We start from the raw sequence: 481040 nt of genomic DNA, 5'->3' as shown, positions 1-481040 counted from the left end.
TCTCGTGTTCTCGTGATGTCAAAGTTTCAGATAATGAAGTTTGCACATTTGGAAGTGAGCCCTGAAAGATGGTTGGAATGGCTCAAAATGTTCGGTTTCAGAAGGTGTGGTAAGATTGCCCCTTTGTGATGTCACAGAGGAACAGACTTCCTAATATGGGTGTGGCTGTAAGCTCTAAGCTCTCTGCTCTCCCCTTAGCTTTGCTCCTCTGTTTACGTTGCTAGCAATGGCTCGTATGGGAAAGCCACATGTGTTTACAATTCCTAAAGACGGAACCATCACAATCTGTCAACGGCATTTCACACTGGACTGTTTTGTGAACATGGGCCACTATGCAGCTGGACTAGCTGACAAACTTGCTGAAGCCTGATGCTTTTCCAACGTTACTTGGTTGTGTGGAAGAGAGCAAGCAGTAAGTACCAATTTATCTGTGTCCTAATGTGTTTCTTTTATGTAAATCATGGCGCAAAAGCACTTGTCTGCGTAGCATTATAGAGTGTGCATACAGGGAGTGGGGTTTCTAATAGCCGCTTCCCACCAAGATTAGTGGGTCTACCTGAGTTTTTTTAAAGACTGGTACTACTATAAAACACATTACACGTTACCGCTGTAGAAAACCGCTAAAAACGCTAAAATGCTAAAGTCTCTACTTCTCTACTTCACGATCCAACACATATGACTGTACGTTAAAAGCGGACATTTTTGAAAAAGATAAATCTCCTTTATTATCAACTCCTTTGCCATTTATTAACTCAAATAAAGTTGCGTTTGCAGCTAGCAGCACAAACTGGAAGTCCTAAGCACTCGAGAGTGTGACCAACCACAGTGGAGTGGGCGTGACTGGAGGCAGGCCGTGGGTGGAATACATTAAAACAGACCGTTTTTGCAGGAAACACGAAATCCAAAGAAATACAACTGAATAGGTGCAGATTCTGGAAGACCTTGAAAGCTTTATGTGCTGGTTATTGTGTGTAGCTACTCTATAGGAGTCCACAACTCAATTGAAAGGGCCAAAAAATGAGCATAAGCACGTCAATCCTAAAGAGTTAAGAAGTGACACACATATTATTAAGCCATTTTTGTGACGTTCAGGGTGTCGCCAAACACATCTTGCGTTCTTATAATGAGAAGGACAGGATGAAGGAACTAGAGACGTGGGTTGGAGACACATACAGTACAGTATACTGTGTAGGAATTATACTGTTGTGTGTGTTCAGGTCAGAATGAAGTTATAAAACAGTGTCAGGCTCTGTGTGACGGTGAGAACGCTCAACTGTGTGTATGACGTCTGAGCCGAGGCGTGCTTGCTCTAGTGCACATGCTTTAATTACAAGGAAATTAAGGAATGAAAATTAATTTGTTGACAGCCCTAATAATTATACAGTGGTATCAAAAAGTTTGGCCACCCATGATAATTTTCAAGATTTTCCTTTATAAATCACTGGTTGTTGGGATCAGCAATTTAAAGTTAAATATATCATATAGCAGGCGGCACGGCGGTCTAGTGGTTAGCGCGCAGACCTCACAGCCAGGAGACCAGGGTTCAATTCCACCCTCGGCCATCTCTGTGTGGAGTTTGCATGTTCATGCGTGGGTTTTCTCCGGGTACTCTGGTTTCCTCCCACATTCCAAAAACATGCTAGGTTAATTGGTGACTCCAAATTGTCCATAGGTATGAATGTGAGTGTGAATGGTTGTTTGTCTATATGTGCCCTGTGATTGGCTGGCCACCAGTCCAGGGTGTACCCCGCCTCTCGACAGCTCCAGCACCACCCACGACCCTTGTGAGGAAAAAGCGGTAGAAAATGAATGAATGAATATCATATAGCATACGAACACAGTAATGGATAGGAAGTGAAATGAAGTTTATAGGGGATAAGTGTGCAATAATTACTTAAACAAAAGTAGGCAGGTGCATCAATTCAGTGTTGAATATATGTTTAGTTATGTTTTTTTTTTAGTGTTCTACCTTGACACGTTTTGACTGTGACCTGCCATCCGGGTGGTTGTGTCAGGTCCATCAGGTTGGCCACACAGCTTGATGAGCAACACACATTGGTCTGGTGACACATCCTAGTGGTCAGTTGACACTTCTGAGGTAGACTGTACACTATACCTAAAAAAAAACACCTGGAAATAAGCAGTTGGAACACAGATGAGTGCTGACGTGCACAAACCAAAGAACTGATATAAAGCTCCAGTGTGTGTCAGCCACTCATGTGACCGCATCTCCTTAATGCGTGTCACCACAGACATTTGGTGCTTTGCAGATATTATGTTCATCCCTTTGACCACACACTGTACAACAGGCTTCCTGTGTGAAATGACTCAGCTCTTTGCACCCAAACAGCGATCCCAGCTGGTCGCTATTTGATACTGTAAGGATCTGTTACACAAGAAGTAAAAATATGTACTTAAGATCATGCCAGAGGCGGAAATAATGAAAGGATAAGATGAGAGGAGGCATCAGGCTAACTTGTTTTATTTGCACGTCAATGGGAGGTTAGCATCATTCAGGTGTACAGCAGGGAAGCTTTCAGGACATCACACGGAAAGTACATCTATACAAAATCTACAGTCTCCATGACCCTCGTTCACACCACAGGTTGTTGGGAGGAACTTTAAAAGAGTTTTATTGGGTGCACTAATGAACACTGGGATGTGTTGTAATCTAATTCCTGTTTGCTACGAGTGATGCAACGTTAGTTTGGCGACAGCTTACATGACTCACTGTGCGTCTTTTGAAATCATTTTCTTATGACAAGGGTGTCCAAACTGCAGCTGGGGGAGCCATTTGCATCCCACAAAATTTGTATTAGTCCTTGGGATATTGTAAAAATAGAATTACAAAAATAAATTGTTAAAAAAAAGAGCACAATATAAGCAGAGAAAGTTGAAATGTTGATGCTAATAACACAAAGCTCATATGCAGGTTGTTTTTTCTTGAGATATGATATGTAACTTTTAAACATATTTCATTCCTTTTTCTTTTTACCAAATAGCCTCCCAAGTTTGGACACGCCTGCATTGTGGGATGTTTATTTGAGAGCACCAGACAGACACCGTCATGTGGATTCTCATGTGCTTTTTTTTCCGACAACAGCGCCGCTCACTGGCAGAATATTACAGTGGAGTTTGACTGAAGGATGATGACAAAAGTTGTAACTTAATAAACAATGACATCACAAATCATCATCATCAAAATATGTAATACAGATCTTTGGAGTAAGGTACCTGCTAGGTGGGTCGCTCATACCGACTTGAGATGGTGTGATTAGCTTAGCATTCTTACTAGCATTGTTGCTTGGATGGGTTTTTGGGCCGGACGGGTGGGTGGGGTGTCAAGAGTGTTCCAGAAGATCTTTGTAGCAAAACAAAGCAACAAAAGACAAATTGAACATTCATGCTGCAATCACGCACACGGTATTTTACAAATGTTACCTGCACGCTAACTCCCCTCTGAGACCACCACAGCATGAGGGGAAGCTTTTTAGTTCTTCTCTTCACAAACACATGCAACAAACTGCATGACAACCACAGCGGGGGCGAGTAGGGTAGGATTTTTTTTCTTCATAGCTTTACACACACGAGAGGCGAGACGTCACAAACGTCGGTTTTCTTTTTCAAAAGCTCAGCATTTTCTTAGCAGATGCACATGTGGTGTTGACAGATAATAGAGAGTGTTTAATAACTAGCATTACATTGTGTGTGTGTGTATGTGTGTTTGTGTGTGTGTATATGTGTGTGTATGCTGTACACTGTATTAGTCTGTATTTCCAGGAGTCTTCACTGGTCCAGTCCCAGCATGTTCCTCAGTACTCGCTCAGGGTATGCCATTTGGAGATCTGCCGACGGGGGTTCTCGCAGACTTCCCGCCAGTGGGAGGCGCCGGTGAGGGTGGGGCTTTGGAGGCCAAGCACCAGGTGGCCAAGGACTTCATTCTTGGTGGTACGGTCAAAGTCGACCACCAGGAACTCCACTGAGATCTCAGGCAACAGCTCGGGTGGGATATCGTAAATGAAGGACTCGTTGAAGACTGGGTTTAGCGTGCACTTCTTCACACGGGTTTTCTTCTTAGCGATACGCTTGCGACCGTAAAAGACGTTGACTTTCACGTAGGGGTCTGTGGACACCAAGACCAGATTCAATACTCTGATGCTAACTAGTGGCTTGGATTGTAACCACCTCAACATGCTTTGCCTGTATCTACTCACTTGCAGACAGGCCGGCTATGTCCATCTTCGGGAGGTGTTGAGCTTTCAGGACCACCACGCTGAGACGATGAGACACCGGCTGGTAGGACAACGACGCCAGCAGCTCACCACGACTCTCACACTGATAACAAAAGACATGACATCTATAACTTCTTGTCTCAATGATCAAACACATGTCACTAAAATAATAATATTATACACAACACATTAAATATGATGTAAATATGGAACAATAAAAGGACATGACAATTATAGAATGTATGCAATGCTGCACAGTAAAGATACATGGAGCATTAAAAACTAGGGATGTCCCAATTCAATATTGTTATCAGATATCATGCTGATATCAGCAAAAAATATATCGGATTATAACACCCTGCATCTCATATCCCCAATACTGGCACTCAAATATAAAAAGTCGATTCCAGATTCTGACCCACTGTGTCTACCCAGCCACGACCAAATAGTCTGTGTGATCACAACAACAAGTGTGTCAGCCATGTGGCTGTCAGCCAGAACTGGAGTCAGGAAACTCCTACGGGATGGCAAAAAGTCAGTGTTGAGTAAAGTCAATTTAACGCTTAAATGAGCAGCTCAAACCTTACTATATTATGCCAAGCTGCCACTACGTTGTGGATGAAACTATACCTCACATGGGTACATAAGTAAAAGGGTGAGTTCTCTCATACCCAGTGTTGCTGCCATTGTTCTGTGAGTGGTATCACTTCATCAAGTATGTGTGATTCGTGCTTTTCTGATATTCCGCAGGACATAATAGCTCCAGTTACCAAGGCTGTACAGCACAACGGAAAGAATCCGTTTGGGTAATGCTGAGTCATAAAGTGTGTGGCAGGCCGTCATATCACATATTAAATAATGGGTGACAAGAGGCTCCTCTTTGAAGTGGAAAACCACAGACATCCACGACACCACGGCTGTGCAGGCAAATGCGGCTATTGTTTACAAGAACTTCATATAAACAGGGCTAGTTATCATATGAATTCAAGAGCAGGAACATCTGCTTTTGCGAGTGCGGTTTCCTTAGCTGGAGCAGAGCTCTCCTCAGTGTCTAAGGCTGCAATATCGGTAATGGATGGGAATTGAAAGAGTTGTATCAAGACACCCCTATTAAAAAGACAGTATAGTAATGTGGAGGTTAGCTGCCTTGTGAAACTAAAGAGAAAAGAGTCCATCCAGACATCGGCAGTGAATGCAGTTGCCTGTCAACGACATTATCTGCTGACACGAGAACACCTCGTCAGCAGACACATTGTCACTGTCATAGGAATTCTGTTAACAATGCTGAACTGGGATGCTCTGTCCCACTGAGCAAACCTTAAAGATGAACGTCCATTTCTGCATGAGTGGAATTTTGCATAAAGTGGTAGGAATAAACCCACCCCACCTCACCTGCATGTTCCTCTTGGAAATTTGCTGGCTCAGGTGGACTCGGCCTGTGCTCGGGTCCACACCCTTCAGTGGCACTACTGCTTCCCCAATGACATCATCACGAGCAAAGCGGTCGAAGCTGAGGACCAGGAAGTGCAGTGTGAGATCTGGTAGCGAGCTGTAGGCCACGCCGTAGAAAGTGAAGGTCTCGTCAAAGAGCGGATCCAGTGTCTTCCTCAGCACCCGGGTCTTCACGCGATGCTTTTTCTCGGGCAGGATGGTCATCTTCACATAGGGGTCAGAGCTGCCGGCTTGCTCATCCATGGCGGGAAGACCTCGGGCCCCGACGATGGTCACCACCAAGGCCTTCTTGGGGAAGTTGTAGTCCACAGTGAGGCTGATAGCACCTAGGCTGGCTTCTGGTTCGGGCTCAGAGGAGGCGGGGGTGAAGGGCGACCCGGTCTTGCTGCTGGTCTGACTGCTGCTGGCCGAGCTGCTGTCCAAGCAGCAGTAGTCGGCGCGGACGGGTAATGCCCGCTCCATACGGCCTGGTCCGGCAGGGGCCACCAGGTGACTCATTTGCAATTGACCCGGGACATCAAGGATGTTGTTCTCCGCGTCCACCAACACCAGGCCTCTCCCCCCCGCCTGTGCGCAGCCACGTTCTCCATCACGCTCGGCTCGCCTGGCGCTGCGTACAATCCTCTTGCTGCTGCTGAGGGACTCTGGGTAAATGCTGATGCCTTTCAGCATGTGGATAAACTTGTAGGGCGGGTCCTCAGCGTCGCAGTAACGGTCCTCGTGCAGCTTGTAGTGTCCCGATATGCGCAGGTAACGTCGCTGACAGAAGGACCACAGCAGAACCAGGACGATCACCACGAGAACCAGGACACCCGCACCCAGGAAGCCCGCCAGAATGGGAGACATGGCTGCAGGAAAAACAGGAAGTGAGAAAACCCTCCATGACAAAGCCTTTACCCCTCCATGGATGGGGGGTGAGGGTTGGGGGGACGGTTTGTGAAGCTCTTTGTCTGTAGTCCACACAGGCAGAGGCACACACACGCACACACAACTGAGTTTGTCTGCAACCAATCAGAATGAAGTACTTTCTTCATTCAAAGTCACATGATGTCATGTTTTGCAAAGTGTTTCAGAGTGGAGCTGGCTGCCTGGCAACACACACTCACACACACACATTGTTTAGTAGATAATGTTGCATAGTTGCACTGCAATGTAGTATTTTAACAACATCTGGTGAAGTCATCAGATAAGAGCGAGCGTGCAGTAAGCAGTACTATGATGACGTAATGTACGGGTGCACTGGGACTGCCGGGTACAGACATGACGTCACCACTAGGCCCACGAAAGGATGCGCGTGAACGCCCATAAAAATGATTTCTTTTAGTTGACATTAAGTCCGCCTGATGCTGCTAAAATGAAGCTAATCCTAGTTGCTGTTTCGTCTCATCGCGACAAATTGGTCAAGCTTTTAAAACATGTTATTACAAAGCAACCCCATCAACTGGGTGACGCCCATGTCGGCTGTGTTGTGGCCACCAAATCTTCTGTCAATAAACACAACTAACAAATAAACAATATGCCCACTCAAAACCATCGGGCCTCTCACCGTAAGAGGGTCGCAGCTCTGTCATGTCCGCCATTTTGTGACTGGGCGGATAGCGTCCAGACGACAAAAGCAAAGAGTGGAAAGGTTAACGAGCAGCCACTGTTTTTTTACTTGACGTCCATAGACGACAAGAGTCAGCAAGAAGCACACGAAGCCCGCATCGATCCGGTCCGGATCAGTCCAGTCGGATCCAGGCGTCGTCCAGGCGGTGGCTGGCTGACTGATGCTCTCGCGCTGAGATGCAGGGAGTCTGCGCCGTGAGGCCGGAGGAAGCTGGTTTATTAAAACGAGGGCTTCATTCTGCAGAGAGAAACGATTTTACACACTTTGACGGGATTAACACACTAAAAACCACGAAACGTAATTTAGAATAACGACCACACCAATATGTTTTCAATAAAGTGATTATGTAGAGAAACTTCAGTTGTTACGTCAAAACATTTAAAAATCAATTCGGTTCCTGAGTGCGGAAATGTAATCAGAGTGAGACATCCTTGCAACATCCTCCTGCATGAGCTGGTACTCTTAAAAAGCCCCGCCCCTACACTGTTATGTCACATGAGCATCAATATGATCAAATCAAACGAAATCCAAACATTTGACTTTGTTTGAAAATAAAAGTTATAAGTTATGCATGAGCTGCCCTAATTTTCTTACTTCACAACAGAACAATCTTTTTCTTTCACAACAGTGTGAAAGAAAAGAGTTAAATAGGGGGAAGTGAGCTGTGCTTTCACAATACACTCACTACTTCTTCTTCTCATTGCCAGCCAGGATGCCATTTTGGCGTCAAAACGTGTTCGTCGTGTTGCTTCTGACAGGTGAGTGGCTGACATCTCTAACATTGATTTGTGATTTGTGCTGAGGTGACATCACCAGGTGGTTTTTGAGCAGGTTCGGTGGGCGTAGCTGCACGGGTACGTTACCACCCTTCAGCAGTGTGCGCGGTGAAAGGCTCTACAGTCACAATCGGCTGCACGTTCACACCCATCATGGAGGTCATCAGGGTGGTGTGGTGCATCAATCACCTCATTTGTCATGGCAGCACACCGTCCGTGTACGACAGCGCCAAGCCCCCCTATGACTCACGGTACCAGTACCTGGGAGACTTGGAAGGAAACTGCACACTTCGGATCCACGATGTCCGGGAGGCAGACAGCAGAACATTCCGCTTCCGGATGGAAGCTGCTAACCCTTTGGGACATTTCACCGGCACCACAGGGGCAAAGTTCAATGTCATCGGTACAGTTGGAATTTAGCATATTTAGCACCACTACAGTTAGCACAGGCATGCTTTAAAAAAAAGTAAAAATTATAAGATTATCAGGTACCTTTGCATGAACTTAAAGTATCATTTGGGTATCTCATTTCCAGGTTCAAGTTAGTGTAAGTATAAGCCCATTTAGCATTGGCACACTTAGCATCAGTATGGGTAGCATAAGCATACTTAGCATTACTACAATTAGCATAGCGTCCAAGTCTTTAATGCCATGTTGCCTACCCTCCACTAGATAACCCTCAGATGTTGGTGTTAAGCTCCACCCCTGCCAAGGTGAGCGAGGGCGACAGAGTGACTCTGAGCTGCACTTCCCGTTGCTCCTTCCAGCAACTGGAGGTGCGCTGGTTCCAAGATGGCAACCACGTCCTCTCAGAATCCGGCCCTGCCTTGCAGCTGGGCTCCGTGACCAAGAGCAAGTCTGGCAACTACACCTGTGCGCTGGCAAAGGACACGAGGACCACGTCGCTGCCCTTCAGCCTGAAAGTGGAAGCACGTCAATCCAGTTAATTATTCCCTGTTTTTGCTCCTCAGTCCTTTATGCTCTTTGTCTTACTTTGGAACACCGCCATCAAGTTAATCAATCAAATCTGATCTATGTTTCATAGACTTACGTGATGGGCAGTTTGCGCTGACTCTTGGCTTGGCCTTTGGCCTTATGGTGGTGTTGCTGTTTTTCATTCTGCTGATCTTCATCGTTAAAAGGTGCCAAAGTTATGCCACTGGCCTTCCGGTCACCCGGATACACATAGCATCAGTACAGCTAGCATGTGTCTGACATGAATGGGTGTTTCAGGAAGTGTCGGGTGGCATCATGTGAGAACGTCAAAGGTCTGGAAGGTGAGACGGAGCAGAAGGTGAGTGAGCGAATCACTGAGATCCCATCATGCAGCTGGGAGTTAAGTATACACCAGTAATGCGTATGTGTATGTGTGTGTGTATGTGTGTGTGTATGTGAAGCAGCACAGTGAACATGTGTACTGTAACTTCCCATCATCTGCTGAACCAGCCGGACAGGAAATGAGCCACAGTGCATTGGAAATCAACTATGCCTCAATCCGGTTTAAACAAACGGCTGTGAGCAGGTACGACACAAACACACACACACACACACACAGTTGTGCTCATATTCAAAATTAAATGTCAAATGTTGTGTCCACAGACCAGTGAAGGACAGCAAAGAATTTGTTGTCTACTCAGCAGTAGCGAGCACATTGCGATGACTCAGCAGATGTTGACAATTCAGAATTCTCTACAAGGATTTAGGAAAGTCAATGTTTTGCAAGTCTTTCATTGCAATTGAAGACATGCTGATCAAGGCAAGACAGATTGAATCAAGTTTGAAATGATAGACTTGAAATTTTCGATTCTTTACAAGTCATAAGCAATGTTTATTGTTTACCAAATAAAATGCCATTTTAACAATGTGACACATTTGACAAATACAATGGGTGCATTTTTATTTTTTTTGTGCGTAAATAAGACCAGTGTGACAAGACTTTGTAATGTTAAAAGAGTGCTGACATAGCATTCAGGATTTAGTCAGTGCAAAGTACGGTAATGCAAGTGGACTTTAATAGATGCATTCAGTGAGGCAGATTATGTGGAAAATGCGTTGGCCTGCTGAAAATGACAGTTGAATACTTTAAAAGAGGACACATTTTGCTCAACTCATTCACTGAAACCTCTAGTATTTTCAAGTCTGAGTCAGGTCCTGAGTTGCTGATCAAAGTCCAAAGTCAAAGTCTAAGTAGACTAGTTGCAATGTTACAATTTTTTTGAATTTGTAAAATCAAGTCTTTGATTAATTAATGTGATTGATTTGATACAGTCACTTCTTCTCATATATCAACAAAAGTTAGAGCAGATTTCATACCGGAAAATAGTGCCTTGGGTCCCCATTGCTTTAGCACTAAGTCAAGACACAAACTGTGATCAACCCCCTGACAACCGTTAAAAAAATATATATATCATAACTTAGGCTGTGAAAATCAGTTTTAAAAGTCAAGAGTAGAGTAGACATTTACAAGATTTGGCTAATCAAAAAATCCAGTGAAGAAATGTAATATGAAAAAAAATCAGACCACGCAAATGTCTCTGTGAATCACTTTGCGCTCCAGTCTTGTGTTTGTGTGTGTTTCACATTGGTTAGATGCACGGATCATGATCACTGCAACGCGAGATTTATAGTGGTTTAAAAAAATGTTACGTACCTATAATTATCCGGGCTAAGTGTCGCTCATCAGTGACATAAATTTCCATCATTTTCCTGCCACGGACATTACTATTAAACAACTTTGGCTGCTTGCCATTGGCTATAATGTGGGAACCAGAGTGGCGAGGGTCAAACAGCTTTGTGTGTCCAGTGCACACTTTTACGAGGAGGATTACGTTCATACATGCCCATGACAGAGGATGAGACGTGTTTGGAAGAGTTCTGCAATTACAGTACCGCAGGTAAGAACTAGCTAATTTGTGCCGCTCATTAGCACCTTGTTTATGGCACCAAACTCTATGAAACTAATACCGAACTCCCTGATGAAGTTCGGCATCCATGTATTCCGGTTCATAAAGATATCCCTTTGGCTTTGTGCTTAAGGGAATGTCGTCATCGCTTGTTTCGTAGTCAGAAATGTTTACTTTTAGTATCCCAGCAGTAAACACTGTGAAACCGGCAACTAGCTGGAACTACTTTTCTCAGCACCGAAATCGGACCAGAACTCAGCTCAGGACACCAAGCCAAAAAATCGGAACTATCCCTTTCAGGACATCCGCACAGATTTTCCTGCAGAGCACCCATGTTCACTGTCAAGATTTGGCTAAATATGGGTTTTGTAAGTTGGCCACTGAGATTGCATTCTGATTCAAGTCCCAGTTGCGTGACTCGAGTCCACATCTTTTGGATTTAGACATCATTCAGACAATGAAACCTTTTCAATGATTAAGTATTCAGTAATGTGTGCAAAATATGACTTCAGCTTGGATGCTGATGTGAAGGCGTGTATATTTATTTTGCTACTACTGTGTCACAACAATGCTAGCTAACGACCCTCCAGTATGAAGAACACACCTGAGACTAAAACAAACACGTTTCAGGAGGCTGCTTCTCCAAGCTCTCATCGACGTCTTAATGTGCGTCTAACAAATGCTCTCAGCCAATCTGAAGGCGTCACGCTGACTGGCGGCTGCTGAGTTGTTGTAGAGGACACTTGGGTGTGCAGAGATGTACACGAGGAGGGAGAGGATGAGTGATGACTCAGCAGCTCTGAAGCTTTATAAAAAGACCACCCGTTCGGGTCCGTCACAGCAGAGACCACCATGGCCCGACTGCTGAGTGTCTTCTTCATCCTGGTCTTCTTCTTCTCCGAGACTCTCCTGGCCAAGCCTTCAGGTGAAGAGTCATGTGATCTCTGACAAGGTTAGTGTAGTGATAAAATACAGATGCTTCTATTTGCTGTGTAGGGTACCAGCTGGACTCACACGCTCCGACGCCATGCCAGGCACTGAGAGGAGGGGGCAATGTCCCGCAATGTACACAAGATGGACGGTTCAGGTGTGTTAAAGGATGTTGCATCAAGTTTAAACATGTCAGTCACACATGTGTGTGTGTGTGCACAGGCCTGTGCAATGCAATGGGCAAGACCAGACATGCTGGTGCGTGGACACTGATGGACTGGAGGTGCCTGGGACTCGAACCAACAGCTCTATTCCTCAGTGTAAGTCTTGTGATCATATGACTTGTTGGTCAGCAACTCACTGATATTCTCACATGCACTTCAGGTGCAACGGCATGCCAGCTGCAATCCAGCCTGCGGTGCTCGCCGTCGGGCCACTTCCTGCCAGTTCAATGTGACTCCAACAGGGGGCAGTGTTGGTGTGTGGACCATGACGGAATGGAGCTGTACGGGACGCGGCAGAGAGGGACACCTCACCATTGTATGTACATGTACAGAGGCTGTGTCTCACTTGGAATACTTCAACTAATTTACGTTTACTTATGCAAGTAGACCATTTGAGACATAGCATTAGTTGGAAGTATGTATTTATACACAAATTGAGACAGCCACAATGTTGTTGTTCATGAAGTTGAACTTTGTCCTACAGGCCCTGGCAGCTGCGAAGTGAGAGCAAGGCAACTCCTTCACGCTGCCACATCGCCTTCACCACCTTCACCGCCTTCACCGCTTTCACCGCCTTCACCGCCTTCACCGCCTTCACCGCCTTCACCGCCTTCACCGCCTTCACCGCCTTCACCGCCTCAGTGCTCGGAGGACGGCAGCTTTCTTCCTGTTCAGTGTAAACTGATTAACATGACAGACAGGCAGGAGTTGGACCTGCTGCACGCCTTCAACACGTAACGCCTGCACACGTTCACTCACATGCACGTAACACCTATTGACCGCCACATTTTGTGTTGCAGCTTCCCACAAGCCTTTGCGACATTCACCGCTTTCAGGAAGTTCTTCCCGCTGGTCTCCTCTTACTGTTTCTGCTCGGACAGCAGGGGTCATGAGATGGCCAACACAGGTGACTCCGTCCAACGCACCCAACTCCCAAGTAACTCCTCAGAAGGCGAGAACGATGATTTGTGGTTTGCATCCAGGTGTGGAGCTCCTCCTCTCTGACGTGTATGACTCTGCTTTCTCCGAAACCAACTCGACTCGCTCCTTCTCCGAGTCCAATGTGTACAAGGTGCTGCACAGGAGGACGCTGGGGGTTCTCCTGGCTGTCAATGGACGCTTTAGATGTAAGGATACTTGGGACTGAACTTGGTCCAGAAGGCAGAACCTACTGCAAACCATAACTTAACCTCTGCAGGTCCCTCACCCTGTGAGGAGGAGCGGCGGGAGGCGACAGAGGGTTCCAATGTTTTGGTTCCATCCTGCGAGGAAGGCGGGGCCTTCACCTCAAAGCAGTGCCAGCAGGGGCAGTGTTGGTGTGTCGACCCCACAGGGGCAGAGATTCCTGGGACGCGGCAACATGGAGATATCCTGTTTTGTGGTAAGTACGAGTACGGTGGCAACGTGTCCTCGACATGTGGTCTTCTCTTTTCTCACTCTTTTCTTTATCATCATCATCATAAAGGTTTGAGTGTGGCTAACGACTGTCACTCTCAGCGGCGTGCTGCGCTAGCCCGCTTGTTCGCCGGCCCACTGGAACCTCGTCTTCCATCCTCCTCGGGGGGACAAGATGTTTCTTGTCGTACCCTCCTTCAGCCAATCAGGGATCTGTTGCCTGAGGAGGCGGAACCTACTTCCTTTTTGTCAGTCATGGTAGATGTCCTCCACGGGCTCCTCTCCTCAGTAGGCGGGGCCTTGGAGGCCCTAGCTCACTCCTCCCCTCGACGCTTCCAGGAGAATCTGTTTGGAGGAAAGTTCCTCAAGAATGCCGCCAACTTCAACTTGAGTGGTGCTGTGGGAACCCAAGGAGTCGTCCGTTTAGACTCGCCCTCCTCTCTGCTCAAACATCAGAACCTGGTTCGTTCTGTCAGCAAAGCCCTTGAGGACCCTGCCTTCCTGTCTGGACTCCACCACACACTGAAGGCAGTGAGCAGCTCAGGCTCTGCTTCACTGCGTCAGGTATGCGCCTGCAAGTATTGAACACCACCTTTGCAGATCTAAATGTCTTCTCATTGTCCAGGTTCTGACGCTTATGATGGCTTCCTGCTCGGCTGACAACATGGCATCCATCTTTCTTCCCAGCTGCACACCCAAAGGCACTTTCCAGGAAGTTCAGTGTCGAGGCAGCGAGTGTTGGTGCGTCACACCACACGGTCAAGAGATCCCAGGCTCGCGGGTTGCCAACGCCAGGCCTCGATGTCCGTTACACTGTGAAAGAGCACGAACGAAGGCACTGATGCTAAAAGACAGCATGGCAGCAGGGGCTGTCGTCCACATCCCTGAGTGCTCTGAGGACGGAGACTTTCTGCCGCTGCAGTGTGTGAGCTCACGTTGCTTTTGCGTGGACCGCCAAGGGGCGCCAGCGAGTGCGGTCTCAGCGGGGGGTGTCATCACCTGTAGGACACCTTAGCTGCAACTTTTCGTTTTTTGAAATCTTGCTAGCTTGCCTGTTGATTCTTTTTGTTGCTGTGTTTCAGGTCCTGACCCAAGACCTCAAAAGCCTCCATCCTCCACAGGTCAGAAGAAACTATTATTTTGAAAATGGACTTCCTGTTTATTTTGTCAAACATGTTTGTATACATATTCATGGATCATGCTAGTAAGTATCCATGATCATTCACAGGTCAGTGCTCGCGGGCATTAGAGGCAGTGTCAGCATTTAGACAGGAAGTGAGCAACATCATTGCTGTCTCCAACTCCTCTCACCTCCCTGCGGGATATGGCTTCCTATTGGCTGAGGGTCTGCGTCTGACCGCCAAAGAGCTGCAGGTTGGCCCATCAGAGGAGGTGCTGCGTGTAGCCGATTGGCTGATAAGCAACTCCAAAGCTGCTCTACAATTGGCTGCCTATTCCAGTGAGTCCCGCCCTTCATCACTTAACTTGATTAGCTCCTTCTTTATTTCCTGTTTGTTGGTGTTCAGCCATCCAGATGTTGCTGCCTTCAGGACGTCAAACCTATCAGATGTTCAGTCCTCAGTGTGACGCTGATGGAGGCTGGCTCCCCACACAGTGTTACTCCAGCACAGGTCTCACACACTACAATAAAAACATGAATGCACACACAACTCATGCTCATCAGTGTGTGTGTTCAGGTCAGTGTTGGTGTGTTGATGAAGATGGCGAGTATGTTCCTGATTCGCTGAGCAACCGTTCGCGTCCTCTGGTCAAATGTAATATATGACACATAAAAGACAACATGGACGTGCAAACAAAGTTTAAACGTGTGTGTTTGGTGCAGGTCTCACACGCTGTCAGAGAGCTCAGAGTCATTCGCTCCTCTCTGGTTGGATGAAAGGCTCTGACGTCAGCGCCTCCATGTCAGGGTACCGCCCACATTGTGACAAGGTAAAAACACTAGTATTAGCTGAAAATTGTGCCTGGGCCCGAACAATAATTTGAATTTTTGAAAAAAAAGATGAAAATGAAGCCCTACTGGCCACAGTTGAACATGAAGGTCTCGGACCATAAATTTATGACCAAAATGTTGTTTTTGTGTTTGAGGATGGTCGCTTCTCAGTGCTGCAGACAGAGGGTACTACAGGCTGGTGTGTGAATCCTCAGAGTGGAGAGATGATACAGACTGCCACGCTGAGCCCTGATGGACAGCTCACTTGTACATACTTACTCACACAAACCCACGTACACTACAGTACATGCAATATAAGTGTTGTTTGTGTTACCAACACGTTCAGGTCCCAGTTGGTGTGAGCTTCAGGGTCGCCAGTGTCGCCCAGATGGTACCTTTGTCCCGCTCCAGTGTGATGTGACATCCTGCTGGTGTGTGTCTGAAGACGGACAGGAAGTGGAGGGGACCCGAAAACTTCAACGGACAGGACGCACTCCTTCATGTGACCGTAGGTTTTTCTTGTCTGCTGGCCCTAATTGACCTCAGGTCGGGTGTTTGATGACATCAGCAAAGTGTGTGGAGTGTGCCACCCTAGGCCATAGGTCTATAATCGACTTTGTAGTCGTATCATCAGACCTGTGTCTGCATGCTCTAGAGACGCGGGCAAAGAGAGGGGCTGACCTGTCAAGTGATCACCACCTGGTGATGAGTTGGATTAAGTGGCGGGGGAGGATGATGGACAGACCTGGGAGACCCAAACGTGTAGTGAGTGTGTGCTGGGAACATCTGGCAGAGTCTCCTGTTGGTCCAGTCTTCCGTCAAAGCTTCGTCTGCATTCCCAAGGAAGACAAAGATATCACGTCTGAACGGGCCATGTTCTGTGACTCCATTGCTGAGGAAGCCGATTGGAGCTGCAGCCGCAAGATGGTCTGTGCCAGTCGAGGCGGCAAGCCCCGAACCCGATGGTGGACACCAGAGGTCAGGGCTTCCGTCTCGCTGAAGAAGGAGTCCTATCGATCATGGATAGCTTGTGGGTCTAGTGAAGCAGCTGACAGCAGGTAGTCGAGGCAAAACCTCAACGATTCCTTTTTATAATTTTCACGGACATGATTTTGAGGCGCAGCCAAACCGTCGAGGGAGTCCAGTTCTGAAGTCTTAGCATCTCATCACTGCTATTTGCAGACGAGTTAGTCATGATAGCCTCATCGGGCTGTATCCAAGGCCATAGTGCTCAGTCAGAAAAGGGTGGATTGCACCCTCTGGGTTGCCCTGGGTGGAGGAGTTCAAGTATCTCTGGGTCTTGTTCATGAGACTACTGAGACTGCCGCCTCCGTGACCAGGCTAAACGTAGGAAAATGGATGGATGCACGGACATTAGTAAAAATTTCCTCAATGGGTAGAGGTTTGGAAGTTGGGACAGCTTTGAGTCAATTGAAAAATGTGGAAAGCGTTTAATTGGTCATTCTTTTTCAATGGGAATGGTGCGGAAAATGAAAATATACAATTTTGGGGTAATGTGCGAATAAACTGCAATATCCCAAATGAGCTGATGTTGGACTGTTTTGAATAATTTGAGAGATGTGCTGTGATGCCAAGTTGTAGCAATAAGCAGGATCCAGTGAGCTTAACTTGTCGGTGACCTCTGCTGGTGTCCAGGTCCCGCCTGTGCCAACTCCCCCATCACGCATGGCACCCTAGTGTGCGACCCTGCACAAGATGGCCGACAGAGCTGCAACCTCATCTGTCACCGTGGTTACCACAATTCACTTCCTGTCCAAAGTTTCACATGCGAGATGGATGGCCGCCAGTGGGAAGGAGACAACAAACCTCTGCCTGGAGCCTGCCAGAGTACAACCTCTAGACCCTGCACCATGTTCAATATTTCCAGTCATTACGCAGATGTGTAGTCCTCAGTGTGTGTGTGTGTATGTGTTCAGTCAGCCAGCCTCCCCAGAGGTTGTCCATGTCACAGCAGTGGACGATGAGAGGATCCTGCTTGGAGACGCAGACACTGCGCTCTCTGCTCTTCAACAACATGACCAGCAGAGGGCTCTGCTCTGCTCTGGTGATACACACATATGCACACACGGAAACGCTTGCTCGCTCGCTCAACTGTCTGTTTGTGTGTAGCTGCCAGCTTCGGGACAGCAAGTGTCGCTATGTGACGAGTCGTCAGTTCGTGTGCATTGTGATGGTAAAGATGCATTGATGGTGACCATTACCTGGACTGCCGTCCTGTCTGATCTCCCGGCCTTGGAACTCCCTGAGCTCCACAACATGGGTGAGCACATGTCCAAAGCGTGGCCCTGTGGAACAAATTGGACCGTTGACCATTGGACTGTTGTTCTCAGCAAATCGTCTCCTGGAGGACTTTAAGGGAATGGTGGCACATGTTGGCTTCACGACACAGCCTAGACAACTTTCTGTGATCATGCCCACCTTGGGATGTTCCCGTGGTTACAGCCTGAGCGACAGTGGCGATGGCTGCGGTGAGTCTGGTTCGCTATCATCCATACCAACGACTGTGATCTTTGACGCTGATGTGATGTGTGTCTCTGCAGTTGTTTGTCCTGCCGGGAGTTACTCCACAGAGGGTGCATGTCTTCTGTGTCCTGAAGGAACCTATCAGGACAAAGAGGGACAGGACTTCTGCAACAAGTGTCCCAAAGGCTCTTCGGCTGCTGGGTCATTATCTGTCAATCAATGTGAGTTCTTCGCATTAGTACACCACCTGCTGGACAAACATCACCACCACATGCTTGTTCACCTCTTTGTGGTGGGCGACCGCGCACAGGTGCGACAGACTGTGAGAGGTGGGGCCTTCGCTGCTCTGACCGAGGCAACTTCCTGCCAGCGCAGTCTGACCTCCAGTCTGGCAGGTGGACCTGCTTTAACAGTGAGGGGGTCGAGCTTGACTGGACAAAGAGTGACAAGCCATTCACGGATGAGGACTGCTCAGGTGAACTTGAACAGCCAAAAAGAACGAAGAAGCCTTTGAAAGACACAGTGTAATGTGTGTGTGTGTATACAGTGCTCAGGGGGTTCCAGGTCGTTCCCAAATCAGAAGTGGTCTTTGGAGCAGAAGATGCTGAAATCCTGCAAAGAGTGACCGCTGACCTTAGAACATGTGCTCAAGGTGAGACACACACACGCATGCACACTGCATTAACACTGCGTCAATGTCAATGTATGTTGGTATGTTTGTTCCCTCAGCGTGTGCAGTGGACAAATCCTGCCATCATGTGGTGTTGTCCAGCAGCCAGTGTCAACTATACAGTACACACCTCCTGAACACACACTGCAACACCTCCACCAAGGTACACACAAACACATAGCTGTCTGTGGTGTGGTTACTTAGGAGACCCTTGTTTGGGTGTGTGTGATTCCAGGTCAGTGGATTTCTGGGTAATCCTCAGGCCGAGCTCTTTGATTGGGTGAGGTGCTACCCAAGGGTGAGGGGTGTGGCCTCCAATGTGCTCGTCATCAGGAAGAATGGTACTGTTGCGACAGCAACCAGCAGGTGGCTTGTGAGGTTGTTGTAACAGTCAGGTGTTTTCCAGGTGTGGAGTCTACTACAAGCTTCACCAGGATAGCAATGGCCAAGGTGGTCTCGGGTGTGTTCAGGACTCAGGTGTTCATGAATGCATCGCTCGAAGAGGCACGTCGCTTTTGTGAGGTTGGCTGCCGCAATGAGGCTTGCTGCAGCGGCTTTATCCTCAACCAAAACAGCTTGAGTGGTGGTACGTTGAGACGTGAATGGAGAAACCTCAGGGGATGCAATCCTGTAGCTCGGCTCTTCAGCGCCACCCTCTCTCTCAGGTTCTATGCTTTGCGGTTGGCTGAGATCTCCCTCCGTCATGATGTGTGGACGGCGTGACTGGGATGTGACCGGGCAAGGAGCTGCCAATCGCATTTGTGGGGCGGGACTTGTTTACAACGAGCAGCAGCGGAGCTTCCTGTTTGACTTTGGGGGACAAAACTTAACCATAAGTGAGATGAGAGAGTGACTCAGTATTCAATCATAATAAGTACAATGATTCCATAGGTCCAATGAACCAAAAGGATTAATAATCAGTACAATAATGAGTACAATTAATAAGGAATAACAATCAACATTAAGTACAATGAATAATACGTACAATTAATTAACAAGTAAAATTGATCAATAATAAGTACAATTGATTACCATTGAATATAACTGATTAACATTTGTAACAGCTGAGTCTGCTCTGCCGGAGGACAGTAAGGACAAGAAGGACTACCAAGCGTCCATTGTCATCTTCCAGGCCGTCTACATGAAGTCAGGTACTGTTTTTATCTTTGATCCAACATCTCTGCCATGGAGGCTGACAAGGTCACAACATTTGTTTCCTCAAGGAGACGAGTCGTCCGACGCTTCCTGTGGTCCTGCTGCAGACTTGATTCCACTTCTGGATGGTTGGTACCTTTACTGTCCACGCCACCTACAGTCCACATTGCCAAGTGGTGATAAGCATGTGTGTGTGTGTTTGTGTAAAGGTTCAGTCCAAGGGAAGTTTGTGTCTCTGTCGGAAGATGACATCCTGGTAGATCCTCTGACGAAACCTCCTGCTCTATCCTTTTGGATCAACAAAAAACAATACACTTCCCAGCAGGCTTTGCTTTGGTGCCTCACACGTGCGTCCTCACACTTGTGGACCCCTGGCAAGCGGTGGTCTCATGCAAGTGCTCACACAGTGTGTATGTGTGCGTACATGTGTTGCAGGCTGCAATGGAGAGCCTCGGTGCTCTGCGGCTGATCTGCGAGACGCAGAATTGGCAGGTTTCTTCAGCTGTGTCCTGTTTGCCGACACCCGGGTGTGCGGCGCTTACGACACACCGCTTAGACGCCCCTGCCGCCCCCTGCTGGACAGGAAACCCAACAACACCTACAGCAAGATGGGTACAGTCGCATGACCGTGATCTTCTCTGAATGTTTACAGATCAAGCAACAAAGAGTGTGTGTGTGTGTGTGTAGTTGATCTTTCAGGACCAGTGAAGAGTTTCTATCAGAGAATTTCCTTCCAGAAGATGGTCTCTTACTCAGTTCGCAGTCGAGTTACGATGAAGGACAACATGCCGCTGACTGAAGGGTAACGTGTGTACTCGCATACATGCACACACACACATGACACGTAGTGTGTTTGCAGGTTTAAGGCTTGTGAGCGCCGTTGTGATGAGGACACTTGTTGCCGTGGTTTTGGCTTCATCAAAGATGGTATACATACAAAATCTGCTGTCATGTGACTCATACACACACACACATATTAAGAGGCCCTTATATGTGTATGTATGCAGGGGGCACAGGCGTGGTGTGTGTCTCTCTGGTTAGCCTCGGAATTCAAACATGCGGCGAAGACCATAAGACCAACTGGAGGACACAAGACTGTAGACCATCTGCAGTCCAGACCACACCGGACCCATTTGGCTGGTACCAGAAACCTGGTAACATGCACACGCGCACACACACATGCACGCCCACAATATGTGTAAACTGTTGTGTGTGTGTGTGTTTTCAGTGAATCAATGGACTTCGTCTCCAGCCTTGTGCCCTGCTTTCAGCCTGCCAACCTTCCCAAACAACAGTAAGTAGCATCCTAGCTATCATTCATTCATCATAGTCAAAATGTGTCTTAGCATCTGGACTGTAAAGTCAGCTTTAAAAATTAAAGACAGCTTAAATAAGCCAACATAACAAGAACGTTGGGGCTGCACGGCGGTCGAGTGGTTAGCGCGCAGACCTCACAGCTAGGAGACCCGAGCTCAATCCCACCCTCGGCCATCTCTGTTTGCATGTTCTCCCCGTGCATGCGTGGGTTTTCTCCGGGTACTCCGGTTTCCTCCCACATACCAAAAACATGCTCGGTTAATTGGTGACTCCAAATTGTCCATAGGTATGAATGTGAGTGTGAATGGTTGTTTGTCTATATGTGCCCTGTGATTGGCTGGCGACCAGTCCAGGGTGTACTCCGCCTCTCACCCGAAGACAGCTGGGATCGACTCCAGCAGCCCCCGCGACCCTCGTGAGGTAGAAAATGAATGAATGAATGAATGAATGAATAAAAAATGCAACTAGATTATTTTGAAAGCCGTAAATATGTACCTTACAATTTTCTACGATATAAACGATTTCTGATTGCAAATGAGCACCCAAAAGGGAAGTTATTATTTACAGGTCCTACAGCTTGGATAAATGGCAAGACCTATGTCTACAATTGTAAACACAAAGCAAACTAAAACAAAAAACTGTTTATTTCCACTGATAAAACCAAAATGCCACACAAACTGGAACTGCTCTTTGCTAAATGTAACTAAATGTAACTGTTTCAAAATGGTCCCAGAAAAGTATGAAAAATTATGTTTGACAGTTAAAAACAAAAAATAAAAAAGGTACTTACCTAAACGGATACCTGTTGTACACGGCAAGCTAGATGCTACTAGCGTTAGCATGAACTACAAAAAAAACTTTGTTACGCCATCTGTGACCTGTACGAAAACAGAGGTAAGGATAAGATTAAATTATCACCGAGTTATGATGCAGCTTTACAATATTTGTGGAATTCAATATCATGAAACTTGAACTTACAAGCCATCCTCAATTACGTCGCCAGACTGCTCTTCTTCCCTGTTTTTCGCGTCACACCGTATGCTGCAAGGCTCATTACTGCCCTCATAGACCGAGGCTGGAATTGCAGGCATCAGGTTTCACACTTGAAATTAGACAGAATGTTTTTGTTTGGTTATCTTATAAACATGAAGGACTTACACAATACACACAAACTGACAAAGAGCATAAATACAGACAAGATAAATAATTGTTGAAAATATTTAATCACATTTGTAGTATTCTGGTGTTCTAAGCTTTAATGAAGTCTTGTTGATGTGTGTCAGTTTCCATGGACAAGTGGAGACTCCTCGATGACTCAGCAGTTTTGCTGGACCCGTCATTTCCTTCCTTTGACATCATACACATCAGCCGTGACATTGCCGTCAACCCAGTCCAGACAAGAGATTGGTGTCTTCGTGGTAACGCGTGCCATCAAGTGTCTTTCACATGACAGCAGTGTTGAAAAATGTCATGTGATCCTCTTAACGAGCTTCCTGTTTCAGCCTGTCAGGAGGCGGAGTCCTGCGCTGCGGTCACTGTTGGCAGTACAGAATCTGCCACTCGCTGCCACCTCTATCCCGATACAACAGTGTGTGGGTTAAGCTCCACCCCCGACTCAGCAAGCACCGCCTACTCCTGCCGTGTGATCATCAGAGAGGCCGCCCCCGAGGTGTACCTGAGGAGAGGTGAGCCAATCCAAAATCTGAGCATCACAGCCGACCGTGCTCACCTTGTTGACTCCTCCACAGCATTGTCGTCCCCGGTTACTACCCTGGCCATCCCGGGTCATGGCACCCTGCAGGGTGTCGCTGTGGAAACGGCGCTTGGGTCACATCGTAAGACGGTGGTTCAGTTCCTGGGAGTTCCATACGCTCGTCCGCCAATAGGAGCACTTCGCTTTGAAGATGCACAGCCATCTGATTGGACTGGAGCCTGGGATGCAACTAAATTTCGGTAAGTGGGCAGGCAGGAAGCCAGGTGGGTGAGCTTCCTATTGACATTGAACATGTCCTGCAGGCCCATGTGTGTCCAACCAGGTGACCTGGACACCAGTGAAGACTGTCTCTACCTCAACATCTTCCGTCCAGTTGTCATGGTAATGTCAACATATACATTGCGTTTAGAGAAATTACATAATTATAGTGTGTGTGTGTGTGTGTTTGTGTGCGCCAGAGGGGGCGTGTCCCAGTGCTGGTGTTCCTCTTCAACCCCTCAGCCAATCAGAGCCAAGGAATCTTGGACGGCTCCACTTTGGCCGCCATAGGGAACTTTGTCGTGGTAACGGCCAGCTATAGAACAGCAGCACTTGGATTCCTAAGCACAGGTCGACACGCAAAACACACACACCGACGCACACACACACACACACACATACAAGTCAGTGACAAACATGTGTCTTCAGGTTCATCCGGTCTTCGTGGCAACTATGGTCTGTCTGACCAAGAGGCGGTGCTTCAATGGGTTAACGCCCACATTCATCTGGTGGGCGGAGACAAGAGCAGAGTGACTGTGGGGGCGGAGCGTGGCGGTGCTGACATCATCAGCCTTCACCTGCTGTCATCCATGCCTCTCTTCCAGCGGATGCTGCTCATGGTAGGTTGGGTTTTGGGTTAGGTTAATGGTCAAGACATTTCTGCTCTATATGTGTCACATGACTATGACATCTTTGTGCAGGGCGGTTCGATCTTTTCTCCATCATCTGTCCAAACGCCGTCCGCCGCCAGAGGGCTAGCGCTCCGTCTGGCCAAAGAGGTGAACTGTGTGACCTCTGAACCCATTACTGATGATGATGAAATGGTGGCGTGCCTCAAGGCGACCCCTGTGCAAGTGCTCAACGCTGCTCAAACAAAGGTAGTCACATGACGCACTTTGACTGATCAACCACGTTGGCATTCCTCACGTGGCATCTTGTGTTGCAGCTACTGGCCACCAGCGGCCCCTTCCGGTCCTGGTCGCCGATCCGCCACACTGCCTCCCCAACATCTCTCCACAGAGTGGACCTGCTGCTGGGGACATCGGAACATGACGGCCTGATCAGCCGAGCGCAAAAGATAAAGGTTAGAGGTCGGCGGCATGAGAGCATTCAAATATGCTGGGAACACACGTGTTGTTTTTGTCATGTGTGCGCAGGACTTTGAGGCGTTGCAGGGTCGTGGTGACGGGAAAACAGCATTCTACGAAGCTCTGAGCCGCTCGCTGGGCGGAGCCAAAGACAGTGAGGTGCTGAAGGAGGCGGCGGTCTGGTTCTATTCGCTGGACCACAGCCCCAATCCCGCCGGGTACAACCTGTTTTCCCGAGCGCTGAACAACGCCACCAGGTCCGAGGTTAAATGCTGATGTTGTGTTTGGACACGCCTCCTTCAAAGTGCTGTGTATGTGTGCTGCAGAGACCTGTTCATCATCTGCCCCACATTGCACATGGCGAGACACTTCGCCAACAGCAATGCTAACGTCTTCCTGTATCATCAGCCCGCCGCCAGCACGCATAGCAGGTGGTCACCGCTTGCTGTCCTGAGCTGGGTCGCTTCCTGGCCTGATGGTTGAATTTCTACTTGCAGGGCTGATGTTCGCGTCCCATTGGATGTCCAATTGGTGTTTGGTGCACCTCACCAGCCAATCACTCGGCAGCGATTCACCCTGGCTGAGCGCCGCCTCTCGCTGGCCGCCATGAGCTACGTGTCCAGCTTTGTGAAGACTGGGTGAGGCCACACAAAGATGGAGGTGCCGGTATCCATGTGACCAAAATCTGATGATGTTTTCACTCATAGGAACCCAAACCCATCACAGTTTTGGTCGGCATCAGCTCTGCCCCGCTGGGATCCGGTCCTGTCCTCTGCGGCTTCGGCCACATTCTTGGAGCTAAGCCCTGCCCTGAGTCAGCAGCGAGGCCTGCGTGAGAAAAGCTGTTCTTTCTGGAACAATCTGGCTGGGCGACTGGCGTCAGGGGTGGAGTCTACATTGATGCCTGCGCTTCCATTGGCTGCACCACCCGGTCAATCGCAAACCAAGAAAGACGCCTACAGCTGAAGCCAGGTTCTTTCACAGTCTGTGATGTCATTGCACTTAAAAGCACATGACCAATTTGTCTTCAATCAGTCATCAATAAAGTAATCAAACTGCTGTCGTTGTCACTATTTACTTTCACGTGCACGTGATGAAGTGTGTGTGTGTGTGTGTGTGTGTGAGCAATCACCTGCACAACACTCCCTCCACTATATCCCCTGTGGCGTTCTGTTACTGGTGGCAGGATGTGGGAGTGGCCCCGCCCTCTGAGGCTCCACCTGTGTGGAGGTGACCAAAAGAGTCTCACGCACAGACACACACATACACACACACTCTCTCTCTCTGCAGAAGCATGTGGTCTGCGCTCACACTATGGATTGCAGGTGAGACTTTTGTGTCATGTGACTCATTTATGCATTTACTGGACTTTTCCCAGTGTGTTGCTGCTTTTCCTCAGTGTCGTCCATTGCAGTCGTTTCAACGACAATCTTCAGCGTGGAGACAAAAACGGCAGTTGCCATGGCAACCTCCCAGGACCCCAACATCACTCAACAGTCCACGGTACTTCCTATAACCACGACAACCAACAGCACCCCCACCAACTTCACATCTTCCATGAGTTTGACTACGACAGGTGGCACTGCCCAGACCCCGCTCCAGGCTGGTGGCGTTCCCGCTTGGGGAATTGCTCTGCTGGTTCTGGCTGCTCTGGCTGTGCTGCTTCTGCTCCTGCTGCTCATTGGACTGGTCACTACTTCTACTATTATTAAGTTATATTAATGGTTATTATTGATTATTATTGATTACCGTTGTTCCTACCACCAGCTGGTGTGGTGCTGCTGCACAAAGGGTCGCTACAAGCACCCAGATGATGTCCCCCTTTACACCACACACTCTCGATTCTGGCACTCCAGCATAGGCACTTATGTGAGTCCCACGCTGAGACACGTGCGTCAAGAGGACATGTTGGTCAGACTGTTTGCTTTTTTTTCAGGAGGATGTGGACAAGCCTGCCAAGATAGCGGCCAAGTGAGCTTCGGCAAAGCCGTGGGGAAAAACTTTTTTTTATTGTTCCTGATCTGGACTGATTGCTAATCACTCATGAAGATCAATACACCAAAGGAGAAGGTGGAGCAGGAATGTTGGAGGTCCAAGTCCAAGTAGTCCCAGTGGGCTCGGCGAAGTGAGTCAGACCATCTGACGTCTTTGGTCTTTGTCTCCATGACAATCTGCTTGTCAATCATCCAAAGAACAAAATAAATGTGTTAGTGGAGGGTTAGGGCACTGCTGGTTTTCTCTCCAAACAGTTTCTCCAGCAGGTGATTAAATTGACAAGCGCCTGCCTTCAAATTAAAAGAGGGGTTGATGATTAAAATCACCTGCTTTAGTGACCGGCTGGCAAGAAAACCTGCAGTGTCTCGGCCCTCCATGGCAGGAGTTTGGCACCCCTGAAATAAAGCTCTAATATGATCAATAAAAGCAACCATCTAGTTCTGTGACATTTGTAATCAGATTACATTACACACACAGACACTGACTGGAAGCAACACAGTTCCGATCCAGGAGCAGTGTGACCAATTTTTGTGCCTCGGGATACGGCTGGACGAGCTAGACAAAGTAGCCAAGGTGAGGGAAATTTTGGGCTTCCCTAGTTAGGCTGCTTCCTCCGTGACCCGAACTCGGATAAGAGGAAAAAGATGGATTAACATGCAAACACTAAGCTTGATGGCTAGCGCTCTCGACTCTCATTCTGTGGAACTTAGTTAGAGCCAGGGCTGCCTGGACCAGGTGGGTTACACACACACACACACGTACCCACACGCCAAATGTGCACACATACAAGCCCAAGTGAGCATGCATGTACCAAACAGGTCAAAGGTGAAGCGAGGGTGAAGGCATCCTCCCTTCCAGCCAGTCACAAGGAAATCAGTAATGTTGGCCTCTTGGACATCAGTAACATCATCAGTGAGCATGAGCTGAGGACTCTAACAAGAGTTTAAAGTCCAAAACAGAAAATTAAAAAATCATTGATAATTTCCTCTATTGTATGGCAAATTCACCTTATTTTGAAATGCAAATAATGGTATTTCATTAACCTTAAGCTCACACTAACTTGTGTAAATGTGCAACCTGAAGACCAGACTAGTAGTGTAAATGTTTATTTGTTCGTTTTACAGACTGGTCAAACAGGTTGACTTGTACACACACTTAAGAGTGTGGCATTTGTCTCAAGGACAAATATTGGCTGGAAAAGATTAAAATATGTACAGTACTGAGTTTCTGGGCGAGGCGCCAAGGCAGCTATCTACTTACGTGCTACAGCATGTGACCGCTAGATGACAACTGCGAGTTTTGCATACCACACTATCATCAGACGAAGAAGATCAACCAAACGTCACCATGCCACTGTCGAATCAGTGACGAGGACGGGGTTTTAGCCCCGCCCATACAGAAACCGCCATCAGGAATCAAATAGAAGGTTTCTTCTTCGCTTGACAACACGGTAACAACTTTGATCAGCTTATTCTATAACAACGTCCGTTAGTGTTTTTGTGTGCGTCACGGCGGCATTGTGTCTCTCTTTTGGACATTTACTACTTGTCGTTATGAGCCAATAACATGTCAACGTGTTACATTAGTGGAGATGAGGCTAACGTGCTAACTTACTAGCAACCCTGTCGAAAGTCAACATTTAATTGGGCTTGTCATTTGAATGAATATAAAGCATTTTTGTTATCCGTTGCGTGGATGCTCATCGGCGTTGTATACGAATTTTTCTATAAGATGGCAAAGACAAACGTTACATTCGTACTGTTTGTTTTGGCGCCATCTACATGTTGTATGGGAGTTGATCACCACGGCAACCTTTTCCAATAAATGCGTTCATGTGAGTTCGCAATGTTTTCATGGGAACTTAAGTCACCTGATCATGTTATGATCACGTGACTCATCGCGCCCTCCTGTGTTTGTTAATGACGTAAAGAGGAGGAGTCACATTAAACGTGTGTGTTTATTAGGGGGCGGTGGTGTAAACAACATGGCGGAGGAAGTCCAGGAGGAGCAGCTTGAGACATTGCAGGAAGATGAGAAGTCGAGTACAAAGAAAACCCCCTTGAAATCAGCAGGTAGTGCCGATCCACTTTCTGTTTGTAGGTCAGCGGTGTGGGTGGGGCTTGCTATTTTGTGTTGTGACTGTGCAGGTGAAGTGATCGTGGAGGGAAAGCGTACCAAGAAGAGTGTGGAACGACTTGACTTCCAGGTGCCTAAGCACAAAGAAAAGCTGAGGATTGCAGAAGGTACGTTGACTTTTTTTCCCTCCTCTGACACCATCTCACCTGAGCTGCGACGGCCTACGTCTGTCTGTGCAGGAAGTGGTGACAAGTTGGGAGACATTCCACGCACTAACTTCCAGATCAGCAAACTGAAGCCGGCCGACCTGAAGCCTCTCCACGCCATCTTGTTTGAGCGGCCAGGGAAGGTAGAAACATGGCCTCTGGCCCATCTGCTGACCAAGTTGACCATTCTGTTGTTTGTCAGATGGCCACCATGAAGAAAAACCTGCGTCTCTTCAATGGCTTTCCTTTCAACGCTGGCAGCGAGCAGTACCTCAAAAAGCGGGAAAAACTTCTCAGGTGTGTCATAGTGATTAGTCAGCATCCTTGTGAATTGCTAACCTTGTGCCGTCATCTTATTGGATGCAGGAACTCTCACTTGACCAATGCTAAGCTGAAGGTGGTTTGTGGTGTCTTGGATCTGGAGAAGAAAGGGACACACTCGGATCTGGTGGACAGGATCCTGATGTTTCTGCTTGCTCCGAAAAATAGTGGGAAGGTGAGCGACAGCCTGACCCCTAGCAGGTTCTGCTTAAGGTCCTTGTCTGACTATCACCCCTCAGCGTCTTCCCGTCAAGAAGAAGAAGAGGTCCAAGAAGAAAGTGACAGCTGACCAGTCGACTGCCAAGAGCAAAAAGAAGAGCAATGCCAAGACTGGACGTTCCTCGTCCTCCTCGTCCAGCCCCAAGAAGTCCAAAGCTGGAAGTAAGTCCAACGCCATTGTCATGGACTCCAGCAGCGATGACGAGGAGGACGAAGACGAGGAAGAGAAGGCAGCAGAGGAAGATAGGTCATCCAAGAAAGACGAGGACTCGTCGGAACGGTCCGCAGATGAAGAGGTGAGTGAAGGTGGTGACCAGCCCCCTCTGGTATATCCGGGCCTTTTAAGTCCACCAAGTCTTGTGTTAGGTCACCAAGTCCAAGAAGCGTTCCCGGACACCAACCAAGAAGACACCTCATCCCAAGAAGCGACTCAAAACAGACCTCTCTGATGACGACTTGGACAGCGACAGCGCTGAGAAGGTAAGCGTCAATGCGCTGGTTGGCCTTTCTTCATGTTGAGCATCTTCTTGTTTGTCAAGAAGAAGACGACTACGAAGAAACCTGCCGCCAGGACGAAGAAGGCGGACAGCAGCAGCAGAAATACCAACACAGGTGAGACCGCCGTGCCGCTCAGGCATATCCTCACCCTGTCTTACTGCCACTCATTACTGCCAACAGACACGTCAGACGAGGACGAGCCACTCAGCAGGATGATCAAACGAGCACCGAGTGATGAGCAGCTGAAGGAGACAGTGCGTGCTCTGCTGAAGGACGCCGACCTGGAGGAGATGACAATGAAGCAGATCTGCCAAAAGGTGATGGAGCTTAGCTCTTCCTTGTACACTATCTGTGATTGACGGGTTGAAACCTTGCAGGTGTTTGACACATATCCTGATCACGACCTGACCGGTAGGAAGGACTTCATCAAACAGTCGGTCAAATCTGTGAGTCTCACTCAAAACACACGCATTGAGCGAAGAATGTGTCTAACGTGTGTTTGTGTCCCACAGATCATCAAATGAAGAGTGGAAGTGATGACAGTTAACTTTTTATGTCTGGAGGGAACATTTGTACATTTCTTTGTCTTGTATCAATAAAAACCTTTTCAACTAAAAGTCCTTTTTTTGTCAGTGACAATGAAATACTTCCACTTGAATAAGTGTACTGTGTACACTTTAACTGTTTTATTTGGTGCACTTGCATACTTATACTAAGTCTTTTGAGTGCATAAGTGCCTTTCACAATGAGTACGATAAAAGTAGTAGTGCACTGTCGATGGACACTTACCACCTTCAATAGTTGCCATCTTGGTGGAAGGTAGTGGAAGGCGACGGACTGAATTGCAATCCATAGTGAACGGAATAAGGTAAATATAGTTATTTTTGGTAAATGTAAAACAACAGCAATGGATTTGGAGCAGCACTACACTGTGAAGTACACAATGTACACAGAAGTATAATGCCGTGTCTCAAATGGAATACTTCATTCCTTTTTAATGGTGACAATGGCAAACACTTGAGCTAGTCCCTCCCTGTTCAATATGGAGCCACTTATGCACTCAAAGTTCTAAGGCTATGTACCAACACGCGCACTACCACACCTACACTACAAAAAGTATGTGGCATTAGTTCCAGATTGTGTGAATTTGAGAGTGTAGTTCTGTTCCAAATCCATTACTGTTGTACACTCACTAGAAATGACGATCACAGTATTTAGACTCCTCTCTCCTATTTATTGATGAATTGCAACTACTCAAGTTAGTTCCTCCCCTTCCGCTAACTACCTGAGATGGCGACAATTGAGGGTGGTAAGTGTCCATCACTGTGTACTCACCATTTTGAGTTTTTTTATGTACAACATGTAGGTACTGACAGTACACGGCATTGCATTTAGGCACTGAAAAGATTGTGTAAGTATGTAAACTGTGCAATTAGGAATACAATCTAAAAGTGCACCAATGGAGACCAGTGCATTGGTCTGTCATCAGCTGCTTCACTTCCTGTCACACAGACAGGTGGGACTTGTTTGACCTTTAAACCTAGAAGGTTTTTTTTTGCTGAAAAACGTGACATCACCACCATCTCGTGGATAGACCTGCTCAATAGTCTCAAAGTGAGGACTGAAGTGATTGTGAGCTGAGTGGGTGGGGCATTGAGTCAGTCATGTGACCATATCATGTGTCCGCTCGTTTGATTGGATGAAAAAAAACAACGCTCAGCGTTGGTATTTGTTGATCTAGTCACATGTTGACGACTTGACGGCGGCACTGATGGTGGTGCAAAACACCTTCCCTCTTCCTGCGTAGCCGATGCACTCATTGGGTGCTGCTCTCGCCCAACAGCCAATAGGTGGTCATCTTCCCTTTGCCTTTCACATCAACGTCACCTCTCAGCTCCAACTGGAAGCAACCAAACTCTTGCAGGATGTCACAGGTGGCTGCCGACACGTGGATCTTCAAAGCTGTGATTGCACACACACGGACACACACACATGGGGGGGGTGTCTATCATCACAATATAGACATCATGGGCTCTAATTTCATAGACCGGGCACAGGCAGGGCAAGCGTGGTGGAGGGCAACGGTGTGTAGCCAGCGCACTTTGCAAATTTCATGAGCAGATGAGCGATGAGTGGAGCTGTCTTGTGCTTTTTTTCTGGCGGAGCTTTCACCCCGCCAATCCCCCCGGGTTGGCATCATACTATCAGGTTGAATTCCCATTATGGGTGACATGCTGGTTCAAATGCTTACATTAAATAGTGGTTGCTGTCATTGTTTTTTGAGCGAGACACTGTATATGTGTATGCACTGTGTGCCCGTCAGCCAATTTACCACTTCACAGGCTGCGCTTCGACTGTGGTCAGAATAGACCAGGGCTGAGCTGGTGAGTTTTCAGTGCACCTTTGCCGTGCTGTTTTGTCACAAAATTTTCACTGCACCAAGTTGAAAATGTGGACACGTCCTGCCATGGCCACCATGGTCATCTTGGCTGCGTACTGTGGTGCGCTGGACCAAATTACCACTGCATGGGCTCCGCCACCCTCTCCACTTGCGCCATGCAACAAAATTACACCCCCATGTGTTCACCTTCTCCGCTCGACTCCATCCTGGACGACGTATTGACTGTGTCCCCAAACAGACAGTAACGAGGCATCTTCAGACCCACCACTCCTGCACAAACTGGACCTGAACACACACATGCACAAACACACACAAGCAGGACTCTGATGTAATCTATGAGAATCAAAAATGGTCAAACGTTATTGTGCGTGTGTTGTGCGTCTCACCACTGTGGACGCCGATCCTCAATTTGAGCTGCTCGTCAGGTCGATGACGAATTCTAAAGCTGGTGACGGCATCCAGCAGGGCAAGGGCCATACGTGCTACCTCTCGGCCATGCAGCTTCCCGTTCCTCACCGGCAGCCCCGAGACCACCATATACGCATCGCCGATGGTCTCCACCTGATGGTGTCACTTGTCTTAAACACTCATGCTGTGTATACTGTGTACAGTGTGTACCGAGTCTGTGAATGGTGACATTGTAGTATTGTCCCAAATATATTGCAGTACTGTCATTGTACACGTACCGGAAATAATTTGAGCACAACATCCGGGTACTGACAGTGTACTGCATTTTGCCGTACTTCTCAGTGTGAAGGCACTTATGCACGTGCATTAATTGAGACACAGCAGTGGTCTCCAATGTGTTTTTGTTTGTGTGCTGCATTACCTTGTAAACATCAAAGTTGTCTATGATGGCGTCAAAGCACGTGTACAGGTCGTTGAGTAGCGTCACCACCTGTAGAGCCGCAAGATCTTTTGTTAGCATGTTAGTGTTCATACCAGCTAGCATATTAACACATCACCTCCATGGGCGTGCTCTCTGCAGATATGCTCGTAAAGCCCACTATGTCGCTGAAGTAGATGGTGACAGAGTCAAAGGCTTCGGCTTGAACCGTCTCGCCACGTTTTAACTGCTCCGCCACTGAGCTGAATGCAACACACACATCTTATGGAGGCGATGTGACTGTGCCACTGTGTAGTATGTAACATGGCACGCAGTGTAATACTGACTGTGGTAGAATCTGGTAGAGGAGAGCTTCGGCTTTGCGTTTCTCTTCATGATAAGCTTGTGTTCGTTCCTCCACTAGCTCCTCCAAGTTGTTGGCATATTGTTCCATCCTTGACAACAGGTTGTCCAAGATGTTGGTCCTGGACTCCCTGAACACACACACACATTGACATACTGTTGGAGTCTGCGTTGTGAGGGGGTGTCTTTCTGAGGTTGTTTACTTGTTGTGTTTGCGTAGCATCATTCTGATGTGGTTGAATTCGGGCCTCTCAGTGGGCTCCTCGGCCCAGCAGCGCTGCATCAGTTGGCCCAGTTCTGGGCTGTGACTGTGAGGGTCGACAGTGGGTCTCAGACATGGCCATTCACCCAGAACCACCCGGTCCACGATCTCTGCACAGGAAGTTAACATGTTACAATAAAAGTCTTCATGCTGGGACTCAGTGGAGCTTTAGGACCAAGAGAACCAGACGTAACAAAATAATTTGGTTCTGACCTTTCGGACTGAGTGGGTTGCACTCCAAGTAGAAGACTCCTCTACGTAGTGCCACCTCCTGGAGGATTATTCCAAAGCTGTAGACGTCTCCCTTTTGAGTCCCCTGAGGAGGTGGAGCTTCCATCTGGAGAAGTTCAGGTGCCGTCCACAGTCTCTCTGAAGGGTCCAAAACACATTGTGATACATCTGTCCTGCACTGCTTGTTCATGGGTGTCATCAACTCACGAGCGTAGTAAGAATGAGAGTCTTTTCCTGATTGGCTCTCTGCCTGAAGACTGCACAGACCATAGTCTGTGATCTTCAGCACAAAGCGGTTGTCCACAACACAGTTGGACGACTTGAGTTTCCCATGAGAGAGAATGACACTGTTGTGGAGGAACACCATGCCCTGCAAACAAACACACAAACTCTTATTTCTACTGGAATAACAACCAGCATGATGTCATTCATCGAGAACAACAACACTTTCACCTTAACTATATCGTTGATGAGAGAATATTTGAACATCCAGTCTAGCGTGATGCTGTCATTTTCCAATATGTCCTGAAAACACACACACACACACACACTAAGAGACAGCCAGGGACAGATACATTCAGAGACAAGCAATATATGTAAGGAGACAGAAATAAGTAAGAAGAGAGTCAGCTAGGGACAGAGAAAAGTGAGGAGAGGGACAGGTAAGGAACGAGAAAGACAGGTGAGGAGAACAAGAGACGCAAGGAGAGTGCACAACAGGTAAGGAGGAACAGCGGCAAGGAGAGAGAGAGCGAGATAGGTAAAGGAGAGGGATGCAGATGGGGAGAAAGAGAGAGGTACCTGTAGACTGCCTCTGGGACAGTATTCAGTGATGATGCAGATGTTTGGAGTGTCGATGCAAGCACCAATGAATCTTGTCAGATGTTCATTCTGAACATCTCTCATCTGCATCAGAGCACATCATCACTTCATATATGCATCTTGGACTACATGTTACACTACTACATTCTTAACTACAACCACTACATCTTATGCTACTGCAACTACATATTTTATTAGGGCATCATCATTTACAGTGGGATAATGAACTCCACTACTTTATTTCTACACTATTAGAAGTCTATTTCCTGCAGGGCATTCTCCTGAGGCTTTGGTGACTTATTTTTTTTTAAATTGAATTGATATCAGCTATTGGTTGCATATCAGCAAAAAGCAAATATAGAATTATTACGGCCCGCATCTAAAATCTCAGATCTTTGTCATTTTGATACAAGCAGTCTATTCCAGACTTCACTCTGGAAAGTCTATTCAGTAGTGCCTGGATCCAGCCCATGTGATCACAACAATAGCATGCATTAACATGTTTACAACAACAAGGACTAGGAGTGATGTTGGCTGTTTGGCAGGACTTTTCATTAGTCATTAGAGTTTTCATGAAGTCCAAAAAAAACATGCAATATATATTGCTAATACAGTTTGGTGGATGTTTCACGTTCATGTTCACAAAAACAGTCCTGTGTGAAATGCCATTGACATATGAAAAGAGCTCACATGAGGTTAAGTAACTAATATTGCCACAAAGCTTCTGAGTCCCAGACTGTTCTTGTTGGCTGGTAGGGCCCTGTGCTCTACCGCAGACTGAATAATAGCTGGGTCATGTGTTCAGAGCCCAAGATTGTTCTCATCTAACTGGTTCTGTCATTTGAATGTTTACTGCCCTTCTATTTTAGCAACCAGAACTGCTGTAATGACAATTTTCCATCATTATGCATTCATTTTCTACCGCTTATCCTCATGGTATGTGGGGTGCTGGAGCCTATCCCAGCTGTCTTCGGGCGAGACGCGGGGTACACCCTGGACTGGTCGCCAGCCAATCACAGGGCATATGTCGACAAACAACCATTCACACTCACATTCATACCTATGGACAATTAACGCCAATTAACCTAGATGTTTTTGGAATGTGGGAGGAAACCGGAGTACCCAGAGAAAACCCACGCATGCACGAGGAGAACATGCAAACTCCACACAGAGATGACCAAGGTTGGGATTGAACCCTGGTCCTCCTAGCTGTGAGGTCTGCGCTAACCACTCGAGCACCGTGCAGCCCTATTTTCCAGCATTAGTATAATGATCAAATATGAAAGTTCATTTTGTTTCGAGTGATTTTAAGTTCAGAAAAATGTGCTTATTGACCAATCCCTGTGATTCTGTTACTAGTCTGACATAAGCTTTTTAATGTATAGCTGTAAGGAGTCTTCTTACTACTACAACATGTTTGGTTATGGTAGATTTTAAGGGGGCAAATAAGTGTATCAGATTGTTTCACTTTAAATCCTTGATTTTTCTAGTCCGTCTCACTTTATACCAGGTTTGGGGCAAAGTGAGACCACTTTTCTACTCCTCTTTGTCCTGAACCCAGTCTGATGATTTGTGTTGCTTGACAACACCCTGAACTAACAATAAATGTGCAGATTGTATTTATATGTCACTTTAGCTTGCCTGGAAGGGTGGAAATAAAAAGTGTCTTACATTACCACACCTTACCCTACCGACTTATTTTATCATCACTCACATGTTTGAGCTCAAAAAGGACCTCTCTGTTCAACTCGATGCGCTTCCTGTTGGTGTACTTGATGGCTACGATGTTCCCCTGTAACAACAACAACAACATATGTAAATGTGAAATATTGAAATAGTAATAGTAGAGACAGGTAGCAATGCTGTTAAGAGTCCATCAAATTTTGCATCTGCTTTAAGTACACCTCCTGGTGGCAGATTAGTGTAAAACACACATTTACTTTCAGCTGCACTAAAATGCCCCCTGCTGGCAGAACTTGGGCGCAATTGTGGTGTGTTTCGTCACATAGATGGAGAGGAGGGATGCAGAAGTTGTGTCTCGGACTTTTTTACTGACCTTATAGTAACCTGTCTTTGCAAACACCTGCAGGTGTCCATCAGTCGTCATCAGGGAGCCGTAGTTAGAGCCCCTCTGTGGACAAACACAATGTGGTCACGTGACGTAGTCATTTAACATGTTCACAGCAACAATGTGTACAAACCAGAGACAATGTGATCCTGCTGCCACTGCGAAGCACTTTGTCCAGATTGCTCATATGGATGTCATCCCAAGAAATCCTCCAAAGCTGAGCCACCAACTCCTTCTCCAGCTTCATCCTCCTGCACAACACAACAATGTTTTATACACTTCCGCCGCTAGGGGGCGACACGACCCCTTTAGTGAAAGCTCAGGCAAAATACAGCGAGAGGACCAGCTGAGGTCTCACCTGTAGATGAAGATGGCGACAGTGAGGCTCATAGTGAGGATGAAGAAGACCACAATGGAGACCATCTGGTGGATGGTGATTGTTTCTGTCAAATCACATGCCACGTCAGAGATGCATTAACATGTCAAGCGTCTGGCATTAATGATTACTTACTGGTCAGGCAAACCGGGTTATCATTCTTGAAACCGCACACCGGAACATCACGAGGGCAAGCTCCTCCCAGCCAGTGTAGCGATGTCCCAGGAATGGCTGTCAGATGCTCCTCCAGAGTGTTGTACACCAAAACCATCTGGAAAGAACCACAATTGGACACTCACATGGATCACTTAGTCTCCACTCTAAGTGTGTGTTTGTCTGTTTGTACCTGGAAAGCACTGTTGTTAGTATCTATCATGTCCCACAAAGCAAAGTCGGTCTCTCTGTCTCCATTCTCATCCAGCTGCAACATCCCAGTCACACCTGAGGACACAAATTTCATGTGTGTTCATCTTTTCATTGACCATCTTGATGTTGATGACAACAACTGCTATCAAGACAAAAAGGACATGAGGAGAGGAGACAGGCCAAAAAAGACCCAGAATGGATGGTGAAGCTGAGGTCTGTTGCCTAGCAACCAGCAGCTTGTAAATCAAAGATTAGGAACATTACATCCGTTGTCTCTGTGGGAAGCTGAACAGGAAGTGAACACATCACACACCAAAACAACACAATGAGATTTGGCCAGGGAGGCGGGGCCACTGCAGAGGTGGAGTGATGGATGTCCCCCGAGAGGACAAAGAGACAGCTATGAGACATGAGGGTCTGCTTTCACATGATTAGATTGCCTCTTCTTGGTGGGGTTTCATACGGCACCCAGCAGGGGCTTGACAATTGCCGAAGAGTCCACGTGAAGTCACCGTTAGCAGCACTGTGACTGACAGGGTGGCCCAGGCCCTCATACAGCTATAGGACCCACCTCTTTGTGAATTTGATCAGAGAGTGGTGTTGTGTGTGTTATAACATGCTATTGTGTGTTATTGCACGCTGAGTGGGATGTAAAGATAAATAAAGTCAAACACCTCAAGGTCACCCTGACGGTTGACAGATGCTAATGGAGGACACATAAGACAACAAAGACATGTCAGTTTGAGGACGAATGAAGAGCAGAACAAATAAAGCCTAGCCATCACGTGACCCATAAAACAATAAACACACACACACACACACTCAAGCGAGTGTAACAAGTTGGACTTGGTGGTGATGGTGTGTGTGTGCACGTGTTTGTGCTCCACAGCGCCATGCAGTTATGGAACTACATTTTTATAGTCATCCCTCGCTACATCGCAGTTCAAGCATCGCTCTTTGACTCTCTGGATTTTTCAAAAATTAATTCATTAATAGATGATGGCTCAAATTAAACATTTTCAAGCATAAAACCTCAACTCTGAACCCCCAACGTCACTTCCTGTCCACCACCAATACTGCTCCCCAACAAGGTAAACGAGGGGATACTGTACATTTCTATTTGTGCATACTTTACAACTATGTGACACTGCTAAACATTTTACTACTACATGCTTTATGACTAGCTGTTTTACTGTTACAGCTAGGGATGTCCAACAATTATCGGTACCGATAAATATCAGCATAAAAATGCAATATAGATTCTGTATCTGATTTTTTTTCCTGAAAACCGATATTTAAAAAATGCTGTATACAACACGTGTTCATTCCACCACAGAAGATATGTGATGTTACACATATCAGTATCGGTATAGGCTGATATCAGTATCCGAAATCGAAGGTTGGACAATTTTGGCATATCGGTTTTCAGCAAAAAAGCCAATATCGGACATTCCTAGTTACAGCTATTAATTGGTACACTAATACAAGCTTTACTACTACATGTTACAATGTATCTAACACTACTACAAGTGAGAGTTAACATTGCTAATGCTACGTGTTGACGACAAACACAAAGAAACCTTGAAATGTTCTGTTCCACATCCTCCTGGTGACGACTCTTCCTGGAGGCCGCATGGTGGGCGGAGTCATGGTCTCGTTGAGCGCGTGTGCGTAGAGCATCAGACCGTCATAGAAGCCTCCAGCGATGATGTTCATCTTTCAGCCATAAACACAATCATCACTTTTTAGTTAGCTGTGTTTGTTGACTGAGCTGAGCTTGTTTGTTGGTGTGCATTTTGTTTGTGTTTGATGGTGTGGGAGCACACAATATAGTGGAAGACGTGTTTGCTCACATTTATGGCCGTACTGTGTGTTTTTGTGTGAGCGCTGTTCAGCACATTAGTGTCTCTCAGCTGGCTGCTACTGATTAACTGGCTTTACAAGCTGCCCTCCCTACCTCGCCCGACACACACACACGCACACAGAGAGAGAGGCTGTGATAAGTGACACGGTGTAGTGCAGTAATGTGATTACATGTATTGCAGCACGGAGGAAAGTGGCTGATAGCAGACTGTTGTAAAGATGGACATTAACTCATGTTAGCTTAGCTCTCAGCACAAAGTGCAGCATTTGTGTGTGATGATATGAGACAAAACACAAGAACTGACCAACGAGTCCTCAATGGTGTAGTTGAACATGGTCTTGGCGTCCACCTTCAGGTTGTGGACAAAGTCTTTATACTCAGAGTTCTGAGGCTCTCGATACGTCAGGATCTTAACACTCTGAAAACACACGTCGGACAACATCATCATATCAACAAGCCGCATGTGTGGAGGGTCTGGTCAGGCGTACCTGGAAGGCTTCCTTCGCAATGGCGTCGTCCTCGTCCCCTCGCGCCCAGGGCTGTCTGTGGTCTGACTTGAGGCTCTCACCAAACACATCGATGAAGAAGAAGACGTACTGCTCGTGAGGAAGGTCCGCGCGGCGAAATTGAACCATCAACTTCCTGAAGACGTCAGGCGAGCAACAGACGAACATGACTGGACAGGAGACGCAGGAAATGACAATGAACATTGTGACTGCTGTTGAGGATTTCATTACCGAGTACACAGTGATGAGTATTTCATCATTATTGAGTACTATGATGTGTAAAGGATGAATGCTATTATTGACAACAACACCGCTCTGGCTCATAAAATAGATAAAAGTTAGCAGATAGCATGCTAACAGCTAGCACGTACCTAAAAATTAGCATGTGTAACTGAATTTAATTTATCTACTATGGGCCAAAGGGGAGGGGCTGTCATGTGACTTCAAAGAGGATGAATATAATTAGCTGCACCTGTTGGTGTCCGCCATCTTGACAATGACCAAACAGATTCACTATAATTAAGGGCAAAATTTCATCCAGTGGTTGACGAGGACAACTTTAACATTGCTGTCAATCGATTTGGCAACAGAAGCAGAATATTGCACCTTTGTGACATAAATGTGGCACTGAAAGAGCAAAGGTATGTCCATATTTTCACCTTTTGACATGAAGCTGGGGTGAAAGATATACTGTAGAAGAGTGTCCCACTCTATAGTCATGAGCTCCACTCAAGCTGATGTCATACACACTAATGGGATCTCATGAGATTTCTCTCATTGCTTCTGATTGTGACAGAGTGAAAACAATATATTTGACTTTTTAGCCAGAGAGATAGAACAAAATGAGGATCCTCACTAGGATCGCGGGTATGCTGGAGCCTATCCCAGCTGATTACAGGCAAGAGGTGGGGTACACCCTGGACTGGTTGCCAGACAATCGCAGGGCATATATAGACAATGATTCACACTCACATTCATCCCTATGGAATGCATGCACGCACAGGGGGAACATGCAAATTCCACACAGAGATTCAAACCTAGGTCTTCCCGAGCTCCTGACTGTGTGGACTACATGCTAACCACTCGTACACCGTACTGTATTTAGTAGAATTATTTGAGGGGTAATTAATTGAGAATTTTGCGAGTGTTGACTGATGTATTGTTACTATTTAGAGTATTTAATGAGTAGTTCTAGCAGCAGCAGCAGTAGTGTTCTCTTGGCTTTCGTCCAAGTTAAGAGTGCGATCATCTGAGCGCCAGGAAGTCTCCTGAGCCGTGATGCTTGATGTTCCTGTCCTACCACTTCTATTGTTCCAGCATTGGAAAAGAGCAGGAAAAGCACACGCGCGCGTATGCACACACATAAACGAACACACACTCTTCAAGCGACTAAAAATAGTGTTTTACAACTCATTTATTCATGCTCGGAAGCTCCTCCCACTTTAAGGATCAGATAAGTCCCATCTAGCAAAGACATCCACAGTGTACATTGACAGTCGGACACAACTGGTATCTTTATGGATGTCTGCTGAGTCAGATTTTTTTAAATTTAAAGGTCAAAGGGTACACACCACCATTTTGAAAGCAGGAAGAGCTCAGCAGATGACTTCTGACCTCACAGAGCGCTTCCTGACTAAGGTCTACACTTTAGAGCCTGACACTACTGTCACGCGACATCATTATTTATGACATAGACCGACTAGTTTTTTTTGTCTTCTTTTTACATTTGAGTAACGGATGCTCATTCTTGTTCTTCATTTTTGAGAACCGCAGGTTGACCTAGGAACAGATGATTTCTATTTCTATTTTCCCAATGGGAAGAATGGTTTCGAAAGCAGCACAGAGCAGAAAACATTTCCTAAAAAAATACCTAAAAAAAACAAAACAAAAACCCAACAAGCCAAGAAGCCGTCCAGTTTTCCTTAAAAGGAACAAACTTTCATTTATGTAAATGAAGTGTGGGAACATCCAACAGCAGCTGCAGTGATGTCATATTTTCACATATTCTCATCATTTCAGTGTGATATGATGTTTGCTCACAGCTCAGCTTCACACCATAAAGGAAACGTGTGTGTGAGGTACAACCCCCCCAATCACTTGTCACACACTAACATCTGGCTGTGCAACAATGACGGACACAGACAATGTCTACTTTTACATCTGATTATCATTTATTCAACAAAAAAAATTAAATGTTCAACAAATAGTGTAGAAACGTTAAAGGTGATGCTACAATAACATTTATAAAGTGGACGTTATAATAACTTTAAATGTACATGTTGTTAAGTTACACGTTGCAACAAAGTGTGGAGTTACGAGAGTTAAATAGCGTGTTTTTCAGGAAATAGCTCTACATCTGATAGGCGTACTGCAGCTTCCTTATAAGGCGTCAGGTTGCTGACCTCTGTTAATGAATGTCCTGTTGGGAGGCGTCAGGCCTCTGTGGGAAACACACACACACAAACATGCTCGCGCACGCACACCCACATACATGCACAGTGTGTGCCAGGTCCAGCTTGGTTTATGGCATGCGTGTTACTTAAGTGGAAACCCACGTTAGCCTCACAGCTAGCGTAACATACGTCCCAGAGTGCCTCAAGGCAGACAAAGTACATCAAGCTGCTGCGCGTCTGGCGGATGCATCGATCGGGCTCACGTTTCTGCTGCAACAATGGTGCCCTGCGGCAAACATCCCTCTCCTGACCACGAGTCATCACGCTTATCAGTCAATAGGTCACAATAACGTCTACGCATGTGTGCTGACAGTGTCTTTCACAACAATATTATTTCTAATAATCATCATTTCTGCTCTTTTGTCACAATACACACCTTGTTATTTGTGTGGAGGAAGTGTGTGTGCCTTTACAAGGCAACATTTAGGAGCGTGCGTGTGTGTGTGTGTGTGTGTGTGTGTGTGTGTGTATGTGACTGGGCTCAGGTCAGCAGATGAGCAAGATGGCAGCCCCTTTCACACTATGTTCTCAATTGGAATACTTGCATCCATCAGTACACTCCAATAAGTACACTGTGTATACTGTGTACTTAGGTCCTGAGTGTGTAAAAGTGTAGCGCTGTCCTAAATCTATAATGAACGTTGTACACTTACCAGAAATGACGGAATATTTACCCTCTTCTTCTTCTCTCCTTTTTAATGGTGAATTGCAACCACTCAGTAGAGCATTATCACCAACATTTGGATCCCCCCTAAATGACTTTTTGTTTGCTCATCCCACATAGCCAAGAAACTGGCTATTGAGGGTGGTGAGTGCCCATCACTGCACACTCACCAAACTGATTGAGTGCAACATCTGGGTAGTGACACTGCAATGCATTTTATTGATGCACTCAAAAGACAAAGTGTAAGTACACAAGTGCACCAACTGACGCACAGCCTTCTCAGATGTGTGTGGAAAGAGTGTGAGAGTGTGACGAGGGTACGACGAGTGACTGACCTCTGCTTTCATTCTGGATTTCGGTGAGGATCTGAGTGTAGTTGATGGGTGGCTTGTTCTCCTCGAAGACGCTGTCAACCAGCGTGATGTTGATGCTCTTCAGCTCGGTGTAGAGGCCCTCCACTGCAAAGTAGCATGGTCTATCATCCACCTTGTTGTCGTTGAACATGAGCATGACGTGCTCCCGCCAGCCAAAGTGCTCGCAGATGCGCAGGGCAAACCTGCCCAGCTTCTTATGGGTGGGGCCCGTGTTTGTGATAGATGGGTACACACCGCCGTAGAAGGCTACGGCCGGGGCCCCTGCCGTCACCATGGGGACATCCCAGTGAGCAGTGAAGAGGCCCACAGGGGAGGAGGTGTAGGAGCAGCCCGGTCCGATAAAGGCCCACGGGTCATAGGCCAGCTTGAGGTCCACAGCCATGAGCGGTGCAATGGACTCCGAGCAGAAGCCGTCTTTGTCCTCGCTGTTCTTGAAGACGTATTCGAGGCGGAGGCTGGGGAGCAGGGTGGAGTTGGCGTTGACAGTCCGAATGGCCTGCTCCAGGGCAGGCCCTACACGCTGCCAGGCCCACGGGTAGTCCGTGTTGCTCTCCGGCAAGATGACGGCCAAAGTGACATTACGTCGGTAGCCCCCCACAGCGGCACGCACCACCACAAGCGCCAGAAGCAGTAGTGGCAGAGCAGCCTCACCACGGGACGCCATCCTCGGCCCGCAAGCGGCTCCAAACATGTCTGCTCTGAGTGAGGACACAAGGTCTCCTATGAATTTTTGTTATTATTATAATTGTCTCAACACATTCCTATTTATTTAGTAACCTATGACACCGTGACGGATGGCTGGGCTCACTAATGATGCAACAAAATGTTAATTGGCCTGCCTTCATTAGCAAAACCATTTAGCTGTTCTGAGGTCAAGCCATTAACACAATGTGAAAGTCATTCATATGGTCAGCACACACACACACACACAAACACACAAAAAACCTAAATCAGAAATACTAGTCAAAGATCTTCAATATTTCAATATTTTCTGCTCTTTACAAATCTACTGCAAAAACACTAGTCAAAATCTTCCGTATCCCGTTTTTAAGGACATACATTAAATAAACTGGTCAAAGATCTTCCACATGACAGGAGCAACCTGTTATTTTTAAGGACCTACATCAAAAACACAAGTAAAAGATTTTCTAAATAACAGGAATTTCAACTTTTGGGAATCTGCCGCAAAACCAGTTTTATGCCATTTTTAGGAATATGCTCAAAACCACTAGTTAAAGATCCTTGTTATGACAGGAGCATCTGATTGTTTTAAAGGACCTACATCAACAACATTAGTCAAAGCTCTTCTATAGGACAGAGTGCTCTGCTGTTGTTTTTCCCTCCTGCATAATGCTAGTCAATGATTTGGGCTTGGGATATTTGTCACTGTCATGTTGATAATGAGTGAAGTTCACATGCTAATATTGTCAATATGTCACATTAAACGTTAAACGAAAAATAAAATGAAATTGTTCTCACCTTAGTGGTTCTTCATTTAGTCACTTTTTTCATTGACGTTAGCTCGCGAGCTGACAGCCAAGCACGCCAAAGCCTGACAAGTGGACCAAAGAATTGTTTCAAATGAAAAATTGTCCCTCACTTTCGTACAAAAAGAAAGAAAAAGAGGTGAAAAAAGACATTTTTTTCTCTCCTCACACAAACTTCCAATGTTTGTTGTTGTTGTTGTAGTAGAGACAAATTAATCCCATATGTATCCAACTTTGACATCAGTCACTTGTTAAAAAGCCTCCAAAAAATGTCCAAGCTCTTCCACAATGAACCTCGTCTAATGGTCGGTCCTCGCAAATGAATGAATGAATACATGAATGAATGAACGCATGAACACTTGAATGAAATACGGCTACTCACCTCAAACACTCTTCACTGTGTCCTGTCTGTCCTGTCTGTGTTGACTGGCTGTGTGCTGCTGGGCGGCACTATGGGGGAGGAAATGAGTGTGAGGCTGAAGGAGGAGAGAAAAGACATATTAGAAATGACAGGAAATTAGCTTCTTTTCACTCCCATACATGATGCTTATTATTTATTGGACAGCTTCGTCTTCATACCCTACCATTAATTACACACATTTAATATGCCAAGAATTACAAATTAATCATTTCAATTAGTCTTGCATCATAACGAAGTATGAATACATCATTAGCTTACTGAAGTGTTTTTTTTACGTGACCATATTTTCTAAAGAAAATGGATACTTTTACTCCCATACATTTCCAATGAGCATCGTGGCCACTCGTTACTTTCCGTGTTTCTTCGGCAGCCAATGGCTGCAAGCGGTATTACGATGCGGCGCGCCAATAAACGCAAACATGGTGCCGATGAAGGGAGCGTATGATTGGCTTCATTTGTGAGTCGCCAACATAACCAGGAAGTTGCTGTCTGACTCGCACCACAGACATTATTGCAGTTATTTTGTTCACTGAGCATCATTCAACTAGTTACATTCAACTTTTTTCTGTTGTGTTTTAAACAGGCTGGTAGGAGTTAAGGTGAGGTGTATACATACTGTGTCATATATGCCAGCTGTAGTGTTGATTATTGTATTACCATAATCAAAGCTTCAGAACAAATTGCATTCAGGAACAGAAAGCGACGTTAAATAATAGATGAGGCACTTTGACTGGTGCTCGTATTTCCGGCCCCATTGAGACATCTCGTCCAAAGCAGCAGCTTTGTCACGCACGCAAAGTCCTGTTGTACCACACGTGTTGCTTTGACACTGTCTTTAAGCCAGCCTTAAACCTAACTTGGAATAATGTATGGCTAGCCGAGCATGCAAAGGTCACACAAAGGTGTCAAGTGATGTATCTGGTCTGCCTCACTGCGTGTTTCCGTACCCCTGCTGTCTCACTGGTCAATTATTCAACAACATAGCTTGGCACATAAATAATTACATCATCACGGAGGAATCTGGAAGACGTAAAGTCCCTTTTGCTTTTTTTCTTGTCATTTAAATTAGAAATGAAGTTGTTTGTTTTTACAAGGAGCCAGCGCTTGATGAAAAAAAGGATGTGGCGAGTACAAATAGGTGTGGCCTAAGACACTTGAGGAAAGGGGTGCAATCTGGTGGTTCCAGAATAGCCATCACCAAATGTCAGGACACAGTGATGGCCCTTTATGGTCCTGTGACAGAAAAAACGTAAATGGGAAATATAACATATAATTATGTTCGTGGACCAATCGCAGTGGCAGTTTGCTGGCATAATTATTTCAGTTGTTACGTGACAGCACGTGGTGACGTCACTAAAACGAGCCGGCTAAATAGTTTGTTGGTTTGCTGAGCAAATGATAACTATGACTTGTGAAGCGACATTACCTGATTAAAGTATCCACCAAAATCAGATGTGAGCGCGCGTTAGAGGTCAGTGTCCGTAAGAGTCATAGCACATTCTTTTACAGCACAGCATAGTCGATTTCAGAGCATAAAGTTATTGTATCAAAAGTTCAGTATTGATCTGCACATCACTAACCCAATAACATACAACTTTTTTTTTTTAAAGAATAGAGAACAACGATCTATGGGGAAAATGCACAACACAAAACACATTTATCTATGAGATGAAATTACGGAACAGATTGTTTTGACTTCTTTACTCAATCTGCTAATATGAGCAATTTCAATAAATAGAAGCAAATAAAGTTTACAAGGTATGGAAGACTAAAAACACTTCACATGTCATTATTCCTTATGTTAGTTATTAAAAAGATACAAACTATTCTTCTGAATTTTTGTTTTGCTTATTTTCATATTTTTAACCACTATCACCTGTTATACATAACTGGTGATACATTGTTATGCCAGTTTGACCAGGAACATGTTTATCCATTTATTATACAATGTCTCATTTATTATTGTTTATTATTATTGTGAGCTTTATCTGGACTGTACAAAATATACCCAGATAATAAAAAAAAGATAAATTATGTCTTAAAAATGTATTTTGGGCACTAGACCTGGGAATGAACAAATTAATCAAACAATAAATGAAAAAAATAAACTTGATAATGCATGTAGGTCTTTTTTCCCCACCCTCTATGCATTGGTTTCAGCACCTTGTCCAGTTTGTCCCATAGAACAGTGGCATGAACGGAGTGAGCCCTTTTGTCAGTCTTTGTGTCAGTGGGTGGGAGTAGGGCCGCACACCCACCTGTGCCGTGTGTCTCCCACACCCCTAATAACTAGTCATTCACTACACAGTATTATGCCAGTTGTCAGTACTTCAGTATTAGCATTTATTTTCATGTTCTCACTATGTACTTATAATACTACATGTACTATTTATTCATGCACAAAGTCCTGTCCCTAATTTTAGTCATTCTATTTTTTTGTGTTATTTATTGACACCTCAGGGTGTATGGGGTGTCTCGTGTAATGGTACCCCTGCAAGTGTACTACACAGTACTTTTAGTGAGGCAGTCAAACCACACCTCGCTTGGGTTGCTCAGTTACTCTGGTGCACAGTGCTTAGCTTTCACATTCTTTGTGTAAGCATAGGGTACAATACTGGCAACCCACCGGCCAAACTATATGCGGGTAGTCCATCCAGGGTACCTGTGCTGGTAACAAAGATGTTTCCTCAACTCCATTGTGCTCAGCGGCAAATGATCGATCTCCGACGGGCCGGAGTAGCTGCGACTCTTGATGGCAATGACTTTGGGCAGGGGAGCGTCAAGAATATCCTCATTACGGAGCTTCCACCATCCTCTCGTAGGAGCTCTCCTACCACAGGAGACTTCTCTGGTCTCTCTGAGGTTTGTTGTTCTGCAGTGGTAAGTGCACTCCTGGTGACGAGGTCTTTCTCTGGAGGCCATGGTGGGATCATTGTGGCCCTCCCTCATTCAGTCCGACGTTCCCTGATCAACTAGGAGCCTTTCAACTACTGCCAGCGCACCATCATTTACACCATATTCAACACTGCAGAGGATCTGTCACCTATGATCAGTGCCAGTCCCTCCTTGAATGCACACTCCCTTCAGTACCACCATCGGTCTCAACTCATGCAACATCTCCACTTTCTCTGACCTCTCGCTTTGCACTTCTACCAACTTGTCGCCGACTTGTGCCCACCTGAGACTGTGTCTGAACACTGACCCACCCTATCAGTCTTGCAATCAGGTCATTTCCCCCAGCAGGCAGGATTTATGCGCATCAGCCAGCAACCACATCTCAGCTCTCAGGTTCCTTACCGATAAGTTCAGGGAGACCCGCAGCATCCGCCACCTGTTCATTGCCTTCATCAACCTCAAGGTCACGTTGTCAAAGCTAAATCCTCTGAGCCCTCGTTCTCGTTGCAGCTTGATGCTGCAAGCTGTGCCCGTGTCAACAACAGCAAGACTGGTTCCCATCATGGCCAGCATCCGGCGGGGTTGCGTGGCTGCACCAGACTTTTAGAACTGCATCATTGACCATCTGACAGCAGCTTGCACCCACTTCCGTCTGTAAAGGCTACAAGCTCAAACAACTGTACCAACATATTAATCCTTTTCATTCACTATTTAAAAATTGGTAAACTGGCACATGTTAAAACACAAACTGTCAGTAATTGCTGAGAGAGAAATGGTAGGATTAAATATGTTCCGCCTCTTCCTACCCCTTTAAGAAATGTTGAATTGTGTAAGTGTACATGTGATGTTCTTGTCATCTGTTAAGATGTTATGTTGTCATACTGTCTGACTGTGTCAAGCGTCAAGCTTCATGTAGTGTTGTAAACTTGTAAATAAACGTTTGCATTTGGGCAGGGTCTGTGGGAGGGTCTAACACTTTGAAGGATCACAAAGTTAGAGAAACTGCAAAAGACAAGGCTCACTGCCATCTTGTAGGTGGACTCTTGGTCAGTTCATTGATGGAGGAGCCCCATGTTCCATCAGTAACTCGGTTGGCATGGGCCAAGTCACTACATCTCATCCGTGTGCGGCAACTTGGCATTATGCTGACTTGGAGTCTCGACGGAACCGTTTCCAGATTGGACATGCTGCAAGCCCAAATCTTCAAGATTCTGTTCAGGTTCTTTGACCTCCGCTTCTGGGTTAAACAGAGCCGATGAATCTGAATGGACCGACTCGCTGGGCTTGCGCGGCGAGGAGGCAAAGTCCGTCAGGATGTTTCTTGAAAGGACTGTAAGGATCAAACAAGTCCAATTAGAAACAGTTGAGGTCCAGTGTACTGAGACAGGAAGTGATGTCACCTCCAGAGGGCCGGTAGTCATCATCTAAAGACGAGCGGCGACTGATTGGACTCAAACTTGGCAGGAGTATCAAACTTAGCGACACAAAGATTATCTGAACACACAAACACACTGCAGGTCATACACATAAACAAAGTCAAGCGCACATAGGTTCATGTGCACACGCACCAGTAGGCAGGTGCTGGTCTGCGCTGCCTTGCTAGCTGTTTGTTTAATCAGAGACTGAAGATGGCGCAGCTGACTCAGCAGAGATCTGAACACAAGCGCTTAATTACATGACATTACCATACATCTGTGTGCATGTGTGGTAGTGGTGTGTGCCTGCTTACATGTTGTGTTTCTCCAACTGTTCCGCCTTCTTCTGAAGTTCCTTGTTCTGAGCTGTGCACACTGCTGCTCTGTGCACACACACACACACACACACACACACACACACACACACACACACAGAGTGTAACACAATGTACACTGTAAATTCTACAGTGATTCCAACTGGACTGATCTACAGTGGTATTTGCACCCATCCTAATTGCTTTTTTTTTTGCATGTTTGTCGGCTGCACGGCGGACGGGTGGTTAGTGCGCAGACCTCACAGCTTGGAGACCAGGGTTCAATTCCACCCTCGGCCATCTCTGTGTGGAGTTCGCATGTTATCCCCGTGCATGCGTGGGTTTTCTCCGGTTACCTCCCACATTCTGAAAACATGCTAGGTTAATTGGCGACACCAATTTGTCCATAGGTATGAATGTGAGTGTGAATGGTTGTTTGTCTATATGTGCCCTGTGATTGGCTGGCGACCAGTCCAGGGTGTACCCCACCTCTCGCCCAGCTGGGATAGGCTCCAGCACCCCAGCGACCCTCGTGAGGATAAGCACTAGAAAATGAATGAATGAATGCATGTTTGTCACACTTTCAGATCAACATTTATTCGTTTTATTTTTCTTCCAGGCGTATGCTGGAGCCTATCCCAGCTGACTTCGGCAAGAGGCGGGGTACACCCTGGACTGGTCGCCAGCCAATCACAGGGCACATTCACCCTCACATTCATACCTATGGACAATTTAGAGTGGCCAATTAACTTAACATGTTTTTGGAATGTGGGAGGAAACCAGAGTACTTGGAGAAAACCCACGCACACGGGAAGAACATGGAAACTCCACACAGAGATGCCTAACAGAGATTCAAAACCAGATCTCCTGACTGTGTGGCCAACATACTAATCACTTGGCCACCATGAGGTGGTTCAGACAAACCACAAACAAATTTAAATATTAGCCAATGACAACACAACTGAACACAAAATGCAGTTTTTAAATGAAACTTTTACTATTAAGGTTAAAAAAAATCCAAACTTACATGGCCCTGTGTGAAAAAGTGATTGCCCGTTCCCCCTACCGTTAAAACATAACTGAGATTAATTGAGATCTGAGATCTGTCTGGAAAAGATTATAAAGCTATTTATAAAGCTTTGGGACTCCAGCAAACCCCAATGAGAGCCACTTTCCACAAATGGCCAAAAGTATGGAACAGTGGTGAAACTTCCCATGAGTGGTCAGCCAACCACAATTATCCCCAGAGCGCAGCATCCAAAGAACCGCAGGCCTCACTTGCCTCACTTGTTCATGAATCCACCATAAGAAAGAAAACTGCCTGCATGGCAGAGTTCCAAGAGGAAAACCACTGCTTAACAAAAAGAATATTAAGGCTTGTCTCAATTTTGACAGAAAAACATTTTGATAATCCCCAAGACGTTTGAGAAAAGTAATGCCACATTTGAGAAAAAGAACATCATACCAACAGTAAAATATAGTGGTGGTGATGATCTGGAACCGTTATGCTGTTTTATCCTCATTAGAGTCGTGGGTATGCTGGAGCCTATCCCAGCTGAATTTGGGCCAGAGGCGGGGTACAACCTGGACTGGTCACCAACCAATCGCAGGGCACATATAGACAACCATTCACACTCACAGCTATGGACAGTTTAGAATCACAAATTAAGTAGAGAAGTAGAGAAGTGGAGAATCGAACCTGGGTCTTCTGACTGTGTGGCCTACATGCTAACCACTCGGTCATCGTGCTGCCCCATGACAAACATGCAACAACAAAAAAGTTATATTTAAAAACTGCATTTTGTTTTCAGTGGTGCTGTCATTGACTAGCTGCTGATCTGAAACAGTGTGACGAAAAAAAGAAATCAGGAAGTGGGCAAACACTTTTCACACCACTATATTTGTGGTGGTGGGTTCTAGCTGTGGTAAGAAGAGTTACACTACATACCACCACAGTCCCATTGTAATATAGGTTTGAGTTAGAGTGAGCAAACAGATCGCATCAAGTGGCAGACCAAATTTATTTGTGGTAGGCCGCCACAAAACAACACATGGGAAACGCTGATGTTTTAAACAAAGGCTGTGATTAGTTGACAGAGAGAAGAGGCACACCTGTTCTCCAGGCCATCGATGTACTCCTTCCTGCGGCGGCGGCTGTCCTGCGCTGACTGCTTATTGCGAATTTTCCTGCGAACTTTTTTCAGGATTCTCTCCTCAGCCTGTCAGCAGATTGAGGAAAAAGGTCACTAAATGAAGCAGGCAACATGACGAAATGTCAGCCAAGTGTTTGACCTTAGTGAGCGGAAGCTGATTGGGAAGGGATACGCCCTCCTCGCTCAGCAACTTTTGCTCCTCTTCGGTCAGCTGCAGCTCCCAACTTGACTGAGGGAACAGGCATGCACACACGAGTCAGACACATCGTATCGTATCAAGTATTTCCACGCACGTTCAGCCTTACCAAGTCCACAGGGGGTGGAGCATTGTCGCCAGAGACCGGCGGCATCTCACCAATGACGCATGCGTCAGACAGGAGGGCCTGAGAGCTCCACTGGTCTGCACAGGAACAACAATCAGGGTTTTCCAGCATAGAGAACTGCAAAAATACCTCGACATGTCAACGTGCTCACCCAGCTCTATGGAGATGATGTCTGCGCTCGCTTGTCCTGGCTTCATGCTTCCCGGTCCGTTCAGGTCGTACACCACCTGGTAGACGGAGGGCGGGTTCAGCATCACCATGGTAATGGGACTCTGGACCACAGGATCCTCACAAATGCCGCTGTCGCTCTCTGAGGGCGAGCCGTCACCAAACACGTGGTTTGGGTTGACAGGCTGGAGGACATCTTCTGTTTCACTGTCGTCCAGGGCCTGTGTCAGAGGGGGCGGAGGCTAAATGCATGGCTCGCAGCTCGCCATGTGTGTGGTGTTGTGTCTCAATTGGTGCACTTACACTTAAGTCTTTTGAGAAGTATAGTCTATTCCGGTGTATAAGACTCTACTGTTTTCTAAAAACTTTGAACCCTGCGGTTTATACACCAATGAGACAAATTTATGGCTAAAAACTACATTTCCCATGATGCTTGGTGTGGTCATGGTCTAATCTCATGACATATCCTATACATCTGAACGACTACTAATCGTAGCTGTATTTGGTAAAACGTTATTATTAAGATAGTCCATCATAATAGCAAAACAATTCAGGAAACAAACGCAGAAAAGCCACCTTCCCGATTTCTAGCGTACTACCAACTACTGCACCGCTATGAAGACATGTTGTAACTTTTGTACAAGTCTTTACAGCAGAAAAACACTATTTTCATCTGGGTTCAAAAGGCTGAGACGACAGCAGGAGGAGAGACCAAAAGACAGTGAGTGACAGACTATATGTGTGATGAAGGAATTATGATGCTGTTCAATTTTGACACGGAAGAGAAAGACTTTCATGTTTTTAGTTCCCAAGGGGACGGTGATGAGTGTGGAGTTTGCTTTCTGGTAGGCTACTGTTATCTGAATTTCTCTTGGATAAAGTAGGCATCTATCTATCTTACACATTACATTTCATTTGCCACACAGCACTAGAGTTTTATTCAAATTTATGAAATATTACAATCAAAATACATTGTACAATGAGACCTGATAGGGGAGACACTCACAGAGCAGGCCAGCGGTACATCCCGCTGCCAGGTATGTGCTGTTGTATCGCCATAGTTACACGCCAACAATTGTCTGCTTTCTGAATCCATGACCTGCAGAAGGGTGTCAAAGGTCCAAAGCACAAATACAATACAATCTCTGGTAAAAACACACATACCTTGTTAACTTTCTAATCTACTTCTGCACTTGCAGTGTAACATGGCCGCCACACAAAACAAACAAGAGGAGGAGGACATCCTGCTCCACGCCAAAATAAACACTATTCTTTTACATTTTTACAATTCTCATTTCACATCAGTAACACAAACATATTACAAATTACAAAAAAATTACATAATCCAAAAAACATACGTTGGGGAGTGAAAAGGTCAAAATTGACATAATGATAGCACATGTAAATCACCTCACGTCAACATGTCAGTTGCTCAAGACGGATCCTGAATCAGCTTAAAGAAGAAACGTTTAAAGATAAAATAAACCGTTAAATACAAAGAGACACAGCGAACAAAAGTCACTCACTGTTCTAAGTTTCACACTTCACCGGTCTGACTTCGTCATCACAAAGTGCCCCAGTCCTAAGAACTCTTGAGAGTACAACAAAAGTTTTGACTTCCGGTTCGAGATAAATATACCTGACTACCCCTCGTCTTCTTCGTATTTTTTCTGTTGCTGCGCATCGGCAGCAAACGCTTCTGCTGCCCATGTGCGGTCTTTTAAAGAACTTCAACTAAACGAACAGACAAGAGCCCACCAGATTGTTGGTAACGCCTCTTCCTTCCAAGTTGTCGAAATTCAAGTTTCATCTGATTGCTTATTCCGATCGAGTAGCATTGTTTCTCGCGTTTCGGACCCGAGATGCTCGCGGTACTTTCAGTCAATCTTCTATAACCAACCTAATGATAGAAACCACATTTGAAGCTAATGACAAGCTGTCATTAGCTCATAGCGCAACGCGTCGGCTGCTTTTATTTTGAAAAGCGGAAGCACTGTGTTTACGACAAGGAAGGTGATGGCTCAGAGATAAAAATGAGATCAGCTGATGAGAATTGAGTCAGAAGTGAGAGAAGCGAACTTCTTTTGACTTATTTTTAGTTTCTCGTCGTGTGGTAGCAGGACGTTTGGAAAAAACGTGGTAGTGGATTTGGTGACTTTATCGCGTAAGTCCTGTCGTCCTCCCCCCCTCTAAACTTTACCTTTTCGTTGTCATTTTCCGGGGTCGTAACAGGTCAACGTGACGGGACACCGTCACGTAAACGTCAAATGGGCAGTGTTGCAACGCTGTAACGCAACTCAAAATGTACAAAAAACTTATTTTAAAAACGTTTAGTGCACCTGTGTCACGTGTTTTCCACTGGGTTTGGCCACTTGGTGGTACCAGTTAGCTATAGCTCTCAATGGATTACAGTAATCTCTCTTTTATCGCCGTTAACTGGCTGCAGACCGACCGTGATGAGTTAATTTCCAAGAAATATTATTCATTTTTTTATAATTAGATAAAATTAGAGCATGGAAAACCTGTCTTCTAAATACATTTTAACATTAAAGCTCTCTGGACATGAAATAACACCCCTACAGTCACATTTATACTCGTATTAGAAATAGAAATAAATAAAAACAAAAAATAAGCTATTTAAACAAATAAGTCTTACCCCGCTGTGGTGTAGTTGTTAGCATTCTGGACTTCGCGGACGCCTCAGGTTCGAATCTCTTTGGTATCCGTCAGTATAAAGGGCTCAAGCCAAAAATCAGTGTGTGGATCAAAGAGAACCGCTGTGGCAACTCTGTAATCAGGAAAAAGCAGAAAGAAACAAATAAGTCTCACACTGGTGTGTTGCTGTAAATCTGTTCCTCTCCTGGGGGACAGGAAGTGACAGTTGTGTTTTAGCTTAGCATGGGTTAGGAATTATCAGGCCTGTTGTGAGATCATACAATAAAAGCCTGTTGTTCTGGCAATCAAGTGTCTAATCAAACATTATTAACATTACTGACACCTTGTGACCAATGTAGAATACAACAGCCCATTACATCTTTAACTGCGTCTTCTGAATGCCTTATATGCGTATTTAATTTTACTTAAATTCTACAAAATTAAATTAAATTCTATACTTAAATGCCACATTCTGTGCAGCTACTCAGTATTCTATATAAAGCCAACTAATAAATCATGGCATTGCCTTCAGTCACAGTTTGATGGCGTCCTCTGGGCCTGAGGTCCACAAGGAAGACTGACATCAAAGATGTCCTTGTCCGTCCATGGTGCCATGGTGCCGCTCCAGACCGATGCGGCTCAAATCCCCGCCCTGGAGTCCAAAGTGGCAGCGCTGGTGGTCCTGCTGTCGGTCACACTGCTCTTTGGCCTTGCCCCCCTTTTCCTCGTGCATGGGGCGGGGCCCTGCAGCATCAGCCCAGGTGATGGAGTGGGTGGGTTGGTATGTGAGTGACGGCGTATTGACGGCACCGGTATTATTGCAGAGTCTCGCCGGCGCCTGCTGACCTTGATCAACTGTTTTGCGGGCGGAGTCTTCCTGGCCACGTGCCTGCTGGACCTCCTGCCAGACTATCTTCAGGGGATTTCTGCTGCATTCTCCAATGCAGGAATTACGGTAAAGCCTATTCTGCCAGGATGGGTGGCACCACCACAGTTAGCTAATGGTGTGTGATATTAGTGTGTGTTGTTGGCATTTGATAACGTTTTCACTGCATTCTGTGGTGCAGCTGCAGTTTCCTCTTCCTGAGTTCATCGTGGCCATGGGCTTCTTTCTGGTTCTGGTTCTGGAGCAGGTGATTCTGGCCTTCAGGGATCAATCATGGGCCCTCACTGAGGAGAGGCAGGGTCTGCTGGAGAACTCCAGCGTGCAAGCAGTTGACGGCGGGGAGGGGCTACCCCACCAGCGGTGCCACGCGAAAGAGGAGTCCAAATCCGCATCGTCGGCCTTACGCGCCTTCGTGCTGGTCTTCTCCCTGTCGCTGCACTCGCTCTTTGAGGGTCTTGCGGTGGGCCTTCTTGGGCGGAGCCAGGAGGTTCTGGAGGTGTGTCTAGCTCTGACCATCCACAAGAGCGTCATCTCGCTCAGCCTCGCCTTCACCCTGGCTCACGGCCGCCTGCGCCGCCCACTGGTCATCGCCTGCCTGCTGCTCTTCGCAGCAATGGCACCGCTGGGCGTTGGTATAGGCGTTGGCCTTTCGGAGAGCGAAACATCGACACAGGGGAAGCTGGCTTGCTATACGCTGGAGGGTGTGGCGACGGGTACCTTCTTCTACATCACTTTCATGGAGATCCTGCCGCACGAGCTTGGCCATGGCCGTGGCCGCGTGGCCAAGGTGGCCGTAACGTTGCTGGGCTTCGCTGCAGTCACCGCTGTGCTCTTCATAAAGATGTAACCATTGGGATGTGGACTGGAACGTCACTGCAAAAGATGGTTGCAGTGGAAACCTGCCACAGCCATGATATCGTGTGTCAGTGTGTGATAGTCAGTTTTGTCATGTGACAACACCAAAAACAACATCCAAATTAAAAAAAAATAACTTTAATCTGAAGAGAAATGCAACTACAACATAACCTGAAACCTAATTTGTCTTGTAATTAAAAATATTTCATTCTTTATTTTCTTTCAAGGAAGCGCAGTAACGCAGTCTTCTCGATAGATGGCGCACTGCCACTTTCTCCTACCAAATAGTTTGTCAAGACAGATGACTCACGTCGACGGAAAAATGTCACTCGCTTTATCTCTGCATGTTTTTGTCGTAGAAAGCAAACATGACAATAAAATGATTTGAAAAAGAATGTCTCAATGTGACAAATGCTCTCTCGTGGTTGAAACGTTTTTAAAGTCAAAACTATTTTAGGCGATGCGGTGAACTAAGACCTCGTGTTTGCCAACACGCATGACCATATTTGGAGAGAAGGCGGGGCTGGCTCACTCGATAGCCCCGCCTTCTAGTGTCACTGGATTTGCCAGCAGGATTTCTTTATTTATCTGTTACTGCTAAACAATTTTGTCATACTGAAAACTTATCACAAAAATCCCATATGTAATAATTGGATATATATTATATATATATCATCATTAGCTAGATGTTAGATTTTGTAAACATTACAAATGTAGACATATTTGTTTATGGCCGATATGTCTCATTGATCTGAAATTTGAGTTCTAAAGAACCTAATTTTTATGACAAATAATCAGATGAAACATACTAGGTTTATCACAGACTAGTTTACTAGTTTGCACAATGTTCAAGTGATTACCATGTTGGCCACAAGGTCAGGAGTTTGGGAACATCTGTGTTCAAATCTTCATTGGGCATCTCTGTGTGGAGTTTGCATGTTCTCCCCGTGCATGAGTGGGTTTTCTTCGGGTACTCCGGTTTCCTCCCACATTCCAAAAACATGCTAGGTTAATTGGTGACTCCAAATTGTCCGTAGGTATGAATGTGAGTGTGAATGGTTGTTTGTCTATATGTGCCCTGTGATTGGCTGGCGACCAGTCCGGGCTGTACCCCGCCTCTCACCCAAAGACAGCTGGGATAGGCTCCAGCACACCAGGTTGGTCATGTGTGCCAGGATAGTTTCAAAGGAGGCAATCAGAAAGAGTTCAAAGCAGGATTTTGTAGGTTCTGAGGTCAATGTGGTGATCAACTACATAATCAGGAGCCTGACTTACTTACAGACTCACAGAAGTGGAAGAAATTGATGAATGGATTCTGACTTACGATATATGGACCTGTAAGCTATGCAATGAACTATAGGAAAGGCCTTAAAAAGCATTATATACAACAGGTCGTTCTCGTGGGAGAGAGACTCTTCTGTGGCCTCTACTGCAAAAGTGGCTCAACATACTCTTGACGCATCTCAACAAAACCTACATTTCCTCAAATAGTTAAAACATTACTCCAATGGTGGTCAGGTTTTTTATTTTGACAACATATTACTTTCATACGACTAATAGAGACATACTACCACATTACTTGGGGCGATCCTGAATGTAGTTTCACAGAAGAGCAATTATGATGGACCATTATGAAAAAAGATCACAATGTTGCCACCAGTAGAGCGAGGAGAGACTCCTGGCAGAAAATTGCTGACTGTGTAAATGAGCATCATCCACAACAGGACCCACTTATTCTGCCTATTAACTCATTCGCTACCAAACATGTTTTATATTTTTTTTGCTTGAGAGCCACAAAGAGGTTTGATGCATCTCCACATTTGGTACAGTTTTAAGATGGCCACAAGGTGGGACAATGTAGCACCTAGGAAGTGAAAAGGCTTGAAGCAGTGTTAGAGGTTAGCATTTGCACACACGTGCACACACAATTCAGTTGCAAATATGAAAATTGTAAATAGTTCATGATGTTATATTTGTAAAACAAAATGTCATTTTCATAATAATTGGCTTCTTTACTGATAAATATACAGTATATGGCAAAACCTCAGACCATTAATACTGGAGCTGGATTAACACTGGAGCAATAACTGTCTTTTTTCATCGACAGTTTTCACATTTTACTGGTCTCAAATGTGTGTGTCATATCCTCTACCTCATAGTGACCACTAGATGACAGTGTTGGGTTGTTTTGTGGATTTCATCAATGAACGCTAGTGAATCAGTCGCTCCCGTTGTAGTTCGTCCTTCGTTTATGTATTAGTTCCAAACCCGACCGCGATAAATGAATTTCCGTTATATACGATCAAATTTTAATATGGAATATTGTAATTAGAGCACATAAAACCTATTAAAACAACATTCTTAAGGCCAATAAATATTGGAGAGAGTGATTTGTGCAAGGGGAGAGAGAGAGAGAGAGTCAACTGTTTATGCAATTATTGTAGTTTACATACGATGAATAAAAACATACAAAATTGTTAATGCAGTTTATTTTGTGTTGAAATCGTATTGGTGGACAGAGTCGCGAAATCCTAGATTTTAATTTTCAGAAGTAAAACATTAGTCAGATTTGACCGGAATATCAGATTTAACACGTGAAAGTCTGCCCCTTTAAAGCACATACATTGTTTTTGACTTCCACCCCCAGACACAAATTATAACCAAAAGCAGCTTTATCGTCATGACTCACTACTTGGTGGTTATTATATTTGTGTGTCAAAAGTGTGTGTGACCTACCTCTGGTCTCCGAATGTAGCTGCAGAGTGAGAGACCTTCGCGCCCGAGCGGCAGTCTTTGACGATCTTCGGTGCACGTCAAACTGGTCCCGTCGCTGGCGAACATGTCTGCGGGCTCAGGTGGCTGTGGACCCGGCCCCGGCCCTGGCCCCGGAGTCGGGTCGGGGACCTCCAATCCCCGAAAGTTCAGCGAAAAGATCGCCCTGCACACGCAGCGCCAGGCCGAGGAGACGGCCGCCTTCCAGGAGGTCATGATGGACATCACCTCGACGCGGGTGAGTGAGACCCGAGAGGCGGAGGCTCACGGAGAGATGGCCGCAGCACCGCAGGCCTCAGCCGGGCTCGTCATCCTCGGAGACACGGTCCTCCTCTCCGTTCACAGCGACACTTGAGAGCGACGAGTCGAGTTGCCTTTATTCTCCACCTGAGTGTAAAAAAGACGACGAGTCTAGTCCATTTCCGATTGTTGTTAGCTTACTTAGCATGTTAGCTTCTGCGGCTAGTTGGCTTGTTTACTATCTGTCATCCCGCTCACTGAAGGCAGCGGAACTCCCTTCACACTCTCAACCATTCTCAACACTTCTCAATTTAACACACACAACGGTCTCAAAGACTGCAGCACAGCGACTTTATTATTCCAAACACTCTCCATTTATATTCGGCGGTCATGGAAATCACGTATATAAATTGAAATTGGAAAAACAAGTTATATCTGTTGTCTGCCAAGGCAAATGAAAGCGTGAATTGAAAGTACGATTAAAATGTCAAGATTCATTGTCAGTTCAGCATGGGTCCAAGACACACAAAGCATTGAAGGTACCTTTCCCTCTAGCTGCGTTGCAATTTCAGTCAAACAGTATAAAATATATTTTTAATGTAAAAAAAGTAAGCGTCAGTATTTACAGTATGTGCAATGTATGTAACTGTGTGTAAGCACTGCAGAATGTGCAAAATGCATTTATGCGTAATTATTGCATAGCGTATTATTAGTGTATTATCAACCATACCCTGTTCTGCATGTGAATTGATTGTGGTTGTTGATGTTGTTTAAATGCAACTCTGTTTACTTTTTTTATTATTAGCGCTGTCAAATGATTACACATTTTAATCAGAGTTTCTTAATTAATCATGATTAATCACTATCATTCATTCATTCATTCATTTTCTACCGCTTTTTCCTCACGAGGGGTGCTGGAGCCTATCCCTGCTGTCTTTGGGCGAGAGGCGGGGTACACCCTGGGCTGGTCGCCAGCCAATCACAGGGCACATATAGACAAACAACCATTCACACTCACATTCATAATCACTATCATATCCCATCTATATCTCAATTATGCAAATTTTTACTATATGCAATGCGTTCAAAAGCCATCACGCAATTTAAGGTAAATTTACTTGTTTTAATCAGTATGCAGATCAAAAAAAGATTAGCTGTGGCGACTCTTTAATCAGGAAAAAAGCAGAAAGAAACAAACAAAAAAAGTGTATTTTCCAATATACTTATTTTTAGAGAATCAACCTGTCGTGTTCGTTTGAACAGCTCCAGGCCCAGAAGCTCCGCCTGGCCCGGAGTCAAGGTCCGTACTACGGAGGCTCTCTTCCCAACGTCAACCAGATCGGCCGGAGCCCACAGGACCTGCAGGTGAGTGCAGACCTCCCCTGCTAGCAATTGATTATGCTGTGTGTCGTGTTCAGGAGGTCTCACTCTGTCTCGGGTTTATGTGCAGGCCTCCTTCCCTTCAACTCTGGAGTCCAGTCGCACCACGCGGCATCACGGCCTGGTGGAGAGAGTCCAGCGAGACCGCCGTTTCATTTCGCCAGTCCGGCCGTACCGCAACCGTCAAGTATCCTTTAGCTAAACTTCTTCTTAACTTTTATTTTGAAAGTCTGCTGGTTGTTTGCTTAACCGACGACCTCAGGTGGACAGTGCTTCATCTAATTCTGCCTACTTGTCCCCGCCCCCTGATCCCAGCTGGAGAAGGTAGAGTCCGCTAGCTCACGTCTTTACGGAGACATACTTTTCCGTTTCCGTCTTGCTGCTTTGCTGCTTCGGACTGCTAACATGCTAGCTTGGAAGACAGGAAGCTGCACGACTTTGGAAGAGCTCTCACTACCTCTTTTCCATCCTTTCCTTCCACCCAACTCCTTGTGGGAATCTGCTTGCAATCTTTCCAGCGCTTTCTAATCAGAGGTACATCTAAAGCACATGGCTACTCGGGCACACGCCTCCATGGCATCCAGTCGCTTCCTTCTGGGAGTTTTACTTGGACTTTTTCTTCCTGCCTTCATCTCATGCTTCCTGAGGCTGCCTCTTCTTCCTCTCTTTTTGAATGTTCTCTTTTCCGTGCTCTTGCCGGGCAGAGGAAAATAACGATTTCTTCTTGTCGATCATGAAAAGGAATTGGTCCGGAATCTTCCCGGGGGATAAAAGCCAGTTGTTCCGTCTCCCAACCACTGCACTCAACAGGTGAATCTTCCTATTCCTCCTCCTTCGTCTTCCTCCCTCCGTCTGCGTCAATAAATCTTTTTCCTTTCTTCCACTTTTCCTTCCGTCTGCCACACGGCGGTAAGTTTTGTGAACCGATCACAGCGCACGGCCTGGTGATGGCATCAACGATGGAGGCCTGTGATTGGTTGAATGTGTTGATTGGCTGACTAACAGCCAATGTGTGTGTCGTCCCACAGGACCAACTCTGACTCCGCCCTCCACACCAGCGTCATGAATCCACCCTCAGGCGACCCCTTCACCACGGGAGGCTCTGCCCTCACGTCCCACGGAGGCAGGCGCAACGGTGAGACATTAAATATTAGAGCCCGCCCACTGCAACCCTAAACCAAGCGTCAACTTGTTGACACCACACTAACACGTTCACGTACTTGTCGTCCAGTCTTTCCCTATCCCGTCCCTCCTATTGAAGAGAACGTCCTTGATGATGGCAAGCTCCTCAAAGCCTGGGACTCCAAGAAGGTGATGCCTCCTCATGCTTATGCTCACATGCACCAGCCATCAACAAGTAGATTGACATACGTTTCCCCTGCCTTCAGTTTCCTCAGCTGAGCTCCAGACCAAAGTCATGTGAGGTTCCTAACATCAAGTAAGTCCTCCAAGTATATTACTTATTTAACTACTTTGGGGTGTAATGGTACGCCATTGACACAGTTTGGCGCATACTTTGGTTTTAAACGGGAACTGCTTTTTTATATTTATTTTGCCCTTCATTAACAATCCCTATGTGAAACGTGAACACATATTAAATTCCCTTTTCTATGCATTATAACATGAGAAAATTAGTTAATATCAGCTAGCTAACATGTATGTCATTGGCATACACCTATTTCGACTATGAAGCCCTAACTATGAACCTCTAACAAAGTTTCATGGTTTGATATACATGCTGTGATCATGCATTAACACGTACACTGATGATAGCATGTAATAGTTGCAGTATCTTGCCGTATTTTGATGATTTAAAAAACGTATTTCCTCGGCGCATTGATACACATACTTATGCTAGTTCTGTCAACAACAGCACCATATATACAGCGTCAACACTAACGATGTTCATTCTCCTTGGGATGGCTGTGTCTTCCAGCGCAAGACGTGTTCTCTTGTACTCAGGCAAAAAATGCAGACGGCATACAAGCATCTTAGCTAGGTATCCACTCTTCCATCTGTGAATGATGCTGAGATTAGAGGTTAGCGATGCGTCGTGTTAGTCCGCCAGATGAAAATAGCTGTTACAATAATAATATCGTTGTTGCTTGGTTAATATACAAATCACACTGTTGGTGTTTTTTTTTTAGGGCTTTATCGTCAAAATAGGTACTGTATTCTCATGATGTCTGTTGTTAGCTAGCTCATATTAACTTGTTTTCTCACGCTATAATGCACAGAAAAGGAAAGAAATATGCGTTCATGTTTCACGTAAGGATTGTTAATGATGGGCAAAATTCCCCCAAAAAGTGCAGTTCCCCTTAAATGTCATGGCTTGGTGCATTTTTTTTTTGAGGAAACAAAACGCAAAACCTAATGGTGTAAACTTCTTTAATGAAGCATAAAAACAGGTAATTCTCTAAGGAAAAATTCAAATAAAAATATAGCTACAGCATCCAGAAAAATTTGCGGACAAGTGCAACAGTAAGAGTTTGAAGAGTGTGAATGATTATTTTGTTATTAATGAATTTTTAAGTTTCTTCTTGGTTGAAGTGCAGCATTAATTGTTCTAGATTGTCACCCTGTTCCTCATCTCTACTGTCGGCGGATTATGAATACATGTATCGTTAAAAGTGTATCAATTATTATTATATTTCTAAATAAGTACTTGAAACAACATTGTTGTGTTCAGTGTCTTCATGTCGCCAGAGCAACAGTCCACCCCCACCCACAGCATCCCCTCTGTGCTCAACACGGGTGGCTCGCTGCCCGACCTGTCCAGCCTGCACTTTCCCTCGCCGCTGCCCACGCCGCTTGACCAGGACGAGCCCGGCTACCAAGGCTCCCTGAGCGGGTGCAGCAGCACGGGCAACCTGGCGTCCACGCTCACACAGCTGGGCATTAATGCCGCCAACAACGCAGCGGGAGGCAACGGCGCCTTCCACCATCACACGCCTGGTAAGAACATTGATGTCATCATCACACCATCCACTACTAAAACCAATCTTTGTTTCCTCCTTCAGGTTTGCTGGCGTCGCTACAGAGCACGCTCAGTAACCCCTCCCTGCAGTCATCGCTAAGCAACCCAAACATTCAGTCGTCATTCAGCAGCCAGTCTTTCACCAACTCCCTAAGCTCCGCCTCCTTGCACTCATCGCTCAGCAACCCTTCGCTGCAGTCCTCCCTCGGCTCCTCCCCATCCCTGCCCTCCTCTCTCAGCAGCCAATCACTGCACTCGTCCCACAGTAGCTCTTCTCTCCAGTCGGCCTCCAGCGGTAACCCAGGCTATAGTGGCTCCGCCTCTTACGCGCCGTCTCTCAGCACATCGCCGAGGAGACGGGCCCATCTCTCGCCACTTATCCTGCCCATGGGAGGGGATACACGTCGACATCTCTCCAAGCAGTTCTCCCCCACTATCTCCCCCACGCTATCCTCCATCACGCAGGTAATACACACATAAACACACATACACTCCTTCTGTCTGGAACTGGCACCTGACATCTGACGCCGCCCACGCAGGGCGTTCCTCTGGACACCAGCAGGCTGCCTCTGGACCAGCGCTTACCTCCATACCCGCTCAGTCAGCACCAGACCGCCTCCCAAACCCCCCAGCAGTCCCCTCTGCTGACTCAGCATCAACCTCAACAGCAGATGCTCCGTCTCCAGCAGCCGCGGTCCAACGCGCAGCTGTCGCAGAACCTTCTCAACGCTCAGCACTTTGCAGCAGGGGTACGTGGGTCCGAACCGTGGGGTGTGGTCAGATTCACCTGTCTGCTTCTGACAACTGTTTGTGTGTGTGTGTGTGTAGCAACGTCCAGGCAGCTCGCAAGCCAACACGCCGCTCACAAAGAATAAAAGTGCCTTGGACCAGTACCTCCATGGCTCATTGACCTCCCATTGTCAGGTCAAACAGGAAGCCGAACTACACAGGAGCGGGAACCTACCACAGCTGCAACAAATTAGTCACAACTTGTCCTCAGACCTGTACAACGTGAGTGTCAGCTTTGTCACCCCCTGCTGGACGTGTCGTGCACTAATCAGGACTTGATGTACAGTATGTTGTCATGGTGATGTGATGACTGGGACGTATTTTCCAGGACGCCTTGCTCAACTCGCTGCTGGATGACTCGTACCTGAGCATGCAGCTCGGCTCCAAGTCCAACCAGCAGGTAACACGCGTCACATGATTACAAGCGTGGGAACCAGTAGAGCAGGGGTCTCAAACACGCGGCCCGCGGGCCAAATGTGGCCCGCAGGACACACGTTTGAGGCCCCCGCCTTGATATGAAAGTTTAATGTTAGTGTGGCCCGCGCAAGTTTGATATGGATGCTGTATGGTATCATGTACCCAGAAAAAATTATTACGTTTGATTAATGTTCATGTTAAAGGTTAAATAACTGTTAATAGTTATCCTCCCTATCAGTGTGGAAGTGGTAAGTTTTTGGCTATTTAAGTTTAAAGGAAATAACTTGAAGGCTACCGTTTAGGTCGCTAGCTCTCTAGTTTGCGAGTTAGCATGTGTCTCAAGACCCTGCAGTTGCGCAATATGTTGTAAATAAAAAGAGTATAAATGTGACTATAGTCGTGTTTTGTCATGTCTACAGGGCTCTAATAATGCTTTGTTCATTTTAATCTGAAAAAAAATAATTTGTCTACCCACCAACTAGTATATGTGGTTTCTTAAGTTTTTATTATTTGCCGTTTTATTATTCTTATTATATTTATTTATTATTATTATTTATTTTTCATCTTATTTTGTGTAGAAAAATAAAAAGTAAGATATTTGAGAACAGTGCAGTGTTTTATCAGAGCTTTTCTTGTAGAAAATTGGAACCAAAGCGAAGTTTTTTTTAATTTTTTGTTTTTAATAAATGCGTTTTTTTTTTTTTTTGAAAACCTGATGCGGCTCAGTCTCACCCAGACCCGAGCTCCAGTGGCCCCCAAGTAAATTGAGTTTGAGACCCCTGCAGTAGAGGTTCTGGACATCTGGGAGCCCAAAGCTAGATGCTAGTTTAACGACTGATCATGTTAGTGTTTGGGGCCCCCTAACGTCTTCAGAGCAGCCCCCAATGTCATGTACAGGGAAAGTCGGGTACAGGTTTACATCAGGTGCATTCTAATCTTCTGTTATAGTTCACGGCTGAGATGCAGGGCGACGTCCTGTCACTGAACCATGGTGGGCTGGGCAGCGGTCGCACTGACATGCAGGCGACCCCGGAGTTGGTGGAGCAAACGCTCCTCAACAACCAGAACTACGGTTGCGGCAGCGATGTTCGGCAAAACGTGCCCAACATCATCCTCACCGGTGAGTGAACGAGCGCAAGTGTAAACAAGACGTTTCTTTGTCCGACCGACGTCTCCATGTGTCTACAGGCGACTCGCCGCCGGGTTTGTCCAAAGAGATTGCCAGCGCTTTGTCGCACGTTCCCGGCTTTGAAATGGACCCCTTCTCCCTAGACGACCCGCTCAGGATTGACCCATTAGCTCTGGACATGCTGGAGGGTGACCTGATGCTGGCTGACCCTGCTGTGGAGGATTCGTTCCGCTCCGACAGGCTCAAGTGAGGCGCCCCATACAGGACCTCAGCGGGATAGGCGAGTGGGCCCCAGCTGAGGGCGGAGGAGATGCAATGTTGGTCACAAGCGGATGGACCGCAGAGTGACAAGCAGCAGGGGGCAGCTTCTGTTTTCAGGCATTAGCTTGTACGAATGTCCAAGATGCAACTGTGCAGGGAACAAGCAACGCCGCCTTTCTGTCAAAAGCTGCAACGCCTTCTGCAGAAGCATCGTGCAATCAGCCAAGCCGCCGCTATGTTTACCTTCAGATCAGAACTGCTTCATTTGGAAGTCAGCCATCATTGACAGGAAGTAGCTTACCCCTCACCAGGCCAAAACGCTTTCATGCCTCCTCTCGCTATGCAACCCCCCCAGAGGGCCTTCGGCCTTTGTTGTGCCACCTGAGGGCACTGTTAGCATTGTTATGACTGCATGGATCACATGACCCGCTGGCTTAAACTTGCAAAGCTTTTAGTAGGAAGAATTTGATTTTTTTTTAATACAAACGTCAACTAAAACTGAAGGAACAAACTAACCCAGATTTAACCTTGGCACTTTGATCGACCAATAACAAGAATGTACGAGAATGCACTCACTGTGATTGACAGCATGTAGCCCCGCCCCCGGCATGCCTCAGCAAAACTCATTGAGATGCGACGCACGCTGGCGTGCGCGTGCACAGGAAGCTTTTTTTTTCAATTGTTGTTCTCTCCCATTTTCTGTAAACAATAACACACACATTAGCGCCGAGCATTCAGCTGACACAAATTTGTCATTTGGAAAGAACAAATCACAGGCTGTGTCTCAACTGGAACACTTGCATCAGTACACTTAAATAAGTACACTGAGTACACAGTGTACTTAGTTCCTGAGTATGTGAATATTGAGAGATTAGTGCTGTCCAAATCCATAACTGTTGTCGTATAGTTACCATCATCTTCATTTTCTGTTTTTTTTTTTTGTATTATTGTCTTCCTGTTCTTGGTCTTCTTCTCTCCTTTTCAATGGTTAATTGCAACCACTCGACAGAGCATCATCACAAACATTTGCATCAGCCCATCTGCCAGCTTGTTTTCCATTTGAACACAATGAACTCATTTCCAGCATGATTTCAAGTTTGGGAAGTTTTGGTGGTCCCTCACTGCAACATCCAGGTAGCGACTGTGTACTGCTTTTTGCCAAACTTGTGAAGACACTTATTGCACTCACAAGACAGACGAAGTCTAAATAAGTATGCAAGTTCACCAATTGACACACAGCTTGAGTCAACATTTAAATGTTGCGCAAAAGGCCTAATGTTTAGCACGACTCAGCAGTAAGTCAGCTTGTGCTCAGGCCTCATTGGTGGAGGAGAGGATGCTGTGAATGTTTGAAAGTTTGCGAAGGGGCGGCCAGGCGTGTTACAGCGTGTCCTATAATGTCTCTTTGGATGTTTTACCGACACAAATCTGTCAAGTTATCCAGTGAAAAGGCCTTAACAGTGACTTCCTTTTTAAACAGGAAGAAGAAACACGATCATTGACATTGCTGGTTTTAAAAAGGTGAAAAACATGTCAAAGGACTTTTAAAAAGCTGTTAACAAAAACAAACGTTTTTTTTAGATGGTTTTATGCAATAAAGAGTCACAATGCAGTTCTAGACTCTGCCAGTTGGGGGAGCTTTTGGTATTAGGGATGAGCTAAAGGCCATATTTCCTATTGTCGATATTTTTACAGACGTTTGCTTTTAATTGTCAATGTTTCCTGTTGCTTTTAGGCTGAAGTGCGTGTTCATGTTGAAGTCTTTGTCATAATTGTAATAAGCAGGGAATGTCACGTATCTTGTAAATACGTTTGCAAAAGCAGCTACCAGAGATTTATAAAGAAGCTGTAACTTGACATTATTTTGCAGAAAATAAACCCAAGTGTTTATATGAACTATTCTAACCAAGTTTTAACATTCAGGGTGAAGCTCGTCGGTTTGCTGCTGCGTCAGGCACACGCAACAGTACCGCTCCTTCAAAATAAAGGTATAATAAAAACAAAGCGTTGTGGTTGAACTGTAAAAAGAGTAAATCATGCCCATTCATCATTCAGCTCATCTCACAAACATTAAATGTTAGTTTTCCATGGGTTTCAACATTCGTTACCGGACACACCTTTTATTTTGTTAAAAAGCGTGGGCGGAAGCGAGAGCGACACTGCTGCTGTCTTGACCTCTTGCAGCGATTCACAGATCAAACATGGACGTCACATGTGAGCCAATGACCTAAACATGATCGTCGCTGTCTTCTGTGGGACGAACCAGCAAATAAGAGCAGGTAGCGCACCCTCACACACCCACACTGGAGAGGCCACGGTCATCCGATACACCGACATGATATCATTGTAAAGCCGCGGGCCGCTTCGGTAACACTAACAGCACGTCGTCTAACGGCCACGACTGAGAGCCTTTTATCGTCCGCGTTCTTCGAAGCGGGAAATGTACAGCCGCACCGAAATGTCCCCCTTCAGGAAACCAATACGGTATCTACACCAGTGGAGTCAACATGGCTGAATGGGACTGATGGTCCCCGATGTCAGCTGCTGTCCGCTAAAGGAACGAGCCGTCTTGCTTTGTGACGTCATGCGTTTATTTCCGGACCACAGGTTGGGATGCTCGATGTCCTCGGCCTCCTCCCGCTCTTCATCATCAATTTACATTTCCGGGTTGTGAGGCTGCTCTGGGTTGTCCGATAATGGAACTCGGGGCCTTCTCCTCCCTCATCCGCATCATTTCACATTTCCGGGTGGTGACGACTTAATGTGGTCTCGTGAAGGATGAGATGACACAAGAACATGTTTGGAGAACATGTCATGTACACGTGCACGTTATAGCGTGTGTGTATTCGAGTTCTCTTGAAGCAGGCACTCTAAAAATAGTAGCACGTGTTTAAACCTTAGCTACCCCCTTTCAGCTGTCCTTTTGCTGGTGATGACAACCAAATGTTCGCAACTCTGGTGATCATGTGACCCCGTAGCAGGTGATGTCATCACTGACACCATTGTTCACTGGTTCACACAGGGGCATGTGTGCTAATAACAAAGGAAGCGTTGTGTTTGAACTGCGAGTTGGGAGGTCAAAAAAATCAACTTAATGTCACTGGCCACAGCAGACGGCATTAGGCAGGTTCAAACGCCATTAGATACCATCAGACATCAAAGAGGATTACACGTCATCAAACCACAGCAAGGAGAGCAGCAGAAGATGCCGCAGAATGGGTCACATGATCAAGTTGTGCTTGCATCACACAGGAAGATGAACAGGAAACAGCCAGATTGTGTCCTTCCTGTTTGCCCACAGACCTTTGACCCTTCTGGATCGTTCAGTTCCTCCTCCCGCGTTGCTGTGGTGACAGGCCACACCCTCACAGAAAATAAATACAAAACATGATTGCATTCTTGTTAATTGACTAAGATAATGTTACTTAAAACGACGTCTAGTCCAATGGAAGTACAAGCTATGACTTTCTGTTCCGCCTTGCCATCAGAGACGGGACGATCAGCGGCATGACAGAGGAGAAATGTCCCCAGCTGGTGGACTACTTTGTGGTGGCGGGACTCGACCCCGCAGGGCCCTGGAGACCCCTAGACGACGACGCCAAGACAGTCTCCTCACTACCGTCACCAGGCCGGGCGGTAGAACCTGTGACTGACCTGGCGGTGATCGCTCGAGGGCTGGGGGAGGAAGTACCTGAGGGCTTCACATGCATCGACAAGTCGCTGGGTGGACACTCGGCCGAGCTGACCGCCGGCCTCATCAACAACCCCCACCTGTACCTGTGCTACAGAAGAGGGCGGGACAAACCCCCCATCCTGGACCTAGGGTGAGTCCGCTAGTAAGTGTCTCACTAACAAGGGAGCTGCTAACAGCGTTAGATGATGTTCCACCGCAGGGTGCTGTACGAGGGCAAGGAGCAGCTGAAGTCGGGCTGGTACGTCATCGACACCACGCCCTACAGTCGTTCAGCCAATCTGAGCTCCGGCGCTGGACCGGCGGCGCACCGTGTCTTCCTGACATACCGGCGCGCTTTGGACTCGCAAGGCCTGCACTCGCTGGGCGTGACGGACATTGGCGTGATGCTGCCCAGCAAGGGTGAGGTGGCGCCACACACTTTCTGTCGTGTGGACAAGAACCTCAACATAGGCATGGTGAGTGCCACCAGGAACACAGTCATCAATCATGGCAGACTGTGACACACATGTGTGTGTGTGTGTGCAGTGGGGGGCCGCTGTGTTTGTGTGCTACAAGCGAGCCGTCGCAAAAGCCAACGCTTTGGTTTATGAGGCTGGTGAGTCACGGCATACAATCAACATGGCGGTCATATGTATGTGAGTTGTGTCACATGACTACCACACTTCAGGTCTGCTTAGCCGCTACCCTGAAGACGACCAGGAAGCCTTCCCCTTGCCAGAGTCAGTGCCCGTCTTCTGTCTCCCCATGGGCGTGGCTGTAGAGAGCTGGCCTCTGAACGCCAAGTACCAGCTGCCAGTCTTTTCCACCTTTGTGCTCACCTCTGCCTCCGGAGACAAAGTGGGTTATGCTTTTTTTTTTTCTTCAGCACCATGAGATTACTTGTGAACCTTTTCCTGTCTACCCCGCCCTTGCAGGTGTACGGCGCTGCCATTCAGTTCTACGAGACGTTTCCAAGGGAGGTTCTGTCAGAGCGACAAAGCGTGCGACTCGGCCTGCTCAGTGTATTGGACCGCCGACCGATTGCAGAGCGCACCCTGCAGGTGAAGAAGAGCATCTGTGTGCTGTCCCACTGGCCCTTCTTCACCGTCTTCCAGAAGTTTCTCACCTTTGTCTACAGATACTCCATCTCTGGTCCACATGTCCTACCTTTGGAGAAGTAAGTGCCACTTCCTTCACCGCAATCCTGTTAGAACTTTGTGATGATAAGTCATTGGTTCATCCTGCAGACACATCTCCAGCTTCATGCACAACGTTCCCTTTCCATCCCCCCAGCGGCCTCGCATCCTTGTTCAGGTACAGTTTGGGTCTTCAGCCTGTAGCATGTCCACATCATCAACATGTCATGAGAAGGTCAAATCACATGACCAAACACAAATGTGTGTTTTGCAGTTGTCCCCATATGACAACCTTCTTCTGTGCCAGCCCGTCTCCTCACCGCTACCCCTCAGGTCACTTCTCACACGCACACACATACTACTATTATTGCTATAGATATTAGTTTTTTTAATTATTAAATCATAGTAGTACTACCAATTTTATTATTACTATTTGCTAATAGTAAAGTTTTTCTGTTGTCAGTTAGCATTACCAAAATTATTCTTATTTGCGAAATGCGAAATAATATTTACAAAGTTATGACTTTTGCAAAGTAAAACATTTACGTATGTATAGTATTTCAGTATTTGATAGCCTTGAATCAGGTTGGTCGGCCGCCTTGCTGGCATACACCATGTCACATCTGCCCACTCATTTTCTATGAGATTGTCTTTGTGATGACCGCTCCAAAACATTGACATTGTTGTCCTTCAGCGACTTTGTGACTGACTATTATGGTGATAGTTTTAGGATCGTTGTCCATTTGGAAGACTCAGGCTTCAACTTCCTGTCTGATTGCTTGGGATATTGCTTCAGTATTTCCACATAATGTTCTTGCTTTGTGATATTAAGTGCAGCAGTTACACAACATGATGATGCTTCTTTTTGCTCCATGGTCCTTGTGGCCGACCACTACGTCTCAAAGAATTAGGGTCTTTGTCCCGTTTGCAAACTATAATCTGGCTTTTTTATGTTGCTTTGGGAGAAATGGTTTCTTCTTGGAAGAGTGGTCTTTTAGCCCTTGTCTGACTGTGGATAACAACACACTCTTACCAGCGTCAGGCATCATCTTCACAAGCTCTTTAGCTTTGGTTCTGGGGTTGAGTAGCCCATCCTCTTCCTGAACATACGTACGATGGCTGGACATTCCCATGGTTGTGCTCGCGGAATGAATGAATCAGTGCAGGGGCGACACGGTGATCTAATGGTTAGCGCGCAGACCTCACAGCTAGGAGACCAGGGTTCAATTCCACCCTCTGCCATCTCTGTGTGGAGTTTGCATGTTCTCCCCGTGCATGCGTGGGTTTTCTCCGGGTACTCCGGTTTCCTCCCACATTCCAAAAACATGCTAGGTTAATTGGTGACTACATATTGTCCATAGGTATGAATGTGAGTGTGAATGGTTGTTTGTCTATATGTGCCTTGTGATTGTATGTATGTACCCCACCTCTCGCCCGAAGACAGCTGGGATAGGCTCCAGCACCCCCGCGACCCTCCTGAGCAAAAAGCAGTGAATGAATGAATTCAGTGCAGAAAAGGGTGTGCATTCCTATGCATTCCCAAACACGGGAAACAGCGACACCTGATGATGGTGATGCCAATTTACGGACAGTTTCATTTTCACGATAAGGTGGATACAAGACAGTCACATTAGTTTATCTGATCACATATGCGCCAACATGAGGCAGTAAACAGGCAATTCAATTTCCTGTTCATAAAAAAAAAAAGACTATGAGAGTATGTACCAGTACCTTGGCGTATGTGTTTGGCAGTGGGGCGAGCTTCCTGAAGCTGCTGCAGAATCTGGGTGCAGGGAATACATGCACGCTCCTGCTGGCTGTGCTGACAGAACACAAAGTTCTACTGCACTCACTGCGTCCTGACGTGTTGACGGCGGTCAGCGAGGCACTGGTGTCCGTAAGAGAGCAATGTCCTTTTTTGTGAGCTCGGGGGTGGCAGGTATGCCTGAATGACGTGTCGTCATTCCTGCTTCCAGATGACGTTTCCACTGCGCTGGCTGTGTCCGTACATCCCGCTGTGTCCTCTCCAGATGGCAGAAGTGCTGCTGGCGCCGGTGCCCTTCATCGTCGGCGTACACTCCAGCTATTTCGACTTCTACGACCCCCCTGCTGACGTGGTGTGTGTTGACCTGGACACCAACACTGTGTTCCAGTGAGTGCCGCCACACGCAAGTTGGTTTCCTGTAGCAAACGTTCCATGCACCTTCCTTGTGGTGTCTCAGATCTGACGACAAGAAGCCATTGTCATGGCGATCGTTACCAAGGAAACACAGCAAGACTCTTTTCAACACCCTCACCAACCTTCACAAGACGCTGGAGAAGAGTAAGTACCGAAATGGCTGCCCTGTAGCACCTTGTCGTCGTCACATGACCTTCATTGTGCCACAGTTTGCTACCCCAGCCAGGAGGAAGCAACGCTGGAGTTCCTCTTGACAGATTTTGACCAGATCTACCGGCGCCAGAAGCAGCTGGAGTTGGAGATCCAGGAGGCCTTTCTGCGCTTCATGAGCTGCTTGCTACGAGGTTACCGCTCCTTCCTGTTGCCAATCACACAGGCCCCCTCTGACACTGCCACCGACTGCAGCTCCCTCTTCAACCTCCAGGGTGCGCTCACTCTCACATTGGAAGCATCTGCACGTGTAGTGCTTGTCTGACTAATCTGTCATTTTCCATTAGGCTTCCTGAAGTCTCGCGAGCGCACCCAGCAAAAGTTCTTCTCACAGCTGACGCGGACGCAAATGTTCACGCAGTTCATCGAGGAATGCTCCTTTGTCAGCGAACGCCACGTCTGCCTTGAGTTCTTTGATGAGTGCGTCCAAAAGGTCAGCTCTCTCGCTGCCGTCTAAGCTAACATGCTAAGCGGTTAACGAGGAGGCTTGTTGACAGGTGGACGTGGAAAAACCGGAGGATGTGCGGCTTATCGACCTGGACGAGACTCCCTGTGGAGAACACACGGTCTTCATCATGCCGCCAGAGGAACCACAGGAAGCTGATGGGTCAGAGTGCCCCGCCCTCTACAGGTGTGGCGAAAATGATCTCAGCTCGTCTCACGGTCACAAGCATTCTGTGACACTTTGCTCTCATGTCCAGTTATGAGACCTTCCCCACCTTGAGGGCGGAGCTCTTAGATCGTCCGCAGGACCAGCTCCGTGTGCCTGCCAAGGGCAGTGCTCCCAGCAGCCCCGCCCCTCGACGCACGAAACAGGTATGTCAGTCGAGCGGCTGCCGAAAGTGATGAGTGATGTCACTATAATGTGCTCCTTGGTTGCGTCCTGCAGGAGATCAAGTTGGCACAGAAGCGCGCTCAAAAGTACTCAGCAGTCGCGGACATGTGGTCCAAATGTCTTCTGGGTCATATGTATGGCCTGTGGTTCATCTACCTGCCCACTTACGTGCGGGCGCAGAGCGGCAAAGTGCGCGCGCTGCATGCTGCCTACGACGTGCTCAAACACATGGAGAACCGCAAAGTGGTCCTGCCAGACGAGGTGTGTTACAGGATCTTGATGCAGCTGTGCGGTCAGTACGGGCAGCCCGTCCTCGCCGTGCGAGTCCTTTTGGAGATGAAGAAGGCAGGAATCATACCCAACACCATCACCTACGCATACTACAACAAGGTAGCACATAAACACATACATGCTAGCGTGGCAACAGTGATGAAAGATCATTCCTCACGCACGCCTCAGGCCGTCCTGGAGAGCAAATGGCCATCAACCAATCAGGGTGGACGTTTGCGTTGGGCCAAGCTGAGGAATGTCCTACTGGCAGTCGCCCTCTTCAGGCAGCCCATCAAACGACGCCACAATGGCGGCTTGCTGGGGCCAAATCCAGGTCAGAACACGCCCATACTCAAATGTCAAAAGTTCTGTCATCAAGGTGACCGCTTATGATCGACTTCATCGTAGGACAAGCAGTGACGGATGAGCCCAGCAGGTCCCGCCCCTGCTCTTCTTTAATTCGTCAGGCCAGTTGGAGCGGCTTGAGCGAAAGCTCCAGTCACGAATCTCTGACAGGCTTCTTAGCGAAGAGCAACAGCCTGAGCAGTGTCAAGACACCGGCCGAGCGTAAGACACGAGGGGGGGCCAATTCGTTTTCAACAGAGATCAAAGCAAGCAATAAGACGGTAGCAGCAGGTGCTGCTAAACCCCCTCTGGCGTGCAGAGACTCCACGTTAGCCACATCGCCCCCTGTTGGAACTCTGGTGCGCCGCAGTCAAATCTGCCTGTCGTCCTTCTATGCTGAGTCGGCAGAGTTGGACTGCGGTTATCATCCGAGGTAGCAAAGTCACCAAGGATGGACGATAAAATGTCAGCATGCTCTAAGCTCTGACCTCACACCCACAGGGCGACCGTCACAAATGCGGCGGTGGATGAGAATGACAACAACGTGTCCTCACCCAGCAGAGGCCTGGCAGGAAAGCTCCAGCAGCTCCTCACGCCGACACGCCACAGATCAGCGGTACGACGGGCTGCCAGTGTGGATGAGAGACGAGGAGGAGGAGGAGGGGCGTCGGGACGAAGGGTGTCGGAGCAGCGTCAGTCCAAGAAGTCACAAGTTGCTGAAACACTGCTGAAAGCCAAGGAGCGTCTGGCCAACGCCACCTCAGAGGTTTGACTCCACCCACAATTCGACATGTTCTTATTTGATGGTGGCACGCTTCTCCCCGCCAGAGTTCACTCTCGGTCGGAAGTGACCTGGACTTGGCGGAGACGGCCAACGCAGCGTACCCGCTACGCAATTCTTGGGATGCCAATCAAGAGGGGGCGGGGCTTGAGGTAAGCTACAATTGGGTGCCCTCTCACTAATCACCTGTCTCTAAGACCCACCCTTCTCCATGGGCAGGTGTTGATGTCCAGCTGCTCGCGGTGTCGCTCATGCAACTCGCTGGTGTATGACGAGGAGATCATGGCAGGATGGACTTCGGACGACTCCAACCTCAACTCTTCCTGCCCGTTTTGCACTGCGTCCTTTGTGCCCTTCCTCAACGCCGAGATCAGTGACCTTGGACCCGTCAGTAGGTATGTGGCGCCACCATGCGTCTTTCCTCTGTCTGTGTCAAACTTCACTTCCGTCTTTGTTTGCAGTGGCGAACGCAGCAAGTGGAATGCCGAGGATGAGGTGGAGAGTGCTGGCGGATCCCCCAGTGGCAATGGGACATCACCGCCGTTTCAGTGTAACGGCGCGGGGGAAGACGTCCCCTCCGAAGCCAGCATGAAAACCACGGTAACCGCAGTAACGCTCAACCGAACCTCCTTTTTGCTGATGTTCTGCCTCCCCTTGTAGTCCTCGACTGGGGGCGTGGCCCCACAGGTGACCGTGGCCTACGTGAGCCCACTGGTGCTGCGGAAGGAGCTAGAAAGCCTCCTGGAGAATGAGGGCGAGGCGGTGCTGGCACAGCCTCAATTCCTGGAAAGCCACTGCATCATCTTCTGGAACCTTCTGTGGTTCTTCCAGCGCCTCGGCCTGCCCAGTCACTTGGTGCAGCTCATACGGGGCTCACCTCTGCTCAGCCCATCCCTGCAGGTAGCACACCTCCTACTGGCTGTGAGTGCTATTAGATGGGGGGAGGGGGTCACAGCAGCACTCGCTGTTTTCATGTCAGTCTAGATTTGGCGCTAGTTGTTTTGGACTGAAAACTCTAACGTGCCCCTCCGTTGTCACATCTCCTCGCCACAACTCACTGCTCCTCACCTTACCCTCCCGACAACAATGGGAGTTGTAGCTTACCCCCAAATAGCCCAAACAATGACAGCTAGTCAATGTCCATTTGATGGTGTGATTGACAGTTGTTTTCTACCTCCCACAACTCAATCACAAGAAGACCCACGCAATAAAACTGATTTTACAGAAACTGTAAAGTTACAGATTAAAAAATGTGATTAACACGATGAAAAAAAACACACTAAATGACAAATTAATCACAATTAATGTTATATTTTAACATCCCCGTCCTAGTAAGTGTGTGTCTCTCATCAGTCAGAGGGCGTGGCGCTGAGGGTGAGGCTCCTCTGGGACACGTTGACCCCGGACCCAGACACCTGGCCCCCCCTATACGTGCTCTGGAGGCTCCACAGTAAACTCACACTGCACATACTGCATGGCCCGCCGCTGCTGATCCATAACCCCGCCAATTCTACTTCCCCCTCCCTCCAACAGGTGGCATTCCAATGCGAAGCTTCCGATGGCGCCGCCACAATCACCCATTTACACTGTCCTTCCTGGAGGAGGTCCTACGCTGGGTGGGCATGAACGAGGTCCACAAGGCCATAACCCTTTTCCTCGACACGCTGGCCAAACAGCCAGTGCCGCCACGCCTACAGAGGTGAGATGAGGCTCCGCCAACTTACGCTCCACTGTGTCATCTTGCGTTTGTGTTGTAGGAGCGTATACCGCGAGTTCCTCTTCCTCACACTGGCCGCCATGGGCAAAGACCACGCCGGTAAGACCTGTGGTCCAAAGGATGTCGTTGCGCTGCTAACGCCGTCTCTCTCGCTCTCATCCGCAGCCGCCTTCGATAAGAAGTACAAGGCGGCGTACTCGCGCTTGGGCAGCGTTCTAGGAAAAGACGAGCTTCGCAGGAAACGAGCTCAGCCTCCCAGCGCCAAGGCAGTCGACTGCAGACGCAGCTTCCACCCACCGCTGGAGTGCTGACTACCCAGCATGCTCTGCTGCCACCCTCTGCTGGACTACGACGCCACTATCTTTTGATGTCCAGAAGACGTCATAATAGGAGAACGAGCTGTGACCTCCTGCCGAGCATGGGTGGAGAAAATGGAGAACATTTCGGACAGTGTCAGCCATGTTGGTTGGGGTCCAGAGTGATAAAGATGGCCGACGTCAGTGGGCCGCAAGCTGAAAGGATGGAAAAGTGTGACTGACTTCCTCCTCGTTTCGTTTTGCTTGGATACACTCAGTGCTGCCTCCTTAGTCCTCAATGATCCTTCTCTCATCAGGAAGTTCTGACGTTGTCACGTCACCCTCAAAGTTTACATTGTTGGGAGGAGACACGGTTGGGTCTGAGCGTGCTCGCTTCATCACGTGACACTGTTCAGTTCCTGTCATTTTAAGTTTACGCAATTATGCAGTATTTCACTCCCACAAAAAATGTGTTTTGCTTCCATGATGTTTGCTTTGCCTCGATGTTTGCGTATTTAAATAAACTCACTGTCGTCTTCTCACTAATTTATTCATGGAAATGTTTTTTTTTTTTTACAAAAGAAAATAAATGTCAACAAATCAACATTTTTTTTAGACTCTGCTTACCACTGTGCTTTTAGATATGAAGTTAAATAATGACATGAATATAAAAATATTATTGTACAAAGATCACAATAACTACAATTTTCATATGGAATTACATGCTTTTTCTTGAGACAGCGACATTAAAACAAAGCGGGGGCCAAGGCTTGAAAGCGTACCAAGGCGATTAAATTAAAAGGACATTTTTCCATGCTTAATAAACTCTACTTGACGGCCATCCAAAGTTAAATCTGTAAACGTTGTCCTCTGATTGGCTGTTGGCACCGCTACATTTGTCACCAAACAGATGCTAAGTTAACTAGCCCGCTACAGGGCTAACTTATAGCAACAAAACAATAAGAGACAATGCTATTCTGAAAGCTAACGCTAATTAGAACATGGCACTAGACTTTAAGGCCCCCCATGCACACGTACTTGACCTCCAGGTACTCGTCCACGCCATACTTTGATCCCTCGCGGCCCATCCCTGATTCTTTGACGCCCCCAAAGGTGGCTTCTGCCGTGGAGATGAGGCCCTCGTTGACGCCCACCAAGCCCACTTCCAACGCCTCGGACACACGCCAAATCTGACTGATGTCCTGTGAGTAGAAGTAACCTGAAAGCAGAGGAGCCAATCAGGACCGATTGGAGATCCAACCCGAATCTTTGCTTCTCACCTGCCAAACCGACGTTGGACGCATTGGCGAGGGCCAGCGCTTCCTCCTCCGTGTCAAACCTGCGCAGGGAAACAGCAGTGCATGCGTCATGGCCGTCACGTAACAAGGCAGTGGCGCTCACCTGATGACGGGCACCAGCGGCCCAAATGTTTCCTCCCGTACACACAACATGTCGGCAGTGACATCCACCAGTAGGGTGGGCTCCATGAAGGAGCCGTGCAGGCGTCGGCCGCCCCTCAGCACCTTGGCCCCCTGCGACACGGCATCATCTATCTGCTGGCCCACCTGGGAAGAAGGGGTACAGAGGTCATGTGGCGTGAAGATGGCTCCGCCCGATCAGTCAATAACCTGATTGGACCTTTTCAGCCGCTCTGGCGTTGATGAGCGGCCCCTGCGTAGTGTCAGCCTCGCTGCCATGGCCCACGCGCAACTGGGCGTCCATGGCTGTGCCCAGCTTGGCCACAAAACGCTCGTAGACGCCGTTCTGTACCAGGAAGCGGTTGGAGCACACGCACGTCTGCAAGACGAGAAGATGACAGTCAACAGTGTGACGCCGCGTTACTACACCATCCCTCACCTGTCCAGAGTTCCTGAATTTGGACCCCATGGCTCCATTCACCGCCTGGTCCACATCCGCGCTGTCAAACACAATGAAGGGCGCATGGCCTCCTAACTCCATGGAAACCCTCTTGACAGTGTCGGCGGCCATTTTCAGCAACATCTGACAGCAACACGAATGAGTGTCCAATACTGTTAGCATTAGCATATTAGCATGACGGCCCCATCTTACTTTGCCAGTGGCAGTAGAGCCCGTGAAGGAGATCTTGGCCACAAGAGGGTCCGTGCACAGAACCCGACCCACCGATGCCGCCATCTCTCTGGAGCACGGAACCACGTTGAAGACACCCGCTGGAATCCCCGCCTGCTCTGCTAGCTGCAACCGCCATAGCACCACACAACAAGTTAGCCATCTTACGTCTCAAAAGTGTCACAGGCACTTGGTCCCCTTTGTCCCCTCAAGTGCAGATAGCCTCTGGAAAAGTTTTTTTTTTGTCCAACATTTATACAAGAAGCTCCACCCACCACACAGGTATTTACATGCAGAATTACTATTGCAAAATCATCATTTGGGTAAAACTAACGCTTGGTGAATTCTAACACTACATTAAGCTAACACAGACAAGAACTAGGCTACAACTGGACTAAAGCTACCACAACTTAAAGGGGACATGCTGTATTATGTTCATTTTCAGCCCTAGAAATACTTCATGTAGACTAGAACTGGACCACTTAAGCGCTGCTGTAAAGTGCAGAAGCTAGCAGCCTACGCTTATCAGATGAGCCACACTGCTGTCCATGCTTAGAGGTTGAGTTGTGGCTGTCAAGTTAAGAGGAAGTAGTTCAGTGATAGATGACCTCAGCCAGAGCCAGCGCTGAAAGGGGCGTGTCCTCTGCAGGTTTGAGCACAGCAGTGCATCCAGCCGCCAGCGCCGCACCGACCTTCCTGGTGATCATGGCGCTGGGGAAATTCCACTGTTGCCAACACAAAAGCAAACTTTAGTTAGCATAGCCTAGCAGTGGCATTGGCATTTTGTGTTGTTTTTGGCCCAGCAACATGCTAACGTGCTAGCACCCGGCCTGAAAGAGCGATCCACGCAATGACAGCTTACCGGTGTGATGACCGAGGTCACGCCAACTGGTTGCTTGAGGAGGAGGATCCTTCGGTCCTTGATGGGCGGGGGCACCACATCGCCGTACACACGCCGAGCCTCCTCCGAAAACCACTCCAAGAAGGAGGCGGCATAAGCGATCTCACCAAGAGATTCTTTGAGGGGTTTGCCCTGAACAACACCGTACGTCAAGCTAACACGAGTAAACTAGAACTGGAGTCCGTTGCACAAAACTAGGATAAGGGATGGAGCCGGGATATTGTGTAATCCTATTTTAACATATCCGTGATCCAATTAAACAAGTTGTTACATAATTTAATTTGTGTGTCCATGATAGTTACCATGGAGATTTATTCTGTGGAGCTCAGGTCCATGATCTATTTAATCTCATCCATGATCAGCAACCACCATTGATGGAAACCAATAGTTAATCCACTTTGGATAGTAATTGTGATCATTTCAGCAGCAGTAGTTGATACATTTCATTTCATTAATTAATCCATGTATGGGGCGGCACGGCGGACGAGTGGTTAGCGCGCAGACCTCACAGCTAGGAGGACCAGGGTTCGATTCCACGCTTGGCCATCTTCTGTGTGGAGTTTGCATGTTCTCCCCGTGCATGTGTGGGTTTTCTCCGGGTACTCCGGTTTCCTCCCACATTCCAAAAACATGCTAGGTTAATTGGCGACTCCAAATTGTCCATAGGTATGAATGTGAGTGTGAATGGTTATTTATCTATATGTGCCCTGTGATTGACCCTGCCTCTCGCCCAAAGACAGCTGGGATAGGCTCCAGCACCCCCGCGACCCTCATGAGGAAAAAGCGGTAGAAAATCAATGAATGAATCCATGTATGCTCATCCTGGTGCTAGGATCTTTGTGCAACCAATTAGCAAAGATGCTATTTTTTGGATTGGCTAAATTCAGCTCATTAATTTATCCAGAATGTCTGAATCCTACTTTGGTGCAACGGGCCCCTGGACTAGAACTAGACTTGCGGTACACTCGGAGCACACTCACACACTCAAAGGTGATGAGCCTAGCCAGGTGATCTTTGTGCTGAGTCATCAGATTGAACCACTTCCTCAGCAGCAGGCTCCTCTCCTGCAACAACCAATCACACGTTATGTTTTACACACATGACTAGACGCCGCCGATTGAATGCTGGCTCCTTGTTGTGTTGTGCAGTTTTCGTGACGTCACAAACGGCGTGTGACCCACCTTGGCAGTGTACTGCTTCCACTCATAGAAAGCAGTGTACGCAGAGTCCACGGCTCGCTTGGCGACTTCCGGCCCGCAGTCAGACACCCTGGCTATCTCCACTCCGGTGGCCGGGTCCAGGACCGGGAAGTCAGAAGGCGCCGAGACCCAGTGGCCGTGCACGTAGCCGCTTGTACGTAGCAGTTGAGCGCTCACGTCCAGGCTGAAGCGGCGGCGAGGGGTAGCGGTAGCGGTAGCGGCCCTCAGCCGCTGAATTAGGGTGGCAGTCCTGGCAGACGTCATAGCGGTCGGCACGCTCTGTCTGTGCTCGCAGCTTCCGGTCGGTTTGAACCAGTTCTCCGGCACGTCGATCACGTGACAAGGCACGCACACAATTGACTCCCGCATGCGCAGAATACACATTGGGGCCTTGTAAAGATCCTTTTATTTAACATGTGACACCCAAAATAAATAAAACAGCCGGTGAGCACACGTCCAAAATGAAATAAAATGTTTGTTCTTAGCAATGCACCACAGTCTCACTACAACTTTGAATGTCTACTTATTAAAAATATATATTCATACTATTCAAGCTTCTTTTGGGTAAACGGTTGGACGAGTGACCGTATACAGAACTATAAAAGTAGTCATGTTTTACTAGAATATTCTAGAACGTATTAGTTGAATGGCGACTGATGTGCTTTGTGAGGACCTGCAGCAGACACAAAGCTGATGGAATGATCAGGAAGTAGAGTCTCAGGAGCAAAGAAGAAAACACCTGGAGAGACAGGTCCCATGATGAAAGGAAGAGAGACCTGTCAGGTCACATGATCACAAGAAAAGACACCTGGCAAGACAGGTCATGAGACCTTCAACACAAACTCTTCAATATGGATTGTGTTTGGCCGTCAGACGGTCGCTATGGGAGTCTTAAAGGTCAAGATTTGACAAAAACTGGTTTAGATTTCTTTCGTAATAAAGAAATGATTTAATAGTGATTCATTTGGCTTATTCTATTGTTAGAAATGAAATTCAAACCTAAAAAAACAACATGTACAGTATCTAAAAACCTTTGGAAAAGAGCGAGGCGATGATGATGACGACTCCGTTAAGGCACAGGAGGACTACAGCAGGCGGGCGTTTGGACCCTGAACACACCTGCTTTGCGCCGCTGGGCTGACCTCGCTAGCTTGTGTGTGACCGCAAGCTTGCTAGCCTGCTGTGCCTTTTGTAGATGTCGTACTTGAAAGCACGTCATCAGAGTCAACCAAAGCAGGGGTGTGTGTGTGTGTTATAAGGAGCTTTCCATGTTTGTTCCCTTCTAGTGCATCACAACCTTTGACCTCCTGGAAGCAGGCTCAGTAGTTGTCAGTGGAATCCTCAAGGGGACGGGAAAGACCAGGAATGTGGGTGATGGTGTGATGGGTGAGAGCAGCCAAATTGTCTTTTCTCCTGACTAACGCGGGAGGTCCTGCAAGCCCTCAGACTCCGTCACCTTCATCCTGGTCTTGTTCCTCCGAACAGGAGGAGCCAGAACGTCATACTTCGTGGAAGTAGTCAGTGGGTAGGTTTTTCTCTCCTCTTCGCCATCTCTCCATCTTCTTAATGGCCTCCGATACCACACACACTGACGATGTGAGTGCCACCAGGAAGAGAAGATCTGCACCACCAAGACAGAGCATAACGCACATGTTAGCACATGTTAGAAAATTCACTAAGGAGCGCCCCCTTTAAAAAAAAAAAAATCCCTTCCAACAGTTGCACAGACAGTAACATAATTTGTTGAACAGGGGTCTACCTTGAGAGGACATATTCAATAAAATGTGAAATAAAATAAAAGGTCTTCCATTTTGGTTTAGACCGGCAATTTTTGTGTGAAACACTCCTCCTAAGGAATTTGAGTCCAAATCAAAATGAAAGTTACAGACTTGGGCAATGATATAGTATTTAAAGAGGACCTATTGTGCTCATTTTCAGCCCTTTGTATTGAGTTATGGACTCCTATAGAGCAGTTACATACAATAACCAGCACAGAAAGCTTTCCAGTTCTTCCAGAATTAACATATTCAGTTGTATTTCATTGACTAGACTGTTGCTTAAAATGCCTTTCTTTAGCTGGTAGGGAATCAATCATTCCCTTTTGAGGCATTGCGGAGGCATTGAGGAGGGCAGAGAGTTTATATATAAGGAAGTCCAGGCCTCTGTGACATCACAAGAGGCAGTTTTACAACAAAAACAACGAAACAAGTGTTTGAGCCATCCCAAACTTCTTTCAGGGCTCACTTCCAAATGCGTAAACCTCATTATCTGACACTTTAACACAAGAGTACAACATTGTAACTATATTTATAGGTCAGAAAAGTAGAAAAAGCATAATAGCTCCCCTTTAAGCTTATGCCATAGGATGTGGGCGGTGCATGGCAACAAACTTTGATCGTCAAAAACAGCGGTTCATCACAAAATGTTAACGTTAATTAGGTCAGATCTTCATCATAATTGCTATGTGTAAAAAAATGAAACCACATTTTCAATACACACTTTTCCCCCTATGTCTGCGTCAACAAAACAAAGTGCCATAAAAAATATCTTCCATATGCAGTTGGAATTGCATGGGTGACTACATCTTCCTTAATCACAAACAGGCATTGGAGTTTGTTGAACATTTAGAAGCAATGCGTTCAGAGGCTGACATCCCATTAGCAAAGTTAGCCACTTTGTTTCCAATATTAAATGTGCTTTACAATTTGAGCTTGTATTTAAGCATATAGCTTGTAGCATTGTATACCAGACTCCACTGAATTAAAATTTCATATTGTTTTATATCCTATTATTAGGAATTGGACATCCTAGACAGATGATAAATTCCAAATGATTTTAGGTTGTGCCATCAAATACGGGAGGACCCTTTGATGACTCGCTAATTTTTAGTAATGGAGGACACCCACCAAAGAAGCTGAGGCTCTCTGTCTGAAAGATGCTCTGCAGAGGCGGGAAGTAGATGACGAGCAGCTGACCCATGATGGATGCCAGCACGGCAAAGCAAAAGGTTCTGTTGCTGCACAGACCCATCTCGTGGACCATACGTGTCTGAGGATGGTACGCCAACATGTTACTTAATGCACAGTAACCATGGCGACATGCGGTTAACATGGCCACAGTAGATTTGTCAACACAAAGCATCACCTGTGAGCGAGAGCTGAGTGCGTTGAACATGTCAAAGAAGACGAAGCAGGTGAAGGTCATTGTGGTGTCTCGAGGAGTGATCACGTTGTCCTGCAACTGTACGCAAACACAAACGTCTAGGCGCCGTCTGCATTATCACCATCATCATCAACACTACCTCTCTCCAGAAGACAAAGAGTGTCCCGCAGACGATGATGAAGGCCGACACCAGAACTTTGACAATGAGACTGCGCGTGATGATGCTATCTTTTACATTCCGAGGAGGCTTGCGGATGACATCACGGTCCACCGGTTCTACGCCCAAACTGACAACGAATGAAATGTTACAATTACTTTCACCCTGACGCCAGCGGACACAACCTGCTTCACCGCTCTGGTACCTCTGAGCGGGCGGTCCGTCCATGATGATGTTGATCCACAGGATCTGCATAGCATTCAGGGGGTTGGGAAAGTTCATCAGTGTCGCCAAGGAGATGAGCGTCAGTGCAGCGATGCTCCTGGAGGTCAGTGGGGGGGGGTGAGGATCATGGTTATTGACATTTCTGCGGGACTGTAAAAATGAAGTATTCCCACACTCACGTGCTCAGCTGGAATCGCACAAAGTTCTTGATGTTGTTGTAAATACCTTTCCCCTCCTCGATGGCCGACCTGCCAGCACAAGTCATCAGTGCACAAAAGTAAGAACGAAGGAAGTCGGAAGGACAAAAACAAAAGGAAGAAAGACACATGGTAAGAAGAAAGAAGAGTGGAGAAACAAAGGAAGAACAAGAGAATTAATGGGACTTACATGATGGTCTGGAAGTCGTCATCCACTAGGATCATGTCAGCCGCCTCTTTGCAGACATCTGTGCCCGTCCTGCCCATGGCCACACCGATGTCGGCCGCTTTCAGAGCCACAGCGTCATTGACTCCATCGCCCGTCATGGCCACCACAGCGCCAATGTTCTGGAGAGACTGCAGACGAGAAGATAGAGAGAGGGAAGGGTGTCTCAGGTTGTACTTCCTGTCATGTCCTGACATGACGTGTGTGTATTTGGTCACCTTGACGATCTTCAACTTATGCCTGGGACTGGCTCTGTAAAACACAGAGATCTGCAGAGACAAAACATAGACACATGCTCAGGAGCACCTCCTTCAGACTTCAGGTGTTGTGTGTGCATTCTTACTCGAGGAACAACTTGCGAGAGTTGCTGCAGGTCTAGGCGGTCCACTTCATCTCCCGACAGGCACTGACATCCTTTGAAGGAGAGGCCCAGTCGACTGGCTGCACACATTGAGCTACCATCATCATCATCATCTGACAACCACTTGATGGATGCAAACATGGCGACCTTATCAGCAAGTCTCCCGCCGTCCCTCACACTCACCAATGGACATGGCAGTCTCCTGGGAGTCACCAGTGATCATCTTGATGGCAACGCCAGAGCTGATAAGCGTGGCCACAGCCTCTTTGACCCCTGACCTGGGAGGGTCGATGATGCCAACCAGCCCCAAAAAGGTCAAACTCCCCATCTCATGACCGGAAGCAAAGGCCAAAACTAAGAAAAGAGGGACAGAGTGTTCGACTGGACAGAGTGATGGGAGGCAAACGTGGCAGCTTCCTCTGTGACATCAAGTTGGTATCTTTACCTCGGAGGCCAGCAGTGCCCATATAACTGATCTGCTGCTGGTAGAGCTCCATCTGTTGTTGGTTAAGGGGAAGTGCGGTTCCTCTGCTGTTGTAGGATCTGCAGAATTGGATCACCTGCTCATAGGCTCCCTTCATGAAGAAGACCCCCACCTCGTCCTGAAGCAGCACAGTGTCAACACCATGGTGACATGTTAAATGAGACTGCCATACCATACAAATATTCCACACTGTAAAGAGGCAATGAAGGAGTGACCGCCTCTCACCCTATGGGTGTGGTGAACACAGCGCACTGCCATCCACTTCTTCTCTGAGGTGAAGGGATGCTCCTCTTGGCGGACGTACTCCTGTTGCAGGCTCTCCAGCCCCATCTTGACAGCACAAATGCGGTAGTTACAAGTACACACTGAGTGACATGGACACAGTCTTACTACCTTCATGGCGAGGGCGATGAGCGCTCCTTCTGTGGGCCGTCCCAGCAGAGTCCCGTTTCTGATGACAGAGTCGTTACACACGCAGCCGACCTGTGTCGGCCACACACGCACACACTAGTTAGCACTCTATTTACTGTGTCAGTGATGGTGTGAAAATCTCCACAGTGTGCAAACATTCAGCCAGGGACTGACCTCCACGATCTTGCTGAGCGACGGGCGGGAAAGGCCGTGGATGACCTCTCCGTCCACTAGAATTTCTCCGTCCCCGTTGTAGCCCACACCTGTCACCTGGGATCCAGAGCAAAAACAATGAAAGCAAGGAACATTGATTTAACAACTAGACAAAAGAGTCATGTCGTGAAGCGAATGGAATGTGGTGTTCTCACCTCAGCATGGAGCCCATCAGATGTGAACATCTGCGTGACAGTCATCTCATTCTTGGTCAGTGTTCCGGTTTTGTCCGAGCAGATGACGTTACAGCATCCTGTTGGGAAGAATAGAAGGTCACGCGACTCCCGTGGCTATCCCGATTTTTGTGTCGTACCCAGCGTCTCCACAATGGGGAGCTTCTTGACGATGGCCCTTTTCTTCACCATGCGCATCACGCCAAGCGCCAGTGTCACTGTCACCACGATGGGTAAACCCTCGGGAATGGCTGCCACTGCCAGACTGAACATGTTCAAAGGATTAAATGCAATTTTCATGTACATGTATACCTCAGCCATGTCATGGATTGTGAAAGGAAAGTACCTGACACCTATGGTGAACATGTCCATGATCCTCTTTCCTTGCAGCCAGCCCACCAGCATGATGACCCCTGAAAAAAGTAGACGCATCGTGTTCAGCAGCACACAATGACACGTGACGACGCGTGTCATACCAACTGACCAATGATGCCAAAGGAATAAAGAGACAGCTGCTTCCCTAGCAGGTCCATGCTCTTCTGCAGAGGTGTCTTCGGGGCCTGAAAAACGCAAACAGTAAGTAGGTTGAATATGTGCGCATGTGAGACAATAAGAGGAGACGTACTTCTTCTGCTTGCATCATCTTGAACACCTCCCCGAACTCAGAGTTCTCTCCTGTTCCTATGACGATTCCCTAACAGACAGGAAGGAGAAGAAATGTGAGTGTGTTTCTGTAGAAGCTTCCAGAGTGGTACATTCACCATCGCTTGGCTACCTTGGCTCTTCCACATCGCACCAGCGTGCCCATGAAGGCGATGTTGCTGCGGGAAGCAATGTCGCCGTCAGTCGCGGACGGCTGGTGGGAGATGGACTTGGAGCAGGGCGCCGTCTCCCCCGTCAGACTGGACTCATCCACAGACAGGTCGGTGGCCTGTTGGATCAGGTGGCTCAATCAAAGCAGCAGTGCAGATTGAGCACCGCATGCATGCTAGCGGGTGCTCACCTCAAAGAGGCGGAGGTCTGCCGGGACTCTCTCTCCCACCGACAGACAGACGGTGTCTCCAGGAACCAGTTCTCTGGCCAACATGTGCTGCAGCTGACCTTCCCTGACACTGAAATATCACCCCAGTTTTCACAACATGCATCTACATATTCCCGATTACTCCATCAGGGTTATACTTCATACCAGTGACATTCTGGGGGCACTAGCTTTCCAAGCTCTTCTAGAGACTTCTCAGAGCGATACTCCTGTAGAATAAACAAAGGCAGTGTTTAGGAGGACTTATTTTCCCATTATGCACCTTGTCTTCCAGTCAGACTCACCTGGACAAAGGCGACGGTCACGACAATGATGATTGCCTGTCAGGAAACCAAACACATTAGTCTGTCTTTTGGTGGGGACACCACACGATGCTAATGATGCGAATGCTAACACATTAGCATCATGTGGTGCTAACGGTCATGACAATGAGGATTGCCTGTCAGGAAACCAAACACATTAGTCTGTCTTTTGGTGGGGACACCACACAATGCTAATGATGCTAATGCTAAGCATTAGCATCGTCTGGTGCCAACGGTCACGACAATGATAATTGCCTGTCAGGAATCCAAACACAGTCTATCTTTTGGTGGGGACACCACACGGTGCTAATGATGCTAATGCTAACGCCATCCAAGTTGATCAGATTTTCTCTGACGTCGCTCAAGTGAATCTTCTAGAAAGAACAGATCTTAACGCACCACAGTGATGCTAATAGCGTCATCCAGCTGGCGCATGAGAACGCTAATGACAGCCGACGCCAGCAGCAGCAGGATGAGCGGATCCTTAAACTGCAGGAACAGAAACACAAGTCCATTACTACAACAACAACAGTAAACTTTCAGATTAGGAATAAAGTCAAAATGCCAGATGAAAACAGGCTTCTGTTGTAAGCGCTGCCCTCAGGTTATGGGTGTGGTTTGTTGGAAAGGGGTCTTGCACTCTATTCTATTTTCAGGTCCAACATCCCAGTGACCTGGTTTCAAGCGGGACAGAACTGGTCTGTATGCATGCTCGCTAATGTGCACACTGTATCAGTAGTGGTGGTTGTGTGATGAGTGACACAGGACCGTTCCTCCTTTCCTGAGTTGATCAGAAGGAGATGATGTAACAAAATGGAGGTGGGCAGAGCCTCAGAGAGACCAGCAAGTTCATATAAGCATCCAAACAACACAACCAACAGTACTTCCAAGGAGCAGCTATTATCTTGTTGACTTTAGATTCGCTGGCGGCCATGTCATCTTACCTGGGAGATGTACTTTCTCCACAGCGGTTCCTCTTCGCTGATGTCAAACTCGTTCCAGCCGTGGTAGATCCTGCGACGAGCCACCTCCTCCTCACTCAGCCCATACTGAAGGTTGGCCTGCAGTGCAGACATAACAAGATAAACGCTCAGCCTCATTCTTGGTGTCTGGATCAAAATAGTCTTAAACAGAGTAGAATGCTGAATGATGAACGGACTGATGACATGGTCATACCTGAAGGGCACAAGCCACTTCATTGACGGCCAGTTCGCTTGCTTTTTTGGAGCTTAGCACAGGCACCATGTTGTCATCTTCACTGCACTCTTGTGTGTGGGAAAGCTGCAACATACACACACACAAATAAAGACACATGCATTGAGGTAACTTGGGTCAACATGGATCACAAACATCAAATAGTCCAACAGCCAACTATTCGGTATGATATTGCTAACCAGAGGCTGACTGATATATCGGGGCTGATTATCACATTCATTCGTTCATTCATTTTCTACCGCTTTTCCTCACGAGGGTCGTGGGGGTGCTGGAGCCTATCCCAGCTGTCTTTGGGCAAGAGGCGGGGTACACCCTGGACTGGTCGCCAGCCAATCACAGGGCACATATAGACACACACAAATAAAGACACATGCATTGAGGTAACTTGGGTCAACATGGATCACAAACATCAAATAGTCCAACAGCCAACTATTCGGTATGATATTGCTAACCAGAGGCTGACTGATATATCGGGGTCGATTATCACATATCACAGATTAATCAATATCGTTGAAAATGGAGCTGATATATTAACTTTTTTAGCTGCATGGAGAGTCTGTTGCTCCCTTTCTGTCTCTCTGAGCTGCTCCTGTGGACCATCCCCCTCACAGACACAAGCATATCTCACTTTCTCCACAGCATTTTAATGTTGCACAAGTTGCATCTATTTGAAGTAAACAGATAAATGCAACTTGTTACTGTGTTTTAACGTCGTGTAAGTTGCATCTCTGTAAAAAAAAAAAAGATCGATGCAGCTGTTAATTCACACGTCCATCATTAGCTAAGACTATTGCAACGTTATAACTGGAGCATGCAAGTGTTAACTCCCGTGTCGACTTCACTTCCATGCAGGATTTACAGGGGACTCATACATTAACACTAAAGTTAATGTCTTCATTGAAATCATTTTTAAAATGATCCGAGTGTATTTAGTTGTCATATGATATATTGCATGTTTTGAAATTGTAACATAAAATGTATTGTATTGTAGCGTCGTCCCCAACGCTACTGAAGTCACACGACTGTGGTCACTAATGAGCAGGTCTTTTTGCACACAATAATGGCTACTGTTGGCCGTAACCACGCCACCAAAACAAGTGCAACTGACCACCCCAGTGCTTCTTCCCTGGCTCCCCGAATAACACGCCTCCTCCACCCCTGGTGCATTCAAAGTCACCCAAAACGGTCATTCTAAACACTGAACGATCCCCTCCCGATCGAAACATGTTGAAATGGTGATAAACAGCGTTGAAAGTTGGCAGAATCTCCTCTTCCTGAGGGTGACTTGAAGGTAGCAGGAGTTAGCTTGTCAGGCTCGATGAGTATATTTTCACCAGGTTGTGTTTTACGGCTTTAATTTAAGGAAGGTGCAGAAAAAATAAGAGAAGCACGTTTATTTTTGAACGTTACTTGTCTTAGCTGTAAGTACACGTTCCCCACACATGGAACATACTTCAGTGACAGTCCTTCAAAGTAAGAGTGCCTTTTGCCCCATATCTGCATAAACAAAAGAGTGTCATAAAAAATATATTTCATATACAGTTGGAATTGCATAGGTGACGACATCTTCTTTCATTACAAGCGTAGTCATTACAGTTTGTTGAAGACTTAGTAGCAATGTGTGCAGAGGCTGTCATCCCATTAGAAAAATGTGTTACCAATAAATAAATGAGCTTTACAATATGAGAAGTGTATTTCATTATATGCTTAAGGTTTGTAGCTTTTTAAACAAGACTCCGCTGAATTTAAATTTGATATCGTTTTGTGTCATCTTATCATGATACATCCCCCCAAAAAATTGTGATATATGCTAAGGTCCGCATTTCAGAACATAACTTAACCGGTCTGTTTGTATTCCACATTTGCTTATGCCAACACTAACAACCAATTCTGCTATTTCCCGTCTACCTTCAATGTTTTCTTAAGCAGATGCTCCACCCTCCCACAGCACACACATCCACTTTTCTCGTACCTCTCTCATATCACTGTCCTTGTTATCTGTAAATCTCATTCGTTTCTTTCTTCTTTCTGTCACTTGCTTTGCTTCTCTCTGTCGTCTGTCTCTGTATTTAGGGATGAGTGAGTACACCACTATCTGTATCTGTTACTGTTGACACATTGAAATGATATCCGTATCTGTACTCGGAGTGGGCGAGGCATAAACATATGCCCGGCCATAATGCATAATCCGTAATAGATACTCATCTCTATTGAGTATCCAGCTCATCTCTAGTGTCAATGTTTAATACCTGGAATACACAGATTTGACTGAAACAATCAATGATTAATCGATTAGCCAATTAAACAACATGAATAATTATTAGTTGCAGCCCTGCTTAGTAGAATCATGTAGGGCTGGAAACCTAAGGGTATCTCACAATACCACACGATTTGCATGGCTCATGATAACAACATTGTGATACGTCAATAGAATGAAACAAAAACTGTCACAAGCACAGAGAGTGCATCCTGGATGACATGAAAAATGGCGACAAGACCCACTGAGGAGAAATCGTGAAAGACATTTAGATTAGCTATATTTTCATAACAACATGATACACAGCGAGAGTGCATCGATAATCCATCGTAAGGTTAAATACTGTGATAGTTTCCAACTAGTTGCGTAACGCCTGCAATCAAGATGAAAGCACCCCGCCAAAACATAGAAAAATAATTTCTTTACTATACACTTCTTGACTCTAAGTCCGTACAGGATGGCTTGTGGGTCTGATCTTGGACCGCCAGTTAGTCATCCTTGCCTTAAAAGTGTCAAAAATCGTCATTGTTATTAGAGTTAGTCTTGCTTGCTCCCAAAGATGTATTTTCCGTTTATTTACACGAGAAGCACAAAGAGGTGTTGATGTAACACCACAATAAAAGAGAGCATGTTTGGTGCCGAAAAAACGGCCACAAGATAGCAGAAGTGCATTTTATAAGAGCCCATTTATAAGGCCTGCATCTCTCCCATTGATATACATGCTCCGCAGCAACCAGGAAGCGAAAAGGCTAAAGGTAGAAACACACTTTTTTTCCTGATAAAAGACAAGAGTTTAATATTTGCATATACCATGTCTATAGAGCTCAATAACACAATATTCTATGTGCCTTGAAAAATGAGTAAAAATCAGAAAAATGGCTGGTCCGAAGAGGAACGGCTTTTAAAAGTGGCCACAAGAATAGCATTACCAGTTACAATATACACACACATAAAAGCTGTAAACCTACGCCAAACGCTGTACAGAAGGGATTTTATTGTATCATCTTATCACCTGTAAGGCATGGATAAGTGAATCATTCATGCATTGACAGCATGTTGGGGAATTAGAACAATCCTGCACCTCACCAAACCAGTTGAGGCTGGACCTGCATAAAGTAACTGATGACAACGTCATACTGAGGAGGACAAAGGAAACTTGAGGCCATCAAAAAACAGAAGTCAGGAGCATAAATACGGCAGGAGTGGCAGGTGAGGTTTGTGAAAGAAACCAGCAGCACATCTTTAACATTAGGTGTGTCACAAAATACACTCTTGATCCAAATGTTAAGACCAGGTGAAAAATAAGAATTTACATTTTACACTGTTGGATCTTAAGAGTTAGGGCTTCAAAAGAATAAATTGGAGTGAGAAAAATGTTTTTGAATAAGAGATTTGTTGCAAACAACCATTAAAATTAAAAAGGATGTCAGTTGATCAAAAAAAATGGTTTGGGCATGTTTGATTCCTGTGCAGGGGTGTCATAAATGGGGGAAAGTTAGAACAATTCCAAGTGCTCTACGTTGGTTTACTGGTTGTGATATTTTTTCTAAATATTGATTAAAACAATGTATTGTATTTGGTAGCAACAGTTCAATGTCCACATTCACCAAAAGTAAACTTCCATATTGACTGACTGATTCCATGACATGGTTCGGTCCACTACTACGACGTTTTTTTCATCTTCAAACCCTTCTCTTGCTGATGCCATGTTTGCTGGACTGCACTCAACACCAGTAACAACCTTCATTTGGGCAAAGGATCATCCAGAGTCTTGTCGGAGGGCCAATCGGATCCTCCACCTCAGGCCCAGCCAGGGACATATGTTTGGGTCTGTTTTAATTGCCCACTCCACTGTGATTGGTCACACGCCCAAAGTGCTTCCTAACTATGAACCATATAAGAAAGTCTGCCCCTCTGTGACATCACAAAGGAACAGTTTTACCACGCCTTTTCCAACCGAGCGTTTTGAGCCATCATAAACTTCTTTACGGGCTCACTTCCAGATGAGCACACCTCCTTATCTGAAACTTTGGCATTGTTTAACATGAGAATACAACATTCTAACTACATTTATAGGTCAGAAAAGTTGAAAAAGCATAATAGGTCCCCTTTAATGCTTGTTTGCAATAAATAACTTACTCATTTTTTTTAGTCTCACTCCCATTTCTTCGTTTTGCAGTTTGAAGGTCTACTTAGAACCTCTTTAAGATCTAACACTGCAAAATATTAATTATTTTAATTTTCTAGGTTGCCTTAACATTTTGATCAGGAGTGTATTTACCCCTTCTTCATTTTTTTTGCCATAAAAAAAGCAAACCAGTCAGAGACAGGAGACAAATTAGTAAGGCTGAATCCCAATTCCACCCCTGCATTCAGGTTTTGGTGTCCCAATTCTCCTTAAATCAAGGGGTAAGGGGTAAGTGCTAAAGGGTGTATAGCCCTACAAACCAAGTGTAGTTGGGCACCAGTTTCCAGAGTTTCCTCTGATATAACACTCCCGCTGACAAGACGGCAAATCGAAGGCCGACAGAAGCATATCAAATTAAGTAATTCAGCATAATTGTTGAGTTTCACAATAATGTCACTCATGTTTTATTAGATATTCAGTACTTTGCTACTCCAATATTGGTCATGTTTTGAATTGTTAGTTGTTGCTAGTTATTCCTGTTTCCTGGTTGCTGGTGATGCTACGGCATCATTAAGGAATACTGGAAACAAATCCTCAGTACGTGGAGGACTATGAGGAGGGGTAAAATACAACAGGAGCAATATTGTTTTAACAAAGATACAAAAACGCTACAGCAGAACAGTGCCAGGACAAGACAAGGTCAGGAGTGGCATACACCTCGTGTCCAAACATGCAGATTGATCATCAAAATCAAAATGAAATTTGAACTTTGAGGGTGTTTAAATGAGAGCGCAATGTGACAAAATGTTAATACCTGTCAGAGAAAAGTGTGTTAAGTGTATGCTGAGAGGTTTGACAGCCTTAAAACCTCTGTAATAATTGTAAAATAAAATAGGCCGCTACTTCCCGGATTTCACATAAGACGGGCTATTTTAGGAACTTATACCCGGCAATAAAAGAGGGAACACTGTATTTTAGCCATGTCACCAGAGGTGCCAAGGCTTCAAAGTGTGTGTCGAGTAATCGAGTGGGCGCTTCCACAAAGCGTGTACCGAGGCTTGATTAATTGGGGTAAGGGTCCGGAATTGATGACGTCCAAAGCCTCGCTGCCCGGCTGTACCACATGACGGATTCGGGAAGTGGTTCAGAATTTGGCGCGGTGTTTGCCTGTCACTCACTGACATAAACCCCTCAGGTTATACATTTAAATTTGGGGTTTTGTGGAGAGAATCAATCAGTGTGGATAGTGTTTGCCGACAGTTTGGAGGGTTTGGTTAGTACAGAGTTAGTTTGGAGTTCAGAGAGAGAAGATAGGGAGCCAGCTAGAAAAATTTCTCGTGTGTGGGAACATTTTGACTTGATCAGTCCAAATAAGTAGGCCAAATCCAACATTATTAAGAGATGGGGTATGTTTGCATTTCAAGACCTGTATTTTCACTCATTGTTATTCAAAGGTGAAGTGCTTATTGTGTTTCAAGGAGTTGGGGTACAATAATAACACCTCATCCATGTTAAGGCATTAGCGTGCCTTTCATGAACATAAAGCTGAAACTGGACCTTCACACAACCATGGTAAGGCTAATATCATTACATTATAATAATGTATTACAGTATTACTAAGAAATTTTCAATTTTCCATGACTTATGTTCATTGTGCCAATGAAAAATCATACGTTTTTATCAGCCACAAGAAAACAAGAGTTGGATGAGGCCTTGTTGACATGGTTGTCAAAGATACACAACCTTTCAGCATAGTGGAGAAGTTGTATTAAAAAAAGAAGAATCGCCGCAAACCAAAAGTTGTTGAGAAACTAGTATTTTTGAATAAAAAAATCAATAAAAACTCCCAGGTTCTGTCCAAGTTACACAAGCATACATCTTCATACATCTTCCTAGTTACACAAGCACTTTCACTGTCCTCTGCCTGCAAGGGCCCATGCCAGGTGACATAAAACCCTGATGAAACTAGCCATATCACATGATACCAGAAGCACTTATGGACAAGAAAACATTCTGCATTTTATATATATATAGTGTACATGTTATCTCACAATTTGTAGATGAAGCATTTGGTTATACAATGTTTTGTAGTACATAATTTACACAAGCCAAAACTGATCATAATGCAATGCATCACACATGAAGATACAGCCACATGTAATTGTATCCAAGGCCAGCAGGTGATTTTGTGTGCATGAAGCTTCAAAAAATTAATCCCTTCTCAAACCAGTTGACTGAAATGGTTCAAAGCCTTGTGAGGCTTCATCTCACCAAAGGTGTGGTGGCTTCTATTTTGTCAGGGTGGTGCACCACCATTAATTACATGTCGAGGAAACCCTAGGGTAAGACGAAGGGGAAGGGATAAGTGGTGGAATTGGGATTCAACCAAGTGACGTCATTGGTTTCCAACAATGATACAGAATCAGCAAACAGTGTTTATTCTGTAAATGTTGAAAAACGAATATACCTGTATGTACATGTACTGTACATATGTAGAAAAATGGCGGTTCAGAAAACTTTATTTCACTCTTACTTTCTATGTCGGGCAACAACAAATGTTTTATTATGTGAATACTTTAATTTTTTAAATAATTTTTTGGGTGTCATAAGCAATTGAAGTTGTAAATGTAGGTCAGTGCTTCTGATAATGCATAGCTGAGAAGGCTATGCTGGTCATTATTGAGAGCTATGGATCACAGATTCCCAGGAAGTTTAATATGGTAACAGGAAACAGGCTCATTGAACGGTGACCTGTGTCGTGTTTCCAGTCAGCTGTTTAGCAAACGCAAATAAACAATTAACAATACAGTTTGTCTTCGTGGAGGTATGATAATAGTCGTTACGGACTATTAGGACGTTACGGATAAAGTTAACAAAAAGAAGAACATTCGACAAAAACACAGAAAATAATTGATAAAATAACAAGAGCTCCAAACTCATCACGATGCGGACTTCGACCGGCGAGCTAGTAAGCGGCACCTGCCGGCTGACATCGCTGCTTATTCCAACAAAAGTTGGACCATGGTACAACTAAACACGTCCACGCGCACATATCGAACCATATCTATAAATCACCGTCAACAGGCTGCCAGGCTCATGGTGTGCTACCCAGGGGCATTAGCAGCAAGCTAACAGCGAAAGGCGAACAAGCAGAGCCGCCGCCTTCCTCGCATTGCGGCCGGATGTGAGCCTCCGGAGGGCCGTGGGTGTTTTTCAACGGAAAGAGTGAAGTCAAGAGCCCCGAACAGAGTCTGACTAAAGCGTCAGCAGATGTTTGACTTACCAGCCACTCCCGTTTCTTCAGCATCTTCCATACAACCACAGCGTAGCTCGATTATCTCTGACAGAAGTGAAATCACCATCTCAGATGCACGAATGCCTCACCGCTACATGATACTTCCGGATGTACTTTCAAAACAACAGCATGACTTCCGCACACAAACAATATGATGTACTTATCACATATATCCATTCATTTTCTATGCCGCTTATCCTCATTGCTGGAGTCTATGTACTTATTACATTATATTCATATTACATTCATACCAGTGACATGCGGCGATGGCTGTCGAGACGCTGAATAATTTGGAGTTTTTATGTTAATACATTGCTCATTAAGAGGATCACAAGAAAAGGAAGATGATTCACTTTGGCGACAAAAAGGTTTTCAAACTGTCACATTTGTTGACTTTTTTTTACTCACTAAAACCGTTTGTGTTCTTACCTTTTAACTTTGTTTATCTGGTTAAATAAGAATTTCACCTTTGATTTTTTTTCCCTCATAAGAGCATTAACACTTGCATTTGATTTTCTGCTCTGTCAAAAAAAACGTTGTCTTCTCTCTGTAAGCACGGTAGTGACAAGCACCCTCAGTTCACACACGCTGATAAGATCAAACACGATGACTTTTATTTTGAGTGCCACACCAGTTCATTTCCTGATTCCTGTCTATCATCAGTGGTCGTTGCCAGAAAGTTCCTCCTCGTTGTAACAAAGATCGTGTTTATTTATAGAGCACCATTCGTACACAAGGCAATTCATAGTGCTTTACAGACAAGAAGGGTAAAGTCCCTTCATAAAATCATTCCATAAAAACATAGAATCCTTCTAAAATCATTAAACAAAATTCCATAAATCATTCCATAAAACAAAGCAAAACCAAAAAATAAAAAATGAGGAGTGCTGATGAAATGCTTTCATTTCCCACATGCACGGTTGAATATAAATCTTAGATTTGAACATTGCCAAGGTGGAGGATTGTCGCACATCTTCTGATAGATCGTTTTCAGATTTTGGCAGCCTCACCCAGTTTAGTCCTGACTCTGGGTGCCCACAGGAGACCACTACCTGAACTTCTCAGAGGCCGAGATGGTTTACGTGGCTCTAACATGTCAGAGGTGTACTTCGGAGCAAGACCATGAAAAGTTTTGGACTCAAGCAGAGCTGTTTTTAAGTCTATTCTCTGAGCAACCGGAAGCCAGTGCAGAGACCTTAGTACTGGATTAATATACTCATATTTTCTGGTTCTAGTCAGGAGTTGAGCAGTAGCATTCCAGAGGCACTGCATTAGTGAACTCAGTGGAAGGCTGTTAAGAGTAGTAACCTGCTGGAGACGAAGGTGTGGATTAGTCTCTCTCTGGCAATTTCTTTTGTGGTAAAAAGCTATATTTTATTTTGTTATTTTTTATTGTCTGGGATGGTTAGAAAAACTATCAATGGGTGGAAAATTGTTGTAAAAATCTTTAATATTTGATATCCAAAGACACAGTATTACAAGAAGGCTCCAAAAGTCTATCAAGCTTGATGATGTTGACTACATCTGTTGATGACTGACTATATGGACTTGTTATCCGAACAGAAAAGTGCAATGTAATCTCTAATCCACTCACTGCGGCCACTATATTAGGTACACAGTGCAATCTGTTTATTATCTGCAGTTACATGTTTTGCATTAGAGTTCTTTAGATTGTAAAGGCAGTCACTATGTAATTGTCAGTCAATGTACATTTTCTATACAAATGAATGTGTTTGTTTTTGTATGATAGTGTTTTGATCAGTTTTATTGTTTGGCGGTCGAACGGTAAAGGTAACTGTGTATATGTGGTTTACTTACCTAAATAGACGAGCTTTACTTAAGCAGACTGGGCGGTTATCGAATGACGTCACGATTTGAACCGGAAACACAACAACAGCTGCTGACAGGTCACAAGTCTAGCTTGATCTTGGTCGGATTGCATCTATCGATAAAGCGTTTATTGATATAGATATATTCCGATCGTGAATCGTAAACGCTCAGTAGCAACTACAGCCGGGCCAGCAGCAGGTAACGTATTTTTGTTTACAACGACTTAATAAGTTAATGTGAACGTAATCGGAGAGCTAATTACTGTTAGCTAGCATACTAAACTAGCGCTGTCATGTTTGAAGTCATGTGACGCGCCTTATAGCACGTAAATAGGTCCGGATGTTTTAGCCTCCCGACACCTTATCTTCATTTAGACGCCAAAATGATCCAAAATAACATTCTACTGACCCCGGTAACAAACCACATATTGGCATGTCATGAAAACATCGATGGTTAGCATTCAGCCCTCTAAGTGTATCAACGATCAAATTCATGTGTGTCATTAAAAAAAGGGTAGTGCAATAAAATTCTAAAATGCATGTGGGCCAACAACATGGATTTAAACGTTCTCACGGAAGGCTAAACGGCAGTGATGTGACCTTTCATTCTGATGTTTGCAGGGGTGCAATGGGGAACCAGCTGGCAGGCATCGCCCCATCTCAGATCTTGTCCGTGGACAGCTACTTCTCGGACATCCATGACCATGAGTATGACAAGAGTCTGGGCAGCACACGCTTCTTCAAGGTGGCTCGAGCCAAACACCGCGAGGGCCTGGTGGTTGTCAAGGTTTTTGCCATCCAGGACCCCTCTCTACCGCTAACCAGCTACAAGCAGGAGCTGGAGGAGCTGAAGATCTACCTGCACTCCTGCCAGAACTGCCTGCCCTTTCAGAAGACCTCCCTGACGGAGAAGGCCGCCATTTTGTTTCGCCAGTATGTCCGGGATAACCTTTATGACCGCATCAGCACCCGGCCTTTCCTCAACAACGTGGAGAAGCGCTGGCTGGCCTTCCAGATTCTTAATGCCGTGGACCAGGCGCACAAGGTCGGCGTGCGCCACGGTGACATAAAGACTGAGAATATCATGGTGACCAGCTGGAACTGGGTGTTGCTCACCGACTTTGCCAGCTTCAAGCCCACCTACTTGCCAGAGGACAACCCTGCCGACTTCAACTACTTCTTTGATACATCCAGGCGCAGGACGTGCTACATTGCTCCTGAGCGCTTTGTGGATGGTAGCATGTTTGCCACAGAGAGCGACCAGAACACGCCTCTGGTGGACCTCACAAACAACAACCAGAGGAGCAGAGGAGAGCTCAAGCAGGCCATGGACATCTTCTCTGCAGGTAGGCACCTATAGGTCATGGAAAATATGTTTTTGTTTTTTTTTTTAGTAAGAGTCTTCAGTAACCATAATCTGGCTAGCAGCTGACATTCCCTCGCTGTCTTTGCCTTCAGGCTGTGTGATCGCCGAGCTCTTCACAGAGGGCGTCCCGCTCTTCGACCTGTCCCAGCTCCTGGCTTACCGTAAAGGTCATTTCCAGACAGAGCAGGTCCTGGAGAAGATCGAGGATCACAGCATCCGACAGCTGGTGAGGCGTGTGTTAACACGTTTTCCATAGAAACCACAATGGAGCATCACTGGAATGACTTTGCCCTCTCTCAGGTGGCTCAGATGGTTCAGAGGGAACCGGAGCGACGCCTGGCGGCGGAGGACTACCTGAAACAGCAGAGAGGCAAAGCATTCCCCGACATCTTCTACACCTTCCTGCAGCCTTACATGGCGCAGTTTGCCAAGGAGACCTTCCAGTCGGCTGATGAGCGGGTGCTCATTATTCGCAAGGACCTGGACAACATCCTTCACAACCTGCGAGGTGCACATGCATGTTTTATTATGAGTGTTTTCAATATTTGATGTCCTATACCTTCACCAGTTAATGTTAATAATGAGTGTGGGCGTGTTCATGCAGGCACATCATGTCCCCCTCAGGAGGTTGACGAGGGTGTTGCGAGCACGAAGGAGCAGCAGGGCCTCATCGTGCTGACATCCGTCATCACTTCCTGCCTGCAGACGCTTCGCTCCTGCGACTCCAAGCTGGCCGCACTCGAGCTCATCCTCCACCTGGCGCCGCGGTTGGGTGTCGATATCCTACTGGACCGCGTTGTGCCGTACCTGCTGCACTTCTGCAATGACCATGTACCGCGTGTGCGTGCACAGGCCGTGCGCACGCTCACAAAAGTGTTGGCGCTGGTCAAGGAGGTGCCACGCAACGACGTTAACATCTACCCAGAGTACATCCTGCCTGGCATCGCCCACCTCGCTCAGGACGACGCCACCATCGTCCGTCTGGCCTACGCAGGTCAGTGGCTGCTGTTTTCATGTGAATGTGAGGCACACGTGTTTTGAATATTCTTTTCCATCATATCAGAGAATGTGGCACACCTGGCAGAGAGCGCACTCCGCTTCTTAGAGTTGGTGCAGGAAAACAACGTGAACACAGAGCATGATGCCTGCGGCGAGGATGTCGAGGAAACGCTGCACCCTAATGAGAACTACGACTCAGGTGCGTGCGCGTTGAATTGTTGTCTGAACACGTGCACGAGGTCGTGAGTGTGACGGCGTTTGCATGTGCAGAGCTGCAGGCGCTTCATGAGATGGTGCAGCAGAAGGTGGTGACGCTGCTGAGCGACTCTGAGAATGTGGTTAAGCAGTCCCTGATGGAGAACGGCATCACGCGGCTCTGTGTCTTCTTTGGCCGCCAGAAGGCCAATGATGTGCTGCTGTCGCACATGATCACCTTTCTCAATGACAAGAACGACTGGCATCTGCGGGGGGCCTTCTTTGATAGCATTGTTGGTGAGAACCATCTCTCCCTGTCATGCATCACACTGGTGTTAGCCTCTCATATTCCGTGCAATCGCAAGTGACCTGTTTTCCATTGTCTAACCGTGTGGAGGCGTGGCGGCGTACGTGGGCTGGCAGAGCTCCTCCATCTTGAAGCCACTCCTCCAACAGGGTCTGAGCGACACAGAGGAGTTTGTCATCTACAAAGCTCTAAACGCGCTCATGTGCATGTGCCAGCTTGGTCTGCTGCAGAAACCTCACATCTACGAGTTTGTCGCTGACATCGGTAAGCTTGTGCATCGCATCACACCGACCCTGCACCACGTTGTCTTTCTGACCTGTGACCCCGCCGCCTCGCATGCTTGCTGCAGCTCCTTTTCTGTGTCACCCCAACCTGTGGATCCGTTATGGTGCGGTGGGCTTCGTCACGGTGGTTGCTCAGCACCTCAACGTGGCCGATGTCTACTGCAAGCTGATGCCGCACCTCAACCCGTTCATCACGCAGCCCATCATCCAGGTGAGTGCTGACAGCGTGCTGACATCGTGATGACAGCGGCTGTCAGTTGCGTGCCTTTGCATCCTCAGATCGATAAAGAACTGGTCCTGCTGAGCGTCCTGAAGGAGCCGCTGAGCCGCTCCATCTTTGACTATGCACTGCGATCCAAAGACATCTCCAGCCTCTTTCGCCACCTGCTGCTGCGGCAGAAGAAGCGTGCAGGATCCATCCCAGAATGTCCGCCTCCTGAAGACCCGGCTATTGCTCAGCTCCTCAAAAAGCTACTCTCACAGGTGATAGTGTGCTAGCAGGGGGTGACGCCACCCGACACTAGCGCTAGGTTAGATAACAAAGACGTCACTGTGATGTCCTGGTTTTGGTCTATGCAGGGGATGACAGAGGCGGAGGAGGACAAGCTACTGGCGCTGCGAGACTTCATGCTCAAGTCCAACAAGGCCAAAGCCAACATGGGTGAGCAGACTCACCTGGGGGATGCCGCCCAGACAGGAGTTATTGACCTGGCCATGCTCGGCATCACCGGGCGTCAAGTAGACCTGGCTAAGCCCAAAGGCGAGGTCGACGACAAGCGAGGTGACATTTGCACACTTGTTTTTTCTTCTTGAGGCTAATAAAAGTGGTGATGTTAAAGAAGGTTAATTGTTGTCATTTCCCACAGTGAGGAAGCACACCAAGCAGGACTCCATTATGAATGAGGAGTGGAAGAGTATGTTTGGATCTCAGGAGGCCGCCACTGCTACGCCAACGCCCACGGTCCAAGTTTCCTCTGTACTACTAACATCCTGGCCAGACAATCACTGATGATGTTTAGTAATCAAAGCATGCATGCTCCTGCAGGTGACTGACGGGCCAGCGAGTCAGACCCGAAGGAGTACTGCGTCCCCGGCGGTCCACGTGCTCCAGTCGGTGACGAGTGGCCCCTCTTACCAGCGCCGCATGAACACATGCAAGACAGAGCTTCAGCAGCTGGTGCAGCAAAAGCGGGACCAGTGCAGCGCAGAGCGCATGGCGAAAGAAATCATGGAGAGCGCCGAGTGGGAGAGTCGACCTCCGCCACCCGGTAACTAGCGCAATCATATCAGGGGAGGGCACCATCCAGCTGTGGTGACACCACATGTATGTGTTTTAGGGTGGCACCCTAAGGGGCTGCTGGTCGCCCATCTTCACGAACACAAAGCTGCTGTCAACCGCATCCGAGTCTCAGACGAACACGCCATCTTCGCCACGGCGTCCAATGACGGCACGGTCAAAGTGTGGGATAGTCAAAAGATGGAGGGAAAGACCACCACGACAAGGTCGGTGTTCACCTACTCGCGTATTGGCGGTCACGTCAAGACGTTGGCCTTCTGTCAGGGGTCGCATTACTTGGCTGTGGCGTCGGACAACGGATCCATCCAGCTGCTAGCGGTGGAAGCCAACAAGCCACCAAAATCCCCCAAAGTTCAACCCTTTCAGACTAGGTAACCAAAACAGCAGGGGGGGGGGCAATTCTTATTAGTTATCAATGGTATTCTTCATATTTTGGCTGTGCCCAGGTCTCTGGATCTCCAGGAGGACGGCTGTGCGGTGGACATCCACCATTTCAACTCCGGCGCTCAGACCGTGCTGGCGTACGCCACTGTCAACGGCTCGCTGGTTGGCTGGGACCTTCGCTCCAATTCCAACGCCTGGACGCTTCGCCATGATCTCCGTCTGGGACTCATCACCTCCTTCAGCGTGGACATGCACCAGTGCTGGCTTTGTCTCGGTGCGCACGCCGCCCCCCCCCTTTTGGATGCCGTACTTAAGTTGCACGTAAATTACTCTCACATGTTTCCTCATCAGGGACAAGCAGCGGCACCATGGCATGCTGGGACATGCGTTTCCAGCTCCCCATCTCTAACCACACCCACCCCGCACGTGCACGAATCAGACGGCTACTTATGCACCCGCTGTACCAGTCGTCTGTCATCGCAGGTGAGACCGCCATCATTACCATGCTTGACCCACTTCCTGTTCACCCGATGTGCGCTCTTGTATCGCCATGCAGCCGTCCAGGGCAACAATGAAGTGTCTATGTGGGACATGGAGACAGGAGACCGCAAATTCACACTGTGGGCCAGTTCAGCACCTCCACTGTCTGAGCTGCAGGTGAGTTAGCATTGTTTGTTAGCATCAAGCCGTGCATTCATTGGCGTGTCCTGCAGCCTTCTCCTCACAGCGTGCACGGCATCTACTGCAGTCCGGCTGACGGGAACCCGCTCCTATTGACGGCCGGCTCCGACATGCGGATCAGGTCTGACAAGCTCTTGCGTTAATGTCAAGTTCGCTTCAGGGGGCTCATCACTGTCCGACTTGTGCTCATCAGGTTCTGGGATTTGGTATACCCGGAGAGGTCCTACATCGTGGCGGGCGGAGCCAACGATTCCCTGCACTGCCCGTCCGTCCTTTACAGCAGGAAGATCATAGAAGGAACCGAAGTGGTGCAGGTAAACACACGCTCCCCAGTTTGGCAACGCCTTCTTATGGGAGCAAATGTCTTACCTCACTGTTTGCTTCCACCGCAGGAGATCCACAGCAAACAGAAGAGCGGCGCCACGGAGGACTCACCACGTCGCGGCCCTGAGTCGCTGCCCGTGGGACATCATGACATCATCACTGACATCGCCACTTTCCAGACCACACAAGGCTTCATTGTCACATCATCACGAGATGGCATCATCAAAGTGTGGAAGTGACACACACACACACACACACACACACCTTGTACATAGTCCTTGTATGAAGTAGGAGTCATGTGACCTGCACACCTCAATAAAGGTAATCAGCCACTAAAACATGTTCATCTTCACTTCCTGTAATTGCCACAAGGGGGACACTTAACATATTGGCTCGATCCGAGCCCCCCGGGGCCACTGACCTGGGACACACAAGCTAGGAAGACACAGAATTATTTTATTTTATTTTTTTTCACGTACAATTGGACTGTTTTTTTGGCAAATTTATCCTAAAATATTTCTAGTGACCTGCAGACGTTAAGCGGTATAGAAAATGGATGGTTGTCTAAAAGTGAGTGTGGGATTAAGGAAGTATAATACTAATATTAAAGACGTGTCATGTGTGTCCTTATGTTGAAGGAAAATGTCGTAACGCTCCTCCGTGTACGTGAATGTATGGAAATGAGAAGTCCATGACATTTGAGGTTAAATGTCCACGTGGAGCGGCACAAATGATTGGAAGTTTTTACGACGACAACAAAGAAAACGTTTTCAAGTTCAAACAAAAGTTCACACGCTCTGCATTCAGGATGTCTCGCTCATGCACAGGTCTTCGCACTCGTCCTGCGTGTTGAAGCGGTTTTCGTTGCCGCCACAGCCGCCGTACCAAAAGCGCTGGCACTGGTTCTGTTGGTCGTTGTAGAACCACATCATGGTGTAGTTCTGACAGCCGCCGACATCCTGGCCCAGGAAACAGGCGTCTGCATGGGAGTGCGGGACAGACAGGATGTAAGATTTTATCGCTTGTCGTGTTGTCCTTTTTAACGTTTCTTACCTTTGAAGATGGTCGACTGAGTCCCGGCTGGAACGTTTCCATCTGACACAAACAAAGGATCAAATGGGTCTGTTGGAGACACTTTCCAGTTCGATTGACGGTGGAAGGAACTTACCGAACGCTCCGGCGGTTGGCATGTGGACGGCGTCCAGATGTCCTGTCTGCTCCTCGAACTGTTCCCGCTCTTCTGGCTGGTCGGCAAACTCCTCTACAAACTCCTGCCTGGACACAAAGTCACATGATCATCATGTTCACCTGGCTTGCGGCTCACATGATGTCAGCGTCTTACCCGCTGATCAAGATCTGCCCTCCATCTTTACAGGTTTGTTTGACAGACGGGGGCGGGTATGTGTTCACACCCTCTGCAACAGACACATGCTTATGTAGGTCGTTTAGGGAAATGGAGGTACTAAAAGCAAGATAAATGACTTACTGTCGAGTGCGGACATGAAGACCCGGAAGAAGCGGCGTGCATAGTCCTGCTCATGGGCTTTGAGGCGGTGCAAGTGAAGCAGGTGCTGCTGTGTAGGGGTGCTGGCCAGCTCCTCCACCTGCGTGCGGTTGTAGCGTTCACCAACCGTGACAACAAACAGCGCCACACCCTCACACTTGGCCTTGTGGGTGACGAAGCGCAGAGTTTCACGGTCCTCCAACGCCGTCTGGGTGCCGACCACCGCCAGCAAAACTTTCCTCCTGCGGGCGGGTCCGGCCTTCAGCAACACCTCCCTGAGACTTAGGTCTAGAGCATGCCCGAGCGCCGAAGCGCCGCCCTGCTGATGCATGTTGCTCAGCAGGTGCGTCTTCATCAGCTGCTGGTTCTGGTAGGCCTGGAGTCCAAATTCCACCTTGGTGTTCCGGGTGCCGCTCTGTTGAACCACAGCCACACGGGCGCGGTTCCCGGCCTGGCGGGGTTGAGGGCTCACAGCCAGTTGTTCCACCACGGAACCCAACAACTGCTGGGCGCCGGCGTACTCGTCGGCCTGCATCTCACGGGAACTGTCAACGACCACGACCACGTCGGCGTTCACTTCCTGTGGCTGAGACGTCTCCTGAATGAAGGCACACTCCTGGGCCCGCCTGCAAGGGTCTGACCAAACAAACAGCGCCATTTCCTGTATTGTCGTCGAGGAGCTCGCTGATGTGCCAACTGTGCATCTTACCGTAACAAATGGCGCAGTTCTTCACCTTCTTGAGGTCAGCGGCCGTGTCCCTGCCCAGCACGGAGAAAATGGATTTCCCCGTGTCGTCCAGCTGACAGGAAATACTCATTAAAACATACACTAACGGCTTGCTGAGAGTCACCTTTGACCTCCACACTTACCTCCATGGCACGACTGATGGCGGGAGCGTTCCTCAGAGCGATGACGGCGGGCACGATGTTGAGTGCATGGTACTCCATCACGGCCGTCACGATGTTGCTGTCATCCTGCGACGGCCCATTGGAGAAGAAGACTGCCACCTTCCTCATCATCGCCCCCGAGCGCACGCGTTTCAGGACGTTGTGAGCTACAAAGCGCATGGCGCCACCCAGCTGGCGCCGGTTGGACGTGCGCTCCAGGGCGATGTTCCTCACGGCGTCGAGTAGCTGCGTCTTGCGCCGGTAGTCGTGGAAACGGATCAGGTACTTGGTGTAGCTGTTGTAAGCCACCACAGCCACACGGGCACCTTTTGGACAGTTGCTCTCGGCGATGGCGATATCCTCCAGCAATGAGAGCAGCGCCATACGCTGCCTCTCAAAGGCCGCTGGGGTCACGTCCTCGGACATGTCAAGTCCAAAGACCAGCTCGGTGGGGAAGGCTGGGCAAGTGCTGTGGTCTGCAGAATTGTATAGAAGAATGTTTGATGTTCCTCCAATGGACATGTCTCAAGATTCATGGCCATAATGGGCATGCACATAGAAGATACACACAATATACTGTATGTATGTACATATATGTATATAAACTGTATTATATATACACAGTATACTGTATGTATGTACAGTGGTGTGAAAAAGTGTTTTCCCCCTTCCTGATTTCTCTTTTTTAGGCATGTTTGTCAACTTTTTAAATGAGTTTTTTATGAGTTGATGAACACAAAATGCAGTTTTTAAATGAAATATTTATTTTATTACCTCTTGGGTGAGCTGTTGCTGTGCTCTTTAGTTAATTTTGGTTGGCGGGCCACTCCTGGGATGGTTCACCACTGTTCCATGTTTTGGCCATTTGTGGATAATGGCTCTCATGGTCCCAAAGCTTTGGAAATGGCTTTGTAACCTTTTTTTCCACACCGATAGATCTGAATTACTCTCCTTCTCATTTGTTCTTGAATTTCTTTAGGTCTCAACATGACGTCTAGCTTTTGAGGATCTTTTGGTCAACTTCACTTTGTCGGGCAGGTCTTATTTAAGTGATTTCTTGATTGAGAACAGGTGTGATCGTAATCAGGCCTGGGTGTGCCTGCAGAAATTGAACGCTATCATTCTCTAACACTATGCTTGAATGAGTGGGGGGAGGCTTTTTCACACAGGGCCATGTGTGTTTGGATTGGTTTTTCTCCCTTAATAATAAAACGTTTCATTTAAAAATTGCATTTTGTGTTAAATGTTTTGTGAAACATTTAAGTTGACAAACAGGCAAAAAAAAATCAGGAAGTATGAATTTATGTATATTAGGGCTGTGAAATGATTTCATGAAATTTATTTTCAAATTAATTCATCATGATTGAGCATCATTCAGGGCTGCACGGTGGTTAGCGCGCAGGCCACACAACTAGGAGATCCGAGTTCGGCATTCCTGTGTGGAGTTTGCATGTTCTCCCCGTGCATGCGTGGGTTTTCTCCGGGTACTCCGGTTTCCTCCCACATTCCAAAAACATGCTAGGTTAATTGGCGACTCCAAATTGTCCATAGGTTTGAATGTGAGTGTGAATGGTTGTTTGTCTATATGTGCCCTGTGATTGGCTGGCCACCAGTCCAGCGTCTGACGTCAGCTGGGATAGGCTCCAGCATGCCCACGACCCTCGTGAGGATAAACAGTAGAAAATTAATGATTGAATTAATATATATATACACACAAATACACACACACGTTATATACACACACACACAGAAACATTCATTTAGGTGGCCTAAAAATGAGGATCCTGTTAGTCTTGACTCGAGTTCCTCCAAAAACACAAAAAGAACGTTCCACGAAGGAATTGATCCAAAGTCAACACGCCAGCGGCTCGTCTACTCACCTCGTGTACACACACACACACGCACACACAGGATGTGACCTACGTACCCATGGAGCATGCTGAAAAAGAGAAAAACAACTTAGAGCTGATTGGCTGACAAGCGGACAGAGTGGGCGTGTCCTCAGGTACTCACCACAGTTGTTTCGGATGAAGGTGATCAACTGACACTCCTACCACAAAACAACAACAACATACTTATCATACACAACCACCACAACACACTGCTGTCATGTTACACAAGCTGACACACACTCACCGTCATGCCTTTACCTCCGGGTGGACCTCGCAGGCCCTGTGTGGAACACAGAAGACGTCGTATAGAGAAGCAAAACGCAAAAACAGGAAGTCATGTTGTGGCATGACGACTCAACCGAAGGTCACTCACCCGGTGCCCCGCATAGCCTGGCTCTCCAGGCACGCCTGCGTCTCCAGTACGGCCCGAGTTGCCCTGCAGGGGTTGCGTAACATAACACATCAACAATTTGACATTTGACAAAACAAAATGTCTGTTTGCACTCACCCCTCGACCTCGATTGCCTTTATTGCCCGGGTAGCCTTTGGTTCCCTGGAGGCCGCTCTCGCCCTGATGAGGACAAGACGAGAGTTGCTAACGAGTACGAGATGAGTCGGTAACGAGCATAAGGCCGTGTCTAAACACCACGAAATACCATGTCAGACATGATAGGAGCCCCCTGAGGAGAGAAGGAAGACTCACCGCTAAACCAGGATAACCTGGGAATCCTGGATCTCCCTGGACATGGACACACACAAACAAATAATCAGAGTCCACTCGCAGTCAAAGTTTTGGACTCTTGTGGTCTTCACCTTGATCCCTTTGGGTCCTGCGGGTCCAAATCCGTCCCTTCCGTCTTGACCCTGAAGGATTCATCATAAACAATTTAGATCACATGACTGACATTCCAGTCACTGACTAACCTTAGTTATCTGTTTTACGTCAAACATCAAATTAGAAGCTAAGATGCTGAAGCTAAGCTATGCTACCCCCTGGTGGTTTGGAGGTTCCACACACTCACCGGCATCCCTCGCATTCCCAGCGTTCCTGGTACACCCTGCGGTCCCGGATCTCCCGGTTGGCCCTTGAAAGACAAAACACCATGATTGTGCTGATAACTGTCCCTACGTCTCATTGGACGTTGGCCTTGATTGAACGTAAGTGACCTCTCACCTTCTGACCGAGTGCACCGCGCCGTCCAGTGGAGCCCGCTGCTCCAGGTGAGCCCGCTGCTCCCTGCAGGGGACCACAAGAAACCTTTGTTAGATCAACGCTGTTCTATGTCTACATATCAGACAACGTGCTGACCTGTGGTCCAGGAAGTCCAGGGATCCCTCTTGGTCCAGGCTGACCTCTCACCCCTCTGGGACCCTGCAACCACATCAAGGAAGCATCAAGTTAACATGTTAGGAAGCCCTAGCTGACTTCTGTTCTTGTCACCCACCTGTGGACCTGAGGCACCAGGACTTCCTGTGACTCCTAGAACTCCAGGAGCCCCTGCACCACCCTATTAGGGAACACAGACTTGTCAATCAAAGGCGACACAAAGCAGAGTGTGCTGTGCTTCATCTGTGTACCTTGTTCCCGATGGCCCCTCGTCTGCCGTCCGGACCCTGCCAGTACAAAAATACTCAAAGTGAGGTGATGCTGGCATGTTCCAAACCAAAACAGTATTCAGAAACGATCAATGGTCTCACCGGGTTCCCGATGATGCCAACCTCACCGGGACGTCCATCCTGTCCCGGTTGTCCCTGTAGATGTAGAAAGTCACATGTCAAGGTGTGTCAATGTGATAATGTCATCTCAGCGCGGTGGGGCCTGTTCTCACCGGCAAACCAGGATTGCCGACTTCGCCTTTAGATCCCGGCACAGTGTTGTCCCTGCCTGGTTCTCCCTGTCGGACACAAAAACAAGTCATGTCACGCCCGGGTCGGTCATGTGAGCGTGTGGAAACTAGAAAATGGAACAGTCAAACTCACCGGATCTCCTCTGAGCCCTCGCTGTCCTTTCTGTCCCGCCGCCCCTCGGATACCTGGAATGCCCTGAGGACCCAAAGTGAAGAGGTCAACCAAGTAGCGGGAATTCAACAGCCAACATGCCACAGGGGAATTCCAGGGAACATGCTAACCATTCATTCATTCATTTTCTACCGCTTTTTCCCTACGAGGGTCGCGGGGGTGCTGGAGCCTATCCCAGCTGGTCGCCAGCGAATCACAGAGCACATATAGACAAACAACCATTCACACTAACATTCATACCAAGTCGCCAATTAACCTCGCATGTTTTTGGAATGTGGGAGGAAACCGGAGTACCCGGAGAAAACCCATGCACCCCATGCAAAATCCCCACTGCACGGGGAGAACATGCAAACTCCACACAGAGATGGCCGAGGGTGGAATTGAACCCTGGTCTCCTAGCTGTGAGGTCTGCGCGCTAACCACTAGACCGCCGTGCCGCCCACATGCTAACCAATAAAACTAATTTAACAAAGTAAGTCCCTGTTCATCAAGTCAGTTCAGTCTGTCCTGTCTTTTCATTTGTTTACCGAATTTCCTGGATGTCCTCGCTCTCCTCGACCGCCATCTTGTCCCATCACACCCTGCACACACAAACAACACCTTTAAAGTCATCTAAACCCAGACATTGCCTTATTGAGGCGCTACCTGCTCTCCGTTGACGCCGTTCAGTCCATCTTCTCCGTTGTCGCCCTGCACCAGTGGACAGGCACAGCTGAGTCTTCTCAACGGTCATGAGCTCAACTTTATCTTAAAGGACGCCATCTTTACTCACCCGGTTTCCTCGCAGGCCACGGTAGCCCTGAGGACGCAAAGGAGAACACGTTCAATGACACCGTCCATATGTCATTGTGCAATGCGACACAGAATAGTACCTTTGGGCCTCTGAGTCCAGAACAGCCCTGAACGCCCTGAGGTCCGCTGGGTCCAGGACGTCCTCGATCGCCCTGCAACACACCAACACGCAGGTAAGCCTCAGGTGTTGCACATTTGGAACAGATGCTTTCATGCAGGAAGATGAGAGAACTTACAGGGACACCCTCCTCTCCTGGGAAGCCAGGGTAACCTTTGTGTCCCGACGGTCCCTAGAAGACAATAAACACCTCGTCATTCTCCACTTGGTCTCATGTTCAATATATCGCATTCACCTTTGACCCCGGCGAACCCCGAGAGCCGCGAATGCCTTCGTGTCCTGAACACTTGCACATGACGTTGCAGCACTCTCGATTTGAGACCGTGTCCTGTGGGGAACAAGAGAAGTTCTTCCTGGTCAGGCTAACTAACCAACTTGCTAATAAGTTGCTAGCTAGTCATAGCATTTAGCGAACAAGAAAAAACGTACAATCTGTTTGAGGATCGTGCTGCCAACACTCGGCATTGCGATGCTGAGAGGAAGCTTGTAGCCAAACCCTCGGCCGAATTCCAACATCTGCAGCTCGGCGACGTCCCGTGCTCCCTCCAGGGCCACCATCAGCAGTGCGTTGATGCCTGCAGGAAGGAAGTCGTTCATTCTGAGCTGAGACTCAAACCCAGAACCTCCTGGTCGTGAGGCAGACATTGCTAACCACACAACCATACTTTTACTACAAATTTTTACCAGACTGTCGCAGCTGCTCTGCCTCGTCCTCCAGTTTCAACACGTCTTCATCGAGTCCGTCTGAGAAGATCACCAGAACCTGAAGGATCCCCATGGTAAGGACAACATCAGGCGATGAGACTATGAAGCTTAACTAACATTCACGTGACTCACCTTCACGCCACCTCTGGAATCGGCCTTAAATTTCTCCTGGAAGGATTTTAGCATGGCAGTGTTGAGCCGTGTGGGAACGTTCAAATTTAAGTTCATGACTTTTGTCACAACATCATCGCTTGAGTCATACGGCTTGAATTTGAAGTCGTGCAGGAGACTTCCGTCTTGTCCCACCACTCTGAAAGCGATCTTGGTGTTGATGGGGGCGGTGCCGGTGCAGCACAGACCGGGGACGGTGGAAATGTAATGCACAATCTCTGGCAGGAAGGTCCGAAGCTTGGCATGGCCGCTGACCAACATCTCACCCGGAAGGCCGCTTCTTTGCGAGATGTCAAAGCCAATAGCGATATCAATACTGCAGCCTAAAGCGGAGGAGACACAACTTAACTTCAGAGGTCGAAAAGAACAAAGAAGACGTCTCAACGTACCTGTAAGATCTTTGGGTGGTTTGGATTTACAGATTGTGCTGACCACTTTTTGTTTAATGTTCTCCAAACTGTTGAAGTTCTCCACTGTGAAGAGCTTGTCGGCGCTGCTGGTGATCTGCAAGAGCTCCAGATCGTGGACGTTTCCGATGCCAATGGCGAACACCTCAACACCTAGAGCCCTAAGACGATCCGCGGCCTCCTGCACGTCATCCTGGGATTCGCCATCAGTGATTAACACCAAATTTTGGGAGACGCCAGTCGATCTTCGGCAGCCCTGAGAGGCCTCAAAGTGACCCCTGATGGCATCCAGTGCCCGTCCGATCAAGGTGCCCCCACCACGTTGGGTCATAGCCATGATGCGCTTGGTGATTGACTCGTAGGTGTAGTACTGGTTCAGGTAGAACTCGTGCTGGAAAATGTCACTAAACTGGGCGAGACCAACGCGCACCAAATCCTCACTGATGCTGAAGCTGGATACGAGTTCTGTCGTGAACTTCTTCATGGTGTCGTAATCCTGGGACCCGATGCTGCCAGACTGATCGACCAGGAAGATGAGATCGGCTTTTTGTTTCTCGCAGGCTGCAGAAGCAAAGAGCAGAGTCAAAAACGTCAAAACTCTCAATACTAGCTAGCTTTCTCCAGTTTTTGCATCTCCTACCTGGTTTTGTGGAGTTACAGAGAACTTCCGTGATGTTCTTGTACAAAGTTTCAAGTGCAGCGAAATTATCCACATAAAAAACTCGGTTTAAGTCGTGACCAGCCATGATCTCCAGCTGGTTCCTGATGGCGCCTTCCACTCCGATACTGAAGACGCTTACTCCTTTTTCTCGCAGTGCCGTGGACGGTCCGACCAGATTGTTACTATCTGTGGCATCGCCGTCTGTGATCACCATGAGAATCTGTGGAATACCGAGTACTGCCCGACCGCCGTGCTCGTCGTTAAAGAATGCCAAGGCATAGTCCAATGCCTTGCCTGTGTAGGTGTCTCCATATGGAGACTTCAGAGCTGAAATTGCTTGAAGAACATCTCGTTTGGATTCATACTGGTTGAGAGTAAAAATGGACTTGGGGTCTGAGGAGTAGAGAATGACTCCAAAGCGAGTTAGCTCTTTGCCAACCGTGGTTTGGTTCACCATTGACGACATGAACTTCTGCATGCTTCTGAACTTGTCCAACGTGATGCTCGTTGAGCCATCCACCAAGAAGATAATGTCAGCCTTCTCTGTCTTCTTACAATCTGGTGGAAGAGACAAGAATAATAAATAAAGACAACAGAGGATTAATTCAATAATTTTCAGTCTGCTAACAAAGGAAAAGGACCTCTCTCTGGATCGCAGATCTCCAAAGCCACCTGGCTCTCCAAGTCCTTCAGAGCATCAAAGTCCCTCTCGGCATAGACCCGTTCTGGTGATCCACAGATCTCCAGCAGCTGTGTAGTGTTGGCGTCCACTACCCCAATGGCGTAGACCACCACATCTTTACTCCTCAAGGCTATGGCAGGGATTTTGACATCATCTTGGGCCTCGCCATCTGTCACCACCACCATCCTCTGCCTCACGCCAGGACGCCCTCCTCTGGGAGCATCAAAGTACTGCGATAACGCCGCGATAGCCGCACCCGTATGCGTGCCTCCTCCGATCTGCTGCATGCCATCGATGGCTTTCAGCATTTCATCCTTGGTGTAGTGGCGGTTGAGGGGGAACTCCAGCTGCTGGACGGTGCTGAACTGCATGACACCGACGTGAACCTCATCTTGTCCGATGTTAGACTTGCCAATAACAGATTTCATGAAGTCTTTCATTTTTTCGTAGTCTTGCGGATAGATGCTCCCAGAACTGTCAATCAAGAACAGGAGGTCTCCAGGTATGTCTTTACAAACTGTAGACACGCAACATGTTAGTTATTACATTCCTGTGGACTTCAGTCAGCCAAAAAGCTACTAGAGCAGCACACAAAGGTCAAGGCTCCGAATTTGGAGCTAAACACATTCCAGTCATGGACTCAGATGAAATGTGTTTGTACTTGACATTGAATATTCCTGACCTAAAGTGTGAAGAAACACCTAAACACTGTGTTTAATGCTCCACTGCAGGGGTCTCAAACACGCGGCCCAAATGTGGCACGCAGGACACTAGTTTGAAGCCCCCGCCTTGATATGAAAGTTTAATGTTAGTGCGGCCCGCTCAAGTTTGATATGGATGCTGTATGGTATCATGTACCCAGAAAAAAATATTACGTTTGATTAATGTTCATGTTAAAGGTTAAATAACTGTTAATAGCTATCCTCCCTATCCGTGTGGAAGTGGTAAGTTTTTGGCTATTTAAGTTCAAAGGAAATAACTTGAAGGCTACCGTTTAGGTCGCTAGCTCTCTAGTTTGTGAGTTAGCATGTGTCTCAAGACCCTGCAGTTGCGCAATATGTTGTAAATAAAAAAAGTATAAATGTGACTATAGTCGTGTTTTGTCATGTCTACAGGGCTCTAATGCTTTGTTCGTTTTAATCTGAAAAAAAATAATTTGTCTACCCACCAACTATATGTGGTTTCTTAAGTTTTTATTATTTGCCGTTTTATTATTATTATATTTATTTATTACTGATTGATTGATTTTCTTTATTTTTGATTTGTTTATTTATTTTTCATCTTATTTTGTGCAGAAAAATAAAAATTAAGATATTTGAGAACAGTGGAATATTTTATCAGAGCTTTTATTGTAGAAAATCGGAACCAAAGCACTGAAAAAGTTTGTATATTTTTCTGTTTTTAATAAATGCGGTTTTGGGGGTTTTTTTTGGAAAACCTGATGCGGCCCAGACCCTAGCTCCAGTGGCCCCCAGGTAAAATTGAGTTTTAGACCCCTGCTCTACTGGAAGAGAACCTTTTCTATGATGTTGGGAGAAATTAAAGCAGTTTCTTTCTTTCTTTAGGACTATTCCAGCATAATATTCCAACTTATTCCAGTCATTCAAGTCACAGAACGTCCTATAAGAACATTTGGACTTTTTCAGGTCTTACCATCTGTGGAGCAGATGTCAGTGATGATATCGTCTTTGATGGGATTCAGAGCATCGAAATTGTTGACGAAGAATGTCCTCTTTGGGTTGCCGGAAATCTCATGAAGCTCATCCATCACGGCGTTTTTCACTCCAATGGCGTACACAGTGATGCCCTGCGCACGTAGCTTCTCCGCAGGCACCTTGACGTCATCCGAGGACTTCCCATCAGTGATGACCACCAGGTATTCCGGCACTTTCTGGCCACGTGTGATCATCGCCCGATCAAACTGCGGGACCATGAATTCTAGCGCCCTTCCTGTTTCAGTCCCGCCTCCGACCTGCACGATGGCCTCCACAGCCTTCTCCAGGCTTTTGATGTCTGTGTAGGCCGTCAGATCAAATTCCAGGTTTGGTGCATCGGCATACTTAGCGACCCCCAGGCGGACATGCTGTGGCCCGATACGGAAAGTACTGAGGAACTCAATGATGAACTTCTTCATGTCATAAAAGTCTGTGGGTTGAATGCTTCCAGAGTGGTCGATCAAGAAGAAGATATCCGCTTCGTCTGTTTGCAAGCATCCTAGGAAAAAAAAGAAAATATAAATAAAAATATGTTGTAATCATCCAAAGAATCCAGGAGCAGAGTTGCTAACCTTCTTTAATGCTACTTCTTCTCATATTGACGCTGACGGCTTGGCGGATGATGTTGTGGCAAACAATTTTCTGCAGCTTCTGCTCCAGCGACTTGAGTTTGGCAAAGCTGTCCACAGTGAACATGTGCTTCTTGGGAGGATGCGACGCCATCTTCACCAGCTGGGCATGGTTGGCGTTTTTGACTCCAACTGTGTAGATGGTGACACCAGCCCGCCGCAGGTCAGCAGCAGCGGTGCTCACATCATCTTGAGATTTACCGTCAGTGATGACCACTGCCACCTGCTGGACGCCCTTGTTTTTCCTGCTTCCTTTTTCTTTGATGAACACGTGCTCCCGCGTGAAATTGAGCGCGGCACCGGTGTTTGTGCCGCCGCCTTGGTAGGGCAGGATTTTGATGAAACTAAGCGTCTCATTCTTGTCCCTGAAGGTGTCGAGGTAGACCGGTGCAAATGCTTTATCGCTGTACATCACGATGCCCACTCGCACTTTAGATGGACCCACATCCAGGCCGCTTACAATCGAGTGCAGGAAGGTGCGCACCAGCTGGAAGTTTGGGGTTCCGATGCTCCCTGATTCATCGATGATAAACACAATGTCTGCCAGTTTGGCTCCTTTGCATTCTGTGGAAAAAGAGGATGTTCAGATTTCTTGACAGGATGGAAGCTACACCAGCTATTTGTGATCTTCTCTGTCTGCCTGATGACAAATCACACCATTTTCAATCATTGCAAAGTCTCAGTCTCCCTGCATTGTGACCCGTAACTGACTAGAAGTCAACTGGATATTATATACTATTCAATTTGGGGATGGAGACTAGGGTTCAATTCCACCCTCGGCCATCTCTGTGTGGAGTTTGCATGTTCTCCCCGTGCATGCGTGGGTTTTCTCCGGGTACTCCGGTTTCCTCCCACATTCCAAAAACATGCTAGGACATTTTCCTGGCAAATACACCACATGGTGGCGCTTGAATTTGGAGGAGAAATTGGATATTTTTATACAAATTCAACCTCACTGGAGTAGATCCAGCATTATAAATGATGAATGAATGACTGATGATTTCTGTATTGTATCCTCTCTATGGTAGCATGGCTTCCAAAACATTTGGAGCACATTCCATTCGGAACATTCGGAACTGTCTTGGGATAGGCTCCAGCACCCCCTGCGACCCTTGTGAGGATAAGCGGTAGAAAATGAATGGATGAATGAATTTGGGGATGGAATTATTTTGAGGGTATTATGGAAGGTGATCATCAGGTCACCATGAGATGATCTACACATAAGATATCAGCAGCAAAACAACAATAATAAGCTTCCTTTTACCTCCAGTAGGAGTGATCTGCTGGTCCTCGCTTTCAAAAATCGTCTTCAGAGCCGGAACGGCGTTCGAGATGGACTGGTATGCGTAAGGACTCGTGGCCACAACGCGCATTTGCTGCATGGACGCTCCAAGACTCATCCCCACAACGGTCACGCCCTCTGACTTGATCAATCGAGACTGCTTATAAATGGAGTCGTCCGAGTCTTTCCCGCTCAAAACAACCAAAAATTGACGAAAGCCTTGGTCGGCCCGGCTTCCCGCCTCGCTGGTGAAGAAGTGCGAGCTGGCATACTCCAAGGCGCTACCCAGGTTGCGTGGCTCGTTGGGTTGTAATCTGCGTTGGCGGAAACGCCTGACGCCGCCGCTGGTTTCGTCTTTTGTTTGGTGAGCATTGAGGAGAAATTCCACTTTGGTATCTTGACCATACTGAGCCAAGCCGAGGCGATGCGTTGAGGTTCCGAAGCTAAGTTGGTTGGTCAGTCGCACCAGGACGCTTCTGGCCTGCTGGAATTCAGCTTGACTCAAGCCGCTGTCCACGAGGAAGAAGATGTCAGCAAACTTTTCTGACAAGGCTGAAAGGCAACAAAACAACTGTGGTGATTATCTTTGGCACTCATCTCAAAACTGAATTAAGTCGATCAATTTGCAACAACAAGAACCTGCCCTGAAGGCCTGAGTATTGCTAACCCATGCTAGCTAAGCTAAAATGCAACCTTGTCCAGGCTACATTTTCTTTTTTTTTTTTTTATTCACATGATTTTAATGAATGAAAAGAAAATGTTTAAATGATAAAAACAATTGTCATCTCTTCGCAAATTGAAGAAGTAATTTGCTGTGCTATGAATAGCATAACTGCTGAGAGAAATTATTGCATGCTTATTAATGCACACAAGTACAAAAAAAAGATGTTTCTTCATATACATGATTAACAACAGCTCTATTGAAGCACTGAAATACTTAAACTTCCATTCCCCCTCACTCTTTACGTGATAAGAAAGAACGTTGAAGTCGGCGTGGTCAAAGAGGAGCAGCCTTTTCGGTGGGCACAGATCCCTGTCGGCCTTATGGAGGGCTTTAAAGAGCCCTGTGCCGATGTTCATCGGGATGCCCATGATGATGCACTCTGATACGCCGCAGACTGAGTCCTTCTGCCCAAAGTAGGCGGCGTCAAAGAGGTGGTCGGCCGTTTTCTCAAAGGACGCCAGCATGAGGACGCTCTCCTTCATTTTGGCCAAGCCAAATCTAGTAATTCCGAGTATCTCGCCCTTGTATGACATGAGGTCGGCTAGAAGCATGACGTGGCGGCGTGGATGCTCATGCCGTGATTGATCATGGTGTATTGGACCTCGTTGATGATGGTGGACCCGGCAGCTTCGATGCCGAGAGTCTTCTCCACCTCGTATGTGTTGTTGGACAAGGTACATTTTTTATTTCTAACAGCTAAACGTGGCAACATTCCAACCTGCCCTCCCATCCTGAATTTACTGCTGTTATGAAGTTCCCAGAAGCTGAAAGCAAGCATTCCCCTTTGACAAAAAAGGGGCCTTAAATCTGACATCTTATTGCTGCCTAAAACAGGCATCATATCTTCCCATAATAAACATGAAGAAACAGAAAGATCAACCCTCCCACAGAATTCCATCTGTAAATGTTGTGTGTTTTGGCTCGCCGCACACATCCCTGCAAGCTTGTTTCTCATCTGCGTTATTGCGGTGTGTTGTGTAAGCATTGCAGACAAAGAATTGTTGATTTGAGCTCATCACGAATTAAAAAAAAACAAAATGTCACCTTAAAATTCATAACCAAAGTCATGTCGAGATTTAGTCGTACTAAAATTCCTTCTCTTACAGTAGGAAGTTATTGCTGTAATAGAGGAAGGAGGACAGTTAGAGGTCTAAACGGCTGTGCTTTTCCTTGGCCGCCCCTCCACAGCCGTGGTGAGATTTGAGCGGCCAGCCGTCAGCCGGCCGAACAAGCGCAAAAATTAAATTACCTCTTTTCAGCTCAAGATAGTATAAATTGTGTGAAAAAGATGATATAAGGACAATATAGGTGACCTTTCAAGAAACAAATGGGGCTATCAATATTTTTTTATATTAGTTTTCCATAGCCGTGGCGGCACGGCACCTCACAGCTAGGAGACCAGGGTTCAATTCCACCCTCGGCCATCTCTGTGTGGAGTTTGCATGTTCTCCCCGTGCATGCGTGGGTTTTCTCCGGGTACTCCGGTTTCCTCCCACATTCCAAAAACATGCTAGGTTAATTGGCGACGCCAAATTGTCCATAGGTATGAATGTGAGTGTGAATGGTTGTTTGTCTATATGTGCCCTGTGATTGGCTGGCGACCAGTCTAGGGTCTACCCCGCCTCTCGCCCCAATACAGCTGGGATAGGCTCCAGCACCCCCGCGACCCTTGTGAGGAAAAAGCGGTAGAAAATGAATGAATGAATGAATGAGTTTTCCATAGCCGTGACCATGTTCTTGAGATTTCTTCAACCTGCCCCGTTAGCCGAGGAGTCCGGCCAGCCGTGGGGCCAGCCGCTCCATGTACTAGACCTCTAGAGTACAGAAAGTCTGAGCAGTTCCTTACCTTGCCTCTGATTATCCATGGAGATGCACATGGTTTGCAGCAGACCGTCGGTGAGCCTCTGAAGGGCCTGGAAGCTATCAATGAAAAAGCGGAAGTTGTCAGAAGGTCGGTTGGCAATGGACTCCAGCTCTACACGGTTGGCTTGTCCCACTCCGATACCAAAGACAATGACTCCATGTTGTCTCAGTTGCTGAGCGGGCAAAACCACGTCATCGGTGGAGTCTCCATCTGTGATCACAACAGCGATCTGAGGAACTCGCAGGCTGGCACGGCTCCCAGAGCTTTCTGTGAAGTACTGCGTCCGCAGGAAGTCGATGGCCTTTCCGGTCTCAGTGCCTCCCATCCGATAGGGGAACTTGTCCAATTCGGCCAGCAGGGATTTCTTGTCCATGTGATCTTTCAACAAGAACTCCTGAAAGGTTTCATCGCTGTATTGCGCCAATCCCACCCGGACTTTGTCTGGACCAATGTCAAGACCAGAGACCACGCTTCGGAGAAAACCTCGAACCTCCTGGAAGTTATCAGGTCCGATGCTTGATGAACCGTCCACCAGGAAGACGATATCGGCCACAGTGGCTTGGGCACATTCTGGAGAGGATAGAGAAGAAAGTCAGTGTCAGGTTGAAGAAAATGCCAATCAGACCGGCTAAATCGTACAACGTCGACTTTACGACATCCAGGTCAACGATTCTGTCACTGTGACTCGCTGCTGCTGTTTGCCCGACAAAACACGAAGTCACTGTCAGCGTTACCTTGCGACAACTGCAGAAGTTGTCGTTTGGCCTCCTCCACGGTTGTGCAAAGCGTCTGGACGATACTCTGAGAAATTCCCTGAAGTGCTGCAAAATCGGACACGCTGTAGACATGCTGACTGTGCGGCTCATTGGCGATCTCCCTCAGCTGGTCTTCATCGGCGTCTTTAATACCGATGGCGTACAAGATTATGCCTTTCTTCTTCAGTTCAACGGCGTGAGACTCCACATCATCTTGTGACTTCCCGTCGGTGATGACCACAGCGATCTGTGGCACATTCTGTGCCGCCCTGCTCCCGGCCTCTTCCACAAAATGCTGACTCAGCATGAAGTCCAAGCCTTGACCCGTGTGCGTGCCGCCCCCCATGTAAGGCAGCGTACTGATGTACTGCAGGATGTCGGCCTTGTTCTGGTAGGTGTTGAGCAGGAACTCGCTTCGTGGTGTGGTGCTGTACTGGACCAGAGCCATACGGACACGGTCCGGGCCCACGTCGAAACCGTTGACCAGCGTGGACAAAAAACGGCGTATCTGCTCGAAGTTCTCGGCTCCGATGCTCCACGATCCATCCACCATGAAGACAAGGTCAGCCACGGCCTCTTGAGTGCACACTGACAGCAGAGGTCGGGACACTGAGTCATTCTCGGACGACGTGCCGGTACTTTGCTAGAGGAAGAGCGTGACCGCCCGGCACAAAGCGTGATGAAGGCAGAAGCTGCGTGGCCTTTGGCTAGCGATTTGCACTTTACACGCCTCTGCTTAAAGCATTTCATCCTGGAAACGTGCATAAGAACGCCGAATTCAAACGCACGGACCGAAGGAAATAGTCTCATGTGTCCCCTTGGGGCAGTAGAAGCAGCGAGCATACACTTAAAAAAACAAAGAAAATGGACGGGGTTTTTTTCAGCATGATAACCTTGTCTACTTCTGGACATCACTATGGGATGTCGGGAATGACACTTTGGTGCATGTTGCCTTTGAACGTGAAGCATTAGTGCGTGAACGTGCACAGCTCACACACACACACACACACGGTGTTGTTAGTAAAGGTGTGAACATGAGCCAGCTGTGTCATATTTGGTACATCCTGGAATGCAGGAAGTGAGGTCATCGCTGATTTATGTCACCCACCTGTCCTCTGTGCCGTGTTGCCATGGAAATAGAGCGCAACCATGAGGCCCAGAAGAAGACTCCGCACCACCTCCATGTTACCGGTGTTTCTCCTGCTGTGATAAAGATGAGTGTCAGTCAATAACGTCAGGCCACGGCCACGGCCAGATGCCAACATCTGGAGTGGCGCAAAAGACAAAAAAAAACACCAGACATTTAATCACAGTTTCCTCTTTCTCTCTTTGTTTTTGTAAAAAAGTCATTATCTGCAGATGTTTGGCTCCATTCCATGATGTTACTTTGCAGACACTTAGATGAGTAGATAGTTTGTCTTAGCACATTCAAAGCTTGAGGACTCTCAGAACCGAGCCAGCGCTGTACGTGAGATGCTGCCATATGTGTTCCATGCAGAGCAAATAAGGATGCAGATGCTGGAATTCCAAAGAATGAAAAGGTCTTCACTGTGTTGCTGGGAGGCCTCATGAAACAGACCATGTGGTTGTGTTTACCGCCAGCACTGGCGGCTCTGGTTCCTGCAGACGTCCACCACATCAAGCTACATTCACTGACAGACCATTTGGAATGTGAAGCAGACGGAAGAACAAAGGAACTTGTTGACTTTCTTCATCCATTTTCTAACACAGTTCAGTTTTAGTATCATTAGTAATAATAGTATTATTATCATCATTGTTCTCTTGACAATAATGTCATCAATATTATAATTATATTGCTATTATTAGATCACTGTGGTTATATGTTTTATTCCAATTAATATTACCATTAGGTGGCACGGTGGTCTAGTGGTTAGCGCGCAGACCTCACAGCTAGGAGATCAGGGTTCAATTCCACCCTGGACCATCTCTGTGTGGAGTTTGCATGTTCTCCCCGTGCATGCGTGGGTTTTCTCCAGGTACTCCGGTTTCCTCCCACATTCCAAAAACATGCTAGGTTAATTGGTGACTCCAAATTGTCCATAGGTATGAATGTGAGTGTGAATGGTTGTTTGTCTATATGTGCCCTCTCGCCCAAAGACAGCTGGTATAGGCTCCAGCATCCCCCGCGACCCTCGTGAGGAAAAAACGGTAGAAAATGAATGAATGAATATTACCATTATTATTGTTGTTCTATATTTCTTCTATATCTATGTTGTTCTATATTTTCACATGGTTGTTTTTGATGAAGAGAATGTTGAGTTGTTAAACTAATTCCCAATCAGCGTGCTGGAATGTTCCGTTTATGAAAAGCTAGACTAGAGGCTATAGTACGTGTGTGTGCATGTGTGTGTGTGTGTGTGTGTATGTTGGCAGCAGGTCTGACAGGATTTACAGGACTGTGAGGTGAAGATGAAGAAGACAATGATGAAGAGTAATAGTGACATAAACAACTGTGTGTGTGTGTGTTAACATGTTGGAGGCCTGTGTCTAATCACCTGCCAAGCGATACCCCCACCTCCACCCCCACCCCAAGAGTGAATGGGGCCCCACTAATGAGCAGCATGTGAATGTAATCAGGGTCCAATGACAGGCTGATTGACGTTGTTTGCTTCTCATTTCATTCCATGCATATGGGGGTCGTGGGGTGTCTCCATGACATCATGTGATGAGCAAAAGGCAGCCAAGGGTCAAAGGTGACGACTGGGGTGCGAATTGAAAGATGTGGTTCTGGAGTGAAAGTGTTAAAAGTTCTTGAAAAGTTATTGGAAGACGGTAATCCATTTGGAGGACAACCAACGGCAGAACCGGGCCAGCTGGACTTTAAACATGCGACAGGGATAACAGCAACCCACCTCGAGGCAGCAGAGCCAGAAGCGTACACCGGCGTCACATCTGGACAACAGATGTTAGCTCTCACATCTCTCGGCCACTTCCCATGCTGGCCGACCCGGCGGGCCGCCACTTTTCCCCTCATTAATGTACTACTGATTTACTAACCCAGCCAAAGGACAACTGGGTCTTGGGTTGCGGTTCTGACAATGGACCGACACTCAAGACAATAGCGGCCCAGTGAGTCGGAAGGAGAACACGTGTCAATCTGTGAATTCCTCATCAAGTTAGGATCAGTCAAAACGGGTCGGGCCCTGGAAGTGGCCCCCAGTGTTTGACATAATCCCCCCACCACCCATATGATGAATGCAGCCGGCTGCAGATTGTTTGAAAGTTCTACACTGCTTATTGGGTCTGTCCATGTACGAATTCTTCCTTGATAGGAACCAAATGGACCGGCACCTCACAAAGACGCTCTGGCATGAACCCTCACAGCTCGGCTACACTTCCTGCTAGCAGCTAGCCTTGACATCAAAACTACTCCAGCTTGAAAAAGATGACTTTTTCTTGACTTTTTACCAATAAACATCTACTTTTTTGTTGTTTATCGTATTGCTCTGTTGAAGACAAGAACAAATGACTGTTAGCTCGCAGCTCCGTGCTGTGGAGGCGGATCTGTTTATTTCCTGATTGCAATCACTTTGGACCTGACGAATGACTGCTGGCAGAAATGTGGACGGGGGACATGCCCATACAGGTTTCTAACTGCTTTGCCTTTTTTGGTCACCATGAAGAATGTCCTGCGGACAATACTTCTAGAACTTCACCGAGAAATTCCACACAGAGAACTTTGTGAAGCAAATCAAGCAAGACAGAATGTTGGCGTCCTCGGTGATCTGACGAATACTCAGTGGTTTATTTCATTAACTTAACTTCATCATTTATTCTTGGTTTTGTGGGCCCAACGCTGCAGGAGAGCCCAGAGACTCAACTGCTCCATTACGGTGCCTTCCAGGCAGCTGCAAACGATAGGGTTAGAGAAAGACGCAATGTTGCTATTATTACGAGTCACAAGAGTTATGATTTATGAGTCCAAATCTGCATGAGACTCAACTCCTACATTACAGTTTATGGTGCATTCAAGATGGCTGAGGCAATGGGGAATGTTGGACTTCCAACAAGCAATGCATGAAGGCATGTGATGCCGCTATAATAAATTAGAAGATGATATTTAGTACGTTTACGCCACGTGAATTTATTGGTTACCTCTTAACATTAAACACACAATGTAGGATACACAGGAAAAAGTCCAAATCAAATATTATATTGTATTGTCTTTTTTGTGTGTTTCTGAATGTATTCCACATGAAAATCATTGATGATTGAAAACGATTAAAAAATGATTAAATGTGTCTTGATTGAGTTTACACTGAAATAAACAGGAAGCGGTCAATCATGTGTGCTGCTCCACTGTTTACATGACGTGCATGAGAGTGCACGTGGTGTATTTAAAAAGGTGAGATATTGAGATATCTGAGAGCAACATTCCGATATGGGCCAGCAGAGGGCAGAAGAGCTAACATTCACCGCCAAGAAAAAAAAAGGCTTCAGGTTTCATCAAGTGCACTTGCATCTAGTGCCCTTTTGTAGGCCCATGTACCTGTGTGCTCACTCTGAGAAGTATGATGTTGCAATCAAAACGGTGAGTGTGCAGTGACTGCACCACCGCAACCACCCTCAATAGCGGGAGAGGAGGGACTAACTCAAGTGGTTGCAAATCACCGTTGAAAAGGAGAGAAGAATAGGGTAAATATTGTGATTGCCATATCCGGTGAGTGTACAACGACAGGAAATGGATCTGGAACAGCGCTACACTGTCAAAACTCACTCAAGAACTAAGTGTGCGATGCACGCAGTATACTTATTGAAGTATATTGATGAAAGTACATTTTTAGCAGAAAACACACTCAGCCTAAGTTGGCAATACGTGATGATTATTCATTCATTCATTCATTTTTTACCGCTTTTCCTCACGAGGGTCGCGGGCCGTGCTGGAGCCTATCCCAGCTGTCTTCGGGTGAGAGGCGGGGTACACCCTGGACTGGTCGCCAGCCAATCACAGGACTACGCGATAATTAATTCATTCATTTTTTACCGCTTATCCTCACGAGGCTCGCGGGGGGTGCTGGAGCCTATCCCAGCTGTCTTCAGGCAAGAGGCGGGGACAATATAGCAATAAAGCATAAAATGTACACATACTGTATATTATATACATGTAATGATGTGACATCAGTGCAAGATGGTGGCGCTCTCTTTGTGTGGCTACAGCAAGCTTCTACAACTTACAATTTAATATTTCTAATAATCTAATGATTCCAACAGTCTTTTTTTATTGCAAATCCCAGGAGGCTGGGAGTGTGTCAAAAAATGTAATGGCCGTATCAATGAGTTTCAGATTTTCGCCATTTTGGGACAATCAGTGGTGTCACGCTGGCCTACGTCCTTTCTCATCACATGACCTCTAACCTCTGTTTAACCAAGACGACAACTCCCTTGCCTACACACATACATACGTCGTCCTCGTTAGTGATTATCTTGTATACCTTTAAGCATGATGTCATGTCCTTTAAGACGCACAGTGGAGCTCTCGCTCACGCACACACACGATTTAAAAAGTCATTCATGGTCAAAGTTGTACAATATGATTGACTTAGAGTTCTTCGACATACAAAGCAAGGATTCATCATTACTTTGTTAAATGCAAACAAACATACTCAAAATTTTTTAAAGTACAAACATATGTGGGCGGGGAATTCTGCCAAAATCCCCCAAACCTTCTGGTACCACTTACATTGTTGGACTTTCACATGCCTGCCCCCCCCCACACACATCTATAGGGGGTCAAACTAATGTTTTAAATGACACATTTAACTGACCGACATTCTTTAATTAATACTTCATTAACGTGTTAATATTTAAGTTTAAACACCATTGATTGACCTTCACGTGACCCTCATCATCACCATCACCATCCTCTCATCATCATTATCATTATCATCATCATCATCATTAAAAGACAGAACTTACAAGTTGCTGCTCCGCCGTCCACAGTACAGCCGCGTCCTCCACACGCCAATGGCTCCAATCCCACGGCCTTGTAGGGAGGTGCAGCCTGCCTCCTCCTGGAGACGCCCCCCAAGACCACCACCCTCCTCTCTCCCTCAAACACACGCACACACACACACACACACACACACACACAGAAGTGTTCATATACACTAACATGTCAGCTTGTAAGAAAGTGAAAGTGTCAAAGAAACTTCATCACTACAGAACAATATGGTACCAGTCACTAATTGGACCTGATTATCTCCATTATTATCATCACGCACGCGCGCGCACAAACACACACACTACACGCCCCCTCCAGGCAGGGCAGTGGGCTGTTTGCGACACTTGTATTCACTTTCCGGCAGCGTTAAACATGTGAGACAGATCGATGCAACAGTAAGAGTTTAACAATTCTTTTTCAGGACCTAGATAACACGTTTAGGAAAGTGTGTGTGTGTGTGTGTGTATATGTGTTTGCTCTCACGACAGTTGAATGAAAAGGTTCGCCGTTTGTAATCTCGCATAGCTGCTGCTAGCATTAGCCTAGCATGTTTTAAACCTTAGTTGTGCGTACGTTAGCAACATGTTTAGTGGCTGCACGTGAGTCTGCTTTGTTTTTTGTTGTTGTCTTAAATGTGGAGTAGGCCTACATTCAGGTGTAGCGTGTTTAATAATCGGAAGCACAAGACTATGACAAGGAAATGACGACCTTATAATTTGCCAATGTAACAGTAAAAGCAATGTCCTGTCACCCTGTACCGTAAAGTTGATTTAATTACAACAAAAGTATACAATCCTACCACGTATGGTCGCCATTTATTTGCGGGGTGACGCATTAGTGGCCGGACGTTTGACTTCCTACATTTTTTCCTCAACGGTATGATACTGTCTATGGACGCTAAGGGGCGCTAAAGTAACAAGCCTCATTGTCTCGTGACTTTGTGTGTGTGTGTGTGTCTTCATAGATGGAGAACTACAGTAAAACTCGCAGTGTGGACCAGCCATGTGTTTGTCCGTTTAGCCTCACACCCAACACACCGGAGGTCCGTGTCAAAGACGGCAGCAAGATCCGCAACCTGCTGCGCTATGCTCTCGACCGCATGGAGGTCAAGCCCAGGGCTGCGGCCCATGAAGAAGGTGGAGACCAGATCCACAAAGGCTCACCCATTTGCCGCCAGCTAGTGTTTACAGCGAGCGGAAAGGGCGTGTCCAAAGCGATCACGTGCGCCGAGCTGCTGAAGCGGCGTGTGAGGGGCCTGCACCAGCTGACCAAGCTCGCCAACAATACCGTGATGGATGTGTGGGAGCCGCTGGAGCCTGCCGCCGGTCTGGACAGCCTCACGGTCAGCAGGAAGCTGCCTGCTATCTGGATCCTTCTCTCCAGGGACCCTCTGGACCACCAGCAGCCTGGGTACCAGGCACCGGGCCGCTTTGATGGCCTGTGGGCCCACGCCTCCGCCAGGGAGGAGGGTGGAGGACGGGGTGGTCACAAGAGGAAGAGGGGAGGTGGAGGAGGTGCCAGGGGCAGGGGACGTTCTAGAGACTCCAAAGCCGACAGCTGATCTCAAAACCTGATTAGACATAATGCCACTTCCTGTTTCCTGTGACCTTCCTATGACTCACTTTGATTTGTTGGTATTATTTAATTCTTTTTGGATGTAATTAAACAACACACCAAATGTCCACATGTATTTTGTGTCATTAAATGAAAATATAAAAATAGCAATAATTTTTACTAAATTGCCACCAAAAATGGACTGATCAATACCAGTAATAATAGGTAATTAACAATGGCTTCAGTCGTGTTGCCATGGCGACTGAGCCTTTGATCCTCTGAGTTCAGATTAGTGTTGCCGTCCTACAGGAAAAGACTTGGACTTGCTCGCCATGCTGGGCCTGCTCTGCTGTTTGCTGTTCTGCTGCCCACTGCTCGACTCGATACCGACCCGAGTCCGTCACCCACTTCCTGTCCTGTGGCTGAGGCCTGCAGGTCATGGAGGCGGGGATAATGTGACGGTGCAACTGGCCTTGCAGGACCTGAGGAAGCAAGCTCCACCTCTGGGTGACTATGAGGTCCAACTTGACGTGGTGAACTTGCAGGTTGGTGCCGATGATGTCAAGTTGGAGGAGCCCAAATGCATGAAGGGAGATGTTTGCAACAGGCTCCACCCACTGATGGCATTTGATGTTTCTTGTATAGTGTGATGTGTCAGCCGCTCTCAAAGTTTTGTTTGATGCCATGTGGACCGGGCCAAAGTATCTCCTGCTCTTTGGCGGGGCGTGTCCTTCCGTGACGCCGCTGGTGGATCGTGCGCTGCCGGCGTTCAGGATGGTTCAGGTACTGACATGGAGCGGATTCATCTGTGACATCATCACGTCTCATTTCCTGCCCTCCCCACCACACACACAGGTGTCTTTTTCAGCACCCGGTTTGTCCAACAGGAAGTGGTATGGGAACACCTTCAGCACGGCGCCATCAGTTCGGGCTGTCAATCAGGCTGCTGTCAAACTCCTGCAGCGCTACAGGTGGACATGTGTTGGCGTTATTGCGCAGGAGGGGTCCGAAGAGGTGACTGACCCTTTGGTGCTCTTGTTTAATGACGCTGTGATCTTTGACCTGTGATTTTGTCATTCAGATGGCGGAAGATCTGAGCAGACAGCTCATGAAGGCCGGTCTTGAGCTCGTTTCCATGGCGACACTCCATCATGATACCTGCAGCGATTTGACAGACATGAAGGTACGCCTTTGACATCCTTATCTGATGATATTGCACATGACACATCAGGTGACGTCATGTGACATCATCGCATTACAACAGGAACGTGACGTCCGTACTTTCATCATCCTCACACATTCTGAAGATTCTGTCGCTCAGGTTTTCTGCTGCGTAAGTTGACCGTTTTTAAAGCATCACATGTTAAGTGTGTTCATAGTATGTTCATCTCGTGTTCATGTGTTCCATCACATGTTCATAGTGTGATCATCATGTGTTCATTTTGTGTTTATAGTATGTTCATAGTGTGTTCATCACATTTTCAGGCCTCCAGATTGAAGCTGTTTTCTTCAGGATATCAATGGATCGTTGCAGGAGGAGAAGAGCCGGGATGGAGGTCCTGGTCGCAGGTTTCTGGCTGCACAGCTGATGACCTTCTGACGGCGGCAGACGGCGCCATCTGGCTGAAGGTCAGGCGTGTTGGCAACTTCGACACACTAGGAGTTTCTAGAAGGGTGGACTTCCTGTACACTGACTCGACACGGACGTGTCCACAGATGCACCAGGATGTTTACAAGCAGCAGGTTCTTCAGCAGAGGGCAAAGTTCAGCCCTCTCCAGGCCTTCGCCTATGATGCCGTGTGGGTGGCAGCCATCGCTCTGAGCGAGGTGATGGAGGCGGTGAAGCGGAGAGAGAAACACAACCAAAATGTCAGCGTCACAGAGGAGGAAGTGACGAGGGCGCTCTTGAACGCCTTGAAGCGGATGCACTTTGACGGCATGACGGTCAGTGGACTGCTCACTTCCTGTTTGTCTGTGGGGGGGCGGAGTCACTAAGATGACATCATGTTGCGTTTCTCAGGGTCCTGTTTCTTTCCAAGATGGCGAACGAATTACATCTATTCAGCTCATCCAGTCTCAAGGTGTGTGCACGTGCGCGTGTGATGACGTGACCACTGATGTGATGACCTGCTCACAGGTGATGATGTCGTGATGGTGGGAGAGTTCCTCAGCGACACACAACAACTCAGACTGGATAAGCATCTGATCAAGTTCAAAGGTCACCTGTTGTTTCACGTTCATGTTCACGTTCATCTGAGCAAAGGTGGCCACCGTAACGCCAAGTGTTCACTGGTGCAGGTTCTGCTCCACCCACAGACCGGACTCAGGTGCATGTGGAGCAAAGTCACGTCAGCGTTCTTGCCTTCAGGATAGTGTCAGCGCTCGCCGCTGTAACTGCCGTCATTTCTCTGATCGTCCTCTGCATCATCGTCATCAAGCGCTGCACGTGGTATGACCTTGACAACACGGCCGCTTCCCAGGATGCAATGCTTCTGCTAGCTGTCCTTTTCTCCACCACATCCATCATGGCCGCCGGCCCCGATGACGGCTCACTCCCCCGACCGACGCGGGACCTTGTCTGTTCGGTCAGCTCGGCCATATTTGTTTGTACATGTTATACACCTTATACACTACATTATACAGCATACAGGCTGCATGTTACATTACACACTATATACTTTGTTAGATGCTATACAGTCCAGTATATGACCAGTGCTTTTTGGAGACCATTTGTCATTTAGTGTCTTTGCAGTGTCTTCCAAATATGAAATTTCTTCCAGTATTTCCATTATCATTCTGTAAAAGCTTCTTCATCCTCGCCATCTTCCCACCATCCTTAACTCCAATTTTAAATCTGAACATCACAGCCATGAGTTCTTTCTCATTGCACGTCTATGGTGAAGTGGAGGTTTGGAAAGGCCGTAACTTGAGGCGGAGTTGCATACACACACACTTCTCAAAGTGTAATCCATAAACCACAATTTGCGTGAATGTGTGTGTACACCCCCATTTTTATAGGTCTGAATATTTTTGTCTGTACGCACATTTTGGGTTTCTGGTGCACAAAGACTTTCAGTCGGATTTCCAAGCAAATTTTCATAGCCGAGTCCCCTGTTTTGCTTACTTCAGCATCAGACATTGCAGAAAGTGTTTCCACGATGACGCCAATATGTCACATGTCACAGGTTCGTTTGGGGGTTCTCTTGTTGGGTCAAACTCTGGGCTACTCTGCAGTCTTCACTCAAACATGGCGATGTTTCTCGCGGCGAGCTCGTGTGCCGCATCCATGCTACGTGGCGTTGGTCTTAGCCCTGCCGGACGTGTTTGTTTTGACCACCTGGCAAATGGGGGACCCTCTCAGGCGGGGAGTGCACAGGTCTGAGGTGAGACAAGAACGTTTATTGCCAAGGTGCCAACATGTACGACTTTTCTGTTGTATGAATGGCAACAGGTAGTGACGCATATTAGTTGTGGATCTTCTGCCATCTTGTTCTACATGGATGAACATTAATTCATTTTATATACTGCAGCGTCTCATTTGGGCCAGAGTGATGGAGTCTGTCCCATTTACTTTTCAGAGTGATTCCGCCCACTCGGATGTTATGTTGACTCACACAGACAGCTGCAGCAGCATCAACACGGAGGTGTGGACCACCATTCTTTACACTTACAAAGCACCTCTACTGGTAATCACACACGTTGGGGCGGCCCGTGGACTACGTGACAATGTACTGAAGCTAACTTCAGTGCTTTTATTTTGAAATGGGTCACTTCCAGGGTTTGGGCTGTTTCGTGGCGTGGAACATCAGAAGGCAAAGCACGAGCCTGGCGCTCAGTATGTTGGTGGCGGTGGCGTTCAGTGTGGCGGTAGCTTGCGCTTGGCTGCTCTTGTCCCACAAACCTTCACTTCAGTTCTGCGTGACCAGCAGTCTCATCCTTGCCTGTGACCTTCTCATCCTCACTGCCTTGTTGGGAGTCAAGGTCAGCAAGGCGCTCTCTAACTCCGCCTTCTTTCAGAAGAGCAAGCATCTGTGATGCTTTGTGTTTAGTTCATCAACTCGACGTCTAACATCAGTCAGCTGCAGAGCAGAGGGGGCGGGGCTACAGAGGGCAGGGATGAAGAGAAGCTGAACAGACAGCTGAAACACGAAAAAGCCGAGGTGAGGAAAAATGAGGACAAACAAAGTGCAACCAGTCACATGCAAATGTCCTCCCTCACAGCTGGACGCTCAAATTGACACGCTTTGTGAGGCTTTGGAGGTGCAGCTTCCTCAGAGCGCCACAGGAAGTGCCAGCGGTTTGCCGTTTGAATATTGTATGGACAACCTGTCGTCACACTCTGGTGGTCCAGCAGCGGAAGCTAAGGAGAATCCAACTGATGTCAACGCTCCTGACCTGTAAGTCCATTTCCTGTCACATGTCAATCAATCTGCAGCCCTGAAACTTCTTTCATGATTCTTGCATGTCAGCGTGCGGCGGCGATTGTCTGTCCAGCTGCCCATCCTCCATCACTCCTACCTGCCCGTCATTGGTGGGGTCAGTGCCAGTAGCTCTGCCCACTTTGGCAGGTGTGAGGCCTTCCTGTGCCCGGACGCATTCAGCGCCACTTCCAGCACTCACAACGCCGCGCCACAGCTCTGAACAACATCTTTGTCTTTGAGAATCAAAAAACGTTATTAAGTCATAAAAAAAATAAAATCTTCCACTGGAGGGCGTGCTGATGCCACTGATTGTTTGCTATGTAACAGTTACCATGGAGACATACTGGCTGCTTGGTAGACATGAAAAGTTATTATGGGATAGAGGCAGGGGTGCGTGAGATTATGTCACTGCACGCTGGTCATAAACATTATGTAATAGACCCCGACCATGCACATCAGCGTTGAGGTGGGTGGCCATGTTTGTACGACAGCTTGCCTATGCTCTGATGGATGATGTGGTGGCCATGACAGTGATGAGACGCTGTGCCAAGAATGAGTTGTCCTAATTAACAGAAAGTTCTTTGTGATGCTGCCACAGTGCGTGTGGGGGGGGGGGGGGGGTGCACTGGGGGCTGAGCGTACATACTAGTTCTGTCCAGGAACCACATGTCAGTACCGGTGACCCGTAAAGACTGAAATGACACCAGAACCAAAGAATGATTTACCTTTATTACTCTGATGTCATCATTGATCTTGCTCTCGTAGACTCTTGGCGGCATATGTGACGTTTGATCACTTCCTCTTCCAGAGTGCTTCTTCCTCTTGTCGGGAATCTCCCTGGACTCTTAGGGACTTTTCCCACCAGTCAAAGTGAAAGTAATGACATCACAATCAGGTGTGATAGCTTCTCTTCTTCTGCCGTCGCAGAAGCGGCGTCTGAGTGTTGGCATGTCGCCAAGCGAGCGGCCGGCCCGTGTGCCACACACGTGTGCACGCCAGCAGCATGCAATGGAGGACGCCTTGAGACGGTGATGTGAAGGCCTACCGCACAAATAAATGTAACCTTTGACACAACCCGTCAGTGACGGCCCCTTGACAGTAAAGGTCACCCACCTGAGTGATGTGAAGTATCACCACCGCCATGTCCATGTCGCCCGATGACACCAACAAACGCATGAGCACAAAACATGCCACTGGTGGAACAAGGCCACATGACCTTTTTTTATTTTGATAAACGACAAACAATACAAAAAAAAAAAGGCATAAACTTACCGGGTCCCCAGCAGAGGGCAAACACAAACGAGTATGCAAGTATCCGGAAGTCCAGCGAACGGAAGGAGGCCCGCTGCTGGTTGCCAAGGTAACCATGTGACATCACTACTCGCCGGTACACACGACGAGCCTTTCCCATAAGCAACTGGTGCAGCACGAGAGTTACACCGTCTTGTTACCGAGGCACGTGGCGGGTGAGTGTGACATGTTGGAGTGCACGACTCACCAACATGGTGACCAGCGTAAGGAAGAAGGTAGCGAGGAAGATGGCGCCGCAGTAGCCACGCAGCACCAGACAGGCTCTGATTGGCTGCCAAGCAGGAATGGGAAGCATCAGCGGACATCTGTGCGTGTGAGAGAACATCCTGTCAGCAAACACACCGCCGCTGCAGGTTGACGGCAGACACCCCCCCTCACCTGTATGAATTGCTACAGTTGGCGCCGCACTGATTGACACTTCCTTGGATGAACACAGGCGCCATCAAGAGGACCGGAACCACGCTGGCAACACGAGCATATTGTTCCCCTTCAGCACACTTTCTGTGGCATGCTAAAGTGATAACCAGAGCACACTCACCCGCAAAGCAAAGCCGTCAAGTTGGCAGCCCGGATCACTTGCTTGGAAAACTGGGAAAATATCACAATGATGCAGACCTCTATAGATACAAAGCATCTAGATGCATTTATTGTACCTGTCCAGGGTGGTGCTGTGGGCCACAGGAGAACCTGAGACGTAGGCCATCATAAACACTCCACACATAGTTGAGTGTGTAGAAGAAGGATGCCATGCATACAGCCTGACACACACACACACACACACACACACAAATGTCACGTGCACAACAATGGAAGCGCAACAAAACATTTGGGTCAACAGACTGTGGGAACATTCCGCGTTCTGACCTGCTGGGCTGTGTGCAGGTGGTACCAACTGAGGCAGCGCAAAGATGCAAGTGTGCCCTCCAGCAGCAAGCAGAGGGCAAGCAGCAGGTCCGAAACACTCAACAAAACCAGGGGCCGGAGCTGAAGGTCGCATCACAGTCGCTCATCAGGTTCTGGACACGGTCATGTGGTTTTGACGGGGCCAGGCACTCACCTCTGAGGTTCTGCTTCGTTGTTGTGACATCATGCAGGCAATGATGGAAGCCGAACCTAGTGCACTGTAATGACCGCGTTAGAAGCAAACAATCACCAGAACCAATCAGAAGTGCTAACCTGAGCAGAGCCATGAGTATCTTGACCCATTGGACCACTTCAAGGGGCTGCACAGACCACACAGGAATCAGAACTATGTGCGAATCTCATCTTGACAAAACACTAAATACTGACCCGGGTCCAGTCATGTGGTTCAGTGAAGTTCTTGTATGGCAGCATGCCGTCTGTGTAGTGGTCCATGTCTGGTTTTGTTCATTTGGCTCAGAGTGTGTGCTGCATAGCACATTTATACACACAAGCCCCGCCCACCAGAGGAGGAAGCCCTGCAGCACCCTCCAGAGGACAAAGTTGTACACACAAGCGGAATGAAGAACCATGTTAACAAAAGTTGTTCATCAAGTACTGAATTTCTTCTTTATTTATATAGTGTTGCTGTTTCTTTGCCATCATCATTCGGTTCCGTCAATACTGGACCCCAACACTGGGTCCATTAGCTTAGCACTGTCCAAACCAGATTGGCTCATCTGGGTGGCGTCCGGCTTAGGAGGCAAGCTTGCCGCCTCGTGGTGCTTCATGTGCTTACGGAAGGCACGGGCACTGCTAAGATTCTTCATGCAGGTGTGGCAGAAAAATGGGCGGTTGGAGGCATGCATTTCCATGTGACAGCGGAGTTCCCGCGGGTGGCAGAAGCTCTTCTTGCACACGGGGCACGGGTAGCGAATTCCCGAGTGGGTCAGTTGATGGCTCTTGAGCGTGCCTGGCTGCCTGAAGGTCTTGCCGCACACATTGCATGTGTATGGGCGTGTGTCGGTGTGCAGGCGCTGGTGGCGGCGTAGGGCGCTGGAGAAGGTGAAGCGCTTGTCGCACTCAGAACACGCGAATGGCTTCTCGCCAGTGTGGATCCGCTGGTGCTCCCTCAGGTGAACATGCTGTACGAAGCTCTTGCCGCAGGTGGTACACTGGAAGGGACGCTCTCCCGAGTGGATACGAAGGTGCTTCTGCAGCGCCGACGGCTTGAAGCAGTCGCGACCGCAGACGGGACAGCGATGCTTGCCCTTGTCCTCGTCCGACTGGACCTCCTTGCTGCCATCTGCGAGAAGCACACGGACAAGGAGACCAGAAGATGAAAGACATGAAGTCATGAGGGACATGTGGTCAACATACCGGTGACGGCGGGGCCCCAGTTTTCTTCTTCACCATCCGAGTTAATCAGACCACTGACACCATCTTCCTCGCTCGGCGCCCTGACATCATCGTCCTCCACTGAAACATCCTTGTTGCTGTGGTTACCATAGAGCTGCTGAATGACGACAACATCACTTGACCGGTCAGTGGTCATGGTAACATTTAGATATCAAAGCTACCTGATGCTGCATGTCTTCCTCCTTCACTTTAATGGTGTTATCAGGAAGTAGTGTTGGCGCTGCCGCTGCCACCTCCACCACCATATTCTCTGGTTGTTCCAGGGTGGAGCTGGCAGGGTCATCCACCAGGCCATCGCGGATGTGGATCCTCATGTGTTTGCGCAGCTCATAAGGCCGCAGGAAGCGCTTGGAGCAGACACTACAGGGGTGCGGCCTATCTGCTACATGGATCTTCTCATGAGCTTTCAGGTTGGTGGAGTTGGCGAAGAATTTCCCACACAGCGAGCAGCCATGCAGCTTCTGGGGGCCATGTACCTGCAGGTGCTCCTTCAGCTTGTAGGGTCTGGCGTACCTCCGCCCACAGATGTCACACACATGGTTCTTCTTCCTTTTCTTCTTTTTCGTCCCGCTTCCCCCTGCGAACAGGACAGACAGTGACATCCAGCCAGAAAAACAAGGAAGTGGACTCAATGTGCTGCATGCAGTTCTCTCACCTGGCGATAAAGGCTGCTCTTGAGAACCCTCCTCTTCCTCACCATTCGAGGCTGCGCCCACACCACCATCGGCCGGCTGTCATGTGACATGATGTGTTTAGGTGAGAACGGCAGAGACAGGAGTGATGGCTGACATGATAAGCGTGACACACCGTGTCTTGCTCTGCGTGTTTGAGCAGGTGTTTCTTGAGCAGACCGGGTCTGTTGAAGCTCTTGCTGCACAGGGAGCAGGGGTGTGGCTTGCGGCCCGTGTGCAACGTTGCATGGTCACGAAAGGCTGATGGCGTAGAGAAGACCTTGTGGCACACCGAACATGAGTAGACATTCTCCCCCGTGTGCGAGCGGTGGTGCTCCGTCAGGCCGGCGGTGGAGGCAAAACGCTTGGGGCAAAACAGGCAGGCGTAGGGCCGCTCACCCATGTGCGTACGCTGGTGCTGTAGCAGGTAACGACGCTGTAGGAAGCCACGCCCACACACAGTGCACATGTGCTGCTGCTGAGGGGCGTGGCGCAGGCGGTGGCGCCGGAGGCAGCCCAACTGTGCGTAGCTGACACCACAGTCAGGGCATGAGTACGGCTTCTCACCCGTGTGCACTCTCTGGTGGATCTTCACGTTGATCTTCTTGCTGAAGCGCTTGCCGCAAATGTCACACACGTGTGGCTTCTCGCCCAAGTGCGCTGCCATGTGGTCGGAGAGGCGGGCCGGACCTGCAAAGTCTCGGTTGCATAGCGAGCAGTGGTGGCGCCGCTTGGACGAGCCCACGTTCACTTTGGACTGCGGCGGCTCGGCTCCTGCAGAGGGTGATGACAAAGACACCATGATGACCTAACTGATGACGTCATTGACAGCAACAGTATCAGGTATGATAAAAACCAACCTCCACCAGCAAGGTTTTGTTCTTCTAGCTTTACTTCATTCATCTCCTTTGTGCTCTAAAAAAGTAAGTTCAGAGGTCACCATAAAAACTTAATAAACATGTCCTACAGCAGCAAAAAGGCCCGGAAGCGTTTCTTTCTTTCTTTCTGAGTTTAGAGTTCACTTGTGCTGCCCGCAAGTCATCAATGGTTTCGTGGAATAAACCAACAAGTTACCTACATTAGCCAGCAAGCTAACGTACCTTCAATCCGAGCCAAAGGCTGCAACAAGACATTGTTTATACAAAGCGAAACTTGACAGAGGCTCATTTAGACTCTTAAGTTAGGTAGCACTCACTAAAAGGCAGCCGAGACAAACTAAACGCGACGAAGACAAGCTAAAAGGTGGTGAGCATTAGCTCAATACACAGTAAAAAAAACAAAACATGTTAACACGTTTACGGTAGCAAGCACGATGTAAAAACGAAAACGCAAAGTAAATAAGCAAGCAGTGGATAAAGAAAGACAAAGCACTGACCAGTGATAGCGAACATGAACTAACAGCAGCTAGCTCACCGGCTAAACACAGCGAACACAAGCTAACTACCAGGTTAGCCAGGCTAACTACGTCATGACGCCTTCACGTCCAGTCGGGGGTCCAATTTCAAAACCGTAGGACGCACACCTGCACGCAATTTTACCTCTTTAAATTACGCCTACAAGTTTGCGCAGCTAGATTCACCTCTCATCTCACATATGCAACTTTTTTTAACTGTCCAAAGAAAAGTGAGAAACTGAGCACTGAGGATATTAGCTTTGTGCCTTGTCAATTTAATCCACGTAATGATTTAATTGCTAACCTGGTGTTTGTTATATGGTATATGCTTGTGGTTGTCACCCAACACATGATATTATCATGACTATAAAGTCAAATTATGAAGTATTGAAGCGCTGATTTGTGTTTTTCTATGTATCATTTTAGTCCGGATATGTGCAGTATCAAATAAATAACACTTTCCACACATTTTGGTAGTCAATAATGGCGTGTTTTCATGCAATGATGGATAAATCTTTACTGGGTTCTATTGCGTGTTTATTTCTACCTTATGATTTCGAGTCACCACTTCAAATGTGTGTTGCCTTTTTGTCAAGTCTCCTAATGTCACGCAAAGTTTATTTTTATAAATCACAACCTTTGCGTAAACAAGTTCTATGAATGATGGCCCAGAAGACTTAAACGCAAACATTACCTCCACCAGGAAACAGGACTTTGAAGGTGAAAGCTGGCCTATTGTCTGCTGGCATGTCATCACACACACTTTCCAGCACCCATCCTAGCTCTTGAATGAATATTTACATTGTTATTCATATTTAATTCGTCATCGTTCATTTTAAAACATTAAGCACCAAACTCAAGTCTTTAAAGTTTTTATTACAATGAAACACAAAAGAAATTGCATCTTCCATCCCATTCTGTGTGTGTGTGTGTTGAGGTCAACAGAGCTCAGGTTTGTCAATGACAGCAGACCAAATATAGACAAAAGGCTAGAAACAATTTGACTGACGCACTGTGTCGGTAGACAGTCCACCAGGCTAGTCGGTTGTGCCGCCAAGTGCGTCTATTGTTTCTTCTTGACCACATGGGCACAGTCATACTTGCCCCTGACCACTGTCAGCTTGACGCCAGGAAGATCTTGCGTGCGACCCCCCTCCACCAGGACTACGTTGTGCTCCTGCAGGTTGTGCCCCTCGCCTGGGATGAACACCACTGCCTCCTTGCCGTTAGACAGGCGCACACGGGCACACTTCCTGTTTGCAGAGTTGGGCTTCTTGGGTTTCCTGATCATGGTCTTCAGTATGACTGCCTTTAACTGGGGCCGCCCAAAGGTGGCCCCCATTGGCTTGGGAGGAGCTTTGAGTTTGCCTTTACGGTGCATCTGGTTGAGGGTTGCCATGGTGCTTGATAGCAGGGGGCGTGTCCATGCACAGGTCTGCTGGGATGCTGCAAGCACATGCACACACACAGAAACCGTATTATGAAATGTGTTGAGTGTGTTGAGAATGGCATTTGAAATCGATACAAGCTTTATGCCTCTCGTCTTTTTTCACTCAACCTGCACTTGGTCAGCGGGCTTTGTAAAATGGTCCTTATATGAAAATGATAAAACACAACATGGTGAAAATATACTCCTCCAACCTGAGTCACGCACACTGGAAAAGACGCCCCATACCAGCTGGACCACACTAACAACTGTCCATCGAGTACGTCACCATGATATTGATTCTGATACATCAGGTATGAAACATATGATATCACAACACAGTCCATGTAGTAGCTGTGTATAAACAAAACATGGTTTGTGCGCCAATACTCGATGGATAATGTTGTCTGTTATGCCTGTGCCTGATTGGTGTCCTATCACATTGTTTTTGAGTGGTTGTTTTCGAGTTTAGGGGTTCCACTGTACTGTACTGTACTGCAGCTTTACAGATGCCAACTTGCCTTGAAGGAGCGACGTGAGCGCAGGTCTTAAACTTTGTAACAGCGACATCACTGGAACACACAAGTGACACAAAATGACACAAGATCAAGTAATGAATGAATTACCTACAAACGTTGCTCATTTCAGATATGCCAGTGTCTACAAGACAAACACAATGCAATGTGCATGCAGCAGGACGAATGCTTTAAATCGGTATATTGTGGACATTAAATGTGGAACTAAAGAACCGTATTGTTAACTGTCAAATTTGTCCTTTAACTCGCCCTACATGTCATAGCTTGTCCTCGTGCTAACATGCTAATAGCCAACTCACAGCAAACAAGTTTATCGTACCTGATGACGGGACTCAAACAACGATCCCAGTGTCACACTTATTCGCAGTGAAAACAGGCTCATATCCCGTAGTCAAACGGAATTTAATGATATTTTGTGAACACACACACACACACACACAGTAGTCTTTTAGCCGAGGAGCAAGCGACAAATACACCGGAAATTATCCCTTCAAATCAAAGTACTTCCGGGCCAACGTAAGAGATGCTGTATGCTATATGTACATTGCTAAAATACTAAAAGTCTTTTAGTCGTTGTTAACATTTCTGCTCATAAAACGGAACCATTTAATAGCGTTTTGTGAGCAGAACATCCACAGTAGACTTCTAGCTAAAAGACGAATACTTAAGTAGCAAGTGACCAAGGCACCGGAAATGAGTCCTCCAAAACAAAAGTACTCAGACTCAAAGTAAAAGGCGCACTCTTCATGTCAATAATTGAAATATTTGATGTATTGTTAACGTTTCTGGTGACCAAAAGGGTAAAGAGAAAACTATGTACACTATAGATGTATATGTTGCAGGAAACTCTGGCAACGTGGAGTCATAGTCACAGTTGGTTTTGACTTGCCTAGAGTTTGACCTTTGACCTTGACCACTTCAAGGCGAAAGAGTAATTACAGTACATCCTATCACACAGATGGATCATTAATATGTGTCATCCCCTTCATTTATTCATATCAGCTCACCAGATAAGAGCAGAAAACGTGTGCGGGTGGAGCCTGGAAGTTGATCATCATCTTTTAGTGACATGTGACATACAACGCTCAGCTACAAATGGTTGTCAGTGAGGGAATCAAACCTGCAACCCTTCAGCGCCAGACCGTCAGTGACGGCTTGTGCCTGCTGTTGGAGGTGTGGTCAAAGATGGTGCAAGGTCTGCTCCTTCCAGGTGAACATCAGCAGATCTCTATCAAAGCAGCGTCAGTCATTAACGTGCTGCTCAGCCAACAGATACTCAGTCGCCACGCTCGCTCTCGGAGGATAATGAAGCTCCAAGTGGGCCTGCTCATTACTGCTGTGACCTGGGCTGCTGCTAGCCCCTTCAGGGAGACGAGGAACAAGCTACTGCTGATCTCCTTTGATGGCTTCAGGTGGGACTACGACCAAGATGTGGACACTCCAAATATGGACCGACTGGTGAAGGAGGGCGTGAAGGCCAAATACATCACGCCGCCCATGCTGACCATGACCTCGCCGTCCCACTTTACCACCATCACAGGTGACTCGTATCCCCCCAGATTAATTATTTTGGGTCTTCATGTTTGACTGTGTCATGCTGGACGACAGGCAGGTGGGTGGAGGACCATGAAGTCGTCCACAACATGATGTTCAACACGCAAACCAACCAGAAGGTTCCTCACAAAAAGACACTGACCCGATCTGAGTGGTGGGACAACGGACCTCTGCCATTGTGGATCACAGCTCAGAACCAGGTCAGTTCTGAAAAAGGTTAATCGCTGACGTCAACAATTAGTGCTATGTGGAGGCGTTGAGGCATGATCATCACTTGTAATCTTCTTTGGCTAAAGGGCTTGAAAACCGCCTCTTTTTTCTATCCGGGGGGCGGGGCCAACTACAGCGGACAGGCCGTCAACCGAGCTTTGGTGGAGGAGGCAGGACATATTGACGACAACGAGACAGAGTGGCGGCAAAACATCGACACAGTGATGAGCTGGTTCTCACAAGAGGACTTTGACCTTGTGACCTTATACTATGGTGAGCCTGACAATGTGGGCCACGTCAGGGGGCCAGACCACCTCGACAGAAAGAAGATCATCCGCCAGATTGACCGCACCATCGGCTACATGAGCGAGGCCATCGGTCGCCACCACCTGAGTGACAGCCTGAACGTCATCATCACTTCTGACCACGGCATGACCACGGTCAAAAAGCGCCCCTTGGTGGATGAGATTGTCCTCAACAAGTATGTGAATTTGTTGAAATTGGCCAGCTTCGAGATCCTGGACTATGGTGGATTTGGCATCCTGACACCGAGGCCGGGGAAAGAGCAGGAAGTATTTGACGCATTGTCCAAGGCGCCCAACTTGACGGTGTACAGGAAAGACGACATGCCAAAAAGCTTCCATCTAGCCAGGAGCCGCCGACTTCCTCCCATCATCGTTGTGGCCGATCTGGGATTCAACCTGAATTCTGTGAGTCTTCTCTGAAATACATCTGCTTGCTTCTTCCTATACTACATGTCTCATTTCCCCGCCAGAGATTCATCGTCTACGTCAACAAAGGCGACCATGGATATCATAATGGCGAGATGGACATGAAGATGATCTTCAGGGCCTTTGGACCGGACTTCAAGAAGAACTTCCTGTCTGAGCCCTTTGACAGCATCCACATCTACCCGCTCATGTGCCGGCTGCTCAACATCCAACCAGCTCCACACAACGGATCACTGCAGGCCACCCAGGATATGTTGCTGCACAGCGGTGAGGCCCACCTTGGTGTCATCAAGTTTTGATATCACAGCCTTCAAAGAGTCCAAATGTTTTTCTTTCTTACATTTTGGCAGGAGGACCTCAAAGTGTGACGGTGTCACTGCTGATGGTCATCTTCATCTTCACACTCCTTTAAACACCTTGATCCAAAATCACACCTGCAGGGGTCAAGATCACACCTTGCACCTTCACACCAAGATGACACCTTCATCCATGTTCAACCTCCAGATCTCTGCTCACACCTGCTCCAAGTCCAGGTTACCTAAGAAAGATTTGTACTGAAAGATTATACTTATTTGTACTGCGAATGAAAAAGTTTTTATTCTTTGATATTGAAATCTGATTGGATGCTGATTATTTATGTTTGACACCCTTATACGAAATAAAAGAGAGCAGCTATCCATCAGATCAAGCAACTGATTTTTATTAAATTTACAAATAAAACAGCAACACGTATGCACATTAACATTGTGATGGAAGAATTGGCTTTGTGAAAATAAAACTTGTGTATTTTCACCATAAAACGGTGAAGGGAAAAAAAACCAACACATCCGTCCTTGAGTCAAGGAGGAACCCAACTGGTTCTCTTGAAGTTTGACCTCCTGCGCGGCTCATAGCGATGTCTCAGCATCAACGGAACTTGCATCTTCTCCACCAAAAACAGCAACGCTGGTGAGATTCTCTTGGCTGGAAGATGCCATGACATCATCAGATCAGTGACATCATCAGTAGACACGTGGTGAACGCAGGGTCACCTTTTGCTTTGTTTCAGAGCTTTGCTGCTGTCAGACTTCACAGAGAGAGACTTCCACACGCCACTTTTGTCCATTTCGTATGAGATGTTCACCTCTGATGGGTCCGTCCTACACACACACATACACACGTTAGACATTTAAAAGGGTGTGTGCGAACAAGTGTGCGTGGTGACTCACCGTCCTTTCAAACTTTTCACCGGCACCTCAACGACCTTGGCCGGCTCAAAAGCAAAGTCTTCTTCAACCTTCTCAGACATTCGCTGAGCATCCTGGGAAGCGGGTGGTGAGTCAGCGAAGAGTCATGTGGTCACTTGGTGGAACAACGGCGCTCACCTCCTTCTCCCGCTTCTTCTTCTTGTCATCGTCCTTCTTCTTCTTGCTCTCGGGTATAAGGTCATCCAGCCAGCTCAGCTCTCGCTTGCTGAAGCAAAAGTCCAGAAGCTTCCGGATGAACACCAGCGCCAGAACCTGCGGAGCACAGCGAAGAAGGTGGTTAGGCGGGGCCACGGTGACCTCACCATTACGTCTCACCATCATGGGGAAGATGAAGGCGGCAGAGGACGCTTTGACAAGCCACAGGACAACAAGGCAGGACAGCTGCACGGCCGTGAAGGCATGGACCTTCCAGAGAGGCACGTAGCGAAGGTAGATAAGGTCGGGCTGGTGCTTGGCTGCCATGGCGAATAGTTTGATGCGGTCGAAGAGCTGCACACATGAAAGACAAACACATGAAAATACACACAATGGGAGAGAAGGCCGCACAGACACACACCTGAATTCCTTTTAGCGAGGACACGCCCATGTAGAGGAAGACACCATAGAGGACGGGCATGGGGATGAACTGAGGACGAAGGAAAGCGTGACAATGGCGAAAGGTCAGGTGAGCACAATGGCGTGGCGCTCACCTTGAGGGCAGAGGTCATGAAGACGGAGCAGCCCATAAGGGCAAAGATCACAAACCCCGTCACACGCTGCTCCCTGATACCCAGGAATTTGGGTTGCTCGCCTGGGGCCGCGCACGCCGACTCCAGTTTGAGGCTGTTGACATGCGAGATGGAGAGCACGGTCGCCGCCACAAACCACGGGAGTCCCATGATGGAGCACACGCCCAGCATCAGCGCCACCACCAGCAGGTCCAGATGGTAGCCGCAGCCTTTCTGGAAGCACACGGACAGAAAGGTTTAAGCCTCACAGGCGACGCATAGGCAAGATGGGTCGGGCCCACCTTCAGCTTGTTCTCCTTCCTGTTGACGATGACAGCCGTGATCTGCTGGTCCATGAAGATGAGGATGGTACAGAGCAGAGCGGGGATCGCTGCGGCGAGCAGTGTCCACCAGGGATTTGTACCCAGTGGTGAAATGAGCCACCCGCGGGTGTTGGAGGTGGGCTGAGAGACACAATATCACAAAGCTGATGTGACCAGTTTTTGACCGCCATGTAAATCCTATCAATGTTCGCCTCTTATCAGCGTCCCTGCTGGGACCTCAGCTTTACCTCAAAGCGGTCTGGGACGCTGAGTTTGGGAGAAGGAATTCCCATCAGATAATCCAGCAGCACCATGACCATGATGGTGAGGAATACGGCAAAGTCGCTAATGGTGGACCGTACCTGTCGGCATAAACACCAAAACAGCGTTAGTTTTCTCCTTTGTTTTGGTTGTCCCGTGTGTACAAAGACGTGAACGCAACCTTGGTGGGGAAGTATCTCCTGGTCTTGAAGTGTTTGAGGAAGGAGCAGAGGAGGAAGGTGGTGAAGAAAAGGATGACAGACCAGAAGAGGACGTCAGGGATGAAGGGACCGTCATGGTTGCAAGCTATGCCCACAAACCTGCCGTGTAAAGTCTGACAGTCCTGCAAAAAGACAACGCTCAGCTGTACATGTCCTGGTGTCCACTAGTGGCTGACTGTTGGACATACAAGATTTCACCTTCACACTCAGCTGCCCCCATGGGACGCTCTCAGATGAGTTGTAGCCGAAGTTGCTCCAAATCTCATGCATCTCAGCTGATGTATTGGCAGGTGGGGAACATCCACACCTGCAGAACCAGCAAACCATCACAGAGGGGAGTTTAAGTGTAAGCGATAAGAGTAGGACAGCAGAGCACATAAGGTGGACAAAAAAATTACACTGCGTCTTACGTGTAGAAGGTCAAGTTGTCCAGGTGGTTACCCATGTTAACTGGGTAGAGCTCCCCCAAATGGACCAGCTTCTCTAGTGCCTCATAGATGAAAATGATGCAAATGAGGGCGGCGAAGGCCTCCTCTGTGAAGCGTGTGATGTAGCACACAAGCGAGCTTGCATCTGTGGCGACCAGCAGGAAGCAGAGGAAGGCGGTCCACAGGCCAATGCTGGTCCGCAGAGACAGGTAGGACAGGCCATAGTCACTGAGGACAGCGAAAAACACATTTGTTCAACCAGTCCAGGGGGTACCCCACTCCTCGCCCGAAGTTAGCTGGGATAGGCCCCAGCATACCCCCATGACCCTTGTGAGGATAAGCGGCATAGAAAATGGATGGATGGATGATTAAGAATTCATATTTAGAGATGCTCAATACAATACAATCAGTGAAATTATAAACTGGGCCCATTCAGCATGTCTCCCATCGCTTATTGTTTTGCTGTCGTGTACTACCACAGGGCGGCACGGCGGTCGAGTGGTTAGTGCGCACAGCTAGGAGACCAGGGTTCAATTCCACCCTCGGCCATCTCTGTGTGGAGTTTGCATGCGTGGGTTTTCTCCGGGTACTCCGGTTTCCTCCCACATTCCAAAAACATGCTAGGTTAATTGGCGACTCCAAATTGTCCATAGGTATGAATGTGAGTGTGAATGGTTGTTTGTCTATATGTGCCCTGTGATTGGCTGACCACCAGTCCAGGGTGTACCCCGCCTCTTGGCCAAAGACAGCTGGGATAGGCTCCAGCACCCCCGCGACCCTTGTGAGGAATGAATGAATGAATACTACCACGGTATACTCTTTACTTAACTGTCTCCAGCAACTAGCTGGAACTACTTTCCTCAGCACCGAAATCAAACCAGAACTCGGCTCTGGACGCAAAGTGAGGAGTGTGTTGCTGTTGATGGACTTCACTGATGGAGTGTCATACAACTTTATGACAAAAAAATCTCAACTATCCCTTTAAGAAGGCTCATCTGCAAAGTTTGTTTTCTGACATCAGAACTTTTACAGTTTGTTCTTAAAACAGTCCAACGCCAGCTGGACCTCAACCCCATCAATACTGCACCATCACTAACCAAAGTCCTGCAAGCTGCATGAACTGTCTGATGTTGACCTCATGCTGTTACATAAGCTGTTAAAGGGAGTGTTAAAGTGTTGTCTTTTCAGTTGAACAGTTGAACATCCAACCATTGTCAGGCAGGTGAGGTCAGCTGTACTTGGAAGCCACAATTCAGGGACGGAAGGTTTTTAACTAAAGATGGAGTACAGATGAGGTTCTTTTCTCTTATCATAGTCAATATTGATCCGGGACAAATGTTTCAAGTCCAAGGGCCGCAGCCTGCCTGGCTATAAGAGACAGCAGAAACAGAGTCCTCTTTGCCATCTTGTCTTCGACTTGCCGCCATGTCTCTACGTCTTGTGGTCCTGCTGCTGGTTCTGGCCCGGTGTGGATGGGCTCAGCCCGTGGACAGCCGGGCCGAGCTGAATATTGTTCAGGAGGCTCTGGAGAGTCTTCAAGCTGAAAGGCGAGGTGATGCTGCTCTAGAGTGTGGCCAACAGTACCTCTCTCCATGTGATTAACATGTTTCCATGTTAACAGTCATGCTGCGGCGTCTGGACGCGGCCGAGAGGGAGCTCAAGACGGTCCAAGGTGAGTGAGTCGGCGGGTTCTTCACTTGAAAAAAAAAGATGTCAAAAAGGATGACATGATGTGTTTTGTTGGCACAGAAACTCCAAAGGTGGCCTTTGCGGCCTCATTGGGAGGAAACGGAGCCCAGAAGACGATGTCTGGAAACAAAGATCTGATCTACAGGGACGTCCTGACTAATGTGGGCGGAGCTTATAATGCCGCTACAGGTAAGTGTAGACAGAGTGAGACATTGTGCGACAGCAGCAGTGATTGAGAAGAATGTTGTCTGTGTCATTCATCCAGGCGAGTTCACAGCACCCATTCGGGGCGTCTACTACATCCGCTTCACCGCCAACTCCCCCACCGACTTCACCATGAGCGCTGTGCTCTACAAGAACAACAATCAGATTCAACTCATTGCCCACGAGCAGCCGTCTGGAGAAGGCAGCGACACGGCATCCAACGGCGCCGCTCTGCTGCTGGAAAAGGGTGACAAGCTGAAGATGGTGCTGTGGCACAACACTCAAATTTGGGACAACAGCAATCACCACAGCACCTTCAGTGGCTTCCTGCTCTTCCCCTTGTAAGAACCAGACTGTAACCCAAACTTCATTCACAGCCTTCCAAACTAACAGTCAGACACAATGAGAATTGAAAGAGAATGGGGCAGGGCTTTGAGCGTTTAGGCGCTCCACAATCATTGTCTCCATAAGTACAAACTTGTACAAAGTTACATGTCCATTTCTGGCCCAGTGAAGAGTTACTGTAGTTCCGCTACTGTAGCACAGCAATCATTGGCCGTTTGTATGTGTTGGCCTTGAAGGGTGGACGAGCCTCCGATGGAGTTTGATGCTCAATTGGAGATGAGAACTCTTAAAGCTTCAATGACACAGGCTCAGGCTGAAAATGCAGGTATTTTCTTTGTTTCTTCACATCATTGTAAGAATGGGTGTACGGGTGTAAGAATGGAATCAAATAATGATTGTGTGTTTGTAGAACTCAAAGACAGACTGGAGACTGCAGAGAAGGAGCTGAAGGCCATAAGAAGTCAGTAGTTTCACAATTGTCAGCATCCTGGCAGAAAAAAAAGAGCACACGCCCAGAGCTAGTAAGAAAAAAAAGTCTTTATCGGGTGTTATTTGCCGTCTTGTGCAGATGTGCCAAAGGTAGCGTTTGCGGCATCACTTGGTGGCAATGGCCTTCAGAAGACAACAACAGGAAGGAGGAAGCTCCTGTACAAAGAGGTGCTGACCAACATCGGCGAGGCGTACAACCGTGAAACAGGTGAATGGCGACATTGTACTACACCTCCGACAACATGACAACACGTTTGTTTGGTAGAAATTAGAATTAATATTGTACTTTGGGTGGATATGATCCTCTACTTCATCTTGCAGGAGAGTTCACAGCACCTGTTCGTGGCGTCTACTACATCCGCTTCACCACCAACGCCCCCACCGACTTCACCATGAGCGCTGTGCTCTACAAGAACAACAATGAGATCCAGCTCATCACCCACGAGCAGCCGTCAGGCGAGGGCAGCGACACGGCATCCAATGGAGCCGCCCTGCTGCTGGAACAGGGCGACAAGCTCTCTCTGTATTTGTGGCAAAACACTCAGATTTGGGACAACAGCAACCATCACAGCACCTTTAGCGGCTTCTTGCTCTTTCCTATGTGAGCATGGCAGCCATCTTTACACATTCGGGGTAAAGGGACACAGGACCTGGCTTTTTCACAAAATAAAAGTTGATCATTAGCGTTTTGTCTTTAGCTTCATGTTGAATCACTCACACCAACTACCCTCATGTCCTCCTTCACTTCATCCATAAACCTCCTCTTTGGTCTTCCTCTATGCCTCCTATCTGGCAGCATCTTTACACCAATATATTCACTATCTCTTCTCTGGACATGTCCCAACCATCTCAGTCTGGTCTCTCTGACTTTATCTCCAAGGCCTCTCACATCTAATCTGATCTAATCCTGATCCTATCCATCCTGGTCACTCCCAATGAGAACCTCAGCATCCTCATCTCTGCTACCTTAGCATGTATTCCAATATATTCGGGATGTATCACAATATGAAGATATAATTAAATTCATCTGAGTTTTGTATAAAAAGCTACAAACCTTAACCCATATTATTATATATAAAATAATTACTGTACACCAGGGGTCTCAAACATGCGGGCCGCGGGCCAAATGTGGCCCACAGGACACTAGTTTGAGGCCCCCGCCTTGATATAAAAGTTTAATGTTAGTGCGGAACACGCAAGTTTGATATGGATGCTGTATGGTATCATGTACCCAGAAAAAATTATTACGTTTGATTAATGTTCATGTTAAAGGTTAAATAACTGTTAATTGTTAACCTCCCTATCTGTGTGGAAGTGGTAAGTTTTTGGCTATTTAAGTTTAAAGGAAATAACTTGAAGGCTACCGTTTAGGTCGCTAGCTCTCTAGTTTGCGAGTTAGCATGTGTCTCAAGACCCTGCAGTTGCGCAATATGTTGTAAATAAAAAGAGTATAAATGTGACTATAGTCGTGTTTTGTCATGTCTACAGGGCTCTAATAATGCTTTGTTCATTTTAATCTGAAAAAAATTATTTGTCTACCCACCAACTATATGTGGTTTCTTAAGTTCTTATTATTTGCCGTTTTATTATTATTATTATATTTATTATTACTGATTGATTGATTTTCTTTATTCTTCATTTGTTTATTTTTCATCTTATTTTGTGCAGAAAAATAAAAATTAAGATATTTGAGAACCGTATGGTTCCAATTGTGTTTACTATCACGGTTCATGTCTTCATTGTTACTATTGCTACTGGTAAGTTGGACTGTTTCATTTCACTGATATCATCTCCAGTGTGACCCTTAGCCATCATTGACATTTAACTGTTCTGTTTGTCACTGTTGTTGTTTTGGGAATTCTTGTTGCTGCTGTTTTTGTCTCTCACTCTACTGCCCCCCCCCCCCCCCCCCGACCCCACCTTTCTCTTCTCTCCTCTTCTTTTCTGTTCTTCTTCTTGCTCCGGTCCAGTCGCTCCAAATGGCATAACAAAAACATCAAATAACGGCAAATAAAATTTCATGGTACAGGGAAGTTGTAGCCAACACCTTTCCTGACACAGAGCAAATCTGTCTAGCATGTAAGGGCATTTAGATCAACAATACTATCTGCCCCAATGGCTGGACGGGACAAAAAAAAAAAAAAAAAGATATTTGAGAACAGTGGAATGTTTTATCAGAGCTTTTCTTGTAGAAAATCGAAACCAAAGCAAAGTTTATTCATTTTCCTGTTTTTAATAAATGCGTTTTTTTTGTTTTTTTTTGGAAAACCTGATGCGGCCCAGTCTTGAAAAACAAGTCTGTATGTGAATTTATTTATCCATCAATTTTCTATGCCACTTATCCTCACTAGGGCCGCGGGGGTATGTTGGAGCCTATCCCAGCAACTCAACCTCACACAATCGTTTAGAATCATGACTAACCTGCAGAACTTGAAGAGGATCTTCTCAAAGACCAGAACGGGACCGGTGCTGCCCAGGATGGTGAGTGGCTGACCCGCAAAGACAGAGTAGGCCACACCCGTAAGGGAAGCCCCAAACAGAGACTCAATGGCGCTCTAAAAAGGACAGGGAGCATCAGATCTGAGAACCTGAGAAGGCACAGCGTCTAGCAGCGGCACACGGCTTCTTACAATATTTCCTTTTGTGGCTTCTCCCAGCAGGCCTCCAAAAGTGATGACGGGCGACATGCAGGCACAGTACAGGAAGAGGATGGACGCCAAACACTGGAGGCTGACGGCGTCTGTAATGTCACTTAGCAGGAAAGGCGCTTTTCTCTGGATGTCCTTCACCAAACCACCAAACAGCCTGGCCATGCCACAGAACGTTGGCAGTCTCATCGCTAAAATTGATCATGTTCAGTATCTTCTGACCTTCCTGTTCTCTGCAGCTCTGGTCCAGTCTGATGTTCTGCCTCTTTGATGATCTCAGAACTGTGGGCGGAGCCATTGGGGACAGATGGAATCTTTCTTTTCTCCTGTAAAGACAAATGAATTTGTGAAAGGTTAACATTCGAGGTAGCACGTCTACAGGCCTGTGCAGCCCACCTGAGAGGGGACGCTCTTTGGTGGTTCGATGCGGATGCTGGGGTCCCATTCACCTGGTGGGAGCACAGTCACTTGATCCAGGAACTCGTCAATCCCTGACAGCAGGTCATTTCGGTCCTTCGCCTTGTACGCAACATCATGGAAAATCTACAAGTGCCAGAGACCGATGAATAGAAGTCTTAAAGCCACAGTATCCGGTCATATAACTGGCAACGCTCAAAGGTGGCACCTCATCTGTCATAAGAGTGGCCATGGAGCGTCCGATCTCATGGTACTGTGGACCTTTCCCAAACGGACCCAACAAAAGGAAGAGGAACCTAATTGAGAAAGGAATCAGGACTTGGGCTCCAGAAATGGTGGTGTTGATCTCACCTTGTGGGCACTGGGACCTCGGTGAGCCCGGTGAGGAGCACGGCAGGGGCAAGGCGCACAAAGGCAATGATGGGGCGCTCCAGAAAGTCCACTTCCCCCACCAGCACATTGGAGGCTTCTGCACCGGGAGGAATCTTCTTCATGAAGTTCATGTCCACCTGAAATACACATAATGACATGCATGACCTGCAGGGGACAGTACAAGCTGGTCATGTCCACCATTTCTCACTTTGCTGAAGTCTACTGTGCTGTTTTCACCACTGCCTCCCCCTGCACGAGTTTCATTCCCTTTGCTGCCGTCCAGGTTCCCGGGAGCCGACTGAGGAGACGCCAGGATACCTGTTAGCACAGGAAGAAGTCTCACATCACGTCTGGCAGTTATCCTGCTTTTTTTGGTGGTTCATACATTGATGAGAAATCAAACAAATGGCGGAGGATCCCAGAGGGATACGCTGCATCCTCACCATTGCGTTCTAGTAGATGGGGATCAGAATGTTTCTTGCCGATGTCGGCGAAGGATCGAACAAGCGGGATGCGGTTACTCAGCCTCTTCTCGTTCTGATGGTGATGACGTCTCAAAACAGCCTCCCTCACCTTGTCCTGAACATCCTCGTCCATCTGACCGGATGCCAGCAGACTGTCAATCACCATGTCTACAAGGAGGGGGAAAGTAGAATCTCACTTTAACAACAGTCAAACAAGAGCAAGCTACACATCCTGACAGTGGTGGCGCCAGCCTGCTGACCTGCGATCTCCTCGATGGTGTTGGCGCGCATATCGAGCAGCACGGTGCCGTTCGTGATGCAGGAGCGCAGCTCAAACAGGCTATGCAGTGACAACGTGGCCACATAAGGTTTACTCCAACGCTCACCGCCATCCTCTACGTCTTCCTCAAACTTCAACCACCTGCACACACACACACACACACGCAGTGATAGCAAATGGGCATGTGTGATGACGTGCACAAACAAAGGAATGGCGTCCTTGCCTGGCAGTCTCCTTCCACTCCAGGATGTCTCCGTCCCTGAAGGCGAGCTCGTCCAGTTCGGTAAAGAGGTCATGGGGAACGTGCTCCTCGTCATCATCCTCCGTGCCGAGGATGAACTGTACCCTTTGGGAGGGCGTGTCTAAAGAAACATGGCATCAATCGGCCCGTAGTCAGAGGGACGGTGGTTGCGAGTGTCCACAGTGGAGGACGAACCATATGATGGATACTCTTGGTCGTCTTCCCGCTCCAAACGATCCCGCCTTCTGCGGTGATGCCTGTGGCCTCTGTGACGGTGCCGGCGGCGGCTCTGTCGACCCAGTGGGACATGGACGCCAACATAGAGTGCCCTGTGACCTGATTGCATATGGCAGCAGGTTAATGGTAACAAATATGAAATTCTTGAAGTATCCTTTAAAAAAAAAACACTCACTCTCCAGGTCCTCCTTCTCAAAGTTAGTGGAGAGCGTGGCGCTGGTCTTCCCTCTATCCAAGACCGCTTCATCATCATTACCCTACAACTCACGCACACAAACATGTATGTGTAAATTCATTCCTCACTCATCAGACAGGGCTTCACAGATCAATCACATGTCTGACACACACACACACACACACAGGCACGCACATACACAGCATTCTATTTCATGTCTTACACAAGAAGACCATAGGAACAATCTGTCACATCATCACCATTTAAGAACAGTTGGTAACAAAAATGTTGCTCAGTTAGGGAGGGGGGTGCACTGCCCTGTCCCACGCTACACTGCAACCAGAGACCACCTTGCATCTGCACCAGCCAGCAGTGATATCGCAACAGCGGCAACTTACACAGACACGTGACAAAATGATGGAGGATGGCAATGCTGGTAGAGAGTACAAGAGCTGACCTGGTCAAGCGTGCAGCATCAGTCCACACCACCGGACTCCGTTCAAAATAGTGATGTGTTTCAGACGCATACGCGCAAGAGTTAAGAACATGGTGAAAAAGATTTCTTTACTGAATAACGCCTCGATCTGAATAAGATGCGAGCTGAATGTAAGGTCAGATAGTGGACATCTCGTTTATGTCCTTGAAAAATACATCAATATGGAGTGGAGACCACTTTGTAGAGGTTTTACAAGTTGGACTTCTCTTGTCGGAGTTTGGAACGAAAGTGATGAGCGCGAGCTGACTTCCGTGCTTCATTGACAACAAACGTCTGACTTACAGCCTAACTTGGAAAGCAAACTGTCTTGTTTAAGACACTCTACAAGTTGCTTCGAGGTGAAGTTTGAGTGCAGGCGCCTTTAGTGGACCGTTGACGAGATGATGGGAGCAACTAGCTGCCACCCGGCTAGCTTCTCTCACAAGGAAGTCACAACTTACGGATGTGAGTAGCGGTCTCATCTGATCGCTGATGTCTTCCGCCATTTTCACACCACCGGGAAAACTCATCTTCCTCCTGGGAAGTTTTAGGCTCATCAAGGCTGAAAAATGGTAACACAACACACTAACTGATCGTCAACAATGCCCTCTGCCGCCGCGTCTAAACAGTGAGGACTATATAGCGACTCCAGTTTGAAGACCCACCTTTTTCTGACTGACATGTCTCTCCACCAGTCACAGTGCAGGGTTAGCTTTGTTCCACCAATCATTGTAACTTGTTGTCTCCTAAGGCAAACGTGTCTTGTAAAGAATCCATTTAATAATTTAGGTATTATTTTATTGTTAGCCCAACCATGAACATTATGTTTGTTATTGAGTATGTTTGATGGCTTGTGAGTTACTTCTTCATAATATTGACGTCTGAGGCGGGTTATTTATCAATATTCAGATACTGCTGGGATCCATAAGTTGAATGAACATATACATGACTTATTACAAGTTGTATAAAGCAGCACAGGCCGTAAATAATAATGGTTTCATGAAGTGAATAATAATGTTGGCTGTTTGAACAGCTTATCTGTGATTAGCACCTTCATGGTTGTGTTTCCCTCCTGCTGACTGATTATTGCACCACAATCAGGTCATTGTTGTGTGCACAAAGCTCACATCACGTCATTAATGTTCATTAATAAGAGCTCAGACACACAGAGACCTTCAATGATGCACCTCACGGTGCCGAGATGTGACCTTTTGTCCTCTGGTTGGATCTGTGTGTGTGTGTATGTGTGCTTGTGTGTGTGCGTGTGCATTATTAACTATAGACTACAATGGACTAAACATGCATCAATCCAAGCATCTGCTTTGAAGCAACTACAAACTCAATACAGAAACTGAAGTGAAAGTTGATAACCAACTTGTTGAGATTGTTTTCCTTAATAGCAGTCTTAAAACTGTTATGGCACAAAGTATGTCAGAATTTTTCACGTGTCAAAATATAATTTATTTCTCATATAAATAGCCAATACTTAAAAATTACAAGATCCTTTTCGATTGTTTTGGCTCATTTCTTGAAACAGACAGTACATTCTCAACACACTTGGTGCTTTTGCCAAAATAACGTGGATGGTCCAGCACAACACCACAGTTCACCTGCAAAAACTTAAATCTTTCCCAAAACAATTCACTTGTGTCAAAATGAAATTCCTTTCTCAATAATATAGTCAGTGCCCCCAAAATGGATCATCCCTTTGGCATTGTGTAAGCACTACAAGTCAAAATCAGAGGACCACTGAAATATATATATATCCCTCATGTCCACCTCTCAGTCTTAGCCCAGTCCTTAACTGTTTTTTTTGTCTTGCTAAGACAATACCACTGTGTATAAAACTGAGAAAAAAGTAGGATTTTACAGTAAGTGAGGAAATGGAAAGCCAAAGGCATACTTCTAGTTAAGGCCCAGAGTGGAAGGCCAAGAAAAATCTCAGATAAGCAGAGGTGAAGGACGGTGAGAACAGTCAAACTCAACCCACATACCAGCTACAAAGACCTACAACATGATCTGGGTTGTAGATGGTGTCACTGCATCGTTCCACTATTCAGTGCACTTTGCACAAGGGGATGCTGTATGGGAGGGTAATGCAGCAGAAGCCTTTTCTGCCCACATGCCACAAACCGAGTAACTTGAGGTTTGCTAAAAAAACATTTGGACAAGCCAGCTTCATTTTGGAGGTGCGGTGGACTGGTAAAACTAAAATTGAGTTATTTGGACATAACAAGGGGGGGTATGCACGGCGGATGAAGAACACAACATTCAAAGACAAACACTTGCTACCCACAGTAACATTTGGTGGTGGTTCCATCATGCTGTGGGGCTGTGTTACCAGTGCAGGTACTGGAAATCTTGTTAAAGTTGAAGGTGGCATAGATTCCAGTCAGTATCAGCAGATTCTTGGCAACAGTGTTCAAGAATCAGTGACGAAGTTGAAGTTGCGCCGGGGCTGGATACTTCCAACAAGACAATGACCCTAAACATTTCTCAAATTCTACTAAGGCATTCATGCACAGGAACAAGCACAACGTCCTGGAATGGCCATCTCAATCCAGAGACCTGAATTTTATTGAAAAGCTGTGGTGCTGTCCATGCTTGGAAACCACCAAACCTGACTCAACTGGAGATGTTTTGGTAAAAATAATGGTCAAAAATACCTTCAACCAGAATCTAGACCCTCAATGGAATCTATAGGATGTGTTTATTTCTGCAAAAGGAGGATCTACTAAATGTTGATACTATTTTTTTGTTGGGGTGCCCAAATTTATGCACCAGCCTACTTCTATTATTGCACACGCAAATCCTATAAACTTAATTTCACTTCTCATCTATCACTGTGTTCGTCTGATATGGTATATATAACTGAAATGGTTGATCCTAACAACCAGTGATTTATAAAGGAACATCTTGAAAATTATCAGGGGTGCCCAAACTTTTTCATACCACTGTAGATAGACAGGTAGACATATAGATAGACAAGTAGATAGATGGATAGATATAGGTGATGCATATAGACAGATGATTTGACAGTCAAAGTGAAGTCTTCACTTTTGATATACACTCCTCAGTGTCACGCTGATGCGATGCAAACGTCCTGTTTGACTGACAAATGCTTGCCTCCGTGTTTGCAGCTCAAATCAGACGCTGTAGGCGAAGACAAGAGAAGGTAAGATGTCATTTCAAAACGAGAAAATGTCTCTTTTAGGACAGAACAGGAAGTTTGACAAGAAATAAGATGATTTAAAAATGATAACTTTGTTATTCTCCTGTGAAAAGAGAACAAGGCCGACTGAATGGAGTAAAGTTAACAGCTTCTTCTGTTTTTATAAGATGTTGTAGTGTGTCAGTGGGAATTTTCTTCCCATCTGTTTTAGTTTTTCCATAGCAAACTTGTCCACATAGGAACAGAAATAGGGTCTTCCCCAGAGTCTTCCCACTAAGTTGGAACATAAAAGTGTCCGAAATATCTTATTAAGATGAAGAATTGAGAGTCAGGGACAAGTAAGGACTGCAGCAGTCCAATGCCGAAGTATGTAGTCATTTATTCATTTGTGGATTCAGAGCTGTCCATAAGGTGTACTTTACTTACTTTTAATATTCCAAATCAATATGTATCTCTTTATCCATGTGGCCTTGGCATACTGTGCTATAAACTGTGGCAAACTGGAGTTAATGAGAACTGGAACATGAAAGTAAAAGTTTTTTGCCTCCACAGGATGTTCGATCCTGCAGTACTGCTGCTTCTGCTGCTGGGGGCGATAGAGCTACGTGAGTCTTGCGTGACTGTGACGTCATTGCGAAACTTTACTTATTTGAAGATCTTGTAGCTCCATTATGCTTTGCTATGACAGCCAATCACAACAAGTGTGTGTGTGTTCTTGCTTTACAGGATCATCTGAGGCAGAAATCAGCAGCGGTTTGAATTTCCTGGTGGTTTTTCCAGAGAATGTGGCCTACTTTTACCCCGAAGGCCCTCAGAACCAGGTACAAGTGACTGCTCTGTACCACGACACCCACGTCACTGTGAGGACACCCACCCAAGTTCAGTTTCGGACTATGAGCGCCGCTGAGACTCAGCACTTCTTCTTCTACCGTGAAGATGAGCTGGATAAAAAGGAAGTGTCTCACAGATTGGTCCAGGTGAGCAGCAGCAGGGAGATCACGGTGCACGCCCTGAGCGCCAAAGCTGACAGCATCCAGAGTACTCTGGTTCTGCCCACAGACCGACTGGGCACAGAGTACCTCATCCCGCCCATACCCAAAATCCAAGGCACCACTGATCCAGCCGCCATGGTCAGCCCCATTGTGACCGAGCGAGGCCCCTTCAGGCTTATTGTTGTCAACGCAGACAAACAAAACAAGGTCATACTTGAAGGTGACGTCAGCAGAGAGACAGAGCTGGAGCCGTTTTATGTCACCTGGTTTTGGCTGATAGCCGACGACGCCTGGAGGGTCCTGAGGGCTCACCATCCAGCGGTTGTGCTGTTTGGTCACACCTGCGCCATGATGAACAATTGTAGCTGCTCCATGCTGTTCGCCACCCTCCCGCCGGCAGCACAGCACAAGATGACCTTCCTCATCCCAACGGCGTTCTCCCAGAATCAAACCTCCCTGCTTCTGTCCCAGGAAGAAATGTCCACAGTGGAGGACTTGGTTCCGGATGCCCCTCTGGTGGAGATCAATGGGAGCGTCATCCTCTACCTGCCTGGCATGCTCCTCCCAATCATCCCGGAGGCTGACTTCGCTTCCTGCTATGTCGTCAACACCATTCCTGGCCTGCAGGATTCTGCAGTAATCGTGGTCCAAAAGGACTTTACTGATGGGGTCCACGTTGGCGGATCGACCCCAGAGAATCCCTCATGGGAGCAACTGAAAGGGACGGATCACGTCTCTACGGTTGTGAAGCTGACGTCAGACACCGCTATTTGGCACAGTTCGCACAAAATGGCCGTCTACTACTTGGGAGAGAAGGGTGATGCTCTGTTTGGGAACCCGGCACCTGCCATCAGCCAGACCTCAGGTGAGTCCAAAAGTCAGAATTGTACCATGTCTTTATTCAGACGTTTTGTGTCCTCAACAGATCACAGAGGCTGCGTCCTGTCACCTGACATTCTGGAAGTTGGCCAAGAAGCGGTCGGCTGGCAGGAGTCGGTTAAGTACTGCCGAGACAAGAACCTGCAACTAGTCAGCTTGTCCACGCTGTCACTGCAGAACTACATCTACCCTAAAGTCCAGCAGGTACAGGATGGCAGCCTGACGCGGGCGTGGATTGGTTTGCGACGCAGCTCGCTGACTGGACAGTGGTACTGGCTCAACAAGGCACCAGTCACCGCCACCAATTGGAAGGGGGCAGAGCCCAACAACGCACAGGGTGGCCAGTGTGGGACCGTGAGCCTAGAACCGGGTCAGGACTTTAGCTGGATTGAGGAAGACTGTTGTAAACCAATCCGTCCCATCTGCTACCGCGGTCCGGTTCTCTTCCCTGTGCAGTAGCTCTCATGCTAACTTATGCTGTTATGCTCACATTAATATCAATGCGATATGGTAGTGATAGGAGTGTGTGTATGTGTGTATACAAAAACAAAAAATGAAATTAGGATTTAAAGTCAAGTCAAATCTTTATTGGACTTTGTCAAAGCGTGCGAGGATTGGGGTTTCCACGTTTTACTTCCACCAGAACACTCTGGTCCGCATTAACCACATCCCAATCCCCATCAGCAAGATGGCCTTTGACCCCAGAGACAGAAACAGCAGCAGTAGGAGAGGGGATGGTACCCCAGCCTCAGATGGGAGGATCTGGGGGGGCAGCACATAGAGTGTAGCCTTGTCTTTTCCCAGCGGGTTGGAGGCGCTGCAGGTGATCTGCTGTCCGGGTTCTATGCCTGGCAGCTGGCTGATGGTGAGGTAGCTGGTGGTGTCGCCCTGATTCATGGCTGTAGACCCTTCCAGAAGGCGGTCCAGGCTGAGCCACTGGACATCAGGCAGCGGTGAGCCCTGGACGGAGCACAAAGCTGTGTACCCAAGATGCTCGCTGCCCTCCACTCTCATAGATGTGATGCTTGGAGCAGCTGTAGCAAACACGGAAACACTGAGGGACGGCGCCATCATCAAGTGGACGTTGGGTCTTCAGGACTCACCCTCCACTCTCAGCAGGGTGCCCATCTTGTCCTCAATGCTCACGTCTTCCCGTCCCTCGACATCAACATCGCAGTAGTAACGGCCACTGTCCTGCAGGGTGGCGCCATTGATGCGTAGCGACAGATCGTGCTCGTGTGGGTCCCCCTCCAGCCGGTACCGTTGGTCTTGCTGTGGCCTGGGCTCGCAGGCGGGGGCCCCCACTTGACTGGTGCAGCCGTAGACGACCTCGCTATGTCCTTGGCGCCACAGCACCCGGACAGAGGAATGCTGTGAATGCGGTGGGTGGCTGAAGGTGCAGGGCAGTACCACAGGGTAGCCCTCCATAGCACGCACCTCCGGCTGCACACGCACGAACCAACCGCCATCTTTGGAGCCTGTTTTCATATATAAATCAATCACAGTATCTTTTATCAATGTCATTCCCTTAACAAAGTCATTAGACGTTTCATTCATTCATTCATTTTCTACCACTTTTCCTCACAAGGGTCGCGGGGGTGCTGGAGCCTATCCCAGCTGTCTTCGGGCGAGAGGCGGGGTACACCCTGGACTGGTCGCCAGCCAATCACAGGGCACATATAGACAAACAACCATTCACACTCACATTCATACCTATGGACAATTTGGAGTCGCCAATTAACCTAGCATGTTTTTGGAATGTGGGAGGAAACCGGAGTACCCGGAGAAAACCCACGCATGCACAGGGAGAACATGCAAACTCCACACAGAGATGGCCGAGGGTGGGAACTGAACCCTGGTCTCCTCGCTGTGAATACTTATTTAGCTCTGGTCAAAATGTTGGAAGCACACATTATTAATCTCACTAGTACTTTTAAGTGTCAACAACAAAGTGTGTTTAGTTCAGCTCACCCCTGCTAGCAGCAAATAACAACAGAACGCACAAGACGACCTCCATGATGGACCAGTGTGTGTTTAGTGTGTGTGTGTCTTTCCATTGTTACTTTTGTTTTGAGGAAGCTTTGTCTGCATGAAACATCGCCACAAGACAAATAAAGGTCAAAGATAAGAGGAAGTTGTGTTGACTAACTGCATGATTCTGGAGGTCTGTTCAACAGTTAGCTTGACACTTTATAGAGCATTTTCATAGGCTCCAGTGTGTGTGTGTGTGTGTGTGTGTACTTGCAAAAAAATATGCAGTGCCATGTGACCAGTTTCCTTCCTTGTTTGCTTTTTGCATTGGACTTGGCTCAACATGACAGTTTGTGTCCTTGTAATTCTAAGTTCTGTCATCGCAGGTGAGTTTTGCTTCTGGTTCTGGACCCCTATTGGCCCTGTTGGTGGTCTTCTTTAAAGGGTCCATGTCCTACATTTACAACTTTTTGTATGTGTTGTACTCATGTTTTACATGAGGTAGAAGTGCCTTATCACGAGAGTGGTGTTTTAAACTAATCCTTAGTTTGATTTTTATTGCACTCCCACACTTAGTGAATGGAAACTTCACAAGATTTCTACAATATCTTGTGAATTAAACATGTAGGAAGTCCATATACTGTATGACAACTTGTCGGTTGGACTGTGGCAAAAAGTTGATTCAGACTGTCCCCACTGCCATTAAGAGCCTCTTCTTGTTTAGATTTAAAAAGCTACCCAAGATTGGAATCAAACACAAATCCTTTGCCTTGAAATGGAACAGCATGTCCAATTACACCAGTGGTTCTCAATGGTTTTCTGCCATGCCCCCCCCCGCCCCCCCGATTTGAAATACTGCTGCCAAACAGATAATGATGATTTATTTATCTGTACTGTACAGACTGAACTCGAAACTGAAAACAGGGAAATGTTACAAAATGGAGGGCAGTGGCATACAAGGGTAAATAATATATTAATAATAATAATAAATAATAAATATTAATGTTATTATTAATCTCCAATATTTATCCAATGATATCCAATATCCAATTCAATCATGCAGTAGAGTATTGATCATGTAGAAAACATGGCCGCCCTGTTGGATTGTACAGGAGTTCTCTCAGCCAACGAGTTGAGCATGAACGTCTCCAAGGAGGTAGTGGCGTGGCGAGGACAAGACGCAATCCTTGGATGCTCCTTCACTCATCGTGATCAGGAGCACTACGGCGGCACCATCGATGTCCAGTGGCGGGCCAGGCAATCCAGTGTGAAGCCGTTCTTCGAATGTTCCTTCAAAAACATCTCCTCAGTGTCGCCTGGGGATTGCTCTGCAGCATGGTTCTCACTGCATGGTGACCCGCGACAGGGGGTGCTGTCGCTCCTCATCCGTGGGGTCAAGCTGATGGATGAGGGCATGTACTTCTGCTGCGTAAAGCTGGACGGGCAGCTGACCCAGATGAAGGAGCTGAAGTTAAAAGTCTTAGGTGAAAACTGAAATAAACATGAAGAAGTCGTTTAAACTAGCCATTGGCTTATGTTCATTGTTTTCTTGGTTGTCCCCAGCGAAGCCGGAAATCCTGAGCTTGTCATTCGTCAACAACAGCGCCCCTCAGAGGCTGCAGTGTACCATAGAGGGCAACCCTCTGCCCAACATCACCTGGCTGTCCGCCTCCAGAGGTCTCCTAGTGCAGCAAGTGCATACCTCTAAAATAGGTTTGTACCAGCTGACCAGCTGGGTACCCTATGATGGGGAGGACCGGGTCACATGCAAGGCGGAGAGTCAAGTAGGTTGGGCCGAGCAGGCCCACCCCCCATCAAACTCTCTGACCATTGCTCTGATAGCTGGAAGTGTTGCTGTTTTTCTGCTGCTGGCCATTGGGGGCGTCGTCCTCCTGCTGAGATTCAGAGGTGAGCGATTAAAGGGTGTGGCCATGTGACTTGGCCACTCAACTTCATGTTTTCATTTCTCCTCAGCTTCCGAACAACAATCTACGATTCATGAAAATACTCCAGCTGGTGAGTAGTTATCACTTTTGTACACCTTCATGAATAAAAGCAAGGAGAGGCCCGGACGTGGGAAACCGAGTTCCCACCCTGGAGCCAAGACCTGACGGACCTGACTTGCACGCAAGAGCCTGATGGTTGTGAGTGTGAGGTCGATAGGGTTTGCATCTGCAGTAATGGGGTTGCTGTATCGGACAGTCACGGTGAAAAGAAAGCTGATCTGGAAGGCAAAGCTCTCAATTAACTGGCCGATCAATGTTCCCACCCTCACTTAGGGTCATGAGCTTTGGGTCGTCACCGAAAGAACAAGATTGCGGATACAAAATGAGTTTCCTCTGTGGGGTAGCTGGACTCACCCTAAGAGGTAGCTTCGGCATATAGTCCGGATGCCTCCCGGACACCTTCCTGGTGAGGTGTTCCTGGTGAGCGGCCTCGGGGCAGACCTAGGACACGCTGGAGTAATTATCTCTCACAGCTGACCTGCGAATGCCTTGGTGTCCAACCGGTGGAGCTGGAGGTGGTGGCCGGGGACGGGATAGTCTGAGCTTCCCTACGTGAGACTGCTGCCCCCACAGCCCAGACCCGGATAAGCGGATATTCCTGTGTTAAATGATGCCAAAGTTTCAGATAATGAGGTTTGCGCATGTCGAAGTGAGCCCTGAAAGAGGTTTGGGATGGCTCAAAATGGTTGATTTCAAAGGGCGTTGCAATGCTGTTCCTTTGTGATGTCACAGAGGGGCGGGATACCTAATTGGCATGGCTGTAGGCGCTATACGCTCTCGCTCTTCTATTGCTACTTAAAAGAACATGCACATCTTGTAGACTCAATGCGTGTGTATGTGTAGAAGAGGACCGTCCACTGCACTCCTCACATCGTCCAGCTGAGGATACTGTTGAGCTTCAGCCAGTTTACGCCACTGTTGTACTTCCTGCTTCAAGTGAGTGCCTTCTCTACAGGAAGATATAACAAAGTAATTATGTAATAATATAGTGACTGTGTTCTTGCAGGTGAAGTGGTCACATGCACACCAGGTGAACCATCCTTGGCGTCGTCCATGTCGTCATGGTCTTTCCATCATTTTGTTGTATTGTTCCAGGTTTAAAACAAAAGTGTAAATTTGTCCTTTCAGACATTTTGTATTCAACTGTGAGCCTGCATTAGTCTTCATCCTGCCATGACAGCAATGACAACACCACAAAGTGAGGTCCTTCGAGAACCCAGTGTGTAAAATAAAAAGGTTGCTAATGGAGTTGGCGTTCTAACATGGTGACAGCACACACACATGCTTTCAAACCAGGCAAATCTGCATCATATTTGTATCAAAGATTTGAAATACATGCATTTCATCATAAGAATTGACATACTCTGTTGAATACAAATACAGTCATGTGATGTTTATTTTTAACAATATATTCTCAAATAAGATACATTTGAGCAAACAATAAGTGATGTTTTATGTATTTATGTTCTTCAGCTTTGTTGGAGCCTCCGCCTGCTGACTGGAGGCAAAGGTCATTGTGATTACACACACACACCAAATATCTTTACAAATACTTCCTTCCTTGTTAGCATCCTACTAGCTAACAAATAAAATGGCAAACTGAATGAAGTTGACCCACCACCTCTCTCAAAACTGTGGTCAAATAGTCATTTTTAGTGCTTAAAAGTGAACGACCATTTACCAAGCTCACTGGGCTGCCCTTTTGCAGCATCAAGTGTGCCTAATGTTGTGGCCAATCAATGCAGGTCTGTGCAACTTTAGATACAAACCAAAATAGAGGCAAGCTGAAGAAAACCTAATAAAGAGGATGCATTGTGACAAACGTCATGCAGTTTTAAACTTACCAATTGCACGTTGTGAAGCACTTCTGTGGCTGCAGCGCGTCGCTGTGAGCGACTGGCCAATCACAGAGCGTGAAGAGTGAATACATAATGACCATTTTCTTTAAACACGAATTCACAAATACGGATAATGACGAAATGACGAAATGTACTCGTTTCAAAAATGCATAATCCGAGCCGAACACTAGCTCATCCCTAATATTGTCACGTTTCCTTTTTACATGGCTTTTGTTGTGAAAGACATTACCGGAAGTGTTCGCGTCATTTGTGATTGGGGTGTGAAATGCGTCCACAGAAGTGGACTGGGCGTACATTTAGGCGCGTACACTCGATCTTGTCCAATCGGCAAGTCTTTTTCCTGAGCTTTTTCTTCATATCAACTTTATTCTAGTCCAAAGTTGAGAGTCGTCTTGTCCGAAGCCGCCATGTCTCACACTGTTATCACCGCCAGCTCCACCACGACTTCCGCCTCTGACGGCGTCGTCAACCTGGGCTACAGCAGGACCATCCCGGGTCTGCTCAAACTGGCCCAGATGGTGAGACACTGCAGTCATGTGTTTGGTAATGAAGACGATAACTATGATTATGATGGCTCTAGCTAGCATTAGCATTAATATCACCCTCACAACAACAAGAGGTAGCATCCTGTGGGTGTGGTTCTGTCTGTCCCTCACTCTCTCACACACATACACTGTAGCTATGGGTAACATTAGCGGTTTTGAATGTATCAACTACCAACAGTGTATGCATTTCTACACAACTTGACTGCCAGTGCAGTGTGATAAAGTACGAGGCTTTGTATCAATAAGTTACGACGGAGTATTAGGGCCATATTGAGGAAAAAACATTTTGAGATTTTGATATGAATAAAGTCGTACATTTACAAGAAAATTTCGTAGAATAAAGTCGCAAATTTAGAATTTGAGACCGCGTTTTTGCGGTGTAGTCATCAGTCATGTGACTTAAATACAAGTTCACGTGCTAGCTAGCTAGAGATATCACATAGTGCAGGAGTGGCCAAAGAGTCAGAGATCAAGAACCACATTTTTTCCTGTTACTGCAAAGAGCCACATCATACATATGAAACATCATTCCTCCCTCACACACATACCTTTACTCTTTACCTTTACTTGTTACTTAGCCAGATGCATTGGTCGATGTGAGGTGAAGTGTCACTGAAGATTAGAAGCTTAAAAATGTGTTAAAGACAGCTGACACAACTCTGGTTTTCATTTAACTGTGCATTTTTTCCCTGCCATTTTGAGATCGAATTTGAAGATATTTTCTCAAAACACCGCAATTCGACTGGGAAACTTTGAGCTATGTTCATCCAAGGCGTATGTTAGCAAAAATACCATAATAAACTCCAGCAAAGTGCACACTACCATAATGAACTCAAATACTGTAATGAACTCAACGTCAACATGTTTCATGCCTTCATAAAAGCCGCACGAAAACTGTCAGAGAGCTACGACTTTGCCAACTTTTATGTAGAGCAGGGGTCTCAAACTCAATTTGCTTGGGGGCCACTGGAGCTCGGGTCTGGGTGAGACTGGGCCGCATCAGGTTTTCCAAAAAAAAACAAGCAAAAAACGCATTTATTAAAAACAGAAAAATGAATAAACTTTGCTTTGGTTCCGACTTTCTACAAGAAAAGCTCTGATAAAACATTGCACTGTTCTCAAATATCTTTTTATTTTTCTACACAAAATAAGATGAAAAATAAATAAACAAATCAAGAATAAAGAAAATCAATCAATCAGTAATAAATAAATATAATAATAATAATAAAACATCAAATAATAAAAACTTAAGAAACCACATATAGTTGGTGGTTAGACAAATTATTTTTTTCAGATTAAAATGAACAAAGCATTATTAGAGCCCTGTAGACATGACAAAACACGACTATAGTCACATTTATACTCTTTTTATTTACAACATATTGCGCAATTGCAGGGTCTTGAGACACATGCTAACCCGCAAACTAGTGAGCTTGCGACCTAAACGGTAAGTTATTTCCTTTAATCTTAAAAAGCCAAAAACTTACCACTTCCACACGGATAGGGAGGATAACTAGTAACAGTTATTTAACCTTTAACATGAACATTAATCAAACGTAATAATTTTTTCTGGGTACATGATACCATACAGCATCCATATCAAACTTGCGCGGGCCGCACTAACATTAAACTTTCATATCAAGGCGGCCTAAACTAGCGTCCTGCGGGCCACATTCGGCCCGCGGGCCACGTGTTTGAGACCTCTGATGTAGAGTAACTGCTGTGGTCCCTAGGTGGCGCTGCTCATCACCTTCCTGTGCGTCCACTGTGTGCGAGGGTGGCCCAACTGGGCGGCCTTCCAATTCCTTCATGTGGTCTCTGCGTGGTTCCTGGTGGTCCTGCTGGTCTTCTTCCTCATGCACCTTTTCCGACTGCAGGCCAAGATGCCGTGCATCAACTGGCCTCTCACAGTAAGTGACGCTCCTCTGTTACTTCCTGGTCATACGACCCCGACGCCTCATGTTGTCTTTCCTGCAGGAGTTCTTCCACTACGCCATAGGGACTGTCCTCATCTTCATTGCCTCCATCGTGGCCGCAGTGCTGGCCGGAGGAGTATCAGCTCTGGTGGTGGCATCGGTATGCTAGCTCTTCTTTGTTTTGTTGCCTTCCACACACTTGTGGAAAAACTGGCAGAGTGAGACCTCTGCCTCAGCTCACACATGGAGTATGTAGTGCCACTGTTGTTAATGAGTTATCATGCGAAGCCCTGACTTATTGTCGGGGCGATGCACCTGATAACTGAAGTATGTTTTTGTGTTTTGTCAGGTGTTTGGCTTCATCACAACCTTCCTGATGGTCGTCAGCTTGTTGACATCTTACAGCGTGTCCTGTGGCCCCCAGCAGACTGGTATGTTCATTGGGACATAGGCAAACTATCTGAGACTATGTTAGTAAGAATCCTGCAGCTAACATGCTAAGTGTGCTTTACTGAACCATGCAGTAGAAGTCACATGACCATGATTGTCACATGTTTTTCTGCACGCAGGTGCGGCTATGTAATGGCTAATGGTCATTTGGGAAGAGGATGGCTTCATCTGCCCCTGGCTCACTTTTCTGCCTCGCAACACGCTGACAGCTGAATACAATTGGGGTTGCAGGTATGAGGAGGTGATCCAGGAGCAGCGTCGTTTAAGAAAAAAAAGATTGCGAAATGTTGGCGTTGCGTCACAGAGTCACGTTCACGTCTTTGCTAAGAACAATGCCTACTTCCATCTTTGCCTTTGCTTACAAGCCTTCTACTTGACTTGATGTTGACAGAAGAGCTCCCCGCCCTGTTTGTGCCATTATAACGTCGCCAATATTGCTAACTTGCTAACTTTCACTTCTACCTGCTGGTGCTCACTTCTTGCTGCAGATTCTCTTCCTGCTTGCACACACTTTAGACTATTTCAGTGTAGGACAAAGTCATGCACCACACACATGCATGTCTCTAGCATGCTGCTATGTTGGAGGAAGTGTTAGCGTGCTAACATAGCAAACAGATGCACTTAGAAACATCCAGTCTTTTTCTTTAAGTTATATTTTGTGTCATATTTTATATTGTATTTATAATTAAGATTGTAAATGCCTGGTCAGAAAATGAACAACTGTTGACTCTCGAGTGAGCAACATCTGTAATCTGTGCCAATCATCTGTCCCCGACGGGTCACATGCACACGCAGCCTGTTGTCATGGCAACACACGGGCCGGCGTGCACGGTGCTAGTTCTACCACCATTTCAACTTTACCACCGAGATGTTTACACAAGAGCACATTTATGCTCATTCAGCAACAACTCCATTCAACATCCGAGCATGAAAGCACACAATCAAGCAGACTGTTAGCAAATTGTTAGAATTCACAACTTCTACATTATTATGTATAATTTCTATTTCTACACAACATGCTAATGCTAACCTGCTGCTGTTGTGTCTCACTTGGTGTACTCGTGTATTTAAACCAGTCTTTTGGGTGCATAAGAGCTTTTAAACTGAGAAGTACGGCAAAATACAGTGCACTGTCTGTGCCTGGATGTCACTCTCAAAATGGTGAGTGTGCACTGATGGACCCCTCAGGTACAAAGGACTGGGCCAGCTCTCTGTATTTCGGGTATTGGAGCCTTCAGGCTGGTCCCTGTAGGCCACTCAAAGCAGGTGGTGAGATCGGCCTCCTCTGGATTTCAGCAGGGTGTCAAACGCCTCCCACGCCTGTTAATGGCAGCTTTCCTCTAAGCGATCTGGGTACTTGGTAGTCACCAAGGGTGTAGGGTAATGACTTGGAACACATGTAGGAACCATTGAGAGTGTCCAAGGGTCTGAAGAACCATTAAAAGTCTCTTAAGTTATTGTTGCGCACAGGAAAGACTTCACTTTTTATAATCATCAAGAACTTACCAACATTTTTGATTGTCAACTACTGTGCTTTAGAATTGCTAAGTTTTATTTCGGGCTATCGGAAAGGGTAGTGTAAAAATACGACACCACACTCAGCAAATAGAGATCATTTTATGTGGGTAAATGTTAAAAAGCACAAACATTTTGACTAAAACAAAGGTGCTTATGGTGACTAGAGGGAAGAAATAGTCCACCAAGAGTTTGAATATTGTCGGAAAAGGTGGCGATGTTGATGTTGGGGATGATTCTGGGAGGTGGAAGCCGGGATGTTTCTGGATCCCGAGGTTGAGCGGTTGGAGTGAGGAGGCAGCTTCATCCGATGCGATTGAGCAACAGCACTTGGTAGCACAAAGCGTTGTTGTTTTTGCCGTTCCTTGACCTCAAAACCCGATGCAGTCATTTCCTGTAAGTGTACAATGACGGTAATGGATAAGTATACTGTCCTGCCTACACTGTGTACTTGAATCACACTCATCATTTTGAGTGCAACAGCCGAGTACTGACAGTGTGCTGGATTTTGGTCTGCTTCTCAGTTTGCGTCTACTTTGCGTCTACTAAGGCTAAGTGTGCTTCTCAGTGTCATTGTACTTAATCACTCAAAATGCTGAGTGTGCTTCTCAGTGTCAATGTACTTAAGCACTCAAAACACTGAGTGTGCCTCTCAGTGTCAATGTACTTAAGCACTGAAAAGACTAAGTGTGCTTCTAAGTGTGTAGGTACTTACACACTCAAAAGGCTAAGTGTGTTTCTCGGTGTGAATGTACTTAAACCTTAGATGCATAAGTGGGTCAAAAATGACCCGGTCAGGTTGTTTTCTTGAAATATCTTCGTAATGAAAATTTATCATTTCATATTCCAGGTATTCCTCAACAAAACATGTTTTTGATATCATGCCATTCACATTTTTAATAATAATAATAATACATTTTATTTCAAAGCGCCTTTCAGGACACCCAAGGTCGCTGTACTGAAGATATAAAAACACAAATATAAAATATAAGATAAAAGAGAACAAACAATGACTAAGAACATACAATAAATAAGTGGGGGGGGGGGCATGTGATGCAGTTAGAGGGAGTAAGCTAAATTGAACAGATGAGTTTTGAGTTTGGATTTGAAGATGGGAAGGGCGGCAGAGTTACGGAGGTCAGGTGGCAATGAGTTCTAGAGTTTGGGAGCAGAGTGGCTGAAAGCTCTGCTCCCCATAGTGCTAAGGCGTGCAGAGGGTACAGTGAGACTAACTACCTTTTATACATTTTAAGAAATTTTTGTTTTTGTGTTACTACCCCAACCTTCCAGAAGTGGGTAAAAAATGACCTGCATGCATTTTCTATGGAATCCAATAGGAACCTTTTATTGTGAACTTTGGCTGTCAGGAATAAATTAACTGTAAACCACACAGACTATATCAGAAGTGTCACCCGCCAGGAATATTATTTTACACATAAAGTGCTAATACAAGTATTATCTTCATATAATATTGTGTATGTGTCTTTCATGACTGTTAGTATTATCAACAAATTGGCCTACTTTATAACTAGCTGATACTAGCTGGCTAACATTACTATATGTATTGTGGAGCAATACTCTTTTGTTTCCTCATCCATGCCTTGGCTGCTAGATACACAGCTGAAATGGTCCTACAGATGCTGGATGATGGAGAGGCAGTAACGGGGTTGGACTCTGAGTCAGAAATGTCTGATGACCCAGACTTTTGTCCAGGCCGCAAGCCAAGTATGGCCTAAAGATATTCTGGGTGTGTGATGCACGCATCCCCTATGCCTATGCAATAGATGGTATAGTTTACACTGGGAGACAACCATGGGGAGCAGTTCAGAAGAATTTGGGGAAAACATTGTCCAGCAGTTGTGTAGTAAAGAGAAACAGCTGTCAGATCTGGCCAAATAACAAAGATCACAAAGTCAGCCATATGTGTGGGAAATGCAATATACCTGTGTGGAATGATCACAGCCAGAAACAGGTAGTTTGTCTGAACTGCATGCAGTGATGAGACAAGTGGAAACACACAATGGATTCTCACATTTTTTATTGTTGTACGGGGTCATTTTCTTTTTCAAAGATGTAAAAAAGTGAAAAATTAAGATGTTTCTAACATGAAATCATTCTTGTGTGGTCCTAAATATAATACTAAATATCATACAAGTGGTTATTCCTAACCAAAATGGCAAAATTGGCATAAAAAATGCATTGATTTTAGTATGGGTCATTTTTGACCCACTTATGGAAGAGTGTAAGGTCCAGTCACTCGTGCATCTAAGGGTTAAAGAAAGACTTAAGTGTAAGCACGCAAGTGCACCAATTGAGACACAGTAGGTCAACTGGTTTGACCGGTGCATGCTAAAGGCAAACATGAGCAATATGTTGAGGTAATTAGACATGCAAAAGATGCCTCTACTGGTTTTTGTTGTAAAATGTGCTGTTGATTGTATCATGATGACAATTGTAAGATGAAGATGAATAAGAACACATCTTCATCGTTACCTGTAAGAAAGATCAAACATTGCCTCTGTGTGAATTATGTTTATCACATTAATTGTTTTATATTAGGGCTGCGCGGTGAACTAGTGGTTAGCGTGCAGACCTCACAGCAAGGAGACCCGAGTTCAATCTCACCCTTGGCGTTTGCATGTTCTCCCCGTGCATGCGTGGGTTTTCTCCTGGGACTCTCATATTCCAAAAACATGCTAGGTTAATTGGTGACTCCAAATTGTCCATAGGTATGAATGTGAGTGTGAATGGTTGTTTGTCTATATGTGCCCTGTGATTGGCTGGCGACCAGTCCAGGGTGTACCCTGCCTCTCGCCTGAAGACAGCTGGGATAGGCTCCAGCACCCCTCGTGAGGATAGGTGGTAGTGAATGAATGAATGTTTTGTACTACAAGAGGTCATTTGACAGACTTGTCTTAGTCCTTCCCCCACATTTAAGTGCCTTATGCGCCACTTGTTTGATCCAGCTATCACGTAGCTACATGCTAACATGCTGTCTTGTATTGTTTTATATTTTACATTGGAACCGTGTTATGTGTTGTCCATTCAAGCAGCCTAGCACCAAAGTCAACACTCAAAAATGTCAAAAATAAAAATCCCAATCACGTGACAAGACATCCGCATTAGATGACGTCACGAGGCAGACTCTGAGCTTCGCTGCGAGACAGTTCAACAGCTCCGACCAGCTTCGGTGGATAAAGACTTGAGAGCTTTTTGTGTATGTGTGTGTGCGCATGTGCGTGCGTGCGTTTTTATGTGTCTATTAACCGTGCACTGAAGTCTTAATTTCGTCCAAAAAGACAAAAGCAGTGCTTATGACAGTATATGAGTGGTCCTTGTCCACCACTAGATGGCAGTGTTGCTCTCTAAGAACATCCTGTCTTGAAAGTAACACCGATAGCACACACAGTAGCCATGTAATGTAATGTAATGCTAGTATTGATCGCTTGACCTTTGCAGATTTATGGCACTATGAAGGGAGTCGGATCTTAAGGAGTCATTTTTAAACTCATTTTAGAGTTTTTAATCAAGGAACCAATCAGTTGTAGTTGTAATAAGATACGACAGGTATCAGAATAATTCAAACTTACATCCCACCAATATTCAAAATAGTGAATTACTGTATTCTGAAATATTGATTCTAATTTCAATTTGGCCTGTATTTTCACGACAAACATTCCATACGGTGGTGCTATAACACCATGCTTTGACAGATTACTATTTTGATTTTTTTCCTTCTGAAAAAACTTTTGTGCCAAAATAAAATCTACACAGGCTACCAATAACATCCGTGCATTCCACTTCTGTGGAAAAGCATGTGATTGCCATTTTATGATAAATGCTTTTCAAAGCCGATCACAAAACTAATCACCTGTGCTTGTATGATTGCAGCCTGCAAAGAACACTGTGAGACATTAGTGCCCTGCCCTAATGTCTTGGTTAGTGCCCCCCTTCCTCTTTCCTTAACACAGCGCAGGCGTGGGGCAGCAAACCCAACATGTCTGCTTTGTGGAACTTATATGCCATCTGTGAGAATAACGTAAAGTCACGGGGATTGTAGCATGTTAAAAACTTTAATACAAAATTTGAGGAACTAACACTTGACAAAGTATTGTTGAGTTTTTGAGGCTCATGGTGTATCACAATCAGTCTAGCTTTTCTCTGTAGTAGATACCCATTAGACATATATTGTCTAATGGGCCAGATGGCTCTGGGTGCAGCGGCAAAAGTGTTCAGTCGGGATGAACTCACTCATGTCAATGAAGCATGCTGTGGACTTAAACACTTAAACACTCAGATGTCATTTGTCGTTCACCTAAAGGCGGCATGGCATGGATGACTCAAGACCCATGGGACTCACACATATATGATGGGTGATACAATTTGCACTGAAGAACGTTAAACCATTCCTTTATGTAACTGGGATTCGGTTCTCATTTATTCGAGTTGTTCAAAAGACTAACATGTGTGAATACCAATGCAAGAATGTTGCACAGGAGAGAAGCTTGACCCATTTAAGGAGGCAGGAGACATTAAACAAGCATTAAAGTAGCATTAAAGCAGACTTTTGTCATGGCATTACCCACACACACATACATTTACATGTATGTATGTGTATATATATGTATATACTTTTAATGGTAGATGTATTCTAACATGGAGAGATAAAATATCAAAAATAAAATCCAGAAATAAAAGAGAAATAAGTATTTGATCCGGGGCGGCACGGCGGTCGAGTGGTTAGCGCGCAGACCTCACAGCTAGGAGACCAGGGTTCAATTCCACCCTCGGTGTGGAGTTTGCATGTTCTCCCCGTGCATGCGTGAGTTTTCTCCGGGTATTCCGGTTTCCTCCCACATTCCAAAAACATGATAGGTCAATTGGTGACTCCAAATTGTCCATAGGTATGAATGTGAGTGTGAATGGTTGTTTGTCTATATGTGCCCTGTGATTGGCTGGCGACCAGTCTAGGGTGTACCCCGCCTTTCGCCCGAAGACAGCTGGGATAGGCTCCAGCACCCACGCGACCCTCGTGAGGAAAAAGCGGTAGAAAATGAATGAATGAATGAAGTATTTGATCCTTTAGTATGCATTAGGAATTCTGGCTTTGACCAGTTAGACACGCCCAATCAACTTGTTAACTGAATTGACACCTGTCCAAAGAGTTCCCTCAGGACCTCAGAGACAGGATTGTTGGTCTGCACAAATCTGGAATTGCCTACAAAAACATTAGCAAGATGCTGGGTTTTAAAATCACAACCATTAGTGCAATTGTGAGAAAATATATAGTATATATATATAAAAGTTATATAAAAGTATAACATGACCATCAATAGACCTCGGTCTGGTGCTCCACAGACGATTTCACCTTGTGGGGTGGAAACGATCATGAGAACTGTGTGAAATCGTCCTGCAACCACTGAGAGTTTGTCTATATGTGCCCTGCGCTTGGCTGACGACCAGTCCAGGGGGTACCCTGCCTCTCGCCCAATGACAGCTGGGATAGGCTCCAGCATGTGTGTGAACAATGTCTTATACCTGTATGCCAATTTGTATGCCAAGGTTTTTTTAACAGTCCCACACTGTACTCCTTCATCTAAGAGTCTAGTTTGGAGTTGTTGTTTTTTCCCCTCCCCTCTCCTTCTGCCCCCCCCACCCCCCCCTTCATGCAAATTTCCCCACTGAGGGACGAATAAAGGCATATCATTCATTCATTCATACCCGCAACCCTAGTGCCGATAAGTGGCATAGAAAATGAATGGATGGATATTCTCTAAAGTTATTTTCTGGATTTTCTTATTTATATTTTGTCTCTGTATGTTAGAATACATCTCCCATTAATGATAATATCTTTATTAGTGGACAAACCAACAACACCAGCAAGGGACCAAGTACTTTTTCCTCTCACTATGTATATTTATATGTGTGTGTGTGTGTGTGTATACAGTATATGTGTATGTATGTATGATAAATGACTGCTGGATCCCCCTGCGCCAAGTGGGAGAAACAGCCAAGTTTTCATTGAGTCGGTTGCCATGGTTACCGTTGAAATATCATTATGCTGATGGAACTTGAATGACATCCCTGCGGGGCGGAGCTACAGTCCCATTGTGTGTCTCTGCATGTGCAGGCATGTGTTTATCATAAACGACAACACTGTCCACCATGATGACATTGAAGTCGTTATGTATATTTATTCCTCACTAGCAGTTTTTATTGCAATATTTATTTATTTCACTGTGTACAAACGCACTTTTGATGAAAACGTGTGTACTTCAACCTACAGGTCATAAGTCATTGTATCACAAAACAAGTGTGTGTGTTCGAGATTGAGGGTGTCAGTTATCCAGATTCTTCGGGGTGGTACTGTAGTTTTAAATGACTATTGATTAGCTTGCAGGGAAGCAGATCAATAGTTTATTTTGAACGTGTGTGTTAGCATGGGCAGGTATTAGCATGAAGCAGGTATAACTGTCAGGATGTGTGTTTTTTTTTAACCAGCTCACTTTGTGCTAATGATGAGCTTGTGCTAATTAGCACACACACACACAGGATGCTTTCTTGTATGCTAATTAGCAGTGAGCATAATTCAGCTTTGTTTTTGAAATATTTTAATAAGCAGTCATCATCATCTGTCCAGTTGGATAGTCACATGATGACATGATGACCAATGAGCACCAAGAAAAGAATAAATAGGACAACATGGAAATGTATGCTAATCAGCCTCTTTTGTATTTATGTATTTTTTAGTGAACACTTCACTCTCTTAGTTTTTACATTACTTTTGGTTGATTGGTTGGTTAGTTATCAGCGTTACCGAAAGCATATTCCTTTTTAAAGGGATGAAACACGGACAGTGAAGCAGACATTCGGTGCAGATCCAGGTAAAGGTGCAGATGGAGTAATAAGTAGTCGTCCAACATGTGTAGTTGATGTCATGGAGGGTAAGAAAAGAGCAAGAGGTGTGAGCTTGTTCAGGTTGATCACACTGCAAATACAGTAGAGAAGGCTCGTTGTCATGGCAACAGCATCACACACACACACACACACACTCATACTCAAAGAGGGGTGGTGTGTGCAGTAATTAAAGTGTGTGTGAGCAGCAGATATTAAAGAGCTGCTGAGTCTTCTTGGAGCAATAATAAGGTTTCTTCTCCATCTTGAACAATGCAACAACTCCTCCTCATGCTCCTTATAGCTCATCCTCATAGATTGTCCTCATGATCTTCCTCGATGGTGTTCACAGATGGTCCTTACAGACTATTCTCATTGATGATCATCATAAATGGTCTCATGCAAGTTTGTCATAGATGATGGGTAGGCATACTAGTACTATTTTTATGTCCTTACAGATTGTCCTCATAGATGATCATCATAGATGGTCTCATACAAGGTTGTCATAGATCATGGGTAGGCAAAATAGTACTATTTTTTTATGTTCTTGCAGATTGTCCTCATAGACGGTCATCATAGATGGTCTCATACAAGGTTGTCATAGATCTTTTGGAGAGGCAAACTGGTACTATTTTATTTATAACCGTATCTTTTTTAAAACCTTTACACAAAAACTGCACTGGAAGTCCTTTTGTGAAACATGATCTTTCTGTCACTTTCCGTCTTGAGAGCTTTACAGTTCGACCCCAGTATGCACAGATGAAGACCCAATTGCAGGTAAAAATATATTTATTGGAGATTATGCTATGCAGCAGACCAACACACTAGCATGTCCAACAGAAAAAACAACAATGACCGTGCACCTGAACTAAACAGACATCACAGAAAATGTGAAACAGATGAGGGAGATAATTGAAAGCAACGGAAAACAGAACAAAGCAACAGAGGAAGTGAATACAAAATAAGGGCATGAACCAGGAACAGAAGAAAAGAGGAAAACTAAGAGCTGTCACAAGGGGGTAAAGCCCAATCGTGACACTTTCCCTTTTCTGTGCACACACAAAAACAGTTGGCATGAAACAACAATGCACCCAATGGGACCCATCTATTTCAACTATAATTCACCCAAAAAAAAACCTCCCAACATTACACATTTGCATTACATTTACATAACGTGACCTCCATAATAACCAAGCTAACACCAAAGAACTACTTTTCTGGTGTTGTGGCGGCGCTTCACTCAGGCCATTCACAATGTCTCAGGCAAGAGAGATAACGTTACCTACTGCATCTGCTGCATTGCCTGTTGTGGATTTGGAAAAGTCACTCTTCGGTTCTAAATCATGCTCTCGCACGTGTATTGTAGCAGGTTGGGGTGATGAGCTGAACAACTGGTCAGATGCACTGGTCAGTTTGCGTTCAGCATTTTCTACATTTTATGCAGAATTCACCAGCTCAACAGTGGAGTCTCGTGCTGAAAGATACAGCCATCCCATCAGTCAGCATCCCAGTAAAAGCAGACATGGTAAGCGACTGTGCTCTTATTTTGTCCATGAAACATTAGTGCTACATGAGTGCTACATGATAACGCTACAAGAATGGCTTAGTGCTTCATGATAGCTGGATCTGCCTAGCACTGAGCAACGTTACTCTCTGCCTGGGGGCAGTAAAAGTAAAAAGTAGTAGTCTCCACCTCTCACTAAATCTTATATGATTAGTAATAACAAAAACTCTCTAATTTCTCTAATTTCGTAGACCAGGCCTGGTGCAGGGGTGTGGCGAGCGCACTTTGCAAATTTTGTGAGCAGGGCAGTCTGGCGCAGCGCCGCACACCCACGCCTCCATCCCTCTCACTGCCGCAAGTGGCAAAGAGGTGGAGAGAAGGCGTGAGAGGGTTTAACACAGCCGAGTGTAATCTTAACCGTGTTGGCTCATTTGTGATTGGATGGTTACTGAGGGGAGGGGAGGGGACAGAGGGGCAATCTGGTGTGTAAAGAAGCAGAACCACTGAGATGAGCGATGACTGGAGCTGTTTCTTCCACTGAAACGGGCGTGACACTCTGAAAAACCTGCCTGTGAGGTTTTTGGTGACTTATCTATGCTGTGTGCCGGTCAGCCAATTTAACACTGTGCAGGCTGCACAATAATAGACCAGGTCGGAGCTGGCGAGCTTGCAGCCCACCTTCTGTTTTGGACACCTCCCTTGGTGCGCCGCCACGCCCATCTCGGCGCAGTCCAGTCTACCAACTTACCAAATAACCTACGCACTGGACTGAATTACCGCTGCGCCATGCTCCACCACTCTGCACCACCTTAAAGGGGACCTACTATGCTACATTTTTGGCCCTTTGTTTTGAGTTGTGGACTCCTACAGCTACATATGATAACCAGCACAGAAAGCTTTTCCAGATCTTCCAGAATCTGCACCGATTCCAGCTGTATTTCTTTTGATTTCCAGCAAAAACAGTTTTAATTTATTCTACCTATTTATTCTTCTATTCTAAAACTCTGGTAGAGCCTTTGATTGTGGTGCGAAATGGCTAAGAGCCCTGCTTCATGTATGCACAGTCTATAATGCTACACAGACAACTGTTTTTGCTCCATGATTTGCACAAAATAAACAGTTAGGACACTGATAAACTGTTACTTACTGCTTGCTATTCTGACTCTTCGACATGACCATGTAACGTTGGAAAGGCTTCAGGCTTCAGCAACAGTTGGTTGGCTACCTTATTATGTTAATTAACTTGAAATATCGAAGATAATAAACAAAATTTATATTATAGTAATTCCAGGTGAAAAATTTGTATTTTGCATGGTGACATTAGGATAAAGTTTGACATGAGCACTGATGAATAGCATACGCTAGCTGAGGTTCCATGATAACAAAATGTTTTAGCCAAATAGCTCAAAACAATTGCCCACCCATGTCATAAGTGGGCCTCATAGAAGACCATTAGTGGTTATATTGATGTGTTTTGAAATGCAACCACACACACACACACACACACACACACACATTCCTGTACTGGTGGTGCTATAAGACCTCAGTAACAGGACATTTTCACTTCATATATGTTGGGTCTTTCAAAATAAAAGTATGTAATAAGTGAGACATAATTGTCTATAACGTTTCCTGTCTGATGGATGACGGGACCTGGTTGCCATGGTTACCAAAGTCGGCAAGCACAATCCTGGGAAGGACATTGCTACAGTGACAGGACGCGTGCGAGAGGATGTCCCAGTCATGTGACTGGTGGAAAAGAGAAGATACCGTGTCAAAGTCTTGAGTGGTCATTTATTTGTTCCCTCGTTTCTTCTCAGCTTGCCGCCGCTTGCGTCAGCGTGGTGGTCGAGTCAGACAGAAGTAATCAGCCAGAAGAGATAGGACATTCATTGCAGAACATTCTTCAAAGCTTCCCTTCTTAGCTGTGACGAGACACGGCTCTGAACCCCGAGGCCGCTGTACCTCCATCACATGATGCAGGTTTCCTGACACCAGGGGGTGCCGTCGTCCCCACTTCCTCTTCTGATTGAAGGCCAGATATTCAGATTATCTAGCTTCCTGAGTGTACCTAATCAAATGTCCTGTGGCACGACCCACATTATGATGCCATCTTCATCAGGAAAATGCCCGGCGGCCATGTTGGATTATTTCTAATGGATCAACAGGAATAACAGCTCTCATTAAGACGACCCACTTTACTTTGTAACTTCTGACGGGCGTCCTCCAAACAGGACTTTTTATGGATGCAGTTTTGAGTTCATAAAACTTTTATTGTCATACATCAGCAGGCCATGTGACCCAAGACCCGTCCTTTATATTGCATCAGACAGTCACAACCAGGAAGTATGAGGATTCAAAAAGGCTGTGTCAGGGCTGTGTCTCAATTGGTGCACGAGCATACTTATGCTTCCTTTTTCTGAGTGCATATGATGTGTTCACGGCAAAATGTAGTACACTGTCAGCAGCCAGATGTTCAATGTGGATTGAGGGACAATTGCTGCCCTCAATGGTTGCCATTTGGCTATGTAGCGGAAGGGGCGGTACTAACTTGAGTGGTTGCAATACATCATTACAATGGAGAGATTAAGAAGGCAAATATTGCAACCGTCACGTCTAGTAAGTGTACAGTACTGTAATGGATTTGGGACAGCACTATACTGTCAAAATTCATACACTGAAGAACTATCAATCCATCCATTTTCTATACTGCTTATCCTCACTACGGTCGCGGGTATGCTGGAGTCTACCCCAGCTGTATTCAGAACAAAGTACAGAGTACACCTACTGAAGTTATGGAAGTGCACAAATTGAAACACAGACCAGGAAGCTCCGCATGAGATCCATACTAACGGGAAGGTGGGGGCTCTTGCCTTCACGCGCTTGTGAGCATGCTAGTAGAGCCACATGTAAACATCATGACAGCGAGTGTGCACGTTTGCATGCAAAACAACACGCAAGCATGCACGAGCCTGACAGCACGTGCACTTGTGCTGGCTCCACTACGCTTCAACTTAGCAAAGTTAGCAAAACAATCTAGAGGTAGGGGGGGTACGTGCACTAGAAACACTCCCCGGACACGTCGACGTGCACACTCACTGTGCACACTTTCCTCTGCCTTGCATGCACGACAGATGCTAAAGATGCTACAACTAGCTAGAGGGGACTAAAGTCTGCTAGTCGCTAACACACTAGCCAACAGTTTGACCACATGCTCCCAAAGTGGACGCTACGTTAACAGGATGTCCTGCCCTCAACACAAACGTGACAAAAGGTTCCAACAAGTGTCAATGTGGTGAAAATGTACAAAAAACAAAAAAAAGTTGTGCTTTTCAGGAGAGTGACGGCCATGATGGCGAAGGCAGATGCTCATGGTCCAAAGGGTCTGGAAGACTGGTAGTGGCTCGGCACTTTGGGCTTGATGCCCTTACTGTTGTAGTAGTCCACCACCTGGTTGGGCACCTCTGCGAGCACGCTCTTAGCTAGCGCCGCCGGGGACGCCTAACAACGGGAAGACAGAAAACAGTCAAACATCTGAAACATTTTCCTCCTTCATCCATCCTTCCTAACCCGTCACACACCAGCTGGGATGCATTGTTAGATGCACAGATAACAGCAAAATGTTCATTAAAGTGTGATACTGGAAGATAAGTGGGCTGAGAACCACGCCTTGTGGAGCACCACTAACAAACTTTAGTCTCATCTAGGCCTGTCACGATAACACATTTTACTGGTCGACAATTGTGCTAGTCATTATCAACCAATATTACCTTTTTTTTACTTAAAAAATATATCATTCAAAGATCATAGTGTCATGTCATAATTGTCATGTCACATTTGAGCCGCTAATGGTACTTATCTAATGTATGTATCTAATGTATGTGTCTAATGTAACACAGTGTACAGTATGAGCTATAAATAGCATCACCAGCTCACACACCATTCCAAGTCGTGGTGTCAAAACAACTACATACAGCGACGTAATAGATAGGTAGCTAAAACGAAACACTATCAACATATAATGTAGAATATTAACCAACTACTATTTGTACACGAGCGCTAACTATGTGCTTTCCAACCATTTAAACACAAAACACAAAAACCAGCAAAGCACGCTGGGAAACGGAATGTACTAACAGCGATAGTACACTTTACGGAAAGAAAACACTTAAAACCTACACACACACAGTTATGTAAACTAGTGTAGGGGGTCATATTTGAGCTGTATAGCCACAGAAAGATGGAACAGAGGTGCATACACTGTCAATTTATCAAGGGATCATAATTACCGACCATTAAAAAAAAAATTGTTCGATAAATCGATATATCGGGCAGCACGGCGGTCGAGTGGTTAGAGTGCAGACCTCACAGCTAGGACACCAGGGTTCAATTCCACCCTCGGCCATCTCTGTGTGGAGTTTGCATGTTCTCCCCGTGCATGCGTGGGTTTTCTCCGGGTACTCCAGTTTCCTCCCACATTCCAAAAACATGCTAGGTTAATTGGCAACTCCAAATTGTCCATAGGTATGAATGTGAGTGTGAATGGTTGTTTGTCTATATGTGCCCTGTGATTGGCTGGCGACCAGTCTAGGGTGTACCCCCGCCTCTCAGACAGCTGGGATAGACTCCAGCACCCCCCGCGACCCTCGTGAGGAACAGCGGTAGAAAATGAATGAATGAATGAATGAAATGGATATATCCATGATCATGACAGGCCTAGTCTTGTCACTCACATGCTTGAAGTTGCGGAAAGGAACAAACTGGACAATGTCCCGTAGGACGGGCTCTCCTTTGGGCGAGCGCAGGATCCCATCGTCGCCGTCCAACATCTGCATGTCACTGAAGTCTGCATTGCCCACACCCACGATGATGACGGACATGGGGAGGTGAGATGCCTGCACGATGGCCTCCCTGGTGTCCGCCATATCTGTGATGACGCCGTCCGTCAGGATGAGTAGGATGAAGTATTGCTGGAACAACAATTACATTTCCAGAGACAATAACTTTGCTTTCACTTTCCCTTTTACAAACTTAGAGGAGACGTGCTTGCTTAAAGGTTAGTATGCTACTGGCTCCTACCATGGCCTCTTTGGTGTGGACTTCCTGCGAGGCGGAGTTGGCGATCTTGTTGATGATGGGGGCGATGTTGGTGGGTCCATAGAGTTGCAGCTTGGGGAGGCAGGCTTGATAGGCCTCCACCACCCCCTGAATGCCTGAGGACAACAGGACACATTCTAACTTCTCCGAACTTTTAGTGGAGGTCAGCTCAAGGGCAGTCAAATTGGCATCGTTGGAGTTCCAGCATGCCGCAGGGCAACGCTGATGTGGACCTTGTGGTGTGGAGGATGTTGTGTTAATTGGCAGTCTCGGCCTGATCACATGACCTTTAGCTGCAAGCTTAACTCCTACTCAGACCATTTTTACACATAGCCTTATTGTTATTATCATCAGAATTTTCACCCTTGCCATCATTTTCAGCGTCATCAACCTCTGCCACCATTGTCACCATCACTTGCATCCACTTCCTCATCATTCTAATCATTCTCATCCTCAGCACCACTCTCATCATCATTATTCAATCACCGCTGTCATCATTCTCATCGTCATAATTATTGTCATCATTTTTCCCATCACCATTCTCATCCTCATCCTCACCATTAGGCTCACGATCATTATCATCCTCCCCATCATTCTCAGCATTATTCCATAATTCACATCCTCAGAATCATTCTCATCCTCGTCATTATTGCCGCCATCATTCGCATCCTCACCATCATTCTCATCCTCTCCATCATTGTCATACTCATTATTGTCATGGTGATGAGAGTTTTCCCAGTGAAGCTCCTACCTGCACACTCAGGGTTGTCCTCGTTAAAATTCACTGCAAAGTCGTGTGAGACCTGAAGGCAGGGGGGTTGGGGGAGGGGGGGGGTGACAGGAAGCATATTTGATGTTAAAGCTTGAATGTAAGCTTAGCGTTCCGTCAATCGGCTGCCCCCGACAGGTCAAGCCATTCATTGTTGTCATGTCACGCTTGGCCAGCAGGGCAGTTGAGCAGCATTGCACGATGAGAAGGTGGGGGCCACAGTGAGTTACCTGGTAGTCGGGTGGGATGCGAGCGCCAAAGCCAAACGCCGGAAACATTTTGTCACTGAAAGGAGGAGAAAGACATGTGTTAACCCACTCACTCATGTGACCACGTGAAGGTATGCTAGTTATCTCAGCATGACCCACCTGTCATAGTCCTGGCAGATCTCGCCCACCGCCACCAGTGCCTTCAAGTACTCGTTGGGTCGGTACGGGTGTATGTAGTGCAGCGAGCAGCTGTTGCGAGGGTCACCGTTGGATGCCGTGAAGTCAATGGCGACCTGAAGGAAAGAATCAATTTGAAAGAGCTTCCTCCAAAACCAAAGGTCAAAGGCAGTGACCTCATTCACCCCCTAGCCCACTGACTGGTGGGACCAGTCCGACCACAGAAAAGGCCCATGGAGCTAACTGGGCCACTCGGCCAGGCGGGTGGCGGATGGTGTTGCCAGGGTTACCATCTCCATGGCAACACCATCGGCACTGGAAGAGGCTAGGCGGCGGAATAAGAAGCAGGACGTTGACCTGGATGCAATGTTTGTGTATATGTGTGTGTGTGTGCTCACGGTGAACTGGATCTGACAGCCCCCCATGATGTAATCCAGGAAGGAGTGCATCTTGATGATCTGTGCACACAACACAGACAGAACTCATTCGCATGATTCATTCAAGTTATTGACCACTCAAGTCACTGACCAGTCAAGTCATTGATCAGTCAACTCACTGATCAGTCAAATCATTGACCGGTCAGGTCAATGATCAGTCAATTCATTGATCAGTCAGGTCAATGATCAGTCAGTATTGACCAGGACGCTTTCACATTTGTCTGTGTCCGACAACTGTGTCAGACTGGAAGTCATTCCATAACTCAAAATGACCTTACTTCCTGTGTACGCCACCCAACCCTACGCTTTGACATGCTGACATGGAGGGAAGTCGGGAATGAGGAAGTAGGGAATAAGGAAAGGAGGCCAGTAATGCTACGAGGATGGAGGCAGGGAGTCATTCTCACCTGTATGTCATTAAAGATCTAAGCTGCTCTCATTCTGTCTCCTGACTCCGCCCACTCTGCGCTCTCTCATCCATCACGCTGTCCTAACCTGGCGTCCCTGTGAGGCGCCCATTAGTGGGCCATCTCATCCGGCCTGCATGACATTTACAGACTTTGACTCCACCTGTCGCATAACATCACACTCAAACGCTGTCTGACCGCCATCAGCCTGTTGCGCTAACGATCCACTTCCTGTCTTCCTGGCCATACGCTTCCTGCACCATTTTAACAATAAGGGGAAAAAAACACCTTGCACTGATTGAGGATGACGATGCCAGAGTTCTTGTAGGTCTTCTTCTTCACTTTGTATTTGGAGTTGATGCACGGCCACTGCACCTGCACACACACAAATTAGCACGTTAGCACACCCTTGTCAGCTCAGGTGATGATGACAATGATGAAAACTGAGTGTGTGTTAGTTGTGGTGCACACTAACACGTCCGTCACAGGAGGAGCAGGAAGCAGCCAGAACCATAGAAGAAGAAGAGGTGGAGGGGTAGGAGGAGGAAAGTTTGGCAAACAAACTCTTCATTTTCTCACTGGTGTTGTTAGATGAGGGTGGGCGTGGCCATTGTTCCTTGAAAATGCGCACACGCCATATACTCATCACGGACGCCACCTCTTGAATGCTCCTTTCCTTCATTGTCTTTGATGGCTATTTGTTAGCGTGCTAGTAGCATCGAGCCTCATGACAAGAGACTAAAAATAATGAGCTAGAAGTAGCTGCTGAGAGTTTTTTTTTTCTTTGTATATTGTCATCTTGTGGTTATATCTGTAAAGGGAACGTTAGCTCTTTAATTGGCGGACGCCTCCTTCCTGTCTCATCGCTCATCTCGTGGACAGCTGCGTCTCGGCTAGCTCGGCCTTGCTGTTAGTGTGCGCTAATTGCATCACGCCGCCCGCCAAGGTGCGTCTTTAAAGGCATCACGTTACTAATTGGTGCTTCTTGACGCTGCCGTCGGCTTACAAGTGGTGAAAGCTGCCTGCAGGGTCACGGTGGAAGCATCCTTGGGTGCACGAACGTGCTGCAACGGCCATGTTACCGACATGCACCCTATCCAGCATTATGGATCAGCTTATAGGAGCACATTCAAGCATCAGAATCGCCGCTAACAACTAAACATGTCGCCATGGAGACAGAGAAGACGTGGTCTAGTGGACACCATTAACGAGTCCTGTGTGAATTCCTGCTACTCAACCGATAACGATGTCTTTTATATCCTGTCTTCAGAATAAAACCGTAAAAAGCTTTTGTTCTGCTAGCATTCGAGTAGACGCCAGTAGAAGGAGGACAGAGAGTGGAGCGATCTCATGGTCTCATCACAGTCTCATTACAGTCTCATAGCTTCATGAGGTCAAAGTGGTCTCAGCGCTGGTGTCGAGCAGTCAGCCGTTAAATTACTTCTGCTGCTGAAGGAGAATCACTAGTCTGCTGCCATGCAGCGCTAACATGAATCACATTTCTCCTCCAGGAGCATTTTTACTCAATGAGTAGCAGAAGATTTTGCCGCCACTCGAAGGAATCCCTCTGCCAACTTCAACAAGAGAATGTCGTTCAGTCTTGCCTTTCTCTGTTCTAACGTCTGCTTGTTAAGTAATTGCACGCTCTCTGTATTAAACTAACTTAAACTAACCTAAATTTACGCCAACTGAAGCTGTCTTGAACAAATTTAAACCAACACTGTCTTAAACTAACCATCCATTTTCTATACCGCTTATCCTCACGAGGCGAAGTCTCGCCCTGGACTAGTGGCCAGCCAATCACAGGGCACATATAGACAAACAACCATTCACACTCACATTCATACCTATGGACAATTTGGAGTCACCAATTAACCTGGCATGTTTTTGGAATGTGAGAGGAAATAGGAGTACCCGGAGAAAACCCACGCATGCGTGGGGAGAACATGCAAAGAGATGCCTGAGCGGGGAATCGAACCCGAGTCTCCTAACCTGTCTTAAACTAACACTGCCTTAAATTGACTTCAACTTAAACAAGGACTTTTTAACTACCGTGATCTTAAACTAACTTAAACTAGCTTAAACTGCGTTAATTATTTTAATTATTTGTACAAATTACTGTTTACGCTGTACATTGTTGTTCATATTTGATGCAATCTATTTATTCTCCACATTATTATTTATTATTTATTATTACACAGGAGCCAGACAACGACATTTCGTTGGCAATTTCACTGCTGTGTTATTGTGCAATGACAATAAAGAAAGTCTATGTCTACAGTGCATCCGGAAAGTATTCACAGCGCTTCACTTTTTCTACATTTTGTCATGTTACAGCCTCATTCCAAACTGTATTAAATTAATCTCTTACCTCAAAATTCTACACAAAATACTCCATTATGACAATGTGAAAAAAGGTTTTTTTGACATGTTTTGAATGTCTATGTCTATGTCTATGTCTATGTCTATGTCTATGTCTATGTCTATGTCTATGTCTATGTCTATGTCTATGTCTATGTCTATGTCTATGTCTATGTCTATGTCTATGTCTATGTCTATGTCTATGTCTATGTCTATGTCTATGTCTATGTCAATCTAAAACTAAGGCTGTGCTAAACTAGTTTAAACTAACAGAGTGTAAAACTAACTAAAACTAACACTGTCTTAACCTAACATAAACCAACACTGTTGCAAACTAACTTATACGAACGCTGTCTTAAACTAATGTCAACTAAAGCTGTCTTAAACTAACTTAAACTAAAACAGTGCTGATGTAGATTAAACTAACGCCATTTGAAATGAATTTAAACTAACACTGTCTTAAACTAACATGATCTAATCTAATCATGGATCAAGAAAAAGGTTGCGGCTTATACACTGCAAATTTTGGTAAAAGTGTGTATCGAACATGCTACCTGTCGTCCATCGATGGCGCCCCTCATTTCCTTGAAGGTGGCCTCAAATTCTCCGATGTAGTCGTGTTTCCCGTTAGAGTCCCAGTCCCACACAGTGCACTGATGGTGACACACACACACACACTTAGTACGGTACCCAGAGCTTCATTAGCATGTTATTAGCATATATATGTTTCATGTTTAATCATCATGAAGTCCTTGAACAGATGAGGTTAAATAAAAAATGAAGATGTGAGAGAATAAATTATTGTGGAAGATGACAATTTCCTTTATTTTCCCTCATTTTTCCCCTTATTTGTCTTGAAAACTTCCCTTATTTTACAATGTCATTGTTGACAGATATGATTCGAATGTCTGTCGGAGCTGATAACGGGATAACGAGGACCTTGTGGAGGACAATGGTAGTGTTTTGTGCTGGCTGTAGGTCAACGAGAGTCAAGTGGGCGAGCGAACCAATTAGATGATGAGTGTGTGTGTGTGTGCGCGCGTATGCCTCATTAAAGTGAACATCCATCCTTCTGGTTTTCTGGCAGGTTGAAAGAGGAAGAGGAGCTTTAGCTACCTGAGAGATAATACCCGACTTAACAAGCTGTCACGCTCAGGAGGACATTAAGTCTTTAAGTCTGTCAACTTTCAACACTTTCATTATTGGCAGCAGTACAAGGGCTGAAAATAACTGGCTCTGTCTCCTTGGCAACCATTGACAACCAAACATCATCAGGGAAACGCTTAAAAACACACACATACACAATGAAATATATTCATTCATTCATCCTGTTCCAGCATCATTGATGCCACCTCAGCATCCACTGTGTGTGTTTGTGTGTGTGTGTGTGTGTGTATACCTGCAGCTTGCGCTCATGGTCTCCATTGCAGAGCGAGTTGAGGGAAACTTTGAAGGTTTTCCAAACGGGATTCAAGTTGTTCATCACCGTCTGACACAGCAAACGCACAACAACAACAAAGCACTTTACACAATGTGTGCAAGTATGTGTATGTGTGTGTGTGTGTGTGTGTGTATGTGCTGGACTTCCTGCCTCTGTTCTGTAGACCAGCTGCAGTGTGGCATCCTCGTTGAGGCGATAGATCTCCAGGAATGGATCTGACTTAGTGAAGAAGTCCTGAACAATAACAACACAATGACTGCATGACCAACCTACACACAAAAGTACACTTAAATTTTATGAATTTTCCTTAAAATCTGCAGGTTTCCTCCCGGATACACATTTTGTTCACCAAAAGTTGGTGATCATTTCTAGATATGTGATAATACAGGTAACACATAAAGCATACCACTGTTTCAACAAGCCTGCAGTTTTGTACCCACATTTATGTCTTTATGTCTTTTTTTTCGTAAAGTCTTCGCATTTATTTTGATGGTCCCTGAACGTACCATTTTAATATACTTTAATATGGAAGCACTAGCTTCAACAGTCAATCATTCATTCATTCATTTTCACACTCACATTCATACCTATGGACAATTTGGAGTCAACAATTAACCTAGCATGTTTTTGGAATGTGGGAGGAAACCGGAGTACCCGGAGAAAACCCATGCATGCATGGGGAGAACTTGCAAACTCCACACAGAGATGACCGAGGGAGAATTGAACTTGGGTCTCCTAACTGTGAGGCCTGCACACTAACCACTCCATCAATGTGCAGCCCCGCTTCAACAGTCAATCTGGTCTCAAAACTTGCAGGAAGGTGAACATTTGGAAAAATGCCTTCTCTGTAGCCTGCTAGCTTCGAATGCTAGCCTAACCCAACCAGGCAAAGGAATAGCCTGTGACCCAGATCCCATCCTTTTATCCATCATGTTACACTATCGTTCATTAGTGGTGGGTACTATATATTTTATACTTTAAATGTGTTTAACAAGTGAATATAATCTAATAATCATAACAGTCACTTTTAATGCAAAAGTAGAACTGGGAGAGGGTGGGGGGTGGGGGGGTATCAATTCCTCTAGTTGTCTGCCATTTGCTGGTGGAGATGTACTGTGTGTGTGTCTGTGTGTGTGTACCTTGTCATCCAGCTTCCTGGCACTGAAGGAAAGCTCAATGTAATCGTCATTCCCAGTCAGCTCCTCTGCTGTGATCTGAACACACACACACACACAGTTACTTCATGTACATATTCTCAAAGGGAAAAATGCAGTGGTGTTGCTGAGCCACTAGCAGGTACGTTTAGCTTCAAAACTCTGGCAGATGGCTCTCTCAACAAGACCAAATTCATGTGTATCTACTGTGGCTGAGTCTCAAATGCCACTTGCTGGAAGCTCTGGGAGAAGGTGCTGGACCACTGTAGATATTTTTTACCTGGCATATTAGGAATGTTTTTGTTGTTTTTTTGGATACGAGGCGTCTCTCGGCTGATTTTTTGCTTTCATTTATCTATGACCGCAGTATGACAAAACATTTCTATTAAGTGAGTTATTGTTTTTTTTTGGTGTCATGAGCACTTTAAATGTTCATTTATCCATTTCATTCATCATTTCCTCATATTTATATGCATTTAGAATTGTTTTATGCATGCAAAACGTGATTTTTGGGTGTCAACCTCTGACGGGTGACATACAGATTTTTTTTGTTAGCAAGCTAACAATGCTAACAGGACATTTTGTGCTAAAAATACATTACGAATGCAGTTGGACTTACACAATGTATTAATAACACAACAAGCCACATGCCATATTGTATGCTAACCGGAATATATACGCAAACCGTGGCAAACTTTTGCCGTAAATTTTTTACGTTTTGACGCATGTTCTTATACAGTATAGTTATAATTGTATGACAAGAAGAAGCTTAATAGTGTAAAAAAGTTGAAGTCAGGGGTGTCCAAACTTTTTCCAGTGAGTGTTGCATAAAGGATGATACGTTTGTACATTACATAAAAAGTAAAGGACAGGGGCCACTTTGATGCTTTGATCCATTTTCTACATTGCTACAACCATTCATTCATTCATTCATTTTCTACCGCTTTATCCTCACGAGGGTCGCGGGAGTGCTGGAGCCTATCCCAGCTGTCTTTGGACGAGAGGCGGGGTACACCCTGGACTGGTCGCCAGCCAATCACAGGGCACATATAGACAAACAACCATTCACACTCACATTCATACCTATGGACAATTAACCTAGCATGTTTTTGGAATGTGGGAGGAAACTGGAGTACCCGGAGAAAACCCACGCATGCACGGGGAGAACATGCAAACTCCACACAGAGATGGCCGAGGGTGGAATTGAACGCTGGTCTACTAGCTTTGGCTGGCGGGAGATGAAAAGGGCATCGTAGTAACCGGATTATCATAATAACCGGGTATCGTACTAACGGAACTAATTATATCATAAAAGACTAGAAATTTGCCGGGAAATGAAAATAGTATCGTAATAAGCAGTAATTCGTTATAACCGATATCGATATAACGAGACTTTACTGTACATATAATATATAATAATATATGTTATGCTATATATGTTAAGCTATTTGAACAGCTTAGCTGTGTGTTATAGATGACAAAGCAAAACTTTGTGTAATGGCTAATAATATATATTTTCACAATAGGCTGAAAACACTCTGGACACCCTCTCTTGAAAAGATCACCGTGATAATGGTCTTTCCCACGATGCCCCCTGGCCTCAGCAGCGCTTTGGACAACTTCCTTTGGGAGATGATCTACACGCACACACACACACACACAACAAAGAACACTCTTTGCTGTTAGCATTTGCATTAGCATTGATGGCGGATTGGCACACAAACATAGCAAAAGAAAAGTCTCACCTGTCCCAGTGTGCACTCCACCGCCCCCAGAAAGTCGGCATCCTTAACGCCGTTGTAGTTGCTGTAGATGTCGTACAGCTCAAAGCGCAGACGCTGCACCTCTTCAAAGTAAAAGTCCAAGGTGAAGACCTTTGAATAGGAGGGGTTTACACAGCTACGCATCACCTCCGTGCGGTCCACCTGTGGACATCAAACCCCTTGAGTGTGGTGTAAAGAGCGCCCCCTACAGGGAAAAATGCTTTCAAAGCACAAAGAGAGTGAGACCTCCATCCACTGGCCGTGCGACTGCATCTTGAGGACGATGCAGGGGTCTGGTTTGGACAGAGCGTCCCGGTCGGAGATGGCCTTGCACGTGAGCCGGAGTTCCACTTTGGTGAGACATGGACTGCTGAACAGACCCAGCGAGTGGGCTGCTGACTCATAGATGTCACTCATGGCAGAGTCGGGACAGGAAGTCTGTATAGCAAGCACAAGCAAATGAACTTTGTGATGACTTTGCGTGTGTTTGTGTGTGATATGAACCTACACAGGAAGTCATCATATACATGCATTCATGCATCAGCTTCATTGCAACATCCGCCTGCAGCTCAGGTTACAACGTGAGACTTCACTGCAGAGATGTTTGACATGAAACTCTTTGAGCATCCATGTGTGGATGAGCTGTCTCACAGGAAGTACTCATAAAAGCAAACTTCCTGTCCCTCAAGGCAAGCCTGGAGGACATCCACCAAACGTCATGTGTGTGTTTGAGGCAAGCAGGTGCAAGCAGGGCGCTTTAATGGCAGCCCACTGAGGCTGTGGGGCGACTGAGCAGTCATGCGGGCGGATGAACGCTCCCAATGGCGGATTAAAACTGTGCTTGTGACATCACACACATGCTGCACGACAACAGCGGTAATAATTGATGTCGTTCAAGGCACTCCCGGAGGATTGTGGGTAAATGTTTGGAGAAACTCTGTGTATGAGCCAGTCAATTGTAGAGTTTATTTATGCTATGATGCACACCTTAAATATTGTTTGAAATATGAAAGGGGAATATTTCTTTTCATCAATTGTTGTTGCTGTTTTTGTTTCAAATAATGGTGCTGCTTATTATAAAAACTCCATTCAGGTGTGCGGCCAGACACATGTTGGGGGAGGTGCTGTGTCACACGGTGAGGTGGAAGCTTTGGACGGCTGTGGAGGCACACGGTTTTCTTTTACCGTGTCTGATTTGAGTTATCTTTTTTGAACAATAGAACCTTTTTGTCATAGCATTCTATAAAATAAAACATTTCATTTTTTGCAACTATATGGACTTTGTGTGGATCTCATCGATTGGACACGAGTAAACCAGGGCCTCACACAGAGGTGTCAATCTGCACCTACAATAGTAAAAGAAAACCCTCTCCTCACGGCCTTTACATGTGGAACAAACTTTTGGAACACCAGGACTTTGGAAGAGGACTTCGCTAAGGAAAGGTGGGAGCTCCTCAACGCAACCTATTGAAACACCTTGCTGTGTCAAGCTAACTGCAGCTAGCAAGTGGAAAAGGCTTCTAAATCATGGAGGATGATAAAGATTCAGCCACAGTGGAAAAGCGGCAGGTGAAACCAACAGTCAAAGCGATGGAGGATGCATTGCAAAGAAAAATAGGTGCAAGGACGTCCATGTTGGCTCAACTGACAAGAAAAAAGAATGAGTTGCTTCATTTAATGGATCATGATGGAAATTTGGAGTTGATAAAGACTGAACTGAGTGTCAATTTTAACAAGCTTTTTGAAGAGTTTTGTAAACTCAACATTTCTGTGAAGGAAATATTTCAGCGACTTTCATCTGAAGATGCTATGAACAGTGATCAACAGAACTGGTTTAAACCAAAGGCAGATTCATTTAAGGACTTTATTAAGCAGGTTACTGGTTGGATGGAAGATGTTCATAAACGTATGGAGGAAGCAAGGAAAGTCAATGAAAATGTCCACCCTTCAGATAGCATATCAGAAGCAGCGTCGACAAGGTCAAAAAGGTCAAAGGGCACTGCTGGTGGCTCTTCATGTTCTGCAACTTCAATACGTCTGACTGCAGAGCTGGAAAGGGCTGCACTTCTGGCAAAGGCAGCAGCTCTGAAGAAAAGGCAAGCTTTGGAGGAGCAACAGAATAAGCTCAAGGCTGAGAGGGAGGAGCTTGAGATTCAAATTGCTCTGGCTGCTGCAGATGCTAAACTTAAGGTCTTACAGATGTTTGAGGACACAAAGACACCCCAAAAGGATGACATCCTCTTAGATTCACAAGAAAATCAGCAAAATGTGAAAGATGAAAATGATGAAGCAAGCCAACAAGCAACCACTAAGCATCAACAAAATAAAAGCAATAAAACGCCATGCCCTGGTACTGCTGCACAGCCACATTTAGCTTCACGTGGCAGCAGTATCCATGGTTCCTCTTCAGGCAGCAGTAGTGGTGGAAGCTCAGCAAGCTCTGAAGCCTTGCTCAATATAATGCAGCGCCAAAATGATATTACAGAATTCCTGGTAAAGCAACAGAGACTTTTTACCTTACCCCCACAACACATTCCTATCTTCAAAGGAGATCCGTTGGACTACAGACTTTTTATAAGTGCATTTGAACATGGTGTGGAGAGCAAAACGGAGAGCAGCAAGGATCGATTGTATTTCATGGAACAATACACCAGTGGACAGCCTCGGGAGTTAATCCGAAGTTGCCTTCACAAGGATCCAGACAAGGGCTACAGTGAAGCAAAAAGACTTTTAAAAGAACATTTTGGAAATGAATATAGGATCTCTGTAGCATACATAAACAAAGCTTTGAACTGGTCAACAATCAAGGCAGATGATGGTGAGGCTCTCAATGCACTTGCTCTCTTCCTCACCAGCTGCAGCAATGCCATGACCGACATGGAGTATATGGAGGAGCTGGATCACGTTTCTAACATGCGTGCCATTATTAATAAGCTTCCATATAAGCTGAGGGAGAGGTGGAGGAGTGTTGCTTATGAAATCCAACAGAAGCAAACTAAAAGACCCAAGTTCAAGGACCTCGTCAAGTTTGTCAACACACAAGCTAAAATTGCGCTACATCCGTTGTTTGGAGACATAAAGGACAACAGCAAAGCTCAAGAGAAGACTCCAATAAACCTCACAACACAAAGAAAGAGTGCTAAAACAATTTTCACCACAACAGTGACACCAGTGCGCAACCCATCAAGTGCCAGTACAGATTTAAAGTCAAGTCAAAGGAATTCTCATGGTCCTGCCCATGCTTACACCCAGCCATGTCTCTTTTGTCAAGGTCAACACAGCATGGTGGAATGTAAAAAAATGAGAAAGGCTTTGCACAAAGAGAAGATAGACTTCCTTCGTGGAAAGGGGCTGTGCTTCAGCTGCTTAAAACAAGGACACATGAGCAAGTTGTGTGAAGACAAATTAAATTGTGAAGTCTGTTCAATGACTCATCCCACTTTGTTGCACATTAAAAGCAAAGACAAAATTTCACCGAAGGAAGGATCATCCGACGATGGAGAGAAACAATCTGTGATCAGTGGATTTGTCAACAGTACAAACAAAATATGTTCCGGCACTGGGGCCGGGGAAATGGACAGTATTCTTGCCATCGTACCAGTCCAAGTAAAGGCGAAGAACGGTACCAAAGTTGTAAATTCGTATGCCTTCCTGGATCCGGGCAGCACTGCAACCTTTTGCACTGAAAGGCTGATGAATGACCTCAACCTGAATGGGAAAAGGATCAACATTTTATTAACAACTATGGGAGAGCAAAAGACTGTTCCCAGTCATGTTGTCACGGACTTAGAAGTGAGCGATGTTGAAGGCCGCAGCTTCATTGAACTAAAGGAAGTATTCTCTCAAAGGATCATCCCAGCAAACAAAAGGAACATCCCACGACAAGAGGACGTAAACAGGTGGCCTCATCTGGAGCAAGTGCGGATTCCCCACATTGATGCAGAAATAGGTCTGCTGATTGGGACCAATGTGCCAAAGGCTATGGAACCAGAAGAGGTGATCAGGAGTGTGGATGATGGACCTTATGCAGTCAAAACTGCACTTGGGTGGACAGTTAATGGCCCATTGAGAGAAGGCAACTGTGAAGCAATTGGTGATGTAACATGTGTTACATCAAACAGAATAACTGTGGCCAAACTGGATGAGCTATGGAACCAACAGTTCAAATATGACTTCCCTGAAGGTAGCCAAGAGGAACAGATGGAAATGTCCCAAGAAGACCTCCAATTCATGGAAAGTGTGTCACAGTCTACCAGATTGAAACAGGGGCATTATTGCATTGGTTTGCCACTAAAAAATATAAAGCTTAAAATGCCTAACAACCGTGCTATTGCAGAACAGCGAGCATTGAACTTGAAAAAAAGATTCCTTAAGAATCCCATCTTTCAAGAGGAGTACATCACCTTCATGAGTGATATGATCTCCAAAGGCTATGCAACAAAGGTTGCTGAAGAGGACTTAAGTCGTAACGATGGAAGAGTTTGGTACATTCCGCACCATGGTGTGTATCACCCCAAAAAACACAAGCTTCGTGTTGTATTTGACTGTGGTGCCTCTTATCAAGGAACGTCTTTAAATGCACAGCTTCTCCAGGGGCCAGACCTCACAAGCACCTTGATTGGAGTCCTCACAAGATTTCGCCAAGAACCAGTGGCTATAATGGCTGACGTAGAAGCCATGTTCCACCAAGTTAGAGTGCCACCTGAAGATGCTGACCTACTTAGGTTTCTATGGTGGCTTGACGGAGACATCAGCCAAACACTGGTGGACTACAAGATGGTTGTCCACCTGTTCGGTGCTACTTCATCACCAAGTTGTGCCAGCTATGCTCTCAGGAAATGTGCTGAAGACAACAGGAACCTGTTTGATGCTTCAGTAGTTAGCACAATACTGCATAATTTTTATGTAGATGACTGCCTCAAGTCAGTCAGCTCTGAAGACAAAGCAATGTTGCTATGCCACAATCTGAAAACCATCTGTCAGAAAGGAGGCTTCCATTTAACTAAATGGATTAGCAACAGTAGAGTGGTGCTCGCAGCCATACCTGATAAGGAAAGGGCAGGTGAGGTGAAAGACCTTGACCTGGACAAAGACTTACTTCCTATGGACAGAGCCTTGGGAGTACAATGGTGTGTTGAGTCTGATCAGTTCAGATTCCGAATAGTCATCCCACACAGACCACCCACCAGAAGAAACATTCTCTCCGTGGTGAGCTCCATCTACGATCCGTTAGGGATCTTGGCTCCGGTGGTGCTCTCAGCAAAGAAGATCTTGCAAGAACTATGTAGGATGAAACTCGGATGGGATGACACAATTCCAAATCATCTCACACAGCAGTGGCTAGACTGGATTAAGGAACTGCAGCTACTCACCGACTTTGCAGTTGACCGATGTTACAAGCCAGCAGACTTTGGAAGGTCTACATTCGCTCAGCTGCATCATTTTTGTGATGCTAGCGAAGACGGCTATGGCACAGTCACCTACTTAGTCCAACATAACAATCAAAATCAAGTCCACTGCAGCTTTGTCATGGGAAAGGCAAGAGTTACACCGCTTAAGCCAACCACCATCCCACGGCTGGAATTGACAGCAGCAACTATGGCAGGGCGCATGGACAGGATGTTGAAGAAGGAACTGGAGCTGCAGGCTGTGGATTCAATGTTTTGGACAGACAGCACAGCAGTGCTTAAGTACATTAATAACGAGACAACAAGATTTCGCACATTCGTGGCAAATAGAATAACAGAAATACGCAAAGCGTCTACAGTAAGTCAGTGGAGGCATGTCAGCTCACACTTGAACCCAGCTGATCATGCATCAAGGGGACAGAAGGTGGAGTCCTTTCTACAAAACAAGGTCTGGATCTCTGGACCCACCTTTCTCACCCAGTCAACGGACAACTGGCCAGAGAACCCTGATCATTTAAAATACCTCACTTCAGGAGATCCCGAGATGAAGAAAACTGCCATCATTAATGTTCTCACATTGAAGGAAATAGATGCAATGCAGCAACTAATCAACCACTACTCCTCATGGATGCACCTTAAAAAGGCAGTGGCATGGATTCTAAAGGTTCGGAACACATTGCTAAGTCTGGTTCAAAAGAGAAAGGAGCATAGTCCAAGGTCTAGCTCTGATGAGAATCAACAGAAAAGACTGCAACATAAACCCAAATTAACAGAAAAAACAATCATAACCAAAGGAACCCTCACAGTAGATGAGCTGACGGAGGCTGAGATGGAAATCATACGCCACTGCCAGCGCAAGAAATTCCAAAATGAGATTAGCGCTCTACAGAAGGGTGAGGCTGTTAAAAGAAGCAGCCACATATACAAACTCAACCCAGTCCTTCAAGATGGAATCCTGAGGGTTGGAGGACGGCTCAATCGCGCAGCCATGCCAGAGGAAACCAAACATCCTGTCATCCTGGCCAAGGACCTAAGGGTGTCAGACCTCATTCTACAGAAAATCCATCAAGACACTGGTCACAGCGGCCGCAATCATATTTTATCGAAACTGCGTCTGAAATACTGGATCCCCAATGCCAGTGCAACAATTAGGAGAATCCTGTCCAAATGCATAGTTTGTCGACGACTACATGGCGTTACTGGACAGCAACAGATGGCAGAATTGCCGCGGAGCAGAGTCATACCTGATGAACCGCCCTTCACCAGAACTGGTGTGGACTATTTTGGTCCCTTTGATGTTAAACGTGGAAGATCCACTATAAAGAGGTATGGTGTTATCTTCACCTGTCTAGCAATCCGAGCTGTGCACTTAGAAGTGGCAGCATCCCTGGATACAGACTCCTTCATCAATGCTCTGCGACGGTTTGTTGCAAGAAGAGGTCAAGTGATGGAATTACGATCTGACAATGGTACCAATTTCATTGGAGCAGAGCGGGAGCTCAAAAGGGCCATGCAAGAGTGGAACGTCTTCAAAATTGAGGACACTATGCTACAACGAGGCATTAAGTGGATGTTTAACCCCCCAGCCGCTCCTCACCATGGAGGAGTTTGGGAACGCTTAATCAGACTCATCAAACAAATTCTCAATGCCACCTTAAAGACACAGAATCTGGATGAGGAGAATCTGCAAACATTTTTGTGTGAAGCTGAGGCTATCATCAATGGACGACCCATTACGACACCTACTAGTGACCCCAACGACCTGGAGGCGCTTAGCCCAAATCATCTTCTGCTACTGAAGACCAAGCCCTCTCTGCCTCCAGGAGTCTTCCAAAAGGAGGACCTCTACGCACGCAGAAGGTGGAGGCAGGTCCAGTATATGGCAGACCTTTTTTGGAAACGATGGATGAGGGAATACTTGCCTGAGTTGCAAGTACGTCAGAAGTGGACAGAGAAGAAGCGAAACTTTGTGTCAGGAGACATCGTTTTGCTGGTGGATGAGACTGCGCCAAGAAACTCATGGGTCATTGGTAAGATCATTGAGGCCGTGCCAGATGAACATGGACTTGTTCGGCGTGTTCGTGTAAAGACAAAGAGCAGCGAACTAGATAGACCCATCACCAAGGTCAGTCTCCTCCTTGAAGCAGTATGAGACAGATGTTGAGAACACTGCGTGCAGGTATGAGACGCTTCAAAGTGAACAAAAGGTGAAGGATAGGATTTAAGTTTAACAACAATATATGTACCTTTGTATATTGTTATATTGTATATGTTTGGTAATTGTTTCTAAGTTTAGAAAACAATTAGGGGCCGGTGTGTATGAGCCAGTCAATTGTAGAGTTTATTTATGCTATGATGCACACCTTAAATATTGTTTGAAATATGAAAGGGGAATATTTCTTTTCATCAATTGTTGTTGCTGTTTTTGTTTCAAATAATGGTGCTGCTTATTATAAAAACTCCATTCAGGTGTGCGGCCAGACACATGTTGGGGGAGGTGCTGTGTCACACGGTGAGGTGGAAGCTTTGGACGGCTGTGGAGGCACACGGTTTTCTTTTACCGTGTCTGATTTGAGTTATCTTTTTTGAACAATAGAACCTTTTTGTCATAGCATTCTATAAAATAAAACATTTCATTTTTTGCAACTATATGGACTTTGTGTGGATCTCATCGATTGGACACGAGTAAACCAGGGCCTCACACAGAGGTGTCAATCTGCACCTACACTCTGAAAGGCAGACACTTTCTTACCTACTGGCCAAACCGTGGAACTGCAACTAGGGACCATAAAGCGTGAATGAAGGGAATGAATGAATGAAAACTGAAATACAAAATAAGCCTTCAATGAATTAATTATTAATCATTCATGTTATCAATATGTACGAAATTAATCAGACAAGGATCAGAATAATAACAATAAAAAAGACATGTTTGTTCATCATCAGAACGTCCATTAATACAGATAACATTGTCATGTGAAGAAGAAACTTGAAACTAGAAAACAATATGATGATGGTGGTGGTGGTGGTGGTGCTGAATCAATAAAGCAGCAGAATGAGCTACTTCCTCAACACTACAGGTCACATGATTATCATCAAGGTGTGCTGCATGTTTTAAAAATGCTTTTTGAGTGAATTCGACTCATCCCATTATACACTATATCAGCTCCTAGACTGTCAATCCAAGTCTAAGCAAAGATGCACAAATGACAACAATTATCTTTCAATGAAGAACATCACTTCAATCCCCTGGAAGAAGAGGATGCACCAGATGATGAATATGATGAATGATGTGAGAAATGTGGAGTTCTTACCTGGTGCCAGGTACGAGAAGAGGAAGACGTCACAAAGTTTCCACTTTCAGTTCACTACTGACATCAGTTGGCTTCATCCTCCTCCTCCTCCGGCAGCTGGAGAATCTCTCAGCCTCACGCCGCCTCTAACGCCTTAAAAAGCGGGAAAACCCGTACACCCATATGCGCCCCCCCCCTCCTCGCACCCCGAGAAAACTCAAAGAAATGTGCTGGGGCGCCGCCTGCAGGACGACATTGGCGCTGCAAGCCCTGCAGACCTCGAGCTGTGCACGAGTTCACTGCTAATTCTAATTCACTGTTAATTTAATCTGTTTGATATGTCAATCTCTGCTAATTCACTGATAATTATCTGATATTCACTACTTGTTTTAAATAAATGTCACAGAAGCGAACAATGACCGTCTGTGTCTGTTTTTCTTTCTATACAATTATTGGACCTCATGTGGTGTAGATTCGTCGTAATGCTACTTTTTCGTGCAATTAGTTTCCTTCTCAAAAATAAAATGTTTTGAAAAAGAAACAGGGTTTAGAAATCAGCCAACCATACGATGAAAGCGCTTATAGTTTGAAAGGCGTGGCCGGAAGTCCTACTCGGGATTCCGGTTAACGTTCCCAGACTATAAAGTAAAAAGTCAACGCGGAAGTTGATTTTTTGTCACTTTGGAGTGACATAAACATCTACAAACTTGTTGTTCGATACGAACAAACCTGAGCGGTGAGTCTCGTCTTTGTTAATGCTAATTTACTGTTGTTTAGCAGCTTTTAACAACAGTAAAGCTCCGCCGAAGGATTTATGCTATGTGATTTTTAGTTATATTGTACACTTGTCGGTTTGTTTTTGCCTTATTAGCCAACACATCAGGAAAATGTTTTAGTCGCTACGCCACTTTGGCCTCAATCGGTTATGGTTTGTTTGACAGAAGCTCGTCCAGGTTAAATGACGAATGACGCTATTAATGAAACTTTTACGTTGTATTTTAAGGAATTCGTTGAAGTCTGTCCAGTATAGTCACTATTTTAATTTATTTTCAAAGCGTGCGTATAAAAGATGAAGGCAACTGTCAAATTATCACTAATGTGGCTTTAGAAGTAGAAACACCTGCTTTACTCACTAACATTTCCTACTTTCACTTTGAATTAACTGAGCGGTCTTCATGACTCAGGAGAAGAATGCATATTCAAATAGCTGAGTCTATTCGAATATGATCACGTGATCACTATGAGGAAATAAAAATAAAATTAGTTTACAGGTTATCCTAAATTACCAGAGTTGGAACACAAGCCTTCTTGTAACTTCTTTGCTGCTCGCTGACCTGAGCTCTGGTGAGGAACACTGACAACATGAAAGGCATTTCACTATTATGTACAGGTTATGAAACAGGTTATGTCAAACAAGGTGACTGGAGCTTCATTGTGTTTCTCAGCTCCATCATGGCCACCCATGAAGTTTACTCCTCCACGACAGCACCCAACCCAAACTCATCATGTTTCCTGGTCCCGTCACCTCATCTGGACAAAAAACGCTTCATCGTCAAAATCATGGAAGTGGTGAGTGGCCGCCCTGTGTACATTATTGCATATAGTGCTGCTAGTAATAGAACTACTTGTAGACACATACTTTACTAGTAATATTACTAGTAATCACACCCTCCAGGATTTTGTGATACAATTGCGCCAATTCATGCAAATCCAACCACTCGCATGGCCTCTCAACGTTGTCCAATCGAAGCAACTTCCCACACATTTTAACCAATTTTCGAATTTGTCCCCGAGCAGCACTCAAACATGCACCCACGTTGACACTTCCTAGTTTACATTGACGGGAACATGGATGTGTGATGACAGTCTCTCATCATCTCTCACTTTCCCACAAAAGTTAGATAGATCACTCAAACACCTCAAACATTTTTAGGACAGTACATCATTCAAGGGAGAATAATTTTTTAAATATAGATTTAACTTTAGTTTGTGCACACTTGGAGGTAGAGGGAATTAAGCAAAGTTGACAAACTGTACAACTGTACAAAGTATGATGATATTGCTTCCATGAACAAAACATTAAAAAAAAATAGTGACTGCTCAGAACTACAGACAGTGACTCCGAGTTATTAGTCAACAAAAGCCGGTATCTTCAACGATGGTAAAAAGCACAGATTGCTTTAGCTTTCAGCATTTTTCAAATGCAGCGCCGATAGGAACAAGCTCTGGGACTCGGGCATCATAGCAACGCTGGCATTTCAGGTGGCTGATAAGGTTTGATGTGCTGAAGCTCCATGTTTTTTTTCCCCCTTCATCGCGAAATGTTTGCAGGCATTTTGCAAAATGTCAAACAATCATGTTTGTGAGCTCTGATGAAGCTACAACAGGACGTTTACACGTCACAGGAAAGGAGGTCTTGATTTGCTCATGCTAACCCAGCTTCAGCGCAGTACAAGTAATCTCACACCATTTGAGTAATGTTTCTTTCAAATTATTGGTTATCGGAGGTATTTATCGGAGGTTACCGGTATGATGTCATAATTCCTCATGTCGGCCCAGGACTGGTAAATTATTGTAAATGTTCAAGAATATGTTCTGTACTCTTACTCTTTAATTTAATTAATTTCATTCATTCATTCATTCATTTTGTACCGCTTATCTTTACAAGAGTCACGGGGGTGCTGGAGCCTATCCCAGCTGTCTTCGGGCGAGAGGCGGGGTACAACCTGGACTGGTCGCCAGCCAATCACAGGGCACATATCGACAAACAACCATTCACACTCACATTCATACCTATGGACAATTTGGAGTCGCCAATTAACCTAGCATGTTTTTGGAATGTGGTAGGAAGCCGGAGCCGAGGGTGGAATTGAACTCGGGTTTCCTAGCTGTGAGGCCTGCGTGCTAACCACTTGCAGCCGTGCAGCCCTTTAATTAATTTATTAAATGTATTTATTTAATTCATTTATTAAGTCTAACCTGTCGTACTTGTCTTACCAGGACGTCTTATTTTCGTTTTGTTAGTCATGATTTTTGTTATGATCCATATGTGCCTTGTGATTGGCTGGCAACCAGTCCAGGGTGTACTCTGCCTCTCGCCCGAAGACAGCTGGGATAGGCTCCAGCACGCCCATGACCCTTGTGAGGATAAGCGGTAGAAAATGAATGAAATGAATGCCACTTTTTCTATATGCCACCTCTAGTTGCCTCTAACCCTAACCCACCTCTGTTGCCATATTTGTCTTATTTTGCACAAACAATGTTAAATGCATCCAGTGGCATCACAGTCAAATAAGCATCATGTGTTCGTTCATCATACGAAATGTGACCTGGCATTATTTTGATGAACTAAAGGCAGTGTTTCTCTGTCATTGTAAGTTGTAAACAGTATTTATCTGTGCAAACTACTGTACGAGTTGTTGCCAGCAGCATTGTAATTCTAAAAAAAATACAATAGCAGATCTGCAAACCTTCCCCGCTGCCTCTCACGCCCGCTTTTACCCGTCCCCACCCCCCACTATTTGAGAACCTCTGACCTAAGGAGTGATGTTGTAATATAATAAGGAAGCTTTTTTGTGAGGACTTCTAGAAGGTTCTGTGTATGAATGACCACCGCAGATGTTTAGGAAGGAACTCACGTGCAATGATTTTAAACAGAGAAGTTGTTTGGATTTCAACACTTCAAGTGTCAAATGTTGGTGTATGTTTTCATTTTGACACAACTCACCCCCCCCCCCTATTAATTGTACACGCTGTCAATGTTTTTTTGGCAATGTAAGTTGGTCATCTGTCTGCTGGAAGTAACATTATATTATCAGTGTCAATCAAACATGAACTCTTTGTTTACAGCACAAATAAAACTATACTTGACCTAATCGTCCTTCATCTAGATACCTGGGCTGATTAAAAATTTTAATCATATTAATAACAGTAATTTTTACTGTATTTAATTAACAGAAATATATTGTAAATGACAGGATGATAAATATTTGTATGTACTAAGAACTCCAAATGAACTGAATATGTCATTCAAGCTAAAAGATGCCACACAAGTCTTAAAATCTATTTAACGCACACTCGTCTCTCTAATAGCAGAACATTTGAATCACGCTGTGAACCATGTTATTATGAGTTGGTCTTCCTGTTTATTTATACACACACACACACACACAGATTATAAAGCTGTTTTTTGTGATGTTCGCAGTGTCCCTGAATGCATCTCACGTTCTTGTAATGAGAGTGAGTCGTTCTCAGGATGAATGGACGAGATATGTGTTGAGAGCATCAGATGCTGTGTGACTGTGTGGGGATGTTCCAAAAGTGTGCATGCTAATTACAGAAAAAAATTAACATAATTAATTAAATAAACACATGTGAGTGTGAATGGTCGTTTGTCTATTTGTGCCCTGTGATTGGCTGGCGACCAGTCCAGGGTGTACCCTGCCTCTCGCCTGAAGACAGCTGGGATAGGCTCCAGCACCCCCGCGACCCTTGTGAGGATAAGCGGTAAAAAATGAATGAATGAAATAAACATGTTATTTTTGACAGCCCAACTTGAAACAACTAAAAAACAATAAACACAATTATTTATTCATCCATGCACGCTGAGTGACATCATCATTATGATTGACATTCGGTTTTCTGAAATAACAGACGTCACTGATGTAACGCCAGCAATCACATTAACAACACTTGGTTAGTACTGCCTTTTGTGAGGCCCTTCTTTATTAGGAACACCTGATAGAAGAAAGCAGCCTCTTCGGTGCGGTTTCAGTCGGCCTCGCCGTGACTCGCCCTTCCTTCTCCTGCCACTCCACAGGAAGTGGCCAGCGGGAAGTGAAAGTGCTGCGGGAGCAGAGCGCTGTTGTTAGCACATCTCCGAGCGGCTGACCTGCGCTGTCGCAACATTTAGCCAGGATGGCGGGAATCTACTTCCTGTAGCGCTCACAGTAGATCATCAAGATGATTGGTGGTGTTGTGGTTTTTTTATGTTGCAGCAAGATATTGAGCTAGGGTGATTTCTATTTTAAATTTGCCGTTTTGTGGTTTCAGCTGCTGTCCTTGGTGGCTTTCATCCTGGAGGAGGTGGTCTACAGTTGCATCGACTGCATGGCATTGGAGTTTTTTGAGTTTGTCAGCTGCATGGCCTTCCTCTTCACCTTGCTGCTCCTCATCCTCCTTTCCACAACCCTGAAGCTGAGGCTCGGAATCTCCTGGTGGCCCCGCCTGGTAATGTTTATGTCACATGGCCTTCACGCCGTCACATGTCACCTGTGTTGTGTGTGGCCGCGTTCCGGAATGTTCTTCCTAAGTTCAGTACATAAATAAAGAAATGTCAATATATTTTAGGAATGGCACAAATGTGACAGCAACAACTTGTTGTGCTCACCGGCCAAAACGTGGCCATGGCCCCATACCTGTGCAGTTACATCTGATTTCTGACCTATACGTGTAGTTAGTATGTTGTATTTTTGTGTTAAACGATGACAAAGTTTCAGATAATGAGGTTTGCACATTTGGAAGTGAGTTCTGAAAGTAATTTGGGATGGCTCAAAACGCTCGGTTTCAAAAGGCATGGTAAAACGGTGCTTTGTGATGTCACAGAGGGGTGGACTTCCTCATAAGGTTCATAGTTACGAAGCACTTTGGAGTTGTGGCCAATCACAGCGGAGTGGGCATGCCCAGAGGCGGGCATGAAGCGGGTGGAGTAAATTAAAACAGATCGTTTTGGAATGAAATACAAATCAAAGGAAATACAACTGGAATAGATGCAGATTCCCCAGATTCCCCTTTAAAAGCGGTCATTATATAAAGATAAATTGCCGTTTATCACCTCCCGTAAAGTTAGCAGACAGGTAGTTTTCACAGGAACCATGAAATCCAAAGAAATACAGCTGAATAGGTGCAGATTCTAGAAGAACGAGAATGCTTTCTGTGCTGGTTATTGTGTGTAGCTGGTCTATAGGAGCGTAGCATGTCGTATGTAACTTAACTAACACTGCAACAAGAGAAAACAATTAAATTTTGCTATGATGGCATAAATGATGTTCATTCTGGTTGTGTGTTAAGGACTTTTTGTACACGGGTGCCATGGCATTCTTTTTCTTCCTGGCCTCCATCGTGTTTGCCGCCATCAACAGTGCCACGCCCCTGGAGAAGAGCGCTGTGGTAAGACCATATTTTCCGTCTTCATTCTCAACCTTGTTGGTGTTTCCCACAATCTATTTGTGGCAGTGAAGTGCGGGCTGTAACTGTGTGAGACAAAATGATGCCATTGCCAAATGGGCATGATGTATTTGGATGCAATTGGAATTTTTACAGATTTTTTGCACACATAAGTGATACCGGATTATAAGGTGTCTGGTCGATTTTTGAAAAAATTAAAGGCTTTTAAGTGTGCCTTATAATGCGGAAAATACGGTAATTATGAGTGTTAGGTGCTAATTGTTTTTCAGTTTTATTCACACACCAACTATTAGAATTGGCGTACCTTACATTGGGGAGACTAGGTTTTGCAGACCCGGGATGTATGAATGTTGTTAACAATTATTGCAAAAAATACAAGATTAAAAAAGGCTTCTTCTGTTTTAGTGCGCATACAATATAAATGCTAATAAAAACAAACACAAAACACACTAAAAACAATGTATTGCACAAAAATATTTCACAGAAGTAGCGTTTTCCTGCAATTCCTGCATGTCGTGGCAAGTTTATGGCAGGCGACCACAAATAAATGAATGTATGGGAAACACCGCTCCTTGTTTTCCTGCCTACATTCTTCTGTCCTCACCTACCTTCTTGTGATGATACTTTGTGGTTATTTCCTCCAGGTGTTTGGCTTCCTAGCAACGGCAGCATTTGTGTGTGACTTGGTCTTATTTTGGAAGACTTATGGGCTTCCCTTCGCCAAAGGTGAGAAGGCAGAGCCCAGTGAAAGTAACGTGTCAGCGGTGGAGGCTCCTGTGGAGACGGAGAAGCTGAACACAGACGCCAAAGCAACAGAATAACGCTTTGTGTGTGATGTGTGCGTTTGTGGGTCAGACATGTTGCACGATAATCCACAAGGCGGCGCTGTATCGCCCTCAACTTTTTCAATTTCTTGTACTACTGAGGTCTTCTAGCCAGCTGTGGGCGCCACTCAGGAAACCAACGATTGTAATCTGATAGATGAGCAGATATCCACTCAATATTCAGCTTTCAAGTTTATTGTTGGAAGAGTTTCAACTGTCAACTTTTGTCTTTTCATGCTTTCTGTCACTGTTGTGTAAGCAAACAATCACAGATAGAATGTCCTTGCTGACTACAAATTAAAGCAAAACAAATGTAGACGAGTAGTACAGTAGCAGCAATAAAGTTTGTACATACGTAATAGACCTACACAAATTGGAAATTGGCAATATTTAAGACGGAGCTTCTTCAAATGTTTTTGTTCATGGACAATTCCACATTGGTTTAAAAAAAAAAACCTTAGTATTTGTTTCAGATACTTAAACTTTCTTCAAAGCCTAACAACTTGAAGCTGTGTGTCTTATGTCAGTTTTTGTGTCAAAATGCTGAGATTTGTTTGTTTTCTTACTATTTAGTTAGTTTTGTGGTACAAAGTTAGAATACAAATGTAGAGGTTTTGTGCAAAATAAGAATATTGTGTCCTGTGATTTTAAAGCGTGGCACTATTGAAAAGTTACATGAATATTTTTCCAATGGATGTGGCTGTTTTTTTTGTTATCATTCAAAATGTTCAATTTGGGGGGTAAATTTTTTTCTGAATGTTCGACATAAAATACTAAATACATTTTTCATTAACTGTAATTAATGTCATTAAATTCAGAAATGAAACAAATTTCATATTTCAGATGTTAACCTCTCATTAAAGACAAATATGTTTTTGTTTTCAATTAAAATATATGCCTAGAAGTTAGATGGACTGCAAGTAAGAAACAATGTAGTAATGCATCGTTTTAGTGGGTCACGTTTTAATGTAATATAATGGACATATTGTGTCTGCATATGTATATTCATATGTCTACTGTCATATTAAAATGTCTTTAATATCCTATATTTGATCGTCTTTCTTTAATATTTAGAGTCTGCTTTGACTGAAGTCAATTCTGCGGTAATGTTATACATGTAGTCATTAATTATATGATGTTGTAAGTGTTGAACCACATTTCCCACTGGACAGCAAATCGCGTGTCTCGCGAGACTTGAAATGTAAGGCAGTGTGCGCTTGCGCAGTAGCGGTCTAGCGGCGGAGGAGAACGACAACGCAGCGAACAAAAACACACAATGTCGACGGCGGCGACCACGGCGAGCGGGCCGAATACTGGCCCCGTCGGCGGCGGGACCTCAGTGGGACGGAAAAAGGATGGCGGGCCCTCTGCAAAATTCTGGGAGAGTTCTGAGACGATATCTCAACTGGAAACGGTTCGTCTATGGATCGGGAAGCACTACAAGAAGGTGAGCTAGCTTAGCTTGTTGCTCCATTGATTCCTATGAAGGCCCACGGCGCGCTGACAATGGACAGCCTCAGTTTAGTCGCACGTATTTCTTAAAGTCAGAGTTCTCATCCAACCTTTTATTTCTTGTTTAAGAGTGGCATCTAATCGCAGCTTTCTGTTTATCCCTGCTTAGTATGGCTCACTATAGAGTGACTTGTCTTATGCATTAGTGGGGTTTCTGGCTGGCGACCAACCCACTCGACAAGCTAACCTGCTAGCACACACTGGTTATTATTTATACCAGAGTATTTACACAATACACCATGGTGGCCGTCTTACCAGAGTGGATGCTCCTAGTGCCAATACATTCTTTTCAGATACGATTTCCTATTTGATTGAAAGTCTATTTTGGCTGGAAAGTTACGTCGCCTGTTGTCAGGGCAGCTTCATGCACGTCGTTCCATTAAAATGGTTAATCTATTAACATCTCACATGAAATTTGACTGTTTAACATTTGCATTGAGAAGGCTCACTCGAACTTGTCTTAAAATGAACTCTAAATCAGTATACTGAAATGATGCACCGGTGTATTGGATGAATATGAACAAACATAGCTGTCTGTGTGTCTTCTGGCAGTATGTGCAGAACGACTCCCCCTCCAGTAAATCTCTGGCGGGTTTGGTGGTCCAGTTGCTTCAGTTCCAGGAGGATGCTTTCGGACGCAGAGTCAACAACCCTGCTCTCACCAAGCTGCCGGTAGAAAGTCCTAGAAAGCTTTGCTCTTGTTTTTCCAGCGAAAGATGTCTTGTAGTCTTCTCACTGCTTGTCTTTTTCCCCAAGGCCAAGTGTTTCCTGGACATGAAGGCCGGCGGCTCTCTCTGTCACATTCTGGGCTCCGTCTACAAATTCAAGAGTGAGCAGGGATGGTGAGTTCACTTTAACTTTGTACACGCTCTGCTACCAACATAGTTCATCCAACTGTGCACATTCAAGCACATCCCCTCTCAATGTCCCCATCCACAGGCGGCGCTTTGACCTGCAGAACCCCTCCCGCATGGACAGGAATGTTGAAATGTTTTTAAATGTGGAGAAGAACCTGGTGCAGGTATAAACATGCCCTCACTTGTCATTCTTGTTTTTGTAGCAGAAACATTGTGATTGAAATGAGTTGTGCTTCCAGAACAACTGTCTCACCCGACCCACTGTCTTCTTGTACACGGACATTGAGGCCAAACAAGCCAGTAAGCTCAAAGATGCCATCAAGAGACACCAGGTGAGTGTCAGCTGACCACCTCAACAATTACATAATTATAGCTCCTTATGCAACTGTTCTTTTTTTTTTTAGGGCTCCATCACTGAGGACAAGTCAAAGGCCACCCACATCATCTTTCCATCTCCACTGCAGCAGGAAGAAGGTCAGATTTTTTCATCGCGTCTGTCATTGCTATGTCTGTCAGTCTTTGTTTAATTCTTCTGTTTGAAACCGTCTTGCAGAGGAGTGGGTGCGCCCCGTCATGAGGAAAGACAAGCAGGTTCTGGTCCACTGGGGGCTCTATCCAGACAGGTGACAGAGAAAGCTTACAAGTATAGCTAACAAACATAGTCTCATGTGCTCTGCTGCCTCTTGTCCTTAGCTATGACACCTGGGTGTCAGCCAGCGAGGTGGATGGGGATGTTGAGGAGCCCCCCAGCGCTGACCGACCCTGGAAGGTGCGCATGAGGCCACAATGCAGAAAATAATCTTCTGCTGGTGATGTTTCTTGACATTGATCATCATACTGTGCACGCAGGTTCATGCTAAATGGGTTCTGGACACAGACGCCTTCAATGAATGGATGAATGAGGAAGACTATGAGGTGGACGACAACAAGAAACCGATCAGCTTCCGCCAAAAGATCTTCCCGAAAGAGGAAGAGGTAAAACCTGAGGACTAAATTGTTGCATGAAACTGCCATTTGGCTTGTCTGTCTACTTTCAGTCTGTCTTCTGTCTGTCTTGCCATCCTTCCTCATAGCTTTTCTCTTCTTCTGAAGCATCTCGGGGTTTCTGCTGTTTGACTAAAAAGTTTTAACAATTTAACAGCTGTTAACCAGCTGCAATTAAGATGGGGAAAAAAATAATGGAGGCTAATGTTTGGACTAAGGATGTCCCGATCCGATATTCAGGATTGGGATAGGCGGCCAATTCACTGTATTTTGGAAGATCTGATAATATTGGCTTCCGCCACGAGATCGGGCCGATCCGGTTGCCATATCATGTTCATAAATAAAGGCTACACACCACCTTGCTAGGTGCAGTAACCTCAAAGCTGATTGCCACTCGACTCCCGCCACCCACATGAAGAACACAACACCACCATGCAGACATGTTCGCAGTGTACTGCGGTGAAGTTAGTTTCACCTTGGATAGTAGTATCCATGGGTACAGTGGTACTTCCCCCTTACTGTGCCTGGACCGTTGCGTCATGTTGCAGGGAGCTCACATGGTGCAGCTCTAACCACTGGTTAATACTACGGAATACTATTTTGAAGGCCAGTAGTATATCATCTGTGTGTTGAATGACTGGAAATAAACTTTATATATATCGTCTTCAGTCAGGACCCAAATGTCGTCTCACAAGACTAAAATGTGACATTACTTAATTGGAGAAAAGCTGTCTCCCGACCACATGGCCAGAAGCCAATCAGATTGTGGACTATGGCATCACTGCAATGAATAATACGGTCATATGGAAGCAGCAGTGCACGAGGCATTACTGGAAATGCACATTAAGTGCTTTATGTACACTATAAACCTCTATAATCCAACCTCCCTTGGTGTTCCCAACATCCGCGTCAACAAGTGACATGTGTTTTTTTTCCCATCGGAGTTGAACAGCTGCTGCCATGTTAGCGCTCCAAGATACCAGCAGAAATGAAAGTCAGGCGACTCGGTGATGATGTATTGGAAGATAAAGGATTAAGTAAGTGTCTTGCTTCAATAATGGCACTGCGGTGCCCAGCTCGTTCATAACACGCCTCCATGTAGAACGGGTCCATGTTGAATCTTAAATGTAATATAATTCGGTTCTTCTAATAAAGTGATTTCACATCACTAGCCATTAGTCTGTGTAGTGTATTCTGTGGAAATCACTCTCCATACCAGCGAGCGGTGCTAATTTACATTTAACGTGTAAAAGAAAAAGAGGAAAATGGAAGTACTTTTGCGTCCTTGTTTTGTTATGTTGGCCATGCCACACCTCCAGGTTTTTGGAGCGTATAACTAGCTGATGATCTGCGAGATGTTTAAGTACATGGCAGCACACAGGAAGTACATAGGAACCCTGGTCGTTTGTCCACGCCACTGCATTCCCTCCCCCACCTGGTATCGTGCTCCCTCCGCTTCCCTTCCTTGTGTGTGCAAGCGTTCCATCCTCTCATTCTGCCGCTCTTTCTCTCATCTTCCATCCCTCGCTCCCTGTGCGGCACGCCGTTTATCTGATCAGTCTTCCCGTACACCTGATCGCAAGGAGCGCAAGGCCAACTCTGCCGGCAAGAAGAGGAGGCGCTCTCCCTCGCCGCCCAGCACACCCGCCGAGTCCCGAAAGAAGGGTGGAAAGAAAGGGTAAGAAATGTTCTTTTGCCTGCGCCGTGTTCAGACTCTCTGCAGACAGCTTGTCATCTATGAAGCGTAGATGTCATGACTGACAACCTCTTCTTGTGTCAGGAACCCAGGACATTACTGGAAGCGACGGGGTCACCGAGGCGATGAAGAGGACACTGAGGAAGATGTCACCAAGGACTTGGACGACTCTTCAGCTGGTGCCAGCATGGAAGAGGGAAGTGTTTCTAAGAATGGTAGGTTCCAACATACAGGAGGAAGTGTTTGGAAAAATGATAGGTTCCGACAAAGAGACCAATTGTTCGTAAGAATTGTTATGGTGGGTTCCAACTAGGGGCGTCCTGATCCAGTAATGATATTGGTGTCTATCAGCAAAAAACAACAACAAAACAGTATCAGATTATATCAGCCTAATATTGGCACCCCAATGTAAGCAGTCGATTCCAGACTCAGAATGTCTACACAGCAGTGGCCAGATGGAGCCCATTTGGTCACAACAGCAGCGTGTGCTAATGTGTTAAACATGAAGTAGGAGTGCTGTTGGCCATGTGTATTTTTTGTTGAAATCCGAAAGAGGCGTTGCAGCTGAGTGCAACACTTGTCATGCCCAAGTTTCCCGTGGTGGCACAGAACCAGGGATCTTGAATATGGGCATAATATCACGCATTTGAAGTAGTATCACACAGCAAAGTCCCCTGGGATGACAAAGTCAATAGCTATAACAAGAAAGAGCCACCCCTTATAAGTGTAGAGTAATGTCAGGTTTAAACACAGAATTGAGCATCTCAAACCTTGTTAGATTATGCCCAGCTGTCACTATATTGTCGATAAAACTGCCTGGTGATGCACAAAGGAGGAAGTGGTCAATTTTTTCCACATAGCTAATGTTGATGACTTGTGTAACTTTCCACACTACAAAATAAATATGCGTATGATTCCTGCTGATTTTAGATCAATATCATTATTGGCCGATATTGATCGCCACAATGTCTGTATCGCAGAGGAGGAAGTGTTTGTAGGAATTGGAAAAATGGTAATGGTGGGTTCCAACATTGTTTTGTGTAATTAAAGCTTTTGTGTAAATAAAGTTTCACTGCATGTCTGTCCAGCACATAACACATTGCTTTCATATCTCCACCAAGCTCATTCAAAGAAGGATGCTGAGAGCACTCCTCTAAAGGGTGACAACGGGCAAGACGTGGGTATGTATGTGCCCCAACCCATCATTTGTGGATGACTGCATCATCATAATGTCTTCTTAAATGTATGCTGCTTTTTTTCTGCAGATGACATGGAGGACGACTCTGTGCTGTCTGGTGGCAAGGTAGATGACTTGAATTAAAAAAACAACAACAACCCTGGCACTCTGCATCTGTCATCGTGAGCTGACTGACTATGTGTTTAGGAGGATGAGGATCAGAGCAAAGCAGAGATCAACCGCCTGATGGACGCCAGCGAGGACAATGTGACAGAGCAGACGCACCACATCATCATTCCCAGCTACAGTGCGTGGTTTGACTATAACTGGTAAGCAGCATGCCATCACACAGCATGACAGTTTCATGATGTTTCAAACCTAAGAGGAAAACGGTACTTTTGAAAAATAAAAACAATTGCCAATTATCCACCATCCTTATGAGACTTGAACACACATATCTTAATCTCTTTTGTGTGTTTTATAATGCCTTCTGAAAAACCTCCAGAAACCATCAACAATGCTGCATCTACATAATGTAATGCTCGGTGTCGCATTCGTTTCTATGTTATGTGAAATCAGTGCATCTGGGAAAGAAGTTCTAAGCAAAATACTGTAGTATGGCTGGGATGTCTGTATATTAAAAATATAGTTACATCAAAATATCTCGTCTTGAATGGAAACTTGGCTGGACACAGGTCGATGAATTGTGTTCCGAACATGAAATGATAAAACAGTTTTGGAGGTGTTTTAATAGCAGGCTTCCTAGGTGGAATAGGTGTGTCCCATTACATGCATTGTAAGCTGAGCTGCCTCTTTTTATCTGTTTTTGTATCCTCAGAAGGCACAGAAAGGAGAAAAGTGCGTTCATATCTTGCCTTGTCTTGCCTGATGGGCAAAATTCCAAAAAGAAATACAGTTTTCCTTTTAAACCTTGCTGTCCTTTTAGCATCCATGAAATTGAGCGGAGAGCCCTGCCTGAGTTCTTTAATGGAAAGAACAAGTCCAAAACTCCTGAGATGTGAGTGCACATCCCCTTCAAAAATGACTGCATGGAATGACAGTTATATGCTAATGTAATTGTTCCCGCCCTCCAACAGATACCTAGCCTACCGTAACTTTATGATTGACACATACCGGCTCAACCCTCAGGAGTACCTCACCTCCACCTCCTGCCGTAGGAACTTGACGGGTGACGTGTGCGCCATCATGAGGTGACTTGATGCATGATGACATTCTAACACAGTTTTGTTTTTGTTTTTTGTTTTTTTTACGAATTATACTCAATGCGAGTCCATTTGGTCTAGGGTCCACGCCTTCCTGGAGCAGTGGGGGCTGGTGAACTACCAAGTGGACGCAGAAAGCCGACCTTTGCCGATGGGGCCTCCACCAACACCCCACTTCACAGTGCTGGCTGACACCCCCTCTGGCCTCATGCCTCTCAACCACAGACCTCCACCGGTAAGCCTGTTGACCAGGAGCAGCTGGAGGTGGCGAGGAGCAACAAATGTGACATTCTGTGCTTCCTGCCTTCAGATTCCGCCTCCACAGCAGATGGCCAACTTCCCTGACAAGAGCAAAGAAAAAATCGACCTCCAAAACTTTGGCCTCCGCACTGACCAGTACAAAAAGAACTCAAAGGTCAGCACCATGCTGAAACACTCATTTACATGCTCAGGTGACCTCCAGCAAGGATGCAAGAAAGATTGACCCAAATAACCTTACAACCTAATCTCAACACCTTTTAATGAGTTTCATCATCTTACAGTCTCAAGTTCGATGAAACAGCTTCAACGTCTGCATGCACATGGCAAATTCACAAGATTGTGACACCCATATTATAAGCTGATGATGTTCTGTTTTTAGGGCAAATCGGTGTCATCCTCTCGAGAATGGACTGAGCAGGAGACCCTGCTACTGCTGGAGGTGAGTCCCATATGACCCGACCTGTGCAGGACTCAAACTAGTTTAGTGCTAATGTGTATGATTCAGGGTGAACCTTTTTATGTTTCTCCGTGTGTGTGTGTGTGCGCGCCTCATCCAAAGAGTCTATTTTGTCCTCCCAGGCTCTTGAGATGTACAAAGATGACTGGAACAAAGTGTCAGAGCATGTTGGCTCTCGCACACAAGACGAGTGCATCTTACACTTCCTGCGCCTCCCCATTGAGGACCCATACTTGGAGAGCTCAGAAGCGTCGCTTGGTCCTCTGGCTTATCAGCCCATCCCCTTCAGCCAGTCTGGAAACCCCGTTATGAGCACCGTGGCCTTCCTGGCCTCTGTGGTTGACCCCAGAGTGGCGTCTGCTGCCGCCAAGGCTGCACTTGGTAATGTACCGTACACCGTATTGCCAACTATATGCATTGGCATTCTTGCAGGAAGGTGTGTTAAAATGTCTTTCTGCAGAGGAGTTCTCCCGCGTGCGAGAGGAGGTGCCCGCTGAACTGGTTGAGGCTCACGTAAAGAAGGTCCAGGAGGCGGCGAGGAGCACAGGCAAGGTGGACCCTGCCTTCGGTCTGGAGAGCAGTGGTATCGCCGGTACCTCTCCTGAAGAGCCAGAGAAGACAGGTGGGTCATTCCTGCTGAGCCTGAATCTGTTGTGTGACCGCTAGAGGGCAGCAGATTGTAGCTGTGCTGCTGTTGGTCAGAGGTGTGTGTGCACATTTCGCCACGTTAGCCAGATTAAAACTGCAGAGCAGATGGGCTAAGAGAGGACGAGGGGGAGGGGTGGCTGAAAACTGGGTCAGTGCACATCATGTTTTTTTTCTTGCTGTCTTCAAACATCCCCCCACCATCATGTTGTTTCCGCATAAACCTCAGATGCAACCCGGCTGTTAAATTGTAGTGAGATGAAGTGCACATTTATATTTATAAGGTCTTTACATCTTCACACGCATCTGTGACATGTTTTAACACTCATCCAGCTTTCACTTTCACTCTTGACGTCTGCCTGTCAAACTATCTGTGGCACAGCCACAAGCTCACTCGGTCTTTTAGAACTTTATTTTCATACCGTTCATTTATTCATTTTCAAATGAACTGGATTCTCTGTTCCTTGCAGAGGTTCCTGAACCTGACAAAATGGAAACGGACACAGACTCCCAGCAGGGGGACAAGGTGAGGACATTACAGGTCTGACAAAGCTAGTCTTCATTTTTTCCTGCTTCCTGGTTTGGAAAAAGCCCAGACAAATTGAGCATGTTATTCCAACAGCATCCGTTAACCACGATCAGACTCTGGAGTGATTCTTCCTAAAAAGTCAAATTAGTCGCAATGCATCATCAGCGTGTTTACCTGCTTTTGTTGGTCGCAGATTGAGACCTCCCTCTGAAAGAGGACATTGGGGTGTTTGTATTGTGCCATCATAAGGTGGTCGTCTTACTTCCCGCTCAGGCCGAGTCCAAGGATGAGGCAGAGAAGCCCAATGAGTCAGCGGAGAAGAGCGACAAGGCAGAGACTCCAGACAAGGTGAAGAAGGAGGCGGGGGAGGTGTCGGAGCGTGAGGATGAGAGTGAAGAGGGAGATGAGACAAAGGCAACTGCTGCAGGTTGGTTGTTTATTTTTATTTATTAACCGCACTAAGACTGCAGTTAGTGACTTAGTCAAAGCTGCTTTTGGCAAATTGCTGATAACTGATTTCCGGTCTTTGCTCCTCCCAGACAAGGATGATGAAGAATCCATGGAGACGTCCTCTTCGGAGCAGGAGAAGGAAAAAGATGACAAAACCACTACAGAGGAGGGAGAGGAAAAGAGGAAAAAGCTGGAGCATGACATCGGTGAAGGAAACATTGCCACCGCGGCCGCCGCCGCTCTGGCATCTGCTGCCACCAAAGCCAAGGTGAGACTCTGTCTTCTGCTAGCACACGTCAACAAGCTGCAATGGTCTTCATGTTAACTGTTGCTTCTCAGCACTTGGCAGCAGTGGAGGAGAGGAAGATTAAGTCACTGGTGGCTCTGTTAGTGGAGACTCAGATGAAGAAGCTGGAGATCAAGCTGAGGCACTTTGAGGAGCTTGAGACCATCATGGACCGCGAGAAGGAGGCCGTAAGTTTCAGTCATCACCCAATTATAATCACCACTGCTGCCTGAACTGCTATTTTTACTGCTATTATTACATAGATGTAAACTATCTAGCTATGCATAGATTATATCTGTGAATATTCCCAATGCATTGTATTCTTGGGTCATATCTCAGGGGAGTCCTCCGTGGAAGGTACAGTGTATGGCGCTCTTTCTGCATTTGTTTGGTTTTTTACACTCCTGCACAACACCCCCCCCCCCCCACACCATTTGCGGTGTTGACAACCCTCTATGCCCCCCCCCCTACTGCCCCGAAACGGTTTAACAAAGCATTGGCTCAAGTATGTTTTATTTGGACTGTGATGGTGAGTGAATACGCTGCCGCACGTACACGAGTCTATAAACGCTGCATTGAAACCCCCATAAATGTTTCTCAGATTGAAGTTACAAATATCCGCATTTTCTTAGTATTAACTACACGATGGACCATATTTGCACAAATGGCTTGTTAAATTCAGCAATGTTGTCACAATTTTGCGACTTTGGCACTTGACACAATGTACACAATGCACACAATGCCAAGTGTACAGATGGACTTGGAAACAGGTGAAATACCTTAGATTGTTAATTATGCATTAATATAAGCTCATCTATTGGAGATGTGTTGATTTAGTCCTCTAGTTTGTGATGGTGGGTGGGGCCTATGATCACATGATTGTTGTTGCTGCAGTTGGAGCTTCAGAGGCAGCAGCTGTTGACAGAGCGTCAGACGTTCCACATGGAGCAGCTGAAGTACGCTGAGATGAAGGCCCGCCAGCAGATGGAGCAGCAGGCTGCTGCTGCTGCTGCCGCTCAGGGCCAGGGCCACGCCCCAGGACCCCACCCGGGGCCTCCGGGTATGCATCCTGGCGGCCACGGAGCCCTTCCTCCCCACCACGGCGCCCCCCCTCCTCATCACGGAGGGCCCCCGCCCGGTGCCGCAATGCACCCCGGCTACCCTCCCATGGGTCATCACCCTATGGCCCCCCATCATGCGGGCCAGCCAGGTATGGTGGAGCTTTGTGATGGCATCAGGGACAATCAAGGTTGATGTTCTGACAGGTTCTCTTGGTGTTCTTCACAGCACCACTAGGACCAGGACAGCCCATGCCTGGACGCATGATGGCAGGCCCTCCCACCGCCGCTCCTCCGCCTGGAGGGATGCCGCCCATGATGCCGCCACGCCACCCAGGAGCTCCCAACGGCATGTGTGAGTAAAAAAACTGAGACACACACACACACACACTCACCAGTCTTGTTGACACTATTCCAACTGAACTTCGATGTTTTCAGACCCGGGACCACCACCTGCACAGCCTGAAGCTGTGCCCCCTGTTCCTGTGGGTGCTCCAGTGCCCCCCAGTGGACGTGTGGCAGACAACTGAGACCCCCGCACCCACACACAGGCTCTTTGCATCACCACCTAAACAAATGTTATCATAGACACACACGCACACACTCAGGGTGGCATAGACACACAAACATTGTTCCTGCTGAGTCGGGCCTGATGGAGGCTGCAGACACAAACACTGTACAAAATCAGAAGCTTGGTCCGGACGAGTCTGCCTTGCCTCAAACTTTTACACTGAAGTTTGTGCGTGTGTGCGTGTGTAAGTGCGCATGACAGCTCGCCTACGCTGCCTCCTCCCGAGCAGTTTGTGCCTCCACTTGTCCACTTCCTGTTTGACCCAAACAAAGATGGCAGCTGGTCACCTGCAGGAACATTTGAAACATCTGCCCCCACCTGCAACACGTAAACTAAGCTGAGGTTCACACTGGAGCTGCCATGCACTGACACGCACACACACACACACAAACGGACATTAATTGCAGCCTTTGTTGGTGCGACTGGGACGTCTTGGCTCTGCCTCTACATAAATGCTATAGTGACTTAAGCCCCGCTCCTCTTCTGCTTCCTAACGCTGCCTACCTCGCCAGCCCCTTCCCCATCTGCGCAGTGCATTTAGAGTGCAAAGGTCATAGGTTACCATGTTGAAACAGCACCTGTGGCCTTGTACAAAATGAAACATTGTCACCCGTGTGTCCGTGCTGGTGTCATGTGACAGTGGTTTGTGCTACAGTTAAAGTTGAATAAATTAAATAACTGCGACGTGACAGCTAGCTAGCACTGTTAGCACCTCTGCTACCTCTTCCTTGCTCGCCCGCTAGCTACCTCTTCTAGAACCCTTTCCCCCCTCTTTCTCTGCCCTCCTCTTCTAGAACCCTCTGCCTCCTGCTACCTCTGCTGCCACTTACTGTCTCGTCTTTTTAAGGGGTCCTCATGTCGGTGGATGGCCCTTCACTGGCCATGACCCCGTCACCAGGCAGGTCATGTGATGTGACTGACCACTCCCACATAGCATCTTTAATGGCTACTTGTATTTTTAAGAGTTTTGTGTAGAGCAGGTTTTTGTGTAGCATTTAGTTTGATTTTGTACGGTCTGTTGCTACTTGGACCTTCACGCTGGCCAATAAAATGTTTTTCTACAAACTGCTGTCCTCTGCGTTGATGGCTGCTTACTGTTGCTGACGTATGAATGCCACTGTATGGATGCTTTGTACACAGTACAATATTTAATCACAATATTCAATCTCACTTCAGCTTCAAATATTTGTTGTTTTTCTAGTGACTACAGTTAAAGTCACATTTCATTGTAAAGATTTAGTGGACACAACATGATTCACTTGGCACTTTCAAAGATAATCCCAGCCATCCGGCGGCTAATCCGTCCATCAGATTTCTCCTGAGCGGCAGATTGACCATGAGGACGTTATGGAGATGGGATTTACTGAACATTTTCACCACTGTCATAATAACCAAGTGCTAACACCTAGCCTAATTGACTCAATTTGCTCAACATGTGACCGTGTCACGTGACAATCTCATGTCTCAAATCAAGCAAACATGGCCGCCGGTGTGTCATCTTCAACTTGATTTAAAAAAAACAACTTATTTTACTCAGCGTATGAATCTGGTGTGTGCGACTTTTCCTTCCTTGGACAACATTCAGATAAAAGTGATGAAGATGTTGCAAAGTATGTGAGGTAGGTTTTATTTGAGTTGAATGTTGTGTTTAAATCTTACTTTGTTTTTGTTTTTAGCAGGCGGAGGGAAGGGGCGGGCCCAACCTAAAATTACTTTCGCTCTGTTTAGCAAGCACAACAACAAACGTTTGTTGTGTCACTGACACAAGAACACATTGTTGTGCAGGCCTTTAATGTGTTTTAGTGGTTAGTGTGCAACACACTTGAACGCTGTCAATCATCTCACCTCAAATGCAATTTTGGGGTCTAATTCTGTGACTCTTTATTGTTCAGTGTGACCGCGCCCCCTTTTGACTGGTGACGTCACGTGTTGTTGATGATGATGACAAGTTGGTGAAAGTCTAGATGCTGAGACTGAGGAGGATGAAGGTTTATATGTGTTACAGGAACAAATGTTCACTAGGTTTTGTGAGGTGGGAGGAGGGATGATGATGAAAGGAGGGGGAGGAGGAAGAGGGGACAGGACCCCCCCCCTCGCTCCTCCCCCTCCCTCCCAGAAGAGGAGCATCCAGGTTTTTTTCTCTTTCAGTCTTTCTGTCTCTTTGATTCCAGTCTGAGCCGAGCCAAGCCGGACCGAGCCTAGCTCTGAAAGGTCCTGAACGCATCAGCGCGCGCATTGAGGCGATGGGGCCGTGAGCTGAGCCGAATCGAGACGAAGTGAGCCGAGCAGCCGAGTAAGGCGATGCTGCAGAGTGGACCCGGTGAAGAAGACTCCTATCGTGCACACGCCTCACACGCACTTTTCTCTGCTTTGGACCGCGCGTGCACGCCCAGCATGGAGCCCAACTCGTGCGCGGGAGGCTGCCGACGCACGCGTGACGCGTGCGTTCCTGTGCTGCTGCTGCTGCTGCACCTGATCTCCGTGCACGGTAAGAGACGCACATGCATGCACGCTGCAGGCTCTTGGCTGCCTCTGTTGGCGCGTGCGCGCGACTTGTCACATAAATTGTTATAAAAATCCTATGACAGAAACATGAATATTAATGAGACGTCTTGAAATGAGGTCACGTGACGAGGACCCCCAGCGACAGCACCCGCGTGCACTTCGCGCGCTGCAGATGCTCACTTATTAGTGTACTTGAAATCAGGTCACCACATGGGCGTCGTCGTGCACGCGGGCCAGCAGGCGCAGATTAGCGTGCACGTGAATAATGCACGAGGGGCCGTGCACGGACATTGTGATACACTCACCGCTGGCTCTTTGTCTGATGAGGCGCGTGCATTTTGGCACGTAAGATAAATGCATGCGCGTGCACAAGACAGTGACTTCTTTAGCTTTTTTATTTGAATGAAAATGTCACTATACCTTCATTCATTTACATCATCGTGCAACCAATCAAAGAGGACTAGTGCTTCATTGTTCCCTAATCTTAATTCTTCATCTTGACAAGACATTTTGAACAATTTTGGTTCTAACTTTGTGGGAATGCTTTGGGGAAGACCTTTTTCTGTTCTTAGCACACAAAGCAAACTCCATCCAACTTGGTGTGGAAGAAATGGGCCAGATGGACAAAAATTTCCACAGACACACTCCAACATCTTGACTTTTAACTTCATGGAGGTGTCCCAATACATTTGTCCAGGTACTGTCCATGGCTAGGGGAGTTACACGAAAGTACCTCTAAGCGAGATACTCAGTACGAGCAGTAGCCTCAAGTTAATGGTACTATTTAAAAACTAAAGTGTGTGTGTGTGTGTTAAAGATGGCTGACTACATGTTAGGCATTGGTAAAACCCTCGTCTTTATCTTCTTCATCCTCACCGTCTGGTCTCTGCGGTCGCCTGTCAGTCATCTTTGCTGCCTGTTAGCGGTTACTATTGCCTCCCCTCCCCCCGTGTGTTAAATACAGATGACATGGACCCCCCAACACACACACACCGTGCGTGTACGTGTGATTGGCGGCGTATCTTGCATGCCTCTGGATGACTCCGCCCCATCTGGCCTGCTGGCACATGTATGCTGTCATGTGATTCGCCAACACACAAAAACATAGTGTCGTCTTCTTCGCCTCCCACTCACATCACAACATATCCTTCTGATGTGATTGTACGTTGTTCTCACCTTCACCGTGCACACCAGTGTGTGCGCGTGCACTCCATCTTCACTGTCGAAACGAACTCAGTGAACTCAGACGACGCGTACCTGCATCCAGCTCAGGAAGTGGGCCGTTGCCGTGGAAACTGCATCTCTCTTTGTGTGTGTGTGGATGCTAGTGAGGCAGAGGATGTTTCCATGGCAACACATCCTCCCTCCTCTCAACGACCACCTGTTGAGTCAAAGATGAGACGACCAGGATGGTGAAGATGAGAATGTTGTGTATTGGTCCATCAGAGGGCGCCACACAGTTTGCAGGATTAAACCAAAAGTACAGCATTGAGGACAAACAGGTTGTTCACATCCTGTCAGTGTGTGTGTGTGTGTGGGGGGCGAGGGGATTTAGGATTAACCCTTGAACGACCTCACCCTGAAAGAAGAAAAACAAACCACCAATGAACCCAAGGGCGCCAAAGCGCTGCGATGATACTAGGAAGCCACAGCATGCGTTGTCATGGTAACAGATGCTGCTGTTCCAACTTCAATCGAGGATAGCTCCATCATCATTTCTGTCCTTTTGTCACTTCAGTTTTGGTTCTGTTAAGGACGTTCTTGTTTCTAGAACATCTAAGACATGTTTGGACCGTCAGATCCCAGCCAGGGAAAGATGTCGCCCCTCATGTCCAAGCAGCTGGCAATGGACCTGACAGGACTGTAGGATCGTTTTCCTACGTAGCCAAGAACGTGACTATGGAGGGTACATATCATAAATCAGTCACCAATTGAAAAGTCAGGATTCTTTTATTTAGTGTCCATCATTGCTCCACTTTGTAGTGCCTGCTACCTACAGGCCTGGAGTGGAACATTATTGTTGTTGTTCCACTCCAAAAATGACCCCGTACTCTTACTCTGTTTCATTTTGGGCATATTGACAAACAACAATTTACATCTATGGGCAATTTAGAGTGTCCTTTTATTCTATCATGCATATTCTTGGGATGTGGGAAGAAGCTGAAGTACCCGGAGAGAACCCATGCCCCCTGTTACCCATGTTTGGTGACGCACCAGCAAATACAAATAGACGGTGTGGACATTGAAAGGTTGAACAAAAATAAATTTCTGGGGATCCCAATAGATGAAAATATGAGCTGGAAACCTCATATTACAAATATACAACATAAGGTGGCCAGAAATATTTCAGTAATGAATTTTTTCTCAATCAGAAATCACTCCACACTCTTTATTGCTCTCTGGTTCTACCATATCTTACTTATTGTGTGGAAATATGGGGTAATAACTATAAAAGCAATCTTCACTCGCTAAATGTACTGCAAAAAAGGTCAGTAAGAATAATTCATAATGCCGCCTACAGAGAACATACTAACTCCTTATTTCTAAAATCACAAATACTTAAACTTGCTGATATAGTTCATCTTCAAACTGCTAAAATAATGCATAAGGCTAAAAATAACCAATTAGCTAAAAATGTCATCCAATACTTCTCTACAAGAGAGGAGAAATATGATCTCAGGGAAGAACTACATTTGAAACACTTCTATGCTAGGACTACGTTAAAAAGCCATAGCATTTCAGTATGTGGAATCAAACTATGGAATGGATTGAGTAAGACCCTCAAACAATGCACAACGATGAGCCAATTCAAGAAACAATACAAGCAGTTGATGTTTGCTAAATACAAGGATGAAGAGTCTTGAACCAGTCATGATGTGCTATACATATCACTATATTGACACTTACTATGGTACCCATTATGTCATTGGATGCTCATATCACCTTGTACTTCGGTACGGGACAAAAAATTACAAAATTAAAAAAATTCAAAAACAAAACAAAACCTTAAACTGTATTACGGAAAGCAGGAAGTGAACAAATGTAACGGTTACTGATTGTAAAAGTACCAGATGGAGGGGTAGGATTTAATAAGATTTGCTTCTTCCTACTCCTTTTGGACATGTGGAACTGTGAACTGATTATGTGATGCATTCAATTGTAATCTAATGCATGTTCAAATGAAATAAAACCATTACCATTACTATTACCATTACCATGCACGTGGAGAACAGAGAAACAAAACTCACAATCGACTTTCTGTGGTCCAACATGCTAACCAGTAAACCACCGTCCAGCCCAGAATATTGGTGTGCAGTCACGGACACGGAAGGGGAAGGACTAGCAAAGAAAAAGTGATGTAATTTCTGCCTAATTTGAAACAAGGTGTACATGCAAGTTAAAAAAGGTTACAAATCAATTTTTAATGACAGTACAATGGAGAAGTGGAGGGGGTAAAGATAGCAGATATTTCATGGTGGGATCCAAATGATAAAGCTCTGTCGAGTGATTTCAAGTATTAAAAAGTAGAGAATATGAGAATGAATTCTATTTCCATTAAATATACAAAGGCGGTAACTACACTCAGGAACTAAGTACACAATGTACACAGTATACTTATGGAAGTGTTCTGATGCAAGTATTCTATTTGACACACAGCATGACTGGAGGGGTGTGGTATGAACCAAGGGCTTTTACATTTTGGTGCAGGTCCAGATAAAGGTGTGGATGAGGAATCATAATGTGACATACACCCTCTAAATAGTAACGGTTTTACTTCTTTTTAGTTTCTACAACTATCACTATTGTTTGGCCTTGGGGGAGGTCTGCACTGTGGTTTGTGAATGTGAGCATCTGAGAGCATCTTTGGCTGTGCCTCTGCTGGTTCTTCTGCTGGTATTTGTGAAAGTCAACAAAGTGCTTGTGTCTAAATGCATCATGGGAAAATAGGAAATGTATTTTGTGCACTTAATGACCTGATACTTTGAGACAGCGTTGTAGGCGGGGCTTTGAGAGACTACGCACACGTGTGGTGTCCTTGCTAATCTTTAATCTAAGCTGTTGATCATTGAAGAGCATCAGTCAACGATGTTTTAATCCTTTAAAGCAGTTGTGCATCCCATAATACCACAGCATGTCACACCGCAGTTATCTATCAGCGGAGGAAGGAATCAAACATGTGATCTTAGATGACGCGTATGCGAGCTCACTTCCTGTTTGTACATGTTTGCAGGAGGTGTCATGGCGACCAACTCCACCCAGCTAGACGCCACCGCCAACGGGACCGCCCCACTTAGCGAGCAGGAGGGGCTCGCTGATGTGGTCACTGTGGCAACCGGACCAAGTGGCTCAGTCAGGCCTGACGTCATCAACACTGTGACCCCAAGGGCGGGCCGTGTGCCCCGTGCTGGAAGGGAGGAGGAGGTGGGCAGCGGCTTGTTTGGTGAACCTGTAGTTCCGGGCGTGGAGGAAGTGGGTGTGGCCTCCCCATCTCAAATCAGCCCGGATTCAGCCGAGACGGAGCTACTGTTGCCTAGCAATCCTGGCAAACATGACGTGAGAGAAGAAGAGGGGCTTGTGGTGCACAACGACCCACCATGGATTCACGACAAGGACATTGCTGTATTTGACCTTGACCCATCCTTCACCAGCACCCACGCCGCCCTGCCCCCACCCGTCACCCACCCTGCCAACCCCGACGTTCTCCATGTGGACTTCTTTGACCCGTCCTCCCGTGGGCGTAACCTGGATTTGGCTCGGCCTTCCACCTCATCCCCGGCACATGAGCTTCAGGGCGGTGACCCAACTTCCTGGGCCATGCCTGACAACTACGACTACCTCACGCCGTACGAGGATGGCGTGTCGCCCACAGCTGACGAGTACGCCGACACCACCACCGACGCCTATGAGAGCGACGGGTCTCCAGCTCGTTCCAGGCCGCGGGGTCCTGGCGTCCTTGTGCCAAACTTCCCCGCCGGGGTGCCTCCAGCCGCTGCCCCGGTGGACGGCTCTGATGGGATGGGCGGGTGTCGCGTGGGCTACCAGATGGTCAACGCCTCCTGCCGCTCGCCCTGTGAATTTGTGCCCAACTACTGCTACAATGGAGGACAGTGTTACCTGCTGGAGGGCGCTGGAACCTTCTGCAGGTAATGTGTGACCTTGGTCTAAAGTGTGTGTGTGTGTGTGTGATGGACATTAAGAGATGAGACATCCGGAGTGAAAGACACTTTAGAAAGAGAAAGCGTCAACAGATGAGAAATACTGAGAGGTGGAGTACAAAATCAGTGAGTCATAACCTTATAACGTTGCCAGTGTGTGTGTGTGTGTGTGTGTGTGTGTGTGCTGCAGCTTGATATAATTACGTTTGCATGCAGTGTGTTAAATTTCATGGAATCACACTCACAATAATAAAACCATCTGTGCACACACACGCACACACACACACACATAGTATGAGAAGAGATGGCGTGTTAGGGTTCATTTCCAGTCAATGAGGTCATGAGGTCAAACACACACACAAACACATGAGAGTTACGGCTGCCAGCAAGTTTGGGACAAAAGACTCACACACTTTGTTTTTGCCAAACTTTTTTGACATTCAAGTGATCTCACATGCACGCTCCCACACAATGTGCACAAGGTTGTATTGAAGTTGAATGTGTTATTTTGTGTTTTGCACACATGAAGTCAGGTGGTGAGTTCAATTTAAAGTTGATGATGATGATGATGATGAGATGATGAGACAGCGCCAAGGGTTGGCTCATGTAGACGTCGTCACTAGGTGGGGTACACAACGAAGGGGTCACTTGAGGACAGACTGCGGGGGCAGCAAAGAGCAAACCAACGCTAGTTTTTCTGCATGTGATGGAATGAGAGTCAGACGGAGTTGCCATGACGACCAGCACACCCCCCCCCTCCTTCTCTCCTGAGTCTCTTATTTGCATCCCCTCCCCCCATCTGTCTTACATAAACCTCTTCTTTGTGTGCCTTCAAGTCCACTCCAGCATGTCACACAAATCACCACATGCGGCATCATGTCATGGCAACACACATCACTTGTCATCATGGCAACGTCTTCTGACCAATACATTAAAGAAACTAAACTGTACACACTTATGCACTAACACTTAGTATTTGGAGTGCATAAGTGTCTTCACAGGGAGAAGGATGGCAAAATGCTGTGCACTAAAAACGCTCAAAATGGTGATTTTACAGCGATGGACACTTACAACCAATGGTTGCCATCCTGATGGTGTTGCGGAAAGGGGGGGGCTAACTGTAGTGGTTGCATTTCACCATTAAAAGACAGAAGAAGTATTGTAATCGTCACCTCTGGTAATTGTACAACAAAAGTAGTGGATTTGGGACACTGTTAAATTCACACTCAGGAGCCAAGCACACAGTGTACAAAGTACTTTTTGATACTTTTTGAAGTGTACTGACCGAAGTATTCACAGCCACTGGCTTCTTCTGTTCAGTACTTTGCACTGCAAGTTGCTCCTCAGCCGCCATTATTTTGGACGATAGCTACATCCTGAACTGGCAGTGCACTGCATTTTGTGACATTTGTCAGTGTGAACACACTTATGCACTCAAAAGACTGAGTGTAAGTACGCAAGTGCACCAATTGAGACACATGATGTGCGTCAATGGGAATTTTGTACATTCTGGTGACTGATGTCTGGCCCCGCCCACTCAGGTGTAACGTGCAAGACTACATTTGGCACAAGGGTGCTCGCTGCGAGGCGGTGGTGACGGAGTTCCAGGTGATGTGCTTGGCGGTGGGTGCGTCGGCCGTGGTGGTGTTGCTGCTCTTCATGATGGTGGTCTGCTTCGCCAAGAAGCTGCATGTGCTCAAGACAGAGAACAAGAAGCTGCGCAGACGCAGGTGAGACATCAAGAATATGTCCAACAGTCATTTAAAAAGTCATGAAAGCAAGCTGATATGGTGGCCATTTTTACCCACACCTGGAACATCCCGCCTGGTAAAATGGCGTCAAGAGGAAGAGGGGGTTGGGGAGCGCTGCCAACATGGATGGAGGTGGACTGAATGTAAAGTGTTGCAGGCTGACAGTGAGACTGTGTGTGGGAGTGTGTGTGGTGTGGGGGGGGGGGGGGTGAGGTGCTTGGCCACTGCCTCCTCAGTGTTTTAGCAGCCATCTCCATGGTAACCGAAGAGCAGCAGCTCACTGGAATCGAACATGCAAATGTGAAGCGGAGCGTTTGACTCGTCAATGCAAGCTCCCATGCTATGGGCCTATTTTTAGCTGGGGGGGGAGTTGGCATGATGATGAAAACCAAGATGGCGACAAGACGCTGGCGAGAAGGCATTTTGACAAAGAGAAAAGGATGATGTCATTGCTTCTCTGCATCCAGCTGAAAGTAGGCCAGTCTGAGTGGGGGGGCGTGTGGATGAGGGGGAGGTGGGGCTGACCTACATGCAGCTGTGAAACTTGAGGGTGGGAGTAGGGGAGGCAGAGGGGGGCAGAATGAAGAGAAAGAGGAACAACCTCATGAAGTACAAAAAGATGAGGAGGAAAGATGCGGGGAGAGGGGGGGGCAGGCAATGCTCATGAATACATGAGCGACCCCCCCCCCCAAACTGGTAGCGTCGTCATGCTAATGCAGGAGCAGACGTCGCTGATGGACCCCACATTACAAGACCACCGTCACATGACCTCTTCTCTTCTTTTGCAAGACCACTAAGTGACTGGACACAAGGAAGTAAACAGAAAGTGACAAGGAAGTAAACAGGAAGTAAGCAGTAAGTAAACAGGAAGTAGGCAGCAAGTAATCAGGAAGCAGTGTAAATATGTTTGCATCACAGATTAAATGTTTTGCTTCTTCTGTCAATCTAAAGCTGCTTTCTTGCTTTTTTTTGCCCCGCCCCCTTTGACTTCCTTCTCTTCATCCTTTCCCTCTCTGCCCCCCCACCCTTCATGCCCAGCAGTAAGTACCGGCCCACGTCGGAGCAGCACAATGATAATTTCTCGCTGTCCACCATCGCTGAGGGCTCCCACCCAAATGTAAGGAAACTGTGCGACACCCCTCCTAACGCCCCCCATGCCCGTGCATTGGCTTACTATGATAACATTATCTGTCAGGTAACGTCTTCTCGCCTCTCTCTCACCCTTTTTCTGCATCTGTACCCCCCCGACCTAAAGTAACTCCCCCTTACTTCCCCCTAATGCATGGGCATGAGTATCTGAGTATCGATACTCTGAGGCGAGCGTGAGAGGGGGGAGGAGGTGAGGGGGGTGTTTGAAGAGCGATGGAGGATGGTGGTCGTATCAGACAGAAAGTCTTCTATGTAGATATAGATCTATGCAAAAGACTTTCATGTCTCTTGTGGACTAAATCATCCTATCACAGTGAGGCTTTTGCAGCCTGTTGCCATGACGATCCCCTCTCCCCCGCGTGGCTTTAACTGCCACCATCCTTCACTCCTTGCCGCCGCCATCTTTCTCTGACCTCGCCTCTTGCATCGGTAAGTCCTGGCATGACGCGCGCCCCCCCCCCCCCAACCCGGTGGCCATGCCAGTCGCTGCAGCTCTGCTTTGCTGTCTTCTAACAAACTGTCTTGTTTATCCTGAAAGTGGGCGGGACAGGGGGTGGGGTCATACACTCTGGGTGGGAGGTCACACTGAAGGTTATATGGGGGATATCAGGATAAACATCTGAGATGCAAGACCTGGACTAACTGTAGCATGGATAGTTTGTAGCCTAGCTAGTTAGCCTAGCATGGCGGGATGGTGTAGAAATAACATGCCATGCTGACGTGTTCTACATGAGCGTGTTATTTTTTTTACGCCATTCAGCAGCATGGTTGCACTTTGCGCTACAGCCGAGGTTGAATGTGTTTTGTTTCTGCATTCTGGTAGGAGTGGTACCTCCCTCTAACTGAAGAAAGAACATTTTCACAACTATCTCACACAAAAAGACCAAAAAGAAACATCTTCATCACGTCTCCCCCAAAACATCTCAACAAGGTCACAGCCAACAGTCCCTAACAAAGAAACGTCCTACTGCACACTACAACACTAAAAAGACAATTTATTGTATTTTATTTCTAACCTTTTGTTGGCTTCTCGGTACTACTCAATAGGAGAATAGGAGGCGTGCTGTGAGAAAGAAGCTAACAACGCTAACTACCCTAGCAATTAATTCTAATTAACTAACTAATTCTGTTATAATTATTATAATGTGATTATTTTAGCCATGGCTGAACACATCAGTCAATTTAAAAAAATGTAAAACCCAATGAGAAGAAGTGTAGCGTTCTCGTTACTTCCTGTCTGCCTCGTCTTTCTCGCTGTAAGCTCCGCCTCTCTGTCTCTCTCCGCCCTCCCTCTGTCGCTATGACGATGCTTGTCTGCTTTGAGGAGTATAACCTTTGACCACCCCCTCCCCTCAGAAAACCATGAGCAGATACACGTGGGAGTGTAAGACCAAAGAGGAGTCCGACTGTGAGGTAAGACCAGACCCCCCTGCCCCCCCTCGTCAGATAGCCCCGCCCCTTCACCTTCCCAAACAGCTGTGTCATTGTTAGTGTGGCGCTGTCAATCAATCATCCGCTGCCTCAGCTGTCAGTTAAACCAAAACAACAACAACACAATAAAGACCCCGCCCACAAAAAGCTCATCACAACCAAACATGGCCGCTCCCTGTCACTCACAATGTGGCTGCGCCCCCTGGGGCAGCATGACAACACGGTTTAGATGTTCTGGCCAATTAAATAACTAAATGACATTCATGCCCCGCCCACTCCTCCAATATTATCAATATAAAATTAATCCACTCTGCTTCCTGTGTGTCAGTGGGATTGAGAGAGGCCTCCTTCCACTGCATGATTATATGCTCTGCTGGGGTCAGCAGGACTCTGTTCCCACTGGAAAAAGTGTGGACACGGCAATGCTTTCCCACTCTTTGTTCTCCATGGCCTCACTGAACTCCTCCCATACCTGAGTTTTTGCTGTGACAAGAACCAAATACGTACGCCACACACTACGTGCCACTTGGTCTGTTGGTACCTGTCAGCTCTTCGAGGAGCCTCACATCCATGCTTAGTAAGACACCTTTTACAGCTGGTTGGCCCCCCTAACCTCTGGTGTCTACCACCGAGTTTGAGGGTAGCCGCCACGACTGGTACGGACCTCCTCGCAACCACAGCTCTGATTAGCTGCCTAAGCAATGAAGGCATGGAATGCAGAAGCAGGTGAAGGTTTGTTGGAGGTGAACACGAGACTCATCTTCACTATGCGTTCCATATGCAGGAGAGAAGGGTATGACCTGGTGTGGGTATGACTTGGTCAAGAACACAGGACCAACTCTACACCCTTGCAAGGGTACAGAATCATACATGGGAGTTGTTCCGCATTGCTTTGGTCCACAATTTGGTCCACATTTATTTTGTGGCCATGGAAAAGTTTGAAAATTGAAGCTACATAAGCAGCCAAAAAGAGTTTCTTCCACAGGGTGGCTGATCTCACCCTAAGAGGGTGTGGAGCTCGGTCATCCAAGAAGAGCTAAGAGGAGAGCTGCTGCTCCTTCACCTGGAGAGGAGCCAGTTGGGATGGCTGGGGCGTCTAGCTCTGATGCCTCCATGGTGAGGTGTTCCAGGCGTGCCCAGCTGGAAGGAGGTCCCGAGGTAGACCTAGGATACGCTGGAGGGATTATGTCTTGGAGCTGGTCTGGGAACATCTCTGTTCCCCCAGTGGAATTGGAAGATGTGGCCGAAGACCGGGAAGTTTGGGTTTCTTTACTCACTTCCCTACTCCTGTGACCCAGACCCGGATAAGCGGGTGAATAAAATAAAATAAAATAAAATAAAATAAAATAAAATAAAATAAAATAAAATAAAATAAAATAAAATAAAATAAAATAAAATAAAATAAAATAAAATAAAATGAAAAAATAAAATATGGAATGGTGGTGGGAGGAGGGAATCTTTGAATTAGTTTGCAAATACACTTTCATCAAAGAGCTAGCATAGTCTGAACGATCACGGTACAGTATTTAGTAACTGTACAATAATAGTAGCATCAGCATTAGCATTAGCCGGTTGAGCTGGGGGGGAGGAGTCAGGTCTTCATCATCATCACCATCAGAACTTTGTTTTTATCTCTGTTCCCAAAACGCTGAAAACTCCTCGTGACTGTGCCTCCTTACCCCTCGCCCCCCACCACCACCTCCACCCATGCACCACAAGCAAAAGCCAACAAAACAAAAACGTTTTCCAGTTTCACGCTGACGGGAGGACAGAGGGCCCATACCCCGTAACCATGGAAGTCACGTACCCGCACGTCCTGCCGGAAGTTACTATCTAGCTGGTAAATAACCTTCTTTGACCTTCAACATTTAACACTGGATGAGGGGGTGCTGTGTGTGTGTGTGTGTGTGTGTGTGTGTGTGTGAGCGAGAGAGCGAGAAGGCTGCAGGACCTTAAAGTGCAAAGAGGATGTCCTCGTGTGGACATGGTACCCACTGACCACCTACCAGCAATATCAGTGGTCAAATAGGTGTTTATGTCTGCATGAGTCACTATTATGAAATGAAGTTGGGGGGGGTGCTTTAATGTGGGGTGCTTGCATGTGGATGTGCATGTTCCTCCTGGTTTGTCTGGGGGTGAATGGGGGGGGGGGGGCGGGGGCTGGTGCTATTCATGCAGTTCACCTCTTCCACCAGCAGGAGGACAGCAGATGGAAGACACTGTACACCGACACCCAACCCGACCCCCCCCCCGCCCCTGACTATCAAGCATGACAAAATGGAAGTTTAGCAACAGAGACTTGACTTGGACTTGAGAAGTGACTTGGATGCTGTGATGAGCTTTGCGTGCTGCATTCATGACTTCTGGGAAAAAATATTTGTGGACATGACTGAACGGAGATGTTTGACTTCCCAGTTTTCTGATGTGTTTGTTAGCAGCTGTGTGAGTTTCATCCTGCAGCAAGAGGTGAACGGCCTGGCGTAGCATACTGTACACGCTGCACTTTCTTTGTTTGTTTGTTTCTTTTGGCTTTTTGCACACTGAAGATGTGAAATATGGCAAACAATCAGTAAATGAGAGGAAACAGCAGCAGCTCTTAAGAAGATGCAAGACTTGATTAAAGACATTACATCACTCAGCAGACATACAAGACAACATTGGTTGAGTGCCCAAACCTTAGATTTTTCCATCACATACATCAAAATTAATGGAGGGGGGGGGGGGGCGCTTTGGTACATTTTGTATATTAAAGATGCTGATCCATGCTAAGCTATCCAAACAAAACATCCACAGCTTAGCTTTGGGTTACTAGTGACAAAGTGAATTAGTGTAATACTATGTAATAATCCATCCATTTTCTATGCCACGTATGCTGGAGTCTATCCCAGCTGACTGTGGGCGAGAGGTGGGGTACACCCTGGACTGGTCGCCAGCCAATCACAGGGCACATATAGACAAACAACCATTCACACTCACATTCATACCTATGGACAATTTGGAGTCACCAATTAACCTAGCATTGATGTTTTGGGAATGTGGGGAAAACGGAGTACCTGGAGAAAACCTACGCATGCATGGGGACATGTGTAATAATATAGCTCATTTATAATCTATTATTTTTATTTTTACAATATGCTGATGGATAATACAGAAATAAACAGCTATATGGCCAAAATGGCCCTTGGACTGCACTTTGGACACCAATGGGTTCAAAAGTCAATAAAACATGGCCTTTGTTTTTATTTTTTTAGATTTTTCTGCACAGTATCTTCACCGGTGGTCTTTGCTGTTTATAGTACTGTAGAATGACTGAACATAATTAATTGGTTAATTAATTTTATAGTAAGCGAGTAATGCTCGTTCTAACCTTTGATTCAACTTGATTCAACTTTTTCATGTGCACTGATAAATACTGTAAATAAGTATTCGTACTACTCTTCGTACTATCTTTTATTAAAGCCATGTTGGGATCCTTCCGTTTGAATGGCTTGAACTTGAGCTTCACTTTTGTCCACTTGCACTCCCTATGATTTAAGGTGGTGAGGTGCATTCATAATTGGGAGTGTTAGGCGCTATGTTTTTCATTTTTATTCAAGTACTTCCTATGAGAATAGGTGTACTCTTCGGGGTCAGTAGTCAGTAGTTTGCAGCAGCACAATGCTACACAATTTACTTTTTATAATGTGTACAACTACTACATCATATTTATTATTTATTAGCATGTGTACAACTACTATACCAAATATTTATTCTTTAGTATTTATTGAAAGGTATACCACAACTACACCCAGTATTTATTCTGTAGCATTTATTAGCATACTACTCAAAGTATTTATTATGTATTTAGTAGCATGTATACAACTATGACACACAGTATTTCATATTTATAAGCATACACTACTACACCAAGTATTTATGATATTACTACTTAATGTGTGCAGTTGGGAACATCTAAGAACATTACGTTGTAGTTAGTGTCCCCAGATAAAAGTCAACATTGGCTGATACTTGTATATGTACAGTACATACAGTACATCTATACTGTCTATGTACTTGTACATATGTGTATACATGTTGTCTGCATGCTAACTCCTTCTACTTCCTCCTCCCGGCTCTAGGATGATCCCACTTCCCAGAACAAGCTGGAGGATGCGGTGAAGGCCCCGCCCCAGGAGGACGAGTCCCTGAACATCCACAACGCTCTGACCCCCAAACACGACAACCACAAGCTGCTGGGGGAGGACAACTCGTCAGAGGTAAACTCTCTGCAGAACAACATGATGTGAAACATTTTCACCACTCCTACGCCACACGGGTCCACCTTGCGGCCCATCCTGGGGCCCGCCCGCCAACACTGCCATCCGGCCACGGCTGCCCATATCCCTTAAACATCGCCCCCCTCTTCATCCCTTCAGCACCCTGTTTCGCAGCCCCGCCCCTTGTTGCTGTCACATGACTGCCCTATCTCTCTCTCTCACCACACATACGTACACACACAAACACACACACACACACTCCCTGCCTGCATTGTTGTATTTTGTAAAAAGATGAAAGAATTTCAAGGTGTAAAGAAAAAGCTAGTGAGAGCTTTGATGTTTGTTATTAATCCAGTGATGTTTTAAATATTGCAAACAAACACGATGTGTCTTTTTTTCATTTCTAATCCTTTCATGTACTTCTTTTTATTTTATACTCTTTCAACCAACAACAAACCACACTTGTTGAAATAAACCTTTTTAACATCACCTCTCTATGACCTCTCTATGACCTTCTCCTCCATGCCACACACACACACACACACTAATGCTGTGTCTCAAATGGAATACTATTGTCAGTATAGTAAGTATACTGTGTACACAGTACACTTAGTTTATGAGTGTGTGAATTGACAGTGTCATTCTGTCCCACAACCATTCCGGTCGTTGTACACCGGAAATAGCAATCGCTACATTTACTTACTTCTCTCCTTTTTAATGGTGAATTGCAACGACTTGATGGAGCATTATCACCAATATTTGAGCCTTTTCAGAACAAAATCCGGGTATACTGATCGTACACTCTATTTCTGCTGTACTTCTAAGTGTAAACACTCAAAAGACAAAGTACACCAACTGAGACACAGGCATGAGAGTAGCTGGCATTCAAAGGAGGTGACAGGGCTCAGTAGAGCCCTCTAGTGCCCAAGAGCACAAATGCACTCAGCTCGTTTATTTATTGGTGGCGTCTATGAAATGTGATGATGGTCTGTCATGGTGGATTTCACTACAACTGAAATGTTAAAAATGTCTGATTGATTGCATAATTAAATGATTGATTACAAACTCTTCACCTGTCTCAGGATGTTTACATGACCATCGCTGCTGAAGTAAAATAGTTTCCATTTTGTGTTGTATCCCAATTGGTACTCTTGCGTACTTAGTCTGTTTAGCGGAAGTGTATTCACACTGAGAAGTACAGCAAAATGCAGTGTACTGTCAGTGACGCCCCGAATTCACACGTCGCGTCCGTGTAGCGTTTCATGTGTAGATTTAAAAAGCTCATTTCACAATAGAGGCGTTAGGGCAGCGTCTTGTATCCACGGTTAGCAAAACAAAATGACACGTGATTTTAACTTACTTATGTTGTTTTTGTGGGCCACATTCCAAAAACATGCTAGGTTAATTGGTGACTCCAAATTGTCCATAGGTATGAATGTGAGTGTGAATGGTTGTTTGTCTATATGTGCCCTGTGATTGGCTGGCGACCAGTCCAGGGTGTACCCCGCCTCTCGCCCAAAGACAGCTGGGATAGGCTCTAGCACCCCCCGCGACCCTCGTGAGGAAAAAGCGGTAGAAAAATAAATGAATGAATGTTGTTCTTGTAAAACTGGTGTTTTGAGTCTTAAAAAAGGTTCAATTTCTCCACTTCAAAGATTAATTGTTCATCATCCATTGTATTCATTGCAATGAGCGCTGGTTACATAAGTCGGGGGTCTTTCAAGCGTTGTTTTGTTTATGTTTATTTTGACACCGGAAACTGTTTTCCGGTGTTTCTTCTACTAATATATTGCTGACTTTACTGCGTAAACGCATCAAAAATAGAATTGAAGCCTATGCTTTGCGTCCAGTCAAAACACGACGCGGGTCAGACGCACGTGAGACGCACGTGTGTTCGGCTGGTGTAAATTGCCAGACTGACTAAAATAGATGCAATTTGAAAGCGCTGCTACTGATAGACAAGTGCTGTACTAACCCAAACATGAGAACCATCGCCATCGAGTACTTTCAGCAGCATTTTGTAGTACATTCAGCACTTCTCACGTTGTCATGGAAACAAGAAGTAAAGCTAGTTTTTTTTCTTTTTATTCATTTCAGCGGCAAGAAGAATTAGTCAACACGTCCATCGTGAGACACTAAATTGGGCGGAGTTTAGAGACACTGTTCTTTCATAAAGTCCCCATGTGAAAAGTGCTTTCTTTTCCCTAAACATATTTGCATATGAACACACACACACACATAGTATAGCAGTGCTCACGTGCAGACGTACATTCATACGTGCACAAAGCATCTGGCAGCTTCACACGCTCTTTTCAAAATATCACAATGACACACACACACTAACTACACATTCACACTGACACACAAGTAGTGTACAGAAATGATACACAGCAGGAGCATACGCACACACAGTCTTTGTCCATGTTGTGTTTAGGAATGTTGAGACATGAATGGATTAAAGAGCTTATTGTGGTCAATGCTTCCCATGGGGGAGGGGCTCCTGGGTGTCGTTGTGTCTCCTCAAATAAATTAAGGATGGAGGGGGGTGGGGTAGAGAAACATTTTATCCTGAAGAAGAAAAGAAGGAAACAAACACACACAATGAAGCCAAGTACGAGTAGCGGCTGCCATGGCAACAAGTGGGCATCACATGACCAACTCTGCAAGGGTGGAGGAGGGGTGCGCTTATTTGTACACCTTAAATAGACGCGTACGTCCACTAATGTTAGAATGTTCTTCAGGGTTGATGCAGTAAATAGCAAACTAACCAGTGATGATCTTAGCAGGATCACTACTTCGCCTTCACCTGTTGATGATATCTCAAGACAGAGGGGGCGCTGTTTCATTTCGATTCAAGAAGACGCACAATGTTTTATTGTTTGTTTTTATTGTTAAATTAAAAAAACATCCTGGTGTACAACCATAGAATATGGCTCAGCACTTTACAGCATTACATTCAAGGTCGTGTGACTCAAGCAGACGTCTGAGGGCGTGGCCATGTTGCTTGTCAATTACGACCCATTGTTTGAGCACACTCATGTAGGTATGATGTGCACCTATGAACTACATTACTCAGTGCGTGTTCATTGCTGTGTGCGTGTGTCATGCAAATTTGCATGCATGCATGATTTGTGCATTCATGCGTGTGCGCGCGCGCAAGTGTGGTCGTCAGCCAATCACAAAGGCTTCTGCTGGATGCTAACAGCATCATTCCACCACCTCTTCAGCCAATCAGCAGCTGCCATGAGGAAACGCGTCCTAACATAGCACCGTGCTCGTTGTCTGCAATGCACACGCACATAAAACTCACCGAGTGCACGTGTGGCTTCTACAAGCAGCTCTGCTGAAATGAATGCACTAATTTCACGCACGTGTGTTGGTGTCCATTGTGGGGGGTGGGGGGCAGCATGGGCATGATCAACTGGTGCTCGTCTTCACACTGGCTTTGGGTCAGTGCAAATAGGAAGTGACACGCCATCTTTACCTTGTTGCTTTAGACTACAGGTGCCGATAACAAATCGCAGCTAGCAACTAATGCCTGGTGTAAGATGGCAGCACACAAGTGACAGCTACAAGAATCAACCTTCAGTTAATTTAAACTGCTTATTTAGTTACTATATTAGAGAACGAAACTATGGATAGACATCCAGAATGTATTTCCAACAAATATATATTATTTGATTAAATAACATTCCTAGTACTACATTAAATGCAGATTGATAACTTTCTAATCGTAGTCTTTAGAAAAGAGCTTCACACCGCCATCTGCTGACCAAACAGCAGACTACGTGCTGACCTGCTGGTTCATCTTTATTATTTTCAAATATTTAATATCTGTCCAATATCTGTTGGTATATTTACCAAAGGAAAATCCAAAGAAAGTGGAACAATGTTTTATCCTGACTGTCAATGTTTCTACAGAGCGCCACCATCAGTGGTCTATTAAAACGCAAACACTCTACAAAGATGTTTCATAATAAGAAGATGCTGTTGCCTTCAAGCTCATTAAATTTCCCATAATGGCCTGTGGGTGTTTCGTTGGTATGTGTCTCTGCATCCTGGTGGTAAAGTACCACGAATGATGCAGGCCTAAAAATACAATAAAACAGCGAAGAGATCATTTTTAATCAAGAGTGAGCCGTCACTGTTGTTTGAACCTATCTTTGGTAATACGCCACTTCCTCACATTTGCTCAACAGTTAGCATGGACTGGCACTTCCAAGCTTGTCTTCTTCTTATTGTTAACATATACTACTTGTAAAGGACATGTGGATTATTGGCTTGTATATTTATTGAAGACTGCGTTGCTGTATGACGACGGTTAGCTAGTTTGATGTTAGCTAGTCGTATCGCTAGTTAGGCTAACAATGTTTACAGAGTTGAACAGCATCCTGAACATCAGCCCGGAAGACTTCCCGACGGTGAGGACATGACATTTGTACCCATCTAAATCTTCACTTTGAGATATGTCTACAGAGACTAAACACAGATGCTAACATGCTAACACACTTGCTGTCAGGAAGAGTTTGTGCTGCTGTCTGACAGGCAGAGTGATGCCTCCTTCCTCGTCCATCACTTCCTAGGCTTCTACCTCAGAGGTGATCATGTGACATGATATTAAAACTCATATCAGCATGAATATTGCTCAAACAAATGTTACAGTACTAATAGTATTGTTTGTGTGAACCATTGTGTTAACTGTTTAGTAATTAGTGTTGTCTTATGTTTTAGCTGGTTGTAAAGTGTGTTTTTTGGGCCTGGCTCAGTCTTTCAGTCACTACAGTGCTGTCAGCCAGAGACTGGTAAGTCCTACAAGAACATACTGAAGTTTCGCTCTATTTGTGGCAATGATTTGGCTAATCGTAAAATAATATTATGTGTATTAATTTGAGAGCTGTTTCTAATGTTCTGCTAAATAATATTGTCTTTAGGGTGTCAGTCTGTCTCAGGCAAAGGACAAAGGTCAGCTGGTATTCCTGGAGGGACTCAATGAATCCTTGTCCATCCTGAGTCCACAAGATGCCCAAACAGGAAGTGAAGCCATGGACTTCCTTAGGTGAAACCTCTTTTTGTTTGTTTGGTGGGTGATTTTTTTTTAACCTCTTCTTCCGTCTTCAGGAATCCTGCTGCCGGTCTTCGTAGCCTCTTTCAGTTTGTGAACTCTAGCGTCAGTCAGGGGTGCGCAGAGATGTTGTGGGGTCCCCCTGTGCTGCTGGTGGATGACCTCAGCGTGCTGCTGAGTCTTGGTGTGGGCGTGAGCGCCGTGCTGGACTTCAGCCATTACTGCAGAGCTGCCGTGTGCTCCCGACTAAAGGTCTGTTGCATCTGAGAAGAACTTTCCTCACCCCATAGACCACCTGCGACCTGTGACCACCTTGACCTGACTTTGCAGGGCAATGTGGTGATGCTGATGCGTTGCGACAGTGAAGACGATGACGACAATGGAGGCTCAGAGAGACTGCTGAAGGGGTTGACTCATCAGTGTAGCCTGGCTCTTTACGTACAGGGTCTACCCACTGGCTACTGCAGGGACATCCATGGTCAGGTGATTGTCTGTTACAGGACCATGCATGGAATGCTCCAGTGCTGTCTCAAATGCAATGCTTGCGTCAGTGCACAGCAATAAGTATACTACGTGTCTGCTCAGGTGGAGGTGTGTGACAGGCGGAAAGGCAACAAGAAGACATTTCAGTACAAAGTCCAGGACAAAGCAGCCTCCTTCTTTCCTCCAGGGACGTCAAGCGCTGTCCTCTAGTCTCCAAACATTCTTGATAGCAGCAGGAGGACAAATGAGATGCCTGATCAGGAGGATGCCGGTCTTCTCCTGAGAACTGTTGGACTTTGCGTCCAGCATGATATTAAATGACATACAGAAGCTCAAAAATTATCATGTAATAATTGTCACAAGTGATAACAGTACATCTTCATAAATACATGCTTGTATACCTTCAAGTGTTGCTGGGTAATTCACTGAGAAACAAGGAATCCATTGTTGAAAATGCTCTCACAGGTGTGAAAAGAATGATTGAGGGCTTGCTTCCAAATGTGTCCGTTGGAAAGCAACCAGTCCTGCTTTTAAACAATTAACAAAATAGAAACGTTAATTGGCGACTCCAAATTGTTCATAGGTATGAATGTGAGTGTGAATGGTTGTTTGTCTATATGTGCCCTGTGATTGGCTGGCGACCAGTCCAGGGTGTACCCCGCCTCTCGCCCGTAGACAGCTGGGATAGGCTTCAGCACCCCCGCGACCCTCGTGAGGATAAGCGGTAGAAAATTAATGAATGAAACGAAAGCATAAATTATGTACTTCAAATCCGCTGTAAAAATTGTAGTGACAGCAGCGTCCACACTGGAGGTCGCTGTGTTGCCACAGGCCGCAGAAGACGACAAAGAAGAAGACCTTTGACAAGCAGCTTTTGTGGACTTGCAGGTTCTGCAGGTCAGCCTGAGTGGAAGCATGCCAACAAACAATTAAACACTTTTTGGCTCTTTCGCCATTAACTCGCATACCAGTGTTCCAGAAGAGCACACATCCCTCTGCTTAGACTTGGTGACATTTGTCCAGGTAAGTCTGACGCTTCCATTCGCTAGCATTAGCTTAGCTGTGTTGTGCAAGTGGTAAGTGGCTCATCGGACGAATTTGTTCTTTTCTAATGTTACCTGAAAAAAGCCTTTTACGCCTCGAGCATCAATTTACCTCTTAAGAAACAGTCACCGGATATAATTAAACTTTAGCATTGTCTTATTTCTTGATGAGCTCATTATATCCACTGTGTGTAGTAACGGTGCGGAGTGCAGCTCGTGTTTTTGTACTTGAGGTGCTTTTACTATTTCTGTACTTTTAAATACTTAAGGTCCATGTGATGAGTTTACGGTCAAGATGCGGCTAAGCTAACAGTTAATGCTAGGCCATGTTAGTAACTTCATTTATGTTTCTCGCGTTGGTTTCCTCATAAACTTGTATTAAAGTTTATGCACGTTGACGTGCAATTAATAACCGCTTAGAAATCAACCGATGTGCAGTATTAAAAAGGGTTACACAGAGTAAGACGCTGTTGTTAGCCTTAGCATTAGCAGCACCGTGACACTGACAGCTCACGTCGTCTTTCTATAACATATTATATTCTGATTCTATGTAAATGCTGTATTTACGACCCTGTCATTGTAATCTAACGATACGAGTACGCCTACTTGTTGGTTAACATGTAGACTTTAATCCCGTTAACCAGCTATGTTTGCTTGGAGCTTGGCTACCTAGCTAGCAGAAGACCTGTGTCATGTTAAAGGGTTAACAAGTCGTCTTTTCATTAAAGGTGTACTGCAGGCATGTGTGCTTGAAGGGACTGATAAATTATGTTAGATTGATAGTATTTACTCATAAAACAATCTCACTTTGTGTAAAGGGTAAATATGCATTTTTATCCACTTAACCTAAACTCTCGATTTATGCAGCCTCCCCCCCCCCCCCCCCCCCCGATCATGGCTACTATGTGGTGGTTGATCAGTGGTCACAGTCTACCGCTGGACACAGGTTGTCATACTTGGACTTTCTAAATTTGTGAAGTGAGAAATTCAAGAGTGACATAAAAACAAAACCAGGGATAAGTGAAAAACACATCATGATATGGCACGTCCACTTCTGTGGAACTCGTGTAGAAGTCTGACAAGTTGCAAATGGAGCCTAGGGCCCCTTTAAACATTGACAGGATGCGTTGCATCATTGGCAGCAGCACAGAGGATGGGAGAATACCTCTACTGATGTTAACATTAAGTTTTTCAGTTCCCATAATGTTTACATAAATGATTATGCAGATGAAAAGTGACAGAAGATAGGATGATGTTTTGTTCATCTTGTGTAACACTGACACAAGACTTATGTATTTTTACTAGCTTGGTTGTGTTGTCATAGCTTCATGTTGTAACTGTCCAGACACACAAATATTTTCTAACAATGGCTCAACCTCCATGAGTGGGGGTGGAGGGATGTAGTCTCTTTTGTTCCTTTCGAAACCTCTGAGGAGACATGGAGAGCCTTGGCGGTGTCCCAGAGGCGGTTACCTCTGACAAGGCGTGGCCTAAGTGTCGCTACTAGTTGCAGACGCCTCCTTTTTGGCCTCCCCATTGTGTTTACTGTGTCATCTATTAATAGCAACACACCTAAATGCTCGAGAGAATTAGCAGGGTATGTTTCCCAGAGGGATTATACAACCTTGAACATGCTAAACAAGCCAAACTTTATCAGCCAAAACAGCAAACAAGTGTTTAGTGCAGAGGGCACGCGTGCCGCACCGAACCTCAGAGGCAAGCTGGTTAACCTTTGCAGGTCTGTTAACATTTATTTTGTCTAATGGCTGTGTGTATTGGCACATTTGTTGAAGAAAATACTGTTAGGTAGTAGAAGTGTTAGCAAGTGTTTGAGACATGTTTTGATAGTGGACATATTAGCGCTGTGTTGTTGACATATGACGCATGTTACTCTTCGGTCATGATTCAGCGCTTATTTCTGTCACATGATGCATTCGTACCTGTGATGAAATTTTCCTGCGTGTTATTGTCAGAACATTGACTTCCTGTTGTTGTCACACCTTCAAATGAGTTCAATTAGTTTATCATTTGTTACTTTTATAAAAGTAGTAAAGAGTATTCTCAAGTATTGAATTGATAGAAGAACTTTCGCCTGTCATCCAAGCAGAGAACAAAACGTCTTCTAAGACAAACTGACCAGTCGACTCGCGATCGATTCAATGTTCTTAGAATACAATTACGATATTCACAAACACGATTTGAGCTTGTTTACGCCACCACATGATACTCAGGCAGCTGGGATGATCTGTGGTGTGATGACTTGGTCACACCTCGCATTGTTTCATTAGGAATCATCCTTCACACACACACACACACACACACACACATTGTTAAGTGTGTGGAAGAGATTTGTATTAAGCTGTTGTTGAACAGGAAAATGCAGTAAATTGTGACGGAGTGAATATAAAGACTTGCGTGCCTATTATGAGCCATCACAGGAAGTGCCACCATGTCTTTCAGCTCCCTGAATGGCTTGCAAGGTCCACTCCACGGCCACCACGTGCGCCCCCATGGCAGGGAGTTGACCCCTCCCACCAGGATGACGCTGCACGAGCAGCTGAGGGAGAAGATCTCAGCGGCCTTCTACCGCCATGGACTGCTGTGTGCCACTTACCCAGTGCCCATCATCCTCTTCACCTCGGCCAGCATCCTCACCTGTTGGTGTGTACCCGGCTGGTCACATGACTCACAGCACATTCCCATTTGGTTGCATTCTCAAACCCTTGAAAATACTTAATTAATGTACAGAAAATGTTTTAAAGTCATATTGTAACATTCCTAACTATATATGGGCATAAGTTACACAGTATATTATGTGAAATAAACCTATAGGTTATATGTAATAAGGATGTAGGTTATACACTACACTCCAAATCATGCACAAGTGTTCATCTTATTCCAGACATGCAAGTTAAGTATCGACACATTCCAAAATAATTCGCGTAATTTCTGTAATTCCACATTTTCCAAAATTACTGTCACATTTCCTGTATAGTGTGTATATAGTATATACTGTCATTTGTCCACATCAACCGAATTTCCACAAAGCTACCCTTTTAAGTCCCACAAGTGGAAGTTCTCTCCACTCTGCCACTATTGTGTTGGCGGTGTTTTCAGAGTGATGCCCCACCCATGTTCTGGGGTAGCAGGTCCTTCCTAGGAACATTATACCAGTCAAAGTTGTGACCACCTTCTTGTTCATGTTAAGGTGCTACTGTGCACACATTGATGAAGCTTATGGTCCGAGATGAAGATGTTGTAATAATACATATGACCTCTCCTCTCACAGCTATCCTCTATTGAGGCTCCCCCTGCCCGGGACGGGTCCTGTGGAGTTCACCACCGGGGTGCGAGACTACAGCGTCCCTTCCCATGACCCCGTGGGAGACCTGGCAGAGTGGCCTGACTGGGTAGGGAATCAACACGAAAACACCTTTCCCTCCTCCTTCAGCAGTCCAGTGTGAAGAATCACTTTAGTGACTGTGGTTTGGTTGTAAATGTCACACCTGTTGGCGAATACAGTCAACATCTCAGCCTTGGAAAATCTTGTGGAACCTTTAAGGTTGAACAGTTTGGGGCTCCACATTTTTGGGTACATCTCATTAGTTACACAAAATAGTTTGACGTAATTGTACCTCGAGACAGCTCAGCTCGGCAAAGTGAAGCATCACCTGGTGACAAGGTTTCATGGGACTGCAGTCTACCTGTGGTGTTCTGGGAGTGGGGTAGTGGGTAGTGGTCCATATTCGTAGCAGTCCAAATGTATTAGGTGACAGCCCAAACACTGAATTGATTATTATTGAAATATGAGATGAAGATATGTTATTGTAATTACATTAATGTTTATTATTGACAGTATGAAGGACCTCCAGTGGCCTACATCCAGCAAGTGTTGGTCAAGGCAGCCGTGTCTCCGTGGGACAACAGCTTGGTGCCAGTGGACGTCTTTCGCTCACCGCTGGGCAGAGTCTTCAGCCTGCTGGATGAGATCCGCAACCACGTGCACACTGACGGGTTAGTGACCAACCTCATGCACGTATGCCAATCCTTTAGTTGTTTCCACTTTAGCACAGTAGACATCTTTGAACTGTCTCCACTGGTTCTCAACTGGTGGGTCGGGGTCAAAAAGTGGGTCTCCAGTCTTTGGGTAGGATTTTTTATTTTATTTTTTTAAAGTAATGTAGCGACCCAATGTTTGTGAACCTCCCGCTTTTGCTTTGAGATGCAAACCACGTTTCTGGGAGACTTTGTCAAACTTGAGTGGAAAAGGAGCACATAACTGCAGATATCTGATGGAGAAAAAAGCACGCCATAAAGAGGCAGCGTCTCAGCGCTGCATCTCATTTTGTGTTGAAAACAGTCTCTTAAAATATAAGATATCTGAAAATATTTGCAATTAGGTTTGTCTTTGAGCCTTTGAGCCCACAGCCACACCGGTTGAGAACCACTGTATTAGAATACTTTAATGTGATGCTTAACAGGAAGAAAAATACAGTTGTTGACTTGTGGTTGGTGTTCTTCTCCGTTCAGCTCCGGTCTTCGCAGTCTGGAGTCCCTGTGCCTCCAGGTAACAGACCTGTTGCCCGGGTTACGGCGGATGCGGTCAGTCCTGCCGGAGCACGGCTGCCTTCTCATCTCTCCTGCCAACTACTGGCAGAACCAACGGGAGATCTTCGACTCGGACCCCAATCCCCTCAAGACCATCCAGATGCATGAACCCAAAGGGCTTCACACGTCTGCCACGCTGAGAGGTGAAGTTTCTAAATGATTTGTGACACAGTGAAGGTTAGGTTAGGCTAGGCTAGTATGTTGCTAACACCTCACAGTGTTTGCTGCTCCATCACGCCTCAGCTTTTATTTTGACTGCCAATGTTATTGCTGAAGGGTCTTGTGGGGGTTTGATTATTATTGACACACACATGCACATAGTTATGTAGTGCGATAGTTCTTGTACAACAAAATTGGGGTGCATGCATGCAGGGGGGATTAGGATAACGGACATTGAGAGAAATACACGCACACATGCATGATTGTGGTTAAAATGATGAATTTGTACATTTTCATACATGCATTATGATTTATGTATGTAAAGTTTGTATTAAGTATGTTGTGGTCAATGTTGACTTGGAATATGATTGTATGTATACCACCGCTTGAGTTGTTCTTATTGTGATGTTGATGCGTTCCAGATCTGCTGTTTGGCGTTCCGGGGAAGCACACAGGTGTGAGTCACTACAACAGGAAGAGGGTGGTGACATATACAATCACAATGGTGCTGTCCAGCTACCACGCAAGGTATGACACCGCTCCAGGCTCCTCCTCATGTTTTGCGTCTCAAAATTGTTACACATGGTCATGATGGTACGGCGGAGCGTGTACCATAGTCATGTATTGTAGCTGGTGAGTGTTGCCGTGTGACTGCTTGCTCTCAGATCAGTCCAAAAAGGCTGACGTTGACTTGTAAATCTGTGTTGTGAAGGTTCCTCAGCAGCCTTCGGTCTCGTCTGAAGCATCTCCACCCGTCCAACTGCAGCCTGAAAGAAGAGCGCATGGTCCATGTACACTTCAAGGAGGAGATCGGTGTGGCAGAGCTCATCCCCCTGGTGTCCACATACATCATCCTGTTCGCCTACATCTACTTCTCCACACGTCAGTACCACTTCCTGTCTCTTCCTCTCGGAGTCTGACTTTCTGAGCCGCGCTTGAAGGCTTTGTTTATTCGGGTGTGAGGATAATCCTCCCTCCCATCTCTCCTCGCGGGAATGTTGTACACTCACAGCTGACCTCTGGACAGCTGCCATGACAAACATTAGCTCAGTGGACAAAGTGCACCGCATGAAGGTTTAACTTTCACCTTGTTTGAATAGGAAGCTGGAGTACACTTCCTTGTATTGAACATAGCACACATGCACGGTCACGTTCCTTTGTTCTTGCGGTAAACATGTGCCATTAGTGTTGCAAATGCTACCATGCACCTCGCTAATGGAGCGCTGGTTTTTAATGCCTTTTAGCGCGAATGATTACAAATAATTGCGTTCAGCTATGAGGATGCGTGAGCAGCTATACTGACAAAACTGGCATGGATTTAGTTCCTGGAAAGATCAAAGTAAAAATAAAAAAGGGGGTGTTGTAATGTACAGTACAAAGTATGAATAATAATTAAATATGGCAACCACTGTTGTGTGATGTTACTTTTCTGCTGCATCTCAGTCAAAGTGGTGTGTGTTCATTCCCTTGTGCTCTTCCTGGTGTGTGTCTGTACTTTGAGAACGAATCAAGCTTTATGCATCTTTCTTGTTGCCCCCTCCTTGCAGGAAAGATCGACCTGGTGAAGTCCAAGTGGGGTCTGGCCCTGGCTGCTGTGGTCACGGTGCTCAGTTCCCTGCTCATGTCTGTGGGGCTGTGCACGCTCTTCGGCCTGACGCCCACGCTCAATGGAGGGTAGGCTGCACACCATGTTGAATTCTTACCCCTTATATCTTGTCAGCACACACACATAGACATCATCATGGGTGCTAACCTTGCACATTAGATGGAACGGTGCTTTTACATGTCCTCACCACATTTCTCGGCACACACACACACACACACACACACACACAGACGCTTATCACTGGCCTATTTCCTCTGTGTTGACCTTGCAGTGATTTGTGTTAATGTTTACTTGCTCACATGGAGGACAAATAATGTGGGCGGGACTTGGTGAGGGGCCCGGTGGTATCATGATAGTGACACAAGTGTACATCCAATCACTTGACCGTTATTAGAAAGCAGCCATGATGGTGTGACAACACCACCGTTGGTGCACATCCATGCTCACCCTCCATTGGCTGAACTGCTCCGTGTCACAACCAGTCATCCGTGTTGTCTGATGTAACATCCTAAATGGCACACATCTTATCTTAGATCTGCATCAGGAAATGATTACTATAGAAATTGGCATATAATAGCTGAACCTGTGCTTTAGGTTCATTAGGATAATCATTTTCAGTATATGATTATGACTTGGGTTTCATCTTCATTGTTTGTTTCCTCTCTGCAAGGGAGATCTTCCCGTACCTGGTAGTGGTGATTGGCCTGGAGAATGTCTTGGTCCTCACCAAGTCCGTGGTGTCCACGCCCGTTGACCTGGAGGTCAAGCTACGCATCGCTCAGGGTGAGACGTCATAACGACGGAGGTGTTGTGGAAAGAACATGTTTTGACTTTGAGCTTCTGTCTACAGGCCTGAGTAACGAGAGCTGGTCCATCATGAAGAACATGGCCACTGAGCTGGGCATCATCCTCATCGGATACTTCACATTCGTGCCAGCAATCCAGGTGTGGACCTTGTGTGCTTGTACTAGCCTCACCCGGACCTGAAAGTTCTTGACTGACTAACAGTTATCCTTGCAGGAGTTCTGTTTGTTCGCTGTTGTGGGTCTGGTGTCGGACTTCTTCCTGCAGATGTTCTTCTTCACCACCGTGTTGTCCATTGACATCCGTCGCATGGAGGTATACACACACACACACACACACACACACACACACGTCTTAGTGGTCACAAAGAACTCTATGACGAAATCAACCAACTTTCATTAGCATGGAAGCGATTAAAGTAGCTGCTGCTATCGTTTTAAAAGTAATGTTTTTTTTCAGCACCTAATGTTGACCCTAATTACCCTACCTTACCTTTAATGGCAGAGTAAAATAAACATTTTTGTGTATAATTTTTCAAATCAAATAATCACCCTTATTTCTAATATTTTTTGCATTCAAATTTAGTTGGATGCAATTAAATAGTGTTATTTTATTTACAAGACTTAATTGTAATAATAGAGAAGATGAATGAGTTGTATTTCAATACAGTTCTAAGCAACTAAAATGGCCTTCCTCTTTCCAGCTGGTTGACCTGCACAGGCACATGCCTCCACCCAAGCCCGGCCCACAGCGAGTGCGCCCTCCCCCACGGCCCTCCCCTCACACCATCAACCTGCACACCCATAGGCCCCTGCGCCCCCCCAAGAGGCTTCGACTGGCCTACTTCCTGGCTCGCACGCGCCTGGCTCAACGCATCATCATGGTGGGAATAATACTCTGCTTTGCACATGGAGCAGATCCAGTGAGATTCATCCAAGGAACGTAGGTCTAAGTATCCTTCATTATCTGTGCTTGTTTTCCAGGTCAGCACTGTGATCTGGATCGGTATTCTTGTCTATACCGACCCGGCTGGACTTCGCACCTACCTGGCCGCACAGGTATCAGAGCAAAGCACTCTGGGAGATCCCGGAGGCGGAGGCCTGAACCCCCACCTGGACGTGGCCCCCGTCTTTCGTGGAGGAGATCCCACCAGCACCCTCACTGAGCGTTGGGTGCCAGACCCGACGCCGTTACCCGAGAACCAACCACAGGGACACCCTGGCTCCGAGGCGGAGCCCTTCCTGCAGCCTCCACCTGCTGTACCCCAGATCACGTGGGGGTCTGGAGATGAAGAAGTATGGAGGAAGTTGTCTTTCAGACACTGGCCTTCACTCTTCAGCTACTACAACATCACGTTAGCCAAGAGGTGAACCCACATTAGATTAGACCTGCTTTTAGTGTCGCTTTATTGTCACACTCAGCATGGTGACATGTTGGTGTGTTAGCTTCCATAATGCCTTAGAGACCTATAAATACTTTGAGCAGTTGGAAATATGCTATATAATTTGACCTTGACCTGTCACTGAGTTCTGACTTGGTTTCTATAGACGCCATCTTGCTAACAAACCTCTGGTCTGGTCTTTCAGGTACATCAGCATCCTGCCCGTCATCCCGGTCACCCTTCACCTGAACCCCCAGGAAGCCATCGATGCGCGGCACCCCCAGGACACCCAGCGCCCTCTGCCGCCCATTCCCAAGGTCACAGATCTTCAGACGGACCTGACGCTCTACAAGTGAGTAGTGGCATGCTTACACAAGCACAGATGTGACGTTGCTAAGCTGAGTCAGCATCTTTATGTACATAGCATGAGAACCTTGACCCAACTTTGGCCTTAACCCAATTCTACGTTTATGGGTATGTGATTGATAGCTGGCTGTGCTGTCTTGGTGGGGGCGGGACATTCAGGTCAAGTTGTATAATGTAATGAAGGTCAACCTTTGGCCTTGTGTAAGACATATCAGGACGCTGTCTGAGTGTGTGTGGTGGGGGGGCAGGATGTCGTGTTTGCTGGTGTCAAACCTTCCTGTGTTGTCATCCAGGGTGGCAGCTCTGGGTCTGGCGGCCGGCGTCCTGCTGGTCTTGCTGCTCTTCTGTCTCTACCGGGTTCTTTGCCCACGCAACTACGGTCAGAGGGACCGGCGGCGGCGTCGCCGAGGGGAACTACCCTGCGACGGCTATGGTTACGGGCCGCCTGTCAGCGAGATCTCGCCGCTCCTACTGAGCGGTCACATGATGGTGGGGAAGCAGCCGACTTCTATGTGTGACCAACTTGATTTCATCTTCAACTTTGACCTCTTCCTGCAGGACATCGAGTGTCTGGCCAGTGATGGGATGCTGCTGGCGAGCTGCTGCCTGGCGGGACAGATTCGGGTGTGGGACGCTTTGACGGGGGACTGCCTGACTGTCATCCCCAAGCTCGGGTAAGACGGACCTCCTGCGAGACGCCACCTTTGACCCCAGCTTATTTGGGCTGTTTTACTGTGTCCAACTCAGAAGCGTTTCCTGGGACGCTTCCACTGCAGCGCCCAACTTGGACGATTCAAGCGCCGGAGGTTGCGATGCCTCAGAGGAGGAGGGCCACCTGTTAAGGCACCGCTCATCTCGCTTCGAAGGCCATCTTGATATGACGCCGCTCATCGACATCAACTTCTCCCCGCCACCCTGCCCTCGCACCTCGCTGCCCAACAGGGGGGGCTTTGACTTCGGCAGCCTGGTGGCGACGGTCTACAGGGAGAACAAGTCGCCATCGCCATCTGCGTATTTCTGTCCCTCCTCGCCGCCCTCAACCAAGACGGTCCACAGCCGACCTTCCCTGGGGGAGGCTGCTGCTCCGCCCCCCGTCCATGACATGAGTGTCGTGGAAGGATCAGTGTGGGCCATGGAGTTTAGTGGGACTCTAATTGCTGTGGGGCGGAGCAATGGTGTTTTAGAGGTGTGTCCACATTTTTGAGTCCTGATCTTTGACCTGCGTCCTCACCTTTGCCCCATCCTGTACTTCCAGCTGTGGGACGGTGTGGAGGGATGTCTATGCTGCAGCAACGACGGCGGCGCCTCTGGAATCACAGCTCTCGTCTTCCTGGACAACAGGTGGCCGAGTCGCTTTTAAATCAGGCTCACCCGATGCAAAGGTCAACTGACATGTGCGGTCGTTTTTGTTGCTCAGAATTGTGGCGGCGCGTCTCAACGGCTCGTTGGATTTCTTCAGCGTCGACGTCAACAAACCTCTACTTCATCTCCGAGGTGAGCTGCCATCCGCACACCGCCCAAGCGCCGTCGTCACCTTGTTTATCTTGTATTCAGGCGCAGCGGGTCGAGGGTCCGAGGACACCATCAGTTGCACGCTGACACGCTCGGTGCAGTGTGCACACCAGAAGCCCATCACGGTGTTGCGGGCCGCCGCCGGCAGGGTGGTCACCGGCAGCCATGATCACACTGTTAGGGTAAGAGCGGCGCTTGGTGGGATACCTGGCTGGTAAAGATGGTTGACAATACGACTAATGTCTTTTTTGTCAGGTTTACCGTCTGGAGGACTCGTGCTGCCTCTTCACCCTGCAAGGTCATTCAGGGGGGATCACCGCCATTTACATCGACCAGGTCATTTCCGGTTTTATGACCAATGAAACGCTGTCAATGTGCTGGACATAAAATAACCAATCATGTTTTCATCCTTTCTTCAGACCATGGCTCTGGCGAGCGGCGGCCAGGACGGCGCCATCTGCCTGTGGGACGTCCTGAGTGGCATCCGCGTCCACCATGTTTATGGGCACCGTGGCGACGTCACCTCACTGGTGTGCACCACGTCATGTGTCATCAGCTCGGGACTGGAGGACCTCATCTGTGTTTGGGATCGCAACACGGCAATCAAGCTCTACTCCATCCAGCAGGTTGGTTCCGACGTCATGTTCCTCTTTAGAAGTGTTGGACATATTCCTCAGTGTGTGTGTGTGTGTGTGTGTGTGTGTGGAACAGGAAGCGGGCTGCGGCGCCAGTCTGGGTCTCATCTCAGAGTCTCTCCTGGTGACAGGTGGCTTGGGCTGCGTCTCCTTCTGGGACCTCAACTACGGTGACCTCATCCAGACGGTCTACTTGGGTCCGAGCAGCGACGGGCAAGGCGTGCGCCAGCTGCTGGTGCTGGACAATGCCGCCATTGTGTGCGACTTTGGCAGCGAGCTGAGTCTGGTCTATGTGCCCTCAGTACTAGAGAAACTGGATTGAGGAGGCGGAGCTTCTCTGTCATGGACCAGGTTTGGCGTGTGTTTGATTTAGTGCCCTGTATGCTGCTGACCCGGGTGGGGCTTCACTCAAGGCTCAGCCCTCCTGTCCTTATTTTTTATTTCCTGCTGCTCCTCTGCTGCACATGCCAACATGTGGCCTGCTGCCATCTGTGACACTTGATGCGCGTGCACGTGACAGTTTGATATGTATAGATGGATTATTTATTAGGTACTTTAGCTCTGAACAATTATTTTGGTGGGGGTAGGAAGACACCTTTTAAGCTCTGCCTCCATGCAAGGTTACTGATGCTGCTGGCGGGACCCACGTGCATAACCTCCATGTTCCTGTCATGTTTACAAAGGCTGTTGCGGTCACATGACACATGTTGTGCTTTGTTGCAGCTCTGTTAAACAATGTTTTGGACCAAACAAGTGAAAATGTGCTTTGTAAATGACTCATTTAGGCACTTTTAGAAACAAGCAAGGTCAGTGACCTCTGGAGGGGAAGGGGCTGCTAGGAAAAACGGCTATTTTGAATTTTGACCGGAAACGCACCCCTACTCCTTCATTTGCTGGCTGTGTAGATTTAACTTATTGACTTTTGTAACAAACAAAACTTTGTACTGTACTAATTTTCAATAAAGAGTCTTTGATACGACATTGTGTAGACTAATTTTATTTACTTTTGAACATCTTTTAACAATTAGTGAGGCTTCTAAAATACAAACTCATTGCTGATTGGTCATCTTACAACAAGCTCCGCTCAGCTGCGCATTGTTAAAGCATCACTTGGCTGTGCAGTACATGCTGGGATTGTTCTGGATGTCAAATATTTACTTACTGAGGCTCCACAGGGGATCCAGGCCACTGAGGGGGTCCGTGCTTTCGCCCCCCCGAGTCCCGTGGAGACCCTCACCCTCCACTGGCTGCAGGAAGCTCTGCTTCGTGACACGCTGCTTGCCCCGCCGCCCGCCCTCCATGGAGAAGGCTTCAGGCGACAGCGAGGCCAGCAGCTCCAAAGACGAAGGTGCAGGAGCAGAGGACACAGATGGCAGAGTGGGCGGAGTCTCTGGGAGCATCAACGGTGAGGACGCAACATCCAGGCCATTGGGTGGTGGCGGGGATTCAGCAGTGGGGGACAGAGGGGGGCCAAATGAGGTGACCGGATCTGGAACGTCCTGGGGGCCGTCGTCCAGCAAGTCGAGGGGAGGTGAAAAGCAGACGGGCTGCTCCTCTAGGCCAAAACAGACCTCGCCTTCCGTTGGCTGGGTGCTGGGTGGGCGGACGCTGAGCTTGGCAATGGTGGCCTGTATGGAGCTGATGGGCATGTCGCCCCCAAGGACCAGATCCTGCTGGGACCCCTGGCGAGAGTATGACTGCAAAGCCAAGAAGACAAGACGTCAATATCGGACAGTCATGCGGGATACTGGCCAACGTGGGCACATCACCTTTGAGGTGGCCGAGCTGGTGGTCTTGCTGCAGGTTGCCATGGAGATACCATGTCTCTGCAGGACCTGCTCAGCATGTTTCAACACGGCCTCGTAGCAGAACTTGAGGTGCAGCTGGAGACGACACGCTTTGCTATTCAGCTCTTGCAAAGGCCAAGAGACTTTTTACCTCTTACCTTCTCCTGCAGCATGTTCTTCCTCTGCTGCCTCATTTTCTTCACCAGCACACGAAGGTCTGCGATCCCGTTTCCGGCCTCCAGCTCCTGAAGCGCCGCGTACAGCAGACAGAAGGCACCCGTGCGCCCGACACCAGAGCTTAAGAGAGAAAGTAGGCATGGCCTGCTGAATGACTTCTGCCAAGTTTGTAAATTCCTGACTACATCTCGTACCTTAACATGGATTTTTTTTTTAGCACACTAAAACATGCTGATGAAGACGAGGCGTGCTGGGACAGTGTCTCACCTGCAGTGGACTACCACAGGGGTGTGTAAGGGTCTCTGGTGCAGGTAGTGGCCATGGACCTCCTGGATGAAGTTCAGCAGGTTGTTCTTGCTGTCAGGGAGCCCCCTGGTGGTGAGGAGAGGACACGTCACAGGTTGAAAGAATACAGGAGAAGTGGACTAGGAGGAAGTGAGCATTCTTACAGCTCTGGCCAGGAAGTGAACTGCAGGTGAACAACTGTGCGCTTCAGGCTCTGGTCACGGTACTGCAGGTTGATCATGCGCTCCACATGCGTGGGCATGACCTTCTGCGTGGTCAAGGTGAGTACGATGGGACCCTGAAATAGCTGCTGGCCACGCTCCGTCGGGAAGTAGCGAATAACTTTCCCCTGAGATGTGGAGAAAGTGTTCAGACTTGGATAAAAAAAAACCAAAACAAGCGTACTCGCCGAGTAATACCTTCTCCACTTCCTGCTCTGAGACCAGCATGGCCACCAGGGATACTTTCTGCTCATACACCATCAACCAGAAGTCAGCTGCGGTGCCAGTGAGCGGCGCCTGAGTGGCGATGAGTTCAGGGCAATAGGGTGACAAGTCTTTGATGTAACTGGCGTTGATGTAGTCGTCTTTGCCCGACTGCAGGACCACCCTGTTGAGGTCGTAGGGCATGATGTCCTGGTGGCGGTTCTTCATGGTGTAGCAGCGGGCGATAGCAATGGACAACTGCCGGACGTTTTTCTCCTGCTGCTCCTGGAGCTCCTTCCAATAGGCATCGAGCACCGACAGCTCCCCGTCTGTCCCTGAAGGGTCGTCCAGGGACTCGACTCGGGTTCTGAAACGTTCAACTTCACTGTGAAGATGGGCAACGACCTCTGGAGCTTGGTAAGGGTCACTTTCGATCAAGAGAACTCCCTGGGAGTCCTTCTTCCGCCGCTCCCCCTCTGGGGGATCTGCTTTGGTGGGCTGGAGGACATTGGTGGGGGCCTTGGTGCCCCCGGGTTGACTCTCTGGACTGGAGGAGAGGAGGTCGTGGTTGCTAGAGTTCTGGCGCTGGAACAGGGATGTGGAGGGAGACGCTGCTGAGGGCGAGGGAAGAGTGGGTGGAACGACGCCCCCCATGTTGGGAGTAGGAGTGGGTCTTGGCTGGGGGGTCAAACCCAGAGATGCGGGACCTGGTGAGGGGGCGGTAGAGGGAACAGGTGAAGGGGAAGGGGGGATGGTTGTCTGTCCTGCTGAAGGTTGGACCATGTGCTGGGGCAGGGTGTGAGGATGTAGACTATGTGGGCCTATAGCAGGGGGGCACTGTGGACCACTTAGGGGCACATTAGCGCCTGGCACTGATGGGTACATAGAAGACTGTTGGGGGGCCACGGGCTGGGGTGCCAGGGGCTGCTGAGGCAACATGGCGGGCCCTCCGGGGTAGCAAACACCCACAGCGTGGTGGGCTTGGACCTGGCTTTGACTGGGCATTGACATGGGAGGCTGGGAAATGTTTGGAATGGAATGTTGTCCTGGATGGGGATGATGCTGTGGTGCAAGGCCCCGGGGGGGCATTGGTGCCATGGGACCTCTTGGAAGGTGGATGTGAGGAGCAGGTGGCATCTGTGCAGGAAGGGGGGGCTGGATAGTCTGTGGATGGGATGCTAGTTGCTGTGCACCAGGCGACATGGGGGTGTGGTGGTGAGAGATTGCCCCCGCGCTAATTTGCTGCTTTGGATGGGACAGGTAAGGCTGAGAAACAGGCGGTGTTGTCTGAGACGTTGGAGGGAGTTGAAGAGGAGCACTTTGTGGGGGCACTAGGCCTTGGGGTGGGCATGGCATGGAGCCTGGCATTGCTTGAGAGTGCTGATGGGGGGCATACGTCTGAGGGGTCTGGTAGCCTTGGGGTATTGGAGGCAGAGCCTGGTAGCCATTTGGTTGTGGCTGCATGTGACCTGGGAATGTTTGTGGGTACTGTGGAGGGGCACCAGACTGGTGGGGCAAGTAACCATGTGGGTAAGGCTGCAGAGGAGGGTGGTGGCCAGAAAGGGGTCTGGGTCCCACCTGGAAGCTTGGGGGGATTGGCTGCCCCACTGGTAGAGGGTACTGTTGCTGAACTGGTTTCTGCTGCTGGTGTGTCATAGTCTGAGCCCCCGTTTGGGGAACAAACTGGGGGTATGCCCCGATCTGAGGGGGTACAGTATAAGCAGTAGAAACTGCAGGTGGGAGGGGGTGGTGAGGTGTTGGAGTGTAGCTGGGGATGGGGGCCTGAATGCTGTCCACTGTGGTGGTTGAGGGCCGAACTGGAGCTGGACAAACTGGGCCAACTTGAGGGACTTGAGGAGCAGGTGGCCTATAATGTGCCTGCGTTGGTAGTTGTGAAGGCATCTGAGGAACGGGTGCGCATGCCAAAGGTCCTGGTGTCGCCACGGCGCCAGAAGTTGGAAACTGAGCAATCCGAGCCAGAAGCTCTGGAGGAGGAAGATTGGCTGGGAATCGAGGAAGACCCGGAGCTGAAGAACCGGACCAAGGTAAAGAACCGCTGCCACCTGGGTTAGCGCCTGGGGGAAGAAAAGCTTCTGGACCTGTCAGGCGAGCCACAGAGGTGGGAAGACGAGGAATGACAGGTGGGAGGCTGTGTAGCTCCTCTGGTTGCTCTCCTAAAGCCAAGATTGCTGCGTTGAGCTGGACCAACTCTGGATCGTCCAGACTGGAGCAGGCTGAGTCCTCCTCCCGAGACTTTGGCTTCAAGGAGGGCTTCGCTGCTGTGGGCCTTGCTGGAGGCTTTTTCAGGCGTTCTCTAACAGGCGAGCAGATAAGAAGATAGGAACCACATTGACTGAGATACAAGTTTTAGCATTTGGTCCACATGTACATATGTAGCATATATATGTAGCATATATTTCCTACTTGTCAAGAAAAGGCTTCCGCTCATCGGCTCTGGTCTGACACACAGTCTTTGCTCTCTCCAGCAGACGTGAAGCTTTGGCCTCCAGGTCATCATAGAAGTCCTTGCCCTCCTGAGACTTTTTCATCAGGTCCTCGTAGGCTTCATAGGAGCCCACCAGACCTTGGACCATGCTGTTCCACTGCTGCTCTGTTTGACTGAGACCCTTGCGGATGGATGCGTACTGAACATTGGCCTCGGTCAGAGCCTTCAGGATGGTCTCCTGGGCTGTCAGGTTCTGGTCGATGTAGACTTTCACCTGCTCGTACTTCTTCAGCTGCTCCTCAAACACACGCTGGAAGGTCAAAGGCAGGTTTAAGTGTCACATGTTGACTTTATGAATGATAAAAAAAATGACTACACTTTCTAGTGTGTACAAATGTGAATGTCCAGAATGTTGAGCTACCTTCATGTCAGCTCTCTCAATGGTGACCAGAGTGGATGTGATGTCATCTTGTTGAATGAGCTCACGAAGTTGTTTCTCCAAACTGCTTCTCTGATCCCTCATTTCCTGAACCTTAGACAGGAGCCGCTTCATGCACTGAAGCCCTGCCACTTCCTCTGCAGGCACAAAGTGATCCCACAATGTAGCGCTTCTCTTGCTGGTATAAAACATTGTCTGTCCATACTGACCTTCACTGAGTTGTGGCTGGGGCAAAGCCTCCTTAAGGTTTTCCAGAGGTCCCCCCAGCAGGCGCAGGTTGCTGATATGCAGGTTCATGGCCCGGTGAAGCTCCGTGTTGGTGAAACTGGCCTTCTCGTGGGCTTCCATGTATTTCTCTAGATCCCTGCGGATCTCAGCCAGAATTTGGGCCTGTGACACTGGGTGCGGCTCCACATTGGGGACAACTTCCTGGAGTGCTCGCTCGCCAGCCTCGTCTGCCTCCAGAACATCTCGGATCTCTCTTAGGGACGATTCCACATCAGTGAAGACACCTGAGAGGACTGTAGTGGCAAAGAAAGTAAGACGAAGACAATATTTTACAGTATTTTGGTGTGTTATCTTTGGGTCTAGTTCTTGCCACTCGCCCTGCATGGCCTGGATAAGGCTCTTGACGGTGTCAGGTCGGACACTGAGAGCGGCACACTTCTCCATTAGGACAGGAGGGATGTGGCTGTACATGTCCAGGGTGTCTACAGACTCAGGCTCCAAACCCAGAGAGTCCATGAACTGCCTGGGGCCACGGTACATATTAGATTAGCATTTAGCAACCTGAAATGTAGTTTCTGCATGTGCACAGGCTCTACTCACTCCAGCGTCTCGTTCTTACTGTCAATCTTTGCCATAACATCTCTCAGCAGCTTGGCTTTCTCCTCACTGTTGGCACAAAAAAAGACATTGTACATGTGTGGACACATGCTGCTTGCATGCTGACATGCTAACCACACAGGTGTGTACCTGTAGAGGGAGGAGGCCTCATGGACCGCCATGGGAACCAGCTTGGTAAAGAGGTCTGGTCCAGTCACACTGGGGTCTGTGGGGTTTACTGGGAGCGCTTTGACAAGTGGGGCACCTGGTGAGGCACACACAATGGATCTGGGATATTAGCGGTCTTTGCAGACAGACTGAAGCCGTCTCAAATGAAACAAACTTCCTGCAACCTTTGACAGATGTCAGTTTTTCCAGAGAAGGAACAGTCTCGTGATAGATGAAGTCGTTGTCCTTCTTGGCAGAGTTAAACCTGCAGGACGGACAGTCAAAGCCAATTAAACGTGTGCAAGCTTGGATGCCCACAAGACATTCTGCATGGTAAAATGGCATTCCTACTTTCCACCGATGATGTCCATGGTGAAACTTAGGGCTTCCTGCACGCTCTCCGGCTGACCCTGTTTGCACAAACACCACAAGTTGGTGACTTAGGACACCGGTGACAAATAATGATGACCCTGTGAAGAGGTTTGTACCTTAGCGAGCTTGATTGCCTCAGACAGTTTTTCCAAGGAGCTCTGAAGGTACGCCAGCTAAAGACAAATGACATCCAATCACACTCAGTCTTCACTCGCTTTGCACATCATGGGGATCCAAATTCCAATAATGGCACATAGCTAATTTTTTTGCCTTTGGTATATTGTGAAAAATTTACTATTAATGAGATTTATGGTTACACATTACACTAATTTGTGAGCTATAAGACAAAGCTTTTTTCCAGATAGCTTAGCTTAATATACATGTACGTGTACATTTGGATTGGTTTTTAGCATCGTTCAATGTTCAATATATATCAAAGTGGTGGTCTCACCTTACAATAAGGTACACAAATATACAGTAAAGAACTGAGGAACTAATGAATAGGGTAGTTACTGATTAACTAAAGCCCGTAAATTTAGAGTAGTTGCTGAGTAACTAATGAAGAACTAATGAGTGGAGTAGTTACTGAAGAACTAAAGCAGATACATTTTGATTATTTATTGAAGAACTAATGAGTAGTGTTTAGGGTTAGGTAATTTTGTGTACCTTATTGTAAAGTACGTAAGCAGCCCTTGCTAGACAAACTTTGGACAACCTAGTGCACACTATTGGCTGCAAACATGTGCATGCATGAATATGTGCATGTACCCGTTCGCCGTACTTCTGCTGCTCCTCAGCTTGTTTACCCATGTGGAGCTATGGAGACAAGATGTGTTCATTTGGTGGGTTAACTCGCACACACACATAACATCCACTGGTATTGGGCTAAAAGAAAAGATGCAGGAAGTAGGACGTGCATGTCACACATGCTGCACTCACGTGAGCAATGGCAGCAAAATAGTAAATCTTCATCTGGACCAGCTTCTTCCAGTCCTTCTGGATCTTTCCCAGCAAGGAGGCAGTCTCTGAGTTCTCCAGAGCCCTGCAGGCCTCCTTGTAGTAATCCACCACCTGTACCGTCACATTGCACACACTTAATCACCCAACAACAAAGTCATAACATTGCCATCCTGGTTTATTGTTTGAAAACCTGAGCACTGATGCGAGCCACCAGGAAGCTCTTCCTGTTGTCCAGCATGGATTTCTCCAAAAGACACTCCTGAGCCTGACCCTGTGAAACACACACACACAGTGCATGAGACGATGTATGTCCATGTTTGTTTTTAGTACACACCTACCAGTGTGAGGTTGATGTTGAGGTTGAGGATCTGATGACTCATGTCCACACTGAAGCTGTGACTGAAATGATCCCTCAGGTAGGAGAATGCTCCTGCTGAACACTGGAAGTGTGTGCATGATACTTTCATGCCCTGAGCAGACAACACAGAAAGTGGTGTTTCCCACAGGACAGCAATCTATATGTGGCATCAATTTCTAATACGCATAGATGGCCATGACGCTTGTGTAAGTGAGCAAAAAAAAACATAAAAAGCAAAATAAATTTTGTGATTTCTTCTTTTACAAGAACAGCAGGACCTACTGCTTGTTGAGAAGAGCTTTACCTGCTTTCATGTCTAAGTCTCCAAAAGTGTCCAATAAGTGCCATTTTAATGGCTTTATGAGTGATGGCGAACAGGTAGTGCCATATCTACAGTGTTTGTGGAGGTCCGGCTGCCACAAATGGATGAATGTATCGAAGACACTGGAGTGAGTGTGATTCAGTATGCGTGCGTTTGTGTGCATTGTACCTCCTCTGACACGCGGTTATCCATGGCTCCCAACATGGAGTGCAGCGCTCCTGCACATCAATATAGGCGAGTTTCATTAAATTGTTTTGTAATTAATGTATTTATTGGTTCTTATCTCTTATTTGTTAAAGGTGCCTATAATTGAAATAAATTGCTATTACTAAATACATTTCAATGAATGACATTTAGTCAGGTGACACTGTTGTTGTTCCTAATGAAAAAATGTTCTATAAAGGCGGTGATGCTACTTGTAACCAAACATAATTGAGTAGAGCAGCTTTGTCAACAAACAACAAACGTAACAGGTCAAACTGTACTCACCAAGATTGTAGAGGATACACGCCTGCTCATAGCTGATGTCATCGTGGGTGACTGTCTTACCAGAGAAGATCTCTGTCCTACACAAGCACACAATGATTATGGAGGACCACCGTGATTCAGTCAAATGTCTAACTTCCTTATTGATACAACCTCATGCTAGAATTCAACATTACTAGAAAACAAGTTACAGACTTATGGGGTTATGGTTACCATGAGATAGGTACAGCGGCCTCCTGGCCTGTTGCCATGGGAACACGGCTCTGGAGGTAATGGAGCTGACCAAAGTACTTCCTCAACGTGCTGCATCCTTCAAAGTCTCTGGTGACGTTCACGGCATTCTGAGGAAAATGCATGTACACACACACACTTCAGCCACTTGTTCAAACCATGGTGACTTGGTCACATGACTTTCACATATACCTGCCGCAGCGTCTCCAGTTTCTTCAGCTGCTCGTTGTAGTTGTCGGGATTCTCGCCGTAGTTCTTCAAGATGAACTTGTCGAGAGACAACAAACGGGTTTCCTTTGAGATCATGCCAACACGTTTTTTTTTAAACTTAATAGATCATTGTACTTTGGACACAAAGAACCATCATTTTCTGAAGGATGTCAACTGTAGACAACTTATTTAATCTGTGAGATCTGGAGATACATACAATGATATGTCTATCTGCCAAACAATAGTAAATATTTATTGCTGTGATGTGTGGCCGCATGGTGACCAAGTGGTTAGCATATTGGCCACAAAGTCAGAAGATGAGGAAGATCTGTGTTTGATTCACTGCTTGGAGTTTGCATGTTCTCCCCCGTGTGTGGGTTTTCGCCCATTTCCTCCCACATTTCAAAGGTTGATTGGTGACTCTAAATTGTCCATAGGTATGAATATGAGTGTGAATGGTTGTTTGTCTATATGTGCCCTGTGATTGGCTGGCGACCAGTCCAGGGTGTACCCTCGCCCGAGCTGGGATAGGCTCCAGCACACATCCGCTTTATAGAAAATGGATGGATGCTGTGACGTTTGCTATTTACACAAAGTTATGATTATAGTTATAGTTGGCATGTCTTTGACGAGCACTCACGTACCGTGATAGTGATGTCATAGTGCCCTGGTCATACCCGACCGTACGGAGCCTAGCTGATCCATTTTAGCCTGCTCCGGAACTGAGCTGTTTAATGAGATGTTTAATTAGCTGCTTGCCATAACGCTGGACTTTAGTCCGATGTGGCGACAGCTAGCAAGAAGCTAACGTTAGCAAGCAAACGGCAGGCTGTAGCTAGCAAGTAATTAGCTGTTCTGGAAAGTTCTCTCGATTATGTTTTCCTCGAAAAGATTCGATAGTCCCTGGCTTGGTTCGGTTCTGGTTATCGTTCGTTGTCCCAACAAGGTGGAAACGCGACCGGACATTCCTTGTTTGTGCGACTTTGAGGCCACTTGCTGGCGTCACCGCCCAGCTCACCTGCCTGACTGACGGGCTGAAGTGGAAGTCTCCAGCCTCCTTGAGGTCGAGCCAGATCATCGGCATGCGGGGTACCGCCTCCATCACGGCCGGCTGCTCGCGGTTCCCTCCGCCGCTAAGAAGCCACACAAGGTTGGATTAGATGTCTGACGAAGACACACACAATCCTTTTCCCAAACAACTGTGTCATGGAGACGTCGACACTTAAACCGGAAATGCGCATACGTCACGTACACTCCCAAAGACAGCAAGACGTGATGCATTGTGGGAAATGTAGTCAACATATCCTCATTTTAGCTTATCTTTGATTTGTAACTGATTAAACACATTGTCTTGCACAGTCGGATGAAGTTATTTACGCCGAGGAAAACAAACTACCCCTGAGTCCCTCCTAACTAAATTGTAATTTAGAATTCATATTTTTTGTGTTAATTGTAACAGACAAACAATGCTGAAAAAAATATAGATTAATTTGTATTTCCATTTAAGAACACGTCTATATTATAATCCCTAAAGAGTAGGGATGAGCGAGTACCCCACTATCTGTTGTATGTATCCGTTCACCCATTTTATCTGTATCCATAGCCGTACTCGGAGTGGGCGGGGCATAAACCAGAAGTGGGTGTGGTGGTTTAGATGTGGGCTTGAAGCGGACCTATTATGCTTTTTTCCACTTTTCTGGCCTATAAATGTAGTTAGAATGTTGCATTCCCGTGTGAAACGAGGCCAGAATTTCAGATAATGAGGTTTACGTATGTGTGCAAGTGTTCCTTGAGACTTTATTCTTGAATTATTGATATATATTCTAATTATTTCATATATATGAGCTGTGTGAAGTTGATGATTCATGCAAACATGGCAATAAACAACAATAATGTGTTCAGTATTACAATTTTCCAACTGACTTTATATGACCAGCCAAACCACCCGAAACGAGCAGACTTATGGATTCATAATAAAACCTAATCACTCCCCAACTTGTCTGCATCGCTTTGAGTGTGTTTTTTTTCTCACCAGTGGAGGGAGCTATGCTCTGTGTAGCTGAAAGGCCTGCCAGACGTCTCCAGACATCACCATGGCAACCTGAGCTGATGATGCTGCTACAGGTGGACGCACACACACACACACACACGCATACACACACATGCACAGACACAGCATGACGATTCAAGCGACAGACAAACATGAAGATGAGAGGAAAGAGACATACTTATCAGTGTCATGTGTGAGAAACACTAAAAGACCACCATGGCAGACTTTTCAGTCTGAGCAGACAGACGGGAGGTGCGGGGGGTGCGTCGGGGGCTGAGGAAGAAGAGCAGGGAGCAAGAAAATGAGAGACATTGCAGAGATCTTTCTGACTGCTGTTGCCATGGTTACATGTCTGCGTGCCACTCAGCCAAAGGAGCATGACGAGCATATTCGACAACACAAACTAACATGTTAGTATAAAAACAAGCCACCACTTAAATATGTCTTTTTTTTATGTTTTACTGAGATCATTTCCCATAAGGAGCACAAGGATGATGGAACACTTCATGAATATTTTCCTTGTATGTTCGCAAAATGAATAAGTAATAACGATTTATTGTCTTTGCTTAAAAGGGACCTATTGTGTTCATTTTTCAGCCCTTTGTATTGACCTGTGGACTCCTATAGAGCATCAACACACAATAACCAGCACAGAAAGCATTCTTCCAGAATCTGCACTGTATTCAGCTGTACTTCTTTGTATTTTTCGTGTTTCCCGCGAAAACGGTCTGTTTTAATGTATTCCACCCAGACTTGATAATAAACGGTGATTTTGCCCAATGCCAAGTGCATATAAAGACTTCCGGATTGTGCCTCCAACTTTATAGGAGTTGATAAATGGCAATTTATCGTTTTTAAATGTCCGCTTTTAACATACAGCCATATGTGTTGGATTCTGAATCCAATCCGCAAGTGGAGACTGGACAGTCCGAAGTTTCTCAAGAAAAGAGGTTACTTCAAGACGTTTCTATATGGTAAGTCGCTATAGCATTTTAGCGTTTTCTATGGCATCGGTAACATGTGATGTCTTTTGAGGGACTACCAGTGTGTAAAAACTCGGGTTGAGCCACTAATTGTGATGGGAAAAGGCTATTTGTAACTGTGCTTCCTCTATGCTATAATGCTACACAGACAACTGCTTTTGCTCAATGACTTAGACAAAATAAACACAGATAGGACACTGATAAACTGTTACTTACTGAATCACAACAGGGAGAACATCTTGGAGAAGCTTTTGGCTTTGCAAACGCAGATGGCTCGATTGAGAGACCAGAATGGCCAAAAAGAGTAGCTGGGTATATTGGAATGTTGCACTAACCCAAACTAACTACTTAATCTGTATCTGTAACACTCATATTTTGAGGTAATTCCAAATACATTATATTATATTATGCATAGTCTAAATAATATTGTATTATACACATAAATAAACAAAAACAAATCATTCTCATTCATTTTCTACCGCTTATCCTCACAAGGGTTGCGGGGGGTGCTGGAGCCTATCCCAGCTGTCTTCGGGCGAGAGGCAGGGTACACTCTGGACTGGTGGCCAGCCAATCACAGGGCACATATAGACAAACAACCATTCACACGCACATTCATCATGCAAACTCCACACAGAGATGGCCGAGGGTGGAATTGAACCCTAGTCTCCTAGCTGTGAGGTCTGCGCGCTAACCACCCGAACGCCGTACAGCCCCAAAAACAAATCAAATACAATAAAAAACTTCATAAATAATATTACATTATATCATTGGAAGTGTATATCACTGGAAGTGTTGAAATAGATGATGCTAGTGAGCGTAAATGAAATGGAAGCAGTCCAGGCCAGCAGTTGTGTGGTTACCGTGGATACAGAAAAAAAATGTGGGAGTTGTTGTTATATCATCTTTGAGGTGCTGCTCCACCCCACTCATCATTGTGTTGTTATTGTGTTAGTGTGAGTGTGCATGTTCTTCAGTGCCATGCTGGAGCATTAAAGGAAGTTCTCAGCATGCGCTCTCGTCCAAGGTGACCCCTCAAGAAGATGTGTCGTGCACGGCGGTTGATCGATGCTTGTTTTTTTTTCTTCCTGGTAATTGCAGCAGTGATCTTCCTCTTTGCCTCATCTTCCTCACCTGCACAGACTCGGTGTGGCGTTGTTGGATGTGCTGGATCACAGTCTGAACACATAGTTAGCGTGTAGTAACAGTGATGATTGACTGGTGATGGCAGACTAGAAACAGGAAGTATAGATGTCAGCGTGCTACGTCACTTGTTCGAGTTAATGATCAACTTTTTGCATGAATGCTCGCCATGTTGCAAACATCCATCAGGGTGACTCAGCACCACATATTGGGTTAATGATTCACACTGGTTAGCACCGAATACACCTGACACCTTATTAGTGCACACAATTAACACCTGACTTCTTATCATGCCTTTTCTGGAACCTTCCACCTTGAGGTGAAATGAGATACATCCTTATCTCACATTTATTCTTCATTCATTTTTTTTTTTAGCTCATTGCTTAAATTGTCTTCACAAGATGTTTGATGCAACCTTAAATGCTTGAGAGATGCTCCATATTGGTTTTCCTATTGATATCTCATATCTGATATCGATATAGACAGGAGCTCTTCCCTCAAACTAATGTCATTATGCTTCCTTTACCGTGATGCCACTTGATGTCTTTCACATATAAACAATGTTTGTATGAGCAAAATAACACAAATAATACAATATGTTATAGAAAGAGTGGCAAAAAGCTGTGATTCATGGTTCTCATTAGTAGTCAGTGCTACTATTTAGTTGGAGCCGCATTCAATCGCAAAACGTAACACTTCACAGCAGTGGTTCTCAATTACTTTCTGTCATGATCCCCCCCCCTTCTCTCCACACCGCTGTGAATTTATAGCGTCAGTATTGTTTAAGCATGGTAAAATAAAGATGCTGTGTTGCCTAATTGGGGCTGCACGGCGGTCGTGTGGTTGGTGCGCAGACCTCACAGCTAGGAGACCAGGGTTCAATTCCACCCTCGGCCATCTCTGTGTGGAGTTTGCATGTTCTCCCCGTGCAATGCGTGGGTTTTGTCTGGGTACCCACATTCCAAAAACATGCTAGGTTAATTGGTGACTCCAAATTGTCCATAGGTATGAATGTGAGTGTGAATGGTTGTTTGTCTATATGTGCCCTGTGATTGGCTGGCCACCAGTCCAGGGTGTACCCCGCTTATCGCCCACAGACAGCTGGGATAGGCTCCAGCACTCCCTGCGACTTTCGTGAGGAAAAGCGGTAGAAAATGAATGAATGAATGAATGTTGCCTAATTGCATTACAGTCGTCCTTCGCTACATTTTGGTTTGAATATCGCTACCTCCTAGGTTGTATTTTTCAAAAGTGGATTAATCACCACTGGCACTGTCACTATCTGGAAGATGTTGCGCCTACTGACAAACAGGCACATGGTTTCTTTGATCGTGACGTTTGTGCGAAACCGCAGTTTTACCCTCTCCACTTATGGTCCAAAGATTGCTGCACCTCAGAAATGGCATCCCACAGAGATCAGTCCTGGCTCCCCTCTTATTCAACATTTATATTGTACATGCCAGCAACATTGGTCCAAAAAAATTGCCCATGTTGATGACTTGGTGGTCATAAATTCAGCGAGAAACTGGCAGGCATTAGAGGGCTCTCTTATCCACTTATCTCCAAAAATGGAAGCTGAAGCTCAGTGTAACCAAAAAACGGTGACAGCAACCTTCCACCTCTTTACGACAAGGAGGCACAATGTGAGCTTAATGTCATCGTTGACGGATGTTCTTTGCCCTTCTCTGCTGCAACAAGATACCTTGGCATTAAGTTGAATAGGGCTCTCACAAGGCTAACAACACGCATTGGGCTTTTGAGAAGGGCTGAGGTGCTGGCGGCATGACCTTCTGCACAGCTACCCTTGTGTTGGTCTGCTACGCTGCTGAGTCCTGCTCATCAGCTTGGTGTTGTAGTGCTCACACTAATCAAATAGACAAGCTAATTATCAATGCTTTGTTAATTGTGTCCCACAATTTGTATGTATTAGCAGGTATCTGAGCTTTGACGCAGGATAGCCATACTGCCACTAGCATGCCGAGCACTAGCGTCTCCTGCACGACCGCCTTCTGTCTGCTCCTTTCGGAGGACGCCGGCAGGTTAAATCGACACACCCATTTGTTCATGCTGCACTGGAATTGCTCAATGAGCTCAGTCAGTCAAGTGGCATAGAAAATGGATGGATGGATGGATGGATGGATATCCTGTGTACATCATACTTTGACATGTTTCTGTATGTTTTAATTTCACACTTTAATTTCACACTGCGCTGAGCTAGCATTGTTAGCAGGAGCAGAACTCTAACATATGACAACTTAATTTGAAATTGCTTTGAACCAACCAACAATATTGCATTGCACGAATTAGCGTTTCCTCTTCACTCAAAGCTCATTTTAAGTAATGCTTACTGAATAATTGTTGTCATAAGGACAAGTTTTTAAGTTTGTAACTTAAAGAAATATGTTAAGTCAACTGACTTAATCATTTTATTCAAAGTAGTTTAATTTGTTGTCTACTTAATTATAAAAACAATGCACACAACTTTTTAAGTAGCAGTAACTTAATATATATATACTATATATATGTGTGTGTGTGTGTGTGTATATATTATGTTACCAAGCTAATTTTATTAAGTCATGGCATCCTGAATTTTGTTTTAAGCTTACCAACAATAAAATTTGAGTGTATATGACAATATAAATTAAGTTCATGTAATAGCCATCATTATTATTTGAACATAACTCAAAAAATAAAGTTAGCAACTTAGAAAGTTTATCTAAATCAATTAATTACATTTTTTACATTGCATGCATGTATAAAATCAAGTGGTGTCAACAGATACTCTGAATTACTTTTTAGAGTGTACTTACCAACCTTGAAACCTTCATTTCACACCGCGAACATACTGAGCTAGCTAGCTTGTTGCTCTGTGGTGGATGCTTCAATTTGATGAGGTCTCACTCGCATGCTAATATCAGTAACGGCAAAAAAATATGACAACATGAGCCGACATCTAATTTTTATGTCAATATCAGCTGAGAAAATCGGTATTATTAATCCGTACATGCAACACTAAAACGACACGGCGTAACCATGGTTTCACCGCAGACGAGAACCAACACCGTTCGAAAAGGAAAGACTCCGGTTGCCTTGGTAACAGGAAATATAATATCATCTGTGTCAGTCAGCCCAGACAGCCAATCAGAATGCTCTCCCTGCCCGCTCAACTTATTCGTCAACATATTGCAATGGTGGCCATGACACTTTCTAATAGCGCTAAGCAGCTTATTTCTTCTTTATTTTGAAAAGTAACAAGCACGTTACGTAACAAGAACATGTCCCATTTCAAATTCTGATCCCCGGGCTGGATGCAAAATTTAGCAACACATTGTTGTTGTTGTTCCGTGTAATGCTGGGTCTCGACTCAGAGGACAACCTGGAGCCTTGTGTGTGTGTGTGTGTGTGTGTGTGTAGTTGTGTGTACATGCTCCCTGTCTGCCTCACGAGAACCAATCGAGAGCCCGGCGGGCTCCTGCTGCCGGCCGCTGATAAAATGTGAAATTGAAATGTTTTCCAGCACCCGAGCGGCATTGCTTTGAGGAATCCATCTTTTATTTGTCTCTGAACACCTGCTGCCTCCTGGCACGCCATGACGGAAGAGACACCGAGATGGAGGCTGTGCAATGTTTTATTCCAAAAACAAGGAAGGAAAGCGAAGCCTCCGGCACAGACAGGACACATCAGGAAGCGCGCATGTCACGTCTACCATGCACGTCTGCCAGCTACATGCACACCACAAAGCCAGAGAGAAACTTGTGCGACTGGTTTTTTTTTGGGGGGGGGAAAGGCCACAGCATCACGAGAACATGTCACATGTCGCCAAAAAGATTCCCAGAAGGAGGAGGAAGAGGAGGAGGAGGCAGGGAATGTCTCTCTTTGAATGACATCACCAGGAAGGCCAAGAAGACTGTAAACAATCTACACTATAAGGCTGACAAGAGTCACGGCGTCAGTTGCTAAAGGGTCGGATGAGAGGAGACTGCGGGCAGTGACGCTGTAAGAAGAACATCTATGAGGCACACGGTACAGCACAGGAAACTCAAGGCTGGAAGGTCACGTGACACCGCCACCATTCGTCTGTCCTAACTTCACGTTAAAGGGAGGTCTTGTAACGGTGTCAAGAAGACGAAGAAGAAGGCGTGAGAGGCCTTGGAGGAGGTCGACTATGCGGGACAACACTGATTGTCTAACTCTAATAAAGACGCTCGCTTGTAAACTCGGTTTGCAAAGTCAAGAAAAAACATTTGGACCCTGTTGAGACGTTCCACACACAACACGGAGGAACGAGGTAGTCCACTAGTGGCGGGGGGAGGGGCGGAGGAGGTTTGGCAGCCATTCTCCCGGTGACTGAGCAGCCATTGTGATCTGAGGAGGCGGGGCCAAAGCTCAGACGATGCGGTAGTCGAAGGTGTCCTTCTCGGTGTGGTCGGTCCAATTAGACGAGGGCATGCTGCGGTACGGGTCCAGCAGGATGCGGAAGCAGCGCACGATGAGGAGGGCCAAGAAGATGAAGAGCAGCAGCACGAAGACGAATGCCGCCTTCTGCTCCAGCGTCAGGTAGGATGCCGCGTGATGGCCGCCGCCCGACGTCGACAGCGTGCTGCTGAAGAGGCCCTCGGCCATCCTGGGCACATCCATGCTTGAGCGTCGCGGCTCCAGCTCTTTGGTGGGCGCTCTCAAACCTCACAGGGAAGACGGGCTCGGAAGAAACAACCTGGTGGACAAAAAAAACACAAATGTTACATTTGATAGACTGGTCCTGACTGGTCACATGGGCTGAGCAGGGTTAGCTACGTAAACAATGACATCATTACGGGGAGACACGCTGTAGGGCACCCATGCACCACTGCTTGGTACCCCAACATCCATCCATTTTATATGCCGCTTTTTATGCTGGAGCCTATCCCGAGAGGCAGGGTACACCCTGGACTGGTCGCCAGCCAATCACAGGGCACATATAGACAAACAACCATTTACACTCACATTCATACCTATGGACAATTTGGAGTCACCAATTAACCTAGCATGTTTTTGGAATGTGGGAGGAAACCGGAGTACCCGGAGAAAACCCACGCATGCACGGGGAGAACATGCAAACTCCACACAGAGATGGCCGAGGGTGGAATTGAACCCTGGTCTCCTAGTTGTGAGGTCTGTGCGCTAACCACTCGACCGCCGTGAACATACAATGTAAATGATGGGCTTTCTAACACAGGCCTTTTCTTCTGCAGTTTTGAGGCTGTGGAGCACCCTCCCTGACCACCTAAACGCCCCACAAACTGCAGAGGCCTTTAAACGAGACCTTAAGATTAGACAGCAAGATTATTGCACAGTTATGCCTTAGAATGGCCACAACACAAGCTGCAACATGACGTGATGTCGTGGATGAATGATGAATGATGAATGATGCACTACCACGGGCCTCGGGATCTCATCACAGTATCTGTGTGCATTCAAAATGCCATCAATCAATGCAGCTTTGGTGGTGCGGTGATGGTGCGTTCGGGTGTATGTTATAGACAACAAAGTCATAGTATTATGTGTCATGTGTGTCAGGCAAGCTTTTATTTATAACGTGGCAGCAGAACAGAGAAGTCGAGCACAAACGGATTAGCATGTCTAGCCTTCACTTCCGCTTGCCTTACCCCGCTCCCTCCACATGCCCAAGGTCAAAGGTCACATAAGGTCTCTCTTTTCATAGCTGCCTCAGGCAATGAATGTAGCATAAAGTTATGAGTTTTTTTCCTCCTAAATTTACGACTTTAGTCTCGTATTCATCCATCCGTGCATTTTCTATGTTGCTGGGGTATGCTGGAGCCTATCCCAGCTGTCTTCGAGCGAGAGGCGGGGTACACCCTGGACTGGTGCCCAGCCAATCACAGGCCACATATAGACAAACAACCATTCACACTCACATTCATACCTATGGACAATTTGGACATGCATGTTATGAAAACTCCACACAGAGATGCACAAGCAGAGAATCGAACCCAGGTCTCCTGACTTTGTGGCTAACTTGATAACCACTTTACCACCGTATAACAAAAATGTATGACTTTTTGTTTGTTTGTTTCTCCTTTTTCCTGATTTCGGAGTTGCCACAGGAGATCTTTTTGATCCGCATACTGATTTAGGCTTGAGCACTTTATATTCCGGATGCCCTTCCTGATGAATACCAATGATGCTTCCTTGTGGAGATTCGAACCCAGGGCGTTTGCTCCGAAGTCCTGAACGCTAACCACTACACTGGTTATTTGAATACTATTACTGTTGCTTGTTACTGTTATAACAAGCATTGCCCTAGACAGCTGTCTATGCACAGGGGGGACTTATGTGACCTCTTTCTAATAAATTTGCGACCTTTGTCTTGTAAATGTCAACTTTTGTAAACTTTTTTCTCATAAATGTATGACTTTATTCTCATACATTATTTTATTGTCAATGTGGCCTATAGAAGTGTGTTACTGGCCTGGGTAAGAAGCGCACATGAGGAGGTAAGGTGCATTTTGGGTGTACCAAATAATTACAATTCTTGGTCAGTTTTGTAGGAACTATGTTGCCATGGTTATTCAATATGATACAAAAGAAATGCACCATGTAGACTTATGCGGCGATATAACATATTTGGGGGTGCTGTGGGCGTGGGTGTACTTAATCAATTGGTTCAGTTTTCACTTTGTTGGCTAATTAGAGATGTGGGAGTTCCTTGCTTGGTGTGGCCTGAATTAATTGCGGCAGAATATGATCTAATAATCATCCAAATAATATAGTCCAAAGGCAGCGATTGCACAGCAGGCAGGCCCATAATAATCTAGTGTAGAATAATCAAATAGAATAATTCAAGTCATTGCTTAACTTTTATTTGTTATTGCTGTTATCACAATAAGGCATATAGAAAAGAATGAAGTGTGCTGATGTCAATCATGTACTTATAAGCAAAGATACTCTTCATGCAGCTAACAGGTGTACCTAATGAAATGGCCACTTCATGGTCGTGCTCGTGCAGGAATGTTGCTCATGAATGCAAATGAAAAAAAAACATCTCTTGCCACCAAAAGTGCCACTGCGCGTGTCACTGACCTGGTCCTCTCCTTCCTCTTCTTCTTCTTCTTCTCGTCGTCAAGAAGTCACATTCCGCAGGTTCGATTCCCGCGTCCAAACGAGCCGCCTCTCTGTCTCGGCTCACGGACCTCACCCTGGCGCGCGCCTGTGTGTTTGTGCTCGTTCTCGGGCACTCCGGCTGGCGGGAACGGAGCGGTACCTCGTCGCTATGAGCAACCTGTTGCCATGGCAATCCTCCAGCGAGGTGATGTGTTGCAAGCGAATGAGTGAACCCCCCCACGCACGCACGCACACGCTGTAAATATGAGCCAAATAAGGGCATTAAGGAATGTGGGAGTGTCCCCTGGGGGGTTAAAGGTTACAACGTGGATGATGTTGAAGGTTATATCATCATCTGTACAGTATATACTCTATACCGAAGCTTCCGCTCTGTCAACATGTTGTTCAGCGTCTCCCTCTAGCGGTGAGCATTGAGCACTGCACCGTATTTTCATCCTGTGACTGACAGCTGATAAGCCCACAATGACCACCCCCCCTCCACCCCCACCTAAGTAATCGAAGATAAGTGGAAGAAGCAATGATGCTGTAAGTGGAAGATAAGACATCCACAAATAAAATTCAATTCCACAATCAATGACACTAACTGAAATAAGCGAAGTAATAGCCCGTCATATAGATTACAGATATCAACAGAACAAAAGCCTTCCAAGCCTTTACAAGTCTCATATGAAATACAATAAGTTCAATTAAAATATTGCACAACGAAATAAACCAAATAACATAAGTCATGTAACTTGTGAGCCTATACCAAAAAAGCTTTGATAGGCTCCAGCCCCTCCGTGACCCTAATGAGGACAAGAAATACAAGAACATGAAGTAATGATTTTTTAACGCTCTCGATAAACAAAGCAAACACATACGTACGTACAGTATGTGGACCTTTTCATGTACTACACATTAATGACCACAGGGGGACAGTATGGCACCACTAATGACTTCATTCCATTGAAATGCATTGACAACATTATTCCCCACCTAGTAATAATACTAACAATGACAATAAGAAATAATGAAAAGAGAGAAATCTGCTCCATAATCAAACTGCTAGGAGACCAGGGTTCAATTCCACCCTCGGCCATCTCTGTGTGGAGTTTGCATGTTCTCCCCGTGCATGCGTTTTTCCGGGTACTCCGGTTTCCTCCCACATTCCAAAAACATGCTAGGTTAATTGGCGACTCCAACTTGTCCATAGGTATGAATGTGAGTGTGAATGGTTGTTTGTCTATATGTGCCCTGTGATTGGCTGGCGACCAGTCCAGGGTGTACCCCGCCTCTCGCCCAAAGACAGCTGGGATAGGCTCCAGCACCCCCCGCGACCCTCGTGAGGAAAAAGCGGTAGAAAATGAATGAATGAATAGTTGTCTGGAGTGAGTGAGGTGGAGGAGTTCAAGTATCTCAAGAGTGAGGGAAGGTTGAAGAGGATTGACAGGAGGATGGGTGCAGCATCTGGAATAATGAGGTCTGTCATGGTGAAGAGAGAACTGAGCCAGAAGGCAAAGCTGTCAGTTTCAAGGTTCGTCTATGTTCCCTCCCCTCACCTGTGGTCACCAGCTTTGGATAGTGACTGAAATAGTAGGTGGTATCAACACAGCCTCAGAGCCGCTGCTCCTTCACTCGGAGAGGAACCAGTTGAGCTACTTGGGGCGTGTTGTTCAGTCAGATACCTCCTGGACCCCTCCTTGGAGAGGGGTTCTGGGCATGCTCAGCTGGAAGGAGGCCCCAGGTTAGAAGTAGGACATGGTGAAGGTATTATGTCTCACAGTTGGAAGGGATGGCTGGAGACCGGGACGTTTGGGCTTCCATGCTGAGACTACTGCCTCTAGAAGAAAATAGATGGATGGAACACCGCCAACCACACTGCATTATCCTTTGCAGAGCTGCCACTGGTTTTACAGATCACAAAGTGCCACAAATTAGACAACAATCTGATTCCCTTCATTAAGAAAGCCTTGAGGACTCATTTGTACAAACATTGTCAACCTGACAATGTCATTTACTCCAATAGTGGGATACAAGGACCTGTCAGGAGGAGGACTTTCAATATTAGTTCTACTCAGTATACAATTTGACTCAAGTCAAACTTAAATCAATAGTTATTAGTTTCTCAATAGTGTTTGAAATCGGGGGCAAAAACATTCATTCATTCATTTTCTACCGCTTTTTCCTCACGAGGGTCGCGGGGGTGCTGGAGCCTATCCCAGCTGTCTTTGGGCAAGAGGCGGGGTACACCCTGGACTGGTGGCCAGCCAATCACAGGGCACATATAGACAAACAACCATTCACACTCACATTCATACCTATGGACAATTTGGAGTCACCAATTAACCTAGCATGTTTTTGGAATGTGGGAGGAAACCGGAGTACCCGGAGAAAACCCACGCATGCACGGTGAGAACATGCAAACTCCACTCCCGAGGGTGGAATTGAATCCTGGTCTCCTTGCTGTGAGCCACTGCCCTAGCTGTATCACAAACTCGACCTCTAGCATTTATTGTAGATCTAAGTCCATCATAACATGATCTGACTTTAGCCATAAAGCCTCCCTTTAAGCCATAAACCCTTCCATTAACTCTAATGATGGTGATCCCATGTCCTTGCATTTTAACTGAATTATCAGGCACACAAGGCTAAATTATTCACGACACCCAGAGCCAAAATAATAGGTACCACCCAAAATATTAGGTACATTATTATTATGGAATAAGACACACATGTAGACACAGAGTGGACATTTGGCTAGTCAGGAATATTTCTTTATTTACAACCATTAGCCACAAATATTATAATATGTACGGGACTGTTGGCCTCTCAGGGTCCAAAATGTTCCCGCTGAAAAAGATGTTGAAGTTTCACTCGTCTGTCAAGCACCAGTCTGACTGAAACATTGGCAAAATAAAAAACAAAACCCCGTCAAACTTCCTCAGCGAGTCGTCAGCTCACCGAGACGTGAAAAAAAAAGAGAAAAGACGAACTTGTTGTTTATGGCGGAAAGAAAGACAAGTCAAGAAGACATCTTCCCACCAACGAGTCCACTGTCAGAAGGCTACCAAAAAAAAAACCTTGTCTGTAACTTATCTTCAGGCTGCACGGTGGCAGGGTACCGAAAGAGGCGGGGTTAGACAATGCAGCGTGTTGATTGGTGGACAGAGAACGGGAACTTCCAAACTGGAACGGCTGGTGGAAAAATGTCTTGAGTCTGGTGGAGTGTAATAAGGCAAATACAAAAGTGACTTTCTTGCTAACTTCACCACAGCTTACATACACACATACATATATATATGTTCATATATATGCACAGCCACACGCACATACAGTCTATATGTACACGTACATGCATAATAGAAAGACATTCTGGTTAGCAACATGACGACATCGCTAAGGTTTATACGCAAAAACAAGAACCAAGCATCGCAGGCTCCTCCCACTTTCTCCCAGTCTGTTGTGCAACGTTAGCATCGCTGTTAGCATCGCTGTTAGCATCGCTGTAGTTGTTGCATGTGCACCGGCACACTGCTTCCAGCGTCTATGTAGTGAGTCACGTAGAGAACAATACCAATATGGTACAAAGCTAATCTTTAAGTCGGCTGTCCTCCATTTTTAACACTGCGAGCTAGTAGTTGAACTTGGCCGGCTGGCTGAGGGGCGACGAGGCCGGGATAAAGAGCGGTTTGGGGGGGGCGTCGGGTTTTAGGGAGGAGCCTCGTCGAACGACAGCCCCCCTTTGTGGGCCGTCGTGCTGCTCGATGTTGTAGCTGTGCTGACGGGCTAAGTAGCCGTGTGGAAGGAGGGGGTAGTGGACCTCACCGGCGCTGCCTGTGGAGTTCATGCGAGTGAGGAGCGGGGGAGGATGGTGGGGGCCGCCATTGCGTTGGCTAAAACTGTGGTGGCGAGGAATCCCGGACCCCCCTCCGCCCCCGCTGGGCATCTTAGCGGCGGCGGCGATGAGCGAGTGCCTCTGGGAGGAGTGTCTCCTCTCCAGCGTGGACTGGTGTTGAGGGGGCATGTCGGGGGGGACGTCCATGCGCCGCGTCAGGCTATCTCGAGGCAAAGTGGACGAGCTGTAGTACGGCGCCGATTCTGTTTCCGGAATCTGTGGTTGGATGCGATTAGTGAAGGCGAGCTGCCCCCCCACCCCGCTGGCTGCCAGACTCGACGGGCTGATCAGCTGAGGGGTCTTGGCTCCGCCTCCTTCGTGAATGTGCTTGAGGAGCTCGTCTAAAGAGGTGACCTCCATGACCTTGTGGGCGTACGCGGGATAGGGCTGCTGAGATGTGTTGTGGACTTTGCGGTCATCATAATGGGGGTGTCCCGCCCCCTGAAGCGGACCCCCGTAAGGAAAGACCTGCTGGGGGAGCACAGCTGAGGAGGGTCTGCAAGCATTGTTGCAGTTGTGGTTCTTCTCCCAGTGGTTCTTGAAGGCTTTCATGCTCTTAATGGGAAGCTCTGGGGTGGAGTCAGGAGTGGGAAGACCAGACAGCTCTGAGGGGGGGCGCAGAGGGTGCACAGAGTCTCCCATACTCATTCCGTGAGGAGCACTCCTCCTGGGCGGGAGCAGCTCCTTGCTGCTGGTAAACAAGGAACTGTAGATCTTTGGGGACGACACCTCCAGCTTGTCCTCCTTGCTCTCCAGGAGACCATTGAGCTTGGCCAGACTGCGGAGGGACAGGGCATGCGGGATCTGCACCTCGGGGTCTTTGGGAAGCTTCCGGGTCTTGTGTGCCGCGCGGTTACAGTAGCAGGACACCAGGAATCCCGACAGGAAGGCCCCTAGGACGAAGGCCACCAGGACGCATGCAATGAGGAGCGTGTAGTGGACGCTGTGATTGGACTTGTCCGCCTCGGGGGGACGCCTCACGCCTGAAAACACACAACACAACACAACGTTGAACTTTGGACAACTACACCAATCATGTCTAGCAGTGGGGCACACAAAGACGCTCTGTGGACAAGGCTGGACCACAGCAGCACTTAAAGTCACTTGGAAATATTGATGGAGGACAGCAGTGTGTGTGTGTGTGTGTGTGTGTGTGTGTGTGATGTCCCTGGCAAATAAGAAGCACATGTCCTGTTTCCACCATTTCTCATATTAACACTTTTAAAAAAACATGTTTTTCTATTTTCTCCTATTGTGACTCTGGTTTCTCCTTGGCCGTATCGCTAGCCAGGACTAGCGTCAAAGTCTAGACCAGGGGTCTCAAACTCAATTTACCTGGGGGCCACTGGAGCTAGGGTCTGGGCAAGGCTGGGCCGCATCAGGTTTTCCAAAAAAAAAAAACGCATTAAAAACGGAAAAATATACAAACTTTTTCAGTGCTTTGGTTCCGATTTTCTACAATAAAAGCTCTGATAAAACATTCCACTGTTCTCAAATATCTTAATTTTTATTTTTCTGCACAAAATAAGATGAAAAATAAATAATCAAATCGAGAATAAAAAAAAATCAATCAATCAGTAATAAATATAAATATAATAATAATAAAACGGCAAATTATAAAAACTTAAGAAACCACATATAGTTGGTGGGTAGACAAATTATTTTTTTCAGATTAAAATGAACAAAGCATTATTAGAGCCCTGTAGACATGACAAAACACGACTATAGTCACATTTATACTCTTTTTATTTACAACATATTGCGCAACTGCAGGGTCTTGAGACACATGCTAACTCGCAAACTAGGGAGCTAGCGACCTAAACAGTAGCCTTCAAGTTATTTCCTTTAAACTTAAATAGCCAAAAACTTACCACTTCCACATGGATAGGGAGGATAACTATTAACAGTTATTTAACCTTTAACATGAACATTAATCAAACGTAATAATTTTTTCTGGGTACATGATACCATACAGCATCCATATCAAACTTGCATGTCCTGCGGGCCACATTTGGCCGCGTGTTTGAGACCACTGGTCTAGACTGTATCTGGTTTTTACGGAGGAGACACCTGACACCCTAAATATAATACTTTGGTCCATCAAGGGAGTGTTTAATGTTCCTGTTAAAGATATGAGGAGCGGAATGGAGCTGATCAAAGATTGTCTATTTGCCAGAGCCGCACAGACAAAAGTGTGAAATGTAAAGCATGTGAGGAGGCAGCGGGCGCCATGGCAACGTGGCAGACAACTAAACTCCCGGGAGTCTTTGCAGGCTTTATTGTGTGGCATGTCTGATGACAAAGGAGGACGTATGGTAAAATTAGCATTTGAAGACTTTGACTTTCTTGTCGAGCTGGTTTTGATGAGCTGAGCCGATCTGAGATTCTTCTTTCTCGTCTCGTCTTCCCGTCTCATTGACATGCAATCATTCAATCCACGCAACTTTGAACAGAACTTCAGTCATGTGACTGCACTTGCTAATGAGCACATTAAAAAGTCAGAAATCATCTTCTTCTTCACCATGTTTGGATTTCATTAGCGAAGATGTCAGTCACTGTCATTGAGCTCCTCATCTCAGAGACAGACGAGGACCACACACACAAACACGTCCATAGAAGGACAGGGTGGTCCACATCAGCACATCCCGTGGGGAAAATAAGTATTTGAAATCGGTACTATGATTAGTACATCATTTTTACTGAATGTAACAAAAAACAATTCATAAGGTTTGAAATGAAATGTTTGTCTTCCAGTCATGTCCCTTTAAGAAAGTACTCAAAACCTTAACCTCAACATTCAGGCCTTTCCATCCTCATGGCAAGACCCAAGAGGTGTCAAAGGACCAAAGGGACAAGACTGCAGACCTTTATAAGACCGGAATGGACTCAAAAGAACAGTCTCTTCCATTTGAAACTCTCCACCACCAAGGGCAAGATCAAAAAAAGCTGCCAATGGATCTGAGGGGGTGTCAAGGATATAGATCTGCATCAGGGCAAGACCAAAGAGTTGTCCAAGGACCTCAGGGACAAGATTGGAGACCTGCATAAGACCGGAATAGACTCAAAAGAACAGTCTCTTCCATTTAAAACTCTCCACCACCGTAGGCAAGACCAAAGAAAGGACCTCAAGGAGGTCAAGAGGTTAGACCTGCACAAGAATACAATGGACTCAAAAGGTCTCTTCAATTCAAACCTCTCCACCACCAATAGCAAGACCAAAAAAAGCTGCCAATGGACCTGAGGGGGTGTCAAGGATATAGATCCGCATAAGAGCAAGACGAAAGAGTTGTCAAAGGACCTCAAGGACAAGATTGTAGACCAGTATAAGACCGGAATGGACTCAAAAGAACAGTGTCTTCCATTTAAAACTCTCCACCACCGTAGGCAAGACCAAAGAAAGGACCTCAAGGAGGTCAGGAGTTTAGACCTGCACAAGAATACCACGATGGGCAAGACCAAAAAAAGCTGCCAATGGACCTGAGGGGGTGTCAAGGATATAAATCCGCATAAGAGCAAGACCAAAGAGTTGTCAAAGGACCTCAAGGACAAGATTGTAGACTTGCATTGGACTGGAATGGACTTAAAAGAATAGTCTCTTCCATTCAAACCTCTCCACCACCATGGGCAAGACAAAAAAAAGCTGCCAATGGATCTGAGGGGGTGTCAAGGATATAGATCTGCAACAGGGCAAGACCAAAGAGTTGTCAAAGGACCTCAGGGACAAGATTGGAGACGTGTATAAGACCGGAATGGACTCAAAAGAACAGTCTCTTCACCGTAGGCAAGGCCAAAGAAAGGACCTCAAGGAGGTCAAGAGTTTAGACCTGCACAAGAATACCACCATGGGCAAGACCAAAAAAAAGCTGCCAATGGACTTGAGGGGGTGTCAAGGATATAAATCCGCATAAGAGCAAGACCAAAGAGTTGTCAAAGGACCCCAGAGACAGGACTGCAGACCTGCATTGGACTGGAATGGACTCAAAAGAACAGTCTCTTCCATTCAAACCTCTCCACCACCATCGGCAAGACCAAAAAAAGCTACCAATGGACCTGAGGGGGTGTCGGGAATATAAATCCACATAAGAGCAAGACCAAAGAGTTGTCAAAGGACCCCGGGGACAAGATTGTAGACTTCCACAAGACTAGAATGGACTTTAAAGAACACGGTGTCTTCCATTCAAACTTCTGCACCACTATGGGCAAGACCAAAAAGTGGTCAAAGGACCTCAGAGAGGTCAAGATTGTAGACCTGCATAAGACTTGAAGGGACTCAATAGGCCACTATTGGTGCAATAATTGATGAATGGGAGATGATTGGGATGATTGTGAGAAAGGGGAGGGAGCAACCCAGACTGAGGTGCTGGTTAATGATGCCAATGATGTCAAGGGAGTTAATGATGTCAAGAGATCCAGATGTGCCCCCCAAACCCCCCTGCTGTAAAAAATACATGTACAGGCCCGTTTGAAGAAATGAAAGTGAATGTTTTGATTTTCTCTCTTATGATACGTCCAGCGAGTCAAGAGTTAAACAAGTTTTTGTTGAAGTGTTTCATTTAATGAGGAAGCTTACCATGCCGTGTAATTGTTCTTTCACCAACACATGACTGCCATGCCTCAGGCTTCACGCAATCAGCGAGCGAGTGAGACCACCACGCTACACTAACACAACCTTCACAAAATCAGCACATCTGCCGGCTGATACACACATGAACAATATTCCACGTCAGAGACAACGTTCCCTGGCAGGTTGGTTGACGGCTCCATCAATATTTCCAAGTGACGATCGGTCACACTCTCCCCTGATTAGCTGCAGCTGACCGCCAATCAGGAGGATCTTTCCTCCGCTTCCGCTGCTGCTGAGTCAGCGTCGTCAAACATGACAAAGCGCTTGGGTGGTCCGGTCCGTTAAAGGGACGACAGAAGCGATCCGACCAGGAAGAGCACATGCAAGCTCTTCACGATGCTAGTCTTAAAGTGACAGTCCACGCCGACCTTTTCCTTTCACAATGTGGACTGTAGCTTTAAGGGGAAGGGGTCAGGTGTTAGTCTATCAGGCAGGGGGGGTCAACTGTATGGGGGAGGGGGTAGGGGGGTGTCTCCTAACACCGTGGGCCCTGTCAGTCGCTGTCATGAACTATGAAATATTTGTACGAGTGCTTTGATGTATTTCACCACTTCTTTGTCAGCCTCAATGAAGAAATAAATGAATATTTGAACAATGAGTCATGTTCACAGCTTGTTGTCGCCCAACAAGGCAGCAGACGTTTGCATATGGAATTAGTCGTGTCTATGAGGAAAAAGGGAGGTACTAATCTATGACAGGGCGGCACGGCGGTCGAGTGGTTAGCGCGCAAACCTCACAGCTAGGAGACCAGGGTTCAATTCCACCCTCGGCCATCTCTGTGTGGAGTTTGCATGTTCTCCCCATGCATGTGTGGGTTTTCTCTGGGTACTCCGGTTTCCTCCCACATTCCAAAAACATGCTAGGTTAATTGGCGACTCCAAATTGTCCATAGGTATGAATGTGAGTGTGAATGGTTGTTTGTCTATATGTGTCTTGTGACTGGCTGGCGACCAGTCCAGGGTGTACCCCGCCTCTCGCCCGAAGACAGCTGGGATAGGCTCCAGCACCCCCCGCGACCCTCGTGAGGAAAAAGCGGTAGAAAATGAATGAATGAATAATCTATGACGGTGTGCTGACCTTAAATGATGACTTTTGATAATAATTTCCAATTAAAGACGTACTCACAGTAAGCCATGGCTGTGATGGCACCAGTAAACGGATCAGTGTTGATGCAGGCCATTGAAGTCAGGAGAGGGAATCGAACGTTCATCACGGTGCGAAACGGCTAGCTTGAGTACGCCCTGTATGTTTAAATAGCGCCCTCTACTGGAGGTTTACTGAACTGTACACCATCGACGATGACAAACGAGATGAGAAGTTAAAGCTGATTGTTAGCGTGGTTAGCCACGTTTCACCCTCGACGACCAATCTCATCCTGCTTCTGTGAGAAGATCAATGACACAGCAGCAGTCAGGAGCTAATTGGATGCTTGCGGGTCACATGACCAAAACGAGCTCTGAACAGGTCGTCTAGAGTGAGACGGCGTCTGTTAGTTGGTTAGAGTATGACAGCGAGGCGTTCAGGGCCCAGCAGTGCTAACCCCTAAGAGGTCCAAGGTCACGGAGGACACAAATCCCTCCCCCTTACCCTCCATCTCCACACCGATTGGCTCCGAGTCAGGTGACCCTTGCTCCCCCATGAAGGGAGGGGCATCTGGACCTGTCCCTCTTTCAGGGTCACCTGCCTCCTTTGGGAATGTGGCGGCGCTTGGGGGTGCGGGCTTCCCTGTGGTTGCAGCGGAGGAAAAAGAGGAGGAGGAAGAGGGGGAGGCAACAGAGTGAGTGATTAGTGAAACGTCAATCAACTTTCTGATTGGAGAGGAAACCATGGCTAAGGATGCTAGTTACTTAACGACATTGAACGTCTCTGGTTTGATTAGGTTAGCATCTGATGATAGCATCATTAGCGCCCTCCTGTTGGCAACGTGCTAACTGCCTCGCAGAGGTAAAGCGGCGCTCATTTGTCGTCTCTCTGGCAAAGAGCCAGATGACGGTGTTCGCTCCGAGCGAAGCATCCCGTCATGTCACCATCTGTGCTCGCCAAACTAAAACTTCACGCCAGCTTTTTGGCCGAAGCTTCCTCCTTTCATCTCACTTTGATTCACTGGCACTGTTTCTACGGCGACAACAAAGTGGGGATTATCCGATTCGAACGAACGAACGTTTGTATGCTGCCCTTTGCTCTGCGGGCTGGGCATTGTTGGGGTGACAGGAAGTGGGAAGATGGCGCCCATAAGATGCTGGTGTACTACCAACACAAGTGAGCATCTGAACAGCTGAGCGAAGACGTCACGCAGTGGGGGTCCAGCACAAAACGTCAAGTTAACAATTTGACCTTCAATGCCTCCTTAAGGGGACTATGGAATAATACGCTCTATCCGTAAACACCATTTAGCGGGCACATCAGTTGATGACGGCCATGTTTTAACCATGCAAGATTCTGCAAGCTTTTGGTTGAGTGTTGACCATGTGACCTGTCAGCATGGGGGGGGGGGTCAACTGACCATAGGCAGAGTCTAAAGGCGTGTTCTGCTTGCGTGTGGTCGCCAGGATGTCTGAAAAAGAAGAAGAGAAAACACTTTGAATTATTACGTACTGATAATTGATTAGGGCGGCCCGGCAGTCGAGTGGTTAGCGCGCAGACCTCACAGCTAGTTGCTCACAGCAGTTCAATCCCACCCTCGGCCATCTCTGTGTGGAGTTTGCATGTTTGCATGTGTGGGTTTTCTCCGGGTACTCCGGTTTCCTCCCACATTCCAAAAACATGCTAGGTTAATTGGTGACTCCAAATTGTCCATAGGTATGAATGTGAGTGTGAATGGTTGTTTGTCTGTATGTGCCTTGTAATTGGCTGGCGACCAGTCCAGGGTGTACCCCGCCTCTCGCCCAAAGACAGCTGGGATAGGCTCCAGCACCCCCCGCGACCCTTGTGAGGAAAAGCGGTAGAAAATGAATGAATGAATGATAATTGATTATTTGCGTCTTGTTGTTGTTGTCATTTTGGACTATTGTATGCAGTGAAAGCATTGCCACCTGCTGGTAGTGACAGGTATTGCAGTGCATGCTACCTAAATGAGCAAAACAAAGAAAAGACACTGTAGTATTTTGTATTGTCTTTAGAAGGCAAAGACATGGTCTCACCATGACAGGAGTCCGCGTCAAGACCACCGCCGTCCTCCACGTCTTGCTCGAAGGCGCCCCTGAGGACACACAAAGACAACAAGCAATCACCATCACCATCATCTTTGCCTTCCATCCTTTAGCTGCTGAAATGTTCTTCCTCCTCCAAAACTACAACAGTGATGATGTTAGACTGCTGAGAGACGACAAAGATGACGGTGTGACACCAGAATATTTTATTCTCTTCCTGCTGAGTCTTCCTGCTCTTGCTTCCCTTGCCGCTGGAAGCTAAAACTTTGTGGAGAAAACTTTTTTTCTTTGTTTGTTGTCAGCAGCAGGAATAAGACATACACACTGACATTTGGGAAAGTCACCTAAGAAGAAGATGACAAAGAAGTAGAATAAGAAAGAGGTAGAAGAAGAGAAAGGCAAGGCAGAGGAAGAAGTAGAATAAGAATAAGAAAAGGAAGCGCGTGTGCAGAACATGTCCAAGAGGAGAAGAGTGACTTCATCTCAATTATTAAACAAGAGTGGTCGGTGTGACATGTTTGTCTCCATGTGGTCCAATAAGAACTAGAAGAAGATCGTCAAAGGGCGTGGCAATGTCTGTGTCTTCTTTAGGACAGAATACTTTTAGACGTAAAACAAGAAAAAGCTCATTAATGCAGTTTTGGATGTTAAGAAGCACAGAGAAGGAGGAGAAGAAGGTTCAAAATGAAAAGCAGATGTTCTTTTCCTTGCTTTCCATCTTTTCAGCTCCTCTCTTTTCATTCTCGGTCTTCATTTGTCCCGTTGTGTCGTCCTCCTCCGACTCTCTGGATCCTGGAATATTATTCTGGCTCAGTTCTGTAGCTTTCCATAGTACACGTCGGCTCGTAAATCGAAACAAGACGGCCTTGCAGGGAATCAAAAAGGCGTCTGTCACGTTTTCATCATCTTCAAGTCTCTTGAAGAAAAAGAACATTTCTACAGAACTTCACTCTGAGGAGGAAAAAGTCCGCTGGTTGATGTAGGAGCAAAAAAAACCCCACACAGCCAGGCCTCCGCTGCCAATCAACAGTCCTTAGTCCCGCCTCCATAAGTTGTCTTTATCAGATGAACACCCCTTTACCAGTGTATAATGGTTACAAATGAAATAGAATATGAAATGTCTGCTCCTTAAGTTGTCATATTATAAGCATATTCACATGTATTTATGATGTCTGTGTCACACGACAGTGTTTCCCATACATTCATCCACCACAAATAAATATGGCACTGTTTGCCCTTATTCATAAACACATTATAATGGGACTGTCTTTGAACGTAGCTTGTCATTCCAACAGCTTCCAGTAGATGGCAGCGTAACTCTGCTTCTTAACTCACCTCATACACACCTGAGGAACCAATGTTGCCCACTTGGGAAGCTTGTTGCCACATATAGCAAGTATTCATACCCTTCCAAATTGTGTTCATTTGGAGTTACAACTTATTTGTTTTGCACATGCAAATTACACAAACATCTTTGAGCAACTTCTCATGGTTTGTAGGAGAGCTTCTAGTTCCCCAAACCACAAATAGATTGCGGTTCAATGAGAAACGCAGCATGACGTCTCAGGAAGTAGATGTTGGATATGCTAAAGAGGAGACCATGTGTGACTTACTTGAAGCCTGGTATCATGGCGACGCAGCTTCCTGTCTTCAGCCATACGCAGTATGGATCCCGAGAGGACAAGCAGCGTCTGCACGACAAACATCAACATGTTTGGAAGATCATTCTCATCATGAGAGCAAACCACATGATTTTTTAATGGCCAATTGTCAAACTCATACACACCCACATGTGTGTGTTTAGTGAAAAGATGATGCAATGCAGGAAGAGGAAATGTCACTTTGTGGGTGGGGTCAGACTTGTGGGCGTGTCCAAGCATTGGGCAGCTGAGAGGTGACCTCACAGCCTCCACGGACTCTTAATCCTTAAATGAGGTACAGTACGTTGCGGCACTCAGACCTTCATGGGATCTTAAGTACGACTAGACGCTACCCCCCATTTCTCTCCCCTATCCAGCCCCCGCTCCAACACTGGCTGTTGGTCAGTCAGCTGGATCCAATTTTGGAGTGAAAGTGTGAGCGATGCTGAGAGCATCTGCAGCCAGACGTTAGCATGCTATGGGACTTCATCAAGTCCCTGCTGGAGGACAAATCCTTCCTCTCACTTTACACGGCGGTGGGGAGTCGGGTGGGGGGGTTGTGTGCTGAGGGTATACAGGGGCTGGGAGGGGGTGAGTGAGTTTAACATTCCGCCCTAAAAATAGAATAATGGTGCAGACAAAAAGAAAAGCTCTGACTGAGAGCAGTTTGACATCGTCAGACAATAAATGCGTCCTTGAGGACTAAACCGTTGTCTCAGCGGCGTCCACACTCACGTCTTGCAGGCGTTGTAGTTGGAGCAGCGGCTGAGCGGAACACGGATCACGCAGCCCGTGAAGGCCACAAAGAGGGCGTGATGATCTCGGTCCAGCTCCAGCCCCAGCACACGCCGGTCCTCCCCCCTCACATTGCATCTGGAAGACACCATCCCAAGTAAATCACACGCACAGCACGCGTGAGCACAAACTTTCAAGCGCCGCCGTCAGAAAACAAACGGCCTCCAGTGGCGACGCTCTGATGCAAACTACAGAATTACATCACTTGGAAGATGGAGGGGCGGGGAGAGGGGGATCATGCGCCACACACACGCACACCGATGACGGAAAAGTAAATGATGATGAAAAAGGGGTAAACAAGGAGCAACATATTCTTGGTTGATGTCAGGAAATTGACCATATATGACTGAAACAAGTTGAAGCATGAAGACAACATCATATTTATGCTAGGATATACATATTTCATACTTTTTCATCTAAAAAAATATCAGCATTCTATGTTGTACTGCAATGATGTCAGTGCTTGCACTAAGAGATTATTTAAATATGAAACTAGGTAAAAACTGTTTATACTGTAAGTATGGCAGGATACATTATATAAAGATATAGACCAGGGGTCTCAAACACGCGGCCCGCGGGCCAAATGTGGTCCGCAGGACACTAGTTTGAGGCCCCCGCCTTGATATGAAAGCTTAATGTTAGTGCGGCCCGCGCAAGTTTGATATGGATGCTGTATGGTATCATGTACCCAGAAAAAAATATTACCTTTGATTAATGTTCATGTTAAAGGTTAAATAACTGTTAATAGTTATCCTCCCTATCCGTGTGGAAGTGGTAAATTTTTGGCTATTTAAGTTTAAAGGAAATAACTTGAAGGCTACCGTTTAGGTCGCTAGCTCTCTAGTTTGCGAGTTAGCATGTGTCTCAAGACCCTGCAGTTGTGCAATATGTTGTAAATAAAAAGAGTATAAATGTGACTATAGTCGTGTTTTGTCATGTCTACAGGGCTCTAATAATGCTTTGTTCATTTTAATCTGAAAAAAATAATTTGTCTACCCACCAACTATATGTGGTTTCTTAAGTTTTTATTATTTGCCGTTTTGTTATTATTATTATTATTATTATATTTATTTATTTATTACTGATTGATTGATTTTCTTTATTCTTGATTTGTTTATTTATTTTTCATCTTATTTTGTGTAGAAAAATAAAAATTAAGATATTTAAGATATAATATTTGAGAACAGTGGAATGTTTTATCAGTGCTTTTATTGTAGAAAATTGGAACCAAAGCGAAGTTTTTTTAATTTTTTTGTTTTTAATAAATGCGTTTTTTTTTTTTTTTTGGTAAACCTGATGCGGCCCAGTCTCACCCAGACCCAGCTCCAGTGGCCCCCAGGTTAATTGAGTTTGAGACCCCTGATATAGACTTACTATCACTATACTATAGAGGACTATGCTGCTGCATCAAATCACCACCATACTCCAAATGGATGGCTGGGAAATGCCAAGGGTCCATAAAAAATAAATGCGATGTCCCCACACTAAGGGTTCGCTTTAAAGTAACAGTAAAGTTAAAACAAACAAAGAAAAAAAGATGCATGGTAAGGTTAGTACTTGTCAGGGTTGTAGACGTCAATGTCCTCCAGGAGTCGAGTGGCGAAGGACTGGTTGCTTCCCGCTGTCCCAGTGAGGACCTTCAACACGTGGCCGTTGTCTGAGCCCAGGAAGAGCACCGTGTAGTTCTTGTTGGGCCCAGCTGATGTGTCCACGGTGATCCGTGTCAGCTTAAACCTGCACAAGAAACAGCACATCAAACACAGATGACATTTAAGCGTAGCTAGCAGCAGTGCGATGGTTGTCGTTGTTATCAAGATCGTTCCCATACTAGCAAACAGAGGGAGCGAGCGGGCGGATAGATCGTCGTTTAAATGAGTGAGAAAATCAATCACTTCATCTTCCCGCTTACCATCGCTCCCTCATTCACCTTTTAATCCAATCTCACATCAGCGCCTCCCCTCACTGATCAATCCCGCCTCCACCGATTCTTGGAATAAAAAAAGAAACGGCAGAACTTTCCTACACTGGCGAGTCACGCTGCAGGTTCCCACGGAGTGGATGGAGATCAGACTGAAAGGCACCTTGGCTTCCACGCCGGATGACAGCAAGTGAGTGATTACCCATAATGCACTAGAAGCTTCCTACTAGTCAGGCTGTGATAATGCTGAGCTCATGAAATAGACAGAATCTGAGAGGTTCTGTACCTGCTGGTGGTCCGAGTAAAGAGCGGCCTGTTATTAGCCGATGGCACCGACTCGTCCATGAGAGGATACGACTTGATGAAGGTCAACGTGTCGTCAGGGAAGGCGGTGGATGACTTGTAGTTGGAGGCTGAGCCCTCGCCGGCGCAACAACCGGGCCTGCAGAACCGGAGCGCATATTGTCAGCAAACTGAGAGGAAGTCACAGGTTGCTTTGGTTTGATCTAGAGATGCTTGATACTGGCTTTCTTATTGTCCAGCACTGATACCATTGATACAATATGACACCGATACCGATACACAACCGATACTAATGTAAGTAGCTGCTCTTCCCTCAAACTAATGTCACGTCACACTTTTACCACATTATGCTTCTTTTACTGTGATGTCACTTGATGCATTTCACAAATAAACACTTATGCCCACTTATGACCTTCGGTCTTGGGCTGATACTGACACTTGGGGGCATGATACTGGGCCTGATACCAGACAAACCATGTGATGATCTTATTATCACATACTATTTAATCATGAGCTTATTATCACGTACTATTTAATCAAAAGACCATTTTGTTTTGAAAATATTCAGTTTATTACATGTATTATATCTAAACAGTGTAAACACAACAATTGCATAAATATTTCAACAATAATATTTTATCAACAGTCTTATCTTATCAATGTCTGACAATTAAAGTTCCATTAATCAAGTTTGGGTTTTTTGGTGACTGGAGAAGCACTAGGCACTAAGCACTCGTGTGCTGTTCTCTGATTGGTTGTTTCATGGGCACGATACCAGAGCAGCGCACTCTGAGTGGACAGCTACGGGGGCTGATATTGGACATGGTTAAACTCTATATTTTATCAGTATCACTGCCCTGGGCTTTGACACAGTATCATTTCGGCCTTTTCCCGTATCATTCATGGGCGGTTTCTACGGTACAGGGCCAATTAATACTGTAGTATGTGATAAGATCCAATATCTAATTTTATGCTAATATCATACATTAAAATTGGTGGGACATCCCTAGTTTTACTTTGAATCCTTCTGAGGCTTACCTTGGCTTTGGGACCTGCTCATCTGGGACGGGTGTCCACGCCGCCTCGCTGTTCTTCTGCTCTTTGAACTTTCCGCTGAAGGCCTTCTCGATGTCGTCCATGTAGAAGGCGCAAACGGCGGAACCGGTGATGCTGGAGAAAGACGATCAAGACAAAGGCGTGAGGTAGAGCACGGCTCTTCATGGCAACGGAGACGACCTGTTATATAACCAGAACCGACCTGTTGGCTTGCGTGGTGAAGACGCCGAGCACGGCCGGCCTGCGATTGATCTGCAGCACATTGGTGAGCGACTGCAGAACGTCGAAGTAGAAGAAGGAGTCGCCGGGCACGGAGCAGTTGAGTCTGGCTTTGAGAAAGGACGTCCAGTAACGCTCCAGCACTCTTGGCGAGCCGCCATTGTCGTTCTTACACACACGAGCCACTCTGGAGAAAACCACCTAGGGGCGCCAAAGAGCGACGATTAAAATGTGGCGAGCATGCGAGTGCTACGTTGTGTTTGGCGAATGTCTCACCTTGCCAAGGGAGGTGTACTCCACAGCGATCTCGCTGAAGAAGAAGTAGACAAAGTTTCCGTACTCGATGGCGTGCAGGAAGTGAGGCTCTGAGAGCGGTCAGAAGTCATAAGTCACACAACGTGCAGCTTCAGTTACCACGGCAACGACAACAGGGCGTGCGCTCACCTCGTAACCATTTTGAATCGTACTTGACCGTACGCAGCACGGGGCGACTCTCGCCCAGGCTGCGGTAAATCACCGCATCGCTTGCCAGGAAGTCTGTCATAGTAGCCGAGTAGAAGTCGCCCCCTGCAGGAAGGACCGGGCATTACACACAAAGTACACTTGTGGAAACATCATTACACTCAAGTCTCACCTGCAAAAAGTCCAACGTTGGACTGATGGGACTCGAACGGACACCGAGCTTGACCCAACAGCTCCTCGCCATCCTGCTCCAGCGTGGACATCTGATGGGACAACATACAACATAACATCATGCGCCATCTGCTGGTGATCCCAAGAACATAGCAGGCTGGGGGCGTGGCCAGGAGGATATCTTACCTTGTAGTTGCGACAGGCGGGGTTGAAGGCGTTGGTGCCACACGCAAACAGCGTCTCGTCATTGCGGGGCACCAACACTTTGATGTAGTTGTAACATTCGTCCTGTCAAGAGAAAAAGATGTCACGCACGAGGCGATACTGTGAGAACGCATACGTGACACTCACGCTGTTCTTCCCCCTCACGGTACACTTTTCCACATCCTTCGTCTTCCACGTCAGTTTCTGAAACAAGAAGACAAATGTCAGCTGTTTGCAGGAGCGCAAAGCATGAGGATGCTTGATGGTGGAAACACGTGAAGACGACAACGTGCTCATAATAAGCGTAGGGGAGGGCAGAAAGTGAAAAATGGCGAATACGTGGCGGCGACACAAGTCAGTCACACGCGGGCAGCGAGAAAAGAGAACAGCGATTTTTCACTCTGCTGTCAGGCTGCAAAGAGCACAACGCTAACATTTCATCCGAGCAGAAAGAGACGGATTAACAGAGCAAAATCGTCAGCCAGGCCGACTTATCACCACCAGCATCCATCTTTGACGCTCATCTCAACACAAAGAGGAGCAGGCGGCCCACTCGCCACTTTTATTTAAGTCCAATCATGTTTGACAAATGAGGCTTGGATCGGAGGCAGCGGTGCTGCACTCGCTGTGCGGATTGGATCTGGGATTGGAAAACACTTGAAAGCAGCCGCGAGAGAATAATGAGACGCAAACATTCCAGCCTGAAGGTCCATCAGAACCGCAGATCAATAGCACCGCAGTCACAAACATTAGCATCTTTAAGCCACTGGCATCACCAAGAAGACAAGCTAAATGTTGTTGTTACCCTGCAACAATCCTACATTGACCCCAGTGTGACCTTACTTGTGGTGGTGACCCGCGGCCCCTACCTGCTGTGGGATGATACGCTCCGAACAAGAGGCGAGATTGATGGCAAACACGTGATCCCTGGAAGAGAAGATTTAATGATTTGAGACCTAAACATGTGACGACTAGCAAATAAAAGAGTTTTATTTGTTCTGGTGCTGCATGCTGGCGGACAGCGGACTGACCGAGCAGCGACGTAGAGCATGTGGTTGATCCTCAGCATCCTCTGGAAGTCCAGACCCAGACGCTCTGTGTCGTTGTCTGCCGTCAGACCTTGGAAGCTGGGATACAAGTAGGAGGCTGCATGGAAACAAACATCATTTTCTAAGCAGGAAGAACTTTCAGACGTCTTGCTTCAAGACACAGAACACATCCCCAAGACAATTATGTATGTGCTCCTCCTGTTTGTCTTTTAGAGCAGGAAGAGGAAGTGATGATTCATGTGTTATGATGCATCCAGCAGCAACACCACCACCCCCCCCTAATTTCAAAGCATTGAATTTTAAGTATGTGAATAGCCTACAACAGGACAACGTGTAGGGAAAATGTGGCCTGGAAGCTACCCAGCATGCTTTGCAGCACATGTGTTGTTTTTCTTTGCAGCATAGGTGAGGGGGTTGTTGCCATTTAAAGTTCTACTCAGTGTAGATCTATTGTCAGCTACACAGTTTTCCCACCATGGTTCTGGAAACTTCCATCAGACCTGAGCTGCATTAAAAAGCCAAATGAGGTCCTTGATCTGATTAAGATGCTGATCTGGAACTGACTGAAGTCAGTCAGGGGCGTGACCCTCAGAGACACATAGAACTTCTCTTCCTCCCTTTTGAATGCCTGCTCTTTCTGACCTGCTCTGGGGGATCGGGAGGATGGGATCAAACCACTCTCAGACTTCAGACTTCAGAACCAGAACCTCTGCTAGCACACAGGAAGTCATCAACCTGTTGCAACCATTGTGTCCATGCAAGGACGTCTGAGGATGTCCTCATACTATGTCTATGATTGTTGATCTTCAACCATTCGTGTTGCTGGCGTTCCTGTTCCAGACTCGACAAATTTTGTGTTTTCCCGCTATGGAGTCAAAGATGAGAACATTCCCACTCCAAAGTGACTCCTGGAAGATTTTATGGACTCCATATTGGGGGACATCGTGTTACGGCGTCACCTGTTAGACCCTCAGCTGACAAATAGCTCTCATTACATCGTGTGCCGCTATTAGCGCTGATAGTTCTGCTAATGGACACTCTTCGCCTCCACGTTGACCCATTACAGTCAGCGGCCGCCGTCTCACATCCGTCAATCATAGACCATCACATCCTCACGCTAGGGCCGAGGAGATGTTCTGATTGTCTCCTTCAACAATCCCAGCTGCCATATATCTGCCTTCCAGAGCCCAGAGAAGTGGGATAGTGCAGTAACTGTGTTTCTTTCACTTTCTTTCCCTTGTGTGTTTACTTTTATCAGTGTGTGTGTGTCAACGTTTATTGCCGACTTCAATTATTTATTTCTATTCTTTTATTAACTACACTGATGAAAATGTCATGCTCTGTGTGCGTTACAAAGTCAAGCAGTTCTATAAGAACAAGCATGAGCACTCTCGATGGTTATGATTCGTGATAATGTGAGTACATTGCAAAGCAAACAGACGCATGCTGACTAAGGTCTGAAAGCCAACGCCTCCTGAGATCACACTAGTGACCTTAGCAGTGGGTGTCACCACGGCAACACTGAACTCACATTCTCGGCCCACCACGCTGAGGGGCTCCAGGTCTTGAGGGAAGGAGGGGGCGCCGTGGGACGGCCGTGGTAAGGAGGCCGCGACGGCCAGCAGCAGGGACGGCAGGAAGGTGAGGGGCGAGCGCGGCGTCCGCCTCATTGTGGCCCAAAAGTGTCGACTCAGCAGGAACACATGACCCCCTCCCACCTGACAGGAAAAAAAAGGTGTCACAGTTATTATTTGTACTTCTGTACAGTAAAGACATTACCAACAGGCTAATATCATGCTATGTTTGTTAAAAATGACACAATGATAAACAGGAAGTGCTCCCCTGACCCTTCCTCCTCGCACATCAATGCAGGACTCACATTGCCAAGTAGAAAATTGTTCATTGGGAATTCTGGCCAGAAGATTCCAGATTGAGGTTAGCTGGTGTAAACAACACAAACCAGACAACTACATAACACGAGATGTCGCAAGCTCCTCATGGCTTTTTAATTAAAAAGTGACAAGGACGTGCTGGGAATAACGTGTTCCCACCAGAATAAAATGCACTAGCGGGATTCAAAAAGGAAACATTGGTTCAAAGTTCAGTCCAGAATATTCTTTTAGCATTTATGGGTCCTGTTAGAACCAGCTAAACGTTATGACAGATGGGCTGTGACTCAAATGGAATACTTCCATCAGTAAATATACTGTGTACACTGTGTATTTAGTTCCCAAGTGTGTGTGTGTGTGCATTTTGACAGTGTAGTGCGGCCCCAATATTTTGGTCAGATTAAATTTTCCACTCCTGAGCCACTGTAAAATTAAAATTATTTTTTTAATGACTTCTTTTATTTGTATCTGGGTATTATGGTATTGCTATTTTTTCCGTACTTCTCGGTGTGAATGCAGTGATGCAAATAAAAGACTAAGGCTGAAACCCAATTCTACCCCTTTCACGAGAGTCAAGGTGTTCCCAATTCTCCTTAAATCAAGGGGTCAGGGATTAGTGCTAAGGGGGTACACAACCCGAGAGACTGAAAATGTGTTCTGTGGTGGGCTATATTGATATAATGCAGAAATTATTATTATTTATTCTAAATTATTTCAATTATTTGTACAAATTACTGTTTACGCCAGGGGTCTCAAACTCAATTTACATGGAGGCCACTGGAGCTAAGGTCTGGGTGAGGCTGGGCCGCATCAGGTTAAAAATAAATAAATAAATTATAAAAAAAATAAATAAATAAATATATATATATATATACAGAAAAATATAATAACAATATTAAGAAATATTAATTATATTAAATATTAATAAATATATGTATATATATATATAATATAATAGTCTTCAATGCTTCTGCTATGCCCTCCACTTTTTCAGTGCTTTGGTTCTTTGGAAAAGCTCTGATAAAACATTAAATTATTATAAATTCATTTTTATTTATTATTAAATTATTAAATAAATCTATCTATCTATCTATCTATCTACGTATCTATCTATCTGTGTGCACTTTATGAATCATTTATTATGACCAATTTCATTGACTCATATGCGTATGTTATAGCGAGCAAACGGTGAAGGGTTATGATGTAATGAGAATGAATGTCCCATTTCTTATGGCTTCTTCCCCTTGGCCCTAAATTTTAAGGGGTAAGACGAGGGGGAGGGGCTCAGGAGTAGAATTGAGATTCAGCCTATATGTAAGTACACAATTGAGACACAGCAAACAGACGAGTTAGTATGCTAGTAAAAGACAAGTGATAAGAGTATGAGGTCACAGTGAGGACACTTGGCCAGCAGCTCCCAGACAACATCATAGTTGTGTGGTACTGCTGCAGCCATTGTGCATAACTGCTTCTTCTGGAACGTTCTGAAGCTGAGAGGACACAGAGGCTGCAGGCCAGAGGACATTGCATCTCTCAAAGTGAGGATTAAAGTCTTAAAGAATGTCTTCGTGTTACAACTCTTAAAGCCTCTTTGGTCTGCTGCGGACATGAACTTGTCATTGTCTCCATCATGTTCCTCAGCAACGCGACGTTGTTCGATCCCCAGATGAGAAATGTTACATCAGCTTGAAAAGAAGTGCAGCCTCCAGGAAGGGAGATTATACATGAAACATTAAAGTACCACACTACATGACATACTACATTCAATAATACATTATAACACTGAAACATTTGACATACTACATGAAAATACAACATAAATACAATATTAAAATACTACAGAACATTGCATATGACATATGTACTATACTTACATACGACATTTAAAAAACTATACTAAAACACTACACTAATGAGATACTACATGAAAATACCATATTAAATACTACATTATAATACTAGACTGCATTACATGTTACATTAAAAAACTTCAGAAATACTACATTAAGACACTACACTATATTCCATACCACAGAAATACTACATTACATACAATGTTAAAAACCTGCATTAAAATACTGCATTACATTACATACTACATGAATAAATATTACATTAAAATACCACTGCATCATACTACACTACACAGTACATTAAAACACCAAATTACATAAATACTACATTACAACACTACACTACATTACATACTACATAAGAAAACTACATAAATACTACATGAAAACACCACACTGCATTACATACTACATGAAAACACCACTACATTATACTACACCCCACACAACATTAAAATACTACAAAACATACTATATTAAAACACCACATTACATACATACTACATTAAAACACTACGCTGTATTACATACTACATTAGAATACCACATAAATATTACATAAATACTACATTGAAACATTACACTACATTACATACTACATTGCATACTTCATTAAAACACTACACTATATGGTATACAACATGAAAACACATTAAATATTACATTAAAATAGCACTACACACTACAGTAAAACACTGCACTGCATTAGATACTACATACGACATTAAAATATTATATGACACACTACATTACATCATACCACATGAAAACATATTCAATATTACACTTAAATACCACTTTATCACATTGTATATTACTTACTACATCAAAATACTACAAAGATGAGAGTCTTATCTTTCTTTTGGTGTGTACCATGTTTATATAACCCCAGAACACAATATTTAGTGTGTCTTGAAAAATCAGTCAAAATGGCTGTCACTGAGGGGTATGTCTTGAAAAATGGCTGAGAAAAGTTTCATCAGGAGGGGGCAAACAATTTTTCACACCACTCACACACCATTACGTACCACATTACATACTACATGGCAGTAAATATTTAAGTATGACATGTAAACGTGCTATGTTGTATTATGTAAGGGACTGAGAATGTTTGTTTTGATTCTTAATGAGCGGCATCTGACCTATGACCTTTCCCATGCTTGTGTGTAGTACTGCAGAGGTGACCGTTGTGAATGACTACATTCTGCGTAAGAGGCAGTACTTTGCAATAAAATATGTCCAGTAGATTTTATGGGCTTGGCCCGGGACTGATGTAGTCATTAAGGTCCAATCAAAAGGACGTTAGATCTATAGGCGGGGGTGCGGGTCTACTCGTTGCACCACCTTAAAAGGATGTTGGCAAAGCTCCAATCAGTCCTTCCTTGTACGGCCAAGCTAATGCTAAAGGGCAGTGACACAGCAGAATGTAAAGTTATGTGAAAACAAGCTCATGTGGACGCTAACGCATCAGCAACAAAACAACACATGATGTCAACGTGGACGGCGGGACAGACGCCTCATTGTGAGCTTGCAGCCACAAAGATGCCCCCCCCCGCGCTCATTGCGGTCTCATGACGGCCATCATGGTTTCTCGCTGAGCTACTGGGCCTGTGCTAGTGTCGCACGTGCCACAGGAGAAACTTTGCTAATTAGATTTCCAGAGGCTGACCACACCGACGCCCTGGCAGCAAATTGGAAGTGGGATCAAGGAGCGCCGGGCAATAATTGGGAGCACAAATCCCTGCGGGACACGGCGGCGGGACTGAGGGGTGTCGCGCGGGTGTCACGCGTCCCGCTGAGCTTCAATTACCAAGCCTTTCAAGGCGGCAGCGCATATCGACACCTGCACACTTCCCATAACTTTTCACATCTCCCAAATGGGAAAACATTCAGCATTCAGCTCACCTGGCTGAGCCGCCATGTTGGCTGAGTCCCAAAGAAGAAGACATTTCAAGCAGGATTGCTGAATACAAACATGTCAGCTGGGACGCCACTCCACTTTAGAAGGCTGAAGTGGGAAAAACAAAAACACTCGAGGGGATTTCCACGCCAACATTCTAAAAGGTCCATTAGCATTCCGACTTAAAGAGGAGTGACGGCGGGATTCTTTGCTATTTCCATGAAAAAGAAATCAATCGTCTTCCCTCTCTCGCTTATTTCATCACCCGTCTCCCCCTCATGAATCTGCATGGCACCATAATGGGTGGCTGAAGGGCTGACAAGTGTCCATCGGTGGGTGGGGAGGCGCGGTGCCACTCAGGCGGCTCTCTTGGGAATGCTGCTTTAACCTCGGCGGTCATCCAGCTCAGGCCGGTGTCTGTCTCGTCACCGAGTTCATTGAGTTCATCGATCTTCTGCTCGAGTCAGACTCGTCCCTGAAGCTTTGAGTCCGCCTTTGACTTCTGTGAGGGATCTTCAGAGGATTGACGTCCGAGGAGAAGAGACAGAAGATGATGATGCTACACTCCAACAAGAGGACGGAGGATTTCCAGTATCAAGCTAACGTAGCCTTCATGGTAACCGGCAACGACCAGCTCTTTAAACTCACTAATTACCTTGATGTATTTTGGATTTAAACTATCTGATAGCTAACTGTAGACGATAACGTTACATGTTGGCAGGACCTCTTTTGAGGCCTGGGAAAAAGTCATCCATCATTTGTCTTCTTGTCAGGGGAAAAAAAACTCCTAAAAGGTTGTGATGGAGGACGGATGAGTGTCTTCTCCATCCGACTGCTTCTGGTTAATTATTCACGTTGGCCCTGGGAGAGGCTAACCATTCCCGACCCTTGGAGCTCGCCGTCACTCACAATCCGCCAGGGTGCATTTGTAATGTTCCCATCTAAGCAGGCGGTCTAAAATATACTAACGCCCCCCTCAATCAATAATTCAGCATTCCAGTGAGGAACACCTGATACTTCAAGCCCACATGAAAACTCCCACCAGCGTAATTCCTTTATTCTGGAATCAATTCTGAATGCTTCCCTTGTCCTCCTTTCTATATGTGTCAAGTGGAGTTTTGGACGGTTTCTATGATGTGTTTCTGATTGTGCTCGAACTCCAAAGAAAATTAGATAGCAAAGCATGCGAGCTACTACATCCGTCATTTTACAGACTGAAAAAGACAGCTTGTCGGTAAAACTTCTGACCTGGCTAAAATATTCAATCCTGACCTTTTCTATGCCGCTAATCCTCATTAGGGTCGCGGGGTATGCTGGGTAAACTGGGGCCAATCGCAGGGCAAGTACAGAAAAACCACGAATCGACAATAACAATGTACCGATGGCCCGGGGAAAGTTAAAACAAAATTCGGGCAAGTAAATCCAATCAGTCATATTCCTGTCGGGCAAGTGCACTTCGGCATGCCATACTGTAAAGAGTTTTTTTTAAAAGCGGTTCTTATTGGTGTTGGTAAAACACGGACTGCGTAATTCCGGTGGTAATTTGCAAACCAATCCTTGCAAATCTTGAAATGGACCAATCAGAATTGTTTAGTTAGACCGCGGTCCGTAATCCACAGTCCGTGTTTTAACCACACCCGTTCTTGTTCGCGATCAACCAATCAGCGATCGTTTGACTAGGAAAACATCTATCATGGCGTCCCTGCCAACAACTTGTGAAAGAAAACAGCAAAAAGTGATGAAACAGTGCCTCCTCAACAAGTATTTTATTAGCGGCAGCAAATCAAACGATGGCACAGGTGAGTGAATCACACTGCTGTGACAATTTGAAGTGGTCACAATGAAACACCACCGATTAGATCCAATACCAAGTGCTGATTTTGCACAGGCTACAAAATCTAGCGCTTCCATTTCTCTGTGTATTTTTCTCACCTTTGCTTCACAAATTATTGTTTGACCATTGAGCATTTTTTTCTGGATTAAAAACACTTTACTAGTACACAAATGTGTCTATTCAATATTGTTTCATTGTGGTGCACAACTTATAAATATCACTGCTTACTACGACTACGATGTGCAAGGTAGTATGTAGTAAATTAGATGATATCATTATGGCAGTCGGGCGGCACGGCGGTCTAGTGGTTAGCGCGCAGACCTCACAGCTAGGAGACCAGGGTTCAATTCCCACCCTCGGCCATCTCTGTGTGGAGTTTGCATGTTCTCCCCGTGCATAGGTATGAATGTGAGTGTGAATGGTTGTTTGTCTATATGTGCCCTGTGATTGGCTGGCGACCAGTCCAGGGTGTACCCCGCCTCTCGCCCGAAGACAGCTGGGATAGGCTCCACCACCCCCGCGACCCTCGTGAGGAAAATGAATGAATTATGGCAGTCTTTTCATTTTACATGGGGCAAGTTCGGGCTAGTAGTTCTCACCTTAAGGATTCCCTATGGGCAAGTAATTTTTGTTTATTGAAAACAATCATTAACGCTCACAATTTTGAATCGCCAATTAACCTAACGTGCATCTTTTTTTGGAATGTGGGAGTTCCCCGAGAAAACCAACGCAAGCACGGGGAGAACATGCAAAGTACACACAGAGATGCCCAAGCGGAGATTCAAACCCACATCTCCTTACTGTGTGGCCAACATGCTAACCACTCTCCACCGTGCGGCCGACTTTGACAGCAGCACCACCAAAAGAGACGAGCTAACCTGTTTGGACCGCTTTGAAAGCATGGAAAACCACATGAAGACCATCCATCTATTGGATGTGGACGTTGGTTGCAGCAACCATTCTGTAGCGGTTCCCAATAATACAGTGCTAACGCTAAATAAAGACATATACGTTTGCAGCAGGATGGGCTGTGGTGCAAGCAGGGTGTGAAAGTGTCTGCTAAAGAAATGTTGCGTTGGACAAGAGATAAAAACGAAACATCTGTGAGTTTTTTAGGAGATGCGATCAGTTAGCAGTGACATCATGGACCTACCCCCAGTAAATGCTTTGTTTCCAGAAGACAAGTGGACGTTAAGAGCTGGATATGGCGGCAAAGAGGCTCCTCGTTAAGATAACACCATCACCATGACCGTGTGCTCCCTGCTCAGATTAAACACTTTGTCACTGTCTGAAGGCCAATGCACCGCGCATCCTTCCAATTACGCTTCGACCCGACAATCGCTCTCAGAATGAAGGCGTCTAACGGGGACAGATCTTCCTCATGGGATGATGACATCACCAAACTGCGGAGCGGTGCAATGACGACTTGGAGTAGGGGTAGGAGGCCATCATCACATGTGTGTGGTCAATCACTTTTATTATCAATAATAACACACAACATGCACGCCCGAGTGGCTAGCACCCAGGCCTCACAGATAGGAGACCCGAGTTCAATTCCACCCTCGGCCATCTCTGTGTGGAGTTTGCATGTTTTCCCCGTGCATGCGTTGGTTTTCTCCGGGTACTCCGGTTTCCTCCCACATTCCAAAAACATGCTAGGTTAATTGGTGACTCCAAATTGTCCATAGGTATGAATGTGAGTGTGAATGGTTGTTTGTCTTTATGTGCCCTGTGATTGGCTGGCGACCAGTCCAAGGTGTACCCCGCCTCTTGCCCCAAGACAGCTGAGATAGGCTCCAGCACCCCCCGCAACCCTCGTGAGTATAAGCGGTAGAAAATGAATGAATGAATGAATGAATGAAGATGCACGCCTTTCCATGCGAAACTAATGAACTAACTCCTTTACATGCCACTGACAATTCACTTTTAATGCAACACTAGGAGAAGGTACAAACATAAAAAAAATGTCGTACAAAAAAAGCTCCTCTCAACCCGACTGCGATGACGTCAGTCCAGTTCTGACCCAGCAGCCGAACCAATTAGTACCGGGCCATCTGGACCAGACCGAGCCATCAAACTGAGCCAGCTGTTGCGTTCAAGCAGATCACGAGAGAGAGAGAGATGAGGTTCTGATTTTTTGAGGAAGAATGAGGAGGAAGATGAGGGAGTCGGCTCGCCTGGTTTGTTGTCTGGACCTTGGACCGATCAATACTGTGTTGCAAGCTGCTGGTGTCTCCTGTTACAGCTTCCCCCTCAAGCCTGCTGGTCCACATGCCAGTTTGGACTTATCATGATGTCACACGGCCGAGACACTTCCATCTGTCAAACTGGACTTCCAATTTGGACCCATTTGGACTCGGGTGTCCTCCTTCACAATGACCTTGAGTATGAGACACTGAAGACATCATTCAGTAGAACCCTCAGGTGGGCTCTGTCTGGGAGGAGCTTGATTGACAGCTGAGGTAATGAGGGTCTCTCAATCCCTGGCCATGTCTCACATAAATGTCCCACAGTGTGAAGTGATTCTGAGGAAAAGACACCAAAAGACGGAGATAAAAGCTCACCATCCGATAGAACTCAAGTATTCTTTTGATGTGATCCACCGGGAACCACTCCTCTCACGAAAGTTCATCCACGGCTATGAAGCCTGGTTCACCACGTCAAAACTGAACGGACCTGTTTCTGTTAAATGAAACAGCATTGATCCCGTTTGGTGTTCTGTCCATAAACAGCATTTTAATGAAGTCAATGCTGCAGCGTGACATCAAAGAACCTGAATGGACCTCCAAGAATTTCCACTGTAGTGAGGCTGCAGATTTGTTCTATCCAGCAGACACTTATTTGGACCAATCAATGGCGTGTTGCACTTGATAATCAAAGAATATTCTTATAGATATTCTTATATCTATGATTTACTACCATACAACTGTTTATTACTTCATACACAGTCGGGGTTGTTTTCTTAGTCGATTAATAAGTGAACAGTTAATGAGTAAACAGTTAGGCCTTACAGCAGGGGTTGGCAGTCTCAGCCTCCTTGTTGTGGCTACTTTCATGGAGTGCGGTGAAGTAGGGGAAAAAAGCATTTTCTAAATTAATGCAAAATATCCGACTAACCGCAAAGTCCATGAATGCATCTAGACCAGGGGTCTCAAACATGCGGCCCCTAAATTGAGGCCCCCGCCTTGATATGAAAGTTTAATGTTAGTGCGGCCCGCGCACGTTTGATATGGATGCTGTATGGTATCATGTACCCAGAAAAAATTATTACGTTTGATTAATGTTCATGTTAAAGGTTAAATAACTGTTAATAGTTATCCTCCCTATCCGTGTGGAAGGGGTAAGTTTTTGGCTATTTAAGTTTAAACAAAATAACTTGAAGGCTACCGTTTAGGTCGCTAGCTCTCTAGTTTGATTTTCTTTATTCTTGATTTGTAAGATATTTGAGAACAGTGGAATGTTTTATCAGAGCTTTTCTTGTAGAAAATTGGAACCAAAGCGAAGGTTTTTAATTTTTTTTGTTTTTAATAAATGCATTGTTTTTTGGTTTTTTTGGAAAACCTGATGCGGCCCAGTCTCACCCAGACCCGAGCTCCAGTGGCCCTCAAGTAAATTGAGTTTGAGACCCCTGCTCTAGACTGAGGTGAGGGACTTTTGTGCAGTAAAATAAAACAATTTACAGTAATTAATGGGAGCATAAGTCTTTAAATTTGTCGCTAGTCACTTTTGAGAATATAGGTCACCAAGAGGGTTTGGAAAGTCACCAGATTTAGTGAGAAAATGGCCACACCAGTTGGCAGCACAGTGCTGCACATGAGATGGGAAGCCATTCACAGATGGAGAAAGAAGATGATGATGAAAGAATCATTCATAAAAATGGCAGCGCATCTATTCTCCAAATAAAAAAAAATAAACTGGAAATTATTCAGAAAATGAAAGAATGCCTCTCTTTGGAGGACAGGACCGATGACAATTCAGCGCAGGCATAAACGAGCAAAAAAACACGATGTTCAGCTCTGTGAACTCTGATAGACACGTTTGTTGAATTTTGTGGTTTTAACAATTTTTTTAAAGAATTGCAATTTTTAGAAATGTATAAGCTATGTAATGTTTTGCAGCTCCTGACTTTTTTTTTTACTAGAAGAGGAGGCGAAATGGCTCTTTTGATGTTAAAGGTTGCAGACCCTTGCCCTAGAGCCGTGGGTTGCAGAGACGCATTTGGCTGTTCAGCCTCTTTCTTGTGGCTCCCTTTGGAATACTCAAATATTTTTTTAACACCAGAGTAGGGAAAATGCACGTCGAGTTAAATACTAGCAAGTACTGAACTACTTTGATACCCCAACATTCCCTGCAAATTTGACGGCCAAAACCATGGGAGACGTCGGGACGTTCAGGCGTCAGGTAGGTAGGTTTAACCAAGATGATACCATGATAACCCTACTAGTTGGCATCCCTTGTATGTACAGTGCATCCGGAAAGTATTCACAGCGCTTCACTTTTTCTACATTTTGTCATGTTACAGCCTCATTCCAAACTGTATTAAATTAATCTCTTACCTCAAAATTCTACACAAAATACTCCATAATGACAATGTGAAAAAAGATTTTTTTTGACATGTTTTGAATTTATTAAAAATAGAAAACAAAAAAATCACATTTACATAAGTATTCACAGCCTTTGCCATGAAGCTCAAAATTGAGCTCAGGTGCATCTTTTTTCCACTGATCATCCTTGAGATCTTTCTACAGCTTAATTGGAGTCCACCTGCAGTAAATTCAGTTGATTGGACATGATTTGGAAATATAATAACTGTCTATATAAGGTCCCACAGTTGACTGTGCATGTCAGAGCACAAACACCAAGCATGAAGTCAAAAGAACTGTCTGTAGACCTGCGAGACAGGATTGTCTTGAGGCACAAATCTGGGGAAGGATACAGAAACATTTCTGCTGCTTTGAAGGTCCCAATGAGCACAGTGGCCTCCATTATTCGTAAATGGAAGACGTTTGGAACCACCAGGACTCTTCCTAGAGCTGGCCGGCCTTCTAAACTGAGCGATCGGGGAAGAAGGGCCTTAGTCAGGGAGGTGACCAAGGCCCCGATGGTCACTCTGTCAGAGCTCCAGCGTTCCTCTGTGGAGAGAGGAGAGCCTTCCAGAAGGACAACCATCTCTGCAGCAATCCACCAATCAGGCCTGTATGGTAGAGTGGCCAGACGAAAGCCACTCCTTAGTAAAAGGAACATGGCAGCCGGTCTGGAATTTGCCAAAAAGCACCTGAATGACTCTCAGACCATGAAAAACAAAATTCTCTGGTCTGATGGCTTTCGTGTCAAAACATGTCAAAAAAAAACTTTTTTCACATTGTCATAATGGAGTATTTTGTGTAGAATTTTGAGGTAAGAGATTCATTTGATACAGTTTGGAATGAGGCTGTAACATGACAAAATGTAGAAAAAGTGAAGCGCTGTGAATACTTTCCGGATGCACTGTACATGCACACTCACTGCACTTCTATTTCTTCTATTCTCTTGTTAGAGTTTATAAGACCTTGTTTTAAACGTATGTTTTGCAGCTCCAGGCTATTCTTCTTTTGTGGTCATGGGATAAAATGGCTCTTTTCATAGTAAACCCGGACCATGAGGAACCAGCTGATCTTGCTTTGCCTAAAACACAGACAATACCTCTCTTGGATGACGAAGGAAATAAAAGAAATAGTCACATCTGAGAGGCTGAAAACAGATTGTATACCATAACAGTTGTTGATTAATTGGATTAATCATTGCAGCCCTTCTCCTAGTGATGGACAAATAAAAATGGACCAAAGAACATTCATTCATTCATTCATTTTCTACCGCTTTTTCCTCACAAGGGTCGAGGGGGGTGCTGGAGCCTATCCCAGCTGTCTTTGGGCGAGAGGCGGGGTACACCCTGGACTGGTCGCCAGCCAATCACAGGGCGGACCAAAGAACAATTTTCTTTATTTACCTCAAATTAGAAACATAATCCAGGTGTCAAGAACCCGAACTCAACCAAATGTTAACATGGGTGGCAGAAAGTGGTGAGTTTATGACACATAACGACTGCGAGTAAAATGATGAGTCATTCAACCAAAGAATAAGCTGTACTTTTTAACAACGTGCAGTGAGACAAATCAGCAGCGTGACAAGCTCAAAGGCAAAGTTCTGGTCTCGTTTGGATTAAATCCAAACAGTGAGTTGATTAACACATCCTCATTAACACATGCTCGTTAAGTCATTATGAATGCAGACCATGTTGGTATGACACACCTGTGGACAAACGGCAGCCATGTTTGTTGACATTGTAGACGCCTGATGATTTATTCATGATCCACTGTTGGGTGCTGCATGTAAACGTGCACGCTGGAAACGTGCACTGCCCCAAAGGTTGATGAGCAGATGTTGTGTGTTTTTGCTTGTAATGTTCATGTGTATGTGTGCGTGTGTGAAGCAGAAAAGTTGGATGAGCAAAACAAAGAATTTCTTCTTTGGAATTCTTTGCTTCCGGCATTGAGAGGAAATCTGAAGTAGTTGATTTTTTTTGGTGATGTTTACAGAAGAAGGAGAAGGAGCCGAGGGAGCTCCATGACATTCACACACTGTGGGGATGTTATTTCTTGTCCAGACTCACAGGCTATATTGCAGTAATGTTGTGCTGTTTTTGGTAAGATGTTGTCCTTCACCCCAACAAGCTAGATTCAAAGCCTCTGCAGTACTGCTAATTTCCTCAGGAGGCACCAGTGAGAAATACAACAAAAAAGACGTTAGAGCAGTGATTCTCAAACCTTTAGGGACTATGGACCTCCTAGGACACCCCCCTTATAAGAAATGATTTATATTTTCAACATTTCAAGATAAATGATTTGAAAGAAATTAACTTAATTTCCCCACAAAATCGCAAAGCTGAGAGAAAATGAGACGAGAACCGTCCAAAAATGAGGCCACTTTGTTTTCAAAGCAGTTTGAAGCGTGCTTAATTGGTTCAACTTTAACATAATGATAAGAATATAATTATTACTTACTGCCTCTTATTAAAATGAGTGTCAAAAGAGTGCACATTATAACAGTGTTAATGAAGCCTTGGCAAGCACTTGAAGCCACGTGACACATTTTGGCCTTCCGTCATTGTTCTCAATAAAAGCCAAGTGCATATAATTGTCTGCATATTTTATAAGCTTAGTGGCTTTGACCTTTGCATCCCTTGACGAAGTGGATGGACTTGCGCCATAACTTCATTCATTTATTGCAAAAAATATTCCATACCCCAAACCTATGCCTTGCAAGCCCCTATGGGTGCCCAGACCCTGCAATGTGGGACATGTGTCTGTCTGTCTTTCCCTGTGAAGCTCTTCATAAATTCAAAGTGGAATATTTAGGAGGCAGGATGTTTATATTCGGAGTACACGTCCTAACGAGCAAAGCTGTCAAACATTTGAGCTAGGGTCGTTGGTGCGTGGATACCGGGAGTGATGGCGGCGTGAGCCTCATGTCAATGTCAACATCTCTCAGCTTCGCCAGCACCGCTGCCGCACACGCATGGACGGTCTGGCGGTTGGCGCAAGGTGGCGTCTCCGGTGCACGTTGAAGTGTTTGTGCACGTGTGGCGATTACACGTCAACACGCGTTCTCAACGCCGCGAAAACAGGCTTGACAGGCACATCACCTCGCCAGCGCCATCTGCCTCCTCACTGCCAATTTGTCAGAACAGACGTGCACGTGGCCGTGCCCTCGCTTAGCTTCCAGCCAGGGCGCGGGGGGGTGTTGGCTTGGCAGGAAGCAGGAAACCAGGGCACGCAAAGACAGCGACTCTGACGGCCAGTGAGGTCAACTCAAGTTTAGCAGCAAGCAAAGACACGCAAGGACTACCTTAGGTGCATCAACACCCTCAGTATCATCTACTGTGTCTTGTTTAGCTCTAAAGCCTGAAAACACACAAACAAATAAAATATTCTAAGATATATATTTGAAAACTCCACCCTCCGCCATCTCTGTGTGGAGTTTGCATATTCTCCCAGTGCATGCGTGTGTTTTCTCCGAGGACTCCGGTTTCCTCCCACATTCCAAAAACATGCTAGGTTAATTGTCCAAATTGTCCATAGGTATGAATGTGAGTGTGAATGGTTGTTTGTCTATATGTGCCCTGTGATTGGCTGGCCACCAGTCCAGGGTGTATACCACCTCTCGCCCGAAGACAGCTGGGATAGGCCTTTTTAGGCTTAGTTTTTAGTTAGTTTGGCCTTTGTGTCACATGTGAGGTCCAATCAGCACACACGCACGTGGACACACACACACACACACACAGGTTACTCGAACAACACCACTTTGGCCCAGAATGTAATAGCTGAACATAAATCACATGAAGAACCAACAGCGCCAACCTGTCTTTATTAAAACTGTACTTTGTGTGTGCGAGACAAATATACTCTCACTGGCTACTTTAATAGGTACAGTACATTTGGAGGGTGGAAGCGCACATGATGCTGCTTTATAGGCTCAGAACAGGTCTCCAACTTTGGCTTTAAAATATCGACAAACACTTGCAGTGTATAAATAATGTACAGCTATTTGTATTGCGCCACGGTTATCGTGGTTTTTGGTTAATGTCGAAAATATACACCCACATTTTGCCTTGGTGTGTGTACACTTTTCCAGTTAGCATACAATATGGCACGCGTCTTGCCCCGGTGTTAATATACTTTGTGAGTCCAACTGTATTTTTATAACATAACGTCCTTGTTAGCATCCCATTAGCTTACAAATACATGGAAACAGTCGCCCACAGTCACGTCTCTATGTCATCTGCAGCTGAGTCTGTAGTTCTATCTACAATTATAATTTGACATGAGTACAAATTCTAAAAGCATGTAAACATGTGGGCTGCACGGTGGTCGAGTGGTTAGCACGCAGACCTCACAGCGAGGAGACCTGAGTTTGCATGTTCTCCCTGTGCATGCATGGGTTTTCTCCGGGTACTCCGGTTTCCTCCCACATTCCAAAAACATGCTAGGTTATTTGGCGACTCCAAATTGTCCATAGGTATGAATGTGAGTGTGAATGGTTGTTTGTCTATACGCATGTGCCCTGTGATTGGCTGGCCACCAGTCCAGGGTGTACACCACCTCTCGCCCGTAGACAGCTGGGACACGAAAGAGTGAAAAAAGTTCTCATCCCATTGTGTGTGGAAGTTTTTGGCTACTTTCATTCATTCATTCATTTTCTACCGCTTTTTCCTCACAAGGGTCGCGGGGGTGCTGGAGGTTGTTGGCTACTTGAGTTTAAAAAAAAAAAAATAAAAATTCAAGGCTAACTGGTTAGCTCATAGCCCCTGCAGTATAAGAATTGGGCAATGTGACGTAAACAATGAAAGAAAGATGACTGAAGGGGTGTTACTTCCTGTCTACAGCGCCCTAATAATGTCAAAAGCCTGATTTAAAAAGTCATAAACAGATATTCTATGTTCTAATGATTTAATATTTTATTTATTAACACTGATTCCTATATTGTGGAAAGTTTTTACTGCGCCTTTACTAGTCAGGAATCAATTAACCGCAGTAAACAAGGAATGACTGTATGATTATTATGATAGATTATATCGGTTCTCATCGTTCACATAAAAGAGTCATTCAGAAAACTTGACTTGTTTGTGAAAATCACATCTCTATGGGTGAGCAGGCGGGCGGAAAGCAGCTGTTTAATATCAGTGTACAATAACGCACCACATTTCACGCTGCAACAGCATTGTAATGTTTGACATGGTAATTAATTACATTGCCCATTACTGGAAAACAATAACACTGTGACTCCCAATACTGATGTCTGATGTTTATATCACAGTATGTATAAAAATATAGAATAAACACTATGAGGCAGGGTAAAACCATAAAAACATTATTGCACAGTCCATCACTGCCCTCCATCTAACGTGTGTGTTAACCAACAAAGAACATTAAGATGTTCTTAAAGATGTGAAATGCGTGCTGAGCATCTCCTATGGTGTTGTTATTTATGAACTATGCAACATAGCGAGCCTCCTACAGTTCTGACAGTCACAACTTGTATTCTGGTGCACGTAGGCCGAGCGTGCATGTAGTAGAGGCGCCATAGTCGTTACTGTTGCTGCTGCTCTGCCATCGCTGGCTCTTGTGCACGTTTGGCTCAGCAAACTCTTCTGTTCATGCTCTTTCCGGGTGGGCAGTTGTGACCATTTCACTGTGTGACGACCCTTTGTGTCAAACGGCCTTGACTGGCAGAACGCATACCAAGCCTCCTCTGTACATTCCAACAAATGCCAAGCTAGCTAAAATGTTGGGCCTCTGTTCATTTGAGTGACACGTGGGGTGGCAACAGGGAGAGGAGAGTGTGTGAATAGAGCGCCAGTGTGAAGGCTACAAGCGTTAGCGTGACATGGAAGTGACATTTCTTGACTGCTTTCTGACATATGGATGAATGCTTTTGGACCAAACCATTCTAACAACAAGGATGTGAAAGCAGGCGGTGGTTAGCACTTAACGAGGCTGCCGCACACTTCATACACCCTCAATCCTAGAGTGGACACTTTTAGAGCACAGCTCTGACATGATTTACCAACTTTGCTAGTATATTATATTCATTCTTTCATTTTCTATTGCTTATCCGCTTACACCCTGGACTGGTCACCAGCCAATCACAGGGCACATATAAACAAACAACCATTCACACTCACATTCATACCTATGGACAATTTGGAGTGGCCAATTAACCTGGCATGTTTTTGGAATGTGGGAGGAAACCGGAGTACCCGGAGAAAACCCACGCATGCACGGGGAGAACATGCAAACTCCACACAGAGATGGCCAAGGATGGAATTGAACCCTGGTCTCCTAACTGTGAGGTCTGCGCGCCAACCACTCGTGCCGCCCTATAGATAAACAACCACACGCTAACATTCATACCTATGGACAATTTGGAGTCGCCAATTAACCTAGCATGTTTTTGGAATGTGGGAGGAAATCGGAGTACCCGGAGAACATGTAAACTCCACACAAAGGGTGGAATTGAACGAGGGTCTCCTAGTTTGTCAACTTGGTTCAGTATATTTTTTTATCAAAATGTGAGTCATTCCAAAATGTTGAGTTGCTGCTGGATGTTCACAGTATTGGAGCGATACTGTAAGCTGTCCGCTTACAACAATGCACTTTCCTCGATGGCCACAGCGGGCGGCTATTGTACTTGCTTCGTTCATTGTAGTCTAATCCTTCGTCTTTTGAAAAAAAAAAAAAAAAAATACAGTATCACTTTGACACTGTGATACTTGGCAACACCAAGTTTTAGCATAACTACTATTTCGATGAAAAACAATCAAAAACTATGGACTGGTCACCAGCCAATTACAAGGCACATATATACAAACAATCATCATTCTAGATTTTCCAAACAGTCATGCAGACCGACTGAATTTGACACGTATGCCATAGAGCTCTATTTTGGTCACATTCTCCCAAGCCTTGTCTGAGTCATTCAGGTGTTGATTGTCAAACTTCAGACTAGCCTGTACATGTGTCTTCTTGAGCAAGGAGGTCTTGACAGCACGGCAGGATCTCAATCTATTAAGGGAAAGTGTGTTACTAATGATTTTCTTGTTGACTGTGGTTCCAACTCCCTTGACATCAAGGAACAGCTACTCCCTTGTTATTCCAGGCTGATCCCTCACCTTTCTCACAATCATTCATTTGATTATATACCATTTATGAATTATTGTGCAAATTGTGTTCCAGTCTTCTGCAGGTCTAAATCTTGTCCCTGAGGCGCTATGACAACTCTTTGGTCTTGACCATAGTGGTGGGGAAGTGTGAGTGGAGGACATTGGGTGACAGATGTCTTTTGTCCACATAATGAGTTGTGATTAGGAGTACTTTTTAAAGAGTTTCACTGGTTAGTGTCAGAATGCTTGCAGGTTGGTAGGGGATTGAATATACATTTTTATGTTATTTTGTACATTCTGTCTCTCTCTAGTGTGGGGAACTTTAAAATTAAAACTTGTCTTCTTGTCTTCCACTTGACTGAATGTAAAAAAGTTACCTCTGGGCCTCAGACAAAGGCAGTAGATCTTGTTAAAGAGGAATAAAATTGTTCTTTATGTGCATGGACTCTACCGCCAAGTCTAAATATGGAACTCGGATTGTATGGATTCGTAACGTTTCTTGAAATGCTTGTTTTGACTCTCCATCAAATGTAAAAAAAGTGAGGATTTGTTTTACTTGTTGATGAGCTGCCAGCTCGCAAATTGATTATCGATCTGTGTCGAGCAGCCAGCATCACTGCAGGCTGAGCTCATTGATCCATTGATTGATGTTCAATACAGCCCAAACACTGCTGGCTCAAGAAGATGAAAGTTAACTCACTCTGTCGGGTCCAAACAGATCTCCCAAAAAGACCTCAGCTGGCGATCACTGGTGAGGGTGGAGCTTTGATGAAGGGGCAGAGCAATGTGTTCCCTCTTCAAACTTTCTGTGAAAGAAACAACAAAGACATTAGGACACATGACGCAGGAAGTGACATGTCCTCAGGGGCTTGTGGCATTGGGGGCCTCTTTCTGTCCCCCATGGAGACATTGTGGGGTGGGGGTCACTCAGCTGTCACAACACCAAACCAGTGAGATGAGATTTGGCCCTTGTCCACACGGGAATACTATTTTTTCTTTTTTTGTGGGATGAAAAGAAATGGTGTCCATACAGTGCTGGATCAGTAAATAGTCACATCCACACGGGAAAGGATTCCATACAAACTGCTTGTACGGCTTGTCTAAATTTATGATGAAGTGGAATTATTCTGCAAGTCATTTTGGCATTTCAGACTGCTTTTCGGCAGCAGTACACAACTGTTCACGTGCAGTGATGTCATCATTTTCAGAAAGTAGCAGTTTGCTTATCCAGACGGCAACTACAAGTCAGCGTTATGAGATTTTCCCACTCTGGAAGCTATTAAAAAAAAAGTGTCAGGGCACCTACAATACTGCTGCCGTGTGGATGAAAAAACTTCACCTTTCAACCTTAAAACCTCCCGTCTGAACAGGCCCTTAAAATAAACATGACCAAAGTGTGTACTTTAAAAAAAAAAGGCTTCTTGGTTATTTGTCAGGTCTGAACCGGCGTCTCCACGCTTTGTGTTCACACTGCACACACACCAGATGTCCGCCATCTTTTTGGCTACAGTACGCGCCATGTCACACGCCCACGCTCGCGATGACGAGTGGGCACTTCTTCCCTAACTTGTTTTTACCAGCAACAGAAGGCGGCAGAGAAGGCCGAGTACAGCATCGTCGTCAAAGGTTGAGAAACGATTTTTCATTACGTGTCTTACTTATTAACCTTGGATTCCATTATTAATTAGCACAAAAACAAATTTTCCGATAAGAAATCACCTGAATCCAATTAATCTATTCCCAAAACCTACACAGACAGTATGAACAACAAATACATTTTATAAAGAATAATTATAGTTTTAGAATACAAAATAATTATAAAATGACAAAGTAAATGGCAAAATGACTAGTTTTTTGTGTGTTACTGTCACAAAAAAGCCAGACAGTGTACAAAACCAGAGGAATAAACAAATCATACAAAAACCAAGGTTTGATTGTTTCTGATTATGTGATGCATGCAATTGGAATCTGATGCATGTTCCATTACCATTACCATAATGTACATTTTTTTTCAATTTAGGGTATGCTCACACCACTTAATACCAAAAGCATGGCTTATGTATATACTGTAGCAAATGTGAGCGCACCAATCCGTGTCAAGCACATCACAACAACAGAATGACTGTAATGCAATTGCTCCTCCCGATGTTTAATGATAACGGACATAATTTATAGGTGAAATGAAATACAGGAACACAAAATACTTCAAAAGTCAACCCCTTAGCATGCTCTCGGAACTGAGACACATTGGTGTACCTCGTAAATGTGTCACTTGATTCATGCAATCGCTCCTCTTGCAAGTAATTAATGATGGCCACCTTGTACAAAACTGTAATACAGCAGAATAAGAGTGGTAATGGGGCAAGGAAAGTGTCGTAACGTGAATGATCAGTGTTTCTGCAGGCCAGAGGGGGCCGGGGGATGGGGGGATGGAGCCCTAGTACGTCATGGTACGAGTGGTCTCATGTCAGGATGCCCTGTCAGCATCAGCTGAGAAGCTTCCAGCACTACCTCTTGGAGGTCTGAATGGATAGTATGAGTAAGTATGTGCATGTCCAACATTGGAGGTGTTAACCCCCGCCCCCTTACCTCAACACCCCCCAACCCTCCCCCACACACGTTAATAAGTCTTCTTTCATTCTAGCTACAACACCCACAATACTTTCCCATCCACAGTCCCACTGGTGGATATTTCCCATGAGGCCTTGCAGTGCTCAATGATGGATGGACCCTGACCGCCTGCTTTGTGGGGGGTGTGGTGGGGGCGGCTGGCTCCAGGAATTGAGGTATTAATAATGCAGGGTCCGAGCCTGTCATAGGCTCTATTAGTACGGAGGAGGCAGGAGGTCCATGGCTGATTGATTACTAATTAGATTAATTAGGAGTTGTTAGACGAGGGAGGACACCGAGTCTGAAGGGGCAGTGTGGTGGTGGTGGTGGTGGGGGGGTGGGGGGGTGGAGTGGAGGAGTCCACACAGGTTGTTTAAAGACACATTTTCCATCTAAAATGATTCATAATTTCATCTGACTATTTTTTGGTTGATTTGCTAAATTTGAGGACTTCAACACACTTCTATTTAATGATTGAATCTTTCATGGGCAACAGGAACTCTAGTGGGATCTTTTTTTGCATTCAAAGGAGAATAGTGCTGTGCTTCAATTGTTGCACTTGCGTACTTGCACTTACTGTAAGTACATTCACACTAAGAATAGCCATCTTGGCTCCATAGCAGGAAGTAACTGAAGTGGTTACAATTCACCATGTGAATATTGTCGGTAATAGGTGTCTACAGGTAATAGACACTGTAAATATGTACACGCTTAAGAAATAAGTACACAGTATACACAGTTTACTTCTTGTAGTGTACTGATGGAAGTATTCCCGTTCAGACACAGCCTGCTTTGAAATTATTCCTCTCAGTGTTAATTTTGACAGGATGTGGTCAATGAGATACTTTTCAACTTGGAAACTTTATTACTCTGTCATAAAAATAATTCTATGTAGCAGACATGACTCAGTTTGGCCTTCTGCTCCTTTTGGGACAATTTTTCATAAGAATGAGAATCAATTAGAGGCCATTAGTGTTGCGCACAGTGATGAATGTGATGCATTTGTGTTGGAGGACGGAATAAATGAAAAATCTATGAAGAACAAAGTGGACCTCTATTGCAAATGACAAATCACATGTGCAACATTTATTCCCGCACAGTCCCAAAAACATTCCTGCTTGCTCGCTGCTCCGCTCATTAGGTCCAAATTGACAACAAGTGGCGAGGCGGGCGTGCATGTAAGCTCGCTCGGCGCTTCCAAACGCCCACACTCAACATAAATAGACTCGCACTCGGAACAGGAAGCTGCACTCTTTGTTTGTGATCCTGAAAGCGCACCAGAACGTTCTCTACGTGCAAACTGGGTCAGACCACACGGATGATGATGATGATGATGATGATGGTGATGATAAAAAAACACCTCAGATATGAATATTTCATCACACACATGACTACACCCAGCAGGACTCTTCATAAGAAACACAACACAGCATTCACATTGATGATGGCATTTAACAATATATTTATTGTCTATCATACTCAGTGGCTATGTGGCTATATGTGGCGCCACGCTAAATGGGGCACTTTTGAGTTGGCATTATCTGTATTTAAACACTGTTTGTGCATGTTTAAATGATGTAATAGACAACAGAGGCCAGGCACTGCTTTGGCGCACCTGCACTCCTTCACCTTCACTATAGGCGCCCCTTCAGTCAAGCACTTTGAGCACAAGGTTTTTCATTTGAATTGTGTTATATCATGATTATATTATTAATTATGTTATTAATGTATGTAAAATAATGAAGGTGATGTGCCGGTTGGGGCACCTCTGCATACCCCTCAGTAGTAGTAGTAGTTCATGTCATTGGTATGTTCGGCACAGTTCAAGTTGTTGAGTACTGTGAGGAAGAGGAGGCAGGATGAAGACAAGTCACCTTTGACCTTCACATTCACAAACTTTCATCTTTACCTCTTTGACTCTCAGTGCTCTGCAGTGACCTTGAATCGTCCTTCTCCCAGATACACAGCCCCCCCCTCCCCACATCTGCCAGCCGTCGACAGCTGGACCACTGGCTGCGTCATGACCTCTGACCTCTGTGCAAACATCCCAAGCAAGTACACGCTTGCAATTTTCCTCCCTGCAGCCCGCAGAACGTTCCAGCATGGCAGCTTCCAAAATAAATACAATTAGTTTGGCCTTTGTGTCACACGTGAGGTCCAATCAGCACACGCACGTGGACACACACACACACACACACACAGGTTACTCGAACAACACCACTTTGGCCCAGAATGTAATAGCTGAACATAAATCACATGAAGAACCAACAGCGCCAACCTGTCTTTATTAAAACTGTATTTTGTGTGTGTGAGACAAATATACTCTCACTGGCTACTTTAATAGGTACAGTACATTTGGAGGGTGGAAGCGCACATGATGCTGCTTTATAGGCTCAGAACAGGTCTCCAACTTTGGCTTTGCAGTGTCTAAATCATGTACAGCTATTTGTATTGCGCCACGGTTATCGTGGTTTTTGGTTAATGTCAAAAATATACACCCACATTTTGCCGTGGTTTGTGTATACTTTTCCAGTTAGCATACAATATGGCACGCGTCTTGCCCTGGTGTTAATATACTTTGTGAGACCAACTGTGTTCCTAAAGTATTTTTGTAACATAACGTCCTTGTTAGCATTCTATTAGCTTACAAATACACAGTCATGTCTCTATGTCATCTGCAGCTGAGTCTGTAGTTCTATCTACAATTATAATTTGACATGAGTACAAATTCTAAAAGCATGTAAACATGTGGGCTGCACGGTGGTCGAGTGGTTAGCGCACAGACCTCACAGTGAGGAGACCTGGGTTTGCATGTTCTCCCCGTGCATGCGTGGGTTTTCTCCGGGTACACCGGTTTCCTCCCACATTCCAAAAACATGCTAGGTTAATTGGTGACTCCAAATTGTCCATAGGTATGAATGTGAGTGTGAATGATTGTTTGTCTATATGTGTCCTGTGATTGGATGGGGACCAGTCCAGGGTGTACTCCGCCTCTCGCCTGAAGACAGCTGGGATAGGCCCCAGCATGCCCACGACCCTCGTGAGGATAAGCGGTAGAAAATGAATGAATGAATGAATGTAAACATGTTTACAGTTTTATATGCATAAAACAATTTAAATCTACATAAATTTAATGATGAATGAAAAGGATAAATAAGCATTCAAGGTTACTTGATGACACTGATACTACCTTCGTGTTTTGCTATGAGTTATTTCTTGAATTCAATAGTGTTTCTCACCTTTTTTTTTTTTAAATCAAAATGCTGGCACTTGCAACTTGCTATGGCTCCATTCTGGACAATTTAGCAGCAGAAAAATCAAAGACTTGTGTGAGAAACACTACTTAAATGTTTATTTATCCTTGTCATTCATCATGTATTTACATGCATTTTACATTATTTTATGCAAGTAAAACTGTAACATTTTTGGCATTCTGAAACACATCAGTTGGATTTACATTATTTCTTATGGGAAAAATTGATTCAGTTAGTATTCATTTTGGTTCTGGAACGAATGAATGATGCTAACCAAGGTTCCACTGTATCTTGTTTGTTGAATAAAATAATGCATACCTTTTCTATTCCAAAGTATCATTAAATGACTTCTGCTCTAATCTACTAATAAAATAAAATAAAATAAACTTGAGCTTCTCTGCGGGAAAGAAGGATGCGTTGAGGGGGGTGCCGCCTCCTCCATATAATGTTCGGGGAAGCATTGCAGATAACATGCCTCAATAAGGTTACCCAATATACGTTAATATACAATATACAGGCGCACATGGCAAGCCGTCCTTACGTCACCATTGTGATTTTTACAGTCAAGCCTGACATGATGTCTGGCCTCATGTTTCATTTCCTTTTGCATCCTGACAAATCAAAGCCAGTAAGTGAAGGTGTGCCACCGCTGGCTTTCGCACACCCCGCCAGGCGTGTGACATGCACACGGTGGGCGCTGGAGAGCGAGGACACGCAGGTAATCCTGGATTACAGCATCAACGTGTCATTTCCTGTTCAACCTAGCCCCACCAGCAACCCGCCATGGCGCCGTGCATCAGCATAGACCGCCAGATAATGAGCTCCTGTTGCCGTGTCAACACCAGCCCCGCCCCCCCACCATGGTTTCTGACAGCTACATGCATAAGACGCCGTATGTAAGGTTCCCGCAGCGCTCATTGGGAAGACATGTTGTCTTTCCATGAAGAAAAGGAGACAAGTTGATGCACAACAACGTCACACTGAAGTTCTGTGCCAGAACATTTGAGTGCAGGGGTGTCAAACTCAATTGCACAGGGGGCCAAAACTCAAAGCCAACTTTTTTTTTTTTTACATTGGAGTGTGTGTCCATTCAAATGTGTGCCTTCATGCCTGCTTGAAATTTGTACTTTCTGATAGTCGGCGGATATACGACTATGGTTGTTTTGCCGTCGTTGTTCGTTTCAATAAAGTGATTGTCAATCAACCACCACTTTGTCATTCTCTCTACAGTTACACTATTTTATTCATTCATTCATTCTACCGCTTTTTCCTCACAAGGATCGCAGGGGTGCTGGAGCCTATCCCAGCTGTCTTGGGGCGAGAGGCGGGGTACACCCTGGACTGGTCGCCAGCCAATCACAGGGCACATATAGACAAACAACCATTCACACTCACATTCATACCTATGCACAATTTGGAGTCACCAATTAACCTAGCATGTTTTTGGAATGTGGGAGGAAACCGGAGTACCCGGAGAAAACCCACACATGCACGGGGAGAACATGCAAACTCCACACAGAGATGGCCGAGGGTGGAATTGAACCCTGGTCTCCTAGCTGTGAGGTCTGCGCGCTAACCACTCGACCGCTGTGCCGCCCACAGTATTTTATATCAACGCAAAAACATCACAATCTATGAGATGTGTAACCCGAAAGAGTTTACAACTATGGAATGGGCAGATTAAGCATTTCCCAGCATGCTTTGCTGTAGTTAAACTTATCACTTTTGACTGTCTTATGCCTTTTAAGGTGTTATTTTGTACAAACTGTGTGTAGTAGATAAAGTGCTGCTGGCTTTAGTCATACACAGTTACATTATTTTGACTTTTGGTCTGAATCTGGCAACCTTTTTCAGAATGGTTGTGAATTTGTTGCTATACACAATATTTATTTCAAATCAAAATGCCAGAGTAGTTTATACTGGACAAATCGCTTACTTACTCAGATCGCTCTAAGCACTTTGATTGATAAGGTCGGTGAGGCGGGCCAACTCAATGCTATTTTCCAAATAGTTCAGCAGAAATTACAGCGTGGGCCGGATTTATCCCTGGGGCTTGAGTTTGACACATTTCACCTCCTCAACCTGGACAACACCTGAAAACAACACCAACCAAGCTTGTAAAGAGTAATCAAATCAAATAAATGAACAATAATAGTCAAAGTTAAGTAGCAATAAACCTCGAGCAAGAGAAATTCCTACTCCATCATGTGATACCAACAGCTGACCACCAACCAACCCGACTTGATGTCAACACACCATCTCACCATTTGACGCTCAACATACGCAGGTCCACACACACACACACACACAACCTTTTAATTAAGATCCTTCCCCTTTCCTAAAAGATCCCAAGGTATGGTTGCCATGGTGATGTGCTAAACTAAGAAAAAGATAAATAACTTACTTATATCTTCTCCTCTTTCACCTTCACACCAACGTTTAAAATGACAGTCAGGCTACATTCCTGACGTCCAAACGTCTCTGTGTTGTCGCACTTCCTGTACTGCTGCATTCTCTTCTACACACAAACACACAAACACACACACACACACACATACAGCCTTGTGATGTTTGTCTCGTCACAGTTTTAGTTGAGTGTCAGTTTTCCTATAAGAAGGTCAGGATGTGTCATTGATGCTGTAAACACAAACACACAGGTGAATAAAAGTCAATGACATGATGAATGGTCATGGCGATGGTGATATATGCTAGCTAGGTTAACAGCCCATTAGCCCACGCATGTATAGACTGTATGCAGGTCACATACTGTAACCTGCTGTTAGGCACACAAACGCACACACTGACACACGCTGACTGTGAAATAATGCCGGGAGAGATGTAATAAAACATGAATGTGTGGCCCAGTTGTTGTTTACTGTCCTCATCAGTGAAGAGAAAAGACAACATAATAAAAAGAAAAAAAAAATGTGCATGTTTTTATTTCAACTACTTTATGAATACAAAGACAACAACACAGAAGAGAGGCTCAGACATGACTCTTTCATTATGAATTCAATCTTTTGGTAATAGCAGCATGAAAACAATAATTCAAAATTGAAATTCAACATAGTTTTTTTTGTAGTTTTGTATAATTAAGCTGCCAATCCCCCATGATGCTTCAGGGCTGCTGTACATCCATTAAAACGCCAACTAAATTACTGGAGTTACCTCGTTGAATTTCTTTTTATTTCTACCATTTGAAATGCAAACAGCTGACCTTGACGGCTACTAGAGCACTTCTTCCTGCTCAGAGGTGAAGGTAGAAAATGAAAAAAGGTTAAGTTTGAAACTGAGCCAATTGAGACACAGCTTGCTTGCTTATGGGGACATCATAAAAATCGGACAAACTTTCCTGATGCTCAATGAATAAAATGTGTTTGAGGAGCTGAGATAAAGACTGAGAGCATCATTGCACCATAAACACATATGCCCTCTGCCTGCAGGATTGGAAAGTTGACCGACATTGGAGTAAAGCAGTGAGGGTCAGGCACGACGATGAGCAGTGCTTGACCCCCTTTAGTCCCGCCTTCGGTCCTGCCTCAGCCCGCTAATGACTTTCCAAGTTTGGGAGCGCCATTTGTCAGCTTGACCGATGTGTGCGGCATTAGCTTCAAACTGTTTCTGTCATCCATCTCAACGGCGACGCCGGCCCGATATCAATGGAACTAAATGAAAAAGCACTCGCAGGTCCATTCCTTTTCATTTGCCGCTTAATGTCATGACATGGTCCAATTCCTGGAACAGCTAACACACACACAATGCTTGCGGCTAATCAACACAACTCAGCTCCTTCGGTTTTGTGGAAAAAAGACAATGTTGCAATGAGAGCAGGTCAGAATGTTGGCTAACTCCTGGAGGGGGAGATGGAGGCGTGAGGAGCATGCAGGGAGGTTGGTGGTGGGAAGGTCCAAAGCCCCGCAGGCTGAGGATCAGCATCGGGCCAGCAGAGGACAACCCAGCCCTCTCCACCTTTCACCGTCTTTTTGTTTGTTAACCTCGAACATGTTTTTTACTGGAAGGCTAGCGGCGCTGAAATATATTGCGGCTGTAAACACAACACGAACGCTTCCTTGAGGAGAAAGAGTTGCAAGATGCGAGGAGTGGGGGTGTCAACATCCATAACCAGCTCAGTGTTATGTACAACCAAGCATAATTTATGAAATAAATGAAGAATAAAATAGCCAATGCTCACATTATGACATCTGACAATAGTTAAAGGTTTTAAGATGCCCCTTCCATTACAGAAAACAATAAGGACCACTGAATTGCAGTAACATATTACCTGACAAAGCTGGTGAACACAACTATGGTGTGTTCAAGGACAGCTGAACACAGTGCAAAGTTGCTACAAAAACGCATTCAAACAGTGGTACATGTATGCTGAATATTTTACCTGAATCATCGCTAGGGGTGCTCCGATCAATCGGCCACCAATCAGTATCAGCTCCGCCCCCACTGCAGCATCCACACCAATCATGTCTGCCATGTGTGGGACTTCCTGTGTTTTTGAGAGTGATACAAGTTTTGCACCCGACAAAACATACCGCAAATATGTGTCACTGCGGTGGCGCTTTAAAAAGCTTTAGATTGGTGAGGCATTTGGGGGCAAGCACGTGGCAGGGTGCAGTGAGTTTGAGGCTCGCTATGTGATCATCCGTCGGGCAGCGGCTAAAGCCCCCATCCCAACCCACTGTACGTTCCAGTGTGGCCAAAGTACTTCCTTAGTACGGGGTTGGGACCATGCAGACACTTTTAGTGCAGGGGGAACTTTTGTTGTGTGCGGGCTGCGTCGGGCTACGGATGAGATGTGACGCACGTGTCCTCTAAAACCACTTCTGACTCCGTGAGCACGGCCTTGGTGGTAGGTGGCATGTCAGTCTCGGCAGTTCCCCAGTTCAGCTGTCCACCGCTCGCATGGACTGTGACGAGTTGAGCGTGCCGTGCTTGAAAGGCACAGCGTACACACTGATTTCAGCAGTGTTTCCAAATTGACGGATGGCTGGCGGCATTTTGTCTCCTCTCCGGGATGCCGAGGGCCCAGCAGAGGCTGGCAAACCTGCTTTTCACTCAGGTTTTCAGTTAATAATGCGAGAAGACTAGAAATAAATGCATTGTGAAATACAAAAGGTGAGTTGTGGATACCAGCATTTTGTTCATGATATGGTAAAACAAGCATATTGGCTATGTTTGGCTTGAAATAAGCTATGAAAATAAAATGAGTAGCTCTTGGCCATTTTCATTTTGTAGCTCTCACACAAACAAAACCTTGATGACCCCCAACATATACAGTAGCTAGTAGTACATTTAAACATTTACACTTCACCTATGTGAAGGCTAATTGTATCGGCCAATTTCACTCATGGGTGATGGCAATCGATATTGGCAGCATGAAACCCTGAACGGAACATCCCCAACTATCACATATGTGTTTTCTGTGGAAAAACAACTTACTTTTGGAGAAATAAATAAATATCAAAACAAAATTTTAGCTGAATGTGTGGGGATTTACTCTCTACCTATCCACTATTGCCTGGCATAAAACATTTACTCCCTTCGACAGGAAGCATGTGTGCATTTGTGTGCATTTGTGTGGCTCATGGATTGTTAAACCAATGGACTGTTGTGTTTATTGAGGATTGCATTGTGTTTCGGAAACACAAACAGTAGATCTTTATCAGCACCCGTACGAGAGTAAGAGAGTAAGACTTCGACATAAAAAAGTGTGGAAGTCAAACGTCTGCTGCTCCAGATGTCTTATTCTCTTCTCTCGCGCAACATGAAAGTTGTGATGGATTAAAGTGTCTTCAGGAGGATCCCCTGACGCTAACAATTCATCATCTCACTGCATTCATCTTCATCTCGTGCAGGTCAAAGTTCAAACCATGTACTTGCCTCCACAAAAGGAATGTCCCAGGGCTACTAGTCCATACCGCTATGTTTCCATCTCTTTGTGTTTCTCCAAACTTCTGTTAGTCATGTTCAATGCAACAAGAAAAAGGCCCAAATCTTGTTTGTCACACAACACTAACGCTATTTTATCGTTTTACATAAATGCTGTGATCATGCAAGAACAAGTACATTGTTGAATACATCTTGCCGTATTTTGTTTATTTCCTGGGTGCATTGATTTCATTGTGTGTGACCCATTTTGTGTCTTCATGCTGCACCTTTTGTGAGTACCTGGCCCCTCCCCCTCGCATGTGTGCACCCATAGTTTACTTCCAAATGTGAAAATTTTAAATAGTTCATGCTGTTATATTCATTCATTCATTTTCTACCGCTTCTCCTCACTTGGGTCGCGGGGGTGCTGGAGCCTATCCCAGCTGTCTTCAGGCAAGAGGCGGGGTACACCCTGGACTGGTTGGCAGCCAATCAGAGTTGGCTATATATATATGGCTAAAATTGTTAGTTATTCTTGAAATGTATCTTTTAACAAAAAGCTTTTTTTTCTCACTTTTTTTTTGTTGAGAACTGATATTCTGATGAAACTTGCTGATTACTAAAGAATGGAAAAAGGAATAAAACATTTTTTCTGATGAAAGACGAGAGTCTAACCCTTCTTTTGGTGTATACCATGTCTATTGTCATTTATATTTCTTTCAATAAAATACAGTAAAAAATGATATATTTCATATATAATTGCAAATGATAATTAATCATGATTAATTAATTTTAAAACCATGATTAATCTGCTTAAAAATTTTGTGATTCACACTGACTCCAAAAATTTCATATCAGTCGATACAACAATATTCCAGTTATTAATATTGAAACCGACAGTACTTCTTGGAATTGAATTTATCGCAGCTGAGTTTGGAACCAATTAACTGAACAGAGACTCTGCTCAAGTCTTCCATGAGCGGAATCCTTCCAGTGAAAAACCACATAACAGACCCCGGTCCAGTTGGACACAAGCATTAGCACTAAGTGGACTCAATTTGTTGTTAATTAGATAATGAGCATCTTTGTCTTAATGACTGAACTTTATTGTTTATCTCTCACATTAAAACATACACACACACAAACACACACACACACACACACACACAGAGCTAATAGGTAGAAATAAAGAGCGCGTGCAGGTCATCTCCTGAATAACAAACACGTTGAGCAAACACATGTTTATTTATCTGCTAGCTCTCTTGGCACAGCATCGTCGCTTTCCTCATCATTGACATGCACCGCTCTGACCAGTCGGGTCTCGAGCTCGCGCACAAAGCACAACGGCCCCCCTGTGTCTGCTAAAACACTTTAAAGCTAACATTTAGCATCCGGTCATGACCTGAGCTAGGTCGCCATTAACTATGATGCCATTCGTGTAGAGGAGTCACATCTACCTCACCTTCAGCAGCTGACAGAATGTCAATGAACAAAAAAAAAAACATGACTCAGCGTTCTTGCTTGTTTGAAGAGATGGACAAGATTATTACTACTTCCATGTTGGAAGTTGGACTTTCTGGAGAAACCTTAAACAAGACATTTGTAAACACCAAGTGTGGCCAAATATTTGTTTTGACTTTACCTTTCGAATATGAAGATATTTTTGCAGTACTCCTGCCATTGCCAGTATTGTTCTGTGTTCTTTTTATGTATTACTTGCAGTCTTTTTCAGCACGGTGCAGTACGCAGCGTGAGGTAAAAGAAGAGCAAAGGGATGATGAAGGTGAACGCTTGTTGGCGTGGGTGTGGAGGTGAGCACGGACGTGACATCGTCCGCCTCAAAGACCACGTGGGAGGACGGGGAAGGTCGGCATGAGATGGTGAGCTGAGGGGGGAGGAGGCAGGAGGAGAACCTGGCAGCAGAAGATGTAAGGAGCTTATCAGAGGGGTCCGCAGAGAGCAGCGCAAGCTCAGCGAGGATTTTCAGCTGAGGCGGGAACATCATCAGGACTATCAAAGAGCGCCAAATGTCACAGGAATTTAGCGCCAGCGGGGAGGAAGGCTCATCCTGACCTGACTTCACACGCTTCTTCATCTGCTTCTTTAACAACATACTGCTGAGTCAGCGTTTCACGCCATGAGACAAAGCAACAAGTCAGGGAAGAAGACATCCTTATAAGGGCGCAGGTGGGCGTGTCCAACCGTAGTGACGTGACACCGTTGCCATGGTAACCGCTGCCTGAGGCTGTCAGATGTCATTCAAAAACAACAGAGTTCTTGCAAAGACGTGTGAAAACAGTAAAGGACAAGCTGACTGACTGGGGCCTGCAGAGAAAAACAAGCGCCCCCTACAAAGCCCCGCCTCCCCTGTTCGATTGGTGGTGCACCAGTCAGCTCCTGGCGGCGTGCTGGCTGTGATGAATGACTCCATTTGGTGCTTTATTCCTCTCAGCTGGAATAGATTAGAATCTGCACGACGAGATTGTTCAGCAAAAGGAAGAAAAGGACCCGCTCAGAAGACACGCCCCCAGACTTCTCTTTCACCCAGTTGTTGCTTTGTGACGACGTGACAAAGTGAAAGCGGTGTGACCTTTTAAATTGCTGCCTCATTAGTAACCTGACTTAATGACACGAGAAAGACGGAGGCTCGTATAATGGCTCGTCATGAGGGGAAGCAGAATGAGAGACCTGCCGGAGCGATGCTGCATGCAGGACATTTATCACTTGTTCTTCTTCTCGCCCGTGCTTGACGTCGCTAACTGAACACCAACAGCTAAAAAATGATCACTCAAACAGAAAACAATCACGCTGAGCCAAAGTGAGGCTTTTTGTTGTGACACTTCCTAAGAAATGATGGATGAGCAGCCACGGGTGAAAATGAAAAGATGGATGATTCAGAGATTTTAAGTACGCTAAGAAGGAAGTGTATAGATGGCGTGGGGGCGTGGTCAGTAATCAGATGGCGTGTGAGCAGAGAGGGGAAAGACTTTATATGCTGACGTAATTTCTTTTTTGCGTTGGCTTGGAGAGTGTGGCGGTTAAAAAAGAAGCGAGGCTGCTTGTAAAAGCTCCTCATGGTCGCGCTCCATCATTCAAGCACCAGCGAGTCAACAAGGAGGTAGCGCAGGAACGCGTCCAAACAAAGGAAAGGAGGCAGAAAGTGACAGAGCGAGTCGATGGTGGATTAAAAAACATAGATAAGCAAGTCAAAGGAGCGACAGGAAGTGAATACTAATCCTGCTCTCATGCAGCTTCTCCCTCCAAAAGGGAGAAAAGCAGCTCGGGGCTGGAAGTGTCAGGGGATTGGACATGTTAGCAAAGAGCAGCCTTGGTCCAGGATGCCTGCAGGAACAAAGCGAGGAAAATATTAGGAGGCGGCCATCTTGCCGCTAAGAGCAGTCAAGAGCGTGGGAACCACCAGGAGAGCAACATAAAACATCGCCAACTTATTGAACAAATATCTACATTCTTTGATTGTACACCAGTAAATAATACATAGCCAAATTACCAGGATAGAAAATCATAAAACACAGGGAACAATAGCTTTGTTTACCAGGAAACAGCATCATCCAACACATGGAACATGGAGTTATTTTAATAATTGGTTGGTAATTTTTTTAGATTAATTGATTAATTAAAAAAAAACACATTTTTAATTTCAGCCTCTTAGCAGCAATGCCTTAAATCAGGGGTCTCAAACACACGGCCCACGGGCCAAATATGGCCCGCAGGACACTAGTTTGAGGCCCCCGCCTTGATATGAAAGTTTAATGTTAGTGCGGCCCGCGCAAGTTTGATATGGATGCTGTATGGTATCATGTACCCAGAAAAAATTATTACGTTTGATTAATGTGCATGTTAAAGGTTAAATAACTGTTAATAGTTATCCTCCCTATCCGTGTGGAAGTGGTCAGTTTTTGGCTATTTAAGTTTAAAGGAAATAACTTGAAGGCTACCGTTTAGGTCGCTAGCTCTCTAGTTTGCGAGTTAGCATGTGTCTCAAGACCCTGTCGTTGCGCAATATGTTGTAAATAAAAAGAGTATAAAAACACAACAGACACAAACGCACTACTGCAAATCAATGAGTCACAGGTTGCTACATGTCACTAGTAAATAAAGAAGAAATAACTAATAATAAAGTTGAGGGGCTTGCTTTGCATTTGGCATTGGCTTGTCTGCTCTGGGGGGGGGAGTGCCTTGTTTGATGGTCAAGTTGTGAAGCATGTAGCAAAATGATATGGACTGTGCTGGACAGACACAGCTATAGCTATTTGTAGTTTCACTGTTCTACAAGTATGTTTTGCGTGTATGCACAGGAAGAGTACACGCACAAGTACAAGTGGATATATCTCACACTTTGCGTGAGAATGTTCTTATACACGCTTTATGCACACATCTCCTGCAAGATCCCCCGCCTCTGGCTCACACTGACTCTGTTGCAGCTCCGGTTCTGATCCAGTCCGGCTTGCCGCAAAGTGCCACTCACACTGACTCCAGTAGGCACTGCGATGAGCGTCCGCTCCAGCTGCGGAACCTGCGCTAGCAAGAGCAGATGTCCACGCAATAATTAGCCTTGTATACAAGAAGTTCTTATATTCTTACAATAGCCGTATTTGCTAATTTGGGGTTTTTGGTGCCTTTTGACTTCATACAATGAGTAAGTATCATACGCAACATATCTTTTTTCATGTTTATTATTATTAAATAGTGTTAAATTACTTCATATTGTTGTTTGTTCCTGGACGATGGATTCAGTGTGAGCTCAGAAAAAGGCAAAAATTTCGATTGCTCTTTCCAAAAGTCAAATCTGATGTGAGTGACTACCTTGTTTTGCCTCAAACCCAGAGATAATAGGTCTGCTTTCATGGATGACTAAGGAAATTAATAAATAAGTCACATTTGAGAGGCTGAAATCCTGGTTTACCAGGAAACAACATCATACAACACATGGAGGGTTTGCTTTGTTTACCAGGAAAAATGATTATACAAAACATTGAAGATAAGATTTCTTTACCAGGAAACATCAACATGAAGACGACCCAACTTTTTATACAGTTGTCCAAGCACAATAATAAAGTCATGATTGCAACATAATGAATATGATTATCAATAGTTCATACAGCTCATTAGATGGTGTACCGAATGAAGTGGTCGATGAGTGTAGATTGTAACCGTGTGACCTCGGTGACCTTGTGGGCTGTCAGTCAGGCTGACTGACAGCGCGGCGCACAGAGGCCGGGTCCTCAGAGCTCACACCGCTTATTTGCATATGAAAACAAGCAAGTAAACGGTGATTAAGAGCCAATTAGAGCGGGCGAGGAAGAGGAGTCAATTAAAAGCTGCAGAGGCTGAAGCCGCCATCGAAGGAAGAGGGAAAAGATGAAAGATGTCAACACGACAATGTATTCAACATTTCCATGGATAGGAACGCCGTCTTCCTCTCCCCATTACGTGCTCATGTACTTTTCATGAGCTCCACGGCCGCTTTGAGTGAAGGGTCACACCCACTGGGAACGTGTTTCCTCACACAACCTCAATGCAATCCTCCAACAGCCGCCTGAAGGCTGCAGGATCAGGAACAGTTTGAGATGGTCCAGAGATGTCCAAATGACCTTCACATCTTCACAAGGACGTGAAGAAAGCTCCAGGAAGTAGGACACTCCCTCTCGAACGAGCACCAACAATCAACACGCTCGTTCAAGTGTGCAGCTACAATCATACAGTAATGTCCAAACAAGTCATCAGTGGACACTTCACACACCTCATCACTGACATACTCCTTTCATACAGTCGCTACATGTTTCATTCATTCATTCATTTTCTACTGCTTTTTTCTCACGAGGGTCGCGGGGGGTGCTGGAGCCTATCCCAGCTGTCTTTGGGCGAGAGGCGGGGTACACCCTGGACTGGTTGCCAGCCAATCACAGGGCACATATAGACAAACAACCATTCACACTCACATTCATACCTATGGACAATTTGGAGTCACCAATTAACCTAGCATGTTTTTGGAATGTGGGAGGAAACCGGAGTACCCGGAGAAAACCCACGCATGCACGGGGAGAACATGCAAACTCCACACAGAGATGGCCAAGGGTGGAATCGAACCCTGGTCTCCTTGCTGTGAGGTCTGCGCGCTAACCACTCAACCGCCGTGCCGCCCGCTATATGTTTCATCCTTAGGAAATGAGGCAAATAGAAAGTTCTCAAGTCAGACTGTGGCCATCAACTAGGACTTTTAGATGTTGCATATTGTTGTCAGGGCACTCTTATGTATAATGTTGGAAGTAGGAATGAGTATTTCCTGGTCTAATAAAGGTTCAGTAACAACATCATTCCTGTGTTAAACGTGTTCGGGCAGGTGAACACGCAGCAACCTGCACACGCATGTCACTCTTTCACAGGCCTGGATTGGCAATGTAGAAGAGTAAAAAGTGGAAAAGTAAAAAAAAAAAAAAGTGTAGTAGCCAAATGGAAGTGCTTGCTATGCTGTGTTTTACTAACAGGGTTCGTGCTATCAGATAAAAACATGGATTTAAACACATGACCGTGATGAATGTTTTCCTTTATGTGATCCAAGTTCAAGTCCAGAGGAACATACACACACACGCACACACACGCCTAACCAAAATGGAATATTTGTGGTACACAGACATAAATGTGCACGTAATGTGCGGGTGTGCATTGTTATTAAGAAGAGGTTTTGGATGGGGGCTGGGGGGGGAACAGAAACAGAAATTGGATTTTGTTCCAGTGTGCTTTCCAGAAATGGACCACAAGGACGAGCTTTGGCTTCCTGCTGTGCCAAAGCCTCGGACTCTGCGTGAGCTTCCATAAATTGTCCTTCTCAAGACGAGAGTTCACCTCTGGATCAGGAGCTCCAGCAGACATGTTCACAACTATTAGCATTTGAAAAGGCATGTGTGTGTGCATGTGTTTGTCAATTTGTCAACAAGGCTGCTACTTTTAGTTTTAACCTTGAAAGGTTGGAGCACATCCACACTCGTGTACAAACTAAGGATCGGCAGATGATCCGCTGTATTTTTGAAGATTGGAGGATAATTTCGGCTTCCGCCACGAGTTTGGGCCGATCCGGGCTACACACCAACTTGTTAGGTGCGGTAATGCACCTCAAAGCTGGTTGCCACTCGACTCCCGCCACCCACATGAGGAAGAACACACAACATTATCCTTTGAAGTGAAGTTCGTTTTACTTTAGGCTCCATTATTAGGCTCCATTAGGCTCCGACCGCTGTATTTCCCCCTCGACTGCTGTGTCATGTTGCGGAGAACTTGCATGGGACATGCCGCTCTAACAACTGGTTAATACTGTGGATCGTCTATAAATTAATATCGTGTTGAAGTTTAGATAAAGTTTTGATAAATCATTCATTCATTCATTCATTTTCTACCGCTTTTTCCTCATGAAGGCCGCGGGGGTGCTGGAGCCAATCCCAGCTGTCTTCGGGCGAGAGGCGGGGTACACCCTAGACTGGTTGCCAGCCAATCACAGGACACATAGACAACATAGACAACAACCATTCACACTCACATTCATACCTATGGACAATTTGGAGTCGCCAATTAACCTAGCATGTTTTTGGAATGTGGGAGGAAACCGGAGTACCCGGAGAAAACCCACGCATGCACGGGGAGAACATGCAAACTCCACACACAGATGGCCGAGGGTGGAATTGAACCCTGGTCTCGTAGCTGTGAGGTCTGCGCGCTAACCACTCGACCGCCGTGCCGCCAGTTTTGATAAATCACACCACAAATTTATATCTATAACCATGTTAAATGGTTAGTCCCAAGCTAAAAAAAATACATGGGGCAGGAAGTGGTAGGATTGAATATGCTTTGCTTCTTCCTACTCCTTTTGGACATGTGCAACTGTGAATTGAATTATGTGATGCCATTGTAACCTGATGCATGTTCAAATAATATTAAACCATTACCATAACTAAAAAGGATTTTGCAAAGCTATTTTTCCAATTTGATCTTTTATTGGATGAGAGACCTGACTCACAGAGGTTTCTTACAAAAGCCAAACAATACTGTTGGTCATAATGTGTAATAAGAATGTAAATTCAAAATACTTTGGTTGCATTATTTTTAATGCTTTGAAAGGCTATTTTCATAACCATATTCAATTCCACAAATCCATGTTTAGAACAAAAGATTATCGTTGAAAAAAAGGCTTGGTACTGGAATGGATCACCAAGACTACAACAAAAAAAATCAGTTTGGATCAGAAGCCAAAAAATGTAGATGGGGACATCTGTAGTACTAACATCTAAAATGTAGTTGTACATGTTACATGTACTCCAAAGTCTGCGTTTCAGCAAAAATCTTGACAAACATATTTTATTATGTTATTCCTTTCATATCAAGGAGCTTTTTCTGGACAACAACGTTGTCATAAGATGTCTGACAAGGTTGCCACTTAGGCGGGAAACGATTTGATGACTTTGACGTGAAGGACCGGAGCCTAGCGTCATCCACTCCTCCGGTCCCGAGCATTGACAGGAAGCTGGCGAACATCAGCACGACGCTTAAATTTCACGCAGCGTCACGTCACATGTCAAGATGACCGCCTGGTGAAAAAGCTCCAATTTGCACGCAGCATCTTTCCTCCATCATCTTGTCCTCCTCGCCCTCCCCCGCCAATCACCGCCGTACCGTGGTGCCACAATGACTTAGCTACGGCGGATGAAAGCCGGGAAGATTGTCAGTAATGACGTTCCAGCGGTGCTGAAACTTCCCTGAGCTGCTTGTTTTAGCTATAATTACGATGGAGCACGCCTTGATCGCTTCTGAGGAGCTTAACGGGCCTCTTTCTCATGATGCCATGGCCACCTTTTTACAGACACAATTTGAAAACCATGAATGGGAGAGGATTGTTGGGTTGCAAGGAAGGTGAAAGAGACAAGCGGAGAAGGAAGGAAAAGACGTGCAATAATTTGGTTAAGCGGTACCCTAGCATGATGGCAGGGCTCATTAATAAAAGTCCTTAACTCATTGACTGCCAAAGACGACTACAGAAATCTTTTCAAAAAGTAACGTTGATTGCCAAAGACATCGATAGGGGTGACATCGGTGATGAGAATATTATGTTATATGTTATATATAACGTGTTATGTTCTAAATCGGTGGATAAATGCAGTTATTTTGCCATCAAAATCTTGTTTTCCTGTGTTGTTTTTATTGTTTCATAGAAGTAAACAACTGTTGAGATGTTTGAGGTGTCACTAAAACAAAAAATATGGTGTCAGTCACTGGTCTTGCTTCTCTGCAAATTTTCTCTGGTTTTTGGTCAAAATCTGGTGGTTTTGCTGAAACCACCCTATGTCCTACTGCCCCAAAAGGCTACAAACTGATGAAAAAACACACAGTCTAAAGTTTCATTACATAGTTTCAATGTTTATGTAGTCCTAAAGCTCAATGTTCTGTAGCAAAAATGCCCCAAAACTCTGGCAATATGGAGCTCTCTTCGCTGAACATGGCTGGCAGTCAATGACTAAATAACTACACTAAGTGGTAAAAAAATAAGGGCTGGAGTTGTAGAAGCTTAGTCACAGGAAAATAGCTCAGGAATCCTCACGACACAGGCGAGTCACAGGTACGGAAAGGAACAACAATGCCAACCAGCAACCAGCTATAGGCCCAGATGATCTAAATAGAACTAAAAAATCCAACCAAAATAACTCATCATTAACTAGTGCGCCCTGCAGCTCTCTCTAATGCATTCATGTGCATTCAACAGGAAACAGATCTAACGAAAAAAAATCTGACATAAGTGTGACAATTTCCACCACCGATAGCTGCCATCTTGGCTACGTAGCAGAAGGGGAGGGACTAATTTGAGTGGTTTCAACTCACCATGAAACAGGAGAAAAGAAGGTAAATATTGCGATAGTCCATTTTAGACACTGCCATCTCGTTACACAAATGTCCAAGAAAAGCCCTGTCTCAAATCAAATACTTGCATCAGTACACTTGTTACAGTATACTGTTTAGACCAGGGGTCTCAAACATGCGGCCCGCGGGCCAAATGTGGCCTGCAGGACACTAGTTTGAGGCCCCCGCCTTGATATGAAAGTTTAATGTTAGTGCGGCCCGCGCAAGTTTGATATGGATGCTGTATGGTATCATGTACCCAGAAAAAATTATTACGTTTGATTAATGTTCATGTTAAAGGTTAAATAACTGTTAATAGTTATCCTCCCTATCCGTGTGGAAAAGGTACGTTTTTGGCTTTTTTAAGTTTAAAGGAAATAACTTAAAGGCTACCGTTTAGGTCGCTAGCTCTCTAGTTTGTGAGTTAGCATGTGTCTCAAGACCCTGCAGTTGCGCAATATGTTGTAAATAAAAAGAGTATAAATGTGACTATAGTCATGTTTTGTCATGTCTACAGGGCTCTAATAATGCTTTGTTCATTTTAATCTGAAAAAAATAATTTGTCTACCCACCAACTATATGTGGTTTCTTAAGTTTTTATTATTTGCTGTTTTATTATTATTACTATTATATTTATTTATTACTGATTGATTGATTTTCTTTATTCTTGATTTGTTTATTTTTCATCTTATTTTGTGCAGAAAAATAAAAATTAAGCTATTTGAGAACAGTGGAATGTTTTATCAGAACCAAAGCACTGAAAAAGTTTGTATATTTTTCTGTTTTTAAAAAAAATGCATTTTTTTTTGTTTTTTTGGGGGGGAAAACCTGATGTGGCCCAGTCTCACCCAGACCGTAGCTCCAGTGGCCCGCAAGTAAATTGAGTTTGAGACCCCTGGTTTAGACTGTCAGCTTAGTTCCTCAGTGTGTGAATTTTGACAGTGGAGTGCTGCCCCACATCTATTACTGCCTATTACCAATTAAATGACTGTAATGTGTGATGTACTCAGGGGTAACTTATATGCATGTTCAAAACTAATTCAACCATAACAGTTCATAAACACATGCAGTTTAGCTGTTAAACATTACAATTTAAAATAAACAAAACAATAAAAACAGCGTATCAAGAGGGGACTTTGACAGTTCAATACAGATCTATATAAATTGTTGCACCAGGAGTGAACCAATGTGCTACCAATTGAGACACATCTGAGGCTCCTTCCAGAGTGGAGCAGACGCAGGCTGAGGATGCAGACTGCTGACGATGCAGGATGAAGTCAGTCATCGTGTGAGACTCTCGGTGTAATTATGTTGACATTCGTGTTTGCGGCATAAAACAAAATGAACAGATGTCACCTTGTGCTGTTTGTTTGTTTTAACCGTGAAGATGGCGAGTGGAATGGCGCCCTCAAACAAAGTCAGGCAATATGAAGTTCAGCACCTTCTCATTGCGGCGCGCCGAAATTGCCAATTAATCCAGCAATCTTCTTTAATGCCTCGCCCGGGGAACGTGTAAACATCACTTACGAGCAGCAGAGCGATGTACGTGTGCACTCGGCGTCACGGGGTGGTGTGGTGGTGGGCGACGTCACCGGGGCAACCACAGCTGCCCAATCAAGGCGGTTTAAACCAAGCGACGCTAACAATCAACAACGCCATGACAACAATGTTGTTACATTCACGAAAATGTCACCACTCAACACCTTTGACACTTCAATATAAATGTTTAGCCAGAACGAAACGTTTGAAAGAACAAACCTTTAACAGCAATTCACGATTTCACATTTCCAACATTTACTGGAAGATTTTCAGTGAGTGACTAAAATAAGGAAGCAGCGACATTTCCACAACAGCTCACGTGAAAAGTAAGCGTTTGTGATAGAAGCATCTTAAATTCCTGTTAAGTAAGCGCTACTGACGAGCCCAGCTGAAAGGAATGAATCACAGCTGCTAGGAGGGAAGCAGCACTTAATGACATAATCCTCCTTTACGAGAGGTTATCCACACGGCCCAGCAGCTTAGCCGCATCTGCTGCACGTCAATTAACCATTCAGCCACTCGATCACTCTCTCAAAGTTATATAGGAGTCATGTGCAAGTAAAGTCATCCTCTCATATTAGTGACGATGAGCTACTGTAGGTAAACTGTCTAAGATGACTATATGTCTACTAGCATACGTTAAAGGGATAGTTCGAGTTTTGTGACATGAAGTTGTATGACATCACGATCGGCAATGTAGTGCATCAATGTTGATTTCCCCGCCCTCACATAGCATAGCATAGCATAGCAGAGCATGGCATGATGGCTGCCATTATTATTATAGTCAGCTATGGTAAGCTGGTTCTGTGAGTATGCTTCCAGTCACAATATTATTATAAAGCAATAATAAGATGGAAAAAAGTGAATATATACATATAGTCTACTCACAGCTACAGCTGTGGGTCCATCTGTCCCTCCTCTCTTTCTTGCTCTGCCCGTTCTAACTCCATCTGACAAAGTTCGGCATCAGTGCATTCCTGTTCACATAGGTATCCCTTCGGCTTTGTGCTAAAAGGAACGTCACCATCACTTGTTCTGTAGTCAGACATGTTTACTTTCACTATCCCAGCAGTAAACACTGTGAAGCAGGTGATGGAAATGTGCGCAACAGTTGACCGAATGAGAGAAAATAACGGCTACCTTAACATCAGCACCTACATAAGCCTCAGGCCACTACCAAAAGATCACACTACATATTGGAGCTGCCGCTACTGCTGCTGTGTTTTAGAGTTTGCAGACGTTAACGCTAAGTCTTCATTTCTATGTTGGATGTGAAATCAATGCACCCAAAAAGGAAGTTCCGATAATGCTTAAAAGGACCAGAATACGGCAAAATACTGTAAGTATTACATGTTATCATGAATGTACCTGTTACTAGATGGTCACAGCTCGTATATAAAAACATAAAACCTTGTAGGAGGTTTTTAGAGGTGTTTTAATAGCTTTGTAGGCGGCATACAGTGCATCCGGAAAGTATTCACAGCGCTTCACTTTTTCTACATTTTGTCATGTTACAGCCTCATTCCAAACTGAATTCAATTAATCTCTTACCTCAAAATTCTACACAAAATACTCCATTATGACAATGTGAAAAAGGTTTTTTTTTTTTACATGTTTTGAATTTATTAAAAATAGACAACAAACAAATCACATTTACATAAGTATTCACAGCCTTTGCCATGAAGCTCAAAATTGAGCTCAGGTGCATCTTTTTTCCACTGATCATCCTTGAGATCTTTCTACAGCTTAATTGGAGTCCACCTGCAGTAAATTCAGTTGATTGGACATGATTTGGAAATATAATAACTGTCTATATAAGGTCCCACAGTTGACTGTGCATGTCAGAGCACAAACACACAAATCTGGGGAAGGATACAGAAACATTTCTGCTGCTTTGAAGGTCCCAATGAGCACAGTGGCCTCCATTATTCGTAAATGGAAGACGTTTGGAACCACCAGGACTCTTCCTAGAGCTGGCCGGCCTTCTAAACTGAGAGATCGGGGAAGAAGGGCCTTAGTCAGGGAGGTGACCAAGGCCCCGATGGTCACTCTGTCAGAGCTCCAGCGTTCCTCTGTGGAGAGAGGAGAGCCTTCCAGAAGGACAACCATCTCTGCAGCAATCCACCAATCAGGCCTGTATGGTAGAGTGGCCAGACGAAAGCCACTCCTTAGTAAAAGGAACATGGCAGCCCATGGCAGCCCGTCTGGAATTTGCCAAAAAGCACCTGAATGACTCTCAGACCATGAGAAACAAAATTCTCTGGTCTGATGGCTTTCGTCTGGCCACTCTACCATACAGGCCTGATTGGTGAATTGCTGCAGAGATGGTTGTCCTTCTGGAAGGCTCTCCTCTCTCCACAGAGGAACGCTGGAGCTCTGACAGAGTGACCATCGGGGCCTTGGTCACCTCCCTGACTAAGGCCCTTCTTCCCCGATCGCTCAGTTTAGAAGGCCGGCCAGCTCTGGGAAGAGTCCTGGTGGTTCCAAACGTCTTCCATTTACGAATAATGGAGGCCACTGTGCTCATTGGGACCTTCAAAGCAGCAGAAATGTTTCTGTATCCTTCCCCAGATTTGTGCCTCAAGACAATCCTGTCTCGCAGGTCTACAGACAGTTCTTTTGACTTCATGCTTGGTGTTTGTGCTCTGACATGCACAGTCAACTGTGGGACCTTATATAGACAGTTATTATATTTCCAAATCATGTCCAATCAACTGAATTTACTGCAGGTGGACTCCAATTAAGCTGTAGAAAGATCTCAAGGATGATCAGTGGAAAAAAGATGCACCTGAGCTCAATTTTGAGCTTCATGGCAAAGGCTGTGAATACTTATGTAAATGTGATTTTTTTGTTTTCTATTTTTAATAAATTCAAAACATGTCAAAAAAACCTTTATTCACATTGTCATAATGGAGGATTTTGTGTAGAATTTTGAGGTAAGAGATTAATTTAATTCAGTTTGGAATGAGGCTGTAACATGACAAAATGTAGAAAAAGTGAAGCGCTGTGAATACTTTCCGGATGCACTGTAGGTGTGTCCCATTACGTGCAGTAATGACTCTTTTAGAACTCACAGAAAAGAGAAAGATGTGCATTCATTATGGGTGCAATGATACATAATTCACAGTTCGATACCTATGTGTTACGGTTTGATACTTTTTCCATACAAAAAAATTGACCTTACCTTTTTTAATTAGAATTTTATTGAAATTACCAACATTTTTCTCACCTTAAAAGTACAGTTCTGCGGAACACACTTAGCACCATAGAAGACCAAAAAGGCACCATGTAATAAGAATATAAAAATAAATGTATCTATGTGGTACATTCTTCGCAGCAGAGTAAATATTACAAAGATGTTAGTGATATCAAGTCACTTAATTAAATAATTAATGCTACATACAGCATTATCGATATGAATGTATGTATGTTGTATGTATGAATGTATGTTACAAAGAGCATGAATTCATGTTTTAGTTTGTAAGTACATTTGCGGCTGTTCCTATCACTGTGAATCGGAATTCACTAATTGTTGTATTGATCACCAACTAATGGGAACCTGAGGTGGGTTTAGACCGACATGAGACAGGTTAGTCTTACCCTACTGATGATGCGTATCAATAAAATTCAATAAACACTGAGTCATAATTAACAATTCAATTCAATCTTGTTATGCAACAATTGAATTCAACTCAATGGGGTCACAAACCCAATTCAAAACGACATAGTCACTTGGGCAGATATCTAAGTGTACCACAAAAGCACCATAATACAGGAAGAACTAGCAAACAAAATGTTATCTTAACTCTATGAGCTCTAATTTTGTGGTGCACCGCAAGGTGGTGCAGGGTGGCGAGATGGGCATGGTGGCGCACCAGGGGAGGTGTCCACATTTTCAGCTTGCCGCAGTGACAATTCCATGAGAAAATGCTGCGCCAAAGGTGCGCTGAAAGCTCGCCAGCTCCGACCTGGTCTATTCTTGGCACAGGCAAAGCGTAGCCTGCGCCCTCTCACGCCTTCTCTCCTCCCTCTTTGCCACTTGCGCTGGTGGGAGGTATGGAGGCGTGGGTACGCGGCGCACCACCGGACTGCGCTGCTCACAAAATTTGCAAAGTGCGCTGGCCACAACCGTTGGAACCCGCAGGTGCGCCAATGCTGCGCCTGGTCTACAAAATTAGAGCCATATGTATGTCTTTTAGCAGTATATTCGAATGTAAGACTGTATTTGTAGCTTTGCTAAACTACCGGTTTGCTAGCTTCTTGGTGGTCACTTTAGGTTAGCGTTTTGCAGTTATGTACGCACTAATTAATTATTCATTAATTATTAACACAGTACAAAAGATGATGACTGCATTAGCGGACGGGCTGAGTAACACATAGTTGCGTTGCCGAACTGACGTCACTTTTGTTGTATTTACCGTTATGACTCCCAAGGCAGCGTCATCAGGTGGCACCACGTAAAAGTGAAAGTCAAATCAGACATCATAAAGAGTCAGTAAATTAAAATTAGCTGTATGCCCGGTCTAACCTGCTGAAATGTGGCGACCATCATGAAGAATAAAGACCGTATTCTTGAACATGTGAAACAAACTTCTCATATGAAATGGACAGTAGAACAAACAATACAACACAAAATAACATAAGCTGTGAAGTGCTCTCATTGCTGAGACTTGAATGTTGACTTGAGGCCCCCCGGTGTGAAACAAAACCACAGGGAATTGTTCTTTGTATTACCGTTTCATTTAATCATTGTATTTTGTGTCTTACAAGTGTTCTGTGAAGTCAAAGTCATGTCTCGTCCTTCCACTTCCATTCCATTGTTAGACAAGCGCTGAGTGCACCAGGGTGGGCGTGCAATGATATTCTAGATTGTGTGATAATTAAAAGAAAGCCAAAACACCAACTACTTTTCATGCTTCTTTGAGGCAATGTCCACCAGTCAAAAGTGCTTAAACACAAAAGCTCTCAAGAAGCCACCTCAGAAGAGGAAGTGGCTGAGGTGAACGGCGGGCTGCTTTTCCCGGCTGTGAACTTCATTAGTATCCACCTCACAAAGAGGCGTCATTGCCGACACTTTGAAGTTGGCCCAGCGAGGAGCTGTGAGCGAGCTGCAATCTCGCCGCCGTGACCAGAGCGGGATTAGCCGAGCCTGCGGGGGCCGGCCCAGAGAGAAGGCGGCGCCATTTCCGCGACGTTTGTGTGTGTGTCAGCAGTTGTGGTGTGGTCACGACCGCGGGGGGGATTAACAAGAACACAACGGACCTGCAGTCTCTTTTCATCAGTCCACCGCAGAAAAATATGTTACAGTTTGACAGGATGGCTCCGTCCTCCTTTTTAATCCATCATCTAACTTTATTTTACAAAGCAAAAATGAGTTCTTTGACGTCTACTGCAGAGCAAAGCCAGCACAACCACCTGCTGACAAACAGGTGGAGCTTTTTCCTCCGCTAAGAATTCAGAGTGTTCAAAAGCAACATGTTTTCAATGACGTTTAGTCGTCCATGGCTTCTCCAAACTCGTCCAATGTCCGAGTTTTTGCCTCAGCAACTGCCAGAACCACAGACTTCCAGAGTCCCATGGCCTCCTTCTTGAGCTTGACAGCATCCCTCACCACTAGTGCTCACCAAAGGGTTCTGGAATTACATGTGGCTGCAAGTCCGACGACACGACCACAAAGTCAATCATCAAGCTGCGGTTCAGGGTGTCCCAATTCCATGTGCACATGTGGACACTCGTATGATTCAGCATGGTGTTTGTTATGGACAACGTGTGATGCGCACAGAAGCCCGATAACAAAACACTGCTCTGGTTCAGATCGGGGGCGGGGGGGGGGGGGCGTTCCTCCTGATCACTCTTTTCCAGGTTTCCCTGTTGCTGCCAACATGCCCCAGCAGAACAAGGAATCCCCTAAGGGAGCACACTCCAGTACTTCCTCACCAAGGCGGTGACCCCCCATGACCACATGAGGTCTAAAGTAAAGGCCCTGAGCCGTGCAGGTTCCTCGTTCCTGAGCCCTTGCTCTACTATCCGTGACTATCCGTGTGTCAAGAGCTACCTTCTGTAGCCGAAGATTGGACTGCCAAGGTTTCTGCCTTCGGTTGCTACCCAGCTCACTCTGCAAATGATTCCATTGGCCCCTCCCATGAGCTCACCACCCATGTTACCTCTTTGGGCTGTGCCCGGCTGGGCCCCATGGATGCAGGCCCAGTCAACATGATGCTTCCCATCGTGCCTCACCTCCAGGCTGGGCTCCTGAGAGAGGTTCCGGTGACCCCCGCCCGGGCGAGGGAAAATTAGGTCCATTAGTTTTACTCTTCATATACTCCTCACCTAGGACCCTACCAGGGACATGAAAGCCGCAGACAACTTAGCTCCTAGGATCTCTGGGAGACGCAAACTCCACCACCATGATGAGGTGGTGGCTCAGGAAGCAGTATGAACGTAACCTTAGGGACTTCATTAGTTTATGTCAAGTAAAAGCCATATGAACACATTTAAAGTCTTATGGCTTCTTAAAGGCTAAGACACTAAGTGCTTCTAAACAGCTTTTAAGTTAACACACCTCAGCTTGATTCAAGACTAACTGAACTTTTTATGCTGCTTGAACTTCAGAGCAGACAAAAAAAATTGAGCTGTTAATCTGGCCAACATGTGATCAGTCACGATGGAAGTCAGCCTTTATTCCTTTTACATCATTGTACTCAAAGCTTCTGTTTGACCAAAAGGAGCAACACACCTCAGGGTCGTACTATGGCAAACAACGTCACGCTGGAGTTCAGCGCAGTGAGGAAAGGCTTAACGCTACTGTTTTTTTTCCTTCTACACAAGGAGGATCTGCAGAGGGCGTTTAGAGAACAATAGCGACAAAGTTACACAATGGAACAGCGGTCTCTTTACACTTGACAATTAAAGGAAAGCTGCACTTAGTCATGAATAAATATGTCTCTCTTTTCTGTGCGTTCGAAAGATATAAAAGAATCAGGAGGCTGTCTCAGCCTCATGTGGACACCCATGCAAAAGTCCTCTCCACCTCACCCCAATTACATGCCTGACACCCTCTGCACCTCCTCTCCTGTCATGACATCTCCTCCTCCTGCTGCTGACAATCCCTGAGGAGCTGAACATCTCACCGTGTGATGGTCGCCACACCAAACAATACATAAGAGAAGCCTTTAGTCAAGCTAAAAATACATTTCATACATAATTCATGTATGAAAAGTATCTTTAAAGTGAATTCATTAGAGAAGAATTCCATTCTCACGGTCATGACTTTTATACAAGCTCATTCTTTTTTCAAACATATTGAGTTGTAAATACACATCATTACATGTGCAAAGGGCATTTCATAATAAATGAGAAATCTGCATTCAGAGCCGAGACTACGGAGAAATGTGACAACCACATGTATAGAAGAGCATAAAGAAATACGTATCTATAAACACTGCACGAATAAGACACAGCTGTCTCGCTTGAAGCAATTCTGCAGCGCCTGCCCGGCATATGCTTTTCAAAGTAAATATTTCTATAGTGTTAGTGTGTGTACCTAATGACAATATGTTTCATTTATTTTATTTGTCTGGTGTATTTGTTGTGAATTTGAAAAGCCTCATCAAGGACAGGGATTGTAAATTAGCCTTGGCTTGAAATCCTACGTGCAATGCATGTGTGATGTTATTCTAATGGGGGCCGGTTCTGCTCATTTCAAGGGCTTTTAAAATTATACTATGATGCCACACTGGGATGCAGTAAGTTTCTTTTTAGAAAATACTCCATAAATAAAATCTTGAGTATCTGCATTCTTCTCCTCTTGACCAAAACATTCGGATTCCACAGCTCCCACTTCCGACCACAACTACTGTGTTGCAATTAGTCAGGTGTCGAGGGTCAGGTCCACCTCCTGTAGTGCCCTAGAATTTTGGCCATAATGTAATCACGGACGGATTGACCAATAAAAATGGAATCTGCTAATAAACATGGCTGTGTGTGTGCAACTCAGGCTGCATTTGTTGTGTTTTATGGCTCGTTAATGTAACAAAGCGTTTTAGAATGCCCACTGACTGTGTGTGTGAAATGCAGGACGCACGGAGCTACTCTCGCTTAGCAACAGTCAAAAGTCATTCTCAACACACACACACACACACAAAATAAGAGTGCTTTATCCACATCATGTCTAATTGTGCTCACAAAATAAGTGTCATAAAAATAAGTGTCATAAAAGATAGCTGACATTATTAAAGCAATTGCAACTGCATGGACGACTTTGTCTTGGATTTTGTAGCAATAGCATATCGATTATACGTCCATTTCTGAAATACTGTATAAAATTATAACATAAATACATAAAATTAATGAAACTCATAAATAAATGTATGGACACTGACACAAAAAGCACACACTATGTGGTGGTAAAATAAGCGTAAAAGGTAAAAAAACACAAATCGAAAAAATTACAATGGAAATTTTTTTTTTGTAAAAAATAAAAAGAAATTCGGGAAAAAATAAAACAGATTTCATAGCACCCTACTAATGGTAGAATTGCTGCTGTGTCGTGCCACTATTGTGTCTGCATTTTTTTTTATTGACCAATTATTTTTAGGACTTACTTATTACTGAATTTATTTACTTTACCTTTTTAAACAACCAGCACAACATGAACATTTTGGAACAGTCCAAAAATTTGATGGCAATGTTGCACAGAGTACTTAAAGAGAAAAATATGGAGCCTCCTTTTGTTAGCTGTTACCTATTTAATCAAATAGTACTATTTGACAAGTACAAAAGTACAAAATGTTGTACTATTTGACACAAACCTAAATTTAATTTGATGCCTGTTTTTTGTGTAATATGAATACATGGTAAATGAATTGTTCAAGCTAAGAAAGGAGAGGTGAGTTATTTGTGTTTGCCAACATTTACTTGAATTGCACTTTACTGACTGCACTTTATTATCAATCTATTTAGTACTTGTGACTTACTGCTAGCATACGAGCTACCTGTTGGAGTAGACATTCTCGTGATATTTTGTTGTTTTATATTCCACAATGACTCGCAGAAGTAATTCCACCTATCGTAAGTCTAGATAGGTTTTGGAAAGTGTAACGTAATGACGGATGTAAGCTCATACATTCTGTCTTCGAAGGTTTGGAGTGTCACATGATTACATCTGCACGTCAGTTCACAGCGCCACACGCAGGCGCGCCATGAGTATTACATCGTTTTCACTCAGTTATCTGTTACTGTCTGGATGCATGTATACATTAATCCCACATAGACGTAACATTTTTTCCAAAAATCTCAAGAACATTCCCGTATGGACAGGGCCTCAGTCTCTATAAAAATGCATAGTGGTTGGGACACTATTGACAGATTCCGGCCAGGGAACTGGGAACTGCTTATGTTATGAAAACTGTGATGTAGGTCTTTAGCTCCCCCGAAAACTAAAACTAAAATAAAATCTTAACTTTACTGCCTTACTGCGGTTTATATACAAAATTCTTACATCTGAAAAAGCACTTTCTGGCTGCCATTTTCAAGAAGAAACTACCAACCAGTACTGAGTGGTGGTCATATGGCTGTGACATGAGAAATGCACAATCTCTCATGAAAATCTCAAAGTTCTAAAAATAAAAATGAAAGTGATACGTGAAAACACAAAACCTTCATGATATGGCACGTCCACATCATGTAGAAAAAGACTACAACAGTTTATATACATAAGATGTAAGTAATGTAGGATAGGGACCCTTCATGTGTATTTTTTGCATTATCCCTGCCAAATAAATAAATAAATACAATGTCATGGTGTCCGGTCAGAGCATTGTTGCTGTATTGATGTCTTCATATTGAGATGACAACATGTGCATCAAGAACGTCAGAATCACAAAAGAGAAGCAAAGCTGTCGTCACTTTGAGGCAGCGTTGAAGGTCACAGCAGGCGGCATCCAGCCCACCATCTGTTTCCCATCATCCCGCGGGGCGACCTGTCATCAGCGCTCACTGACCCGCTCCGCTAGCGTTCCACAAGCACACACGAGCTATCCACCGGTCCATCTACAGGTTTACGACACGTGTGCTTCACTCGTGTGCACTGTGCACATTGGTCAGTGTCACAGCGACACCTCCGTCGTCATGCCAATGTGACCTTTAACCTCAGCACTCTTGTGACAAAAAAAAGGAAACGCTTCCAAACACATCCACAAGCAAAAACAATGGACACGTGCACCAGCACACGTGCACAGAGCGTAGCTTGATGAACAAAGAACACAAACTCAGCATGGATGAGCAGTTCTGTTGAACCTGCAAACATGAAAGCCCCCACAAAGCTCCCATAATCACAATCCATTCATTGGTCCATGAAGGTGTTTTATATTTCTATACATGGTTGCAGGCTGTATAATATAGTAGTAACCATGCAGCCTAAAAAATGTCTACAAATATGGCTGAGTTTGTTTGTTTGTTTGTCCAGTGGAACCCCCGCACATTTGTGTATTGTGATGCATTTGCGTTTGCTCAAATTCTCACATTTTTGGTGAAAACTAGGAATGTCCCAATCCATTCCATTCTATTCCTATTCAGCATACAGAACCCATGTGAGCACAACAGCATGTTAAACAGAAGTGATGTCATTTGTATAGCTATGTCTTTTGTTAAAGTCTGAAAAAGTCGTTACAGTTCAGTGTAAAACATATCATGCACAAGTTTCCCGTGGTGCCACAGAAGCAGAGAACTTTAATACGAGCAACCTCACTGCGCATTTCAAGAAGGATTTTTGCAACACCACGGCTTACCGAAACATCCATTGCTGTTTAGATACTGTTTATTAGGGCTGTCAAATTATTACTAATTTTAATCAGATTAATCGCAATACTCACACTAATTAATCATGATTAATCACCATCATCTTTTTTTTAATACTGTGTTTATTGTTTTATTGTATCGCCACAGAACATTTGAATCACACTCTGTGTTACTATGAACAATGAGGGTTGCGTTCAAAGACATTCCATCATTTAAGTTTAAGTCAGATGTTTTGAGGTTATTTTCTGGGATTTCTGAGCAGACTTAAACGCACCAAATAGTACTTCCACAGTAAGATTTACAAATTGACTGATAAGAATATCCACTTATTGTTTTTGTTCGTCTTTCTGTTTATTTAGTTGAAGATGGTGTTCAAATTGCACCACTGTTCAGGTCAGACTTATACTTAAGAATAAATTATCAATGAATACAAAAAATGGGTTAAAAATGGAATACAAAATCAGGATGAACGGAGAATGCTTGCCATGATGAATTATTTACTTTAAATACCGCAATCTAAACACTGCACTTTGCACCCAAAGGTGAGGGACATGATGCAAATTCCTCAGCAAATGAATGTGGTATGGTATCTAAAAACTTTCTCACCAGTAAGGGCCGACGGAAGCAAAGGCGTTTTCATTTGTGCTAATAATCCTCCTGATCAGAGCAGCTATTTGAAAGAACAGTAGAACAACTAGCAAGAGTACACAAATGTACACATACTGTATGTGTTTTGACTTGGACATGCCGTGCTGGATGATGATGTCACCAAGCGTCACTGCTACTGGACTGGACCTTCAAGAGGCATACAAAACTTGCATGTTGCCCCCATAAAAAGGAGTTTCAAAGAAAGGCGGATGAGTTAGATATAAATCAACTGTATTTCACAGGTCCACTACAACTCCCATGACCACCACATACAGGCTTTATATGGATGTGTGTTTTTAGCACTTTTAATCATTGAATGACTTGATAAAGACATTCAGTTTGTGTCTGATGTCATCGTGCTCCATGTACAGTGCATCCGGAAAGTATTCACAGCGCTTCACTTTTTCTACATTTTGTCATGTTACAGCCTCATTCCAAACTGAATTAAATTAATCTCTTACCTCAAAATTCTACACAAAATCCTCCATTATGACAATGTGAATAAAGGTTTTTTTGACATGTTTTGAATTTATTAAAAATAGAAAACAAAAAAATCACATTTACATAAGTATTCACAGCCTTTGCCATGAAGCTCAAAATTGAGCTCAGGTGCATCTTTTTTCCACTGATCATCCTTGAGATCTTTCTACAGCTTAATTGGAGTCCACCTGCAGTAAATTCAGTTGATTGGACATGATTTGGAAATATAATAACTGTCTATATAAGGTCCCACAGTTGACTGTGCATGTCAGAGCACAAACACCAAGCATGAAGTCAAAAGAACTGTCTGTAGACCTGCGAGACAGGATTGTCTTGAGGCACAAATCTGGGGAAGGATACAGAAACATTTCTGCTGCTTTGAAGGTCCCAATGAGCACAGTGGCCTCCATTATTCGTAAATGGAAGACGTTTGGAACCACCAGGACTCTTCCCAGAGCTGGCCGGCCTTCTAAACTGAGCGATCGGGGAAGAAGGGCCTTAGTCAGGGAGGTGACCAAGGCCCCGATGGTCACTCTGTCAGAGCTCCAGCGTTCCTCTGTGGAGAGAGGAGAGCCTTCCAGAAGGACAACCATCTCTGCAGCAATCCACCAATCAGGCCTGTATGATAGAGTGGCCAGACAAAAGCCATCAGACCAGAGAATTTTGTTTCTCATGGTCTGAGAGTCATTCAGGTGCTTTTTGGCAAATTCCAGACGGGCTGCCATGTTCCTTTTACTAAGGAGTGGCTTTCGTCTGGCCACTCTACCATACAGGCCTGATTGGTGGATTGCTGCAGAGATGGTTGTCCTTCTGGAAGGCTCTCCTCTCTCCACAGAGGAACGCTGGAGCTCTGACAGAGTGACCATCGGGGCCTTGGTCACCTCCCTGACTAAGGCCCTTCTTCCCCGATCTCTCAGTTTAGAAGGCCGGCTAGCTCTAGGAAGAGTCCTGGTGGTTCCAAACGTCTTCCATTTATGAATAATGGAGGCCACTGTGCTCATTGGGACCTTCAAAGCAGCAGAAATGTTTCTGTATCCTTCCCCAGATTTGTGTGTTTGTGCTCTGACATGCACAGTCAACTGTGGGACCTTATATAGACAGTTATTATATTTCCAAATCATGTCCAATCAACTGAATTTACTGCAGGTGGACTCCAATTAAGCTGTAGAAAGATCTCAAGGATGATCAGTGGAAAAAAGATGCACCTGAGCTCAATTTTGAGCTTCATGGCAAAGGCTGTGAATACTTATGTAAATGTGATTTTTTTGTTTTCTATTTTTAATAAATTCAAAACATGTAAAAAAAAAACCTTTTTCACATTGTCATAATGGAGTATTTTGTGTAGAATTTTGAGGTAAGAGATTAATTTAATTCAGTTTGGAATGAGGCTGTAACATGACAAAATGTAGAAAAAGTGAAGCGCTGTGAATACTTTCCGGATGCACTGTACATGGAGCACGATGACATCAGACACAAACTGAATGTCTTTATCAAGTCATTCAATGATTAAAAGTGCTAAAAACACACATCCATATAAAGCCTGCTGGGCTAAAACCCAATGCTTTATTTCCTAGTATCAATTCAATCGATTCATTATCTCTTTAAACAATGTTAGATCGAAATGTGCCATTGACTAGCCGTCATCTCAAGCACACTTTTCAAATGCCGCGGTGATAGGAACAAGCCCTAGCCACCATTGCGATTCTGGTGTTTCAGGTGGCTGATGTGTTGATTATGATTAGCGGATAATTATTACACCCCAATGTATTTGTGTATATTAAAATGGAAAAGTAACCCCAAACTTGCCTGAAAACACTAAATAACATTTAACTTTAAGCTTTTGTGGCTCACACGTAACAAAAACTTAACAAAAATCGAAACCTTTGATCCAAAATGTAGAAGTGTTTTTTTTTAATCGTTAAAAAGCACACAAAACCCCAAAGTACGATTGGACTGGTCTGATATCTTTGTGCCTTTTATCAGATTGCAACAACGTAATCAAGAAAATGGCGTCTCCCAAGCAACCAGAGCATTTGTGATGCAGAAAGCAACTTTGCAAGAAGGAACAATTAGTGAACACAAAGAGAATCAGTGTACTGTACCGAGCTTAGATTCAGCTTAGCAATTAAAAACTTCCACTAATTAAACACAATCCTCTTTTACAATGCACTGTATACCTTAGCTTAGAATCTACCCTGTGTGCAGGTAACATGGGGTAGCAGTCTCCCATAAATGCTGGCACGGTCCAAAGTGAGAGGAACGAGAAACGGCAGACGGGCACATGACCACATGTGCACGCGACAGCGTGGTTGTTTTCATAAAATGCGTAAAAAGCAAAACGCGTCTTCGCAGACAAGCCGGGAAATTAGAATGCACAAGACCAGAGTGACATGCACGGCATCTGCATGCTGACATGAGCAGTTTTACTTTGGTTTATACGTTCTCATACTGTCCGTCCCTCTGTGACTTCACAAAGGGGCAGTTTTACCACGCCTTTGGAAACTGAGCGTTTTGAGCCATCTCAAACTTCTTTCAGGGATCATTTCCAAATGTAAAAACCTCATTATTTGAAACTTTGGCATTGTTTAAAATTAGAATCCAAAATTCTAACTTCATTTATAGGTCAGAAAAGTGGAAAAAGCATAATAGGTCCAATTTCTTACATCCACACTACAAAATAAGTATTAAAACTTTGTATGATTTCTGCTGATCAGATTAATATTGGCTGATAATATCGGCATTGAATTGAAAAATCGGGACAGTAACCACTGGATGTTTTTTTTTTTTAAGTGAACAAGAGGAGAAACTAGTGTGTAATTTTTTTTTTATGTAAGCATTTGACCCTGAACATGGTATGTGGTTGTGTGTGTATGCAAAGAAAAACGCCCCTATAGAACGGCACTCAATTTTTAGCAAGAAAATGTCCACTGATATTTTTTCCATAAATTGTGCAACCCTAGTTTCCAACATTCCCAGAAAGGAATCATCAACTTGCACCTTTAACGTCCAACACTACGATGCAGCAGTTGTCTTCTACGTATAAAATTCAAATTGTGATAGTTATTGCTAAATGTGACAAATTGATGGAGCTCGTCTGTAGCCAGCATAACGATGGGTCACAATCTTCCATTAACCTTTTTGGAAGACGCAGTCAGAAGCAGTGAGATGCTTGGATCACCACCAGAACACACCGCCACTCGCACAAATGCGAATGATGGAGGTTCTGACCTCAAGAGCAGCTAATTCCAAGTAGCAAGACCTGGACGACCGGTGAGAGAAGTCATGGTTCGAATTAGCTGGCTGCTTGCCGCATGCCGACGGCGGCCCACTTCAGGTTGAAGCAAAACCCGCCTGCTGGGATGCTTGGACGGGCTTCCTCCGTGGAGAGAGGAACACGGCTGGACGGATCCAAACATGAAACCTCAAAAAGGAAGATGAAGCCTGGTGTGCACAACAAGAAGCTTCTAGGAGGTTCCAGTCCCCAATCTGCCTTGGAGCTGTGTGTTTGCTTTGTAGCAAAACCAAAAAGTGGTTCACTAAGTTGGACCCACAAGGATTCAGTCCTGGTCGTCCAACGTGTCATCCATCATTGCTGCTCCCGTCATCCAGCGACTGCTCTCTTTAAAGAGGCCAACTTCCAAACCACAACTTGGCACGGCGGCAAAGAGAAGAATTGGCGCAGAGATTGGTGATTGGATCAGGATGTTTTACTTCTGGCTGGGTCATGTGACCTGACAATGTCAGCTGACTAGCTATTGAAGCAAGGAGTCTGTGCGGATTCTGGTTGGAAAAACAGCTCAAGCATTAGTCTAAGCTGCACGTTGACAGTATTTTTTCTAGGTTTACAACACACACACACACAGGGGTGGGGTGGGGGTGTTTGTGGCTACAATAAATAATATGGACAACACTGATTATGGAAGATTTAATGGCTGATCTTGTGAGATCAACCCTGCAGGAAGTCTGGTGGTGGATCACAGTCAGATAAAAATGACTTTATTGAGAATGAGTTAATCAAATTACTATCTAGAACACTGTTTATCTCCAGTGAGCAGAATATTAAAAAAAGACTTAAAACGAACAGCTGAAGACAACCACAATGTACCCCACCTGGCAAAAGCCAATTATTGAAACATTACATACATATGTATCCTTGCACAAGATGCACTAACTCCATCTACAGCTCATCAGTCTCCTACACACTCTGTAGTGTACATGAATGTATGAAAAAAAACTTGACACCCTGAAACAACATGTCAATTTGTATATCTGAGTCTTCTTGTGACCTTTTCTTGTTTCACACGTGGAGATGACAGACATTTAGAAAGGTGATGAAGATAGCGACTAACACTGACATTTGTACAATTACAGCCACAAATGCATCACATTAGCTAAACAAAGACAGGAAGAGGCAAACACATACTTCACATGTTCACATACTTCAACAATTCAAATTACCTCTCTAACCTGATCAATGTAGAAAAATACATTTAAAGTGATATTAAATGTATGTATATATTTAGTCTTTAAAATGTTTTGTCTTAAAATTTTTGGGAGCGGATTAATTGCATTATCACAATTTTCTATGGGAAAAACTGCCTTGGTTAGACTTCATTATATTTTCATAGTTAGAAAATAGAAAACCTGTTAAGGACCTTCAAAATATTGTTGTAACATTATTAGAGCCCTCTAGAAATAGCACCCCTATAGTCCCCTTTACATTCATAAACATGTAAAACCCATGTGACCACAACAACAGCATGTACTAACAAGTTAAGTATTAAGTAGGAGTGATGTCGATAATGTGTATTTTTTGTTAAAGTCTGAAAAATAGGTTGCAGCTGAACCTGCATGGATGTTCACTTGTCATGCACATGTTTCCCGCGGTGGCACTGAACTGGGGAAGTTTGATCATCATCATTCACTGAGCATTTGAAGCAGCATTACACAGAAAACTCACGGGACGACAAGAAGTCATTAGTTACAACAGAAAAGATGACTAGCCCCTGTCGGTTGGGTATAAACGCTTAATTGCATACCTTTAGCCTTGCTATAAAACTATACCCCAGACGCATAAAGAAATAAGTGGGTCTGTTTTTCTCATACCTACAGTTGTTGATTATTGTTCTTATATCACTTGTTTAAGCCTTTTTTAATATTCCACACTACAAAAAATGTAAAACAAATGTGCTGATACTGGCATGCTATTGGTATCTGACAATTTTCCTGGCTGCAAGATTGGTATCGGATCAGACACCACTAGCGATTAGCATGAGGCATTTTTTTCCTGAACCAGCTAAAATGGCCAAAATTGCCCTGTTGCGTTTAGGAGGCAACAATGCCATTAGAGAAGTTATTGTCTGTCATGCCCCCATTTGGGGAAAATGTGTTTTCGCATCCCCCTGATTTGAAATACCATTGAGAAACTGATAATATCCATTTATTTATCTGTACTATACAGACTGAAACCAGTGAAATGCAACAAAATGGACAGCAATGAAGCAAACTGCATGCTCAGTACAACAAAATGATACACGTTGGCAGGTCTGCACTAATAAAGTCTTTCCTGCCTCTCACAGCCCACTATTTGAGAACTACCACATATAGTGCATGTCAACTGGGACTTTACATAGAAGTGTGAAAAACAGAGACACAACTAATTTTATGCCTGCTTAAGCGCATATAAAAATGTTGTATTGGACCTTTAAAAATAACTTTCTCATTGATGAGGAGTCCCTTGGCCAACATGAGCAGAAAGTATTCACCATCGGTGAGCCTGTTTATTGCCTTCATGCTCCTGACATCCCAGGAATGTGAAAAATCTGGCCAACGTGATGCTGACTAATAAAATGGCTGACAATGACCACTATCCTTCCAGGAAAAGGGGGTGTGGCCACACATCAACTAATTGTGTGATCATTTGGAATGTGTAATTTCAATAAAACCCAACAAAGATCCTTTCCTGCTCCATTCCTCACCAGGAGCATTATGACCTCTGACTCTCCAGATGAGCCTCCCCCTCTCAGACCCCCACCCACCCTAACTCCCCTCCAGCGGTGGCGGCAGTGCTATGCTAACACATTTATTCATTTCCGTCAGTCGACGCTGACATGAGAGGCGTCGGGAAGCCTTGTTCCTGCCATGGAAAGTGCATGGGGGGGCAGAATTAGCATAGTGTAATTACACCGAGGGAGGGATGCGGACTCGGAAGAGCTCGACGTGGCTCATAATTTGGCCTTGAGCTCCCTGTGCAAGTGACAGGCGGTCCATGATAGTGGAGATGAATGTCGGAATTCAGGCTGTTAGTTTAACTGATGGTGCATTCAGCGCTGTAATAAGTGCATTCGGCTCTTCACCACTTTGCCCCGCCTCCTCCAAAGACCATTATCATGCTAATGTAAGAGAGGAGGAAATACAGTGGCGAGGAAAAAACATCATGGAGGACGGCCCTCTATAAGCCAGCGGAGACAAAGAGGCGTCGCTGGCCACAAATGGACTCAGTCATTCAGCCGGCTGCTTCATTAAGAGAACATTGTCTAATTAAAAAGACCTCAGTCCTAAAGGAGTGACCTATGTCTTTTGCACATGTCCTCTCATTTGCTTGACAGAGGAAGTGGATTGCATTGAGGGGTAAAATGAGAGTTGGTTGGGGAGGTGGGGGGGTGCTTGACTGATTTCCACGAGACGACCAATTACAACATTAAACGCAAGCAGCAAGTCTTCATTCAAGACAGAAAGGATCCATCGTGACGTCAAACCTTCTATTGAGGCCACTGATGGAACATCTGGATACATATTTGAAAGAAATATCCTACCAGAGGGATGCAATCGATGCAATCGATGCAATCGGACACTCCCTTCGGTGTCCAAGTGAAGAGACCAAAGCCAATGATACGCTATCGTCACATACTGATTAAATGTTGGATGAAGACAGACGATGTTATCTCAATCATATCAACCACAGTCTTCATTGGCTTCAATGACACCCATCCAAATTCTAAATGATAACATCAATAACTATAGATAACTAAAGTCATTCTCTGAGCTACAGTCCAAATAAATCACAATGCTTAGCCTACGACAACAAAGTCATTGACCACTGGTCCCACAAACATACAGGGACCAGCACCCTGCGAAGACTAATGTGGGTCACCATGATTGTTTTGGGACCATTTACAAAGAAACATAATAAAACTTGTAGTGCTGCAATAAACAATTATCGATGAATCTGAAGGTTGTTTAATTCGTCCCAGACCCAACCATGACAAGTGAATTTCCGCAGAGTAGGTTTGTAAGCAAAGAAAACCTTTTTACGACCTTCTAAATCCATTTTAACATTATTATAGCCCTCTAGACATGAATTAACACCCCATAGTCACCTTTACACTTGTATTACCCAATATCGTAGACATAATAACAGAAAATAAGACATTTAAGGCATAAATCATACTCATGCTCGTGTGTTACTATAAATGTGTTCTCGAGGGAGAAGAGTGATTGGCAAATAGGAAGTGACATTGGGGGTTCAGAGTTGAGTTTCAGATGGCTGTGGATTATGGATGTTATTTTTAGGCATTTTTATTAGGGATTAGTCTGGTGCGTGTGTGGCACAACCAATATTACACTAACATGACTGACACCTAGTGTAGAATACTAAGTCAACGTCTTTGAATGCGTCTTTTGAATTCCTTATATTTGTTGTCATTTAGACATTTTTATGCTTGAAAATGCCCAAATTAAGGCATAAAATAAATAACATTTACTTAACTATTCGTATGTTTTACTAATAATAGGCCATATTCAACCACTAAGACAGCATGATTTAATCATATATTTTGGACAAACCATGATAAAGTAAAGCCAAGGAATTCAAACCACAAAGTGGCGAAGGACTGTAATCAATCAGGCCCACAGATGGGTTTAATCTGGTCCGACGATTTTATCTAATGTCTAAAAATAAGATGCATTTTTCAATAAATGAACTGCTGTTATAATTACGACAACTGGATGGCGCAATAGTAATAGCAAGTAAAGTGCAGCCAGCCACCTTCTTTTTACCCACGTCATCGTACCATACAGCTCCCACATTTAACATGTGCTTTGGCACCCTCATTACCCCAATATGTCTCTGTCAAAAAAGAGAAAAATGGACGCAGAGGGCCGAGTGTTCCAAGAAAAATGGTCATCCTCCTATTTATTCACAGAAGTGAATGGGAACGCTGTATGTTTGGTATGTTCACAGCATGTTGCTGTGCTGAAAGAATATAACCTTTGTAGCCACTATGTGAGTCAAATATGCCAACTTTCAGTGACAGAAGGGAAAAGGTGAATGGTGTCACGTGTGTGTAAACAAACTAAGATTGTCATAAATATCTTCCATATGCAGAATTGCATGGGTGACTACATCTTCCTTAATCACAAGCACAGGCATTTCTGTTTGTTGAAGTATTAGTAGCAATGTAGCTGAAGCAGAGGATACTTTCATTTTTAAGTAAAGTACCAAAACAGATGTTGATTAATTGGATAAATGAGAAAATTAATGAATGAATGATTAATCGTGACCGAAAGAACGAGGTTGCGTATACAAGCTGCTGAAATTAGTTTCATTTGTATGGTAGCTGGACTCACCCGAAAAGATAGGGCTCAATCATCAAGGAGGGGCTCGGAGTAGAGCCGCTTCTCCTTCACAATAGGAGCCAGTTGAGGTGGCTCGGGCATCTAGTCTGGATGCCTCCCAGACGCCTCCCTGGTGAGGTGTTCCGGGCATGCCCAGCCTGGGGAAGGACCCGGGGGCAGACCTAGGACACGCTGGAGGGGTTATGTCTCACAGCTGGCCTGGGAACGCCTTGGCGTCCTCCCGGTTGAGCTGGAGGAGGTGGCCGGGGACTGGGAAGTCTGGACTTCCTGGACTACTGAGACAGCTGCCCCTGCCACCCAGACCCGGATAAGCTGAGGAGAATGGAATGGATGAATTATCATTGAATCGCGACTGTAGAAATTTGTACTTTATCTACGTATATCTATATCATATGTGCATATCTAGAAGTTAGATATGGTAGAACCAGAGAACAAGAGTGTGGAGTGATTTTTGATTGAGAATTTTTTTTGCTTTCTTCAATATTGAAGTGTTTCTCACCACCTTATGTTGTACATTTGTAATATGAGGTTTCCAGCTCATATTTTCATCTATTATGATCCCCAGAAATGTATTTTCCTTCACCCTTTCAATGTCTACACCGTCTATTTGTATTTGCTGGTATGTGTCCTTTCAGCTGCTACTAAAACAGCATGATTTTAGTTTTACTTAGGTTCAAGGACAATCTATTATTATCAAACCATCTTTTTAATGTGACCATTTCTTCTGACATTTCTCATGATTTCTTCTGTCCTCCCTCCGGAACAAAGAGCAGTGGTATCATCCGCAAATAAAACCCCAAGTCTTTTGTGACTTGGGAGATATCATTGATGTACAAGTTGAACAGTTTTGGCCCCAGTATTGACCCCTGCGGTACTCGACACATAATATATAAACTTGCAGATGTGTGTCTCCTAGCTTTACGTATTGCTTCTTGTCAGCCAAGTAGCTTTTAACCCAGTTCAGAACTAATCCTCTTTTTCCGTACCTTTCTAATAGAAGAGCCTCCCTCTCCCCTCCTATCCTTACCACCTTCTACAGAGGGACCATCGAGAGCCTGCTGACCAACTGCATCTCCGTCTGGTCTGGGAGCTGCAAGGCCTCGGACTGGACGTTACTGCAGAGAGTGGTGAGGACAGCGGAGAAGATCATCGGGACCCAGCTCCCCCCCATTAAGGACATAGCAAACAGCCGGTGTGTATCTAGAGCCCATCGGATCTGCTCTGACCCCACACACCCCCAGCATGGACTGTTCTCTCGCCTGGCATCGGGGAGAAGGCTCTGCAGCATCCGCTGTAGGACGACCAGGTTCAGAGACAGCTACTTCCCCCTGGCCATCAGACTGCTCAATGCCAAGCCCCTCTACCTTTACTTACATTATTATTATTTATTTAAATTATTTAAATTATTTGGGCAATTTACTGTTCACGCTGCACTTTACATTATGTTGTTCATATTCTATCTATTTATTCTCCACATTATTATTATTATTATTATTTATTATTACTTATCTTCTTTTGTGTCTGTTATTATATGGGAGCCAGGCAACGACATTTCGTTGGCAATTTCACTACTGTGTTTTTGTGCAATGACAATAAAGGGAGTCTATCTATCTATCTATCTAGCACAGGGGTGGGCAAACTTTTTGACTGGCGGGCCGCATTGATTTAACAAAATTGACGGGGGGGCCACACTCGATATTTTACACGAAACAGTCCACCTGGAATTATTGTATCTGTAAAAGTGTCATGCAATCTGCTATATGGGCACTTTGAGATCATTTATTTCATGTAAAGTAAGTTATAAATGTATTATAATAAATTGATTATTATTTGTTATTATTATTATTATTTGTTATTATTATTATTTGTATTATTATTATATGCTTGTGTCTCTTTTTTCAGGAGCACTTTGTAAACAACAGACCACATCAAATAACAAAATTATTAAATCTGTACAAGTGTCATGCAATCTTCTATATGTGCACTTTGAGATCATTTATTTGATGTAGTGTGTTATAAATTTATAATAAGAATATTTTTTATTATGTTATATTATTATTGTTTGTTATTGTTATTATTATTATTATTATTATTATTATTATTATTATTATTATTATTATTATTATTATTATCATTATTATTATTATTATTATTATTATTATTATTATTATTATTATTATTATGTGCCTGTGTCCCTTTTTTCAGGAGCACTTTGTAAACAACAGACCGCATCAAATAACGAAATTATTGTATCTGTAAAAGTGTTATGCAATCTGCTATGTGTGCACTTTGAGATCATTTATTTGATGTAAAGTACGTTATAAATTTATAATAGAAGAAGAATACATTTATTATTTATTATTATTATTATTATTATTAATATTATTATTATGTGCTTGTGTCCCTTTTTTCACTTTGTAAACAACAGACCGCATGAAATAACAAAATTGATAAAACCGCCAAACCATGAAAGTGTCGGCTCAAGCCATGATGCCAGGTTGTATGTTGACCTTAAATGAAATACTTTGGAAAGAACGGGCGGGCCGTATTCAAACACTTGGCGGGCCGGATGTGGCCCCCGGGCCGTAGTTTGCCCACCCCTGATCTAGCATATATAGCATAGTGGTTGAAAGTGGTCAATAGAAGAAAAAGTGGGTAAATGTCGTCCTAAGTACTTTGTCACTTCTTTTCTCCTTTTTAATGCTAAATTGCAACCGCGTCAAGGAGCATTATTGCCAACATTTGGATCGCCCCATCCCATTTGTGCCAATTCCGCCCTCCCGCTTCTCCATCATACAACTTTTTTTTATTAAAAGTTTTCAAATAACTTACATTGTACTTACCACAATTGAGACAGCCTATGTGTTATGAATGTTGTTTTCTTTTCCCTGTGTGTCTTCTTTAAAAGACAACTTAACATCTCACACTTCTTCTTGAAGAGGAGGGCTGGACAGATGCCTGGTCGGAATTCATGTGACACCAACTGAACCCCCTCCTCCTCCAGATAACACCCCCTCTCCCAAATATGTGTTTAAAAATAGCCTGAGAGTGATGGCGAGCAGCCAGGAGGAGGAGGAGGAGGAGGAGGAGGAGGAGGAGACTTCCAAGGCAAATATTGTGCACATATGGTGGAGCAATAAAATATGAAGTATGGATGCAGCACTAATAAAACATACACGCTTCAAAGATGCTCATTTAACACCTTCCTCTATGCTGCTATACGTTACAGAGGAAACGTGTGGCGGTCATCTTGACTCCTTCCAAGTCACACTGAAACTATTATTAAGGTCAAAGGTCAGCATGGCCTACATCTCAGGCCCTCTTCACATGAAGAAGAAATGATTCAAGCGCCACAGAAGACACACAGCATGTGTGCAAACTCCAACCAGACGAGACACCAGAGCAGAATCAACAGTAATACACATATCAAAAACAACCTTATGGTTCCTACTCACAGAGACTGGATTGGTGGAGCAGAATCCCGGCAGCTTAGTTGAAGCAACAGCATTTGTGGTGGAAGAATTAATCAGCAAAGAAAAGGCAGCAGCTCAGTAATGTGGAGGTACTTCTAATTCAAAGCACAAACAAATATATTTTTCACCACCTTAAAAGTTGGCACAAACTCCAATACGAGGAATGTGTGAAGCTGTGCGCTGGCTGCACAACTCCTGCCACAACGCAAAGGTCACGTGCTTGCTTCTTTTTCCTGTTGCGTTCCTCCATGAAAGGAAAATCAAAGTGTTGTGCTATTATAAAGAGGTGTTCTTTCACATTGCTAAAAGATATGGTCCCCGTTGCAGCAGTGGAAATAATGGATTTAAAAACCTGCTGAAAACAGTGGAGTCACGATGTCCGGCAAGCTGTGATAGCATCGCTATCTTAAAGCTGGACACACTACGTGTTTATGTCGAACAACAAGAAACACATGTAGTGTTTTGAAGACAAGCCATAAGTATTATAATGATAACAAGCGAGCAAAATTGTTAAGTGATGCTTTAAAAGAGTAAGTTACCATGTAGTATACCTCATGCATGTGATAGCCACTTATAGCTCATGTGGGACAAAAGAGAGCTAGTCAGCTGCCGCAAGGGAGGCAGTGAGAGCCAGGTACAATATCTTAACAAAGATGCCAGAAAGTCAAATGATATTTCATACAATTTGCAGGTGTCAGGTTAGTGTAAAATTATTCATCACTTATACTCATCAGTGCCAAGCATCTCCCATGCATCGGTACGTATGACATTTCAATATATTTTATTGTCCGATTAGCAAGGATAATGATGTCACACTTACATTCGTGACATTGCACGGGCTGTAGAAATTAATGGTGTATAATAAATGTTTCTACACCATTATATTACGGGCGACACGATGATAAACACACACCTGCTCCAACTCAGTGTGCACTCAGTCGGCAGGCATGCACACTGCAGCCTCTCTGCTGTAGTACTCTGTATTCTCCCCTGTATTTGATCAGGAAATGTGCAAATTCAGCGATTTTTTTAAACAATTGGAATCGTAAAAAAAATACATTTATAATAAAGTTCAATTGACAATTACTCACTTCACCTGCCTCCCCTGACCGCACGTTACTGCAAGGAATTAAGAAGATGTTTCAAATTGTGAATTACCAGGTGTCAGGAATTGTTCTTTGACTTTATTATTCACTCATTCATTTTCTACCGCTTATCCTCATGGTATTTGGGGTGCTGGAGCCTATCCCAGCTGTCTTCGGGCGAGAGGCGGAGTACACCCTGGACTGGTCGCCAGCCAGTCACAGGGCACATATAGACAAACAACCATTCACACTCACATTCATACCTATGGACAATTTGGAGTCGCCAATTAACCTAGCATGTTTTTGGAATGTGGGAAGAAACCGGAGTCCCTGGAGAAAACCCAGAGGTTTTTCCACCGAGGGTAGAATTGAATTTGGGTCTCCTAGCTGTGAGGCCTGCCCGCCATGTAGCCCAAAAAATAGTGTTAAAAATGTTTAAAAATCTAGGAAACAATGAAAGTCAGACATTGCTATTCCGCCATGCTTCAACAATTTGGAGTCGCCAATTAGTCGAGCATGTTTTTGGAATGTGGGAGCAAAAAAAACAGAAGAGAAGAGAACGGGGAGAACATGCAAACTCCACACAGAGATGCCCAAGCGGGGCAAGCATGTGCTAACCACTCGTCCATCATGGAGTCCCCCCCCCCAAGGAATCCTTTGCGGAAATTCACTTATCACGGTCAGGTCTGGGACCAATTAACTGCGAACTGTGAATGAAGCATTACTGTATATGTATTTTTGCTTATGTGTCCACACTTTAGGGCCACTGTGTGTTTAGTGTATTGCTGTGTATCGCATTGGATTTGTGTCCTAACTATGGAGGACTGACTGACAGTGATAGCATCTCAGAAGATTGCAGTGCCAAGAAATTCATGAATTTACGTAACATGAACACAAGCCTGTAGTGTGACTGCAGCAGAGTAGACAGAGACGGACATTGTGGCATCTAAACGACTGTGCTGCAGGCACGCAAAAGAAAACATTTGCGTATTGAGTGAAAATGTTATCAGTGTGGACATGGGCTTATTTAAGAAGATCTGCAAACAAGATATAGGTTTGTGCCTCATTAAAAGAGCACTTAAATGTAGTATGTGACGGGGAAGGAGGCACACATTGAGGTTGGGGGGGAGGAGGAGTTAATTTCTTGCTTGGTTTCACATCTCAGGAGCATAAAAAGCTTCATTTTGGGGAAGAGCAATGAGCAACAATGAAAGGATCATAAAGGATCATGACTCACAAGGACTTCTGCACTACAAGCACCCCTCCCCTCCAGCAACACCCTCCCACCCCCGCTCTCCCCCTTCACGCTGTGATGCTAATTGCTTTAGCAGAGATGTGACGAGCCAGACAATTGCAGCCAGACACTGTCAAAGGCAAAACTTTACAAATGTCTTCTTCAACTCCTCAAACTTTTGGACCTGAAGCAGCCTGACTTTGGATAAATCCCGCTGACTCACCACATGACAACTGTCAATCACAACACAATCCTCATCCTCAACTCAACCTCTAGCTCCTCAAAAGTGAGGAGTGAGAAGAATAAGCATGAATGTGATTATATGGAACATTCGAAGCGTACCTAATGAAGTGCCCACTGAGAAAATACTGCATTAGTTTATTTTCAATCCCGCTGACTCACCACATGACAACTGTCAATCACAACACAATCCTCATCCTCAACTCAACCTCTAACACCTCAAAAGTGAGGAGTGAGAAGAATAAGCATGAATGTGATGATATAGAACATTCAAAGCGTACCTAATGAAGTGCCCACTGAGAAAATACTGAGAAAATACTGCATTAGTTTGTTTTAGCGATAATTCCACCCATCATCGCTGCGTCAGCTTTGCCTTCATCGTGGTGTGATGAAGGCTTCATTTGGAGCAACAAACCAATCAATAAGCAGAATGTATGCCTGAGGCCATTTCCTTTTTTCCAGACCTTTCCTCCATTAGAGCGAGCGAGCGAGCAAGAGAGCGTGCGGTGATGTCTTCATCTTATGAGGTTTTAAATAAACGACATGGAGGTGGCTAGTGGGTAGAGCACTTAGTCATCAGGTAAGAATGCAGACAAGGTCCAATCACACTCCTCAGTGTGTGAAAACTGACTCGGGTTCAGTTTGTGACCGCTGCCGCCATTGAACAACAAGCTGAGGCCAAGAGGAGGTCCTTGTGGCCGCCGAAGCCCCTCCATGCATTCACATCACCTGGGGTGTCCTCCCCACGACAAAGACATCACATGATAGGCTGGCGAGCCCAGCAGAGCTTCATGTTTCTGCAGGACGTCAGCCAGTCTGAGCGGACCCTTTGCCAGCTCTGTGGTCCGCAGCCTCGCACCATCTCTTCCTCCTCCTCCTGCGGCCTCGCTATGAACTCAGAGCGGGTGCTATATGACGAATGCCAAAACACTCACATACAATGGTAAGTGCACAAAGACGGAAGTTGCAGTTCACCAATAAAAAGGAGAGAAGAAGAAGGTAACCTGAATAGTCCAGTTGTGATATATTGTGATCATATTTCCAAATTTCCAATCAATGAAATTGATTTGGGACATCACTACGCTGTCAAAGTCACAAATCTACTCTGTCAAACTATACTCACCGAGCACGAGTTCACACACACACAACCAAACACTTAGCTAACCCCTGCTAGCTTCCATTCACGCTCTGTAAGAGGAGATTCGGACAACTTTTGTCGCCGTTTATCACCATTTCCACCTGTTTAGGTCGAGAGGTCCGCCGGGTAAATACTTCCCCACACGAATGTTCCTTCTCCTCTCAATGACAGCATTTGACTCATCTTATGTTTCTGCTTGTTTTCGTTTATCCCGGTATAAGTCATTTTCATCATTGGAAGAATCTAAACCGGTATATAAAAAATATCAACCAACGCAGTACAAAGTATACTTCTTGAAATGTACTTTCAAGGAATTCCACGTGAGACACAGCACGGGACTTTCTTTTCCCGCGAGTATAAAAGCACTTCAGTAACTTCCTGTTTTACAGAGCTTGAAATGCTTCCGTGTTTCCTGCCACTGCTCCAAACTACCACGCACGCCCATGTCGTGCACATTGGCACATTATCTGACTGAGGACCGCTCAATGTCCCCCCAGGGCCCGCCCCCATCCCGAGTCCTCAGCCCGCTTCGAGCCCATTTCAACCACCATTACCCTGAGGGTCGTTAAGGAGATGCCATCTGCACACACGGGAGCCCCGCAGACGACGACCTCGCTATTGCAAACGGAAAGCAAATGGCAGAATGGAAATGGGAAATAAAATTATACACGGGATGAAACGCTTCGTTGGCTACGCTTGCCGGGGAAGCAACCAATCAGAGCACAGAGAACAGCGGGTGCAAAAGGAGCCGGAACATCATGTGATGTCAATGTGTATGTCACATGCTAACACAAGCTGAGTAATAATACGACATGCAAGCATGATGGATGAATGAGTGAATGAATAAATTCATCACAGTGGGGGTGCCCAAACTTTTTTTCTGAGGACTGCCTACTGAAAAATTAAAGGATGCTGGGTGATTTTGATGTTTCAATTTAGCAGAAAAGGCTAAAAACAGTTCAACAAGCTGAGACGTTACAGATAAAAACAGTCTACAATACAGATTTGTGTTATTAGCGTCAACATTTCAACTTTTTTTTTCTTCCTGAACATGCTTCAGGCTGCAAACGGCCCCTGCCCCGCACCTTGGATATCCCTGCACCTAACATTATGTGCCTTAAACACAGAACCCAGCAAAGCGGAATACTGCCACACATACATGACAACATCTGTCGTGTAAAATACTTGACAGACTGTGTTGATTGCTTGAGTCTTAAACACACTCTCCAGTCGTGACATTGCAGGGAACACATCTCCGCCTTGTCCCGCCTCTGTTACGGCTCTGATACTACATGAAATGTGGAACATTCCCAGCTTGACAAAGAAGGGCCACAAAAACAACACAAACATAAAGTGGACCCTCAGAGGAGAGCATCCTGTTGTGATGGGACTGCAGCAGCTGCGATCCAGCAAGACCAGGTCCAAACACAGTCTGGCCCCGACCCGCCAAGAATGACAACTTGTGCAGCAGCAATGACTTTATTGCAAAAAAAACCCAAAAAAAACAGGCGCGTTCATTGTCGACAAGCGAAGTCTGGCGCGCGCGCACGACAGCTCCGACCTGTTCTCAGCACCATTAAGATGTTTGTGCACCTTTTTGTGCAGCACACAGCAGCAACAGCACAAAGAACAATGAGATCATCGCCTGGACCTGCCAGGTCCACACACAAACATCATCTAAACACACGAGATAAGGAGTGTATCACAGGAAAACAACACAATCACCACGAAGCGTGCACAGTGGACACATCATCATCATTTTCATCACCATCGTCACACTGTGCGCAAAGTTGCAGAGCTCGCGGGCACGACTGCGCGTGTCAGCAAGGGAGAGCACGCGCACGCCAATATATACTATACACAGCTTCTCGCGCCAGCATGTGCACGCGCGCAGGAGAAAAAGAAGGAAAAAGCAGCGAACAGCAAAGACGAAGCTGAACATGAAGTGTCAAAGTGTTGTTCTTACCTTGGTGGAGCCGCGCGAGCAGAAGGTCCGAGTGTTCGATTACAAAGCGTAGATTTGCAAGTCGCTAGATGCTTCCTAAAGTGTCCTCTCTGAGGAGACTGAAGACAACTGACAAGAACACAGCAGGGCAGCGCCTCAGGCCACGCCCCCTTGCTCAAGCTTGACAGCAGCTTCGGCCAAACACATGCGAGTAAACGTTTAAATCTCCTTTCTGATTGGGCCGCACAACTTTTTTTCCACCTGGCTCGCGCGGCTCGCTTCTCGTCCAGATGTTAAATGTCTGGATGAGACCGCCCCTTTTTAACTGCAGCCAGCCACTCAGGGAGCAGATCGCAAGTTTTAAATATACACGTAACACCTGAACTACCCTGAAAATCACGTGATTTGTTGTTTGCTACATGACCTTAAACTTAAACATGATTAAGTAATAATAATTAAAATAACATAAATACTGTATATAATAATATATTATAATAATGATATGTCTCAAATAAAGAAAAGTGAGTTGACACTGAATACACAAAAAAAAAAATTCTGAAGTATGGAATGCAATATTAACAAAAGTTAAACTAATATCACGGCATTGACATGTTCAAAGTTAAGTAAATGTTATCCTGCAAACTTCTTTGACTCATTAATGGCTCTTGCTTGCAGTGTCTTTGTCAGTCATTTTAAATTGTAATGTTCCTTTTCTTACATTTATAACAAGTTTACTGTTGATGACGAACTCACGAATGAATACAATGAAGCTCCTCCCCCTTCCCATCTGGGCATATGCCTGGAAACAACCAGAACATTTCCATAATCCATCTATGGAAAAGCACATTTCACACTTTTGTGCTGATTCGCTACCGTTTCGCTGCTTCACGCTGTTGGTCTCATTACTGATAAACGGATGTCAGCGTGCACATTGCCATGCACGTCTCCGTGCACATGAAGCAAACATACAGCATTACGTAATCATGTCATGAAGCTGCAGAAAGGCCACGGGCAGCACTTGAAGCTACAATCATGTGAAAGAGCATGAGGGGAGACCACAGTGAAGAGCAATAGGGATGTTGTTATGAGATGTACATGTACATGTGGTCCCTTCTGGACCGCATGACAAACAACACATAAAAGGTAAAACTGAAGTTCAAGCTGTCAAGTTGTAAAGGTCAAATGTCAAGGCTGCAAAAGCAGAACCTTCGAGGACAGCGCCACAATGATAAGATGAAAACTACTTTTTTTTAATTCACAGTTGTGATCAGTTTTCAGCAGAAAAGTCTGGTACCCATACAAATGGATGAAGATGTCTCTCAGTCACCATCTCAGGGTGGGGCTGCGTCTTAGTCTTGAGTACTTACACTTGGTCTTTTGAGTGCATAAGTGCGTTCACACTGACAAGTACAGCAAAATGCTGTAGCTGGATGCTGTACTCAAAACACACCAATGACCCTCAATAGTCGCCATTTGGCTACATAGCAGGAGAAGGACTATGTCGAGTGGTTCCAAATCACCATTAAAAAGGAGACAAGAAGGAAAAGAAGGTAAATATTGCATCATCGTCATTTCCAATACATTGCACAACAACTACAATATTCAATTTGAGATAGGGTACATAACACTTTTGGCAGTACACTTCAATAAGTATGCTGTGAACTGGGAACTTTTTCTGGCTGTGTGAAATATATATAAAAAAAAATCCATCCATCCATTTTTATACCACTTATCCTCACTACAGTTACAGGGGTATGCTGGAGCCCATCCCAGCTGACGTCGAGCGAGACGCGGGGTTGCCAGCCAATCACAGGGCACATATAGACAAACAACCATTCACACTCACATTCATACCTATGGACAATTTGGAGTCACCGATTAACCTAGCATGTTTTTGGAATGTGGGAGGAAACCGGAGTACCCGGAGAAAACCCACGCATGCACGGGGAGAACATGCAAACTCCACATAGAGATGGCCGAGGGTGGAATTGAACCCTGGTCTCCTAGCTGTGAGGTCTGCACTAGACCCCGTGCATGCATGGGTTTTCTCCGGGTTCTCCGGGTTTTAAAGTCCTTCGGTATATTTTATGCATTTTGAACTGAAGTATTTTGGAAATTTGTACTTTCAATTTTTTTTTGCTTCTTAAAAATGCTTTTATATTTGTTTAATTCATCTTTAATTCATTCTTTTAATTAAGTGTTTGAATTTTGAGTGAAGTGCTATCCCAAATCCATTACTAAAATGACAATCACAAAATTGACCTTTTCCTTTTTCTCCTCTCCTTTTTCACCTTTTCACTACTTGATGTAGCATTATTGCCAACATTTGTATCGTCGCATAAAACATATACCATTTTTCCTCACTTCTCCATTGTACAATAGTCATTAAAATTAATGTCACCATTATTTAAGTTAGTCCCGCCGCTTCCACTGCTAGCCAAAAATGGTGACTTTTGAGCTATTTTGAGCGTTTCAGTACATCCGGGTACTGACATTACACTGCTTTTGCACCGTAATTGTCAGTGTGCATGCACTCAAAAGACTAAGTGTAAGTACACAAGTGCACCAATTGAGATACAGCAATATGTTAGACCGAGGATGAAGACGATGCTTGTGATGATGGATGTTGTGGCTGCATTCTTTCTTGTCGGGAACGCAGGCTGTTTAGGAGTCTGGATAAATTGTCAGCATTGCCTCATTTGGACACTGACTAATAACTGGAGGCAAAGGCAGGAGTCCATTAGAATGACAAACATTCCATTAGTTTAATTTCTTAGCTCCATTAGAGAGCAGACACACATTAAGAGCTTCAGCTTTTTAGCATCTGTCACACTGTCGCACCTGCCCCCCCACCGCCAGCCCTCGTGAGTAATGGTCGTTTACTGATGTCACATTTTACAGGGCGTCGCTTCTCAACATCGTTATGCACGCACCTGAGCTGATGGAATGGAGGTAATGGTGATGAGAAGTTAATGGAGAGAGAAGCTGATTCAGGGTTTGCAGGGTCATTCCGTCATCGTGGAATCTACGTAGGTTTCGATCGATGTCAGAGGACGCATGCTTTGGACCACAAAGTGAAAGGTCAGACTTGACTCGGGAAGGACGTGTTATAAATTTAAGAACCATGAAGACTATCGTCTACTCCAAAACTGACAGCAACCTCTATCACAGACAAGACAGATGAGGTTTGTACTGATGTAAATAGAACCATGGGGGGGCAGAACTGGACTGGACTGGTCAAGAACATCATGTCCTTATATAGGTAACAGGTTTCCTATGCTAATTAGGAGCAGCTGGTCCATTTACAGTTTTTCTCGATTGTTTACACACAATTTGTGATGCCTGAGACCCAATGACCACAACATATAACCAAGGCACCAACTCCATGAACCAAGTCTGCTAAACTATAAGCACAATTCCTGCTTTACACTCAGACTGCAGATCTACAACACACTTTTTTCAAAACACTACACACAATTCTCTGAGTTTTGGCACAATTTTCATGAAGTAAACTTCTTGTTTTCACAAAAAACACAATGCCACTCAAAACAGTCAAATTAATATTCCTATTATTCACACTGACTCATCACATGGGTAAACACCTGTCACACATTTTTACAATTAGCGGTCTAACAATGAGGGAGGCTGGGCAAAGGGTCAGAAATCCACAAACACACAAATCCCCTTCTCCAAGCTATGGAAAATGCATGTGGAGAGATTCCAGTGATGCTTTGCATGGCTGGATTCACCACGCTAAGCAATATTTTCCCGCTGCTTGGCCAGAGAAAACCTTGCATGTGATGTAGATGAGGTGCTGTGGCCTGACCCAAACAGAAGACGTGATGCAGCATAGTCTTTTGCTTTGTTATTGATTTTTTGTTTATGATTATTATCATTTCTTTAACTGAAGCTGTATACATTTAGCTGCAGACCACTGTATGTGGAATTTTGTGTTGGCTGTGATGAACACTTTGTAGATTGTTTTTCTGTGAAAAATAAAAATATATATTTCTGTGTAATTTTGTGTTCTGAGTAAAAAAAATACCAAAAAAAAAAAAAACAATTCTAAAATATTTTGCAAGAAGTGTCACACTGAACACAAAAAGGCCCAAGTCATGATGAATTTTATGTAATCACAGTGTTTTACACTGAGCACATCAGTGTTCAACTGATTCATATAAATGTTTGTTCATATAGTGGCTTGTGTGCGTCATTTGGAGACAAAACACCATTTTGAGAAGAATGAAGACTGTTTTGGATGTAAAGTTTCATTTTGCAGGAGAATTGAGGAGTTTTCAGAAATGTGTGAGTGATTTTTGGATTTGTGTGTAGAGTTCTGAGAATATGAGGCATCCTTTCAGAAAATGTGTTTAAACAATGGAGAAAAACTGTAAGTAGCAGGCATGTGTTAAGAGTGAGACCCAATGACCAGTGATTAGTCACAAGGTGGCGCTGTGGTCTCCAAGCCATCTACAGTCTTCATTGAATGCCTCATTAATGACCTCTACAATGATGATGCTAATGTTACACACAATCAATCCTTAACGACAGCAGACGTTTACCTGCGAGCTTCCTCACCTTTTGCTGGTTAGCACCATCGTTAGCCAGCCTGGCCCTCCTGAGCCACGCAGACATCCACACTAGAAGAGCAAAATGAAAGTGAAAGCGGGTGAGATGGTGGGCTGATGATGGCGTGTAAAGTGTGCTAATGTGTGGCCGAGTGCTCTCCAAAAGCCCTTCAGGATGAAGACGAGTGGGACAAATTACAAGAGAGACGATTACAACAGCAAATTATTGCAGCTGCTGGCTCTTATTGTGCCCTGTAGAACAGAACCACAGCTTGTTTGGACAGGAACAAGCAGGAGAAGAGCAGCTATCAGCACATTACACACACACACATGCACACACACACACACACACAATAATAAGGCAGTGGAGTGCTCAGCTGGGACCAGAAGCTCCAGCGAGTCGCAGTTTGACCCAAGTGTCTGTGCTCAGTAAACCAAGCAAGAAGAATTTTAAGTTCTGCTGAACAAACCGTGCATGAAGGGATGAAAAGTCAAGCTTGTGACATTCACCCTCATCCCTTCTCGACTGTCAAACACATTTACATGCGTGTCCTCACTCAACAGAACCAGAGCAACCACCATGAAGACAAATACACTTTTATTTCTTTCAGTGATAGAAATCTTGCAGTTGAGGGCCCATTAGTGCCCCCAGTGGAAGCAGGCAGTACTGACAAACACATGCACGCTAGCGTGAGGCCACAGTGACTGGGAAAGTCCAATCCATCATCATCATCATGTGCATGTCAATTTCCTTTTTCATCTTAATGAACTGTTTTTGTTTGGAGGTCACATGATGATGTTGATGAAACAAAGATGTCGGTTCATGAGATAAAGACCAGCCAGTCATGTGCTTACATCACATGGTGGTGACGCAGCCTTCCAGGAGTAATGTCATCATCACGTTGAAAAGCCTTGTGAAGGTCGCAGGCCAACAAGTCCATTTGATTCTGGAGGCTCTTTAGTTGTTTGTGTAAAAAGTTGAAGCGAGCACCGCCGCCATGGCCCACCCACGCCGTCCCGAGGCGGCGGCAGACGCTGTTGAGGTGGCGGCCGGTGCTCCGGGCTGCGTGACCAACAAACCTGCAGTGGGAGATTTGGCTGGTAAGAGTGCCAAACTGGGCCCGGCGGGCTGCAGGTCCAACCTGAGTAAACGGCCTTTTAGCTCCTCCCCCTCGGGATGCGTTTCGAAGCCAGGCACTGAGATGACCTTCAATAGCAGCTGACAGAACCTCAAACACCATGCTGGAGGACAGCAACCAATCTGTTTTCACTTCTTCTTTCTTGTGGATGCTTCTGGAGCGTGGTTGAACGTTTAGCGTGTCTGCCTCAGGAGAGGTCAGCCATCCAGAAGCATCCATTGACTGAACAACCATGTTATGAAGTCATAAAGTCCATAAAGATCACTGCTAAACTAACAGAAGATTAAAGTGCTGGTGACACCAAAACAGTTTAAAAAAACAACAATAAAAAAGCACTCATTTAATAAAACATTTGTGTAATACTGCTGGCGAGTTTCCTGAATTGCCACCATCTTGGCTGTGATGTCACAACCAGAACTCGTTGAACTTGACAACTTGACAAAATTCCCATAAACATCCGCAATCAGACTTAATTGGTCCTGCAACGGCGATTATCAACTTACTTGTTAAATCCGGTTTTTCGCTTTGTGCTAATTGTGTGTTCGCATGAAAATTATTCTACTTCCGCTCAAAATGTATCCATCCAAGGTGGAGTACAATATATATATATATATATATATTTAAGTTAACACTGATTTATTATACTTACTATACCCTACTAGTCATTTCAGTTATTAACACTCAACATTGCACAAGGGCTGCATGGCGACCGAGTGGTTAGTGTGCAGGCCTCACAGCTAGGAAACCCAAGTTCAATTCAGTTCAACTCGGCCATGTTTGTGGAGAATTTGCATGTTCTCCCCGTGCATGCGTGGGTTTTCTCCGGGTACTCCGGTTTCCTACCATATTCCAAAAACATGCTAGGTTAATTGACGACTCCAAATTGTCCATAGGTATGAATGTGAGTGTGAATGGTTGTTTGTCTATATGTGCCCTGTGATTGGCTGGCGACCAGTCCAGGGTGTACCCCGCCTCTCGCCCGAGGACAGCTGGGATAGGCTCCAGCACCCTTATGAGGATAAGGGGTAGAAAATGAATGAATGAATGAACATTATAAGAAGTGACTTCTTAGCATTAACTACATGTGTTGCTTTAGTAAACATCAGTCTTAAGTCTTAACCATTCCAGAAAGATAAACAGTTGCCACGGAGACCATCACTGACTAAATCAATGAATGCCGACGATCGGATAATCGATAAAGTTGATGTCGACTTCAAGTTGCCATGACAGCAATGAGGCAGAAAGGGTGACAAAGGTACAGACCCTTACAAAAACAATAATAATAGTACATAACATCCTCTAAATATTATTAATGGTTTTAATTTAGTCCCAACTCCCAAGTCCCAAGCCTTGTGATTGGCTGGCGACCAGTCCAGGGTGTACCCCGCCTCTCGCCCGAAGACAGCTGGGATAGGCTCCAGCACCCCCACGACCCTTGTGAGGATAAGTGGTAGAAAATGAATGAATGAAAGAATGAACATTGCACAACTTTGACATTTTAACACCTAAATCTTAACCCCATACTATTATTCCAAGATTTGCACACTAGATAAATACACATACTTACTGAAACTGACAGATCGACTGCAGGATATAGGCCAGAAAGATGAGTGACAGCGAGCCATGTTGCGCTAGTAATTCACGTTGTGAACACTTTCAACTAGGCTCAAACAAACACAGCCATGAACGCATGCGAATGAAGTGACATATTCCCAACAGCAGCACAATAACATTGACTGATATTGTGCTGTGATGAGTATATGTTTTACTGTCAGAGATAGCCACTGACGGCTCTATGTACACGGCACAGAGCTGAAGAGGAGTGACAGCATTGTTTTTTTAGGTAGCAATTTGGCAGGAAAACCCATATTATTATTCAAAAATTCTTAGTGACACTGTAATGAAAGATGAGCCTTTGGATTTATTGATGCATGCTACAACAGACACCACACTTACCATCTAGCGTGTCATAGCCAAGGCAGTTATGAATTAAGACTTTGATAATATCATATTCCTTCCTCCTTTCCTTCTCTACCGCTTTTCCTCACGAGGGTCACGGGGGGTGCTGGAGCCTATCCCAGCTGTCTTTGGCCGAGAGGCGGGGTACACCCTGGACTGGTGGCCAGCCAATCACAGGCCACATATAGACAAACAACCATTCACACTCACATTGATAATTATGGACAATTTGGAGTCGCCAATTAACCTAGCATGTTTTTGGAATGTGGGAGGAAACCGGAGTACCCGGAGAAAACCCACGCATGCACGGGGAGAACATGCAAACTCCACACAGAGATGGCCGAGGGTGGAATTGAATCCTGGTCTCCTAGCTGTGAGGTCTGCGCGCTGACCACTCGACCGCTGTGCCGCCCATATATCATATCATAATATCATCTTGGCATACGCCAACATTTTGTGGGTTTTTGACTTTCTGTGGGCAGTTGAACCCCCCCAAAGTATCATTATACATTCATTACATTATACATACATTATATAATGGTATGACAAGGTCTGGGCACCACTGATAATTGTCAAGATTTTCCTTTATAAATCACTGGTTGTTGGGATCAGCAATTTCAGTTAAATATATCATATAGCAGACAAACACAGTGAGAAATGACAAGTGAAATAAAAAAAAATAATTAAAGTGCAATAATTATTTAAACAAAAGTAGGCAGGTGCCTGTTGTTTTATTGATTTGAATACCTTTAACACTAATTATTGGAATACAAAATTTGTTTGGTAAGCTTGCTGACCCTTGACCTGCGTACACAGTTGACGCCAATCACGAGAAAGGGTATTTAAGGTATCCAATTGCAAGTTGTTCTCCTCTTTGCATCTTTTCTGAAGATTAGCACCATGGTAGCCTCAACAACTGTCAAATGACCTGAAAGGTTGTTCAACATCATGGTTTAGGGGAAGGATACAAAAGCTAGGTCAGAGATTTCATCTGTCAGGTTCCACTCTGAGGAACATAGTGAGGAAATGGAAGACCGCAGGCAAAGTTCTAGTTAGGACTATTGATGTCATTTTTTTGTTGGGGTGCCCAAATTTAGGCACCTGCCTACTTTTGTTTAAATAATTATTGCACACTTTCTGTAAATCCTATACACTTCATTTCCCTTCTCATCTATCACTGTAATTGTCTGCTATATGATATATTTAACTGAAATTTACGATCCTAACAACCAGTGATTTATAAAGGAAAATCTTGAAAATTATCAGGGGTGCCCAAACTTTTTCATACCACTGTAAGTATATGTTTCAACACAGGAAATATGCCTTTCAATCCTTTTTTCCAAAGCTAAAATAACAAAATGAACATGTGTTTTGGTGTCAAGAGCTCCTTAAATTTGACATCTTACCGATCAGTGAGGTGACCTTGGCGGCACAGCTGGCTGTCATGGCGATGTTTAGGTGTCTGATGCTTATGAGCAACTGAGAAATCTTTAATAACCCAAAAGTCATCAGACCATTTTAATCTGGCTCGTTTGTGGCCCAATGTAACAGTGCACCCTTCATGCTACGCGCACTTTTATGACACTCCCCCCCACAACTCACACACACACACACACTCAGAAAGACTAATGAGGCTGATCAGTGTCAAACTCTTCAAGGAGGTGATATCACTGTATGCACTCCTCCATTTGACACCACCCCCCAGCCCCCTTTCCCCCCTTTCCTCCATCTGTGTGCAGCACAACAAACAAACATGTGACCTTTAAGAGGCTGCTGATGTTTTCTCACGTGTGGATGTCCTTCAAGCGACCTTGTCCAAATCATTAGCAGTCTTTGATGTTGACCTTGTCATCACGGCAGACTAGGAAACAAAAGTTAACAGTATGCAGGAAGATGAGAAATATAAATATAATATGACCTCATTTACATTTTTTAAAAGTCACTGTTGATCAATGCAACTCCAAGCTAGCATTCAGGCAGGAAGTGACACCACGCTACTGTCTAGAGACTAAATAGTGTCGAGGTAAGCTACAAAGAGATACACTCAGCTCAGCCTTCACCGCAAACATAAACATCTGATGAGGATGTCTGACTGTTGAATAAATGAATGTTACTATTATTTGCATCCATTAGCGGGCGACTTCAATAAAGGGGAAGCATGTCTGATGATGTCATCAGATGTGATCATTTTTTGGAGCAGTGGTTCTCAACGAGTGGGTCAGGACCCAAAAAGTGGGTTACAAAAAAATATTGTAATGACCTCCAATGTCTCTGAATGCACCCAACGTTCTTGTCTGAGCTATTTGCCTTCTTTGCCAATGTGAGGTTCATGCCATTTTTCTTTGAGTGGGAGAGGAAACTCATTTATTGCAGTTAATTGGTTCCCCACCCGACCGTGATAAGTGAATTTGCGTGAAACAGGATTCAATATTAATAAATTTTCATAGTTGTGTCTGTTTACAGCGCCACATGGAGGTATGTTTGTGGATTAGATCATTTCCACCCAGTGATCCATTCCCGTCTGGATGCAACTATTTAGTAATGTGGCACAGTGTGGTTGTGACAGGACCTTATTTGTTGTTTGGAATCCTCGTAAGCCTCCATGAGGACTTCCACTTCCGTACAAATGAGAAAAACAATAATTAAGGAAAAGTAATTTCTAGAGCTTTGGGACTCAATCTAACCACAATGTGATGGTGAAAATGGAGAAATAGTGGTGAACCTTCCCAGGTGTGGCCAACCAACCGAAATTACTCCAGGAGCGCAGCAACAACTCATTTAAAAGGTCACAAAAGACCCCACAATAACATCTAAAGGCCTGCACGCCTCACTTGCCTCAGTTAATGTCAGTGTTCATGACTCCATCGTAAGAAAGACACCGGGCAAAATGGCAGCCATCCAAGACAAAAACCACTGCTGAACTAAAATAATATTTGGACTTTTCTCAATTTTGCCAGAAAACATCTTGCTGATCCCCCAAAGAGCTTTGGGAAAATATTCTGACGAGACAAAAGTTGACCTTTTTGGAAGATGTGTGTCCCATTACATCTGGCGTATAAGTAATGCCACATTTCAGGAAAAGAACATCATAAAATATGGTGGTAGTAAAACATGGTGGTGAGTGATCGTCTGGGGCCACTTCAGGATGTGAAAGACTTGCAGTGATAAATGGAACCATGAATTAACCAGTAGAAATTGAACCATGTGTCCTCGGTTCAGTATCTTGCCCAAGGATACTTTGACATGATCACAGAAGGACAGAGGATCGAACCCGCAACCTTCAAGTTAGGAGACGACCGCTTTACCACCTGAGCCTACCACCTGTGCCATGCCACCTATAATTTCCTCCTCAAACGCCTCCACTTGCGAGTTTGATTCCATCCCGACTCACTTGTTCAAAGATACTACTCCACTAGTCAACACAGCTGTTCTTAAAATAACCAATATGTCACTATAGTGGCAGGCTACGTATCACAATCATTCAATCCCCTTCTAAAAAACCTAGCCTTGATCCACATGTCTTAGCTAATGACAATATCTAACCCTCCATTTTCTCCAAGGTCCTAGAAAAAGTAACCGCCAATCAGTTCCACCGTTTCCTTCAAAAATGTTTCAAAACTGAAACAATGTCTAAATATAAAACTATTTAAATGTAAGTATAATTTAAAAATATTTGGAAAGTATACTGAAGGGTAATAATAATGTTTTATATAATAAAATGATGTAAATATATAAAACATAGTCTGGTTATGTGTTGGAATCAAGAAAAATGGACTGAAAAAGATGCATTGGTGGAGTTGTGGCAGTGAGACTTTTACTAGTCAAACATCGACTCCCCATGGGAGTGTTTGGTAGGCTTGGTTTGTGATTTGATTTTTGTTGACAAGTTAATTACTGCTTGTAACCATTGTCATTCCTATGGCCACTTACACTAAATAAGAGAATTAGGGTAGGCGAGACATGGGACTGGGAGGGTGGGGTCTCTCCATCCCAACAGACTCAGTCTCGGACAGCACACAACACAAGGTAAGTCGAGGGTGGGTGACGGTTTGGGAGAGAGGGGAAAGAGGAAGGGGGAAAAAAAGAGAAAATAGGAAAAGGAAGGGGAGAGGAAGAGGGAAAAAAATCACTGTAGTTGGGATAGCAATGACAATTGGGAAGTAGTAAGATCCAAGTTTGACTATTAAATGTATTTATAAGAACAATTTTTTCTCTCACACCTTTATTTGTCATATCTCACTGGAACAATACCATTACGTTGATGTTTTTCTCTCCATGTTAGTTTATGATGGCTTATAAAATGATTGTTTTTTTACTATATGCTATGTATTGTAGGTTGACTAATAACGAACTGGTTGCTCTTGGCACGTGGTTGGGTGCCTTTGGTTGGGTGAGGTTGGTTGGCTGTGGGGGTTGGTGTGTTTTTTCTGCGTCGATAAAGATTAATGAATGTTTTTGTTGGGATGAGGTTGGAATTTGGGAGGTTAGGGGGTGGGACTAGATACATTTTGACTTCTTCCCACTCCCTTTCGAACATGTGTACATATATACATATGTATTTTATTTTATTTTGTATTGGATTTGGTTGGTGTGTTGTACTTTGAATGTTTTTTTTTATATTTGAAATAAACTATTAAACAAAACTAAAAAAACAACAACCCTAAAACTAAACTTAAAAACAACTTCCTACTTGAGGTCTTGAGGATTTAGGAAGCACTCATGAAAATTACAAACAACCTTCTCACCATCTTAGACTAAAGCCTCATTTCGATATTAGTTTTATTAGAACATTTGACACAACTAATCACCAAATTCTAATATGGAGATTACAACATGTCCTTGGCATTAAAATGGTTCCAGACCTATTTGTCAGATCTCCTGCAATTTGTAGACACCCCAAGTTCAGTCATGGCATACCACAGGGTTCTGTGCTAGGTCCAGTTCAGCCTTTATACATTTTGCCCCCCTTAGGTAATATCATTGGGCTACACTCCATAATAACTCCACATAACTTCTACTGCTATGCGGATGACACGCAACTGCCCTTATGAATGAATCCTAACCAAAGTAGCCAGCTGTCCAAACTCCAGGTGTGTCTTAATGACATAAGGAACCAGATGACCTCAAAGTTTTTACTATTAAACTCAGGTAAGACTGAAATCCCAGTCCACAGTCCTCAACAGGCCAAACCAGTTAAGAGCCATCATTGTAGTAGAATATTTTATTTATATTTTTCTAGTGATTATGATACAGGGGTGCAAGTGATGGGACGCTTCATACAGCAACAAGCTTGCTAGCTCAGTATGTCCATGGTCAGGAATGAATATGACTATTAAGTACTATGAGTTTTTTTTTAATTACTTCTGTTGAGACAAAATATTTAAAATAAATATGGTACCTTTTAGGGCTGCACGGTGTGTGAGTGGTTAGTGCACAGGTCTCACAGCTAGGAGACCTGAGTTCAATTCCGACCTCGGCCATCTCTGTGTGGAGTTTGCATGTTCTCCCTGTCCATGCGTGGGTTTTCTCTGCATGCGATTTACTCCGGTTTCCCCCCACATTCCAAAAACATGCTAGGTTAATTGGTGACTCCAAATTGTCCATAGGTATGAATGTGAGTGTGAATGGTTGTTTGTCTATATGTGCCCTGTGATTGGCTGGTGACCAGTCCAGTGTGTACCCTGCCTCTCGCCCAAAGACAGTTGGGATAGGCTCCAGCACCTGAGAATAAGCGGTAGAAAATGATTGACTGAATGGAACCCTATATATAACTTGCATTGCAGTTTTGGTCTTATTTTGTACAAGCAGCATTTGTGAAATGCATGCAGTGGCATCACAGTAAAAAGAATCCTAATGTGTTTATTACATGACATTTAATCTGTGAGAAGAGCTGCTGCCCGTATATGTGTCAGCTGATATCTGTATTGGTAATGAAGTGCTGGACGATATCAGTATATTGGATATTGTACCAGCAAGGTAATACCTTAAATCTGTTTTTCTGTATTATCTCTGTTTCAATAAAGCTATCATAAAAATGATGGACTGTTCATATCTTTAGAAGGGATACACTTACAAAATACTTTTCACTACTGTATATGCCTTAGATAGATAGATATAGATACTGTAGAAACATTTTGTTGCTCGGGGCCTGTTTTTTTGAAAACATGTTCAATTTGTAGGTTAGAATGATTTTTCCAGCACATCCTCCATCACCTTCACCCCCCCCCCTTCCACCCTCACCCCCCCCCCCCCACAAACACTCTCAGCACCCTATTAGTGAGGAGGGGGGAGGAGGAAGCAAAGAAGAGAGATCTGCCTGGAGCTCACCAGCTACTGGCTCAATGTAATGAACAACATGTGTGTGTGTGTGTGTGTGTGTGTGTGTGTGTCTGCCCGGGGGCGGCGCTTGCTCAGAAGTTGCACTGAACGGTAGTTTTGTGGGGTGGGGGGCAGACGATCCGGGGGGGGGAAGGCTGAATGTTTAAGTGGGAGTGAAAGTGGAGAGAAGTTCTTCTCATCAGTAAACGTAAACGAGCCCCCCGCTAGAACCACTGACTTCATACTTTTAATTGAACGAGGGAAGCGAGAGACCTCACGGGTGCCATCATGACATCTCTACATGTTCTTCTCCTTCCTCCTTCTTCTGCTAAAAGTGCTGCTGCACTAATGAGGTCAAACACCTGCAGCCTTCATTCTTCAGAGCTCAGTGTGCCTCACCACAGCTCGGTACAGCAAGCATCGATAGGTCCAATATTTTTCTTTTTCTTTGCCTTTAGTGCCACTTCTCCCAAAAGAAGAACGAGCAAGAAGAGTAGCAGAATACAGACAGGAAGTAAGTGAACTCACATTCAAAGTGTGACCATTCGCTAACTCACTTGACATTTTAATACTATTAATACTGCTTCATTTCTTTTTATGCTTTGAAGCTCCACCAGCATCCTGGGAAGATATGAAAGTGATGCAAGAACGTTATTTATTGTTACCTCTGCCAAGCGCAGCACCGAGGTTATGTTTTTGCCAGTGTTTATCCATTTGTTTGTGTTCAAAATAACTTGAAAAGTTCAACACATGGACAAAATGGTTGGTACCCTTCGGTTAATGAGAGAAAAGTTCACAATGGTCATAGAAATACCTTGAATATGACAAAAAGTAGTGTTCATTCATTCATTTTCTGCCGCTTATCCTCACGAGGATTGCAGGGGTGCTGGAGCCTATCCCAGCTGTCTTTGGGCGAGAGGTGGGATACACCCTGGACTGGTTTTGGGGGGAAATACAGTGAACAAGGCTGACAGATTATTTCCGTATTCATTCCAGAAGGTTCTATTCTGACAGAAAAAATATTTTATTGTAAATCCAATAAATGCATTCCGGAAAGCCAAAAATGTTAACATAAAACATGTTTTGATAGTTTTACAATTACAGTTATAGAAATGCATAAAAAAATATTCATTCACTCATTTATTTTCGAGGGTCGCGGGGGTGCTGGAGCCTATCCCAGCTGTCCTCGGGCAAGAGGCAGGGTACATACACCCTGTACTGGTCGCCAACCAATCACAGGGCACATATAGACAAACAACCATTCACACTCGCATTCATACCTATGGACAATTTGGAGTCGCCAATTAACCTAGCATGTTTTTGGAATGTGGGAAGAAACCGGAGTCCCTGGAGAAAACCCAGAGGTTTTTCTACCGAGTGTGAGGCCTGTCCGCCATGTACCCAAAAAATAGTGTTAAAAATGTTTAAAAATCTAGGAAATTTAAACAATGAAAGTCAGACATTGCTATTCCGCCATGCTTCAACAGAATTATTACGAAAATAAACTCGTGAATTAGGTCTGGGCAAAAATGATGGTACCCCTAGAAAAGACTTTAAATAATATGACCAAAGGGACATGTTCATCCAAGGTTATCCAAGGTTACTACTTATTAGCATCCCAGGGGTCTACAATCTTGTAATCAGTCAGTGGGCCTATATATATATATTTATAGGGCTACAGGTAGGCACTGTGCTGTTTGGTGACCGGAGGAAGCAAAGAAAAGGAGATTAGAAAGAAAATTCTAGACAAGCATGTTAAAGGTAAAAGCTATAAGACCATCTCTAAGCAGCTTGATGTTCCGGTGACTACATTTAATCAGAAATTTAACCTCCATGGAGGTGGCTGCAGGAGGAAAATTGATGACAAATCAAAGAGACGGATAATACAGATGGTAACAAAAGAGCCCACGAAAACTTCTAAAGAGATTAAAGGGGAACTTCAAGTTCAAGGAACATCAGTTTAGCTAAAGTGGCCTTAATGGGAGACGACCAAGTGGGACACCATTGTTGAAAACATATCATCAAAACGCCAGACTGGAATTTGCCAACTACTACATGTTGACAAGCCACAAAGCTTCTGGGAGAATGTCCTGTGGACGGATCACATCAGCACATCAGCTCTATGTTCACGTATGGAAAATGAAGCATATCAAGAAAAGAACATTGTCCCTACTGTGAAACATGGAGGAGGTTCTGTTATGTTCTAGGGCTACCTTGCTGCATCTGCCATTGAATCTGTGCAGGGTTCAACAAAATCTCAAGACTATCAAGGGATTCTAGAGAGAAACAAAGCTTGGTCTCCGAAAACAGCCAAAATAGCTAAGACGAAAACAATGGACTATTCTAAAGTGGCCTTCTAGGAGCCCTGACCTAAATGCTATTGAGCATCTTTGGTTGGACATGCCGTCTGGAAAAGGCACCCTTCAAACATGAAACAACTGGAGCAGTTTGCTCATGAGGAGTTTCATTGACAGTGACAGGAATCTTTTGATTACAGTGATTGCCTGACCAGGTTGTTTAACATAATATTAAATTAAGTTAAGTACCATCATTTTTGCCCAGGCCTGTTTCATGAGTTTATTATTTTTTTTTAATTGAATAGCAATCAACTTTTCATTTTTTTCATTCCTTACATTTGATATAGTTTGTATTTATGGTTACTTTGCCAGATTCAAGTGTTTCTCTGACCATTGTGAGTTTTTCCTTCATTTTCTTTCTCGCTAAACGTACTGCAAAAAAGGTCAGTAAGGATAATTCATAATGCCGCCTACAGAGAACATACTAACTCCTTATTTCTAAAATCACAAATACTTAACTCGCTGATATAGTTCATCTTCAAACAGCTAAAATAATTCATAAGGCTAAAAACAACCAATTACCTAAAAATGTCATCCAATACGTCTCTACAAGAAAGGAATCATATCACCTTGTACTTCGATACAAGGTGCATTATTTAAAAAAAAAAACAACCCAAAAACCTTAAACGGTATTATGGAAAGCAGGAAGTGAACAAATGTAACAGTTACTGATTGTAAAAGTGCCAGATGGAGGGGTAGTTAAATAAGCTTTGCTTCTTCCTACTCCTTTTGGACATGTGGAACTGTGAACTGATTATGTGATGCATTCAATTGTAATCTGATGCATGTTCAAATGAAATAAAACCATTACCATTACTATTACCATTACCATTACCATTCATTAATAGAAGGGTATCAATGATTTTGTCCATGTCTTTAAATGAATGTGGATGACATTTTTAGGAGTTGTTGGAAATGGGATATGGAAGAACTGATAAAATTTTGGAGGGGATCTGGATCACCATCTGGGTCCAGGAAGTCTTTAAAGGATTCTTTAACATTGCGAGACAGGACCATTTTCTCGATTTGTGCATAAAAACTCCACAAAAAACTATAAAATTATCAGAGCACAGGACAAGTTTCCCACAATTACAGATACTATAATCCAGAATATTAAAAAAATATAGGGGACCTTTGGAATTTTCATCATAGGAAGACAACACATGCATCTATAATCATGCAACAAACACCATTATATATGGTCAAGATACTGTGGAATGTGCCAAAGCTATGGAGTAGGGATGAGCCGGATACTACAGATAATGCATTTCTGCCGAATATGAGTATGAAATGAGAACATTTCGTATTCGTATAATCCGTATTCATTTTGAAAGAAAATGCTCATTATATATTGACTCTTCACGCTCTGTAATTGGCCAGTCACACACAGTGACCGCCTCTCCCTAGACGGCGGCAGCTCTGCCATGTCTTATTCATGTACATGGTGCAATTGGCAAGTTAAAACCGGCTCGTGTTGCGTTGGTCACACTGCCTCCACTTTATTAGGATTTCTTCAGCTCGCCTCTATTTCGTTTTGTATCAAAAGTTACATGCTAAACCTGTCTTGTAACGTACGCAGGCTTGGATGCAGGATAAAGACATTTATCCAATTAATGCATTCCGGAAAGCCAAAAACATGTTTTCATAGTTTTACAATTACAGTTATAGAAATGCATACAAAAATATTCATTCACTCATTCATTTTCAAGGGTCGTGGGGGTGCTGGAGCCTATCCCAGCTGTCTCTGAGCGAGAGGACTGGTTGGCAGCCAATCACAGGGCACATATAGACAAACAACCATTCACACTCCATTTCATACCTATGGACAATTTGGAGTCGCCAATTAACCTAGCATGTTTTTGGAATGTGGGAGGAAACCGGGAGAAAATCCACGCATGCACGGGGAGAACATGCAAACTCCACACAGAGATGGCCAAGGGTGGATTCGAACTCGAGTCTCCTAGCTATATACATATAAATACATGTGAATGGTAATTGAAAGGGTTGCCATTTTGGAAGGACTTTTTTTTTTTTTATAAAAAATACAGAATTGGACACATGCAGTGTATAAACAACACAACAAGACATGCACCATATTGTACGATCACCGCGGAATGCACGGAAATCGAGGCAAATTTTCAATGTTAACAAAAAAACATGCTAACCGGGGCGGACACTAACCAAGGTCTATGTCTTTTGCTCTCTTTTGCTGGTTTTTTTTTTGGATTAACCTCATTTCTGCAATGTGCTGCTGGCCGCAAATGGCACTTGGCCCACATATTGGACATCATTACTTTTATACCTGTTTGTTGTAGCTAAGTGTGTGATGTTACATCAACTCTTTTAGAGTATTTAGCATGTTAGCTTTCTTTGTAGCGAGCTAATGATAGTAAATTAAGAGAGAAGGCATCATTTAATATGAAATGTTGATCGGTGCTGTCCACCCTCTGAACAAGTTGTATCCAGACAGGAAATGATGTACTGACCAATCTACACCTTTATAGTCAACGTCATGCTACGCACACAGATGAAACTCGAAACTGTAATGCAGCTCAGCTTACAAGTGTACCTAAATGTAAAAATGCATGTCGTGTACAAAAAAAGTGTACATGTTGGCAGGTCTGAAATAGTCGCCATAGCAGCAGAGAGACTTAGTGAAGGTGAGAGTCAATAAAAGCTCAAAAACCTACAAGCAGGTCTTAAAGCCATTAAAAAAAACTGTGAATGGACCCAAATGTGTCGTTTTGTCGTTTGTGGGCCCAAATAGAACATCAGAACGAGTTCTGCTTCTTGCCGTCGGTCGGTCAGCATCTTTGTGTAATGGATGATTTTCATTATGATGCAGATCAGCCCAATGACTTGTAAAGATGCGATTATAAAAGAGTGCTTTTAAAGCCATTTGAGAAAATAAGCATGCAATATGAGCAAAATATTACACCTTCACTGCCCACCTTTTGGATTGTTTTTATGCTTACATTTAAACCCAAAGACAAACACAGTTATAATCCCAATAAATAAGAGTCGGCCTTTCATCTATTTATTCATTTTCTTACCGCCCCATCGTGTAGAATTTGTGCTTGTAAATGAAATCCTTCATGCATGTACACACTTTGATGGATGGATCATCAGAGTGGTACTTCTATGCGTGCACCAGCCTCCGTGGAGGACTGATGGTACAACATTAACAACGTTCAATTCACCAGAGAAGACGAGCAACATGTTCACACCAACAAGGAAACAAATTAAAGCTACAGAAGGTGCACTACATGGATTGCATAAAAACCTACCTGTTTAATAAGCACCAGAACATTCTAAAACACACTATTAATCCATGAATGCTGTAGAAAGGTACAGTGTAAAAGCACTGTAGACACTACTGGAGCAGTCAGTTCCTTTCCTATGTCTTTGACGATCACCACAACCACAAGAACCATCGGCCGGCCGGGCATGATTACATTTGGAAGGCCACAAAGAGATTTGACAATACCTTAATATATTCTTTTGTAGATTTGGTTATCTTCTCACCTTCAAAATTACATAATAGGACAGTCTGAATGGCTGCTTGTGACAACTCCGTCAAGTAGATGACGATGCATTGGCATGGATGCAAGTGATCCATGCCAATGACTAGACAACACAGCACTTACTCACAGTGCTACCAAGAAAATAATAAACAGCATTTAACAGTGACGTAACCACACAATAATAATGAACAACAACCCTTTGGGGCGGGGGGTCGTGTGGGTAGCGCGCATACCTCACAGCTTGGAGACCAGGGTTCAATTCCACCCTCGGCCATCTCTGTGTGGAGTTTGCATGTTCTCCCCGTGCATGCGTGGGTTTTCTCCGGGTACTCCGGTTTCCTCCCACATTCCAAAAACATGCTAGGTTAATCGGTGACTCCAAATTGTCCATAGGTATGAATGTGAGTGTGAATGGTTGTTTGTCTATATGTGCCCTGTGACTGGCTGGCCACCAGTCCAGGGTGTACCCCGCCTCTCGCCCGAAGACAGCTGGGATAGGCTCCATTACCCCCTCCCCCCGCCACCCTTGTTAGGATAAGCGGTAGAAAATGAATGAATGAAAGTTCAGCAGGACAGATTTTTATGTAATAAACATATTTATTTGTATTATTTTATTCTTATGAACCCAAAATTAAGGATTGAACAGACATGCATCAAATAAAATGTAGTTTTGTGTCAAATAGTAAAAAAATTCATTCATTCACTACCGCTGGCGACCAGTCCAGGGTGTACCCCGCCTCTCGCCCGAAGAAAGCTGGGATAGGCTCCAGCACCCCCGCTTGTTCCCCCTCGTGAGGAACAAGCGGTAGAAAATGAATGAATGAATGAATGAACCCTTTGTGGGTAATAACAACTAAGCTCTAACAACAAACACCTAACAGTGCCCGCAAGGCATGCTGGGTATCACAGCAGCAACACAGTGCACGTAAACTGGGACTTCACACAGAAGAGTGAAAACTAGCGCTATTTCGTTTTGGTGCATGTAAACAATGTCGGTGTGAACAGTGCCAACACTGAATTAGGGGTCAAAATCAAATGTGTCTTCAGAGGCGGGAAGGTATTGCCCACATCCAAGCGGAGCATCATCGTCGTCATCATCATCATCGTCATCCCCGGTGTCCTTCAGCAGCTTTAAGTCAATTATTGCTACCGCTGATACAATTCCTGTGCTCTGTCATTTGATTAGCGTCTCCCGGCGGCTAATCCCTCTTCAGCCTCGGCTCGCTACTGCCGCATCGCAAAGGTTGCGGTAAAGGTCACAGTGAAGGATGGCAGCGAGCGCAAAGGAGACGCTTGCGCCTTTGTGAGACGTTTTTAATCTTCTTGTGCAGGAATTTGTTTGAGTGTGAACTCAACTCTGTCAGGTCAGTGTGTGTGTGCATGTGTGTGTGTGTGTGTGTGTGTGTGTGATTCACCTGCCATCTTTACATCTTATTGATGACATATCTAGCAGATCAATATTTGCAGTGCATGCAAGGCGGAGGAAAAATACGATTTGTCCAAAGAGTTAGGGACATTTGTATGAGGAAGCAGCCCCCTCTTCCTCCTCCTCTTCTTCATCCTCTTGGTGGGTTGTTATTCAGGCAATATGTCCGCCTGCAGCTTTAATATTTGCAGCAACGTTGCAATAAAAAGTGAGCTATGATTTGATCTCATTATTCAGCAGTAATGCCAGCCTGCTTCTTATTCGGGAGGCGCTGCGAGGCGACCGGCTGCCGCTCTGATGAAGACTTCACTCGGGTGAGGAAGACTCCCCGAGGAAGACTCATCTCACTTTCTCATCAAGTTGACAAATAATTAGCTGATAAATCATCATATTGGACAAGTTGTCTCTGCTGGCCACATTGTGTCATTGAATGCAACAAAGCTGATGATGATGATAATGATTATTTTACCTTCACTTTGCTTTTCAAGGGGTGACAGCGAGTCAGATGACCCCGTGGAGTCGACTCTCAGAGGTGTTTTTTTTTTGGCCTTTTACACTCATTTTTGGACTGTTTATTTCGGTATGGCGACCACAGTTTCATGCATCAAGATCTCAAGTGAGAAAAGACAAAGACAAAAACAATCAATGCACTAATCCTCCTCCTGGGGAACAGTCATTAGCGTACTGCAATAGTGCTGATGCTTCCTGACATCAACGCATCACTTTTCTCCCTGACGACTCCAACTAGTTGTTGTTTGCTTGCACAGAGAGAGGGTGGGGGGTGTGTGGGGGGAGACAAAGAGACGTCTATGGACATCTATTTTCTGACCGGCTTCTTGACAACATTTTCTGTGAATTTTAAAATGGCAGACAACCTTGTTATTAGGTCGCTATGGTAATGTGAAGCTTCCCTTTGGACTAAAATGACATAAATGTGCGCGCTAAAATGGGAAAAAATTAGCAGTTAGATGTCTTGGAGGTTGCCATGGTGATGCTAACTTCTTCGTTTCCAAGAAGGGAAACAGTAATTCAACTGAGAGAAACGTTGTAATAATAGCAATAATAGTTTTATTACACAGAGACGGCGGTTGCTTCCATGGTGAGAACAGAATAGAAAATCGGCAATCAGATGATGCGTTGATTGTCTCATCTAAAAAAAAAAAGGACTACAGGTGGTCCTTGTTATGTACAACTTCTGTTCCTATGCACTGACAGTTATACCAATCATCCACGTGTGAGATCAGTTGATTCGGATGCCTTTAATTCAATAATAAACTTCTTTTTTTGTGAAATTTTTTTTTACTAGGCGGCACGTCGGTCGAGTGGTTAGCGCGCAGACCCAGCTGTCTCCGGGCGATAGGCAGGGTACACGCTGGACTGGTCGCCAGCCAATCACAGAGCACATATAGACAAACAACCATTCACACTCACATTCATACCTATGGACAATTTGGAGTCGCCAATTAACCTAGCATGTTTTTGGAATATGGGAGGAAACGGAGTACCCGGAGAAAACCCACGCATGCACGGGGAGAACATGCAAACGAATTGAATCAAACCCTGGTCTCCTAGCTGTGAGGTCTGCGCGCTAACCACTCAACCGACGTGCAAAAATTTTTCACAAAAAAAGACTAACTGCCCGGAGAAAACCCACGCATGCACGGGAAGAACATGCAAACTCCACACAGAGATGGCTGAGGGTGGAATTGAACTCGGGTCTCCTAGCTGTGAGGCCTGGGTGCTAGCCACTCGAGCGTGCATGTTGTGTGTTATTCATTCATTCATTAATTTTCTACCGCTTATCCTCACGAGGGTCGCGGGGGTGCTGGAGCCTATTCCAGCTTTCTTTGGGCGAGAGGCGGGGTACACCCTGGACTGGTCGCCAGCCGATCACAGGGCACATATAGACAAACAACCATTCACACTCACATTCATACCTATGGACAATTTGGAGTCACTAATTAACCTAGCATGTTTTTGGAATGTGGGAGGAAACCGGAGTATCCAGAAAAAACCCATGCATGCACAGGGAGAACATGCAAACTCCACACGGAGATGGCCGAGGGTGGAATTGAACCCAATTTTCCTAGCTGTGCGGCCTGCACGCTAAAACTAAGGAGCCCCCTGCTGAACTTAAATTGAGTGTCCAGGTTGTAGGGGTCTCCAGCATTCATCACTATTTGATTGATTGACAGATTCTCACGGCAATACGAGACAGATTGTGTCCCTTGGTGACGACGTGACACATCACATAGGTAGGGTTTGCTGATGCTTGTCCATCTGTTTTTGTGATCAGTTTTCAAAGGCTTTTATTTGCATATGCTGATCATGTGTTTTTACGGAAATTGGGAGACACTAATCAGTGGTCGATTGATCAGGGCATCCATTCAACAACAAGCTTATATTGCAGGTTTGAATTATGAACTCTGAACCCCGAAAATCACTTCTCCACAGCAGCGAAACACATTTATAGCAAGACACACACAAGCAAAAGTCTCATTTCTGTTTTTAATGGCTTATTGTCTCTTATTATAGCTACTATATTGAGTAATATGAGGGTAAAGGTGTTTTTTTATGTATAGAGGACTCCAATAATTATAAAAATGTGCATTTAGAAGCCCGTAAACAGGTCTTCCCCGCTTCAACTAAGAAAATATTCAATTTATGAATAAAGAATTCTACTTGGAAGTTAACTGATCATTGTTGTATCTGCAACCAATTAACCGCTTTAAACTTCTTATTTCTATTTGGGCTGCTCCCTTCAGCAAATCACTCTCCTCCATCCAACCCTATCTTCTGCATCTGTCTCTCTCACACCAACTACCCTCATGTCCTCCTTCACTACATCCATAAACCAATACATTCACTATCTCTCTGGTCAAGTCCCAACCATCTCAGTCTGGCCTCTCTGACTTTATCTCCAAGGCCTCTAACATGTAATGTTCCTCTGACGTAATCCTTCTTGATCCTATCCATCCTGGTCACTCCCAATGAGAACCTTAGCATCCTCATCTCTGCTACCTCCAGTTCTGCTTCCTGTCTTTTCTTCACTGGCACTTTCTCTAGACCAAACATGGCTGGTCTCATCACAGTTTTGTATACCTTTCCTTTGATTTTAGCTGAAACTCTTCTATCACACATCACACCTGACACTTTTCCCAACCGCTTTATTTACCACATTAAACACTCATTTATTCATTCATTCATTCATTCATTCATTCATTCATTCATTCATTCATTCATTCATTCATTTTCTACCGCTTATCCTCACAGTTGCGGGGTGGGGGTGCTGGAGCCTATCCCAGCTGTCTTCGGGCGAGAGGCGGGGTACGCCCTGGACTGGTCACAAGGCAATCACAGGGCACATTTAGACAAACAACCATTCACACTCATATTCATACCTATGGACAATTTGGAGTCACCAATTAACCTAGCATGTTTTTGGAATGTGGGAGGAAACCGGAGTACCCGGAGAAAACCCACGCATGCACGGGGAGAACATGCAAACTCCACACAGAGATGGCCGAGGGTGGAATTGAACCCTGGTCTCCTAGCTGTGAGGTCTGCACGCTAACCACAACCATTAAACACTGTATTTAAAAAAAAGGTAATAAAAAAAGCAAAAGCTCAAGCAACCTTTCCATCCCAATAATAAGACCACTCCGCTGTTTAGTTATCGTCACTTTCATAGGAGCAGATCCTTTAAAATGTTCACAGATCCTGTAAAAACTTGGCAGTAATGTATAGTTTTATGATTTCAGAATGTCTTTGAATGTAACGTGTATTAACTGGGTGTGTGGCTCCGTCGACAGTAGCCTGTTTTATCTTAGCAATAAAAGCTATTGTAGATCGACCAACTCCTCATGTTTAGCTTTAATGATAGTCACAACAGTTTTTTGTTGTTAATTTATGGACACACATCCGTGACTCAAAGTGCCAAAAAACTGAGAAATTGAAAATACAACACAATAAAAATGTACTTACGCCCACAGGGATTGGACTAACTAAGGTGCAGAAAGGCCAGGCAAGCTTGATAAATAGCCGTGTACTGTTACCATAAGCTTTAACTGGCATGCACTCAATTATAAGCAAATCTACATTATATTCACATGCACCAACAAAATCACACGATATTATACGTTTGCAAGCTGTTAGCTCTCTTTGACAATCATGTGTACTCATGGTTCCTCTAGAGCAGTGTTTTTCAACCTTTTTTGAGCCACGGTACGTTTTTTACATTGGAAAAATGTTACAAAATGTCACCACGACCTCACACGTCCATCAATAAGTCTATCGGAGGAACAAGGTAGGTGTTGTTTAGTTTGAATCAAAAACAAACTTTGCTTAGTCCAGTGCCGATTGCTGGCCTCCATTTTTAAAAGTGAAGAACGTCTGGATCTGCGTGTTACGTCATATCTGAGCATGCACTGAAAGAACGCACCCGGGATCAATTTAAACAGGAAAAGATCAAATTCAATCTTGCTAATATTTTATAATTAAACTCAGGACATGTTTTATATAGATATGTATTTTCTTTTTTTAATAAAACTGCACTTGTGAATGGCGTATAGAAGGGTTTAGATTCTGTTCCACAGATGGCGGTAAAGCACACGAAAGCTGCTTGCCAACCGCCAATAAACAACAGAAGAAGAAAAACACCACGAAGAAGAACGCACCCTGACAACTTTCCGTTTGAGCGGGTACAAGATACCTCAATCGGATTGGTTAAAGGAATATTCCATCCCTGTTCAATTCCTTCCGTTTGAGCAAATAAACCAAAGTGAATTGGAATATTTGGGTCCATGTATACTATTGACATAATGGCTATTGACATAATATTTGCAAATGATGATTAATAAATGTTAATTATAAAAAGTGATATTGGATAATTCCTCACGGCACACCTGACGGTTTCTCAAGGTACACTAGTGTGCCGCAGCACAGTGGTTGAAAATCACTGCTCGAGAGAAGCAGTTAGGCCCTCTGTTGAGCACTTAGCTGAGCAATGGTGGACATCCTCGTGTGCCAAAGGTAGGCCTCTTGTTTACAACAAGTCCTGAGTACTTCATTGTAGCAGCAGGTGCAGCTAGTTAGGAAAGGCTTCTCCCACAGACGCCCGCTGCTCTCCCATCTAGCAAAGCAAACGCTAATCTGCAACCCCGGTTCACATGTGGTGCTACTGCTACTGCACGACAAATGACATTAACGCAACTCACTTACGTTGTTCGGGTAAGTCTAGAAAGTCCTACATCCACCGGTAGTCGGTCTTGAGCCCACCCTGAAGGAACTGATTAAAGTTATAAAGTCATAGTTTGGATTTTATGACATGAAGTTGTATGGCATCCCCATCTGCAGTGTACTATACACAAAAGTAAAGAGTTTGGCTTCTCAAAACAATATTTGTTTGAAAAAGAAAATTGCTATCTATTGGCTGTACATTGGCGGCCCGGCGGACGAGTGGTTAGCACGCAGACCTCACAGCTAGGAGACCAGGGTTGAATTCCACCCTCTGCCATCTCTGTGTGGAGTTTGCATGTTCTCCCCGTGCATGCGTGGGTTTTCTCCGCGTACTCCGTTTTCCTCCCACATTCCAAAAACATGCTAGGTTAATTGGTGACTCCAAATTGTCCATAGGTATGAATGTGAGTGTGAATGGTTGTTTGTCTATATGTGCCCTGTGATTGACTGGCGACCAGTCCAGGGTGCCCAAAGACAGCTGGGATAGGCTCCAGCACCCCTGCGACCCTTGTGAGGAAAAAGCGGTAGAAAATGAAAATAATGATGAAATGAAATGGCTGTACATTGTTGTTTATGTAATGGAGGCCACGAGGGTCACAGCCATTTTGTTTACATATGTGTTCCACAGTGGATGAAGATGCAAGGGTCGTACGAAGGACAGCTGATAGCGAAAGTAAAACAGAGAAATTTGGGAGGTCTTTAAAGGGGAACTGCACTTTTTTTGGGGGGGGGGTTGTCCATCATTCACAATCCTTATGTGAAACATGAACACATATTCCTTTCCCTTTTCTGTGCATTATAACAACACGAGAAAAAGAATTAAGAGCAAGCTTACAATGCTGTCATTGGGATACACCTATTTCATTTCTTTTAAAAAAACCTCTAACACTGATGATAACATGCAATAGTTGTAGTATCTTGCTCTATTTTGATGATTTAAAACACTACCTAAACATATTTTCTCTGCACATTGATACACATACTTATGCTAGTTCTGTCAACAACTAGCAGCGACAAAACTTTCCCGCTCTCCTTGGAATGGCTGTGTCTTTCAGCACGTGTGCTCCAGCCCTCGGGTAAAAAAAACTTTACAATGTAAACAAAAAACTGAAATACGCAGTGTGCAATATTTTTTGAATATTTAACATTATAATAGGGCTGAGGGCTGCACGGCGGTTGAGTGGTTAGCGCGCAGACCTCACAGCTAGAACACCTGAGTTCAATCCCACAGTGTGGAGTTTCTCCCAGTGCATGCGTGGTTTTCTCCGAGTACTCCGGTTTCTCCCACATTCCAAAAACATGCTAGGTTAACTGGCGACTCCAAATTGTCCATAGGTATGAATGTGAGTGTGAATGGTTGTTAGTCTATATGTGCCCTACGATTGGCTGGCCACCAGTCCAGGGTGTACCCCGCCTCTCGCCGGAAGACAGCTGGGATAGGCTCCAGCACCCAACCCTTGTGAGGATAGCCATTATGCTAAGAAGTGACTTCTTAGCATTATCCACATGTGTTGCTTAACTAAACATCAAAGTCTTAACCATTCCAGAAAGACAAACAGTCGCCACGGAGACCATTATTGACTAAATGAATGAATGCCCAACGATCGGATAATCGATAAAGTTGATGTCGACGTCAAGTTGCCATGACAGCAATGAGGCAGAAAGGGTGACGAAGGTACAGACTCTAACAAAAACAAAAATAATAGTACATAACATCCTCTAAATATTATTAATGGTTTTAATTTAGTCCCAACTCTGACATCTTTAATCACGCCCTGGTGGCTGCTTGCAGCGTAGCCGATGCAATACCAGTTTGGAAGTTTTATGTCACGTCAAACGACTGAATAAAGCGAGACCTTCATCTTCCTCTTCATCACGCTGACCTCTCGGGGGGGTCAGCGGCAGGTGTCACAGTGCTGCTCATGATTACAAATCTGATGAAAAGCATAAAGAACTTTGACTCCGTCAAGTATTACACACTTAATGAGACGCATAAAGTCACTTTGAGTGTCCCTGCGTGACCGTTTGCTCGTTTCCATGGCGACATCAATGGGATCATCTCTCAGCATGAAGGTCCTTGTATTGATCGCATTGTTTTGGAGAGCACTCCAACTTCTAATGTTCATTTACTCACAGGCCGAGGTTATTCTTGGATGGCGACTTCATCGCGCCTGAGTCGATATGCGGCGCCGCTCGATATGAAGAAATGAGCTGTCATGTGACCAATAAATGTCACCAAAAAAAGGCACTTCATTGTCTCCCACGGGACGTGATGGGAATGATCTGTTCCAGACTCAAAGGTTCACCTTAATACATGTTTTCATGACGCACCTGTGTCAAGTTGCCCCCCCATTGTAAAATTTATTTGTGCTGTTAAAATTGTCATTTTGTAGTCATTACAGACTATTTTATAAATTCACCCAGCTCCCCATTTGCTCCAAATTAAAACCAAATATTCCAATTTCTTTGTGCCGTCATACTTTTAGAGTTAAGTGTCAGACAATTACATAATCGGCCTCCCAACATCCTCAGAATGAAACCAAAATAGTCTCATTTTTACTCTCTTTGTGCTACAAAAAATATTGATTGTGCTAGGTTTTTTTTTTATTGATAAAAGTGTTACAAAGGTCAAAGTTACAAAGTCCACCCAGCCCCCCATTTGCTCCCAATTGAACCAAAACGGTCCCATTTGTTTGTGTTGCTCTTATGCAGTTTTGTGCAATTAATTTTTGTTTTTGAGTTAATACAGATTATTTTAAGTTCACGCAGTCCCCAGTTTTTACAAAACAAATTAAACCAAAATGGTCTCAATCATTTGTGCTACTTTTGTGCTATTTTGTTCATACAAAATAAGCATTTGTTGTCCTCTTTCATGACTTCCGATATTGCAACCTTGAATATCAGCAGCTACCATCAATCTACAAATACTTCTATTAGTGTGGAATATTACAATATTAAGCTTAGAGCTATATGAGAAAACTCCCTTTATCGGGCTTTGCAGATGTTTCGGGCGATGTTGGTTGTTTGTTGGGTGTGTTTTTCACCTCTGTGGTCTTATGAGGATTCTCATGCTGCTTCTACACTCGCCTTTTACGGACTTTAATTGGTCGCTCCTGCTTTTTATTGCTACTTGTTTGCACGTTTGCACAAGCAGTGGAGTGCTGGAGTGGAGTCTGGAATGGACTGCTTGTATTCCGGTACTGATCTCGGAGATTTTTTCAAGCAGGCCAACGTAATCCAATATGTTTTTTTTTTGTTGTTGTTGCTGATATCGGACAAATATCCAATTGGGACATCGTTGGTTACTTATTGTAGTTCGACATATTAAGGGCAATTACGCTAATTTCCTGATTCCGTTAAGAAGCAAACCCTCCAAAATGGGAACGAGTCAGTCCAGTGACCTTCACTCATTAGTCTTCATTAAACAATCATCAAGGCCACAGTGTGGTCATGCTTTATGACATCACAATTAACTAACACACAAACACACACACACACACACTTGGCTTGCAGCTGAGCACATTAAAAAACAATTAGGCTTTTCCGATTTGTCTGTTTTTCAGTTTTTTTGCCTGCTGAGTGCAGCTGCTCCCCCTTTTAACCTCAGCGGGGCGCCGTGGAGCGAGTCAGCAGCTAAAATGACACACGCAGCAAATTGTCAGAGTTCGAATTAGCTGCTTCCTAACTACGAATAAAGTATTGTAATGGCTGCTTCTTCTCTTTGGACTTTCTTCCTAGTTCAAATTGTATTTAAAAGTAAGGGAAATATATTTGGTTACTGGGCTGTACTCTTCACATCTGTGAGGAAGGTCGAGAAAAGAGCCCAGATTGAAAGTATGCTGAATATATATATAGTATAGAAAGTGAAATGTAAGCTTGTGTAGTTGGAAAATGAAAATGAAATGCAGCATTTGGGTGTCTCACAGTAATTTTCCACCTTAAGTGTGGAAAATTACTGTGAGACTCTGATTGCGTGTGTGTGTGTGTGTGCGTGTCCTGAAAGGCCCGTGGCAACAAGCTCATATGAAATGTAACATCCAGCTAACATGCTAACAACACTGTTCTCAGGAGGTAATCCACCAATTGGTGAGCTTCATAGTCTTAAGTGGTAATGCTAAGTGTTAGCGGCTAATGGAACCATCTCTCTGGTTCTGTGAGATCACGGTGAGTCCAATTAGTCTTCATGCGGGACTTGAAGGCTGCAGGTCAATAGTAGTTTGGACCACATGGTGGACCACATTTGGTCCACTTTGCCTCATCGTAATGTCAGTGCAACTTCAAAAACACTCACCTCATCTTGTTGAGATAATGATGGTTATGATGGTGATGATGTGATGTATTCTAGAACGTTGCGCTATATGTGAACCTGACCTTTACCTTCCTCTACAAGGTCACCAAAGAACCTTGTCTTCCTCCACACACACTAATGAGCAGTTTGTGCAATTATCACCCTCCTAATTTGCATATTTTCATCTTGCATTAATGAATCTTCTCCTGGAAACTAATTAATTGGGGGACGTGCACGAGCGCACGCACACACACACACACACACCTGCTGTCGACATGTAAGTGCTTTGAGGGGGAAAACTTTCTGATGCCACGTGCACGTAACTGTGCACTAGCCTGTCTATCACATGCACGCTGTTCTGCAAAGTCACATGACCACTACCATCTGTCCACACGGTGACATCAACACTTTATGCTCATGTTTCGTCCCTCTGTATTGAGTTGTGAACGCCTATAGAGCAGCTAGCACAGAAAGCACAGAAAGCTTTCTAGATCTTCCAGAATCTGCACCTATTCAGCTGTATTTCTTTGAATTTCGTGCTGTTTTAAGTCAACAAGTCTGTTTAAGGTATTCCACCCACGGCCTACCTCCAGGCATGCCCACTCCACTATGGTTGGTCACACTCCGGAGTGCTTAAAAGGACCTTGTGTGGCGCTAGCTGTAAACCCAACTTTATAGGAGTTGATGAGCGGTATAGGAGTTGATAATAAATGGTGATTTATCTTTTTAAAATGGACACTTTTAACATACAGCCGTATGTGTTGGATCTTCAATCAGATCTGGAAGTAGAGACTGGACAGTCCGGAATTTCTCAAGAAAAGAGGTTACTTCAAGATGTCTCTTTAGCATTTTAGTGTTAGGTTCTACAGCTTCGGTTACGTCTAATGTGCGTCAGGCTTCAGCAAGTTTGTCGACTAGTCCAACTCCATACTGGCCCATGTTTACAAAACAGATGCAAAGATAGGGAATCGGGAACACCAACCACTTGTGCCTGATGTAGCATCTTTTATTAGCCCCTGCTCGCAACGCAAACAGAGAAGCAGAGATTGGGGGAGGGCAGAGAGTGTATCGTTCCTACAGCCATGCCCATAAGGGTGTCCGCTCCTCTGTGACATCACAAAGGAACAGTTTTGTAACGCCCTCTGAAACTGAGCGTTTTGAGCCATTCCAAACTTCTTTCAGGGCTCACTTCCAAATGCGTAAACCTCATTATCTGAAACTTTGGCATCGTTTAACACGAGAATACAACATTCTAACTACATTTATAGGTCAGGAAAGTGGAAAAAGCATAATAGGTCCTCTTTGACTCTCGTCAGGTACCTCCATGCATCCTCAACACAGTCATAAGTTTGAATGTTGAAAGCAAGACAAAGATTTAGTTGCTAAAAATGTAGATTTTGTGATCTATGCAATGTCACCACACACACACACACACACACACACACACACACACAGCGCTAAATCAACAGGGTTATTGTCTCAGTTAAAGCTGTTCTTAAACACCTTCTAGATTGTAAGTTTAATATATCATTTTTATGACATCGTATTTGTCACAGTGTCAAGCTGTTTATGTGTCTAAGAGCTCCTGTGAGGTTTCATAAAGTGTAAATCGAATAAAAATATGATCTATGTCTTAACTTTGCTTTCATCAAATACTGCATGCTTTTTCTATAAAAAAAATGTGAAGAAAATAATGAGCTACCCTTGGCTTAAACATGAGTTATGGTCAAATCATTACACACTTTGGAGATTTTATTGTAAAACACACTTTGTGGTATAAATATCGCAGAAAGGTTCCTGTGAAGATGCCGTTAATAAAACCATGTGTCCCGCTAGCAGCCAATTAGGATAAGAACAGGAGGATGTTGAATTTGTGTTCATGTTTATTAGTAAACATTTGTTAATGAAGACGTACAATGACCCCAAGCAGAGGGTGCCCTCCTCTCGCCGTCAAATCATCCTCAGTCATTTACTTGTGAGCAGCCAAGATGTAAGAAATCTGGTGCAATCTCAAAAAGAGTCTTTGACCTCCAAATGACCCACGGGAAACACAAACACACAGGCCTGCTCCAGGTCCAAGGTCATTCAGCATTCTTGCTAATTAGTGACTGTGCTAAAACATTAAAGAGAATTTCACTTGCTACTTTTATACGCATCAGTCATACACACAACAAACACCAATGAATTACGCAACAAACACACTATATATGCTGCCTTCAAGGTCCGCTGGGAAATATGGAAATATACTTGGAGCACAACATGCTGACCTCAAAGCTTTGAAGAAAAAAAGCCGGCCGGCTGTGAACATAAACTACTATTATGTACTACATACTACAGTATTGTGTGTGCTACTCTTTTAGTTTGTGAAGAGAAGATGAAAAGAGAAGAAAATGCTGACGACAAGGATGATGATGGTGGTGGTTAAATGAGATTATTGCAGGATGAAGGATGAGCCTCATAGTTTTCTTAATTTCCCCAAAGAGCATCATGACAGTTGAGTGATACTATGAGCAACATGAATATTATTATTACACTGTCAGCACAAATTCAACATGATGATGATGATGATGAGAGGTGCAAACAAATTAAGTATGGTTTTGGTTGCTGTCTCTCAAATTGAGCACTTCTGGAGGTGGGCAGGTTCAGTCAAATGTCCATATCATGGATTCCGGGATGGTATCATTACTGGAGCTACATATTTGACATATTTTGAGTTTAATTTCACAAATATATGTGTGTTTTGGGGCAGCACGGCGGTCTAGTGGTTAGCGCGCAGACCTCACAGCTAGGAGACCAGGGTTCAATTCCACCCTCGGCCATCTCTGTGTGGAGTTTGCATGTTCTCCCTGTGCATGCGTGGGTTTTCTCCGGATACTCCGGTTTCCTCCCACATTCCAAAAACATGCTAGGTTAATTGTCCATAGTGTCTATATGTGCCCTGTGATTGGCTGGCGACCAGTCCAGGGTGTACCCCGCCTCTCGCCTGAAGACAGCTGGGATAGGCTCCAGCACCCCCTGCGACCCTCGTGAGGAAAAGCGGTAGAAAATGAATGAATGAATGTGTGTTTTGCCGGTAGATTAGCGTGCAGGCCACACAGCTAGGAGACCTGGGTTCGATTCCCCACTCAGGCATCTCTGTGTGGAGTTTGTGTGCCTGGGATTTCTCCGGGTACATTCCAAAAACATGCTAGGTTAATTGGTGACTCCAAATTGTCCATAGGTATGAATGTGAGTGTGAATGGTTGTTTGTCTATATGTGCCCTGTGATTGGCTGGTGACCAGTCCAGGGTGTACCCCGCCTCTTGCCCAAAGTCAGCTGGGATAGGCTCCAGCATACTCGTGACCCTAGTGAGGATAAGCGATATGAAAAAATAGATGGATATGTATGTTTTTTGTTGTGTTGTTCATATATATTGTACGTATGTGCATGCAATTGCGGATAACTAGCTGTGATAAGTGAATTTCTCCCAAACAAACGTATGAAGCAAATGTTTAGCATAGAAAACATGGTTACAATAGGCTTGTCACAATACCAGATTTTACTGGAAAGTAATTGTCCTACAAATTATCGCAGATTAATTATGTTATTCGAGCAGTCCAGAGTGTACGCCGCTTCCCGCTTTAAGACAACTGGGATAGGCTCCAGCCTACCTGTGACCCTAGTGAGGACAAACGGCATAGAAAATGGATGGCTCGCTGAAAATGATGTTATTGTTATTATTTTAAGACCATTTTTTGTTTGATGTAATAATATATGGAACACCAGTACACCATATCAAAAGCAATAAAGTTTCATTTTGTATTTAAAATTTAGTATTTAACATTGTAGTAGGAACGTGTCGAGATTTTACATTCAAAGAAATTAACAAAAAGCCAAAACACCCCCCCAATAAAAATAAAACAGACTTTTACCAAAAATTGTTCTTTAGATATAAATCACGATTGCTTGCCAAGTGCAACATTTATGTTTAAACAGAACGCAAACCTGTCTTCACGCTTATTCGACATACCATAAATATATAACAAGCATTGCAAATTACATGCAAGTGTAGCACAATAGGAAAACAAATGCACATGTCAATATATAGAGGATGGCAAAATTATTGAGTTCATTTTTATTTATTATCTAACGTTATTAGAGCCTACCAAATGTGAAATAACACCCCTATAGTCACCTTCACAGTCATAGCATCCAATATAGGGGACATAATAACAGACACTCATCCATTTATTACAAAAATAAGACTCATGATTGTGCGTGTTGCTGCAAATATGTTCTGGTGCCAGTGGAGTTGAGTGAGGGTGGGGTGGGGGGCAGGAAGTGACACTGGGCGTTCGGATTTGAGTTTTAGCTTGGTTTAGCCCATGTTAGGGATTATTGCGCCTTTTGTGAGATCATTCAAACCTGCAATAAGTAAGTCTGGTGCTTCAGTGTCTCACTGAGCATTACAGTAACTGACACCTCGTCTACAAGTGTAGAGTACTACATATTGAAGTATATATTGAAGCGGAGACATTGACAGTCGCGAGGGATTGCTGTGCTTCTCAGTGTGACTGCACTCAAAAGATGAAGTGTACGTACACAAGCGCACCAATTGGCACACGGCATTTGCGTTTGAATGTATCATTGAATGGTTGATGTAAATATACTGTATTGTCCATGGGCGGTTTATGGGAGTGTATAATGTATGCAGTGTAATATTGGCTCGAGTGCAAGTATTGAAATGTCTGTGCTGATGTGAAACTAATGACTGAATAAGAATTTATGAACACATGAATAATTGAACACTGACACTCCTCTGTTAGAAGATTTCATCATATTTTACTTCTACTTCCTGTTTTAATTCCGATGATTTCCAGAAATTCCCTGCAGAAGATAAATGAGTCTATTCCCTCATTTCAGTGTCTACTTTATTGTGTAGTATATTAGTTATTGTATGCAGTATATTCACGAGTAACAAATAATAAACATGGAAATGTTTAAAGAAGGAATAAATAAAAGTAAAAAAAAAGATGGCGTCATTACAAACGACAACAAAAAAATGTGAGAATGTAAATTAGTTTGTGGTTCGTCGCCGTGGCAACAAAGCTTCCAAAGTGACAAAGATAATATTCAACATTTACAAGTTGCTGTCATCATGAAAGCTTCACACTGACACACACGCTTTTCAGACATCATCATGTTCGCACGCGTTGCCACGACAACAGCAGAACTGTCACTCTTCCTGCTGACTCAGCAGTAGCAAGCATTGTCTTCAAAGCGGCTTTCATCTCACCTGTCAATCAAACATGACATGCCATGACAGCCCACGACAACATGGTTCGGGTCAAGCGGAGGTTACGGATCATCTTCACAAACCTGCCACCTCACCAACACTTCCACACACAAACACACAAGTATATGACTTCTACACGTACACACTAATAGAAGACAGTACACGCTAGTACACTGTTATATACTAGTACATGACTTCTTTACATGATAACACTAAGCATACACACTAATACAACCGAGTACACAACAGTACACTACTTTAACACACTAGTTCTACATACTATTACTCTGTGGTACAAACCAGTGCATGCTAGTACACAACATTAGACACTACTACACTACCTCTACACACGAATACACTACTTCAGCACACTAGTATATGACTTCTACACATACACACTAATACAAGACAGTACACGCTAATACAGTTATATACTAGTACATGACTTCTTTACATGGTAACACTAATCATACACACTAATACAACCTAGTCCACAACAGTACACTACTTTAACACACTAGTTCTACATACTATTACTCTGTGGTACAAACCAGTGCATGCTAGTACACAACATTAGACACTAGTACACTACCTCTACACACAATAACACTACTTATACACACTAATACACAACATACATGACTTTTACACTCTAACACACCCTACAACAGTACATATTAGTTCTACACACTATTACCTTGTAGTGTATACACGTACACAACAGTAGACACTTTGTGTACGTGTAGATACTTCCACACACACTATTTCTATACACTACATATAATACTATTACATACATATTAGTATTACACAACAGTATGCACTAATATCGTTTAGTACACACTAGTACACTGTAGTACACACTAGTACATTATTTCTACACACTAGTAAACTACAGTACACACTAGTACAAAGCAGTAGACACTGGTACGCTACACACAATAACACTACTTTTACATACTAATACACAACACTAATACACTCTATTAAACAACAGTACGCACTAGTTGTACACACTAATACCTGTAGTACACACTAGTACACTCGAGTACACTACTTCTACACATAATAATAATGTTGATACACACTGATACACGACTTATACACACTGATACACCCTATCGCACAAAAGTACACGCTAGTTCTATACTGTAGTACATTGTAGTACACATTTCTACACACTAATATACTATTGCACACACTAGTATACAACAGTAGACCCTAGTAGACTATAGAACACATTAGTACACACTAGTACACATATGTATGTAAACATCACTACTACACAATATTAAACACGAGTACACACTACTACACAACATTAAACATGAGTACACACTAGTACAGAGGTTTTGGTTACCACTTTGTGTGGACGGATGGATAGATAGATGAATGAATGAATGTTATTGTAAAGAAGTGACGCTCGAAGAAGGTGGAGTGTTCATCCGTCTGGCTAGCGACTCATCTCATTAATATTCATGAGGACACCCTGTCAGGGTGGAAGTCATGACAAGCGCTTGGATCGGCAGAGAGCTTTATTTATATTCAACTTCCTCCACCAACAGTTATTTGAAATGTAATGTAACCAATGAGGGTATATATATATATATACGTGGTGTATGGGGGGATGGGTGGATAGAGGATAGATGAGTAGAAGGATGGAAGGTTATATAGATGTATATAGATGTATGTAGGTGTATAGGTGTAAGTCAAACGAGATGATACAGATAGATGTGTTGTGATGGAGGTTGTAGCTTGAGGGTTCGTGAGGAGCAAAAACAACAACAAAAGTTTACACAGTGATGATATTCATCACTGTCAGCCTTGGACTTTCGCTTGAATTCTGGCGGAATGTTCCCGAGCCTTCCGGAGAGGCCGAGGCAGTGCTAATTAAAAAGCACAAATAACTCTTTGCCGGATCTTACTCTGCGGACGAGAAGGCCGCGACGGAGGCGAGACGACCTCGCATGAGAGCGAAATCAAACCCCAACTCTGTGAGTGGCTGCAGGCGATGAAGGCGATGAGGATGATGAAGGCGATGAGGATGATGAAGGCGATGAAGCGCGGAGAGACCACTTCAAGGACAGCACTTTAAACTACTTCAGGAATTGAACACAATGTTGGAAGTCAAAGTGTGATGCTCTGGCTGCTTGGACTCACAGAACACGAGAAGCAATATGTTCTTCGCTTTGATTTGCATGATTTACCCATAAAGAAATATGACATCACTGAAAATAATAAGTCATCTCAGGCTAGTCTAATGTTAGATATTACATATTAAATATTATTCATTCATTCATTTTCTACCGTTTTTTCCTCACGGTCGCGGGGATGCTGGAGCCTATCCCAGCAGTCTTCAGGCGAGAGGCGGGGTACACCCTGGATTGGTCACCAGCCAATCACAGGGCACATATAGACAAACAACCATTCACACTCACATTCATACCTATGGACAATTTGGAGTCGCCAATTAACCTAGCATGTTTTTGGAATGTGGGAGGAAACCGGAGTACCCGGAGAAAACCCACGCATGCACGGGGAGAACATGCAAACTCCACACAGAGATGGCCGAGGGTGGGATTGAACCCTGGTCTCCTAGCTGTGAGGTCTGCGTGCTAACCACTCGACCGCCGTGCAGCCATATTAAATATTAATATGTTGCAATATTGTCGATGCGTGACAATGCATACGTTTCTTTCTCTATGCACCCATCCATTTTTTCGATGTCGCTTGTCCCCACTTGTGTCATGGGGGTATTGCTGGAGCCTATCCCAGCTGCCTTTGGGAAAGAGGCGGGGTACACCCTGGAATGGTTGCCAGTCAGTTTCGTTTCATGGTTGACTATGCCTATTATCAACCACAAAAAAGTGACCATTTATTATTGTTATTCATACATATGGACTATTATTAGTCCAAAAATATTGACTAACTATGGTCTATTTTCATTCATTCATTTTCTACCGCTTTTTCCTCACGAGGGTCGCGGGGGTGCTGGAGCCTATCCCAGCTGTCTTTGGGCGAGAGGCGGGGTACAACCTGGACTGGTTGCCAGTCAGTTTTGTTTCGTGGTTGACCGTGGTCAACCACAACCACAAAAAAGTGACCATTTATTATTGTTATTCATACGTATGGACTATTATTAGTCCAAAAATATTGGCTAACTATGGTCTATTTTGAATTTTAAAAATATTGAAAAACAAATTTTATGTTCTTAGCCTCCCTGGGGTGCTGGACAGAAGGGCACGACCGTTAGTCGATCCTTGGCTACAGCTGCAATGCGGTTTTCGTCACGGTCTCGGAACAGTGAACCAGTTCTACACCCTTGCAAGTGTACTTGAGTGGGAGTTTGCCCAACCTTTAATGTGCTTACGGGACTTGGAAAAGGCATTTGACCGTGTCCCCCGCAGTGTCATGTAGGGGGGTGCTCTGGCAGTACGAGATTGGTGATGTGCAACTACGTGCCATTCGGGAGCACAGCAGGAACCACAGCAGGAGTCTGGTTTGCATCGCTGGTTTCTGGTGAACATGTTCTCACTCTATCGAGGGAGTCTTAGGATCTGCAGACAATGTGGTCCTGATGGCCTCACTGGGCTGTGACCTTCAGCGTTTACTGGGGAGGTTGGCATCTGAGTGTGAAGCTTCGGGGATGGGACTCACTACCTCCACATCCGAGGCCATTGTTCTCAGTTGGAAAAAGGTGGATTGCTTCCTTTGGGTTGGGAATTAGTTTCAAGTATAGATGTACATGCTGTGACCATGCAGTAACAGGAATATTCACGATAATATGTAACGCTTACAGTATTCGTATTTTTCATTCATTCATTCATTTTGTACCGCTTTTCCTCACGAGGGTCGCGAGGGTGCTGGAGCCTATCCCAGCTGTCTTTGGGCGAGAGGCAGGGTACACCCTGGACTGGTGGCCAGCCAATCACAGGGCACATATAGACAAACAACCATTCACACTCACATTCATACCTATGGACAATTTGGAGTCACCAATTAACCTAGCATGTTTTTGGAATGTGGGAGGAAACCGGAGTACCCGGAGAAAACCCACGCATGCACGGGAGAACATGCAAACTCCACACAGAGATGGCCGAGGGTGGAATTGAACCCTGGTCTCCTAGCTGTGAGGTCTGCGTGCTAACCACTTGACTGCTGTGCCGCCCGTATTCGTATTTTGATGATTTTAAACATTACCAGAACTTCTTTCGTGGACGCATTGATTTCACATTGATGCCCGTAGATAGAGTAGGTACTAGCGCATGTCTGTTTGCTACTATTAATCATACTAATAATCATGGCGGACTTTGTGAGAGCCGCCATCGACGACTACTTTCGGATAAATGAGTATCCAAAGCCTTATCTTTTTGATTTTTAGAAACTGAGCTCACAAGAAGAGAGAGTGGAACTTCATCATTAAACTGGCATGACTTGGTTGTGTTTCTGCTGCACACTAAGTGTCAGGGTCACCATCGATGGAAAATGTGTATAGCGAGGAGGCCATTGGCCCAAAGAGACTGCATCTCAACAAAAAACCCAGAAAGGATAGAAACTATATTTCCACCTACCCAAATAAATGGGACATACGCCAGACCAGCTGGACCAAACTGTCTATGGAGTAAGTCACCAGGATATTGATTGTGATACATGGATGACATATCACATGACATCATAACACAGGCCATCCAGCCGTGTGTAAACAAAGCACGGAATGTGGGTTCAAACTTTACAGATCGTTTGGTTGTTTATTCGTAGTTGTTTACGTATATGCTTGATTTTGTTTCCTAGTCACTACAGATTGGAGCCCTGTGGCATTGTTTTGGAGTGGGTTCTTTGTTTTAGCTGCTACAAAAACAATTGCTGTAGCTTGGTTTATATACAGGTCAGTTATGTAAATAGAACAATGTTTTGTTTTATTTTTAGGGCTTTATTGTCTAATGGGTTTGTGCTGTTATGTGCATTGTTAGCCCCCACTTGGTAGTTGTTTTAAAATTGTTTTTCTCTCTTTAAAAAGCGCAGAAAAGAGAAAAAACATGTGATCATGTTGCATATAAGGATTTGGGATGATAGGCAAAATTCCAAAGAAATGCAGTTTTCCTTTAACATGGCATGGAGTTAGCCATGGCATGTCCAATATAATATGGAGTGGAAAAAAGTTATCCTCCCATTTTTTGAGGAAGTGGTTATGTTTTTGCTTCTTGCTTTGTTGTTCTTCCCCACTTTGTCAAGTTGTCTCTTACGTCCCGGCAGTTATCTCGCAGCCTGCGCGGTGTTGCACAATGTGGGGTAAATAAAAAATAATAAGAGCTTAGGGCGTGATGTAGAGGTTAGCATTCTGGACTTCGGAGCAAATGCCCTTGATTTGGTTTGAATCTCCACTAGTTAGCATCATTGGTATTCGGCAGGAAGGGCATCCGGAATATAAAGTGCTCAAGCCAATCAGCACTGCATCAGCACCCATCAGTATGCGGATCAAAAGATTCGCTATAGCGACTCCAAAAACAGGAAAAAGACGAACGAAACAAACAAAAGAGGAGACTCTAATGGTGTTATTTCATGTCTATAGGGCTCTAATGATAAATACCTTATTTAGAAAGTCATAAACAGTTTTTCTATGCTCTAACTATGAAAATATTCTGTTTACAAATATTGAATCCTACTTTTCGAAAATTCATCTATTACGATCAGGTCTGGAACCAATTAACCGCGGTTATGCAAGTGGAATGCAAGAATTGCTGTTGAGTACATGTGTGTGCGCCAACACGGCAAAATAAACAAACAATGCAGGGACTATCTTTATTAAGGCCGATTAAATGTACCAAACAGTTTTTTCGATAACTAAAACAGTGTATAAGAACTGAGGCAAAATTGTGATGAAAGTTTTTGTCGAAAACCAAATCATACAAAAACTAGGATGTTGGAAAACTGAGGTTTGACTGTATCTACTGTAATTTATTGGCGTTTTCGTGGTGTTTTTGCCATGTTTTTTTGACTGCCAACATGTTGAGGAGGTCGGCCAGGAGGAACGGTAACCAGCAGATTCAAGGATTATTTGCTAATATGAAGAATTTGCTTAAGTAGCCACTTTCTGCTAGTATTGGCGTGTTGTCATGACGACACGGCACATAAGTGAAAGATTTATTTCTGTAAAAAAAAAAAAATCATTGCTGAAATGCAGTGATTTTGGAATGGAGATGAAGGAGAGAAATTGCAGATTATGAGACTTAAACCTCAAGAGGAGATTTTGGGAGGAAGTTGAAGCCAAGTTCGTGCATGTGTGTGTGTGTGTGTGTGTGTGTGTGTGTGTGTCAGACATATTGTGCAGAGCAAAATAATTCCTTTTGTGGCACATTTGCAAAGCACACACAAAGCTTTTGTTGACAAGCGAGATGATTAGGGATGGTGGCAGCTCGCTCCAAACCGCAGAGAACCAGAACTTTCTCTCTGCCTTTTTGGCTTGCAGTGACTTTGCAGAGAGATGAACATCCCATAATACCAATAGGATACGCTTCATCGCCCACCGCCTCCCGCTGACATTTCTAAAAGCTGTCGTTGTTACGCTCTAACAAGATATGAAATGAAGCCTAATGCACATCAAACCAAGATACACTCCCATCCCTCCCACTTTTCCAAAATCATCACCTCCTGAAGTTTGACATTTGAATAAAATATGAAAGCAACAACAACACCAAACAACATAATCTTCTTTAGGTCCACCATTGATCAAGATAACATGCATGAGCATGAATATTACAAGCCAGAGTGAACCATCTATGTTAATATGAATGCCCATTCATTGCTAAACCAGCACAGACACCAAGGCGGTGTCTCAACTGGTACACTTGCATACTCACACTTAGTCTTTTCAGTGCATTCATACTCAAGTATGTTGCACTCAAAATGGCGAGTATGCAGTGATGGACACTCACCACGCTCAATAGTCAACAACCTGGCAATATAGCAGAAGACGAGGAACTACAAAAACAAAAAGTGACGCTGTAATCTAAACTATACACACAAGCCAGAAAAAGTCAGAAGAAGTTCAATTTTAACCAGAGGAGGCATTATTTTGGAGAAATGGTGTGTAAATGCTCAAGCTGGACTGAAATGCTGTGAATTTTTGTAAAATTGACGTTTGATGTTGGAACGATTAGAGAAGTGTGGAATATTTGGTAGGCCGAAAAAGGCTGAATTTGGTGGAAAAGGGTGAATTTTTGGGGATGAGCTGAATGCTTTCATGTTGGAATGTTTTGAGTTGGAGGAGAAATTTGGAAAGGATGAGAATTGTTAAGATGAAAGGGAATTCATGTTCTTTATTTGAAGAGTGGGATTTTTTTGAAGATTTATTTACAGTATTTAAGAAAGACAGGGACAGTGCATATCAACCAGCACTTTCATGTAAAGATGCAAGATTATAGCCAGAGGCTAATTTCCATCTTTAGTCCCTGGGTGCAGTAACATAAAACAACATTTAATATAAAAGAAAAGACAGCTGCACAGTGGGCTAGTGGTTAGCACGTAGGCTCCACAGCTAGTAGCCCTGGGTTCGATTTCCCTATTGGGCATCTCTGTATGGAGTTCTCCCTGTGCTTGGGTTTTCCTCGGGGACTCCGGTTTCCTCGAATATTCCAAAAACATGCTAGGTTAATTGGCGACTCCAAATTGTCCATAGGTATGAATGTGAGTGTGAATGGTTTGTCTATATGTGCCCTGTGATTGGCTAGCGACCCCGCCTCTTGCCCAAAGACAGCTGGGATAGGCTCCAGCACTCCTTAACTGATAATCGAGGGATTGCTGTACTGGATGAGTGGGATGTTATCATATCGGAATGGTGTCAATCGATGGAGAAATGTGGAGGTATAAATTGTCCACTGGGAATGTTGTTACGGAAAATTGTGGAATAACAGAAAATGTGGGAAGTATTTGGATGAACGAGACACTTTAAAGTCGGAATTGGTGGAGAAATGTTGAGTGTCAGCAAATGGGGCGGTCTAAAAATAAATAGAAGAATTGTGTGAATGCTGAAGAGCATACATTTTTAATGATTGTACAATGAAGAAGTGGGAGAAAAACTCCATCCATCCATTTTCTATACCGCTAGGGAGATAAAAAAAAAACTGGAAGATATTTTATGGGGCGATCCAAATGTTGGTTGAGTGGTTGCAATTCATCATTAAAAAAAGAGAGCAGAAGACAGTAATGGATTTGGTAAAGCGTTACACTGTCAAAATTCACACTCTCAATACAGCTGCTGGAGGCTAGAGGCCTTTTGTCTCTAAAATAAGTCATCCATATGCTTATCACCTGATTCAAATAGCCTTGGGTGTCTAGGCATGCGAGTCTGACCATCGCCGTCTCTGTTCCTTACAGGAAGATATTCTATATTAAGTACCATTTTAGCATGAATAGTTTGATATTTTCTCTAGAAGCCGTCTGTTCAGGTTTTATTGAGTTGTCTCCTTTGCTCCTTGGCTCCTTGCATCTCCTTCTCAAAAGAACCTGTCTTGTCTCTCATTTATTTTAGAGCAGCAGTTTTTCATGTGACAGTAGACCATATACTTATGGAAGCGTACTGACAGAAGTATTCCATTTAGGACACAGCATAGATGGTTGACTTTCTCTCCTCATTAAGATCGACAACTTAAGACATTTAACTATTTTGGAAATGTTTTCGTCTTTCTCTAGATATGAAAATTGTGCCTGCAAGCTTTTGCTGTAATTGTGATGCTCATCATCCAAATGTCCTCTTTTTCAATTGGAAATTCAACTGACAAAAAGATTATCTCATTCTAGCAAATCTAGATCTACGATACCCATGTTTGTTTGTGTGTACTTGTGTCCTTTGCCTCCAGTGTTTTTCTGTCATTTGTGTGATATAGAATGAACAAACCCACATATATACATATTTATGCTAATGAAGGTGATTGTAAGATTTCACACATGACTAATATTTTGTTTACATCCATCCATTAGCGTCGTTGACGTCAAACATGAACACATTACCATAAAACATCATCAAAACACTTTAATCTTCCTCCCACTTTATTGTCAAGCCATAATTTAGTCCAGAAATGTTTTTCACGTTAAGTCATTAGTATTATTATTCTAAATGTACAATTACTATGTGAATAATTCATAAGTGTTAATAAGAGCATTCCGACAAGTACAGCAGATGTGTTTATGGAGGTGAAGAATGTTTGGCCTTGGTGGAGGTCAGCCGAGTGTTGTTCGATCATGTACAAAAACAACATGGATGTTCATCCAGCGTGAACCAAAATATAAATGAGCTTTGTGTTAATAAGCGTCCATACATTCATTTCATTAAAGGCACTGTCACATGTATAATGCTTCACTAAGACCATGAATGGATGAAGAAATTAAACACCATCAATTAGCATCATTGAACGTCACTGTTGCCCTTTCCGTGACAATTACGTCCCTGCTCCCGCGATGGAACGCTGCACCCACCGACCGACAACATTACATTCTGTAACGCACAACACGACACAAGACAACCGCAACCTGTTACAGACAAAGCACTTAGTTCACCTTGTCTGACCCTTTATTGTTCTATTGTTCTTATTATCTTCACTCACTGGCCTCTTCATTAGGTACACAATCTATTGACATCCAATAGAAAAAGTCCACCTTCACAAAGATAATAATGCAGCGCCATTAAAGCCATCCAACCTCAGCTCCTCCATTACGTATTACTGTGACCAGCAGTACAGGAGCACCACAGGGAACTGTGCTGTCCCCTGTTCTGTTTACCCTGTACATGTCCAACTGGAAGTACAACTCTAAGCTATGCTACTATGTTCAGTAGTACGGCCATGGCGGGATGTATCAGGAATGGACGTGTAGAAAACGGACTTTGTCAAGTACTGCAACGCAAAGCACCTGCACCACAACACCAAAAAGACCAGGGTACGTCAGGAGAAACAGGACACACCTGTTCATGATACATTTCAATGCATACCTGGAAGTGCATCTGGGTGATAAACTGGACTGGACTGCTAACATACTAGCAAAGCAATGCTATGCTACTATCATCACATTATTTATTTATTCTGGCACAAATGTACTTATTTTTTATTAGAATACGACTATGTTTTTCTCTTAATACTCTTTATTCTCGTTTTTTGATGACTTTATTCGGATGATATTTAGACTTTATTCTTGTAACATTACAACCTTTTCCACAAAATAATTTTCCAAAACGAGTGGTTAGCGCGCAGACCTCACAGCTAGGAGACCAGGGTTCAATTCCACCCTCGGCCATCTCTGTGTGGAGTTTGCATGTTCATGCGTGGGTTTTCTCCGGGTACTCCGGTTTCCTCCCACATTCCAAAAACATGCTAGGTTAATTGGTGACTCCAAATTGTCCATAGGTATGAATGTGAGTGTGAATGGTTGTTTGTCTATATGTGCCCTGTGATTGGCTGGCCACCAGTCCAGGGTGTACCCCGCCTCTCGCCTGAAGACAGCTGGGATAGGCTCCAGCACCCCCGCGACCCTCGTGAGGAAAAAGCGGTAGAAAATGAATGAATGAATTTTCCAAAAATGACAACTTTAATTCTTGTTTTTTTCTCCTAATTTTTTTCTTTAATATTTCAACTTAATGCTGTTAAAATGATATTTTTTCCTCATAATATACACTTTTTTTGTTGTAATATTCTTACTTTATTGTGAAATAGTTTGTTGTTTTTATGTGAGTTTTTGCACATGTGCTTTGTGACGAGTGACTCAAATGAATGGAGTAGTGGAGTCACTCTTTTCTCTAATGAGTACATAAAAGCATGGCACCTGAATGTTTGCATGAAGACACCTTAGATTCTACAGCAGAATGTTGATTAATAATTGTGCAGATGTCTTCTCTTTTCTATTCCCTCGTCAGCGCTCGACCTCTTTGTAAGATGCATTATTGCCCCTGCTGGACAGGAGTGGAACTTTAGCAACATGTGAAATCGGGCTTTTTATACTCAAAGTATAACAAGTTTACCAACTTTCCAGCCCTGTTGGCTTTGGCGGAGGTCTGTGTTGTTGTTGTGTGTCATGCTGAAGCTGTAAAGTAAAAAATCATCCGTTTGCTAACAATCCCATCAGTAGAGAATGTGTCAGATTTACTGGAAGTGTTTGCTCCTGAAATCAAATCTCCTCCATGGTGGTGAGTGTCAATACACTCCAACATGGAGCTTTTCCTATTGTAGCGCAGTGTGTGTGTATGTGTGTGTGTATGTGTGTGTGTGCGCGAGCTAAAAAGAGCGTTACAATGTTGATGGCCTCCAGGAGCTCAGGAGGAACATTTGTTTCCTTTTTTTGCTCCACTGAATCATTTTCCTCAGCAAGGAGGATGGGGCCTCCGTGGTGGCGGCGGCGGCGGCGGTGGAGGCTCCACCAACCCCCCACCCCCACCCCCTACCCGACAAGGCAGATTTAGGAGACAAAGGCAGGAGGGATGCTGCGGGGGAGGAAACGGCCTCTTTCAGACACCTAATGAGGATAAGAATAAAATATGGACTCTTTTCTTGGGGAAGGCTGGCACGGCTGATAAAAGAGTCAGGAGCTGATGGAGCAGCTTTGTGGAGCGGGTCGCAGCCTGGGAAGTGCATGGGATGGGTGGTGGGGTGTCCACAAATAGACATGAAGCTAGCTTCTTGCTGCTGCTGATGAAAGTCCAGTCAACTCTGGAAATAAGCTCCTTACTCTGCTCCTCTTCATCCTGCAATGCTCCACTTTGAAGAACAGGAAGTGACCTCAGATGGACCTGAAGATTGGAACATCATCACTGTTCACTGTATATATGGGTCATTCTCCTGTAAGAGCTATCAAAAGCATGGCAGAGCAAGCAAAAATCCAAGTTATTTTCTAATCAATTTGCATATTAAAGGGATAGTTCAGATTTTTCAGATTTTTTTTCATGAAGTTGTATGACAGCCCCATAAGCAGTGAAGTCCATCAACAGTGACTCACTCCCCACTTAATGTCTCGTTCCAGCTAGTTAAGTAAAGAGTTTGGCTTCTCAAAACAATATGCGTTCAAAAGCATTATACATTTACATTAAAAAAATGCCTACTAGAAAAAAAAATCACACCTCACAAATCGCACCCTCAAACGGTGTGGGAAAGAAGGACAAAGTAAGAAGCCAAAATCTTACCACTTCCACATGGAATGGGAGGAGAACTATGTTGTGTCGGTCATGCCGTGGCTGAGTACATGCAGTATGAAGATAATCTAATTTAATCATGTAACATTATGGATGCCTCGTGGGCGGAATATTACATATAACTTGTTTTTCAATATTTTTATTACTAATAAGAGTCCATTTATTAATGCATTCATTTTTGTAAAAGCCGCCAGTGAGGGAACGATGTTCGAACCACAATGTAGCAATGGGAAAATTGTATTTTGTATTTGTATTATGTTCCCATTTTTGGCATTGTTGGGCTAATCATGGTGACGTATGTTACATAACACAATTATGGGGTGGACATTGCTTCAAAAAGCAATGTCAAAGCATTGTTAGCTAGCGCAGGAGTACAAACTTCACCTTTTACGACAACATGAACGAAAGACATCCATCCATCCATCCATTTTATGTCACTTATTCTCACTAGGGTAACAGGGGTATGCTGGAGCCTATCCCAGCTGTCTTCGGACGAGAGGCGGGGTACACCCTGGACTAGTCGCCAGCCAATCACAGGGCACATATAGACAAACAACCATTCACACTCACATTCATACCTATGGACAATTTGGAGTCGCCAATTAACCTAGCATGTTTTTGGAATGTGGGAGGAAACCGGAGTACCCGGAAAAAACCCACGCATGCACGGGGAGAACATGCAAACTCCACACAGAGATGACCGAGGGTGGAATCGAACTCGGGTCTCCCCGCTTGCATAACAATGCATGTTTTTGGAATGTAGGAGGTACCAAAAAAATCCCACGCACACATGGGGACAACATGCAAACTCCACACAGAGATGACCAAGCAGAGAATCGAACCCATCGAACATTCAACGTTACATTGTGTGCAGACAACGCTGCTTATGTTAGTAACGAGTAACAAAAATACACACCAAAATGCGTTTGTTGGGCAGTATGTGTTTGCAGTATATTTTCATACTGTATGGTTATAGCTTCAAATAATCGTAATCTATGCGTCATTCCCCCTCAAAGTGACGTGATTCTCTTTTTAAGAGAATCCCCCACAGGCTGTAGAGGTGGTCAAAACAGCAAATAAAACTCAACAGTCTTTGTATAGACAGGCTTTCAGGTTGTCTAGACCAGTGGCCTTGTTTGGCTTCAGTTTAGACAGACTTGAACTGCAGCAACAGCATCCTCAGTGATGGCTGTGGGTGTTCCTGCAGTGCGTTTTCACACATCTCATCACTTTCCTGTTTGGTTTGGCCCATTCGTGTATTCAGGTTTGTTTTATGTTTTATATTTACTTTCTACTTTGTTGTTGTGCTCGTTTTTTTTGCCTCATGTATATTCCCTCTCAGCTGTCTCCACTTTGCCTGCATTATTTGCACATCAGCAGAGCAGAAAGCAGCTTATAGCGGCGGCAGATGTACAGATATAAAATAATACGTTGGGTGTCAATTGGTGCACTTTTGAGGCTTTTTGAGTTAAGAAGCGTGTTCACACTGAGAAGTACGAGGAAATGGATAGTGAGCGTACAGTGATCTTGGCTACCCAGCGGTATGGGGAGGGACATCTCCACTAGATCATCACCATGGTGTTGACGTGTCGGACTCCAGATGTCTAACAATGACAACCGGGGAGGGAATGCTTCACAGTGTCCAGCAGGTCATTTAACGTCTGTCTCCTCGTTTTCCCAGGAAGCACGGCAGCGGCGCAGGGGAGCCACAGGTGCTGCGGTGTCACGTCCAATTAGACGGTCACCATCAGCACGCCTCGCGCCACTGAGCACAAGTCAGGACCTCGTTAGCTAAGGGTCAAATTGAATTACAGGAGGCTGAATTTGTCTGTGTGTCGCCGCATGTAAACATCATTCACGTGCATGATTGTGGCCACTTCATTAGGTACATAACGTAACGGGACTCTATAAAGATAACAATGTTACTACTGAATGACATTGTTATGGTTGTAAAGGCAGAATTCCTTGGATTGGATGTCAAGATGTTATGTGATGTATTTCAGCAAGTTGATCTCCATAAGCAAGTAAGTCATAACATACAGTAAGGCCTTGAAAGAAATCTATTACTTTCCCCCTGCGCAGTGCTCTTCATCCTGCTTTCTCATTACAGCAGCAAACGTTGGGACGAAGAGGAGCTGCGGGATCCAATAAGGCAGGCAGCGGGAGGAAGTGTCAGCATGCGGAAGAAATGTCCTGTGGTGGACCGTGGAAGGACATCTTCATTGTGTCTGAGCGTCCAGGCTGTGATGGCATTTCACAGCGTATTAAAGGACAAAGAGGAGGAGTTATGAGGCCGGCAGCTGCACCGCCGCCGCCTGCCGGGAGATATCGAGCCAAACGGGATGTTTGGAAATGGATTCATGCTCTCGCCGCTGTGGGTTAACAGCCTGTCTCCGGGCTTCCTTATCGCATGGCCCAGATCAATGGTACCGACACCCACAATGCACCTGCAGGATCCTCAAATCAAATCATTATCTTGCCAACCACAGCCGGCAAACCAACACATGCATTTACCTGCCGCTGGAAAAGACTAGCATACCTGCAAGTCAGCAAGCAGGAACACCTGCAAGTACACCTGTGTTGATGAATGCTGAACTTTACACATTGTGTGTATGCCAAGTTTACATGATGTGTCTATGTGTATGGACACACATTATACTGTATGTCTGAATGGATACACAGATGTGGATGTGAATGGACAGATCCATGTTTACATATTGTGTGTATGTGTATGGGTTTACAGACGTTTACATGATGTATGTATAGTATGTGTATGGTCAGACGGGCATCTACATTATATGTATCTGAAAATGGACAAACCAATGTGAATGTGAATGATCAGGTTCATGTTGACATGATGCGTGTATGTGTATGAACTTACACGTGTTTGATGATGTGTGGATGTGTATGGACTTACAGATGTTTACATGATGTGTGCATGTGAATGGACGTACATGTTTGATGATGTGAGTATGTGCATGGACTTACAGATGTTTACATGATGTGTGTATGTGAATGGACTTACAGATGTTTACATGATGTGTGTGTGTGTGAATGGACTTACAGATGTTTACATGATGTGTGCATGTGAATGGACGTACATGTTTGATGATGTGAGTATGTGCATGGACTTACAGATGTTTACATGATGTGTGTATGTGAATGGACTTACAGATGTTTACATGATGTGTGTGTGTGAATGGACTTACAGATGTTTACATGATGTGTGTGTGTGTGTGTGTGAATGGACTTACAGATGTTTACATGATGTGTGTATGTGAATGGACGCACATGTTTGATGATGTGAGTATGTGCATGGACTTGCAGATGTTTACATGATGTGTGTATGTGCATGGACTTACAGATGTTTACATGATGTGTGTATGTGAATGGACTTACAGACATTTACATGATGTGTGTTTGTGCATGGGTTTACAGGTGCTTACTTGATGTGTGTATGTGAATGGACTTACATGTTTGATGATGTGTGCATGTGCACACATGGTTTTACAGGCGTTTACACGCTGGGTGTATGTGTATGGACCTACACATGTTTCATGATATGTGTATGTGATTGGGTTTACAGGTGTTTATATGATGTGTGCATGTGAATGAACTTACAGATGTTTACATGCTGTGTGTATACGAATGGGCATTCTATATGTGTATGTTAATTAATATTGCACGTCTACATTGTAGACACATTCACATTGTGAATGGACAATCAGATGATATGTACTTTATGTGTGGAAGGACAAACACCTTCTGCATGAGAATGGACAGATGGTTCAGTCAGTAGGAACCATGTTCACTTAAATCAAAGCATCCGTGAAGATCACCTGGTCCAGGTGAAATGTTGGATGAGGAGCGACTCTATGTGCCATACTAAAGCGATAAGTCACGTCTCCAACGGAAAGTTCCCTTGCATTTCTTCTCAAAGGTCACCGGCAGGTAGAGTGTGGCCTGATGACCTCATATTTGTATTGTTTTTATCAGCGTATCGATCTCTCCAGACTAGCGTGAAGGTCACAGTCAGCTGCTCCTTCTCCAGAGTGGAGACCTTAGCAGGCAGCAGCAAGTCTTGACTTAAATCAGAAGATGAAAGGCCAGCAAACATTTTGCTGCTTTGACTTTCAGCTTAAATGTCTTTCTAGCAGTAACATGGAAAATAACAAAAACTTCAGTACATTGCAATGCAGTGTATCTACAGTACTACCTTTGGCTCACTGTGCAGCCTACTGACCATCAGGGGGCGCTATAGTGAAGCGAAACAGCAGCCACACAGCAAAACATGAATCTATTACAACAAACACAAAAATATAACTATATATATATATATATATATATACTAAAAATGTTGCGAGTGAGCATTGCCAACATTTTAACATTAGAATGAAAGCGCATGAACATCACATAGTTATTTTCTGCCTGTCTTGGCTTTTAGATGTTTTCAACACAGTCGTTTCCTCTGGAAAAATACAAATAGATAAAAGTTTCCTCTGACTAACGCATTTGAAAGACGTGCACAACTTGTATGCATGCCAGCTTGTTAAATATAGTGTTAGTGAGCAAATGAACACAATCACTCCCTTGAAGTATTGAATTTATCAGCCTGTAAACACACAGCACTCCTATTTCATCATAGCAAGTTTGCGTGTGTGTGTGTGTGTGTGTGTGTGTGTGTGTGTGTGTGTGTGTGAAAAAACATCAACAATGCGCTTGAGCTGCTTCTTCCAAAATGAGACTAAACTACGGTGTGTAATATTGTGTAATAATACGGAAGCTAGCTAGTCAATGAGAAAAGAGAATTGTGGTTGCTAATATTGCCCTTAGCTGTTAAGTGGATAATTGAATGTCGGGGTGCTGCTGTAGCATAATTCAGTCTTAAACCTCCATGAAATTCTAAGGAATTCTATTCTTTGGAGTGGAATATTTTCCGCTCTGTTTTAGACAACTCTGTAGTTTTTTTACAAAATTTTAGAGATATGCCACCATTTTAATCTCTGTCTGAGGAGCAATTCGCCGTCCAATTTAGACTGCCTGGTGCCCAACATCCTAACAACAAACAAGGGCTGCCATCGCTCTCTCCAGCACTGGCATTGCAACAGCAGTAGATACAAGCATTCTCCTGTTTGAAGTACGTTGTAGACTGTCCTTGAGACTCTGAGAGTCATTTCACAGCTGTTAGAATAAAAGAAACCAATTTGACAAAAAGTATGTTGTAAAGTTATAATAATGTTATAAGTCATTATTTTAGTGAGTTGAAATATTTAAAAAATACATGTTGTGTTTTTAAGTTGTAATATTATGAGGAAAACAAAAGAACAATTTAAGTTGTAATTGTTGGAAAATTCGATTGTGGGAAAAGGGAATAAAGTCAAAATATTAAGAGAAAAGAAAAAGTCTTATTCTGAAACTGAAAAAAAAACACAATTTGATGACAATGTTGAGAATAATTCATTTTAAAGTAATTTTTGGAAAAAAATACTTTGAAAGCGGTAATATTATGAGAAACAAAAAAGTAGTAACTTGACTTTGGAAAATTAGGTTGGGGAAAAATATTTAAAAGAATATTATGGGAATAACGTCAAAATATTATAGAAACAAATTTACAAACATTACTTAAGAAAAAAATTATATATTTGAAAAATGACAAAATAAAAATTACAATATACAATTATATATATATATATATATAATGTATGTTATTATATATGTATGTATAAATGTATAAATGTATGTACAATTTTATATATACACACACAATTGTATATATATTTATATATTATATACATATATATATAATTCTGTGTCTAAATGTATAGATATAAAATTGTACATACGTATATACATATATACATACATATGCATATATGTATATATACATACATATGTATATATGTATATATACATATACACACACAATTACATACATATGATGTGTATATATATATATATATATATATATATATATATATATATATATATATATATAATTGGCCCTTGCGTCTTTTCATTAACAGTGTGTAACCTTTGGTGGAAAAAGTTTGGAAACCCCTGTGATAGAGGAACATACAGTAACGTACATATATAATATACAATACAATATATAATCTACATATTGACTCTAAGTGAGTTGGTGGCATGTTTAAAATTCCTAAAATGAGGCATCAACACACACAAGGCTGCCAAGCTAACCTGCACATGCTCATGCAGTGCTTCAAGGACTTTGGAATGGCGACATGGCAACATGGCAACATGGCAGCGTGGCAGACGGCCATGTTTGGCACATGGACAGCATTTGGCACATTCCGGACATGCGGCTGGCGCTTTGTAGACACTTTATCTGAGCAGACACAACCTGAGAGGACAACTGTTATTGTCCTTATTGTTCTCCGCCAGGGCGAGAAACCTACTGTTTTTTACTCAAGGCATGGTCGCCACTATGGCAGCTTTCTGTCGGAGTAACAACACTATTGATTTTAGTTGCTTTCAAAGTCATTCTGTCTCACACTGCCGGTGACCTTCTAGACATATGTGGGGTGTGTGTGTGTGTGTGTACCACAAGCTCAGAAAATTGGATTAGCGTCACCTGCGATGAGGCGAAGGGGCCAAAGCAGGAAAAGTATTAGAATAGAGGAAGCCCCCCCCCCCACAATAATTTCATTGGGGAGTCCAGGCGCTGAATACATCAGGCTGCTCCACTTAATGGAATATTTATATGCAGCCTGCGCAACACTCGGCTTCCTCTCTGCTGCTCTGCAAAACGCTGCCGTGCTGCTGTGACAAAGCTAACGTGGGAACCACAACCAGGACCTCCTCATCCATGAAGACAGGAACTTCCTTCTATTCTGCTCTACAGTGTCACACGTACACACCACCATCTCACAGCAAGCAGCACCGATCAACATGCTGGCAGCTGATGGAGAGGGGCTAGGTGGGAGTCGGGTGGGGGCTGTGGGGGTTGCAGGTGATGAAGATCTCACAGAGGAGCAATAAATGCAACCACAGAGGACCGGGCTTGTTAGCATTCAGGTAGCGTGGCATGACAATCCCCGCAGCCGCTGTGTGAACCAATCAGGAGGCGGTGCCAAGGGACTGTAATGGACTATACGTGTGTGTGTGTGTGTGTGTGTGTCCGGTGTATAAACATCTCTGGATGAGCAAAACACCAACATACATGCTGACTGCAAGATAGAAAGCTTCTCTAAGACTTTTATTATGAAAGGATCAAAATTGTATTTTCTAAACAAACAAAAGGACAGTAGCTACAGGAAGAATGACAAAGGCTGCTCACACACACACACACACACACACACACATTGAAGTAAAGAATGCAATGACATGCATGCTGCTAGTGTTAAATATGTAATCAATCATTTTGGAGGTTTTCATTTTCACTTTCTTGACTGCTGCTACAAGATGAAGACTTTGATAGCTGAAGCAATGATGCATGCTGGGACTTTTTTTTTTATTTTTATACCTTTTTCATTTTCCAGCTGCCTCAGAGTCAGAAATGTAAATATTAGTTTTTGACATTTATTCACTTGGACTTTTCATGTTTTTGTGGTCTAATCCGCAAACATCAGCCCGTCCCGTACCGTCGATCGCATAATCCCGCAATTTGTATACCGGCCCCAACAACCCGTTTAAACCCATGAGTGGATAAAATTCTTTCTTTCTTTCTTTTCTTAATTTATTTCAGACATGCATACTATGTTACATTATTCTTTCTCACATATACACTTACAATACAATACACTTACCATATCTATTTATATATATATATATATATATACATATATACATATACATACACACATAGCTATATATATATATATATATATACACATACATACACACACACACAACACCTCATTACTACTCATGTCTGAAAAGGAGCAGGAAGTCGCAAAGGATAAAATTTTTAAAAAAATTCAAGTGGATGCATGTCCCAAAAACAGCTGGGATAGACTCCAGCATGCTCGCAACCCTACTCAGCATAAGCGGTATAAATCTCGCTGCCAAATTGTGTCTTTGGCAACAATCAGGTCTTCAATGAATGTAAAAGTAACCTTAATTGCTAATTCATACCTTTCATTCATCAAGCGACATGAATGAATGAAAGATGATGAGTATTGAGAATGTGATGTGATAAGTAAAGACATAAACAGAGGAAAAATGAGAACGTTAAAAGTGGAGTAAGACAGCGTAGCGCAGGTATGAGCTAAGTATAGCTACGTAAGTGCTTGTTGTCGACATGAAAAGAAAAGCTGTGTAAGCTATGTATTAAAAGCGATTTACTTCTCGCTTATTTTCAGGCGGCCCACCACTTAAATATCAGCGCATAGAAATGATATCAGTGTTGCGCAGTAGCTTCTTGGATCAGACAGGGCGACCGCTGCGCCGCCTGATAATGGCGTCGGGAGATAAGCGGCAGGAAAAAGATCCACCTGTGCGTCGGCAGGTGGTTGTGCCGACTTTGCCTTGAAACTGACGTGGACAGACTCAGCAGGTTGCTTTAATGTTGGCAGCTCCACCAGCATGTCGTTATCTTCCACGTGTTTTGTGGCTAAGAGATTCCGGGAAGGCCGACGCCGCCGCCGAGTGGCACTGCAGGCCGCTAACGACCGGCACCTGGCAACGAGGCGGGAAGAGGAAGTGGTGAACATGCTGAGCAAGCCTCATTAGCGCTTTCAAGTGACACACCTCTGCTGCTCAGGTGTAGCGACCGGGATGTGCACGCTCACACTCACGCGTGCACGTTGGCTGACCTTGTGTGTGTGCACATATGGTGTGTGTTATTGTGCCACACAAAAGGATGAGAGAGTGTCACACTCCTCCTCTTGCCAAAAGGTCACTCACACGTTTCTTGTCATTTTCAGGCTGCTTCTGTTATCTGCACAAACACAACCTGTGCTAACAGTGCCCCCTGGTGGTGGAGCCTGACCAAACAACTCACTTACTATTTACTGTACATTTATTATTGATTTCAAACACAGTCTACTTTCCAATACAAACATTAAAATGATAATCTTCTTAATAATAATTTAACTAATATGGTAACAGTAATAGCAAGGTGATGTGGGTCAGGACTTGGCTTAAGTTCCATATACTGCTGCGGACATCTTTGAATTTCCTGCACACCTGTCAAATAAGGGATATTTTTTGGGGAAAATAAGGGAAATTCTGCCCCCATCCTCAGCGACACAAGATGAAGCAGGGTTGGGGGGGGGTGTAAAGTGTTTGCTTATTGCTCAGGCATGGATACCATCATCATTGTCCTGAGTACCTGCAATACTGTACAGGGCTTTCTGTTTCTTGATGGAAGTCAAAATACAGTAAATACGGAAAGGATGGGCAAATTACAGAAAACATGGGAGGACACAGAATCACAAGTCAACCCTCATGATTTAAATCACCTGGTTGCTGGGTGTTGTATATCAAAACATTCTATTTCTATATATATGTATATATGTATATATACACACTTATAATTATATGAAAGGGTATTATTAAATAAGAATATATAGTATACAAGTATATATAAATAAATTCATTCATTTTCTACAGCTTTTTCCTCATGAGGGTCGCAGGGGGTGCTGGAGCCTATCCCAGCTGTCTTTGGGCGAGAGGCGGGGTACACCCTGGACTGGTCGCCAGCCAATCACAGGGCACATATAGACAAACAACCATTCACACTCACATTCATACCTATGGACAATTTGGAGTCGCCAATTAACCTAGCATGTTTTTGGAATGTGGGAGGAAACCGGAGTACCCGGAAAAAACCCACGCATGCACGGGGAGAACATGCAAACTCCACACAGAGATAGGCCGAGGGTGGAATTGAACTCTGGTCTCCTAGCTGTGAGGTCTGTGCGCTAACCACTTGACCACTGTGCCGCCATATAAAAAAATTATATTATCAATTTCACTTGGGTTGACACGTATGATCACCTGTATGTGTTGCCCTATTGGTCGCATCAGATTGAACAAAGTGGTGTCAATGACCTTGACGTTAAAGTGAGGTGGACACTGACTATACCTAATGTTCACTGATGATGTAATGTAGTAATGTAATGTACAGTAAATGTTCATCAGCATGTTCCCAATCACACATCACAACATCAATACAAACATAGTTTCGACTGAGGTTCTTCGGCACCTTCTATGACACTGTGGCGAGCTTCTGCAGTGTGATCGGCCATTGTGTGCTCGAGGTTTAGAGGTTGGGGGCAGCACAGACAGAGACAGGACAAGACTTAAAGTGATTAGGGGAGCTGGCTCTATCCTCGGCTACCCGATGGACACCATCAGGGAGGTGGCTGACAGAAGGATATCAGCTAAGCTGACATCCATAATGGACAACCCCACTCACCCCCTGTACGACACTGTGGAGGCCCTGAGGTCCTTCAGCAACAGACTGTAGGAAGGAGGGCTACTGCAGGTTATTCACCCCCACAGCTATAAGACTTTATAACACAGTTGTAAATAATCTATGTAGTGGAGTCTTTTTTCTGGTGTGCAATATGTGCATTATGTTTTAATGCAGTGTTATTTTTGTATTTTATATTATTTTTCCTACTTTTTGTACAATAATCCCTTGTTTACCCTTGTGATTAATTGCTTGTAGACCCGGCCGGATTAAGTGAATTTCCTCGAAGTACGATTATTATTATTATGATTATTATTATTATTATTCATTAATGGAATATCTGCCGAGTTATGGCATAGGAAATCTGTTTATGACCTTTATGACCTAAATATGTTTGTTTTTTTTTAAAAGGGACATATTATGCTCATTTTTCGACCCTTTGTATTGAGTTGTGGACTCCAATAGAGCAGCTACACACAATAACCCGCATAGAAAACTTTTTAGATCTTGCAGAATCTGCACCTATTCCAGCTGTTTTTCCTTTGATTTGTGCTTCCTACCAAAACGGTCTGTTTTATTTTTTTCCACCCACAGCCCGCCTCCAGGCATGCACACTCCACTGTGATTGGTCACACACCCAAAGTGTTTCCTAACTATGAACCCTATAAGGAAAACTTCTAAACTTCTAACCAAAGGGCTCACTTCCAAATGCACAAACCTCATTATCTGAAACTTTGCCATCGTTTAACACAAGAGTACAACATTGTAATTACATTTATAGGTCAGAAAAGTGGAAAAAAGCATAATAGGTCTCCTTTAACATGATTAGAACTTGACGTGGGTTTCGGCTGCCTCAGTAGCCAGTGTTAGGGATTATTGTGCCTGTTGTGAGATCATTCAATCCAGCAATAAAAATCTGTTGTTCTGGCAATCAAGTCTGGTGCTTGTGTGTCTCACCAAAGATTACACCTACTGACACATAGTGGCCAGTGTAGAACATTACATATCATCAGGTCTTTGAATGCGTCTTCTGAATGCCTTAAGTCATACTATACTAGTACATATAATTGTACATTATATTATACTACTTAACTTATACTAGTTAATTTAGCCATTCTTATGCATGCAAATGCTTAATTCAGGCAAGAAATATGTAAAATTTGCAATAATAGACTGAATTCAACCACAAATACGTTTAATATATTTTGGAAAAAACTGTGATACAATGAAGCCATGAAATTTGAAGCGCAAAGTGGCAAGGGAATACTGTACAGTAATCGCTTGTTTATCGAGTGGGACAGGTTCCCAAAATAACCAGTAAAAAGTCAATTCTGCAAGTGCAATTATTATACTGTATATTGACAATAGTATTGACAATATTGATTTACAACGGTCAACAGGCAATCAGGAGCAGAATACAATGGGCGATGCAGACAAACAGATTGAAGAGAGAGAGAGTGAGAAGCACTGAAAAAGAAGCACTGAAAAAAAATAGCAAAAGGTGAACCCCAATGTAGCAAGGGAAGACTATTTGCATAAAAACGTCGTGAATTTGCCATGAAGCTGTAAAGAATGCTGGCATGACCTAATGTAGTGATACACACTGCTGTTTTTATGTAGTGAGTCTGGGGTCTGATCTTAGCCAGTGTCCCAAACGTCAACAAAATAATAATTGCAGTTGAAAACATTGACTCAACACAACAACAATAAAGTCCTCATGTTGGACATTATGGACAACAATGCATTCTGGGAAACGATAAGTGTATGTTCACTGGAAGCTTCAGAGCTGTGCTGCACACTAAAAATCAAGAAATGTGCAGTTTGAAGACACAAGCTGACACTTGCTCGGGGCAAAAGTGGATCTCTTTTCTTTACCAGCTGACAGAAACACTACTCAGTCGTTGCTATTTTAAACCCAGTTACCTGTTGACCTGACAGCAGAGTATCAATGGGGTGGAGGGAGGGGGTGTACATGTCATCTGCAGGTGCACGCTCCGAGCAGGGGTCCATGCTGAGGTTGAGCTGCAGACGACACAACGCTAAGCTTCTGTCGGTAACAACATTTTTGGAATCACCTCTGACAACTTTTGCTGGGTCTGACCTGCTCGGTGCTGCTGGGACACCCAGATCAGAGTCCACCTTCCCCACTTTGGATTTTTGGTTGTGGTTCTTCTTCAGATGGAGCTGCTGTGCTGAAGAAGCAGGACTATAGTGAGTGTTCCTCCGGACCATTTTGAGAGGAGGTGCATATTTTGTTCTCACCAGACCACTCTGGTCTACCTTCAGCTGAGCAGTTAAGTTGGGCAGTGGTCCGGAGAGCCCCCTCCCAGCCCTGTGAAGATGTACGGCCTGTACTTGGAAGCGGTCAACGACTACATCAACGAATCCTATGGCGAAGACGTGTGGCGGTTGATTGAGAACCGAGCCGAGATCCCTCACCTCAAGTTTGTCAGGCATCAGATGTACAAGTAGGTTCTTAATACGCACGGTCAGGATGATTGAAACATAAGTATGAAAAGTGTAGAAATAAGTATCAAATAAACATCACATCAGGAAGTGAACAAATGTAACAGTTAGTGATTGTAAAAGTAGCAGCTGGAGGGGTAGGATTTAATAAGCTTTGCTTCTTCCTACTCCTTTTGGACATGTGGAACTGTGAACTGATTATGTCATGCACTCAATTGTAATCTGATGCATGTTCACATGAAATAAAACCATTACCTTTACCATTACCATTACCATTACCAACATCTAAAAGTACAACAAGCATTGAGCCATTAACTAACTAATTAGTTCTCCGCCCCCAGTGACAACCTTATCCTGCGTCTTGCAAAAGCAGCTGGTGAAGTGTTGGGAAAAACCCACGATGAGCTGATGTATGCCTTTGGAGTCTACATGGTCAAGAGGATTGGAAACTATGGCTATGAGCGGATCCTGAAGGTCCTCCAAAGACTGATTCATTAATTGTCTTAGGGACTCTTAATTAGCCACATACAGTACAACTACACTGTAGTGTCTTTGTTTTTTGCAGGTGTTGGGACGAAATGTGCGCGATTTCATCAATGAGCTGGATAACCTGCACGAGTACTTTCGCTTCTCTTTCCCCAAAGTGCAGCCGCCAAGCTTCTGTGTGGAAGAGGAGTGCGAGACCAGCCTGACGCTGCACTACCGCAGCACCCGCAAAGGCTTCACACAGTTTGTTAAAGGTGACATTACCTCTTTTGACTCCGTGACCACTTTGCAAGAGGAGTCTCAGCTTTTAATGAATGAATGACTGAATGAATGAAAGGTTGGACTAGAGTCCTTATTTATCCCTGAAACTTCTTCATTCACAATTGTATGCTTCGAACCTCATGGGAAATCTTTGGGGAAGAATCTATTCTGTTCCCAGTGTACAAAGCAAAGTCTATGAAGGCATGCTTGGAGGACTTAGATACGGCAGAACTAGGACAGGTCTGGCATCAGTGACCTTACAAATGGACACATTCTAAAATCTTCATGTTACATGTTACATTTCCATCAAAGTAATTGCAGTAAAACCTGTTTCAGCTGCAAATGCACCACATTTTCTTGACTTTTCACTTCCTGTCCCAGTACGTTGTCTATGATGTAAAAATGTGTAAACTCTGTGTTAACTCTCGTCACCCTCTGCAGGCCAACTCTCCCAAGTGGGCCGCCAATTCTACAACACAGACATTGAAGTGGAGATCTTGTCCAAAGAGGAGACAGAGAAGATGACGTACGTGGTACGTACACTCAACCTTGACCCAACTTCCATCAAAGTGGAAATGAATCCATCATATTACAAGCAGGGCTGGTGGGACGCTGATAAGTGTTTACTGGAGAGGGATCGAGGGAGGCGACAGGAGAGAGTCGCCAATGTCAGCATGACCTCTGCTCACTGTTTGATTTGTGGGAGGGAACACTTAATAGATTTAAAATACAAATGATCAATATCGATATTATATGTAGAACATGATTAACAAGAGTCTGCAGATGAGGGAATTATGGGTCCTTGAAAAAATGACCAGTCTTCTGCAGCCAAATCTGGTTCCTTATTTTAATATTGCCCGGTAACTCTCAATGAAAACCAATGGGGTCAAAACTGAGGGTTCAACTCCAAGCTTCCTGTTCAGAGAGTTGCAAGAACTATATCTCTGGCTGAAGTTCTGCTTGCTAAGAATAAAGACGACAGAACTGAAGAATGTGGTCTCATGAATGTCCCTCTCCTTGTTCAGGTCTATAAGATGAACTTTGACAATGCCGCCTTCAAGCACCGCATGCCCCAACAAAAAACAGCACCAAGTTATGAGAAGCTTCCAATGAAGCGAGGTATATTTTTTGACATGTTCCCCTTCAGTGTCATCTTCCGGCGCGACATGACCATGTACCGCATTGGCGACGGCCTCAAAGAGGTGTTCTCTGACCTCCAGGGCAAGAAGGTCAACGAGGAGTTCACTCTGGTTAGGCCGATGCTGGAGTTCAGTTGGGACAATGTGAGTGTCGAGCAACCACGGTCTGTTTATCTTTATGTGACGACTACCGGCTGACATGAAACTGTATTCCCTCCTCCTGTGACAGATCTACACCCACCTGAACAACGTCTTTGAGCTGCTGTCTAAAGCAGTGGTGGAGAGCAAACAAAAAGTCAACATTCCCAAATTAAACAAAGAGGAACCCGAAGAGAAAGAGGAGAGTGAGAAAGTCAAGAAGGAAGAAGAAAGAGGTATTTCTTTCCCACACTAAGTCCAGACTCATTTTACCAATTGGTCCTTATTGAGTGTTTGTCCTGTGTGAAGAACAAAAGTCAGTGGAGGAGATGAAGGGCACAGACCAGGAGTACAGCAGCGCTCTGACTCAGTACAACAGCTCTGCTAACTCTGGAGGCGAAGACATCGAGCTCCTGGCCTTCCAGACAGTCACAGGTCAGATCATCTTATGTCCTTTTGGTTTTGGATGATGATAACAAACTGAAAAATTGCTTTCTGTTCCCACTTAGGCAAATGCAGTGAGACCATCTTTGAAGACATGCGGGAGCCCCCTAAAAAGCCTCTCCACCTGAAAGGCCAGATGAAGTACGTCCCCCAGTGGGATTCCCTCATCTTCCTGGGGACGCCTATGTAAGATCACACTGTCCTAATGTCTTCATATGTCCACACCTTGGTCTCAAACTTCTTGTCCTCCTTCTGCAGCATTGAGACAGTGGAGGACATGATCAAGATGGGCGTCTACGTCAATGACTTGAACCTGCACGACTCCAGCAGAGAGCTGATCTTGGCTGGGACGCAGCAGTCGGCTGAGCTGCAGCTGGCCCTTGACCAGGTTCAGAAATATCCAATGCCTGTGCTTATCCAGGTCCGGTCATGGGGCAACAAGGACTTTCAGATGATAATTTGACTTTTTTTTATTTTGTAGGAGCAACAAAAGTACGCTCAGCTGCAGGAAATCATTAAGAAGCTGGACGAAGAGAAGAAGAGAGGAGACTCCTTGCTGTACGCCATGATCCCCAAAGCCGTGGCTGACCGCCTCAGGAAGGGAATCACAGCTTTGGAAACATGTCAAGTAAGCCTCAACTGAAAGAACTGACCACCACCATCACCATGTGCACCATGCTAACTTGCATGAGTTCTAGGTGTTCCCTGATGTGACCATCCTGTTCAGCGACGTGGTCAAGTTCAATGAGATCTGCATCCACATCACGCCCATGCAGGTGGTAGACATGCTCAACGAAATCTACATCGTCTTTGACACGCTCAGCGAGAAGCACAACGTCTACAAGGTTGGCTCCTTCCACTGTGACTACATGTGAATGAACCAATCCTAGCCAGAGGTTGGCCTAGGACCCATAGTTCAATGAATCTTCATTCTTCATCTTAGCAACGCATTTTGGACAATTGAATGCTTCCGACTTTGTGGAAACACAAAAATGGTCTCACTCCCTCTGGTGCAGGTTGAGACAATCCGTGATGCCTACATGGTGGTGGCGGGTGTTCCCAACAAGACCACATTCCACGCACATCACATCTGCGACATGGCCTTGGACATGCTGAGCTCCATCGACCATCTGAAGGACCCGTCCACTGGGGACAACATCCAGATCAGAGTGGGTGAGTGGTCCAACTACTAATGTGTGCATCTGTCACAGCTATATGATAGCTATAAATGGGAAATGGTGCTGCAGGTATCCACTCGGGAATGGTGGTGGCTGGCGTGGTGGGTCTGAAGATGCCTCGCTATTGTCTCTTTGGAGACACTGTGAACACAGCCTCCAGGATGGAAAGCAATGGCGTGGTGACTAACCTAACTAACTTCAACTACTCACTTTAGGCAGCTACCTGCTAAATGCTAAAACGACAGCTACTATGCCAGTTGCCTTCACTGACATTACAATTAAATGTAACAGCTAAATAGATCAATATTCATTATAAAGAGATGTAGTTTAAACGTGTGTATGTATGAGCAGGGCATGCAGATACACATCAGTCAGACCACCAAAGACCACCTTGAACATGAGCCTTACATCATAGAAGAGAGGGGAAAGATCTTTGTCAAGGTAACAACTTTCTCCTGTCCTTATTTTGATTTTATGGAAATATAAATAGTATAAAAAGAGTTTTACTATACTGTGTATAAATTGTCCAACACTGCATGACTAATATGCTGCAGGGTAAAGGCTACATGAAGACTTACTGGCTGAAAGGAAAAAAAGATCTTTCCTTCAAGACTCCAGCTGAGCTGCGTTACAGCAGCGAGCAGAAGGACTCTGAGGACAAAAGTTCTAATGGGTGAGAAGACCATTTGAAGTAGATGATATCTTCTCTGCATGGTGTGTCCTACATTTTGGAGTGGAAGTAAATATGTTCTTAGAATATTCTGTTCTAGAATATTCTTTCTTGTCTTAGGAATATAAAATGTACTTGTCCCAATTTATTTTTGTGTTAGCTCCACGAGCCCCAGTGTCAAACGCATGGCCTCAAGCCTCCCCATCTGCGGTGGCGAGGAGCAGGCGGAGGGTAAGCCGAGCCCCAGCGACCTCCCACCGGATGCCCTGCCCCAAGCGGAGGCTGCCAACGAGGCCCTCACTAATTCAGGCGAACTTCAAGAAAAAGAGAAATCCAAAAAGACTAAGAACAACAAGGGCGCCAAGGTGGACGCCTCCCAGGGAAACGCCATGTCCGAGCTGCTGCCGCCCTCCGATGGGCTGGAGAACCCGGGCCCGCTCCTATACAACAAGAGGAACAGCTTCAGGCAGCAATATGCCAAGCTGCCCACCAACCTGCCCATGAGGAGCGCCTCCTGCACTCTCCTCTGAGGCCCAACCATCCCGCCAGGTTCCATGATGTCATGATGTTGACAACTTGAAACATTATGACACCATCACGCCATGACATGGTGCCACGGCATCATGATGTTGTGACGTGATGTTGCCATGATATCCTAATGTGGGGGCGCCTTGACATGACCTTGTGAGTCCGTGGCAACGTGACATTATAATGAAATCATAATGCCGCGGTCCATGACAATATGACATCATCATGATGCCGTGGCCGCATGAGATCATGACATTGTGATGCTGTGGTGTCATGACGCCAGCGCACGGCAAGGGAGTAGAGGTCGGAAGAAGGAAGTATGACAGATTTCAATATGTTTCAATTTAACATGGCGCCAGTGAGCAACACGGCATGAAATAAAACGTTCAGACCACCAAGTTAAAGTCGTCTTGTCGTACAACACAAAAAATAATAAGCATTTGATTGTGCACAAGGACACACCAACACAGTTTATTTATGATGTCCTTGATGCTTTGTGTTTTTATAATTTGACTTTCCCTCATGATGACAACACAATAGAGAATGTTTGGGGAGATGTTTTCTTGTACTGAGGCCTTTATGTTGCAGACAAACCTCCACTGAGTGTAATCATCATCTGTTTTGTTGAAAGTAGACACATTATTACACATCTATGTTACTGTGTGTCATTTAGTAGGATGACTTGTATGCCTGCATGTATGATAGTTTGTATTTATATAAACATGGATGTACAGCCTCTATACACATATGTATGTGTTTATTATTATTATTATTATTATGGGTGTATTAGTATTGGTATTATAATATGGTATTATACTGGGTGCTCTGTATGAATTTCACTATAGCATCATCACAATGTACATACAATGTGAAGGAAACAGATGAAAGTTCCAATTGGACTTTTACATCTGTGACCTCTGCACTCACTCATTGGTGTGGAGGTGAGGGGTTCGATTCCACTTTCTGTGTGCATGTTCTCCCCTTGCATGCTTGGCTTTTCTCAGGGTACTCCGGTTTTCTCCCACATTCCAAAAACATGCTAGGTTAATTGGTGACTCCAAATTGTCCATAGGTATGAATGTGAGTGTGAATGGTTGTTTGTCTATATGTGCCCTGTGATTGGCTGGCCACCAGTCCAGGGTGTACCCCGCCACTCGCCGGAAGACAGTTGGGATAGGCTCCAGCACGTGACCTGGTCTTTGCAGCCAAATCTGGTTCTTGGGACATGGAATGTCACTTCTCTGGTGGGGAAGTTCCCCGAACTTGCGAGAGGTTGAGACATTCCAACTAGATATAGTCGGACTCACCTCGGATCACAGTTTGGGTTCTGGAACCAAACACTTTGAGAGGGGCTGGACCTTGTTCTACACTCTTGTTTTTACTCGCAAGCTAACCTAATGAGACTCAGCACCTCCAAATCAGAGGCAATGGTTCTCAGTCGAAAGAGGGTGGAGTGCTCCCTCCGGGTTGGGAATGAGGTCCTTCCCCAGGTGGAGGAGTTCAAGTATCTCATGGTCTTCACCAGTGAGGGAAGGTGGAAGCTTGAGGTCGATAGGCAGATCGGTGCAGAGTCTGCGGTCATGCGGTCGCTGTACTGGACCGTCATGGTGAAAAGAGAGCTGAATTTACCGGTTAATCTAGTATGTTCCCACCATCACGTATGAACATGAGCTTTGGGTCGTGACTGAAAGAACAAGATTGCAGATACAAGCGGCAAGTTTCCTCTGTAGGGTAGCTGGACCCTAAGAGTTAGGGTGAGGAGCTCAGTCATCTGAGAAGATCCCTTCCTCCTCTTCCTTCACATTGAAAGAAGCCAGTTGCATGCCCAGCTGGGCACAGCTGGCCTGGGAACGCCTTGGTGTCCTCCCGGTGGAGCTGGAGGAGGTGGCCGGGGACGGGGAAGCCTGGGCTTCCCTACTAAGACAGCTGCCCCTGCAACCCCGACCCGGATAAGCAGAGGAGAATGCAATGGAATGGACTTAAATGATAGCATTTGCAAATGGACACAATTGAAGCCCGGGTTCAACCCATTCAAACGGAAGGATCTCAACATTATGCAGGACCTAACTTTGATCAAAATTTCCATATGCAAAATACATATTTTTGAACCCAAATTACTTAGTATTTGATTCATTCACTATTATTTAATAAGGATTAATGAATGAATTAATTACTCATATTGAATATTTCTAGTTAATGAAGAGGTTTATGTTTAAGGGTGCAGGAGTAGGGGGTACATGGCTGAAGGGTACGTGACTGTGCAAAGTTAGGGAACCACTGCTCTAATCCAACATAAGAGGAAGCACTAAAGGGTCTGCTAAGATCTGACAAACTAAAACATGAGTGTTTAACCTGCACTTAAGTGGAGCTCATTTCACTTCACACACACACACACACACACAAAAACAAAAAGACACTGTCGAGCACCCGCTGATTCCTTGATAGATGTCATTACACGATAAAGAGGAAGCCGACAGGAAACCGCTTAAGGGCTACTTCCTGTCTGTTACTATGGCAACAGACCTGCTTCAGCAGTGGCGAGCGAGTCTTTCAGTGGACTTCACTTGTCTGCGAGTGGTCCAGTAGGAGGCCACACAAAGAGGCAGGTGTGTTGGGGGCCACGCCGCTCCACGGTGGGGCGGCGGCCCGCACAGGCCCGCCTCTTTGTCCAGCTGCATCTCAGAGTGACCTCCGACCCCTCACATCTGGCAGCAATTAACATTTGGCAGTGTGTGGATGCCATTGAGAGGTGTGTTTAGAAAAGATGAGAGTTAATGTTCTACTTCTCACTTTGATTCCAGCCTTGCCATTTTGTCAAGTTTTTTTTACTGTTCCTATTACACAATCACACATTTATAGCATTTGGACATACTATATACGATATTTCAATACTGTATTTATGTCATATTTAAATTTTGCTTTGGTCTCCATACTGCATGCGGGTGTAACAGTACCACACACTCACGGGTCAGTTTGTTACTCTGGTTTTAGGTTACAGTTTGGTTGGTTTTGTATACAGTAAGGAAAGAAAACGTAAAAAACTAAACCTAAAACTGGTTAGCTTTAATGATTTTTCAAATGAAACATAATAATTTACAAAATGCTGACAGATAAATTCTCCACTGAATACAATTACCAAATAAAACACCAAATAAATGAATAATAAATACATATTAGGGATGCTCCGATCAGGATTTTATGCCGCCGATTTTGATACGATATCGATCATCCATGAGTCAGGCCATCATTAGTGTCACCTATACAATCGTATTATCCAATATAGTAGATATAATAGAGTTCATTCATTCATTCATATTCTACCGCTTATCCTCACGAGAGTTAAGAAGCCATTTTAAACATAAATAAAACTTATGCTGGTGTGTGTCGCTAAATGTGTTCACTGGAGGAGCTAAGTGGTGGAAAGACAGGAAGTGACGTCAGAGATTCAGAGTTGAGTTTTAGCTTGGCGTGGGTTATGGTTGCAACAGTAGATCATGCTTTTATTCTGGATTATTGTACCTGCAGGGAGATCATTCAAACCTGCAATAAAAGCCTGTTGTTTTGCTGACCAAGTCTGGTGCTTTTGTGTGTCTCACCAACATTATAGCAACATTACTGACACCAAGTGTAGAATACTACCTATCATTCATTTAGCCATTCCATTTCTATGCTTGCAAATGTTTAATCTGAGGAAAATACATATTATTTGCTTCAATAGGCATATTCCTAACCAAAAATAGGCCATATTCAACCACAAAACAGTATGATTTATTAATGAATATATTTTTGAAAACCACAATAGATTGGAATTTAAACCGTGAAGTGGTGACGGTCGACTGTACTCCAGTTATTTGAACTACCACTACAAAGTTGTATGTGTTGATGACAAAACACGACTGTGAAATAAATCAAATAAAGTAAATGTTGCTCACATCCTAGTCAGTCCATTGTTGTCATAGATATATACGTACTTTATTATACTCCAAGACAAATTCAATTATGGTGAAAGTCAAGTACAATGAAGCGATGAATACTAAATACAAAACATGAATGCGGCTGTCGGATGTGTGTGTTGGGATAAATATGTCGACATTTTGCTTTCTGCCTTAAATGAAAGAGAGAGTGAACGCAGCACTGACAGCAGCTGCATTCCACTAAAGGTGAGCGTGCGCACACACACACACACACACACACACACACACACACACACACAAATAGGTTTTTAAGCCGCTCCCCTTTCAGGCGGCTGCACGGCTGGCTTACGACTGCATTCTTTGTGCGTTGACTTGTCAGGACGGGCAGACGCACAACGTCAGCAGTCCACAAGCAGTCAGTGGGATGAGCGGGGGGCACCACAGCAGTTTACATTTCAATCTATGAGGGCCGCACATACAAGTTAGTGCAGGGAGAAAGAGCCAGAGAGAGAGAGAGAGAGAGACACACACACACAAGAACACACACTTGTTCATACACACACACATACACACACACAGACACTGAGGGGTGTGTCAATGCATGTTTAGTTCCTCAAGGAAGTACAAGTCCACACTATCAGACGACTTAGACGTGAGAGCAGATGATTTTCTTGTTTAAAATGAAGCATTGCCATTGAGGTCAGAGCGTTGTCACTGTGACACAGAGGACACGTACCACCACATCCACGGGGAGGAGGACACTGCAAACAAGTTCAGGTAAGACTAACCAACCCCTCTCGAACACATTATTATATTTGCATTGCTGACTGGGGGGCGGGAAGGGTCTCAAAAAGAGTTCTTGATGCTTTCCTCCATGTTGAGACGCATGTGCGAGGTGCGTGAATGCCGCAACATGTATGCACATGCAGGCTGACATGTGGAGCTAAGTTGTGTGTAGCACAGGCCAAGAGTTGCTCAACAAGGACTTGGACCGGACCCCCCCCCCCCCTTCCTCACACAACCACACACACATATACACCCCTGTAGGCTGGCACAGTGATTGCCGGCTTGTTGGCTCAGGGAGTCACTGAGAGATGATCACACTCATTGAGGAGTACTTTGGCGGCACAAAGGCAGCGATGATGGCGGCCAACTGTCAGCTGTCAGTTTCGCTTCCCTTTAGGGGCAGGGCTGACGTGCCGCAAGCTTGAGCAACGTCTACTTGTGCAACGCTCAGGAGAAACAGCACAATGTCCTCTTTGCACTTTCAACACTTAACATGAAGACGTACGCACAACTTTTGGAGGAAGCAGATGACTTCAAGCTACTGCCATCATGGCTCGTTGGTCGAGGGGCATTATTGTTGTTTCGGGTGCGAGAGGTCAAATTCTGGATGAGCCCTCCTGAGTGATTGACAAGTTCAGGCTGATGTTGCACATTTGTGTGAACCTCATCCTGCATTAAGGCTATACTGTATTTACATGATGATAGCCAGACTCCTTATAGTAGAGTGGTCTTATCGAGCCTAGTGTGTCACCTAGTCATTGAGCATCAACTGATGATGCAGCTCGGATGAGTACAATGTATAATGTATACAGTACAATGTATACTAGTAGATGACAGGATGCTGGACGTAGATGCTAGGTATGCACGAGTACACCACTATCTGTATCCGTATCTGTACACAGATCTAAATTTTCTGTATTTGCATCCGCTGACAGAAGAACGGAATGGGCGGGGTATGAATCGGAAGTGGGTGTGGTTTAACCGGAAATGGGCGGAGCTTAAAGAGTAAAGACATCTTTACTTTGAAATTGATTTAGGTTGATCTGAAGTTGCTATATGGATTCTTTTATTCAGCTATATGTGTATGTGTGCAAGTGATCCTTGAGTCTTTAATTATTTATAAAATATATAAAAATATAAATTTATTTATAAAATATTTATAAATTGTACATTTAATTATTGAAAATGTTTGGGCACCCCTGATAATTTTTATTTTTAATATTTTTTTTCTTTATAAATCACTGGTTGTTAGGATCAGCCATAAATATATCATATAGCAGATAATTACAGTGATAGATGAGAAGTGAAATTAAGTTTAGAGAATTTACAGAAAGTGTGCAATAATAGAAGTAGGCAGGTCTTCATCCGCCGTGCATACCGCCCCTCGTTATGTCCAAACAAGTCAATTTTAGTTTCATCAGTCTACAGCTCCTCCAAAATGAAGCTGGCTTCTCGAAATGTGCTTTAGCATACCTCAAGCGACTCAGTTTGGGGCATGTGCGCAAAAAAAGGCTTATTCTGCATGACTTTCCCAGAATAGCCGAATAGTTGAAGGATGCAGGGTGACACCATCTGCACCAAGATCATGTTGTAGGGCTTTGGAGCTGGTCTGTGGGTTGAGTTTGACTGACCATCCTTCGCTTCTTCTTATCTGAGATTATTCTTGGCCTGCCACTCCGGGCCTTAACTAAAACTGTGTGGTCTTCCATTTCCCCACTATGCTCAAGCAGTTTTCCAACCGACTTTATATCACCAGCCAAACCACCCGAAACAAGCAGAAAAGAAAAAAATGCCATCAGTGACCGTCTTGAAAAAAATGCACCGTGTAGTAACAGGTTTAGATTGCAAGGTGTATACTGCAACGTATTGAGAGAAGAGTAATATTGTATGTCAGCCATACATGCTCTTGTGCTCCTGTGCAAGTGTACCTAATGTTGTACTGCAGCGCTGCACACCGCATAATCGCATATGCTACAGAACAACTTTACCAAATTACTTTAGATACAAACCAAAGAAAACCGTTTTCAACTTGCCAATTGCACTGCTGAACTCCTCACCGTCTCGGGATAGGAGGTCGCTGCGTGCGATTGGCCAATTAGAGTGTGAAGAGTGAATACATAATGAGCATTTTCCTTACACATTGATACACTGATAATGACGACATGTACTTGTTCCATACACATATCCAGCAAAAATGCATTATCCGTAACGCATACTTGTTTATGACTCGTTTATATTCATACCTAGTACATATGCTGAGACATTTTTTTCATTTAAAAATTAAAAAAAAACGTCCATCTCAGTTATCAGTGACCTATTAAAACCTAGTACATTAGTATGAACCTTTTCCCCTTACATTACACTTTTTGCTGTTTTTTTTATTTTTTACAAATATTTCAACTTTCATCTTGTATTTTTTTTCTCTTCACATGATGACTTCACTCTCACATTTTCATTTTCATATTGTAATATTTTAACTTTTCCAAACTTAATTTTCCAATAATCGCAACATTGTCTTTGTTTTTTCAACTTTTTCCTTTAATTTTTCCAATTTTATGCTTTCTCTTGATAATATGACGGCACTCTCTCAATATTTCATGATATTCTTATAAAACTACTGCTTTTTTTCCTGAATTTTTGTGAATGTACTTCTGCACTAAAAGACTAAGTACGCAAGTGCACCAGTTGAGACACAGCCACACTATTCCAGCTGTTGGTGTTCTTCATGAACACACGTTTGAGTGTATGAGGGGACGTATGTAAGCCATGTGACTGTAAATGCACACTTGGATGAACAAGCGCTGCTAACACAAACACTACAGCACCACAGTTTTGTGGTCATTGTCAGTTTATCTAAATGTGGACAACCTTCAATGACGGTCTTTGTACAAACAACGTCCTCCTTGTTCATCTCTGATACTGCAGCTTTGCTTTTCCGCATTTTTATGCTACGTTGTCATTGTTGAGAGCGATCATAGATGCAGCGTTGAGCCTTGGTGAGGTCTAGGAAGTTTCCACAAGATCTCTCTGATTTTCATCTTGTTTGCTTCACTTTGAAGCCTCGACAAACAGACCAGACTTTTACGTCAACATGTTGTTACATGTGAGGAATGCTAAATATTTACTAGTGCTACAGTCCGCCTACATGCTTCTTGGCGGGACAAACACTTGAGGGTCTCTTCAGTGGACTGTGGCCTGATATTTCAATGTCCTTCTCACTCCATCGGCAGCACAACCATCGGCATGATCAATGGCACTGACCAAACACAACATTCACGACATTCATGGTAGAGCAACGCATTGGACAAGTGGTCTGACAAAGACCACCGACCCGTTTAGATACACAGCTACTTGACACTTCATTTGGTACCCCAAAGATAACAATGCACAATTTCCAATACTGTACATTCTTTTATCTATGGCAGAAGCAGAAGCAGCAGTTAGAAGCAGTTAAAAACAGCTGCTGACAATAACTTGCTTGACATCACTGTGAGCCCAAACGACAAATGGTCATCAAACAGTCTCACTCGCGATATGACACAAAAAATTAACAAAATCAAATCAAATCAACTTTATTTATATAGCACTTTTCCTGCAAAGACAAGCAACACAAAGTGCTTTACAGAATGAAAAACAATTAACACAATTAAAAGGAAAAACAAATACTAAGCCCCCACTAAACTCCCTCCCACCCTCCATACTAGACACACACACACACACTCACACAATCACACACAGTAGGGAGACATGGCATGGCACTGAGGATCAAGGAAACGCCACCTTTGGGGCCGTCCACACTGGGAGGAGCCGCAGGCCGTGCCATCAGGGGACCAGCACCCAACCCCCCCGACTCCGACAAACGGGCGGACCCCCACATTAAAGGGAGGAACCCCCAGCCGGCCAGGTCAAAGGGACCCAAGGAAAGGGGGGGGGGTCCTCCCCAGTGTGGAGGACCCCCCTCCCCCGAGGAATCACTGGAGTTAAAAGCTAAAGACTAAGAGCATAAAATAGGACTAAAAAGATAAAAACATAAGAAATGTTTAAAAATATTAGTTAAAAGCCTGATTAAAAAGGTGTGTCTTCAATCTTTTTTTTTTAAATATCAACAGTCTCCGCAGTCCTGAGGCTCTCCGGCAGGCTGTTCCACAGGTGGGGGCCATAGTGGCTTAATGCTGCCTCACCGTGGGTTTTCGTTCTGGGTTTTAGTATAGTTAAAAGGCCAGTGCCGGAGGACCACAGGGTTGGCGGGGGTTGATATGGTAAAAGCAGATCAGATAAATAAGAAGGGGCAAGGCGGTTAAGACATTTAAAAACCAGTAAGAGAATCTTACACATAACAGTGGTGAGATAATGTTGCTTATGTCTTCCTTATATGGCACAAACCAAAAGGCTTTGTTTTACCTGTCCACGCAAAAATGCTGAGGTTTGCGTCATGTGCACGATAGACGATGATGTCATCTACCCCCACTACAATTAAACAGCAAACCAGTGGGAGAAGCTGTTGATTTTGCTGCTCGAGTCTCGTCAGCGCTTTAACTCCTCCTCCATCATAACTTATAAAACAAACACATCTAATGAACCTTCTTTAATTCCCAGCAGGCGTTAACCTTCTTTAATTCCCAGCAGGCTTGTCCTGTCTCTGTCTGTGCTGCCCCCAACCTCTAAACCTCGAGCACACAATGGCCGATCACACTGCAGAAGCTCGCCACAGTGTCATAGAAGGTGCCGAAGAACCTCAGTCGAAACTATGTTTGTATTGATGTTGTGATGTGTGATTGGGAATATGCTGATGAACATTTACTGTACATTACATTACTACATTACATCATCAGTGAACATTAGGTATAGTCAGTGTCCACCTCACTTTAACGTCAAGGTCATTGACACCACTTTGTTCAATCTGATGCGACCAATAGGGCAACACATACAGGTGATCATACGTGTCAACCCAAGTGAAATTGATAATATAATTTTTTTATATGGCGGCACGGCGGTCTAGTGGTTAGCACGCAGACCTCACAGCTAGGAGACCAGAGTTCAATTCCACCTTCAGCCATCTCTGTGTGGAGTTTGCATGTTCTCCCCGTGCATGCGTGGGTTTTCTCCGGGTACTCCGGTTTCCTCCCACATTCCAAAAACATGCTAGGTTAATTGGTGACTCCAAATTGTCCATAGGTTTGAATGTGAGTGTGAATGGTTGTTTGTCTATATGTGCCCTGTGATTGGCTGGCCACCAGTCCAGGGTGTACCCCGCCTCACGCCCGAAGACAGCTGGGATAGGCTCCAGCACCCCCGCGACCCTCGTGAGGAAGAAGCGGTAGAAAATGAACGTACAATGAACGTAATTCCCAGCAGGAAAAAAGGCAGCCTTTGTAAGCGAGCTGTAAGAGATGCGACACTTCCTTGATCCTTGTTCATATCTGTGCACGTGAATGGGCCCACAGTGCACGTTAAAATGAATATGTGGTCATCACTGTTTGCACTAAATTCTCTTCAGTGCATGAATGCAGAATCCCAGATAGTGGTTCCCCCTTCTAGATCCATGATTAAACATGCCGTTGGGTCAGAATTGTAGCCGTTTGTTCTGGTGATGACATGTGGAGCAAACAGGCGTGGGCCTGCCTCAGCTATGTGACTCGCCTCCAGCACTTGTCAGCACAGGCGAAAAGTTGCACACAAGAGCTGCTCTCTTTTGCACATTCACCTTCTTCTGCTGTTCAACTGAGCCTGTTGGAGACAGGAAGTAGATAAAGCTCTCTCGGTGGAACCACACATACTGAAGATCTGACACACTGAGTTTGTAAGCGTGTACGGATGCTGTCCAACTTGTTTATCAAGATGGACTGTTCGACTAGAACACCAGAACCCTTCACATCAGCCTTGCTCAGTCCATGTAGGCCACTATAACACAGCACTGAGCACTTTAATCATCTGACGGATTAAAAACCACTGCTTTGGTAAATGGGCAGTTACTTGTGGGGGTGACAGTCTTTGAGGTGTCTTGCAACTGGAAGATGATTCCCAGTCTGCTTCCTGGTTCCCTCTAAAGCAGGGGTCTCAAACTCAATTTACTTGGGGGCCACTGGAGCTAGGGTCTGGGCGAGACTGGGCCGCATCAGGTTTTCCAAAAAAAAAACCAAAAAAATGCATTTATTAAAAACAGGAAAATGAATAAACTTTGCTTTGGTTTCGATTTTCTACGAGAAAAGCTCTGATAAAACATTCCACTGTTCTCAAATATCTTACTTTTTATTTTTCTACACAAAATAAGATGAAAAATAAATAAACAAATCAAGAATAAAGAAAATCAATGAATCAGTAATAAATAAATAAATATAATAACAATAAAACGGCAAATAATACAAAACTTAGACCACATATAGTTGATGGGTAGACAAATTATTTTTTTCAGATTAAAATGAACAAAGCATTATTAGAGCCCTGTAGACATGACAAAACACGACTATAGTCACATTTATACTCTTTTTATTTACAACATATTGCGCAACTGCAGGGTCTAGAAACACATGCTAACTCGCAAACTAGAGAGCTAGCGACCTAAACGGTAGCCTTCAAGTTATTTCCTTTAAACTTAAAAAGCCAAAAACTTACCACTTCCACACAGATAGGGAGGATAACTATTAACAGTTATTTAACCTTTAACATGAGCATTAATCAAACGTAATAATTTTTTCTGGGTACATGATACCATACAGCATCCATATCAAACTTGCGTGGGCCGTGCTAACATTAAACTTTCATATCAAGGTGGGGGCCTCAAACTAGTGTCCTGCGGGCCACATATGGCCCGCGGGCCGCGTGTTTGAGGCCCCTGCTCTAAAGAGAGATGTGTCTAAAGAATAACTGAGGAAAAGCCTGGAACTCCCAAGGTTGCGTCATCACTGTGGGATTAACTGGATGCAGTGGTAAACATCGGACCTTCTTAGGTCTACTGATGACCTCTCCTGGGTGTGTGTGTGTGTGCTTGACTACCCCAGCGGAGACATTAAAAACCTCAGTGGAGTCACTTTACTGGTGTTTTTCCCCCATCACTCATCACAAATCAGACACAAACAAACCAAATGTGTCACCGTTTTCTAGCTTAGTTATCACTGACAGTAGTAACAGTTTCACTTTAAACTTGTTTTTTGTTATGTGAGACAACAGTCACTAGGCTGCTCTTTATGTGTCTTATTATTGTGGTTCGCCTTGACAAGCAGGTGTGAGAATGTTGTTGGTCCTGATACCTTCATAAATACTTCTTTTGTTTGCCACTTATTAAATCTGCTTGACGACCAATAAGGAAGGCGTTTAACCAAAAAATGCAGTGTGAAGATTTCCAGTCCGAAGAAAGAGTGAAATGAAATTTTGCTAATATGCATAGGAGAACATGCAAGCTCCACACAAAGATGTCCAAGTGGAGATTCGAACTCAAGTCTACATGCTAACCACTTGTCCACCACCGTGCTGCTACTAATACGTATGCAGTAATAATCAATGAATTAATGGTTACCACAAGACTCAAAAGAAAAAATTTTTTTTTCCCTTTCAGATATGGACCACTTCAGCTCCAAGGACATGGCCTTAAAGGTCCAGAAGAAGATCCTCAGCAGCGTGGCCAACAAAACCTCCGTCCAAATGTTCATCGACGACACCGCCAGTGACATCCTGGACGAACTGTACCGCTACTCCAAGGAGTACTCGGGTAACAAGTCCGAGGCCCAGAAGGTGATCAAGGACCTGATCAAGATTGCCGTGAAGATTGGCCTTCTGTTCCGAAACAACCGCTTCAGCACAGAGGAGCTCAGCATGGCACAGGACTTTAAGAAGAAGTTGCACCAAGGAGCAATGACGGCCATCAGTTTCTATGAGGTACACATTCACACATTCAGGTACATCAGTACACAAGAGCATTGAGTGTTGTGACCTTTGTAAAGGTGGAAGCTCATTGTCCTTATAGAACACCTGTCAGTCATGTGACATCACCTGTGTGCAGGTGGACTTCACCTTCGACAAGACTGTGATGGCTGAGCTGCTGACCAGCTGCAGGGACCTGCTGCTCAAACTGGTCAACACCCACCTGACCCCCAAATCTCACGGCCGCATCAACCATGTGTTCAACCATTACGCCGACCCCGAGCTCCTCACGAAGCTGTACGAACCCGATGGGCACTTCAGGCCCAACCTGTCTCGAATCTGCAAAGGACTCAACAAACTCGTGGAGGATGGGACGATATGACCCTAAATTGGACCAGACTGAGATGCACATCTCTGTTGTTGCTACCAAGGAAATTGAGGCGCCTGCCAGACATTCCACTTGGGAACAAGGCATCCAGCTCAAAGGTTCTCCAAGAACATCAAGCTGCTGGAGAGGCTGATTGAGATTTTGTTTGTTAGTTTTGGGGTGTTCATGTGAGAGGTCAAAGAGGTAACTAGTTCACACTTTATCCACTATTTTAATATCTGGACTTACTGCATGATTGGCCCCCTAACTTGGTTTTAAAGAGGGAGAATACTGATACAATGCTGCCCTCTGGTGGTCGGAAGGATGCTTCAAACACGGAAAAATATACTGAACAATCCAGCATCCAAGAAATAGCCAATAATAATTGTACAGTAATAATAATAAATGACTGTGACAGCAATACTTTGTGGGTGTGGTCTCTCTGTCCAACATGCACCAAAAGGACAGCAAGTGATGTATGTGAAGGCACTTTATATTGGGATCTTTTATTTTACAATTTAACATTACAAACACACACTAGTATTTGAAGAAAAAAGTTTAATAAACTTTACAAAAGCTATAAAACTAAGCCTTTTTCTCTCTCAACATTGCATATATTAGTATTAAAATCATTATTGCACATCTACAAGCTATAACAAACTGTTAGGAGTGAATAAGTTAATAAGAACAGTGTTAGCTAGTGTAATTGGGCACGTATGGCAGCTACATGCCTGTCCCATGACCATCATGTGACCAAATCAACATGTGACCAGCCTCCATGTGATCACTGTGAGACCACAGTGTCCATCTCTGATTTAAAAAAAAAAAAGATTAAGTGCTTACACGGGACCAATTATGCTCTTTTTTTGTGAACTCCTATGGAGCAGCTACACACAATAACCAACACAGAAAGCTTTCTAGATCTTCCAGAATCTGCACCTATTCATAAAAGTGGAAAAAGCATAACGGGTCCCCTTTAAATCGATCCTGAGGATAAGTGTATACACACACACACACAGCAGGTTGGCAAAGATATGCAGTTCTGTTGCTGAGCAAGCAGAAAGTGGTCACAGCTCAAAGATCTCATCCTCTTGTTCCCTCAGCTTCATGGTGAGCTTGGTGGTAGTGCGCGGCACTGTCACGTGCAGCGCCGGAGGACGCCGTCGTAAAGGCGACTGCTGTTCGTTTGTTCTGCTGGAGCACACAGCCTCCAGGTCAGTAACCCTGCCAGAAGACGGAAGATGAACAATCAAACATTCTTAGCAAAAAACGAACTTCCTGCCCGACCAAGTGGTGGGTTGCCATGGCAACTAAGAGGTCATAGCCATAGACATAATTATGCTCATCAGAATATCAACCGGGGGATATAAAAAGTAAATGTTTGGTTGGTAAACAGCAGTCAAAGCTAACATTCTTTGCACGCGTTCAATGTGTGGTTTACCTCTTCTCTGCATCCTTCCATCCTCTGGCTGCAGCCTGCTTGGACTCGCTGATGAGGCCATCAAGTCTTGTCAAAAAATCCCTGGCTGTGAGCTCTGTCGTCTTCTCTTGGTAAGAGGGGCTCGCTTTGAGGCCATTATATGGACAAGTCCGGCCTGCCGCCTCTACAGAGGCTTCACCCTCATTCTTATGTCCGCTTTCATCACAAGTGTGTCCTTCCACATCTGAGAGGACAGGGATGGACAAGGACTTCTTCAGGTAGATGGAGTCATTAGTGTACAGCCTGTTGGCTCTTTGAATTTGTTCCATCTGGAAGGCAACATTAGTTACTTGTTAGCATACAGCTTAATTACCCTCACAGAATTACGACATTAATTAGTTAAAGTGCAATCAATCTGTAGCTTGCAATTCAGCAAAATGAGCAGGTTAAATGGGACTAAAAAGGGATTGAAACAAACAAATGGCATAAAGAGATTAATTCGAAACATGACAATATAAATAGAAGAATGCATTTATGCTACACTACACATTACTTTTAACATGGTGGTCTTTAGCTCATAATTTGAATACAGTTGAATTATTATAATGGCAAAACACAACTTTGACTGTGTAGCAGTTAAAGTGACTAAACTAGCTTAGCTGACAAGGAAAAGTGTACTTACAGTCACTCCATATTTCAAAGCCAGACCTTGAAGGGTTTCTCCTGGTTGGATGTCATGTTGTACAAATCTGCCGCGAACCGGGGAGCGACTAGACCGGACCAGACTGCCGTAAGACCGGCTGCGACTGCCGAAGAGCAGGCCGTCCACAGGCTGCTTCCCCTCGGCGGCCACAGGCTGCTTCTCAGCCGACATTACGCGGAATCACTACGCACCAGTCAAGTTCTCAAGACAGTAAAATGCTTCATAGCAAACATGGCTGTTCGCTCAATACAACCGTGTTGACCTGAAATACATTTTAGTTAACAAATAGGATACCTAAATTTAAACGTCACCGAAATAAAACGGCTGGTTTCATTACAATGACAAACAGTAGACAAAAGGTGGTCGTAAACGTGGAAAAAGTGGACATTAATCTTACGGTTAAGTTCGTCTCTTTGCTGCTGCCGTATGTTGCCATAGCTGCGACTCCCGTCGTGCATCACGGTGAGGCGTTCATGGACAAGTGGAATACTCGGAATTTGTTTTATTATTGAGCGAATCAATTAAAATAAAGTCACATTCTCAACCACAAAACCATAATTCTTAAATTAATAAATATTATCCAATCTGGTTAGTAAATTTTGGTGACAAATAAGCAAGCCCTGAAATTCTTCGTTGATAAATAGTATTGATAAAAGCTACTTTTACACTTCCCTTGAATGCCACATTATGTACAGGCTAAGTCGCTAACACTTTAGGTTAACTATACTCCTAATGTGTTACTAGATTACACTTTGAACATTTTCTGACAAAATAGTCATGTCATTTAAAAGGGAAGGCGATGATAAGAGTCAGCTGAATATCCTCAAGGTGATTACTATTGTTATGCCTTTACTGCTATCGTTCACTGAATGCATGGGAATATTGTTAGCATCGTGCTATGTTAGCTAAGCAGCTAATAGTGAGGATTGACACTACAAATATTTAAAAGATCATGGACAAATAAGCGCAACTCGCATATCGCATTGTATAGATTATTGGTTGACTTTGCATTTCAGAAACGGCGCGTTGCAGATCTTATGTCAAGCTTTATTCCAGAAGATGAAGCAGCCCTTCTGAGCAATGGAAGGTAAATGTACAGTGAAGAAAATAAGTATTTGAACACCCTGCTATTTTGCTATTTCTCCCACTTAGAAATCATGGAGGGGTCTGAAATTTTCATCGTAGGTGCATGTCCACTGTGAGAGAGATAAACTAAAAAGAAAAATCCAGAAATCACAATGCATGATTTTTTAACAATTTATTTGTGTGATACAGCTGCTAATAAGTATTTGAACACCTGAGAAAATGAATGTTAATATTTGGTACAGTAGCCTTTGTTTGCTATTACAGAGGTCAAACGTTTCCTGTAGTTTTTCACCAGGTTTGCACACACTGCAGGAGGGATCTTGGCCCACTCCTCCACACAGATCTTCTCTAGATCAGTCAGGTTTCTGGGCTGTCGCTGAGAAACACGGAGTTTGAGCTCCCTCCAAAGATTTTCGATTGGGTTCAGGTCTGGAGACTGGCTGGGCCATGCTAGAACCTTGATATGCTTCTTACGGAGCCACTCCTTGGTTTTCCTGGCTGTGTGCTTCGGGTCGTTGTCGTGTTGGAAGACCCAGCCACGACCCATCTTCAATGCTCTGACAGAGGGAAGGAGGTTGTTCCCCAAAATCTCACAATACACGGCCCCAGTCATCCTCTCTTTAATGCAGTGCACTCGTCCTGTCCCATGTGCAGAAAAACACCCCCAAAGCATGATGCTACCACCCCCATGCTTCACAGTAGGGATGGTGTTCTTCGGATTGTACTCTTCATTCTTCTTCCTCCAAACACGCTTATTGGAATTATGACCAAAAAGTTCTATTTTGGTCTCATCTGACCATAAAACTTTCTCCCATGACTCCTCTGTATCATCCAAATGGTCATATGCAAACTTAAGACGGGCCTTGACATGTGCTGGTTTAAGCAGGGGAACCTTTCGTGCCATGCATGATTTCACATCATGACGTCTTAGTGTATTACCTACAGTAACCTTGGAAACGGTGGTCCCAGCTCTTTTCAGGTCATTGACCAAGTCCTGTCGTGTAGTTCTGGGCTGATTCCTCACCTTTCTTAGAATCATTGAGACCCCACGAGGTGATATCTTGCATGGGGCTCCACTCCGATTGAGATTGACCGTCATGTTTAGCTTCTTCCATTTTCTAATGATAGCTCCAACAGTGGACCTTTTTTCACCAAGCTGCTTGGTAATTGCTCCGTAGCCCTTTCCAGCCTTGTGGAGGTGTACAATTTTGTCTCTGGTGTCTTTGGACAGCTCTTTGGTCTTCGCCATGTTACAAGTTAAAGTCTTACTGATTGTATGGGGTGGACAGGTGTCTTTATGCAGCTAACGACCTCAAACAGGTGCATCTGATTCAGGATGATACATGGAGTGCAGGTGGACTTCTAATGGGCAGACTAACAGGTCTTTCAGGGTCAGAATTCTAGATGATACACAGGTGTTCAAATACTTATTTGCAGCTGTATCACACAAATAAATTGTTAAAAAATCATGCATTGTGATTTCTGGATTTTTCTTTTTAGTTTATCTCTCTCACAGTGGACATGCACCTACGATGAAAATTTCAGACCCCTCCATGATTTCTAAGTGGGAGAAATAGCAAAATAGCAGGGTGTTCAAATACTTATTTTCTTCACTGTAAACATGAACTGCAGTACAAAATGCAGTTTGACACAACATTTCCTTTTTTCTCTCTCAAGATATACTTGTCTTGTGTGCTCCTTCCGTCCTGTGTTTGACACAGTTGACATGCTGACAGTCCACAGGAAAGGGAAAAGACATCTAGAAGGTAAAGTACATAAACGGTTATAATTGTATCAAATTAAACGAGATTGATGATCAATTAAAGTTGACTGCATATATGATTGTCAGCTAACTAATTGCGAACTCAATGCCAATATTTATTCGTGTATACTTGCTATACTGTGCAAATATGTCGTAAGTGTGCAATTATGAATGAAATTATTGAGTAGAACATGTATGTTTTAGGATTAAAAGCATTCTATGGTAAGAAAGCGGAGTTGAAGCATGAAATAACAAAAAGGAAACAAGAAAACTTCATCCGAGCGGAAGAAGATAGGAGACAGGTTGGTGACATACTGTAGTTTCAAATTTCCCAGCGGGCCTTGCAGCAATCTTTCATGTTTTTCATTAAAAGCTTGCTCAAACAAGGAGCAGCCATTGTCAAGTGAGTCTAAACTTTCCCCCCCCTATTTTTCTTCAGGAAGGATCCAGTTCTGCTCCATTATTGGCAAAAACACGGAAGCTGACCAATCATGCTCTGCTGAAGACAGTACCATATAACAGCTGCCATCGCAGAACCAGGCGAGCTTCAGTACATTGAGTCTACTAGTAGTAGAAAGTAAGTTATACTAAAATGTTTTGTCATTTTTAGTACAAAAACTGAAAAAGGACCAGTTAGCAGAGCCTCAGGACCAAGTGGCACCACTTGCAAAACTTCACTTGAATATCTGGACCCACCTAAGAGAGCGTCAGAGTCAGAAGTTTCTGGTTTCACAAGAGAAAAGTCACATCCTACAAAACCCTCAGGAGGGCGCCCCCTAGCAGCGATACCAGAACCTGAGCCCATGACACCCCAGAGGAGACAAGAGATGGAGCATTATCTGAAACTGAAAAGGTATAGATCCTCGTTTGACGAGTTTATGACCTCTGAGATCTGGATATGCTTCATACGTTGATGCTAACACTGCCTCACTTCCTGTAGTGATGGATGGATCCAGGACCGGAGCGGACAGTGGGTTAAAGACCAGAATGTGGAGTTTGATTCCGACGAGGAGGAGCCTCCTTCACTTTCCACCATGCCTTCAAATCGCTGAGGTCCAAGTGCATGTCATTAATCTAAAACATCCCCCACTTATAAAGATGACTTTATGTTAATACAATTTATTACGTTGTGTCAGCCCCACCGTGTTGCCTTTTTCTGTAGAATATCGGCCTAGGAACATTTTCTACATGCTGGTGACATCATGGCGTCCATTTTGGCCAAGACACCAGCAGCTGAACACAAACTTGACTGTCTTGTCATTATTCCCAGTGGCCTCTGCTGCCCCCCTAGTATTAATCCTCACTCGGCTTAAGTGTAAACCTGCAACGAACGAGCAGTTGGGTGCTAATTTGCCTCGGGATTCCACCAGTTAGCCTCGCTATTGCGTCAAATTAGAGAAGACCTTGAGGGTCAGGTCAGCCGGGGAGGGGGCTGCTTCCTGTTGACGGCGCTAATGTGTCGAAAGCGCCCTGCGTCATTATTTTGGCTCTCACCTTGTCAAAGTGACCTTTGACAAGGTCAGAGAGAGGTCAAAGTAGAGCACTTTAAGGAGCAGAAACATAAAAAACGGGAGCAGAGGGCGAAGGGAATCCAGACAATGTTGTGGAAATCCTGGGAGGTTAGCAGCTGTTTGTGCTCATAAAGCGCTGAGGTCGCAAACAGACTCCTCTTCTATTTGGAAGCAGGAAACTGAAGCCTGCAGGCCAGGATCCCTTACTCTTTGGGCCCGGGGGGGGGGGGGGGGGTAAAAATAGCTGGGGTGCTTGTGGGAAGTGCGAGGATCAGGAGAGACTTAAAGAGACTTACGTGATTAAAGTGAAACCTTAGAATGTTGTCAATAGAGGAGCCGCTCAACACTTTACCAAAGAAGAAGAAATCACTGTCATTTAGGCATAAATTCAAATGTACTGTAAATCCAAACTGCTGCTCTCGTATTAATGCCAATACGTTATTGCAACAAATAAAATGTACAAAATGTTTACAAAGAGTATTTGAATAAATATTTTAATTAAAGTATTTACAGATGCTCCTCCCCCCACAATGAAATGAATCATTGGGCGGCACAAAGAGGACACATCCTGCCTTTTAAAAAAAGACAGATTGTGCTCTCAGCGACAAGTGAAATGGTTTGGATGTTTCTGTGCTCAGCTCAGCAGCCCCATCCACCTTCTACTCTTCATCTTCATCTTTTCATCTCAGCCTCTGCTGGCGAACTGCAGAGTGGAACACAACGTGAGAAGACATCACATGCAGCCAAGCGCCATTCTGGGTTCATTCCTTCTTACTCATGTCATTGTTTCGCGTGATGGCCATGGCAGCTCGTGCTCGGGGACCCTGCTGCGTGAAGTGGTAGCCAAACTTTAGGATGCTGGAGTTGTTCTCCAACATGGCAGCGATCTCCATTTCCACTGAGTCACCCAACTTTTGCCTCTGTAGGCCAGAGAGGAGAGTGTCAGGCAGGCCAAGACAGATTCTATCAAACCTTGAGGATTTCAGACCTGGTTGTCGATCTTGAGCTCCACCAGCGTGGCGTTGTTGGCCATCGCCTTGATGACGGCCATCATGCCGTCTGAGGTGATGAAGTTGGACTCGATGTTCAGACTCTGCAGGCTGGTGTTCTCCTGCAGCATCTCGGCACACGCCTGACACACACAAAAAACTGTATAATGAAAACTAGACCTTAATACAAGGGTGAATTAAGGACTCGTGTTTTTTTGGGCTCACATAGGCCACGGGATCGTTGCTGCGAGTGGCGGCAATGCTCAGAACCTCCACGTGAGAGTTTCCCTTCATTGCCTCAAAGATGTCTTTCAGTGTCGGGATGGGAATGTCCTGAAATGACAGCAAACCTTTGTGTTACTATGGTAACCATGATTGCATCTTGTTCCTTGGCGGTGATGTCACTCAGTGCTGAATAAAAATACTGTTGATGAAGTATCTGACTGCAGCAAGCTTCTTTACGGTTCTTTGTCCTTGGACTGACCTTGATGTTGTTAAGGTTGACCTCTGTCAGGCTGCTGTCGTTGCTGTGGATCCTCTCCAGAGTCTCCTCCACGTTGGTGGTGTTGGGAGGCTCATCAGGGAAGATCTTAAAAGGATCTGCTTTCACGACGCCTGAAGGTGAAACAGTAGTAATAATAAGTTAGACATGAAGTAAGTTGTAGAAGCACGAGCGTCGGTCTACGTACTGTTGATGCCCTCAGTGTTGGCGATGGTTCCGGTGGTTCCCAGTGCGTCGTAGTACTGCTTGTTGCTCATCAGCGTATACATTCCCAGGATAGCTGCATGTGCAGGGAAACATTGAGGACATTTAAATACGATGTTCTGATCTGGGAAACGGGTCGCTTGCACCAGCAGGAGGAGCTGTATGCTGCCTCGTCTCCCGTGAAGCCCGGCCTATTTGTCAAGATAAGAATGTTGTTGTTGGGAGGAGCGTCATCGTGTTGTCTTACAGTTCCTCAGCAGGAAGAGAAAACATATTTTCTGACATGATAAGAAGTGCCAACGAGATAAAGTTGGTCCTTTTTGTTCTTGCTGTAATGGCGTCGGTATATGGACCACATAAGGTGCTGGAAGGAGAAAATACTGCCAGAGTTTGGATTGTCTGTTTGTAAGCAGACAGTACAAATATCTTAAATTGAGTTCCTAGCACCACAAAGGTTCCTATCTTGTACTTTTGACCTCTGTGAGGCCTTCACATGTTCATTCATTCATTCATTTTCTACCGCTTTTTCTTCACGAGGGTTGCGGGGGTGCTAGAGCCTATCCCAGCTGTCTTTTGGGCGAGAGGCGGGGTACACCCTGGACTGGTCGCCAGCCAATCACAGGGCACATATAGACAAACAACCATTCACACTCACATTCATACCTATGGACAATTTGGAGTCGCCAATTAACCTAGCATGTTTTTGGAATGTGGGAGGAAACCGGAGTACCGGAGAAAACCCACGCATGCACGGGGAGAACATGCAAACTCCACACAGAGATGGCCCAGGGTGGAATTGAACCCTGGTCTCCTAGCTGTGAGGTCTGTGCGCTAACCACTATACACCATGCCGCCCGCCTTCACATGTTGACCATGAAATTCTCCTTCAAATACTAGAATGCTCTCTATCTCTTTCCCTTAAGGTGGGAATCCCTCAGAGGTGCATTCTAGGCCCACTGTTCTTTAATATGTGGACCATCAGACAGGATTGTGGGTCAAGTGGTTGAAATTAGTTTACTCCGTAGGGTGGCTGGGCTTGACCTTAGGGTTAGGTTGAGAAGCTTTGTCATATACGGCAGCCACTGCTCCTCCACATTGAGAGGAGCCAGACAGGGTGGCTCCGCCTCTGGCTTGGCTCCCCGTTCAAGGTATGTAAGATGCAGGACACTTGGGAACGCCTCAGGAGCATCAAGTATGGGTTTCTCAGCTTCGGCTGACCTGATCCCAGTGGATAAGAGGAAGAGGTCGGATGTATGGATGCATGGTGTGTTCATTGCCATCTTGTTCAAAGGCTAAGTAGACCTGAACACGCTCCTTATCATCACCAGGAGGGGGCAGCACTATGTGCACACATGCTATAACCTGCCTTCCAGCAAACTGTGTCACACACCACCTGCTGTGACACCCCCACCCCACCACCCGCTGACCCTGGGCAGGGCCACCATGCAAAGGCAGGCCAGTGAGACAGCTGCCTGCTTAGCCATAAACACCCCCAACCCCCAACCATGCGCCCCTGAGAATAACCCTTCTAGCTTTACAGCTCCATCTAGCCTAGCAGCAGACTAGTGTGTCAAGTGTAGCAACATGCTAACATCATAAATAAAACTGTTCATGACATGTGTTGAACTAGTCTCACTCTAGCCCAGCTCTTCATCCCTTTTGACCCGCTTGCCAAAAAGCCCAACAAAAGACTGACAGAAGCTAACTGAGCTCTAATCTTCATCTGGACCCGGTCCAGTTTCAAGCACCATGGATGTGGACAGTCAGCCAGTGACTGGATACACTGAGGATCACTGTCAGCATGCTTTGGCCCTTTATGAGGAGGCTTTTAGAACCTATGTGGGTTTCAGCAGAACCAATCAATTTGATTCTGGCAGAGATGCTAGTTAGGCTTTAACACCAAAAACCTGGATCATCATTCCATTGCCATTCCATAGCAATGTGGTCTGTATGTGACGGTCTCTAGTGGTCTCGGTTAATATCCCGAAGGTTTTCTTAATTATGCAGAAAACATCAGTTAGTCACTTTCTGTTTCAGTATGTGTGCTTTAAAAAGATATCCTATCTTTCTCTCACACACACACTACACCCTTATAGGCCAGCTCGTTTATTTTTGAGTTGCTGAGTTCGGGGAATCGGACCCCGTTGCATGTCTGGCTGTGGGACGTCGGAGATGTTAGGAGAACCAGAACTATTTGGGTCAGAGCCACTGTGCTGGGACAAAGGGTTAACCTACCACGGCTGCAGACAAAGAAGAAACATGGCTGCCTTTGTTTTTCTGTCATTAGTCAACTCTGTCACATGATGTTCTCATCAAGTTGAGAAAATATTCAAACAAAGAACTCTTTGTTTGAAATAAACAATCATTGTGTCAAATCATCAGTTTATGCACAGTATTTTTACGCCTGTCAGTTGATAATACTTGAAATTGAAGTTAAACACTGCTAAAAATAATTGGACCCGAACTTTGAGGGGTGGTCCATCAGCCACGGAAGAAGCCAGTACATTATGGATCAGTTCTAAGGATCGACCGATACATCGGCCGGCCGATATATATGGCCGATATTTGCGTTTTTTCATTGTATCTGTATCGGCTGATACGCACGTGGGTTCACCGATGTATTTTTCCACCGCATGATTTCCAGTCAGGCATCCGCCGGGACAGCTTTGTGTTGCCCCTCTCTCTGAGCACACACGCACACACACACACGCACAGAAGGAATTGGAGCAGCCGTGTCTGCTTATGAGTGGTCTTTATCGTGCACAACACCAACTTTTGTGTTTACATTTCAATAAATATTTGTTTAAACATGAAACCTGTAATATTTGTTATCATGGTCATTTTTTCATGTAAATTGAGGGATCAAAAGCAGTATCGGCCACAATTATCGGCCCAAGCAAAATCGGCCATCGGCTGAGGGTGATGGAAAAAAATCGGTATCGGCATCGCCCCCCAAAAAAACCATATCGGTCGATCCCTAATCAGTTCCAGGTTTCTTTTAAAGAATAGCCACTGGTGGAGTTTTCACTCAGGGCTGACGTCTAGCTGGATCATACAAGCAAGAAATCTCACCTGCGATGTCGCACATTTCGGCATCTGTGGCATTCTTGAGCGCCTCCTCGAGCTCTGGCTCCAGGAGTACCTGCTCGTTCTCGGCAATCTCAGCGCTTTTTTTGGCCACAAAGGCTTTTCCTGGAAGGACACAAACAAGCTTTGTTGAACTGACTGGAACACTTGTGTAACAATGGAATTCTTGGACCATGACAGAAACCCACAACCTACCTTTCTTCTCCCCTGTGAAGGGCACCAGGTCCTCTCTGTCTGGGTTCTCCATGGCCTCCTTCTCCAGGTGCTGCATCAGAGCGTCACGGTCAAACGGCCCTGTTGGACTTTTTTTTGTCTGGTCACGCTGCCGAAAGCCAGCTGGAAGCATGGCATTCTGGGAAGTCAGAGGGCATGTTGATATGATAAGAGAGGGAGGCATAGGCGGGTTTAGCTGCTGTCAGGCTAACTGAACCGAGTGATTATGTGGATGAATGGAGTGCTCCTCCTACCTCGGGATCCATCTCCTGAAGTTCATACTCCAGCTGGTCCAGCTCCTCAGGGCTTAGGCCCTTGAGGATGGCGTCCTCATCGATGTCCCTGGGGTCCGACATGACACGCTTTGGGGAGAGGGCGCTGACTCACATGCACACGCTCGCTGTCACACACGGCGACACACCTGTGGTTGGGAGGGGCTCTGTAAAAGAGGAACATGAGCATCTTTACAGGTAATAAGTATCACATCCAACACGTCACATGATGTCACATGATGTCACATGATGACTGATGCGAACGCACAAGGCCGACTTGTGAGAGAAATGATAGAAAGAGAATGAGGTGTGTGTAACTCAACACTGTTAACTTGGCTCGTAGACGCTAAAAATAGCAGAGAGGCTGCAGTCCCTCATTTATCATCCTCACAAACATTTGTAGCCCTCCTGATGAAGACTGTCACTCTTCATTACAATCACCAGACGACTGCAATGATGTCACAACCCTTATAACCCTATAACAACAAATATAACAAAGAAAAATATCTTATTGTCACTTTGGAGGATACCCTGGACCAAAGTGGTTCCACTATTAGCAATGACCAACCAAACAAATACATATACAATACAGTAATAAAACACTAAATACAAATTTAGACTAAAAAAGACAATTCTGTGTTGCACACTGGGACAGGCTTATTGGGAGAAGGGAGTCTCAATATTGCGAGCACCACGTTGCTAATGCTGTTATTGTTGTCCATTTCATAGGAGCAGATCCTTTCGCATGTTCAAAGATGCCATCTTTATCCTTCACGATGGTCCTCGGGTTTCAGAAGCAGACTGGGCCTGCAGCCAACGTTGATTTCTCCACTGATCATCTCACAATGTCTAATTTGACTTTTGCTTTCACTTTTATTCGCTACCACCAGACAGGTCTGCTTCACTGCCTATGGAGTCATCATGGAGATGAAGTTGTAGTTAAAAGTTCACTAAAAAGAACTACGTGTTACTTTGCCAGTCCAACAATGTATTAATATGCTGAGGAATTACTCCCCACACGCACGTAACTAGTTTTATTTTTGTACAATATTAATAATAGCAGAGCATATGTAACCACACAACAAAACTGAGAATGCTGTAAATTAGGGGCGTCACAAAACACTTCAAAACAGTTCAGGATTTGTGATTTGTATGAGAACTGATGAGATACTGTATAGTGCAACTTACTTATTTAATTTCTACTACCTTACAGTCTTCTGCACTGTGTGTGTGTATATGCTAGCGGCACTGCCTCCACCCACCAAAACAGAGACCATATGACTGACAAATGGGCTAAGTCCATGCTGAAACCAATACACCAGCGAATGAATCCTCTTCCTGCCTGTTCGGAGGATGGAGTTTAAAAACAGGAACGCATGCACATGGCAATATATTGAGGCCAGCAAAATTCATTCATTCATTCATTTTCTACCGCTTATCCTCACGAGGGTCGCAGGGGTGCTGGAGCCTATCCCAGCTGTCTTTGGGCGAGAGGCGCAGTACACCATGGACTGGTCGCCAGCCAATCACAGGGCACATATAGACAAACAACCATTCACACCACACTAACATTCATGTTTTCCACTGGCGTAGATGTCCTTGGTATCGAAGACGTACAGCATGCGTGTCAATAACTCTGATTGTCAATTACTATTAATCAGAAGTGGGAGCAAATCTCATGTAAGTCTCAAGTCAAGTCTCAAGCCAAGTCCGAAATCACAGGCTTGAAATTGTCAAGTTCTTCCATGTCATAAGCAACGTTTATGAATTCATTCATTTTCTACCTCACAAGTGTTGCGGGGGGTGCTGGAGCCTATCCCAGCTGTCTTCGGGCGAGAGGCGGGGTACACCCTGGACTGGTGGCCAGCCAATCACAGGACACATATAGACAAACAACCATTCACACTCACATTCATACCTATGGACAATTTGGAGTCACCAATTAACCTAGCATGTTTTTGGAATGTGGGAGGAAACCGGAGTACCCGGAGAAAACCCACGCATGCACTGGGAGAACATGCAAACTCCACACAGAGATGGCCGAGGGTGGGATTGAACTTGGGTCACCAAGCTGTGAGGTCTGCGCTCTAACCACTCGACCGCTGTGCAGCCACCAGCAAAATTAGCGAGTTAATTAAAAATTATCTTGTTACATTTTAATATCTTGCAAGATCTTGTGACACCCATCCGTAAACCAAGGACCACTACTATATGTACGTACTGAGTGCACAAATATTGACAATGTAGGGCTGTCCCAAAGCGTGTTGTGTTTGTGTGTACCCACTACTTCAAATGAGGCAAAGATTTTGCCATGGCTTTTTGTTTGCTAGTCCCTTCCCTTCCACTACATAGCCAAAATATTGGCAACTATTGAGGGTGGTAAGTGTCCATCAGGGCACATTTATAACCTGCCTGGTTCAGCTCTCACCATGTTCGCGCCCTGGGCTCAAACCAAGGTCTGATGACTGAGAGTTGAGAGCACTAATCGTGGGTCTAAAGGCCTGGATAGGCAACGTGACGTCCAGCGTGACTCTTACGGTTCAGAGGTTTTCAACGTTTTGATTGAGACTTCTGTGTACTGCACTTTTACATATTTCTCAGTGTGAGCACACTCAAAAGTGTAAGTATGCATTTCACCAGCTGAGACCGAGCACTTGTCTGCACTTGGAGCTTCCAAGTCATGTGACACATGATGCTCACCTGTCCCTGTCCACACCACAAAGCAAAGGTCTGAAAACTACATCAGCTCTTCCCACAGAACTACAATTGGGACATTTCCAGGAAGGGAAAAAGTATGGAGACTTGAACAGCTTCCACTCTTCTGGGTAGATTTTCTGCAAAATTTTGGAGTGTGTCTGTGCCAATTATGATGTTTTCTTCCACAGCAAACTCCTCCAAGCATGCCTTTGCTTTGTGCACTGGGATAGAAAAAGATCCCTCAATGTGTTCCCACCAAATAGGAACCATACAATTGTCTGAAATAACTTGTTCAGATGAACAATTAGGACTGAGGCACAACTTTGGACTCTAGTCCAACCTCTCATTCGTTCAGAGCTGTGTCCATATATCTTTGTGTATCATTGTGTTTTCAATAGTAAGCCAATAATGTCAAATGTAGAATGATTTAATGCCGTTTCCACGTCCACTTTGTTGCTGCAGCAGAATTGTCACCTTCGACCACGTCTTACTGCCCAAGTGTAACATTCCAAATCATGCTGGGCTTAATTTTAGCTTGACAAGTCAGCTACTTGCAGCCGTGTCAAGCCTGGCCGGCTTAGGTTGCCCCTTCATGAACACACACACACACACACACACACACACACACACACAACGATGGCCTATGCACACTGTGTCTTTTCATAGTGTCCACATCAAAAAAGGACATGCAACAAGTTGCAAAATGTGTTGCAATATCACACAAGTGTAGTGTTTGAGGACTAACTCAAACTTCCATTTTCATGTTCACACTCCAAGAACCATCATTTCCAAATCTGGCTTACCTTCACTTCAGCTATACTGTTCAAAGTTTCTGAAAAGGTTCAGTCCCACTTTACCAACATTATCCAGCCAGCTTGTTCATGCTGCAGCATTCCATAGCACAGGATCCATGCTCCCTCTCACAAACACACGGAACAACCAGCAGGGTAAATCATGCAGAAGAAGCAGCAGCAGCAGCATCACACCTACCTGAGAACAGTGTGGAAGCCTCCAGTCTGACAGAAAGCACACAAGGGCTACACCCCCTCTTTTCTCGCCCCATGTAGTGACGTCACATCGACACGTCAGCACTTGATTATTTAGAAGGAGAGAGAGCGTCCGAGTGAAGGAAAAAGAGCATGAACTGAACTTTCATGATTGACAGCAACATTGCTGTCAAGTCACACTGGAGGATGAACGCTGGCACCTAGTGGCCGAAACTGACATGCACATTGACAAGACTAAAGTGGGGAAAATAAGTAACCTAGTTTGATTTAGTAAGTTTACCCCTAAATTTTCCATAGGTATGAATGTGAGTGTGAATGGTTGTTTGTCTATATGTGCCCTGTGATTGGCTGGCGACCAGTCCAGAGTGTACCCCGCCTCTCACCCGAATACAGCTGGGATAGGCTCCAGCATACTTGCGACCCTAGTAAAGATAAGCAGTATAGAAAATGGATGGATGGATGGAGGTTTGCCCCTTACATTGATAGGATCAGTCCATTATGTTTAAGGAAGATGGTAATGGAATGGTAATGGTAATGGTAATGGTAATGGTAATGGTAATGGTAATGGTAATGGTAATGGTAATGGTCATGGTCATGGTCATGGTAATAGTAATGGTAATGGTTTTATTTCATTTGAACATGCATCAGATTACAATTAGGTGCATCCCATAATCAGTTCACAGTTCCACATGTCCAAAAGGAGTAGGAAGAAGCAAAGCTTATTAAATCCTACCCCCCCATCTGGTACTTTTACAATCAGTAACTGTTACATTTGTCCACTTCCTGCTTTCCATAATACAGGTTTTTATTTTTTTATTTTTTTATTTTTAATAATGCACCTTGTACTTCGGTATGACCATCCAATGACATAATGGGTACCATAGTAAGTGTCAATATAGTGATATATATATATATATATATATATATATATATATATATATATATATAGCACATCATGACTGGTCCAAGACTCTTCATCATTGTATTTAGCAAACATCAACTGCTTGTATTGTTTCTTGAATTTGCTCATCATCAAGATTTAGTGTAACGGATACAGAATTTTAAAACAATAAATAAATTATAGGTTATGCATTTATTTGTGTTAGAGAACGCAATTTCAGCTGATTATGTGAATAAAAGACATCTTTGACCTATTCTAACCTGCCAACCACCATGTGCAAGACCAAAAGACCTCAAACACAAGATTGTATTCCTGCATAAGACTATGTATGGACGTTTTTAAGGGCCCAAATATCTGTTTTAAAGTGTAAAAGGACCCTCTTGAGTGTCGTGAGGATAAGTCTAATAAAGTCACTGAGCCAGATTGGAGAGAATCAAATGGTTCTGTCCGAATAGGTTCTCCTGGTGTGTATTGCATTGTGCATGTCCATGACCAGCAGATGGCGCCAATTTGACCTCAAAGCGTGTCTTGTGAAACAAAGTAGTCTTTGTTTGGACAGTGTAGTATCTTCATTGTTGACATTTTGGCTAGGAAAAGATCATGAAGTTCCTTTTTCTCTGAGAACGTACCACACCTTTGTTATAAAACACACACCCGGAGACATCTGACAACATTGTGTGTCCAACAACATTGGAGACAAACCCTGCTCAGTCCTCACATTTTTTGTGTTTAACTTTGACTTAGTCCTTCCTGAGGCTTTCAGAATGGTTCCTCTGGATTTCACACAAACAGAACAGGAAGGTGAAACTGAAACTTCAATCATGAAGTTTGATATTTGCACACTGCACTTTTTCAAGCTTTTGATGTGGACCTGACCTTTTCAAGCAAATTCCCCCTTTTTTCCTGTCTAAATGAGACAATTATCCACAGTGCATGATTCAACTCATATGAATGATTGCACTAATTGCTTTTAAGTGCATTTCACACTTTCAAAGACTAAAGCTGCACTGCCTCATCTTCAATCAAGTCAATGTTGTTTGACCTATGATCTGTACTCGGAGGAGCAAGTCATCGTCGAGCAAGGAACAACTTAAGAAGACAGTTCTCCTGACAGTTCTACAGATTTCATGAGGCTTACTGCCTTAGCATCGAAAACCAAATGAACTCCTGCAAAATTCAGATAAAAATTACACCACTAAATCAAGTCGTTCTTTCACATCAGCGACTTTTAGACAAACCAAGCAACATAAAAGTTGGACTTTAGCACAAGTTGACAGCAACGCAGACACGGAGGAAGCTCCACCCAACTAATGCATGAACTTCCTGTGGAAGGCGGCAAGAGAGCATCCCTCTTTACAGAGGAAGTGAATGGGACTCCCCCCACCCCTGTTGTGTCCCATGACGACGGTCATGTTCCTCTTTGGGTGACATGACACACATAAAGACATGGACAGAACCAGAAGGTGAATGTTTGAAACATGAAGTATGATGTTTGATATTTGCATGTGGCTTCATTGTACTTTTTTCATGTTTTTGCAGATCAAGATGACCTTTTAAAGCTTCTTTCTTCTTGTCTAAATGTGACATTTCTCCACAGTGCATGAATCCATTGATGAATGGTTGTATTTATTGTATAGTGTACAGTGTAGTGTACAGGTAGTATTTACCCCTTCTGATCCACTTGGATGTTTCAGCATTCTATTACTTCATGAATGAATACATGAAATCATGTGATTTGGCTCGATCACCACCAATATATAATCAGTTCTTCCTGAAAATTCATCCAAATCCATTCATTTCTCCGGGTACTCCGGTTTCCTCCCACATTCCAAAAACATGCTAGGTTAATTGGCGACTCCAAATTGTCCATAGGTATGAATGTGAGTGTGAATGGTTGTTTGTCTATATGTGCCCTTTGATTGGCTGGCGACCAGTCCAGGGTGTACCCCACCTCTCACCCGAAGACAGCTGGGATAGGCCCCACGATGCCCACGACCTTCGTGAGGATAAGCGGTAGAAAATGAATCAATGAATGCATAAGTATTCATCCAAAGTGTAACCTGCCCGGTTTAGCCAACCCTGCATATCACCAAAGGTTCCAACTCAGGACTTTCGTAACTTCCGGCCATTCGTCCTATGAGTGAACATCTTTTTTCCAAGTTCAGCCACAAATTCTCAATTGGATTGAGATCTGGCCTTTGACTTGGCCACTTTAAAACACTAGCTTTGTTGTCTTTGAAGCAGTTCTGTGTAGCTTCTGCTGTATGCTTGGGATCGTCTTCCTGGAAGACACATTTTCTACCAAGGCGTAGTTCTCTTGCAGGTTGAAACACATTATACTCCAGGAGTGGCCAATATTTTTCTACGCCTACCTTGACAGGTTTTCCAGGGCCTGCTGCTGAGAATCACCCCCACAATATGATGTTGCCACTATGCTTTGCGGTGGAGATACTGTGTTTGGTTTTGGCCAAACATCATGTCTAGTCTGATGGCCAAAAATCCTCTTCCTCATTGGGAAAATTTCAAGCCAGACTTCATGTGAGCTTTTTTTTCCAATTGTGGCTTTTTCTCTTATACAACAAAGACTGGTGAAGAACCTGTGCAACAGTTCTTTCACTTAACTTCTTCAGAGTACTGGTAGGCATCTTGTTGACCAGTCTTCTTCCCACTTGATGACCCAGCTTATGAAGATGGCCAGCTCTAAGCAGATCTAGAAAAGTGCCGTATTCTTCCATTTCTTAATTATTGATTTAACTGAACTCCAGTGGCTGCATGGCGGTCGAGTGGTTAGTGCGCAGACCTCACAGCTCGGAGACCCGAATTCAATCCCACCCTCGGCCTTCTCCCCAGTCTCCCCGTGCATACGTGGGACCCTGGTTTCCTCCCACATTCCAAAAACATGCTAGGTTAATTGGCGACTCCAAATTGTCCATAGGTATGAATGTGAGTGTGAATGGTTGTTTGTCTATATGTGCCCTGTGATTGGCTGGCCACCAGTCCAGGGGTGTACCCCGCTTCTCGCTCGAAGACAGCTGGGATAGGCTCCAGCACCCCTGTGACCCTCGTGAGGATAAGCCTAGCTAATTCCTAAGCCACCTAACAACCATACTAGTGAACCAGAGACTGGACCTCCTGTTCTTATCCTCCAATCACTTGACACACATGAACTGCACTCATGTGATCTCCCATTTCCGAACTGAAAGCAATGAAAGTCAGTAACATCCAAGCGGATGTTGGGGGGTGCTTTTGCGAGGTTTTGGAAATGTCCTTTCTGGCCCTTATCCAACACGTTCAAACAAACAATGAAACAGCAGTGACTCAACAACTTCAATCAAGTCATATAAAGAATGACCTATAAATTGACAGTCCTGGACGTTCTGTACTCTAAGACTCCACGTGCAGGGAGGATAACTCGCCCAGCTTGCATGACAAGAAGAGTGAGTCGTCTTCGAGGAATGAACACCTTGAGAAACAGCCTACAAGGTCTGGCGCTCCTGCAAGATTTCAGGAGGCTAACTTCCTTAACACAAACAGGAAGTCATGCTAAAGAAAAAAACTACTGTAAAACCCTCTGTAACTGACTTCATTACCCACAGCGAAAGCTCCGCCTATCTTCCACATGAACTTCCTGTGGAGGATGATGCGATCAGAGAGATGTCAGGTGTCATTCCACTTTGCACAGGAAGTGAATGACACTCCTTTAGTTTCCTATGAGGACGGTCATGCTGTCCTTTACGCAATACAACACACACAAAGGTAGTGGACATGATGGCCGTGAGCTAACATCTAATGAAGATGATGGAGATACGGGGGAGGGCAGAGTGCTATGACGCATATCCCGCCACTAGAGGGCAGTGATGATAGTGATGATCTCCAAGAGACATTTTACATGGCAAGTTTCTTTGTGTGTAGTGTGTGTTGACATTCAAATGAATCTACTTTGTCTTTTGATGGACAGAGGAACATTCCGGGCTGTGACATGCTATTTACAAGCTGGAATGTGCCCAGATGTGGATGCTATGTCGTGCATGTTGCAATGTGACTTACAAGTATGCTGAAGTTGACACGAAAGTGGGTGAGGTGTTATGTTGATAATATCACACAGACACAGACACACACCAACATTTTTTTTTGTAGAAATCTAACTTCTGCTTTTTGGACGTCATGAAGGCAATGAAGTGTTGACAACATGGAGACATTCTCTAAAGACCTTCAAGTCCAAGTCCAAGTGGACTTGAAGAGAGATGTAGTCTAAACGCAAGAGAACATGTGTTTAGATTCCATCATGAATATAAACATGGTCATCATCAGAAGAAGAAAAAGACGACAAAAAGTGTGGGGTGAAAAAGGGGGTAAAAAAAAGTGAATGGCTGAAAAGCTGAATGGGAGCAGACTGCCTTCTGGTCACATGACCACCATCACGGTTCCTTTGTCTCAGAACCCCACGGACCGCTTTGTCCCAGGAGAGGATCCCATTTCCCTTGGCTTTGATGTACGCTCACCCTCCCCCTCCCGGCCCACACATGCTCTCCAACACACACACACGAGTGTTCCAATGAGCGCATGAGGAAAGAATTCCAGAGGAGATCCGTGCGAGGACACACAGAGAGGCAATAAAAGCAAACATTTTCAGAGAATATCAGTGGCGCTCAAAGTGTAGCTTATTTTTCATTGGCTGCCACAGACATGATTTGTGGTGGGGTCGCGTTGGATGTGCCCCCTGTTGCCCATCCAGCCATCTTCGTCCACTTATCCAAGGTCGGAAGCCCAAGCAGGGAAGCCCATACATCCCTACTTCGTCTAGCTCCTCCTAGTGGATCCCAAGGTGTTCCCTGGCCAGTTAAGTCTTTCCAGCATGTCCTGGGTCTTCTTCTGGACCTTCTACCAGTCAGACGTGCTGAACACCTCCCCAGGATGTCCAGGAAGCATCCTGACCAGATGCTCCAGTCACATCATCTGACTTTTCTCAGTGCTGAGGAGCAGGGGTTCTACTGAGTTTCTCCCGGTTGACAGTCCATCTCACCTTATCTCTAAGGGAGAGCCTGCAATCTTCTTCTTATGGGAACCACCCGGAGCTCATGACCATAGGAATGTAGAATGGTAAATTGAGAGCTTTGCCTTCTGGCTCAGCTCCATTTTCACCACAATGAATGAAGGCAGACTCTGCATCACTGTAGACGCTGCACCAAAACGCCTGTCCATCTTGCATTTTAACATATTTGAAGGTTATGTTACGATACATGAAATATTGATCACACTGTATGGTTGGGTTTCATTTGTGACGCTTATGTCCAAAACATCCATGTGAACAAGAAGGCACGAGGCTCCAACAACTCAAGAGAAGAAGACAACAAGTCACACTTTGGCTTGTAATCACAACTTGTGACCACACTAACACATGTAGTGTATGTGTGTGTATGTGTGTGTTCACGGGGTCATCAAGTAGAAAAGGTTGTTTTTATCTTCTCTGGTGGAACAAAAGGCAAGAAGAATCTGTCAAAGCAAAAATAACCATGCGAGACTGGAGCAAAGCAGCTGAATGAGAACAGATGAGATGGTCTTACGGTAAAACAAGGGAGGAAGTTAACCAGCATCACGGAACAATGCTCCATGCTCAAATGTTCCAGAGCATCAATATTTACATTCAGCATGTGACCTAAATTTCCATATGGGCCCTCAGTGGAGGTGGGGGTGTGGGTGGGGTTAATCCATCTTAACGATGGTGGGGCTTCTCCATCTAATTCATAGCACAAAACAACATGTGGCATGTAAAGCATCCCTTTGATTGCATTGTTGCTATCGGAGACCATCCAGGCCCGTCGGGGCCCGCCAGACGACCGGGTTGGGGGCGCCTCTCCCCGCCCATTCCCCTCCCCTCCCTGCTCTCCAGCACGGAGGCAACCTCCTTCCTGCAGCCAGCTGATGTCAGGTTCCAAGAATGTGGAAAACACTGGGGGGCCTTGTTCTCCCCCCATGAATAGAAGCACATGCCACACACAGCCCGGCCTGGGGGGCCGAGGTTGCAGGGCGGGCAGAGGGGGCATTGAGCTTCAGTTTGAAAACAGTTTGAGGTCAGAATAGTTTCACTTTCAACTAAATCAACAAAATGAAGACTTTCTTTATAGAAGCACCAAGAACAAAAAGAGAGTTGGAATGTTTGAGAACTACTTCCTGCAGCTTGCAGTCAAAACAGGAAGTGCAAAGGTCAGCAATGGTTGTCCAGCAGGAGGCGACATACCTTTTTAGCAACAGTGTACAATATTCACACAGTATTTACAAAAGTGTTATATATAATACATCAAAAACGAAAGACAACAATATTATGGACAGGAAGTCTGGCGTACCGCAGTCGACCTCTCGGGGGAGTCTCTATTGCAGATTACCATCACTGAGCTAACGGTGTTCCCGGCGGAAAAATCATGAGGGAAAATCAGGGAACAAATGCCAACCATCCCGTTTTCCTCGGCAAACTCCCGTATTTTGCCTATTTCCCTTGTTGATACAGTTTCCCATATTTTATCCTAAAACATGAAAAATAAACCCCAATAGTGTAGTGAGTTGGGAGTGGGCCTTATTGAGTCAGGGCTTACTAATAGGTGGGGGGGTGGAAAGATCTGACTGGAAACCCAGTCCATCACATCATGACAATTCAACGAAAATTGATGTAACTACTTTCTTTTAATTACATCATGCGCGCTAAAACCAGAACTGTTTGTACCGTCACCTGGCAACCGGGATCACCAAAATAAAGGCGTGAAGACATTTTGAATGACAACAATAATCCGACAGAGATGACAAAGTGTGCAGACAGTCACTCCTCGCCCAGCGTGATACCTACAACATACGTCACAGCTGGAAAAAAAAAAAAACGCCTTTATTTTGACTATTGCTAACACTATTGGTAGCATTATAACTATTTGACTGTGGAGTGAATGAATTTCAGTGTAAAGCACTTTTGGGAAAAGGTGCTATTTAAATCCAATCCAGTATTATTATTATTATTATTATTATTATTATTATTATTATTATTATTGCGCTGTCTGTCTGCAGCTTGTTGCCATGGCGTGACCTCAGCGGCGTGTCAGACCTCTGTGATGAGTCCTAATGAGGTCCAGTCACGTCTGAGGGATGACAACCACCTTCTTACGTAAGGTACGTATACAAGTTGAGACATGCACACAACTGACTCAACCCCACAATGTTCTAATGTCTGATGTAACTTCATTGTTGTCTGTTGAGTTGTCCTACCATCGTCCTTCTGTCATACCTTTATCGCTACCCCAGAAGGACTCCTCTTATCCTCTCAGATTTTATTGTAACAGCACACAGAATCCATGACACATCTAGCATGCAATAGTCTTTAGCCTATTTTCCCTTGACTTGACATCTTGAAGCGCTATGGTAAAAACAGCCTCAGCGTCATTTCAGTCCACTGACTGGTCCGATTGATTAATCAATCAGTCAATGTGATGATGCAGCTGGTTGCTAATCTGATCTCACCATCTTGGTGCCATCAATGTTGGAAAAAACTTGGAAAAGGCATTTGACCGTCCGACCAGAAGTAAGTCCAGCCTGTTTCCGGTGAATGTTGGCATCTGCCGAGGCTGCCCTTTGTCACTGATTCTGTTCACAATTTTCACAAGATGCTTCTCCTTCACATTGAGAGAAGCCAGTTGAGGTGGTTAGGGCATTTAGTCCGGACGCCTCCATGGTGAGGTGTTCCGAGCACGCCTAGCCGGGGAAAGGCCCCGGGGCAGACCTGGAGGGATTATGTCTCACAGCTGGCCTGGGAACACCTTGGTGTCCTCCCATTTGAGCTGGAAGAGATGGCCGGGGACCGGAAAGTCTGGGCTTCCCGACTGAGACTACTGCCCCCGTGACCTGGACTCGGATAAGCGGAGGAAAATGGATGTATGGATGAATAGTATTGCATTATGTATTAGTACAATATAATATATAATATTAGTATAATGTACAACAGTACTTCCAGGTGTCACGTAGCGGAGCTCCAAGTGAGAGAGCAGTAAGTGGTTTTTGTGATCGGCATGGAAAGGCATTGATCGGCATGTGCTGATCGCATACGTTTCCCAGGAAAATCGGCCAATACAACCAATATTGGATTGCCAATGGATAGGAGCATCCCTCATCGTACTATTAGAGTAATGACACAACTACAGTATAGTACTATATTATACTTGTACAACTACAGTCCCAAACGTCACGGTTTCACTCTCAAGAGTTTTCAAAAATATTTTAATTCATAAGTCATGTCAGTTTGAGGTGGAATACGGCCTATTAATATATTTTTTAAAGCATATCAGCACATTTTACGTATTTTTCACCTAAACGAAGCATCATCTGGCATAATAAAAATAAAAAAATATAAATATATAATATAATATAATATAATATATATAAATATATAATATACGTATATTACATAAATATAAAGCATTCAGAAGACGCATTCAAAGATGTGATGCTATGTAGTATTTGTCACTACTGTACTATTTAATGGCTTTACAACTATAGTAAATATAATAACTGTGCGTGTATTATTATGTGATACCTATATTATTATATATAATGAATAATAGTAATCCTGAAATATTCTTTCTACACAAAATTGGAGGTACATGGAATCGTAAGTCACGGCTCACAAGCTTCAGCTGCAGGGCAGTCAATGCCAATAATGGTGGGAGTCGTAGGTACTTTCCTCTGCCAGCGAGACCGCCAACGTCACGGACACGGGCCATTGGCCAACGAGGCGCTCCACCCCGACACTTTACGCCTTTTGATTTCCACTGGTGAACAAGTTCAACTTAAACAGCTTCTGCTTCAAATACGTTAGACCAGTGATTTTCAACCACTGTGCCGCGGCACACTAGTGTACCTTGAGAAACCGTCAGGTGTGCCATGTGGAATTATCCAATATCACTTTTTATAATTTATTTAATTAAAAACATTTATTAATCATCATTTGCAAATATTATGTCAATCGTATACATGGACCCAAATATTCCAATTGCATTTGGTTTATTTGCTCAAACGGAAAGAATTGAACAGGGATGGAATATTCCTTTAACCAATCCGATTAAGGAATCTTGTGCCTGCTCAAACGGAAAGTTGTCAGGATGCGTTCTTCTTCCTGGTGTTTTTCTTCTTCTGTTGTTTATTGGCGGTTGGCAAGTAGCTTTCATGTGCATTAGCGCCATCTGTGAAACAGAATCTAAACCCTTCTATACGCCATTCACAAGTCCAGTTTTATTAAAAAAGAAAATATTTATCTATATAAAACATGTCCTGAGTTTATAAAATATTAGCAAGATTTAATTTGATCTTTTCCTGTTTAAATTGATCCCGGGCGCGTTCTTTCAGCGCATGCTCAGATATGATGTAACACGCAGATCCAGGAATTCTTCACTTTTAAAAATGGAGGCCAGCAATCGGCACTGGACTAAGCAAAGTTTGTTTTTGATTCAAACTATTTCAAGACTGGACAGACAAAAAACTGGCAATACGGAGTTATTCCAACAAGTGAAAGAATAACTTGGGGAAGCCGGTATAACGTGATGTTGATGTTTACGTTTTACTGGGCATGCCCTATTGACTATTCTGGTTGATTTTCACGGTGCATGTAGACAAGAGATTGGAATATTCCTTTTTATGGATACCATTGTTTCCCGAAAGGTCATTTGGAAAGAGAAAACTGTAAACGTGGCTACTGTGGAGTGTCTGTGGTGTAAAGACTGGCAGAGCAATGTAATATTGGTCCGTGTGGCAACACCTACCTTGTTCCTCCGATAGACTTATTGATGCACGTGTGAGGTCGTGGTGACATTTTGTAACATTTTTGGTTAGTGGTGTGCCACAAGATGTTTCCAATGTAAAAAACGTGCCGTGGCTCAAAAAAGGTTGAAAAACACTGCGTTAGACACATCTTAGCTTCATGAACAGCAGGGAATAAACACAAGGGTGATGTCACCTTCAGTTGTTTCAGTCCATCATACACCATACCATAATCTAACATCTATCAAAGGTCTATATTACACCTCTATCTATCTTACACCATAAAATAATTGATTTTTTGGGAATAAAAGTTAATATACGGGAAACAGGAAGGGACAGAGAAAGGTGGGCAAAATACAGGAGTTTACTGAGGAAAACGGGAGGTTTGTATTGGAACCGAAGACATCTTTACACTTGCGTGACATCATGTCTGCATGGTCGCCATGGTAACTACATTATGTGCCAGCCTTGCACCTTTATGAGCGATGCCCCTACTTTCACTTGTGATTTCATTCAAAACAAAACCCATCCTGGAGTCAAAATGAAACTTTGGATCACATTGAGAAGCCCCAAAAAAAACAAACTCAGTCCGAATGTGAAACAGGAACAGAGCAAAATGAATTAGGAACAACCAAACGAATGAAGTTTTATAATTATGGTGTGTTTGTATATGTGTTAGCAAGTGTGCACCTGCACAGTATGTGTGTGTGTGTGTCATGTGACCTCAGCTTGTTTGTGTACCGGCAGTGCTGACTCAGCTGCAAGGATTCGTGGGAACACAAAAATGACTTCATTATCATTCCCACACACACACTTTAGTGTACCCAAAATAAAATAAATTGTGTAAAAAAAAAACAAAAAAACAAGCAGGTCAGAACTTGTTTATGACGTTTTTGGATTCCTGCATGCTTGGATGCATGGCTGGAAGCCATCTTGGTTTCAGTGTCAGGCGTGCAGTATTAATATTTTGAGTGTATAAGGGCGTTTACACTGAGAAGTAGGGGAAAATGCGGTGCACTGTCAGTACCTGAATGTTGCAGTCAAAACTGTGCAGGGATGGATGTCGCCATCTTGGCTTTTGAAAATAAAAACAATTATAATTCAATGGAGAAGTCGTGTAAAAAAAAGTTGGCAGATATTTTATAGGGTGATCAGGTAATGATAATGCTCTGTCAAGTGGTTGCAATTCACCATTAAAAAAAGAGAAGAAGAAGTGGGTGCAAATTGCAATCGTCAATGACAATAATGGATTTGGGACAGCACTGGACTGTGAAAATTCACACACTCAAGAAGTGTGTACACAGTGTACTTTTTGACGTGTACTGATGCAAGTATTGCATTAGCTGACACGGAGCGACTATTGCGGAACTGCATACTCACCATTTTGTAACATCGGGGTACCAACAGTCCACTGCAATTTCCCATATAAACACACGTATATACTCACATTACTAAGTGCAAGTGCATACAGTAAGTGCACTAATTGAGACACAGCCCGAGACTCTGAGTAGTCCATTATTAGGACATGAAATTAGGAGTGCATGATAATTATCGGACTGATCAGAAATTATGAGGAATTATTATGTTCTTTCTATCGATATTGACATCGGCTTCCAATGAAGCAAGATTACCCGTACAGTGCCGTAGGTGGCTTACTGAAATATTGACAAACAAAAAGTGAAAGGGCCACATTGATGTTGTGTAAACTACCATATTTAGATATGCTAGAAGTTCTATAAATACTGTATATTTTAACAATGGCATATTTTTTTCTTCTTAAATAATCCTCGTAAATTTTCTTTTTGGAATATTATGACTTGGGCTGCATGGCGGGCGAGTGGTTAGCACGCAGGCCACACAGCTAGGAGTGTGAATGGTTGTTTGTCTATATGTGCCCTGTAATTGGCTGGCCACCAGTCCAGGGTGTACCCCGCCTCTCGCCCGAAGACAGCTGGGATAGGCTCCAGCACCCCCTGTGACCCTTGTGACCTAAGCGGTAGAAAATGAATGAATGAATGAATGAATAATATGACCTCACTCCCATCATATAACTTTATCCCCCAACCAACTTCATTTTGTTTGTTTCTTATTCTATTACGAATAAAAGATATATATATTTTTTGTCTTAAACATTTCATCTTAACATTATTTTTCCTCATAATGTTAATTTATTTTCTTGTGAAATTATATTTTTAGAATGCGCAGTGGGCCAATAACAAAAACAGACGCAGCTCGCAAATAGCCCCCGGGCCACACTTTGGACACCACGGGTTGTTGGATGTATTTTTCCCAGCCAATGCCATTAACGCTCTGCTTCTCAAGACCGAGAAGGCAAAGGCGACGTCTCAATCAAACGGTTGTCTGCAGAGGACGATGAAATAGTGGAGATGGCGTGCTTGTGTAGGTGCACGGCCTCGCAAAAGACAAGCCCGCTCTTGTGCCTTCAAAGTCGCCAGTGAGTAAATTAGCTCTAGCGGGAAGCAAACACAGTCAGCTGACATGTTTAGCCTGCAGGTGGAAACAAGCTGAAAGTGTTCCACAGGTCACCAAAGGGGCCGTCATGTGGTTGCCAGTGACGACAACATTAACGAGAAGTTGTTCATTCACCGCTTGCATTGCTCCGGGGGAATAAATAACATTGAGGAGGAGGAGGAGGAGGCGATGTGGAACCAGGAGGCGGCGCGAAGAAGAAATGAAAACTTTACAGCAAAGCACACTGTTTATCTACTTCCTGTTTGACTGTGTGGGTGTGTGTATGCGTGGGAGTCAAACCTGATAGCATTATCATATACATAAATGATGCCACATCATTTTTGAATGAGTCATCACTTTTAAAGCACATCAGCTGGTGTCAAAGCGGAAACAACTGTCACATGACTGTGCATCATGTCGACCACCAGAGTAATCAGTGGAAAGTTGCTACTTCTTGTGCTGACAATGCTACACCAAGCATGGTGTATTGGGACAGGCGTAATATACAGTATATCTTAATGGTACAAATACTATGACAGATCACCTAAAACTATAGAATTTGACAGGTTTTATTTGAATAATATAACTCAGAATGTACATTCATTTATAGCATTATGGCAGTCTTGACTTGCACAGTAAATTATCACTGAAATAAAGACTTCTCATGTCACGTAAATGAACACACGATGCTGCCTTTACTGTGACGCCACTGGATGCATTTCACAAATAAACATTCATTCATTCATTTTCTACCGCTTTTTCCTCACAAGGGTCACGGGGGGTGCTGGAGCCTATCCCAGCTGTCTTCAGGCGAGAGGCGGGGTACACCCTGGACTGGTCGCCAGCCAATCACAGGGCACATATAGACAAACAACCATTCACACTCATATTCATACCTATGGACAATTTGGAGTGGCCAATTAACCTAGCATGTTTTTTTTGGAGAAAACCCACGCGTGCACGGGGAGAACATGCAAACTCCACACAGAGATGGCCAGAATTGAACCCTGGTCTCGTAGCTGTGAGGTCTGCGCGCTAACCACTAGACCGCCGTGCCGCCCCACAAATAAACAGTTTGTGCAAAATAAATGGCATCAACTTTATTTGTAGAGCACTTTTCCGGCAAAGACATGCAACACAAAGTGCTTTGCAGAATTAAAAACAATTACTAGAATTAAAAGGAAAAACAATTACAAAGAAAGCCCATCCCTCCGACCAGACACACACACACCCACCCACACACACACACACACACACACAATCACACACAGTAGGGAGACATGGCATGGCACTGAGGATCAAGGATCAAATACTGACGTATGCAATATGAGTTATAGAAAAAGTGCCAAAATGTGTTTCATCCTGAGATTTGATATGAGATAATAAGTATTGAAGGAAGACTATAATAACTAGGGATGTCCGATAATTATTGGTCAGATATCACCCTAAGAAATGCAAAATCGGTTGATATGGATATTTGATTTTTTTTTCCCAATCATCCCAATCCCAATTATGAAAACCGAAATTTAAAAATGCTGTATACATATACCAGTATTGGCTGATATATTGGAAATTGAGAGTTGGACAATATCGACATGTCAGTTTTCAGCAAAAAAAAAAGGACATCCTTAATAATTACCATTTTTTATGTCATGTCCCTTATGGCAGGTTGGACATGTTTTTTCTTATGTGTCATGTTGTTTATTGCTTTGTGCTCTTATTGTGGTTTTCTGCTACATTTGATGTCACTTGACAGTGCATTTGGTGTTACGTGTTTCTCATTAGCACTATTCAGGTGGAGTCGCACAGTAAAATACTCTTTATATTAATTTTCTACGCTTTTCTACAGCTGGAGTCTTCGGGTGAGAGGCGGGGTACACCCTGGACTGGTGGCCAGCCAATCACAGGGCACATATAGACAAACATCCATTCACACTCACATTCATACCTATGGACAATTTGGAGTCGCCAATTAACCTAGCATGTTGGGAGGAATGTGGGAGGAAACTGGAGTACCCGGAGGAAACCCACGCACGGGGAGAACATGCAAACTCCACACAGAGATGGCTGAGGGTGGAATTGAGCTCGGGTCTCCTAGCTGCGTGCTAACCACTTGGCCAAGCTCTTTACAGATATTTCACATTTACAATCTGCAGGTGAAACTTGGAAATAGTTACACTTTGAGGTGTCGCTCACAAGCCAATATCAATATCGGGAGAAAATTTGATACCGATGTCATCAGGTGATTTTATGAGACATCTGCACACAAAAATTCAACAGTTGTGCGGAAGGCATGCGTGGTAGTCCAGAGGCAACCCCCGCCCCTACCTCCCCACGATGCTACAGTAATGAACTATGAAAACATTGACTGTTAAGAGTAAATGAAGATCCCACCTTCTTCACTTTGGACGACCGCCCCCACATTTTTTGCAATCAAGCTAAAATACGCTAAACATGGCGACATGTTGGGGGAAAGAGTCCCGCAAGCAACCCGGCATGACTTGCGGCAGGAAGATGTCAGTGTAATGGTAGTTGTTTGGATCACTGCACAAAAAATCTTCGTTAAACAAGGTGACGACTGTTTCTGACTATTTCCTGTATGATTGAAGCTCGACACAATGGAAGTGCAAGTCATGTTGGTGACTAGAGCGTCCATGGTAAAGTTGTTTAAAAATGTGACATCATCTGGTGAGACACTTGGCGGATAAGGATGTGCAGTAGAGTTTGTGTTAACACAGAATGTGAAAGCTAGCCTTTGAAATGAAATGTTTCATTTTCACTATGAAATTCATAATTAACGTCTGCAGCATTTGGAATGATTTGGGCGTCCGTGGTTGGCAAGGTCACACAGAAACCACCTTCAGAGCTGCCATGTTTTCAGCTTTTATTGTGAAGGCGTGGGCGGCAGGCTGACAAAGAATGCAAGCAGAGAGCCAAGCGGCACCTCACGTGAGACGCACACACAGACACATGCACACACACACAGTCTTGTAATTAACACTCAAATGTCCACGAGTTGAGGTTTCAATCGTAGCTGAAAAATGTGACGTAGCCGGAGTGATGTGTGAGGTTCAAATGAGCAGGTCACATGTTCCAGCAGGGAAATCTAACATGGTGAACGTGTTCAGATAATATTTCCTGAGCCACACAAAGACAACAGCCGCAAGGAGAACATGTTCCTGCCAGGAAATATTCATCACAAAGTGCACATGAACATGGAGAGACGATTTTGTTGAGCTGACTCAAAAGCTGGTTTTATACATGACAATATATCATTGCGCTACCCAAATACCATGTGCAATACATACAGTACTACCTTTCAAGTAAAGTACAACATTCACATTCAGGACAATTGATGCCCAGCAGCCAGAATTAGAATAAAATACACAGATGATACGGTACTGCTTGCTGAAAATGATGGGAACTCGCAAAACATATTGGATACCATTAAAGATACTCAAAAAATGTACATAATGAAAATAAAGCCCACAATTCATATACATAGTGGAAATACTGAGGAAACTGTAAAAGTAATTATGTGAGAAATAATCATTTTTCAGTAACACGTGCCTTCAAAATAACTCATTTGAAAGTATGGAGTGGAAAACACAACGGAACCACACGTATCTTAAAGGGGAACTGCCCTTTTTCAGAGTTTTTTCATTCACAATCCTTAATCTAGCACAAGAAAATTAGTTAATATAAGCTAGCTAGCAACGGACTTCACAGGAAATGCCCATTTTTACGCTAAAGCCATCACAAAAAATATAAAAACAGCAAGAGAGTTTTATTTACATAACTGACTTATATATTTACCAATGTACAGTATTATTATTGTAGCAGATGACATGAAAAATTATTTTTATCTCACGGAATAACACAACGCATCACTAATCGCTAGTCTCGGCGTCATTCACAGATGAAAGAGTGGATACCTAGCGCACCATTTTGTTAGAAAGACTCAACAAGATGCTCATTTGCCATCAGCATTTCTTACCTGAGGACTGGAACAAACGTCTTATGCTGCAAGACACAGCCATCCCAAGGAGAGCGGACATCGTAAGTGTTGTTGCTGGATACTGCTGTTGTATGTGTACCAATGTGTCCTAGGAAAGAAGTTTCAGTAGTGTTTTAAATCATCAAAATACAGCAAGATACTGCAACTATTACATGTTATAATCAGTATATATGTTAATACATGATAACAGCAAGTATATCAAACCATACAACATTTTTAGAGTTTTTTTTATTAGAGGGCATTCATTCGAAATAGGTGTGTCCCATCGACAGCATTGTAAGCTAGGTCATGTTAGCTTGTTTTCTCGGGTTTTAATGCACAGAAAAGGGAAATAAATATGTGTTTAAGTTTCACATAAGGATTGTGAATGATGGGTAAAATTCCCCAAAAAGTGCAGTTCCCCTGTAAGGCCTTACCTTTTGCTTTTATGACAAAAACCCACCCATCAACCGGCATACAGTGGAACCTTGGTTAGCATCACTAATCCGTTCCAGAAGTTCCAACTCTAACCAAAACATACACTAACCAAATGTATTTTTTCCATAAGAAATGATGTAAATCTAATTAAACCATTCCAAAAAGCCAAAATGTTAACAGTTTTAAGTGGCAGAATTTTGATAAAGGAAGTGAGAAACACTGTTGAATTCAAGAAGTAACTCTAGCGGCGGTGTCTGTGTTGATCTCTCTGCGACATCGTGTCTTTGTCAGCACGTCTTTAATGAAGGTAAAAGTCATCTTAAATGGTACTTTCTCTGTAATTTACCACATATATGTACGTATGTATGTGGCTGCACAGCGGACGAGTGGTTAGCACACAGGCCTCACAGCAAGGAGATCCGAGTTCGATTCGGCCATCTCTGTGTGGAGTTTGCATGTTCTCCCCGTGCATGTGTGGGTTTTCTCCGGGTACTCCGGTTTCCTCCCACATTCCAAAAACATGCTAGGTTAATTGGTGACTCCAAATTGTCCATAGGTATGAATGTGAGTGTGAATGGTTGTTTGTCTACATGTGCCCTGTGATTGGCTGGCAACCAGTCCAGGGTGTACCCCGCCTCTCACACGAAGACAGCTGGGATAGGCTCCAGCACCCCCGCAACCCTTGTGAGGATAAGCGGTACAAAATGGATGAATGAATGAATGTGTGTATGTTTTGAGACTTGTGGCGTAACTGTTAGCTAGCAAAAGAACTATAGAGTCAACCGCTGATGACATCATAGACGGGCAAAGCGGCTGACTTCCAGTTCCTGTTTCCGCATGTTAGTAAGCCTATAGGCTGCTAATTGGTCCGAGCTACGTAGGTTAGAGGGGTTGGAACTTGTTTACGCACAGCAGATAAGGTAAACGGTTGGTACCATGATGTGGCTAATGCATCCATGCTAACTGAAGTTTTGAGCAATAATGTGTGAATAATATGCAAATCTGATGAAAATAAAAGTATGCAGAGGTGATCAGTGTGTCTTTATGAATGGAACTATTTGCGTTCCCCAAACCATTGCCAACAGAACATAGCCATTTTTTTTGTCTGATGTTCATTCATGCTTATGTTTGTGGACCCCATGGTTGTGATTGTATCTTGGAATGGTGTATATCAGTCCTTTCTAATGACGTATAACATGCCTACGCCCGTGAATGGCAGTCGGCGTAAAACCACAGCTTCCTCGTGAAAAGCTTCTCCGCATTCCTTCACGCCAAGCTCTTGTTTTTCCCGAACTTGAGCGCTTACCTTGCACTCTACAGCCTCAGAGAGCGACCACAGAGAGGCGAAACATGCAACGCTAGCACCCCTGCATCAACGCGTGCATGTACATCATGTAAAGTTCACGTAAACACTCGCCTTGTCAGACATTTTGCCTACTTGCTGACCTACTCTGAGCTATAGGAACGCCCTCTAGCTTCGATACAAAATAGTACATTTTCCACGTGTGAATATTAAATCAAACATGATCGTAAAATGATTTACTTTTGACCTTGATCATGTTCACTATTTGTTATCAACACCCACCCCATCACATGATACATGACACTTCCTGTTCATGTGCGTCTCACGCCTCTCGTATGTCACTGCCACAAGGTGACTGACTTGAAGGCGTCATGCCGTACAGAGGGTTCGATTCCCAGTAGTTTTGTTGACTTTGCTGGATTATAGCAACATTCTCACACGGGTCATGTTCTAATCCGCTGACGATGCGGCCTAAGCATGTCCTGCAGAAGTGAACGACTTTCTGTGGTTATCATAAGAGCGACCAGCAGGTCTTTGAACTTTAATGTCAGCTGGTGTCGTTCACATCACTAGGACTTTTATTTGACTTAAACACGTGCTACAATGTTAGTCAGTTGCAAAACAGCTTTGACAAAGAGCATTTCAGTACAGTTTCACTTTTGTTGTCAAAGCACAGCGCTTTGATAAGCTATCAAGTTAGCATCAATCAACCTTTAACGACTCTACATTATGCTGACAACGGTGAACCAGGAAGAGGCAGAGTTATTAGACGGACGACGCAAACAGGAAGTGTTCTACCTCCCAACTGTAACACATGAAATATTGGGCACATCTTTTT

At 44.9% G+C, this 481040-nt stretch overlaps 41 protein-coding genes across 77 annotated transcripts; 24 read left to right on the top strand and 17 right to left on the bottom strand.

The window, feature by feature from the left end:
• Nucleotides 1-2466: 2466 nt before the first annotated feature.
• On the bottom strand, nt 2467-7484 carry syt11b (synaptotagmin XIb). The gene is made up of 4 exons (XM_058053635.2): nt 7231-7484; nt 5625-6532; nt 4215-4335; nt 2467-4123 (listed from the first exon to the last, which is right to left on the bottom strand). The coding sequence occupies exons 1-4, from the start codon at nt 7262-7264 to the stop codon at nt 3813-3815; spliced, it is 1374 nt and encodes a 457-aa protein (XP_057909618.2). The 5' UTR covers nt 7265-7484; the 3' UTR covers nt 2467-3812.
• Nucleotides 7485-7811: 327 nt separating this feature from the next.
• Nucleotides 7812-9969, top strand: LOC131105482 (uncharacterized). 2 transcript variants are annotated; one of them, XM_058053636.2, is made up of 7 exons: nt 7812-8051; nt 8125-8472; nt 8742-9011; nt 9115-9211; nt 9303-9363; nt 9467-9591; nt 9669-9969. In XM_058053636.2, exons 1-7 carry the CDS (start codon nt 8006-8008, stop codon nt 9727-9729), a joined length of 1008 nt encoding a protein of 335 aa, XP_057909619.2. In that variant the 5' UTR covers nt 7812-8005; the 3' UTR covers nt 9730-9969. The 2 variants fall into 2 exon arrangements, with proteins under 2 accessions (XP_057909619.2, XP_057909621.2); XM_058053638.2 differs by having other exon boundaries at nt 7814-8051; nt 9470-9591; nt 9669-9968.
• A 1807-nt stretch (nt 9970-11776) lies between these two features.
• Nucleotides 11777-14121, top strand: LOC144898521 (thyroglobulin-like). The gene is made up of 10 exons (XM_078790750.1): nt 11777-11897; nt 11969-12059; nt 12125-12222; nt 12287-12442; nt 12611-12682; nt 12764-12860; nt 12927-13033; nt 13110-13253; nt 13325-13507; nt 13592-14121. Exons 1-10 carry the CDS (start codon nt 11825-11827, stop codon nt 14104-14106), a joined length of 1536 nt encoding a protein of 511 aa, XP_078646876.1. The 5' UTR covers nt 11777-11824; the 3' UTR covers nt 14107-14121.
• Nucleotides 14122-14842: 721 nt separating this feature from the next.
• tg (thyroglobulin) lies at nt 14843-25217 on the top strand. The gene is made up of 37 exons (XM_078790749.1): nt 14843-14980; nt 15048-15152; nt 15219-15296; nt 15365-15471; nt 15628-15739; nt 15819-15980; nt 17129-17320; nt 17410-17537; nt 17603-17753; nt 17824-17961; nt 18034-18177; nt 18267-18431; nt 18504-18608; nt 18686-18789; nt 18862-18967; nt 19033-19212; nt 19292-19462; nt 19691-19777; nt 19850-19909; nt 19991-20128; nt 20217-20393; nt 20469-20583; nt 20641-20708; nt 20789-20935; nt 21010-21075; nt 22382-22516; nt 22601-22783; nt 22847-23051; nt 23115-23193; nt 23271-23421; nt 23500-23690; nt 23772-23948; nt 24017-24154; nt 24228-24415; nt 24485-24589; nt 24656-24796; nt 24866-25217. The coding sequence occupies exons 2-37, from the start codon at nt 15056-15058 to the stop codon at nt 25122-25124; spliced, it is 4950 nt and encodes a 1649-aa protein (XP_078646875.1). The 5' UTR covers nt 14843-14980; nt 15048-15055; the 3' UTR covers nt 25125-25217.
• A 113-nt stretch (nt 25218-25330) lies between these two features.
• On the top strand, nt 25331-26585 carry LOC131105483 (uncharacterized). Its single transcript, XM_058053639.2, has 4 exons — nt 25331-25483; nt 25558-25847; nt 25926-26027; nt 26095-26585. The coding sequence occupies exons 1-4, from the start codon at nt 25453-25455 to the stop codon at nt 26131-26133; spliced, it is 462 nt and encodes a 153-aa protein (XP_057909622.2). The 5' UTR covers nt 25331-25452; the 3' UTR covers nt 26134-26585.
• An 893-nt stretch (nt 26586-27478) lies between these two features.
• Nucleotides 27479-30090, top strand: dek (DEK proto-oncogene). 3 transcript variants are annotated; one of them, XM_058053742.2, is made up of 12 exons: nt 27479-27603; nt 28118-28225; nt 28301-28396; nt 28469-28578; nt 28638-28732; nt 28802-28931; nt 28996-29271; nt 29342-29455; nt 29515-29587; nt 29654-29790; nt 29851-29919; nt 29986-30090. In XM_058053742.2, the coding sequence occupies exons 2-12, from the start codon at nt 28138-28140 to the stop codon at nt 29995-29997; spliced, it is 1200 nt and encodes a 399-aa protein (XP_057909725.2). In that variant the 5' UTR covers nt 27479-27603; nt 28118-28137; the 3' UTR covers nt 29998-30090. The 3 variants fall into 3 exon arrangements, with proteins under 3 accessions (XP_057909725.2, XP_078646871.1, XP_078646872.1); XM_078790745.1 differs by lacking the exon at nt 27479-27603 and adding an exon at nt 27838-27987; XM_078790746.1 differs by lacking the exon at nt 27479-27603 and adding an exon at nt 27841-27987 and having other exon boundaries at nt 29518-29587.
• Nucleotides 29648-44940, bottom strand: npr1b (natriuretic peptide receptor 1b). Of its 3 annotated transcripts, XM_058053738.2 has the most exons (23): nt 44706-44940; nt 44529-44601; nt 43011-43747; nt 39541-39728; nt 39357-39470; nt 38769-38904; nt 37169-37263; nt 36958-37093; nt 36805-36889; nt 36580-36697; nt 36435-36509; nt 36093-36170; nt 34358-34462; nt 34010-34081; nt 33764-33926; nt 33539-33694; nt 33267-33435; nt 33048-33194; nt 32840-32963; nt 32704-32772; nt 32261-32435; nt 32061-32159; nt 29648-31435 (listed from the first exon to the last, which is right to left on the bottom strand). In XM_058053738.2, exons 3-23 carry the CDS (start codon nt 43738-43740, stop codon nt 31290-31292), a joined length of 3180 nt encoding a protein of 1059 aa, XP_057909721.2. In that variant the 5' UTR covers nt 43741-43747; nt 44529-44601; nt 44706-44940; the 3' UTR covers nt 29648-31289. The 3 variants fall into 3 exon arrangements, with proteins under 3 accessions (XP_057909721.2, XP_057909719.2, XP_057909722.2); XM_058053736.2 differs by having other exon boundaries at nt 44529-44940; XM_058053739.2 differs by having other exon boundaries at nt 43011-43742; nt 44529-44940.
• A 3094-nt stretch (nt 44941-48034) lies between these two features.
• On the bottom strand, nt 48035-53556 carry creb3l4 (cAMP responsive element binding protein 3-like 4). The gene is given in 9 exon segments (XM_078790748.1): nt 48035-49182; nt 49253-49346; nt 49421-49505; nt 49582-49650; nt 51694-51800; nt 51874-51951; nt 51986-52134; nt 52209-52446; nt 53232-53556. Coding segments are annotated over 9 exon segments (1197 nt in total). The 5' UTR covers nt 53388-53556; the 3' UTR covers nt 48035-48961.
• A 404-nt stretch (nt 53557-53960) lies between these two features.
• On the top strand, nt 53961-57010 carry LOC131105606 (zinc transporter ZIP1-like). 2 transcript variants are annotated; one of them, XM_058053937.2, is made up of 4 exons: nt 53961-53993; nt 55413-55641; nt 55705-55835; nt 55948-57010. In XM_058053937.2, exons 2-4 carry the CDS (start codon nt 55470-55472, stop codon nt 56611-56613), a joined length of 969 nt encoding a protein of 322 aa, XP_057909920.1. In that variant the 5' UTR covers nt 53961-53993; nt 55413-55469; the 3' UTR covers nt 56614-57010. The 2 variants fall into 2 exon arrangements, with proteins under 2 accessions (XP_057909920.1, XP_057909918.1); XM_058053935.2 differs by lacking the exon at nt 53961-53993 and adding an exon at nt 54250-54389.
• Nucleotides 57011-59403: 2393 nt separating this feature from the next.
• Nucleotides 59404-68198, top strand: LOC131105095 (CREB-regulated transcription coactivator 2). 2 transcript variants are annotated; one of them, XM_078790743.1, is made up of 15 exons: nt 59404-59631; nt 60897-60998; nt 61084-61200; nt 61276-61337; nt 61755-61823; nt 62042-62148; nt 62245-62324; nt 62402-62451; nt 63703-63968; nt 64034-64455; nt 64530-64739; nt 64819-65001; nt 65108-65179; nt 66145-66316; nt 66385-68198. In XM_078790743.1, exons 1-15 carry the CDS (start codon nt 59461-59463, stop codon nt 66573-66575), a joined length of 2274 nt encoding a protein of 757 aa, XP_078646869.1. In that variant the 5' UTR covers nt 59404-59460; the 3' UTR covers nt 66576-68198. The 2 variants fall into 2 exon arrangements, with proteins under 2 accessions (XP_078646869.1, XP_078646870.1); XM_078790744.1 differs by lacking the exon at nt 61755-61823 and having other exon boundaries at nt 59405-59631.
• Nucleotides 68199-68718: 520 nt separating this feature from the next.
• On the top strand, nt 68719-78574 carry dennd4b (DENN/MADD domain containing 4B). 4 transcript variants are annotated; one of them, XM_078790741.1, is made up of 27 exons: nt 68719-68865; nt 70075-70410; nt 70480-70735; nt 70806-70875; nt 70948-71117; nt 71195-71436; nt 71507-71573; nt 71670-71728; nt 73148-73292; nt 73372-73547; nt 73618-73718; nt 73784-73999; nt 74072-74217; nt 74282-74415; nt 74486-74600; nt 74674-75009; nt 75079-75223; nt 75298-75667; nt 75736-76000; nt 76063-76167; nt 76235-76410; nt 76477-76615; nt 76676-76915; nt 77369-77465; nt 77549-77714; nt 77773-77831; nt 77898-78574. In XM_078790741.1, the coding sequence occupies exons 2-27, from the start codon at nt 70094-70096 to the stop codon at nt 78041-78043; spliced, it is 4458 nt and encodes a 1485-aa protein (XP_078646867.1). In that variant the 5' UTR covers nt 68719-68865; nt 70075-70093; the 3' UTR covers nt 78044-78574. The 4 variants fall into 4 exon arrangements, with proteins under 4 accessions (XP_078646867.1, XP_078646864.1, XP_078646865.1 ...); XM_078790740.1 differs by adding an exon at nt 69839-69935 and having other exon boundaries at nt 68757-68865; nt 77773-78574; XM_078790738.1 differs by having other exon boundaries at nt 77773-78574.
• Nucleotides 78575-78663: 89 nt separating this feature from the next.
• On the bottom strand, nt 78664-82571 carry aldh5a1 (aldehyde dehydrogenase 5 family, member A1 (succinate-semialdehyde dehydrogenase)). Its single transcript, XM_058052848.2, has 10 exons — nt 82199-82571; nt 81998-82081; nt 80979-81149; nt 80725-80841; nt 80099-80242; nt 79886-80029; nt 79667-79825; nt 79430-79593; nt 79309-79367; nt 78664-79247 (listed from the first exon to the last, which is right to left on the bottom strand). The coding sequence occupies exons 1-10, from the start codon at nt 82478-82480 to the stop codon at nt 79036-79038; spliced, it is 1536 nt and encodes a 511-aa protein (XP_057908831.2). The 5' UTR covers nt 82481-82571; the 3' UTR covers nt 78664-79035.
• Nucleotides 82572-82608: 37 nt separating this feature from the next.
• Nucleotides 82609-98179, bottom strand: atp2c1 (ATPase secretory pathway Ca2+ transporting 1). Its single transcript, XM_058052847.2, has 27 exons — nt 98050-98179; nt 90343-90447; nt 90111-90227; nt 89566-89655; nt 89149-89184; nt 89012-89073; nt 88829-88937; nt 88601-88756; nt 88451-88519; nt 88310-88385; nt 88172-88238; nt 87966-88090; nt 87808-87905; nt 87614-87709; nt 87422-87511; nt 87254-87358; nt 86990-87146; nt 86728-86898; nt 86527-86624; nt 86402-86452; nt 86148-86314; nt 85940-86008; nt 85741-85857; nt 85518-85665; nt 85361-85456; nt 85123-85264; nt 82609-83837 (listed from the first exon to the last, which is right to left on the bottom strand). The coding sequence occupies exons 1-27, from the start codon at nt 98071-98073 to the stop codon at nt 83716-83718; spliced, it is 2763 nt and encodes a 920-aa protein (XP_057908830.2). The 5' UTR covers nt 98074-98179; the 3' UTR covers nt 82609-83715.
• A 1762-nt stretch (nt 98180-99941) lies between these two features.
• pik3r4 (phosphoinositide-3-kinase, regulatory subunit 4) lies at nt 99942-108617 on the top strand. Its single transcript, XM_058053069.2, has 20 exons — nt 99942-100089; nt 100512-101236; nt 101349-101482; nt 101557-101764; nt 101861-102250; nt 102320-102454; nt 102526-102747; nt 102848-103021; nt 103107-103252; nt 103321-103524; nt 103621-103822; nt 103908-104002; nt 104087-104309; nt 104379-104709; nt 104785-104996; nt 105074-105205; nt 105279-105379; nt 105436-105524; nt 105597-105717; nt 105796-108617. Exons 2-20 carry the CDS (start codon nt 100519-100521, stop codon nt 105964-105966), a joined length of 4008 nt encoding a protein of 1335 aa, XP_057909052.2. The 5' UTR covers nt 99942-100089; nt 100512-100518; the 3' UTR covers nt 105967-108617.
• Nucleotides 106170-123734, bottom strand: col6a4a (collagen, type VI, alpha 4a). The gene is made up of 40 exons (XM_058053068.2): nt 123644-123734; nt 122515-123123; nt 121763-122350; nt 119175-119744; nt 117854-118474; nt 117220-117780; nt 115526-116083; nt 114864-115442; nt 114206-114784; nt 113778-114139; nt 113625-113703; nt 113370-113515; nt 113176-113268; nt 113059-113112; nt 112903-112974; nt 112803-112829; nt 112676-112720; nt 112558-112611; nt 111992-112054; nt 111841-111906; nt 111710-111763; nt 111590-111625; nt 111457-111519; nt 111321-111383; nt 111186-111248; nt 111034-111096; nt 110825-110875; nt 110715-110750; nt 110520-110582; nt 110385-110447; nt 110256-110291; nt 110133-110169; nt 110047-110058; nt 108102-108595; nt 107941-108031; nt 107214-107867; nt 107070-107142; nt 106896-107002; nt 106781-106822; nt 106170-106706 (listed from the first exon to the last, which is right to left on the bottom strand). Exons 1-40 carry the CDS (start codon nt 123717-123719, stop codon nt 106531-106533), a joined length of 8079 nt encoding a protein of 2692 aa, XP_057909051.2. The 5' UTR covers nt 123720-123734; the 3' UTR covers nt 106170-106530.
• A 5038-nt stretch (nt 123735-128772) lies between these two features.
• Nucleotides 128773-130212, top strand: rpp25l (ribonuclease P/MRP 25 subunit-like). 4 transcript variants are annotated; one of them, XM_058053082.2, is made up of 2 exons: nt 128773-128892; nt 129462-130212. In XM_058053082.2, the coding sequence occupies exon 2, from the start codon at nt 129462-129464 to the stop codon at nt 130056-130058; it is 597 nt and encodes a 198-aa protein (XP_057909065.1). In that variant the 5' UTR covers nt 128773-128892; the 3' UTR covers nt 130059-130212. The 4 variants fall into 4 exon arrangements, with proteins under 4 accessions (XP_057909065.1, XP_057909064.1, XP_057909066.1 ...); XM_058053081.2 differs by lacking the exon at nt 128773-128892 and adding an exon at nt 128936-128997; XM_058053083.2 differs by lacking the exon at nt 128773-128892 and adding an exon at nt 128949-129096.
• Nucleotides 130213-130253: 41 nt separating this feature from the next.
• Nucleotides 130254-134976, top strand: LOC131105200 (gamma-aminobutyric acid type B receptor subunit 2-like). Of its 3 annotated transcripts, XM_058053071.2 has the most exons (16): nt 130254-130596; nt 130697-130834; nt 130907-131065; nt 131133-131234; nt 131316-131384; nt 131537-131680; nt 131768-131995; nt 132072-132132; nt 132189-132269; nt 132350-132636; nt 133237-133434; nt 133630-133737; nt 133829-134032; nt 134101-134211; nt 134273-134448; nt 134521-134976. In XM_058053071.2, the coding sequence occupies exons 1-16, from the start codon at nt 130384-130386 to the stop codon at nt 134690-134692; spliced, it is 2451 nt and encodes an 816-aa protein (XP_057909054.2). In that variant the 5' UTR covers nt 130254-130383; the 3' UTR covers nt 134693-134976. The 3 variants fall into 3 exon arrangements, with proteins under 3 accessions (XP_057909054.2, XP_078646862.1, XP_078646861.1); XM_078790736.1 differs by having other exon boundaries at nt 130697-131065; nt 132368-132636; XM_078790735.1 differs by having other exon boundaries at nt 130697-131065.
• tmem116 (transmembrane protein 116) lies at nt 133378-137214 on the bottom strand. The gene is made up of 12 exons (XM_058053080.2): nt 137074-137214; nt 136960-137006; nt 136841-136904; nt 136648-136767; nt 136437-136541; nt 136322-136371; nt 136162-136245; nt 135971-136088; nt 135745-135889; nt 135586-135665; nt 135198-135513; nt 133378-133429 (listed from the first exon to the last, which is right to left on the bottom strand). Exons 1-11 carry the CDS (start codon nt 137137-137139, stop codon nt 135364-135366), a joined length of 1029 nt encoding a protein of 342 aa, XP_057909063.2. The 5' UTR covers nt 137140-137214; the 3' UTR covers nt 133378-133429; nt 135198-135363.
• Nucleotides 137215-137318: 104 nt separating this feature from the next.
• Nucleotides 137319-140302, bottom strand: LOC131105201 (uncharacterized). 2 transcript variants are annotated; one of them, XM_058053079.2, is made up of 7 exons: nt 140149-140302; nt 139634-139688; nt 138910-139547; nt 138758-138833; nt 138264-138679; nt 138064-138196; nt 137319-137989 (listed from the first exon to the last, which is right to left on the bottom strand). In XM_058053079.2, the coding sequence occupies exons 2-7, from the start codon at nt 139674-139676 to the stop codon at nt 137349-137351; spliced, it is 1947 nt and encodes a 648-aa protein (XP_057909062.2). In that variant the 5' UTR covers nt 139677-139688; nt 140149-140302; the 3' UTR covers nt 137319-137348. The 2 variants fall into 2 exon arrangements, with proteins under 2 accessions (XP_057909062.2, XP_057909060.2); XM_058053077.2 differs by having other exon boundaries at nt 138064-138199; nt 140149-140236.
• Nucleotides 140303-141013: 711 nt separating this feature from the next.
• Nucleotides 141014-142754, bottom strand: mrps12 (mitochondrial ribosomal protein S12). The gene is made up of 4 exons (XM_058053540.2): nt 142731-142754; nt 142448-142529; nt 142114-142164; nt 141014-141612 (listed from the first exon to the last, which is right to left on the bottom strand). Exons 3-4 carry the CDS (start codon nt 142160-142162, stop codon nt 141230-141232), a joined length of 432 nt encoding a protein of 143 aa, XP_057909523.1. The 5' UTR covers nt 142163-142164; nt 142448-142529; nt 142731-142754; the 3' UTR covers nt 141014-141229.
• A 282-nt stretch (nt 142755-143036) lies between these two features.
• Nucleotides 143037-145374, top strand: LOC131105097 (ectonucleotide pyrophosphatase/phosphodiesterase family member 7). Of its 2 annotated transcripts, XM_078790733.1 has the most exons (6): nt 143310-143338; nt 143430-143668; nt 143737-143882; nt 143979-144602; nt 144668-144890; nt 144974-145374. In XM_078790733.1, exons 2-6 carry the CDS (start codon nt 143434-143436, stop codon nt 145033-145035), a joined length of 1290 nt encoding a protein of 429 aa, XP_078646859.1. In that variant the 5' UTR covers nt 143310-143338; nt 143430-143433; the 3' UTR covers nt 145036-145374. The 2 variants fall into 2 exon arrangements, with proteins under 2 accessions (XP_057908834.2, XP_078646859.1); XM_058052851.2 differs by having other exon boundaries at nt 143037-143668.
• Nucleotides 145303-156517, bottom strand: LOC131105096 (sodium bicarbonate cotransporter 3-like). The gene is made up of 25 exons (XM_058052850.2): nt 156308-156517; nt 155372-155453; nt 155155-155295; nt 154942-155080; nt 154699-154859; nt 154418-154606; nt 154183-154292; nt 153954-154111; nt 153811-153898; nt 153582-153728; nt 153408-153511; nt 153168-153342; nt 152959-153092; nt 147793-148038; nt 147581-147689; nt 147343-147504; nt 147149-147262; nt 146880-147041; nt 146560-146811; nt 146427-146495; nt 146186-146359; nt 145988-146122; nt 145832-145923; nt 145655-145762; nt 145303-145586 (listed from the first exon to the last, which is right to left on the bottom strand). The coding sequence occupies exons 1-25, from the start codon at nt 156401-156403 to the stop codon at nt 145511-145513; spliced, it is 3423 nt and encodes a 1140-aa protein (XP_057908833.2). The 5' UTR covers nt 156404-156517; the 3' UTR covers nt 145303-145510.
• On the top strand, nt 149194-151220 carry LOC131105098 (complement C1q tumor necrosis factor-related protein 4-like). The gene is made up of 8 exons (XM_058052855.2): nt 149194-149362; nt 149432-149482; nt 149560-149688; nt 149765-150044; nt 150285-150373; nt 150458-150508; nt 150617-150745; nt 150859-151220. The coding sequence occupies exons 1-8, from the start codon at nt 149236-149238 to the stop codon at nt 151140-151142; spliced, it is 1140 nt and encodes a 379-aa protein (XP_057908838.2). The 5' UTR covers nt 149194-149235; the 3' UTR covers nt 151143-151220.
• A 2421-nt stretch (nt 156518-158938) lies between the features above and the next one.
• On the top strand, nt 158939-161361 carry LOC131105718 (uncharacterized). The gene is made up of 4 exons (XM_058054126.2): nt 158939-159021; nt 159571-159623; nt 159745-160875; nt 160936-161361. Exons 1-4 carry the CDS (start codon nt 158939-158941, stop codon nt 161346-161348), a joined length of 1680 nt encoding a protein of 559 aa, XP_057910109.2. The 3' UTR covers nt 161349-161361.
• A 99-nt stretch (nt 161362-161460) lies between these two features.
• Nucleotides 161461-162941, bottom strand: LOC131105100 (sialic acid-binding Ig-like lectin 15). Its single transcript, XM_058052859.2, has 3 exons — nt 162861-162941; nt 161993-162367; nt 161461-161923 (listed from the first exon to the last, which is right to left on the bottom strand). Exons 1-3 carry the CDS (start codon nt 162904-162906, stop codon nt 161520-161522), a joined length of 825 nt encoding a protein of 274 aa, XP_057908842.2. The 5' UTR covers nt 162907-162941; the 3' UTR covers nt 161461-161519.
• Nucleotides 162942-163193: 252 nt separating this feature from the next.
• On the top strand, nt 163194-166550 carry siglec15l (sialic acid binding Ig-like lectin 15, like). The gene is made up of 7 exons (XM_058052856.2): nt 163194-163246; nt 163973-164344; nt 164424-164768; nt 164835-164876; nt 165710-165802; nt 165873-165896; nt 165995-166550. Exons 1-7 carry the CDS (start codon nt 163204-163206, stop codon nt 166024-166026), a joined length of 951 nt encoding a protein of 316 aa, XP_057908839.2. The 5' UTR covers nt 163194-163203; the 3' UTR covers nt 166027-166550.
• A 131-nt stretch (nt 166551-166681) lies between these two features.
• cmtm7 (CKLF-like MARVEL transmembrane domain containing 7) lies at nt 166682-172082 on the top strand. The gene is made up of 5 exons (XM_058052861.2): nt 166682-167243; nt 169004-169180; nt 169248-169346; nt 169536-169617; nt 169756-172082. Exons 1-5 carry the CDS (start codon nt 167133-167135, stop codon nt 169767-169769), a joined length of 483 nt encoding a protein of 160 aa, XP_057908844.2. The 5' UTR covers nt 166682-167132; the 3' UTR covers nt 169770-172082.
• Nucleotides 172083-181819: 9737 nt separating this feature from the next.
• On the bottom strand, nt 181820-202245 carry cpne4a (copine IVa). 3 transcript variants are annotated; one of them, XM_078790732.1, is made up of 17 exons: nt 202087-202245; nt 201525-201550; nt 193611-193802; nt 193347-193526; nt 193167-193238; nt 191587-191661; nt 190598-190681; nt 190406-190495; nt 189561-189659; nt 186934-187020; nt 186200-186259; nt 185784-185917; nt 185646-185700; nt 185398-185449; nt 184629-184762; nt 184283-184519; nt 181820-183050 (listed from the first exon to the last, which is right to left on the bottom strand). In XM_078790732.1, exons 3-17 carry the CDS (start codon nt 193779-193781, stop codon nt 182919-182921), a joined length of 1662 nt encoding a protein of 553 aa, XP_078646858.1. In that variant the 5' UTR covers nt 193782-193802; nt 201525-201550; nt 202087-202245; the 3' UTR covers nt 181820-182918. The 3 variants fall into 3 exon arrangements, with proteins under 3 accessions (XP_078646858.1, XP_057908987.2, XP_057908986.1); XM_058053004.2 differs by lacking the exon at nt 201525-201550 and having other exon boundaries at nt 193347-193447; nt 193512-193526; XM_058053003.2 differs by lacking the exon at nt 201525-201550 and having other exon boundaries at nt 202087-202244.
• Nucleotides 202246-202653: 408 nt separating this feature from the next.
• cmtm6 (CKLF-like MARVEL transmembrane domain containing 6) lies at nt 202654-210121 on the top strand. The gene is made up of 5 exons (XM_058054032.2): nt 202654-202801; nt 203511-203634; nt 207118-207294; nt 208135-208233; nt 208896-210121. The coding sequence occupies exons 2-5, from the start codon at nt 203518-203520 to the stop codon at nt 209070-209072; spliced, it is 570 nt and encodes a 189-aa protein (XP_057910015.1). The 5' UTR covers nt 202654-202801; nt 203511-203517; the 3' UTR covers nt 209073-210121.
• Nucleotides 210122-210282: 161 nt separating this feature from the next.
• Nucleotides 210283-221846, top strand: LOC131105576 (SWI/SNF related BAF chromatin remodeling complex subunit C1a). 4 transcript variants are annotated; one of them, XM_058053838.2, is made up of 28 exons: nt 210283-210522; nt 211140-211259; nt 211344-211429; nt 211527-211608; nt 211684-211776; nt 211849-211918; nt 211998-212067; nt 212138-212213; nt 212294-212419; nt 214012-214106; nt 214209-214339; nt 215246-215305; nt 215390-215427; nt 215509-215630; nt 216248-216319; nt 216399-216512; nt 216606-216759; nt 216835-216939; nt 217165-217224; nt 217365-217623; nt 217703-217864; nt 218358-218413; nt 218690-218843; nt 218956-219134; nt 219206-219340; nt 220047-220362; nt 220440-220565; nt 220649-221846. In XM_058053838.2, the coding sequence occupies exons 1-28, from the start codon at nt 210352-210354 to the stop codon at nt 220738-220740; spliced, it is 3324 nt and encodes a 1107-aa protein (XP_057909821.2). In that variant the 5' UTR covers nt 210283-210351; the 3' UTR covers nt 220741-221846. The 4 variants fall into 4 exon arrangements, with proteins under 4 accessions (XP_057909821.2, XP_057909818.2, XP_057909817.2 ...); XM_058053836.2 differs by having other exon boundaries at nt 210284-210522; nt 213988-214106; XM_058053835.2 differs by having other exon boundaries at nt 216606-216939.
• A 1042-nt stretch (nt 221847-222888) lies between these two features.
• Nucleotides 222889-237518, top strand: cspg5a (chondroitin sulfate proteoglycan 5a). Of its 8 annotated transcripts, none has more exons than XM_078790730.1 (7): nt 222889-223269; nt 227518-228430; nt 229984-230172; nt 231235-231388; nt 232699-232755; nt 234524-234613; nt 236892-237041. In XM_078790730.1, the coding sequence occupies exons 1-6, from the start codon at nt 223083-223085 to the stop codon at nt 234608-234610; spliced, it is 1587 nt and encodes a 528-aa protein (XP_078646856.1). In that variant the 5' UTR covers nt 222889-223082; the 3' UTR covers nt 234611-234613; nt 236892-237041. The 8 variants fall into 8 exon arrangements, with proteins under 8 accessions (XP_078646856.1, XP_078646857.1, XP_057909792.2 ...); XM_058053809.2 differs by having other exon boundaries at nt 222890-223269; nt 231235-231310; XM_078790731.1 differs by lacking the exon at nt 236892-237041 and having other exon boundaries at nt 234524-235033.
• Nucleotides 237519-240900: 3382 nt separating this feature from the next.
• elp6 (elongator acetyltransferase complex subunit 6) lies at nt 240901-243091 on the top strand. The gene is made up of 7 exons (XM_058053310.2): nt 240901-241450; nt 241549-241627; nt 241761-241831; nt 241961-242085; nt 242148-242343; nt 242422-242574; nt 242677-243091. The coding sequence occupies exons 1-7, from the start codon at nt 241397-241399 to the stop codon at nt 242782-242784; spliced, it is 786 nt and encodes a 261-aa protein (XP_057909293.2). The 5' UTR covers nt 240901-241396; the 3' UTR covers nt 242785-243091.
• A 308-nt stretch (nt 243092-243399) lies between these two features.
• scap (SREBF chaperone) lies at nt 243400-255667 on the top strand. 4 transcript variants are annotated; one of them, XM_058053308.2, is made up of 23 exons: nt 245036-245355; nt 246078-246278; nt 246907-247027; nt 247474-247631; nt 248148-248368; nt 248807-248912; nt 249097-249266; nt 249932-250058; nt 250661-250773; nt 250841-250935; nt 251011-251109; nt 251498-251677; nt 251778-252160; nt 252381-252527; nt 252835-253030; nt 253100-253215; nt 253289-253727; nt 253797-253882; nt 253959-254035; nt 254096-254235; nt 254309-254389; nt 254473-254679; nt 254765-255667. In XM_058053308.2, exons 1-23 carry the CDS (start codon nt 245249-245251, stop codon nt 255008-255010), a joined length of 3816 nt encoding a protein of 1271 aa, XP_057909291.2. In that variant the 5' UTR covers nt 245036-245248; the 3' UTR covers nt 255011-255667. The 4 variants fall into 4 exon arrangements, with proteins under 4 accessions (XP_057909292.2, XP_057909290.2, XP_057909291.2 ...); XM_058053309.2 differs by lacking the exon at nt 245036-245355 and adding an exon at nt 243400-243597 and having other exon boundaries at nt 253959-254235; XM_058053307.2 differs by having other exon boundaries at nt 245031-245355; nt 253292-253727; nt 253959-254235.
• Nucleotides 255668-255669: 2 nt separating this feature from the next.
• On the bottom strand, nt 255670-265427 carry ptpn23a (protein tyrosine phosphatase, non-receptor type 23, a). Its single transcript, XM_058053304.2, has 24 exons — nt 265198-265427; nt 264162-264236; nt 263952-264079; nt 263742-263818; nt 263421-263470; nt 262911-263042; nt 262763-262843; nt 262552-262683; nt 262381-262428; nt 261729-261785; nt 261592-261650; nt 261426-261505; nt 261223-261337; nt 261076-261141; nt 260853-260998; nt 260457-260768; nt 260230-260384; nt 259787-260118; nt 257357-259676; nt 257102-257286; nt 256920-257024; nt 256634-256772; nt 256458-256571; nt 255670-256385 (listed from the first exon to the last, which is right to left on the bottom strand). The coding sequence occupies exons 1-24, from the start codon at nt 265279-265281 to the stop codon at nt 255843-255845; spliced, it is 5535 nt and encodes a 1844-aa protein (XP_057909287.2). The 5' UTR covers nt 265282-265427; the 3' UTR covers nt 255670-255842.
• Nucleotides 265428-271380: 5953 nt separating this feature from the next.
• LOC131105430 (cortexin-3) lies at nt 271381-275618 on the bottom strand. Its single transcript, XM_058053545.2, has 2 exons — nt 275436-275618; nt 271381-273069 (listed from the first exon to the last, which is right to left on the bottom strand). Exon 2 carries the CDS (start codon nt 272991-272993, stop codon nt 272742-272744), a length of 252 nt encoding a protein of 83 aa, XP_057909528.1. The 5' UTR covers nt 272994-273069; nt 275436-275618; the 3' UTR covers nt 271381-272741.
• Nucleotides 275619-278214: 2596 nt separating this feature from the next.
• sema6cb (semaphorin 6Cb) lies at nt 278215-367160 on the bottom strand. 2 transcript variants are annotated; one of them, XM_058052965.2, is made up of 20 exons: nt 366997-367160; nt 314816-314921; nt 296473-296659; nt 294924-295038; nt 294762-294819; nt 294040-294096; nt 293875-293976; nt 293690-293780; nt 293500-293622; nt 293332-293420; nt 293039-293256; nt 292819-292950; nt 291764-291919; nt 291117-291293; nt 289500-289637; nt 288738-288815; nt 287116-287174; nt 286479-286529; nt 285563-285700; nt 278215-280334 (listed from the first exon to the last, which is right to left on the bottom strand). In XM_058052965.2, the coding sequence occupies exons 3-20, from the start codon at nt 296609-296611 to the stop codon at nt 279088-279090; spliced, it is 3168 nt and encodes a 1055-aa protein (XP_057908948.2). In that variant the 5' UTR covers nt 296612-296659; nt 314816-314921; nt 366997-367160; the 3' UTR covers nt 278215-279087. The 2 variants fall into 2 exon arrangements, with proteins under 2 accessions (XP_057908948.2, XP_057908953.2); XM_058052970.2 differs by lacking the exon at nt 285563-285700.
• Nucleotides 367161-427908: 60748 nt separating this feature from the next.
• Nucleotides 427909-433607, top strand: LOC131105720 (soluble guanylate cyclase 88E-like). Its single transcript, XM_078790511.1, has 16 exons — nt 427909-428083; nt 428423-428555; nt 428647-428821; nt 429270-429361; nt 429854-430111; nt 430197-430341; nt 430415-430540; nt 430615-430735; nt 430808-430937; nt 431031-431177; nt 431248-431394; nt 431566-431722; nt 431797-431906; nt 432079-432168; nt 432282-432400; nt 432558-433607. Exons 1-16 carry the CDS (start codon nt 427956-427958, stop codon nt 432925-432927), a joined length of 2448 nt encoding a protein of 815 aa, XP_078646637.1. The 5' UTR covers nt 427909-427955; the 3' UTR covers nt 432928-433607.
• Nucleotides 433608-437201: 3594 nt separating this feature from the next.
• tnfaip8l2b (tumor necrosis factor, alpha-induced protein 8-like 2b) lies at nt 437202-446369 on the top strand. The gene is made up of 3 exons (XM_078790728.1): nt 437202-437616; nt 445178-445497; nt 445622-446369. Exons 2-3 carry the CDS (start codon nt 445180-445182, stop codon nt 445862-445864), a joined length of 561 nt encoding a protein of 186 aa, XP_078646854.1. The 5' UTR covers nt 437202-437616; nt 445178-445179; the 3' UTR covers nt 445865-446369.
• On the bottom strand, nt 446283-448437 carry lysmd1 (LysM, putative peptidoglycan-binding, domain containing 1). Of its 2 annotated transcripts, none has more exons than XM_058052958.2 (4): nt 448370-448437; nt 447952-448155; nt 447291-447598; nt 446283-447073 (listed from the first exon to the last, which is right to left on the bottom strand). In XM_058052958.2, exons 2-4 carry the CDS (start codon nt 448141-448143, stop codon nt 446917-446919), a joined length of 657 nt encoding a protein of 218 aa, XP_057908941.2. In that variant the 5' UTR covers nt 448144-448155; nt 448370-448437; the 3' UTR covers nt 446283-446916. The 2 variants fall into 2 exon arrangements, with proteins under 2 accessions (XP_057908941.2, XP_057908940.2); XM_058052957.2 differs by having other exon boundaries at nt 447952-448234; nt 448370-448420.
• A 216-nt stretch (nt 448438-448653) lies between these two features.
• Nucleotides 448654-452554, top strand: scnm1 (sodium channel modifier 1). The gene is made up of 7 exons (XM_058052954.2): nt 448654-448800; nt 448989-449059; nt 450736-450824; nt 451025-451122; nt 451260-451360; nt 451431-451673; nt 451761-452554. Exons 1-7 carry the CDS (start codon nt 448750-448752, stop codon nt 451870-451872), a joined length of 765 nt encoding a protein of 254 aa, XP_057908937.2. The 5' UTR covers nt 448654-448749; the 3' UTR covers nt 451873-452554.
• A 267-nt stretch (nt 452555-452821) lies between these two features.
• tmod4 (tropomodulin 4 (muscle)) lies at nt 452822-461412 on the bottom strand. 3 transcript variants are annotated; one of them, XM_058052950.2, is made up of 10 exons: nt 461286-461412; nt 457581-457765; nt 457309-457465; nt 457099-457218; nt 454010-454102; nt 453805-453935; nt 453546-453653; nt 453320-453463; nt 453107-453251; nt 452822-453034 (listed from the first exon to the last, which is right to left on the bottom strand). In XM_058052950.2, the coding sequence occupies exons 2-10, from the start codon at nt 457680-457682 to the stop codon at nt 453012-453014; spliced, it is 1023 nt and encodes a 340-aa protein (XP_057908933.2). In that variant the 5' UTR covers nt 457683-457765; nt 461286-461412; the 3' UTR covers nt 452822-453011. The 3 variants fall into 3 exon arrangements, with proteins under 3 accessions (XP_057908933.2, XP_057908932.2, XP_057908934.2); XM_058052949.2 differs by lacking the exon at nt 461286-461412 and adding an exon at nt 461099-461203; XM_058052951.2 differs by lacking the exon at nt 461286-461412 and having other exon boundaries at nt 457581-457905.
• Between the last annotated feature and the right edge of the window lie 19628 nt (nt 461413-481040).

This window comes from Doryrhamphus excisus, linkage group LG5 (genome assembly GCF_037039965.1).
Source record: "Doryrhamphus excisus strain RoL-2023G ecotype Guam linkage group LG5, RoL_Dexc_Guam_v1.1, whole genome shotgun sequence".
Classification (NCBI taxonomy): domain Eukaryota; kingdom Metazoa; phylum Chordata; class Actinopteri; order Syngnathiformes; family Syngnathidae; genus Doryrhamphus; species Doryrhamphus excisus.
This window is presented reverse-complemented; position numbering and strand designations above follow the sequence as displayed.

What these genes read in the sequence shown, in the direction of transcription:
- col6a4a (XM_058053068.2), bottom strand. Translation starts at nt 123,719, where the DNA reads ATGGAGGTGGTGCGGAGTCTTCTTCTGGGCCTCATGGTTGCGCTCTAT. An exon ending in GCACGATCCTCAAACAGATT is followed by an intron (nt 113,269 to 113,369) that starts GTACGTTTTTTC and finishes TGTTCCCCACAG; the next exon opens with GACACGGTCTCAAATCGAGA. An exon ending in TGGGAATGCGAGGGATGCCG is followed by an intron (nt 110,876 to 111,033) that starts GTGAGTGTGTGG and finishes TGAATCCTTCAG; the next exon opens with GGTCAAGACGGAAGGGACGG.
- pik3r4 (XM_058053069.2), top strand. Translation starts at nt 100,519, where the DNA reads ATGGGGAACCAGCTGGCAGGCATCGCCCCATCTCAGATCTTGTCCGTG. An exon ending in CATCCTTCACAACCTGCGAG is followed by an intron (nt 101,765 to 101,860) that starts GTGCACATGCAT and finishes GTGTTCATGCAG; the next exon opens with GCACATCATGTCCCCCTCAG. An exon ending in AAGGAACCGAAGTGGTGCAG is followed by an intron (nt 105,718 to 105,795) that starts GTAAACACACGC and finishes CTTCCACCGCAG; the next exon opens with GAGATCCACAGCAAACAGAA.
- LOC131105483 (XM_058053639.2), top strand. Translation starts at nt 25,453, where the DNA reads ATGTGGTCTGCGCTCACACTATGGATTGCAG. An exon ending in GCTCACACTATGGATTGCAG is followed by an intron (nt 25,484 to 25,557) that starts GTGAGACTTTTG and finishes GCTTTTCCTCAG; the next exon opens with TGTCGTCCATTGCAGTCGTT. An exon ending in TCCTGCTGCTCATTGGACTG is followed by an intron (nt 25,848 to 25,925) that starts GTCACTACTTCT and finishes TCCTACCACCAG; the next exon opens with CTGGTGTGGTGCTGCTGCAC.
- LOC131105606 (XM_058053937.2), top strand. Translation starts at nt 55,470, where the DNA reads ATGTCCTTGTCCGTCCATGGTGCCATGGTGCCGCTCCAGACCGATGCG. An exon ending in GCCCTGCAGCATCAGCCCAG is followed by an intron (nt 55,642 to 55,704) that starts GTGATGGAGTGG and finishes GTATTATTGCAG; the next exon opens with AGTCTCGCCGGCGCCTGCTG. An exon ending in TCTCCAATGCAGGAATTACG is followed by an intron (nt 55,836 to 55,947) that starts GTAAAGCCTATT and finishes TCTGTGGTGCAG; the next exon opens with CTGCAGTTTCCTCTTCCTGA.
- npr1b (XM_058053736.2), bottom strand. Translation starts at nt 43,740, where the DNA reads ATGTTTGGAGCCGCTTGCGGGCCGAGGATGGCGTCCCGTGGTGAGGCT. An exon ending in GTGGAACAGAACATTTCAAG is followed by an intron (nt 37,264 to 38,768) that starts GTTTCTTTGTGT and finishes TTGTGTCCTCAG; the next exon opens with GTGTGACTGGGATGTTGCAG. An exon ending in ATGCTACGCAAACACAACAA is followed by an intron (nt 33,195 to 33,266) that starts GTAAACAACCTC and finishes GTGTGTGTTCAG; the next exon opens with GGAGTCCAGGACCAACATCT.
- tmem116 (XM_058053080.2), bottom strand. Translation starts at nt 137,139, where the DNA reads ATGGACCACTACACAGACGGCATGCTGCCATACAAGAACTTCACTGAA. An exon ending in AACCACATGACTGGACCCGG is followed by an intron (nt 137,007 to 137,073) that starts GTCAGTATTTAG and finishes TGGTCTGTGCAG; the next exon opens with CCCCTTGAAGTGGTCCAATG. An exon ending in TGATACTTCACATCACTCAG is followed by an intron (nt 135,514 to 135,585) that starts GTGGGTGACCTT and finishes TTTGTGCGGTAG; the next exon opens with GCCTTCACATCACCGTCTCA.
- cmtm6 (XM_058054032.2), top strand. Translation starts at nt 203,518, where the DNA reads ATGGCCACCCATGAAGTTTACTCCTCCACGACAGCACCCAACCCAAAC. An exon ending in TCGTCAAAATCATGGAAGTG is followed by an intron (nt 203,635 to 207,117) that starts GTGAGTGGCCGC and finishes TTGTGGTTTCAG; the next exon opens with CTGCTGTCCTTGGTGGCTTT. An exon ending in TCTCCTGGTGGCCCCGCCTG is followed by an intron (nt 207,295 to 208,134) that starts GTAATGTTTATG and finishes TTGTGTGTTAAG; the next exon opens with GACTTTTTGTACACGGGTGC.
- rpp25l (XM_078790737.1), top strand. Translation starts at nt 129,302, where the DNA reads ATGGTCGCCATTTATTTGCGGGGTGACGCATTAGTGGCCGGACGTTTG. An exon ending in CCTACATTTTTTCCTCAACG is followed by an intron (nt 129,374 to 129,461) that starts GTATGATACTGT and finishes GTGTCTTCATAG; the next exon opens with ATGGAGAACTACAGTAAAAC.
- siglec15l (XM_058052856.2), top strand. Translation starts at nt 163,204, where the DNA reads ATGACAGTTTGTGTCCTTGTAATTCTAAGTTCTGTCATCGCAG. An exon ending in GCTGAAGTTAAAAGTCTTAG is followed by an intron (nt 164,345 to 164,423) that starts GTGAAAACTGAA and finishes GGTTGTCCCCAG; the next exon opens with CGAAGCCGGAAATCCTGAGC. An exon ending in CCTCCTGCTGAGATTCAGAG is followed by an intron (nt 164,769 to 164,834) that starts GTGAGCGATTAA and finishes ATTTCTCCTCAG; the next exon opens with CTTCCGAACAACAATCTACG.
- tnfaip8l2b (XM_078790728.1), top strand. Translation starts at nt 445,180, where the DNA reads ATGGACCACTTCAGCTCCAAGGACATGGCCTTAAAGGTCCAGAAGAAG. An exon ending in CGGCCATCAGTTTCTATGAG is followed by an intron (nt 445,498 to 445,621) that starts GTACACATTCAC and finishes ACCTGTGTGCAG; the next exon opens with GTGGACTTCACCTTCGACAA.
- LOC131105576 (XM_058053834.2), top strand. Translation starts at nt 210,352, where the DNA reads ATGTCGACGGCGGCGACCACGGCGAGCGGGCCGAATACTGGCCCCGTC. An exon ending in TGGAGAAGAACCTGGTGCAG is followed by an intron (nt 211,609 to 211,683) that starts GTATAAACATGC and finishes TTGTGCTTCCAG; the next exon opens with AACAACTGTCTCACCCGACC. An exon ending in TGCCGCCAAGGCTGCACTTG is followed by an intron (nt 217,624 to 217,702) that starts GTAATGTACCGT and finishes GTCTTTCTGCAG; the next exon opens with AGGAGTTCTCCCGCGTGCGA.
- mrps12 (XM_058053540.2), bottom strand. Translation starts at nt 142,162, where the DNA reads ATGTCGCTGTTACAAAGTTTAAGACCTGCGCTCACGTCGCTCCTTCAA. An exon ending in GCTCACGTCGCTCCTTCAAG is followed by an intron (nt 141,613 to 142,113) that starts GCAAGTTGGCAT and finishes ATGTGCTTGCAG; the next exon opens with CATCCCAGCAGACCTGTGCA.
- syt11b (XM_058053635.2), bottom strand. Translation starts at nt 7,264, where the DNA reads ATGGCGGACATGACAGAGCTGCGACCCTCTTACG. An exon ending in AGAGCTGCGACCCTCTTACG is followed by an intron (nt 6,533 to 7,230) that starts GTGAGAGGCCCG and finishes TTTTTCCTGCAG; the next exon opens with CCATGTCTCCCATTCTGGCG. An exon ending in TTTCCAAGAGGAACATGCAG is followed by an intron (nt 4,336 to 5,624) that starts GTGAGGTGGGGT and finishes TTTTGTTATCAG; the next exon opens with TGTGAGAGTCGTGGTGAGCT.
- LOC131105095 (XM_078790743.1), top strand. Translation starts at nt 59,461, where the DNA reads ATGTCTGCGGGCTCAGGTGGCTGTGGACCCGGCCCCGGCCCTGGCCCC. An exon ending in CCTGATCCCAGCTGGAGAAG is followed by an intron (nt 61,338 to 61,754) that starts GTAGAGTCCGCT and finishes GATCATGAAAAG; the next exon opens with GAATTGGTCCGGAATCTTCC. An exon ending in CCACGGAGGCAGGCGCAACG is followed by an intron (nt 62,149 to 62,244) that starts GTGAGACATTAA and finishes CTTGTCGTCCAG; the next exon opens with TCTTTCCCTATCCCGTCCCT.
- scap (XM_058053306.2), top strand. Translation starts at nt 245,249, where the DNA reads ATGCTAAACAAGCCAAACTTTATCAGCCAAAACAGCAAACAAGTGTTT. An exon ending in ACGCCCACGCTCAATGGAGG is followed by an intron (nt 250,059 to 250,660) that starts GTAGGCTGCACA and finishes CCTCTCTGCAAG; the next exon opens with GGAGATCTTCCCGTACCTGG. An exon ending in AACATCACGTTAGCCAAGAG is followed by an intron (nt 252,161 to 252,380) that starts GTGAACCCACAT and finishes CTGGTCTTTCAG; the next exon opens with GTACATCAGCATCCTGCCCG.
- dek (XM_078790745.1), top strand. An exon ending in CTCCGAAAAATAGTGGGAAG is followed by an intron (nt 28,932 to 28,995) that starts GTGAGCGACAGC and finishes ATCACCCCTCAG; the next exon opens with CGTCTTCCCGTCAAGAAGAA. An exon ending in AACGGTCCGCAGATGAAGAG is followed by an intron (nt 29,272 to 29,341) that starts GTGAGTGAAGGT and finishes GTCTTGTGTTAG; the next exon opens with GTCACCAAGTCCAAGAAGCG.
- LOC131105097 (XM_058052851.2), top strand. Translation starts at nt 143,224, where the DNA reads ATGGTTGTCAGTGAGGGAATCAAACCTGCAACCCTTCAGCGCCAGACC. An exon ending in CCACTTTACCACCATCACAG is followed by an intron (nt 143,669 to 143,736) that starts GTGACTCGTATC and finishes GCTGGACGACAG; the next exon opens with GCAGGTGGGTGGAGGACCAT. An exon ending in GGATCACAGCTCAGAACCAG is followed by an intron (nt 143,883 to 143,978) that starts GTCAGTTCTGAA and finishes CTTTGGCTAAAG; the next exon opens with GGCTTGAAAACCGCCTCTTT.
- aldh5a1 (XM_058052848.2), bottom strand. Translation starts at nt 82,480, where the DNA reads ATGACGTCTGCCAGGACTGCCACCCTAATTCAGCGGCTGAGGGCCGCT. An exon ending in TGACCTCGGTCATCACACCG is followed by an intron (nt 80,842 to 80,978) that starts GTAAGCTGTCAT and finishes TGTTGGCAACAG; the next exon opens with TGGAATTTCCCCAGCGCCAT. An exon ending in CAGCGCTGGCTCTGGCTGAG is followed by an intron (nt 80,243 to 80,724) that starts GTCATCTATCAC and finishes TGGCGGTTGCAG; the next exon opens with CTAGCAGAGCAGGCGGGGAT.
- LOC131105100 (XM_058052859.2), bottom strand. Translation starts at nt 162,906, where the DNA reads ATGGAGGTCGTCTTGTGCGTTCTGTTGTTATTTGCTGCTAGCAGGG. An exon ending in GTTATTTGCTGCTAGCAGGG is followed by an intron (nt 162,368 to 162,860) that starts GTGAGCTGAACT and finishes ATATGAAAACAG; the next exon opens with GCTCCAAAGATGGCGGTTGG. An exon ending in CACCCTGCTGAGAGTGGAGG is followed by an intron (nt 161,924 to 161,992) that starts GTGAGTCCTGAA and finishes TGTTTGCTACAG; the next exon opens with CTGCTCCAAGCATCACATCT.
- ptpn23a (XM_058053304.2), bottom strand. Translation starts at nt 265,281, where the DNA reads ATGGAGGCGGTACCCCGCATGCCGATGATCTGGCTCGACCTCAAGGAG. An exon ending in AAAACTGACATCTGTCAAAG is followed by an intron (nt 261,338 to 261,425) that starts GTTGCAGGAAGT and finishes GTGCCTCACCAG; the next exon opens with GTGCCCCACTTGTCAAAGCG. An exon ending in CCAGCCACAACTCAGTGAAG is followed by an intron (nt 260,385 to 260,456) that starts GTCAGTATGGAC and finishes TTGTGCCTGCAG; the next exon opens with AGGAAGTGGCAGGGCTTCAG.
- lysmd1 (XM_058052958.2), bottom strand. Translation starts at nt 448,143, where the DNA reads ATGTCGGCTGAGAAGCAGCCTGTGGCCGCCGAGGGGAAGCAGCCTGTG. An exon ending in CTTTGAAATATGGAGTGACT is followed by an intron (nt 447,599 to 447,951) that starts GTAAGTACACTT and finishes GTTGCCTTCCAG; the next exon opens with ATGGAACAAATTCAAAGAGC. An exon ending in TGGAAGGATGCAGAGAAGAG is followed by an intron (nt 447,074 to 447,290) that starts GTAAACCACACA and finishes GTCTTCTGGCAG; the next exon opens with GGTTACTGACCTGGAGGCTG.
- LOC131105200 (XM_078790735.1), top strand. Translation starts at nt 130,384, where the DNA reads ATGCTGGGCCTGCTCTGCTGTTTGCTGTTCTGCTGCCCACTGCTCGAC. An exon ending in TGCACTTTGACGGCATGACG is followed by an intron (nt 131,996 to 132,071) that starts GTCAGTGGACTG and finishes TGCGTTTCTCAG; the next exon opens with GGTCCTGTTTCTTTCCAAGA. An exon ending in GGGGAGTGCACAGGTCTGAG is followed by an intron (nt 133,435 to 133,629) that starts GTGAGACAAGAA and finishes TTTACTTTTCAG; the next exon opens with AGTGATTCCGCCCACTCGGA.
- cspg5a (XM_058053813.2), top strand. Translation starts at nt 223,083, where the DNA reads ATGCTGCAGAGTGGACCCGGTGAAGAAGACTCCTATCGTGCACACGCC. An exon ending in GGCGCTGGAACCTTCTGCAG is followed by an intron (nt 228,431 to 229,983) that starts GTAATGTGTGAC and finishes CCGCCCACTCAG; the next exon opens with GTGTAACGTGCAAGACTACA. An exon ending in AAGAGGAGTCCGACTGTGAG is followed by an intron (nt 232,756 to 236,891) that starts GTAAGACCAGAC and finishes TCCCGGCTCTAG; the next exon opens with GATGATCCCACTTCCCAGAA.
- cmtm7 (XM_058052861.2), top strand. Translation starts at nt 167,133, where the DNA reads ATGTCTCACACTGTTATCACCGCCAGCTCCACCACGACTTCCGCCTCT. An exon ending in TGCTCAAACTGGCCCAGATG is followed by an intron (nt 167,244 to 169,003) that starts GTGAGACACTGC and finishes TGTGGTCCCTAG; the next exon opens with GTGGCGCTGCTCATCACCTT. An exon ending in CAGCTCTGGTGGTGGCATCG is followed by an intron (nt 169,347 to 169,535) that starts GTATGCTAGCTC and finishes GTGTTTTGTCAG; the next exon opens with GTGTTTGGCTTCATCACAAC.
- atp2c1 (XM_058052847.2), bottom strand. Translation starts at nt 98,073, where the DNA reads ATGCTGAAGAAACGGGAGTGGCTG. An exon ending in AAGTGGCTTGTGCCCTTCAG is followed by an intron (nt 90,228 to 90,342) that starts GTATGACCATGT and finishes TCTGCACTGCAG; the next exon opens with GCCAACCTTCAGTATGGGCT. An exon ending in CTGATGGGCTCCATGCTGAG is followed by an intron (nt 87,710 to 87,807) that starts GTGAGAACACCA and finishes TCTGGATCCCAG; the next exon opens with GTGACAGGTGTGGGCTACAA.
- tmod4 (XM_058052950.2), bottom strand. Translation starts at nt 457,682, where the DNA reads ATGTCGGACCCCAGGGACATCGATGAGGACGCCATCCTCAAGGGCCTA. An exon ending in TCAACCTTAACAACATCAAG is followed by an intron (nt 453,654 to 453,804) that starts GTCAGTCCAAGG and finishes CTGTCATTTCAG; the next exon opens with GACATTCCCATCCCGACACT. An exon ending in AGCTCAAGATCGACAACCAG is followed by an intron (nt 453,252 to 453,319) that starts GTCTGAAATCCT and finishes TCTGGCCTACAG; the next exon opens with AGGCAAAAGTTGGGTGACTC.
- scnm1 (XM_058052954.2), top strand. Translation starts at nt 448,750, where the DNA reads ATGTCATTTAAAAGGGAAGGCGATGATAAGAGTCAGCTGAATATCCTC. An exon ending in GTCAGCTGAATATCCTCAAG is followed by an intron (nt 448,801 to 448,988) that starts GTGATTACTATT and finishes TTTGCATTTCAG; the next exon opens with AAACGGCGCGTTGCAGATCT. An exon ending in CGGAAGAAGATAGGAGACAG is followed by an intron (nt 451,123 to 451,259) that starts GTTGGTGACATA and finishes ATTTTTCTTCAG; the next exon opens with GAAGGATCCAGTTCTGCTCC.
- LOC131105098 (XM_058052855.2), top strand. Translation starts at nt 149,236, where the DNA reads ATGTCTCTACGTCTTGTGGTCCTGCTGCTGGTTCTGGCCCGGTGTGGA. An exon ending in GGCTCAGGCTGAAAATGCAG is followed by an intron (nt 150,374 to 150,457) that starts GTATTTTCTTTG and finishes GTGTGTTTGTAG; the next exon opens with AACTCAAAGACAGACTGGAG. An exon ending in GGAGCTGAAGGCCATAAGAA is followed by an intron (nt 150,509 to 150,616) that starts GTCAGTAGTTTC and finishes CGTCTTGTGCAG; the next exon opens with ATGTGCCAAAGGTAGCGTTT.
- LOC131105720 (XM_078790511.1), top strand. Translation starts at nt 427,956, where the DNA reads ATGTACGGCCTGTACTTGGAAGCGGTCAACGACTACATCAACGAATCC. An exon ending in GCTATGAGCGGATCCTGAAG is followed by an intron (nt 428,556 to 428,646) that starts GTCCTCCAAAGA and finishes TGTTTTTTGCAG; the next exon opens with GTGTTGGGACGAAATGTGCG. An exon ending in CAGCTTTGGAAACATGTCAA is followed by an intron (nt 431,178 to 431,247) that starts GTAAGCCTCAAC and finishes CATGAGTTCTAG; the next exon opens with GTGTTCCCTGATGTGACCAT.
- LOC131105201 (XM_058053077.2), bottom strand. Translation starts at nt 139,676, where the DNA reads ATGAATGAAGTAAAGCTAGAAGAACAAAACCTTGCTGGTGGAG. An exon ending in AGAGCAGCCTTTATCGCCAG is followed by an intron (nt 138,680 to 138,757) that starts GTGAGAGAACTG and finishes TCCTGTTCGCAG; the next exon opens with GGGGAAGCGGGACGAAAAAG. An exon ending in CTGGGGCCCCGCCGTCACCG is followed by an intron (nt 137,990 to 138,063) that starts GTATGTTGACCA and finishes TGCTTCTCGCAG; the next exon opens with ATGGCAGCAAGGAGGTCCAG.
- sema6cb (XM_058052965.2), bottom strand. Translation starts at nt 296,611, where the DNA reads ATGAGGCGGACGCCGCGCTCGCCCCTCACCTTCCTGCCGTCCCTGCTG. An exon ending in TTCACCACGCAAGCCAACAG is followed by an intron (nt 292,951 to 293,038) that starts GTCGGTTCTGGT and finishes GTCTTTCTCCAG; the next exon opens with CATCACCGGTTCCGCCGTTT. An exon ending in GCCTTTAGACTCTGCCTATG is followed by an intron (nt 285,701 to 286,478) that starts GTCAGTTGACCC and finishes CTGCAACCACAG; the next exon opens with GGAAGCCCGCACCCCCAAGC.
- dennd4b (XM_078790738.1), top strand. Translation starts at nt 70,094, where the DNA reads ATGACAGAGGAGAAATGTCCCCAGCTGGTGGACTACTTTGTGGTGGCG. An exon ending in GGCCTCGCATCCTTGTTCAG is followed by an intron (nt 71,574 to 71,669) that starts GTACAGTTTGGG and finishes TGTGTTTTGCAG; the next exon opens with TTGTCCCCATATGACAACCT. An exon ending in GTGCCGCCACGCCTACAGAG is followed by an intron (nt 77,715 to 77,772) that starts GTGAGATGAGGC and finishes TTTGTGTTGTAG; the next exon opens with GAGCGTATACCGCGAGTTCC.
- tg (XM_078790749.1), top strand. Translation starts at nt 15,056, where the DNA reads ATGTTGCTGCCTTCAGGACGTCAAACCTATCAGATGTTCAGTCCTCAG. An exon ending in TGGGATGCAACTAAATTTCG is followed by an intron (nt 23,052 to 23,114) that starts GTAAGTGGGCAG and finishes CATGTCCTGCAG; the next exon opens with GCCCATGTGTGTCCAACCAG. An exon ending in GCCGCCAGCACGCATAGCAG is followed by an intron (nt 24,590 to 24,655) that starts GTGGTCACCGCT and finishes TTCTACTTGCAG; the next exon opens with GGCTGATGTTCGCGTCCCAT.
- LOC131105482 (XM_058053636.2), top strand. Translation starts at nt 8,006, where the DNA reads ATGCCATTTTGGCGTCAAAACGTGTTCGTCGTGTTGCTTCTGACAG. An exon ending in GGCAAAGTTCAATGTCATCG is followed by an intron (nt 8,473 to 8,741) that starts GTACAGTTGGAA and finishes ACCCTCCACTAG; the next exon opens with ATAACCCTCAGATGTTGGTG. An exon ending in AAACAAACGGCTGTGAGCAG is followed by an intron (nt 9,592 to 9,668) that starts GTACGACACAAA and finishes TTGTGTCCACAG; the next exon opens with ACCAGTGAAGGACAGCAAAG.
- LOC131105096 (XM_058052850.2), bottom strand. Translation starts at nt 156,403, where the DNA reads ATGAGCCTAAAACTTCCCAGGAGGAAGATGAGTTTTCCCGGTGGTGTG. An exon ending in TGAGAAGGAGGACCTGGAGA is followed by an intron (nt 155,296 to 155,371) that starts GTGAGTGTTTTT and finishes ATATGCAATCAG; the next exon opens with GTCACAGGGCACTCTATGTT. An exon ending in GCACAGTAGACTTCAGCAAA is followed by an intron (nt 154,112 to 154,182) that starts GTGAGAAATGGT and finishes TGTGTATTTCAG; the next exon opens with GTGGACATGAACTTCATGAA.
- cpne4a (XM_078790732.1), bottom strand. Translation starts at nt 193,781, where the DNA reads ATGAGTGACATCTATGAGTCAGCAGCCCACTCGCTGGGTCTGTTCAGC. An exon ending in ATCTGCCAGGACTATGACAG is followed by an intron (nt 185,701 to 185,783) that starts GTGGGTCATGCT and finishes TCCTCCTTTCAG; the next exon opens with TGACAAAATGTTTCCGGCGT. An exon ending in GCATCCCACCCGACTACCAG is followed by an intron (nt 185,450 to 185,645) that starts GTAACTCACTGT and finishes CCCTGCCTTCAG; the next exon opens with GTCTCACACGACTTTGCAGT.
- LOC131105430 (XM_058053545.2), bottom strand. Translation starts at nt 272,993, where the DNA reads ATGGATGTGCCCAGGATGGCCGAGGGCCTCTTCAGCAGCACGCTGTCG.
- LOC131105718 (XM_058054126.2), top strand. Translation starts at nt 158,939, where the DNA reads ATGCAAACGTCCTGTTTGACTGACAAATGCTTGCCTCCGTGTTTGCAG. An exon ending in GTAGGCGAAGACAAGAGAAG is followed by an intron (nt 159,022 to 159,570) that starts GTAAGATGTCAT and finishes TTGCCTCCACAG; the next exon opens with GATGTTCGATCCTGCAGTAC. An exon ending in GCTGGGGGCGATAGAGCTAC is followed by an intron (nt 159,624 to 159,744) that starts GTGAGTCTTGCG and finishes CTTGCTTTACAG; the next exon opens with GATCATCTGAGGCAGAAATC.
- elp6 (XM_058053310.2), top strand. Translation starts at nt 241,397, where the DNA reads ATGTTTACAGAGTTGAACAGCATCCTGAACATCAGCCCGGAAGACTTC. An exon ending in CCGTGTGCTCCCGACTAAAG is followed by an intron (nt 242,344 to 242,421) that starts GTCTGTTGCATC and finishes CTGACTTTGCAG; the next exon opens with GGCAATGTGGTGATGCTGAT. An exon ending in GCAGGGACATCCATGGTCAG is followed by an intron (nt 242,575 to 242,676) that starts GTGATTGTCTGT and finishes GTGTCTGCTCAG; the next exon opens with GTGGAGGTGTGTGACAGGCG.
- LOC144898521 (XM_078790750.1), top strand. Translation starts at nt 11,825, where the DNA reads ATGGCCCGACTGCTGAGTGTCTTCTTCATCCTGGTCTTCTTCTTCTCC. An exon ending in CAACAGCTCTATTCCTCAGT is followed by an intron (nt 12,223 to 12,286) that starts GTAAGTCTTGTG and finishes CATGCACTTCAG; the next exon opens with GTGCAACGGCATGCCAGCTG. An exon ending in GAGAGGGACACCTCACCATT is followed by an intron (nt 12,443 to 12,610) that starts GTATGTACATGT and finishes TTTGTCCTACAG; the next exon opens with GCCCTGGCAGCTGCGAAGTG.